General features: G+C 43.5%; 8 protein-coding genes across 13 annotated transcripts in view; 2 read left to right on the top strand and 6 right to left on the bottom strand.

Annotated features, from left to right (window-relative positions):
- The first annotated feature begins 1,178 nt into the window (after nucleotides 1-1,178).
- Nucleotides 1,179-198,248, top strand: COL8A2 (collagen type VIII alpha 2 chain). The gene is made up of 5 exons (XM_054999578.1): nucleotides 1,179-1,386; nucleotides 102,845-102,908; nucleotides 148,755-148,884; nucleotides 174,145-174,326; nucleotides 195,260-198,248. The coding sequence occupies exons 4-5, from the start codon at nucleotides 174,167-174,169 to the stop codon at nucleotides 197,182-197,184; spliced, it is 2,085 nt and encodes a 694-aa protein (XP_054855553.1). The 5' UTR covers nucleotides 1,179-1,386; nucleotides 102,845-102,908; nucleotides 148,755-148,884; nucleotides 174,145-174,166; the 3' UTR covers nucleotides 197,185-198,248.
- A 1,269-nt stretch (nucleotides 198,249-199,517) lies between these two features.
- On the bottom strand, nucleotides 199,518-215,133 carry ADPRS (ADP-ribosylserine hydrolase). Its single transcript, XM_054999579.1, has 6 exons — nucleotides 214,893-215,133; nucleotides 208,946-209,042; nucleotides 207,921-208,128; nucleotides 206,504-206,688; nucleotides 203,311-203,411; nucleotides 199,518-201,218 (listed from the first exon to the last, which is right to left on the bottom strand). Exons 1-6 carry the CDS (start codon nucleotides 215,131-215,133, stop codon nucleotides 200,908-200,910), a joined length of 1,143 nt encoding a protein of 380 aa, XP_054855554.1. The 3' UTR covers nucleotides 199,518-200,907.
- A 1,502-nt stretch (nucleotides 215,134-216,635) lies between these two features.
- On the bottom strand, nucleotides 216,636-237,511 carry TEKT2 (tektin 2). Its single transcript, XM_054999669.1, has 10 exons — nucleotides 237,443-237,511; nucleotides 232,976-233,143; nucleotides 230,141-230,266; nucleotides 227,446-227,651; nucleotides 226,987-227,130; nucleotides 224,188-224,302; nucleotides 223,565-223,672; nucleotides 220,581-220,724; nucleotides 218,941-219,020; nucleotides 216,636-217,054 (listed from the first exon to the last, which is right to left on the bottom strand). Exons 2-10 carry the CDS (start codon nucleotides 233,129-233,131, stop codon nucleotides 216,841-216,843), a joined length of 1,293 nt encoding a protein of 430 aa, XP_054855644.1. The 5' UTR covers nucleotides 233,132-233,143; nucleotides 237,443-237,511; the 3' UTR covers nucleotides 216,636-216,840.
- Nucleotides 237,512-257,497: 19,986 nt separating this feature from the next.
- LOC129343182 (protein argonaute-3) lies at nucleotides 257,498-308,516 on the bottom strand. The gene is made up of 19 exons (XM_054999258.1): nucleotides 308,394-308,516; nucleotides 298,331-298,502; nucleotides 287,862-287,982; nucleotides 286,645-286,853; nucleotides 284,655-284,791; nucleotides 272,718-272,852; nucleotides 271,331-271,418; nucleotides 271,024-271,171; nucleotides 269,489-269,608; nucleotides 268,074-268,196; nucleotides 267,738-267,871; nucleotides 264,570-264,754; nucleotides 263,413-263,572; nucleotides 262,181-262,271; nucleotides 261,336-261,530; nucleotides 260,987-261,121; nucleotides 260,034-260,135; nucleotides 259,020-259,219; nucleotides 257,498-257,639 (listed from the first exon to the last, which is right to left on the bottom strand). Exons 1-19 carry the CDS (start codon nucleotides 308,410-308,412, stop codon nucleotides 257,531-257,533), a joined length of 2,583 nt encoding a protein of 860 aa, XP_054855233.1. The 5' UTR covers nucleotides 308,413-308,516; the 3' UTR covers nucleotides 257,498-257,530.
- Nucleotides 308,517-316,270: 7,754 nt separating this feature from the next.
- Nucleotides 316,271-379,375, bottom strand: LOC129343111 (protein argonaute-1). Its single transcript, XM_054999128.1, has 19 exons — nucleotides 379,360-379,375; nucleotides 353,324-353,513; nucleotides 350,226-350,346; nucleotides 347,863-348,044; nucleotides 346,965-347,101; nucleotides 345,063-345,197; nucleotides 341,806-341,893; nucleotides 339,708-339,855; nucleotides 339,183-339,302; nucleotides 335,474-335,596; nucleotides 334,460-334,593; nucleotides 332,525-332,709; nucleotides 330,987-331,146; nucleotides 329,594-329,684; nucleotides 325,447-325,641; nucleotides 323,511-323,645; nucleotides 323,182-323,283; nucleotides 322,034-322,233; nucleotides 316,271-321,099 (listed from the first exon to the last, which is right to left on the bottom strand). Exons 3-19 carry the CDS (start codon nucleotides 350,328-350,330, stop codon nucleotides 320,991-320,993), a joined length of 2,349 nt encoding a protein of 782 aa, XP_054855103.1. The 5' UTR covers nucleotides 350,331-350,346; nucleotides 353,324-353,513; nucleotides 379,360-379,375; the 3' UTR covers nucleotides 316,271-320,990.
- A 6,678-nt stretch (nucleotides 379,376-386,053) lies between these two features.
- AGO4 (argonaute RISC component 4) lies at nucleotides 386,054-417,880 on the bottom strand. 3 transcript variants are annotated; one of them, XR_008598269.1, is made up of 19 exons: nucleotides 417,541-417,880; nucleotides 408,997-409,162; nucleotides 405,386-405,506; nucleotides 403,499-403,680; nucleotides 401,708-401,844; nucleotides 401,486-401,620; nucleotides 400,837-400,924; nucleotides 400,224-400,371; nucleotides 400,023-400,142; nucleotides 399,279-399,407; nucleotides 398,543-398,676; nucleotides 397,787-397,971; nucleotides 397,384-397,543; nucleotides 395,661-395,976; nucleotides 394,657-394,791; nucleotides 393,835-393,936; nucleotides 393,010-393,209; nucleotides 389,178-390,077; nucleotides 386,054-387,960 (listed from the first exon to the last, which is right to left on the bottom strand). XR_008598269.1 is itself a non-coding variant. In XM_054998988.1 (18 exons), exons 1-18 carry the CDS (start codon nucleotides 417,557-417,559, stop codon nucleotides 389,969-389,971), a joined length of 2,586 nt encoding a protein of 861 aa, XP_054854963.1. In that variant the 5' UTR covers nucleotides 417,560-417,880; the 3' UTR covers nucleotides 386,054-389,968. The 3 variants fall into 3 exon arrangements, 2 of the variants coding, with proteins under 2 accessions (XP_054854963.1, XP_054854965.1); XM_054998988.1 differs by having other exon boundaries at nucleotides 386,054-390,077; XM_054998990.1 differs by lacking the exons at nucleotides 386,054-387,960; nucleotides 393,010-393,209 and having other exon boundaries at nucleotides 389,991-390,077.
- Nucleotides 417,881-448,766: 30,886 nt separating this feature from the next.
- TEX52 (testis expressed 52) lies at nucleotides 448,767-453,325 on the bottom strand. The gene is made up of 2 exons (XM_054999013.1): nucleotides 452,808-453,325; nucleotides 448,767-449,004 (listed from the first exon to the last, which is right to left on the bottom strand). The coding sequence occupies exons 1-2, from the start codon at nucleotides 453,323-453,325 to the stop codon at nucleotides 448,767-448,769; spliced, it is 756 nt and encodes a 251-aa protein (XP_054854988.1).
- A 28,014-nt stretch (nucleotides 453,326-481,339) lies between these two features.
- Nucleotides 481,340-487,587, top strand: part of RPL11 (ribosomal protein L11) — a 6,346-nt gene continuing 98 nt past the window's right edge. The window contains exons 1-5 of one of the 4 annotated variants that reach the window (XM_054999683.1): nucleotides 481,340-481,411; nucleotides 484,607-484,760; nucleotides 485,485-485,591; nucleotides 485,686-485,817; nucleotides 486,670-486,780. In XM_054999683.1, the coding sequence (XP_054855658.1) occupies nucleotides 481,406-481,411; nucleotides 484,607-484,760; nucleotides 485,485-485,591; nucleotides 485,686-485,817; nucleotides 486,670-486,780 (510 nt within the window). In that variant the 5' untranslated portion in view covers nucleotides 481,340-481,405. Of the gene's footprint in view, nucleotides 481,412-481,885; nucleotides 481,926-482,562; nucleotides 482,602-484,606; nucleotides 484,761-485,484; nucleotides 485,592-485,685; nucleotides 485,818-486,669; nucleotides 486,781-487,587 lie in introns of those variants that run through there. The other 3 variants (XM_054999684.1, XM_054999685.1, XM_054999682.1) reach the window with 3 other exon arrangements.

The raw sequence follows: 487,587 nt of genomic DNA, 5'->3' as shown, positions 1-487,587 counted from the left end.
ATATATATATATATATATATATATATATAGCGTAGACCTTGTTCAACCTGAGGACAATTCTGGAATTCAGAGAATACGTACTGGATGCCATAACAAAATGGCTGCCCAAGAGAAGTGGGACCAGTCACAACATGGCTGCCATGGGAGGGCAATCAGAAAGTGTTGGGAATTTCCAAGGCAAATGGAAATTCCCAACACTTTTTGATTGCCTTCCCGTGGCAGCCATGTTGCGATTGATACCACTTCTCCTGGGCAGCCATTCTTCTTCTTTATAATTGAAGAAGCAGTTTCCAAATAGGCACAAAGGTGATGCCTCTTGGGGTCTTCTGACACACCTCCAACTCCAATGAGGTGGAGGAAAGCCAGGACTGGGAAAGAAACAGGTGGGTACCAGGAAACACATTGGCAGTTACCACAGCACCTATGGATGACACACTGGGGATTGCTGGTATAGCTGCCAAAGCCTTAGCCTCCTTTAGCTCATCCAAAGGTAAAATAATTATCTGGGTGCCACTGAGGTGAGTAACATTGCACCATGTATCATTGGCTATTGTGAACTGTAGCACTCATTGGCAAAGGGATTGACACACCCGCATAGGAAAATCCAGTTACCAACTATGGCTTTAGCACAGTATCCCATCATGTGTGGATACAGTTGCATCAGTTTGCTGATGTGAGACCAAGTGGTCCCTTGGGTGCATTTTCTTCTCTAGGGGAGCCTTTTGTGTGTGGGTGGGTGGCTTGGGTACCAATAAGGCCCTCCCTTTGAAATAGTGGGGTTGAAATAGTGTATTGCTTTGGGGGGGGGGAATTTAGAGGAAAGGAAAAACACTCCGAAGCCGCGTTGCTTTCCCTGAGTCCTAAGCAACCCCTTACACACACATGCCCTAAAGGGGGGAGGTATTATTATTGTAATTTTTAAAAACTTCAACAACACGCTCCCTCCTGCGCCTCTGTAAAGGAAAAACAATTCAGAAGCTGGAAGGCGCTCAAGAGAAAGAGAGAGAAAAAAGGTGGGGGGAGAAAGAGAAGGGGAAAAAAATTTCAAGCAGCCAACCCTGGCCTCCTGAGCTGAATTCGCCCGTCCAAAAAAATAAAAGCAGAAAAGAACCCGCTTGTGAAAATCTGCTGGCTCCTGCCTTGCGCGCTCATTCGCAGCCTCGCCTGGCTCTGCCCTGTCCTCGCCCCGAGTCCCCCCCGCTTCTCCCCCCTCCCTCTCTCCTCTCCTTCTCTCGGTTTTTGCGAAGGTGCCCCTGGCAGCAGCAGGGCGCTGCGGTTCCCGTGGACTAGAGGCTATGCTAAGGAGCAACAACAAGTGCCCGCCTGGCTCCCCTGCAAGCCCGGAGAGCGTGGGGCAAAGAAGCCCTCTCCAAGCCCTTCTCCAAGGTAAGGTGCTTCTCTTCTGCCCGCCTGCCAAATTCAAGGCTTGAAATGTGGGGGGCTTGGGGGGTGTTCTCCAGGTATCCCCACCTTGCCTACTTGTCCCCCCATCTCAGTCCCTCATTGATTGCCCAGAAAATTCCACACCTACCTGCTCCCTCCCTTGGAAATACGAGCTACTTATTTGGGTTAAAAAAATACCCCAAAAGTATTTTTGAAAGTCTTGCCCCCCCCCCGCCCCTCAGTTTGGCTCTGTTTGGCTCCGGCGCTGAGCTAATTTCCTATATTTAGGGCACATGTATCTGTTAGCTAAGGGAGAAAAAAGGGGGCAGCTTGTTTGTAAAGGGTGGGGGAGAATGGGAAAGTTGAAGGTCCAAGGGGAGTCTCAAGCTTCAGCAGATGGATATTGAGTTCTGAGGGAAAGGAGCTGCTGCCCTGTTTCCAGAGGAGAAATTTTTACCTGTATCCCCGCAACTGACTTTATTCCACACTTTTATTGCAAGGAAGAGAGAAAGAGGGAAGTTGGTCGTCCGACTCTGACAAGCTGAACTCTCCCATCCGCAGTCTGAATAAACAATTTAATGCTAATAATTAATAATAAGTGGCTTGGACAGCTTTTGCTTGGGACAAGTAGCTTTGCTAGGAGCAACTTTCAAAATAAAGCCAGCAAATTCCAGAAATCCCCCCCCCCAATAGCTTCAGTTTAAAAAGAAATCAGTGCTTTTTGTTTTAATCCACTAAGTGGTATGGGGAGGGGGATGGATCCAAGGGGAAAATGCCTTGCCCAAACCACATGCATGCGCCTGGATCTTTGGCAGGAGAACGTGACACCAAATTGTGCCCCAAAGTCTTCTCTGTGCCTGCCGCATCTTGCAAGCATTTGGATACTGAGGTGTAAATGATGCCGATTTCTGGGCGGGGGATAGAATTAGATACTCTGCTATTGTTTAGCCAGAAGGAGAACAAGTGTAGTTTTGTCTCTTTGGGACCGTGTGACAGCAGGCATGTGAGTTTTAAAAACTTGTGAAAGGGGTATTAGCTGTGTAGGTGGGGCACAGTTGAGTTTTCACATAGGATAGCTGTTCAGTGGACCTTCATGGAGCTGGGACAGACTTAATTGGATGGTATGGGAACATTCTCTGCGTTATGAGCAAGATCTGGGTCCTGCAGCACCTTAAAGTTGGTCCTGCAGCACCTTAAAGTTGGTCCTGCAGCACCTTAAAGTTGGTCCTGTAGCACCTTAAAGTTGGTCTTTAAGGTGCTACGGGACCCAGATCTTGCTCTTTGCTTGCAGACCAACACAGCTACCCTCCTGAAACTATCTCTGTTTCATGTGGCTCTGGAGTTCTTGGGTGGGTGTTCTGTGTGCATATGAAAGGGGCTTTAGATTTATGGACTTGTCAGATTGATACGGAGCTGTGGGTTCTGTGTATTAAAGGTTGTCCCGTCACATAACTTGGCAACTTGGAATCCTGCCATATCTGTGGGGTTACAGCACAACAGGGAAAGATTTTTTTTGTTTAAGAGGCAGACTGCACGGCTGCAATGCCACACCTTTTCATCTTGGTTTGGAACGAATCTGTCATCCCGTCTGTGCCATTTGCATAGGAAAAAAGGGCAGTTTAAAACTGGTGTTGAGTTTGGGAAACGAGAAGTTCCTCCTCTCTAAAAAGAGCTCAGTTTTTCTTGGAAGTCTCAGTGCGGAGTGGATTTTTATTGGTGAGGGGAAAGGCTTTCTGCCCATGGCCAGAGGCCGTTTTGAAAATGTCATGTATTCTGGGCTTGAATCCTGGCACTGAATAGAGCTGTGGTTTAACTGTGCTTAATATCATCTCAGTTTGAAGAGGGTATTGTATGCCTATTTTAACTCTCAGCTTTAACAAGATGCACCGTCAGAAAAACTGGTGTACTTCCTTCTGTTGTGGATAACATGCAGTCATGGAGCCAATCTTGTGTTACTAGATCTTTGAATGTCCATGTTCTCAGCTTATTCTTGTTGGTTCGTGTGGCCAAGTTGCAAAGTTCAAGTGTCACACAAGTCTGCCATAGAGCAGCTCTTAGAAGAAAGGCAAAGAATCTTTATGAATTTCTGTATTTTTCAGTTGTATTGTTAGCTTTTTTTGCTCTGATGATATTTGTGTAAGATTAACTTCTTAATGATAATTCTCCCGCAAGCCTCCCTTCATGTCCTAATCTTGAGTAGTGATGCCCTGCTCCAAATTCCATAGCTAATGTAGTTACGGAGCAAAGCATTTTCAGTCATAGTACCACAGTCTAGAATTCTGGAAGTTTGCCAGAACTCAGCTCTTCCTATTTTTACAAAGAGAGTGAACAGAAGGTAGCTTTTAAGAACTGAATACTGGCTGATAAATTAGATTGAAAGGGAGATTTATTTGTTTTAAAGGTTTTTTTTATTAAAAATGTTTATAAGCCCTCCTTTCTCCTGACAACCTAAGATCAGATCCAATACTTAGAGATCCTTTTCAAGTTAATTCACCTGTGGTTAATTTTGGTTATGTTGTGTATGTAGTTTTTAGTGTGTGATCCTCTTTGAGCTTCCTAGCCAAAGGCAAAAGCACAATGTATATGTGATAAAATAATACGTAGCATTTATATAATCCTTCCAGTATTCAAAGGGATTTGCAAAAGTTTATCTCACTAAAGCTTACAACAGCCCTGTAAGGTAGGCTGATATTTTCCCCATATTGCGGGGGGGGGGGTGGAGACAGAATGGCTTGGCTAAGGCCATGAGTTTGTGGTAAGAAGTTCCTAAATCACAGATCATTCCCTTAGACATTCTTTTTTTTTTGCTGTTTTAGTTATTTAGTACTTTTTAAAAATCTTGCTCTTCGTTCAAGGAGCACAGAATTGTATACTTCTAATGATTCTGCACACATTGGATAATGCACTTTCAATGCACTTTATCAATCCTTTGAGGTGGATTATTTGTTCCGCACACCAAAAAATCCGTTCCAAATGATCTATAAAGAGGATTGGAAGTGCATTATCCAACGTGTGCAGAATCACTCATCCTTCTTCCCTCCTCCATTGTACATCCTTACAATAACGCTATGAAGTAGGTTAGGTTGAGAGAATGTGATGGGCTCAAGTTCATCCCGCAAGATGACAGAGTGGGGGATTTGAACCTGGGTCTCTCAGAGCCAAGTTTGGCATCCCAACAAGTGACTGTCAGAATCCAACATGACACTGAGTGGATGCGCAAGATCTCACAGGGCAGGACAGTGACTGGCCGAACCAGGTCCCCGTTGCTTGCCCCGCTCCTTTTTTGTCTTTGAATGGGAGCCAATAGGTACATGAACAGAGCCCTTTTTCATTTGCCCCTTGAAAGTAACAGCAAAGAATATAAGCATGTATTGATGAATGAATATCCTCCTAACTTTATAAAAAAAATCTGAGTTAATATCTGGAAGCAACGTTCAATTTTTTACAAGGTCCCCAATTTGTCAATAAGCCTTTCATTGAAAGCATGCTTCAAAACAGTTCCCAAATCAAAGTTTTAGGTTTTTTAAAAAGTGGTCATTTTCTGGGAATGGATTTTATTTTGAATCCTAGTTAAGACATAAAGTGGTTTAAGCTGGAAATTCACATTGTCTTTGGCAGGAAGTCCTGCCCTCCTACCCAAGATGCATTGTGTTTCTGTGATAAGATTGAAGCCCTCTGCACATGCCCAGATGCACTCCCCTGCAGTTTATTTTGCTACTTGCAAAACTGAATGTCTTCTGCTATTGAACAAAGTGTTATAGAGAGGAGTATTAGAAGTGGAATTGGCAGGATTAGATGTCCATTAAGAGGTCTGTATAGGGCGTGGACTTGGTAACCCTTTAAAGAACAGTTCCCAAAATTATAATTCCAGAGTAATTTTTAAAAATATTATTAGGTTTCTAGTTTTCAACTTGCAGAGTCAACACCATCTAGTAAATACTTCTGGTACGACCTTTTGCTATAGTACATGGCAGATGGCCCCTTGTTTCTGGCACTGCTGCAGCATCAATAGCAAAACCATGTTGAGAACAGTGCCACATGGAATGTTACTGCAAGAAACTCCCGTTAGCTTGTGGAATAGGAATGGATATTAACAGCCTCCAGTTACTGGCGGACAGGAAAGAAAGAGTACATAATCTTTACTTGAAATTTTTTTTGTAAAAAATGAAAAACTCGGGAGCTTTGTTTCCAAATGACTTCTTAAACACATTTTGAGAGAAACATGAATTAGAAACAGTGATTACTATTTATAGAGTTGGGAGAATATGTTTGAGAACCAGAATGGTTTAGCAGTTAGAATGTTGGCCTAGGATCTGGGAGCCCCAGGTTCAAATCCCCCACTCTGACATAGAGGTTTGCTGCGTGACCTTGGGCCTGTCACTAACCTACCTCATGAGGGGATGGTTATAAAGAGGGGACAACAGTGTTGTAAGCTGCTTTGGGTCCCCAGTGGGGAGAAAATATATCTAATAATATATTTGCATGCTTAAATATAAAGCGATTTGTGGCATTTATACTCTCAATACATCTCTCCTTTGTTTACTATTTTGGGTTACCTCCTTCATGTGAAAGAGAACCTCACCTCAGCTCCCCGCTTCATTTAATTGTCAAAAAAAATCCGGGACATGATGAATTTCCTGGGCTGAGGTTGGCTCTGAAGGCCAAACTAGACACGATGGGGCCTCTATATGTACTTAATCATGCCAGCCTTGTTTAATTATAAAACAGAGGGTGTGTGGTCTATATTATGTATTAAAAGGAGCTTGCCGGTGAGGGGAAGCTCATGCCTCCCCTTCCCCAGCTTTACTGTGCTGTGCTTCATATGAAGCCCTTTAATTTCTGCCTAGGTCCAAGACTGGAAGTGAACTGGGCTGGGAAGAAAAGAGGAGGAGAGGATTTAGCCAGCTTCATCCATGTGCTCCTTGTTAAGGCTGTGTGTGTGATCGATCCAGCCACCCTTCATATTTGAATAAGACAGAGGCATGAAAAAATACACATGGCTGTCTGCTAGGGAGGCACCCTGCTGGTTCTCTACCTGCCACTGCTCAGCTGGGTGCCGGGGGAAGGGGGGATGATCAGTGTTGCACTGATGTCTTGAAGTCCCTTCCAGTGTGATCCAGAAGTGATGTCATTGCATCAGGCAATACTATAGCATTAGCCCCAAACTCTATACCATAGACTTTGCAGTGAATGATAGAGTGTTGCCCCTACACAATGATGTCACTTCTGGGGTGCTCTAAAAGTGATGTCACTATACTGCTGGTGACACACACACACACATCCAAGTTGAGTCTCCAACCAGTTGCCACCCTACCCTTGCTGCATCTAATTGGACCCTTAGTCTGGGGCGTTAGCCACAACTTGTACCCAGGGGAGAGCAGGGCACAAATGCAAATAAATAAATAAATAAATACTTGAAGTTTTGTGCTTTATGTGCAGACGAGAGTCAGGGTTTGCAACTTTGACCTTTGTGACTGGCTAGCAGTATTATCATGCCTCTCGATAGACAGATCCTGATATAAATGCCTCCTGTCAGAAAAGTGCTTTCTGTCTGCAACATCTCAAGCCCTCTGCCCTAACTTCTGGCTTTGGAGACCCTGGGAGAGGGTTGGGAGAACATTAGCTCTTAATCCCAGACATGCAATCCTAACACTTTATAAATGACAAGGTAGTTCTCTTTCTCCTCTTATTTTTGATTTATGTTTGGAACCTCTGTCTTGTGCTGTAAGACAAAATAATAATATACATGGCTTCATATATACTGACTAAACTGTTATTGTTGCCTAGCAGCAGCCACTGAGAGTATCTGGTTAAAGCTATAGACACCCCTTTTATCATTTTGGCATCTTTTAACCACCCAATGCATTTTTTGTTAAGATCAAAGAGCGGAACCACAAGTGACAAAAGGCACAGATTGGACACTTGTCAGCTTCCCTCAAGTTTTGATGGGAAATGTAGGCCGCTTGGCGGAATGTTGGACAAGTGACAGTTGAAAAGTCCATTGGACAGCAGTCAGAGAGCGAAGCTGCGAGACCAGGATGCCTACATTTCCCACCAAAACTTGAGGGAAGCTGACAAGTGTCCAATCTGTGCCTTTTGTCACTTGTAGTTCCACTCTAAGACTTTTTTGTAAACCTGGGGCATTTTAGAGGTCTGTAGAAAGATCTGTCCTGTCCATTCAAAACTCCAGTCTTCAGATATAAGTATCCTCAGATCAAGGCCACTTAGCTATTAGAATATAAGACACCTTCTGATGTTTTCTTCCCCACTCCAAAAAATCTTTGTTTGAGAATATTTTTTTATTTTATTAATAAGATTAAAGGCCCAATAAAAAGGGCAGAGAAAAGAGAAAGTAAAGAAAAGAGAAGAATGAAAATTGAAGAAAAAAACAAAGAAAAATAATACATATTTCATTTCCCATTTTTCTCTACAACACCTATCATATCTTTACAAACGTTATACTTGTAGTTTTAATACCTCTAAAATTTACCTTTTCAATACTGCCCCTTTCTATTTATTTTCCCCAAATTTATCTTCTTAGAAATCAAATCCACAAATCATCAATTCATTTTTCTCATCTCACACAAAGTCAGTAAGGGGTTTCCAATTAACCATAAAGGTAGACATTGTTTTATCTCTGATCAGAGCTGTACGTTTAGCCATCTCTGCTAACTCCATCATTTTCACAATCCAATCATCCGCTGAAGATAATACTGTACTTTTCCATTTTTGCGCATATAAAAGCCTAGCCACCATTGTCATATATAGAAATAGGATACCATGTTTATTTTTCAACTGTTTGCCCATTAGTCCCAACAAAATGGCTTCTGGTTTAAGTTGTGAATTGATCTTCACAGTTTTCTGGATTATCATATGAATTTGTGACCAAATATTTTTTGCTTTAGGACAAGTCCACCAAAAATGGTAAAATGTTACTTCATATTGCTCCCACTCCAGAAAATCATTAGTGATCCACTAATAATCTCTTGGTAGAGGAGTCCACCCCCCCCCCCCCCAGATCCTGGTAACTTTCCCCACACCTTACCTGAGTGGAGCTACCCCACTATTCATCTGTTAGGTTAGATAGAAAGAGGGAGCATCTAGACATGGCCTGTCTGGACAGCCAGTAAAAAGCGCACATCCCTGTTCCTGTGAAAACTGCCTCTCCACCTCCTCTCCAAGACATCTTTGCCATCAAAAAGAGAAGTATTTGAGAAAAGCCTTCATACGACCCTGCTCAAGGGACACATCTTCATGTACTCATGTGTTTGCAAACAGCACGTAAGTAAGGCGCTTGCTCGTCCAGAGTGATCTTTATGCAGGTATCTAACTCCCTTTGCCTTGGTTCATGTGAAGTAAGCAAAGAAACATTTTGCTTCCCTAAAGGAAGTCTAGGTCAAACAAAATCAGACTCCCCCCGCCCCCCCCCCCGGCAGGACTTGTTCTCCTTCCAGGCCGAGAGCAGGCAGATTTATTTATTTGTTTGTTTATTTGTTTGTTTGTTTATTATGTCATTTCTACTCCACCTTTCTCACTGAGACTCAAGGCGGATTACATAGTATGAGATTAGTACAATCAGTAGCAAGGACAAGGGCAGGCATTTCCATACAGTGTCAAGGACATTTCCATAAACAACGTCATAGGGTAAATAAATACAAAGCAAGGAGCCTTGAGAGAATACAGGGAAAGGCCTGTAGGAAATAAGGGGTTGCCACATTGTTCTGCTCCCCTAGTGCCACCCACATGTGTGTGGTTGGGGCACACAGCTGTTTAGATGGCACAAGGAAGATTGACTTTGAGTCCAGATAGTAGCCATAAAATCTGGATTGCGGGGGCATCAGGGGCCGGTCTGTGCTTCTCCATACCACCATGGTCAGCAACTAATTTTGATTACATAGCTGTTGAAGAGGGAGCATGGCCTAGGGGATTGGTATGGCAGAGCAGATAGCATCTCTCAAAGGGACAGATTTAATTTATGACCCACCAATTGATGACTCCTATGCTTAGAGCTGCCAACTATTGAGTGTGGCTTGGAGATCTCCCCAAATTACAACTGATCTCCAGAGCCAAAGATCTGTCAAAGCAGAAAAGGCTGTTTTGGAGAGTGGACTCTGTGGCATTAACCCCCCACCCCCACCCGAGGTCCCTCCTCAAACCCCACCCTCCCAGGATCCATCTCCAAATTTCCAGGAATTTCCCAACCCAGAGTTGGCAACTCCACCTATGCTAGTAGCTACCTAGGCTTCCAGAGAGAGGATAGTTTCCTATTTTGACAAAGACTGCCTGCTGGCTTTTGCCTTGGTATTCCTCTTTTATACTTTCTGTCCCCAGGAAAAAACAGGTTGGTGGAATAAACTACGTTTTTTTTAAAGTACCCTCCAGCTTGCATTCCGAGAGCTATGAGGAGTTTTGTCTAGTTTTTCGGAAAAGAAGCGTGATGCTTTGAGTATGGAATTTGTCACATTTTTTAAGTAGACTGAAGGAGAAGCCCCATTTCCGTGTCGCACAGGTTCCTGGCTGCGCTGAATGTCCTAGTCTGTTTTTTCTTTCAGCGAAATGTATCGTTTCTGTTATTCTCTCTCTCTCCCTCTCTCTCTCCCTCCTCTTTCCCTTCTTCTCCCTAATCCCTTTAAAACAAAGCAAAACCTAAAATATTCTGACTTGTTTCCTGTCCTGTCTTTGTTATGAGCTGGGTTACATGCCGCTAGATTTCAAGAAGAAGAATTCTGTTTTTTTTCTTTGTACGTGACTGCTCTACAGTTCTGTATAGTGATTCAGATCTTCCATCCACGTAAAATTCAGTGTGCTCAAAGGCAGATGGGATGGAGGGTTGGGGTGGTGGTGTGTGCGCGTTTTAAAGTATTAAAGTCCTAAATGGGCTGGAAATTTATTCACACCTTGGTAAACTTGAGGTGTTTTCTAACCTTGTTTTTTTGGCTTCCCTTCAGCCTGGCAAGTTTGATCGTGAAGTTTCCCTGCCTATCCCCCACCCTCCTAATACACACACATGCAGACACATAGACACACCCTTTTGGTAGATTTCCAAACGGTTGTGGGGAGAGTACCTCAGCAACCATTTGTCTCTGATCTCTTAGCACAGCCTTTTGGAAGGCCCCTTGGCCTCACTTCCTGAGGAACGTCATGCATGTCACTATGTTCGGAGACCCCCATGGGCGAGCAATGTATGCCCTTTGCGCAGTCCACTCTCAGGGTTGTAGAGCTAACTTTTAAAAGACAAAATGACTGAGGTATGTCTCCTTCCTTTTTTGTGATACATGTTCTCGGTGTGATATCGTTGGTTGTCCTGCCGCTATTGGCCGCAACATGCCAGTGCCTTTTTGAGCTTAAGGGTATATCCCGATTGAAGGAGATACGGCTTTTCCTCCCGCTGACCCAGAAACACTGACAGATTCCAATTTATGCTTGAGATGACCTGCAGTTCTGCTTTGGCCTAGATATAATGGATTCTTTACCCTAGGCTCTTCCCACATCTGTGCAGTCTGAAATGGATGGTTTTCTACTCTGCTGTAGTGAAAAGTCCCAGGGGATAAATACTCTGCCCTATTTTGTGAACATTTTTGGCAGCGACAGCTATGAACTCTGAAACTCTGCAGAAGTAACAGGTGTTGGGTTTGTTTTCAGGTGTGCAGCTGACCCACAGATTTCCACTTTTGTGCAGTCAGTCTTGATATGAAATAACTAGTGAACATGAACAAAGGATATATTCACACAATATTGTCCTGACTTGGCAGTGATATATCTCAGAATGGGGGTGGAGTGGAGGTCATGTCCTCTAGAGGTGTCTGAGACTTCGTACGTTGTTACTTTCAGACATGTGTACCGGTAAATGAAAGTTTGCATTCTACATGCATATCTACACATTCCTGGTTTCTTTTGTACTGACCCTGCTTAGCTTCCGACAAGATCAGGCTAGTCTGAGAAACTAAGGTACAAATGTCCCCCTTTTAAACTTTTGGGCTGTTTATTTACCAGCTTTCAGATTTTAGGTTGGGTGGTGTGGAAGTACCCTTCCCATTCTGTCCCCATGAGCGATTGAAAGATATCTTTCTTGTTTATGTTAATAGTTGGATGAATTGTCATTGTATCGGATACTAAGGAACCACTGGATGTTAATTCTGTGAAGGATGTTGACTTTTCCTGTAATAATAATTAATAAGGACTGAGCAGTTTGAGGGAGTGTCAAAGTGCTGTATAATATCAAACTGAAGCAGGAGTATGGGTTTGGGCATTTCTAAGGCCCTTATGAAAACAGAACTTTTTTGTTTTGTAAAGCCACTGCATTAAATAATAATATATCCTTGTATCTAAACATTATATTATAGGAAAAATATTTTGCTCCCATAGAAGTTGGCCAGATCCTGTTGTGGGAACAGCACTAACCCGTCTGCTTGCGTGCTTAACTAAGAACTGTTTGTTTTATATCCTACCACTGTGCTAGGCAGAACTTGAAACCCCTTCTTTCAGTCTAAGGGGCTTTCCTCCAACCTATGAGGAAGTCTGCTGGCAGAAGAGTCCATGAAGATGGATGAAGTCTCCTAAGGGGGGAGGAATGCATCAAACTTTGCTCTGCAGAGTGGTAGGAGAAAGGCCATTTATTGATCTCAAGAAATCCCTATCTGGATGATCTGGGGCAAAACTTTGATTGTACCAAGAAATTTTTAAAAAGTCATGGACTTGCTTCCAGTTTTGCCTTGAGGCCTACTAAGGTTGCCGACTCTGGATTGAGGAATTCCTGGAGGTTTGGGGATGGTGCCTGGGGAGGGAGCTCAGCAGGGATACGATGACATAGAGCAGAACCACAAGTGACAAAAGGCACAGATTGGACTTGTCAGCTTCCCTCAAGTTTTGATGGGAAATGTAGGCAGCTTGGCGGAATGTTGGACAAGTGACAGTTGAAAAGTCCATTGGACAGCAGTCAGAGAGCGAAGCTGCGAGACCAGGATGCCTACATTTCCCATCAAAACTTGAGGGAAGCAGACAAGTGTCCAATCTGTGCCTTTTGTCACTTGTGGTTCTGCTCATAGAGTCCACATTCCAAAGTGGTCATTTCCTCCAGGGGAACTGATCTTGTGGATGGAAGTTCAGTGTTAATTCCAGAAGAACTTCTGGCCCCATCTGTTGGCAACCCAAGGCCTAGCAAGTTCCTGTGTCCTTGATGACTGGAATGTCAGCTACAGACTGAAAGTTGTTGGTATGCTATTGAAACATGGTAATTCAAAAGTCTTGAAAAGCTGGTGGAACTCAATTAATCTAGTATCAAGATTTTGCTAAAAAGCACTGTTGCTGCTGAAAACCAAATCACAACATGCCCAGCTCACTGATCGCCACTGTGGAGTCCATGGGTATTGTGGTGCCCACCAAAGTGTTTCCTGGTGCCCGCTTCCTAATGATCCCAAAACAAAAATCCACTCTTGGTTTTCTTCTGCTTCATTGGAGTAGGAGGTAGTCGAGAAGAGCCCAGAAGAACCTTCGTTTGTGTGTGAAGCATCCATTTAGAAACAGCTACTTCCATCATACAAGGATGCTTGGCTTGGAACCATTTAATATCTTATGGAACCACATAATGTTTTCTGGTTGGGCATGCCCAGTCTCTAGGGCAGCCATTTTGTGTTTGTACCCAACATCATAGCGGCCATTTTGTTTCAGTGCCCACTACCTTTTATGAAATTTACGAAGTACTCCCTGGTTCAGCTAAGTTGGGGATCCTTGCCCTAGCTGGATATTTCCCCTTGTTCCTCCTGCCACCCAGTCCTTTTGTTATGGCTGCCCATTCTCTTTACAGAGCTCTCTTTCTTTTGAGCTGGTAGATGGTAGGTGAGGGCAAAAGGTGGTCTTTACAGGGCCAGATTAGTCCCATGGAGTCTCTTGTAGCTTATCCATATTGTAAATTCACTTAACGTCTTTTATTATGACTAGTGATTTTAATGTGTTCTGAATTAAAGTCAAGAGCTGGACTTGTTTGTGGGAGATTCACTTTTTTAAAATTTGTACATGGTAGATCACGTTTTATGTCATATACCACCAGATGGCACCGTTATCTTCCAAAATCTTGGTCCTGCTCAACATGATCATGATCAAGGTGCTAATCTTGCTTTCTTTGATTTAGGACAACAGTCTCTTGTGTACGGGAATTAAAGGTAACAGAGGCCAGCACGGCTGTGAGATGTGCCTAAGAGAACAGCTAAAAAGAGGGATCTGTTTTCAGACTCGGCCCAAGGCCTGCTTGTTATAATTTTAGAAGAATAATTTAATTTTTTTTTATAAATCTTGTTTTCTTTTCTCCTGTACACATTTGGAATATATTGCATTGAACTGAGGCACAGTCCATTTTGCAAACTAATGAATATCTGTAAATACCCAAAAGGAAGATAAACCTGACTGTAAGACAGTCCCCCTGAAAAAGAAGTTATACAAAAATGTTTAAAACATTATTGTACATAACTGACTTGTATATGAATTTAATAAGGTGGGTCCCTCTTCTTCTTGATGGCATGTGTGGAAAAAATCCTAGTTTTCCTTTCAATTCAATAAGGTACTTGTTGGCTAGTGAAAGCATTTGTTGGTTACAGAGTTGCCAACTCTGCATTAAGAAATTCCTGAGATTAGGGAGTGGAGCATGGGGAGGCGAGGTTTGGAGAGGGGAGGGACCTCATTGGATTATAATGCCATAGAATCCACCTTCCGAAGCGGCCATTTGCTCTAGGAGAATGGATTTCTGTCTTCTGGATATCAGCTGTAATTCTGGGTGGTCCCAGAATGATGATGATGATGATGATGATGATGATGATGATGATACCTGGAGGTTGGCTATCCTACTTTGATAGTTGGCAGGTGGAAGTCTGAGTTATTGCTGGGCCATAAATTTCCCCCTCTACATTCAGCACATTGCTTGATGTCTCTGGAGTTCACTGACTTCCTTGAAAATCACTAATGTCATGTGCTTTATGTGGGACTTTAAGATGATTTAGAAACTGCGACTAGTGCAAAATAGCGGCAGGCCACGTTGTCAGGGACTGGCCACAGGAATCACATTATGCCATTTTTATAATCCTTACGTTGGCTACCTGCTGGTTTCTGAGTCCAAGTCCAAGTCATTAATGAGTTGGGGGTCACATCCCTGAAAGGACTCTCTCCCCCGGTATCCTTGCAGCAGCTCTGCTTGGCATAGTGGTGCCTCCTAGAAGCTTTAACTCCTGTGAGTGTACAGACTACGACTGCCAATTCAGAAGCCATACACTATAGATTTTAGTTGCAATCCCACTCCATATTCCCCCCTCCACACATTCCACCCCCAAATCTCCAGGAATTTCCCAAGCCAGAGTTGGCAACACTACCTACATTCCTCCTGCAGTTTCAAAGGAGATACAAGACTGATTTTTTTAACTTTGGCTTGTATGGAGGAATGTTTTTAACACACTGACTTTGAAGGGCAAGTGCCTGGATAGTGGTTTTTTTTTAAAAAAAAAATTGCTGGATGTGTTTATGACTGTTATTTGATTTTTCTTATGATGTACTTATCCACCTTGGGTCTGAGGTTTCTGGGAGAAAGGTTGGTCTAGAAATGCTTGAAATGAATAAAAAGAATGGCTTGACCACTCCTTCCTGCCCAATGAGCTTCAAGATAGTGATGGTCCTGCTGGCATTCAGAGGTATGCCCCCTTTGAACATGGTTGAAGGATGTGTATTTAGGCAGTTCACTTTTAAACCCATCTGAGATGAGAGCTATTGCTGGATCCCAGTGGCAGAGAGTTCCATAAGAGGAAGGGCTGCTTTGGAGAATGTACCCCACTCTGGGTTCCCTCCATTCCCCAGCCCATGCCTTCTCCAGGCCGCAACCCCAAATATCCAGGAATTTCCCAACCTGGAGTTGACAACTCTACTCTAAAACAATGTGAGTAGGTGGGGAGATTTTTTAAAAGCAGTGCGTGGAGAGAAGGGGAGGCTCAACACTTTCTCTACCGGGACTTTTCCTGCCCTTGAAATTTGTTTTTATTTTAATATTCTGATGGTGGGGCTCCATGTCCAAAAGTAATCTCCACAGCGTTTTGAAGTGAAAGTGTGAGTGAAGGAATGGTTCAACTCTACCCTCTCCCTTCTTTGCAGGAATTTGGCCATGACCCAGTCCAGGCATAGTGTTCTGGGGCTATCATGCTCACTTTGATCCATAACCACAGAGCATCGGAAGGCAACTATCCAGAGTCCTCCCACTGTGGAGGACCAAGCTGGAAGTGAATCTTAACTGTTTTTTATCAAGTGTTTTTACAAGTGTTAAGATCACTAATAGCGCCATCTGCTGACAGTTTAAGAAACATTCTAGCACGATGCACTCCAAAGCGCACAAGTGCTGTTCTCAATAAAGAAATTTCAGGTGATACGCCGCAAAAGAAATAGATAACGGCTATAATGGACCTTAATGGCTATTGTGAAGCACTGAGGTGCAGAGACATTATAAATGTGTTTCTTTAGCTTGAATAGGGTTGCCAAGTCCAACTTGGGAAATTCCTGGAGATTGAGGTATGCAGCCTAGGTAGCGGACAGTTTGAGGAAGGGAACGATTTCAGTGAGATAATGCCATACAGTCCATCCTCTAAAGCAGCCATTTTCTCCAGGGGAACTGCTGTCTGTGGCCTGGAGGTCAGATGTAATTCTAGGAGATATATCCAAGCTCTACCTTGGAGGTTGGCAGCTTTAGGCTTGAAAGAGAATTACACTTAGCTGCAAAGACAAGGGGAAACAATGAGTGATTCCGCATACGTTGGATAATGCACTTCCAATCCTCTTTATAGATCATTTGGAACGGATTTTTTTGTGTGCGGAACAAAAAATCCACCTCAAACGATTGATAAAGTGCATTGAAAGTGCATTATCCAATGTGTGCGGAATCAGCCAATGTTTATAATGTGGGGCTTTTAATGTAGGGTGGCCATTCTGGTGGGATATTTAGCATTGTTCTGCCTTTGGGGAGCATTTTATAAAAAGGAGAAGATAGAGTTGCTAACCCCCAGGTGGTGCCTGGAGTGCTCCTGGAATCCCATACCTTATTGTATTATTTGTTGAATGTTCCAGCCATTGATTGTATTGACTTATACTGTGTAATCTGCCTGGGGTCTCAATGAGAAAGGCGGAATAAAAACAGTGTAAATAAAATAAAACAAATTAAACAAAACTGATCTGCAGACGTCAGAGATCAGTTCCTCTGGAGAAAATGACAGATTTGGAGGAAGGACCCTATGGCATTATACCCTGCTGAGGTCCCTCCTTTCCTCAAACGCTGCCCTCTCCAGGTTCCACCTCCAGGAATTTCCCAACCTGCAGTTTGCAACCGCATACACTGGAACTAGTAACAGAGAAAGAAAAGTAGTAAAGTAGTTGGGAGGGAGAGGGGCAAAGATAAAAGCAAATGGGCAAAAGTAAGAAGCAGAGAAAGAGGCAGGAGCAGGAGGAACATCTTTGCTGAGAGGACTATTTTTTCCTTTCCTTTTTCACTTAGGTACCTTATAAAGTTTGGGTATGGCCAGAGACGTCAGCCAAAGGACAGCAGCCAAAGTGCTCTCGGTCCTGCGGCTTTTACCCCACGTCTTGCAGCTTTTGTGTGTGAACCAGCCAGCCAATGAGTCCAGGCCTGGCTCAAGAGGCAGGGATTGGGGCGGCAGAGGGGTGGGGGGACATGTTTGTTTGTTTGCTTGCTGTTTGCTGGTTTGTTTATATCGGTTTTCCATTGTTTTAAGCTGCTTATGAGCCTTCTGGGGATAAAAGCAGGGCACAAATACTTAAATAAGTAGATTGCGGTCCATTGGGGGACTGCACACCAACTTCTGTCGGACTTCCTGCTGGGAGGCATGCAGAGGCTTCAGTCTGATCCATCAAGATGCTTCTTATGTTCCTAAGCAAAAGTACACAGTCTTCTTAACACAGATTAGTCACGCTTTAACGTTTAACAGGTTCTGGGTATGCATTCTTGCTCTGTAAATTCAAAACATATCGTACATCAGGGGATGCTAGGTTTTTTGTCTTGTTTTGTTTTTAAATAGACCACGCAAGACTGAAGTAAGCCTGCTCCTGCAGTAAAAAAAATTAAATGGCTCCCATATTGCAGACTGGTTAAATCTATGTCCCAGCTCGGAGCAATTTGAAGACTGTTGGGCCTCTTGCTGTTTTGGAGTTCTCAGTGACCTGAATCTGTCATGTTCCAGCATTTTAGACTAAGGGTCTGGAACATACAGCTTTGGGGCAAAGGTGGCTTAGTACAGAAGCAAATATAGCTCTAAAAACAAAATCTTTATGTTAAGGTTTATTGGAGGTGTGAATGAGATACAAGAATAACCAGGATGTTAAAGGAGCAAGCAAAGATTTTTATGGGACTAAAAGGTTTCCTAGAGATGCTTCTCAGAAAGTGAAATGAGAGGTGAACAGTTGCTAGGAAGCCAAGTGCAAACAATGCATGGATTTATGCCGGTACACTATTTTATTTATTTACATTATTTATAGTTATTTATAGCACACAATAGTACATCGTATTAGAGTCTCTGGTCTCTGTCCCTCTACTAATGAGACCACTTCTTTACAGCACAACCTCCTGTCTGAGTGAAAAAGCCCTCTTCAATAATTCAGTTTTGCATCATATACAAAAAGCCAGGAGCGGGAGCTTCCTGACCTTTTAGGTAGGTTGTTCCGTAAGGTGGGAGCCACCAGAGAGGATGCATGTGCACAGACAGCTATTGATTTTGCCCGTAGGCAAGACAGGACCTGCAGAAGGCCCTGCTCAGATGAGCGAAACTGCTGTGGTGGAACACAGGGAGAGAGGCGGTCCCACAGATATTCCAGACCAAGGTTATAAAGACTTTTGTATGTGATAGTCAGTACCTTGAATTTTGCCCAGTAACTGATAGTTAGCCAGTGACGTGACTGCAGGATAGGAATAATAATAGCTCCTGATAATAACCAAGTTGCAGCGTTCTGCACCAACTGGAGTCTGTGTGTTAACTTAGAGGAGAAACCTATGTGCAGTGTATTACAGTAGTCAAGTCTTGATGTTAGCATGGCATGGATCTAGGTGGCCAGATTGGCCATGTTGAAGTAGAGGGCCATCTTCCAGGCTAGAGTGAGGTTATAGAAAGCATTTTTGCAGCTGCCTTTATTTGCTTTTCTAGCAGTAGCACTGGATCCAGTATAACCCCCTAGGCTCTTAACTGAGTCTGCAAGAGTCAGATGAAGTCCATCGAAAGTGGGGAGTACAGTGTCATGGTAAACCTGTGAGTATGCGGGCAGGGGATGCAAAAATGTACACCTTCTCTTCAGGCAAAGATGCTTTGACTGCGATCTTTCCCAAAAAGATTTTACCTTGGAAAGATGGCAGCAAAGTGGGAGGAAAACATGGAAAGCAAATGGATAAGGAGATGATGTTGTTGCTCCAAAAGATTTGCTGCAGTTTAGACATGGAACCAGAACAAAGCCTCCATTTGGAAGCAACTCATGAGGAAATAGACATTATATATAGCAGTCTGTGAAAGAAAAGTTTAAGTGATTGTTTAAAACATTGATGTAATATATGAGATAGAAGAGATTAAATGGGTTATCTCCTGTTCTAGATGAGGTTACACTCATCCTAGAGGAGTAGGTTCATAGTTTTGGGGTGCTGCTGGACCTGCATAAACAGGTGTCAGCAGGTGCCGAGGATGTCTTTCACTAGCATTGGCTATGAGCCAGCTGTGAGCCTTCCTGGGATGGAAAGATCTCGCTACTGTAGTACAGGCCCTGGTAACATCTAGATTAGATTACTGCAGTGTGTTCTGCACGACACTGCCCTTGAAGACTGTCTGGAAGCTACAATTGGTACAGAATGCTGACCTGAGTAAGTCATAGGACCATATCACTCCATTCTTGTTCCATCTCTGCAGCTCTCAGTTTGCTTCTTGATGAAATTCAAGGTATTGGTATCAACATTTAAAGCCCAATGCAGCTTGGGGCCAGCATACCTTAAGGACCACCTTCTGTCATATGCATCTACCCATTCACTTCAGTCATCTTTGGGGGTCCTGCTTTGGGTGCTCCTGCCATCTGAGAGCTAAGAGACGAATTACACAAGACGAATTACATGAGGACATGCACATGAAGGGAGTCGCAATGTTAGCCGGGAAGCTGAGTTTTAAAAGAGATTGGAAGGCTTTGTCAATTTCTCCTCTCTACAGAGCCAGGGAAGATTGCTCCTTAGAGGGTTTGTTAATTTCCTCTTTGCCTCTTGAAGGCTCTGTCAGTTTCATCTCCCCTTCTAGGAGGCAAAAAGGAAATTACAAACCCTCTGAGGAACTATCTTCCCTGGCTCTGTAGAGAGGGGAAATTGACAAAGCCTTCCAATCTCTTTTAGAACTCAGCTTCCTGGCTAACATCGCGACTCCCTTCACATGTGTGTCCTCATGTAATTCGTCTCTTGTAGCTTAGCTCTGAGGCTAGATGGGTAGCAACTTGAGAAAGGGCTTTCTCAATTATGGCACCCAAGCTTTGGAGCTCCCTCCCCAGGGAGATTCATCTGTTCCCCTCTATTGCTGTCTTCCACCGGTGAATTTTGGTTTTGTTTGGCATACCCTGGTAACTGTTCTTGTTTCTCCTCCCTATTCTTTGTGTTGTGTGTGTGTTTACTGAATTGTTTTATACTATTTTAAATATTGTTTTACATTTAAATTGTTTAAAACGTTTTAATTTTTTTAACATTTTCATGTTCTCTGCTTTGTGGGACCCTATTTGAATAGAAAGATGGCATACAAATGTTTTTTTTAAAAAAAAAATTAATGGATTAATTTTGTTCCTTTTGGAGGGGTAAAGTGCCTTTCTCCTTCTGACCCTAAAAGGTCCTGGACACACATTTTCACTGTGTCTTAAGAGATGAAAATGCAATAACCAGCATATTTGTAGAGCAGTGATAATACCTCTTTCTGGATTTGTGTTACACTTTAGTTTTGTCTTGAATGGAAACGATGGTGAAAAGATCATGAAAGCAAATTCTGTTGGATGGATGGCAGCAGCAATAGAAGCACCAATAATTTTTGCCTGCTCCTGTAATCTCCCTTGTTCCTTTCCTCCCCAAATCTCAGATGCCTGCATTGCCTATCACTGCTGCTCAGTTGCAAGATGAAACTGCTAAATTGCCTGGCTGGATTATCATGAACTGAAGAATTACAGTAGTCTTCCTGGGAGGGAAATGTCAGGGCTTGCTGCCGCTGCCGCTGCCGCTGGGCATGGCACTGGGCGATCTGCTCCTGACGTCATAGGGGGGCCAGGGATTCTGCAGGACCCTGCTCTGTGGAAGGAGGGGCGGTATACCTCACCCAGACTCCCTCTCAGTCCACTCACTGGCCTGCTCAACCTGGCCTGCTTACCCTCTGCGTCCTCCTTCATCTCCTCCTTCCAGAACTCTCCTCCAAGCCTCCACCCCCTGCATCTTACTGCTCTCACTCCACATCATCACTCCTCACTCACACCCACCACCACAGGGCTCTTCCCAGCCAGCTTTTATAGGGCTTCCTTCTACTGCCCCACCCCTCTTCCAGCCTGGTCTTGGGCTGCACCAAGCAGTTGCAGCTGGGGTAGCTGATCTGGCCCCACTGACCAGCACCAGCTGTGCCTTGTTCCCTGGCTGCCCAGCCTCCCTGCCTTGGCTGATTGCTGAAGGCTTGTCCAGCTGCAGTCCCCTGGCTAGCAGCCCGGCTTCCCTGGCTGAGCTGATGGCTGAAGGTGGGTCCAGCTGCGGCTCCTTGGCTGGTTGCCCAGGGCTTCCTGCAGAGTGCCTCCAATAGCCCCACCTGGAGTGGCTTGGCTTTTGGCAACTCCTGGGCCAGGCTACTATTTTCTAGCTGGGGCGTGGCTTTGGGTTGTTGGGGCTGCTGCTGCTTCTCCTCAGGTAAGGTCTTTGGGTGGGTGACTGCTGGGCCCCCAATCCCTCTGCCCTTGCCCCCTTCTGCCTTGCTTAGTCCCCTTTCCTTCCCCAGGGGAGTGGGACTCGCTGGCCTCCTTCTGTCTCCCCCTGCCTCCTGAGGCCCTGGGCCTTTGCCCCTTGCCCCTGGCACAGGCAGGTTCTGGCTCCATTTGCCCGTGGGAGGGGTTGACCTGCTGTCCCCCGGCTGCCCCCTCTGCTTGCCAGTCAGACCGGTTGACCTGCTGTCAGCTGGCTGACCAGTTGACCTGCTGTCAGCTGGCTGACCAGTTGACCTGCTGTCTGCTGGCTGACCAGTTGACCTGCTGGCTGCCCCCTCTGTTTGCCCGTCAGCCCGGCTGACCTGCTGTTCCCTCCTACCAAGTCTGGGGGCTGGGACCCAGATCCCGGACAGGAAAAAAGTGAACAGCCTTCATATTACTTGGCCATAATTCTGATATTCTTTCTCTCATTATCACCATTCTCAGTAATCATGTAGAAGCATTTTTACACAGCATTTTTAAAAATAATTTTTTTAGCATTGCCATCACATTGCACTTGAAGTGAAATTTGGAGGCAAAATTAGAGGGTCCTGTTGGACAAACTGTCCGAGAAAATTTACCAGTGAAAGGTTTGGTCAGGCTGGTTGAGTTTTTCAGGATTGCTTTGTGCATCCCTCTCCAGTTATTCAGTACTTGGCGTCCTCTTCTGTCTGTCCTGTTGGAGTTAAGGTTGCCAACTCTGGCTTGGGGAATTCCTGGATGTTGGGGGGCAGTGCCTAAGGAGGGCTCTGTTTGGGGGCAGGAGAGAGCTGAGTGGGGATGTGATGCCATAGAGTCCATCCTCTGAAGTGGCAATTTCCTCCAGGAGAAATGATCTCTGGAGCCTGGAGATCAGTTGTAATTCTGGGAGAATCCCAGGCCCCACATCGAAGTTGATAACCCTGGGTGAGGTTCAAGGTTGGTGAAGAAACTGTGCATGCAGTGAGCATTGTTGCTTGGACCTGGGACTAGAGTCGACCTTGAATTTCACCCAGAATGAAATCTGATGGCAGATTTGGAATTCTTACTTGATCCAAACAGACAAAGAATTTCAAGGAAAGCAAAGATTTCTTAGACAAGAGTTCATACATCCTGAGAATGGGAACAAAGTCCTGAATGGGTATCATAATCTGGTTCTCGCCAGCTCTGAATCTCTTCTTTGGAGTCTGTGGTTAATGAAGTGATTCTCTGTACACTGAACAATGTTGCTATAATCTGGGACAAGAGATGCCACTGAATTTTGCTAAGAGTAAAGTTAAGAGTGAATGTGGAGGTCCTTGCTTAGCACAGCAGTTTCCCATCTTTTTGGTAGGGTGACTCCTCCCACAAGCCCAAATTTACTTTATATGGTGACCCACTCAGGGATGGCCCAAGAGATTGAGAAGGCACTGGGGGGAGTGCCAAGTTGAGGAGATGCAGGAAGATAGCAGATGTCAGCAAAGATGTGGGTGGCAAGTGGCTCAGTGCAGTACATCTCTCACGGCAGGTAAGGGCAGTGAGGCACTGCAGGGGGCTGGAGAAGAGGTTGGGCTACTGAAGGAGCAGCACCAAGCCACTTCCTGCACTTGCACACACCTCTTGCTCTCCTCGTCTCAGTTTTCCTTGCACTGAAGACCTCCTGCCTATTCTCCAGCCTTCCCCCAGCTACTATTGTAAAGTTGCAAGTTGCCAGACAGCTTTCCCCCCTCTCATTGTTGCAAAGGGAGAGGGCAAGATGAGAACGGGAGAAGCTGGCAAGGAAGAAGAGAAAGAGAAGGGTGCAAAGTGCAGGAACCACCATTAGGGATGGCTGGTCTGCAGGGCTGGCGCCACCATTGAGGCAGTGAGGCTGGGGCGCCGGAGGAGGTGCTGGTGGCTGGCCCACAGCTGCTGCAGCCGGCCAGACCTGTGCCGCCACCACCACATGCCCCCGGCCAGGTGCAGCCGCTGCGGGCCAGGCACGGCAGGCAGCTGGGGCGGCGTGCGGAGCGCGGGCAGCCTCTGCGTGCCACTCCAGCTACCCACCAGCCAGTGGGCCCGGCTTTGCTGTGTGATGACATCATCACGTGGTGATGTCATCATGCAGTCCGGGGGCATGCACGCGCACGTGTGTTGGGGTGGCTGCTGGCGCCAGAAACCCTGGCGCTGGCGGTGCTGATCTGGGACCCACTTTCAGAGGCTTCATGGCTCACTTTGGAGTCCTGACCCATAGGCTGAGAAACACTAGTTTAACAGAAACATCCCAAGGGATTTCAAAAGAGACAGAGAAAGTGTTGTTGATGCGAATGTTTAGCTACACAAATTGCCAACCACAGGCAGGTGACAAAAACCATGCAGTTCATCGCAATAATTTGGATAACAGAATTACTTGCTAGTTTGCGCAGCTGTGCTGTCCTGCACACATTCATTCTGTGCAAAAAAACAAAACAAAATGTGTGGGTTAAAAACAAGGAGCTCCCTAAAGTGTCTCGTCTCAGTGGCAGAATTTGTCATTCCTCAGAAGACCCCCTTCTTGTTTAGACTTGAAACCGTATGACCTGTCTGCCTGTCTCTCTGTACCAAGTTTTCCCCCCACCCCCCGCCCACCCTATTTTCTGTGGTAGAATAGAAAAATCTTCCCCTGGCTGATCTGGTGTTTAAATGAAAACTTGGGCTCCTAAGAATTTCATTTAAAACATTCTTTTCATTTTTTCATAAAGTGCAGCAAATCCGCAGTGCTTACAACTGGAATGTACCAAGAATGTGGCCGGGTAGACAGTGTATCAACTTCAATATATGGAATATCGGCTGGGGGTGGGGGGTAGGAAGTGGTTTTGTTCATCTGGTGGTAGGATATAGTTAGCTGATAGAAGGTCTAACCGCCTCATCAGATTGCCCAGATTGAACCAGAAAGTGTATATCTGGAGTGATCTTCTCAACTTTATTTACACTGTAAGCCCCGAAATGTTCCACAGAGAGGGGGGGCATGGCTCCTTCTCTGCTGTCCCCTGCAAAAAAAAACACAAAGGAAGTGACTGCATTGTGTGTTGAGTTTCCCATTAATGGGATTTGTACCCTGCTTTTCTCCCCAAAAGGACCCAAAGTGGTTTAAATGGTGCGGCGGGACCTACTATATAGATAAACCAGTAGACATCAAACAAACAAGCAACCTCCTCACCTCAAAAAACTCTGCGTCTTGGGCCACTCCTGAACTCATTGGCTGGTAGGGAACGGTAGTTTTCATTGCTGGATTGGGACTTCCAGAAAACATTGACTTGATCTTGTTGAAGGCCATTCAGACAGTTCCCAGAACACTGAAAGAACGAAAGTTATCAATTCAGTGCAGCTGCATCGAAGATGAAGCCTTCATGAACGAGCATCGCCCTCAGCTGCATAGCGGTGCACTCATCTTATGGCTCTCTGAACTAGATCCCTCAGGAAACTTGACCTTTTCATTCTTAGGGTCACTCTAAACATTACTTCCTTAGTGAGTTCTCCACGAAGCCAACCTGCGCTTGTGCAGACACACTGCAGCTTGGAGGAATGGCTTGTATAAAAAAAGTACAGCTTAAATGGACTCGGAGCTGCTGCGGGGGAAGGAGAACTCCTGCCTTTCTTCCAAGCTTCCCTGCCCCTCATGCAAAAACAGTGAGGCGGGGACAGTTTTCCCATTTCTGCTGCCTCACATGCACCAGATAATGTCATGTGGAGCAGATGAAATGGGAAACTCTTCCCTCCCCACACTCTTTTTGCATGGGGGAAAAAAGCTTGAAAAAAGGTAAGAACTCTCCCTCCCAGGTGGCATCTTTCTGAGCCCATTTGAGCTCTCCTTTTTTTGTGCAAGCCATTCCCCAAATCTGCTGTGTGTCTGTGCAAGCCCAGGCTGGCTTCATGGAGAACTCATGAAGGAAGTAATGTTTCGAGTGACCCCACTTTCCACACCTCATTCTGTAGAAATGAAAACTGTTCAGAGATTAAGACAAGCCTGATCCACTATATCCTTTCTGGAAACAACTTGGAGCCTACTCTGTTTGTAGATCCAGAGGACTGTTGCAACTGATAGACATTTACATGGCCCTCACTCCTTGAACACTCTCTCTCCTCCTCTCACCATCTATATATCTCTGGCTAGTTTCTTCATACCCTCCATGCATCTGACAAAGAGAGCTGTGGTTCTTGAAAGCTTATGCTATAATAAAGTTGGTTCATCTTAAAGGTGCTACTGGACTCTTTACTTTTTTGCTACTCTGTTTGTATGTGTTATGTGCCGTCAGGTTGACTCCGAGTCCAACCTATGGTGACCCTATGAAGGAAAGACCCAAAACGTTCTATCATTAACAGACTTGCTCAGATCCTGCAAATGGGCTTCTTTTATTGAGTCAAGCCATCTCATTTTAGGTCTTCCACTTTTCCTGCTGTTTTCCAGTTTTCCTAGCATTAGTGACTTTTCCAGAGAATCTTGTCTTCTCATAATGTGACCAAAATACGATAGCCTTAATTTTGTCACTTTAGCTTCTAGGAAGGATTGAGGCTTGATTTGATCTAGTACCCTCGTCTTTTTGGTTGTCCGCAAAGCTTTCCTCCAGCACCACATTTCAAATGAATCAGTTTTCTTCCTGTCAGCTTTCTTCACTGTCCAGCTTTCACATCCATATGTAATAATGGGGAAAACCATAGTTTGGATTATCTTGATCTTGGTTCCCAGAGAGACATCCTTATCTTTAAGGATCTTCTCTAGCTCCCTCACAGCTGCTCTTCCATGTCTCCACCTTCTTCTGGTTTCTTCATCACAGTCTCCATTTTGGTTGATGATTGAGCCAAGGAATAGAAAATCTTGAACAATTTCAATTTCCTCATTGTCAACTTTAAAATTGCGTAATTCCCCAGCAGTCATCATTACTTTTGTTTTCTTGATGTTCAGCTATAATCCTGCATGGGTGCTTTCTCTTTTAACCTTCATCAGTAGTCATTTCAAGTCTTCACTATTTTCTGCCAGTAACGTGGTGTTATCTGCATATCTTAAATTGTTAATGTTCCTTCCACCAATTTTCACTCCATCTTCTTCTAGATCGAATCCAGCTTTCCTTTTGATATAGTCTGCATAGAGGTTGAACAGGTAGGGAGATAATATGCATCCTTGTCTGACACCCTTGCCAATTGGAAACCATTCTGTTTCCCCCTATTTTGCCCTGACAGTAGCCTCTTGTCCAGAGTACAGGTTGCCGTTTAGGGCAGAGAAAGCCTGCAAGTGTCCCGTGGTGGAGAAGGTCCATAAAGCAATTTCATGTGTCCTCATCCCTTTCCCAGTTATTTTCTTACTCCACTCTTTCCTATCGATGGCAGAATCAGTATATTTTGGGATACCAGATACAGAGTAAAGACCCCCCCCCAAATTTATTTATTCAGAATTACACACACACCTCCTCTTCAGCAACCTGTTCGAAGCAGGCCATAAACTGAACGTAGTGCAATAAAATCATGAAAAAGAACAATATAAGAATTATCAATAATAAGACAAACCATAAAAACAAGCCCCAGGCGTCTAAAAAGGCATAAACCAACATTCAGCAGCTTTATATGCTCTGGTTTCTCTTCAGATCTCATAAAAGGATGTTCATTCAACAGTTCTCAGGCTACAAGCATACCATAAAGAGAGCTTTAAAAGACAATCTTTTGTTTTAAAGTCTGTGTAAAAAGAAATATTTTAACCTGACACCTAAAGGTAAGGGTCAGGCGATCCTCCAGCAGGAAAGCATTCTAAAGGTCCATCTCTTGTTGCTGCACTACCTGTCTATAGATGTGAGCAGAGCCGGGCTTGAGAAAAGGATCTTAACTAATAATGGGAAGAGGTGGTCCTTTAGGGCCTTAGAGTTAAGAACTACCATTTTGAATTGTGTTGTAGCTTTAACATCCTGTGTTTCTAGAGGAAATAGAATGCCTCACTTCATAGGATATTCTTGGTTTGATCCAGCTTGGCAGGTCTTAGTTCCTAATGTAAAATTTTTGGGGTAGCAAATGGGGCAGGGGTTAACTGCAGTACTCATAGTTTTGCTAATCCTTCCAGCACGTGAACCGCTCTGACCTGGGATTCTCCTAATCTGCAGTGTGTATGAACTTGCTGCAAGGTCTCTGCTAGGTCAGCATAGATACTGTGTGATTTGCAGATGCCCTGTTGCCATTTGAACTGTGCCTGGTGTTTCTAACCTCCAGGTGGTGGCTGGAGATCTCTCGGAATTACACTTGATCTCCAGGTAACATAGATCAGTGTTTCCCAACCTGTGGGTTGGAACCCAGAAGTGAGTCACGAAGCCTCTGAAAGTGGGTTGTAGACAGACCCTCCTTCATGGCTGCCCCTGCCCTTTGCGTTGCTCTCTTTCTCTCCTCTTCCTCCATGGCTGCTTTTCACATTCTTGCTTCCTCCACCCTTTGCAACAATAATGAGAGGCAGAAGCCATCCAGCAACTAGTAACTTTACAGGCATACACATTTTCCTATGTAGAATAATATTTCTGATGGAAAATCACCATGTGTGATTTTCTTTGTAGACCAACTTCGTAGCTTTATTTGAGGCAATCCTTTGACCTGTGTTTTGAAAACTAAGACCTGACCCTGGAAACAACATCTTCCATGTCATACATTGGTTAGTATTTCTTTCTTCTTCGCTGCACATGCATGTTGATTGATAAAGAATCAAGTGAAATGTGTCAGGATGGTTGCTAGAGTGAGTTTCTTAGAAATTAAAAAGGTATTAAAGAGAATAATGGAGAAGAAAAAGGTGGTCAAAGGTTGGAGTGTAGCCCTCATACGCAAAGGCTGTGTACTCTGGAATGCCACTTGCCCGGGGTTCATAATAGGATGTGATGTGTGTTGGTTTCTCAAAACCATATGGCTGGCCAATGTAGAAAATGGAATGCTGGACTAGATTAGCACAAAGGATATAATTCGCTTAGGGTGCCAGAGAACTTTGGGCTGACCCTGGATGGGTCACTGTAACAAGCAAATTTGGACTTGTGGGTCACCATATCTAAAAAGTAGGAACCACTGGCAAAGATCAGTTCCCCTGGAGAAAATAGCGGTTTTGCTCAGCCCCCTAAACTCCACCCTCTCCATGCTCCACCTCCCAAATCTCCAGGAATTTCCTAACCCAGATCCGGCAACCCTAGCATCAGACCCTCCTTTCCAGCCATGCTTAAAGTCTAAGAGAATGGAAAGTCTAAGTGAGAATGGAAGGCAATCTTAAGCTTCATGAATACGGTTGCTTAAATGCTTTGGAAAAATCTTCGACTGAAGTGTCATACGCACCACAATTCAACAAAGCTCTTTAAGCAGGAGATTTCTTGTTTCTGTCGAGTTCAGTTAGTTTATAAGCATGTGCTTAAAGTTAATCGCGTACTCAAAAGCTCTCCTGATCAGTGGTCTTAATGTCTTCACTTCTGGAGGCCTCTCTTGAAATCCTAGCTTAAACCCAGAGCCAAAATTAGTTTGGTGGTCTCGCCCCTTAGTGTTTCCAAATTCTTGTGGCTTTCTTGCAAATCGTGCAAATATCTGAGCTTCCCCCCTTCTTTCTTTAAACTCCCAGCTGCTGAAGTCAAGTGACTTTTTTTAATTTGAAAAAAAAAATCAAGAATTTTAGCATTTATTCTCAACAAAGGATTTTAGTTCTCTCTAACTCTTGATCCTTTGTACAGTTGGGTTAGTATTCCAGAACAACAGGTACCTTTAAAATCTTAACATCATCGAGAGTTATCAACTCTGAAGGGCTGAAATGATCTTGAAGTGAGTTGCAAAATGAGGGGAAAGTGTTTTTTCTGATGTAAAAGGCTGGGAAGGATTTGAGCTTTTAGTGCTGGGGCCTTTCTGGACGAATGTCCTTTCCTGAAGGGCTAATGCAGCTTCTTGCTAGTGCTTACCATCAACGTATCAACAGCCCCATTGCTAAAAAGTCATGGGGCTTTAGCATTGCTCAGAGTGGGAGGGAATGGCCATACTCTGATCCACTTACCATAAAGGGGCAAGAGGTAATGGCTGGCCGTTTCCGCATGTCTTACCTGCCTGCGGAACATCACGCGAAATCGTGCCAGGAAGATGCTGTTATCCGGGAATTTTGCGGATAACAAAATTTTGCGGATCCGGGAATTTTGCGAAATTGCGTAAAACTCCTGGATAACAGCATCTTCCTGGCATGATTTCATGCGAGAAGAAGCTGTCTTCCGGGTCTTTCGCGCGATGTTCCGCAGGCAGGTAAGACATGTGGAAATGGCCAAGGATGCCTAAGCATCACATATTCATAGGAAGCAACTAGCCAAGTTCTGTTTCTAAAGCCTACGTGCTACAGAATTTTACCGGTATATTAACCATGCACAGATGCTGGCCACCACAAAGCAGCACCTACCCAAGCCTCAAAGTGTAACGAACATGAGAACATCTGATTGTGCTGCTCTAGAGCACACATGTATAGACCACACACTCCAACCCTAAATCTGGTTTATAGTCTGATTTTTCATGCACGCCAGAAAGCAGGGCAAGGTAGGACAGGTTGGAAGGCTGGAGTTCCGTAGTTATCTGATTAACCTGGAGAAGTTCCTATTAACCAGTTAAGGAAGAGAGACACAGCAAATGTGAAGCCTGCTTCCTCCTTGGCCATTTAGTTTTGAACATTTCTCATTCATTTACTCCATTTTTATGGAAAGCTCAGATGATGTTGTTACATTCCAGTTTTTATATTAGAACAGATCTATGCCACTATTTGACTTAAAGTAGGGATGATTTCAATGCCCCCCCCCCTGTTTGAATAATAAAAAAAATCTGTTTTCAATTTTGTTTCTTCTTTAGGTGAATTGAATCTCTTGACATGAGTGTTGGTTGGTGTGCATATTCAGTTTTTTTGCATCGAATTTTTGTGTTCCTAACAAAATTTGAAAAATAATGACAATGGGTAAAATATGATCAAAGCTGAATGGAATGGAAAAAACCTACTTCTCAATTTGCAGAGAAATTGATTCATTTTCTATCATATATCTAGTTTAGCAATGTTCTTTATAAGAAGCATAGTAACTTTAGCTCCTTGTTTGCTTTCTGAATAGGGTTGCCAGGTCCAGGTTGGGAAATTCCTGGAGATTTTGGGGTGAAACCTGGAGAGGGCAAGTTTTGGGGAGAGGACGGGCCTCAGAATGGTATAATGTCATAGAGTCCATCCTCAAAAGCAGCCCTTTTCCCCAGGGGACCTAGTCTCTGTTGCCTGGAGATCAGTTGTAATTCCTGCAGACCTGGAGGCTGGTAACCCTAATTCTGAATGACAGAAACAATGCTTACTACTTTTTATATTTGCAATGTATTGCTTGGGGGAGGGCTGGGTTGAGGCTCAGTAGAGCGCTTGCTTTGTTGGCAGAAGATCCCAGGTTCAACCCCCAGCTTTGCCAGTTTTAAGAATCAGGTAGAAGATGGTGTGAAAGATCTCAACAGGAGACCAGAAGGCAGTTTCATATGTGAGCATGATTTTAAAAAGAAAATAAGAAATTGCATTTCCAGTTTCCAGTTGGTCTTTCCTTTTTTTTCCTTTCCTCACTATCTGATGGGCTTTTTTATAAGCTTTTTGGGCCCTTTGTTGTACATAGCTCATGTGAACTGCTTTCAATTAAAAAAACCCCAAGCCATTAAACAGTATGAATTTTAACTTTGTTTTTGTATTATGTTGGTTTTAAAATTGACGCAAAAGAAGCAAAGCAGAAACATCAGTAATGAAAAATGGTCACAGTGACGAAGTATGAAATGAAACTTAAAAGGGGCATCTTCATACATCCATACTTAAAACTCCTACTTAATTTAAATAATTCTTAAACACAACTACCATGCCAGCTATCCGTATATGGACTGACAGAACTGTTATTGAAAGGAAACTTCCTCTTCATTTCAAAGCAGCAACTTCTTAATTAATTACTTTCTTTCACTGGGATGCTGCGGCAATTTCTTAATCAGCTCTTTCTCTGGAGTGAGGTTTTAATTACTGCTTTGATGATGACTATTGAGCAGTCAGTTTAGCTGAAAGCCAAAAGCAGTAATTAAAGCCTCCCCCCCTCCCCCAGGGAAAAAAGAAGTGACTTGGAAAGTTTATACACTGTTCTGTGTCATTTGTGGGTTGGTCCTGATTAGAGATGGGCACGAACCAGGAAAATTCCAAACTGTGTGGTTTGTGGTTCGTCACGTTTCACGAACCACGAACTTTCATGAACTTGCCCCTGTTCACAAACCAGTTTGTTTGGTTTGTGAAAACATCACTTCCAGGTCAGCAGAAGGTCTGCAGAAAGCCCATCCGCTCAGTGGCGTAGGAAACTGATTGATCAGCACCAGGTTGTCTGCAGCGACAAACTGAAATACGAACCAAACAAACCGGGCTAAAAGTCATCATAGTTTGTGAGACATGAGCTCCCACGAACTGCCGGTTTGGGAATCACAAACCAACCTAGTTCGTGATGAACTTCGGTTTGTATTTCGGTTCATGTCTGCCTCTAGTCCCGATAAAAGGTATTAAATGGATTGGGTTCTTGATTTTGCTTTTGGACCAACAGGGCTGCAAATACCTTTTGTCATTTAGACTTCATGGGAGTGGAACAAGAAGTCATTAATTAAGCACAAAGTAACTGTGCTGGGGATAATGGCAGAGAGAAGTGAGGAGGACTTTGGAAAATGGGACTTGAAGTAAACCTAATACCAAAATCTTGCCTGTGGGACAAGCGCTGCCAGATTTTATGGGGAAATATAGAACTGGTGCTGTGTGGAACTACTGTTTCAGTTCTGCTGGTATCTGAATGAGGAAGAGGGATCCCACAGGAATACAAAAAGCCATCGTGTAAAACCAGCTAAAGAGCTCTGGAAGAAGTTTGGGATGTCAGTCTTCCCACAAAGCACTCAGGTTTTCTCTGCCACACTGTTGCCTTTGGTCAACAGGATGGCAGGTTTTTGAAACAACAACAACAACAATAATAAATTGAACATTGAAAACTTTGTTTGCCAGGGCAGAAATAACTCTTTCAAATCAACTCCTTGAAAAACTGATGATCTCCTTTCAGAATTAGTCTCTTCTGGAAGGGGGAAAGGGTGAACAAATTGCTCTTCCTTCCTTCCTTCCTCCTTCCTTCCTTCCTTCCTTCCTCCCTCCCTCCCTCCCTCCCTCCCTCCCTTCCTTCCTTCCTTCCTTGAGATTGGATGTTGCATTTACTCCTGGCCGACTTGTTTTGCCACTGGGATGTTCTGTAGAAAAGTTATATTTGAAGAAAGACTGTATTACTAGCCTGTCAGGGGGTGTGGCATATGCTAATGAGATATGCTAATGAGTTCCTGCAGTTCTTTTTCTATGAAATGACCCCTGAGTTACTACAAGACCTTGAAAGAGCATTTTGAAATTACGCTTTCTTAATAAAGACAAAATGCTATTGTATAAATTCTATTTTTACTGTCCTCCGGGCCAGGCCTTTTGCATTAAGCCATTTCTTATTGCAGCCCATTGGAATTCCATTCTCTTCTTATGGACAACTGGAAACGTTGCAGTTGTGTCCTCTTTCCAGACCTATTACATGCATGCAAATTTTAATAGCGAAAGAATTGGGTCAGGGTGGGGAGAAACTTCTGACTTTCCTGGCCAGTCCAGATGCTAATGATTAAGCTGTTCAGTGAATGATCTGTTAAAGAAATGTGTTGGTTCTGCTAAATGTTGTCAGGAATATGAGAGAAATGTGTTTTCTGAGTAAAAAGTTGGCTTTTGTTTATGAATACCTTTCCCTTGCTATGCCCTCTAGTGGATTCATTGTGTGATTTCTTGTTTTTGTATTGCTTGTGTTGAACTAACAACATAGCTACTTCCTGGGAGTCTGAAACGAGCTGGATTTCCCCTTTGTTAACAGAACTGGGGTCCGGGTCAGCAGCTAAGCTAAGGGCCAGGACATGAGTTTGTTGCAACTGTAGTCAGTGCTTACATTTAAGAGAACTGCTGAGCAGATTTATTTTATTGCATTTTATCTTGCCTTTTCTTCACAGAGCTCAGTGTGGCATATATAGACACTTATTCTTTTAATCCTAGCAAAACCCTTGTGTGGCTGGTTAGGCTAGGCATCAGAGATCCTTTGAATTTCCAGTTTGTACCCAGAAGTCATCTCTGAGGTTTTTTGCCATAGAAGTATGTGATTCCTAGAGTAGAGACATCATTTCTGGACAAACTTTAAGTGATGGTTGTGATGTCATGTGATGCCACTCTCTGCCCCTGGCTCCCACTGGAGAGAAAAGTCCTGGCAGCTCTTAGAGCCTGGAGGCAGAAACTTGCCTGCTGCCCCAGGGAAGATGGCAACCCTGCCTCCCAAGCACCTTATGGTTATGCATTGGTGAGCAAAAGTCACTCTGCACGTGCTTAAAGGCACAAGTTGTTACTTAACCAAAGCTCATAAGCACTGGTTTAAATTAAGCCCTGACTAGAAATAAAGATTAATAACTTCAGAGGGTTGGGAGAGTGGGAGGGGGTGCAAGAATCTTTTAGTAGTTCATTTGGCTTAGCTTTTGGGTTTGGTTCCCATTCTGGTACATTTTATGGCTCTTGTAAGCAGATTGGGCTAAGCTGACCTTGATTAGCTTCTTGTGTACACATTAGTAATGCTGTAGAGATGTTTCTCCTTTAATCTGGTTGACCAATGGAGATGTACTGGCTTGTTTTGTTAGGCTGCTGTTTAAGTCGGACTTCTGGAATTCATTGCCTAGCTGTTTTCTTGCATATTATATAACTAATGGGGGGGAAATAAAGGTGGTTTTACTGGACTGGATAGGCCAGTATAATACTAGAATAGGTTTTGGATCCTGAGGGCAAAATTTTCTAACAGTAATTTGTTCACTCTTACTTTTTAGGATATGTAATGTACACTACACACTTAAACTAGTTTAATAATCATTCTTACTTCTTGTGGGTCTCTGGAAAAGGGGTGAGAGATGTCTTATAGAAATTTGAACATCCATACCAGACTAGAATCCTTGGGATTTTTTTGGAGGCAGCTGTGATACTGATATGAATTTGAGACAAATTACTAGTGTAAAGATGCATTTTAATAGTTACACTATTGAGAATGATTGGCAATGAATGGATTGAAGGAAATGCTTCAGAATTTGACTGTATGCTTTGACAGAACATCTAAGTGGCTTTACTTGCAAGTCACACAATTATAGTATCTGGGAAAGTGAATGTGCATGACGCTAAAAAAAATGTAGATTTGTGGTGTTTTAAAGGATTGAAAAAATGTAGATTTGTGGTGTTTTAAAGAATTGAAGTCAGTGGGCGTTGGACAAGTCAATTTGTTGTCTGACCTGCTGCTCTGGGAGCTGTCCAATACGTTTTCTATGTGCAATGGGGGTGAACTGGGAAGTGAAAATGGCTTTGGAGCAAACCAAGTCGAACAAGTGCTATGGTGCTACATGTCAGTGCTTCAAGCCCTGCTTAATTCAGCAATAACAACAATGGGTATTATCTTCCTCATTGCTTCCCCCTGCAAACCAATAGCAGTGTGGGAGGAGATAGTTGGTGAGATTACACCAATTACTGTTGCCAATGGAGGGTCTGAGCCAACTGGCCCTTGAGGCACTGGCAGGATGGGGTTCACTGTGCTTGCTCCTGGCCATCAGAAGTAGACATGGGCACGAATCGAAATATGAATCGAATTTCATGATGAATCAGGCCGATTCATGTATCGCGAAACCGTGTTTCGTGGGGCCTCATTTTTCATGAAATCCACGACTTTTTGGGCCGATTTGTTCAATTCGTGAATACTTCGTGATGCCAGACAGGCTAGCAGCGATCCATTGATTCCCTAGGCAACATAGGCCCAGAATATCTGCAGACCTTTTGTTGCCATGGAAACCCCAATTTTAGCCCACATAACCTTGATAGGCAGCTCTCCCTGCCAACCTGAGAGCTGAGCAATGCGGGACTGTGCAAGTTTACCTGGGAACTGTAGTCAGAGAATCCTTCCCCACTCTGTTTCCCTTCTTCGTTTTTAAGAATGGGATGGTGGAGCAGCAGCGGCAACAGCAGCCTCAACAGCTCCTTCTGCTGCTGCTAACTGCTCACTGCTTCCCTGACTCTCCACCTCCCGTCCTCCTGCTGCTCTGACATGCCTTCCCACCCACCCCTCCCCCAAGCTCCCTGGAGCGGATCCTGAGTGGATCTGCTCTGCTCGGCTTTTCCTGCAATAACTTGGAGGTGGGGGGGGAGGGCATGTCAGAGCAGCAGGAGGATGGGAGGACGGGAAGGAAAAGTCAGAAAGGAGAACCTGAAGAGAGGAAAACCCAAGCAGATCCGCTCCACTTGACTTTTCTTCCAGCAGCGGCAGAAAACAGGAGACGAGGATGGGAGGGGAAAGTCAGCAAAGAGAGCCTGAAGAGAGCTACTTGGAGGGTGGCTGGAGGAGCGCCTACTGAAGTCTCCCTGCGAGTTTGGCATCTCTGGGTATGAAGGGGGCCATTGAAGTGCCCTGGGTTCTGATGAATCACGAAACTAATGAATCATATCATAAAATGGGACAGTTTCATGGAAGTTCGTGATTCATGGAACGTGACAAACCACGAAACTCTCATTTCTTTTTTTCCCATTTCGTGCCCGTTTTTAATCAGAAGCTCTCTAGGGAAATTGCCCACTGAGAAATGTCTCTGTAAGATAAATGGCCAGTCCATCCTGTAAGTTAAATGGCCAGTCCATCCCTGATGTGCAGGCTGCTTAGATGTGTTACCCACTTACCCATTCTTAACTATTCCGGTACTTCTCGGGCTGGTTTCCCTGTAGTTTGCTTCTTTTAACCTGAGCTTGGTGGTACCATATGGCCTGAACTCCCTTCCTTCCTGCTTAGTAACTCAAGTCTTATTGCCATCTCAAGTCCTCAACATGTTTACAGCCTCGTTGCCTCTTATTACAAATGCCACTTTTTGTTCCGCTTCCCACAGTTCAAGATTCAAAACATGTATGGGCCTGCTTCTGTACTTCTCTGTACCTACATTCATTTGTGCGTGACAACCTGAGGCTTTGTGGTTTTGGATTATCAAGCTTGTTTAAATCCAGCAGGGATTTCTGGTCCCATGAGAATATAACTATATCAAGCCTTGCTTCAGATATCCCATTACAATGTATTTATATCTTTCCTAAACCATTTGAAAATGGAAGTCAGGTGGGTCAAATTGATGTTCAAAATTGAAATGGTCAAATTGATGTTCAAAATTGAAATGGAAAAGTGTGGTCTCTAAAGTGACAAACAACAGATATTAATACATTTAAACATTAAAATAATATTTTTAATGTATATATAAATACAATTTAAAACATATAACTGTATAAACAAACACGCTCACACAACCAAGGAGGAGGCCAGTAAGAGTTTACTGGATTGCAATTGCTTTTAATCCAAAAAGTTATATCAATGTAATGGGTATCAGAAACTACTAAGACATCTTGGGTAAATTTTGAGAGACTGATTTTAGAAATAAGATACATGAGTAGGGCTGCCAGACCCCCGGTGGGGGTGGGGGATCCCCCGCCCCCACCCTCCCACACCCGCCCCCACTTACCTGGCCAGCGGGGGGGCGCACCTTCCATGTGCGCCCCCCTGCAGTGCTGCGCGCCCCATGCACAGCAGCCCCAGGATCAGGCCTGTTTTGGCCTGGATCGGGGCCCCTGTGGAGCGCAGGACCATTCCTGCGCTCCGCAGGGGCCCGCAACGGGCCCAATCCGCGCCAAAACGGGGCCAATCCACGCCTGTTTGGGCACGGATCAGGTCCATTTTGGCACAGATTGGGCCCGTTGTGGGCCCCTGTGGAGCGCAGGAACGCTCCCACGCTCCACAGGGGTCCAACATGGGCCCAATCCGTGTCAAAATGGACCCAGTCCGTGCCAAAACGGGCGCAGATTGGGCCCGTCTTGGCACGGATTGGGCCTGTTGTGGGCCCAAATGGAGCGTGGGAGCATTCCTGCGCTCTGCAGGGGCCCACAACGGGCCCGATCAGCGCCCAAATGGGGGCTGCATGATGACGTCACTCCCAGAAGTGACGTCATCACGCTTGCAGGAGCGCGCGCAAAGCGCGCGTGCACACGAGCTCCTCCAAGGTAAGAGCCAGGCCCCAGTCTCCCACTGGGAGATCGAGGGGGCCTATACATGAGCCATTTACAGCTAATCTGCATTTGATAGAGGGTAGTCATTATGTTCAAGGTTTCTTTTTCCCCACTTCTTGGCTCTCGTAATTCACCAAAATGTGCTTTTCAATTTCTTGCAAGAAAATTAAATAAAGAATAATTTCTAAATGAGTATATTCATTTTAGTTACTATAGGAAGATTATAGTCATTAAAACATTGGAGGAAGCTCAACAATTTCTTAACTCTCTCGTACCCAAATTGAAGCACAAGTCTTGAATGAATATGAACCTGACTTGGAAGGAAGTCATCTTAAGTTAACAGAGGAGATGACACTCAGATAGGTGCCCATCTATAGTTTTTACATATAGTTGCCTGCAACTTTCACACAATGTGAAGGAAAATGAGAGGGTTTCCCCCCACCCCTTTCCACAACAGTTTCACTTTGTGTTTTCTGAGATTTGGGATCTGTGAGAAACATGAGAGATCAGATATTTGTCAGTTAACATTCATGGCCCTGATAAGCACATTAAGATATAGTGTTTGTGGGGGTGTTTCAAGGGGGGGGGCGGATATTTATACAAGAGATTCATGTAAAGTTAAAACATGAAAGGCGTTTAGATAAAACATTTACAGGACAGATTGTACATGCCACATCATCATATCAAAATGAGGGTGGTTTATTACATTGAATAATAGTGCACCAAGATGTATAGATGTTAATTTGAAAGGACCTTATGGGTACTGCTTAACTCTTTTTTACCAACAGATGGAGAGTATTGTGGGGACAGACTGAAGATTACTGTTTGCTAGCAGAGGATCTTAATAGAGTATTTAATATACAACTAGACACTTCAAAAGTTGGATCCATGCGTAATGCAGTCCCTCAGAACTTTCAATATTGGTCAAAATGTCGTAATTTGGAGGGAATAGCAACATGTTGATTCCCAACATAAAGATTTTGCCTTTTTCTGTGTCCTGTGGGCTTTATTCCTATGTTGGTTATATTTTTCTTACGCCATTAGTGCTGAATAATCTGTTAAACATGGAGGACGCCTGCGAGGACTCATGGGAGGATATAGTCTCTGTTGATCCAGTGTACATTTCCTCCTCTTCCCTCCCACACTCAGACCCTGCAGCTTCTCCTCTTTCTTTGATTCCTTTCCTCCCATCTACCTGTCTCAGTTTCCTCCTCTCATCTGCCTTTTTCCTTCCACTCTTTCCTCCCTTTTAAAGATTTTTTTACAAATCTATCGATTTCCCCATGTTTGCAGAAACACCTCCCCTATTGTCTCCCTTGTCCCATTGTTTGGATTTTTTTTAATGTACACTGTGGAGCCACGTTCACTTCAAAGTCGGAGACACTAATGTGGAAATAGCCTCAGCAAGATATGTTGACTAATCCTGTTTTCTTTCCTTTTGGTAAACAAAGTTGGAAATTAAGTAACTACTTACTATCAGATGACATTTTTAAAAAATTTGCATGGCTCCTGTGATGTCTTTAGCTCACTTCGCATATTTGAGCATGTCTATGACAACAACCCTCCATGCCAACAAGGTTTGAATGCTAAAATATGCCTTGTTAGGTGAAACAGATTTTAGAAGCAATACATACGATGATAAGCAGGAGGAAAAAGACCTTCCAACTGATATTCCTCCTAGGACAATTGCTTAAAGATCCTGTTCAGATGGTATTATACCCCAAGCTGATCATCTAAGATGTTGGATGCTTCTACTTTTGGTTGAAGGTATGAGAAGCAAATTGGAACTTTCCTACATACTTGGTTGAGTGTCCACTTGTGAGGAAATATTGGTGGTATCTTCATAAAGAGATATGCTGACCTGGGGATCCTATTTGGGTGGAAAGGAGGCATCGAAATGTTTTAAATAAATAAACATGTAAGGTATGATTCAGCCAGTAGGAGACTTACTAGGTTCTGGTGCAAATAATGCATATATATTTTGTTTAAAAACTTGGTAGTTGGCTCAGTGGTGGACTTAATGTGCTTCCAGACATAGAAACCTGGCCTCACAAGGTGTGGTTTGTTATGTTAATGGATAAGATCTCTGCCATTAACCAAATACAGGAAGAAAGGCCAAATCTACAAGAAATATTTTGCAACAATGGATGCTATTTATTCCATTGTGGATTAAAATTAACCCTTTAGAATCTGTAAAGCAAGAGTTCTTGTATTTAGTTTTAGAGTATGGAATAACATTTGATGATATGTGGTGTTTATGGCTGTTAATGATGACGTTTTTCTCTTATAGCGCCTCTGTATTTTCTTAACCTTTCTAATAAAAATCTTTAAAAAGGAAATGGATGTCTGGTATCCAAACCTGAAAGGTAGAATTCTGCCCTGATCATGCAAGCCAGTTCTCATTTTCAAACATCTTTCTTGCTGTCATGATTAAAATTGCTGGAACTATAGGAACAGTCACTGATAGGGATCCCTGGCATAAGCAGGGGGAATATGGACTTGCAGGGGCAGGGAAGGGCAGTCTATGGGAGGAGAGGGAGAGGCAAGTTGAGTCCCAAATCTTGACCTTATGGCTTGGTTTAGCTTCTGCAGAGTTTGCTGGAGTGGCACCAGGCTTTTCTTCTTTCATTCTTTCTGGCTAGTACTCAAGGTACCTTTAGATGATACTCTTCTGCATGGGCACACACTCGTTTTAATGTGCTCCCAGAAGTCACACAACAGCTGGGGGAAACTGCTTCTAAAAAAAATAAAATAAAAGGAAAGCCCAAAGTAGGTTAGAACCGTGCTGCAACAAGGAGGAAAGGCTCCTGCACCCAATGCAGTTTTCTCGCATGAAAACTGCATGAAGAGAGGGAATTATTTTGCTGCTCCATATAGAGAATCTGTGCACAGTGGAGGGGTACAATTCAGAGTTCCGAGCACAAGACCTCTTTTAGGCCCTAACGTTGAGAGAGAACCAAAATCAAAACTGTTTTTCAGGCATTTAGTAAAAATTACCTGTTTCCAAGCGTTTCCCCTCAGACATAACAACAGCAACAATAACAATTTAATTTTAATTTAATGTATTCAATTTATTAATTTTAATTTAATTTAATTTATTCAACAATAACAACAACATTCGATTTATATACCACCCTTCAGGACAACTTAACACCTACTCAGAGCAGTTTACAAAGTACGTTATTATTATCCCCACAACAATCACCCTGTGAGATGGGTGGGGCTGAAAGAGCTCTGAGAGAGCTGTGGCTGACCCAAGGTCACCCAGCTGGCTTCAAGTGGAGGAGTGGGGAATCAAACCTGGCTCTCCAGATTAGAGTCCTGCTGCTCTTAACCATTACACCAAACTGACATGAGGGTTCTGGTATGCTCTTAAGATGGGTTGCCAGCTAGAGGTTGGGAAATTCCTGGAGGTTTGGAGTTGGAGCCTGGGGAAGGTAGGGTTTGGGGAGGGCAGGGACCTCAGCAGGGTAAAATGCCACAGAATCCATCTACGAAAACAGCTGTTTTTTCCCACAGAACAGATCTCTGTCACCAGGAGATCTCCAAGCTCCACATGGAAACTGACACAACCCTACTCTTAAGCTTGCCAACTTCAAGGTGATGCCTAGAGTTCTTCCAGTATTGCAAGTGATCTTCAGACTGTTAGAGCGAGTGTTAAACTACGCTGCGGAATTAAACGCCGAGCTGGTCAGAGAGGCAAAAGCTTTATTTGAGGAAGTTACATACTTGAGGGAAAGGGGGAGAGATAGATCCTAGCTATCTGACTACATCTTGCAGAGACAGAGAAGAAGTGTGGCAGGAGAGAGAAGAAGCAGGATATTGCCCTGTTTAGCCCAATAGGAGACAAGACAAGGAAATGACCCCCAGGAAACAAGAGAGGTGCTACTCTCACTGTCCTAACTAAGTGATCCTTGCTGCCCCCTGCATGGTAGGCCCTTCTTACTTCTTGCTGCTGCAGTACACCAGACATTGTTATTTCTAACACCCCTTCTCAATGTCTAGTGTACAAAGTCCACAAAGTTCAGTCTTTCTCGTAGACTTTGACATTTCTCTTTGGCAAGTGGATTGGTGAGGATGTCTGCTATCATTTCTTCTGTAGGGCAGTACTGTAGCTCAACAAGTCCTTCTTCTTGCATATTTCTCACAATGTGACTCTTTATGTCAATGTGCTTGGTTCTTGATCCAATTCTTTCTGTATTTGCAAGCTTTATGCAAGATTGATTATCTTCAAGGAGTTGTATAGGTTTGGGTTCATTTATCCCAAAGTCTTCTAACAGTCGTAGAATCCACTTGAGTTCTTGGCATGCTTCTGCTGCTGATATGTATTCAGCTTCTGTAGTTGATGCCGCTACTAGGTCTTGCTTTCTGCTTGTCCAACTGATTGCTCCTCCACCATAAAAGAATACTCGTCCACTGGTAGACTTTCTGTCTGTGATGTCTTCTGCCCAGTCAGCATCTGTGAATCCCACTAGTCTGGGATTGTCGCTTGCTGGTAGCTTGAGCTTCAGTTGTGCAGTACCTCTCAGGTATCTTGCCAGTCTTTTGACTGCTTGCCAGTCATTCACACTTGGTGATGCACTTTTCCTGCACAGTATTCCAACTGCTGCTGCTATGTCAGGTCTGGTTACTGTACTTATGTAGAGCAATTTTCCAATTGCTTCTCTGTACACTTTGATGTTTCTCAGAGGTTCATTGTTTCCATTTTGTTTCAGGAAATCTGTTTCCATTGGAGTACATGTTGGTTTTCCATCTTTCATGTCCATGTAGTCTAGGAAATCCATGATCTTTTGCTTTTGATTGAGAAGATAGCTTCCATCTTCCTCTCGCTCTATTTGAACCCCAAGGTAAAAGCTGACATTTCCAAGACGCTTTACTTCAACCTCTTGGTTCAGGTGCTGAACTATTTCATCACAATCTTGTTGATCTTCATAACAAAGAAGAATATCATCTACAAAAATCAGAATAAAAGTCCATTTGTTGTCTTTCTTTCTTGAGTACAGGCAGCGTTCTGCCCCGCCTTGCTTGAATCCTTCTTTGATGAGCATTTGGTTCAGTTTCTGATTCCAGGCTCTTGCAGCCTGTTTCAGTCCATAAATGCTCTTCTGCAGTTTGCATACAAGTCCTCTGTCTTTGGACTGTTCAAATCCAGGAGGCTGTGTCATATACACATCTTCTTCCAGCTCTCCATGAAGAAAAGCAGTTTTCACATCCAGATGCTCCACATGCATCTTCCTTGCGGCTGCTATGCTCAGTAGTGTTCTTACTGAAGTGTGTTTCACTACTGGTGCGAAGGTTTCATCATAGTCTTCTCCATACTTCTGGGAATATCCCTTTGCAACTAGTCTTGCTTTGTACTTTTGTACTTCTCCATCTGCATCAAGTTTGGTTTTGAAAATCCATTTGCATCCTACTGTCCTTTTTCCAGGTGGTAGTTCTGTGAGAATCCATGTCTTGTTCTGGATCAGAGAGTCAATTTCTTCTTTTGCAGCTTTTCTCCATTTTTCTGCTTCTCTTGCTGGCATTCCTTCTATGTCTTCCCAGCTAGAAGGTTCTGGTACAGCTTCTGTTTTTGCCAGGTAAGAGAATTTCAGTGGTGGAACTCCTTTGTTTGCTCTGTCTGAGCGTCTGACACTTGGCTGTGCTTCCCCTTCTCTTTCTGTGGGCTCTGCAGGTGTCTCTTGCGTCTCAGTCAGGTCCCAGAGTTGCACAATCTCTGGCTGCTGTGCTGCATCAGCTTCCTTTGGTATAGACTCTCTGGTGTCAGGCTTGCTTGCCTTCTCTTCTTCATCAATGTGCACCACATGGCGGATCTTCACCGTGTCTGTCTCTGGGTTGAGGATTCGATATCCCTTGCATCCCAGTGCATATCCAACAAATATGCCTGCTTCTGTTCTGAGATCCATCTTAGACCTCTTTTCCTTCGGAACATAAGTGTAGGCTTTTGATCCAAACACTCTCAGATGCCTTACATTGGGCTTGTGGTTGTACCACAGTTCAAATGGTGTGCTGCTTGCACCCTTTGTAGGTAGCATGTTCTGCAGATAGGCAGCAGTGTTGATAGCTTCTCCCCAATATTTTTGAGGTAGCTGTGCTTCTTGCAGCATGCTCCTGCACATCTCTGTGAGAGAACGATTTTTCCTCTCTGCTATCCCGTTGAGTTCGGGGGTGTATGGCACGGTCAGGTGATGCTCTATTCCTTCATCTGCTAGGAAGCTTGTCATCTCCTTCCCCACGTACTCGCCTCCATTGTCTGTGCGGATAGCCATTGGTTTTCTCTGGAATCTGTTCTGCACCATTGCTAGGTACATCTTGAATTTTTCCAGTACTTGGCTCTTTTCCTTGAGCAGGTAAATCACAGTAAATCTTGAAAAATCATCAGTAAAAGTCAGAAAGTACTTACTTCCACTGGGTGTTTCTGTTCCCATGGGTCCACAGACATCACTGTGAATCAGCTCCAGTGGTCTTGTCGTCTGCTTCTCACTCTGTTTGGTGAAAGAAGGTCTTGTGCCTTTGGCTTGAATACAGCAAACACATTTCTCTGCATCAGGACATTTTCTCATTTGCAAATCATTAGTCAGATTCTGCCTTTCAAGCTGATATATATAATCCATATTAGCATGTCCAAGCCTTCTATGGATAAGACTAGTACAATTCTTGTGAGTGCACTTTTCAATTAAATTCACTGCGCCTTCAGAGCAATCCAGCATATACAGGCCATCTTCTAATGTGCCTTGTGCAATTAATTCACCTTCATTGCTAATAAAACATTTCTCTCCTTTGAATACAGTCTCGATTCCTTTCTTGGCCATAGCAGAAACCGATATTAAATTAGATTTAAGTTCAGGTACGTATAGACAATCAGTGATCTGCACTTCTCTAGTTTGGCCACTGGGTAGTGCACAACATGCAGATACGGTCCCTTGTCCCTGAGCCGTTAAAGCCTCTCCATTTGCTGTATACAATTTGTCGTGGCTTTCTTTCATCTCATTAAAAAACTTCTCTTGATTGCATAGGTGGTTAGTACACGCACTGTCAATTGCCCATTTGCATGTGCTTTGATCATTTTTACCAACATTTAAACAATTCTTATCAGATCTGCTTTTCCTTTGACCATCGGCATTAGGTGACTTAATGGCTGCATTAGCATTCCTAAAGCCCTTTGTTCCCATCCATCGTGGCGGTTGCTTGCTAACTCTCTGTGAATCACGAAACCAACAGTCTTCCTTTAAATGTCCTTTCTTTCTGCAGACGCTGCAGGAGAAATCCCTTCTTGAACTGACTCTTAAAGCTAGCTCTCTTGGCTCACTTATATGATCCAGTTTGCTAAAACTTTCCTCTTGCAGTCTTGCAAGTACATAGTTTAAGCTTAAATTTTCTCTCATTTCCAAAACATGTACTATGTTTGTATAAGATTGAGGAAGACTAGACAGCAAAATTATAGCTAGATCCTCATCCTGGATCTCCTTTCCAAGGGATCTTAATTTCTGTGTTAATTCCATGAAATTTGCAATATGATCTTTCAATTTTTCCTGAGGCTTCATCTCAATCCGATACAATTGCCTCATTAGCAACATTTTAGTTTTAATTGATTCTTGACGGTTTATTTCTAGAAGAGACGTCCACATTTGTCTAGAAGTGGGCTCATGAATAACTCTTATCAATTGTTTATCACTTAAAGCATTAATGATAATAGATCTTGCCTTATTGTCTTGCTTGACCCATTTGGCTTCCCTCTGAGGATCTCCAGTCGGTTTTTCATCTGTTATTGCAGACCAGACGTCCAGTTGAATAAGATGGGCTTTTATTCTTTCTGCCCAAAGATCATAGTTCCTCCCGTCGCCTAGTCGGTCGATCTGGAACCCCTGCTGTGCTCCCCAGGAGTCCGCCATCTTTCCTCTATTGTCTGCCCTCTGTGCTTTAGCCTGCGGCTACGGCAGAACTTTTATTGCTCTCTCTTAACTTCAGCTTGCGTTAATTGCCTCTGTGGCCCATTACCCTGTTAGAGCGAGTGTTAAACTACGCTGCGGAATTAAACGCCGAGCTGGTCAGAGAGGCAAAAGCTTTATTTGAGGAAGTTACATACTTGAGGGAAAGGGGGAGAGATAGATCCTAGCTATCTGACTACATCTTGCAGAGACAGAGAAGAAGTGTGGCAGGAGAGAGAAGAAGCAGGATATTGCCCTGTTTAGCCCAATAGGAGACAAGACAAGGAAATGACCCCCAGGAAACAAGAGAGGTGCTACTCTCACTGTCCTAACTAAGTGATCCTTGCTGCCCCCTGCATGGTAGGCCCTTCTTACTTCTTGCTGCTGCAGTACACCAGACATTGTTATTTCTAACACAGACAACCAAGATCAGTTCTCCTGGAAGAAATGGCTGTTTCAGAATGTGGCATCAGAAGAACTGGCAGGTGTTCAAGCATCTCTAATCCTGTCCCTGCTGAAGTCCCTCCCATCCCCAGCCTCTGTTGTCTCCAGACACTGTCCCTATATCTCCAGGAATTTCCAGAGCTGGAGTTAGCAGCCCTGTGTGCTGTATTATCTCTGGACCCATAAGCAGTCCCCTAAGCAATCACGATTTGAAACAAACACTTTCCTGTCTTCATCTGCTCCTGTAGTAGCTCTCTACCCTTCAGGTACATTCCCAAAGCGCCAAGTATGCTTGTAGGTGCTGCATAAATGAATAGCTCCCTTGGGTTTTATAAAATACATCCTCAAGCGCACCAGCGCCTAGGTGACCATTCCAGTGATTGTACTAGGTCAGGCCTGCACTACCCATCAAGCCCATCATTAGTGAGTAGCAGTTCACCAGGGGCATTATGAACCAACTATGGATGCCAGTTTCCAGTGTATAGTGGGAAAGTTTTTGTCTGTGCTCCCTGTACCTTGCCTGTGCTCAGTAGTGCAGCACGGGACAAATTGGGGGGGGGGGGTTGTCAATGTGGCAACCTCACTTCCAGGTGACAGCTGCTTCAGAGGGTGCATCAGTGAAAACTTTGAAAGTGGCATTGCTGTGTCACATGACATCTTTCCCCCCCATGACCCATCCCTTCAAAGTCTCCCAGGGGGTTACAGCAACCCTAAAACTATCTGCTTTTGTTGGCTATCTGGGGCTGCCCAAACAGGGGGCTTGGAGAGCACCTGGCAGGACACAGTATATGGTTGATGGGCACTTTCAGCTAGGTTGCTCACTTGTTTTGTAGGCCTGTTCTTATCAAAGACTCCTGTGACCAGCTAGCTAGCAGCCCACCTACCCCACTTACAAATCATTCTTGCTGTTATTCTCTGTTCTTTGTGCTACATTCACTAACTAGAGCAGTAGGGCCTCAGAAGCCAATGCTCATAAAATGTACCCTTAGTGGTTCATGGGTTACATTGTGGGTGGTGGCTGTTGGCACCTGGGCGGCTAAAACGTGCCTCTGTGTGGGTGTGTGTTCCTGAAAAATAAAATATTTAAATTAAACCCATTGATCTAATGAGCAAACAAGAGTGGAGGAATGATGTCCTTTTGGTTGTATTCAGAGGATGGCTGTTCATTTGGAAAGAGGAAAAGTGGTTTGATTGACTCCAGACTCCAACCAAATTATAGATTATAAAGCTTTATTTATGTAGTGGGAGTTTAGAGTGTTTTCTTTTTCCCCTCCTCCTTCGTGTTACTGCTTGATACAGAGCCTGCTTTCGGCTCCTGAATGGGAGAGTTTGCGTCTCCTTAAGAAACAAAAAAAGGGACTTATTTAACGTGTTGATTTTTTAAAGAGTAACTAATGCTATTCTTGGCTGCTGTCCAGACAGATCCTTTATGAGTTTCATAAAAACGATTTCCCCCCCTTGGATTTTGCTTTGGCTGCCAAAAGTAGGAGGGCTGCTGAAGTGTTGATTGGCACCATGTCATGCCCTCAATGAAGGCCCCCATCTCAAGTCATCTGTAGTGAATTTGGCAGGTAGAGTCTCTACAGTAATACCAACCCAGAAAAAGTAGAATGGTGCTCTTGTTAAAGATAGTTCTTCTCTGTGTTTTCTTGGCCATATAAAGAGAGAAGAAAATTACATAGATGTTAATATGCAGTGTTCAAAATGGAATATTTTACTGAGTATTACCATTTTTTTCCAAAATGTGATTTCCAGAGCTCATTTGCACATCATTCTTGATAAAATTGTCAAAATTTCTTTATCTAGTGAACATTTTGCAAAGTTGGGAGAAGGTGAAAAATGTCCAGATAATCATGGTTCAGATTTTTTAAAATATGAAATATTTTGGGGGAACACAGTATCTTTACATATTTGGGCGGAATTCCAGGTTATAAAGTTGAGTATTTAAAATATTTATTGTTTTCCTTTCCATCATTACTATCCAAAATGCAATAGACACAAAGCAATAAATACTAAAATTAATAACATCATGGAGGCTATGAAAATCACAGTAAGATAAATCATAACGAAGGCAATATTCAAAAGGAAACAGTAAAGTTATTGGAAGATTCATTCTGTTGAGTAATGAGTGTGCCATTTGAACTCCACTAATAATGGATCTAGGCGGGTCTTCCTTGGGAGGGACTTCTGCACAGTAGGCACGACCAAGTAGATCAACACAGAAAATGCTCTGTCTTATCAAAATGGCAGCCCTAAGTCCGGTTCTGTCCGTGAAATGCACTAAATGCACGCAATGTGCATTTTCTTACCATACCCCTCCACATCAGAAGTGGAAAAATGCAAACGCAATGTTGAAATGATACTGAAAATCTTCAACATATGTTAACAGAAGGGGAGAATGCTACTTGGGGGCTCCCATTTTTGGCAGCAGCCATACATTTTATCTTGCGTCACAGAGATTGCAGGCTTTCTGATTGATTATTGGTGGAATAAAATTGATTGCTGTCTCAAAGAGAAGAAGAGTCATGACACAAGTGGAGTCTTACCACTGCTTCTAATTCCTTTTTTCTCATCCATCATCCCTGAATTGTGGAATTGATAAACTCTCCTCTCTATCTATGTCTGCGCTGTAGTAGGGTTGAATAGATTTATCCGTTTTGTTATTTTATCATTCCAGAATTTTACTCTGTCCTTCTCCATTCCGCTCCTACTTAATTGCACTTTATCTTGGAGACTTTCTAAAATTCCAGAATTGGAGTGTTTGTAGCTTACTGCAAGTTTCAGATCACTTATATCTTTTTTTTCCAATTCTGTATTACCAGTGCACAAGAAGACTGATCAAACAATGCAAGAAAGGCAATTTTAATGTGATGAAGATTCTGTGCAGTATTTTACTGATGCTCACAACAACTTCTATGATCAGTGAATGACCAGAGAAAAAGGATTTTTGTAGAGACATATCAAGATTGCTTTTTTTTTTTTTGGCTGTGTTTTAGCAATAGTTCTCATTCGTAAAGAAGGTGTAAATACAAATGATTGAAGGAACTGAATATTGTTGTGATTGCATGTGTGTAAAGTGCCCTCAAGTCACAAGCTCATGGCAAACCCAGCAAGGGGCTTTCAAGGCAAGAGAGAAGTGGAGGTGGTTTCCCATAGCCTTCCTCTGCAGAGTCTTCCTTGGTGGTCTCCCATCCAAGTACTGACCCTGCTTAGTTTCTGAGATCTGACGAGATTCGGCTATAGAGTAGGGCCCCCAACGGAACCTTTTTTCTATTGCACTCTTTGTTTTATTTATTTATTTAGAACATTTATATGCTGCTTCTACAAATACCTGCTTGAGGTAGCTTACAGGTAAAAGCTTTACCATAAAAGAAACAACATTAATTATCAATATTTTTTTAAAAGCCATGGCATTCAGAAAGCCATAAAACAAACAATGAACAGTCCCAAATGATCCCTGAAACAGTCCGCAAACTAGAAGCAGGCCGTAAAACAATTAAAAAGGCAAAAATCCTTGAATTAAATGCCTGGCTTGTTTTAGCCTGATGCTTCAAAGACAGCCAGGCATGCCTGGGGTGTGAACCCAGGGCCCACAACTGCAGATCGAGCTCTCTGAGCTGCCTAGACCCAGATGCCAGCTCTGCCCTTATATCTACCCAGGGAATACAATTACAGGACCCAATGGCATCAACTACACTGTCTCTGGCTCTTACAGCTGCTCATCCTCCAATGTGATATATGCCCTCATGTGCCAAAAATGTCCATCTGCTCCATACATTGGACAAACCAGCCAACCTCTACGCAAAAGAATAAATGGACACAAATCTGACATTAGAAATGGAAACATCCAGAAACCAGTGGGAGAACACTTCAATCTACCAGGACATTCCATCAAAGACTTAAAGGTCACTGTAGTTCAACAGAAACCTTTCAAAAACAAAATCCAACTGGAAGCTGCTAAATTGGAATTCATATGTAAATTTGACTCATTTAGGCTGGGACTGAATAGGGTCTATGAATGGTTATCTCATTATCAGTAGTAACTGATTTCCTTAACAGAAGCAAACTGATCTCCATATCAGAAGCAGCTGTTTGCATCTACTACTCCCTCCCCTCCCCTCCTCTATATCTGACCAGTTTCTTCTTGCCCTCCATGCATCTGACGAAGAGAACTGTGATTCTCGAAAGCTTATGCTACAATAAAGTTGGTTAGTCTTAAAGGTGCTACTGGACTCTTTTTGATTTAGCTCCAGTGTGTGTGTGGTAACTGAGCTTGGTTCCTAACCCCTGCCTTCTCCTTGGGTTTGTCTCAGTAATTCCATCTCTTTGCTTGACAATGCTTTTGACTTCTGGACTGATTTGGTACTGGGTTTGCTGTACCTCACAGGCCTTGTCTGCTTCTGACCCCTGGGTTCACCGACCTCCGGCTCTATTTGGACTTCTGTGCCCTATCTGAACCACCTTTCCCCTTGGAATCTGGCAGGCAGTGTAAGACATTGGTCTGTTAGTTGGAGTAAAATAAACATCTGGACTTTTGTGTGTGTGCATGTGTGCACCCACACCCTGTTGGAAGAGGAAGTGGAGTACAATGGACAAGGAGAGAAGCTGGACCCTTGCATAGATTGGTTTATCAGTTGCCCACCCATAGAGGGCAATATCCTGCTCCCATGCTCCATCCCCCATGGTCACTCAGTGGAGCAGCAGGAGAAAAATGGGAGGGGAACGAGGACAGTGCAGATGTGAGCACCTGGAACTGCTGTCTTGGAACTTCCCCAAATCTGTGTGGTCTTTACCATAAAGATTGGGGGAATTCCTAGAATGTTGTGGATAGTATGGTATCACTTCCTGGTGCTGACCCAGAAATAACATCACAGCATCAGTGACCCTCAACCCCCCCACTTCTGCACACATACGCACAACATGCATGAACTGGCAACCCTACACATATACAGAACCTTGAAATGATGGGGTTATATAGTTCATAACACCTTTTTAAGGCTTTCTTTTGTTATACTTTCTGTAATGTTTGCTGATTGTGTGAAAGCCAATCCACATGACTTTAAGGTCATTTGACTAAACAGGGTGCATGTTGTGGGGATAATAAAAACATAAACCGTTCTGAGTGCGTGTTAAGTTGTCCTGAAGGGCGATATATAAATCAAATATTATTATTATGTTATTACTGGCTTATATGTTTGTGGGTGTTGCAGCATGTTCCTGAGCATGTTGTCTGTATGCCAGTGCAAAGTATCACATTTAGCATATTTATTTATTAAAAAATCTCTGCCACCTTTCCAGAAAGCCTGCTCAAGGCACATTACAAAATAAAAACATAATTAAAGTATAAACCATAAAAGTTATGAACAATTAAAAGCATGTATTGTCGAAGGCTTTCACGGCCGGAGAACGATGGTTGTTGTGGGTTTTCTGGGCTGTATTGCCGTGGTCTTGGCATTGTAGTTCCTGACGTTTCGCCAGCAGCTGTGGCTGGCATCTTCAGAGGTGTAGCACCAAAAGACCGAGATTTCTCACTAAGAGATCTCTGTCTTTTGGTGCTACACCTCTGAAGATGCCAGCCACAGCTGCTGGCGAAACGTCAGGAACTACAATGCCAAGACCACGGCAATACAGCCCGGAAAACCCAGAACAACCAATTAAAAGCATGTGCTGTGCCAGAAGACATACCAAAATTACTACAGGAGTGCAAAATATTTAACCAAAGGCTTGCTCCAAGTTTTGAGACACGCTACCCATGATGCCCTACAATGTCCCCCATCCCTTTAAGGTGTTTGGGATGTTCAGTGGTGCATCGTCTTTTTTGCAGTCCTTTGAACCCTGCTGGGGCACATAGAGTTGAAGTGTGAGACTTTTCAGGGTCTTTGGGAATGATCTCCCATTCCAGGTGGGGGTGACTGAGCTTCCTGACTCCAGTTGACTTTGGGCTCTCTACCAGGCAGTGGGCCCTGGCAGATGCCCAATGTACTAGCCCTCAACACTGGTCCTGCTTCAGTCTGTCATCTTGTGGTCCAAGATAATCAGCTTAGTTGAGATAGTTATTTGAGGCCATGCTGGAGGCTTGCTCAACCATGTCTGCGTGGGCAGATTGACAGCCACCATGTTCTGAAGTGGCTGTGTTGTTGAATCAGCCCTTAATTATGGGTTGCACCGTATGTACACTATGGCTGAGTTCTTCCAGGTCAACTAGGGATGTGGGATTGTGGTTTGGTTTCTGTTGTTTTCCTAGGCCCTCCATCTCCCATTTATTGTTAACTACGGTGTTTTGGAAGGCTAACCATACAAACTAGCTCCAGACTCCTTTCTGTAGTTGCAGAGGATATTTTTCTATATGCCATCTTATTTATATTTCTCAGTCTTAAGCTCTGAAATGAAGCGTAGTGTCCTCTGGAATGTGAAAATGCACTAAAAAAACAGAGTGTATTGTGTGGCACATGTTCTCATTTAACCAGTGCTCAAGGGGGAAATAGGAGAGGGGAGTCATCTTGCCAGTGCTGTGACGTCGCTTCTGTTGCATGTCCCCACCCCCCTAAAGCTCCCACTGCATGTCAGTGCTGGAATGACAACCCTGCCCTAACTACACCACCACATTAGCACTCTATCATGATTTCTGTATGAAGGATCACTTTAGCCCTTTCTCACAGCAAAACCTGTGCAAGTGACTATGTGGTGGTGGTGCAGAAGGTAAGGTTGCCAGCACTGCCTCCGCAATTCTGGGAGATTTTGAAATCCATGCCTGGGGAACATGGATTTTGGGCATAATGTGAAGTCATTTCTGGGTGATTAGTCTAGGAGTTTCCCCTAATCTCTGTGGTAAAGATAATAGATACATGGGAAAATTCCTAGAGCATCACTATGGAGGACCTTTTTTGGCCATTTTTTTCTCCCATTCCTCAGTTTCTCAGTAGGGGTGTGTCTGCTGGAGGTGGGCCAATAGCAAGGCTACTTACTGGCCACTGGGTGGTGGCGGCTGCCAGTCTTTTGGGGGGGAGGACTCCTGTCACTGTTGCTGCTCAGGGGAAGAGGGACAAATAAAGAAAATATAGCTGCCTGTACAGGAAGGCATGCCCAAGACGGAAAGAATTTCAACCATGAACAATAGTGAAAATATGAATACAATATTTCATCAAGGTTATACGTTACTGTACAAAAGTTGAACGTTTCAATACAACATCTGGGCTTGGCACTGCCCCCTCTGCCGCACCTTGATCTGGGTGAGGGGAGGGCTGGGCGGTCGGGCCTGGCATTGCCTCCTCCCCAGTTCCCCGATCTGGGCTGGGGAAGGGCAGCAGTGCCAGCCAATCATGGCAGGGAAGGGCTGGGAGGCGGGATCGTTCCTCCTGCTGCCTCCTTACCCCAATTGGGCTGCAGAGGGCTTGGCAGGTGGGTGGACCCTTCCCTCTGCTGGCCAATCCTAGGCCTGATTCTGGCTGCTGCGGAGCCCAGGAGCGCTGCTAGGGGGGGACAAAAAGGGCCTGGAGTGCTCTTGCACCCAGCAGCTACCTGATTCAACCTCCATTTGGGCCAAACCGGGCGGTTGCAGAGCCCAGGAGTGCTACCTGGGGGTGGGCAGAAAGCACCCTGGAGCGCTCCTGTGCTTTGCAGTGGTTCGAATTTCGCCCACTTTGGGCTAGGGATCCCAGACCCTCGGTGGTGGCTGGGGATCCCCGCCCCCTCTCCCCCCACCCCGCCCCCACTTACCTAACCAGCAGGGGGGAGCACACCTTCCCTGCGGGCTCCCCTGTGGTGGTGCATCAGGATCGGGCCCATTTTGGCCTGGATCGGAGCCACTGCGGAGCACAGGAGTGCTCCTGCGCTCCGCAGCACCTGAAAACTGAGAGCCAGTTTGGTGTAGTGGTTAAGAGCACGAGACTCTAATTTAGAGAGCCGGGTTTGATTCCCCATTCCTCCGCTTGAAGCCAGCTGGGTGACCTTGGGCTAGTCACAGCTCTTTGTAGCTCTCTCAGCCCCACCCACCTCACAGGGTGTTTTGTTGTGGGGATAATAATGACATACTTTGTAAACCACTCTGAGTGGGCATTAAGTTGTCCTGAAGGGCGGTATATAAATTGAATATTTATTATTATTATTATTATTGTTGTTATTATTATTATTATTATTATTATTAAAACAGGCCCGATCTGCGGCAAAACAGGCTCGTTTTCGGGCGTTGCGAAGCATAGGAGAGCTCCTGTGCTCCATAGAGCCCCAAAACAGGCCCGTTTTGGCGCAAATCGAGCCTGTTTTGAGGTGCTGCGGAGTGCCGGAGCGCTCCTGCGCTCTACAGCTCCTCAAAAACAGGATCAATCCGTGCTGAAACGGGCCCGTTTTCAGGTGCTGCGGAGCACAGAAGCGCTCCTGTGCTCCGCAGTGCCTCAAAAACGGGCCCGTTTCAGCACGGATCGGGTCTCTTTTGAGCCCCTGCGGAGCCTGGACGTGCTCCCAGGGGCTGTGCGATGACGTCGCTTCTGAAGTGACATCATCGTGCACCCCCTCTCCCCCAAGGTAAGTGCCAGGCCCCTATCCCCTCGCCCGGAGGTTGAGGGGGCCTGTCAACCCTAATTTGGGCTGAAATCATCCTACTGTGGTGTGCAGGAGTGTGCTGCACCATCAGGGAGCGTGCCCCGAGAGGTGCGTTCCCTTGCCCCCACCCCATTACCCTGGCCTCTGAGAGGATGGAGGCCAGGTCAACCTGCCCTTCACGTCTATGGCAGATAGAACTGGGCTCTGTGGGTCTGGAGGCCTGGTCCACTCACCTTGCAAAATTATGGGTGGTAGATGTGGCCTCCAAGAGGCCAGAGGCCATGTCTACCTGCCTTGCAAAGTTGTGGGCAGTAGACCTGGCCTCCGAGGGGATGGATGCCAGGACTACCTGCTTGCCCAATACCACATATTGAGGCTGGGGGGGGGCAAGGTTTGGCAAGGAGAAGCGCAGGCAAGCTGTGCTCCCCACCCCCCGTCACAGATGGAGGCTTGGGGGAAGGCTTGGAGAGGGGAAGTGCAGCCGAACCATGCTCCCCCCCCATCACAGATCGAGGTGGGGGGGGCGGAGCCAACCTGCAGGCCCTTCTGAGGCCACAGAGGCTTGCTGGATAACAAGAGTGAGTCGTCTTGAACATGGTTACCTTTTTATGTAGAAAGATATCCCACCTTTCCTTTTGGATTGTGGTCTCCAGTCTGCTTCTAACATGAGAACTCCATTGCGAGACACATTTTAAACTGTTCAGGGTTATTTACTGTTATGCTGTGTTTTCATTTTTTAAGAGTGATAGATTTCTAAATATTGAGTATTTAATAGTTTATTCATTGTTAACAGCTTTTATGCCAGTTTTATATTTGTATTATGTTTTACTTTGTCAGCTGCCTCAAGGAAGTTTTCTGGAGAGGCGGCATAGAAATGTTCTAAGTAAGTCAATCTAGCCCTTGCTATTGTTATGATTTTACAGTATGTTATAGATCTCTCTTGTATCTTACTGACTTTTCCTGTTTATAACTAGGGTTCCCGGGTGCCCTCTGGTGGTGGGCAAACTCCTGGAGGTTTGCATCCTTGCCTGCCGATCTGTGAGTGATTGGCGAGAGGTGGCAAGCCCCCTGGAGGTTACCAACCACTGGCAGGCACCCCAGGAGCATGCACATGTGCTTCCAGGGGTGCGACGATGTCACCCTCAGAAGAAACGTTGTCACGCCAGCAGCAGGAGCACTCCTGCACTTAGTTTGGGGCCAATTTGGGCTGATGCCTTGCTGCAAGTTCCTGTGGCAATCACATGGTGGATGTAACATGTACATCATGCCTCTGTTTTTCTCAGACTCATCAGCTACTGCAAGGCTGTCCCTCCTGCTGTTCTTTGGGCTGCTGGTTGGGCAAGGGAGCTGCATGCCACTCCAGCTACGTATTTGATAGAGCAGCCTATGGTCTTCCTTACCTGGAAAGTCAGATGCTGCTGCAGGTCTAATGCTAAAGGACAGATAAATCCTTGCAGACCTGCTGACTTAGCTGGAGAAAAAACAAGGGTTTGTCTGGAAATATTACCTCACTAGTCCCTGTACTCTTCTCTTGCTACCTGCTTGGCCTTTGACACCAACATACTTGTCCACATAAATTCTGTCAGTTGTCCCCATATGAATTAATTTTACCAGTTCTGCTCTAGCAACATCATGATCTGTATGATATACTTTTATTATTGAGCATGAGTCTGTTCTTGAAGTGAAGGTTAACTTTTTTTTCTCTTTTAATAAAATAAAACGAAATATACTTTAAGCTTTATGTTTTTAGTGGTGGCAGTTATAGTAATATGTTGCACAGTGAGGAAATTATTAAGTGAGGTGGACGTTGGAGGGATTTAAACAGAGTATGAAAAAGAAAAGAACTTGTGTTCAGTCTGCAACATCAGGGTTTGTCATACTCCACCTTGCCATTGTGAGTTTACGGTGTGTCTTGTATTTCCTGTAAGAATGCCTTTATATCAGTACCACTCTGAATTGTACCTTGAAAAATATATTCCCTTCCTCTCATGTATGCCATAAATTAATATTCCATTTGAACAGAGTTGCCAGTTTGGACCTGGGAAGTTCCTGGAAGTTTGAGGCTGGTGCCCATCGAGAGGGGAATTTGGGAAGTGATTCCACCTAGAATCTATGGTAGACCTCCGAAGCTACCATTTTCTCCAGGGGATCTGATCTCTGTAGTCTGGAGATCTGTTGTAATTCTTGGACAACTGCAGGCCCCACCTTGTAACCGTACAGGAAACAAGCACATCTTCGTCTTCTCCTCTTCTAGATCTAGGTACAACTTCTTCTACTTGTAGCGAATTTGCAGGATTTCTTTGTTAAATTCTTTATATGAAGTTGTGCAGTATTATGTCTAGTCTGCTTAACTCCCCTGCCTCAGTGGACATGTCTCCCTCTCTGACACTAGCCAGGGTTTCACAGAGAGACATACTTCCTCATAAATCTTTCCACAGCACCCGGTTTTATGTGCCTTCTGGGGCTGCTTTAAATCACTGTGCTGATGATGGATAAGAAGCGGATTAGAGGGCTTAAGAGGTGTCAAGGGAACATCTTTCATTCTGACAAGGGTGAGGCCTACACGTGGCTTATGTCCAGCCACCTGCACTGTGATCATCTGGGGAACAGCTGCTTTTTACCGAGTGTCCAAGGAAGCCCAGCTCTTCTGTACTCGTTGAAAAAACTCTGGTAGATGTACAGGCAGAGTAGCAAGGGTCTGTGAGTGTAAGAATAAGGGTGACCGTATTTCCTAGTTTTTGGAACAAGGGGGATAATTTCATACATACACCCCACCATCTTTGAGGAGCATACTCTTACCCCACCATTTTTGAAGATCCAATAAAGAAAGAAGAAATTATGAAGACGGTGATTATGGTTGCCTCAAGACTTGTTGCTGCCTTAAACACATTCCCTCCTTAGTGTTTCGTACGATGAATAGCGAACGAGTAGTGCATTTGCTGAGCAAGAGCTGACCAGGACACTTGTATTCCTTTTCAGTGTCTGTTGCCTCCTGCCATCAACTATGGGTTGCAGTCTATGGATTTATTCTGCTAATGGTAGCATCTGCCTCTGTGCCTTCCCCTGAAGCAGTCACAACCGCCCTCTTGTACCGCAGCCGACCAACCCCAGGGTTTGCCAAGAACCTTTTCCCTTCCCACCCACTCCCTTTGCCAGGGGTTATTTTTGTTGTAGCTGCCACTATCAAGAGAATTCCCCGTCCCCAGCCTTTATGCTTTTATTCCAGATCTCTTACACACCAGAAATTTAGGGGTGCCCGTGTGCTTTCATGAGGGTGAGCTGGAGGTTTACGGCTTCCGTTCCCTCTCCCCTTCAGTCTCCCTCCCTCTTCGTCAGTTGTCCTATTCCGTACTGACAGAGTTGGTCAGTGTAAGTCAGCTGTTTTCACTGTCGTGGGAAGGATTTTCTAAGCAGTCAATTATACCGCAAAATAAGGGGTAAAAATCTTTAGTAACTGTACATAAATCCTAGAAAGCACAGATAATTGGGAACAATCAGTAGGCAAACAAACATTTTCATATTTTTTCAGTGTTCTGAGTGAAGATAATCCCATGCTTACAAAGAGCCTTTACATTTCTCTCCTGGGAATGGATCCAAGGCCAAGCATCTTGGCACAGCCTGACAGGGCCTGTTCACAATATCAGAGTCTTGACACAAATCTAAACTCTGATCTTGATGTACAACTCCAATCTAGACTAACAGTTTTATGGATTGTGTTGCTTTTTAAAACCCATTTAAAGCATAGGAGTACAGGCTCAACGTTCCCCCCGCCATGCCTGCTCTTAACCAGTCATTTGAAACCTTCAAGATTAAGGCATCAAGTGGGGAAACCTGCCTTGGGCTTCAGGAAAATGAGCAAGGCCCTTGCCCTGTGAGTCTTATGATTGGCTGGTGGTTCCCATTTTGAAACAGCTTCTGGCAGAGAAACAGGTAAACTGTGAGTCTCCCTGAGGAACAGGCCTCAGGCCAGGGGTGGAAGTAAATGTGGCTCTTTTGATTGAGGATAATTGCAGGACGGGCTCTCTACAACCCACAGGGCTTAACTCACAGATTACCCTATACATGTCTGTCCCCTTCCTGGGATCTGATTTTAAGGTTGACATATTCCCATCCAAGCAGATAAACCTGTGTTATTTTAAGGGTACATCTATCCTTTCTCACTCCTGCCCCAACTCTCATCCTCTGGGCTCAGCTAAGGTATGTGGGAGTAGCTATGACTCCTTTTTGTTGCTGCCCAGCAACTTGAAGCCTGGAGGAGATGCAGAGACAACTGCTGGCATCCTCTTGCTGTGGCTAGTCCATCATTAGCCTTCAGAACTTCTCCTTCCACTAACAGAGCAGGCAAACACAGCTAACTTTTCCATGTAACGAAGAAGAACATACAAGGAGTCCCTCCCCATCATTGGTTTCAACATCGCAGCACCACGTGGCAGAGCCTGGGCCTCCCCACCTGGATCTTGATGCTTCTAGCCAGGCCTCTTCCCTCTATCTCACCTCTGCAGCTTGTTCAGTCTTTCTGTTCCACAAATTGTACTACTTGTATATCCTGTTGGGAACCTAAACATAGTTTATCCTCTGTGCCCTTCTCAGGATCCTCTTCTCCCCTCACCCATTAGTCTGTTGCTGCTTACTCTTCCTTGACCCATTTCCAGGTACCCCTAATTTCTTCCTCCCACAGGGATCCCTGCCTGGCTATTATGTGCCTCATAGCAGCCATTCATCCCACCATCTTGCAGTGAGGACTTTAGAAGGCTTTGATTGATAGTTAGATGGGTAGCCTCGTTGGTCTGCAGCAATAACAGTAGGATTTTAGTTCAGTTGCACCTTAGAGACCAACAAGATTTTCAGAGTCTAAGCTTTCGAGAGTTGGAGCTCCCCTCTTCAGACACCACCCTTGGTTGTTCGATGAACTGGTCTCTTGCAACAGAGGACTGAATTAGATAACTCTGGTGTTTTCTAACACCCAGCTGCTTTTTGTACATACTACTCAAAATATTCTTCAGTGTCTGTCAGAAAAAAGTCAGCGTTAATAATAATAATTAAGCATCGTCAAGTCTCAGCTGTGTTATGGCAATCCCTCATGGGTTTTTCAAGTCAAGAGATGAGCAAAGGTGGTTTTCCATTGACTTCCCTGGTTTTCCTTGGTGGTCTTCCATCCAAGTACTAACCATGGCCAACCCGGCTTAGCTTCCAAGTTCTGATGCATTTAGGCTAGACAGGGACATAAAATGGAAGCAGGGACATAAAAAGGAATAATAAAAAAATGTCCATAAAAAGAGAAGAATTGGTGATATGAATGTTAGAATTTTACTCCTGACAGTACTAGATCTTTTGGAATATAGTCATTCATTTGCACCATGGTTGCAAGCCATGGGGTCATTTCGTAGAAAAAGAGCTGCAAGAACTCATTCGCATAACTCATTAGCATATGCCATGCCCCTTGACATCACCAGAAGTGTGTCATTAGCATAACTGATTTGCATATGCCACACCTATCCTGGCTGTTTTGGACCCAATCCTGTCCATTCAGGGCTGAACTTGGGCCCAAAATGGCAAAAGGGGGCTGAAAATGGTTGAAAAGGGGCCCAAAATGGTCAGAATTGGACCGCTGCTGAGAGGGAGAGTGATCCATCACTCGTCAGAGGCCCAATCCTGGCTGTTTTGGGATCAGTCCTGGCTGGTTTAGGCCCAATCCTGGCCATTTGGGGCCCAATCCAGGCCAAAACAGGCCCATAATGAGCAAAAATCAGGTGGGTGGGGCCACCTGACATGTGCCCTGTTTCAAGAACTACCCAAACTGCGTTCCTGTGCGTTCCCCCTCAAAATGAGCCCGGGTTGCAAGAATGGTAAATTTGGAAAGGCACATAATAGTAAGCTCGGAGTTGTAGCTGTCTTTTTAAACAGGGCTAGAGGGAAGCTTTGAGAGAGGTAGGAATTCTAATGACTTGGCTTATTCTAAGGCTTGAAATGTATAGGGCATATTGAGAGATGTTTCATCTGTCCACCTCCTGACTCTTGCAGACTTTCCAACCTGAGTGGTCTGTGGGAGAGAATAAAAAAATCACACTTCGTTGCCTTAAAAATGACAGATCTCTCTTTTCTGTTTATCTGGGCTCCTTTTGAAACTTGTAAGTGTTCCCTCATTTTTTAAAGGTCTGTGACTTGAAGAACTTTTTTTTAAAGCTCTCTCTGAACAAGACTAACTAGCTGATAAAATGGGGAGCAAACAAGAATCCAAATGTGGCTGATCTTTGACCTGTATCCCAAACTGAAGGCTTTATTTCTTCAGACTTTTCTCCCCAAATGGACCCAAAAGGGCAGAAGCTTCCAAAATTCAAAGTAATCAATTTAAACAACAAAATTTAAATAAACAAAACACATACCTCCTGGGTGGGTCTCGATTCACTGGGCTAGCGAATGCAGACCCCAGGCTGTGAGCTCTTCGGCTCAAGTCCAAGGACACATGCCTCTGGCCATGCCTAGCTAAGTACCTGTAAGCAGAAGAGTAAACAAATGGAGCCCAGATGTTATTCAGTTGCTGCTAGTGAGCTAACAGGATCTTCCCAACTTCCTCCCCCACCAGAAATGAGCCTAGTCACACCCAGGTTAAGTACCTGCAAGCAGAAAACAAACTTCTTGAGATTTTTTGTTCAATACATTGGCTGTATCAACCAAACATTTGGGTGGGGGATGGAGGAACCTCAAAAATTCTGCTGTACAAAGAAAGCTGTGTTGCTAAGTAACCCTCTGAATATCATGTATAACTCTAATACTAAATCTTCCAACATTCCCGGTAGAAGCTTTGTTTAACAGGATGGACATATTGTTTAACAGGATTTTCTTGCATATATACACACAGTAACACAGTGAAGATCCTTGTACTGTGGTGGCAGCTGTTGCTGAAGCAACTTTTTAAAAAAATCTGCACAATCAGCTTTCCAATGGCCAATCAGAAGCCCTACTGGGCAAAAGCCTCACCTGGCTCCACCCACTTTCTAAAAACACTTGGAGTTGGTGGGTATCATAGTGCTCATGGGCACCACATTGGGGATCCCTGATCTTGGTGAAACAGGATGGTGAATTAGATGGATCCGGCACAATTCCTCTTATGTTCTTACAGTCTGGTGATGGCCGCTAGTCTGGCTTTCTGAATGGACTGGACAGATTCTTGAATGATACCTCCATCTACAGCTAGTAGCAATGACAGCTAACTCCCATGTAAAAGAGGCAGTATACCTATCATTTAACAGATGTGGGGAAGACACTGGGGGAAGGCGGTTGCTTTCATGCAAGCTTCCCAGAGGCATCTGGTCGGCTGTTGTTGGAAACATCATGCCAGATTAAATTGACCTCTTGATCTGATCAAGTGGCTGCTTCATTAGAGCCATTACTATTTCCCCTCTGCTCACTTGCAGGGGGAAAACAGAGGAATTATCCTATTAAGAGTCTTAAAAGGTTACTTCTCCTATCTCTGTCTTGAGCCTCTCCTTTGTCTAACTAGGTATTTTGCACACCAGCAAGCACGGCCCTTCACCACCACTTGACTTTCTCACATTGAACTAAAGCCAGCAGTAGGTAGCTAAGAGACAACATAGCAAGGGGGTGGGAGAGAACCCTGAAACAGAAGTGTCGTTGTATATAGCCCCAAAAATAATAGTAGCCCTTTTTTAAAAAAAATAGCATATGAGAATCTGTGCAGGCGCTTGGTCGCTTGCTTTGCCTTAATGCCTTCCAACTTTCTGGACGTTTGGGGGTTATAAATTTTACTGGGTATGATTAAGCACTCAAAAATGAAAGATCAGCAGCTTTTTACCCTCAGAAAAACCTGGATGGGGCTCATTTGGATAGAAGGTTGCCAAAACGTCTCTTCAGAAGGAGATCTTTGCCAGAGTAGTTAACTAATCCTGCACCCATTTTCTAATTGTGGTCCAAGAGGAGAATGGGAAATTTTGGAAGTGTATTTTATGAGGAATTAGTATTGATTTGTCCAGTAGCAATGGCAGTTGCTTATGGCCCCTCGGCCACCTCTAAAATACAAAAAAAACACCCCAACCCTTTGATGCTGTGGGTGGGGAATGCTGCTTTACAATTGTCCATTGGACCAAGCATTCTACAGGCAAAGTAGATACCGCTTAGGCAAACAGCTCATGAGGTGGCCAAATAAGTATAGTCAGGCAGACATTCTGAGGGCCCAAACAGATGTGCAGCTGTAATTTGGATTGGGTCCATGCAGGAAGGGAAAAGGGGACTTCTCCCTTGAGTCCTTGCTCAGTTTTGTTTAGCAAAACTGGGCTGTCCACACTGCTATTGACAAGTTTAAAGGGGGGGGGGGATGTACCCCTTTGAAACCTGCCTCCCTCCCCCTTTTAAAATGTAACAGCAGAGGAATACTAGCTTCAGTTGGGTTGAAGGGTTACAGCCTCTCTTCGGCTGTCTGAATCATCAGCTGGGTATGTTTGCAATTTACATCTTATAGAGTGTGATGCCCAGTTGTGCCTGTTTTGGCCTTGAGGGCAGCTTAGACTCGATCTGAGTGACAAACTGATTTAACTGAGTAGTCAATATAGCCAGGCTTTATAGGACCTGCTGGAACTTCAGTGGCCCCTTGTGCCTAAGAGCCAAGCTACAAGTGATGCCTGACACAGGTTGGACACCTGTCAGCCTACCTCAAGTTTTTATGGGAAATGTAGGCATCCTGGTCTTGCAGCTGTAATGGAGAGCCAAGCTGTAAAACCAGGATGCCTACATTTCCTATCAAAACTTGAGGGAAGCTGACAAGTGTCCAACCTGTGTAAGACGTCACTTGTAGCTTGGCTCTGAGTCTTTCTGAGGTGGTTATTGCAGTACCACCTTCTGGCCATCCACAGCAGTGGTGCTGAAGTGCTGCAGAGAACAAGCCAAGGATTGTTCCCCCTTCCAAGGTGTACAGGGAAAGTGCCTGCTCAGACTGAAAAACACAGGTTCAGGACTGCAGTGCTTTAAACCACTGTTGTGCTTTAAACCATATTTGGCTGCCCAAAAAGTCTCTTGCTGTTTGAGATGACCCTATTTGGTATCTCTGTCCCCCACAGGCATGGGACTGCTTCCCCTGGACATATATGTAGTATTACCTCCCCTTCAAATCGCTGTTCAAACACCACTTTTTTGTTTTTTGTAAAGCATATGGCTTATGCCTTATTCCTGTTTCCTTCCATTTTACATGTTGATAAAATGGATGTCATTTTCTCTCCTCACCTTTGCCTCTCTCTCTTTCTGCACTTGTACCTCTGCTGTCACCTCAGGTTGTGCAGGGAGGCATTCCCTTTATTTGCTTACATGAACTCTGTAAAGTGGAAAGTACGTTGATAGTGTTGTATAAGTAATGCTACAAAATATGCAGAATTATGAGACTAGACCACACTGGTTTGCTCAGTGTGTAGCGTCATGTCTATTACCACTTTGAGCCAAGCTACAAGTGACTAATTACATGAGGAGGAGCATGTGAAGGGAGTTGCAATGTTAGCTGGGAAGCTGAGTTTTAAAAGAGATCAGAAGGCTTTGTTAATTTCCCATCTCTAAAGAACTGGGGAGATGGCTGCTCAGAGGGTTTGTTAATTTCCTCTTTGCTTCCCTAAGGCTCTGTCAGTTTCACCTTCCCTTCTAAGAGGCCAAGAGGAAATAAACAAACCCTCTGAGCAGTGATCTACCTGGCTCTGTAGAGAGGGGAAATTGACAAAGCCTTCTGATCTCTTTTCAAACTCAGCATCCTGGCTAACATTGTGACTCCCTTCACGTACTCCTCGTGTAATATGTCTCTTGTAGCTTAGCTCTTTGTCCCACAGTTTAATTTCCTGTTTTGGAAACAGAGTCTAAGAATGATCCTTCACTGAGACTGAGGCTCCATCTACACTTTGCAAAGTCCTTGTGTTTGTTGGGGTATATCTCAGATATGGTGGGAGTTTTGTGCCTCCCAGACACCCACTGCCTCTTTTCTGTTTGCAGCCATAGCACATAGGGAAGAGCAATTTTAGCCTGCCCCCATGGTGCTTTCACATCTGCAAACTGCCCCATGGAGCAGCTATGAAACTTTCATGTAGGCACATAAGTAACAGGATTTTTTTACAATAGAGTCAGGAGGTGTTCTGTGGGGGTGGAGGTTGCCGATGCGAAAACAATGTAGGAAGGGAGGCTAAAACTGCTTCTCCTTTTCTGAACAGAAAAGAGCCTGTAAGTGTCTGAGAGGCACAAGATGCCAGCTCTGCCCCTATATCTACCCAGGGAATACAATTACAGGACCCAATGGCATCAACTACAGTGTCTCTGGCTCTTACAGCTGCTCATCCTCCAATCTGATATATGCCCTCATGTGCCAGCAATGTCCTTCTGCTCTGTACATTGGACAAACCAGCCAACTTCTACGCAAAAGAATAAATGGACACAAATCTGACGTTAGAAATGGAAACATCCAGAAACCAGTGGGAGAACACTTCAATCTACCAGGACATTCCATCAAAGACTTAAAGGTTGCTGTAGTTCAACAGAAACCTTTCAAAAACAAAATCCAACGGGAGGCTGCTGAATTGGAATTCATATGCAAATTTGACTCTGTCAAGCTGGGACTGAATAGGGACTATGAATGGTAATCACATTATCACAGGTAACAGATTTCCTTTACAGAGGCGGGGTCTGGGGGAGCCCAGTGGCACCTGGCGTGGGCTTCCGAGGACCACAGTTCTCTTTGTCAGATGCATCTGACGGGGAGAGCTGTGGTTATCGAAGGCTTATACTACATTGGAATTGGATGGTCTGGTTTTTTTGCTGCTACAAACCAACACGGCAAACTCCTTTGAAGCCTCACACAAGCCAATTAATCTCCATTCCAAGAGGAGATGCTTACATTTACTAGCAAAGGAATGTTTTGGTTCCATCCCACTCTCTCCCCCCCTAACTGCATCTTCTCTCTCCTCCCCTCCTCCCCCCTCCTCTTCTATATTTGACCAGTTTCTGTCCCATGCATCTGACGAAGAGAACTTGATTCTCGAAAGCTTATGCTACAATAAAACTGGTTAGTCTTAAAGGTGCTACTGGACTGTTTTTGAGAGGTACAAAACTCCCATCACACATATGATGAAAAGTCCTTATGTTGTTCCCTAACATACACAAGAAGTTTGTAATGTGTTGATGGAGATGGAGCCCTCCTGCTACTGATTTTGAGAGGTACAGTCAGAATTTTGGCTGAATTCATGGGATCAACTTAAATAGTAGTAATAATAATAACATTCAATTTCTATACTACCCTTCAGGACAACTTAATGCCCACTCAGAGAAGTTTATAAAGTGTTATTATTATACTCTCGACAATCATCCTATGAGGTGGGTGGGGCTGAGAGAGCTCTGAGAGAGCTGTAACTTACCCAAGGCCACTGTGCTGGCTTCAAGTGGAGGAGTGGGAAATCAAACCCAGTTCTCCAGATTAGAGTCCTGCCGCTCTTAACCACTACTCCAGAGGAAATGATCTCTGTAGTCCAGAGACTTATTATAGTTCTGAGGGAACTCCAGGCCTTATCTGGAGGTTGGGAACCCAAAGTTCAAGATAGAGTATATTCTTCCTGTTTTCCTGTAAGTAGTTGAGAGTAGGGTTGACAGTCCTCCTTACCCTCCAGGAGCGGGACCTGGCACTTACTTCCAGGAACTCCTTGCGCATGTGCGAAGCATGCATGCACTCCCAGTATGGCATGATGATATCACTCCCAGGAATGATGTTATTGTGCAAGAAATGATGTCACTCCTAGTGACACCAGCCAGGTGACAGGAGACAGAGGCTGGGAGCAGAGGTCCCCTGCCTCAACTGGGGGACTGGCAACCCTAGTTGAGTTCAAGGGCATGTTCATTCTCTCCCTGTTGTAGGCCTCTGAACATTTACTTAACAGCCAAGTTTCTTTTATGTGGTTGATTCCCAGGTTATATTAGGGGAAACAGCCTCATTCTATGTATGTATGCAAATATACTTGAAGTAGGTGTAAAACTCTTGTGTAGGTGCTTGGAGGTGAGGGACGAGGGAGCCACTGCTGCTGCTTGGAGGGGGGAAATTTAAATTTTAAAAAGTGGCATTCCATGCATGACAGTGTCACTTCTCGGGAAAAACCAGAAGTAATGGCAGGAAGCTCTAGGAATAGCCAGAAACTCTTATGGTTTGACTACCATCATTCCTGGATTTTCCCTGGCAGTGATGTCATGCCCATGCCACCACCCGCCCCATGTCCATACCCCAAACCCTCCCACTGATTGCCAGGTTCAGCCTGGCCACTCTTCCAGTAAGTCCAAAGTCTAAAATCAGCTAAACAATGCTAGTGACTCCCAGAGTAGGGGCTGCTTATTCTGAATCCTCTACTCAGTCGGGAGGAAACCTAGTCTCATAGTGTAGCTTCTCCTACTATCCAACTACTAAAATTGCAGGTTTCTCCAAACAGATTATTTTAAATAGTTTCTCTTACTGTGCTTTATTTCTTTTTCATTTTAAAAAAATTGTAGCTATAGGAATGACCCTGTTGTTCCAGGAGAAAAGCCAAAATTCAGTGAATCGTTCACATTTTCAGAAACCCACTAAACATTTTTAAATGTTAAAATTCATTTTTTAAAAAGAAAGTTAATTTCATTGTTTCGCAGTAACAGTGAACTGACCTATTTTTGTAATTGGTCTCAAGTCTGTTTGTAACTTATTTTAATTTTTTTGTAAATAAAGTTAAAAGTTCAAAAGTGCTTGACCTGTATTTGACTGGTCAGAAGAAAGAACAAGTCTTTTTTCCCCCCACTGGTCAAATGCCCAGACCAGTCTCCAGTACTTACCTGCCTTACCTTTGAAAGGCCTCAAAAGATTTTCATTCATTGACAGGAAACACATTTCTGTGCTCTGCCTCCTTCCTTGGTAAGAACCTATGTGTGGTCCTTTTCATTTTTTCCCCTCTGCACCCAGGCACAGTATCTGCAAATTCTGCCTCCTCAACCATCTCAAGACCTAGCAAAACACCTCAATTTGGGCAGCTGGGATTCATTTAGGAAACACATTTATGCAAACCCTGTCAATTAGCATATTTTACTCTGATTGCAAAGGCTTGTATGTTCCAGACTGTCTTAGTCATCTCCTTCCTCTCCACCCTCTTGGTTTTGGATTTGTCAATCCCATCAACTTTCTCCAGAGTTCGGAGTTTGGCACCTCAGTGCACTGGGAAAGGTTGCTTAGTATGCATCTTTTATGCTCACCGGGAGTGTTTGTATATTCAGATTGCAGAGTAGAGCAGTTCTGTCCCTTGCTACTGCATATGCTATCTGGTGCATTTTGTGGATTCTTGGGAGCTTTTGGGAGGGAAGGTGGCATGAGGGTAGCCTGATCTCATCAGATCTCAGAAGCTAAGCAGGGTCGGTATTTGGATGGAGGACCACCAAGGAAGATGCTGCAGAGGAAAGCAATGGCAATCCACTTCTGCTTCTCACTTGCCTTGAAAGCCTCTTGTTGGTGTCACCATTAGTTGACTGCAGTGTGATAGCACATATGTATCTATGCAGGAGTTCTTCCCATCTGTTATCAGTATGTACTTGAGACTGTTGTTCTACTCCGGGGATGTCCGGATACATTCCACCGGTAGGCTCCAGTGCCCCGGTGGTGCTCTGCAGCAGGAGAGAGCTGCTTCCCATGATTGCACCTTGGAACCTATGAAGGGCTTTTGGAGTGTAAGCTAGGGTTGCCAACACCTAGTTGTGAAATTCCTGGAGATTTGGGGACAAAACCTGTTAACAGTGGAGTTTGGGGAGGAGAGGAAGCTCAGCAGGGATGCCATAGAGTCCACCCGCCAATGCTGCCATTTCCTCTGGGGAACTGATCTCTGTAGTCTGGAGATCTCTTGTAATTCCAGAAGAACTTCAAGCCCTTCCTGAAGGCTGGCAACTCTCGTGTGGGCCCCGCACATAGCCTTCTGCTATATTCACAAGATGGAATAGTTGTGGTGGCAGCTGAGGTACTGGAGGTGAAACTGTAGTTCAGCAGCAGCTTCAGGAAGGGAAAGGAGGGAGAAGGAGAGAGACCGAGGCTTCTAGACAAGAGGTTCTTTGTACGTGGGCCTTGTGAGGCGATGCTGTTCCGCGGTTTCCTTCTCTTGGATGATACAATTTGTTATTCCACGAAAACGGACTTTGTTAAAATGCTCCCCGAAGGTGGCCATGGCTGACGCTTATGGGGCCCTTTGTCTGAGCTTCGTATTAGTCAGCCACCTTGGAATTTTGCTACCCACTCCCATCTCCGGACAAACACATTAATTATGCTCTTGGGTGGTGGTGCGGAGGAAAATAGCTGGTTCTCTCCTTCCTTTTCTCTTGCAGTGGGGGGAGTGGGTCATGCCGGCACTAGAAAGGCATCTTAAGAGTAACATTTTCGGGAAAGGTAAGTTTTACAAGTGCAACAGTATAGTGTTTGCTTTACCATCCCATTTCTGAGTTCAGAGTACAGTGCGCTTGAGAACGTATTGCATTGAGAGGAGTATTTCTAATTTGAACCTATGTTTTCAAAACTATCCCCTACCCCTTTTCAATTGTTATGTTTTTGAATATGCATAAGGAAACAGTGTGGTACCTAGGATCCTCTCAGTATATGTGGTTGCCATTTTGTCTGAATAGAACAACACATATATTTAAGGGCTTTGGTGTGTGATTGGAAACCCAGATGGTTAAGGGTGTGTGTTTGTATGGACCAGAGCTAGAAAAGGCTCTTGTCCTCTGCCCACAGTATGGAGGCCTGCTTGAATTGGGAGGATCAACAGGTAGCATACTCTCTTGTTATGCAAGGCTGAAGTACCAAAAATGTAACGAGGAAGAGGGCATTTGATTCTCTGACTTTTCACTGTAAAGGTCTCCAATAATTTCTAGGGACAATTGTGGTGGGGTGCCCATCAAAGGAAGAAGTCATATCAGACTCTTGATAAAAAAAAATCATAATAATAATTATGATTATCCAAAATTTGTATATTATATACCAGATAATATTCTGTTTTATGAGCTTAAATCTGGTCTTGGACCGTAATAAAAATTTACTTACTATAGAAAGTTTTAGATTAGTTAGAGTGCTTTATGGGCATTATCTGAACAATCCCCATAATACCAAGTTGAGTAAGGTTGATGGAGAAATTCACTTCTTCGTATATGCATTCATGTTGTTGGCATCTTTGATATGCTTGAACAGCCACTGCTTCAACTTGTGTCATAACTGTGTAGTGCAATCACACAAGCTGAACCTTCACCGGATTCTTTGGCTCATATGTGAAAAGTCCCGAGGGGAATTGTAAATCTGCACATGAGCCCAAATGCAGTCACTCCCCACTAGCCATGTGCCACCACCCAGTTGTTCAAATAAAGTTGTAAAAATAACAAGAGGTTGTCTTGCACCTGCAAGCCACATGAGCAACTAAAGTAAGAGCAACATAACTGTTATGAGTGTAGATAACTCACATTGTGATCACACTTTCTGAGAGTTCCCTAGGGAAGCCCTGGCTCTTCACAGATAGCCTGCTACATTATGATTAAGAGAGCAAAACTAATGTTATATGCCTACAGATTCTGGATATTATAATAACATAATAATAACATTCGATTTATATACTGCCTTTCAGGACAACTTAATGCCCACTCAGAGCGGTTTACAAAGTATGTCATTATTATTATCATGACAAAGTATGTCATTATTATCCCCACAACAAAACACCCTGTGAGGTGGGTGGGGCTGAGAGAGCTCCGGAGAACTGTGACTAGCCCAAGGTCACCCAGCTGGCTTCAAGTGGAGGAGTGGAGAATCAAACCCGGCTCTCCAGATTAGAGTCCCACGCTCTTAACCACTACACCAAACTGGCTCTCTGTATTGCTACAGATGTTATATGCCAAAGTTGCCTGACTCAAGTGGAGGATGTGGTGATCTAATACAGTGGGGTGGATCCAGCCTTCCTTCAATGGAAGAACCACTTAAGTTGGAGGAAGGTTCCTTAGGGCTGAAGGAAAGGGGTTTAAACTCAGTGGAGTGGGAGGACAGGGACAGGATCTACTCCATTATGTTCACTTGGTGACATGGTTGCCAGCCCCAGGTTGGGACATTCCTGGAGATTTGAGGTTGAAGCCTGGAGAGGACAGAGTTTGGGAAGGGGAGGGAACTCAGTGAAGTATAATGCCATGAAGTCCACTCTCCAAAGCAGCCATTTTCTCCAGGGAAACTGATTTATGTAGTCTAGAGATCAGTTCTAATTCTGGAAGATCTCCAGGCCTCTCCTGGAGATTGGCAGCTTACTTGGTTATCATGTTCTGAGTTTGTTTAATGCATGCACCATTATTTGTAAGGGTGTCTGCTCATGTGTTCATTCTGATTTTGTACCCAAGCAACCAATAACCTGTGAAATCCAGGCGGTGCATACTGATGTTGATTGAATATGTATATGGTTGAGAAAACTACTGAACGCAGTGCACATACAGTCTGTACATTGTACATGGACTGAGCGCATGCTCACTGAATCTGTGGAAAGAGATAACGCACAACTTGTGATGCATCAAAATGGCTACTAAGTGTTCATTTATTGTGGCCTGTAAGTTGTTGAACAGTCCCCCCTCTTATGAATTCCCAGGAATCAGGTGCTGTATGGACTCAAATCCAGAACCACCTGAGCCTGGTTCTGTGTGGCAGTTGAGTTGTCTGCCTTCAAAGAGAACCACTAGCCTAACTGACCCTCCACCATAGGGTACCCCTCAAGCTGGCCAGCTAAGGATGCAGATCCCTCCCAGAGAGCACCAGTAGCATTGCCAAGCCAAACCTGGCAACCAGTGGGAGGGTTGGTGGCATGACAATGGGAGCACAATGATGTCACTTCGGGGGAAATCTGAGATGTGACAAGGGTAGCTCTAGGAATTGCCAGAAATTCTGTCATAAAACCATAGAGGTGTCAATGATTCCTAGAGCTAGTACTATCACTTCCAGGTTTTCCCTGGAAATGACATGAATAATCAGGCTTTGGATGCCAGTGAGTTTTTTTTTAAAAAAACCTCCAGACCAGGAGCTTGGCAGCCCTAAGCTGCAGGGATCAGCTGTCTGAAGGGTCCAATAAAACCTAGCCTGTACATTATAAAACTGCTGCCCCGTGCTTGCCACTGATGTCTGAACTATTAGTCTGTGGTGTAAAAGCTGTGTCAGTTGTATTAATCTTTGTTCTTGAGCTCTGACTGTTTGGCTTTGTATCGCCTGGACTTCCTTGTGGCTTCTGACTATTTGCATGACCTGTTCAGACATAATTTCTTTTTGGTCTTGAACGACCCTCATGGAATCTGGTGTTCTGGTCTTACCCTGACTTTGATTTTGCTCAGCCTTCAGACCTCCTGCCTTATGCCTACCTTTGATTTTCTGGCCACCCCAGTCTTGGCATCACTGTGAAAACTGTCTTGCCTGATGTGCCTCATCAGTAGGAGCCAAAGGGATGACAGGCTAGTAGCTGTAGGGAGCATATGAGGACAATGTCCCCTCAAAAATCTGTCACATACACATACATACGCCATTAGTGTTTTTTGTTTGTTCATTCGTTTTTTAAAGTAAGGTGTGACCTCTTTTTGTTATGGGGAAAATTTCCAAATAGTTTGGATTGGATGTCCTGGGAAAGAAGGGGGAGGTTCAAAACTCACTTTAGTTGTAAATGTATTCAATGACCTTTGGAAAGTGCCTGTTTTCTAGGCAAGAGCAAGTATAATTTCCATGATTTACAAAAGATGAAATTTGAAAAACTTGCAAAATGCACTCTATAAATGTGCCAGCCCAACTACTAGGCAGGCAAACCTGATTAACGCCTAGGGTATCAGATTTTCAGGTGAAGTAAATCTAATCTGCTGGATTGAAAGGAAGCTTGGCATTAGTTGGCTTCCAGAATCTCCAAATTTGTTGACTCTAGAGTACCAACCTCCAGATGGGACCTGGAGATCTCCTGGAATGACAACGAATCTCCAGATGATAGAGATCAGTTCCCCTGGAGCAAATGACTGCTTTGGTGGGTACCCTATTTGACATTATACCCCACTGAGGTCCCTTTCCTTCCCAAATTCTGCCTCCCCAGGCCCCACCCCCAAATCTCTAGGAATGTCCCAACCTGTAGAAGGCAGCCAGAGTTGCCTCCTCTGCCCCTTATCATAAAAATTTCTGGCTATGGACCTGTCCAAATTACTGTCTGAACTTGGGCAGAACAGAATCCTTCCATGAAGATTTATGGGGCCAAACTAAACATGACAGTGTCTTCATGGCTGCCACAACAATGCCATTTAAAGTAATTTAAAAATGCCATGAGAACCGCAGCACAGTGCTCTCGTTTCCTCCCCTCCACACCTTTTAAAGTGCCAAAATGATCGTATCATGGCATTTTAAAATGACTTGTAAATTGTAGTGTCCTCAAGGATGCCATCACGTCTAGCTTGGCCCATAGTCCCTGAGAATTTCATCCCAACTGTATAGGAAACAAAGGTGATAAGAGCCAGAAATGTTTTGCCCTATAAAAATGTTACCTTTTCTCTTCTCAAAATTGGACAGGGATATTTCCCTGGATAAGGGTAAAGGCCTAGAAAATAGCATCCCCATCCCAAATAGCATCCCAATCAGGTAGAAAATAACTGTGTGTGTTTTCCATTGAAACCAATAACAAATATGTGTAATAAAACGATTACTTTAAAAAAATTGAAAGCAAACAAATGTTTTTCTTGCATCTCCTGACATGTTTATTTTTGGAGCAAGCGGGCACAGAAATGTCTGTTTGATAACCTTCATCTAGGATTCACAGTGTTTTGTGACTCAAAAACTTGTATTGAAGGACCGATGTTTGTTTTTCAGAGAGTTGAAAGGGGTTTCAAAGAGTAGGCTTGCTTTCTGTGAGGTTTGCATACATACTGGGGGTGGGGGGCAGTTTTGTCCGCTTACTGCTTTTGCTCAAACAGATTTGGCAAGTTTTTTTCAATAATCCAACCCACCACAAAACCTGCATACCCAGAGTGTGGCACTTGTAAACAAATGGACTAGGCTTGTCAACCTCTAGATAGGTCCTGGAGGTCTCCCAGAATTACAACTGATTTCCAAACTACAGAAATCAGTTCACCTGGAGAAAATGGCTACTTTGGAGGATGGAGTCTACAGCATTATACGCTGCTTAGGTCTCCCCCTCCTCAAATCCTGCCCTCATGCTCCACCCTGAAAATTTCTAGAAATCTCCCGACTCGGAGTTGGTAACCCTAGCAAAGGGCCACAATCCCTCTTTTCAACCTGTGGATTCTACCTTTCAGCTGTTGTTCCTTAAAAGTTATTCCTTCACTCCCACCCTACTTCTTTATTCACAGTAACAGGCAGGCTGTGTTTGGAAAACACAGTTTTCCTGGTATAACTTGTCATTCCATCCTCATCTTGAATTTCAAACCTTGGGCTCCAGCTGCCATGACTGTATGTTACCTTCCCACCTTCAGGCAAGGTTTCCTGGCAGCTGCGTTTGCCTTGGCCCAAGGAGCAGTTCCCATATGAATAACAAGCAGCAGGTTAAAAATAAGAACTGTATCCCCGTGTTGGGTGGCAGAGGGGAGAAGTCAGGGACCTTTCATGGTGGTGCTGAGCATTTCATAAATAGCCTCACCTCCACTCTGGATGGAATTAGATAGATTGGGATGTTTGAACAAGAAAATTCACAATTGCTGTGGGTTGAGGTATGTGTGTGGGACTAGGAACTGAGGAGAACTGGGAGGGGGAGGAGGGAGGTCTATATGTTGTTTGGCATACCTGTTGGGGTTTCTTGGCTCTTGTGCCTCCCAATTGTTATTTAAAAGATACTGTTTTTCACCTCATAAAAAGTTTCCTGACTTGATTTCTTTTTTTTTATTTTTCTTTTGGCCTGGAATGGCTTCTCATTCTTTTTGAGGTTTCAGGGCCCTTTAAAACTGAAAACACACACACTAGACTGGCTCATAATGTTTTGATGCATGAGGAAAAGGGGTGGGGGGAATCCAAATATTACCTTCCCCAGAAAAAATAATAAAAACTTTAATTGAATCACTTAGGTTGATAGCATTTATTGGAGACTTTCTTGCTACTTAGAAAGTTCCATCTACACATTACGAAGTCCTCGTGTTTATTGGGAACCAACACAAGGACTTTGCATCATACTTGTGACAGGACTTTTGTGCCTCTTCAGCACAAACCAGCTCTTTTCTGTTTGCAACCACAGCAGGCAGGGAGAGAAGGCTTTAGCCTCTTCCTACCCCCTCAGCTGTTTTTTTTGGCTGCAAACTGCCCCATGGATAGGGCAGTTGTAACAACAGAGCTGCTGTTGTTGGCTGCACTGCTTGCAAAGAGAAAAAGAGCTAGAAGGCACAAAACTCCCATTGCACGTCTGAGATGACATCCTCTTGTTGTTCCCCAACAAACACAAAGACTTTGTAATGGCCAGATAGAGCCTCAGTTATGGAATGGCGAGCCATGTCAAAAGTGGATGTTGTCATAATTATTTTTAGTCACTGAAATGGCAGTTCTTCTACCAAGACTACTATTTTACATGATGGGGGTTTTGTGTATATGTGTGCCAATTATACAAGCACAGTCCTGCCCTGAGAGTGTATTGTGGGGGCCCTGGAATTAGTAGTACAGAACCAAATTCTCCCCTCCATCTCTGTACCCTTTGTCAACCCCAGAGGCAGAACTGAAGTGTCAGCAAGGAGGAGATCTGTGGGGAGATTTTAACCTTGGCTTAACAGGCTTCTTCTGGTGACGCTAGTGGAAGCTATACAATAATGGAATGACTAATGAATGGTAAACCTGGAAAAAAGGGCACTCCACTTAGGTAGTTAGCCTAGTTCACATTGAGGCAGTAATATCACCTCTCAGCTGTACCGCTTCAGATTGCGGAGACTGACATACCTCCAGTCCCCATGTGTGAGAAACATGAGGTATAATGAAGTAAATACATAAAAACTAGTTCTTCCTCCATACCCCTCCCCCAGATCCCTGCATATAGAAAATTACCATGTCAGAGAAAAGGCTAGGCTGCGGAGCTTCACTTTATGCTGGGGTTAATTCCATAAATGTGTTTTTAATATCAAACCAGGCCGTTTCCACACGGCTTACCTTTTGCCAGGATGCAGCGTGTTCTCGCGTAAAATCGCTTGATAACAGTGTGATGTCGTGCGAAATCGTGCAATAACAGCATCTTCCTGGCGCGATTTCACGCATGAAGATGCTGTATCCCGACAAAAGGTAAGCCGTGTGGAAACAGCCCAGAATTCTAGTACACATGGAGAAATAATAAATAAAGGGAAAAAATACCTCTAGTCATATGCAGAGCACCATCACCTAGCCGTTGGATAATTCCAGCGTATGGGTCAAAACTAAACAGGAGACATCTTGAATCCCCTAGCATCTTTAAAAGATAAAATTTCAAGCATGTGGATGTATTATTATTATTATCTCTATTTTTCACAGTCCACCAGAATGTTTGGGCTGGAATTTTTGGTACCTCACTGACTTTGATTTTATTCAAGAATCCGAGAGTCAGTGAGATTGCCTTAGTATGTACCATGTTCCCAGTAGTGTGGCTGTTTGCAACTGGCCAGTTGTTATCCTGTCTACGACAAAATTCCCTAGTTAGTCCTTTTGGAATCACACCTAGTGCTGATATATAACTGGAATAACCATTTATATATTTCTCCCAGAGATACTCAGCTTCAAACCTTAGATTTTGATATTTTGTTACCTTTTCGGTCTCTTTTTCCTGAATTTGACTGTCACCTGAAATTGCCACATCAATCAGTTTGACTTTCTTAATTTCAACCACAGTAATATCCTGAGTATTATTTTTTAACTTCTTATCCATTTGGATTTTGAAATCCCACAAGATCTTAACTTTCTCATTTTCAACAACTTTCTCGAGTTTGTGTTCCTACCAGTATTTAGTGGACAGTAAATTCCAATGCAGCATTGCAGCTACTTTATTATAGTGCTTTTTATAGTCAGTTTGTGTGCTCTTATTGCACCCACTGATGAGATGGTCAACTATTTCCTCCTCCTGATTATATAATCTATACTTGTTGACATTTGTGGTCATTTCAATTTTTGCTTTCATATAGATAGTTCTCAATGTCTGTTCTTGTAACACTAATATACATCCTTTTCTCTTTTTCTCTCTCACTCCTTGCACTACCATTTTTATTTATTTATATTTATTTATTTATGTCATTTATAGTCCGTCTTTCTCACTGAGACTCAAGGCAGATTACATAGCATGAGATTAGTACAATCAGTATTGGGAACATTTCCATACAGTATCAAGGACATTTCCATCCAGTGTTAAGGAAATTTCCACAACAATGTCATAGGATTTTACAAAGACGTAGCATTAGCAAGGATCCAATACAGAGTTGAAGAATTGATGAAACAGAACATAATCAATTCTAGGACTGACATTAAATAAACATGTACATATAAGAGTACATATTCGAGCAACAGATAATATGCAAGGCAGCATAGTGGTGAAGTCTGTGGTCCCTAACTCATTAGTGAAGCTTTTGAGACCCCTCCGTATAATATTTCCCTCTGATCTGAGTAAAAAGCCTTTTTGAATAATTCAGTTTTGGATCATTTGCAGAAAGCCAGGAGAGTGGGGGCTCTCCTGACCTCCTCAGGCAGGCCGTTCCATAGGGTGGGGGCCACCACAGAGAAAGCCCATGAATGGGCTGCTGTTGATTTCGCTCATGTGTAGGCCGGCACCTGCAAGAGACCCTGTTCTGATGAGCGAAGCAACCATGGAGGGACATAAGGAGTGAGACCATCTCGTAGGTATGTTGGGCCAACGCCATGAAGAGCTTTGTATGTAATAACTAATACCTTGAATTGAGAATGGTAACTGATAGGTAGCCAATGGAGTGACTGTAGGATGGGAGTGATGTTCATGCTCCTGCTCACTCCTGCTAACAATCGAGCCACAGGGACTTCCGGTTTGGATTAATGGAGATCTGACACAGCCTACAACCTGGGCTGTCTGAGCCACTGTTTTTACTGGAAAGCGGGGCGCTCCAACGCCCGTTTCCACCCCAACTTCAGGGAGAAGTGGGGCTCGAACGCTACACACCCCCGAGAGAGTGAGATCTCGGTGAAGGAGGGGGTTTTACAATTATTTACACTTTTATATTTTGGAAAGAACACTAAAAGAAGGTAAGCTTTAACAATTCAACATGGAGTTAAGAAAAAGGGCAGACACGTGGGGAGGCTCGAAACCAAGTCCCACGATGGCAGGAAAAAGAGGAGCAGACAAGGAATGGCAAACTTCAGTAGAGGCAGCGATCGAAGGACTGAAGAAAAAAGTGGCAGAGAATCATAAAGAATTGATACAGAAGATGCAAGATATGCTGGCAAAGGATTTTAAAGATGTAGCTGCCTTGGCAAAGAATCTAGATGGAGTAAAGGAGGATTTGCAAGTAACAACTAAAAAAGTGGAACAAGTAGAGCAAAAGACAAACGATATAAGAATAGAAATGGAACATGAAAATCAAGTGATTCAGACAAGAGTGGCAGTGATGGAGTGCAAGGCGACGGAAAGGCAGTTAAGATTTCACGGTATCCAGGAATCTGAGACACAAACCACACAAGAGCAGATGACAGAGATATTGGCAGAATTTTTAGGCAAAGAGAAGGATGAAATAACAGCAAATATGGACCTGGCATATAGAATTAATTCGGCTTTTGCACAGCAGAGGAAGTTACCAAGAGATATTATTGTGCAACTAGTGACAAAGAGAATGAAGGAAGAGATTCTTAAAAGACATTTTGAAAGACCGTTAATAAAGGAAGAGAGTAGAATCAAGATTATGAAAGAAGTACCAAAACGGATTCTCCAAGAGAGGAAAAAATATAGAGAAGTGACCCAGAAACTAAGAGATAAAGACATCAGATATAGATGGGAAATTCCAGAAGGATTAAGCTTCAACTACAAAGCTTTGAGAATTGTTATCAAAACCAAGGAGCAGATGGAAAGATTTTTACAGGAACATGTGGAGGACTTTCCTGGACTATCAAAAACGTAATAACATGGAGTACAAATTAATATCTTGGAATGTGAATGGTCTAAACTCACCTCAAAAAAGAAAAACAATTTTTCATTGGTTAAGAAAGCAAAACCCTAATGTAATATGCTTACAAGAGACACATATCAAAGATAAAGATGTAAAATATTTAAAAAACAAGCAACTGGGAAAAGAATATATATCATCGTCCAAGCAAAAGAAGAAAGGAGTAGTGATTTATATAAATGAAACTGTAGAATCAAAGTTAATTTTTTAGGATAATGATGGAAGATATGTGACTGTGGAAATAAACGTAAATGCAAGGAAAATTTTGATAATAGCCCTATATGCACCAAATGGAGCAAAAGACCAATTTTTCAAGGATTTATTGAACAAATTAGATCAGGATGCATTTGATCAGATGATATTGGCCGGAGATTTTAATGGTGTGGTGGACTTACAATTAGACAAAAAATAAAAATCAATTATCAAAAAATCAGGGAAATTACCAAAAACTTTTTTTGAATTAGTTCAACAAGAACATTTAGAAGATGTATGGAGAAAAGAAAACCCGGAAAATGCAGAATTTACTTACTACTCTGCAAGGCATTTATCATTTTCACGTATTGATATGATTTGGGCGACAAAGGAATTGACTTTAATGACTAAAAAAGTGGAAATTTTACCAAGGGTGAGTGCAGACCATAATCCAATGTTATGGAAATGGACAATGGGTCGAAAAAAATTTAGATGGAGAATAAATGAGGATTTATTACAAAATCCAGAAAATCTGAAGTATTTGAAAGGAGAAACCAAACAATTCTTTTTAACAAATAACAATAATGAAGTCTCAATACAGATGGTATGGGATACTTATAAGGCTGTAACAAGAGGAAATCTAACTCTATTAAACAGCAAGGACAAGAAAAGAAAACAGGAGAAATGGCAAGAAATACAACAAAAAATACATGAAAAAGAACAATTAAGGAAAAGACCAGGGAAAAAATCGATTATACAGGAAATCAAAATATTACAAGATCAAATAACAGCCATTAGTAATAAAGAGCTAGAATGGAAGTTAAAGACATTAAAGCAGAAGTCATTTGAAGGAGCAAATAAACCAGGAAAGTATCTAGCCTGGCAATCGAAAAAAAGGAAGGAAAAGAAAATTATCAATAGAATAATAGAAGATGGCAAAGAGTCGAAAGAATACCCACCTACCAAGGATACCAGAAAAGATGAAGCAGAGACTGAATGCTCCAATTACAGAAGAAGAAATTGTACAAGCAATTGATGCAGCTAAGATTGGGAAAGCACCAGGACCTGATGGGATCACAGTGAAATTCTATAAAGTAATGAAGGAGGACCTAGTACCGACTTTAAAAAACATAATGAATGATATGCTTCAAGGAAAAGGCCTCCCAGATACGTGGAATGAAGCAAGTATTGCTCTGATCCCAAAAGAAAGTCAAGATTTGACAGATGTAAAAAATTATAGACCTATATCGCTTATAAACAACGATTACAAGATAATGGCAAGAATACTAGCAGATAGACTCAAAATATGGTTAATGGACTTTATAGAAGAAGACCAGGCTGGATTTCTACCAAATAGACAACTAAAAGATAACCTGAGATTGGTGATAGATGCCATTGAATATTATGACAAACAACCTGATAAAGAAGTTGGCCTTTTCTTTGCGGATGCAGAGAAGGCCTTTGACAATTTGAACTGGGACTTTATGTTTGCGACTATGGAAAAGATGGATTTAGGTAATGAATTCATAGAAGCAGTCAAAACAATTTATAAACTACAAAGAGCGACAATTTGTGGCAACGATGACCTAACAGAAGTTTGAAATAAGGAAAGGAACTAGACAAGGATGTCCACTATCGCCGCTTTTGTTTGTGATGGTCTTGGAAGTTCTATTGAGGAGGATCAGAGAAGATGATAATATAAAAGGATTAAAAATAAAATGATCTTCCTACAAATTGAGAGCATTTGCAGATGATGTGATGTTTATAGTGGAAGATCCTTTACAAACCCTGCCAAGATTGTTGGATAAAATAAAAGAGTTTGGAGATTTGGCAGACTTTTATATAAATAAAAAGAAGTCAAAAATAATAACAAAAAACATGACCAAAAAGAAGCAGCAGGAACTGAGTGAATTAACAAATTGCAAAGTGGTACACAGAACTAAATATTTGGGGATAGAGTTGACAGCTAAGAATATAGACTTATTCAAGAATAATTACGAAAAGCTCTGGACTCAAATTGAAAGAGATATGATAAAATGGAATAAATTAAATTTGTTGTGGTTAGGTCGAATTGCTACAATTAAAATGAATGTGTTGCCTAGAATGATGTTTTTAATGCAAACAATACCAATAGTGAAAGATAAAAAGCAGTTTGAAAAATGGCAGAGGAAAATATCTGGGCAGGAAAGAAGCCAAGAGTAAAGATGAAAGTTCTTTGTGATGCTAAAGAAAGAGGAGGAATGCAGTTACCTGATCTAAGACCCTATCATGAAGCGATATGTTTGGTGTGGATTAGAGAATGGGTGACTTTATTCAATCATAAGTTACTAACACTAGAAGGTTATAACAAAATATTTGGATGGCATGCATACATGTGGTATGAAAAGTACAAAATGGATGCAATGTTTCAGCACCACTACCTAAGAAGAAATTTACTGTTAACCTGGCTCAAATATAAGAAATTTATAGAAGAAAAGAAACCACTTTGGATTATACCAGCTGAAGTAGTCAACCCAAACTTGGAATATCAGGGAAAAGAATGGCTTACCCTCAAAGAATTAACAATAGTAGAAAAAGACGAGTTGAAACTTAAGCAAAATGAGGATTTGCCATTCAAATATGGTTGGTTACAATATAGACAAATAAAAGACTTATTTGACTCAGATCAAAGGAAGGTAGGTTTTAGAACCAAAAACTCAGATTTGGAAGAGATATTATTGGGAGATAATACTAAGGTAATATCCAAAATGTATGAGTTGCTATTGAAGTGGTTCACAGAAGATGAAATAGTTAAAGTTCAAATGGTAAAGTGGGCTATAAATTGTAACAAGAAAATAGCCGTGGAAGCATGGGAACAATTATGGAAAAATACCTTAAAAATATCAACTTGTACCAGCATTAAAGAGAATGGATATAAAATGATGTATAGATGGTACTTAACACCGAAAAAATTAGCCATAGCTAACAAACAGTTATCAAACAAATGTTGGAAATGTAAGGAGTATGAAGGTTCTCTATTTCATATGTGGTGGACTTGCCAAAAGGCTAGAGACTTCTGGTCTAAAATATGTGCCGAAATGTCTTTGATATTACAATATAATGTTGCTAAAAATCCTGAAATGCTATTACTATCTTTACACTTAGAAGAGGTCAATAGAAATGATAAGACATTGTTATATTATATGTTAGTAGCAGCAAGAATTTTATATGCTCAATATTGGAAAAAAGAAGAAATACCGAATGTTGAAGAATGGACAAGGAAACTGTTGTACATGGACGAAATGGATAAAATAACAAGAAATTTGAATGAGCAAGATCCAGATACTTTTTGGGAAGATTGGAAGAAGCTTAAGGAATATTTAGAAAAGAAATGCAATGTTAAAGGACAATTGTGGTCTTTGGAGGGATTTTTAATTTTATATAAAAAGACTTTAACGAAAGAAAAATATATTAAGACCTTTATCAGGGTAAGAGTAATAGCAATACAATGTAATAATAATATCTATGAATAAAAAGGGGGTTCGAGTGTTGTTGGAAGTCAACAAAAAAAGGGGGGAGGGGGGTGGGGTATCTATCTAAGTTGAAGGGTTAATTAGGATAAGATTAATGTATTAATCAATTATTGCATATTGCCTCATCCAATAAAACTTTTAAATAAGAAATATTTGGAAAAGAAATGCAATGTTAAAGGACAATTGTGGTCTTTGGAGGGATTTTAAATTTTATTAAGTAAGATTGTAACGAAGGGAATATATATAAGATCTCTACCACGGGTAACATAATATAATTGTATTATAGTGAAATAATAATCTCTATGAATAAACGGGGGGTTCGAGTGTTGTTGGAAGTCAATAGAGAAAAGGGGGAGGGGAGGGGTGGGGTTATATATTTAGAAAGGTTTAATTTGGATAAGTTGTATGTATTAACCAACTATTTTATATCACCTCATCCAATAAGATCTATTTAATAAGAAAAAAACAATCGAGCCACAGCATTTTGCACCAATTGGAGCCTCCTAGTTAATTTAGACGGGAGACCAATGTATAGTGCATTACAATAGTCAAGTTTTGATGTTACCATAGCGTGGATCCAGGTGGTCAGGTCGCCTGTGTCAAGGTAAGAAGCCATCTTCCAGGCTAGAGTGACATTGTAATAAGCATTTTTTGAGGCTGCCTTCACTTGTTTTTCTAGTAGTAGTGCTGAATCTAGTATAACCCCTAGGCTCTTATCAGAGTCTGCAAGGGTCAGACGAACTCCATCGAAGGACCATATGGTTTTTAAGTTATTACTCTTCTCAGTTTTACCATGAATATTTTTTGTATATTGACTGTGCAGTGGTTTGCTTTGCCATGCCTCCATATGGTTTTTCAGTGTCTTTCCTATATTCTTTCCTACACTTAACTTTAATTATTCCTTCTTCGTAAATATTGACCAGCATCTTCTCTTTCTTTCTTTTGATGTAATTATTCAGTGCCCTTTTTTCTTCCTCTACTGTTAGTAACAATCCTTGGCCACCATTACCTTGCTGCAAATGAAGTTGATCTATGCCTCTTTAAGGATGTATGGTGTGATTGACTGTCGTGATTTTCCTCATTGTTTAATGACTTCTGGCAGGAAGGTAAAGTATCAGGCGCTTGGAATAAAGCGAGGGTAATATTTTTATACAAACCAAATAAAATACCATCTTAAAAGCCATTAAAACCAACACATAAATGCATCATTAAAATAATTTAAAACCAAAATTTAAAATAAGTACGAAAGATAAAAGCAACAATTAAAACATTGGGGAGAGAGGAGGCTTCACTGAAGGAATGTAAGGTGGATCAGGGCTTCATGCTCTTAGGGCATGTGGAGCCAGAGAAAAGGTGTGAAAACCCACCACCACCACTATTTCCCCTGGTAAAAGTGGGAAGGGAGGGAAACCAGAAGCTCCTTCTCTCCCCTCACAGAGCTCCCTTGCACCTCTGAGCAAACAAGAACTGTTTAAGGTTAATTTCCCCTGATGTAATTCTGACTGCGGGTCTAGTCACACACCTGTGACCCAACACATGTTGGGCATATCATGTATTTGAGCCTTTAATCTCTGAAATTTGGCAACCATTTTGCTCTAAGCGTTGAAATTGCAACTTACTGCAGTATGCAACTTACTACCTCTTACACTTACCTATCTGTAAAATGGAACCAGTTGTTCAGTAAAACATTATTTCACACAATATAGACACTCTGTAAAGATTAGTGCTGCTGCTTCAACTGACACTTCCAAACGACACAATGTGATCAAGAACACAAGATCCTAAAGGGAGGGAAAAAAATAACTTAAGATTTACTGGGTAACAGCAAAGTCATCAAGTTTTACGAATGGACCGGAATGGGGAAGAACTACTTTTTGAGGATGCATCTAGGTCTACAATTTCAGTTTCCGATGCCTGGTCAGACTATCCAAGACTCGGTGGGATAGGAGCAAAAGTCAGTTCCGACACTGCTGTAACTAGTTGAATATTACATTTCAACCCAGACTGGGGTGTGGGGAATCTAATCTTCAGCATGTTTTAGTGAAACCCAGTTATGCTCTTGGCCTCCTCTCACACATGGCACTTTCTGCAAAGGAAGGCATTGAGCCAATGACACTGGTAACCGAAGAGAAGCTGAGAAGGAAAAGAATCCCAGTTTATATCTTTTCTAAAACGTCTCCACATGCTTTCAAAAAGGGCTGTTTGGCAGGACATTTTATTTTTACCACAATCCTGGCCCAGCCGAGAGAGAGATCGTTAAAGGGGCAATGGGATATTAACGTTTCTCAACGTTTAGCTTCTTTTGGCCGAGCTTGTGCCAGAAGGCGATGTTATTTGTTTGCTGGTTGAGACTGTTAGCTTTCTTCATGGCCTTGTGATCTCCTATGCTTTGGGCCAAACTGCCGAAAAACAGCATTGGGTTTATTTTTTTTCAGAACTTTGTTGCTAAAAAGAGGAATTGTTAGGAAGGAAGGGAAATAGAAGAAGAATGCTGAGTGAACCCAGAAGGGAGCTGGAGCACAAAGTCAAAAGAAAGTATAGGAACTTCTTGGGAAAACTAGAGGCTCAAGTGAAGTTTCTTATTTTCTTGCCCAGGGCATCTGACTGAAAACTAAAATAGTCTGGTTCTCATTGTAAACAGGAGTCCTTTAACCTCTTCCCAAGCATTGTATTAAGAACCACTATACAAACAGACAGACAAGGTATCACATAATCTTCATGGGACACAGGTATATGTTTCTAAGAACCTGTTCACACAACTATTTGAAAATGTTGAGGTGCAAGATGGATTCATATGATGTGACTTCTGGTCATGACTCATGATGATACAAATCACCTGTGGACTTGTTCTAACATGTATGGAAAGAGTGGTAGAGTGGAATATATAAAAACTAGCAGTTCAGCGGTGTGGTAAAAATTTTCATGCAGTTAAAAAATTGGGATTAGGCTCAGAAAATGGTAGGGTTCACCGACAGGTGTATGTGGACAACCTTCTTCTCAACTCATTTATCTCTCCCTCCCTCCCCCCCCCTCTCTCTCTCACACACACAGTGTCATTGTTGAGCATCTCAGAAGATATAAGGGTGCTCTACCTGGCTCCTCTCAGAAGGGATTAATGAAACTGGTTTGGATGGGATGCTACCTCAGCATATTGCTTTGTCAGAGGAGATGAAAGCAAATTCATGTTGTTATTCTATGTAAACTGCCTCAGGGATCCCTCTAGATCAAAGCAGGAGTAGAAATAAATATGCCATCCAGATTGCTATGTATCTCAGGAAGGGAGCATTTGCCCTTTAATTTTTTTTTATTAAGGGTATTTGCCCTTAGACTTAAAATTTAATTTGGGGGAAAGATTTTCTGTGACAAAAAAAATGAATTTCTTTGCAAAAATTCAAATTGCTTTTGCATCGGCATTTGTGAATGATATTAGATTTTGGAATTTTAGGGGGGGGAAACACGGAGTCAAAGTATTAAATCTGGCAGTGCTCCAGTTTTTAATTTCATGGAATCTTGTGGATAATTTTTAAGTATCTCTCAGAACGTAGGCAATTCAGGAAGCATTCTTAACCATGCTTACTCTCAGTAAAGTGCAGCCCCACTGTTTGATTTGTTTACTTCATTTGTTTGTTTCGTTTTAAGTCTGCCTTTCTCACTGAGACTTCAGGCAGATTACAACCAAAAGTGCTGATCCAGATACTGCAGGTGTTCTGGAGTGCAAGTAACCAGTCAGGAATTACTTGGGGAACATTTTGTTCATTTGTTTGTTTTGCCACTTACATTGTTCTTTTTTCCTTCATTTTATTCTCACATCAACCATGTGAAGTAGGTTAGGCTGAGAGTGTGTGACTGGCCCAAGGTCACATGTTCCCTAGGATACATGGAAGTTTTCTGTGGACTTTTTTTAGCCTGGGAAAATGGGACAGTGGGGAGATTGAGCCCCCTTTTCCACATTTATGTTGGTTCTGACCCTAATGAGGTGCGGCATGCCTATTGATTGAGGAGAGACAACAAGTTACATGTGATTAGGGTTGCCAAGCTGAGTCTTGCAATCAGCAGAAGGGTGGGTCAGGGACATGGTGGGGTCATTGTCACCAGTGTGACATTGTCACTTCCCGAGAAAACACAAAAGTGTTGGCAGGAAGCTCTAAGAATTGTTGGAAGTTCTCTGGCAAAACCATAGAGTTTCAGGCGATTTCTAGAGCTACACACTGTCACTTCCAGATTTCCCCCAGAAATGATATCATCATGCTCACAATGGCACTGTCCCCTCCCCCACTGCCGCTTGGTATGGTGGCATGCAACGAGAGCTCAGGGTGGGGAATCCCCTGCCCTAGGGGCTTGGCAGCCCTATATATAATTGTGTTACATCTTACCAAGGGTTTTTTTTCTGGGAAAAGAGGTGGCGGAACTCTCAAGAGGGAAATGAGGAAGAAACACATGGGATTCTTTGAAATCATATTATTTTCAAGCACTATTGCTGAGTATTTTCAAGAGGTGCTGGAACTCCGTTCCCCCATGTTCCCCCTGAAAAAAAGCCCTGCATCTGACTCAATCTCTACTTTGTACATTGTAATGTATGAAGACTCTTCACAGCACCTTAAAGGCTGACAAAAACTATATTTCACTGCAATCTTACATGGGCTACAGCCCTTTTTGTCAAAAATCTCAGTAAGTTTTTTTTAAAAGTCTTTTAAGTTGCTGCAAAACTGTTCATTTATTCTAATTAAATGGAACTTAAGGAAAGAGAAGGAAACTTAAAATATTGTATCGAGATCTAGTTCCATACATGGATGGAATTATTTCTTTTTATTTCTTTTATTATTTTTATCTCACTTTTCTCCCCGATTCGAACTCCAAAGTTTCTTACAAGATATTTATTTATTTGTTTTTGTTACTTATAGTCTCCCTTTCTGAGAGCGGGACCACAAGTGACGCCTGACATAGGTTGGACACTTGTCAGCTTCCCTCAAGTTTTGATGGGAAATGTAGGCATCCTGGTCTTGCAGCTTGGCTCTCCGACTGCTGTCCAGTGGATTTTTCAACTGTCACTTGTCCAACATTCCGCCAAGCTGCCTACATTTCCCATCAAAACTTGAGGGAAGCTGACAAGTGTCCAACCTGTGTCAGGCATCACTTGTGGTCCCGCTCTGAGTGAGACTCAAGGCAGATTACGTAGTGTAAGTCAATAGGACCTACAGCTGGAACATTTCATAAACAATGCAACAGGTTACTGAAACAGTAGTATCAACTGCAGCCCCTATCCCTTTTGCAAAGTGTCACTATGAACCATTTTGATACAGTACAGCCCTCCTACATGCGTGAAGAAGCTCTCCTGAATAATTCAGTTTTGCACAGTTTAGTGGGAGCCTTCCTAACCACGTCAGGCTGGCTGTTCCACAAGGTGGGGGCCACAACAAAGAATGCGTGTGATGTTGATTTTGCCCATTTGGAGGGTGGTATCCACAGAAGGCCCTGTTCAAATGAGTGAAGCTGCCATGGTGGAGCAGAGAGAGAGAGGCAGTCATGCAGATATGAGGGATCGTGGCCATGAAGGGCTTTGTGTGTGATAGCCGAAACCTTGAATGGAGCCCGGTAACTGATGGGTAGCCAATGGAGTGATCACGGAATAAGTGTAATGTGCATGCTCTGACTAGCTCCTGCGCTGCAGGGACTGTACTAGCTGAAGTCTCTGAGCTGATTTCGAGGAGACCTATGTAAATGCCTGCAACAGAGCAGGAACCAAATCTCAGCCCAGATCCCATTCAGCTGCCATTTAATGGACTCTACGAGTCTCTCTACACAAGACATCTTACATGAGTAGAATCAAGTGAAAATTCTTACTCTTATTGTCGAAGGCCGGAGAATTATGGTCGTTGTGGATTTTCCGGGCTGTATAGCCGTGGTCTTGGCATTGTAGTTCCTGACGTTTCGCGAGCAGCTGTGGCTGGCATCTTCAGAGGTGAAGATGCCAGCCACCTCTGAAGATGCCAGCCACAGCTGCTGGCGAAACGTCAGGAACTACAATGCCAAGACCACAGCCTGGAAAATCCACAGCAACCAATCTTACACTTGTTCTCCCATTATGGATACACGTGCATCACTAGGGAGGCAGAGTATACTTGAATATAAGACCACACAGAATAAGTCACTTGTGCATCCCCATGTAGAGACGCTGTGTGTTGAGGAATAGTGGTTGTTTTGGGAGGGAAGTGTTAATCAGTGCAAATGAGCTGATGCAAAGCTTGGAGAGGAGCTAAGATTTCTCTGAGTTCTTTGCTTTGATTTCACAAACTTGGTACTTGGAAGGCATCTCTTGGTTTTTTGGATTTTAATTTGTTTTCTTGAATATTTTTTGTTTTGGTTGGTTGGTTTATGAACCACTCAGGCAGTAGATTCAAGGGAAAGTGATGTGAACATTGTATAAATGGCCCAAAAAATTATTCAAGAAAACTGTTTTGAAAGTGAAATGGACAAAGGAAAGGTAAATTCCAGGGCGGGGAGGGGGTTTAATTTCGGAAGAAGAGAAAAGATGACCATAGTATACAGCTGGGCATCTCCTTTCCAAGATTTGCAAATGCATGTCTGGATCCATGAGGCAGTTCCCAGGGCCGTTTCCACACAGCTTACCTTTCCTCGGAATTACCTGGAACATTGCACAAAAAATGCAGAAGATCGTGTTTTCTCGCATGAGATTTGCACGACATCGCACAAATCTCGCTTGAGAAAATGTGATGTTCTGCATTTTTTGCACAATGTTCTGGGTCGTTCCGAGGGAAGGTAAGCCGTGTGGGGCCCTGGTCAATACTGTTTGGAAATCAGCTAACTGGCAGTTATTTAATTAGTTCCATCATGTCTTCCAATTTTAAAATTTGAATTTTCCCCCACTGCAAAGCCCTGCATAGTTTTTCTGTTGCTTGGTCTGATTTTCGGCAAATGAGAAAAATGGGCAACTTTGAGCCCACCTCCAACCATCGAGTCCTCTACCCCTGTTTCCAATTTAGTTATCACGTTATAACTCTTTTTGAAAAACAGACAGCTATGTTGAACACACAGCTATATCTGTGCACAATTTCACCCAAGCCCCAGCAGCAGCAGCCAGCAGTTCAAAATATTTGCTGTTTCCTAGAACACAAAAAATGTGAGTACGTGTGTCTCTGGGCAAAATCCTGATTTCTGCTACTAGTGAGAATAAGCGGCTGGTGCTTGTAACTGATGCAAAAGCAGCAGGTGAGATTGCTAATCAGTTTTCTATCTCTCATCAATCTTACCAAGGTCCAAAGACATCTGGAAAACTGCTTTTTTTCCCCATCAACGCAAAGCAATTTTCATACTTTTCAATGAATGATCACTTCCTAACATCTTAGCGCTTTTCATTGTCTGTTGAACAATATCCCAGTTTTGGCTTCTTTAACTACCATCAGCTTGTAACATATTTGCTCCTGAAGTGGTGGCAAGATTGATGTAACGTTATGCAATCTCTGCTTTTGGTCTGCGTTCCTCAAGGTTGCATAATCTTGCGGAGGGCTGGCACGGATATTCCTCAGGAAGAGATGCAAAGACCTGGGCTCTCTTCTCCTGTAAGCGCCACTTTGCCCTGCAAAAATGCCAACCTCTTTTCTTCCCTGTGGAATTTTGTGATGCACAATTTTCTAGTCCACAGATTCCACAAACATAAAAAGATCAATCACTTGGTGTAGAAAAATAGATATTTTCACACATCTTTGAACATAAGAAGCTTTCTGAAGATCCAACTTTTTTGCAAGGAGAGTATTAGCATCTTTACAATGCTTTGTTTACAGGTGTTTGTTTACATAGTGATAGCAAGGGAAGCAAACAGCCAACCAAACAATGCTACTAGTTTATAATTCTCCCAAAGTAGTGGATGTCTTACTGTCCGCCAGTTCTAAAATTAAGTCTTTTCAAATTTCACCTTTACTGGCTGTTTTTATAGCTGCCAAATATGTTTCATTCAGTCCTTGTCGAAAGAACTGTGTGCATATGAAAAAAGCTGCCCATAATCAGGAAAATTTTTAGCTGTTAAACCACTTAGGCACATGAGGCCTTGGAGATTAATGTACTTTCTCTTATAGCTGCAATATAATTTTGTACGTTCCAAGCAGGCCTGTAATTTATAGCTGGATCTTATGCACATTTATTCATAAGATGATCCCACTGAATTCAGTAGAACTTGTAATGAAAGATTGCAGTCCTGGTTTCCTTTGAAGAAAAACGCCATTTATTTATTTATTTATTTATTTATTTATTGTTTATTTATAGTGCTTTCTCACTGAGAGCGGGACCACAAGTGACGCCTGACACAGGTTGGACACTTGCCAGCTTCCCTCAAGTTTTGATGGAAAATGTAGGCAGCTTGGCGGAATGTTGGACAAGTGACAGTTGAAAAGTCCATTGGACAGCAGTCAGAGAGTCAAGCTGCAAGATCAGGATGCCTACATTTCCCATCAAAACTTGAGGGAAGCTGACTAGTGTCCAACCTGTGTCAGGCGTCACTTGTGGTCCCGCTCTGAGATTCAAGGTGGATGATTGTCTGATTCAGTACAGTCAAAGACATTTCAATAAACGATGTCATAGGATACAGAAATGCAAATTTGCAAAGATTTAAAAACAGCAGAAATCCAATACAGAGTTGAAGAAATCTGAAACAGAGCATAATTCTAAGGCCCATTCCGCATGGCACACTTTAAGAAGGCGCTTCCAAGGATTCACACCAATTGGTGCTGAATCGGCTTGGGCTCCTGACATTCTGCACTGCACAACCTCAAGGCAATTTGGTGTCTGCTTTCTTATTTCAGACAAGTTGAGATGCGTCTGTTTGAAGCTGCCATTTGTGGGGGCTGGAGCCAATGTCTTTTTTCTTTTTTCTTTGTGTTAACTCAGCACCTGTCGTAACATTGCAATGTTAGAACCCAGTCTGTCCAACATCCCTCTCCTTCTCCCTGTCCCTGTATTTGCTGATTGGACAGTCCTGTGCCCGCCAGTTTTTTTTTCTGAATTCTAGAAAAGGAGTTGGTGGCAGAGTTCTTTTTGCACTTGTTCCACTAGCTTGTAGCAGATTGCTCTGGTGTGGTTTGAATTGTCTGCTTGGTGCAAAACGGTACCTCTCTGCCAGAGCAAAATGTTCAAATGCCTCTGCCCCCCAAAATGGCATTCTCAATGGCCTCCTCACATCACATGACTGTGTTCTGGGATGGGGAAGGGGGATTCTTAAGACGAGTCCCCCACCCCCATTTCCAAATCACTGAACATCAGCCTCGGTTGTAAAGAAAGGAAATAAAAAAATAAACCCCAAAAGTGATCGGTGGGGAATGTGGATTGCCATCAGGGAACGGGATGGACATTGTGCTTAAAGGGGTGGAATGCATGGATGTCACAGTGTTGCAACTCTGCATAAATTAAAAAAAGGGGGGTAATGGATGCTCAGTTGCTTGGGGTTTGTTTCAGGCTTCTCTTAATACCAAAGAGTCAAGTTTTTTTCATTTTGGGTCTTCCTCTCTTTTCTTACTGCCTTCTAATTTTCCTAGCATTATTGTCTGTTCTCATGAGTCTTGTCTTATCATGATGTGATCAAATTATGATAGCCTCCTTTTTGTCATTTTAGCTTCTAGGGACCATTCAAGCAATTCAATCCTATACAGTCGTGCTTACTAAGAAGTTATTCCCCCCGTGTTCATTGGGGCTTATTCCCGGGCAAGTGTCTGTAGATTGGCAGCATTGACAGTGCAGTCCTAGAATGAGTTACAGCGTTCTAATTTCATCTGCTTCGGTGGATTTAGTAGGATATAACTTTGCTTAGGATCGCTATGTAAATCTTTTAAGGTGCCACAAGGATCTTTGTTGTTGGTAATGTAGGAGGTAGTTCGTGAAATCCTAAGCAGAGTTACTCCAGTCAAAGGCCATTGCTTTCAATGGGCTTAGACTGGCGTAACTCAATTTAGGATTTCACTGACTGTACGTTTTGAACATTTTATAAATGATCATATTTTATACCATTTTGTGGTAATTAGCTGTTTTACAGTGATTAACAGAGTTATTCCCATCTAACAGAAGTAACTCTGCTTAGGATTTCACTGTTAATTTTACTGTCTGTTATTTTTAACAGAACTTAAGATGTAAGAATGTTCTCACTGTACTAGATATTAGAAAAACCAAGGGCTAGTTTGATTTGTTATTGATAAATAAACTCCAGGAGGATGGCAGATTTTGGCCAAAAATAAGGACCTCAGAACTTTTCCATTGAAGTTCTCGGGCAAAACCTCTTTATGTGGTTAAGAGTGTAATCACAATGCTGTTCTCTTGAAATCTGTGTATGACAATCTTGTCAGCAAAGAATTGTAAATATCCTCTGATTTAGTTTTCCATTTGATCCTGTCTCAGCAGCAGAAAGAAATAAAGACGGAGAAGATAACGCAGTTTTTATTTCAAAATATTAGGGGTTGTGATCTTGACATGAGAAAAACATAGCTTCTGGGAATCTGGAACCCTTTAAGAGAGATTAAGATGAGATGTTTGATTGTAGTACAGATTGGGAGCGTGGTAATGAGATATTCTAGCTTTGAATGGTGAATAGCTAGAGATTAGCATCACTGGGGCCTTCAAGCACTGTGTTTATTTCAAATGTGAGGAGAGAGGTTGATTTGCATGTACCGCAAGCTTTGCACAAGGCATCTGGGGTTGTAGAAAACCTGTAAATCAGACCGTGACACAGAAATGAAGCTCACTCTTGGACACAGTTCACTTTTCAGAATACCAAATGCAAAGGACAGGAGGTGTGTCTGCATACCTCCCCCAAGCTCAGCATTCTAGCACCAAAACCAGAAAGTTTTTGAAGGACCCCCCCCCCCATGAGGGTGCAGTGAAGCACACAAAACAGCCTTCAGCACCCCTCGTGCCTTGGGTTGAGTGGCAGGCAGCATAGTTTCACTGATGTCCCCGTTTGCCACTGAGATCTGGAAGGGGCTGGAGATTTGCAAGGCCGGCAAGACAATGGACAAAAAGCACATCTTGTAGTTTTGCTACTGACCCTAAGAGCTTTTATGAGTCTGCCCTAAATCCTGTTGAGCATATGGGTGCTGGGAGTTTCTTGTTGAATTTTAGACTCTTGGTTGCACGGATTAGGATCATAGGGAGAAGGAGCTGGAGTCTTCTCCCTCACAGCATTTTCCAGACTGGACACAGCCCTGAGAAACTACTGTTTGCCCATTATGTACGGCACTTTGAAAGCTTCTGAAGAACAGATCAGATGCAGTGTGTTTGTATTTCTGATCCTTCTGCCCTTTCTGATAATCCTTTTCCAACTGAGCAAAAGGCGTGCCTGGTTTCCTGAGACATGGGCGCTGATTTTGGAGAAGAAAAAGGCACTATAACAAATTGCTCAAGATTCTTGGAGGAAGTTTTAGTAGATTTGCCTTTTAAAAAAAAAAACATTTGTGCTAAGCATGTAAACCCTGCATTAGCTATAATGTTCTCATTTCTTCTTGCTGTCTTGTAATAGATGATAACTTTTCCTCCATGGTTAACCAGCACACCTCTAGCAATACTGGCCACCCATATGGTGACATAACATTAGAATGGGGCACTTAGCTCCACTTGCGCATGCTCAGTTTCACAGCTACGAACCAGCCTCTGTGCTCTGGATTTTAACATAATTGGAACATTGCCCCAGCTGCATACATGGCTGCTGGCACTGGAAGTGTGCTTGGGGAGTGGGGGCACGGAGTTAGATCCTGTTTTCTGCATCACCATGTGTAGGTGGGATTTGGTGTTGTCTTGTCTGTGCTCAGAATGTTCATATGAAGACACAAGTGATGCACAAGAGGCACAATTGCTCTTGGAAGTGTGTGTGTGTGTGTTATGTGCCATCAAGTCACCTGTGACCAATAGCAACCCTAAGAATCAGGGTGGATTTGATTTAAATCAAACTGATTTAAATCATGATTTAAATCACGATTTAAATCACTAGTCATTAAGGCTTGATTTAAATCATAGTTTTCTACATAAAGACTAATTCTTGCTGGTATAACTTTAATATGCAAGTAGATGCTTGCCTTACCGATAGGTAAAGGAACTTCATTAAAGTATTCCCAAACTGGGTCTCTTTTATGGCCTGCTGCCATTATAGGTTTTTTCCTCCAAGGAAAGAATGTGATAAACCTCAGGTCATACACACAAAAGATCCAAAGACTTGTGCAATATTGTGCTCAAAAAGTTTCACTTTCATTTTGTACTGCTTGCCCCTCCCTCCTCACACTTAAGTTTCTTCTTGTGCAGATCTATTCCACTCCAAACAATCAGAAAAATATTGTTTCTATTCACTGAACTTCTTGAAACTTAGCACTGGAGGGGTTGATTCTGTCTTCATAGGTTTGTAGAACAATAGGATTAAGGTCTTTTTCTCAACTCTGTTCATGTTATAACATTTTTGCTGTGAAGAAGAGGCATGTGATCTCTGCTGAGCTGACACAAATTCAGTTTTGAGAACTGCAAAACCAAGTATCTGTGATAATATCTTGTAGGCAGAGAAACTGCCCAATAATCTTACAAAAACCTCTGGAAGAGCATGACATTGTGAATGGATTAATGGAATTTATTTACCAAAAAAATTAAACATATACAGCCTTATTCTACATAATTAAAAACTAATCTTTATTTCATGATGGAATAACCTTTGTATGGTAATATATTTTCCTCAAAAAGCATTTTATTTAAAAAAATCCGATTTAAATAAAAAAATCCGATTTTTTTGATTTTTTTAAAAAAATAATTGATTTTTATCCACCCTGCTAAGAATGAAAGACCTCCAAAACGTTCTATCATTAAAAGATTTGCTCAGAACCTGCAAACTGGAGGACGTGGTTTCTTTTATTGAGTCAAGCCATCTCGTTTTAGGTTCTTGGAAGTGTAAAAGCATTTAAAAGCCACCAGCATCTCATTCCCACTTATACATGCCTTGTGTCTAACTTGTTACATGACTCCTCTCTTCCCTCCACAGGAGGGAATGCAACGATACCTAACCACTCAAGGGCAACTCCTGGTTTTTAACCTTTAAAAACTTAGTCACAATTAAGCTGCTGATAATCCTGCAGAGGCAGGCAATGGCAAACCACCTCTGTTAGTCTCTTGCCATGAAAACCCCACCAGGGGCCCCCATAAGTCAACTCTGACTTGAGGGCACTTTCCACCACCAATCTTGAAATACCCTGAGCTGGATAGATCAGGTGAGCCAGATCTCATCAGATCTCAGAAGCTAAGCAGGGTCGGCCTTGGTTAGTAATTGGATGGGAGACCTCCAACGAAGACCCACGGTTGCATAGACAGGCAAAGGCAAACCACCTCTAAGTGTCTTGCCATGAAAACCCCACCAGAGTTGTCATAAGTCACTATGACTTGAGGGCACTCTGTACCATCACAGTTTTGAAATCTAGAGCTGCCATAGTCCAGCTCTGAACCAGATTTAAAGCACTTAAGTTGAAAAGCAATTTCCACAAATTGGGAGTGGCTTTTCCAAGAAAAGCTGACTGTAAGGTAGCAGGTGCCAGTGGGAATCAGGGTGACATGAGTTTGAAGCCTTATTTGGTGTGGTCTTGAGAAAGTCACTTGGGAGAGAATCTCTTATCTACAAAATGGAACGAGTATAACTTGCTGTGAGGAAGGATGCAGTTCAAGAATAGTCTAATACTTATAGCCATCGTAAAGTGACTTTGGGACACAGTGACATTCACTGGCAGTAATGGTTTTTATACATGGTGAGGTTTTCTGTGAAGTAATTACCATGGAAAACTTTACAGCAAGATGAAAATCTGCATGATTTTTTCAGGAGCGATCTGTCAGCCAGGTATTTGCTTTCTGCTCAAGGAACTTTACCAGAAAACCCACAGGGACTTTCCAACCCAAGTGCCATTTCCTATCATCTTCTTCCATGTAATTCATCCCAAACTGTATGCCTATGGAGGGAAGTAGACATTGACTATGCATCTGTTCGGGAGACTGCTGATTTTCTTGACAATTCCTGGGGGTACCCATGTAAGTGAACTGTAGCAGGAATCCAGCAAGACTAACAACTTTTATTCTAGCATGAGCTTTTGCGAGTCTAGAATAAAAAGTTTCAGGTGGGTAACTGTGTTAGTCTGTAGTAGCAGAACAAAATTTGGGTCCAGTAGCACCTTAAAAGATTTACAAAATGTATTAGAGTATTTAATCTTTGACTCACAAAAGCTTACATGTGTATGCGAGTGCCATCATGTTGCAATTAACTTATGGTGACCCTATTATGGGGTTTTTAAGGCAAGTGAGGATCACAGATGGTTTGACATTGCCTTCCTCTGGAGAGCAACCCCATCCTTCCTTAGCAGTGTCCCATCCAAGTACTGACTAGGTCTGACCTGGGCCGATTCCAGACGGCCCTCCCCATCCCGAAATGTCGTGCGTTGTTGCGCGGAAAACGTGAAATATCGTTGTGCAAAACTCGCGTGAGAAAACGCGATATTTCGTGTTTTCCGCGCGATGACTGACGCACGACGTTTCGGGATGGGGAGGGCCGTCTGGAATCGGCCCTGCTTAGCTTACAAGATCTGACAAGATCAGACTATACCAGGGGTGGCCAAACTTGCTTAATGTAAGAGACACATAGAATAAATGTCAGATGGTTGAGAGCCGCAAGGCATGATGCATTGAAGTGACTTCAGAGGAAGAGGTGGGTTTGGGGGGGTCTGTCCTGAAAGTGACATCGCAGGAAGGGGTGGGGTTTTGATGCAGTATGCTGGAAGTGCCATCATTGAAAGGGGTGGGGCTTGGGAAGTGCCATCACCTGACCTTTGACCTGGAAGTGTCATCACAGGACATGGCATCACAAAAGTGATGTCACATCCTTACTATGAAGGAAAGGGAGGGAGGGAAAGAGAGGGGAAGAAGGAAGGAAGGAAGGACATGGAAAGAAAGAAGGGAGGGGAGGGAGGGAAAGACATGGAAAGCAAGAAGAAAGGAAAGGGGGGGAAGACATGGAAGGAAGGAAGGGGAGGGAGGGAGCCGCTCTCTCGGCTCCTTTCCTGCTCTCTCTTTTCTCCCGGCAACCTCTGGTGGAGGGGAGGAGCCTGCAAGCTTGCCTATTTCCCTCTCCTTCCCCACTAAAATAAACTGTATGGCCACGACGAAGCTCAGAGACCTCTGGGAGTTGCATGATAAGTCTAGAAGAGCCGCATGAGGCACCCGAGCCACAGTTTGGCCATACTATGCTGCCTTCCCACCTAAAAAGCTTATGCCCTGGAAAACTGTTGTCGGTCTCTCAGGTAATACTCTCGGGGCTTGAATAATAGTTGTTAGTCTTTAATAATTGTTTTATTTTGCTGATTTTCTGGCAATTACTGTTGCTTCTCTTTGTCTACCAAGGACAGTGAATCTGGGGATGGTGGGGGGAGGTTTGTAGAGACATCTGAAGTAATCTTAAAAACTGCGTCGTGGGTCATTTATATATTGCTCACTACTCATTTTAGACTCTAAAGACTGAGGAAGATGGATGGGATGACCTGAGGAATTTCAGCTGAACCTCGAAACCGCTGAGCTCAGGAGCTGGATGAGAAGCTTCATGCTCACCTAGCCTTGAACCTCAGAAATGTCATACTGTAGCGCAACTGCTCTTTGTCTCTCTCGCTTTCCATTCTCATGTGGAGAATACAATCATCATCATCATCAGTCTTCCTAGGTGCTCGTATTGCTTCACATACCTTATCTCAGAGCCAAACTACAAGTGACGCCTTACACAGGTTGGACACTTGTCAGCTTCCCTCAAGTTTTGATGGGAAATGTAGGCATCCTGGTTTTACAGCTTGGCTCTCCATTACAACTGCAAGACCAGGATGCCTACGTTTCCCATCAAAACTTGAGGGAAGCTGACAAGTGTCCAACCTGTGTAAGGCGTCACTTGTAGCTTGGCTCTCAGTAAGCCTTACTGAAACCAAACCAGTATGGTAAGCCAAATACAGAGGGCGAGGCCGTGAGCCAAGTGATCGTACTTCATTCTCTTACAAAAAATTTACACTTTTAACATGTCTTGCTACCCCAAAAAACATGTTAATTTGTTCTACAATAGAATGGGGCCCACAAAATTCCACACTGACTTTTTGATGATGATTTTTAGGCATGGGATTATTAGTGCAAAACAGATTTCAAATTTCTGGAAATTTTGAAGCCATGAAGGGGAAAGGTGTTTTTTTTTTCCCCTGGAAAAACTGGATTTTTTTTAGGAAACAATTGAATATATGCAATGCTTACTTTCCTATTAATCTTAACACTGTTTTGCTGCTTTAGTAACATGAAATGCATCATTTGCAACTTACCATATTATAATTATTATATTCATTGGTATCTTTATGGAATGTAAAAGTATAAATGCCTTAGTTTTCTATAAGCAGAACTGCAGAGCCAGTTTGGTGTAGTGGTTAAGAGTGCTGGAACTCTAATCTGGAGAACCGGGTTTGATTCCCCACTCCTCCACTTGAAGCCAGCTGGGTGACCTTGGGTCAGTCACAGCTTCCTGGAGCTCTCTCAGCCCTCACAGGGTGTTTGTTGTGGGGATAATAATAAAATACTTTGTAAACCGCTCTGAGTGGGTGCTTGCCCTGAAGGGCAGTATATAAATTGAATGTTGTTGCTGTTATTAAACATTCCCAGTACTAAACTGAGAGGGTACTGCAAACTGCTGCAATCTCTATCTTCGCGTATTTCACACATTTTGGAAGAAGCAAATGACTGAAAGTGATCAAATTGAAACTGAACGCAGACAAGACAGAGGTGATGCTGATGAGCAAGGTGGAGATCTTGATAGACATTATGCTCCACACTTTCAATGGGATTCGGTTGACCTTTGCAGGCTTGGTTAAAACCCTAGGGTTTATACTGGATCTAGTATTACTGCTAGAGAAGCAAGTTAATGTAGAAAAATGCTTTCTTCCAAATCAGTCTAGCCCAGAACATGGCCTTCTACCTTGACATGGCTAATCTGGCTGCCTGATTGAGACTAGATTACTGTAATGCACTCTACGTAGGTCTCTAGTTGAAGTCAACTTGAAGACTCCAGTTGGTGCAGAACTCTGCAATTGAATTATTATCAGGAGCTAGGTGGAGCATGCATGTTACTCCCATTCTGCATCACGCCATTGACTACACATCAGTTACAGGGCTGAATTCAAGGCATTGGCTGTCAGGTACAAAGTCCTGCATGGCCTTGGTCCCTCATATCTGCAGGACAGCCTCTCTCCCTATGCTACACCACAGCACCTTTGTTCATTTAAACAGGGCCTTCTCTAGGTGCCGCACTGCAAATGGGCAAAATCAACAACTGCCTGTACACATGCATTCTCTGTTGCAGCACCCACCTTGTAAATGGCCTTCTGGATAAGGTCAGGCTCCCCCTCTCCTGGCTTTCTGCAAACCGTGTAAAACTGAATTACTCAGTGGAGTATACTATTAAGTACTATACATTGCTCCTACCTCCTACTGGGTAGCTTCCACATCTTTTAATATGTCATGTCAAATTGTTTATGCCTTGTTTCAGCAATGGTTCAGCTCTCTATTGGATTTTTGCTTGTTTTCAAATTTTTTGCAATCCATTCCCTATTGCTTTGTTTATTGAAGGTTCCAGCTATTGATTTCATTGACTGACACTGTGCAATCTACCTTGAGGCTTAATGAGAAAGACAGTCTATAAATAATGTAATCAATCAATCAGTACTACTGGGCAAAGGAGTCTTTCTCATTGCCTTGACTTGAGCAGGGTGGGGAATAGGGACACTGCCCCACAGCTGAAGCAACTCGTCCAGCATTTGCTGTTCAGCCTTAGTGGCTTCAGATTGGTGGCGGTAGCCTTTGCTTCTCCAAGAAGTTTGCCTTGTGATCTTCTAGTGACCCAGCACAGCATCTTACTTAGTGTGAAGTACATACCCCTCCAGCAAGGAAACCTTTGCATCATTCAAGATTTATCTTTTGCTTATCTACCGCTTTTGTTCAGCTGGCTGATAGAGTGTTGAATGTTATGAAACACGTGTTTGGGATCTGTTTCAAGCCCACAGAAAGAATTGCACCTTGAGCTCAATGTGTTAGCATGGTATTCAATTTACAACCGATGAAGGTCTGTCAGAATTTCCATTGTAAACCCAGTGCTTTCAAGGGTTTTAAGCTAAGCTAATAATATTTTTTTTTTAAAATAAAAATTATGTTTGAATCTTGGCTAACTGAACATCTTTTGTCTAAGCCCTTTGGTGCTCAAAAATATTTTTTTATTGTAAAACTCGCAAAAACTCTCCATGCCAGCCATAAAGCAATGGTTACTGAAATGCAAAAAATTGAGAATTAAAGAGATCTTCATTTGAAAAAGTCATTTTTGATGTTCTTGCTTTTCCTTTAAGATTTGGTCTTATCTATGGTGGGCTGTTCTTTGAAGAAGTGTTGTGTAACGGCAGGAGTTTTCCAAGCTGCGTTATCCATCCAAGAAGTGGGTTATATGGTTTCCAATGAATCATCGTAGCCTGGCAAAGCTCCCATAGACTGTGCCGTAGGAGATGGTTATTATTCAGCTGCCTCTTAAAGTGGCACCAAACTGTTCAGCAAACCCTACAGAGCATCACAAAAGGGTTTCCAAAACTGCCTGGGGCTGGGTTCTGAACCAGTGCCGATCACCACAGAGCCTTTACGTTTTCCAAGAAACTTTACTGTGTACACATTCTACTTAGGACAATAAATTCCACACAGATGGCAACTACCATGTCCCTACAGGCAGAGGCCTCAAAACAGAACTATTCAAAAGGGCTTTCTTGCACAGGTAATAGGGCTGTGTTGTGGTTAGAGATGCTTCAATAAAAGAATAGAGACTGTAGCCTATGCTACTGTTTCTAGGATTGCCAGGTCACTATACCTTCTCAATAGGAGGGGGAGGGCCAGTCACTTACCTGTAGGCTAAATCCTGGTGCCAATTCAATGACATCACTTCCAGGAAGCGATGTCATCATGCTGGCAGCGGGATCGCTCAGGGCCAATTCTGCCCATTGGGGTCCAAAATTGGCACTTGCAAAGTGCAGGAGCATGTGCTTGAGGAAGTGACATCATTGCGCCCCTTGTCACCCAGGAGGTTCCTTGCCTCCCGGGCCTGTTCCCCGTGCCCTTTCTCCCTGCTAGCCAGGCAAGCAGTGGCAGGGGGGCAGAGCCTGGGAGCAGGGAATCCCCTGCCCCCACCAGGGGAATAGGATCCCTAGCTGTTACTGATGTTTATTATGTCACATCAAATTGCTTATGTTTTGTTTCAACATCATTTCAGCTCTTTATCAGATTTCAGCTTGTTTTCAATTTTTTCTGAAATCTATACCTTATTGTATTGTTTACTGAAAGTCACAGCAGTTGATCATATTAACATTGTGTAATCCTCCTTGAGTCTCAGAGAGAAAGGCAGACTATAAATAATGTAAGTGAATAAAAAATAACACAAGTCCCCAAACAATTTGAATCTTGACTTTACTGCATGTGATTTGGCCTCAGTGAATTTGGTATGGGGTTTGGTGTGTTGCATGGTTGTACTAGTCTTGTGACTACTCCAGCACAAATCTAGATGGTCACTAACCAGTATCCCATTTCAACTCTTTATGGGAAGATTGTCCAGGACTGAGTAAATCATGCCATGCCACAGAAGTGAAATATTCAGAATGCCAATTTGGTACGTTGGGATAACCAGGGGACTTATCGCCTGGAAATCTTGTTGCTCTCTGCTACTGGACTCGAATGTTGTTCAAACCTAGACATAGCAAAATCTACCCAACGTTATGATGATTCCTCACTGATAAGTTGACATGAAACCTATATTAGTCAATGTTCATGAAACTGAACTTCTGAATTTCTGTTGGTTTCCTTATTTCCTTAATAATGACCAGGATTACAAAATGGCCATTTTGAGTAGGAGATTGAGGATGGTGGGCCAGATTACCACCTCCAACTCTTGACTTTTTTGTCCCAGACTCAATTTTTTCCCACACTCTCTTCTTGTTCCTTAAAAAGGGAGATCACAGATGTTGATAAAGAGAGGAGGGCAATCTGAACTGAAGCTTTCAGTTGCTCCTAGTGTAATGAAGTGAGTGTGAAAACAATGAATTAAATCCATGAGTAAAGAAAAAAGTATCTGGTTTCCTTCATCAGTCCCCAGCAGGCGACCCTTCTCCAGCTGGAGCATCTAGCACTTGTGAAATAATAAGTGACTGGTAGTCTTAAGTGACTGGTAGTTTTAAGGTGATGGTCCTAGAAGACCAGTCCTACTGCCCAGTAAAGAAATGGTACTTGGAGACCCTGTTGTTCTCTGTCGTTGTTCGGATCCCACTGGAAAGAAGAATAGTCAGGGGAGGGGGAGGAAACCTGTAGAGGAAAACTTGAGATATATATTTGAAAAGAGGTTAATGGACAAAACAGGCGGAAAAAAATAGTCACATGCTTTAAACCCACAAAATCCCTTCGTTAAAGCAGGGCTTGTCAGTCATTCTTATAGGGCAAAGCAAGGGCAGGAAGAGGGGAGAGGCCGAGTTTATTGAAAAGAGAGTGGATTGGGAAGCCTCCCTTCGATTGGACTTCTTTTTCCTGTGTGTTGACTTTCCATGTTCTTGCTTGGTCTCCTACAGAGTTCGCTCCTCATCTGGATTGATAGACAGGCAGACGGACGACGGCCACTGTGCTCCTTTGAAGGTACGTGTCTTCAAATCACTGGCTTGGTTTGGGGCTTTCTCCTTTTGGAATCCCCTTCTGTTTGCAAAATAGTAAAGAGTTCAGTAGCACCTTTAAGACTAACCAACTTTTTTGTAGCGTAAGCTTTCGAGAGCCACAGCTCTCTTCGTCAGATGCATTCTGTTTGGTCAGCCCTGTCAATCAAACTTTTCAGGTTTTGCTGGCAGTGAATTGGAACGGTCCTCAGTTTGACCTCTGGTACCAGCACAGACAACAGTGAAGATGAGAAATTTTATAATGTGGGATTTGGCAGCCCCCTATAGTTTGAGGCTCTCGACCCCATAGTGGGCTGCCTGGCTTTGTTCTGGCAATTGGAAAGATGCGATGTATGAAAATAAAGGTAAAGAGAGACATGCATCAAGAACGGAGACTTGTGGTGCTGCAAATGCTCTTTGAGGTTTCTTTATAAATGTATATGTGACTTAGTATATCAGAGAATTGAAATCCTCACTGGCTGGCTGCTCTGTGGCTGCTGTTGTCGTTTCCTCCTGCTGTTGCTGGGGCATGAGGTGGCTCCAGCTGCTGCTTTGACTTGATCTTGGGAAGGTTATTTACCCCTACTTGGTGGGGGTGAGAGATCTCCTGTCCCCAGTTCCCATTGCCCACAGGTGCTCTGGCAGCTGACAGGAGTGGGGAGAATCACCATTTCATAATGCTGTTATATCATTTCCAGGAAAACCCCAGAAGTGATATCATGCCATTCTAGGAGACGCCAGAAACTCTACAGTAAACCATAGAGTTTCTGGTAATGACTAGAGCAGAGTAAAGCTACTTCTGGTTTTTTTCCTGTAAGTGACACAATGTGGTTGAGCAATGGCACACACACACACCATGTCCCCGCCTCCCCCAGACTCCTGTCAGTGGTCAGGCTATGCCTAGCTATGGTATACTTTGCAGCCCAGGAAGAGAAAGAGACAGGATGGTAGAAGGGATGGGATGGGCATTGGGGTCAGGGAAAGTAAGCTTTTGGCTGACGAATTACACTTGCCTGGCAAGTGAACAGACTTACGTGTATTCCTCCCTGTTCACTTGCCATTCACTTGCTCTCCACTTGATCAAGTGGCATGCAAGTGAATGGCAAGTGAACAGGGAGGAATACACATGAGTCTGTTCACTTGCCAGGCAAGTGTAATTCGTCACTTGTAGCTTGGCTCTCACGTGCTCACTAACAGCAACCTTCTCCCTCCTCAAGTGAGTGGTTGTGGCGTGCTTCATTTCCCCCTAGAAAGAGAGAGAGGGTTGGGAGGCAGACATTATATTCTGTGCCATTATAACATGCTAGGATACCTCCTTTCCCCAAACCATCCCCTTCCCAGGCTCCACCCTCAAATCTCCAGAAATTTCCCAACTCAGAGTTGCAATCTTATGTTGCGGGGATAGAACAGAAAGAAAGGTCCCTGCAGCCAAGTATTTGGCGGGGGGGGGCGGTTAGCAGACACATGGCATGTTTAGGATGTAGGCCACATTGGTAATACCCAAATCTTACTATGCTACTAGCATACATGGAAATTTGTAACCCTAAAATTTATACTGTTTTGAAGATACATTGTAGGCAAGCAGGAAAATATGTGCACTAGAAATTGGGTAAATAGCTTTTCCTATGATATGCTCAATGGACCATTTTAATCATCACACCAACTGAAGAATTTCAGTTTGATTAATCATCTGTCTTTTGACTGACGATCAATTAAAATCAAACAAATTTGCTTGTTACCAAATCCCCAACTTAGAAGATATTTAAGATGTCAAAGGCAGCATTGTCAAAGTTACAATTTTATAAACAAAAAGCATTTGCATATTTATTCAGTGGTGCAAATCCAGCTAAAGGTAAAGTTTTACATCCTGGGCTGAAACCACACGTCTCAAGTTTGCCGCTCCCCCCCCCCCCCACACACACACCATTTATGCGCTTCTCAGAGGGCCGTTCACATACTCTTACCTCAATCCCACCATTCTTTCGCATCTGTTGCGTTGTGCCTCAGATGAGTTTGGCGCGCTTTCTAATGCTTCTCTTGCGCAGTTCTCACCATGGATGTGAACAAATAGAAGCGGTTCACAAAGAGACCGCCCCCTTTTCACCACTCCCACTTCCTTGTTTATAGCTTTTCCGGAATACCATCCCTCTTTGCTGTGCAATTATTATGGTTTCTAACACTGTCTGCGACATGCCCGCCCCCCATTCCTTTTTTTAAAAAAATTTTTAAAGCGGGCATTCGTAGCGCTATTGCGCAATCCCGTCCATCAATATCACCCTGAAGTGGGGCGCTCAAAAATGCCCGTGGAGACATCAGGCGGGGGGGAGGGCATCATTTTCATTTGTGTCATTTTTTACTGCGAAGGACTGCTTAGGTAATATCTGTATATATTTTTTCAAAGTGCAAGGTGCAAAAGTGCTGAATGAGTTTAACATGCATCATAAATACATTTACAAAATACAAGGTCCATCCGATAGAACATCAAAATCGTCACAATTTCAAAATCTCAAAATCCATCCATTTATAAACTGAATCTTCACCGTCCGGAATACGTTTGAAACTTTAAAGTGCAAATGCTGGGTACGATGAAAAAAGCCGGTGGGTGGGGAGACTTGTGCAAGTTGTTTGTTCTTTCACGGTCCAGAGTAGGAATACTCATTTAATAAACGCCGACGGGAGTTTGCAGGCAAATTGTTATTAACCCGTTTCGTGAGTGGAAAAAACTCACTTCATCCTGGGCATAAAGATAATCAGACCGGAAGCATGTCCAATTAGAGATGCACAACACGCTCCCCCACCGCTTGCAACAAAGAGATTCACGGAGTCCGGTCTGATTATCTTTATGCCCAGGATGAAGTGAGTTTTTTCCACTCACGAAACGGGTTAATAACAATTTGCCTGCAAACTCCCGTCGGCGTTTATTAAATGAGTATTCCTACTCTGGACCGTGAAAGAACAAACAACTTGCACAAGTCTCCCCACCCACCGGCTTTTTTCATTGTACCCAGCATTTGCACTTTAAAGTTTCAAACGTATTCCGGACGGTGAAGATTCAGTTTATAAATGGATGGACTTTGAGATTTTGAAATTGTGACGATTTTGATGTTCTATCAGATGGACCTTGTATTTTGTAAATGTATTTATGATGCATGTTAAACTCATTCAGCACTTTTGCACCTTGCACTTTGAAAAAATATATACAATTAATTTCTAGAATTGTGGTTCCCCGGTTTATTGGTTTTCTCAGTTTGGACCTGGAGTTGCCCTTTGTTTTCTTTTCTAGGTAATATCTGTGGCTGCCAAAGTTGACTCTCCTTTTTTTTAAAAAAAGTAATGTTGAAATTACCGTTATAGCGAAAATCTGCTATTCTACAATAACATTTTAGCGTTAAATAAGTAGTCTGTGCTAAGTGGCCAGCACCAGCCTCCTGCAATCTTTCCCAGTGATCCATTGTTCTCTCCTGGGGCTCTATGACTATCAGAAAACACTGCTTCTCTTGGCCTGAGTGTGCGATATTTCATTGTGTGGTTTATCACTGAAAGGGGTATGTGACTTCACCATAGCAATTTAGCAAAAAATCGCTATAGCGGAAATCTAGTATAAAAGTTCTTAAAAACGTGATGTTGTCATCGGCTACGGCAGATCTAAACCCACCCCCTAATGTGCGATTCTCCAAGGGATGTGGACAATGTAGAGCGCAATGCTGCCGCAGTAAGAGAGGGGATGTGAACACAGACTAGGACAGTGCGGGATAGAATCCAGCACGATTATTGCATATGAAAAGCGGAAGGTAGGGACGTGTGGATTCGGCCCTGATTTGCAGCCATTCCTTAGCCATGGTTAGATATTTTAAACAGTTTATTTATTTATTGATGATATTTCTGTGCTATCTCTTCAGAGTCCTGCTTGCAGCGGCTTAGAGTGAAAACCACATCACATTATTAATACCATTGAACATAAACAGCATTAAAACTATCCATAAAACAGAAGCAGACTATTAAAAAGCTGGTAAGATTAAACCCGCTAATTAAAAGGCTGGATAAAAAGATGCATTTTAGCTTGGTGTCTAAAAGAAAGAAAAGTAGGCAAAGGTGAGGTACCACCACAGATAGGGAGCCAGATCAATTTATCAGTTTATCAAACTGGCCCTGCAATGTCATTCCTGGCACAACAAGAAAGTGCTCCCGAGTGTACAGGAGCGTGCTGCGGGGTTCTAGGCTCATTCCCTTGCCTTTTCCCCTGTTGAGAGGAAGGGGGGCAAAGGCTCTGAGTGGGGGATCCCCCACCACCACCAGGGAAATGGGATCCCTGACCACAGGAAATGCCCTGTCTCTAGTCACCACCTGTCTCATGTCTGAAGGTGGGGACACAGAACTTGAGAGGCTGATCTTAACTGCTGGGATGTATAGTATGTGAGGTAGCCTGGCTCCAAGCCATTTAAGACCTTAAAGGTAAGAACCAGCACTTTGAACTGGGCCCAGAAACAGATGATAACCAGTGCAGATCCTTCAGCATAGAAGTGATAAAAAAGGTAAAGGTAGTCCCCTGTGCAAGCACAGGTCATTACTGACCCATGGGGGGACGTCGCATCATGACGTTTTCTTGGCAGACTTTTTGTTACGGGGTGGTTTGCCATTGCCTTCCCCTGTCATCTACACTTTACCCCCAGGAAACAGGGTACTCATTTTACCGACCTCAGAAGGATTGAAGGCTGAGTCAACCTTGAGCTGGTTATCTGAACTTGGCTTCCGCCAGGATCGAACTCAGGTCGTGAGCAGAGCTTGGGCTGCAGTACTGCAGCTTACCACTCTGCGCCACGGGGCTATGATAACCCCTTTAACCACCCCCTGTTAATAGCCTGGTCCTTGCATTTTGGACCAACTGAAGTTTCCAGACCATTTTCAAAGACAGCCCCACACAGAGGTTAATACAGTAATGTAACCATGGTTTAGCATTACCTCTTAGGTGACCATGTCAACTAGAATCTGATAATTTATACCAACATACATATATCTTCTGATGCCCAGGTTCCTATTCAACTTTGTGATCTCTTCACCTAACTTGGCACATTTTATTTCACAACCCCAGCATATTTTTTAAAAGTTGTACCCTTCCCCCACAGTTAAAAAAGAAAGTCTACACTGGGCATGTAGATGACTTCAAATTTTGCAGCAGTATATGAAAGAATAACCCCGCAAAGCCAGCTCTAGGAATGTGCAGAGCTCCAGGAAAGCCAAAAAGCAGCCCGAGAGAGAGATCTGCCCGGTTTACAATGGGCTAATATCGGACTCATGAGACCTGTGAGGATGAACACACCTCCTGAACAAACCAGAGGTTCATAAGCTCCTTGAACAGTGAAACCTGTCACACCGCATCTGTGAAAGGAAAAGCCCCTGGCCATATACAGTAGGAAAGAAAAGGGTTTCTGTCTACAGTGTGGCAGGGATTAAGGGACGTGTGATCTCTGAAATGTTTGCATGGAGATAGAGGGAGGGGGAGAGGGAGAATAGGAGTAGGATTATTGAGTGAGGGGAGGAAATAAATCATGTGACCTGTCCCCATTCCACAGGAGGGGATGCACAAGTGTGTAAGGTAGGAATGTTTGGATTTTTCCTGTTCCATTGTAGTATTGTTGCGGAACTTCAGTCTGCACTTCGTTCCGCAAATTTCACGAACATGCTCTTTTTTTAAAAAAAAAATTGCAGTTTCTGACATGGGTTCTCCCAGCTTGGGGCAAAACTACAGATATCTCTCCCCTCATACGCCAGATGTCACGATTGAATGAACTTTGATAAATGTATTACTCTTAGGGTTGATGCTTTTAAAAAAAATCAATTGCATATAAATGGCATGTAATGTATAAAAGGCATTTTAAAAGGTGTAAAAGAATGAACTAGGACCAGCAGAAGCGGGCGAAATGCCAAGAGACAAAAACAGAATGAAATGAGAGCAGGCACGGTAAGACACTCCTTAAGTATCGCTGCAACCCCCCACCCCCAAAAGCAGAGTGCAGTCACAGTAGCTGAAATACTGAGGTAAATTCCAGGGTGGAGGGCATTTTTCCACACACCCCATTACCCTGTACTATCTTAAATCAGTTATGGGCTGGACTATTGTTTTGTACTTCTTTAAAAGGCCAGCCCGAATAAAACAGTTTTTCTTTATTGGCTTTGTTTTCGCTTTATGCTCACGTTTATATGTACCAGATTTTAACACCTTCCCCCTCCCCCCTTTTTGCCAAAAACTTTTTGGACACCTAACTGGCAGGTAATATTAGCCTTTTCCACCCTGCCCCAGGTTCCCTTTCTTCCTTGGCTGAGGGAAATTCTTCTGAGGTTCCCCTCCCTCTTGTTACAGAAATGTAGTTTAATGTAAACCTAGCTCTAAGGCAGCTTTTTCTCATTTTTAAACTATTTCATATCAATTGCTGGCCTGACATTTGTTTTCTTTGAATTTTGGTTGGGAAACCGGTCTACATTTCTCAGGATATCTCTTTAGGAATCTTGGCAAAGCCTGCGCTGTATCTTTTGAAAAGACTGTAAATGTAAAACAGAAGGGACATATTAAAAGAAGCATAAACAAGTTTCTTTTTTCTCCCTTGATGCCCCCTGCTACTACCACCCCAGCTCCAGAAATAGGAGAGATGCCTTTTTTCCTGTTCCTGAGAAGGATGAATTTAAGACAGTAAGAAGGAGAAGGAAAATTAATTCTGTTGGGGGCAACTGAGCCTTTCAGGCTAAGAAATCACTGAGAGATGATGTTGATTCTCAGAACGTGCAAGTCAATTTTACATCATCCATCCTTATTTTATTTATATTTATATTTATACCTTGCTTTTCTTTATATTACATCCTTCTCCATTTTATCCTCACAGCAACCCTATGAGGTAGTTTAGGCTCAGAGAGAGTGACTAGCCCAAGGTCACCCAGTGAGCATCATGACAGAGTAAAGGATTCAAACCTGGGTCTGAGTCCTAGATCCCAGTTCAGCACTTTAACCAATAAACCATGCTTGCTCAATTGCATAGTACATATGAAGGGGGGGGGGTGTAGCATGGAGTTTAAAGTAAGAGAACTGGGTTCAAATCTCACTCTAAAACAAAGCACACTGGGTGACAGAGGCCCAGTCACTATCTTTCAGCTTAACCTACCTCAGAGGGTTATTGTGAGGACAAAGGGAAGGAGGTAGAGCTATGTATAACATCAAGAGCTCTGGAGAATGAGCAGGTTAAAACACAAGAAATACTTCAAACTTCTTCTGAAGGAACAAGTGGAAAAGTTTCCTTTCCCGTTTTCTCTTTCTCTCTAAACTTCCTTTCTGTTTAATTTTTGACATCTAGGTTCAGGTGTATCCTTGAGGGTGAAGGGAAGGGGGAGGAGAAGAAAATGGTCAGGAGGTAGGGAAGAAATCCTGTATTATGGGTTCAGATGCCCAGCACCACACATACAGTCCCACAACAGATTTCATATAGAATTTATTTTGTGAACCATAATGTGTTTTGTAGATGGTGAGACAGAGCTCGCAAACATACCATATTTTTGTTCTTAGAGATGGCAGACATTGAAAAGAGTTGGTGAGGGGGTGTACTTAAAGAAGGGAACCTTGAAGTGTGTGTGTGGGGGGGGGTACTTCCTTGCATATTTGAAACTTTTCCTTTACTGACATTGATTACAGGACTATGCGTGAACAATGATCAAATGAGATTATAGTGACAGGAATGGCATGTTTCCACACCCACATTTCGCCTGCTTTTCATTTATATCCTGGTAACAGTAAGTCTGATGTGTAAACTTGCCGCCTCATTTGGATTAAAGTGAAATTTTGAGGCAAATTCAGAGGTTCCTGCTCAGGTCAAGCATCTGAAGAATTTCAAGGGAAGCAAAAAGAGTTTTAACAATACTTGTGGAATTTTCTTGGGGGGGATTCCATCTATCCCTATCTGAGATACCAAGGAAACGGTTTTATTTATTCCTTTATCCTTTCATTTATTTATGTTATTGATCATGGTACACTGCAAGTGTTATGTTCCATTATTTATTTGCTTGTTTGTCTATCTGTTTGTTTTATTGATCAAGATACACTCCAGGTGTTGAGTGCCTCTTACCAGAGTGCCCATGTGACATAGTAGTTAAAAAGATGGACTAAATCCTGGGAGACCAGGTTTCAAATTCTTGCTCAGTCTTGAGAATGGCTGGGTGACTAGTCATTCTGCCTCCCAACCTAATCTCCCTCACAGGGTTGTTGTGAGGATAAAGTGAAGGAAGATTACTTCTGGGCCAGACCCAACCTAAATATTATATTATACACAGAACAGTGCAGTCCCAAGCACAGTTATACACTTGTAAGTCCATTGAAGTCTCTGGGCTTAGAAAGGTGTGACTCTGTTTAGGACTGTCAGTGGCAGAACTTGTCCAGTGCCATTAGAGTGCCTGCTGGGCAGTTTTCTACTGGGCAGTTTTCCACTGGCATTGCTGTCTCTACCTCTTCTGGCTGCCAGTTGAGGCTCCCCCTCTCCCAAAATAAGAAGGCTGCAGTCCTTCCCAGGGCTTTTTTCAGCCGGAACGTGTTGGAACCACGTTCCAGCACCTCTAGAAAATGGTCACATGGCCAGTGACCATTAAACTTTAAAATCCCCGCTCTTGTTCCAGTTGACTGGTGCCAGTCAGCTGGAGCATGGGGTGGGGGTTAGATCACCCTCTGCACAGAGAGTGTTTTAAATTTTAAAATTCCCCCTTGCTCCAGCTGACTGCTGTCAGTCAGCTGGTGCAAGGGGGGAGTTTAAATTACCAGTGGTGCGAAGGGCAATTTAAACTCCCTCCCCATGTGGGAGCGCTCCCGGGGTTGGTTGGACCCTGCGCAATGATGTCACTTCCTGGAAGTGATGTCATCGCACGGCCCCAGGAGCACGCATGTGCTTCATGCGCATATGGTACCGGGGCACCACCTCCTTCCGGGAGTTGCCCCATGTGCTGATTCTGATACTCTAACCACTATACTACACTGGTTGTTATGAACATTTGCTTAATTGGATTAATGTACAGAGTTGCAGAGTCGAGTTTTCCTTGGGACATAATTCCAACATTCCCTTTTTTTTTAAGGAAAGAGGTCACATACATCCTGGCCCTGAGCTTCTTGAGGGTGCAACTTTTTATGTGAACCTTGTTGCTAGGGTTGCCAACTCTGGGCTGGGAAATTCCTGGAGATTTGGTAGGTGGGGCATGGGGAGGGGAGGGTTTGAGGAGGGACCTCAGCAGAGCATAGTGCTACAGAGAGCACACTCCAAAGCAGCGTTTTCTCCAAGTGCACTAGTAGTCATCTGGAGATCAGTTGTAATTCTGGGAGATTTCCAGGACCCACCTGGAAGTTGGCAACTGTAGCTGGCAGAATACCTAACCATTGACCGAACTAAGCAATGCTTTGTTTGTTTGTTTGAAAGCACAAGGAGAGGGGGATATTCAGACCTTAATACCTGGCAAAGTTCTGAGGAGCTATAACACTCCTGTCTGTGTGCACAGGGACACCAAAAGTGCTTTGCTGTTGTCTGAGGCAATTAGTGTAAAGAAACATTTTCTCCCCCCCCCTTTGGAGCAGCTTTACTAAGACAGATGGTTTGCAGATGCCTTTATTTATGGTTTTTTTGTGTTAAACAGAAATGCTGTGGAAAGTGTTGCAAACTGTGAAGTGTGGGGAGGGGTGCATTATGGCTTCTACCCAGATATTAAAACTATTTGATAGTGATGAACACATTTCTTTTGTTGTGGGGAGGGGGGGAAGATGCTGGAGCAACTTTTGCTTAGCAACTACTGCGTACATAAAAAACCAGTCAATAAAGAAATGGAAACCATGCTTGTCTCCTCTTCACCCACCCTTATCCAACCACTACAATGAAAACCATTTCCTCTTAATGTATGACCTGATATGCACTACAAACACATGGCGTTCAACAGTGCAAGTGTTCTGCTCGACTCCAGCATCAAAGTGGCTGTCTGGTTTGGGGAGGGAATCCTTTTGGTGCCATCACCTGATCCTTGCCGCCATATTTCTTGAAGGGGATTGGAAGAAGAAGGAGCATAAGAGAGAACTGGGTATGCTTTACGGGAAAGGCAGGGATCCAGAAAGAGTTGGATAAGGCAAGAGCACCTGCTGGGTAACCTTGAGCGAGTCACACACACTCACCTTACCTACCTCACAGGGTTGTTGAGAGGATAAAATGGAGGTGAGGAGAATGATGTAAGCAGCTTTGAGTTCCTATTGAGCAAGGTGGAGTATAAATGAAATAAAAAAATAAGTTACTAGAAGGAAGGATTGAGAGGAGGGGATGGTTAGGGGAAGGTAATACTGGTCCCTTGAGAAGGGGGCTGGGGTTATGAGTCTGGGAAGACTGGTAAATTGGGAGGGGGGTTAGGTTTCTCCCCTAGATAAGAAATAAAATGAATGTGAGGAAGTTGGAACCCCAGTTCCCAACCCTAGGAGTCAGCATGATCGATCCACAGTCAGGGATTCAGACATACCCCTGGGCAGCATTAGGCTACAGGAATTGCTGCCTGTCTTCCCTCCTTTTCTCTGGACAATGGCAAATGTCAGCAGGATCCAGCCGGATTGGGCCTGTGTTCCATTTCCTTCAGTTATGAGATGTGTGTACATGGGTTATACAATCAAGAGGTGGAGGGTAACTTGAGATCATTTGCCCTGCCCCCTCCCCAAACCTGGAACCAGATGTGATTGGGGGAGAAGGCAAGCTTTTGAAGGCCGAGGAAAGGCAAGGGAGCAAGTTACAAGGGTGCAACATTTACATCATGAACACCCAAAGCTTTTATTTTGTTAATTAAAGGTGGCATATTAAGCCCCTAAAATTTAACTTCTTTAAGAAATCTACTCACCATGATAAGATCCCCCCCTCCACCACCACCAGCACAGTTGTTTTTGCATGAGTCACCGTCTTGGGTGTGCCTCCTCCATTCTAATGCGTTCAGACCCAGTGCAGAATAGCAAGAGAATATCACACCATAGTTTGGAAGAGACTGGACAAAGCATGAACTGTGCTGTGTGAACTGCGCAGATTAACGCAATGCAGTCCTTAGCAGAGTTACTGCCATTTAACTCCACTGAAGTCAATGAGCTTAGAAGGTAAAACTCTGATTAGGATTGCCCTGTGAACAAACAAGGTACTCTGTGGCTGTATACTTGGAACTTACGGAAGCCTTAACAGAGATTAATTTCTCCTCATGCTCTGGCTCTTTTCTCACGTCACATCAGCGTGGCTGCCAGCTATTATACAGTGTGGGAATTAAGCTTTCTGGGAATAGATGGGAGCTTTCGTTTGGCTATATGGGTTTCTGTTTAAAGATTTTAGTACTTTTTTTTCTTTCTGTTCTTTGTTTAAAGATGTTAAATGCCACATGACGTTTCTGTTATGGTAGCCATTAAGTATGGAATGGGTGTCATTAGTACGCTCTTAAAAAAGAGAGAGAATTTTGACAGTATCGCTGCCAACCTGTTTTATTCCAGCATTTTCCCTGTTGCCTCCTGTCTTTGCTCAGAACTGATTTGTAGTGATTTGTTTTTACTTAAAATGCAACTGTAACTCCAGCCTGTCATTCTGGACTGTCAAAGTACAATTGACGTTTCTCAGGGCTGCTGCTCTTTTCTGCTCATTTATTTTTTCTTTTTTATAGTTCAGTTCTTTGACTCTGAGTGGAAAAAGGGGCTTTAATCATTGATTTTCTCTTTGCAGCCCAAACTATTGCTCATTAATTTTTAATGATTGTTCTTGAACAATTATGAAATGGCAGCTATGAAATTTTTTAAAAAATGTACAAGTGATTATTTTAGCTGTAAAAAGAATAGCAGTAATTAAACAAACGAGAACTTACAATTACTGTTTTAAGAATGTAGATCCAATGGTGTGTGAAGTAATAAATTCCAGAAGTAAAGCAGCTGGAAAACAAAAGATCGATTCAAAATTGAAAGGGAGACGTGGAACTTTTGCTGAACAGAGCTTACTTCCAAGTAAACCTATAAAAAGGGCTTGCCCTTTCAGACAAGCATTGCTGGCTTTGGGTGGTGATTAGAGATGGGTACTAACAGCAATACGAACTAAAAAAAGCCATGAACAGCCCAATCAGCTGTTCGCGAACAAGCTGTTCCTGAGGCCCCATTCTAAACGAACAGGTGGTTGTTGCAAGCCTCGTTCGTTGCTGTTCGTCAAGCCAGACAATCTGGCACCTGCAATCAATTCCCTTGGCAACGGGAGGCAGGGACTGCCTGAACTCTGTCTGAACTCCTGCTGTTGCCCTGGAAACCCCAATCTAAGCCCAATTTAGCTTGATAGGCAGGTCTTCCTTTCAAGTGTGGAGCTCCAAATTTGTTACAAGGAAGCAAAGAGCAGGGGGGAGGGGGGCTCCCAGCTCTGGTTTTGCAGACAGTGAGGGAGAGACAGTTGCTGTTGGCATTTTGAGAGAGAGACAGGGAGAGTGCATTGGAGCTTGAATTTTCTTTGTGTGTGGTGGCATAGGGATCTACCTCTTCAAGTTCCAGGGCTGCTTCCAGGCTCTGGGCCAAGCCGTTATTTATTATTGGTACCTTTCTTGCTGCCTGCTCAGGTAAGGTTTCTGGGAGTGGTGCGGTAGGGATCTACCCCTTCAGGTTCCAGGGCTGCTGCCAGGCTCTGGGGCCAAGCTATTATTTATTATTGGTACATTTCCTGCTGTCTGCTCAGGTAGGGTTTCTGGGAGTGGTGTGGTAGGGATCTTGATGGCTGGAGGAGAGCCTGCTGGCTCCCATGAACAATGAACAACGAACATGTTCATGAACAGGTCATGTTTGTCAATGTTCGTTGTTCATTATTCGTGGATGGCAACGAACAACATGTTCGGGGTTTTTTTCTGTTCGTGCCCATGTCTAGTGGTGATACAGCACTGTGGTAATGGGGGCGTAAACATAGGTATTTTTATTATTAACATTTTAGTAATAATGATGAGGACAGCATGTGGAACTATAGCTTTAATTCCACTTGCAGCTTTGCAGAGAAAGGAATGATGGAGGAGAGTAAAAGCATCCTAGGCTGTAATCAAAATCACAGTGGTTAAGTAAAAATTATTTATTTATTTATTTCAAATTTCTATTCCACCCTCCCTGCGAGCAGGCTCAGGGCGGATAACAACATATTAAAATACAATAAAAAATTCATCTACATTAAAACATTAAAACAATAATGTATTAATACACATTTAAAACAGGATGGTGGACAGCCTTCACAGGGAGGGTTAAGATTTTATACACCCCTTTTTCAGGCTGGCGGAGGCCCAGCCTCAGCCATATGCCTGGCGGAACAACTCTGTCTTGCAGGCCCGGCGAAAGGATAGTAGGTCCTGCTGGGCCCTGATTTCAGCAGACAGAGTGTTCCATCAGGTAGGAGCCAGGACCGAAAAAGCCCTGGCTCTAGTCAAGGCTAGGCGGGCCTCTTGGGGCCAGGGACCACCAACAGCTGTTTGTCCCCTGATCAGAGTGTCCTCCAGGAAATATATGGGGAGAGACAGTTCCGTAGATAAGCTGGTCCCAGTCCCAATAGCATGAACCCTGCTATTTTTGAGGCCTGCACATTTGTCTTTCTCCTCTGCCACCTGGGCTGTTTTCTATATAAGATCAAGTACAAGTTTATGTGGCTTTCTTGCACAGTGGCAACCAGGTTTCCACATGGCAGGTTTCTTCACATTTTCCCTCTTTGAGTCCTCCAGCAGTGGAAATCCCATCCCCACACTTTTTTTTAGTTTTTTTAAATTGGCAATTGACATATTATTATACCCTGATAACATTATAACAGCCCTCTGATGCAGTCTATTACTTCCCATCTTTCATTTTTAAATCTCTAGCCCCCTTTTGTGATGAAGATATAAGGGGAAAGGCGTATCACCACAATGAAAGGGGCTAGAAACTCAACCTTTAAAAAAGGATAACGAAAACATGATATAACAATATGTCCACTGCTGATTTAAAAACACACCAAGTTCTCTGGTGGTAGAAGGAGAAATGATGCCACAAGTGACTGAGGTAGGGGATAAAGCAGTGATGTGGGTGGAACTTGGACTTCCTTGCCCACATGGGTAGCATCCTGATTTTCTGCAGTCTTTCCAAAACATCACAGCAAAACAGGTTTGGGAAAGACTACGGGAAAGACAGGCAAAACCTAGGAGGTAGCAGACATCCCCCCTTCCCAATAACATCCAGCCAGTATTTTTAGAGACTGAAACACCACATTTCTCTTCAACATCAGATATTCTCAGGGATTACATAAGTGCAGGGCTTTTTTTCAGCAGGAACGTGTTGGAATGGAGTTCCGGAACCTCTCGAAAATGGTCACATGGCCGGTGGCCCCGCCCCCTGATCTCCAGACAGAGGGGAGTTCAGATTGCCCTCTGCGCCGCTGGCAGCACAGAGGGCCATCTAAACTCCCCTCTGTCTGGAGATCAGGGGGCGGGGCCACCGGCCATGTGACCATTTTCTCCGAGGGCAATCCACTGAGTTCCACCACCTCTTTTCCCAGAAAAAAAGCCCTGCATAAGTGCAATAATTTGAAACCATGTTTGCCCTCTCACCCCCCAAATAAAGATGCCACACACAAAATTGGGTTCAGCTGGGATTTCTTTATTGAACTGATCAGAGCTTTATTAATCCCCATCACTCAGTACAGGCTCCTATTTAATGGGCTGCCAGAGGCAGGGCAGGCTGCAAGCACAAGGCGGCCTTAATCCACCAATCGCGTTTCATGGCCTGCATACTAATGTATGTTGAGAGAAGCTGACAAACACTATGGTTTGAATCGGAGAAGCCCCAGCCCCAAGGGGGACCCCGTCCCAACCCCCCTGATTGGTGGTAATCTGTGAGAAGCTGCTTCAGGAAGCCTCCCTGCCCTCATAAGGTGCCTCAGGGTGTTTGCTATAGCCCTGTAGCTTAAGCAAAAGCCCATAATGTTACAGCCAATCCCAGCAGGACCTAACCAGTCTTAACCAGGCCTAATTAGAAACACCCCACCTTGGCAAAGTGAAAGATTTTTTTTTAATTAAAAAAACCCCTTTCTTGGCCAGTCTGAAAGAGTCCTAAAATTCCTGCTTAGCTCCAAAGTGACCAGCTACTCCCACCTTGCCAAAATACCAGGATGGGCGGATGGGCAGCTCCAAACAGCAAGCGCCATTACAGGTAGGTTTGCCAGCTCTGGGTTGGGCAATAATTTGGGAGATGGAGCCCAGGGAGGGTGAGGTTTGGGGAGTGAAGGTACCTCAGAGGGGTATAGTGCCATACAGTTCACCCTCCAAAGCAACCATTTTCTCCATGAGAACTGATCGTTGCCTGGAGATCAGTTTTAATTCCAGGAGATCTCCAGGCCCCACCGGGAGGCTGGCAACCCTAGTTACAGAGGAGGAGCAAGCTTATAAGGTATGCTTGCTCTTCAACCTTGACTGGTATGGAGCCCAGCCTCCTAGCATGCCCCCCACTCCAAGCAAGCTTAGTGTCTTCCTTGTTCGGAAAGAAGGTGAAGCAAATGGAGCTTCCAAGCCACTGGGGCTGGGAACTTATATTCTGATGAAGGTAGAAGAGACGGCTAATTGTTTTAAATTGTGGCCACATATTATACTCAATGATTTCAAATTTATGAAATTTGGGAAGGAAATACTCAAATTCCTAAATTTTTGCCTTCCCACATTTGTCTGAATATCATCCCCCATTACTTCTTTCAGTACTCTTTTCTAAGATTTTTGGCCCATCACTTCGTTGGAGTATATTCTCACCCATTCAACAGAAAAGTATTTTCTTCCTTATCGAAACAAGCAACTTTTGATAGAAGCTTTTGCATAATTATTAAATATTGGCTGTTGGCTGATAGAGTCTGATTTTCTAGAACTATAGCCATAAAAATAGTTTTGTTTATGGTTATTATGGCTTTCTTGGCAGTATACTCTGAATTAAACTCTTTATCCTATGCACTTTAAACCTTTTTTTCCAGGATGCCCCCCCTTATTAATTCCTTCCCAGTTTTTTCACTTATCTTCTCCCATGTCAACTGCCTATACAGCCACTCGCTTTGCTATTTGAGAACAGTGGAACAGATGCTAAAACATATGCCAAAACCCAATTATTTCTGAGTTTCAAAAAGTACCTTTAAGAGTGTTTTTCACACAAGAGGCTTTGAATCAGTTTTTCCTTAAATCAGCTCAAACATAGCATATTTTAGTGAGAATTGTCATTTTAATTCCCTGTTCTGTCTGGAGTCAGCATCGTTCATGTGAGGCACAAATAGTGCTAATGTGCTTTTTAGCACCTTGTGAGTTGCAAACCAGATTATGCAAGGAACCCAAATACCTATGGTTCTGATGCAATACATAAATACATAAAGCTCATTCCAGCAGAGATTGATCATGAGTTACTCATGCAGTTTGGAATTGTCGGTCAGCAATTATAGAGCAACCTGGAGATCTAAAGAAGATTATTAAATGCTCCATCTCAAGTAAATTATGAGCAGTAAGGACAAAGACTGAATCATTTCTTTGTTCAATGCCTAGTATAATGTTGGCATCATGGAAAATGAATAGCCCACTGTAGGGGTGGTGCAGTGGAGTGCTAAGGGCCGAACAAGTCTGTTTTTAAGTGTCGGGTCACTGCTGAATCCTTGCAATCCTGGCGGCTTGAAATGCCTTTCCAAATTTTGTTCTTGGTGGACAGGGAACCCCCAGGAACAGGACTGAGGAGGGGTTCAGGCTGCTGCAGTGAAAAGCTTTCCATCTATGGAAAAACTGGGAGGGAGACCCTAAGCTGTGGTCAGGAGTGGAAGATTTAAATATGCAAAATAGATGAAGTAGGGATGTAAAAAGTCCAGATAAAAAGGTTGGGGGGAGGGAATTTAATGCTTTCAATACTTCCTTGTTGAGTCTAAACTTATTTTACTGCTTTACAACATCCAATGTATTTTTATAACGGCTATCAACATATTTGGACATTGCATTAAACTTTATAATAGAAAAATGTCAACATTCACGCAGCATATTAATTGTGGGCAAAATTAGTCACATTGAAAGAATGAACATATCTTTGAAAATTCATTGTATGAGTCTATGGTATATGCAAGAATTATCATTCTTTAATGTGTTTATGTTCTTGCATAAAAATCTTCATACTGTATATTCAGAGCGAGTAAAAACTTTTGTTTAAAAAGCATCCCATTCTGTCCATTCTGCTTGCATTAAGATGCTTGTTGCATGTGCATGATGTGTACGTGCATGACCATGGATGGGTTGAGGCTTATGTCATGTCCATGATAAATACATGTAATGAAGTCCTATATTTCATAGGATTTTTTTCTATGTACCCCAAAATGACCAAGTTTTCCATTGTAAAAATTGGACAAAAGTCCTTGAAGAAAATTTAAAAATAACTTTTTCTGATTTGTTACCACCACCACCTCAGACCTTCACATCACTGGTTGGGCAGGTGAAAGAACTGATTCTTTTCCCTTCTTGTATTTTCTTTCTCCAAACTTCTTTTTAAAGCCATTTTTTCTTCTTGTAGAACAGGACTCTGTGGCTAGAAGTAATCCATGCCAGAAGATATTAGGGAATGAATAAATTTCCCCTGTTCCATTTCTTTATTGTTCTGGAAGTTTGCTATGTGCTGCATTCCACCGCTCCTTAATTAGGGTTTAACTAGGAAAACTTCTAAAATTAATTCCAGAATTGAAACATGTTTTTGGCTGTTGCAACTTTCATTTCCTTCAATTCATTTGCATCTTCATCACCCCCCACCCATCTATGATTTTATTGGGCACGTGAACACACATATGAAACTACCTTGTAACAAATCAGACCCTTGGTCCATCAAGGACAGTATTGCCTACTCTGATTGGCAGCAACATTCAAAGTTCTCAGATGGTGGTCTTTCACGTTATCTGATACTTGACACTTTTAACTGGAGGTGCCAGAGATTGAACCTGGAGCCCTCTCCATACAAAACAGGGACTGTACCACTGAGTCAGAGCTCCTCCCCACATGCACATTTATTTTAAAAAGCCATCTTGATGTTATCATGCCTCTGCTTGCATTAAGATGCTTGTTGCATGTGCACGATGTGTACATGCATGACCATGGATGGGTTGAGGCTTATGTCATGTCCATGATAAATACATGTAATGAAATAAACATCGTCTTTCAACCTAAATGACTCACAGTGCCATCCTGAGAACACTTTCTTGAAAGTAAGCCCCATTGAATGGACCTGAGCAGGATTTTGAGTAGACCTCCTTTAGGATTACACTCTAACAGTGCAATTCTAAGAGGTGCATCCTTCTTAGCCGATTGAAGGCAGTAGGCGCAGACGGATGCAACTCTGTCTCTGTGTAAGGTGCTGTCTAGACACAGACAACTTATGGCAACCCAGTAGAGTTTTCAAGGCAAGACACAAACAGAGGTGGTTTGCTACTGCTTTGCATAGCAACCATGGGCTTCTTTGGTGGTCTCCAATCCAAATACCTAACTTACCACCTTTGATGTCCTGACCTGGATGGCAAAGGCTCCCCGAGATCAGTTGAGATTGGGGAGCTTTGACTCATCCAGGTCAGGACATCAAAGGTGATAGGTTAGTTTTGTCCTCATCTCCAAAAGTTACATCAATCTAGGCTGTGCTTTTCTGTCCCCATGGGCGTGAATGTCTGGTTGCTTGTTTGTTCTTTCCCCTAGGATTCAGTGGGACAACAGTAATTCTTAAAATATATTTTATAGCAGGTTATACACGTGCTGATATGGGCACACAACCTCCATCTCACAGACGCTGATGGTTGCACATTAAATACACACCAGAAGCTGCCTTATAATGAAAGACCCCTCAAGGTCAGCATTGTCTACTGTGACTGGCAGTGGCTCTCTAGGGTCAAAGGCAGAGTCTTTCCGATCACTTGCTACCCGATCCTTTAACAGGAAATGCCAGGATTGAACCTGGGACCTTCTGCGTGCAAAGCAGAGGCTTTTCCACTGGGCCGTGGCCCTTTCATGAATGTCGTAGATAACACCAATTCAACAAACTCTGTGGGTATTTTTCCAAATGGCTTGCAGCCAAGTAAAACCTTGTCTGGAGTTGTTTTCAATTGTTGTTAATCCGAACTCCTGTGGCTGAGGTCCAGCCCGGGCTGGCATTTGTTCCCCTCCTTTCTTGCTATGGTAGCTCCTCCATTTTCAAGTTTTGGAAACGGCAAACATTCTAGCTGCACGTCCCAAGCATAATGTTTGAAGGAATGTCTTCTTAACACCCACTCCGAAAACATTGTCCCTGGCACAGAAGTGTAGCCGGCGCATCCTAATGAGACCTGGGGATAAACACAATTATATTTATTTATAAAATATACTGTATCAAAGGGCCCTGGAATATGCACCTGGAGGAGAAGGAAGGGGGCCAAACCACAAGTGTCCAGCCATTCCGTGACTGAAACCATCGTACTGCTCTTGTGGCTTCAAGCCATGAGTTTGGAACACACAGGAAAACACCCCTTGTGTATAAAGTTTTGCATTGTCACCTGCAGTGGGTAACAAAAACTGGTCTTTTGTGTATCACTCTCGCAGCTGAATTCTCGATCTTGCCTGCTGTTCAGCTCCATTGAATCAAAGAATGTTTTATAAATCCTTTTCTGCACCAGAATTCAGAAATTAAAAAACAAAACTGAAGTCTTAAAAGAAAAAAATCACCCTAGTATTATTTTTCTCCTGGAAAAAATATAAATTTTAAACAAATCTTAATTGCAACAGATAGTGGCTTCCCAGAGTCGATTTCAGATTGGAAAAGTAATGTGCAGGGCTTTTTTTCTGGGAAAAGAGGTGGTGGGACTCAGTGGTGGAACTCAGGACCGCACAAAGACGTCACTCTGGGTCAGCTGGAACAAGGGGGGAGTTTTTTAAAGTTTAAATTGCCCTAGGTGAAAATAGTCACATGGGCGGTGGCCCTGCCCCCTGATCGCCAGACAGAGGGGAGTTTAGATTGCCCTCCGTGCCGCAGGGCCACCACCCATGTGTCCATTTTCAAGAGGTGCCGGAACTCCGTTCCACTGCGTTCCAGCTGAAAAAAAGCCCTAGTGATGTGTATGGGGGAGATCAGAGCCTCAGTCAGCCCTGATCCAAATCAGGTCCTCGTACTTCTGATTTCTAGAGAAAAGAAGTGCTTTTCACAGAACTCTCGGTCATGTTTGGAGGTGTAGATAGAGTGCAGGTTTGTAGCGATTTTAACTGCTGGAATCAATGTGCACAATGACTGGGGAGAAAAAGCTGGGCTTTCACTTATCTGGAGTGGGGCTACGTTGCTAACAGCACTCCTTTGCCCCTCTGCTAAGAGTAGCTGCTGCAGGCTTTGGTGATTGCTGGCCTAGAATTTCAGTTGCTTTACTAGTGTTAGATTCCCCAGCATGAGGGTTGCCAACTCCAGGTTGGGAAATTCCTAGAGGTTTGGGGATGGAGCCTTGGAAGGGTAGGATTTGAGATGGGAAGGGACCTCAGTGGGATATAATTATTTTATTTTTATTTATTTTTTCAATTTATATACCGCCCATCCCCAGGGGCTCTGGGCGGTGAACAGTTAAAATCGATAAAAACAAAAACTAAAATCAATATACAAATAATAAAACAAATTAACAAGGTGCAGTGGTGGGGAGAACCTTCCCCACCCCAAAGGTGGGAGGCCGACATGGCACCGCCCCCTTCAATCACCAAACGCCTGGCGGAACAGCTCTGTCTTACAGGCCCGGCGGAACGATAATATGTCCCGCTGGGCCCGGGTTTCCATTGACAGAGCGTTCCACCAGGCTGGGGCCAGGACTGATCTGTATAGTTAAGAGATCAATTGTAATTCTGGAAGATCTTCAGGCCCCACCTAGAGGCCCTGTTTTTGATGGACATGTAAGCAGAAGGAAGAATCGCTTAGCTATCTTTGCTTCATAATTTTTGATGGATCTGTGGCATGCTCTCTGAATTCTGTTTCTCAAAACTTGACTATTCCTTGAGATGCTGTTCAGGTCTCATATAATTGGGACCAAATCTACCCCAAATATGGTGTGATAAGGATCACTTTGGTGACAAACTGATGGCTTGTATTCACCTCTTGCAACAGCTGGCATATGGTGCGTTTTTCCCTGTAGCACCTCATCCCTCCCTTTCAACCTTGCAACTATGAAATCCTACATATTTTCCTGCCTGCTTCCATAAGTATGTCCCCTGTTGTGTGTCCCCCCTCCCACATATCCTAAAGTGGAGCTGTCACCTGCCTTCTTTTCTTCCAAATTATGCTTTTAGTTAAAATAAGCTTTTACCCTATACAAAAATCGACTGGCCTGGACTCTCTTGTCAATTTAAAACAAACGTCCAAGTGACGGCGTCTATCCATGCTCTAGTAATGTGCCTTTCAGATGCAAACCCCACGTTCTGAGACACAGAGCCGGCCAAAGGAGACGTGCTGAATTGTTGTGGTTAGTAAATAGGCTGGCTGTCGGCAGACTGCACCGTGTATTGCCATAAATAGCTGAGTTTGCAATGCCATCTCCAGCTAGCTGAGCATAAGCCAGGGGCTTGGATCCCATTGGGGAAAGTTTAGGCATTCGAGTGCTGAAGAGATAGTTATAAACAGCTGCACTGCAGTATTCCAGAGTGCTACAGTTAGTTGGTGGGTTGGGTATATGTTGCTGTTAATTTTTGCGCATGACAGGCAGGCTGCATCCCCAAGCATGCCTGTTAGGAAGTAAGCTCTGCTGAACACAGCAGGACTTTGGTTGCTTCCACATGACATTCATTGCCATTGCAAATACAGGGGCATTAGCAATGGAAGTTCCAGATTGGGGTTCTCTGCACAGCCATCGTTTCCCTTTCATTTCCCCTCAACCCTATTGTGCTACCAAAGATCTTTTAAAAAACAACTATTATAGTGTAACTTATATCCTGACCTTGATAGCCCAGGTGAGCCTGATCTCATCAGATCTCAGCTGCTAAACAGGGTCGGCCTTGGTTAGTAATTGGATAGGAGACCTCCAATGAAGACTAGGGTTGCAGAGGCAGGCAATGACAAACCATCTCTGTTAGTCTCTTGCCATGAAAACTCCAACAGGGGTCACCATAAGTCAACTGACTTGAGGGCCAGATTTCATTTTCAACTTAAAGAGCTCTAATGATATGTTTGGACTATGCTCTTCTCAAAAATGATCAAAACAAAACAGATTTGGAAAAGGCTTGAGGGTAGTGGAGATGAGGAAAGGATGACTAGAAACACAGTGCCAGATGGATGGATGGATGGATGGATGGATGGATGGATGGATGGATGGATGGATGGATGGATGGATGGATGGATGGATGGATGGATGGATGGATGGATGACCAAACAAACAAAATAACCCCATACTCCAGTTTGGACACCAAAATGGAGACAGACTTTCTTGTGGAAGTAATCATACTTTCAGTTACTACACAATACACCCAACATGTGTCAGATCATGTGTGTGCAACCAGACTCACAACAGTCAGAGGAACTCACTTGGGGGAACTCACCTTTAAAACCACTTGTACACTTGGCACTGTGAGGAGGGAAAGGAGCTTTCTGTTTCCCTCTTGCCCAGTTTTCTCCTTACTGCTGTTAAAAACAGGACAAAGGGGAAACAGAAAGCTCTTTCTCCCCCCTCACAGTGCCAAGTGTACAACTGGTTTTAAAAGTGAGTTCCCCCAATGTATGTATGACTGTGAGCCCAGTCATGCCTCCAAGACCTGACCTATGTTGGGTCCATCATGTAGTTATGACCTGAGCAATTATATTTACGAGGATTTCAGCCGTGAATTTTTGGCTATTTGCTATACAGATCCATTCTATGGTTATGGCTTTTTAATACTCAGAGAGGCATAGGTGAGCAAATGAGAGAGTTATAATCCAAGAAATTAATAGCGCTGGGTTTTCAATCCCAACATTACTGTTTTACAGTCTTCAGAAGGCTGGAACATTCCTCAAAGAAAGGACCTGTGATATAGAATATGGATGCTGCACCATAAAGACATCGTTCACCTTTAACTTTGGATTTAAACTTCCAATAATTAAGAAGTGTGCAAACTATTTAAGAATCTTAAATGTACTAAAATATCAGAAAGTGTTTTCATTGTAATGGTCTGCCATCCTTGAGGGCTGTTACTAGCAAATCCCTTCAAATGATTGATAGGGACCTTACAGCGCAAGGGTAATGGAGACTATAGCGCAGGTGTTGTTATTTTGTAGTTAGTTACTATCAAGGAGATAGAGATGAAGTAATTGCTCCAATCTTGGTTATAGTACCCTGTCATTCAGCAGAAGAGCTAGTTACCTTTTTCCTTGCTAGGGGGAAATATACCTATCACTGAAGGAGTAGCTTTTTTTAATGAAACCATTGAGACTAGATCTAGGATGCTGCAAGAACACCATTTACCAAACATGTACAAACAGTTGTGTGTTCCCAGGTGTGTTGAAATAGAGCATCATTCTTCAAACGTCACACTGCAGCCCCCAAGTTTTGTTTTTTTTTTAAGTGAGTTAAAGATGGTGTGATACGGGTGACAAAGAATTTGCAGTGCAACTCCTTACACTATTGTGGCCATTTTCACACTGCCAAATAGAGCGCAAATTTTGTGCAATGAATTGCTTACCAGCCATCCGCATCATTGTGACTTGTTGCACATCATTGCACTTCTTTGCGCTCCTGCAGCAGTTGACACTTCTGCAGAAATAGCGCAGCAGTGGGCGGTAACTGCTCACATCACAGTTGATGTCAGGGCCTTACTGCCCGCTTTCTCCGCCCTTTTTTTATTTATTTTTTTGGTCACCAACTTTTGCACTATATTGCTGTTTCAATAGGTGAATAGATAGAAACATCGCAATTGTGCAAATCTCTTCTTTTTTAAAAAAAAAAAAAAGTCTGGACTGCCCGCCGGCACAGACTGGCGGGACCCCACCTTTTTGCGGCCGCCCAGGGAAACTCTCAAGAACAGAGAGGTTCTCTTTCTCCTAGTGGGGTCCTCTTTCTCCTAATAAATCACATCATTTATTGATCACATGCGGAACATGACCGGAGCCACAGTAGAAACATCACAATTGCGCAAATCTCTTCCTTTAAAAAAAAAAATTGGTCTGGACCGCCCACTGGCATAGACTGGAAAAGGAAAAGGGGGGGAGGGTGATGGGCTCAGTGGAGAGGCGTTTCCCAACTGGTGAAGCATTCCCAATAGTTTCTAATTGTCTCCAGTCGTTCCCATGAACCGCTTAAAAAGCGTCATTAAGCAGAATAAACAGAACTCCATTTCTGCGGGATTATACAGGTATGCATGGGGTTTAGCGTGGGACAAAAGGAAGGGGCATGCATATCACAGGCAGCAATGACTTGGCTCACTGTATCTTCAGCTCTCTGAAAAATTGCAGTATGTCTCCAAGCCAAGTGGCTAGATTTGCTGCTCTTCAGCCCTACTTGAATTGTATGTGTATGCGTGCGTGCGTGCTGGGAGATACTTCTTGCCTTCATAGGGTGGTGGTCTTGGAGTGGGAAACCTGGATGTGATTGTCGTAGCTGGGACCATGCAGAGCAGGGGAGGGGAAATAGGATGTCTGATAAAGTCCACATGGGTCCCCCATTTAATTATATTTCCATTCATAAATATCTGTATGAATGGAATTACATGTAAATGGATGCTTTTATGTTATCTGCGGGCTTGTCAGGCTAAAAACTGGACTAGAGATACCATAAATAAATAAAGCGACTGTATTTATACCAAGCGTGTAGTGCTCTTCAAAAATTGTGAGTGTTAGTATTTTAATAATGAGATGGGAACAGTTTTATGCCATTTATGTCTGAGAAGGGGAAGGAATGTTTTGAAACTTGGTGTTTTCTCCCTGAAGTTCTTTTCCAGGCTGCCATGTCACGATGAAAGGGACATTAAACACTTCATTTATGTCCCGCTTTTCTCCCCAGTGAAGACCCAAAATGGCTTCCATTCCTCCTCTCCTCTCCGCCATTCCATCCTCATGACAACCCTGTGAAGTAGGTTAGGCTGAGGGCGTTTGACTAGCCCAGGCTTCCATAGCAGACAGAGGGTTCCTAGATTCTAGTCCAACTCTCTAACCACTATACACGGGGCTTTTTTTCTGGGAAAAGAGGTGGTGGAACTCAGTGGGTTGCCCTCGGAGAAAATGGTCACATGAGGCAATCTGAACTCCCCTCTGTCTGCAGATCAGGGGGGCGGGGCCACCAGCCATGTGACCATTTTGAAGAGGTTCCAGAACACCGTTCCACTGCGTTCCAGCTGAAAAAAAGCCCTGACTATACCACACTGGCACTTTCTCTAGCTATGTCAGCACCTTCACAAATTATGGCAAGGTTAGAGTATTGCATACCTGGTTCCAAAGAGTGATATAGTGGATTATGTGTATATACATTTACTTCAGGGTTTTTAAAATGTATCTACGCCAACTGATTAAATTTTGCCACTGATTCCAATAGGCTAAAATTGGCTTTCAACACCACTGCCTCTTTCCATCTTCTCTTTATAAAAATCTTAAAACATAAAATCAGAAAATATTTACTTCCTTATTCCTTCATTTAAATTATTACTCGAGCCAGTATAAATGGCAACTGGTTAAGAAATGAAGCACACATATAAAGAAGCATTGACAAGAACTTCATGCACTTGTGTTTTTATGCCATACAACAAAACATATTCTGATGTGAAATGATAAATAAACTTTATACTTCTCATTGGGAGACACTACAATTAAATCATTGCTGAAAATACTAGGTGCCACAATGAAATTTCTAGCTACCATGGCGACCTGGCACCTGGGATTTACCACACCCTGACTTAGGCTGGAGGAAGGCTTCCAACTTTGCTGAGCTGATGCAGGCCAGTGTACTCTCAAGCCCATCAAGCACAATCTGTTTTAGGGTTTTGTAGGTCTAAACCAGCCCCTAAGAGGATTGTATTGCAGAGCCCTCCCTCCATTTAGCCTTCTCCCAACAAGAGCTCCTTCAGCTAGTTAGAATAGCTTTAGCCAAGCTTGGTTATCTTCTCTGACATGGAAAGTGAGTTTGACATTTGGAGAAGCTTAACGTCTCACCAGTCTTTGATTTTTTCCCCCTTCCTCTCATGGTCAATTAACCTTTTGGAGCCATACCAGTCACTTGTGCTGCTTTGCATTCCGACCTTTTGCTAGAGATCTGGCAGGCTATTAAACCAGCAGCATCCATGGAGAAGCATCAGGAAATCTCCCCACTGAATGCAAGCATCAGATTTTACATTATTCGTTGCAGAGAAGGAAATCCCCCCTCTTTCTCCCCCCGACCTTTCTTTTCCTTTTCCAGTGCGTATTCGCATGACCCAGCTAGATATCAAAGTCTGCCACCTAGCGGCAAGGTGTTTGAGGGAAAAACAACTGTATAAACCTATATGCCGATAAAGGCTAACTTGACTTGACTTGAACTGTATAAACCTTTTGAGTCATTTTAATATTGGCTGGCAAAATTGAGATTTGGGTACTTTGTTGAACTGCTTTTCAACGCAGTTTGCAAACTTTTTTTGAAATTCTTTATCAACTTTTTCTGCTATGGTATTAATTTTTCTAAATAATTTTGAGATGCCCTTCTGTTCAAGTTTTTAGTTGGGTACAACATATTTGTCAAACTCTTTAATTCTTCATGAAACAGTGGCCCTTTTCACAATACTCACCGGCTTCCGAAACGTCGTGAGATGTAGCGCAAAAAACGCAGAAGATAGCGTCTTCTCGCAAAACTCGCGCGAGAAGACGCTATCTTCCGCATTTTTTGTGCTACATCTCGCGACATTTCAGAAGCCGGTGAGTAGTGTGAAAAGGGCCATATTTTGTTTTTAAGGACATCTTATTTTCCAGGAAAACTGCTGATTAGCAAAACCATCCACATATGGATCCACATACAAGTAGAGAGCCTACTACGACTTGCAGGGGGAATCTCGTTCTCCCATCCCCCTTTACTCCTTTTCCATTACCCTTTTTCCTTCCCTGAAAGCCCCCATAGCCTCTCTCCCTTTTCTGCTTCCTTCTCTCCTTTCCACCTTCCAGTCAACTGGATTTAGCCCCTCTGTCTTCGGCTTTCTCTCCTTCCCTCTACCTGACATCCTCTGTCTGGAAAAGCTACGGCAAGTTGCATGGTGCCACCTGCTGGGCTGGGCTGAGCTATAAAGCCTGGCTAGTCGCATGGTGGGGAACCTACAAGCACTTGTAGGGCCACTTCATTTTCCACTGTATCCCCTCACCACACTATTTCCTCTCTCCTGCCTCTTGGCAGCCCCCATAACCTCATCTTTCCCTGCTTCCTTCTCGCTTCCTCACCCACCCATCAATCTAACTTTTATCTGCCGCCCCTCTTCATCAATATTTATTATCTATTTACTTCATTTACACCCTACCTTTATCCACAGTGGGGGCCCATTCTCCTTTCCTTTATTTTATTCTCACTACAACCCTGTGAGGTAGGTTAAGCTAAGAGTATTTCACTGGCCCAGAGTCACCCAATAAGCTTCCACGGCAGTGTGCGGATACAAACCTAGGTTTCCCAAATCTTAGTCTGAAACTCTAATCACTACACCACTCTGACTTTTGGGGGGGGGTCTGCTGTTGAACAGTAGCAAGCAGCCAGGCCAGGGGGGAGGTCTGGCCCCGATGAGCCAAAATAGCTCTGGAAAGAGCCCTGCTCCCTCCCCCTGCCTGTTAGTGACAGAAAGCAAGACTTCAGTGCTGGCAATACACTTGTGGATCCCTAGCAACTCAAGACATTCATTTCTTAAAGCACTGCTTCTATCACAGCACATTTCTTTTTCTTTTAAGATTCCAGATTTTTCGGCAAACTCAAGGATTTTCTCAGGTTGTAGAAAGATATATCTTGTCTGGCCGTGGCCATGTTGCAAATTAGATCTGTTGCTCACAGAGCGAGTGAATCAAGATTGCTCTTTCATTTAAGTTTCAGTAGTCCACACATGGGAAATATGTAGGGATCCTATTCTTCCAGTGGGGGGGGGGGTGGCGCTTTCACCCTATGCCCCTCCCACCACTTACCTGGCCTGCAGGAGGGAAGTGTGGGAACAGGCTGCCCCGAGAGTGCTCCCGCACTTTGCAGTATGGGCCAATTTGGCCCCAAACAGCCCCACTGCATGCCTATGCACTGACGTCACTTCCCAATGGAAGCAAGAAAAAGGTAGGCGCTGGGTCCCCCTCCCGCTGGGAGGGTAAGGGCACCTGGCCACCCTAGAAATGTGCTATGGAAAAGGTAGCGTTTTTCTTAGGGCTCTATCACATTTACTGCAGAAATGCAGTTGCACACGCTCTTACAACTGTGCCCCTCCTGCCCTTTCTCAGGTCTGCCCTGCATAGATTGAAAATGCTGAAATAGCACCCCTCAAGTTAGGGCTTAAAAGTCACAGATAAGATTTTTAAAATTTAATGTACTTGCAACTTTCCATAGATATTGTAGGATGGTTTCATGATATTTATTTTAGTAATTTTATATCCAGCTTTTCCATTGTTTTACATTCCTTACATTCCTGGTGGAGCTATTTTAGACTGTTTCAACAAAACTGGCTCAAACTGTTTTCCCTCTCCTCAACTCCCTTTATGTCTCCTTAATGAAAATGGCTAGAGGCTTACTTTAAAAAATTAAACTAAGAATCTAAAAATCCTGATAGATTGAGCTAACATTATAGCTCTATAAATATAGATCAATTACTGGGGGCGGGGGGGGGGGTGCTGTAAAAGCCTTGACGGCACATTTGTGTGTGTGTGTAGCTTGAAATAATGTGAAAATCCCCATAATAGCAAGCTTTTCATTCTTAAAGACAATAAAATTGTGACCCAAAGTATGTCTGAAGAGCCCTGCTCTGATACTGGAAAAGCTTTCAGGTAAATCTCAGGTGGAATTCTTTAGGGACAGCATTTCAGTTGTCACAGGAAAAGTCCCACAACTCTCCTAGCCCCTTGCTGTAGAGGTCTCCTTTAACTACTGTGCAGTCCTTTTGCTTCCTTGGCACAGTACCACTTTGCTTGCGTTGCAGACCTGTTTTCTTAGTTTATATGAGCCTGATGTGCGAAGCTGAAACATACTGAGTAGTATCCAAAGATTTCCTTCCACTTACCAAGGAACCTTCCACTTGTGGAAGAACTCCTTCTGTGATTGGACAATTCTTCAGTGAGCAGAAGGGCACCTTTCGATCCAGTCTATCATTTGGAAGTTAAGTCCCACTAAAGGAGATGGGAGATGACTAGATAATAGGCAAGTTCTTCTGGAAACACTTCAAGCTTCTAGCCTTGTGAGCTTGCAGTCTCTATGATAAGGTTGCTTTTCTCAAAATAGATATTATCTTCTGAAGTATTTCCAGGACTTCACAGACAGCAGTTCTACCACAGCAGGGAGGGTGTGTGTGTGTGCATGCACAATTACAAGCTAGCTTCTCTATGCACAAGGTCACTTTGTGGTCAGGTATGATCATGTTAATTGGCCAGAGACATGTCCATAAAGGATGTCTTTCAACCCAGGTGTCTTGGGTACTCTGAAGCTGGTCTATATTTCTCCTGCTTAGCTGATGTGACAGTGGAGGCGTGTAACCCAAATTGGTCCTTGTCACGTAAAAAGCATCCTCTACATGTATAGGATTAGATTCCAGGGTAGAGATTATTTGAGTCTATATACATTTCCCAGTCTGGCTTAATTCTGCTCCTAGGGCAGAAAAGATGGGAGACCTATACTTAACCCACAAGTGATTTTATTGCCCATTCTAAAGTACAGAGTAGAAAAAGAACAGAGCCATAGTGGTACAAGACAGCAGACTGAACTATTCAATAGCAACAATATAGAAGCCATTTACACAGAGCGATTCAATAAAAACCATTCCCTTTTTTACAGTCCTAGAGTTCCGTTATGTTACTTGAAGCTACTTGAAGTTACTTTTAATTGAAAATATAGTTCTCCCACAAGGCTAGTGAAGAGAAAAACTAACCCAGAGAGAAGGAATAGGTCCAGGGTTGCCCCCAAAGGGACCAGAAAATGTGAAGGGTAAACTGGGAAGGATTTTTCAGAATAGGAGTGAAGGAGCCCTTAACCAGGTAGAGATGCTACAGGGAGAAGATGGTTGGCTTTGAGACAGATTGATTCAGGCACAGGGAAAGGCGGAGCAAAAAGAAGCAGACGGAAAGATGTGGGGAATCAAATAAAGGAAAGGAAGCAGACTGGGAGAAAGAAAAGCTTACTCTGCCTACTTGAAGATATCCAGTGATTTTGTGTTTCTGTTATACTAGTTTTGGGACTAGTACAAGAATGAAGGGGTTGGCGTACCCTTTTTATGCACCTGGGTTTACCAGAGAGCAGTGGTATTTTGCAAAATTGGGATCAACAATGGCGTTGATCCAGAATTCAGGATCTGGTTGCCCATTGGTGAAATTTGAATTGCACTGTGGTTGGTGCAACTTTAACATTGAGACCCCATTGGCATTAGGGTCAGACTCTGGACTGTATTCAGAGAGTTCAGATTCTCTGTTGTAAAAAGGATGTGTGGGAAGAGCAGCTAAGCGAGGTAATGAGAAGAAGAGATGTGTCCAGTTGCAGGCAACTGGGCCAGAGAGGTGTGCAGTATGACCCAGACCTGTGGAGAATGTTCAGGGGACCCTTGACTGAGTTTCCAGCAAGGTCTACATTGTGATGGAGTGTTTAAGAGGAAAATTTACTGACTCGCACATTTAGGTCTATACTTAAGGCCAGGGTATTAGGAATTTTGGAGAGCTGCACAAAAAAGCCTCAATTAATGTGCCCGTGGAGCTCTCCGGCTCCATCCTCTTGAAAGCCCCTGGGGAAATACATGCCTTAATCAAGGGGCCCTGCCTTGCTATAAAAAGAGTAATGGATTCATCCATGCCACTGACGGCCAGAAGATCTTTGGGGCTCTCGGTGGGGGCATCATGGGGGATACCGGAGTCAAGAGAGGGAGTTATGCCCCTTCCCGTCTATACACAGAAACCCAAACAGTCTAGTTTTCAGATTAGAATGATTATCCACAGTACACATTCACTCCCACCCTGTGTATTCATCTCCACTCATGTCACACACACAGCAAGACTTCTAAAATTGAACTGCTTGGGAGGGTCTTTCAAACAGACCTTCTAATTTGAAATTGCTCTTCAAGAGCAACAATAGTCCACCTAACACAAAGTTGGATTAAAGAGCCAAGCCATGCAAGTTTTTAAAAAGTCCACAAGGGCTAGCATGAAACCTCAACCCGCTCAAGTGATGCTCTTAGCCTCTGCTGTGACCCAGCCTAGTGGCCTAGCTCCAAGTTCCATTCTCTGAGGAGGCATGTTTGCCAAGCGCAGGACCTTTTGCGTGGTAGCCCCAATGCTGTAGAATACACTCCCCTGAGAAGTCCATTCTTGCTTTCTGGATGCAGCTAAAGACTTTCTGTCTTGGTTCTAGAATAGATCCAGAAGAGTTAGCCATGTTAGTCTGTAATAATAAAATAGAAAGAGTCCAGTAGCACCTTTAAGACTAACTAACTTTATTGTAGCATAAGCTTTTGCTTATGCTACAATAAAGTTGGTTAGTCTTAAAGGTAGTACTGAACACTTTCTTTTTGGTTCTGCCAGACATTTGCAAATTTAGCTGGGGAATTTTGTTGCTGCTTTTATGTAGCTTTAAAAGATTGTTGTATACTGTCTTGATTGGATTGTTTTATAATTGTAGGTTTGGGGGGATTTTTTTGCACAGTGCCCTGTGCACATTTTTATTGGGAGGTGAGGTGACCTAAAAATACTGTAAATAAATAAAATAAATTGTTCAGAGAGATGCTTCGATAAAAGGATAGGAACTGTAGACTGTACTATTGTGCGCTGTTACTGTTGTTTATTATGTCAAATAGCTTATGTTTTGTTTCAACGTTCTTTCAGCTTTACATCAGAATGCTGTTTGTTTTATGTTTCTGCAGTCTATACCCTCTTGTGTTGTTTGTTGAATGCCCCAGCAGTTTATTATATTGCACTTCACTGTGTAATCTGCCCTAAGTATCCATGAGAAAGGCTGACTATGAATAATGTAAATAAAATAAAAATAAATAAATAGCAAGCTGTCACAGGCAGTGTGAACACGGGTCACAGAACCATCTTCAGTACAGATAGTACATCATGTCCAACAAATTTTCCAGGAGTCATATGGGCTGTTTCTACGCCACTCACCTTCATCCGGAACGCTGTGGAACATCGTGAAAAAAACGTGGAAGATAGCGCAAAACTCGGGCGAGAAGACGCTATCTTCCACGTTTATTTCACGACGTTCTGCAGCATTCCGGATGAAGGTGAGTAGTGTGGAAACGGCCATGGTGTACTTTCAATGAAAGGAACTCATTTCTGTGTTTTCATCTTCTAAGTTACAGTTGCCAACTCTGGGTTGGGACATGGCTGGAGATTTGGGGGTGGAGCCTGGGGACAGTTTGGTTTGGGGAGGGGAGGAACCTTGGTGGGTATCATGTCATGGAGTGCACTCTCCAAATGCCATTTTCTCTAGCAGATCTGATCTCTGTAGTCTGGAGATCAGTTGTAATTCCGAGAGATCTCTAGGTCCCACCTAGATGCTGGAATTGCAATTAAAGGTTCTCTTCTTCTTCTTTGCAGAAGGCCTCTGTTCAGTTGTGTTAAAGCAAATAATGTTTTGTAGAATGACACAGCTCAGTGAGACACAAGTTCCTGTGGGGAGCAGAGGAGAAGTGAAGGAGAAGAAGCTGGGGGAGTGGAAGGGGGAGGGTGGTAACAAAGAATCTGCACAAAAAAAAATATCTTCATAACAGGAAACGTCTCATAAAATACCTGCGGTTTGGCATGCATTGTTCGGCTGGCCAAAATATGCACCTGGCAGCCTGACCCGCCTATTAATGTTGCACTCTGTCTGGTATTTCAATGGATCTTGAAATTATGGGAAGGCAGTGCGGTGGGGGGCGGGGAGGTGGCAATGAACAGGAAGCAGGGCTTGTAGGTCTCAGACAGCATAAGAAGGAAGAGATCGACCCTAATGGCAACAATAGTAATAAACTTTTCAAAATGGACTTTCAGAGTGGAGGTGTTTTGATCTAGGAAATGGCCTTTTACAAGTTGTACCTAGGCAGAGATTGGCAACTTGGGTAGGGCCTGAAAAATAGCTCAGCAGTTCTTGTTTGCATGAACACCGCAAGCCTAGCCAAGATTCCCCATTCTAAACACGAGGCTACCAACTTAAAGCTGAGCTCTCTTTCCAGCTCCTTTGAAATCTGTCTTCTACTGACGTCCCTGTTGCTCTGCCCCTAATTCACCCCCAAAACATTTGTCTCTGCATTTTGGTTTTCCAAACAATGTTGCTTGCAAATTGTATAAAGAATACTTTGTAAAAACTGAGCCCACTTGCTCAAAGCAGTGCACAGTGACCTCAGCTCCTCTATTAGCGAAAACGTTTCAGAAGAATATTTATGAAATTCGTGAGTAACTTCATTGTTTTTAAAATAAACCCCTGAAGCAAGGTACAATTCCTATGACATAAAAATGAAAAAAAACCTCTTAATTAAAGTCAGATCTAGAACAACACTATAAACACGCAGACCAGCAGTAGCGAGAAGATTACGTTCAGAAAATGGCCTGTCCAGAACTTATTCTCTTTCCCCTACCTTAAAGCATTTTGACCTACTGATGAAAGAAATGAGGCAAAGAGGTTTGGTGAACTTCTCAGGGTAATGGCATTGACGGGAGGGGGGTACATCCCCAAAAGTCCTGCTCTTGCCTACTGGGGTCAAACTGGGGGAAGAACACTCTCCATAAGACAGGCAGGGTTCAAACAGTTCTAATGTTCCAGTTAACTTTCCCTGACATTCGTGTGAATTATCTCACACTGAAGTGGTTCTTATAAGAGTTTTAGAGGTGCCAGTGGAGCAGATTGTAATCTGTTGAGGTGTTCCAAAATCTCTTGCAGTGTCTCAGGGTTGTTATAGTCAGATCATACACAAAGTCCAAATATTTCTTGCCAGTGTCCTCTTCTTCTTCCATCTTTGCATGCAGTGGGGTTGTCAGGGTTGGACTTCGGGGTGGAGATCCAGGACTCCAGCTCATGAGCTCAGCGCACGGATAGCACTCTTTCTCATGTGTGGTACATCCACACAGAGGCTGTCTAAGTGAGTGCTGGAATTGACATCATCACAGCTGGTTGAAAAGGCCATGTACAAAGCTAAATGTATGGTGCCACTAGTTCATATAAGTACAGAAGCACTGCCTAATAATATACATACATCCTTCAGGTGATACTAGTCCAACACTATAACCACAACACCTGTGTGATGTAGTGGTTAGTGTGTCAAGCTAGGATCTGGGAGACCCAACTTCAAATCCCCCCTGTGTCATGGAAGCTTGCTGAGTGACCTTCGACCAGCCTAACCTACCTAACAGGGTTGTTGTGAGGAACAAATGAAGGAGAGGAGAATGATGTGAGGTGCTTTGGGTCCCCATTGGGGAGAAAGGCAGGGGGTATAAATGAAGTAAATATATACAGAAAATTATGAGAGACCAGCTGTTAGAATGAGAGAATGAGGCCTGTCAAAGGGACCCAGCAGGTGACTGAGCCGCCTTCAGTGGCAGAGCACAGTATCCTGTCCTTACAGCATCTCAGATTGATGTTTTCCTAATGTGGCTTTGAAAGCTTCCAAGGAGTGAGGTCACATAGCGCCCCCTGGGCCAGCCTTGCCGATCAGTCCACAGATGTTACTAGCCCTCAGAAATGTTTGTATAGCATTGATGTGGTGCTTCTTACTGTTTAGTGTATTAAAAATACATGGTCTTCTGATAACCCTTGTAACAAATACCTGTCGAGGTAGGCTGTTGTTGTTATTCCCGTACAACAGCTCTGCGTCCGTTCATAGCTCATTCTTTTTTTTTTAAAGAATTTTTATTGGATGGGTTTACAAACATAAACATAAAAATCATTATCATTATTCACTCCATTGCATTTTCCCCATCCTTCCCCCCCCCAACCTTTTCTGGTGACTCCCCGCAGTTTTCCATACCCAACTTAATCTAAAAAGTATATCATATAAATTCATAAAATCTATAATACTAATGTAATACATATCTATATTATACCTACTATCTACTCTAACTATATTACTTATCTTAGTTAAAAATATAAAGATTACATAAGTAATAATAAGTACATATGCTAACTAAGTAAAACAAAATTACATACATATCCCCTGTAAATATACTATACTATTCCCATAACATATAGTAAAATATACCCCTTTTTAATCTTAAGTAAGTTTCTATCTCCCCTACTTCTCCAAAGACCACAATTTCCCCTTCATGTCCCACTTTTTTTCCACATGTTCATAGCTCATTCTTTTAGCTATTACTCTACACCTTCTGTCAATCTTATTCTGATCTTGCTTGCCATAGGGCAGGCGTGGGCAAATTGCGGCCCGCGGGCCACATGCGGCCCGCTACAGAGTTTTTTGTGGCCCGCCAAGACAGTCAGAAAAATCCGCCTTGAACCGAGATTTCCTTCCCATGCGCGATATGAAATTAGCACAATAAATAAATTGAATAAAACTACCACTATTTTATTTAATTTATATTTATTGATTTTTATGATACAATTTATACCTTTTCTGAAATGCAAAGTTAACTAATGAATGCAATCATTTTAAAAGGTGCGGCCCTCCACTAACCTCTGCTCCCACAAAGTGGCCCCCGAGCCAAAACAATTGCCCACCCCTGCCATAGGGGATCAGCCAACTGACTATATACATGGCTGCCGTGGACTGCTTTCATTTAAAATTTTTATATATTTATATATGCTTGTTTCATTTCTGTGCCCATCTGGTAGATAAGAATCCTTTTCTAAAATGTGATTTCAATCCGAAATTCTTGTAATTTTAAACTTTAGTATTCCTCGTTCTTCAAATGCTTTTCTTCCTCTTTCCAGATTCCTTTTTCCACATCATGCTCTGTTTACTGCGCTACTTCCTCTTTCAACTTGCTGAATTGGACATGAAGTATGTTTACATGTGTTTTGATTCTAACCCGAGAGCTCAGTTTAGGCTTGTAAAACAACCAATCCCATAATACTGACACATTGAAATTCTTGTTAAAAAGTAAGCTTTTGTGGCTTAGAGCCAAAGATTCTCCATGAATAAAAGGCACTTCCACTTGTGGAAGGCAGAATCTGCATCCAGAAGGTTTTTTTCTGGCTTTTCAGTAGGGAGAAGCCTGCAGTGAGAAGGGAGAGGTGGGAATGTTCCATTGCATAAACAGAGCGCTCCTCAGGTAGTTTTGAATCCAGTCCCTTGGTGTGTGGAGTGTGTGTGCATTGGTTCACTTCTGTGAACATGTTGGCAATCCTTCAGAAAATGCCTAGAATCAGACTTGGGCACAGGAGACAACCTGGCCGATTCCACACAGCTTACCTTCTTCCAGAAAATGGCCATCTTCACGCGTGAAATTGTGCGAGAAGATGCTATCTTCCGCGATAACAGTGTCTTCTCACGCAATTTCGTACATGAAGACGCTGTTTTCCGGAAGAAGGTAAGCTGTGTGGAAATGGCCCCTGTGATGGAAGGAAGGGGGAAAGGCATCTTTTCTTGTTGGGGGAAACACCCTTAGATGAAGCGTTTCCTGGTAATAGCTGCCCAACCCTCAGAGACTTACCAAGAACATCTAAACCAGTCCAATACAGAGGTTTCCTTCTAGCACAGTGCTAGAGCAATAAATAATGGGCGTAATACTGTAGAATACCTTATAGAAAACTATATAGCAGCTGTGCAGTCTGACAAATAGGAAGAGATTAAGAGAAATATCCCAGATAAATAGACTGTACTAAACAAAACCCAGAAAGAGTCTTTATAAAAATAAAGTTTATTATAGAAAAAAGAGAGATGAGTTCAAAAAGGGGGGATAAAATATAGGGGAAAGCACACAATATCAACTGCACTCAGACTTTCAAATAAAAGCAATAACATTGGTCTAACTAAACTTCTTACATGTTTCCTAGGCTGTAGTAAATTCCCCAGAGCAGATTCACAGTTCCTTGCAGGAACAAGACAGTGGAGGATTTTTAATCTCTGCCCACCATCCTGGGGTCACCAGATTCACACAGTTATGATGGGGATAAACACAGAAACAAAACCCACAGGTATTTATAGATAATGCTACCTAAGGCAGCATCCTCTCCAAAAATGACTAGCTAATTTCACCTGTCTGATGTAAAGTCCCTTCTCTGATGTCAAAGGCTAACATTACTGAGCTGAAAATTACCAAACTAATAGCTGTACCTGCCAGGTCCCTGTTAATGACTCTGAACTACCATGACAAATAGTTTGTCCCATCCAGACTGGTTTTCTTTTGTCTAAAAGGGAATGAAGTGTCACAAGGTGGTCCAGTGTGGAATGGGAATGAATGGGTTATTCTAATGTAAACCCCAGGGGTCCATGATTACAGACACTCTAGGGGGCAATCTTGAGCCAGATTAAAGTTTGGAGGGAGGGTGTGTCACACAGCCACTCTACTAACTGTCATGGCTTTCCCCAAAGACCTCCAAGCAAGTAGTCAACAAGGCCACTGTTTTATATACTCCTGGTTCCATTCATAGAATTACAGTTCCCAGAATTTTCTGTGGAGTGGGAATGCTCATTAAACCAGTTTGTCTGTAATATAAATATGCTTCCTAGGTCTATTAAAAAAGAATAGGATGTGTTATGGGTCCTGAGTTTTACTATTTCCAGGAATACCGTGGAAGATAGATATTGATTATCCCACACTTGCCGGCAGATTTGCACCTCTGTTACGCTGATCTCCATGTTTTATTAACTGTGATCATTGGAGAGTTGGATGAGAAGTGCTATGCCTTTTATACATCACCCCTGGTGTGCTTTAGGGGTCTAAAAACAGGAGCTTGCATGTTTTAAGACTATGGTAGTTATTGCTTACGATTATCCATATAAGACGAACCTCCCAAATGTCCACAGAAAGTTGGAACATCTGATAGGAATATCAGCGGGAAAAGAATGAGTGAAATGAAGAGCTCTCCTGTCAGAAATGGAAAAGGCTGGCACCTACCTCTGTAGCTCCCTGCACAGAAATGCAACTGTTTCCTTCTTAATGGTCTGATTTGATCTGAGTGTTACACAAAGTGTCTTCTGTCAAAATAGGGAGTGTCTGTCGTGACACTGGGGAACCCTGAAGGCTGACCTGTTCCGGGACTGGATTTAGGTCAGGAGTACTGGGGCCAGGGACGTCCTGTGTTTCTGGGCAAGATAGAGCTTCGGCCTTTCCTATAACTGCAACCCTGCCCGAGACGTAGGGTTGCCAGATCCCTATTCCCTCTTGCCGGGAGTGGGAGGAGACCTGGCACTTATCTCGTGCCAGCAGTGAGGTCTTCTTTGCGCATGCTCCAGCACCTGTGTGATGACATCACTTCCAGAAGTGATGTCACTGTGACTGTTGGGCGTGCGCGCACAGTTCACATTCCTGAGGTGCCTGCTGGTGGCGGGCAACCTCTGGGAGCTTGCCACCTCCCACCAACCACTGGCGGGGCACTGGACAAGGTGGCTAATCCCTGGGAGTTTGCTCGCCACCAGCAAGCACCTGGGGAACTTACCGAGACAAAAGTTAGAAACGAAAAAGCTGTAATGCTAGGAATTTGGTACTGGCAGTCATGACCGATGGTCTAAGGAAAAGGCTGTAGCTCAGTGGTAAATAGGGTTGGCAGCCCCCTTACCTCAGCAGCAGGGGATGGGATGTTGCAAGGCAGCACATGTTCCCCAGAGTTCCTGATGATGTTGCTTCTTGTTGAAAACCGGAAGCTATGGGGTCTCAGTGGGGCCAAAATTGGCCCCAAACGTAACACTTTTATGCCATTTTGCCACATGCTCTGGTAGCTCCTGGCCGGACTCCTCTCCCTCACCCCCTGCTGGTCAGGTAAGTGGGGCCAGGGCGCCTCTGTGGGGGGAGGGCTGGCTGGCATCTGTAATGGCAAGAGACATGTGAAATGTGGAAAATATGAGGTTTAGTCCTTCATCCCATCCCAGGGAGCAGAATGGGCTTTTTTCTGTGTTTAGCTTAGTTCTGAAGAGTCACTGTCGGTCTGAGTAGACAGTCCTGGGCTAGAATGATTGATGACCCCACGGTGGATCTTACTCCTATCCTACCACTCCACTAAGCAATGTTTATTTATTTATGTACTTATTATTAACATATTTATACCCCACAGTTTCTTTTGGCTCAGGTGAAGCCTTCCTCCAAATTACGTGACTCTTCCATTGGAGGAAGAGGCACTGGATTTGGACGAAGGCTTCCCGGAAGATGGATGGATCCACCCCACTTCCAAATACTTTATGAAGCTGTGCATGATGATGTTTGGGTGTATGCCACGCCTGTGATTTGATAAGCAGCCCACATTTCCTTCCAGATATGTCCTTTGTCTTTTCCTTTTTCATGTGGATTAATTCAGAGGGTCTAACACAGTGTAATGGAGCAGTACGGTTATTCTTCAAAGAACACTAGTCTAATTCTGATGTAATATTTGGGATGCATGCTCTCTCTCTGTCTCTCTCTTACTACCATGTGTGCATACAAAAAGGTCATGTCAGAATTGGTTATCTACGTAACTTTCCCAGAACAGAATCTGTCTTTTGGAGCTAATTGGAATCTGCAGACTTGCTCAGGGGACATGGCATGGATAAACAGTTCCAGTGCTTTCCTATGAATCTGGCAATGGAATTGCTTTAAAAGTAATTCCATTAGTTTTTGGGCAAACCCACAGCAGTTTCTGCCTGCTGGGTAGCAGCTCTTAAGAATGTAAGAATTACCCTGCTGGGTCTAGCCTTCATTCCAGGCTTTTCTCATATGCTCTACCAAAGGTCTGCAATTAAGATCAGGATGCTGGCTCCATCAGTTAATCAGTCTGTTAGGATTGGATTCTACCAGCTGTTCCGCTGGCAGATGGGAGAGGAAGAGTCCCTTTTGACTATCAGAAAGCTATGCTGGGGTTCTTGGGCCCCACATGTGGAACAGGGATTGCAGGGTGGATGGGCCATGGGGTAAAATCAAGTGGAGTAGCTGGTAGGATCCAACCCATCTTTTTCCAGTTCCTGGTCATCAGAAGTATCTTCTTCAAACATAAAGCATCCCCCACCCCCCAGGTGCAGAAGCAGTACGCGATGCATTGTGGCTGTAGGTGCTAGTGCCAAGATGTCACTCTGAATATTTCTTTCAGGAAACCGATTAGCACATTCCCACCCCTCAGGATGTTCTGTGCTAGGTTTTCTATTTCTGTTGCGTCTTTGCTGTGTCTAAGGCCAGCCAAAGGCACCAAAAGCCTTAACATCCTGGTTCATTTCCAGGCACATTTTGATATAAACACGCTGCTCATTTTCTTTCTGAAAATACCACAAAGAAAGGACATGTGTCAGAAAAAGAGTTTCCAAAAGCATGCTGGTCTCCAAAGCATGCCATGGCTACAGGCTTTACACAGAAGGGAGAGGGGAAGAACAAGGCCTTCTGGTACAGTATCCAAAATAGGGACTCGGACATCTTCCATGCGTCAGGGGTGGATACAGCTCTACTCCACTCTCATCCAAGGCAGCTCATGTGGAAAAGAAGTCCTCTCTCCAGCATTCCAGTAAACTGCAACACTTGAGGGCACTGTTGTGGCTGAGAGCAAAACTTGCCCTGGCAAAAATCCTGAAGGGTTGGCACTTTGGCCCAAGTTAGAGGAGACAGTGAGAAATCCACTAGTTGATCTCTGGACCATTTTTATCAGTGAGTGTTGGAGCCCTGATTCGGATTGGGTCCACAGCATGTGGGAAGAGAAGGGTTCTCCTAGCATCAGTTTCCTCCTCCCATCAGTTGCATGACCTTAAACGGTCCCCACCTCCAGAGTTGCTTCCTTGTCAGTCTGTATCCTCCTACCCCCAATCACATTTTTATTTTTAAAAAAGGAAAGAAAGAAACCCTATCTGGCAAGAACTACTTAGTTGCATACTGGCAAGGAGAACTATCTGTGAGGGGGTTCTAACTTTCTCCCCACACTGCAAGAAAACAGCACATATGTGACTAGGAACTACCAGAATTAATTACTGCCAATGCAGTGAGTTTAAAGTCACAGTGGTTCAGTGATTCTTACGGGGTTGGCACAATGATGAGGCAAATGTGTGCATGTGTGCCATAGGGTTGCGGTCAGCTGATGGCAACTCCAGCAAGGAGCTTTCAAGGCAAGCGTGAAGTAGAGGTGCTTTGCCAATGCTTCCCTCTGCAGTCTTCCTTGATGGTCACCCATACAAGTACCGACCCAGCTTAGCTTCTGGGATCTCTGACGACATTAAGCTATACCATGCCGTCTTCCCTACCAATAAGGCAAATCGGGGGAAGGAGGAAGGAAATGCTGCTGACACCAAAAGTCTACCTCAATACCACCATTCAGAGGAACATAAAGATCTTTTCAGAGTGGCTCAGGTTCATCATGTTGGTGCATTCAGTGGTCTGTCTGTGTTTGCTCCAAGCTAGAGAGCAGGCTTCTCACATCAAAAGATGAGAATCGCACCTCAGTTGGGACACCTGGTGTCATGGGGCTCAGTGATAGTGAGGACTCCTCAGGAGGAGAGGAGCCTCATGGAGCCAGCCCTGACTCCTCAGGAGGAGAGGAGCCTCATGGAGCCAGCCCTGACTCCTCAGGAGGAGAGGAGCCTCATGTGGCCAGCCTTGACTCCTCAGGAGGAGAGGAGCCTCATGGAGCCAGCCCTGACTCCTCAGGAGGAGAGGAGCCTCATGGAGCCAGTCTTGACTCAGCAGAGGCCAGTAATCAGGAAGAACAGCTGCCGGCTGATCAGCGTCCACAGCCAGCAGCTGTGGCAGAGGCACCAATTCCCTCCAGCTCCAAAACCACAGGTGAAGCACAGCCAAGGACTTCCAAACTTCCAGCTTCACCCAGAGGGCACTGGAGACAAAGGCATGTACGGGGCTGCAAGAGAGATGGCAAAGCGCATGCCTCCTGGCTCGATGCCAGCTGCTTGTGGATAGTGATGAGGATTAACCACAGGATGGCTTTCAAGCAGCTGGCTGCAAGCCTCACTGTAAAACCCAGCCACAGAAGACCAGGAGGTGTGGAAGCAATATGTTAGATGTCTGCTCCTGCTGTGGCCACTCCTTTGAATCTTGCCTTGCTCCTGTAGCTTTTGGACTGGGCCCTGTCTCTGCCTGCATCTAGACCTGACCTTACTGGTAACTGACCTATGGACCTCCTGGCTTGTCTTTTGGACTTTGGACTCACCCCTGGCTTTGGACTCGTGCTCTGACTTTGGACCAGACTTTGACTACTCTGTTTGGGCTGGCCCAGCCCACAACACCCAGCCCACGACAATGGCCAAGCAGAGGACAGGGCAGCCACTTTGCCTCCTAATGCTAACTGACTGGGAGAATGATGTTTGTAACAATGCTAGATATGGTTTGGCAGAGAAGGGTGCAGTTCCTGTTGGAGCAATCTGACTCCATACATCACTCATTACTTTGTTTGGCAGGGTCAGCCAGGGAGTCTTTGATTGGGTGGGTAGGAAGATGGGGTGGTGGATGGACAGAACCAGGAAAAATGAATAAGCAAGACAGTGGCATAAAGGCAAAAGGAAATGTCAAAATTATGTGGCTTTGACAGCAGATAGGTTTTACACTGCCCCATTTTCAGATTTCCATCCATGTGTACTCCTATGAACATAACATATTTGGATACCCCTTGTTCAAGACAGTATCATAATTTGGGGGCACATCTTATCCTCACAGTCCATGTTTACAAGGTGCTTCTGCTAGTCTTATTTTCTTGATGGTGCATATGGTTCGTAGAGACGTGCAAAGTGTGCGATCTGTAGGGCTGCAGGCAGGGATGCCTCCTTTCCTGTTATGACGCAGTCCTGCTCCCTTTTTTGCATACGCTGAACAGAAAGTGTGGACAGCCGACTTCGGGACTCACTCTCCCCTCATTTTTCCACCAGGGCAAATGGTCATAAATATTGTCAGAACCCCTTCCAAAGGGTTGTGTTGCATTCCTCTCCTTGTACTTTCCTTCCTATGCCTTCTCTGCTTGTCTTAGAGCCGAAACAGACGAGATGAGTTCCCTCAATTCAACCTGGGTTGAATTGCCTCAAGGTTTGACGGGAAATGTAGGCATTTCTCCTTCCCGTTGCTCAGAGGAGGGGGGGGAGGGCTCCTCTCGCCCGGCCGCCACCGTTCCCAAGCGCGAGGGGCTCGAGGAGCCTGGAAAGTGGTGGGGGGATGCTCTTAGGCTGAGACGCGGCGGCGGTGGCGCTCTTGCTGCAGCCGCCCCCCGCCCCAGCCTCTTCCTCTCGTCCTCCTTCCTCTCGGCTTCCTTCTCCAGCGGTGGTGGCGGCAGCAGCAAAAGCGCCGCTACCGCCGCCACGCCCCAGCCTAAGAGCACCCCCCCCCCGCCACTTTCCAGGCTCCTCGAGTCCCTCACGCTTGGGAACGGCGGCAGCCGGGCAAGAGGAGCCCTCCTCCTCCCCCCTCCTCCTCTGAGCGACGGGAAGGAGAAATGCCTACATTTTCCGTCAAACCTTGAGGCAATTCAACCCAGGTTGAATTGAGGGAACTTGTCTTGTCTGTTTCGGCTCTTCTCTCAAAAATAAAGAAAAGTAAGGACCAAACAAAGGAAATACAGACATGTAGATTGCTATTTAAAGTCATAAAAATGGTCAAAACATATATACAAAACATATATACATAATACATTGAAGACACTGTTATTGTCTCTCAAAAATACAGCTGTAGATTATCATTCATTGGTCAATGTCTGTTATCCATTATTTAACCTCATTTGTTGAACTGCCAAATTGTACATTTGTTTCAAAACTTGTCTCAAAGCATTCATGAGGATCCCTTTACATGACTCCAAATGAATGCAGTGTGTCAATTTCTATGTAGGGTAAGTGAGTCCTAATCATGTTCAGAATCTATGAGATTTTTTTTTAAAAAAATTCATCATAGCACTACCTGTTCAGTCAACCCTCAGATGTGTAAAACAACCCATGTTTCACATCTGTATTTGCATGTAAACCTGTTGAGTGAAATAAATTCTAGCTGCAGTATCACAGAAGCTTAGCTGGATCATGTTCAGGGATGCGAACTCTGACGCCTATTCAGCAGGGCTCATTTCGAGGGGGAACGCGCAGGAACGCAGTTCCGGCAGTTCCCCAAAGAGGTCACATGTCAGGTGGCCCTGCTCACCTGACTCTCGGCCATTTTGGGCCCATTTCAGCCTGGATTGGGGCCGAAACGGCCCGGATCGGGCCTCTGACGGGTGGTAGATCACTCTCCCACTCAGCAGCGACCTGATCCTGATCATTTCCAACCCCTTTTCATCCATTTTAAGCCCCTTTTTGCCATTTGGGGCCCAATTTCGGCCCTGAATGGCCAGGATTGGGTCCAAAACAGCCAGGATAGGTGATGTCAGGGTGTGTGGCATATGCTAATGAGTTATGCTAATGAGTTCCACTAATGAGTTCCTCCAGCTCTTTTTCTACGAAATGACCCCTGCTAATCAGTATGAAAATCATGTTAACATTATCCAGTGTATTGTCGAAGGCTTTCACAGCCGGAGAACAATGGTTGTTGTGGGTTTTCCGGGCTGTATTGCCGTGGTCTTGGCATTGTAGTTCCTGACGTTTTGCCAGCAGCTGTGGCTGGCATCTTCAGAGGTGTAGCACCAAAAGACAGAGATCTCTCGGTGTCACACTGCCAACATCTTTTCCACGCTGTGACACTGAGAGATCTCTGTCTTTTGGTGCTACACCTCTGAAGATGCCAGCCACAGCTGCTGGCGAAACGTCAGGAACTACAATGCCAAGACCACGGCAATACAGCCCGGAAAACCCACAACAACCATTATTCCAGTGGTTTGGATTTCCATAGGTGGATGGATTTCTACCTGTAAAGTGTGAGTCTCTTGTTCCACCACCCCCCACACACACCTTTGGCTGAAGCTCCAAATGCCCCCTGGAATATTGTTTCTGCTTCTTTTTGCTTCTTCACACAGAGAAAATCTTATATATGTTGGCACTTCTTTATGTTGTAAAAATGTTCTGTGAGGGGAGCGTCCAGTACTCCAGCACAGATTTTGCTTTTGTGTTGAGATGTCTTAGTACTGAAAGGTCTAGTAGTTTGTCCCACAAATATTAAATAAGAAGTATTTTTAATGATGCAATTGGTGTGTACAAAATTGCATTTCATAAAATGCTTTAAGGTGTAAATTTTATAATCAATTGGGTTACTACAAATTTCTTTAATGTGCTGACATTGCTAGCAACGCATGCCCACATTATATAATGACCTGTGATAGCACTGACTTCCAATTCCTCCACCTCCTCTGCTTGTCCCACTACTCTCAAGACCATTGGCTGACCTGCTGTCATGTCACAGTGGGCCTGTGTTGACACCAAGATATCATTGGCTTAGGTGCACTGATGTTCAGAAGGATCTTTCTTGATCTGCTGTGTGCTTAGGGGAATTTGAATTCTGAAGCCCATGAACATGTGGAATTTAAGGGTTCCCGAATAGCTGTGCAGTCAGTTTTCAGCGGATGCCTTCTTGGGACAGAGAAGAATTGAGCAGTGTGGCATCTTTTCACCTGAAAGGAACATACCAAGCTTATTATTTTGATAAAGGGCAGGCAGGGCTTGCAGCAGTAGTCTTCTATGTTCATAAAGAGAGGTTATTCAATAGGATGTCTGTTTTGATCCTTTCTAGGACTATGACTTTATGGTCTCAGACTCCTGGCCTTTAGCGGATCATCAAAAGGAGCCCAGCTATGCGGTGAAACTGGACTTCGAGTCTCTGCAAAATATTTGTTCTTGGTCTTGTCTCGCTCAGATTCCAGGTAAGATCACTTACCTAACTTATTCTTTAACAGGGAGGGGAAACAGCTGTACATTCATAAGATCCAGCTTCATTCTCCAGTATCCCCAGTTACAGAATATCAGAGCCAGGCTACAAGAGACAAATTACAGGAGGATGAGCACATGAAGGGAGTCGCAATGTTAGCTGGAAGCTGAGAGCCAAGCTACAAGTGACAAATTACACTTGCCTGGCAAGTGAACAGACTCACGTGTATCCCTCCCTGTTCACTTGTTATTCAGTTGCACTCCACTTGATCAAGTGGAGAGCAAGTGAACGGCAAGTGAACTGGGAAGAATACACGTGAGTCTGTTCACTTGCCAGGCAAGTGTAATTTGTCACTTGTAGCTTGGCTCTCAGTTTTAAAAGACAGATCAGAAGGCTCTGTCAATCTCCCCTCTCTACAGAGCCACTGAGATCTCTGTTCAGAGGGTTTGTTAATTTCCTCTTTGCCTCCAGAAGGCTCTGTCAGTTTCACCTCCCCTTCTGAGAGGCAAAGAGGAAATTAACAAACCCTCTGAGCAGTGATCTCCCTGGCTCTGTAGAGAGGGGAAACTGACAAAGCCTTCCAATCTCTTTTAAAACTCAGCATCCCAGCTAACTTTGCGACTCCCTTCACGTGCTCCTCCTCCTCGTGTAATTCTTCTCTTGTAGCTTAGCTTTCAGTACTGGGCCGTCATCACACGGGCTTTTATTTAGCGCTAAAATGGCGCTATTTCCTGGCAAACACCCACCTTATTCCAACACTGTAGCGATTTTCTCTCTTCTGCTTTGTGCTTGATAGTTGCGCTATTTTGTGCCTCTGTGTGAATGCCTCACATCGATGTATTTCGCCTCACAACATCCTATGCCCTCCCTTCAATCCCAGAATCCATTTCTTCCTGCGACTCCCCTTTTTTTTATTTTATTATGTCCTTATAATGCCATAACGACATAACACAATGCAAACTTTCTGCTGAAGTAAAAATGACTCAATCGCCATGGCTGAGTCTTCAGCGATGGGGATCATGTCAGACAGGGAGTTTTCTGCGGGCAAAGGGCTATTTATATAATTTCAAAGTTGGAAAAACAAAAGGGTCGTAATGTTTTGCTCTAACGGAATGTTTATATGCTGTTATTCCGTTATAGCGGAATTAAACGCCAGAATAATAAAAAAAGGGGGGGGGAGGAGCTGCTTCTGCGCGGTTAGAGAGAACAGAACAGAGTGCTTCGGTGTGGACAGCTGGTGGCACGAAGAGCCGTTAGGTGACCCAAAGAAACGATACTGTGCCGATAACAGGTAGGACGCTATATGCTGTAAATTTAATGGAAGAGATGCCCGTGTGACGACGGCCCTGGTTGGAATAGTCCATACTGGGTCAATGGCATCACAGTTTATATTGTCATGCATATTTACTTTTCTTGTTCAGCAATCTATATATAGTCAGTTTCCAGTATTTTCTGTTTGTCATGCTTTCCATCCATCCTAATGAATTTACCAGTACTGAAATAACTCTAGGAAACCAAGGGCTGATGTGTGATGGAAATTTAAAATGTGATCACATTTTTTATTTCAGTGATTATATGAAGCTTTCCCTAATGATATTTGGCTTACTGGTTGTTTTGTAGTTGGCTTCTAGTCAAACCCTGCTTTCTTAGCTCATACCAGTCAAGCTTCTTTACCCAGTCCTGTTTCTTTAATGCTCAATCCTATTACAAATTAGAGATTACATAACTACCAGGTTCATTGTGGTTATGAGAAAAACGTTTACATTGAAGGAAGATGGGTTGATGGGTACACCCCCTTTAACGATCTGTAGCAGAAAAGGTGTTGCTAGGTGACCTTGGGCAGTCACAAACTGACCTACTTCACAGGTCTGTTGTAAGGATAAAGTGGAGCAGAGAATGTTCTAAACCACTTTGGATCCCCATCAGGGAGAAAGATTTGGTATAAATGAAGAAAATACATATTTTTAATATGTATATATGAGGTCACAGTCCCCCTGAATTGCACTTTTTTGTTTCTTCCCACAAAATGAATCCACCTGCCTCACATCCCCCAGGGGAGAGTAAATTAAATAAACTGGGCAGTTGAAGAAATCAGCATTACAAGAGGGTAAAATGTGTGAGGATACTGTGTGGGGTGACTTGTCCGTGGGGCAATGTGTCTCTGTTGAGACATTTTACAGCAGCCACCACTATTGCCACAGGTGTCCACAATACACCAACCTCTTTTTTTTTTTTTTTTTGCAAAACCTCTTTGGTCAGAGATGACAGGGACAGAAGAAATGTCCTAAGTCTCTTTCCAAGTAGAAAATCTCATTGGAAGTGCAGCCTCTTATAACCACTTTAAATTCTCTCCAGCTGGAAATGAAATTTGGATAAGGAAATGTCTTCTGTCCAGAATGAGAAAATTAGGGAGTCCACTTGGGAGCAAAAGGAGGCTACTTTTCATAGATTGTTGTCTCACAGGCCTTTTTGTCCAAACTACCCCCAAGTCGGTGCATGTCAGCTTCCCCCAGACGTGCTGGGCCCTTGCGGGCACCTAAATCCTTACATCATGTTTGGTGCCCCCAGAGGATTCTGCGTTCCAAGCCATTAACTTGCTAAACCTTGCAGAGAGCTATCAAAGACAAAATTGCCATGCAGAACGCTTGGTGAGATGAATTGTTGCTTGGTGACCAGAGGTGTCCAGGATGGAAGGGCCTCTACTCATACAGCATACAGTGGCTTATTGAAAGCAAGCATTTATTGCTTTATAGTTTTTATTATTACTATCTCGCCTGTAAGGAGCTATCTTGCCTTGTGAGGAGCTGTCTGATCTAGTGACACAGTCAGTAGCCTATTCAGGACAACAGAAACAGAGATTTTCTTGACAGTCTTAATTTGTAATGGTATCTGCTAGTTTTTGCAAGCAATAATTTCCCTAAGAAAAAACGGGAGTCTGAGATCCCCAGATTTATGCTACTTTGCAATGGTTTTCTTGCATTCTCAGTGGAGAGATGGACTACCAGCTGTCCCCCTCCCCTGCTTCCCTGTGCTAGGGACAGGGTCCTGTATTCCTCTCTCGATTGAGATTGCAAGAAAACAGTTTTAGAGTTCCTGCAATCCCACTTGACAAGTGAACAGCAAGTGAACAGCAAACCCAGCAGGGAACACGTGTAAGTTCAATCGCGTGGAGAACACGTGTAATTCGTAACGTCTGTTTCGGCTCTCTGTCTTTGAAAACTGTCTTTGAAAAGCTCTTCCCCTCCCCTGTCTCCCCATGCTGGGGACATAGGCTGTTTTCAACTACAGTTCCCAGGTAACATTGTGTCCCCAACATGTTAAAAAATACCTTTCTGGCATCACTTGTAGTTTAGCTCTATCAGTTTGGGGCCAGCAACTGAAGCGACAGAGATCAGAAATCTGCTTTTTTTTCTCTCAATCTCATCTAATTTCCCTCATATGAATAAGATGAGGGAAATTAGATGAGATTCAGAGGAAAAAAATAGCAGGAAAGCTCATTCCCTTCCTTACTACCCCCCCCAACATTGCTTTTGTCTGTTCAGATCCCCTGCATAGGGACCACCATTTTGGTGCTCAAAGGGCACTCCCTCCTCCCTTTTCACCAGTGGAAAAGCTAACGGGATCCAACCCTTTATTCTCTTTCTGGGAACTCCCTTTGAGGCACTAGGGAAGCTTCCCCCCCTCTCTCTCTCTAAAAAAAGGTCCTCTATTCAATTGCATTTTTGTTCTGGTCTGTTTGTTGAGGTTGGAAATGTGAGGAGACCATGTGCCATATTGCTGAACGGCAAAAGCAGTACAATCCTGGCATGAATTTTGACAGTTTGAGATAAACAGTCAGTTTCCAGAGTGGAAAACTTAAGTGCAAAGCTCGCTGTGGCTGCTGGTTGGCATCGGTCTTTGTCCTCCCCATCCAGTATTTGGAACATACCCCCCACACACACACACACTACCTCAGAATTACACTGATTCAGGCCAGTGTTGTTGTTCTCTGGATACAAGACTCCCTGGATTCAGACCCTGGCTCCTAACGACATGTTACGTTTCCTTGCATCCTCTTAAGGTCTAGGATATCACCAGGCATGCAGGGGGGCTGACTCATATTGGAATTGTGGCACACAGATTGAGGGAACTTAAGTCTCCCCCCTGCACCATTTTCCCAACCTAAATGGCCTAAAGATTTTTTCTTTAAAGAGAGGCAAGGCTCTTCTTCTCAGAGCCAAGCTACAAGTGATGTCTGACACAGGTTGGAGACTCGTCAGCTTCCCTCAAGTTTTGATGGGAAATGTAGGCATCCTGGTCTTGCAGCTGTAATGGAGAGCCAAGCTGTAAAACCAGGATGCCTACATTTCCCATCAAAACTTGAGGTAAGCTGACAAGTGTCCAACCTTGTAAGGCGTCACTTGTAGCTTGGCTGTCAGACTGATCTGAGTATCTCTGGAAGACAGAATTCAATTCACTGGGAAGGAAGACTTCTCTCATGTCCTTCCCTTCCTCCCCTCCTTAGCCCCTCATAGGTTGTTTCAAGCAGTATCAAGGGCCGAAATCCTACCAAATGTAGTCCTCAAGGTTCATCATGTATCCTGAGGGGAAAAAATACATGTTCCAGGCTCCCTTGCACCTTGAATGCCACCATATCAAATCACTTTCCCATGTCATAGCTGCTACCAGATTTAATGAAGTGCACATGAGAGAGGTTCTTTTCTGGCTTGGATTGATACCTACACCAAGAAGGCTCTCAGGGCTACCAAATATAAGCAACGAAGGTATATATTCTGAGCCCAGCAATGGCAAACTTGGGTGGCATCTAGAGCCAGTTGGTGCAGTGGTTAGAGTGTCAGACTAGGAACTGGGAGACCCCGGCTGGAATCCTCACTCTGCAATGGAAGTTCCCTGGGTGATATAGTCTCAGCCAGTCACACAATCTCAGCCTAACCTACCTCACAGGGTTGTTGTAAGGATAAATGTGAGGGGAAGAGAATGATGTATGCCATTTTGGATTGGAGAGAGGGGTGAGTTATAAAAATAAAATAAATGTAAAATCCCTAGAATGGTAATCTTATTTGGAGCACCTCCCCAAATGGAACAACCATGGAGGGTGGTGAAAAATTGCCCTATCTCTTGGCCAAACAACATCATGCAATTGATCTCAGATAAATACATATTTTACCTAATCCTTAAGAATTTAACTGTGTTCCCTTGACATTCTACTCCCCTATAATTCTACCCTTAATTCTCTCCAAATCTGATTATTTTTACTCTTATGAAGTTTTTCCTCTAAGAGTTTTTAAGAATCTTTTAATGGAATAAATATAAAAATAGCATTATATATGAATGTAGAGCAGTGCTTTGGGATATAAAGCTGGAAATGATTACTCAACAGTGAGAAGAAAGGTTGTGCACGTTCTCAGAGGTGCTTTTTTAAAAACTTTGTGGGTCCCGGGCTGAGCCGTGGAATGGAAAGCAGATTCCAGCACTAAGCCCTGGAGGATCCTGGCCCAAATGAAACTAAGCATGGCTGCCATAATGCAGAAAACTACAGCAGGATTGTGTGTGTTCTGGTTGCTTACTTGAAGGTACTTGTGCATTCACAGTCTCTTACCCCAAAGCTACCAGATTCTGAGAGTTCAACAGGCATCACCCACTATGTGCATATGCTCAAGCATAGCAATGGAGCCACAGGGACTAGAAACTTGTTCTCCCTTGTTTTAAAAAAATGTGAAAGCTGAAGGCTGAATTCTGCAGCTACTGTAAAATGTTCTGTGGCTTTTCTACACTTCCATAGAATTGCAGCATTCACACCGCCCTGTCTAATGTTGAGAGCCAGCTGTTTAAGTCCCATGTTGTGCAGACAGGGCCGGCGCGCCCATGGAGGCCAGGTAGGCAGTGGCCTCGGGCGCGCGGGCTTTGGAGGGGCGCCGGAGGGGGTGTCGGGGGCAGAGGCGCGCACAGCGAAGCTGGCATGACTGGGATGCAGCTACTGCTGCAGCAAGCCAGCCAGCTCCGTGCTGCTGCCGCCGCCGCCACACACCCCAGCCGAGCGCAGAAGCTGTGAGCCACTGCTGGGGTGGTGCACGGAGGCTGCTCCGTGCGCCACCCCAGCAGCAGCTCGCGGCTTGTGCGCCCAGCTGGCGTGCGTGGCGGTGGCAGCACGGAGCTGGCTGGCTGGCTGCTGCAGCAGCAGCAGCAGCTGCAGCCAGCCACGCCAGCTCCGCTGCGTGCTCCTCCACCCCAGCCGGTCGCAGAAGCCGTGAGCTGTTGCTGGGGTGGCGCACGGAGCAGCCTCCGTGCACTGCCCCAGCAGTGGCTCACAGCTTCTGCGCTCGGCTGGGGCATGTGGTGGTGGCGGCACGGGGCTGGCTGGCTGCAGCTGCTGCTGCAGCCAGCCACGCCAGCTCCGCTGCGCTCCTCTGCCCCAGCTGGGCGCAGAAGCCGTGAGCTGTTGCTGGAGTGGTGCACGGAGCAGCCTCCGCGCGCTGCCCCAGCAGCAGCTTGAAGCTTCTCTGCTTGGGGCTCCGTGAGCTTCCCAGCCCCCCTGCGGTGCGTGATGACATCAGTGATGATGTCATCACGCAGTCAGTGGCGCGCGTGCACACGCCGCCTCGGGCGCCAGAACCTCTGGCACCGACCCTGTGTGCAGAGGTAGACAAAAACTTCATATCTGTATCTAGAGACTGAAAATCCCATTCACAAGATCCCCAGGGGCAATTCCCCCATTTGCACTCTGATGCATGTCTCTCACTGGCCTTGCATGCAACCGCAACGTAAAGACTTCTTTCCAGAGCTAAATCATTGATCTGCCACAGTTTATAAGGCGAAGCTAAAGTTGAAGTGTGTAGTTTATGCCACACTCAGTTGCACACTGAGAGAGACCTCCCCCCTTCAATGTAATAAATTGACCACTTTGTCTTGGGATGGAGCTTGTTGATGTTTAGAGGGAATATGCAAGTGGGTGTGTACGTCACAGCTTGGCAAAAGACAATCAGAGTATTCAGGCTGCATGCAGGAGTTTTGGAAGGGAAAGTTGAAGACAGCCTTGGACTCAGAGAACGAGAATTTGGAGACAGACAGGTGAGTTAAAGAAATGCTGGGATGGGGAGGGAGAGATTGTTGATCCTTTGTATCCCAACACAGGGAGGGAGAGAGAGAGAGAGAGAGAGGCCACGTCCTCCATTTCATTGTGTTTTTCAAAGGGGGGGGATGAAGCATCAGATTTTTCATTGCTTTTCTTGTTTACCAAGCATTGCCTTCATCAGGAAGAGAGAACTGTCTGTATGCTCAGTGAACGAGAGTCCGTGTGTGTAGTATGTGTTTTAGCTTTTCTTTCAACTCTCAGAGTACAATCCTGAGCAGAGTTACTCCAATCTAAGCTCATTTAAATTAATGGATTTAAACTGGAGTGACTCTGCATGGGATTGCACTGCCCAGACTCTCTTACTAGTTGTCTTTCAGGAGCCACAGGAAGTCTTGAGCTTGTCCTTGGTTTAGTTAGTGGAGGGAAGAAACAGTTGGATAAATTTTGAGCAAGTCAAATGATGCTGGTTGGAGTAAAGGTTAAATAGGAGAGGACAGAAGGTCTTTTGGGCCAAGGTGTGCCGAGAACATACCGGGTTTTAAATTTCACAATTCCCCTCTTTGCGAACAGCCAAATTTGATGTGATGGAGCAACCTCTTTTATTTGATTGTGTGCCCTGCCCCATTTATGTATGAAGGAGGGCTCCTCTTAATATCCAGACCGTCAGTGGATGAGTGGAACTGAACCCGTGAAGCTGCCTTCTTTTGAGTCAGACACTTGGTCTGTTTAAGTCCCTGTTGTTTTGTCTGATGGGTGGCTGCTCTCCAGGCTCTCAGGCGGAGGAGGTCTTTCCCATCACCTACTGCCTGGTCCTGTTTTAAACTCAAGTTGCTAGGGACTGAACCCAGGATCGGTTGCAGCAAAGCAGATGCTTTACTACAAACTACAGTCCGTCAACTTGAACACATTGTTCTCTCATACCAAGTCAGACCACTAGTCCGTCCTGTTGGAGTCGATTGTCAACACTCTTTAGGGTCTCAGGTCTTTCACATCACCTCCTGTTGCATCCTTGTTTTGACCTGGAGATACCTGGGATTGAACCTGGGACCTTCTGCATGCAAAGCAGAGGCTCTACCGCTGCCCTTCCTCTGCTTCACAGCCTTGTAGTCTATCGCCCGTAGGATACTTTTTCTCTACTCCATTCCTGGTGCTGGAAATGGATTGGGGAAAATATGTCTGGAGTGGCAAACTGCTGGGGACTGAGGGAGCAGACTGCAGCTCCCTGTACCCACACGTCCTTTCCAGTTGTAATTAGACACACTGTTTGCCCTCAGAGCTTTAGACATAAATTATGCAGATATGCAATTATACAGATGTGTCTGTCCTGATCACATCCTATTGGGGCCTGAGAAAACAACCCGTGTTACTTCTTTCTTCCAAACACATCAAGTTTTCACAGGCAGGATGGAATGCAGCTAATCAGTCAGAAATGGGTTGTGGTCTGCCTTGATCCGGACTCTGATTTCTTTTTCCTGGTCACAGGTGTCTGGATATTGAAAAGGGATTAAATGTATCACTTTATTGTTAGTAATCCCTGAGCAACAGGAGAGGAGAAAAGGAGCTCCCTTGCTGCAGGGGGTGATGTAATCTGCTTGGCCGTATTCTATGGCGTGCTCTCATCACAGGCTTTGGGCACAAGCAAGAATGCTGGAGATGACCCTAGGAAAGGTGGTTTCTGTGCATTGCCACAACTAGGAAAGCCATAACCAGAAGCAAGGGCTCTTTGATATTTTCAAAGCTTTGCTATGTTGAATTGGTTATTTGGGGGTCTGTGGCTGTATTCTTGCTTTCCTAAAAGAATGCATGAATTCGGGAACTTAAAGCCATGTGATTTCATTGAATTCCTAAATAAAAGGTCCTTAGGTGCCACTTGGCCTGAAAGTGATGTTCATCTTTGCTCCTGCAAAAGCCATTATTCACAAGGGTGTCGCTGATGTTTCTCAGCCCATAGGTTTCTTTTTTGAATATTGTACAAGTCCAAAAATGGGTAAGAGAGGAAGCTACACAACGCTCAGGAGCAGTGTTTCCTACGAGGCAACCATGGGAAATTGCCCAGAGGTGCATGCTGGGTGGGGAATGGTCATGGAGAGTGATATACTGTATGATCTACTGAAGAAACCATCAATTACATCACCCAGTGTGTAGAATGCAAAAACTGGAAAGTGCTTTCATCTGTTTCAATTTGGTATGATAGTGCAAAAAAAACCCCAACACCTTGAAGTATTTCCAGATGTCTCCCTACGTTTCACTCATGCTCATAGGGGTTTTTTTTTAATGACACCCATAAGCAATCAATCTAGCTAGTGTTATTCATCAGTCGTTTTGTTAAAAAAAATGATGGGCACACCTCATCAGTCTTGCTAACTTCATGTTACAGCCTACCTTGGCAAGATGAATCAGAAGCAATGAAACGAAATTAACTAAATGGGGCAGGGGGGTGGGAAGCGAAGAAAAATTACATGAAAGATTACCAAAAATGACTAGCTTCTTCAAAAGTAAAAAATGAACGAAGCAGCAATGCTGGCAAGCTGTACAAAGTGGTGGTTGAGTGGGAATAAAGGGTGTGTGTGGGGTATCTTTGACTTTTGCCTTGGGCCTCAGAATCACTAAGTTTGCCAGTGAAAATGCTGCCCTACTAACTCTCAAAAGTCACCAGCTCCCTCTGTCTGTAAGTTAGGCCAGTATTGTTGTCCCTATATTCCGGTTTTCCATTGTTACTGCATTTTTTATATTCATCTTGGTTGCTTTACAGTTGGGAACAGGCTGTGGCTCCATGCTAAAGCATCTCTTTGAATGCAAGAGGTCCCAGGTTCAATCCCCAGCATCTGTAGCTGAAAGGACCAGGTAGTAGATGATAGGAAAGACCTCTGTCTGAGACTCTGGAGAGCTGTTGCCTGGCAGAGCAGACAAGACTGCCCTTGGTATACCACAGGTCTAATGCAGAGTATAAAGCAGAAGACCACAGAATCTTACGCTGAAGAAATTACACTTAAAATATTGACATGAGCCAGACAACAAAAGGTGGGAAATGAAGGCAGGGATAAACAGGGAAACAATATGCATTAATTCCAGTTCCACCCATCTAAACTCAGGACTGGCTCCAAGTTAGGGAAGGCCTGAGTAAACTAAGTGCAACGAAGTGCTTCATGTTCATAGATACATGCTTATCCCCCTGAAGGAGGAAACAGAATGCAACAAGGAGAGCCAGCCAAGTGTAGTAGCTGAAAGTGTTGGGGTAGGATCTGGGAGACCCAGGTTTGAATCCTCACTCTGCCGTGGAAGCTCGCTGGGTGACCTTAGGCCAGTCTCTCTCTCTCACACACACACAGGATAAAATGGATAAGGGAAAAACTTTGTTAGCCACTGTGGGTCCCTGTTGGAAAGAAAAGTCAAGGTATAAATGAAGTAAATGAATTAAAAAATTATTTCATTTATACCCCACTTTTGTCCCCAATGGGGACCCAAGTAGCTTACAACTTCCTTTCCTCTTTCATTTTATCCTTACAACAACCCTATGAGATAGGTGATGCTGAAAGCGTTTGACTAGCCCAAGGTCACCCAGCAAACCTCCATGGCAGAGTACGGATTCTACTCTGGTTCTCCCAGATCCTAGTACAGCACTCTAACCACTGCATTATGCTAGCACAGTTCTGTGCTCTTTTAAGACCCATAGGTACCAACAAGGCTAAAAAGAGCATGAGAGAATTGCATTATGTTCCCCTCCAGCTCTTCTCCCAGCAGAAGATAGGGAATTGCCCCAGAGACCTGCACAACATTGCATGGATCTCTGGGGTGGTCTCCTGCAACTTGTGGAAGGGCCATCGGTAAGTCTGGAAGGAGTACAAGAGAGTCATATGCCACAGTTCCTCCGGTTTCCCTGCGAGGAGAGGTGCTTGGAGGCGGCTGTGGAGGGCAGCTCTCTCCTACACCTTCAGCTCAGGCAGTGCCAGTGGAGTTTAAAAGATCATGAGAGAACCAACTCCCTACAACCTCTCCAGGTGCTCTTCATTCAGGAAATGAAAAACTGCGCTGGGAACCCTGCAGCACATGGGATAATTGTCTGTTGCCTGGTCCAGAGGACGCTGGGGGTTGCAAAGGGGGAGGGATGTGGAACATGGCTTTCTTATATGAGGGTTGTTGTCAAGTGCCTCTTCCAGCTGGAATGTGCTCTCAAGTACATGGGCAGAATGAATAGGCCACCCATCTCCAATCAGGTTTGAGTCCAGGGGAGGACCGGCCATTCCCCCCCTGCACTTTGTTAGGTGCCAAAATAGCCCTGCATTGCTGAAAAGGCATGTGGGCGGGGGGGGGGACTCCTGGGGCTGCAGATGTGCACAATCTGGATCAGGGCCTTGTGGCAATTTTAAAAGAACTACAACTGCTTTTTAAAAGATGACAGCAGCCATGGGAAGGATCTGGTGCTGCTGTCACATCTAGTTTGGCTCTGTGTGTAAAGGAAGGGGAAAACTGATGCACTTAAGAAGCCAAGCTGGAGAAAAATCCTTGTGGGGAAAATCCCAGAAGCTTCCCAGGGAGGGTAGATTTTTCAGGAGGGAGTTGATGGAAGTGCACAGATGCTGCACGAGATCCAAGCGATTGATTAACTGTTTACTTGATCAGCTTTAGTATCAAACCTTCTTTTGGTTCTGCCAATAAAATTAATGCTGTGCAGTATTTGGACAACTTTGGACTGACCAGATCGTTTTCTGACCAGTCAAATGGCCAATGCTAGAAGCCGACCATGTTGGATAGTTCACGTGAGTTTGGCAATTATTTCAACCATTTGGATGGAACAGCAAGGGCAGCCAACGCAGGCTGAGCATGGGGCACATTGCTGCTACATGGAACACGTCAGAGTATTTAGTCTCTTAGGTAAAAGCTATGAAAGCGTATCCAGTTTTTCCCACTCTATTTCCTTTGTGGTTTTTACTTTCCCACACAGAACCAGCAAGACGTGCTTTTTAAAAGATTTTTTAAAAAAAGGACTACCACTATTGAAAGCAAACTGAGAACTTCCCTTCTTTAGCAAAGTCTATGGCTTGCTGTTCCTTCAGAGTCTGTTTGGCAATGTGTGTGGCTGAAATGCGATTTATTATCATCACATCAGAAGCCACTTAGACAGTCCCATGGCCTCAAACTGGGCTACCTCCCTGGGACTCATTTTCTGTCTCCCTGTTACTTATTCCTTCCTTATGGGGGGGCTGCTTTGTGTTTCTCAAGAAGGCCCAATTTCGTGCTGTTTTTACAGCTCTTAAGGACAAGGGGGGGTCTGTATTACAAGCTAGTAAATTCACATTGGCTGGAAGTCTACTACCCTCCTAAATCTTCAGTTACGGGAATCATTGTCTTGGGGACTGTGACCTTCCCAGGGAGCCAAGAACTTTGACCCTTAGTTATTTCACTTCCTGAGTTTTCTGTAACTTCCATTGCTTTTGGTGCTTCATATTTCAGCAGATTGTTTTACCGTTATTATATGGCTAGGAGGCTATCATTTTTTTTGCTCAAATTTTATTTTATGTTGTCCCTTAGAATTGGGGCGGCGGGGGGGATGGCAGGGTACTTTCAAATGAGATTTAAATCAGCAAGGACAAGCTAGCTTTTAGAGCCAGCACAGAAATGGCAGCTTTCCTGATATTGCCAAGAATCCAAAGTCATTTAAATTCCTATTCCAGCTGGCAAAATTTGAATTAGTTTCTTTGCTTGCTTTGCATTTCTGTCTTATTGTATGAATTTGTCAGAGATTATGATTAGCTTTTCAAACTAGATACTGGAGCAGGTTAAGTGAGCCTTGTGGTTTTGGAATCATTAAGCAACAAAGTAATACACTGAGATGGTGGCTAAGTTCTAATCAAGAAGAAGTAGCGGGAGGGGCAGGTCTGTTTATCTGTTTCTTCTCATCAGGAAAGCATGCCCCTTAATTCAAATGTTTGGGTACTACTTATCATGACAGAGCATGCTTAAAGAATGTTGCAGATGCTCTCCAGTCCGAGCATTTATTTTGAAAAGTTAACAATGGATTTATCTAGTGGATATTCCCCTAAAAGGTGGCATTTCCCCCCTCTAATTCATTCCTGATCTTGTGACTGGTCCAGTATGCTTAAAAATCTACCAAACTCCTAGGCTCCAAATCTGAAAATCTCCTAAACCATGCATATGTGAAAATACTACCATGTGGTGTTGGCAGAATATCACCCTGCAGTATTTTGTGAAAAACGTTATGCAGATTTAAAGCCAAGTTTCTAACCATCACAGCTACAGGAAGCTGGTACAGAAGCTTCTTTTAGTCTTACATTTAAGCAAGGGCTGGATATTTGGGGGGTAAACTACAGATTTTGCAAATTTCCCACCAAACGGGATCAGCATTGAACTTGCCATGTTCAAAAGTGTCGATCAGATGTGACCTGATCACCCATCCTGTTTGGTTCATGCCAAATAGCTGCAAATATCTGCCAGATAGGTTTGCATCAGGTTTTTTTGCAAAACCGCACACGTGCAAAGATACTGCCATTTCAAACCAATCTGCAGCCATTAGTGTTACTAGGGATTACTTAGACAAACACTGAAGGGTAGGATTTTATTAAACTGATTATTATTAAACCAAGGATTTTATGACTGATTTATTTAAACAATTGCTTACCGCGTGGAGCAGTTATGCATCAAGGATGGGTAGGTAGTAGAACTCAATCAGGCTGCAATGATAACATGCCTGCTTAAAAAGCCAATTGTGCCATATTGCATGGTTGAGAAGGAATACAGTGAAGCACCATGTCAAAGAGCCACTAACAGGTTGATGGAATGTCAAAATGATCATCAGAAAATTATCTCCGTTTGTGACCTGTGAACAACACCAGCAAGTACTCGAGCATCACTAACGTACACTTCTATATGTGTATGAATGTGTGCATGTGAGTTGTTTACAAAGGGACAAATCATTACCTTTGTTTAGCACTTTGCATTCTAGGAATCTGTCATTGGTTGGTTATAGCCGAAAATGGAGTTATGTGCATTGCAGGCAGATACAGCCCCCCCCCTTTTTTTTTTTGCTTTGGCACAGCTATTTCAGATGGTATATGGTAAAGGTGGAGAATGTAATTGAGCCAGGCTTATATCACTGATTTTTCCTCTTCAGTTCCTGGTGAGAAGGACCCTGGCAACGGTTTTGGCCTCTGCGAGCGATGGCTTGGTTTTCACACCCAATTTGAGCTGATTTATTTTAGTCCAGGATGTGATGGGAGGTTGCCAGGGTCTGAGGCCAGCCCCGAAAGAGCTTGTCTTCTCCATCCCATCCTTTTCATTCTGTTTTATAAACTTCAGCAGGGCTGTGTGTGAGGATGTCCCGGAAACTGAGTGCTGTGCCAGATTCCCAGCTGAAGAGCAGCCAGGATACATTTGCTTTGAAGTACTTATTTTGCTGGCATGAGCTTGCATGATGACCTTCTCCTCCTCCATAGATGGAAGGACTCGGCCCAGAATGGAAACAGCCTGCCCAGTTAAGGCTTGGTAACCCCAGAGAATGGAAACTAGCTTGTAAGAAACTTGTCTGGAGCCAGAACCTGCTGCAGAGTACTTAGGACTTTATGTTGTGATGGATGCATCACACCCGGGAAAATGGTCAAGGGCCTCCTTGCCAAGGATTCAAATTCGGGACATTGCTGTGTTCTTTATATCCATAGTCATGTTGCACAAAGTTTGAATTTGGCACAGAAGTGGCTTCCTGAAAATACAAGGAAAGAGAGAGATGATCGTTTCTCTTGTCGAACTGTAGCTTTTTAGTCAGACCAGTATTGCAGTTTTTTTTTTGAAACAATTACCACCACAGACGAAAACTGGGATAGCATAAAACACCAGGAGATGAGATCTGTCTTTCAAACTACTTTCATGAACATTGTTTGCCTACAGTCTAATTGTTCATGTTGTGTTAGTGTTTTTAAAACTCTTTGCTAAGGGCTAAAACAAGAAACTTAAAAACATGGGAGGTGCCAAGGTGAAATCTCAAAGATGCCTTACTTTGCCTTTTACCAGCCAAGTGACAACTGGGTGAGAAAGACCACATGATCAGCTCATGTTCTGGGACACATATATTCCACAATGATCATACCCTGGAACAATGGCTCCTCACTCCTCTAGAAGGACGGGTAAACTGGGTACCGTCCCCACAGATGTAGGGCTGGGGTATAGTGTGGGGATGCCAATCTCCAGGTGAGACCTGGAAATCTCCCAGAATTACAGCTGCTCTCCAGATGACAGAGACAAGCTCCCCTGAAAAAAATGGCTGCTTTGGAGGGTGGGCTGTATGGCATTATACCCTGCTGAAATCCCTCTCCTCCCCATATCCTGCCCCCCTTAAACCCTACTCCCAAATCTCCAGGAATTCCCAACCAGGAGCTGGCAACCTTAATATGGTGAATTGCACTTCATGTAGATTAACATGTGATACAGTTTCCTTACAGATACCACTGCAAGCACAGATCATAAAAACATAAAAGGAGCCCTGCTGGATCAGACCAGTGATCCATCTAATCCCACGTCCAGTGGTCCATCTAAGCCAGCATACTGTTTCACCCACCCTGGAGGGCTAACACAAAGGGCATAGAAGCCCCGCTGTTGCCTCCTAGCACTGTCATCACAGCTACCAACTGATGGACCTCTCCTTCATGCATGTGCCTAATCCCCTTTTAAAGGCTGCTAGGCTAGAACATCCCTTATAATCAAGACAATCATGGCAGGACGGCATTCGTGGGTCCAAAGAATCGAGGCCCATGGGCAAAGATTCTGGGATAAGAAACTGGCAACTTCCAGATCAGTGTTCTTATCTTGAAGATGCAGCTCAAAAAGTTCAGAGGCTTATGGTATCTTTTCCAGGCAGACATTGCCCACATGAGGAATCCCTTGGTTTCTCCAATATAGTAGAGTTAAGACTTCCAGTTCAAGGCTGGCTTTTGGTCTGGGCAGCAGTCAGTTTTGACCTTGTCTGTCAAACTGCTAGAAATGCATTGGATTGTTCTATTCCCCACCAGCCTTCTGGATTCTGACTTGAGCTCCTGGTCTTAGGGACTCGTAAGAAGAACTCTGTTGGATCAGACCAGTAGCCCATCTAGTCCAGCATCCTGTGTCACACAGCAGCCAACCAACTGCCTTAGAGGGCCAAACAAACAGGGCATAGAGGCCAAGGTCTTCCACAATATTGCCATCTGGGACTAGTAGTTAGAGGTTCACTGCCTCTAATGTGGATGCTCCTTTTAGTCCCCATGGCTAGTAGCCATTGATAGGCCTTATTCTCCATGACTCTGGTTAATCCCTTATAAGAATATAAGAAGAAATTCAGGCTTACTGCCAGCTCTCAAGGCTGCCTACATGTAGCACAGAATCCTGACACCCAGACAAGAAAAAACAAGGCAGCCCATTGTTGCGTTAGGAGTGAGTGGTTTAGATGTTCCATTGATGACACTTGTATGCCACCCCTGTTCCGTCCTCTCCATCCTGCTTTTGTGAGTGTTGCAAGCAAACATCTGTTTTGCAGATGGCCAGACACAGAAGTCAGCACGGGTCGCGCCCACATCTGCACATCCATCCTGGCCTCCTAGGCCCAATGACTTGCTCTGCCGTATTTCATGGTATGTTGCATTTTGTGGAAGCGGATAGTAGCATAGGCGTGTGGGGTCCCATCCCCGTGCAGGTTCAAGCCAGCTTGCTTCTCTGAGAGGCCTTGACAAAGTTATTGTGTTTTTATGTCTTCTGGGGTTGAAGAGAGGAACGCTTGTTTTTATGAAATGTCGTTACAGATATCTGTCTAAGGGGAGGAAAAGGCCATATTAAGAAATCTCAGCTGTAAAAATATGCTTTCTGTTAAATAAAAAGTAATCTGGGGAGGAAGGTGGAGAAGAAAGGACTGACTCAACAGTTTAGTTCCCTCACCTAATATAACCTAAGCAATTCTGGGCTTACTTCCTGCACTCTCTTTTGTATTTTCTTCTAATTTAAGTTAGATTCACTCACCAAATATAGTGGGATTTTTTTGGGTTTTGAATGTGAGTTTGTCTGAAAGGCTGCTGTAGCTAGGAGTTCCTAACCTCCAGATGGTGGCTGAAAATTTCCTAGAATTGCAACTGATCTCCAGTGACAAAGATCAGTTCCCCTGGAGAAAATGGCTTCCATGGAAGGTGGAGTCCATAGCATTATACCCACCTGAGGTTCTTCCCCTCCCCTGACCCTGCCGCCTTGGGCTCCACCCCCTAAATCTCCAGGAATTTCCCAACCAGGAGCTGGCAAACCTAGCTGTAGCACTTGGGCCAAGAAGACAGACCTACCAGTCAATATTTCACAGCTGAAAATAGAGGTGCTGTGGTATAGGTTTATCCTTAAAACAAGGAGTAGCGTCTAATTTCAACTCTGGTGAGTTTTTCACTGCCTGCTGAATGCTGCATTTCCCCAGCAATTGCAACCTACAGATTTCAGAAGCAAATGTGCTAGTAAACTGACCATAACAAGCTGGGGAAGGACTTAATTGCTAGCTTTAATGTGTTCAAAGAGAGGTGTCTTTTTTTTTCTTTTTTGCTTCTCTGTCCTAGTAGCTTCTGGTGCATCTTGAAACTAATTCTGCATCTTCTCTTGATCATTTCAAGAATGCTATAAACTGTAGACTTTGGGCTTTCCCATAATACCCTGAAATGTTTTTTTCTTTCCCTCCCCATTTGTTTCTGCATCGAACATTTTCATCCTGAAAGGGCACACAAAAGCCAGATCATCACTGTTTGGTGCAAACAGAGGCCAGCTTTGATTGTATATGATTTGTGTTGAGTTCCAGGGACAAGTTAGGATTTCTACTGGTTCTAGCCAGTAGAAGTCATGGCTGAGTTGACAGAGGTAATCTTGGACTTCATACTGAAGACCCCCCAAGGATGATTGCCCTTGGGAACTTAGGCATTCATGACAATATCACGTTGCCAAGTTAAGCTCAGCACTTCGTAGTTGCCATGACAACCATGGGATAGTCCCAGGTTGTGATGGGCCAAACACACAAAAAAGGACACACACTGGATTTTTGCTGGTCTTGTATTGAGTAGGTAGATGGTGATCTGAGCAGAGGGTAGAGATCTGGGCCTTGCCGTGGCCGGATTATTATTTGCTGAAGGCACAGTTGAGCTTGTTGCCTTAGCCTTGGAGGGTTGATGGGCCAGTGCGGAAGGCTTGTTCTCAAAGACTAATGGATATGAATGGTTTCCAGAATGCTCTTGGTGCATTTGAGTTTCTGACAGTCCCTTGTGTCTGCCTGGAATGAATGTTCTAGGGCCTTAAATAGGTAACCTCTCCAGCCCAGAAATAGGTCCCCATAGTTTACTAGGGACCCAGGGGTCTAAGGAGGAATGGGAGATGTCTTGAGCATTGTTAAAGTCTTAGAATGTATCAAAACACAAAGCACATCTTCTTAATTGCTGTTTTCATGACCAAAGTCAATAACAGCAAGGACAAAGCACACCCTGAAGTCCATTTGTACAAGGTGGAGTTGCTTATGTGGAAGAAGGATTTTTTTCTCCACTTCCATTGTGTCATGGGAATCTCATCTAGCTAAACTGGCTGAGGTGGTCAATAACAACACCATCCAGGTCTGACCCCGTTCTTGTTGACAATTCAACCCTATCTTTGATGTTTTCGGCAAGTTTCTTTACTGGTGAAATCTCTCACAGCTGCTCTGATTTGGAAGCTTAGTTAAAGGCAGATCCACTGCCCGAGGTGTCATGCACATCTGCTGGTCTGTATTCCATGGCTAGAGTCAGATTGATCCTGCCTATAGATACTGACAAGATCCATTAGAATCTTGCCCTTCTTGGCTTGTAAAATTGTGCTGGGGGAAAGTGGTGGAACCCTTTATGAAACTGACGCTCTGTTCCAAGAGATTGTATTTGTGAAATCTCCCAAGGAAATATGGACAATCATAACTTTGTTAATTTACTTTTTCTGGAGAATGTACTAGAACACATGGTGGAACAACAACTTCAAGTATTTCTGGATCTGCCATCTGCCATTTACCTGTTTCAATCTAGCTGGTCCCAAACTGCAGGCACAGCATCTTGGGTGGAAGATCTCTGGTCTGAAGCCATCCATGTTACTGATGATGTATCAGTATTGGGTGATCTAATGAGTCGAAAGCTACAGAAAAATCCAACTAGATCAGCAAGGATGAATTATCCTTCTTGAATTGTAATTGAGATTTGTGTACTAGAGCAAGTAAAGTTGTCTCAGTTTTAAAACCAGACCTGAAGCCAAAAGAACCTTCTATCAATTACATCTAATTTGTCAACTACCCTCTGTTAGGCTCAGCTTACCTGCCCATGTTGATCCAACTTTGGCAGCCTTGAAAATGGACTACAGTAATGCACTTTACAGAAGACTGTCTACCCTTGTAGATGACTTGGAACTTCAACTTGTACAAAGTGTGGCAACCCATTTATTATCAGGGCTAGCCGATGTGATGACATCACGTCTGTTTTAAAATATGCAATGGCTACAAATTGGCTTCGTCTCAGTTTAAGGTGTTACCTTCTACTCTAGGATCTACATACTGTAAGGACCATTTTCTCCTACCTGGTCTATGCATCAACTATGCTTTTCAGACTGAGCCCTCTGTCCAGCATGGTTTATTAAACCTCTACCAGAGCCGTTACTTTTCTTGTTATTGCACATATCTTCTGAAATGAGCTATCAGAAGATAGCTTCTGCTTTGCAAGCATTTGTGGGGACATATACAGCTTATTTGTTTGTTAGGGCTTCAAGTGAAATTTGAGTTCTGATTGATGTCACTGGGTTTTTTTTGTTTTTAGTGAGCAGGGTTTTTATTATTGCTGTTTGTTGTCTTAATTAGATTCATTGTTAGTTGTCCTGAGCCCATGCTTAAGGAAAAGTGTGATTTTAAATAAATAGCTGGCCATAATATTACAGTGCTGTTATGTTTTGGAAATTTTCTACTGCATTTTCCAACATGCAAGCGTACAAACTTTGACCACAACCTTTCGTGTGTGTGAAAATTTAAGGTTGAGTCTCACAATGGATGTAAAGGTGCTTCTTATAGACAGGTTGCAACCAAAGAATATTCATTAACATTTATTGTTTCAGTGGGGAGTGCGGGGATGGTAGAACTACACATGTGCATTCATGAAAGCTGTTTTCAAAAAGTTTTCTTCAAAATCTCTCCACAAGACATAATAAGGAGGAGCAACAGGTACCAAAAATAGGTGCTCCCTGGTGGATGGGGAGAATTGTATGAACAGAACGGTTAAATAGGAGAGCCCATACTGAGAGTCTCATTTTGACTCAAGTGAGGTTAAGTAGGGTAGAAAAGAGCTCCTTCTCGATGGCAGTGCCCTGTTTCCTGAACTTTAGAGTGCCCTTCCCATAGAGATCTGCCTGTTTCTGCTGCCGAGTTAAGGCTCATGCATGTTTCTTCTTGTATCTTCTGCAATAAGCCCAATAGGCTTAGATTAAAGTCACTCTTTTTAGGATTGCACTGTAAGTCAGTGCCTGCAGTTCTCATAAGGTCATTTTAGGGCTCGAAGCAAACATGACCCTTGAAGAAGCAAGAAAACTTTGCCATAAGGTGTTACATGTATTTAATAGTAGCCTTCCAGTATATTGCCTACTCAAGCCTTGCTATTATTCCAAAGGCAGGTAAAATGGCTTGATTTAAACAAGACGGTAGCTATGTGCAGCACTATCCAGGAAAGTTCTTCTTGCTGACTTGGTATGACATTAAAATCAGGCCTAAACCTGATTAGTGAATGTTTTCATATGACAAATAAGTTCCATGTAGACTACAAGGAGATGAAGCAGCAAGTGTTACATGTCACTGAAAGGATTTCAAAACTAGAAAGGAAATACAGTTTGGGTTGCCTATGGGTTTGGGGTAAGCCTGAAAACCTTAGGTTTCCAATATATCTGGCTGGAAAGAGAGCCGTAAAGAGAACAAACAACACTTTAGCCTGTCCAGTAGATTGAAACGTCACTAGTTTGGGGCTGTTTGCTTGTGAGAAGACTCTCAAAAGCAAAAGATCATTAAAGAATTTAAGAAAATACCCCTGCGTGTTAAGCTGTGCCGTGTGCTTCTTTGGAGATGTTGCATTATGGGTCAGTCATTGGGGATGACTCTGGGTCAAATTGTGGCCTTTGTAAGAGATGGGAGATGAGGGAATAGGAGCTACAGAATATCTGTGCCATATACGAGTGCATGATTAGGACATGCACTGGTCAGTTCATTGGAACTAGCATTCTCTGCACGACTGGGGAGGGACTGTGACTCAGTGGCAGAGCATCTACCTGGTGTGCAGAAGGTTCCATGTTCAGTTTCTGGCATCTCCAGTTAAAAGGTTCAAGTTGGAAGTCCTGTGCAATACTTGCCAATGTGGCCAGTTTGTACAGTCTTTCAGGCAGATCTGTTCATTCCTGCTTTAACTTGACCTCAGTGAAAACTATAGACAAGGATAAATGTTCTACATTGGTGACCGTGCAAAATCTTAGTTCATTATTAAAATACAGCTGTAAATACACGGTGTGCTTTATAGAAAAATACTTCACCTTCCTGTGGGGAACTCAGAACTGCATACATTCTCTCTCCATACATTCTTTCCCCATTATGATCACAACAACCTTGTAAGGTAGGCTAGGCTGAGCGGTAGCAGCTGGCCCAAGATCACCCTTAAACTGAACATAGATTTGAATGTGTGTCTTAATGGTCAGAAGTTCAGTACTTGGCCAGCAGACCAACAAACGTACCTTTCAGCATCCTTTAGCATTTTTAGAGGGGAAATTAAAGTGATAACATAGAGTAGTAAATATCTGGAGGATAAAGAGGTAAGCACCTGTCATGTTCAGTGGCTTGATTTCCCACTGCCAGTAGAATCAGCAGTGGGAGCTCCAAAGAGTAGGTCGCTTCTGAATACAGATAGCAACAAGACAAATTTCAGGATCAGGTCCTTGGAAAAAAATTGGGGCTGCATTGGGGCTGCAATGTTTATACTGTAATCCAAAACAGAGTCACGTCCTTCTTAGAACTGTGCTATTAGTTGATTAATGAGTTAGTTATCTTGATAGATTTAAGAAGTGCCCAAATTAAATGGACTGCAGTATTTTCTTTTGTAAGGCTATTATTATTTTTAATGTAAACTTTTTCCAATAGTTGCACAAAGCTGAAAGGAAAATAACTATGACAATGTTTCTGCGGTTTTAACTTTTGCTCCACGCCACTCTGTCCAGAGGTAAAGCAAACAGCAAACAAAAATTATAATAATGAGTAGTCACAGCCCTGGGCCAAGGTGTTTGAGGCCTTACTCGGTTTGGAATTCTGCCTGCCCTGTGGTTGAAGCGGCTGGCATGGGCAAAACTGGAAAAAGAAAATAGTTGCAGAGACCAAACCCCAGACGTAGCAGCGGCGAGTTCCTTATTGCTGTGGTAGTTCTATGGAAGGACGAGACGTTTTCTTAGCTTCAGCAAGAACGTGGTAGCTTCCAAGTGAGTCATGTCTCATGGACGCTGAGGAAAAAAGTTTCATTGTGTATGAAGTGAAGGACTTGTACTTTGTACTTTGCCTCGGGTTACAGAGGGGGACATACTACAAAGACAGAGAGATAGAGAGGTCAGGACATGTGCGTCCCAACTTTCTACTTTACTGATGCTGCCCCTTTGACCTGTAGGTCACTTCTGTCAGGGATGTTCCTTCTTCCTCCTCCTCGCTTGCTCGCACAAACTCTCTCTCCATCTTGCTACCTTGGAGGACTCAAGACTTGCCTCCTGCATCCATCGGCATACTAGCTTAGAGAGATTTGACTAGATTTTCTCTCTCCTCTTTCCTATCCTGAGTGGAGTTTCTAGAATAAAAGGACTTCTATTTTCTTTACTAAAGTAAATAGGTTCCGTGTAAGTTTATTGCTTCATGCTAAGCTGCGCTGCTTACACATTTTTGTTAGAGATGTGGACAAGGAACTTCAGAATCTATCCTTGGACAGATTTGGGATCTGACATAGTAGCCCTGCTTCTGCTTCCCCTCCTGTCCTCCTTGCTGTTCAGGAAGCTAAGCATTCAGAGTCTACCCAAGCCTATTGTTTTAATCCACACATTTCCATTAAACACGTTACAGTTTTTGTAGTGTCTTGCATTTTCAACACTGGAATGCTCAACCAGAGGTTTCTGCAATACTGAGAGCCAAGGAAGTGGGGGGAAATGCTTCAAACTGCAGAATGCGTTGAGGTGAAGGGGCGGAGTTTAGCACACCCCACCCACATACTCCATTTACAGTAAAAAAAAGACCTCATTTTACATATGGACGTGAATAAATATACATGTGTCCCCTCCAATCTTTCTGTGCCAGCAGCCACACAGTACACTATTTCACTGAAAAATTAGCTTCACACTAAACAAGGCAGACATCAAAAGTGGGGAAACTAAGATTCCTTCTAGGGTCACATGTAACTTGAATTAACTCCTGTGCTCCCCAACTTCCTCTCTTTAGCAAGGAGCCATTTCCTCTGCCAGTGACAGGAGGGTAGTTTGTGCAGAAACCTTTGGAAGCCCAAAAGGAAGCAGCCAACACAAACCCTTTACCTCAGACGATCGGAACGTCGGCTCTGGCCTCAGCGGCCGATTGCACGGGTAACGGCAGGAGCCCAGTTCTCAACGAGAACTAATAAAAGGAGACTTAATATACATCATTTTGGGATAGAAGAAAAATGGTATTGTTGCTAAAGAGCTTTCCGAGTCCCGCCAAGCTCACATAGCATTCAAATCACTTCCATGTGGGGGCTGTTCACCACCATCACCCCCTCTTCTTTTAAGCTCGGTGTCGTCTTTGTTCATGGTATACTTTCTCTCCCCCTTTTTTCTGCTGTTTCAGTGAAACCAGCTCAGGAAATTCCAATCAAATCCAGCTGAGGAGTAGCTCCCTTCCATTCTTTCCTGAGCAGGAAAAGGCCGAGGTCTTTAATTTTTATTAATGGCGATTGCGGTTCAATTAGTCCACAGCGTTTTTGGTGTTCTGTATCATTAAACCTGTCAGAAAATAAACTGTTCTTTGCTTCATACAGGCCACGTTTGAATCTTGTGCCTTGGAAAATGTTGCAAGAGGGGGGAAAACTGTGTTTATAGAAGGCTCTTTAATTTTACACAAGTGAGCAGTTTAGCCAGAGTCTGGCGTTACCAAGCATCATAAGCAGTCAAGGTTCCTCATAAGTACTTGACCAAACAAACTCCCGTTGACGTTTTAAGAAGCACCACAGCAAAGAATTACTAGCGCTTGGCGGTGTTCCCGAGTGAGGGAATTGTGACTCTGACATATTAATTTTTCAAGCTGCCAAACACTACAGGGGTTTTTCACACCCCCTCTTCAAGCCAAAGGGTTTCAAAGGCCCTATGAGGCCCTGGCTTCGGAAGCAGAGACTCTTTCAAGAGCCAAATCCCAAGCACACACTTTTTTGTTGTGTTTTTTGGTTAGAGGAAATCCTGATCAGTTGAGAGAAGTGACAACGCTTGCTCAGGCATTTTCCCCTTCTTTATTCCCTCATTAAAGGGTAGGTGGTGAAGAAATCCCCTAGGAAAGGTTTGAGAGAATGTATAGTCTTTTATTTCAGGGGCCTATGTACTCGGACAACTTTACCACCTGATCTGTCCATCTCTGATGGACCATTTTCCCCACCAGGGCCAATTCCGCACGGCTTACCTGAAGCCGGAACGTTGCGGGATGTTGCGGAACATGCCGGCAAAACCGCGAAAGATCACGTTTTCTCACGCAAGTTTTGCGTGATGTCACGCAAAACTCGCGTGAGAAAACGCGATCTTTCGCGGTTTTGCCAGCATGTTCCGTAACGTCCCAGCTTCAGGTAAGCCGTGTGGAATCTGTCCAGGTGCCAGATAAGCATTTGAGTTGTAGCCACATTGCTCAGGCTTGTTCCTAGTACAGGAGGGCTATTAACTCTCTTTAATAGTTGGGTGGTTCGATTACCAGCACCTCCTATTAAGGATCACGCAGGAAGTGATGCAAATCACCTCTTCCCTAAGACCCCTAAGAGCTGATGCCGGCCTGTGTAGGCAATACTGACTATGATTGGCCAAGGGTCCAATTCAGTATAAAGCATCTACATGTGTCCATTTGCTAACAGACTTGTGATTCTCCCAGGTAATCATGCTGTCCTTCTTTGTCTGCAGAGAGACGAGCCACAGAGCCACGATGCTCCCTGAAATGACCCTTTTGCTGCTTGTGGGAGTTGGCATCTCCACAGTAGCTGGAGGGGGAACTGGAGGGGGTTACGCACAGATCAAATACATGCAGCCTGTGGTGAAAGGACCTCTGGGCCCTCCGTTCCGGGAAGGCAAAGGACAATACATAGGTAAGTAGCATTCAAATATACGAGTGGGTGGGCAGAGAGAAGCCCAGAGGTTGAGTAGTTTTGACTTGTAGGTAATGCAACCTCCTGTCCTTAAAAAAATCAGAAAATGGTCACCTTTGTCTGCTAGGATTCCCCAACACTGCCTTGGCAAATGCCAGATTTTTGAACTGGTGACTGGGGGTAGGGGCAGTGTTTGGGGAGGATGTTGATGTCATTTCAGTATGACGCAACATCACATCCTTTAGGCTTCCTAGAAATTTCTAGAGCATCACTAATTGGAGCCCTTCTCCCCCCGCCCCCCCCGCCCTTCTCAGTTCCTCAAGAATGGGAAATTGGGGTGGGGGGTAGGTAAATGGGAAAGCTCCTCCCCTCCCCATGCGATGCTGTAATGGTTTCTAACATTGTCTTTTAAACTCAATCATTCACATCTCAGAATAACTTTGGCAAACCTGTGCCAGGCTTGCCTTCTGTCATGGCAGCCATGTTTTCTGAGAGGATGTTTCAGCTCCAGTAGTAGGTGCTAGATGGGGATGCTGGCAAGGTCTGCCTCCCAGCACTGGTTGCCAGGCAGCAAAGCGCCTGTGCCATTCTGTCTCATAGCGGTGGTGAAGTGTATGTATGTAGAAGGAAGGGGATAAGAAGTGGTTGCCAGTGGGCCATGAGGGCTGAGTCATCCTTTGTGGGGTGGCTAAGCCACAAAAGGGCTATCCCTCCCATGAAAATTGCTAGGCAACAAGGTAAGTGGCATTCTCTATCACTATCCAGAAGTAGTCATTCTGTGCCATAATGGAAGGTATGTCTGTCTACAGTGTAGATTTTTAAGTGGAACCAGTTCCTTACCTTTCAGAGCCTAGGAATTGTGATCATGTTTGAAGACTGGGATCTCTTACATTGCTAGCCCCCTCACCAAACTGCCATTGTCTGGATTTTTTTTCAGAGAAACCATCATATATTACATAAAACCAATTAAGTCTATAGTATACATACACAACTATTATGTTTTCTTGTATCCCACTCTAAACGCACAATTGCATCATTGAACAGCTGTAGCCCAGTATACCCAAAGGCTAGGCACACAGTGTGCCAGAAATCAGCAAGTGCCAAGTCTTCTCTGTCCATGGCAAAAGCTGAAGGTCCCAAGGGCAGCAAGTGGCATGTCACACCTTCACCACAGACAGAGGGGACGCAGGGCTGCACAGTGGATGGGGTGTGTGATCAGGAATGCATCAGCTCAGATCCCAAATTTCCTTTAGGCAAGTCATGACTTCTCAGCCTAGCCTACATCACATCCTGTTGTGCGGATGAAATGAGATAACTGGGCATAACACCAGCACAGTTAGATATTAATATTTACTGTGGAAGGGAAATGTGATGAACTTTTTTTAAAAAAAGATTCCTGCTTGGAATCGAAAATTGGCAAGGTGTACCCCATTGGGCCAGTATGACTTGGTTTCAGTATTCCTGGTGTCGTTGGAAATTGTCTATAACTTGCTGGCCTGTTCTGAGGGATCTCTGTGAGATCTACAACAACTTAATGCTACATTCAGAGTGGTTTACAAAGTATGTTGTTATTATCCTTACAACAATCACGCTGTGAGGTGGGTGGGGTGAGAGAGCTCTGACTGACCCAACTGTGAGCTGGCTTCAAGCGGAGGAGTGGGGAATCAAACTTGGTTCTAGAGTCCTGCCACTCTTAACCGCTACACCAAACCGGCTCTCAAAAGGGACATCCACACCATTTGCTGTTATGTGTGGTATAATTACTACAGGGCAATAGGATGCCAATCTGAAGTGATAGCCCGGTCAGCAAAGAGGGCAGCAAAAATTTGTGTGCGCTCTCTCTCTGTGTGTATTTATAGAAACTAAGGAGAACAGTTCACCTATTGTTTTCCCAAGAGGTAGAACACAGCTCTTAGCAGCCTTTGCAATCCTGCTGGCTCGAAAGGGCTTGAATTAGTGGGGGGGGGGTGCCCACTGAGGAATACCTTTCTGTTTGAATGCGTGCTTTGATTGGCTGACTGTCATGTGCATGCAGGTGTCGGTTTGGAGAGCAAGAGCCATTGGACAGGAAGCAGGGTGTGCTTTTCAACCAAGGAAAGCTGTGCAGTCACGCAGGCCACCCAGAGAGGAGGGGAAACTGAGACTCAGGCTGGCAAGCTTTGTTTCCTGATGCTGCCTTCATTCTTGTGGTTTTCCTTTCCTCTGGGGTACCTGCTAGGGATGCCCACAGTTAACGGCATAGAAGACAAGTAACACTGCCTCCAAGAACAGTTACTTCAATGTATGGATCTACCATATTCAGTGATGGGAAGGAATTTTTTACCCAGTTCAGTTTGGCAAGTGCCCCCAATTTAGGAGTTGTCTCTCCCCCACCCCCTTTAGCTTGGCTCATCTTTCTGACTTATTTTTGCAGTGCCCCTGCCTCTGTATTGTGTAGTAACAAAGCTAATCTACAGACAAGTACATTATATGTAGATTGTACTGCCTTGTAGACTTGATGGCCTTTTAGTGCCTGTAATACAAAGGATCTAAAAGGGATCCTTTGTATTCTCCTGAAGGGAGAAGTGGAACCTTTGCTGAATTTCCACTTGCCCAGCTGGCGTTTTCCTTTTACTCAGCAGCCGGGAGGTGTGTGTAGTGCTTTTCCACACCGTACATATGTAACTCTTACTCGTCTGTCCAGTAAACAGATGCATGGGAGCGTATTAAAAAAGTTCAGTTAAAATGAATAAAATTCGCTATTCCCCACTCCAGATTAACAAAACAACTATTGCCACCAAATAAAAGGAAGGGAATGTACATCCCTTGTCTGAATGAAAAGATGACATTCAACCGGATCAGTGGAATCCCGATGCCCATGTGTTTCCACATCTTCTCAGCACAGCTTTATGAGCTTCCAGATCCTGAAGCATTCACAAATATCTCCCTTAAGCTCTGCTCATAAACCTTCCTTTACCGCCAGGATCTGAACTGTGCTGGCTGCATCGTCTGATGGAAATAAGGTTAAACTAGCTAACGCATCTAAAAATGCAGCAGGCATGCTAGCCCCAGGGGCCTTAGGTACAGGGGCCAGTTTCCATGCCCTGTACTGAAAAGATGAGCCCTGAGTACTCATTCTTTGCTGGCCCAATTCAGAATTCTGATTCATACCTTTATGGTGTTGTCTTTTGCTCTGTTCAGCAAGCAGCCTATAACTCTGTCCTTCTGTTCCGACCCTGAACTAGTTCACTGAAATAGCAAATAAGATGGTCATCAACCTGGGTGGAGGCTAACACTCTCTAAATTTAAGTGGGGTGTGTGTGGGAAAACTTGATGGAAACTTCTGCTTACGGGGGGAAGGGGGTGTGAGGATCTGTGCACCTAGAATATCAGGGAAAAGGCTATGTTAGAACTCTTTTTTTTTTAATAATTTTTTTATTTTTCAGTATACAAAACACTACACAAGACTATCACAGGGGACGGGAAAAGATGGAGAAAAGGGAAAGGGGCGGGGAGAATAGGAAAAAAAGGGAGGATAACCTACAATCAACACTACACTTCAATGTTTTCCCTTCATACTGCCATAATAAAAAAAGCTCAGTAAGATAATGATGGAGTGGTTAATCATACAGAACACACATTCCAAATTCTAATTAAACTTTCCTCCCCCTTCTGGGTCCCGGACGCAATTCTCTCTGAGCAGCCGCAACTGCGGTGCTCGTCTCCTCCCCCCCCCCTCAGACTTCTCCCTTTCTTCCTGCTTGGTGCACTGGAATTCTGGGTTTTTCTCCTCAAAATCCCTTAGTTGATCTTCTGATAATATCTTATAGGCTTGATCTTTATGTCCAAACCATATTCCTTCCGGAAGTAACCATTTGTACTTTATTCCCATTTGTACTTTATTCCCTCAGAAGAGCTACGAACTTTTTGTACTTAAAACGTCTTTTCCGGACTAGAAATGGAACGTCCTTCAAAATCTTGACCTTATTGCCCATAAAGTCCAAATCCGCATTATATGAGTTATATAGGATAGTGTCCCGAATCTTTTAAAATGAAAAGTCAATGATGATCTCGCGAGGCAGCTGTCGCTCTATTGCATATTTTGAAGAAGCCCGACGGACCTCCAAAATGGCGCTTTTGACCTCTTCTTTAGTTGTCCTCGCGGGTGTCGCCAGTAGTTCCGAGACCAAACCCCACAGATCCTCATTTTCCTCCTCTTTCACGTTTTGGAGGCGCAAAATTGTCTGCATTCGTTCCACCTGTAGCCCGATCAGCTGGTTCTCCACCAACTTCAGCTCTTTTTTCGTAGCCTTCACAAGTGACGCACTTTCCAGAGCAGACTTCTCTGCCCCCCCCCGCTGCTTCCTTAATGGTTTTCACTTCGCTTTCAATTAAGCCCACCCTTTGATCAGTTTCGTTCAGCTTGTCAACAAAGGGTTTTATGGCTTCCACCACCGCCCTGCGCACCAATTCTTCGAGCGACTCTCCCTTCTGCAAGGTAGCTGAGATTGACTTACCCAGAGCGGGACCTTGCTTCTTTGCAGCCATTTTAGGGGGGGGGGCGCCAGCCAAATTCTGGAACTCACCGAAGGGGAAGAGCGAGTCTTCTTCAGATCCACCACTCCTTCACAAACGCTTGTAGAACAGAAGGGATTCGCTTGTTTGCAGGCTTCCGCCTGTTTCTTTTATTTGCCGTTTCTCGTTGCCCGGCGGCACTCAAGGCGCCGCGCACCTCTGCCGGCCTCCATGGGGACAAACGGGCAATTCCCCCCCCCCGCATAGATTCCGGGGGATTCTTCCCGCAGCGTCCCGGACCCTGCCTCCCTAACTGGGAGTCCTGGGGGCTAATCCTTGCAGATCAGCCGCCCGGTCAGGGGGCTCGGGCGCTTCCTCCCGGACCCGCGGAGAGGAGCGTCCGACATGGCTGAGAAAACGAAACCGATGCTATGTTAGAACTCTAATGAGATCAAAGGTTTTGTATGGAAGAGCATTCAGGTCATAGGATCAAAAATCCCATGCCAGCGGAGAACAGGTACGGGTGGAGCTAGTAGAGGCCTTGAGCACAGCACCATCCTTGAAAGCCACCTGGTTCTGGAGTGGAATTGTGTGGTTGTGTGAAGCAGAATGGTGCATTCCACAGGGCAAAAAAGTAGCCAGCCAGTCAAACTAGTGCCACAGGAGCCTCAGTGGTGGGGTAGTGGGACAGTAGTTCAGTGAAAGCATCTGTTGCAGTTGAAGAACATCTTCTGCAGTACGTATGTTGCTACCTCAGGATTATCACCTTAAAAAAGCATGAGAAGTAAGATTATTTTCTTTTTCTCCAAGGTGTTCAGAGTCTACAGGGGAAGACAGTGGTCTCTTGCATGATTTACTGCTAAATCTAATGGCTTATCAGGTGTTTAAATCTGCACAGATGGTAGGGAAGGAGGATTTTTTAAAGCTCCATGTTGCATGAAAGGGAGTTAAAGTCTTTCTTCCTGCCTTTTCCAGCTGTTGCAAAGTTCTTATCTGAACTCAAGCCAAAGAGAACAAAACGAGGCACGAACTCCAGCACAGCTTTACTGAAAAGGGAACATTTTGGCTGCTGATGGGCTGAGATTCAAGTATCAATCTGTGCTAGTGTTTATTTCTTCCAATGTGTTCTTGTCGCCACCGCGCAGGCTGAATTTGCGAAAACAGTAGAACAGCAGCAGCTCCCCTCAGCTGAGGCAGGAGAGCTGATCAGGCCAAAGTGAAGCAGATTACCCCCCTCTCCCCCACCAATTTCAACAGGAGGCTTTGCCACTTCCTTCCTTTTGCCTTTTCATATGCCCCTACCCAGCCACCCTTCAGCACCCCACCCCCAGCAAGAGATGTGACTGACAGGAAATAACACAGCTTCCTGAAGCAATTCGAGGCAAAAGGGAAACTGTTACCTGGATTTCTCCTCAGCTAAAACATCTACTCCAGTTGGTCCCCAGCAGCCTCCAAGATAAAAATTCCTTTAGATTCTCTCTATTGGACTAGGTTCTGGGAAATCCAGGAAACTCACTCTGTCATGGAAGTTTGCTGGGTGACCTTGGGCTAGTTACACACATTCAGCCTTCTAAATAAAATGGAGAAGGGGAGAATGCTGTGGGCCACTTTGGGACCCCAGAGGAGGAGAAAAGTGGGGCAATAAATGAAGTAAATAAATAAAACAGCAGGAGCTGCAGTGGTTTGAGGCGCTCAGGTATTAGTGACGGCAACATTGCGCAACAAGCAGTGTGTTATGGCGTTCTACCAGCATGATGGACTTCACAAAGAGAGAGAATCCTAAGATATTTCTGTACCTCACTGGCTCTGTACTATGCTTCTATTCAAAACTTGGATCAGATTTGAGGGAGAGGGAGGAAGAGTTGCTAAATTCAAAGAGAATTGAAGGGTTTTATCTGTAACACCAACAACTTCCCCTGCTTCTGAAAATGAAGGAACTGCTAACTTCTGTGGTTTCCTATTACTTTTCAGAATATATATATTAGGTTTATGCAAGTTTGTCATTGCTTCTCTTAAAGAATTCAGGAAATGGTAGCTTATGGAGGGGCACTAATAATTCTCTGTAAAGGAGTCCTGGCCCCCTCATGTGACCACAGTTCTGGGATGTGATAATAAATAATAAGACAGGTCGAGTATGTGGTGCTCCCATACCCATCAGCTGTTTCTAGAGGTAGAAGGCAAAGGAGAGCCAGTGCGTTGAGTGTTGGGTTTACACTAAGACCACTGCGTTTCTAATCCCCGCCTCTCTAGACAACCATGGGCCAATCTTTCTCTTCACATGGCTGTTGTGAGAGTAAAGAATGCATTACCCTGAGCTCTTTACTCAAAGGGTGGATAAACATTAACTAAAACGTATTTATTTGAAACATTTCTATTCTGCCTCTCTCCCAAATAGGGTTGCCAACACTGGGTTGGGAAATTACTGGAGATTTTGTGGGTAGACCCTGCAGAGGGTAAGATTTGAAGAGGGAAAGGTCCTCAGCAGGGTATAATGTCAGAGGCCACCCTCCAAAGCAGCCAGTTTTCCCTGGGGGAACTGATCTGCGAAGTCTGGAGATCAGTTATAATTCTGGAAGAACTCGAGGCTTCATCTGGTGGTTGGCAGTCCTGCTCCCAAAGGATTTGAGGCAAGTTACAATAAAAATGTGTGTGTGTGTGAGAGAGAGAGAGAGAGAGAGAGACAGACAGACAGACAGACAGACAGAGAGCTTGTGCACGTGTTTAAAAAAAATTAACAAAAGATGGTATTTGATGAGAACTAGAAAAATTGCATTGGTACAACCAAAGGTGCTGATATGGATCCTATCCCTATGCCACCGCCCTGCTGAGCAAAGTTTGTTTATTCATTTATTTATTCAAGTATTTATATTCCACCTTTCCTTTTTGCTAAAGTTTGAAGTCCTCCTCCAATCTAAGGAGCCTTCCTCCAGCTTAAGTGGCTCTTCAGTTAGAGGAAGAACTGCTTCAGTTGGAGAGAGGCTACTTAAGAGTATGGTTGGATCTACCCCTGTGGCTATGACCCAAAGAGCTACTACACTAGGCAAATCCAAGGATTTCTGGCCTTATCCAGAAATTATTAGTGACATTCACAAACCTTCAATTCTCAACACAATTGAGAGTTTGAACACCATGCATTTTCTGAGAAACAAAATATTCTTGTGACAAAAGAACTACTTTTGGCCAAAACATGTCATGAATAGGAAAAATATGCAAGTTGACTTCTCACTTCTGGCACTTCCAGCTTTCCCATCACCACCAGCACCCCCCCCCCCCCAAATCACCAATATTAACCAGAGAGCCTTTATGGGAAAGTGTGCAGCAGGAGTGAAGACAGACATAAAGTTAAACAGGAAGATGAGAATCATCATCAAAAACTCAGTACAACACCCCCACCTAGTGTGCATTCTAAGAGCTGGCAGTCTTTCATTTTTTGAAGTCTCCCTCGCCAATAGTGCCAGCAGACATTATTTGTCCATTCTTCAAGGCACGTTTTTTTAAAAAAAAGCATAGGAGACAAATTTAGGCAGTTGTAATGAATGCACAGGTTTCCCACCTTCACACCTCCAGGGGGACTATTCAGTGAGCAGGCCCTGAAATTCCCCAAAACTGTCCAATGGCCAGATGGAGACCAAGTTAGGTACACTGATCCAAGACAGCCTTCTGACCTTTACTGTTTATGTAATCCCATAATTGCACATGCTGATTTACTGTTTAAGGTAAGCAAAAAAAATCCAGTCTTTGCCTCCAAAGGCATTTAAGGTCTAAATCCCAGGTCAGTTGGAGGAGCCAGCAGATGCACCAGGCACAGTACCAGCAGAGTGTAACACAACAAACTTCTGCTGAATATCAGAGTAAAACACAAGACAGGCAGCTTCTTGCTACACTTTCATAACCTTTTCAAGATCCATGAACAGGACTTTCAATGCCATTATGGTCTTATGCAGCCTCTGGTCCTTTCCTTCAGACAAAAAAAGAATTTAGCATAAAATCAAGAATTTTATGTTCATGAGATCCTTTCCTACATTTATAGGCCAATTCAGAGAATATATAACTTGGCACGCAGTAGGAAACAGAAGGGAGGAGAGCACATTTTACCTCCCTGCTTCTCTTCCAGGCTGGATTTTAATATATTTTTTTAAAAGCCTGACTTTTTAATGTTTTTAAGTCTCAGCTATGATGTTTCTCATTTTAATCTGGTTTTAAATGAAATCTGAACTTAATGCAAACATATCATCCCCTAAAACTAAGTTTATGATACTTAAGAAAAACTGCTTTTCTTTCTAACCAAAGAACTGCAGGGAAAATATCTTTGAAAGCCATTCTATAGCACACTGGCTCACATTTGTACGTCGTGGCTTGGGCCTGGGCAGGCAAGTCATCACTGAACCATCCGTGAGACCTTTACTCCTGTTTTATGCACAGAAATCACCTGATCTTTTTATTCGGCTGAGTGCCGTAAATATATTTTTTACTCTACCTCCCAAAATACATGGGCAGTAACTACACGGCTTACCTTTGCTCAGAACGACCTGGAACATTGCACAAAAAACACAGAAAATCACGTTTTCTCGCACGAGATTTGCAGTCACGCAAATCTCATGTGAGAAAAAGTGATCTTCCGCGGGTTTTGCGCCATGTTCCGGGTCGTTCCAAGCAAAGGTAAGCCGTGTGGAAACAGCCCTTGTCTCGTGTTCGTTAATCCAGAATAACCTGCCTTTTCTTCCATGCTCAGCTGCTAACATAAAGCACTGTTCCCCACTTAAATTATAATCATGTGTTGAATATCCCCTTCTCTTACACCTCAATCAGCATTTTGAGTATAAAAGGATAGTTAAAGTTGCCAAGATCACCTATTAAGAGGTCCATATTAAACAATCATCACTGGGGACTCTTGAATACTGCAACTTCTTGATTTAAGAAGGGTTAAGCCTGATGGTCACTTTATTTATTTATTCATTTATTGTACAGAGGATCTTTTTCCTGGCTGTTGCTCCTGACTTTTTAAAAAATGAGTGTACTTAAAAGCTACACTACCACTCAAAATGGTGTGAGGTTTTTTTTTTTAAAGCACATACACTCTCACTCAGAACTAGGATATTAATGCCCAATGACTAAATACTTGGAATACGCCTTAAGATTGAAACATGTACAAGAAAGCAGAGAAATGCTCCACAGCAGCCACACAGGCCAATTCACACATGTGCCAGGAGTTCTTTACCTCCTAGGCACTTGGAGGGCCATAGCGGAAGAGGGACTTCAGCATCACACACACACACACCCCAGTGTAAGCATCAGACACACAATGTAAGTACCAAACAGTCCCCAAGGAACTGCTGCTTGTTCCATTTGGAAATATATGTGGAATTGTTACATGCAAGTTTCTCAAAAAAGCAGTCTCCCAGGCTATTGCAATTTGGAAAAATGGCGCAGGGAGGGGGGGTTGCTGGGGATTTTCCACACATTTGGCGATTGGAATGCAGCTTCCACACATCTGGGAAACACAGAATTCCAAGTGCATGTGTGAAACAAAGTTCTCGTGACAGCCACAAGGACTCTGTATCATGTGAACCAGATCCTAGGTTCTCTGGGCATTGCCTTAGAGCAAGACTAGCACACATGAACTTCATTCTCACCCTGTAAAAATGAAAATAAAAGAACAGCATTGTGCAAGATGGAGACTGAAGAATATTACCATGAAGAAAAGGGGGGGCACTCAGGTGTGCCTGAACTGGAGGCCTTCTAAACATGCTGATGCTTTTAGAAACTCTCTTATTTTGGTGGTGGTGGTGGTGGCCACTGGCATTAAGTACTAGTGGAAGTGCTCCTTGTGCCTCAGCGGGAGGGTACAAAACCCCCACACCGTTTCTGTTCAACAGAGACTCCATTTCTGCGGTGAGACATGGTCTTTTGAAATAAGATCACATCAGGGCTACATTGTCCACTTTCCCTGCGCCAGCGTCCCCGGTTTGGTTTTCCTGTCTGCTTTCTTGGCCGGCTAGAAGTTGGCAAGTTGGATTTTCTCATTCTCCCCCCCCCTCCTCATTTCTTTTCATAAGACTTGGTTTTTTTCCCCCTCCTTCACTTGTGTTCCCTTGTCTTGTGGGCTTGACTGCTTCCTTGTTCCGATGACCTAGAAACAATTTCTTTTTAAACTATCAACTCCATCATAAGAACATATTGAAATAATTTTCCTTGGGAAGGCATTTTTCTGGATGCCGAAAGAAGAAATCTTGCTTAAGCATACAAGCTTAAAACGGTTCTCTCTCTGGCTACATTATTCAAGTGGCAAAGGCTAGTTGGCAAGAATTTCCTTCAACAAGATGCCCATGTGACCTTTATTAGGGCAGTGGATGCAGGCCAGCCTTTGATATGCAGATAAGCTCAGACTGTTTCTACTAACAGAAGAAAAATAAGGTCAGGAATGTCCCAGGCTAATTCTTCTGATTTAAAAACACAAGATAAAGTCACCATAATACTGCACTGTGGGCTGTATGCTCAGCACCATTTGTACCCTTTAATTTGCTGCAATAATTTCCCATTGGCTGAAAGAAATGATTTAAAGAATAACTGACCTTTTGTTGGAGTTTCTTCAAAGAGATGCTTGTTAACCCAGCAACTAGATCAGTATAGGGCATAAAATAATAAAGGGATATCAGTAGAGAAGATCCCAAAACAGAGCATTCTTTGTATAGGTTAAGTTCTCCATAAAGGTTTGAATAAAGGCACATAAAACTAGTGTCCAAAAAGTCTTAGGAGGATGATTGGGAAAGTCAAGTACTACAGGCCTACGCATTTTCTTCAGATCTAGGACCAGCCCAACCAATTAGGAGACAAGTTTATTTTTCAGCCTTCAGAAGACTATATTTTAATGATGACATTTTCTAATTTCTATCACAAAACCTAAACCTAACCTCCACTTAGGTGCCGTGTATAAATAAACCTAGGGGTAACCATGGTTCATCTGCGGTCTTCAGTGCAGCCCTGCATTGGGGTGCAGTTGCACAGGCCAGCCACTTGAAATAGGACCATATAGCTAAAAGCCTTGTGAGGGGCACCCCTCCCCATTCAGATCATGCACCTGAACAGTTTCTCACCAGAACAGTCACATGATCTGAGGGATATTGTCCCCTTTTTCTCATTTTCTTTTTTGCCACTACAGAGAACAGAGCTTGTGGCTTGCGTTAAGTGACCATCATCCGAAGTAAAATTTTAATCAGCTTTTGATTACTTATCCCCCTCTTTTTTGTTCTTTGATCCTATTCTCATTCTTCAGGCGAAAGAGGGGCTCCTAATTTTTTTCCAGAAGACTTCGGCTTCAAAAAAAAAGAGAAGAGGCAAGCCAAAGACCTTCAGTTTGTTGTAATGACCAACAAGTGTGAAGAATGCGGGACGAAGATGACCAAGACTGATGGTCACTCTTTGTGCTTGCTATGTTTGGGCAAAGGACATGGCACTGAGCATTGTAAACATCATCTGGTGTTTACCTGTCTCAAAAGGCAAGGCAATAACCAGCACCAGTAGCCTGGCAGCAAAGAAATCTGCCCCCCAGGCCAAATCAATCTTGGAAATATCTGTTTTGGCATCAGATCTGGTGCCTGTGACACTCATTAGGGATACAAATGCTTTGCCTTCCAGTCGGCTTCGACATTGTTCTCAGTTTTGAGGGCCATCGATTCTGGCCGGGTCCTCCTCCACACTGGTGTTTTTATACAGAATCTTGTCCGACCTGCAGTGCAGAAGCTCCAGGTCACTGTTTCCAGCTGTTCCCAGGGAAAGTTCTTGGGAGCCTCCTGCACGGAAACACAAGAAAAAGACTGGGTGTAAAGAGAAGCACACTGATTCACGGTCAGCAGAATGTTTAAGTTCTTTGGACCTGGGCCCCTTGTCAGATCCAGTAGTGATACTAGATGTTCCACCCTCACAGGGTCATGCAATATCATCTGAGTTGTTGGATTGGGGGGAAGAGATGGAGATAGCTCTCCTCCAGCATTGCATAAGCACTGCACCTGATGTTTAGATTCAGTCCATCATCCATATCACTGGGTGACTTGGTATCTGTATTATGCTCCCCCACCCTGTACACTGGGTTGGAGAGAGGTGTACTGGCCATTCCCTTCTTTGGCACCAGCAGCATCAGGACCAAAGAAGCAGCATCACCCTCGGTTCCCATCCTGGATGCCTCTTCCACTGGCATTTTCATCCCATTATGGATCTGTCTCTGATGTCAAGGTGGTCAGCTTGGCACACGAATACGCCTTTGGATTCATCGCTTGAGGAAGTGGTGGGGAACCTGGTACTTGTTTCCCTCAGTCAGGACTATAAATTATATTCAGGGCAAATACTTTGCATGGCATCCTCCCTGAATATTGATGTGTCTGCTTCACAGCAAAAATGTAGACAGCATTTTGCAACTTTACTGTGGCAGCCTTTGAACTATTGCCTTCTCCATGATTGAAGAGTTTGTAGAGATGATGGATTCTCTGCGCTGGAAGTCTGCTTCCATCCTGGCTACCATGAAGCGGGAGAAAGCTTTATTTAAAGTTAAGAAGGACAAGTGTCCATTCTTCTTTACCCACCCACCTTCTACATCCCTTATTGCAAAGGAAATGCAGGTCAAACAAAAACATGGTAGCCACTCCACACCTGCAGATGAGGAAGTCAGGAAGCTGGACATAGTGGGCTGTAAGATGTATTCTTCTGTAGCTCTCAGTTTAAAAACAACAAACAACTTAGCAATTACGAGCGCTTATCAGATCTTTCAGTGGCAAAAATGGCTTTTTTGTTGATTGCTGTGTCAACCAGGACAGTTAGTGAGTTACAGGCCTTAAGAACAGATCCTCCTTTCCTGAAGATTTATGCAGAAAGAGTGGCCTTCCATCCTAGTTTACCATTTCTCCCTAGAGCAGCGTCTAAGTTTTATGTATCTCAAAATATTCTTCTAGTATTTTTTCCTGCTCCTGCATCAACAGCAGAACATTTTTGCACGACATCATTGATGTGGATGCCAGGAAAGAAGCTGCCATGGGCTGAGCAGTCCTGCAGTCTCTCTTTAAATGAGCTTCACCTCACCTCCATTGGTGAGTAGCTTGCTATACTCTCAATGTGGGACTGCACTGAGGACCGCAGATAAAAACTGGGTTACACTTACCTGGAACTGTTGTTCATCTGGGTCTTCTGTGCAGGCACACATTTCCTCCCTCTGCCCCGCTGTGAGCCTCTCTGCTTTCAGTTGAGGTTGAGGTGCTTGCACCAGCACAGGAGAACTAGGAAAGAAGGAACAGCCCCTCCAGATCACACGACTGTTTCTGCAGGAAACTGCTCCAGAATGAGATCCAAAGGGGGAGGGGCACCCCCTCACAAGCCTTTTTGCTGTAGAGTCCTGTTCCGAGAGGCCAGCCTGCACCAGCACAGTCCCAATGTGTGCCTGGGCAGAGGTAAGTGCCAATCTAGTTTTGTCCTCACCTCAATCAAAAGCTAGAAGAAGAAGTATGAGCCATTGAGTTGCAACCGATTCGCGGTGATCCCAACCATGGGGTATATTAGGCAAGAGATGAGCAGAAGTGGTTTGCTGTTGCCTTCCTCTGTGTAGCAACCTCAGTCTTCCTTGGTGGGCTCTCATCCAAGTACTGACCATGACTGACCCTGTTTAGCTCCAAGGGCCTGATGAGTTCAAGCCAAATGGGGATAACCATGATTTTTCTCCCCACAATAAAAAATAAACCCTGATCTATAACATCCATTTTTAAACAATTGCAGAGCTCTAAAATATAGATACATCAAGTAGGGTGTGGGGGGGGGCTAACTTAAAAACATACCTAAAGGGCTGTTAAGATTTTAGTGAAGCTGTTCTCTTGTTCTTTCTACACACACATGCTCTCAATCCCTCACCTCTGCAGGGCTCTCACTGCCATTACTTAAGGTTCATTAATGCAATATGAAAGTTACATTATGCTTTTTCATACCAAAAATAGCCACTTTGTTCTTAACCATCAGGATGGGGCAGAGATTTCCAAAGCTAGTTGAGTCTCTTTTGATTACGGCCATGGAGGGAGGAGTGGCAAGAGCTGTCAGGAGTTAAATGAAGAAATAATGGTCATTGTTAAGGGACAGAGCCTTTCAAACCTGGCTGAAACCATCCAATCACAGCCAAGGAAAGAAGGGAGAGGATAAAGAAGGGAGAAGATATTTGAATAGAAACCAGAAACTAAGGCCTGACTGACCAGTCTGTGTCGTCTTGCAAGTTAAAGGTTTGGATGGAACTGTCATTTTTGTTAAAGGTTTTTTTGCAGCAACTGTAGATGTGCTCCATCTGTGCCCCTCACTCGTTAGCAAAGACTGAATACTGAAACAACATTCAAAACTGAAGGTCAAATTAGATGAAATGCAGAGATTCTGTAATTGGATTTTGGTGTTTTGTTAAAAGCGCCATGAAGGACCATAAAAAGAATTGTTACCATAATGAGGGGTCTCCTTGTGAGTTGGGAGAATTAGCATTCAAGGAGAGGCAGCGAGAGGGATGAACCAGGAATCGCCACCTATGTGTACCAGAATTGTTCCCTTAGAGAACTCTCAAATAAACAGGCAGATTTTCTACAGGAAAGGTTTCTTTATTAACAGAGCAGTAAAAGGCAAACACGCAGAAAATCACATACAGCATGCACACAGAGCTAACTAGGAAAACAGTGAGGAAATGGGAAAGCAGTTTTGGGAGAAGGGTGATTTTTCCAGTCTCAGAGGGGAGCAGAGGTCCATGGGAACAGCAGGAAAATGAGCAGCACTTCACAATGAGAAGGGGAGGGGACTCAGACATATCTGAGGGTGCATGTATGGATCCAGGACACACAGAGACACACTGAACACATAGCTGGACAGCCCAGGTATAGAGTGAAATGTGCCCTGGGGCAAGGCTAGCATCTTGCAACCAGAAACAGAGGCTTGATGGCTGTCTCCAGAGGTGGAACAATGAATTGGGAAAGGTGTGATATGACTATCTGGGCTGGACTATAGGTAAAAATATTGTTTGATGACCTGGTAAATATCGGATAGGAAAGCTATCAGATATGCTGAATAGCCTGATTAGGTAAGTGGTGGAGGAAGGTGTTGATAAGATTGGGCAAGGAGGTGTCTCTCAGGAAGCCTTGTTATCTCTGCTCTCTCCTGGGCATGGGGGCAGTTCAGTCAGTCATTCACTTATGAGTCATAGCTTTCCAGTCTCCAGGCTGGCTGGCATCCACTCTGCCTAGGGCCAGTGTCTCGGACCTCTGGCAATGGGTTTATGATATTTCATATCCACAAACTGCTCTTGCAGTTTGGGGAAGGGGTCTGACTGCTAACAATGTTTGTGAGTTGGGATGTGTGTGCAATTTTCCCCACTGTTCCATTTTCCCAAAGCATATCTCCAAAGCCAATGCAGCTTCTTGCCCCCACAAAAAGTACCAACCATACCTATTTATTTTTAAGGCTGGGTTGTGGGCTGTGCTGGCCAATCAAGTGTCATCATGTCAAAATTCAGTTCAGCATCAGACTTATTCCAGAAGGCCTCAAGTCTAAGGTCTGAAAATATAGGGCTGCTCTTGAACAGTACTTTGAACTAGACATGGGCACGAAACGGAAAAAAAGCAAAACAAGAGTTTCGTGTTCCATTGTGATCTGCAAATCACAAAATTCCACAAAATTGACATGTTTGCCGAAACGATTTGTTAGTTTTGTGATTCGTCAGAACCCGAGGCATTTCAACAGCCCCCTTCATACCCAGAGATGACAAACTTGCAGGGAGACTTCAGCAGGCTCTCCTCCACCCACCCTCCAATACGTTGATTGGGAAGGTCAATGGGAAGGGAAGTGCTGCCACAGTGCATGACTGAAACGAGGACCAGGAGTTGCTGGATCAGAGGACGACAAAGGACCAGCCATGGAACTGGGCTGGGAAGACAGAGTGAGGGGTGGATGGCACGCAGGGACAGTCATAAGAGTTTGGGATGTGGAGGATGAGCTGGATGTTTCTCCAAAAGGTTGTCCTTCGTGAACATCCAGGGGAGGTGTCCACATTCAGCTTGGCCCCAGAGCCAGGCAGTGGCATGGAGACCGGCGCCCAAATAGTGCACAGACATCTTGCCATTCGAGACAGGTGCTCAAAGAAAGAGAAAGGAGGAACCAAAAAAAAAGGTTGTCCTGTGTGAGCCTCCAGGGGAGGTGCCCACATTCAGCTTGGCCTCAGAGCCAGGTGGTGGGCCTGAGACCCACGCCCAAGAGCACACAGAGACAGGTGCTCAAAGTAAGAGTAAGGAGGAACACAAACAAAATGCTTGTCTTGTGATCCTCTCTGCGGAGGTGCCCACTCAGCTTTGACCCAGAGCCCCCCAACAAATCAGCAGTAGCACTCAAGACACCTTCCCATGCAGGAAAATGGCAGAAAACAAGAGTGAAAGAGTAAATAAAACAAAAAGAAGAGTGAGCAACTGAGAAACCTCGCAACAGGAGAGCAGGAGGAAGCTTTTCCCTGGAGCCTGGCGGCAGGCAGGTGGACACACATCGATCCAGGGTGGCTCAGGGCCCAGACAGGTCCAGGTCCAGGGAGAGGTACCCAAACAGGGAGGTTGACCTTAATAAAGGACAACATATCCACCAGGTCCAGGTGCAGACATGCACAGCGGAGACAGAGGTCTCCCAGGTGGGAGAAGACCCGCTCGCTGTGGACACTGGTGGAAGGGCAGGAGAGGATTTAGTGGCCACAATGGAGAGGTCTGGCCAGATGGCAGATTTTTGTGCCCAATACTCCAGGGAGTTGGTGTGGGGGGGCTCGGTGGGCTTGGCAAGGTACTCTCGCACCATGGCCCCCACTGAGTCCTCTGCCCTGACAGATGCACCAACCCTGCTGGCGTCAACCACGCAGCCCAACACATATGACCAGAGGTCCCTGTTGGGAGAGCTCTCATGGCTGGAGATGGCCAGCTTGTTTACAGCCTCCCGCTCCTCCTCCTCCTCCTCCTCGACCCCTCCCCCGCCACTGCACCCTCAACCCTTCGTCCTGCTTTATGTGCCTGATACCTGCACACCGCTCTGCGCAGGACCTTCTTCCAGTCCTGCAGCTGGCCATCCCACATGGCGATGCTGCCCTTTATCCGGGGGTCACATATGCAGGCCAGTCTGTATGGCTGCTCTTGGCAGAGAGGATGCAAGCAGGCAGCTATGCCCACCTGCAACCTCCTGACCAAGTCCCTGACCTGGGGGGCAATATCTTCCTTACTCGCCAGCTTGTCGTCCAGCACCTGGTCCAGCCCGTAGATCAAGGGGATGACCTGTCCCAGGCTGGACTGGTACGAGCATAGGAGCTCAGTGGCATGGCATCCCTAAAGGGCTTAAGGACACAGACCATCTGGGAGAGGGCCAACCAGTCCGCATAGCTGATGCTGACCTCATCTCCCGCATAATAGCCACGGACGACATGATGTCCTGGACTGGGTTTTTTTGCTCCACCAGATGATAAATCATGTCATAGGTGGAGTTCCAGCAGGTGGGCATGTCCTTGTAGAGGTAGTGCTCGGGATCACCCCCCTTTCCCTGCCTCTGGAGCAGCTCATGCGAAGACTTCACACTGCGGGATAAGTGCGAAGCCAGATGCTGGCAGTTGGCCAACAAGTCACTCATGGACAACGTTGCCTGGTCCCTGGTGGCCTACCTAGCCCAAGAGCATCCGCCATGACCAAGTGCAGCTTATGCACCAATGTTGCTTCCTGCATCAGTGACCATGATGCCATAGACAAAATAACCCCCCCGGCGCCCACTCCCTCAGCCCAGCCTTGATCATGGTGGCAATGTTCTTCCCCGTGTGATCATCATCCATCCCGTGCCTGGAGCATGACCACTCTGTACCCCGGCTGCAAGGGCAGCACCTCACCCCAGGGCCCAGGTGTTTCCCTGGGGCAGCAGAGGTCCTCCAGTTGTCACCAATGGGCAGTGAGGGCAAGGTAGCCGTGATGGCAACCGCTCCACATATCTGTCATGAAGTGCACGGTCTGACCTCCGGCATGCGATAGCTCTCGAGCAACCATGTCTCGCACACTGTAGTAGAGGGCAGGAATGACTCACCTGCCAATGGTCCGCCACAACAGCATCACGAACCAGGGGGCGAAGTGTCACAGCAGCCTCTGAAAGCCCACACCATCCACGATAGACAAAGGGAGTCCAGTCCTTCCAGAGCAATCGTCTCCGCTGGCACACAAGTGCCCACCTCCTGAGCCCTCCCCGACTCTTTTGATAGGCACGCACCATCCCCGACCCTGAGGGGACAACCTCCTACAAGGTAGCCTGCCTGGACGTTCCACTCCTACCCACATCACCCGTGGGGCAAGGCTTCTTGCTCGGGGTGGACTCCTGTGACCCTCCCCCTTCTTTCTGATCAGGAGCCCTCCTCCTCCACCCGCCAGATGACTCGCATTGCTCCAGAGGCAGCAGGCTTGAGTGGTGCCTCTGCAGATGCAAGCGGAGAGTGGTTGACAACAGGTGCTTGGGTTCACAGTCCCTACGCATCAGGGCATCACAGGAACAGCACCACACTGCATAGGGGTCGTTGGGATGGGGCTGGAAGTGATGCCACAGTGCCTGACCAAAACAGTGACCGAGAGTTGGCGAGTCGGGGAGGTCAAAGGATTACCGGCCGCAGTGTGGCGCAGGGCTTGGAAGACAGAGTGAGGGGTGGACTGCAGGCAGGGACAGTCCCAAGAGTTTGTGATTTGAAGGAGCTGGATGTCTCCAAAACCCTGCCATTCCTCCTTAGATTCCCCCTCATCATCTTCCTCAAAAATGTTGAGATCCAGTTCCACTCCTGCCAGTGGTGAGTCCTGTTCTGCGTCCTCCAGTGCTCCCGCAGGGAGATCTACAGCACTTGGAGTCTCTGGTGCCTCCCCCCCCCCCAGTATTGCTGGGCTCTGACGGGAAACCAGGACAAGCTGTGCACTTCCTCCCCCCATGACCACCCTTGCTCTTCATTCCATGCCTCATAGTGCGAAACACAAAAATAAGTTGGAAGCAAATGAAACAAGGTAACTTTGAGGAGTTTCCGCCCTCAGGCAATGAACCCACACAAAGCTGGGTCCCAGAATAAGGCAGTGGCCCTGGGACTGGGCTTGGGGGGAGAGCCCCTAAACAACAGAGAGAGACACCTACCCAGGTGGCAGAGGTGCTCCAAATAAAAATGAGATGCACACAGTGGGTGCCCAAAAACAAGAGTAAGGTGCAACACAGAGGTGTGCTCAGCAAGCAAGAGAGAGAAAGCAAGAGGGTTAGGACCTCAGGAGGAACCACACAAAGCTGGGCCCCAGAGCAAGGCAGTGGCCCTGGGACTGGGCTTGGGGGGAGAGGCCCAAAACCAAAACCAAAGGAAACAGCAAGAGTGAGCCCTCAAAAAAGCAAAGAAAGATTTAGAAAACACACAGACAAGCAAATAAAAAAGGGGAGGCCTAGGCCCCAGAGCCAGGCTAAGGCCTGAGACTACGGTGGGGTGGGGTGGAAGAAAAAAGGCACTCTCGCGCAAAGACCTTCCTGCAGCAAGGCCAAGAGCTGCAAATAAGAGGCTTCTTTTAGTCTCTTTTAAAGAAGCAGCAGCCAAAAAGCACAATCCAAAATCCACTCTCTCTCTCTCACTACTCCAATCCCAGCAACAGGTCCTCCTCCCTCTCCCTCTGTGTCATGAGACTGAAACATGGCAGAGAGGTGCCTTTTTATAAAAAACGCTGACATAGAGCAGAACAGGAAGTCTCTGGTTGGCTGACAGACCTGCCTAACAGGGTTTGGAGGGGTTATTTTGGTGTGCTCATGGCTATAGAAGGTCCACCTCCTTGGTTGCCTAGGGGATTGACCCCCAACTCCTGGCTGTATAGGGCAGAATGGAAGCTCTTCAGATGGCTAGGAGAGCTGCCAATCAAGGGTAAGTGGGCTATGATTGGGGTTTCCAATGGTAACAAAAGGTCGGCCCATTGTTGCCTAGGGAATCAACGGATCGGCAGGCTGGTGCTGTAATTACAAATCGTTCATGAAGCTAACGAAACAGGCCAAAAATTCGTGAATTTCATGTTAATTTGGTAATAACCGCAGCCCCACAAAATGCTGTTTCGTGATTCACAAAATGGCCCATTTTGTCACGAAATTTGCTTCTTACCTTGATTCGTGCCCATGTCTACTTTGAACAGTACCTTGAAACAGTACCTCTTTGGGCATCCGTACCATATCTGCTTAAAGTCTGAGCAGCAAAAGAACCTGGTTCACATTGTAAATGTGATGTGGGGGACCTGAGTTTTAGAGAGCCATCTACAATTTCAATCCCCTCCCCCCTCAAAGTCTGCATTTTTCTTGGACTTCAAGAAGATATTTGCTAAATGTTAGAAGCAAGGTTTTCATCTCCATCATTCATTTCCACTGATGTACCTCTTTTCTCTTCGCAGATATGCCGCCACCACTACTGCCAATGGACCTCAAAGGGGAGCCTGGACCTCCTGGGAAACCTGGCCCAAGAGGTCCTGCTGGACCACCTGGCTACCCTGGGAAACCAGGCACTGGCAAGCCAGGACTTCACGGCCAACCAGGCCCTGCTGGACCACCTGGCTTTTCTGGCATAGGCAAACCAGGTATCCCAGGGCTTCCTGGCAAAGCAGGAATGAAAGGGATACCTGGTATGAAAGGTGAACCTGGCATAAGAGGAGACCAAGGGCCAAGAGGCTTGCCTGGCCCACCAGGGTTGCCTGGACCAGCTGGCATTTCGGTTAATGGTAAGCCAGGCCCATCAGGTAGTCCTGGCCTACCTGGATTCCGAGGGGAGCCCGGAGCAAAAGGAGAGCCTGGTCTTCGTGGCGAGCGTGGCATGAAGGGCGAAAATGGAGTTGGAAAACCAGGGTTGCCTGGGCCACGAGGAAATGCAGGCGCCCCTGGCCCTGCAGGGCCCCCAGGACCTATGAGCATTGGGAAACCTGGACTTGATGGGTTGCCCGGTGCTCCTGGTGAGAAGGGTGACTCGGGGCCTCCAGGTGAGACAGGACTCAATGGGCAGCCTGGGCCTATGGGTCCACGTGGCCCACCTGGAGTTGATGGAATTGGCATACCAGGTGTAGCTGGTATACCAGGCATACAAGGCCCTCTGGGTCCTAAGGGGGAACCTGGCCTTCGTGGCCTTCCTGGTATGCCTGGACCTACAGGATATGGGAAGCCAGGACTGCCTGGCTTAAAGGGAGATCGTGGTCCACCAGGCATACTCGGAGCCATTGGGGACAAAGGAGAGCCTGGAGCAGATGGTGAGCCAGGCGAGATGGGCCCCCCTGGCATTATTGGGTCACCAGGCCCTCCAGGTTCTATGGGTATGCCAGGCAAGCATGGAATTCCAGGTTCTAAAGGGGAGCCTGGACCAAGTGGGCCCGCAGGACCACCAGGCATGCGTGGGGACCAAGGGCCCAGTGGCTTTGTAGGCAAACCAGGGATACCCGGAGAGAGGGGGTTACCTGGGGCCCAAGGGATGCCTGGACCAATGGGCCCCAAAGGGGAAAATGGTTTCATAGGGCTTCCTGGGGTGCCAGGACAACCAGGGGCCATGGGCTCTAAGGGGGATGCAGGTATCCCAGGGCAACCAGGCCTTCGAGGCCCATCAGGCATACCAGGTTTACAGGGCCCTTCTGGTCCAATGGGACCCCAAGGTTTACCAGGCTTAAAAGGGGAGCCTGGCTTCCCAGGGCCACCGGGAAATGGAAAAGTAGGCGAGCCAGGACTAGTTGGTCCCACTGGGCCACCAGGGGTTCCTGGAAATCCAGGATTAAATGGGCCACCAGGACCACCAGGGCCACCAGGACCACCTGGTGCACCAGGGGTGTTTGACGAGGCAGGCATCGCTGGCCTTCATTTGCCAGATGGAGGTGTAGAAGGAGCAGTGCTGGGAAATGGCAAGCATGGAAAGCCACAATATGGCAGAGGGGAATTGTCTGCCCAGATGGTACCTGCCTTCACTGCCATCTTGACCTCACCATTCCCAGCCTCAGGTATGCCAGTAAAATTCGACAGGACTTTGTACAACGGGCATAATGGCTATAACCCAGTGACAGGGATCTTCACATGTCCCATCTCTGGCATCTACTACTTCGCCTATCATGTCCATGTTAAAGGAACTAATATCTGGGTGGCACTTTACAAGAACAATGTACCTGCCACCTATACTTATGATGAATACAAAAAGGGCTACTTGGACCAGGCTTCTGGTAGTGCTGTGCTTGAACTCAAAGAGAACGACCAAGTCTGGATCCAGATGCCGTCGGATCAAGCCAATGGTTTGTACTCCACTGAATACATCCATTCTTCTTTTTCTGGATTCCTTCTCTGTCCCACATAACAGCTGTTGGACATACCTCCTTTTATCTACTTTAGCCATAAACTGTCTTTTAAAAGAATAAATAAATACAAAACGTCACTGGGAAGATAGTACAAACTGGTGGTAAACCAGGTGTTTTGGCCAAGAAGAGATCATTAGAAGAGAGATTTTATTGGTGGGTATTTTCAGTAACATTTCTTTATGCAGAATTTAGTTTTCCCTACTGACTGTACATCACACGGATGCTAACTTGGGGATTAGTTGCCAGTCAATTCTCTTAAGATGCACAGAAGGCATTAGATCAACGGCAGCACTTGGAGCTGCAGCCTTCAACATATAAAGGTGTAGAATTCCTTATTAGATTGAGGCATCTCCTTCCAAATTTAGCATTTGCTCATGTTTCAGTTTTCTGTCATAAAATGTGATCCTAGTCAGTCTCTTGGGGTAATAAAGACTCAACAGGGTGAATTGTCAAAGTGCGGAATGCTTTGTATAAACGCCTTCTACAGAATGCTGAACACATCTCTACAGCATCCTATCCAAGGTATATAGAGAACAAGATGGCAAGCAAAGCATATTCCAAAGCCATTTAGAGACTTCTGTGAGCCCCTGCCCCCCACAAAGACTCTCTAAGTCATGGTAATCTGTTGGCAAGTAAAGTTACTCAGCGTGCACCTTGTACAAGGCAGTAGCCCGTAAACATCAACAGCCCTGAGAACAGTGATGCTTCCAGTACAAAGGCACTACAAGGCATAGCTTCCAACGCTTGCTTACTCAGCTGGAAAAGAAGGTGTTACGCTATCTTCAAAGTGCCAGTTAACAGACAGTTGTTTTTTTTTCAAGATGTGTAAATTTTTTGTTATTGTTGGTGCGGGTGGCAAAAGTACCCAACCATGAAATTTTTGATTTACGAGAAGTAGAGTTCATTGTAACTTTCCATTCAGTTGTTTTTACAACGGTGCTATTAGCTACTTAATGTTATTCACAAGTATAGTGCAATATCTATCACAAAAAAGGTGCAAAATGTTATGTGCAAAGATTTCTGTGATTAAGAAAAAAGGAATAATTTCATTGTCTTTTTTTTACCACTGTCTCATTAATGCTTGAAATGTCACCCATCTGACTCTGGTTTACAAGGTTACAGCTTTTGGAGAAGAGGAGGTATGGATTGTTGGTCATGTGAATTTCTTTGCTGACTAGGAGCATTCAAATCCCTGTGTTCTACAGAGTGCCTTACAAAATAATAATGCCTTACGTTGCTACAAAACAGAGAGAGAAAGTGAGAGACCTCATCCTGGAGAAATGAGATGCTGTTTAAATGATACCACATAAAACTATGCTAAGAAGCCCTTTCTGTATAGACCTGTGTTGAAGAAACAAAAAGAACAATGAATCCAGTTTGTATTCAAAGACCATTCTTTTCATGCATCCAGGATGCCCACAATATGGCCAGTGATTTGGTATAACTCTCCAGGTTTAATGTAGATATATTTAAACCATATTAGAAAGAAAAGATACACACACAATCAGTGCTGAGTTTGTGATGTGTTCTAGGGCAAAAGGTGTGGGGCGGGACCCCAATCTGGATTACAGAAAGTAGTAACAACTAAAGGAGAGTACTGAGGAATTGGGGTGGGGGGCTGCTTTTGTCTGTGCTTCCTTCTTCCTCTAACAAACTGTGTGACTTAGACACCACAAAGTATAGGCCTAAGATTTCCTATTCCATCTGATGTTTTCAGAAATTCCTGAAGATGGGGAATGCCAAAGGCAAACTGCACCTGCAGTAAGATTTTTCATTTCACATTGAGTCACAACAGGCTAGGTTTGAAGAAGCTCAAGTGCACACATTTCCTCTGTGTCTAATATTAGAAGAAGAATGCTTGGAGTCTTGTGCCCTTGAGTTAAATGTATTTTCCCGTGGAGAAGAGCATTAAAGCTTCCATTTTTAACACTATCAGATCAAAGAAAATGTGTTACTATTTAACAGAGTCACACTGCCAGAAGTGGAAAGAGTGGTGGATAAGTATTCTAACAGCAGCTCAGGATCACATTAAATCCAAGATCCGCTCCCAAGTGCCTTGTACACAATTTTATTTATACTGTGTTCTAACAGAAACACAACCTTTTTTTTCTTTGTAGATTCCTTACTTGTGTTCTGTCTGGCAAAAAAACAAAAATGACTAATATGCACAAACTTAGTAATATTATTGGATTCAGTTCTATACGTACCATTTTGCAGCCTCGATATTCTCATACAAAGCATAAAAACTTCTGCATTCATATAACTTTTTTTTACTTTAAAACACATCATATCAAAAGGTATCATTATTACACAAATGAACAGGCTGGTTGGCAAGTCATGGATTAGTTTATTTTTACTGAAGTAAAAACATACCTGGTATTTGTCCGAGATAAATGTTGGGTTTTCATGTACAAAAAAAGGGGGAAATTTGGTTTCAGTCGGTAGAAAGATCAGGTTTGAAGACTTCAACTATGCATTACAATATGCATTTTTATATACCAATTCTTACTTTTTTAAAAAAAAAATTGCCTCTAGTATCTTCATTTCTAACCTAGTATATAGAGGGTTTTTTTAGTTTTGTAAATACTTATGTTACATGCACTGTTTCATAGTAAATTTGGTTTAAAATGCACTCTTATTTTGTGATCAAAAACTGGCCTTCACTTCTGAATTGAAACTACAGTACTTGATTGTATTGACCCAACATCAATAAATCTTATTTTACAAAAAAAATTGTATTTCAGTCATCCCCTGTAAGAAAATTAAGCCTATGTAAAAACATTTGCATTACTCATCTTTAGTTTGTTCTTAAGTCATCATTTGCAACATGAAATAAAATATGAAGGTTTGTAAACCAGGGAATACCAAAGGCCCAGTCTCCCTGCCATACCCATCCATTCAAGGACTGATCCAGTTAGGGGTCACGTGATGCGTACGGAGGCTCCCCCCAACTTCCAAGGGTCAGGGTATCGTTAATTAACAGGGAAGCCCTTCCTTGAGGGGAACTATCCTTTCTGCATTGGAGAACTGCAGAGCTTTCTGCTGGGACTTGATTCTTCAATTTGTGTCAGCTTAAATTTGGTTACTTTGTTCCCTGTAATCAAAATACAAGAAGCTCCCTTGATACCTTTGATTTATAGGTAGCAGCTTTTAAAAATTTACTAATTACTCTTGATATGAAAGATGTGCAGAGAATCAGACTCCAGAAGTCCTACTCAGTCACAAGAGGAAATATAATGTAACAGTCAGAGGGAAAAGGCAACTTACATTCAGAATCCAGAAGACTTGTTTGATGAACTTGCACCCGAGCGTGAGCTGTAGGGCCAGGCTTACAAGCTTTGCCCTTTATCTTAGTTGTTGTAAGTACAGCTTCCCATTCTACCTCTAGCACAGCCCAACTGCTACACAGGGCAAGCTTACTTTTCAAACCACTGCGAAGTTCACCTTGAGCCAAGGACCTTGAAATGCACAGATGCCTGGCACAGCGAACAAAGAGGTTCCTTGATCTGACACCAAGATTTAACAGTAAGATTAGAGAGGGTGTTAAAAAAAAAAAAAGCTCTCCAGCAGCAAGCAAATGAGCATTTGGTTATACAGAATCATCATCAAGACATTCAGTGCTTCCTAAGAGTATTTCCCTTGATGGAACAATCCCCTTTAATTTCAGATGTGCTTTACATCCTCTGAAGGATGAACAGAGATTGCAGGGCACAAACAGCCCATTACTGGGTACCAGATTCCCTCTGGCGTTGACAATAGAGTTCATACAAACTATCAGCTAGTTTCTCTGTCTCTTCAAAAGACTCACAGCTATGCTTCCAGTTTTGGGGTACTTGCTCTTCCCCATAATAAGCTCCAGCTATGGCTCCAGCCATGGTTGCAATGGTGTCCGTATCCCCACCCAGTGAGATGCAGTAGATGATGGTCCGCTGCAGGCAATTGTAGTCCTCGGGGATATCTGGATGGGATTCCATGCAGCGCAGGAAGGAATATATGGCAGTAGGGACTGAATGCAGAGCTGCAATGCCATTGCCTAAAAAAAAAAAAACCTTTTAACAAGGCACTTCAGATACACTTAACCTTCTACCACATTGCTCACATTAAGTCCCAGGTTAATGCAAGGATGCTGCTTTAAGGTAATAGGTGGATGCTTTTCTTGCCCTTATACTGTAGCATGCAAAACTGTCTTGATGTAGAGAGCCATAACCCCAGCCATATCAAAGCTTAGATGATGCTGGCACAGAGACAAATTGCAAGTAAGTCTTGACATCCAATCCATTGCAGATGGGAGGGTCAGGCTTTGAGTACCCAGTCAGCAGCCCCAAGCGACTCACTTATTTTCTCTGAACCTCAGTTCTCCATCTGCGTTACAACTTCAGAGGGGTAAACAGTTCAGCGAGCTAATGATCATAAAAACATTACCTATGCTATTTATTTATGTTATTTAAGATCCAGCTTTCTCAGAGACTCAAGGTGGATTACACAGTGTAAGTCAATACGCTCAACAGCTGGGACATTCAATAAATAATACAACAGGTTATGGATTGCAGAAATCCAGAGATGACACATTGCTGAAACAAAACGTAAGTAATCTGACATGACATATTAAATGGTGTGGAAACTTCCAATAGGGGCATAACAGACAATACCTTGTAGTAAAGTCTATAGACCATGTCCCAGAGCATCTCTCTAAGCCATTTCTTGCAGCACAGCCATATTACCTGAGTAAAAAGCCTGTAGATAATATTGCATATGGTCTTTTCTATCAGCGATACTTGGTGGTAGAGAGTTGACTAATGCCAGCACCTGGTGGGGTTTTCATGGCAAGAGACTAACAGAGGTGCTTTGCCATTGCCTCCCTCTGCAACCCTGGTCTTCCTTGGACGTCTCCCATCCAATTGCTAACCAAGGCCGATCCTGCTTAGCTTTTGAGATCTGACCAGATCAGGCTCACCTGGCAGCCTGGGCTATTCATCAGTGATACTGTACTCATCATCATCATCATCATCATCATCATCATATAAAAATAACATTCAATTTATATACCACCCTTCAGGACAACTTAATGCCCACTCAGAGCATTTGACCAGAGCTGTCAGGCTTTCTTCCAAGATGTGTGAAATATGTGAAGATAGAGATCACAGCAGTTTGCAGTGCCCTCTCAGTTTAGTATTGGGAATGTTTAATAACAACAACAACATTCGATTTATATACTGCCCTTATATACTGCAACTTAACACCCACTCAGAGTGGTTTACAAAGTATGTTATTATTATCCCCAACATCTTGTGAGGGATGAGAGAGCTCCAGGAAGCTATGACTGACCCAAGGTCACCCAGCTGGCTTCAAGTGAAGAAATGGGGAATCAAACCCAGCTCTCCAAATTAGAGTCCTGCACTCTTAACCACTACACCAAACACCACAGGAGTGGACAGAGGAAGCAGGTTCTGCAGGTCTGGCTAAGTGAGGGAGGCAAGGTAGGAAATTGGACCAGCACTAGGTTTCAGCATCCCCACTTGGCCCCCCTCCCTTCACTTAAAGCAACAGCAGCAGTTGCTGCTACTGTGCAGGGGGATAAGTGCATCTGTTGGGGAGGAGAGAGCAAAGGCCCTCGCAACAGTGGCAGTAGGAAAGAACACGTCCTAAAGCTGGACTGCACATCAAGCTCAGCATTTCCTCACCTACCTCCAACCAACGAAAAGCCTCAGAATGCTGTGAACCAAGAGAGAGTCTGGGAAGGGAGGGGAAAGAGCAATGTGATGCTAAAAGCAGAAAGACCTCCCTGATGTTACTGCAGTTGTTGCTATTACAGGACTCGGAGGAAACATGCTGCCAAGATAAACGTGCTCCCAACTTCAATCATGTTACAAAGGAGGAAGTCATTTAAGATGTTGTAAAGATGCTTTTTATGTGCATGTGAAACACCCGCCTATTAGTTTCACAGGATGACCACCTACAACCACCACCAAGACTTTGAGAGAGGATCCAACAGAATGCTGCTTACTCCCACTCCAGTGCCCTTGATAAAGTCATACACAATAATTGCATCATCATATGGCTTGCAGAGTATACAGCTTTCTGGAAACAAAACTGGGACCACTTCTTGCAGTGAGAAACATGCTTACCTAATTCGTCTAGCACATCTGAATTCGGCACGGTGCTCTGTTCCAGAAATCCTTTGATCTTCTTTAGCCGCTTTGAAAAGGGCAATTCTTCATAGCCAAGCCTGGAGACGAGAGTCAGGGTGAAACAAATGCTTCAGTATGCTGCCCTCTAGTGTTTCATCTAGGTATATGTATGGCCTGCCTCTGCTCCCGATATCCAGAGTAATAATTAATAATAACAACATTCGATTTATATACCGCCCTTCAGGGCAACTTAATGCCTACTCAGAGAGGTTTACAAAGTATGTCATTATTATCCCCAAAACAAAACACCCTGTGAGGTGGGTGGGGCTGAGAGAGCTCCAGAGAACTGTGACTAGCCCAAGGTCACCCAGCTGGCTTCAAGGGGAGGAGTGAGGATCCAGCTCTCCACATTAGAGTCCCATGCTCTTAACCACTACACCAAACTGGCTGTAGGCAAGTATATTAAGCAGTATGGAGACGAGTCAAGTGCCCCATTTACTGTACTGATTTTTGTACATTAGTCATATTTACACAATTACATTCTTAGCTGCTTTGGGTAAATACCAGACTAGGTCATAATCCTAGACACTTCGTAAGGGAGTGTTTTAAAGTATTTAGACAGGTGTTTTAAAGTATTTTTTCCATCAGCCAATCATTTAGATAAAAACACAAGCCAGTTTTAACTAGAAAATGCAAACAGCTATCTGGGATTTCAGCCCTAATCATCAAATCTTTATCACTTTAAAATTAATTAACTGAATATTGCTTATTCTAGAACAAGGAGTCTGATGTTTCCGATTAAATCCCTTAGAATATACAAGGATTTCTTCTTCTCACTATGATAGGGAATAGGGATACTAGAGCATTTTGTGCGGAGACAAGTACAAAAGAAATTACAAGTTATCTGATAAAACCCTGTAACAATAACTTTTCAAATACCACAATTACAACTTCAACACAGCTCTGCCTCCCTTTAGAAATAAATTCACCTGGGCATTACAGGCATTCTGCAACTAAAGGGAGGGTGATGGGGGGGGCTATAGCATTGATCCCAATCAAAATGTATTTAGGAATAACTCAGCAGAGTCCAGCTCCAGAGCTGTTTCCACACCAAGGATTTTGCACATTTCAGCCACCATACGGTTGCGCTTTCCCTCCATGTTTCCACAGACATTTAACAGGCAGTTCCTTCTGCCCAAAAGACCCCAAACCCTGTTGTATTTTAAACCTGTGTTAAAACACATACACAGACAGACAGACACACAAACAGTATTTCCTGGGCAAGAAGCTATCAACAGCAGCAGTTTCTTGTGCCTGAAGGGGAAACAGCATAATTGAAAGGTTTTGGTGAAATGCTAATCAGTTACTTGTTAATGACTGAAAGGAGCCAGTCCACCACAGAAATTAATGTAACAGAAGATAATGGCCTGCCTTTAAGACAGAAGGGAGGGAATAGTTGGGAAGGGGTTGTCTTGGGTTTTTTTTATTGTGTTATTCCTATCCAGCATTATGCTTGCTCATGGTTGTTGTTTTTTTTAAAGTCAGAGGAGAATCACCCACAGTTCAAGCCACCTTTTAAGAAGGGGATCATTGACGGTGTCTGCAAATACATAAGATTTTTTTAAAAAAAAATTTTAAGGTCTTGCATTATTTCTATGCAGCATTACCCATGTTCCTCATAATAAAAATAGATTACAACAGGGTAGACAACGAATCCTGACATTCACACGAGAATACAATCTGGGGAGTGCTTCAATGCACATAAGGTATGAAAGAAAAATCACTGCTAACGGGAAAGAAAATGAATTACCCTGGGAGGACTGGAATCTCCATTGCAGGGGTTATTTCATACAGAATCGCATCAGCAACGCTACTAAACCGTGAAAAATCTCCCTGGTCTAGAAGCAGCCCAGATCAGCATATTCCCTTTCCCTCTGGCCAAATTAAAGCTGGTTAAATAATCCCCAAGGCTCAATACAGAATTTTGACTTTCTTTGGATGTGTGTGTCTTGACTCTCTTTGCTCACAATGCCTGGTGTTATCTGCTCTGTAAATATATTGCTGCAGTGCACATAAGTGCTGGTTGTTGCATTGCTGAGATTTACATCATGGAGAGAGACTGGGGGAACTGAAGAGTGCATTGGTGGGTGATAGTTCCCTTGGCAAAGAAGGTCACACTTGTCCACCTCTAAATTGTTGAATATCTTTTCAAAAATACCATCCTGATAACCTGATATATGACATACCATATTTATCCTAAGAATCAAACTACTGCAATGACCTCAAAACTTAGAGACAGATGCCAAAACAGACAAAAAGCAGTCTCTTAAAAACAAAATTTGTAAGAATAACTATTTCAGATATAAGGACAGGGACTATGGCATAGGAAGACTGTATTCTAGGCAAAAATCCTTCAAATTGCATAAGCAGCTGAAGTACCAAAGAGCAATAAAGTAGAAAACTGAGCTGCAGGAATGTATATGGCTATACACAATTATGCACAATGAATGGTTATCTAAACTACCTCCAGATTCTGCCCTTTTCATCTGTTTAAAAAAAATGTCTGCACTCTTCAACCAACACACTTCATCAACCCGAGGTTGGCTAAAACACACAGCCAAAACAACTGGCCCCATATCTAGAAGTAGAAGTTCACCAACCCTCCTGGGTCATTTTCTCTCATGCAAACATTGGAGAACAGTCTGTTCCCCCACCTCAAGCATGGAACAATTTTTTTTCTTTAACCACAGATGGATGTCCTCTTATATATACTGTCCAATTCCTCTATAATAGACATATCCCTCACTTTAGCCTCCTCTATAAACAAGTAGTGAGAAAGTGAGCTAACGTCACAGCCATAATACAACAGTAGTTATGAGCGGACTCAAATACATGAAAAACAGCAAGCAGTTAGTTGGGGCCACAGAGCAGATGTTATTCCACCGAGTGCAGTCACAACAGAGAACTTTCCAAATAATGCTGGCAGCCAGCACAAAATCCTTAAAAGCCCAGTCTTTCCAGCCCTCCCACTTATCCCTCCTAACACCAGGGAAAAAGTGAAAATTCATCATGTGAGCAGCTCACATGAAATGGAAAGTTTTCCTTTGGTCACATCTAAAGATGACAGAACACCTCTTAGGAAGTTCAGTGAGAAGCAACAAGTCATTTCCTTCTGGCAGACACTACTTACATTCGTGCATCAGCGACAGACTTATCATCCATTTCCACATCTTCCATGTGGCCGATCAGCTGCTCCAGGAACCTGTCCCGATTCAGCTCCCCCTGGAGAGCATAGTGAACTGCTAAGGCCTGTAGTATGGCTCCATTATAACCCAGGGAGTTGGAGTGGGTCAGCTCGGCACTCAGTTTAGCAAACTGCAGAAGACAGTGTTTGAAAAGCTAAGCCTGAAGAAGTGAAAAACAAACAAGCAGGTTTGTGTGTCCATCTTATCAACTTTCAGACAATGGGTAGTACCATAGGAAGTAGAGACAAGATCCCAGAGCAGTCATGCAATGCTCATTGGCCTTCCCCAGAAGTTCCTCCATGTGAGCAATGTGCAATATCTTTGCTACTAAGTCTCAGCTGTAGCATGAATCAACAGCTTAGCAGTAATTCAGGCTTAATAAACTCCTACAAATTGATCTTGCTGTGGTCTTAACGTTTTCTAATTGCTTGTTATAGTTTATGGTAAAAGAGGGATAAAAATGAATCTATAAATAAATTCAGATAGATTTCTACTCCTAATGTTCACTGACTGTCATCTTAGACCACCAAGTTGCAGCTAGAAAAGTTGACAGACTACAAAAAAGAAAGCTAGACAGAAGGTACCAATTGAGGACACGCAGATTCACTTAGAGTACCACCTTATCTTATGAAAGCTTCAGCCAAAGCTTGAGTTAGAACAACATGGGCATTCAAGCACAAGCCAGTAGTAAGTAAACTTTCCTCTAGAAACATCCCTAGTAGAAAGGCTGTATCCTGATAGGCTTTGCTAATAATTTCAATTCTAGGATGAGACTCTCTTCAAGTAACTTGTCTAAAACTTTCTTGTTGGACTTCACAGCACACTTGAAAAGTGAACTTAATCAATCTGCTTAAGTTCACTGTTCTTGCATTCGGCTGTAAGGTAAAAACTTCGCACACTTCGTGTGAACAAGTGGCTTGCCATTTGTTCACACAATCTCTTTTCTCCTCTGCAACTAATTAGCACCTCCCTGGCTTGTAGCAAACCAAATTTTGCCATTTCATTTGAAATAGCATGTCCTTGCCCTTGCTTGGCAAACAAGGAATGAAAACTGGGAACAATCTTTGGTTTGCAATCTTAGCTTGCAGTGAAAGTGCAAACCAGAGTTTGCAAGTTAGAAGGTAGCTACAGTTTACCCTAAGCCAATCAATTACTAATTAATTTGCCATACATGAGAGGAAAAACTGGGAGGGGCCTGAAGGATTTCAACCTCAGAGTCCTTCCAGACTCATTCTTGAAAGGCCAAAACCATGACTTGCATTGTGAATTCATCACAATGTGTGTATAGGGCTTTGAGTACTTAGGGAAAAGTGCTAAATACTAAGTATTACTATTGCAGGAAATCCATAAGATAAATTATACCTTCTTCACATCTTGAACATTAGAGTAAGCCAATGGGATGCCTGCTACCCTCATGGCACCACCATTACCATAGGAACCTTTCCCATTAAACTGCTGTCTTGCTGGCTCAAAAACGTCTCTGCACTTGGGGCTGAGGAGCTTCTTGAACACCGTAATCACACCCCTTCCATAGGTCCGGTCAGGGTCTTTCTTGTATTCTTCAGCAAACCTGCCAAAGGGAGATTGCATTGAAACTCAATACACTTACACAGCAGCCCTGTTCACAAGTTATAGGGAATGTACACACAATCCAAGTATACTTAATTTTTCTTTACACGTGTGTTGAGCAATTCTCATGTTACATTCAACACCTGTACAGTGGAACATGTGATTTAAATGCTACATTCATCCAGGCACGGGTCTCCAATGTAATTCTTAATGTGAACGAGCATTCACTGTAACATGTGAACAGGGCTACCGAGGGCTTGGTATACATATACAGAGCTGCTAATGTCAGAAAAGAATGACCACATTTGGATCAAAAATCAATCACTGTGGGTGAAATTGGAGGACATGTACAAGAAACATACTCGTCAGCTTGCCTAACAATGACAAATACTTTATCCAGATGAGTGGACTGACCATGTTACTTAATCAAACTAGTGTTGACAAATTCTATTGTCACTTAAAAGACGGTAGCTCATGACGCAGATTCTCCTTAAGGGTACATAACTTTAGGGCTGCTGCTGCTATTATTCCTTAGCTGCATTTAGAAAATATACACAAAGATATGGCTAGACTCTGACCAGAGAGGCAAACCTCTGTAAGGGTAATAAAATCTGAGACACATGTCTAGAAAACCTGGGTAGTGGTGAGAGTCAGAAACTGCTGAAAATCTGAGGAGAAATGCTCTCTGAGCACATCTCTTTTTCTACCAAGTCAAGCAAGAAGCCTCATTCACTGGCAGTGCTCTCCAAGGTTTCAAGCAGAGGTTTTTTCCCAAACAAAACCCAAGATTTTGTTTATAGCTATGGTTTCCTTCTTACCGCTTTGCCATATCCACTTCATCAAAATCTTGCTTGGCCAACAGCGACCTCACTACAGAGTGTGTCATGGCTGTGTCATCACTGTAAAAGAGGGTTTCTGAAATGTCAGAGAAATAATAATATATAAACATATGGCAGGCAAATTCAGATGCTGCTACAAAGACTTTTCTGCTGAGATTTGAGGGGGAAAGTAAAGTTCTGAAGCACAGAAACAAAAACATGATTCAGAGAACATAAACTGAGCAGTTTGGTGTAGTGGTTAAGAGCAGCAGAACTCTAATTGGGAGAACCAGGTTTGATTCCCCTCGTCTCCACTTGAATCCAGCTGGGTGACCTTGGGTCAGTCACAAAGTACCCTCAAAGCTTCTCAGAGCTCACTCAGCCCCACCCAAAGTGACTGCCATGAGGATAATAGCACCACACTTTGTAAACTGCTCTGAGCGGGTGGTAAATAAATTAAATGTTATTGTTATTGTTGTTGTTATAAATGTATTCAAGTTGCCACCTATATGTCAGATGGAGATGGCCATTTAGAAATGGATATTGTAGAATAACAACACAAGCCAGACCAGAGTAATAGCCATTTCCACAATTCTGAAATGCAGCACCATGGCTAACTAAAGTATAATGGTGGTACATACGGCGACATATAGCATAAACATAAAAATTACAGATGAAGGCACGGATAAATGTATATACCACAAGAATTCAGAAGAAAGAACAGCCACCGTGAAGAGTAAAAAATGGGACAAAACAAGAAAGACATATCTTTCAAGAATTCAGAGAGTCAATCAGTTCCTTAGTAAAACAAACATGCATCTAAAACATCCCTACGGGGAGCAGGAAGAATGGCATATTACTAGCATAAGAAAGAAAGAAAAATCAACCAAAGCACCATGTTGCTCATACTGTAATAAAATAAACATTTCCACCCCAAAATAATGTCACCTATAAACCCTGGCAGAACAGAGCACATACTGGCAACAGACAACCCCACACTGAAATAGTAACCATATTTTTAATAGTTGAAACATTTTTTCACAGTTAAAAATGAAGGTAAGCTTCAGTTTTATAGTGAAAAAAGAGCTATGTTTAGAGTAAGAGAAAGAACTAATATGCTCTCAGAAGAGCCTGTATTTCTAACACTGAAAGCATATGCACTCGGAAATCAATGGTTGTAGACTGGATTAACTGGAGAAAAAGATGGTGACCGGAGCAGACGTGTAATCTGGAGCTCTGTGGTTTTTAACTCCATTTTATCTTTTTTAATTGAGCTTTTCTGGCATATAATTCAGGCTGCACACTGCTAGGAGTAACCTGGACACCCTTTTGGACAACTGTTTGCTGTTTTAAATATTTTATCTTTTCACTCTGGATGCTAGGAGTAATCTCAGAGGCCTGTGCTGAAAGGAATGACTGGCTACAGGTAGATTAATTGCAACAGAGAACGTCTGTGGTTTTTAACATAAGAAAATCCTGTTCAACACCATCTCTTCGCCCAACTAGGAGAGAGGTAAGACAGACAGACTTAACTGAATCTTTCAGACAAAAGGTAAGAAGATTGCTTGCAAGTTCCTTATTAAGCTTCAGATGGATTGATATAACTTTAAACTGTTATTCTGGGAGACCCAGCGAGCAAATTGAAGACAGTGGCATTTAGGAAGAAAAATTTACCAGACTGGATTAATTCATCATAGGATTGCATTGTAATTAAGTCCCTAGATGAAACAGTCAAGGTACAGATGGTAAAGTGGGCAATAAATTGTAATAATGAAATAACAATGGAAGAGTGGGAACAACTGTGGAAAAATACGTTAAAAATATCAACATGTACCAGTATAAGAGAGAATGGCTATAAAATGCTATATAGATGGTATTTAACACCGAAAAAATTAGCCATAGCCAATAAACATCTATCTAATAAGTGTTGGAAATGTAAGGAGCATGAAGGCTCTCTATTTCATATGTGGACTTACCGTAAGGCTAGAGACTTTTGATCTAAAATTTGTGTTGAGATGTCTTTGATACTTCAGTATAATGTTGTTAAAAATCCAGAAATGTTGTTATTATCTTTGCATTTAGAAGATGTTAATAGAAATGACAAGACATTGTTATATATTATATGATAACAGCAGCAAGAATGTTATATGCTCAATACTGGAAGAAAGAAGAAATACCTGAAATTGAAGAATGGACAAGGAAATTGTTGTACATGGCTGAAATGGACAAGTTAACAAGAAATTTGGAAGATCAAGATCCAAATATGTTTTTGGAAGATTGGAAAAAACTAAAAAAATATATGGAAAAGAGATGGGATGTTAAGGGATAATTATGGTCTTTTGAAGGGTTTTAAAGATATTAAGTAAGAAAAGATTTAGTTAAGATCTTTACCAATAACGAGATAAGAACAACTATAGTATAGAAATAATGTGATAATAATAACGGGGGGTTGGAGTGCTGTTGGAAGTCAATATGGAAAAGGGGGAGGGGAGGGGATGGGGAAATATATCTGTGGGAAATAAAATGAACTGTATGTGTTTTAATCCGATTGTATTGACCCATCCAATAAAAACTATTTTGCATTGTAATTAAGTCCCTGCTCCAAGCATACTTCCTCTGAGGACAGATATAGTTCTGTTAAATCAAGAGTACAAACTGATCCAATCACTAAATACAGACCAAGGACTGTCGTTTGGCTAGGAGGCAAGTTCAGAACCACAAATCATGCAGAGATGCAACAAACAGCTTCCTCTACAGTAGTGTCCTCTGGGCTTATAAGGCCCTTTAACTATTTTGTTAATCCTCAAAGCACCCTAAGAATTCTCTTCACAGCATTTTTTGGGAGTTGTTGTCAAATCATATCATTATCACTACCACCTCACTGATGAGCCTGTAAAATGAGACAGATAAATTTATAGTAATAAATAAAGTGATAGTTAGGGTCACCATACCCCACAGATTAGAATCCTACTTCACAAGAAAAAATCAGAGAACAGATGTTTTTCTTTCAAAGTAAGTTTCAAGCCATTAACAAAAAGAGAATGCCAGGCAACCTCAGAAGGAACGGGAGAAAAGATATTATTCAGAAAGTTAAGGGAAAAGTACTCTGCACCTGTTCAAACTCCTACTTGGTTAGGAGTTTATCCCTTCCTAGAGGGATGAGCAACCCTCTGGAATTCAAAACCGGTTCCAGCAGTTAAAACTAAACAAGGATGCAAGGGGTGGGAAGAGCTCCCCAGAGCTTCAAAGGGGTCACACCCAGCCACCACCCTCTCTGCAGGTACAATACAAGCACCACATATATTTAAATTATCAGTTGTGTTTCATTAAAAAACATGGTCTTATTACATACAGCACAATAACATTACAGTATTCTGCTTAGCAGGACAGTAAGAATCTTATTAAATGTAACAACATGATATTAATACAGTCTTACATATCTTAAAAATCTAACAGTTCTGCAGACTACAGCACAAAGCAAACTATTTACATCAAAACAAAAACAGATGGACTGATAAAGAGCACAACTGGAGACCAACAGGAGTATAAGACACACAAGTCCCTTTCCTCATAAAAGGCAGTCATTTTTATTATACTTGGAACAGTACTTTCATTTCAAACCCAATTCCCCAGAACTTAGACCAACACTCTAACCACTATACATGCTGCCTCTTTTTATTAATGTATTATTGAGTTATCTGATGTTTTTATGAACAGCTACAAAAATATTTTTTTAAAGAGTAAGATTTGGCAAAACTAGGGCTATCATACTTTGGTCACATCATGAGAAAACATGATTCTTTGGAAAAGTCAATAATGCTAGGAAAAGTGGAAGGCAGTAGGAAAAGAGGAAGACCTAAAACAAGATGTCTTGACTCAATAAAAGTAACCACGTCCTCCAGTTTGTAGGATCTGAGCAAGTCTATTAATGATAGGACATTTCAGAAGTCTTTCCTTCATAAGGTCACTATAGGTCAGAGGCGACTTGAAGGCACATAAGACACACAACGCACACAAGATTTGATGTAGTAAGTTACTCTGTTAAGAGACAGAGTATACATATGGGCGCACATGTAAGGAAGGATAGGAGGAAAATGTAAACAGTGGGGCCAAAAACACAAAACCATCAGTCAGGTATTTCCTTAGCTGTTGGTTTGTTTCCAACACAAAAAACAGAGGTGGGCCGTGACTCATGCTATAGCATCTGCTTTACACACAGAAGGTCTCGACCCTTGCCATTTCCAGTTAAAAGTATTAGGCAGTAGGTGGTGCAAAAGGCAAGAAGTCTGGAGAGCTGCTGCCAGTCAGAGTATACAATACAGACCTAGATAGAACAAAGATCTGCCTCAGTAGCCCTGGCCACATGTTACAGTGAACACATGTACATCCTGTATATATGTGTACACATCTTTTTGTAAGAGTCAATGTATGTTCACTTTACAAATGAAACTAGGGGCTAGGACCTAGATAAATATGGGGCTTAAACCACACATTCAACTGTACGTTCATTGAAGATAACATGAAAATGAATGCATACAGAAAAATCCAGTGTACACTGCACATGGATTGCACATGTGTTCACTGTTACTTGTGAACAGGATTAGTTATAAGGCAGCTTCATGGCTGCATGTGTGTTCTGTGCAAAGATCACAGACTGACCTTGACAGATCAAGCATCTGACTCAACAGAAGGCAACCAGGAAGGGCCGTGGCTCAGTGATACAGCAACTGCTTTGCTTGTAGAAGGTCCCAAACTCTACCATTACCAGGTAGCTGAGACTCTGGAGAACTGTTGCTGGTCAGAGTACATAAGACAGAGTATAAGGCAGCTTCACACGTTCACATGTGTTCTTTGCAAAGATTACCAGATCATATAACCCATAGGGTGGACCCTCCAGTCTGGGGAATGATATACAATGAAAAGTCTCCCAAACCAACGGAAGAAAACCCCATGTGCTTCACTCATCTAACAAAATGAGGTGAAATGGAAGCTGAGGCTGAAAGAAAACATAACTCGTCTTTAAGATGCTGTACGCCTCCTCTTTCTTTTAACCACCTACATTGTTATAGCATTTAATAAGGTAACTGTGTGTGTGGGGGGGCTGCATTCACAAGACAACCACAAGAAAACAACACGAATGACCAATCTCTTTTATTTAATTGCTTAATGACGCATTTTAAGAGATAATAATTGAGTTGTATTCATTGCCATTACTCACCTTGGATGCCAAAAAGTGAGGCACATAAATACTCACCAAGCAAATAAATAAATGACAAGTGTAGTGATTACAGTGTCAGAATAAATTCTGAGAGACCTGGGTTCAAATCCTTCCTTGCTGTGAAGCTTTCTGGAAGACCCTGGCCCAGTCACACTCTTGGCACCCAATCTACCTGCCCTGCCGTTGTGAGGACAATATCGGCCCTAACTTTTGGTCAGTCACACTCTCAGCACCCAGCCTACCTTGCTGAGTTGCTGTGAGGACAGTAATGGTTCTAACTTTGAAACTGTCTCAGCCGAACCTGCCTCACAGAACTGTTGTGAGAATTAGAGGAAAGAATCACCCTGGAGTTGGTTGGAAGGAAGACAGGGTTAAAACCTAGTAAATAAATAAATGAGCACTACTCTCTACTTTCTTCACCTCCTTCCATAAATTTGTCATTTGAGGGGCTTGTTCCTTTCTCTACCCCATAGAAAAATCTCGGGGTCTTCTACGCCCCCTCCTCTACTCACGAAGAGACTTTACTCGGACTGAGAAAATCATACAGGGTTAAAGGGGAGGGGGCTGCAAAACAAGGCTCACCCCCCTCCTCCCCATACTACAATTTACAATATAATTTGTGTAGAAGGTCCCCCTGGAAAGGCTTCAGAGACCACCTTCCTCTCTATGCCATGGAGGGAGTGGGGCGGAATGACCGTTTCTCCTCAGCTGAGGTAAGAAGAGACTCACTCCTAGCGCCGCAGATAGGGTCGTCGCCCGTCGCGGGTCCCTCCTCCTCTTTCTCCGGCGGCTGCAAGGAGCGCACGAAGTGCAGCAGCTCCGTCAGGCTGACCGACTCCAGGGCCTCGAAGCCGCCACCCAGGCAGTCGCCCAGCAGAGCCCCGAGAAGACAGCCCCGGAACCGGCTGCGGCTGAAGAGGGAGCCCGCCGCGGTCGCCAAGCCGCTTCCCGCCACCCCGGCCGCCGCCATCTTTACCTGCCCTCTGCTGAGTGAAGGAAAGAGAGCGACGCCCCGCGGCTGGCAGGAGGGAGAGCCAGAGTCGCTCCCTTTCCCCCACCTCGGTCTTCGTTTTCCGTGAAAATTGAGACTCGTTTCTAAAGGTTCCCCAGAGTCTTGTTTATGATTACTAGAGCAAAATAAAATAAAATGAAAATGTAGTGGTAGCTTAAAGGGAGTTTCAGGAAGGTAGCCGTGCTGGTCTGCAGTAGAACAGCAGGATTAAGTCCAGTGGCACCTTGAGAAACCAACAAGATTTTTTGGGGTGAAAGCTTTCTAGAATCAGAGCTCCTTTCTTAAGATACCAGCCGGTATATAGGTATTCAGATACCAGGTATCTGAAGAAGGTAGCTTTGGCTCTAAAAAGCTCATGCCACAAAATTCAGACACCTTAAAGACTAACGTTTACTTAAAATACGAGTTTTCCTGGGTCACTGGATGACAAAGTGGGCTGAAAGCTCATAGTGAAATGACTGTCTTTAAGGTGCCACTGGATTTGTTTTATTTTGCAGTAACTATGAACAAGAGCCTGGCCAGGGCACCTTTAGAGACTAGCCTAAGTTTCAGAGGCGCCACCCAAATCCTAAAACAGTCCCCAAATCCATGTAATATCTTTTATTAGAAACAGTCAAATTGACCAAACAAAACACTGTGCAAGCTTTCAAGCTTTGCATAACTCTTCATTAGGCTGGATGTTATTTAAAAAATTAAGATGGGGGAAGAAAAACACATTTTTTCAGGACATGGTTTTAAAGGCTGATCTGTGCATCTTTAAGGAAGACAGGCAAGCACTTAGCTTAACTTTATTGCTGGTGCGGTTGGTCTCTGGGTACAGTTTTAACACATTCACTAGTAGCAAGCTAAACTCAGTCCATGTTGTCCATTCTTTGTTCTTTTACTAAAGTACAGAAGCCAAAATTGTCCATCCAAAATTGTCTCAAATGCCAAACGAAGCACAGTTCCCCTGGAAGTGCTGTAATGCCTGTGATAAATTTAAAGTTTTGTGCTTTCATTCTTTGACGATTCTGGACTTCCTTGACTGAAATTAGGTACCTTTGAAACAGAAAAAATGTTGTACAGCCAGATTGGTCAATGCAAAATCCCAAAACAAGAACAAAATCTCTATAATGCTGTTTGGACCAACCAAATTGGCACAAAACATTGGGCAAGATTTCAAGCTCACCAGAACTGTTAATCAGGCTGGATATTACTAAATTCTGAGAAGCAGATTTTTCAGGCCATGATGTTATGACCTGATCTTACATGCATGCTTTGTGAGATGCAAGTGGGCAGTTAACTTGTCTTTATTGTTGGTGTAGTAGCCCATTCTCTGGGAAGTTGCTTGAACTTTCTGCATTGTACCTTACAAACTTTAAATAGATACATCCATTAAAATTTGAACAAATCTGAAATGCCAGAAACATTTATAGAGGGCTAATGAGATAAACACCACCAGTGACTGAGGTCAGGTTTGTTTATTGGTTATCACTTTAAACAGTCAAACAAAGGACAGGCATACAACACTGGGGTGGGGAAAAAGTGAGAAACAAAATCATTCCACTTTGAAACAGGTAGCAGGTTGCCTTGGCATGTAACCATTGGGGGAGCAACGGCATCCCCTTTCCAAACCAATTCTCTCTTCAGCGTTTTTTCCAGGGATAACACATTGAGCCCATTACACTACGCCAGTTCCAGCTGTCTGCTCTTAAGGGGTGAGAGGGTGCGATTGGTGGTCCGGTTGAACGTGTCCACCTCTGGCACAAATTTCTCAGCAGGGACTGTCAGCTTCCGTCTGGAGTCCATGCATTTGTTATCTAGCATCAGGGAGTTGGTTTTGTAGCCAATGTCTGTCTGAATGCGATACAAGTGTTTGTAGAGAGCATCCAAAGCATCCCTGTAGAAAGCCAAGATGAGATGATCAGGGCTTAAATTAGAATCTGACTCTTTGTTTTTAAAATGAACACACTGTTATTCAAAGAAGTTTTGCCACAGAGGAAAAAACAGGGTTAGATTGTATAGATCCATTCTGCTAGTGGGAGCACTTGCCTCCCACAGAAGTAGCCTACTCATGATGTAAGATACTCTTCTGAGTGCCTTGCCCCAGGGGAAGGAGCCTTTGCTGGCAGAGTGCCTCTACTGGTAGAGTGGATCCATGTGAGATTCGAACAGATGACAGTAATAAAAAAAACCCAAATCCTTACATGTCTCTCTCAAGGGAAATCCAAAAGGACTTTCTCAGCATTCATTTAAATATGTACCCATGTGTTTGAAATAGTTGCTGAATCATGAGAAAAGCATTTCATTTTCAACTGAAGGGCTTTCAATGATACTGTATTTTCCATTTCAGTAGGTGCAGGAACAATGGAGGAAACTGGATTTTTCTTTCCATAGTAGGCTACATTATCACTTTTTCTCTGTAAGAATTTAAACTGATGTAGGGGAGGAAACCCCATGCATTTGTAGGAACCTACTGCTGCTTGCAGCCCTTGAGAATCCTATGGTAGGACAGAAAGATGCAAGAATAATACATCAGTTCCCCTCGTCAAGTATTCCAGTTCTTGTGAATCCCACAACTAAGGAGGAAGTGCAGGGCTTGCAAAATAAAATCAAAATCCTGCCTCTCTGACTTCCCCTCCTGGAAGTAACTAACAGAGGCTCTATTTTGGTGGGAGGAAGTATTTCAGAAGGCAAAACAAAACCCACAGCAAGCTTCAAACGACCATTATCAACCACAATTAAGTGGCAAAAAAATCTACTGAAGAAGTATCTGAAGAAGTGAGCTGTGGCTCATGAAAGCTCATACCCTACCACAAATTTTGTTAGACTTATAACTCTTGGACTCTTTCTCTTTTCTACTAAAAACTCTACTGTTATGCCAACTGCATTTTTGCAGCTATTTTGTATCTCTGTATAGTAAAGCCATAGAATAGCCACTTTTTTAAAAACAAAATAAGCTACACAAGTTGTGTAGCCAGTTTGGTGTAGTGGTTGAGCGTGGGACTCTAACCTGGAGAACCAGGTTTGATTCCCCACTCCTCCACTTGAAGCCAACTGGGTGACCTAGGGTCAGTCACAGCTTCTAGGAGCTCTCTCAGCCCCACCCACCTCACAGGGTGATTGTTGTTGTGGGGATAATAATAACATACTTTGTAAACCGCTCTGAGTGGGAGTTAAGTCATCCTGAAGGGCAGTATATAAATCAAATATTATTATTATTATTATGTTATTATTGTGCCTTTTGCAAACATACCTGGAGCTCAATCCAATCATGTTCAGATGCACATCTTTTGCGCAGAGGAGCTCCACAAGGTCCAACTAAACCTTGGGGTTTTTTTTCTTTTTTAAAAACCCTGCTAATGCAAGCACATGGGTGCACAGGATGAACATGCATAGCAGGGAACAGGAAGTGTGCATGCACACTACCAATTCTCATTTGTACAATCTACTTGTGCTCTCGAATGCTAATTAATTTACAATAGTGGGGGAAGACAAACAGGTTAAAACAAGGCTCTGCTTGCCCTGCGGGACTCTTCTTTGCACACATGCTATGTTAGTACCTGCCTGGATGGAGCTCCTGGTACACAACCTCACTGATCTTCATGACACATAGCACCAGTCTGCTGGCCAGATATCTAGGTGCTCTTGAAAAAACAATCCCATGAATCTACCGCATCAATAGTATTGTTACTGAATCAAGGTGACCCCCTGAGCTACTAAAATCCAAGTGGTTTAAAGGCATCCCATTCTTTTTTGCCCTTAAAAGAAAGCAGAGACACATACTGTGATTGTGCCAGCTTCTGCTTCAAAGCTGCAATAGTTCCTTCCAATTGATGAACCTCATCCGTCAATCCATGCTGAGCCTGAAAAATAGTTAATCAGTATTAACACTAGGTAATGCAGTTGTTCCACCTGCTAGCTTAGATCAGCTTTGTTAACCATGGCTAGTATGGTACAATTGGGGGCGGGGGAGAGTGATTTCCAATATGGCACCTCCATTGAGCACCACAGTGCCCACCAATGTGTTTCCTAGTCCCTTCTTTCCACAAATTAGAATCAATTTTGGCTTTCTTCCATTATATGGAAGTAGAAGATGCACCCATTTGGAAATAGCTGTCTCCATCACAGGACAAAACTTGGCCTTTTGTGATTGGCCTCAGTCCCCATAGTAACCATTTTGTGCTTGCCCCATTTTGAAACCCATTTTTTAGTGGAATCCACAACCTGTTTGCAGAATCCAAAAGCACCCACATATTCATCAAGGCTGGACTGCTGATTTGAAGAGCTGCTTATACCCATGCCAATCTGCCAATGCATAGTATCTTCCAATGCATAGTGTCTTTCTGTGACCTTAGCTGAGGTTGGCTGGGCACCTGGGTCTCCCAGATCTTAGTTAGACACTCCAAATACTTCATCACACTGGTTATGATAACTGTGTTCACATTGACACTGGTTTGGGAGATTTCTTTCAAGATTGCTTAAGGATCAAAGATTATCCTGATTTTGAGAAATCTACCTTGAGCAAAGGAAGAAATTATTGCAGGTCAGGTGAGCGGGGCTTGGAGCACATATATACCATTTTTGGACAGTATCTGCCAGAGATTTCTTTTTAGTACTATAAACTTCTCTGTTCTGAAAACAAGCTCATCTATTAAAACGAAATTGTCATAACACAAATTTTAAAAAACAATCTTTTTTCCTTAACAAAAGCTGTAGGCGGGGCAAACAAGTACTCTGAGCATGGCAATGCATCCACTCTGGATACGGCCCCAAATTAAAGCAAAGATGCTTGAAAGAGACAAGATATTGTATCATCCTTCTTGGCCCTCACTCAAGGCCAACAGCTTCTCTGCCTTGTTTTGTTCAGATTAAGGTTTCAGAGCCAGTGACTGGCAGCCACTTCCAGTGATATGGGGGAGATCTAAGAAGCTAAACAGGATAGGCCCTGGTTAGTATTTCGATTTAAGACCATCAAGTGATTCCAAGTTGCTACACAGAAGCAGGCAATGGCAAATCACCTCTGTTTGTCTCCTGCCTCGAAAACCCTACAAGGTCACCATAAGGTGGCTGCAATTTGATGACAATTTCCACCACCATATTTTTCCATGGAAAGATTTCCATCCCAGATATCTAAATATAGTCTGTTTATAGTTGTCCAGGCTGTTATGGCTACAAATCAATGTTATATGGGCTAAATGTGGGATAAAAAGCATGGACAAACCCCAGTGTTTGTACACAGTGTATTTGTTAACATTATTTACATTTTGATACTATTACTTTAATTTATTTAAATTTGAATTGGGAAAATGTTCCAATTCAAATTTTCCAGGAAAACCCACATCACTGGCCACTTCACACATGATGCTTCTTCCTTTAAGGATAAGCTAGCCCAGTCTATTTCCTCCCTTCGATGCTTGCAGTACCTGGTCACGGCACAGCTCCATATTGGGTCGGTAAGTTCGGGTCTCCAAGCGGGTATGAGCTAGTTTCAGATTCCAGATTTTCTTCCGGAGATCGTCCTCCAGGCGCCTAATGTCCTCCTGCATCTCAGAAATTTCTTCAAGGGTCTAAGAAAATCAAGGTTGTGATAGGAAAAGAGGATGACTAGAGGTCATCAAGATACTCAGAAAGCTCCTGAAGCACCTCTTTATCTAAATATTTATACCCCTCTTTCTAACTACTTATGACATCATTCGACCCTCCTCTATTTTATCCTCACAACCACCCCGTGAGGTAGGTTAGGCAAAGAGTGTGTGCGACTGGCCCAAGGTCATCCAGTAAGCTTCCATGCATGGCCATTTCCAGGCTTGGGCGGACCCGGACAGAGAGTGCTCAGGGCCCCCTATGCTCACTACTAGGCTCTCATTCTTGCCCTCCCACCACCCTGCCTCCACCTATCATTCCTTTCATTCCTATCATTCCTTTGCCCGCTCGCAAGCTCTTCCTCCACTACCTGCACACCCTTCCCCTGATGGTGCTAGGTGCAGCTAGGAGTGCCACAGCCATAGCGACCAGGAATGCTGATGCTTTGTGCTCCACTCACACATTGTTCTCCAGCAGTGCTAGGCAGCATATGCAGTTGGGAGCAAAGATGGCAAAGCACTCGCAAACAGGCAGAGGAAGGATGGGAGTACAGGCATCAGAGGAGGGCTTACGCCAGCCCTGTCTGAGGGGGCTCTGCCCCGACAGGGTCTATTCATGACATTTCAGAAACAGATTTGTCTCTCATCATAAGACACTATGTTTGGGGTAAAATTGGAAAGTCACCATGTGCATTACAAGTTTGTACCAGACCCGGTCCACAACAGGACCATCCTTTGAAGAGCTGTTTGAGAAGAGATCTTTTTCTATTTTCAGTTTACAGATTGTTGATTGTGGCTAAAAAATGGAGTGCTGGGATTTTTGCAGTGGAGGGGGATTTATTGGCAATCTGGGTTCATGATGGGAGTAGGAGAAATCTTTGCAGTGGGCAGAAAAATAGTATACAGATGTGAACGAATTAAAACCGCCAAATTCATTGCACCATATATTTTCTCTGCTCCAGGGCCAAGTAATTTGGAAAAATGGTTCTGCATGCTTATAGCAGATGGTGAGAGATTTCCTGTTCTCCACAGTTCCCTACAGTTTTAAAATGCATTTTAAAAAAAAATGGAAAGATTTGCTTACAAGCAGATAACATGTACGGGTTGTGCTTTTAAAAAGAAAAAAGCAGGCAGCCTACTTGAGGAACAGGAGAAGTAGCAAAATGGCTGTATAAGCCAGAGTACAATTTAATATATGTACATCTCTACAGAAGGCCAACCTCTCAGTGCGATGAAGAGTCTGCTTAGACATTTAAAATGTTAGGTCTGGCTTAGGAGCAGGAGTATATTGAAGGGGTATCAATCAGTGTTTATTGCAGTCATTGACCAGCATAACTTAGAATCAAACAATTCAGTTACCATCAATTGTTAAAAACAACCACTATCAGGTTGGACTAGAGAAAATAAATTACCTATATGAATTTAAACAGATAGATCTATCAGCATATTCAGTAAAAGAATTTAAAATTGTGCCCAGTAATTTGTATCCCCCCTCAACGGAGGCTTGAAGTAAGTTAGCCACTAGTCCCTTTTATACCTTGGGTGTTCTGTCGGGCTTTGCAAATACCTGCACAAATTTTGCAGTTGCTGTTGTTAGCTGTTCTTTCTCACCCCCAAGCAGCATTTCCATCTAAGCTTTGCTTGAGTGGCCTAGCAAGAGGAAGGGAGCTATGTACTTCAGATGGATTTTTTGGTGGAGAGGGCAGTGGAGTAAAATGCGCTCTGTCATTTCCACTGCTCCTCTTCCCCAAGGGCACAGACTCTCCTCCCACGGAATCTTCTCACAACACCCTATTGGAGGGGTGAAAACTGAGGTTACCAGTCTTTTAGATAAACGACACAAGTCACTATTGTCAGATAGGGTAGAAGGGTGCACATGATGCTTCCCCTGCTCCACAAATGACCAGAACAGCATCACTTAATGCTATATAAAGTCTGTGAGAATGGTGTTCAACACTAGGGCTCAACTTAAGCAAAACATTATTAATTTCTTGGGCAGGGCTGCCGGCCCCAGGCCTCCGCTTCTCAAATCAGAAGTGCAAAGCAAAGTCTCTAGGACAGGTGCTGATTTCTCAAGGGGACAGAGGAAATGAAGCAGATTCCTAGAGGTCCAACCAGGTATCAGATGCCCAGTCCTCAGGAAAAGATTGGAAAGGAGCAGTCTGTGTTTGCCAAAACCATACTTATTTACGGCTTCCTCTTCCCCCAAGCATATTCCCCAAAAGGAGAGGAAGAGTTAGTAGGGTGGGTATGGCATGGGGGTGAAATGAGTGGTGATTATGAAGTATGTGGTGTTAGGGACCAACAAGCAATGGCATTCTCAGGATCCCAAAATCTCACGCCAGTGGGTCCCCTTCCTCATCAGCCTGCTGCCATATACCCCCTCATTCAGCTGTTCTTACTGCCAGCATACTGGGCCCTATACAGGAACTTGGATACAGTGATCAGTTGGCGATGTATTGATTGTATTTAAGACCCAGTTCAGAATTCAGCTGGAGTTCCCTCAGTTGCATCGGTGCAAGAATTAATGTTGAAAGGTTTTGGACTGTAGAAAGGATCTTAACAGAAACTTATGAGGTCGGTGCAAGTTCCTAGCTATTCATTTTTACCCTCTCCTTTCCTCTAAGGAGCAATAGGCAACTCACATGGTTCTCCCCCATCCCCCACTTTGCAAAAGCCCTGCAAAGTAGATTAGGTTGAGAGATAAGTTACAAGGTGAGCTTTGTGGCCAAGCAGGGATCTGAACCTGGGCCTCTCCTGCCAGTGTAACACACTGGCCCTCAGGTTTCAGATTTTATCTTGGTAAATACTAGCTAAAGACTCACATTTTTTTCCTGCCACCTCAGTTCATCAAGGGCTCTTTCCAGTTCATGGATTCTCTTTCGGAAGGCAAATTCCGTGGCTACACGCTGAGCTTCCAGTTCATTGTCTGTCTAGAGAGGAGAATACATATAACACATTAGGTTGGAGACGAGCCATTGCTCACACAGTGGCAAGTTTAATTATATTCCTTGTGGACTAGAAAGCTGCCTTTTAAACAAACACTTAAAATCCCAATATATCCAGCTGGGGTGAGGAAAAGGAACTAAAACCAACCCATTACCTCTGATGACCCCCCCCCCCTCCCAATATCTTAACAAGAAAAGGGGAATTTTAACCCTGCCCAATTATGGTCCCAAATGCAATGAAAGTATTTTGCTCCGTTGAACTTAATGGGAGCCACAGGCCAACAAACATGTCTGTATCTGCAAACTCACAACCTATTTTCTATGCATTCCATCCTGAGTTCCATTGATCTAGAATGCTTGACAATATTGTTAGGTTGTGGCTGGTTTGTAAGGCGCTAGCTTTTAGAAATAAACATGAAGTGCCCATCTGTGGGAGGGCGGGGTATAAATCAAATAAATAAATAAATACATTTTAAGTTATACCAACAGCTTATGCTTACCTGGGCAATAGTGAGTGCTATGGCTTCCCGCAGCTCCACGGCCGCTTTCATTTCTGCCTCAGCTCGGTCCTTGTTGTACTGGCTATATTGGTCCCACTGTTGAGGAGTGACAGATCTACAACAGCCAGACAGATTAGCTGGTTCAGTTGTTCAGAAAGAGGATGGCTTTCATGATCCCTCTCTACTGATGGACAGTGGATAAGTGGTTCGGCTGTGAATCAGCACTCTACTGGTTCGAATCCTACTACTGCCATGAGCGCAGTAGGTGGCCTTGGGTAAGCCCCTCCTCTCAGCCCCAGCTCCCCAGCTGTATTGTGGGGATAATAACACTAACTTGTTCACCGCTCTGGGTGAGGCACTAATCTGTTTGGAAGAGCAGTATATAAGAACAGCTATTACTATCATCATCATCAATCCAGAGGAGTTAGCTGTGTTATAGTAGAGTCCAGTAGCACCTTTAAGACTAACCAACTTTATTGTAGCATAAGCTTTCAAGAACCACAGCTCTCTTCATCAGATGCATCTGACGAAGAGAGCTGTGGTTCTCAAAAGCTTAATCATCATCACCATCACCATCTCTACAGGCATATTTGTTAGGGATTTTGGTTTTCCAAACTTTTTTGAGACACAGTCCACACTGGGGTTTTCATGGACTCAACCCACCAGGAAATTCCTCTGTGCAAGCCCCATTTGAAGTAAACAGGAGCAGCACAACAGCATGGGTCTCCCTGACTTTAACAGGGCTTGCCCAGAACCTCCCAGTGCTCATCATTAACTACCAAAACATTTAGATTTTTTTTTTAATTTCTGGTAAATTTTGGAACAGCTTTAATACGAAAGTACGAGGACATCTTCCCCTCCCCCTAAAAAAAAATTATTTCCCATTTTTGTACTGAACTTCAGAGAGAGGAATGGCAGGATGCTCCCATGAAAAGATGCCCTGCTCTTGAGCCCCTTTGTGAGTACCAGGACATTCCCTCAAGGACTTAAAGGTCACCATAGTTCAACAGAAACCTTTCAAAAACAAAATCCAATGGGAAGCTGCTGAACTGGAATTCATATGTAAATTTGACTCAGTCAGACTTGGATTGAATAGAGACTATGAATGGTTACCTCATTATCAGAAGCAGGGCTTTTTTTCAGTGGGAATGCAGTGGAACGGAGTTCCGGAACCTCTTGAAAATGGTCACATGGCTGGTGGCCCCGCCCCCTGATCTCCAGACAGATGGGAGTTTAGATTGCCCTCCGCACCACCAGCCATGTGACCATTTTTTCCGAGGGCAACCCACTGAGTTCCACCATCTCTTTTCCCAGAAAAAAGCCCTGATCAGAAGTAACTGATTTCATTATCAGAAGCAAACTGATCCCATTATCAGAAGCTACTGATTGCATCTACTCCCCTCTCCCCTCACCACCTAAATATATCAGTTTCTTCATACCCTCCATGCATCTGATGAAGAGAGCTGTGGTTCTCGAAAGCTTATGCTACAGTAAAGTTGGTTAGTCTTAAAGGTGCTACTGGACTCTTTTCTATTTTGTGAGTAATATACCATAACATAATGTAAGATATGATATTAACAATAATAATATTTGATTTGCATACCATCCTTCAGGACAACTTAACGCCCACTCAGAGCAGTTTACAAAGTGTGTTATTATCATCCGCATGTCAATCACCCTGTGAGATGGGTGGGGCTGAGACTGCGAGATCTCGGACAGAGCTGTGACTGACCCAAGGTCACCCAGCTGGCTTCAGGAGGAGTGAGGAATCAAATCCAGTTCTCCGGACTGGAGTCCTGCCGCTCTTAAACATTACACAAAACTGACCAGTGGTTCCGTAGTGCTGCAGATGGCCCCTTCTGCAATGCCTCCACTGCAATACCTGAGCCCACGAAAACCTATTGTGTCTGCCATCACCACAACCTGGGGTTCTTTTACTATGTCCTGTCCAACAGTCACCCATTGGGAGGGACTGTGGCTCCATGGAAGAGCCTCTGCTTGGCATACAGAAGTTGCCAGGTTCAATCCCTGGCATCTCCAGTTGAAAGGATCAGGTAAGAGGCAATGTAAAAGACTTCAGCCATAGACTCTGGAGAGCTGCTGCCAGTCTGAGTAGACAATACTGACCTCGATGGACAAAGGGTCTGATTCAGTATAAGGCAGCTTCATGGGTGTTCAGGTGTTGGCTCCCTCAGTTCCCAGTGTCCAAATTTGGAACCATAGTGAGTGTAGAGTAGGGGATTCTGCCTCTCCTCTGTGCTTTTTTCCTACTTGAAATGGTCCAACGGGAAGGGGGTGCTATACATCCTACTGGAGAAACCCACATGAAAACTTGTGAATATTACACAGGGCAAGGACCCTGGACCCAACTTGTGTACTGCATAATGTGGAAACTGGCCCCAACTGTTTAAAACACTGAAGCTGAAGACGAAGGATAGACTCCCTTCTCACAGCCAAATGTGATTTGATAACAGTACTGCACCCTCATCTGGCGGCCCCACCGCATTGCTGTTCATAGGTTTTGCAAACCTGGTTGACCAGACACAGCTACAGGATAACAATGCTTCTATACTAGACTACGTTGGGTGTGCCGGCCTCTCTCTTTCCTGTGTAGCTCATAGCGAGACCTGTGCTTAACGCAGGCCTCTTTGTAACGATAGCAGAAGTATCACTTCTGCCCAGCTAACACAAAAACAGGAACTTAGTACCTTCCGTGCAAGCTGTTTTGGCAGAAAGCCAATCTTGAGGGCCAATCTTGTGAATGGCTCTCCTGCGAGGCCGCAGCTGGCACATCCTTACCCAACTGGCACTCGAGTAGGGTTGACTTTGTAGGAGATGTTGGGGGAGTTGACACTGAGCGACACACAAGTCCGGTCAATCTCCAGGGCTTCCATTTTCCCCCGGTGGTCAAAGTTAAGCTGGTGGCAGGCTTCTTGCAAGAGGCTGTAAAAGGAAAACATGGAACAGATTCAGATTAGGGGCCATCACTAAAAAGAAAGGGCAGCAGGTGGGATATTAAGGGAAGGAAGCTGAATGTCAGTTTCCCTCCTCCTCTAATTTTGTCATTAAGCAACATTGATAATACTAAGAGCATGGTTGGCATGGTATAATTGTAAGCCTTCTGGACAAAACACAACATTTCCTCCCTTCTACCCCTCCCCCAATATTAAGCAATTTGAACCCAGGTCGGTAGATCCAGACAGCAACCAACCCTCCAATGAGTAATACAAGACCACCTGCGTGACCCACCAAGCTCACCAGAGTTGCTCAAAGGCCTCGCTCACTTTCTGCTGGAGGTCTTTCTTGGTAGCATCAATCACCTCCACCTCTTTGTGTAGCTCATCCTCTACGGGGTCTGTCACTACATCGATGGCTCGACGGCTCTCCCGGAGGGTGAGGCACTCAATGGCCACATCCATCGGCAAGTTCTTTGCTTGCAGGGCACGCTCTGCCGCCTCCTTCATCTGGAGAAGAGAAACTAAAATGGAGTAAAGGATTGACGTGACCTCTTTCTCTCCCCATCTCCACTTCTCTGGAGACAATACGGGACTTCTAGAACTGGAAATATGGCATTGAGTGAGCAAGTCTTACAGACCAACCAAACATCCTTTGGAAATATTTCACAGGCGGGCCAAGTGGATTCTAGCAGAGTTTGGCACCTGGAGAAGCAAATCAGGTGACGGTTTTATTGCCAAGCATCTCAAGTCAGGATTTATTACTTTGTTTCATCTACTTTTCACAGCTTCTCAGATGGAACAGAACCTGTCTGTTGATTACACAACTATTATGATGCCCAGTCAACCAACCCTCCTGCTCAATAAACTAATTGGACCACCTTGGTCCCAAGTTGCTTGTTTGGGAATGGCTGGAGAGGATGAAAAGAGTTTTAGAACATGAGGGTTTAGAAACATTTTCCAGCTGCTTTGTTAAGAAGCTCAAAACAGCTTCTAAACGAGGAGACCTTAAAATCAGAGAAGCACAAACCACAATAAAGAGAACTTCCACATACCCGCAATTGCCAGACAGTATTCCTGTCACCCAATCAAATGAATAAAAAGCCATCTGGGAAAAAGGATCTTACAGCCCTTTCTAAAATTCATCAAGGAGGTGTAGCTTTGCATGCAATTTCAGGCTTGGGGCCATCATTGTAAAGGCCCTGCTTCTGACAACTACAGTTGGAACTTCCAGCAGGGATACATTTTTTAAAAAGCAGTTTGGTGGGAAAGGCAATATAGACAAGGCTGTATATATCTTTTAAAAATAAAAAATACCCAATGAGATCAACATTCTGGAAGAAGATAAAATCAAAGTTTATATAATTTTTAAAACTTTTTTTCCATTAATTTTCTATTCCGCCCTCCCCGCAAGCGGGCTCAGGGCGGATTACATCATTTAAAACACAGTCACCACAATAAATACAATAATCCATAAATTCATAAAAACCATTAAAATTTTAAAATCTTAGTTAATTGCATAATAGAATATAATAAATATCAAGAGGGCAGCAACCACAATTAGCTATTTACTTAACTTCACTTGGCTAAAAACCCATAGGAAATACTGATATAATTTCCAGGTGTAATTAAACTGTTAGAAACGGGTGGTGATAAACATCTAATGGGGAGGGATTAAAACATTCAGCCATTCCCTCCCCCTACCTGGCTGGCGGAGACCTAGCCCAGCCTCAACCATATACTTGGCAGAACATCTCTGTCTTGCTAGCCCAGCGAAAGGACAACAAATCCGGCCAGGCTCTAGTTTCAATGGATAGAGAGTTCCACCAAGCCAGGGCCAGGAACAAAAAGGCCCTGGCTCTGGTCGAGGCCAGGCAGGCCTCCCTGGGGCCAGGGACCACCAATAGCTGTTTTTCTCATGATCAAAGTGTCCTCCGGGGCATATATAGGGAGAGGCGGTCCCACAGATATACTGGTCCCAGGCGGCTTAGAGCTTTATAAGTTAATACCAAAACCTTGAATCTGATCCACTACTCCACTGGCAACCAATGCAGCTGATGCAGTATAGGTGTTGTGTGTGCTCCAATTGGCACTCCTGTAATAACACATGCAGCTGCATTTTAGACTAGCTGTAATCTCTGGACCAGACTCAAGGGAAGCTCTGTGTAGAGCGAGTTGCAGTAATCTAATCTAGAGGCGACTGTTGCCTGGATCCCTGTAGTTTGTTAAGCTTCTAGAACATAAGAAGAGCCCTGTTGGATTCATCAATTCCAGCATCCTGTTCCACAGAGAGCCAGCCATGTGCCCTGGAGGGCTATCAAACAAAGCATAGAGGGTGAGGTCTTCCCATGACCTTGTCTCCTTGTACTGGTATTCAGAGGTTGACTACCTCGGGGTGGGGAAGTTCCCCTCGGTCACCATAGCTAGTAGCCATTGATGGACCTTTCCCCTCCTCTCTGAATCTCTTGAACCACCTTTTAAAGCTGCTCTTTGGTCTGTCCTGAACCTATTTCCCAACAATGTGATGGGGCTTCCCGGAATTCCAGTGTTACATAAGAGGGCAAAAAAGTTTCTTCTATCCATTTTCTGTAGCTCATGCATAATTTCATAAATTTCTATCACACATTCCCTCTGTCACTTTTTTTTCTAAATAGGAAAGTTCCTGACTCTTTTGCTTTTCTTAATAGCAAAGGTACTCCAACCAGTTAATCATTTTGGCCGTGCTGGTCATAGGGAAGGGAAAAGGAACTCCAGCCCAGTGAAAAAACTCCCAGATATTCCCCTTTGGCATCTGAGCATTTAACCGGCATTGCCTCTTTCTTCTCAGTCTTAAGGGCTAGAAACTTGAAATGGGGTGTGTGTGTGTGTTAAGATTCTCAGGATAGAGAATTTTGCACCTGAATTCTGTGACCTTTTTTTCAGAGCGCCCAGCATGACGCCAGAGGCCATTTAAACCCGTGCCGTGAGTCCTTCCACCCACTCAGAAATAGCCAACCTACTTGGGTCAAAGCATTGATTTCTGCATCGGTGTCTGTCAGGCATTTGTCCAGGGCCTCTTTCCATTGATTGACACTGTCAATCCGCTCATTCAGGCGTGTGCAGTTGTCATGTTTATCCCACTTTGTCTGCAGAGGAATGAGAGAAAGTAAACGGTTCAAATGACTCTTTCAAATAGTCTGCAGTTGCTCAGTTGTTACAGAGGGAAGGAGAGATGAGCTGTCTCAAGACCGATCTTGGCAGGGAAAAGCAAGGTGTAGCAGCAAAATACCCCCTCATCCCCCTCCCCAACCAAACAATGGGCACAAGCCCAAGGGGAGAGTCAAATGCTCATATGGGTATTCAAGAAGTAAAAATCTATTCTGACATATGATATGCCCAAGCACATTTCAAAAGTCTATGTTTTGATGGGAGAAATTATTCCAACAGCTAAAGCTTAAACAATAGAACGTTCTCCCAGTTAACTTCTCAGCTGTCATTGAAATAAGAAACGTGAAGACTTGTTCCTGGTGAAGGCATACTCTTCTTGTAATATACCATGTTTTTAACCAGACCAGGCACCTCCTTTTACTTCCACTTACAGAATGTGTGTAGTTTCCCAGCATTTTCACAGCTTTACTCCCAGAAGTTAAGAATGTTTATATCATCATTCCAGAACACCAACAGCTAGAAAGGGCTCAAAGCTGACAGCCAGTTTTATGCCTATGATGGACAATCACTAGTTGCTCCTACTGGGCTGCCTTCAGTTTAGGGTTGCCATGCTCTAGGTGAGGCCTGAAGATCTCCCAGAATTACAACTGATCTCCAGGCCACAGAGATCAGTTCCCCTGAAGAAAATGCCTACTTAGAGAGTGGATTTTATGGCATTATACCCCACCGAGGCCCCTCCCCTCACCAAACGCTACCCTCCCCAGGCTCCATCCCCAAATCTCCAGGAATTTCCCAACCCGAAGCTGGCACTCCTACTTCATTTGATTGTACAATACAGCCCATAACAAATCAAACTAAGACTGTGGAAGAACCTACTCTAGAATAAGTGAGATTTTTTTTAAAAAATTGTAATTTACATGGTTTCGTTTCGGACAATCGTCTTTTGGGAGAAGATGAAAATAAATGTTGACTGGAACATTTCCCCCTTATATCTCAGCAATGGAAGGGACTGACTATTTTTAAATGGAGGAAAACTAACAAACACGCCGTGATAAACTAACTAGCACCAAAGGAGTCAAATCGAATTTACTTGATATGTTCAAAATCAATTAGATGCCAATAAATTCAATATATGCATACAGACAGCTTACATGAATATAAAGCAAACCGTATTACAGTAGCAGCATTAGTATCGGCATACAAATAGTATATGCATAGAAGTAGGTTACATGTGCAAAAGGCAGGGCATATTTCAATAACAAGGTCAACAAAATTCCTATGTAGGTAAAGATGTGTATTTTTCACATGCCAAAAAGGGTGGACGGTTGCTGAAGTTAATTGAAAGAACTAGGAATGACACTGATATCTGTATATGTGAGTATAATTGTAAATGTGGTTTTTTTTATTTGCATTCTGGAATTTGTAAATGTGATTGATTGTTTGATGATTCTCAGGTTGGAAATTTGTATACAATAACTGCCTAGATGAAGATGCAAAATGAGTGAATTGCTGGCTTCTTGTCGCAGTTGTTGCCCAGAGATTTTTCCTGGAGATGTTTGAAGACCATGTCAGAATATGACTTTTGAACTTTTGGTTACTCTTTAGACAAGACTGTCAATTACAGGCACTGGCACTTTAAAAACATAGGAAATTTGTTGTATTATTGCTAGCATTGATGTATGCTTTGCCTTATGTACATGTGATTAATTTTTTCATTGATATTTAGTACTATTGTTAGGCACAAGCACTTTACATCTTTACCTACATAGGAATTTTGTTGACCTTGTTATTGAAATATGCCCTGCCTTTTGCACATGTAACCTACTTCTATGCATATACTATTTGTATGCCGATACTACTGCTGCTACTGTAATACGGTTCGCTTTATATTCATGTAAGCTGTCTGTATGCACATATTGAATTTATTGGCATCTAACTGATTTTAAACATATCAAGTAAATTCAATTTGACTCCTTTGGTGCTAGTTAGTTTATTACGGCGTGTTTGTTAGTTTTCCTGCATTTTACCATGGTACTCTCTTGTTTTCTGGTATTTTTAAATGGAAGCTGGGAATTCAGAGAACCTGGTACAAACATTGTTATAATGGTATATCAATGAAGCAATATTCAATTGATGATTGTTTTTAAAGAACAAAAATGCCCCTTGGGTTGTGAGGCGAAGCAATAGTCAGTGTAGGGAAAATGGAAAAACCCAAATGGCAGCCATCCAGGCTTTACTACAATTTCACCCAAAGCTTCACATCAAAGCAGGTTTGAGAAAAATTGGAGAAAAGCCGGGAAACCCTGAGAGGTGCACAAACACACCAGAATGCTGGGTTGGAAAAAGGACCCCCCCTTCTAATCAGCATTGAATCAGGGGCAGATAATGTGTGCAGAAATGGCCACAGAGAACTTTCTGAAGATTTGATATAGAGGGAACCCTTTGCAAAGCAGGTTCTCAGTTTAGAAGCCCTTTGATCGTGAAACCTCCTGTCTCTTTCCCTAGTGACAGACAAGCCATAGAGGATCATGGGTGTGTATCAACACAGATCGGCCCCAATTCTATAGAAGCAGTGGGGTGGGGGTGGGGGAATCAGATTTTTTAAAAGCAAAAAGAGACTTATAGACTGATGAGCTGGTGCAGTCCACTGAGCTAGTCACACCCAAAATGTTGAAATGCCCACCCACCTGGTTGTTGGTTTCATTGCGAAGGATCCGTGCCTCCTGCCTGATCTGGTGGGACACAGAACGCTGTCTCTCGGCATTGGTTGAGAGGAGGTCACAGTTGGTGTACCAGTCTGGGAGTGTGAACCTCTGGCCCGGCTTCCTGCTCAGAGTGGCCATGGCACCTCACAGCTGTGGAGGACAGGCGGGAAAAAGAGTCTTAGGTGCATCAATCATGCAGCAACGCCCCCATGCTTTGCATCACTGAAGCTTTGTTTGGTTTCCTCCTCCGAGATCATGGCTAAAATAACGATTGCGTCCCTATTTAAGGGATTTTATACACTACCTTTCCAGTCTGAAATGCTCAAGATAACTTACAACAAACAAACAAAAATCTATCTCATAAAGACCTTTAAAACAAGAGCACTCTTAACTAATTACAGTCAGGACAAATTTAAAAGGCCTTCGGGATAAAGACAAAATTCTTTAATTGCCACCAGAAGGCCCACAGCAAGGTGGTTGTCTCCCATTCCAGAAGAAAGATGTTTCTGACCACCTCATTTATGGTTACTAATTTCGATAGTGCAAACTAGTGCCTGTCAAAGTGAACACAGCTCAGCAATGATGGACTGGGTCAATCTTCTGTCTGTCTTCCCACGACTATGAACACAGAATTAGGATGAGGTCAATGTAAACTGGGATCTGGGTTTGAATCCTTACTTTGCTATGGAAGCTCACTGGGTGACCTTGGGCCCTTCATTCTCTCTCAGCCTAACCTACCTCATAGTGGTTTTGTAAGGATAAAGTGGAGAAGGGGAGAGTAATGTTGTAAGACACTTTGCATCATCATTGAGGAGAAAAGTAGGATATAAGTAGCAAAAAAGACAAACAAGCACGGGGTGGAAGGGCTGCATGTGGCTTGCTATGCCATAAATTGTACAGCAAGAAAACACTGCAAAATCTCTGACAATAGATCTAGTTTTGTCTTCTCTTGTACAGCGTAGCCTTCTTCCTGATTGTGCAAGCTAAATATAGTATTACTGCATGTACCATCATGGCTTTTTCCATGCTGACCCTCAATGCTCAAGGCATTTTGCAAGTCTAGAAATTAGTACTGGGTTTATGAAGATTGCAACTTTTACATCTCCTTAAGATCCCAACACAGGTAGGCATGGCCTAGTAAGTTCAGAAAAGGGGGAAATCACTTGTCTTTACTCCCTCGTCCATGGCTAAGGACATATACCTACTTGACCACCTTGAACAATTTGAAATTTTGTTAGTCTTCAGGACTTTTTTTCAGCCGGAATGCAGTGGAACGGAATTCCGGCACCTCTTGAAAATACTCACGTGTCCGGTGGCCCCACCCCACCTGATCTCCAGACAGAGATCAGTTCCCCTCATTTCCCTCTTGAGAGTTCCACCACCTCTTTTCCCAGAAAATATCCCTTGCTTATAGGTGCTACTGGACTCTTACTCTTTTCTACTCCCAAAGTAAAAGTGTACGTTTTTGGAAGGTACCTGTATAAGAACAGAACCTGAAGCTAGCACACACACATCCTATCATAAAAGGAATGTTGTATTTTAATCCAATTTATCTGAGCAGGCATTGATGGTCTTAGCACCTATAGTAAGCAAAAAAAATGTTGTGAGGCAACTACAGACTCCATTGGAGTTTGGTTCTTTGAACAATGTGCTTTCAGCCAGAAATTTAAATACAGAAGCATCAGCCAGCATCAGATGTTCAATTTGCCCTGAACTGCTGCTAACTGTCACAAAGTTTAAGTAACGGCTGGATATAAAATTTCCTTTGTTTGAGCTCTATATTCTTTTGTTTAAGGTCACTGTTTCTGAGAAAGGACTATCCAGCAAAGCTGCAGCCTTTCTCAATGAATAAGTAAACTTTTGAAACTCTTAAGTAAAAAGTCGTATGAATTAAACCTTGCAATGTTAAATACAGACCAATCCTGTAGTGAGCCAGTGTGATGTAGTGATTAGTTTGCTGGATTAGGATCTGGGAGACCCAGAGTTGAACCCCTATTTTGTCATGTGAGTTTGCTGGGTGTTCTTGGGTCAGTCACCCACCCTCAGCCTAACCTACCTCAAAGGATTGCGAGGATAAAAAGGTAGGGAGAAGAATGATGTAAGCTATTCTGGGTCCCAACTGGGGAGAAAGGCAGGCTACAAGTTAATAAATGAAACAATATAATGAGACAAACAGAGAGGAAGCAGCTTTAGGCAGATGATTGGGGACATTACTGACAGGCAACCAATTTTTAACAAATTTAGTAAGGTCAACCCTAAATCCTTCCCAATCCCCCACAGCTCTGAGCATAGGACTTGCCTACCCGCCGACCCTTTGTCTGGGCCGTTTCCAGATGGCTTACCTGAAGCCGCTCCATGCCGCAATGTTGTGGATTGTGCCGGGGAAAACACGAAATATCGCGTTTTGTCGCGCAAAACTCGCACAAGAAAACACGATATTTCACGTTTTCCCTGGCCCAATCCACAACGTTGCGGCATGGAGCGGCTTCAGGTAAGCCATCTGGAAACGGCCCTGTTTAAGTGTATCTACATTGGGAGAGTTACATTTAAAAAAACCATTTAGAACCAAAATGCAGACAGCCATTAAAATCCTTCCAAATAACATCATGAGCGCGAGGGAGCCACAATAAGCATGAGATAGAGCCATGTATCTCATGCTTAAGATGTTATTTGGGAGGATTTTAATAACTGCCTGCCTTTTGATTTAATTTTAAAAAAATAATTTTAAATAATACTTTTTAAAATTATTTTATTAGTTTTAACTTTATTTTATTAGATTCCCTGATGACACCATTTACAAAATGCTTTGGGATCTATAAGTATTAGTAAATACCTTTCCTATTGCACCTTGATCTTCTCTCTCTGGACCTTATCACTTCAGTCTCGGCCCATTTCCAGTGGCTCCCAATTTGTTTGCAGGCCCAATTCAAGGCACTGGCATTGATCTTTAAAGCCCAGCATTTAGCGCATACCTGAAGGACTGCCTACTTCCTACAGTAATCTACCCAACTGCTAAGGTGATTTTCTGAGGACCTGCACTGGGTGCCTCCACCTTCTGAAATTAGGCAGGTGACACCCTGAAACTAAAACCATTGAATCCTCTCCCCAGGGATATTCATCTATCTCCTTCTGTCACTGCCTTTTGCCTGCAAGTGAATACTATTTTTGTTTCATCTGGCATTCTCTTAATGATCTCTTCCTTCCCGGCTTATTTGTTAAATTTCTGTTTTTTCCTGTGCATTCATACATGAATTTTATTTTTGTTTTTATTGTTTTTATTATACTTTCATTTTAACCGTTAGCCAACTTTGGTGGTCCTGACAGGGCAGAAAGGCGTGGTATAAATTTTGAAAATCAATAAACAGATGAAACCATTTGGATTTTCTGACTCCAATATTAAGATTCCTCAGACCAGCCCTTATTATATGTTATGTCTATCAGTTACCAGATTCAATTTAAGGTACTGGTTATCACCTATGAAGTCCATCATGGCCTCGGACCCACAAATCTGCAGGACTAGGCCTTTTGTAAGGATGCCACCATGCAAATAGGTAAGACAGACAGGAGCCCATACACATGAATTTTCTGTTGTGGCTCCCATCCAGTGGAATTGCTGGCCTGAGGAGGTCAGCAAAGATTCCCACACTTCTCCTGTTCTGCAGAAATGTATAATGGAATGGTTCGGGAGGATGCTTCTTTATCAAAGGAACAAGTTTGTAGTTTACTCCAATGTTCACTGTATGTTTTATCCTGACCTTACTGCATTGTCTTTGGGTTTCTAAATGTTATTTTCTACATTGTTTATATCATATCTGATAACATTTTTTGCATTTGTTTCCTAACTTTATAATCCCAGTCTTGTTACATTATTGGATGTCTTATTGCTGTCTGATTACACCGTAGTGTGCGATCTTCCTTGAGTTTCAGCCAGAAAGACGGATTATAAATAAAGTAAAAAAAGAGAAACCCTCTTCATGGATGTAAGTGACAGAACCGACAAGGAAGTTTCCACATCAAGAAATCACTGTTTAGAAAAGGGATCCCCAGTGTGGTGCCAATCAACATGATTGCTGGGGCCTGCTTCCCCCAAAGCCAAGCCAAGCCTGGCTTTTCCCAACCTCATTGCAACAGGAGACGCTTCAGAAGATTGCAGCAGACATCACCTCCCAGTCTGCAGGGAGCACCCATTCAGAAACAGCCACTCCATCAAAGGAGCTCCCAGTGTTTTGTAACTGCTTCCCAGGGCTATCATTTTGTGATGTAGCTCACTACCCTTTCTCAAAATTACCAAAGGGACCACAGGCTTAATAACTTGGGAATTCCTGGTTGAAGCAAAAGAAGGAAAAAACACAGTTGTTTGCAGAGGGGACTCTAAGCAACATAGATCATGTGAGCAAGAGAGCCCCACCCCACCCCAATGCCCTGGACTCTACAGGGCCATCCACTCACCCCCTTTCTCTTCCCCTCTGGCCACTGTCCTCTTCTCAGCCTTTACTTCCAACAGCTGCTTTATGTGATCAGTCTGGTTGCTACGCACGCTCCAGGCTGTTGCCAGGCAGCCACAGTTCCCAGGCACCAATCAGAATCCATCTGCAACTGTTTACAAGGGAGGGAGGGAGCATCCATAGCAACCAAGAGACTAAGGGAGAGAAAAATCTTCACAGCTGGGAATCACTTGGTTTGGAGAACTATTTAAAAAAAGGAGATTGGGTACCTCTATCTGGGATTTGCAGGATGAGCCCTGGCTAAGAAATGCATTTAAAAGCAGCTTTGACTGCCTCATTGTCTTACTGGTTGCCTGTTGAAATGGTTTTAACTGATTGCACTCTGCAATCCTGTTAAATCTTGTTCATCTGCACCTTCAGTCTCCCACTGCTATTTCTTGTATGCCATATCCAAAGATGGTACAGCTCCTTGAGGCAGGAGTCCATCTTCTCATATTTTGTCCAGCACCGTGCGCATTAATGCTGCCTAGTGTTAAATGCTGAAAAGGATTCCTCCAAACTTGAAAGATCTGCGTTGGCTCCTGATTTGTTCAAGAAAAGTTTAAGTGGTCTGTTGATCCGCAGGATCACTTGCTTTCATACGAATCTCCCCCAACAAGTGAGATTATACTGATGCTATTGTCTGTGTGACTCTGCATTGATCTAAGTGGAAGAGTCAAGCAACTGCAAGTAATGAAATACGCAGCACATTAATAAACCTTCATATGCTTACCTGCTTACGAGTCTTTGTCTACTGGAGGGAGAGCTGAGGGGAAGCTAGCAGAAAATGGAAAGGGGCCGAAGAAAGTTACTACTACACCTGATCCTGGATAAGGGAATGCTTGATACAGAAGGGAAACTGTCGAGGGAGTCCAGTCCACAGTAGCAAAGATTCTAAAGTAGAAGGAACCTAATCCAATGTGGGGTAAAATCCAAGAGGTGAGGAAGAGCCAATTGCTTGGCAAGGAAAAGGAGCAGACCTACCATGAGGTTAGGGCAACAGGTAGGATCCAGAAGCCAGCTACAAGAGAGATGAGCTAGAGCAGGGGTCCCCAATATGGTGCCTATGGGAACAATTGTGCCCACCAACACCTTTTCTGGTACCCTCCAAGTGTTTTTAGAAAGTGGGTAGGCCAGGTGAGGCTTTTGCAAAGCATGGTTTCTAACTGGGCATTAGAGTATCAGCTGTGCAGATTTTTAAAAATTCCACAGCACAAGGATCTTCACTGGGAGAAGAAGATAAACGGTAGCAGCTGTTTTGTGGCTGGCTCCATCTCCTGCAGCAGCCTTATTGTTGCTGTGCCCACACTGTGCCAGAATTCCAAATATGCCTGCAGGCTCAAAAAGGTTGGGGACCCCTGAGCAAGTGTCCTTTCGATAGGAACCATGGGGGGGGGGGGCGGGTCGAGAGTGGAAGCGACTTGGTTCTCATTGGCAGATTGTGAATTTAGGGGAGTAAAAGTTTTTTAAAAGACATGAGAAAGTCAACCGCACTCAGTGTTGGAAAAGTCAATTTAGGGTGGGGTGATTAGGTTACCTGCTCAGAATACCAGCTTGGGCTTGTTTAACAGAGGAACGAGAGGAGGCGAGATGATTCTCTCAGGCTCTTGACTGAATCAAGTTGAGAAGCTTGTTTGTTGTCCTGCAGACCTGGGTATTTGCATGGTCGAAAGAGCTTGGGACAGCTCTGGAGTCCGAGTCCTTGATTTATGTTTCCGTGGAGCTTTCCAGGCAGGTGGACTACTCCTAGATGGAGCACCCTGGGGCAACCTCTGCCTAGATCCAGGGACCTCAGTTTAATACCAGACCTCTGGTAGGGGCAAATACAGTGTTGTCGTGGGGAGAACTGGTTTGTTGAGCTTAAGTTTTGTTGCACTCTAGCTATGGAATTCTCTTTTTTATAGGACCTATGCAGTTATCTTTTAGGGGGAAGAGTGATAAAAAAAATCAACCAAGAGTATTAGTATTTTGTTTTAAATGTGTGAATTTCTTTTTATGGCCTTCAGCATTTCTTGTTCACTGCCTTATGCATTTAAAGAAAATATAAATCCACTAACCAAAATATTTGGGATAGCAGGCAGCAAGTGATGAAGGGATTAAACAACTGCTTCCTCCCTGCATTTGTGTAATATATATCAGGGCTTGTCGCTGCTGCTGCTGGGCAGGGTGCCGGCTGGGCCAGCCCTGACATCAGATGGGTGCCAGGGATGCTGCAGGACCCTGCTCTGTGGAAGGAGGGGCAGTATACATCACCCAGACTCCCTCTCAGTCCACTCACTGGCCTGCTCAACCTGGCCTGCTCACCCCCTGCGTCCTCCATCATCTCCTCCTCCCAGAACTCTCCTCCAAGCCTCCACTCTCTCACTGCTCTGCTCCCTCTCCACACCATCACTCCTTACTCACACCCACCACCCCAGAGCTCTCCCCCAGCCAGCCTTTATAGGGCCTTCTCTCACCGCCTCGCCCTCCTTGCAGGTGCTGCCTGCCAGGCCACACCCCTCCCTGGCCTTCCAGCGTTGGCCTGGGCTGTCTCAAGCTGCTGCAGTTGGGTAGCTGGCTGTTCTACCTGGATCAGCAACAGCTGTGTCATGTAGGCTGGCTGCCAGGCCTCTCTGGCTGAGCTGATTACTGAAGGTAGGCCCAGCTGTGGCCCCTTGGCTGGCTGCCCAGCTCTTCCCACAGAATGCCTTCAGCAGCTTCACCTGGAGGGGCTTGGTTCTGAGCATCTCCTGAGCCAGGTTGCTGTCTTCAAGCTGAGGTGGAGGCTGGGGCATGGCTCTGAGCTGCTGTGGCTGCTTCTCCTCTCTGCCAGGTAAGAGCTCTGTTTGAGCAGCTGCTGCTGGGTTCCTATTCCCCCTGCTTTTGCCCTCTCCCTCTGCTCTGCTGAGCCCCCTATTGCCCCCCTGGAGGGTGGGTTTAGCTGGTGCTTCTCTGCCTCCTCTAGCCCTCTGAGGCCCTGGCCCTTTGCCCCTTTTCCCGGGTGTAGGTGGGTTCTGACCCTGGTTGCTGGCTGGGGTGGCAGGGCTGCTGTCTCCCAGTTGCCTCCCTCCCAGCAAGTCCGGGGGCTGGGGCCCAGACCCCCAGACGATATATAACTGCATTCCAAACATACTTTTCTCCTTAGACCCAAAATTCATCAACTGGAAACATTTTAGTAACTTTTGTCCTGGCCTGAGGCCTAAACATTGACTGTAGATTTACTTTACCACTAAGAATGCAACTTAATTAAGAATGACCCAATATGCAAATAACATTGGCCACTTCAATAATCGACTCACCTGTGGGGGGTAGGAGTGGGGAGACAGCTGCTCCAGCTTGCCCAGTCTGACTGTGGAGTGTGAGCCAAGAGACCTGGAAAGGGAATAGCTGGAATTGGGCTAGAAAAATAAAATGACCCAAAGGTGGGGGTTTTTTTTAGGTTGATGGGAAGAAGGTGCAGGGGCACCTTGCTTCTGCACCCCATACCACAGGCTCAGTTGCACAGCATGCACATTAGAGGTGGTTTGTAGTACTTTTTTCTCCAAATTAGTAGCGCTATATTAAGCTTCCCTCTGTTCAAGGAAGTGCAAAATATTTATTGCTAATAAGACAGAGAAACGTATTCTTTGCATTCACAACAGTAGCTATGTGAAACCAACTATTTCCATCCCAGGAGACAAATTTGGCAGTTGCTTTTCCAAAAATATTGGAGATGTAGCTTTCTCTTTCCTGAATTTGATAGGTTTGTAGCTTTCAATAAAGGTTTTTTTAATTTAAAGAAACCACTTTGACCAAGCTGTGTTTTATGCTGTTAAGCATTTCCAGAACACTTTAAAAAAATCATATAAGGCTGTTAAAACTATTCAAACTGGTTATCTTAGCAGCATAGTTCAGCTATTAGCCAGACGTCCATAAGAAGTCAAATCTCTGCAAAATCAACAACTGGTAGAATAGCAGACAGCAACTCTCACCTGAGGCTGAAGCTATCAGCTGTTTTAATGGCTTATTTGCACCAAAATAGTGGCATGTTTTTTTTGGGGGGGGGGGAAGATGACATCTCCTGGAATCCAGCTGTGCAGATAAGGGAAGAGTGCAACATTATTCACACCACCCCAATGTTCAGTTTAAATGGAGTGATATGTAGAATCTGAACAGAGCTCAACCCTCGAAAGCTCACACTCTGGAAATCTCATTGATCTGTAAGGTTCTGCTGGACTCAAATCATGCAATAACTAGCACATGGTGCAGCTTTCTTCCAGCTCTTCCTTCAAGGATCTCCAAGTGGTGTACATAGACTTCTTTGCCCCCATGTTACAACAATCATGTGAAGTAGGTAAGGCTAAAAGCTTGACTGAACCAAGGTTGCCCAGCAAAACTTCATGGCAGAGTAGGGATCTGAACCCAGGGTTTCCCATACCCTTGTCTGACAGTAGCCACACTGGCTCTGCAATTAATCTCTGCTCTGCCTGGACTTAGCCCTCATCAAGGACTCTCTCTCCCCTCAAGCCAACCACTGATATTACTAAGAGGAGGGAGAAGACAGCAACCATGGGCCCGTTCATTATGCCTCACTCACAGAGTATGTTGATTTCTACTACACATTGTTAGCTTTTATTATTTTACAATGTTTTAGCTTTACCTTTTTATGTAAACCACTTTGGGAACTTGCTGATATGCCACTGCCAAGAAGGAAGCGTAAGGACCAGGCCTTTTACCACCTAATACAGAATGCTAAGTTTAAAACTTTGGTTCAGGCCTCATGCCTTGCAGATTTACTAGGCCTGTTTGCTGGGAAAGTCCCAAGCTCTGTTAATTCTGCACCTGGGCTGCTTTCTGCCCGCGAGAGAGTGGTCTTGGAGAAGGCATGAGCCTGGCGCTGAGCTCAGCCATAGCCATACTCCCTAAACTTTCACAATGCTGTAACGTCCAATTAAGCAACCAAGCCCTGATTGGTCCTTGTGAGTGGGAAGTTGTCCCCTAGATTTCAAGAAGCCTCTTTGTCTCTAGGCAATTTATCAGTCTGCCACCCTGCAGCCATTGCCAACCACCTGCAATGTGGGAGCGAGCTTCTCAGCTCCATGCCACTTCCAGGATGCCTAGAATAAGCTGGCATGGATGAACTTTGGTAATATCAACCAGCTTTGGAACCAACTCAGAGAATGCTCAGTCAGATAGCTGGGAGTATTTTAGCTAGTTAGAACATATTTACATCAGCAAGCTGTTATTTGTTTTCATGCCTTGCCTAAATGCTTTTCAAGAGCGGTTTCTGCCTTGCATATACTTCTGTGTTCTTTCTATAATAAATTCCAATAATATATTTTACCTGCCTGTGTCCAGCATTGCTTGCCAAGGAGGTACACACACTCAAAAGAACCCAGGAAGCTGGGGTGCTTTAAAAAAAAAGGACCAGAGCACTTAGAGGCTCCTGGGGTCCTAAGTGGCTAGGAAAGACATCAGAGATGGGGGATGAGATATAGATATGGGTCGATATAGGGAGTTAGAAGGTTAAGCATCAATTGTATGTTTTTAGGAAGTCCAACTACATGGACAGAGGGGTTAGAGGCTTAAGTTAGGAAAGAGGGGCTTAAGTTTTCAAACATTTCCAAATCTGGAGCGCTGAAATCAGTTTTTTTTTTAAAAAGAATGATGCAGATACTCCTAGTGGGACTGAATAAGTGAGTCTAAAATTGTGATTTAGACTCTGAAACAATCAGAGATTTCTATTCCCACTTCAATGAGACCATATCAAGAGTGCCGACACAAGCTTGAATTCTGGAGCAAAGCTTATTTATTGCAGTTTAGTGAAAGTTACACTTCAAACTGAAGCAAAGCAACACTAGAACCAATAAAATTGTTTTACATTTAAAAAACACAACATAGAGTCCTTCCAGTATAGAGAAAATGGACCAAAAAAAAAAAAAGGAGTGGAATCTGTCGCAGAAGAAACAAAACTTTGGGGACAGATTTGGCTCAGGAGTTTCCATGACTGAATTCAGTAAGGTTACATACTTGTAAGTGACAAAAATGTTAGACATGAACAAAAGAAAAGAGTAACTTCAATCAACAGACATAACGCTTCAACACACAATGGATTGACCCCTCCCAAAAGAAAAAGATACCTGACAAATCCAAAATTGCCCGCTTGCCCAGATCTGCATTTTTAGGTAACCGAAGCTGATCTGTAACCTAAATGGGTATTTGTGACATGGCAACAGAATGTCAGAGGCACTGCATATGAGGTTATAACATGACACATCGTGTTATTCCATAAAACTAGTGGTGGACCAGCTATTTGGCAAGCATGCCAAAAATCAAAGCAGGAGTGTGCAACTCTTGTGAACATTACAGTGTGCACGTAGCCCTCTCCCTCCCCCAGCTTGGTGTGGCATTGCCTCTACTTAAGTTGAGAAAAGCGGACAGCAGGACAGCCAGAAAGGCAGGCCAGGCAGTAACTCAGCTGAGCCCAGTGTCTTCCTGCTGCTGCCTGGGAGCGTCATGCCATGGCTTCCTGTATGTATGCAAAAGCCATTTTCTTAATGGCAAATGTTTTAGAATTTGTATTGCAAGCCCATATAAATTTCAGTTCTAGTATCTTTCTAAATAAAAAGGCGTAACATTCCTCATTATACTAGCATTCCCTTCACCCTTTACAGGAAAAAATTAAAAACAAACAAAAGTTGTCTGATAAATGTTTGGCAGTCTGGATTTGGTAATTTCCTCAATATCTGGCCCTGTGGCATTATACACACATAGAACTAGTTAGAGATAAACCAATACATACATACTGACCAACCTCTGCTATGTTTTTTTTTGGGTGGGGGGGGAGAGAAAGATGACTATGCCACAAAAGATTCAACTGAAGAATACTTGTATCTTCAAAACTGTTAGTTTGACAAGACACACTCTGAATGAAGCGTGCTGCAAGATCTGAATGCCCGCAGATACGACCAAAGTTGAAACAGATGACAGGCGGACATTTAACCAAACTGGAAGAAAACTCAGATAGCTAAAAAGTTTTGGCAAGGGTAGTTAATTGGCAGGAGAAAAGGTTTAGGAAGGGGGAAGGAGACATTGCTTGTGGGAAAGGACTATATTTTAAAAACATATTGAAATACAATTTGTAATATATTTATATATTTATATATTCTATATATAAACCAACCCTCCCACCCTCTTCCCAAATAGTTGCAGCTCACATTTGCAATACAAAGAGGCACACACGGTCAAGGTGGTTGAGGGGGGGAAAGTAAAAATCTGTAAAGGCTTTTTAACCAATGCACTTGCCCTCCATCTGTCTACCCTGCTGGAAAAGCCCTCCAGGATAAAAAAAAGCTAGGTAGACTTGAGGATATTCTGTTGGGGGAGGGTGAGAACACCCAGAAATCTAAAACACATTCTATGCTTTTCAGAAAACAGATGGCAGCACCCCAAAGATATGGGAAGAAGCCATCAAGAGTCTTGTCATTAAGGATGTCAGCCTAACAGCAGCAATGAAGGCCTCTCAGGAGAATAGGAAACATACCTAAGTCTGTAGCTGGATTACAAAGAGAGGCATCCTAGCAGAAGTACACAGAATCACCCTAGGGTTACAAATGCAGAGAGAATGGGACACCTCTAAGATCCTATGCTGCATCTTATGGTGGCCCAACTGTTCGGGGCAGACATTAAGCACCTGAGGGGAACACAGTGCATGGAATGTCTCAGATGGTGCTTAGATTTATCCCACATGCATACTGAGGGGTGTTTATAATGCCACACGTAAAGAACTGCCTAACAAAGGAAACCTTTATGTGTTTATATAAGTAATACCCCGCCTTTGTCCCCAATTGGGGGTAGGGCATCCAAGATGGCTTTTTAAAGGCCATTGCACACTTTTAAAACACTCTTACAATAGGGATAGTGCCACCATGCAGGAAAATGTCTGTACAGCAACATGTGACAAAACAAGCATCGCTCTAGGACAGTATGTACATGGGCCCTGAAGGTGCTAGAGATTGGTTCTCATGATGTGTAGCTATAGCTCAGGTGGATACGCCCAGATCTTGCACAGTTGCAGTGCATGAAATTTTCCTGCAAAGGTGTCATAGCTCCATCCAGTGCATGGTCAACAGTGGAATGGCCCTATCCCTTTACCTGACTCTACAATATATTAAGTTACAGCCTGCTGTCCTTCTCAACCAATAATCTACACCCACATGCAGATAATGATAGCTGCCCCATTCCACTTTGGAAAACCTGGTTACTGGCAATATAGAGGGAACAGTGAAGAAAACTCAACACTCTTACGAACTGCTTGCGCAGCAGCTATATGCATGGTGACACAAGGTATCAGAATCCACCCCCCACCCCCCACCCCAGTAAAAGCAAAATAGGTAAGTTAAAATGGTTACCTATACATTTTGAGCCCAATGAAATACCCAATGTCCCCTAGGGGTAATTTCTATTAAAGATTTCCCTATCTGCATAAAGATGACCACCACAGAGCCAAAAAACTGTGCGCGGGGCACCCCTTGGAAGAAGCTTCTGGAGTGGCTGTTACCTTACCACCACAAATGGGTTTTGTAAACCTGGAAGGCTGCATTTCACACAGGGGACTTTGGGGAGAAAATCTAGTGGGTTTGTGGACGAACAAAAAGCCCAGGATTCTTAAAAGACTGAATAGTCCCTGCCTAACAACATGAGACTAGCCTAGTGGCGTTACTTAAAAAGTTTTTTGGGGAGGGGCTGTGGTCTGAAGCCTCCATGCATACTTCTGCACACCTGATGCTGTAGACATCTGAACTTGGCCTGATTTTAACATCCATCATTGCTTAGTGCTATGTAAATAAGTTGCCTTGAGTTTGTGCACTTCCTCAACCTTGCAACTCATCCAGTGACTTTTGATGCAGCCCAAATAACAGCTTACCACTGAACTAAACAAACTATGGTTTGAATTCTCCCTCCAAATTAGGAAAAACGCATGGCTTGCTATGCTGCTTCTGAGGGCATACACAAAGTGACTGTTCAAATACAATGGTAAACTAGAATTTGTGCTCAATCAGGACTCACTAATTGACTTGAAGTGCACGAAGGGCAAGTTGAAAAACAATGCAAGCATGGGCTTCATTAACATAGCGCCAAACTATAGTTTAGCAAAGTTCAAGTTTAGTAGTACCTTAAAGACCAACAAGATTTTCAGAGAATAAGCTTTCAAGTCAAACCTCCCTTCATCAAATAAGGGAGCTCTGATTCTCTAAAGCTTATATTCTGAAACTCTTCTTGGTCTAAGGTGCTACTGGACTTGAATCTTGCTATTCTACTGCAGGCCAAGATGGCTATCCACTTGAAACCACAGTTCATTTTGTCCAAACCCGCAGACAGAAAAGCCGCTTCCCAGAGCCATCTGGCTTGCCTCTGGTGTAAACTGAATGCTAGTTTGACGGCTTTTAGTCCCGCCAACAAGACAAGCCCACCACACAATCCAAAACGTATTGTAATTTCTGTACATTCTTCCCCACACACATTGCTAAACCTTTCTAACTCGCGGAGAGCTACTGGTGCAAGCAGTACACTCAAGCCATGCTCACTTCTCTATTTGACTCCCAACAAAAGCCTTCCTTTATTACAGCGCTCCACTACTTTCACTGAACATTCTTAAAATCTGCAGAATCCACACCAACCAAACCAGTCAGAAGCACCACTGCAGCAAAATAATCAGTAAAGCAGGTGACGTGAAAAAAAAACTGATTAGATAAGTAATGAAGGGGATCCCACCACTATATTAAGAGGTAACTACCCTTAAAAGTTTGGGAGTGGCCCTGGCTCTGTGGTAGAGCATCTGCTTGGTATGTGAAAGGTCCCAGGTTCAATCCTCAGCGCTTCCAGTTAAAAGATTCAAGGAAATAAGTGATTTGAAAGATCTCTACCTGAGACCCTTGAGAGCTGATGCTAGCCACAGTAGACCTTGTTAGACTCTGTATAAGGCAGCTTCATGTGTTCAGTAAAAAGGGTACTACAACTCTGCATGCATATGAAACATTACAGAGGGAAGTTTAACCATGATAAGAATGGTGCAATTTTAAAACTACATCAGTTGTTGCTTGCTTTTCACAAAACTGCAATTGTACCCCATCTGCACTGTAGCATATATTCCATAGGAGAACAGGCAGGAAAAAAATGACTGGGTGGAGGGGAATGAAATGCAGAGTAAGAGAATGACAAGATTATCACAGTAGTACTGAAGATTTCACAAAGGTTTTGTACAACTAAGTGACCAGAAGGAAGAATACCTTTCTTGATGCAAGTCCACCAATTTAATACTTTTTAAAAATGGATTTGGGTATGTAAGAGAAAATGATTAAATGTTTTAGGACAAATTTTGCAAGGATTTAGCCTCAGATAATTGCAGTCAGGTGTCCATGTTAGTTTACTGTACTGAAATAAAACTGAAATCAAGTGACAGCTTAAAGACTAACATTTATTCCTGCAGGAGCTTTTCTAAATGCTCACATCTTCAGAACTCCAACTCACAAAACCTCTAATTATCTGGGGCAAAGCCCTTGCAAAACTGAGAATAAATATTTAAGGTGCCACAGGATTTGTTTGTTTTATATAGCCCCAGACACTCTTTTGATACCAGCCATAGAAACGATCAGAGCCTTCTCCTCTGCACTGCTGTTAGCCTGCTGTTACACATCTGATCATAAGGGGAAGGATCTCTAGGCCAGTGGCTGAATCTTCTCCATCAGACCTGTGCACCAGTTACTCTCGAGAGAAGCTAACAGCTGCCACCCAATCAGCAACCAGCTCCACAACAGGTGAGATACCAGCAACATCCAGGCCTGGTGTGCTTCTGACCCCTCATCTGATCTCTTGCCCTTCCCTTGAGATCACATTCATGTCTTGTTTCCTCACCAGCCCCTGTGGACACAAGCAGCACTGGACAGGTACGACAGACAACAGGTCAGTGGATGGGAAGGACTGGACCATGCAGAACTACCAAAAAGGTTCCTTAATTTGTCTTGTTGTGCTGCAAAAAAGGAGAGTCTGAAGCATGTACTTATTTACTCTGCTTCCCAATGTAAACAGAGTAGGGAGACAGACAAATGGCTGCGGGCTATGAGCCAGCCAACAAGATTGGAAAATGAAAACAGCCCATTATTTAAAAAATAAAATAAAAACCCATACATTTATGTGCATTCTGGTTTCTCAGCCTTAAGGTCTTTCAATTTTTCCTCTCAGTCATGAGGATGCAATGCAGAAAGTTAGGAAGGTTCATTTTAATCTTAGATTAGCTGCCTATGTTTCCTGAAGGACACCTCCAAGCACAGAACAGCAATGTAGAAAGCAAAGCACTGATTGCAACACAGAGATTAAGTTTGTCTCTAGAGAAAGAGTTCTGCACTAAATCCATCCCTCTCCATTGGAGAATGTATTATGAGGTGGGTTATCGACCTCAGCTGTCACGCCCTGACTATTTGAGCTCTGGGGCAAGGATGGACTCCTTAAACAAGTGGCAAATGGCTTTTTCCTAAGGAAAGAGGTGGCAACACCAGCCTCGTCTTCTGATGCTTGCAACCAAGTACTTTCCTTTTGAATTTTGAATCTGTTTTTGTATTTTTGCAATTGCATTGTGAGATACAAGCCCTATAACTATTGGTATATGAGCTCACTAAATGTGGGTTAGTTCATAATCCATAGCAGCTCTATCAGATTCCACAATATGAACACAGACAGGTGGTCTCATTCAGTGAGCCACAATCACAGTTTACAGGCACGGAACACAGGAATTCAAATAGCCCTGGAGCAAGCCAGATGGAGTAGCCCATGCAGTGATATGCAGAGCTAACAGGGCTTGACTCTGTTAGCTTCTGCTTGTCAGCAGCCCACCACAGCAGAGACCCACTGGGTACCTTCCCTGTAAGTTAAATGGCCAGCCCACCCTTAGCTAAAAACCAAGTAGCTTTTCAGTGTTTTGGTAAACTGGGATCTATAGGAGTGTTTGAAAGGATGCATCCCCGGTGTGCACAATGTGGACTGAAAAAAGGCAGCAGGGATCAAAAAGATGTTCCTCACAGTGGGTAAAGCAGTTTAACCCCAAAGAATATCAGTGCATTACCAAGGCACAAGAATAAGGAAAACTATGACCTCAAGGATATCATTCAGGGTTAATAGTTTCTGAACAGGGGACTGAGAGAAAAGAACTTAAAAATAAAATTTACTTATTGGCATACTTCTGTACGAGAAGCTGATTTAGGCCTTCCTAAAATCATAATTATGGTGTCCATTAGAGTAGCATGCTGATTTCCATCAGTATATACAGGAAGAGTTTTATACAGAACATACTTTAGTTTGAAATGTTAACTAAGCCCTAGCAGACTGAAGAAACTGCAAAAAAATGTAAACCTTGATCTGCCAGAAAAACTAGGAAAAAGGTTGCAGACAGGAGACCACGTCGACCTCTAAAACTGCAAACACAAAGCTAGAAAGAATGATGACAACAGCCTAACTGAGTCTGCTCTCTGATGAGTTTGTCCCAAGTTCAGGCTTCCACCAGAGAGCAGTCCATTACATTTTGAGAACCAAATTGGAGTGCAAGCAGTGGCCTCCCCATTTTTATTACTTCAGTGGCAGGCCCAAGCTTTGCCAGAACCTAGGCCAACACTCTTAACTACTATACCCTACTGGCAGCCACCTGAGGAGAGCTAGCTTTTTCATAGATGAACTCAGACTCGCTTCTAAGATACCTTGCTGTATTTAAAACTCCAATCTTCCTTACGGAACACGAAAATAATGGGGGCTTTGTCACTAGGCTATAGTCTAGAATTTTGCAACTATGCTATATTCTAGATTTTTTTAGGCATGCAGTCCTAATCTTTAGTCATCTTTAAGAATTCATATATATTCTTTCTAAAAAATTATAAAGGAATTGTAAGATTCCACAAGCTTCAGAAACAGCCTGCTCCAACAACAAACCATTCTCACCATTTGCAAAATATTTCTATTCTAGCTTGAAACTGTAGCATGTTCAGTGTTTCGTGCCATTCCTCCTGGAATGACTATTATCCAAGAACTATTCTGTCCTGTTAATCTAGAGTTATATCCTATGAACTATTAACAATCCAGCTAGAATTATTCAGCAAAAACCAACAAACTCTTATCTGACACCTTTGAAACATTGTGGAAGAATTTGTTCATTTACAATTTTTTAAAAACCAATTGTCCATATACTGTGTAACATTATATCCTAAATTAGTAGAATTATTATGCACTGTGATGCGATGGTACGTACTAAACAATCACTAATACATTATATAAGGGTATTCAAGAGGAAGGGGGAAAACCAGCTATAAACAGAAATTAATAGGTAACTGAGTGGTGGATTAAGGCAGCTGGCTAAATTGGTCACTTACAGTCACAAAACTGCCAAGCCTCTGGAAAGAGCAGCTGAGAAGACACTTTGTTCCTAACTGTTAAGAAGGCAGCATGCATGGAGAAGTGTTCTGTATGCAACAGATAGGTTCCAAACACTTGCAAGCCACAGTTCTTGCCAACAGATGGTACCATGATAAACTATAGCAAATAAAAGAACCCAAGAGGTTTTTAAAAAGTTTTTTTGGTGTGGCACAGCATTTTTTTTTTACTATAGCTCAACAAGTCCAGCTTTCCATTTTTTATAATCCTGCACAGTAGTGATACGTTTCATCTGAATACAGGAATGAACACAAAGGTGTTTCAGTACCCTGAGGTCAGTGCAGTAGGATAGTCTGGAAATTGCTTGCTCAGGGAAATCCCTGGAACCCAACATTGTAGAGCTGCAGGTTTAGGAAGAACCATATAATACAAAGAAACCCCTAGAAACACATTCCTAAAAGAACAAGATGGGTAGCCATGTTAGTCTGTCTGTAACAGTGGAAAAGAGCAAGAGTCCAGTAGCATCTGTAAGACTAACAAAATTTGTGGTAGGGTATGAGCTTTTGTGAGCCATAGCTCACTTCAGATCTGAAGAAGTGAGCTGTGATTTTGTTAGTCTTATAGGTGCTACTGGACTCTCTCTCTTTTCCACTGCTAAAAGAACAAGACACACTTGGGAGGGAGAAAAAGACATTATAAACGCCATCAAGTAATCTAACTACAAAGAGACAAGATTTTCCTTGAAAAAAATATTCTCATGGTACTTTTTAAAGACCATGAAGTAATTTTTGTTTTTTGCAGGCATGTGCAAGTTTTACAGTGTTATTATCTTTACTGTTCCTACATTTGCAGCATCATGCTTCAACAAAAGCAGACAGCTTATTAATTGACTCTTGACCAACAGAAAGCTCAAACATCAACAGTGGCAGATAAGCATTAAAAAATTAAATTTTATGGGCCAACGTGTATGCAGTTACAAGGACTAGAAACAAGCACGTTTTAATTTCACTACTTTAAAGTGAAAGTTCACGAGGTACAGAGGTTACTTGCTGCATATCCCCAACTCCATGGTTTCTGACCGCTAAATAAAATACTCAGTGCTTAAAGAATACTGATTCCAAAGTATCTTAGACCCATAGAGTGGATTTTAGACACTGTGACTCAGTACTGTTCCTTCTCCAAAATATATAATATGAATATGGTCCTCTTACTTTGGTCCTGACTCAAAGGAAAAACTATACAGTATCCAATGCCACAAGCAACGATATAAAGTACTTTGCATGCCACTGCTAGAAGTCACTTTATTCAACTCTCACCCCCCCCCCCCCCCGGAAACAAAAAGTCTACAGCACCATCTTCTAAAAAGGCACTTTGAGGACTGTCTTGCTTAAAATAAATATACCTCCCCCAAGTTTTGTATACAGCAGACTTTTTGTTTTAACAAGTTGAAGTTATGTACTTATCAAATGCAATTCAAATACAATTTTAGAATGGATTTGGGGCTGAGGAAGAGACTGGACATGAATTCTCTCATGTTCTCCTCCTCCAGAAACAATTTTAACTTTTCAAAGTGAACTCCAGCTCACAAGTGAGGTCTTTCTGCTTCCAACAGGTATTCTAATTGTAACAAAACAAGACTGCAAAGAATCCCAAAGACAAGTCAGAAAGTATTTATCCGCACCTACAAATTAAAATGACTGCACATGATTCTGGAAATACAAGTTCCTCTTGAAAAAAGCTACACACGTACATGGCCAAGTGTACTTAACGCAAGTCTGAATGCGTGAGCCTCCTGTACACAGAGCAACTTCGCTCTGCCTGATGTTTGGTGAGCAATGGCTACTTTGCTCATACAAACTATCATGTGTGTATTGCATGAAAGACAACTCAGTCTTACTGCATTTTATCTGGCTGGGAAAACAAGCGAAGGGTTGTAACTTGTGTGTGTTGGAAGGGATTTATTGGTTTGTGGCTGCCACTATTCTTCAGCACCACTACACATTCAGGAGGATATCTGTCCTACATGGGGAACTAAGTCACTATTTGAACATAAGTTATGCCACATTAAGAACCATTCAAAGCTGCAATCCTATGCACATTTAACCTCAAAGTAAGCCACACTGAACTGACAAAGCTTCCAAACAAGCTTGCACTCCACTGAGTTTTTTAAAACGTTCCTCCAATCTCTATTTTGCAATCCTGAAAGTTTTTGGGAAAGTAGTTTTCTCCATCAATTAAAAAATGGAACAGAATTATTCATCTAACAAGTGGCAAAAATGTTTGACAAGTTGCAAATATTACTGTAGTTTTAACAGAGAACTAATGGCAAAGTAACACAACAGGGACAGGTTAACAAGTCCATTCAGTGTTTTATTCTGAAACACAAGAATGGCTACAGAAAACTGAGAAACCACATCAAAGGACCTCTCAAAACAACTTGACTTACAGCTCTTAGGAATGCAATCTTGCAGGAAACTGCCTTTAGAAGCATTCCAAGAGGAGATACACTTTGGCTCTTAAACTTCTTTCATCTAACACTCTTGAGTTGTTTTATGTTTCAGCACAATCACAGACGGACCAACAGAAACAGGCATACACATGATGGCTGAGAAATCCCACAGAAGAAATCTTTAGAGCTGATGTCTTTAACAGGGTGGCACTTGGCTGTCGTTGCTAACTCATGAACATCCTTGGTCAACATAATTCCCATGAGTTTCCCTCCTTACTACTGACCTGTCAATCATAAACAGATGGGTTGGATTGTTCCCCACACAAGCACAGCTGAAACAAATTGGGATTGTGCCCAACAAATTGCAAGCTCTATGTCATATAGGAAAGCTGTTGCTTGTGGCAAAGCACCTGCAGAAAACATATAGATGTTTTCCGTTTGTGGTCCCAGAGGACGGGTCTCTAAACTATTCCAAGTGAAGCAATGGGTTGGGGTGGAAGTGGGGAACACAGTGGCATTTGCAAGTACACATGAGGTCCAAGAAAAGTTGGGTAGAAAAGGGTGGGCACCACCAGTCTAGGCAGAAACACAAACATTAAAACCAAGGCCAACCTGGATGCAATTTAAAAAAAAACCCTGCTAACCTATGCCTCCATGCTTATTTAAGGTGAAGAGGCTGAGCATGTGCACATGGCTCCCAAGGTTTCCATGAAAGCACTTTAAAATTCAATAAACTTTCTTTAAAGAAGAGCATGTATAAAAATAAAAGCCGATATAATCCTTGAAAAATATACTGGAAACTGTTGCCACAAATGAGGTACCATTTATTTCCCTCCCACTCCCACCCCTCCACTGCATCATCAAAATATATCTTAATGTCTCTTAAAACAAAGGAAGAATATCTGACTATTTCATAACCTTGGTTATAACAGCACCCTTTGTTATATCGTATGGTTAAAATTTCTTTTGCAGAACAAAACGCGCACACATATAAAGCCCAGTTCCTAGAATTCATTTTAATGCAAAGCCTGCATTCCTGCCCCTTTGCTCTTGTCCCCTAGTGCAGTAATTGTCTACCTCCATTGCAATAAATATAGCAGCTACAGTATTGTTAAGTGTGGCCCTCAACGCCCGTAAGTTGATATTGTATTAGGAATATTTAGCGGCACTTTATGCAGACAGTTGCAAAATTAAAATATATCGAGATTCTTTTAAACAGGAAAGTTACTGACTCTACTCCACATGAAAACCAACACAATAACAGTGCGCACTCATGATTTAAAGGTGCTTCTTTGAGTTTTAAACCAGTTTTTACTTTGCAAGGACAATGAAGGTGACTGTAACAAGGAGAACAAGAAACTCTAACAGCCCGTTCTTGAGTCTTCGGGAAATACATAATATAGTGCATCCTGGTGTAAACAAGAAAAGGTTTGGTTTTTTTAAAGGGGGAGGAGAGGCTCCAAAACTAAGCACCAAACTTTTAAAAATGCTTTTATGAAAAAGTACTGAGTTAGGAAACCTATCTGGGTAAGATCCCCATTGGAGCCTTTCAAAATTACAATAATTCAGAAAGCAATAAAACGGACAGTTAATGTTTGTAAAGGGCTCTTGCAAGTTTACCATTCACTCATTTTAGCACCCTAAAAACTGACCTAAGCTCCAGCAAGACTCAGTAGGCTGTCTTGGCAACCACTGGGACACGGGCTTTTGAGGAATAAGAAGGAAACACAAAGGAGGCAGCCGACTTTTTATACTGAACTCCATAGGTACTTTTTTTTCTGGTTAGGAACTCAAAGGTAAGTGCAGTGCATGAAGCATACTTAGCCAGAACACTTCCAGAGACTGGAGTATTAAACAAACAAACCACTTGACTCAACTAATCTAAAAAGCTGTTTTGACTAGAGCCGTTTTATTTAATCTTAGCACCTTCTCCTTCCCCCAGCCCCAATAATTAATCCAAGTGCACTTTGATTCTTGTCCCCCCCCACACCTCCCCAGGAGGTTAAATGTGCATTGTACCATTTTGCTGAAACTGGGCGTAAACTTGGCTAGACCACAAATGTGGCAAAGCACTTTTGAGATCAGGTGAGCAGCAATATATGCCCGTACAAGAAAACATACAAAATACAGTACTTACAGTTTAGGGGGGAAGAGACCGAGAAAGAAAGTAAAACAGCTAAGGGTCATGTCTGGTGGAGCAAAACGGGCTCAGATTTTTCAGCTCAAAATACAGTAAATTGGCAAATATAGTGGGGATGCTTGAAGACAATGAGAGGATAAGCAAGATACTTTTCACCCAACTGGTTTTCATGTGGAGATCGGCTGATATATGTTTCAGTATGGGTTACAAACAATGCCCATAGGAACCACCTGCAGTATATATCTACACATATATACTATAAAACCAGTGCAAATAAAGCAGTCCAAAAATGCAGTTCATGTATCTACAAAGTGCAAAACGCCCCGAATCCCCGCTACTGAATTGAAACACTCGCCTCCAACATCTTGTAAAATACTCTGCTTTAGCTTTAAAGTGGAATGAAAAAAGGAGAGGCCTGTTCACTTGCTTCACATTTCAGTGATCTTGCTAGCTCAGCGTATTCCAGCCCTCTGTCGTTTTATTTAGTAAAATGAAAAAAATGACTGTTTCAAAAGGAAAGTCTCCTGTGAATTAAAAATTGCTTTTAAAAAATCTCATACCTTCAAAGAAGACATCTGCCCAGTTTCATTTGGGCTAATACACATGGAACTCCCATCAGCTGGAAAAAAAAGAACCTTGATGCCCCCCCTCCAGGTAGCTGAGTAAAACCTTGTCAAATCAATATGCCTTATTAGTAGACAGTATTAAAGCTTGCAGATTGCTAGCAGCATGAGGGTTTGCTCCTTCTAATTTTTTTTTTAAGAACTGCTTGTTAACAAGACTTTCCTTTCGAAATTAAGGCTAACATTGACCTTTTACATGTGCAGACATATCCATTCTCCCACCACTAGAGGTGCAAAACCCTGCTGCTTGTGCACAGCAGAAGTGGACAGGATTTCTCTCTCTGATGCCTTATTGCACTAAAGACTCCAAAAACAAGTTGTCAGTTCTCTCAAACAAAAAATAGTTATGCTTTGAAACATGAAAAACTGATGTTGCCCATACAGTGACTTAAATTAAAGCATTATTATTATTATTACTCTAATAAATATAACGAGAGGAAGCTAAACCTCAATGTGCATATGTGAGTGTGTGTATATATATATATATATGAAATCACACTGAAGTGCATGGGGCAGCAGATAAATTAATATTTTCTTCAAAGGACTTCAACTCCTGTGTCCGTAGTGGAGTGGATGACACACATCACCCTGCAGAAACAGGGAAGGGGTCAGTGTGACAAAAAGCTCAGAAGGCTGATGGATGGCACGCAAGATGGGACATTAGTGGGAGCTTCTGGACACGGCTTCGTTCAGCTAGCCAGCAGACACTTGATGTGGTTAATTTATATTCATTATTACAGGAACCTGATCCAAAGCTGAACAAGCTCCATGCTATGGAGACAGACATAAAGGCAGAAGTTGTCTAAACTATGATGGGATCAGTGGACCTGCATGTGCTAAGACACACATGCAAACACATGCCCCATTTTACATGACATCTTTGATGAGAATGTTTATTCAACCACACGCTTGATATGCTTGCATTCAAGTGCTGACAGCCACTTGATGGAAAGCCTTCTGACCCCTGCACTGGGTACAAAAAGATAAAAACTTTTTTGCGCAGTCTCCAGACTTCCCTTCCTCCCGCCCCCCAACAATCACTTTGATTGTTCCTATAGGTTTTAATACCATAATTAATTATTATTATTATTAATTTTTTTGCAGAAACAGTTGTGCTGCTGAGCAACTTGAGGTAAAGGCATAAAAAAGGGTTAGACTACAAGAAAAAAAACACGCAAAGGAAAATAAGATGACGGCAGCTCTTCCTTTAGGAAGTCGCTTCAAAAGCAGTTGGCTGGTTTCATATTGCATAATAGTGCCGTGTTCTCATTGAAGTAAACAATCTTTCCTCGCATCAAATACAAGGATAAGGCCCATGCCCCCACGCAGGATCAGGTTCAGCAGTGGCCGAGGTACACCCCGCCCCACCCTCCATGAACTGACCCCCCCTTCTGGAAACATACACTGTATGTGATTTAATTCTCCAGTTCGTCCTGTTCTGAATAGGCTTCATTCTTCTTTTTTTAATAGCTAAGCAAAGTACATGGTGCGTAAGGTGTCTTGGTGAATCTGTACAGCCTTTGCAAGTGCCTGGGGATCTCTCCCATTGCTCTGTCCTGAAACGTGGCTTCCTTCAGCACTGCAAGAGAGAGAACACATACTCAGAAAACTGCTTCAGGCCCAAGATGCAGCTTAAAGTTCAGAGCACACATTAATTAAGGCTGAAATTCTAAGTCCTCTATGCTGCAGGCATCAACATAAGCCCTTCTGCTAATTCTACACTAATGCCTGAGCCTGGATTAAACTAGAGAAGACCAGACATGGAAACTTGATTTCCTTTCACTGGGTAGGCAGAAGGAAGTAGGAGGAGCGTCCTAGCCTAGTTCCAGCTGCAGTTCTTCCTATATGACTTCTGTCATAGGGGACAATGTCTAGGCCGCTGCTTAGCAGTAAGTACGGAGGTAGGCACATAAATTGGGCTTGTCCATGCTGTGCATCTGCAAATACTTGAAAGCCATGTTCTGGTACATTGCAATAAAATCACATTTTAAATGCAATTCTAGATTTATACACTAAAATGAACAAGTTGCTCTCTCTTTTATGGAGATGAGCTCCAAATGACTGGCCTTGTTGCCAGATCTTTCGCATCTCAGGCACTAGATGAAGATATTTTTATTTTTGCAAGCACTCACTGTCAACGGTTTGGCTGTTCTTTGCCCCAAATACAGGCAACTCTGCTTTATTATTTTGCAACTACCAATGCTTATTTATTGGGCTCTTCCTTTTCTACTACAATATGATAATTTTGCAGTACAACTGTTAATTATTTTTTGGTATGGCTTTTATTGTATTATTGATACTTTGCAGCTATTATTGCTGGTTTTTCATGGAGGATTTTTTTTGTAAGCCACTTCAATCTTAATTAAGAGTGTGGAACAGAAATACCTTAAAAATAATTCCCACAGTACTCTGCAGTGTCAGTCATGGACATCTGAGAGCTTGCTGCTTGTGGGGTGGGGCGTGGAGACAGAAAATTTGCTATGGCTGGTCCCAATGGAGAGCGTATTCCTTTGTTACAACTTAACAAATTGCATAAATAGCCAACAGACCTTTCTTATAAACCAATCCTCCAACAACATAGTCTAAGTGTTTGAACATGCATACATTTGCTAAAGAGTAAGCATGCACATTAAGTGAAACACTGGGTTAGATCCAGTGCAAAGATTCTGACTTCTGCTAGAGCTCCTGCATAAGCAGAAATGCATGAATATGACGGCAGCAAGCACCTGTGCTAAGCTGAACTTAATTGTATCCCCACTTGTGCAACTGATTTATGGGCACTATAATATATAGGGAGGAATGCATTAAGTGTTGCACACAAGATCTTACAGAAGCTGTCTGTTTACGTTTCCATTTGGCCGCTGCTGGATCCAAGCTATTATGCTTTACTCAATGCAAAATATTGCAGCTAATTTGCAGGTCTAACACCCCCCCCCCAATTGATTGGCATCCCTTTTACCTGTCATGTTCTTTGTCCACAAGATGGTATCTTGCTCTGAATGCTACCAGGTGAGCATAATACGCTGGTGCAGGTATAGACACAGACCGTGTGCAGCGCACATAGGTGTGGCAGAGCTGGTAGGTTAGCAGCTGAAGTTCGTCTGCAGTAAAACAGTTATCATCCCACAATACATGATAATGTGAGGGACGGCTGGTACCCTACGGAAAAGCAAACATCAGTTTTAAGGGGTTCAATCAATTCTCTCTCTTAGAAGTTTTAATGCAAGAGCAATTGTTTCCACTTGTCAGGACACCCACTGCAGCCAACTCAGGAGAATCTGAGTGTACAGGTCCTGCTGACATTAGAAATGGATCCTGCATCCAGCCAGCCCCAGCCCTTGTTCTTGGGTCACCTCTACACAATAGATGTTAAAGAGTTTATTGTGCTTGATCTTAAATAGTTTATTGAGTCAAAGAAAATTCAGAGTGCCACTCAGTAAATATGGTAAACTAAAACAAACCTTTCCTTCACAAGAACTTGACACCAACCTGCTTCTGTTTAGAACTTACAAAGCATGTTGACCAAGTCTTTTCTGCAGCATCTGTAGAGAAGACAGGTGGATGCAAAGACACGGGCATGTTTCCTGTTTCTCTGCAAACACGTGCCTTGCCTTCAAAAGTTACCAAAAAGATTCAGCATGTGAGCAAAGATAAACCCTTCTGGGAAGTATGAAGGTTCTATTTGGCTGCAAAAATCAAAGGTTGAATGCTTACAATGTAACTAACAAGCATGCATTTATTTGAGATATACTGAGTCACAAAAAGGAAACTTAGAGATAATCTTCATCACTTTAAGCTACAATCAATCCTTTCTGATTACAAGACAAGGCACCCGTGGTGTTGATGGCGCGTGTCTGTCTATGAAAGGCATTGGATTTACAAATGTCTGCAGGTACTTTTGATGAGTTGCTCTGTTCATGTTTTCTGAAGGAGACCTTTCTTACATTACATGCATACTTCCTTTTTTTCTTACCTGTATTCCTGCATGGCTACAGAGGTAAAAATCAAATTCATATGGATGCGTGATGTCTGTGTCTACAGTTGTTCCAGCTGGGATGTTGCCACTTCTTCCAACCTAGAAAACCGTTTTTCCGCCCCAAGGCGGGGAAGAGATTAGCCTGTCAGTGGTTACAACAATGCAAGGATGATAGAAAAGTACTGATCCAGCTTCTCCCGTCTGCCCCCATTTTGTGAATGAAACCTATCTGCTTCTTTACTTGGGAGTAATTTTTATACAGCACAAAGTAAAATCCTCTTTAAAGATCACAACATCTGCTAACACAGAATCCAACCTCAGCTAGCCAGCAAATAATTTTGCTTTTACACATATGCAAATTCTGTGGAGTTTGATGAGGAACTGAAATTAAAAACCACTACAAGGACAAAAGTTCTTTAGAAAATCAAGTTGGGATATTGTTTAGCTGCCTGCCACTGAAACTGACCAGTATATTTGCAAGCACAGGAATATAAACATGGTCAAAACTCTGGTCTATGTAGCCCAGTGACATCTGATAGCAGCTTTAAGGTCCTCAGGCTGAGAAATGTCTTCCCAAACAGAGCTCCTTAAATTAGAGATATCAGCTACTGAACCTGGAATCTTCCACATACATGCAAACAGTGAGGCATGACCCTCACTGTAGCATTTTTATGGCAAATAATGCTCTGTAGTGCAGAGGCTACAGTGCTGAGCTACAAATCAAGAGGCCCCCTTCAGTATTAATCTTCCCTCTGCTGTGAACTTGTTAAGTAAGCCTTCATCTCCTGGCATCAGCCCCCTGGCAATCATGCTACACCTTACCAGGTTGTTATAAGGTTATCTCAGAACAAGACAAGGTATGTTTGAATACATTAAAGTACTATACAGCTAGGAAATAGGTCTCCATCCACATGTTTGGAAAAAAAGCAGTGAGGTAGGGCAAGTCTTACCCTTTCTGTCCTATCTGCACAAAACAGTCTTGTATGATGCCTCTTCTGCACAACAATGTATGTTATGCCTGGTTGATAATCCTTTTCCAAGCTGATGCAGGCCTCTCTAATTGCTAGCAGCTCATAATATAACACCTACAGCACAGAAACACAATACATTGTTTAAGTCTCAAACACAGCAAGAAGCTTAGAGGAAACCGGCATTTTGAAAAGCATCTATTTTCATCAATTGCTCATCCCCACAAATGCCTACAGCTGTCTGAGAAGAGTTAAATCTGAGAAACACATGAACTAGTCTCAAAGTTCAATATAAAAACTAACATCTTTGCCTAGAGTGTGTTGAACCAACCTGGCGAAACTGTCCTTCTGACACCCCATCACGGTAGAAAATAATTCGTGTGGGTTTGAACCGTGTTGACTTGTAAAACTGAATGAGAAGCTCTCTAACCATGGAGGCTAAGTCTTGGATGATCTCCTGGCGAGGCTTTTGAACTCTTACTGTGGCACAATACCTGCTTGGATGGGCATCCATGCTGCCTACAACCTAAACGAGAGAGACACATAAATAAAAGGCAGCAGCAGTTCCCTAACACAACAGTTATAGCAAAATGCACTCCATAATCAAGAGGAAGAATTTCCTGAAGGGCATCATTAGTGAGATAAAAAGAGAAAAGTTCCTAAAGGTCATAAAAAGCACTACTTCCAGTATTATGTTCACAGGAAGGCCACTTCAAACAAGACCAGAAAGAGGACTTGAAAGTTTACAGGGTTTCCAACATCCCCCCCCCTTCCCGCCATGAGTCAACTGTCTTTCCTGCAATTCACACATTAGCAGTGCAGGCAAGCAGGCAACAAGGGAAGTCACAGAAAAGGGACTTGCAGGAAGCAAATGTACTGAACAAGCCCTCTGACTTCTAAGAAACACCCCAGCAACACCTTGGGTATAAGCAGACCTCATGATTTGGTGTCGTGGGGAGGGTGGAAGAGAAATGCAAAGTAAATAAATAAATACACATTTGTTTTCTATCAGGGAAACATCAGAACGATACAAGGTTGGAAAACTAAGCACAAAAGGAGGCATGGAGAACTCACAAGAAATAGTGATGGTCTAATTCAAAATGACTAGTCCTCATGAACTTAGAGGTTCCCCGCCCCCAGCCTTCAACATGTGGAAAAAAAATTAACTGGACTTACAGCAGCTATGGATGGCTTCTTCCCATCCCCAGCAGGTGGATGAGTAACATCTGCACCCAAGAAAATCACTGGTTGCTGGAATACAGAAGGTCTTTAAAAAAAGGGGGATGGGGGAGAAGTGAGTCTCAGTACCTTATATACAACACTGCTCAGGAGGTTCATTGCTATTTGAGGAAACAGCACTCTTATCATGTTATCTTCATGGCCACAAATTAAATCGTAACTACAAACTTTAAAATAGAACATAGGGAGTTGAAGGCATGAGAACCCCTTTATTTACATCTACATATCCTCCTTTCTCACAAGCATTTCAGGACCCCTTCATACCTTCCTGGCTGGAGAGAAAAATCTACACATGTAGACTAGTTTGGCTACAGATTTGTTGGCCGCAGTATCAGTAATGATTAATGTCAGAAAAGCAGGGAAGATAACAGGGTGAAGCCATAACCTACTACAATCCCAGAAGCTGTAATTATTCTTTAGAAGATAACATACTCAGAAGGCATTCATCACTGGCAGGAAACAATAAATGAGAAAAGCAACCAAGGCCAGAGAGCTCTCCCCTATGCCAACCTCAGGGAAGTTTCAAAATCAGCCTGCAATGTTACACTTGTGTGTGTAATGGGGGGGGGTTAATTTCCCCCTTTAGTGTTCAAAAGACAAAATTCCAAATCAGTATAAACCCTTGGACTCATGTAAGTCTTTGGACCTCAGTCCACAAATCCAACATCCAGCACTGACATTTACAGCATACCCCAAAGACTGGCCCTAGCTCAGATGAAAACTTAGATTACTAAGTGGGGTTTTCCAATGAATAGGGACACAAGACTGTTATTGCCTGAACCTCCCCTCACAATTTCTGTTCTTCTCTTTTCTACTGAGCCTGATTGCAACAAATAAAAATCCAGATTTTAGGTAGTTAAATTTGGCTCTCAGCAGCATTACCTATCACCTAAAGTGGATCCTTGATTACTAGGGTTTTAAAATGTCTTGTTCTTAACCTATTGTATTTAAATACACTTACATATTGCATAACCTCAAGAAAGGTTCTTTTTTGAGGATCTAGAAATGTGCATGTACTTAAAACAAAAAAAACCCTACCAGACACTGGATCAATTTAATATAAGAATACAGAATCCCTTATTATAGTAACATCCAATCCATAGGCTTTTAAAAATCTTACACTCTCTAGTATCTCGACAAATATTTTACCATTAAACAGGGGTTCTTACCGCTGATGAGGTACAAGGATGTTATTGATTCCTCCAAGTTTTACATTAATCTTTAGGCACAAGTTTGAGAGGGTCTGAGGAGATGTTTTTATGACGTTCTTTACTTGAACACACTGTGTGGCCATACCCAAAAGTGTATCTCCCACACGCTTCACCTCCGCTGAGAAACAAGCATTGATATTAAGAAAGGTAAATAACATTAAAGCAAAAGAGTCAGTTGACTTAGTTCCTGCCCTGTTGCCACTGGTGGGTTATTTCATACAGAGCTGAACTGCTTTTCAGAACTGTTTTCTTTCTCTCTACTTGCGGGGCCTTGAACTATTCACCCACCCTCAAGCAATCTCCTGAAGTAGCTGCAGAAGGCGTGTGGAAGATGGTCCTCAATGACAGAGAAACTGCAGAAGGAAAAATTCATTCAAGACTTCATAGTTTTCTTAGCCTCAGGGGAGAGATCTTTCCAGAGTTCTAGACTGGCACAATGGGGCCTCCTTTCCAAATGGCAAATGCAACTTGCAGTTTGGTTCTCAGGCAGCACCACAGAAATATTTCTAGTTTTATGTTCAAAAGACTATGTCCTGTAGGGTCCATCCTTTGAGTTATGAAGAGCCATGTTGGACCAGACTCAAAGACCCATCCAGTCCCACATTCTGTTCATACAGTGGGCAACCAGCTGCCTCTAGGAAGCCCACAAGCAGGATGACTGCATCCTCCTGCCTGTGCTCCCCACCAACTGATATAAAGAGGCATGCCACATCTGGTATCAGAGGGAATAGAGGTCTATCATGATTAGCAGCCATTGATAGTGCTGCCCTCCCTGACTTTGTCCACTCCCATTTTAAAGTTTTCCAAGTTGGCGGGCATAACCACATCCTGTGACAGTGATTGGCACAAGGGACGGGAATGATCCACCATCTTCCTAATGGTCAACAACTATTCCCCATCAGGGGACTTCCCTTGGCTTTATTCCTCTTACCCCGATCAACTTCCTGCAACAAAATAAGGCTTTGGAAATCAATAATTTCCTCACAATTCTTCTGCACCGTGCCCCACTTTCTTACATCCTCCAACAACTAGCTATGTTATAATACCATCCAACTACCTATGGACAAAAGCAGCAATATAACCATGAGCTGAACATAATTTTGATATTGGCTTACCATACACTGGTGTCTTCCCTGGCAGGATGACTATGATGAGCTGGAGCCCAGAATACGTGTTCTTAAGGTGCCGGAACATGGGCTCCACGCTGTCTGCACCTTGTGCGTATTTGCAGAAGCAGGGCTGGCCCTGGATTGGCATCCCTGCATCCTTGGAGATCTTGCGCAGCTGGTCTGTGAAACCCCTGACAAGACATCAAATGGTGGATTATGAAGCAGCAATGCCAGTGTCTATGCAGACAAAGTGCCTGCAAGTCATAAACTGGGTTATTCCTCTGTTTAAGCAGGATTTTCTCTCTCCTGAAGATAAATTTTCTTACTATTAAGGGATGAAGATAAACAATGTAATTCCGTGTGTGGCTAAATTTTTGGTGGCTGAGTAAAATCACTTTGTAACTCTGGCAGTAAACTCTAGGTTTCCCTTTTAGTAGGTAATGGCTTGTTGTTTATGATTTTGGTCGTGGAAACAGTAATTAAGAAGAAGAAACTGTGGGTTTTACAGCTGGATCATGGGACTACATGCTCTCTGCTACCAAGTGCTTCTTTCTGGAATAAGAATCTGGATTATGCTACCGATTTAGGATTGTGATTTCATATCCTGCTTAAAGGTGAACACAGGTGGGCATTAAAAATGGCATCAAATAAAATAGCCAGTGTCATAACACTTTTATCTAGATCTATGGTGTGTCCTTAGTTCTGCATACAGTTCTAGTTACCCTGTCTCAAAAAGGATTTCATAAGTGCAGAAAAGGGCAAATCTATCAAAGCTCTGGAACACTTTTCCAATAAGGAAAGGATAAGGAGTTAAAGGGTTTTTTTAAAGTTAATGACAACTCAAGGACATCACATGACAGGTTTACAAAGTTATGTATGGTACTGAGAATGCAGATAGAGACTTTGCATTATTATTATTAATATTTTTTCATGCTAATATTTGTTTTTTCTCCCCATCCCATAATATCAGAACTCTGAGTCATGCAACCAATTGCCTAGAAGTAATTTAGGACATAATACATAGTTTATGGAATCTGTCACAAGGAACATGCCACGATGGACACTTGTTTAGAGGGCTTTAAAGAGAAACTAGACAAATCTAGGCCTCTATTAATGGTTTACTACGTATCCAATTGGTGGTACTACCAGCAGGGGGAGATCAGCATAAGAAGAAGAATATACCAGCTTGGAGGGGAAGGGGTTATATACACTTCAGTTTTTCATTGTTGGCCATTACCTTTAAAGCCCTAAACTATCCAGACTGGGATTCTTAAGAGGTCACTTGCTCCTATATGAAGCTGACCATCACTCCAAAATCTTCTCCCAAGTTCCTATGGTGTTCCCTTGACTTTTAGAGGCCAGATAAGCAATTACCTAAGGTAGAGCCTTCTGTGTAGTGGAACCTTAACTATGGCTGCGGGGAAGTATTTCGATAATCTGGCACAGAAACCAAATTTTAGGCACCAGGTCAAAATAGCCTTGTTCCACTCAGGATTCCAATAAACTTGATTCCTTTTTTGCTTTATGAGTTGATGCGCATCCCATCCAATTCCAGAAATCATTGTGTTACATATTCTGTCAGGATGTTTACAAATGGGTGATTTGTTATAAAGTCATATTTTATTGTTATACCCTGGTTTAACCAGCTCTCTCTCTATTTAATGCCTCAGAAGCCAATGGCTGTGACGAAGAATTTAAAAGTTGTTTAAAATAAGAAGTTTTTCAAACAAACAAGTCATGTCAGGGCTGATTGGAAGGAGAATGATGCTCAGGAGAAGAGGTTAGTTGTGAAACGAGTCATCTTACTGCACTGGAAGTCTAAATTGTATACCTGGGGGATGAGACATGATGTGTCTTGCAAGTGAGTGGGTTGCTTTTAAAAGAAATGAAGTATTTGAAAAATTCCAGCTTCTCTAGTCTGCTTTCCTAGAAACCTTTTGAAATGCAGTATGCTGTTATTACAGATCAGTTTGAAGCTATTACTATCCAATAATCATTCTCTTTGATTTAACTACCTTGTCCTTGCCTTTTCTGCTTTTCACTCCTCTCTTTACCCTTTCCTTCTTGGGGAATATTGTGGAAGAGGGACAGAGCTGCTGAGTGGAAGGAAAATAGTGCTTAAATGGATTGTTTGATAAATTCCTTTAGAAAATGTCACGGAAGAAAAAAGTGAAGAAGGATTTGGGTGACGGATCATATGAACTTATAGCTAGGTGTGCACACTTTGGGGTTCCGATTCGGGTTTTTAACCCCGATCAGCCCGATTTGGAAGGATTCGAGATTTCCAAATTGGCCCCAGCATTGCTGAGCTGATTTGGGAAGCCCAAAGCAAAGCTTCCTGAAGCGATTTGCAGAGCTTCGGAAAGCTTCGGGGAAAGAGCAACACTTTTCTTGCCGCTTGGCTTTCAAACGCCCACCACTTTTCAGCTGATGGGAGGGGGATCCCCCATCAGCTGAAAAAAGCTGCCAGCATTTGAAAGCAGAAACACTTTTCTTGCTGTGCAAGTGTTGCTGCTTTCAAAGGGCAACTTTTTTCAGCTGACAAAAGGGGGATCCCCCTACTATCAGCTGAAGGAAGGGAGATCCCCCCTCCCCATAGCTGTAAAGTGGCTGGGGTTTGAAAGCCAAAAAATTTTCTTGCTGATTGCAAACGGCAAGTAAAGTGCTGCTTTGAGCTTCAGTGTGCTCCGTAAAGATTCCATACAGTACAGTACAGTTTACGTACCGAAGCATTTAAACACCTGAATTGTTTTCCTGCTTTGGGTAAATCCAAAAGAGGAAACCCGAATATTTTTTGGGTGCACACCTCTGCTCATAGACCATTTCTACTTCCTCAACCAGGGGACTAAAGGATAGAAAACGTTACATAATAAGCGTTCCTGCAGTGTTTATACCAGGATGCTCAAGAACCCAGGATATTGTGTTGCTTTGGTGAAACTCCGTAACAGCCAGCTCCTGCATTGCCTAGGTGAACGGCAAGAATGGGCCTCAACAGTAACAAAAGTAATAGGTTATTGGAAGTCAAGCAGGTTTTAAGTAACTAAATAAATCATTTTGCTGCAAAGAAGAGTTCACTTTCACCAGCTTCAAGGAACCATGCAAGAAACCACCACCACATCACCTTCCAAACAACAAATCATGCCCTAAAAAGTTCCGAATGGAGTCAGGGCTTACTTCAGTATCTCTTCGCGGCACTGCCTCTGTGTTGCAAAGCAAGCTATGGCCCACATCTTGATCTCCACACCAGTGTGAAATTGTTTTCCTCGCATATCCCATACACCATGGCTCGGTGTTGCTACTGTTCGGTTCTAGGGATTTTTTTAAAAAAATTGATTTTAATATATTAGAACAGAAATTACACCATTTTTGCACCAAGACACAATTCCACAGATGCATACATTCAGATTCCTGTATTAAGTCAATGCCACTAAATTGAGAAGCCCCAAAACTACAACAAATCTTCTAATAATATATAACGGTCAGTACAGTAAAAAAAAAAAAATCTCTTACCCTCCCTCCATATTGCAACATGGGAGCTGGAAGCACACGCCCTGTTACATGAGCCATCTCATCGCGAACTTTAAACTGAAACTCCTGAACAAATGGGTCTGCATCATAGTTCGCACTTCTCACCTTGGGGTAGAAACCAAACAGAAGGATCATTATTTTGGGTACAGAGAGTGAGGAGAGTGCTCCAATGCCATTCTGCTACTCCAGCAAGCCAGAATCAAACATTGTACTGTATAGGTGAGACAGAGTCCTATAAATCTTCAATATGCTTTAGACTGTTGCCTTGAATGTGCAGTCATTTGCAAATTGTTCCATTATTTGCTACTCTCACCCATTTTTAATGCAACTACTCCTTAAACATCATAGGACTAGATCCTGCAGTTCTGTTCTGCTAGCACAGGCTTTTTTAATGTGGGAAGCAGCCTTTCCTTGAGCAGAAGCCTCTTTTTTGCAGGTAGTGGAACAGATCCACAATTTCTCCATTAGACTGAACATTGACAAGGTACAGTTAAGGCAGGACAGTTTTCTACATCAACACCACTTACCTTCCACTACTGCAACAGAATCTGATTTTTCCCTGACTTAAATGAGCCTTTCATACCTAACCACAGCCAAGTGAGAATAGTCTCCTGTTACAGAACTGAAATTTAAGTTTTCTGCTTCTAATACTATAAGTCGAGTTTCCTCTCAATGCTCAGGCTAAGCCATAATGAAAGAGTAACAACAATCCAGTTTATAAGAAGACACTCCTACACAAAACACTGTGCCGCTTTGGGCTGTTCAGGGAGCAAACCTCGGGTGAACAGCACATGTGATGCTGTGCATCCGTCCGTAATTTGTATGTATAATCCAACCACAGAGCGGAGAGGAAAGGAAAATGGTGAGTACAGGGTATACACACCACACTACATTCTACAGAATCTGGGGAGGGGGCTTAATCTGTGATCCCGCCCCCAAATTCTTGCTCCCCTTGCCTACAGTTGCTTCCCTTGCATAACAAAAAGATGATATGAAACAGTTCACATACCCAATCAGGGACACAATTTATAGCTCCAGCAATATGAACACACACGAATATGAACAAAGTATCTTTCTGAAGGCCAGAAGGAAGTAAACAAGCTAACCATATGTCCTAGCAGGCACTGTGTGCATTTTGGGAGGAACCAAGATAATGAAGTTACACAAAGTTCCTACTACACACACTACATTTGATGTTAGCCAAAAGGCCGAGATATGATACTATAAACACATGTTTTCTTGAATGCTTGTCCCAAGGAACATATTGCAGGGGAAGTTAGCAGATAGGCACAATATTCCACTGAGAAGGTGCCAAAAAAAGGGAAAGCACACAAGTTATATTAGTTGTTCCTTCCAGGGCACCTAAACTCTTGTTTCAGATTTAAGAGTGAACTGACCAGCCTGCTGATTTCTTCTTGCCTGTCTGGGGCAGATCTTGCTGTCGCTTTGATCATGGTTGATGTTTGATTGTCAGTCAGCTTCTTGATACATCGCTGGCCTGCCACGATGTTACACACCTATAAAAATTTTAAGCGTTAAATGTACTTTTTTCAACAACCTACAGTTTTAAGTAAACTAAACACACTTGGAATGAGTTACTGCACCCCCATGTTATAAAACATGGCTTGTGATACATAAGAGTGGTATTTACATCAAGTTCCAGAAAACTTGCGGGGGGGGGGTGCACCTTTTGGATGTTTACAGGCATTCCTTGATGAGAAATTCAGTAAAATTAGACAAGCATCCTCATAGGCCAGCTTGTCTGATTGTCTTGTGCAATACACAGCTGTAGGGGAATGCTGGGTAATTAACACAGGGCAATAAGCCAGGCTGTGTCAACAGAGCAAGCTCATGAATGCACAGCAAAATTCTATGCCACACAGAGAGGCTCTACAGCAGACATACAGTGCTTCCACAATGGACAAAATGATGCGGAAAGCTTCCTTGAAGAATGCTTAAAAACAACTGGCATAAAGTTAAGTAATGAGGGGAACATCTGGCCAGCTGTGCAAAATGCCAGCTGTGTTGGTTACCTTCAGTCTGCTGCCATGTGGCTAGAGGTAAAAGCTGGACAGCAATAACCAAACGGCTCCTGGCACATAGCATTCTGCACCAACTGAAGTTTCCAAACACATTTCAAGAGTAGCCTCACATAGAATGCAGTGTAGTAGATGTAACTAGGGCATGTGAAACAGTAAACAGATCTTTTCTGTCCAGGTAAGGCCAAAACTGGCTAACCAGTCAGAGCTGCTAAAAAGTACTCCTGGCCACAGCTGCCACCTGCTTATCCAGCAGTGACCCTGGGTCTGAGAGAACCCCAAACTACTGACCTGTTCCTTAATGGGAAATGCAACGCCATCAAGACCAGGTGACACCTTAAATCCCAGGTCAGATCTAGCACCTCCATCTTTTGGGATTAAGGTTCAGTTTATTAGCATGTATTCACTCCAAAAACTGCCTCCAGGCACAGTATTCAGGACTTGCCGGGATCAGCCAGAAGTGCAATACAGAGCTGACTATCACAAGCCTATTGGTGACCAAAGCAGGCCAAATCTCATGACAACCTCACCCAGTGGTTTCATGTAGATGCTAAATAGCACAGGGGCCACAACGGATCCTTGTGAGACCTCCACTAGTAAGTAGGCTCTAGCCGAAGAGACCCTTGGGTACCACTTGTGTCTGAGGAACAGCTTACCACCTTCCTACAGCAGGGTTCTCTGATCCTGTGGCCCCAGTGCGGTAGAAGGCATCCTCCAAGCTCTTAAAGTAGATTACATTAAAAAATTAAGAGTAGAAAAAGACAGCCCCCACCCCCTCCCTTTAAATAAGAGCTGCTCAAACATTTGGCTAGCTACTTGCACATGGCACACTACAAAAGATCTTGCAACACCCTGTTTGCCACACAAAGTAAGCAGTGATCAGAGTACATTACTTCAAGAGGCAGGTAGGTGTGTTTCTGCTCCTGTCCCACTTGTAGACAAGGAAGATGAGGATATTTCAGCTGGAGGTTGTACTTTTCTCTGAAGTACTGTGCTACTGTTCTTTCCACAGTCTGACCATTTTCTAACTGCAAAGGGAAGCTAGGGGGAAGAAAAGGCAAATTTTAGCCCAAGTGGGACTGGGAGAGTTCATCACTGCCTGGTTGCAAAAAGGTCCATGATCTATACACATTTAGCCTTTCCACACACCCAAAATCATATTCACTAGTAACATAACTCTAGTTTCAAACATTTTCTTACGTTTGATGACTGGCAGGTCTCCTTGTAACATTACAGACACGGTACTTCCGTCTCATTGTTCCACAATGAGTCACTTCAACCTTCAGACCTGAGTGAAAACAAAGGGAGAGAGGAAGAATTACTGACAATCACAGAACGGCTGTGCACAAAAGGCTTGCTAAACAAGCTATTTTATAATGGGATATATATGTATGTTAGTAGTACTGCAGAGTAAGAGTGTCAGCAGGTCCCTTATTATGGAACAATTCTACAAAGTGTGGCACAGTTTGAACACTAAACTTTCATTCACCACCTCCCAAAAACACCAGGGCTGGAAAGAGGTAGAGGGCTCAAATTATGGATGCGTAATGTTAAAAATTACAGCATCTGCTATTATATCTATTTAATAACTGGTACAAAAAGGTCAAAATGTATCATGTCTTGGGAGTTATTTGCTACTATGTTCTACTGGACTGCATATTCTATTCATTTTTGTAACATACTTTTTCATTTAAGCAGGAGTTAATTGAAAAAAAAACTGGCTTGGTGCATATTTCCAATATCAATTCACTCCAATTTGGGACCATATTTTGTTCCCATGAAAGCTGGTTATCCAAGCTTACTTTTCTGAGTTTTTGCGACCAGCATTTTCATTGTTTCCTCAAGAACGTAAACACTGATCAGCCTTTATTAGACACAACCCTTGGTTGGTAACTTCTGCTGATGGCAAGCAAGCCCCACCTGATCAACTGGAAAGAACAGTTTGCTGCTAACCGGTACAGCAAACTAATTAATGCCTATTAATTAGTGTGCTAATTAATAGGCATTAATTAATAGTGCACTAATGCCTATTAATTAGAGCAGGGTTAGCAACATCTGACGAAGAGAACTGTGGTTCTCAAAAGCTTATGCTACAATAAAGTTGGTTAGTCTTAAAGGTACTACTGGACTCTTTACTATTTTGTGACTACAGACTAACATGGCTAACTCCTCTGGATCTTTAGCAAGAAGTGCTCATTGGTCAGAAGGATGAGAAGCAATGCTGGAATTTGATGTCATAACATGGGTAAATATGCTATGAGACAAAGACACATAACAGAAGATGTCTCTTTCTCTAGACAGAACAGATTTTTTAATGTGCATTGTACAAGTCCCTAAAGTCATGAGCTCAGGTTTCCTTGCATAGATTATGAGTAGAAGTGCAGACAAATTGTCAAGAATCTAAATTCTACATCAACATACATATACAGAATGATGTGTGCGCAAGGCAAAAAGAAATTATGCCATGTATTTTCAAAGAACACATATACTTATAGATATGGGAGAGTTTAGCAAAATTAACAGTGGGAATCCTGAAAATGCCACCTGAATTGCTCCACAGAGATCAGGGCTCCATTTTCCCACTTACCCTTTATCTCTTTGGTGAATTTTACCCGGTGAGAATCAGTCAAAGGTCGTGGCTGTTCATCAATGTTGTGAATATCAAGAACTTCACACATGAACTGAATTACAGGTTGTGCTTTGTAGAAGGCAGTGGCAGAAACTAAAAAGAAAATACAGTTGTTAAGGATACAAATTAACTTCCTCAAAACAACCGAAATGACGTTTTAAAGGCCAAAGCCAGAAGGGTTCTGCATATGGGTTTTCAACACCCACACTGGGAATCCCCATGAAGTCAGATATGCATAACCAAACACAATCCAATTTTATGTCTCAGCCTAGAAAAATGCCCTTACACCATGCCCTGTACCTTCAATAAAGTTTGAAGCCTTCCTCCAACTTGTGTCTCTTCCACTGAGTGAACAGTCCCTTCTTCCAGTGAAGGCTACAAACTTTCCTGGGAGGTATCGTAGGGCACGTACCCGTATTTCAGATATAGAAGTCTAAGTAGAAAAAATTAGCATTCTGGAGGCTCCAAAAAGCAGTATTTCATAGATTATATCATGAATCAATACTACATTTTTAAAAGTATGCTTATTTACCTGCTGACTAGTCAACTGAGATATTACATATACAAATTTGTCCACAAATATCACACAACAGCTTTGAGATGCTAATAATATTTACTGGAAATTATGATCCAGTTTTTTATTAGTTATTGAAATGTTTGTATCCTGCTTTTCTGTTTAAAGAACCTCAAAGGATCTAACAATTATAATTCAAATACCGCCCTCCCCAAGGAATCTGAATCCACAAAATTTAAACTGCAAAGACACACAACTTGGAACAGAGACAAAAAAATTGAATCATTCCAGTCACAATGTGGAGGAAGTTGTACAGATCCCGTGGAACTCTTCTGCTAACAACAGCAATTTCCACCAGTGCAAGAAGACTTCTGCTGCTAGAAAGCCTCTTGGTGTTAGCAAAGGTTCATTTCAGCCCTGTCACTGATGGAAGAGATTCATGGAATCAAAATGAATATTACAGTCTACCACTTTGGCATGAACAGAGAGGACACACTATGTATCTTCTAGTGCAGAGGGTAACAAAACAAACTTTCCATCACTAAGGCCCTGTTTCATGTATCTACCTACCACACCTGGATCACGATTAAGCGTATCGACACACACATAGGAGGAACAACAGGCCTCTTTGGATGCATCATTAATTTAAAAGAAATGGGGAAGCTGAGCAGGTTATTTAAAAGTTGAATTATTTAAAAAATGGAAACTGGTTCCATTCTAGTGGGCTCAGCAAAAAAATCTGCTTGTAGACACTGCATCAAGCTAATGACTCTGCACATTCTCCCTGAAGACATCTGAAACACTGGGAACAGCTGTGGAATGATGCTGCCGTACGTGCAGCCAAATTTGACTGCGCTAGCACAAGGCTTCTATTTCTCACACACAGCACACTAGGCAGTTGTGCACATTTGTGCAAACCTCCATGAAAAGAAAACTGCCAAACGACACTGTGGCAGAGTTGCTGCTGAAGCCATCCCTGGCATGATTTTAAAAGTTGTCTTCAGCAATTTCACGTATCTAGTTATATATGGCATGGTATGGATAGTGTTTTGTTTTTTTAAAGTAGATTTTATGTTCATAAAACTTTTTAAAACTTCCTTTGGCCTCCTACCCACAAGCCATTTATATAATGCATCTTTTATCCTGCCCTTTGTCTATGAGCTCAGGGCAGCATACAATGTTCTCTCTTCTTCCATTTAACCATTAAACCACTGTGCAAGGTAGGTAAGATGGAGAGAGGGAACTCCCAGGATGCTCTGAGATCCTATTCCAATGCTCTAACCACTACAATACACATGCTCTAATCACTTACGCTGTGAGCCCCCAGAAACAGAACTACTAGCATCTTTTTTTTAAAAAAACCCTGAGGTTAGCCACTGCTCCTGAGCCTATTAGATAAAACAGGACATAACCTAATAAATTAACTGAAAACTAGCTCAGACTCCAGAAGCAAAAACAGAAGTGTCAACATTTCCGTTATCTCGGTGTTTAAAAAATGATTTACCAAGTACCAGTGCAATATACAAAATAGCTCCTTCAATTTTAAAAACTGTGATTTCATTATACAGAGTTAAATGTGCCCAAACAAGTGTTTATGGGCATCTGAAGCTTTGCTAAATGTAACTGTTTAAGTAAGGAGCCATTTGTTCCTGCCTTTCTTTGTTCCTACTGTGCATGAATGCAGGGCAAAAGGAGCAATGTGAGATCAAGAATGCCTTCCACACAACAGAACTACTAAACTAAACTGGGAAACCGTTAAGTAGGCATTTCTGAGGTTCCCAGGCCTCAAATGCACCCAACACAGAATGTCCCCACAAATACAACAAAAATTCTTCAGATATGCGTCACCACCAGCCGCCCGCCAACTTCACATGATGCATGCTAGCTGACACCTACAGATGTCGATTAGCTGAAAGAACACAAATAGCTTACACACACACCTTCCCAAGCATACAAGCAAAAACCCAACCTGACAATCAATTTTAACCTTATTTGTTGTGATGGAAGGGAATTATCACAAGACTCTTGCTGATCTATGACCATACTAATAAAATTTGGATTTGAATCCATCCTGTTTCAACTTTTCACTATAGTAACCCAAGGAGAACAGACTTTCTAAGATGCTGCATTTGAATGGTGACGATTAATAGGTTTCACTGAATTTCAGTTGGGAAAGTTTTGTTCCATGGCCAAAGATTAAACAGTAGTGTATGTTTACACAGGCATTGCCCCTAAATAAGATTCAGACTGTTTCCTGCAGCCTTCAGACCTTTAACAACAACAAGATTAAGCACAAGCATTTTTTTAGATCACAGATGAAAGGAGGAAGGGTCATTCTTTAAAATGCTAGAAATAATTTTCACATTAAAAACTCTCCCTTCTCTCTTCATGCCAAATTTGGTGACCCATATTAGTGATTCACACCAAAACTATTTTAATGAGATCCAGTTTATATACCTAAGCATCTGAAGACAGGGCTTCCAGTAGTAGCAGCTAGTAACTAGAGAAGTAGTGCAGCATATGCTTAGAACATCAGACTAAGACCTGGGAGACCCAGGTTTAAATACCCATTCAGCCATTAACTAGCCAAGCACAACTTTTTTGTTAAACTGGGCCTGCAAACTGATTTATTTAATTGGTAGGACCAACTCAGTTATCAACGATTAAAAATGAACCTCACAAATTGATCAGTGAGGCTTTAAAGACAGCACTTGCAGGTTTTTAGTCTATCTTGATTCTGTTACAGTACTCCAATAGGGAATATTAGAGCTAAACTCACACAGCCCTCTGATTCCCATTCTTGCTGAGCCACAGTATGGGTAGCTGGTAGCCACGCTGCAAAATGGAAGATTTAGATCATCACCGTGAAGCTTCCTTTCTCAGTGGTCCGGGACAGTCCTGAACTGTCTGGGAATAGCTCCTCCTCTCCGAAGCAGGGTCGGTTGTTTCAACTGATCCCAGAGGGGAGGGGCTCGTCTTTGGTTTGCCAGTTCGTTTCTAAGCCTTGCACCACTGTTTGAGCCTTTGAAGTTGAATTTCTGCCCCTCCACTTCTTACTGCACCTAACAGTCTTAACTGGAACACTAAGAAATATTAACTATATACATGTAAACATGTATTCCTTCTAATTCACCCAACTTGTCTTGCCTTGTTCTTAAAGTAAATGGTCTGACTACCTTCAGTATTTTTACTATTCTTGACTCTTTGAGTGGGTAGGACTGTCCCACTCCTAGACCACCAAGAAAGGAAGCTTCACAGTAAGTGATGGTTTAAATCTTCCATTCTCCAGTGGTCCAAGGGAGTGCGACAGTCCTGAACTGTCTGGGATTATAAAAGCAGTGTCCCTCAGGGTGGGTCTTGATTTCAACAAACTTACAGAGCGTGCTGTAGCACCCTCCTTCCAAAGGCAGCTTCTGCTGATGCTATCTTTTCTATCCTATAGTGCTTGGTAAAGAAATGTACTGACTTCCATGTTGCTGCTTTGCATATCAGTTCCAGAGATGGAAAGGATCTATATGCTGCTGAAGTGGCTGCCCCCCTGAGCGAATGTGCTGTGATGCCTATTGGTGGTTCGAATTGCCTGGCCTTATAAGCCACGATGATACATTCTCTAATCCATCTACTTATTGTAGATGTAGATACCTGCCATCCTAGAGAACACTTCCTAAATGATAAGAACATACTCTCTGATTTGCGTATTAGCTTCGTTCTATCCATATAGTAACTCAGTGCTCTTTTAACATCTAAGCAGTGCCATTCCTTTTCCCTCCTGTGTTTTGGGTTACGGCAAAAGGATGGCAAAAGTATGTCTTCTCCCCTGTGGTAAGTGGAATTTATCTTAGGTAGAAAAGAGGGATCTGGCCTTAGTGCTACCTTATCATTATGGAATATACAGAGTTCCTTGTCTACTGATAAGGCCCTTATTTCAGACACCCTTCTTGCCGAGATGATGCCCACTAAGAAGATGGTCTTGAACGCCAGCTCCTTTAATGGGCATGATGCCATGGGCTCAAATGGTTCCTTTTAAGTGCTGATAGTACCACATTAAGATTCCACATTGGGAACCTGTGTATCTGGGGAGGATTTATCAAAGCCGTTCCTCTCAGGAACCTTTTTATGTATGGATGTTGAGTAAGGGACACTCCCTTTCTTGCTCCTCTTATGGTAGAGACTGCTACTACCTGTCATTTTAATGTGCTAGTACTGAACCCCTTATCTAACCCATCCTGAAGAAACAGGAGTATCTCTTTCACTTATGTTGTTAGAGGGTCAGACCCTTTATCCCCACACCAGTCTTGGAATGTCTGCCATGTGTTGTCATAGCTCTTGTTGACTGAGTGTTTTCTGGATGCCAGCATAGTGTGGATCACTCCCTCTGTGTAACCTAACTCCTTCAACTGCTGGTGCTCAATCGCCAGGCTGTGAGACTTAGTGCTGCTAGGTTTGGATGCCTTATTTATTTATTTATTTTGCATCACTAGGTTCTTCCTCTGTGGTAGCTGCCATGGTTCTGGACCTGATAACCTCCTCAGTTCCTGAAACCACGCTCTCCTTGGCTAGAAAGGGGCTATCAGGATCACTTCTACCTGCTACTCCACCACTTTCTGTAGCACCTTGTTTAACAGTTGTATCGGTGGGAAGGCATATAGTAGTTCTTGGGGTCAGTTCATATTCAGGGCATCTGTCCCAATTGCCTGTTTGTCTTTTTTTCTTGAGAAGAATTTTCCAGTTGACAGTTCTGTGCATTTGTGAAGAGATCCACCTCCAGTGTGCCAAATCTTCTGCACACCTTTTTGAACACCTCTTTGTTGAGGGACCATTCTGCTTGATCTATGGTACTTCTGCATTGCCAGTCCACTACTATGTTCTCCTGTCCTGTGACATGCACTGCTTTTATTGATTTTAGGTTTTTCTCCACCCATCTCATGACCAAGGTTGCTTCTTGATTCAGGGACCTGAACCTGGTTCCTCCATGCCTGTTTACGCATGACTTTGCGGTCATGTTGTCCATCTGCACCATGACATGGTGTCCTGACAGTAAGTTTTGGAATTCCTGCAGGCCTTTCCTGATGGCCCTTAACTCCAGTAAGTTTATGCTCTGGGTTCGCTTTTTTTCTGTCCACTTCCCTTGGGCTATCCTTTCCTGGGTGTGTGCTCCCCAACCTGTCAGGCCTGCATCTGTGGTCATTATAATCCTCTTCAGTTCCCTGGGTGATGTGCCCCCCTGGAATTTTGTCGGGGCCATCCACCAGATCTTGTTTGAGAGATGGTGGCAATAAGACCTTCTTTCGACATTAGTGTGTTATGATTTTTTGGAAGGGCAATAGAAACCTCTGTAATGGCTATATATGGAATCTTGACCATTGTAGTACATCCTGGCACGACACCATCATCCCTTGAAGTTGCACTAGTCACATTACTTCCAACCTTCTTCTCTTTTGTGCCTCCTTTATCATGGATTTGATCTTCGCTCGTCTCTCCTGTGATATGAAGACTTTGTCACCGTATCTATCATGAATCCTAGGTGTGTAATTTTCTGCAGTGGTGTCATGTTGCTCTTCTCCCTGTTGATCACAAATCCATGTGCTTCCAGGCATTCTGTCATCAGTCTTACTGTCTCCAGACCCACTGTCAGGGATTTGGTCTTTAACAAAATATCATTGAGGTATGGAAACAGTGATATCCCCTGTAGCCTCAAGTGCGTGATTAGTGTCACAAGAATCTTCGTGAACACACTTGGAGATGACTTCAGTCCAAAGGGAAGGTCCTTGTTTTGGTAGTGATGTCCATCATACACGAAGCAGAGATACTTCCAGTGTGTTTCCTTTATGGGAATATGTAAGTAGGCCTCTGATAGATCGATGGAGGCTAAGTAGTCCCCTTTTTGAACAGACCCTACAATGGTCTTCATCGTTTCCCTCCTGAATTTGCGAGTCTGGATATAACGGTTCAGCCATTTTAGGTCCAGGATGGCGCTTACATCCCCATTCTTCTTTGGCATGATGAAAAAGACTAAACACATGCCTCTTTTTGTGTACTGTGAAGGAACTGGTTCTATAGCCTTTATATCTAATAGGTGCTGAATGGCTTTCTTTATCATCAGGTGTTTTTGTTTTACTGGGTTTCTTGGGAGCTGTAGGAAGCGTCTTGGCGGTACAAAGTCGAACTCCAAGGAGTATCCTGGTGTCCAGAACCCATTTGTCTGTGATTGTCTGCTGCCATGTTGTTGCACAATCTTGTAAGCAGCCTCCTATTTATACAAACCTTGTGTGATGGTTGTAGTCATGCTGAACTTCCTCTCTTCTGTCCCTTGGTTTGCAGGCCTTTCCAAAATGAGAAGGATCGATTCTCTGTTTAGTTTCTGGGTTGCCAACATCCTTTGAACTGCCTGGATATGCCTGAGTGTGGGGGCTGCTTGGTGTTCTGAAAGGACTGCATGCTGTGCCTGTTTTTTTATTCCTTCCTTTTTGATGGTAGGACCTTTTACTTCTCTTTATCCTCCACCAAGAATTTATTTAGGGCTTCTCTGAATAATTTGGCTCCTGTAGAGGTTATGGCCACCACCTTGGAACAAGCAGATGGGTCCACATCCCAGTTTCTCAGCCAAGTGTTCCGTCTGGCCATGACATTGAAATCCATGGCTCTGGATGACATCTGGAAGGCATCTAGGGTGGCATCAGCTGCAAAGGCTGTGGCCAAGGCTATCTTTTTAATCTTGTCATTAAACTCTTTTGGCACCTCACTGCCTGCTGCTGCCAGGTCAGAGGCCCATGTGTAGGTGGCCCCGGCAAAAAGGGAACCCGTAGCTGATGCCCTCAGAGAAGCTGCCGAGGCCTCAAAGCCTCTGTGCAGGACTTGTTCAGTCATCTTGTCGGATGGATCCTCGGGAAGCCCCTCTGTGTTCATAGGTAGAACCAAGTTGGTTGCCAGGCTAGTGACTGGGTCGTCCACTGTTGGCAACTTGATCTTTTTTCTGCTTCTGGCACTAGAGCATAAAGCTTGTTAAAAACAGATGATTTGCCTTCGGTTTGGCTGGGTACTCCCATTCTGCTGTTAACATGCTATGGAACATTGCTGGCAGAGGGATACCTTTTGAGGTGGCTTCTAGCTTAGGCAGAGCCCTCTCCAAACCCTGCGGAAAGTCTGGGTCTGCTTCCACTTTCCCTGCAGATGCTAAAGGGATTTGCAATACCTGTAAGTACTTTTGGGAGCAACCGGGAATAGACCTCCAGTGGAAAGAGCCTTGCTTGTATAGAGCCTGTGGTTTCCTCCTCCTTGTCTGATAATTCCTCTTCTTCACTAGTAGAAGAGATATCTGAGATCTCAAAGTCATGTTGGGGGTCCTCAGAGAGGCTAGAATCCTCCTGGTTCCGATTTCCTCCACCCTCCTTTTAGGTTTAGAGGGAAGAAAAGATTTCTCAGGCCTTTTATTCATACAGCCTGTTTGTCTGTCGCCCCCTTTGGTTACTGCACCCTGTTCCTCAATTTCCTTAACAAACTCCTTAAATTCCTTCCTCATTTCTGCTTTAAGCCAAAATAGAAGGTTTGATTTGGCATCCTGGTTATTAAGGTCCGGGTCGTTAGTCACCTGGATTTCCCTATCTGGGAACTACACTGACTGGTTGGAAGCAGGGGAACTTGGTAGATCTAGTTCGCGCAGGGCTCTCTCTGCCACTCTAGAGGCATCTAGGCCCGCCTTTGCTGCCATTCCCGCCAAAAGAGGCTTTCCCCCGGCTGCAAAAATATGGAAAGAGGGGGAGGGGGAATTAACATCCGTTGCTACTGATAATGGGCCCAGAGAGGGAGGAGGTTGTGAGTTTTGGCTTCTGAATTTTTCCCTACGCACAGGGAGTCCCTGCTACGGTTTTGGCGCCCTTTACAGGGCTGCTTACTGGAGATCAATGATTAGTGCGCTGCCGCGTTCCCTCGTACTGCTGTGCTTGCGTAGGCAGGTTGAGCTCTTGTACGTTGGCTGTGCCTCAGTGTTGCTTTGCCCGCTGGGTAGGACTCGACTGCAACCCCAGCGCTGCTCATCTGGTTGGAGTGAGGAGGTCTCCTGCCCAAGAGTCAGTGAGAAAAAAACTCCATGGGAGTTCTCACAGAGACCGGGGCCTAGGATAACCTAGGGCCATCGGCTCGGTCATTCGCACTGGCACTTTCCGCAGCCGTAGGAGAGGGGCAGGAGGAAAACTCCTTCCTCCCCCCCCCCGCAAGCCCCAAAGGTTTGTGCCTCGCAGCTGTTGATTTTCTTCTTCCTTGCTTGTCTGGGATCGATGGTCTCATGGAACAGAGCTGACAGACATCATGTTCGGCTGCAAAGCCAAAAAACTGGCGAGCCAAGGACAAGCCCCTCCCCTCTGGGATCAACTGAAACAACCAACCCTGCTTTGGAGAGGAGGAGCTATTCCCAGATAGTTCAGGATTGTCCCACTCCCTGGGACCACCGAAGAAAGAGCATGCCTGCATAATATAGTAATACCTCCTGTGACACTGTTTTGTTGTAGTGCTCGTCATGAGATTTATATATATATGTGTCTTAGTCTACCAATATCCTGGGTATCGAGCCTGGTAGGCACTCAGGGCAACTCCAGTCCCAGCCATTCAGCTTGAGGAGTAGGGCCACCACTATTTCTCCACAGTAGGGTCAAAAGTGAGCTCTTAGGAGTCATGTGGGAGCTTGAAAAGAGTGATGTCAAACAGCAATCCATCACTACCCTGACTTTTGGGAAAGATTATGTGGGGAAGGTTGCCAGGGCATGACACTTCCCTAAAATGGGAGAGGGAGTGCTATAAAAGGCTGGGATATATAAACTCTCACACTTCATGGCCAAGGAACATTCCTGAGCCAACTCCAGACATGCAGAGGCAAAGTAATGGCAATACTATAAGTATGTCTCAATTAGAACAATGTTATAGATACTTCTGTTTCTAGGAACATATCCAGAGCTATAGGAGGTACTGCTTTATATGAACATAAGAGCACGCTTGCTGGATCAGACCAAAGGTCCATCTAGTCCAGCATCCTGTTCACCACAGTGATCATCCAAATGCCTCTATGAAGTCCACAAAGGAGGTGAGAAGGTCTTTCCTTGTTGTTGCTGCTCAGCAGCTGGTATTCAGACACTCAGCTTTGAGCACTTAATTTCAAGTTTGCCATCACGGCTAATTGCTGTTGATAGTCCATATTCCATGATATGTTAAATATGTGTTAAGATGAATAAATCACATTTGAATATTACTGCAAGAGTGGCATGTTTTGGCAAAAGCAAGCAACAAGGACAGTGTATCAAATGATCCACCTTAGTATGAAAAATGAGTGGGGCGGGGGGAACAGAAGCCATGGCCTAATTATAGACCACTTTGTGCCTCCTGGATTTCTTTTCCAGATTAGGTGGATCTTAGGCCTGGTGCTACAAGCAATTTTCCAAGTATAGACAGGAACACGTAACAAAGAATAGTTATGCCTTCATTGTTAAAGCAACAATTGGCTTTCCAAATCTGCCATGAATGGACCAATGAGAAACTAGATCACACAAGTTAGTTTGCTCCTAATGTAGCTTAGCACAGGTTAACCAGGTAACAGTAGACTTCAATTTAGTTATGTGGATAACAGCAAGCAGAAGTGCAAGGTTTTGAATTCTCTCCTCCTTCCCCACACTTTATAGGGCTTGCAATTTAATTCAGACAGATTTAAGCAGATGTGCTATTTTGGTATACCTATTAATTTCTACCTTGAGGTGAGACAGGATAGGCTATAAATCAAACTAAACTAATTTAGTTTGTTTAAACAATTCAAGAAAATATGTGTTTGAGATACTTGCAGCAAACCACACAATTGAAATTATTTGGGATGGAGCTAAATTAGGATTAATGAACCAAAAGCCTTTTGTAAGAGGACACACACTGATGAAGTATTCATGCAACAAACAACATACAATAAAAACCTTGTTATCCAGAACTCACTGGGAACAGGGAATGCTAGTTAATCAAATGCCCTAGGTACTCAAGCTTATTGCTCTGTCCCATTCCCTACTCAGAGGAATCTGGCCACACTCTACTTTATCAGGAACGCCATGGAAACAGCCCCCCTTGCCTGGAAGGACCCTTCCCCCTCAGCCACGGAGTCATCCCGTGCATCAAACAGGCAAGTGGATCAGCTGCTCAGGAGTCCTTCAGCAGAGCTGGCTCCTGACAGAGTTTGAGGCAGGCTGATTTGAAAGAGGCTCCCAAGGAACAGGCCAGCTGGCAATACTGGCTGTCACAAGCCCAGCAACAGTCAGGGGTATAAAGCTGGCCAAGCTGAGGAGACACGTGCACACCTGAAGATGCAGGGGCATGGTGGCTGACGGGGAAGGGCTTTTCCTCTGGACAATGTCAGTTAACTGAACATTCTGGATAATCAAGTGCCAGATAAAATTTTTAGCATGCATATGCAATGCAATCATCAAGGTTCTATTCAGAAGTAGATTTCCACTAACAGAAATGAGGGGTTTGCGCTGAATCTCTACTTCTACTGCATATTTGCCTCATCTCACCCTCCCAGAACAGTATTTTGGGGAAGTAAGAAAGCTCGATGTTGCTGACAGAAATATCTTCCACTGGATCCAACCCATTATTTTCACTGGGAACATTCTGCCACATTCTCAACATTCAATAATCCAATAAATACATCAATAGTCAAACCATCCTTTGAAGCCAACATGGTGGTAGTGAAATACTATCAGATTGGAGATTTATATTGAAAGCAGAAGCCTATGAAGAAGTGATTTTACAAAACGAGATTGCATTAATTTATGCCGGCAAAAGCCATAGGCTGCGAATTACAGCAGCCTCACAGGCAATCTTGCAGCTTTACACTGAAGTTTCTCAGCCCCTTGAGGCGTGGATTACAGCTTCGGCATTCACAGTAGCTCTACTGGCATCTTTATAGCCACAAACTAAAGTCTTTCAGCCCACTGGGGCTTCTGGATATTTACAAGGAAATATACAAGAGACTCTTTAAGTGCTCATTGTTTCTGTGACTCTTGGATTTTGTATGAACGGTTGTAATTTTGAAGTGATTACATCCTTTCCACCAGTTGGACTGTTTTGCAACAACTGCATGTGTATTTATTGTGGTATTTATTGGAATATTTATTGAACTATTTATTGGATTATTGAATGTATGGTTAACTGTTGGTTGTATGTGAATTGTTATTTATTACTGTGGAACACTTTGTGCACTTTGTCACTTTAATATACTGTTAAATATATTGGAACTAATTAATTGACTATCTTTAACTATACACTCTGAAAAGTGTGGTTTGAAGTATTTAGTCCTTTGTTTCTGGAGTGGCCCTCATGGTTTTACAACATTCTCAATATGGCAGCCATCAACTTACCATCAATATTCAGCATCATTTTCCACATCGCAGGCCGAACAGACTGATGGAATCCAAACCATACTTCTCGGCCGCCTCCCAAAGGGTGGTCATATCCTTCTGGAGCAGAGAAAAATGAGCGGCCTACAGGTGTATACCTATATGAAGAATAGATCAAATTATGCTACAGCTGTCCATTGAGATAATTAAGTATTCAACCAAGAAAAAAGAGCAGAAACAATAAGTTAGTTGTTTTTTCTGTGCAAGCCTCATAATTGAATCTATGCTTTATCTAGTCAGATTGAATTCCAAGGACAAATGTGATGAACAAACAAAAGCAATACAAATACTTCTGTGCAAAATTTTTTAGCATATCTAGAAATTTGGAAGTTATTTAACAGCGGAGACTGAAATACATTTTGGGTTCAACTACTCTGAAAACTATTTTAATATTTTGGCTAGATACATATACACCCACTTGCAAACTGGGAGTCTCCAGTAAAATCAATTTGAAAATTATATCTGCATACAAGAGCATAAAGTTGAATTAATAAGTAGCTTCCTACCCACTTATCTGTCAACTCTAGAAATCTAGCATAACTGCAGGAAGTTGCTCATTAACCCCTAACCTGAGCAACACCATGTGGGGAACAGGTATTTGTACTTATACCTTCCCAAGTTGTATGGGAAAAAATGTGCAAGGGGGGGGGAGAGGATGGGGTTCCAAATCATCACCTATATAGAAATATTGTCCTCTCTGTAGCTTTAAAAGGGGGGGGTAATTTGGAGGGAAGGAAGCATTTTCATACACACACACACAGAGCGAGAGAGAGAGAGAGAGACAGGGAGAGAGTGGGAGGGAGGGAGAGAGAGCCCTTAAAAGCTTATTATATCCTAGAGAGAATTGGGAAGAGAATTAAAGTTAATTCTAAATTAACCCTCCCTTGAGGATTCTATAAGCTATCTTGGGCAAAAACCCCAACCCCATTCACCACCACCCCTCAACTGCCCTTAATATTCTGCACTCCCTGGAGGATAATTAGTATGTTCATTCTTCATGAGGCTAGTTTGGAGAGAGCCTTACCCAACTAGTATTTCCTCCATATCCAAGGAATCCCCCAAGTATGCAAAATGCCCACTTCGTCTGTGGGTGGCTTCATTCCACCACCCTCCTGAGATGCACAGCCTATAGAAGTTCTGCCAAGAAACAAATCCTATCAATCAAGCTAAGAAATCTACATGAGGGTAGAATTCTCCCCAAAACATCAACAGGAAGTGGAGGGATAGAGAATTACCTCCTCATGAATCATGGCAGAAGAGATACCGAGGAGAGAGGGGGAAACTTCCTGGTTAGAAGCTCAGTCAATATCTGCTACATTTCTCTTCATTTTCTCTCCCAGATGTACAAAAAGGTTATTTTCACAATTACTTTTTATTTCAGTATTTAATAGGGAAATAAATTGTGAGAACTATCCTAAAAAAAGTGGAACATGCACAACAGTAGGTTCCTGACAAATTTCTCAAACTCCCAAGGTGAAGGATGAACATCTTGCTTCTACCCTAGCAAGAGGGAAAAAGCTTTCTGAAAACATATGTACGTAGAAAGTGGTTATAAAATACCAGCTGTGTAACAAAATTCTTTATTTCTTTGGCAAAGCCTTAGCACACTAAGCAAGCAAAGCGCTGCCAGTATCTCTGGCATTCTTTTACTATTCTTTTGTGCCCAATATCCTGTGGGTTGCCCCTTGTCAAACTGGCACAAGCATCTCATTGCCCTTGATCTCTCCTGACTGACCTCACTGTGGCAAAGCTTTCCAATTAACCCATGGATTTCCAGACCCTTGTACATACCCAGGAACAAGCTGTCCCCCCTAGACACAAGCAAGTAGCTTTCCACCATATCTGCAATGCAAGTTGCACAACTTTTCTTCCTTACCTGAAATGCTTGCAAAAAGCCTAAAAAGACCTTTTAAGAATTAGAATAAGCTTCAGAGCTTAACAAGGAACATACTTCATGGAGGGCAGGTGTCGTAGCACCACATCAACAGCATGAACAGGGTTAGTGCTGATTGGCTTGTCCAGTTCCAGAGGTTCAGGCAAGGTTCGTCCTGTCAGTACCTCGTGCAGCAAGTGCCAGCTCACCCGGGAGACAAATTTTATTGACACCTTGAAGGGACGATCTTTGCCTCCTTCTCCTGGCAATGTAACATCCAAATCCACCTGTTGGGAGGAAAAGCCGGGGAGAAAAAAAGAGGAATCCCAAGTGAACCATATGACTCAAATATGGATGCTGTCCCTTTCTTCCTCAGATCAACTTTCAGCAATTGATTTAAAGCAGACTCAAATACACCACATGGTCCCACATTTTGAACCTTGAATAGTGTCTGGAACACTGCACTGAAAGATCCTGCTTCTTGAATTCAGGGTGCTACCAAGGAACTTGGTGAGGACCGGAAGAACATGCATGCTCAGTATCTGCTATAGGGGGCAGGGAATAATATCCACCTAGCTCCCCATAGTGTGTTGTGAGGTCAACCATACAAAGTTGAAGGCTCCTGCTGGGAGGCTAGCCAGAGAAGAAAATTGTGTTCTCTCCATAAAACCTTTCACAAACCAATGCTGGCTGAAAAAATTATTATCCCTCTGTCAATAACGTTTAGTATTTACCTACTGGTACATGAGACCTCTCAACTCAATTTTATATACTGATGTTCAGATCTTTTGCCATAACCCTCACATCAAGCCAAAACTGGCTTATTGTGAACATTCTTCCCATGTTAAGTTCAACTCTCCTCCCTTTGCTGCATCCTTGTTAAAATTTAGGTAAGCTCCCTCAGTAAGGGGCTTGTTTTTTTCTGCTTTTACTCTGAAGCATTGTTTCATGCTGATACAATGTAAGATATATGTAAGGTCAACAAAAAGAAAGTTAAGGTTGGATCCTGTGAGCTTTCTACTCAGGCATGAGGAAGATTTCACCCAATTCCCACTCCCTGTACTATGATGCATTTTATTTCTGAGGGTTCCCTGACCCTCACTCATCAAAGATTTAGGGAGTGAATCAGAGTAAAATCCAGTTCCATAAACAGAAAGCCCACAGAACCCAATCTCTAGAGTCTGGACAACAGGATTTCAGACTGCCTAGAAAAGAGTATTACAGAACTGGATTAAAAAATAGCACTTTATCTGTTCACAAACAATCAGAAAGCGAAGGAAAACAAGCCACCTTACCCCAGTAGTGGCCACAGGGAGTGGATTGGCTGTGTAAAGGCTTCTTTTACCATCATAAACTGGTCTACGGTCCCCAAATATTGTTACTTTAAAATGCTGCACCATTGAATCCACCACCTCCCTAGGGAAACAAAAAGGATAGTATTTGCAATTAAACAGTACGCCATTGAGGGAGTGAGTAATATATACACCAAGTTTTAGACCATTTCTTCCTTTCAATGATACATTTACAGCCCAATCCTAAGTGAGGCAGCGGAAAGTGCACAGGAAGAGGACTAAGGCTTACATGGGCGCAACTTGCACTTACATGGGTGTAACCCTCCATTCCGCCAGCAGGCAGGGAGACACGCTACCGCGGGCAGGCCACCACCCATGGGCATGCCGGGTGGCTGTACGAACACGTAAGGAAGGTGCAAGTCCCTGCACCAGGGCTGGAGGGGGTGGGCTGCACGTTAGTCAGCTTCCTAAGCTTCTCCAGGCCCCAAAGTGCAGAAGCAGAAAGTTAAATCATGAAAAAAGCAGGCAAAGCCCATAGATGCCCATAGATGAATGGGGAAACTCGGGCTCCTCTCCCTGCGCCCACCCCCACCCCCACGGCCCAAGGATGGCAACTACCCGGCGGACCAATCCGTGTGTGCTTCTGGGGTGGACGAGCCCCCCTCCCCATGCCCAATCTCCTGCCCATGCACCCTGCAAAACCTTCAGCTGCACCACTCATGAACTCAGGTAAGTGCGTGGCGGCCAGAGGCTCTAGCTGATAACCTCTTTCCGCAGGGACTTTGCACGCGAGACAGGAGAGTGGGTACTCACAGTGGTGGGCAATGAGTGCACTGGGGGAACATAGCGGGAAAGGTGAGAGAACTTTGCACGCGCTCAAGGGAAGAAGGGCAAAGTCCAGAAAGACTAACTAACAATAACCACCCAGGTCCCCTTGCAGGTTCCAGCTCAGTAAGGAGCAAGGGAGCACTGACAGGTAAGGAGGAGCTGGGGCGGCGGCTAACCCAGCTCATTGATTTGTGCTAGCTGCCTCACCTGAATTCGCCTGACCGCCAGCCTCTTCAGCTGTGGCTGTGGGGGAGGGGGTAGCAGCCCCTGCCTGCCACAGAGGCAGTTGCCCAGAAAACTACTCTTGATACAGTCAATTGGGGGGGCAACTACCCATGTGTATGCTCTGATCAGATTCCCTCAGCTGGGGCCCCTCTTGGCAGAGGAGGAAGTGTGGCCAGTGGTCAGGTTAACTGGGTGTTCGTAATTGTTGGACTTTCTCCTTCATGGGATAAAGGACTTTCTCCTTCATGGGATAAAGTCATCCCTAGCAGAGCACTGTCTTGCCAGAGGGTCATGCATCATATCGTTGCAAGCTGCACTTGTGGAGCTTTCGCCACAACTCTCAAACAATGGACACCTTCCCAGACATTGCAGATTGGGCTTGGCCTTGGCCACACACCAGCCTGGGTCACATGCAACATAAGTCTGTTTCCCTTGCAGGCAGATCACCACTTGTCCAGGAGACCAAGGAGCATGGCTGTCTGAGCCCCCCAGAAGCCTCCGCAAGTGTCATTCAGGACCTGCCCAGGGAGCAGTTTACCAGCTCGGCCACATTGGCAGGAAATACTTCCAGAGAACCTCTGCACCTTTTCCAGTTTAAAAAAATGTGTGTTGAAAAACAAGAAACTGCCAACTCTTCACTCGCTCCCTTGACATTGACAGTAGCTGCTGCCGCCCCCAACTCTCCGTCGGGACATTTTCTCACACATCTCCGCAATTTTTTCCTGGCTTGGGGCTGGGGTCAATGGGGTGGGCTCTGCTGCCAGGAGGAGCAGGTGTCAAGTGGCGCCCTGTCCAGCTTCCCAGCCCCCTCCCCTCCTCTCAATGTAACTTCAGGCAGTGGGGTGGGAATTGAAGTGTGGCCCATGAATGTCTGGCAGGGCGGGGGGAGGCTCCACTGAGGACATTCAATCTCTGACGGACTGAGCTGCTGGCATCTGGTAAGCCAGACAGAGGGGAAGGCGGAAGTTACTGCCGGGAAGTGGGGGATGTAGAGCAACATCTTAGGATCTCCAGGGCTCCTCCTCTGGGAGGATGGACCACTCTCCATTTTGCTGTTTGTGGAAGCAAGGATGGACTTGGGAAATCTGGCACTGGGAGAGGGTGAATGGTGGCCCCTGGAGCAGTTTCTCTGCTCCTGCAGGCTGTCAGTCCACTGGGGAGGGCGTCACCCCTGGACTGGGAGTGGGTCCCGAGGTCCAACCTGTGTTCTCGCATTGTTGTGATGCAGTGATGTGTTCAAATGGTGCCGTTGCAAGTCTGTGGGCACTTTGCACTCCCTTCTGGCCTCTTGCATGGTTTCCAACAGGCATTCCTGTCACTCATTGAAGAACCCGCCCCCCCCCATCTGCCTCTCCAGATCCTGGGGGCTGCGTCCAAATGCTGCAGGCTTTATGGTCCCACTTTTCAGGTAGAGGGAACCTGTTTCGCGTGGCAGCGGGGGATTTGCAGGCGCACTGAGCTGCGACCACCAGCCTGGCCCTCATCGGAAATGGAGGCTGGACGGGTGAGAGGACGAGTGTTCGATCCGGACCTTCACTGTCATCTTTGCCTCCCTCCCCAGCAGGGATGCCTGCTCCCTGATGGGGGGAGGGGTTGTTGGTGGGCAACAGGGATCATGGTGCCCCCATTGGCTGCGTCGCTGCTTGCCCCTCGCCTGCCTGTCAGGGGGGCGGTGTGGCCATTGGCTGGTGTGAGCGGGATTGTCAGGGGAACGGCAGGTGGGTGCTCCTGGCAGTGGCCACACCTTGCTTTGCTGAGTTCAGGCACCAGTGGGGCTCTCCTGCACAAGTCCATAGGGAGTGACAGAGGGGCACTGCATTTGGGTCAAAGCACAAATGGAGGCATTGACTTGGGGCTTAGGATTGAGCTGCCCAAGTCATCTAATTCAGCCAGGAACCAGCAGTTATCCAAAAGGTATTAACCTGAATGACAACAGCAGAACTTGAGCAACTGCACTTATGGGATGGATGAGAATAGTCATTGCTTTTTCCTCAGAGCCAAAGCCAGCTTTAAAAAGGGAAGCCAAAATGACTCATAACTTGCTGTGTGTTTAAACAGTATGAGATAGATAGTGTCCTGGAGCCTTCCAACATTCTCTCCATTCCCTTATTCAATGCAGTGAACTATTCAGTTACTTTATATAAACCAGTGAGTGCTTCTTGCTACTGCAAACTGTCAGATAATGCCAGCAACTTACGACACAAAATACCTTTGAGGGCTTCACAACTACAGATATGAGATGGAGAAAAAACGCACACAAAAATTAAGAGGTGCTTGGCCCCAGTATTTTGAAACTCCCCATGAAAAAAAATTAGAAACTTTGGAGAGTCCTCAAGAGTCCTCGTCCAAGTGAAATGCTTTTTAATATAAGATTTTACCTAATCAGCACATGCAGTGTGAAGATTTTTATGTAAGGCAATCTACAACAATAGATAATGCAAATGTATACTGTACATATGCACCACATACACTAGTGGCCAAAATTGTGGAAACCTTTTGGAAAAAGTGCATTTTTGAGGTTTGATGGCTCATAACACCACTTTTTTTTGGAGTAATACCATAAAATTATATCTCAGTGGAAAGATAATTTAATCAAGAATGTAATGCAATAACTTTTAAGAAGGATTTTTTTTAGAACAGTAGTTATAAAGAAGAAAATTGAAACACACAGAAAAAATGAGTTATACAATTCTCACCATGTCAGTTAATACTTAGTTGGGTAACCTTTTGCTTTAATTACGGCCTTACAATGCCTTCCCATGGAGTGAACCAAGTTTTTTAGTTCTGCAGCTTTTATAATGTGAAATCACGAATGAGTTATTGCTTCTATTAATTGTGTTTTATCGCTGGGTTGCTTCTCACTAACCAGTTTCTTTAGTCGGCTCCATAGATTTTCTTAAATGGTCAATAGCAGCTACAAGGAAGGGTGTTAGACTTGAGCCACATGATGTTAACCCCTTCTCTGCACTGTTTCCCATTCCTCCATAAATGCCTTGAAACTTATCTGTCCTACTTTTGCCTACTTTGCTCCATACAGTTCCCTTTTAAGGGAACTGTTCTTCTTCCTGGCTAAAGCAGCACTGTTTGGGGTAGTAAGTTTGGGGTGGGGAAAGGGTCTTTTCTGTCCCCCCATCCCCAGGAGGATCATTTCTAAGGCCTAGGAAGGTAGCTTACTTCAGGAAAATAAGATCCTCTTGCTGAAGCTGCAGACATTCAGGCAGAATGATCCTTACTTTGCACAAGCCCTGTCTGGCCACATCCACTTCCTGAAAAGCCTCAGTGGGCACACAGAAAAGTGTCTGCAGGTGCCCTTGCACCCACGGGCTACGTGTTGGGGATCTCTGCGTTAGAGTATCAGGCTAGGATCTGGAATCCACTCTACCATGGAAACTCATTGGGTGACCTTGGGCCAGTCACACTCCCTCAGCCTCACAGGGTTGCTGTGAGAATAAAATGGAGGGGAGAATGATATAAGCCACTTTGGGTTCCCATTGGGAAGAAAGGAAGGTTATTAATAAAGTAAATAAATTATGACACTAATAACTGAAGACACACATAGTACACATGATGAAGTGAGTTCTACAAAAGTTTATGCCACAATAAAACAAAGTGACTTTCTCTAGTGATTTTCAACCAAAGTGATTTTTGGTTAGTTCAAAGAGGTTTTAAGTGAATCAGTTTTGAACTAGCATTATTTGTCTTACTTGTTTTTATGTGGTATTTGATGCTTTGTCCTGTTTACATATTTTACTGTCAGTCACTCTTGCTTGCTATGTCAGTCACTCATAGCTTGCTATGAAGACTTACAGAAACTTAATAAATTCATACACATTTTGCAGGAGGAAAACATTTCATGGGTATTGGCAAGGTGCAACCTAAGCTTTCTTATTCAAGTCACCTGGAGCCACTAGACTTGTGAGATCAACTCTTTACTTGTGCCACTAAATTGTGAGAGTTGATGAGAGTCTGATGGACTGACAGCCCCTAACTTCAGTCAACATGCACTATGTGATACAGGGATAATCAACAACATTTTATGAACATTGAACTAAAGATGGACTCAAGAGAGCAAGATACCATCAATGCTGCAGGAGAGACCTGTCTGCCTTGTTATTATTTCCTTCTGAAGTCCAGCAATCACCAATTCTCTAACCTTACCATTCATAATACACGAGGTGTGGGATCAACAGTGTAGTGATTTCCTGACCCCAACCTACCGCAGCCCTACTGGGCAGTCCCTAGACTCTAATCTGTGGCCCTGTCTACCCTGTTCCCATAATAACTGGAATGCATATGTCTGCATCTCTTCAATATAAATGAACATTTCCACTTGCCTACTATTCTACCTTATTACCATTGAAAGCTGGGATATAAATATTTTAAATAAAAAATTGCCTCTTAAAATGCCATTGAAAAGAGATCCATTTGCTGTCTTGCATCTAATAGCACTCACTTGAAGTCTTCAGGTTAGGATGAACTATAAACTTTGTATCACTACATTGCCTACATTGCCTAAATCAGTTTCTTAAACCTTTAATCCACTACCCCACTCGGTAAATGCCCATTTACTGAAATATTTATACATTGCTTTTCCCACCAGCCATGGCAAATCAAAATAGTTTACAAGAATATATGCATGTAACACAGATTTCAGGCATACATTTAATGCCACCCTTGTGCCTGATGCCCATCTGCCCAACTCCTTACTGTTAGATGATTCCCATCTATTTAAGGGCCTGTGGGAGAAATTTTACAAAACAGCCCTCCTTCATTTACTGAGAGAAGTCATTTACAGATGGGGAAATTTGCAGGTGCATGAAATCCCAAATGCCAAACCAAGTTCTGAATGCCCCTTGAGATTTGTAGAACACCCTACGGGGAGCCACCTGCCCCCCCCCATTAAAAACCACTGGTCCAAATGTTATTACAAACTATGCTGTGTGATATCAAATACAGCTATTTCAAACCAATACCCGAGTCTACGAATGTTGGCTTTGTTCCCTAAACTATCTCCCTTACTTTCTTGTTCACCTTTACCTTCTTTGTCTCTCATGCTGTTATCTTCTACTGTTTCCTTTGCTTTCTTGCTCATTTCTCTTCTTTCCCTTCCCCCTTCCATTCTTGTCACCTCTGCTTTTTTCCTGTTGCCACAGTCATCCTTGCCTTCTCCAGCTTGGTAACAAATGCATGATCCATGCACTCCAAAACAGATATCAATGCTTATCAATATATTTATTTATACATTTATTCATATATTATCACCAGTGAACTTTTGTAGATCAATGCAAGTCAAAGAGAACATTCCACACAAACAGCTTACAATTTTAAATTGGTATGTTTGGGGGAACATAGAAAAGCCAAAATAGAGAAAGGAAAAGGTAAGGTAAGAGGAACAAGGAAGAAATGTAAGAGCCAGACTCAACATGCAGCTTCATCTTGTACTTGTTTACTCAGAACTAAGAGTCAAGCTAAATGAGACCCTAGGCACCGGTTTATCCCGGTGACCAGTAACACAATTTTACCTGGGAACTGTAGTTTGCAATGACAGAGCTGTGAAGGCAGGAAGGCTTCCATTGCAGCCACCTGTGACGGCTGCTCAGCCATTTCCTTCCATCACTTCACACTCTGGCTGCTTGCTTGCCTCCCTCCGTGGCTGCATACTTGCCCATCTGAAGGGAGCAAAAGCAGGAGGAAGGTGGCAATGCACAACAGTCTGCAGCCCCAGGCCTGGCATCTCAATCAGCTTGACACTAAGCTTCATGGAGGTTAATGGTGCTTTTACCTCAATGAGTGTGAACAGGAACACTGCCTTAGGAACCAGAACTTGGTAGGCTGCACGAAGGCTCTCCTTCTGCAAAAAACCCTTAACTTCTCTGGCATGGACGAGCTGTTGTGACCCCCTCTGACTAGCCCCCTCACCAGGCTAGTGATTCAGACTTGGAGGGTTCAAAGGAAAAGCCTGAGGACCAGTAGGGACAGGATGGGCCTGGTGCTGCAGAGGCACCAGCTAGCTATGCACCCTGCAAGCAGCACCTGAGCACCAGCAGCACCTGAGACCTCCCCACAAGAACCTGCAAGGGCATCCCTGCTGCCTGCCTCAGAGACGATCACAGGGGCCCTGCCAGGCAGGAAACAAACCAGGACCCACAGTCCCTCCACACTGCTTCCCATGCTGAGGGTGCGATGGCAGCAAAGGATCCAGGAAGAAGTAGCACAGAGAAGGCAAAGTGCAAGGCTAGCAGTACACTAGCTCCCTGCAGAACTCTGCAGATATCACCATCAGGTCAGAACTCTGATGGTGATACTTCCTTGCAGGACCATGGCCAGAGCAGAGCCTTCTGAGCCTCAGCACCTACTGGCAGACTCAACAGAGCCAGATCACCCCTCAGTCTATTTAGGCTGAGGCTTGACAGAGTTTCAGTACTGATCCACTGGTTCACTTTGCTCAAGCTTCAAGCTCCGTCACAGGCCAGTTGGTCAAGCAAACCAACTTCCAAGGAGACCATCAGACCTGGGGCAGGACAGCAGCCATTTCACACCCCTACCAGTCATTAAATGCTTCCCATCCATATTTGCATGGCTGACACATGCAACCCCCCCCCCCCCCGCAAAAGGTCAAATCTTACAGCAAAGAGTGTTGATGCCACAGGCAGACATGCAGAACACTAGCGCCCGATTGCAAGGTGGGTGTGGGGAGGCAAAAGAGAGCTTTCATGAGTGGGGTATTCTACCCTGGCAGCATGCATAGCACTGGCGGATTGTCTGGATGTAACGGTAGCTGGGCTGTGCCATATGGAGGAAGAGAGAAGGCATGGGAAATATTATGCAGGGAAGAGGGAGAACTCAGAAGCTTCCTGTGCTAAAGAAGCAATGCTGGGTGACCATGCCTCACAGTCCTGCTGCTCCTCACACCATGCATGCAAAGAGGCAGAAGGCATTGTGCCCCTGGCTTTCTGCCACACATGCACCCGCAGCAGGTCCTTCCACAAAGCAGCAAGATGGCAACTATATTGCACCGCATGGGCCAAACACTGTGGCACAGCAACCCACCCAAGAGTTAAAGACAAGTGATCTAAAGCTGTTGTTTCCTAACTTGAGTGTCAGGGCCCAAATGTGGGTCATGAAGCTACTGAAATTGGATACAGGCCAGCCCTGGATGGGTTACCATACAAAATAAAATTGGACTTGTGAGTTGCCATATCAAAAAGGTTGAGAAATACTGATCTAAAGAACCATCTTCTGCCGTAAGTGATTGTCTTCCCATTGATATCATCAGCTGAAGCTCTGCTCTGACACCTCCCTTCTTTTTGGTGAGGTGGGTGGTAACTAGGAACAGGGCATTTTCAGTTGTAGCACTTATTCTTCCAGGATTTTAGGTAAGGTGTTTTTGGCCCTGATGTATTACTTTGTCATTGTACAGGTTGGATTTTATTTCTGCTGTTTTAAGCTTTTCTGCTCTGCTAATTTTAATGGACCTAATTGTCATTTTAAGTTCTAGTGCTCAATCATGGTTTCATCATGCCCAGTTCTTCAAAGATTTTAAAGTTAAATCATAGACATTATTAATATAGAAAGACTAACTATTTTGTGAGCTGCCCCGGCAACCAATTTTTGTCTAAGGAGCAGTATATATATGTTTAGCTCTAAACAAAAGTATACTTTTTAAAGATGTTAAAATCTATACCATACCACAGATCTAAACATCAAAGCCATCTTTATTAGCATTCTTTATGATCAATAGACCTTGCAAAAAATTTGGTTCACATTAATACAATTTCCCTGTAACTTGCTGTTTCACTGACACATCTAAAATTCAAACCAGAATTTTTCAATATGCACGCTCAAAAGATATTTTAATATCCTGTAAAATTATGTATCGTATCTCAAAGTCTTAAAGTGAAAGTCTGGTTACCCAGCACCTAGAGCACATTTATCAACTAGTGCTTACAAGAGTAGCTGATGAAATTCTTCAGCAAGTGTGAAGTCAGTCACACACTACAAGAACATGAGTTCATATTAACTATTATGGTCAGGAGCAGTTAGATCTGAAGCCATCCATCTTTTTCAATCAGTTGTACAAGGTTACTCTGCTTCTCAACATAAGGAAATCAATGAATATTTAAAAAGAAAGCCCAACAGAAGCAACATTTCAATCTTCTCATATTTAACTATTCAGCCTTTAGAACTTTGGAAAATCATTCCACTTTGCTGGACATAAGTCACAACGAGTTATTTCTGGTGGTCTGTTTTGCATGTGACTTTCTAGACCACTCTACATCTGAGCAATTTACAGTATTTTATTTATTTATTTATTTATTTATTTATTTATTTATTTTTAACCCTCTCTCCCTGCAAGCGGGCTCAGGGCGGGGTACAACATTGATTAAAATACAACTTAAAATCAATCATAAAGTAAAGTATGTCCTAACATTATACAAAACAACTAAAACAGAAGAGGTCTCTAATGCATTTTTCTTTCCTCCACATTGTAGGCTAGGTAGATACAACAGCTTTCTAAGTCTCTTCTTGACTGAAATGCATGTCACCAACTTGGAACCCACCATGAGGGGAAAAGCTTCCAGTCTCACTAGACTGGATCTGGGAACAAGCCAAAGCTCTTCAAACTGTTTAATGCAGAAAACAGAAAGTGCAAAAACAAGGAAACTAAACAAGAACTATTGGAAAGCAAAAATCATCCAGTACCAGGAGTGGTACCAAGATTTTTACTTTACTTTAAAGTAAAAGACTTTTACTTTAAGTAGACCTGGCATCTGCTTCAACCTAAGCTTATAATTCACTTGAAACTCCTCATCTTGGAATGCCAAGGAAGAACCAAACCTAAAATGGGCCCAGGACCAACTTTCCTCTTTGGCCCACCAGAAAAAATTATAATAAAAAACTTTCCCACTCTATAACAGTGATTAGAAATTAAGCAGCCTAAAGGATTTAATACACTCAGTCATGCTAATGCACATTACGAAAGAAAAAAAGAAGGATCCAATAACAAAAGGGAACTTGCATAAAGGTGTGAGATACTCAAAGGCAATCTGCAGAGCTTCAGCCATATGAAGAACATCACCTATGCAGAGATACAAGATTGTTCACAATAAAACATTTTGAAGAGCTGCTTATAGTTCTAGATTGATCTGATCTTCCCTCATTTATTCTGGAATACTGAAGAAAACAATCCTAAAACAAAGAAGACACTTTCCTGGAAGCATATTAACATTCACAAGGCTCACATTACAGACTAACATCATCTGCAGCAAATGCCTAGAGCAGCAGTTTGAGTATCAACACAGAATGCTCAGAGAGGTAAGATTAGATCTAAATGTCACTTCTTAAGCAGCTACAGCTAGAAAATGCACATTATGCATCCCTTCAGCAATACAATGTAGTAAAATGAGCCACTAACTTACCTGTTCACCCTTCGAGGACACTTGTCTGGCTTAATATCCACCTCATAGAGGTAGACATCAATCTTTGGGATTTCAACTTGGAAGCAGTTGGCCAGCAATTTAATGGGCTTGCCCATAGTGCCATAGCCAGGACGTCTGGGCACCATGAGGAGGGGCTGTGCCCCAACGGGTCCTGCCAAAATAAGCACATAACATATAGTTTAGCAATGGACACTAAATGGATTATACTGATTCTTGTAAACCAGCATAAGAATCACACACCTTACTACCCACTTTCCACACACCCCAGCAGTCCTTCTCAACCTCAGGAATTTTCATTACTACCGTTTTCTCCCTGAGAAGCTGAAGTAAAGGTTTTTATAATATAATGTAAATAAAATACAAGCATTACAAAGGACAGTTTAACCCAAGTAATTTATGTGGAAACATTTAAAGACTGTCTGTCAATCCCCAATACAAATAGAAGGCTGTCACTCAAGGCAGTCAGTTTCAATAGATTGAAACCCACTGGCTCAGGAAAGAGTAACATAAGAAAAGTAAGATTTGGGTCTGGGACAGATATATCTAGCTCTCAGCATCCTTTGTTGCTGCCTGCTTTAGCATTTGATATATGATTTCTGCAAAGATCCCTTGTATAGGAAGTAGACAGCATATTGTCAATCCTCATTTCATTATTTTTGTCTCAAGTGAAAGGGCGTAAGCAATTTACAAGATAAATATTGAGAATTACATTGGAATTCATGAAATGATTCACAGTATGAATGTCATTTGTATGTGTTATGAAGTCATTCAAAAAAAACCCCTTTTTCACTCCTACTCAGTAACAGAGGTTGGATGTGTTCCCACCTACTGACTTCAGAGGTTGATATAATTCTTCTGAGCAGACAACAGCCGATAGGAGATGATCAAAGTTTTTCTTACCAATACCAAAGTGCATAATGGTCGCGGTTTCAAGGGCTGTATATGAACAACCCTACATTGTAATAAGTTTTCAAAGGCACAATGAATACAAGAAGCAACAGAAGAGCAGCATCACATCACATGACAAAACACTTTTTGAAAACAAGATTTTCCTAGTATCTGTTTCATGGTGATTTGTTTATGCACCACAGTCATTAACAAACCTAATGCCCGAAGCATCCAACAGTCAAGAATGTAACAGAATTAGGTAAGCAAAAAGGGATAAATAGGAAGAATAAACAGCTACTCAACCAAGCAAGTCATGCTTCTCTATTATATGGACTCTATAAGCCAGTAAAAGACTAACTTTAAGAAAAATCACAGTCCAAAATCTCATTCAAAATACCTCTACCACTCTCTTTTCTGAGTTCCCTGGGGATGGTTGAGTGCAATGGGGCTGTGTGCTAAGTCAAGCAAATTCTTTATTAGAAAGGCTTAGCAGAAAGATTTTGCTTCATGTTTGAGATTTAAATTGTCTGTGTCCAGAATAATTTTCTTACAGGACAAACTAACCATCATGGGATTTTTTCTCCCCTACCCTTGACATGAGGCATGGCTTACTTCCTTTCTTCTTTTTTTTCCATTTTAATTTTTTATTGAAAATTTGCCAGTTACAACTGTTGTCTTTGCTAGTAATTTACATAAACATATTTACAAAATAATAACAAAGACATCTTAATAATTAGTACATTATTGCATATAAATAACAACTTATAGTTATTAATGAGTAAAGTGACATAGAAGTAGGTTGTAAGCTATTGTTTTCTATGGGTACCATTTTCCCCAAAAGTCTGTTATTAGGATAATTTTCAGCTTGATATAGCTTTTCATTGATTCTCTCCATGATAAGGTGGTTCTACACTTTGGCTATCCAATTTTCTAGTGTTAGTGTTGTTTTGGATTTCCATTTGGTTGCAATCACACTTTTGGCTGCTACCAGAAGAGTGTTAATAAGATCTCTTCTAAATTTGGGAATTAGAATATTTTCCTACTGGTCAAGGAAAAGTATTTCTGGTGCCAAGGGAACATTATAGCTAGTTATGACCTTTATTAATTTTAGCACTTCACTCCAGAATTTTCCAGCTGACTTGCTTTCTAATTTGCTGCAGTATTCTGGAACCTAAAACCTAGTCCAAACAATCCAGATGGTGAAAGTTAATCTACAATGGAGGTTGACTCATTGCACAAAGGAGGATTATGGAATCAAGGAACTGGAGTAGATAACTTGTAGATCCTGATCTAGACCTTAGAATTGTAGTCAAATAGACACACCCAAAAAACCCAGCTCTACTCTCAGTTCCTGACCAAGCAGCACCAACTTGCAGAAGGAATGGGAACTGCTTCAATCCCACCAGTGCACAGGCCTATTTAGATGTCTAGCAATATTTTCTCAATCTGCCACAAGTTTTTATACCAAGCAGTGATGGAGCATATTAATATATTCAATACAAGGGGTGAACTAGCAAGGATTTCCACCCCCACCCCCCACTATCTCCCCTTTCCTTTCCCTGAAAGCCCCCATAGCCTCTCCTGCCTTCTTCTCTCCTTCCCATCCACCAGCCAACCTACCTTTACCTACCCCCTCATCTGCTTTACCTCTTCTTGGCAACTTCTACCTGGGAAAATTCTGGCTGAATTGCACAATGCAGGCTACTACGCTGGGTCTGGTTGTGCAGTGGGAAACACACAAGGAAGTGCAGGGGGCATCTCAATCTTCCCCTGTATCCTCTCCCCACATATCTTTTCCCTGTACCTGGCAGTCCCCATATCCTCACATTTCCCTACTTCCTTCTCTCCTTCTGACTCACCAACCTACATTTTAGCTATTCACCTTCATTTATACCCCACTTTCCTCCACAATGAGGATCCAAAGCAGCTCATATTATCTTCACAATAACCCTGAGAGGTAGATTAGGCCAAAAATGTGTGAATGGCCCCAGGTCATCTAATGAGTTTATGTGGCAGAGTGGGGATTCAAACCTGGTCTCCCAGATCCTAGCTGGCAACTCTAACTGCTACTTCACTCTGGAGTGGCCACTGCTGAATAGTAGCAAGCAGTCAGTCCTGAGTGAGTTATGCAAGTTGCATGGTATTAAGTTACCTGGTGGTTGCTGCCAGCCATAGTCCTGATGAATTTTCCTTCAAAGGCCAAAACAGCCTGGAAAAGGCCCTGGTTGCTGTCTCCTTGGCTTTAACACACAGAAATCAAGGTTTGAAGGTTAGCAACACTGTTGTTATCAATCCCAACAAGAGTCTCTGAGAGGGCATTCATTCCTTAACAATACAGGTTCTGCCTCTATTACTTTTTTTTCATCTGAAAGTTGATATTTTTATTACTTGTCACAAGAAAACATTAGTTATAAGTGAATGATCAACAGGTCAACTACTTCATACCAGTCCAGCCAATAGCCATTAGGTATTTAGAATTTGTATACCATGAATTTCCCTCTTTCTCAGTCATGTTTGCTGGCTGTGATGTTCAGGAAGCAAACAGCACCATTTGATTGATTTGACTGATGAACAAGCCCCAAGAAGAACCAGGAAGGTGGCAGAGGGTTGGACTCTTACAGGTGCTGCTTCTATTACTGGTGTGTATGTTAAAAGTGTGTGTCTGTATATATAAGTGTTACGACCCTTTCTTTCTCTTGGATAGATTTGGTCTTTAAACCTTTTATTCTTGCCCCCTCTTGGTAGATTGCTGCCACCGGGAATTAAATTCCAGAATAACTTAAATTTCTCCGTTTAGTAATGTGCTCAAGGGTCAGGTTTTTTCGTGGTACTATGTGGCCCTGAGGAAAGGAATGGGATATAGGAATGACATACTCTGGGATATAAAAAAAACAAAGTAAACTTTTATTTTTATAAGAAGCGTATCGTTTTCATATTATTTCTAAAACTTGATGGTTTCAAAAGAGTAGTTCTTAATTCTTAGTTACTTTACTTAAACCCAGTCACATAGATCTTCTCTCAGGCTGCACACACTGCCTGCTTTTGATATTAATTTCTCTCTCAATTTCAAGTAAGACCTTTTCTCAGACGTGCACACAGTTTGCCTGCTTTCTCCTGACTGGATGTTCTTTCACAAACATACAATTCAGGCTTCCACACAGGTTATATTTCTCTCAGACAACATAAACAAGCTCAGGCTACACACAGCTTGCCTCTCTTGCCCTGACTGAAACTTTTGCTCTCCACTCTCAGTCTAAAACTGCATTCACTCCGCCCACACTGTCAGTCATCACCCAATCATATCACTCACTCATCTCTCTCTTTCACCCCCCTTCATCAATACTACACCAAACATTTAAAGACACATATACACATTTACTTAAAATCATTATAATAAGCTTTAAGATTTTTCTGCAAACCTGGAGCTTCTTTCAGGTTTGTCAGTTCCCAGTTCCAGTCTCTCAGTTTAAGTATCCACAAATTAGGCCACACTGCAAATTAGATATACTGATATTTCAACCTGTAACAGGTCTATAATAAGAGATCTGAAAACATGCTACAGAAAATCAAGAGTTTGGAGAACAGTAAATGTTTTCTGATGCCACCTTGACTCACTTAACCTAGTGGGGGAAGGGCTATAGGGCTAAAGAAACACTGACTATGAATTTACAAGAGTTAATAGTGAAAGTGATGGAAACTGCAGAAATGGACAAATTCACTAATGAAAGGGCAAATGGAAGAAGACTTTTCCGCACCATGGGATTCCTTCTACAAATGGATGACAAATAAATATAATGATTAAATGAAATATAATATTACCGGTAATAATATATGATACAATAGAATTCACAGTTAATGATGTAGTAGCACGAAAGACAGGTGAAGAACCAGATAATGGATCTAGGCAAGCATAATTATAACTGTCTCATGTGTCTTCTATATATATATGTGAAAAACAATAAAAATATTTTTTTAAAAAAGAATTTACAAGATCTGCCTAACCACTGCTTATTTTTAATAAGAACTACAGGATGTTCAAAAAAACCAAACAGGCAGGATGCAATACTAAAGGACGCCAGCATTTCATCTCTTGTAGCATTAAATATTCTAAATACTGGATATTCCTCGAGCATGTCTGTCAACTCATTTTTGAATTTTAGACTTATTTATACATAAAATGTGCTTAGTCAACTGGTAGGTAGATGGATAACAAATTAAAATTGATGAATGCAAGCTTAAGAGTTGGAAATGTTGCAACACCACTCCACTTCAAAATTATTTGGCTTAGCAAGTTAACCCAACAAAAGCTAGATCACTAAATGATACCCAAATCTTCTGTAATTTCCAACATCTCTCTGTTTAGAGAAAAAAACCACACCTCTGATTGCCTGACGGGCTTTACTGTGATATCCCCACCCACATCTGTAAAGAAATTGCACATTCATGTACAGGGAAATTCTTTAGAGAATGAGATGTCTAACTGTATTTTTTCATATATTGCAGATCAGGGTCACAGAGAGACCTATGACAGGCATGGACACCCCACCCCACAATATTTCACTTCAATAGGCAAGCAGTTTCCAACTGCTTTTTCTCACACCAACACTGTAGCATAATAATTGGGGAGAAAACTGTGCTGGGGGATTGCCATAGCTAAATCTACAGCTGAAACTTCTCATCAATAAAAGAAAATAGGGTAGTGAGAAATAAGTTCAATTGGCCTTTGAACTGGTTCTAATGTACATGTTCTTCTATAAGAAGCTGTCTAATATATCATCTATCTTTTAGATTAAATTAGACCAGTGGGATTATCTAGCCCAGTATGGCCTACTCCAATATCTTGGAAACTGCATTCATATTCTACTTATCCTTGATGACAAGTGAAGACTCATTTCTTGGCATCGTGAAAGACAGAAACAGTATGAATGTCAGGCTAGCTAGGAATCAAGCTAGCATCAGCCTACCAATTCTATTCTTTCCTACTTCAGCATTGGCTTCAAAGAGAGAAACTGAGTGGGGAAAAATGTTTTCTGACCTATTAAGGTACAAGATAGTTTATGCCAACTTTGCTTAATGTTGAGGGTTTTAATCTGTTTTGAGATATAAAATGATAAGGGCTTGCCTCATTAGACATCTACAGGATTCTCTTTTTCTTCATCAATTTTAATAGCAGGCCAAATAGCAACCCAGTGCTCTGAAACATGGAGCCTGGATCCACAGGTTACTCCTGGACATAATGTTTGGTACAAAAGTGTGTATGCTGAAATTGCACTTGCGGCTTGCTCTCTTGCCCATAAAGAAACAAGCAAGCAGAAAGCTGAATTACTTAGAATGAAAGGAGAGGATCCCAAGCACCTTCCAATTAAAGTCTACCTTAGTTCTCATGACTGGTGCATTTCCACATCCATAGTATGAACCTGTTTCTCCAACAACATTTAGACCATTAGAATTAATCGTTTTAAGATGCATGTTCTATACAGATGAGCAATTACTTCAGTGACTCACGAAGTTCCATAGAAAGTTAAATATAGAACTTTGCTTTGAAAAATACCCTAATGTGTGGAAGCTCCACCCATAATGTGTTAAACATTCAGTAAACACGTTTAACCCAGGAACCATTTGCTGACTCAGTGGCTCCATCTAAAAAGACTTTCTCCTGGGCCAGTCAGTACTTCCCTGGCTTCAAAGCCTTTCCCAGTTTATTAGATGTTTGAAAATAAATCTTTATTTTAAGCGCTATGTCTAGCATAACACATTGGCCTTCTGACAAACAATATATCCTTATGAAAAGAAAATGATATTTACCCCCACCCCATATGTGAAGATGTCAAAAACCACTTGAAAGAAAGAAGGGTACAGCAAAGAAGGAAATGTCATCCCTGCTGCACTGATGACATTCAACCCTTCCAACTCCCTCTACAGTCTGCTAGTTCATACCATTAGATTTTTGGCTGGGAAGTAGGAGAAGATGTCTGGGGATATACTTTCAGGAATTCAAATGCTATATGTTAGTGTTAAGGGCAGTCATTCTGAAATAAATGAAGACAGCTGAACCTGAGAAGCACTTCGGAAAACCCACCCATGGCTCCTGTGAATTCATTTAGGCATTAGTTCAGTTCAGGCATTCAGGTTTAATTGTACCTAGTTCCCTAGATAGGAAGAAAAACTCACAGCGAAGACCCCATAGACTCAAAAATGGAGACCAAAATTTCGCTTTGCACAGTTAAGGGGTTAACTATCTTTAACACGTTACATTGGCTTCCAATACAAAGTAGAAACGGTTAAGTGAGGGACGAGCAGATCATTTGTTTCTGTGTTTTCTTGTTGAAGAAGAAAATGCTCCCTGCACTACTACTACACAGTTTGGTCATCAGAACATTAAAGCTATTCTCCGCACTCCCTTCTAGAGGAGTCCTCTGGAAGTGCTTCCAGCACATCTATAATCAGAGCACATGAAGCTGCCTAATACTGAGCCAGATCATTGGCTTATCTAGCTCAATACTGGCTATAATTGACTAGCCAAATCGTCAGACTGCTGCCCAAGAGGATTCAGAAAGGAATTGTGGGAAGACACCACGTAAAAAACTTTTGGAATAAACCCACAGGATTTTATTCACTTGTTCTTCTTTCTATGTACTCCCATATAGAAAATATGTGAGGAGCACAGGAATAGTGCCTAGATGTGTTAAATGTTTCCCCCCCACTAATATAATTAAAGTAGCATTGGAGGAGGGGCCTGCCAACAGATTCACGGAATTAACTATTGTAACTTCAAGAATGTTTATTTGGAATTAACTTTTTAGCAGGACTTTTTAAAAAACAGTTTTAAAAACGGAGTTAACCCGATAATTTACAGTCCCCTGTATGTTCACTGCCTTATTAGAAATACATAATCTTGTAATTAGATTAACTTATTCCTTACAGACTAATTAGGCTCTCCAAATTAAACATTTCTTGCTGAAAATATATGTACACCAAGAAGGGAGATGAATGGTCTGCACATCTCTCCAATTAAAAAGCCAGCCTAATGGCTACCATGCAAACACATACTGGTTATATCATAATTCTTCCTCTTCGTTCCTGACAAATTTCCTAAGTGTCATAAAAATAACCTGTATGCTGTACTGTGAAAGGGACACAATATACTAGTTACATATTTTAAAGCTTTCTCTTATCATAATGACTGTCATGGAGCAACTCATCGGTAACCTCTTTAATGCTCAAGCTCAGCATAACAGAACAACACACGCTGAACCAGCTTTCAAAATAGTTTGCCTGCATAAAAATGTTGATCAAAACACAACCACCATTTCAAATCCATCTTGCAGAATGAAATAAAAGCAGGAAGAATCTGATGCTCAGATATGTAAGATGAACGGCATCAAAAGGTATTATGAAAATAACTTATTACAAAATTGAGAATCCAACTATTTGTTTTCATTAGTCAACACTGCCACTAATTAGTTCAGGCTCCAGTTGTGGGTGGGGCTGTGGCTCAGTAGTAGATATGCAGAAGGTCCCAAGTTCAATCCTAGGCTTTTCCTGTTAAAAGGATCTGGTAGGGGGTGACATGAAAGACCTGGGGCCCTGAAGAGCTGCTGCCACTTAGAATAGACAATACTGATCTTGATGATCCAGTTGTCTGATTCAGTATAAGGCAATTTCAGGCATAGTCTTAAGCAGCCACAAAGACCATTAGTTATGGGGATATTTGTTCTGCTGTATACCTGACGTGTAGTATTTATATCGCAAATTGTTAATAATATAAACATACAAAACTATTACTTTTTTGTAACATCTTCATACTGCTCCATTTTAGCTGTCTTGATGGACTCGACTGGGCAGAAAGGTGGGTTATAAATCTTGTAAATGAAAATATTAAGTATACTCCTAAATACCAGGAAACATGTTCATCAATGTTGGCAAATTCCACACTTACCCTACACCTAGATAAGCAGATTCATTAATATGCAATGTTCACCCTAAAACCATTTGAAAAGGGCAATCCTGTGGTCTTCAAGACTCTGCCTTCACAGTACAGAGCTACATGGAGCTAGAATAGGTTCAACCTTACTATTTGAGGTTGAAATCTTAATAATGATTTCTACAGGGTAAGTGGCAATTAAGTCATTGGAACTTACTTCTAAGTAAAAAATGAGAGCTAGTGAGGTACAGTGGTTAGAGTGTAAGAGTAGGTTCTGGAAGACTTTGGTTTGAATCCCCACTCTGCCATGGAAGCTTGCTGGGTGACCTTGTCCAGCTGCACACTCAGCATAACCTATTTCACAAGATTGTTGTGAGGATAAATGAAAGGAGTAGAGAATGATGTAAACAACTTTGGGTCTCTATTGGGGAGAAAGGCAAAGTATAAATATATAAACTCCCTTTTTGCATACTGACCATAACTACTCCATAGCTGTTTCAATTCCCAGACAGCCAACATGGTGTAGTGATTAGAGTGTCAAACTAGGCTCTGGGAGACCCAGGTCTGAATCCCCCACTCTGCCATGGAAGCCTGCTGGGTGACCTGGGTCAGTTACATGCACTCAGCCCAACCAACCTCACAGAGCTGTTGTCAGGATAAGCCACTTTGGGTTCCCACTGGGAAAAAAGCAGGGTTTAGATAAGGCAAATAAAACAGAGAATCTGAGCGCTCAAGCACATCAGCTTCCAGCCTTCTCTCTTCCTGCCCGATCAGCAGTCACACAATACATGATTTGCCAAACTACCACACAGCAGCCACACCACTACCCCAACACCAAGACTGGGGTAAGCCCTTTGCACTCCAACAAAAGGCTACTAAAGCCAAACAACATCCATGGCTGAAGCCAATATTCATCTCTGCATGTAACCACTCTGCCTTTCCTCCCAAGACAACTATGCAACTTCTCTCTTAAGACAACTCTGACAACAGCCAGAGAGAAAATCCATAGCCAGAGGCAGAATGCCTCTGGGTAATATTTATTACAGGAGAGGGAGAGGAGAAAGACTTGTTGCCATCGCGCCTTGTGCTCCCGAACGCAAGATGCTGGACGAGCCAGTCCTCCCTCAATAGGGCTCCAGCTACCTCCCCACCCTGCAAACCTCCCTTCCAAACCTGATACGGTCAAGCCCGCCCAGGGGACGGCGGTTACACAACCTCCTCCTCCCTCACCTGCACTGCTGATTTCCATTCATGGAGCTCGGCGCGGCCGCTTTGGGACTACGGGTGCCGGTCGGTTTTCTTCGCCGCGGCGTTCTTGCTGAGCCCTCCCGGTCCGGCCGGGCCTGTGGCGATGCCGGCAGCTCCTGGCGCGGCCCTTCCTTACTCTGCTGATATCCACAGGCAGCCCCGGCCAGTCTGGAGCGCGGTGACGGTTGAGGAGGCGGAAGTTGCGTGGCCGCCCGCAGCCCCGGTTCCTCGCGCCCGCTTCTCCTCAGGCTCACTGACTGAGGCGCCCGAGTTTCCACTTCGGCTCACAGTCCCCGGCGCTCGTGAGAGACGCGCATGCGCCTTCGCGCCTCCTCCACCGGAAGTCCCCCTCTTGATCAAAAAGCTGCCGAACTCTGAGGAATTTCTCTTCAGCCTTCCGTGGGAGGCTTTACGACGTTCGGCTACACGCATGCGTACCAGGTCAAACACAAACCTGCTGCCGGAAGTTCTCTTCCCTCCCTTTCCTTTTACGCGCGTAGCTTCGCACTCCTCACTCGCCTGAACAACAACGAAAAAAATTAAAAGGCTAAAAAAGAGAGAAACATGCACGCGCGTCGTCTCAGCGGCCCTTCCTCCTTCAACCGTTTCTTGACTAACGTAAATTCTAAATGGGGCGAGGCCAAGAGGAAGCGAGGAGGGCGAGGCTAGAAGAAGGAACAAGAAACGTCCGCAGAGATGACAGTTCGAATCCCGCCATGAAGGCTGAGGTAAAGTGGAGGCAGGACTATTATTTTATCACCATTATTTAATTGTTATCATTGCTTCTCCTGGGCTGAAAAAGTGAAAGGTTATCTCTAAATTGTACATTGTATGAATTAGAACTGTAAACCGCTGAGAAAACAATGGTATAAATCTAAAAAAATGAACTATTTTAATGAAGAATTAAGGATGATTTTTTTTTGCATGATGTATTTTAATAATATTTCTTGGCCCCTGTGCAGCGCTTTCCAAAACATTAAACTTAATTTGGCTAAGTAATCCTTACAAAGGCCCTGTAAGGTAGTTCAGCAGGAGGAGGGATGGCTGATGGAGTTGCAGGTACAGACGAGATCTGAACCAGCCACCTCCTCTTGGGCTACGGCTCATTTTATCCTCTGTATACCCCACTTTTCTTCCCAACGGGGACACAAAGTAACTTACATTCTTCTCTCCATATGTTACTATTTGTAAATATAACTTTTGTAACTGTTTACATTACACTTTGAGTATTTGAAGTGCTTCCTTTTTAATTCTCTCAGCTTCCCTTACAAGCCTGTAAGGTAGAATCAGTTCTTCCACTGGTATGACGTTTGAGTCACTTGCCAGGTTATTATTTTTTAATATAATGGAGGGGGAAAGAGCAAAGCCAGTTTGTGATTGTTTAGGCCCTCTTAAAAACGTAAAGGTAGTCCCCTGTGCAAACAACAAGTCATTACTGACCCATGATGCGACCCAAACGTCACATCACAATGTTTTGTTGGCAGACTTTTTACCGGGTGGTTTGCCATTGCCTTCCCCAGTCATTTATGCCCTCTTAAGCAATTTGCTGTGCTGCATCTTTAAGACCTTTGCTGTGCTAATCTTGCTTGCAGTCAAATCTTTATTTTTATTAAATTTATTTTCATTTTCAGATGAGACTTTTCTATGCTTTACAGGCAGTGTCTTTAAACATTGCAGCAGTCTTCAGTTGTCTTTTCTGCTTTTCTTTCCCTTCTGATATCTCTTCAAGTCAGAGTCTGAAAGGGGAGAACCAGGTATCTTAGATGAATTCTGTTGGTTCTCACCCTTGACCTTTCCATTGAGCCTTTTGATCCTTCTCTGTTGCTAGGCACATGAGTTCCACCCCTTGACCCAACTTGTTCTACCTCTGAATGGGTAGACCCTGGACCAGGCTCCACCTCTTGTCTGATTTGTACATTTCCATACTTAGCAGCCCTACTTTTGAGGTAGGTTGGTATTTTTCTAGCCATTCTATTGGGAGGAGTGCTTTAAGAGTGGCTCGTATGTTATTCTAGTTTTGAGTGTCTTTGTTTTGCTTTTCTCCACTGTCAATAACCTCAAGTCATTGGAGAAGCACTTTTAACAATAGATACAAACGCCTAGTATCTGAGGGATTGGGCCACTATTGTTTTTATGATTTTATTGTATTATACTGTGAGCTGCCTCAAGCAGTTCTTTAAGAAAGCGGACATATACATTTCTAAATAAATAAGCCCTGGTTTGAATTTTGTCTCCACTTCAGTCCCATCCACCTGCAGAATAGGAATAACAACCGTAACAGTGAAATCCTTAGAAGAGTTCCAAACCCTAGCCCATTGAAGTCAATGGTCTTAAACTGGAGTAACTCTTCTAAGGATCTCACTGTTAACCTACTTTGGTAGGCTTTCTAACATCTTGGGTGCTTCCCCTTTCTTGAGGTTGCTCTTGAGGCTGCTTGAATATTAACATCCTCTAATATGGAATGGTAATTCCAAAAAGTATAATCTGGTTAGACAGGTAGAAGCATATTTTGGGTTATAACGAGGGACATATTTGCAGGAATGTAGTGACTTGAGACTGATCACATGAAGTTGTCTAGCACTGAGTCATACCATTGGTCTTCCAAGATCATTATTGCCTGCTCTAACTGGCAGTAGCTTTCCAGGATCTCAGGTACAGATTTTTCACATCACCTCCTATCTGATCCTGTTAACTGGAGATGCCTGGGATTGAAACCTGGGACTTTCTGCATGCAGATGCTGTACCACTCAACCATGGATTCTCCATAGGAAGAACCTTTGTGAGCCCTTCTGCCTGTTCAGTCCTATATGTCAAAGGGAGTACAGCAGTGAAAGCATAAGTGCATCTCCTAGGGAGGGGACCAGAAAAGACCCTTATTGAGTTCCAAACCTGATCATGAGGCAGCCTAAAATTGAAAAAAGCAACAGGATAATCCTGGTGCTATCAAGGTACAGTATAAAGGTCACCCTTAAAATAAAGGAAAGCTTCCAGTAAAGCACAAAAAATGTGATGTTGGTTGGAATTGATGATTTCACACAAATTTCTCTGAATTCATCTCTTTTACTGCTTTATAGCTTTATGTTTTTGCCTTTGTCTTCCTGTGAAGGCTAGCAAAACAAGGAGGGATGCTGTCATTCTTTTTTTGCCCAACTCTAAAACAAAGTCTGAAGAAGCCTTGACAAGGTTGGAAACATTTATGTCTGACCAAAGCAAAGCTTTTCTTAAATCACCCCACCCCCAAATACAGCTGTATGCTGTTATTTTCCCTTCTTGTACAACCCGTTACTACCTCTTCTGAACGTGGTTGCCTTGGAGATTGCCTGTTTTGACATGAAAAAGGGAAGCTGTTTCCTTCTAACGACAGCATGAATGAATTCAAGAAGGTGAGAGTTTGAGAATTGTCAGGGCTGTTTAAATCGGGGAGATTAATATACAGAAACCTAGAGAAAAGGTAACAATGCTCCCATAATACACATTGATGGCTGGAAGATCCTCCTTGCTTAAGTGAGCTTTGGTAGGTACTGTTGAAAATGCCCCACCTGTTCCACTGGAATTGGAAAGAAAATGGTAGCTGGAACATAGCCAGTAGAACTAACAGTGCAATCCTCTGCAGTTATACCTGTCATGGGAACACAGTGATAGAAAAAGCTGTACTTGTGATTCTTCAGTCTTGTCAGTACAGCTTGCAGAAGCACAGGGCCATGTTGAAACAAAACTTTGTTGATGTCATTGAATAAATACATGGATTGTGTATCAGCAGTACTTCTAAGTAAAAATGCTCAGGATTGTACTGTAAGTAGCCACAAGTCTCCATGGATCTGACCTTTCCTTCAAGAGGAAACTGGTTTCATTTTAAAAAATAGCAGTGTCTTCCTGGGTGCTAAGCCTCATGCTAAGTGTATGCACTTGTAAATAAATATGTATCACCAAAAAAACATTACCTCCATTTCTTTTCTCAGAGGAGTGAACCCTTGCAAAAAGCTGGGGAAGCATGAAGCCATATGTTCCTATATCATGTTTAACAGGTCTATATGAGAACTGTACGATAACTATTGAAAATTAGAATGCATCTCATTCTTATCTTGTCCTTCCACTGACAAACACAAGGTAATATTCACAGAGTGATCCAATTTTCTTACATCTGTACTGCAAGGTAAGCTAGATTTTGTGTGTATGTGTGAATTACACAGTTCTAGACCATTAAAGTCAGTGGGCTTGGAAGGGTGTAACTTTGCTTAGGAGTACACTGTGGTCCTGTCAGCTGAGTTCTCTGTAGCTCAAGTCAAGCACTTCAGTTATTATTCCCTACCAGCTGAGAGAAGGTATTCAGCTGAAGATTTTACTATGGAGTGAATGGCGTCAGAAAGACCTTCCTGCTGGAAAGACACCCTTAACATAAATTGAGGAGGTGGGGAAACATGTGGAAGGGAACTGTTTCTTGCAGTTGTCATGAACCATTCCCACCACAAGCAATAAAAATGTCTGTCTTATCCACGTAAAGTCTCTGCCTGAAAATGACAGCAATTGTTCCTCTCAGGTATATGCTGACAACACAGAACTACCCAAGAGAAGTTCATGAAACCTAACTAACAATAATAAAGAACAATTGTATACTTCAATCACGTGTAATTATTATTGTGTCAAATACTGTAATTTAGCAAACGTTGTATGCTATATCATTCAAACCGCACATCAACCACTCAGCAGCGTCGAAATTATTCAATACATTAATTGAGGGAGGTCACAGTTAAAGTGCTAGGTACTATGCCTTGCTCATACAAATTCCTAAAATCCATATAAATATTTTCTTAAAGTGCAAAGTGCTAAGGCAGAGTATAGTCCGTTCAAGCACCCTGTGCCTCACAAATTGTTGATCCAGTAGCACAGAACTGTCATATCCCTCCAGAGTAAGCTGCAACTGCTGTGACTTATAAGGAACAGACAACCTGGGTTGATGGATAAGAGGAAGTCATTCGTGCTGCTTGCTCCGTTTTGTTATCTAGGTTTTCTGTGCAAACTGGAAATAAGTGACTTTTTAAAAGTAATGTTAAGTTGTATATTTTCAGTTATGCAAATGGGCTTTTTTATACTGGCTATTTGTTGGATCAGTTGCTCTGAATTTTGACATAGTTTGGCTCTTTAGACACAAAAGGTTGCTGAACCCCCTGGCATAAAGGATAGGAAAAAAGGCACTGAAAATAATTGCTCAGCTAGTTCCACTAGGTGGCAGAAGCTGCGCAGTCTCAAAAAAAGGACTCTGTCATGCTGCCCCTTGTATGCCAATTGATGCTGAGATCTCTACACATCCAGTGGCCTAATTTGGTTGGGGACACCTCTTATTTCTGGAGGCTGTTTGACTCAGAAACAGTCTTTTCTGTATTGGCAAACTAACTTTACTATACATGGTACTGTGATATTTTGTGGTCCCAAGGACAAGTATTTACATCTGTGGTTCTCAAGCTGTGAAGAATTTAATGAATTGCTTTAGACTGTATTTAACTTTTTTTTTTAAAGGCATGCCCTGAATCTTCTCCAGAACCAAAGGCAAGGACAAAACCAGGGCAAAGTGAGTTTGGTAATGTCAGACTTGAGCTTGGGAGACCCAGGTTCAGCCCTGATGTTCACTGGATAACTCTGAACCTGTCACACCTGCCCTAATTTACCTGAGATTTGTCCAGGCAAAATAAGTGAGAAGAAACACATACACCATGTAAAGCTCCTTGCGTGAAAGAATAAAAATGTATAGAGATTGCTAGAAAATATTGACTGTTCCTGGAAAAGGGAGATGTTGCAGTGGACTCTACATGCACATAACTAAGAAGGGCTAATGGCTTATACCATTTTTATTTCACTGTTCTCAATTTGAGTAATCCGGTTTTATTGTACGTATTATACTGGTCTTTATGTGTTTTTAACCTTGTTTTGTTTTACTATTCATTTTTTGCTTTATGTTCCTTTTCTTGTGTGCTTTAATTATATTGGCCTTTGGCCTCATACAATAAACGCTACTTGACCATTATACTAGTATTCATTACATTGTTTTATAATTTTTTTAATCTTCTTTGAGGATCTGTAAGAAAGGTGTTTGATGTAAAATAGATTTTAAAGATTCTTGGGAATGTTTGCTTTTTAAAGTAATTTGAAACGCTAAGCAAAGCTGATTTCACCCAGAGTAACACATATAGATTATAATATTGTATAGATGAGTATATATAGAGGAGTATATTATTTAGATGAGTATATAGAGGAGTATATTATTATTGTCCTATCCATACACTAAGACTAGCCTCAAAATCTGTTAACCATTCTTTCCTCTGGCTTTGTCCAGAAATAGATAGAAAAGTATGTAGCTACCAATGTCATCCTTGGCAGTTCTCAAAGAATTCTCTCTAAAAAGCAGGGGCATTGTGAGCACTAAAGCTCCAGTTAGGGGTCATATATAGAAAGCCTTTTTAGCAGGTGTTTTATGGCAGTTCTTTGGTGTTATCTGCAACACACATACTGCTTTTAGCTGTAACCAGAAGCTGCTTTTCATCTTATGGTCTAAGGAGTGGATGTGACCCAAATGTTAAAAAGTCCTGTTATCTGATGACCCTGTTCCCATGGCTCTTCCAGATGTTTACAAAAACTAGTTCTTTGTTAAACACGGGTATCTCCCACAATACTTTTCAGTACAGATTCCACTTTCATTTCTTTGTGTTATGTCTCTGTAATCTGCAGCCACAAGTTGGGTCAAGCATACTAAATGCATCTCTAAAGGACACTTTTAGATTACTATTCTGATGCCTTCAATTATGTGTGCAGGAGACATCTCCATTCAGCCCATAAGCCAACACTCACCAGAACTAGATTAAAAATCAATGATGGGGTTTTCACCAAGGGTCAGATGATTTAACTTAACTTCCAGGGCAATATAAATACTGAAACTTTCCTTAACCACCCTTCAACAATCCATGTGGTTTGTTTTCTGCTAACACAAGTCACACCATTTATTACAGATCTGTAGTAGTCACATACACCCATGGGGGTAAAAGCCCAAAATGTCTATGCAGGCAACAAAGAAGCAAGTTGTATGTTTAACCTTGATCTTCCACGTTATATTGTTTTGTCCTTTGTACATAAAGCCTAGAAACAAATTTCTTGCATAAATTTTAAAAGGAATAAAATCTTTTTTGTTGTAGAGAAACTAATTTTCCTTTTTTCTGATCAGTTTCTTGTACAGTGGCAGTTTGCCTTGGCTCAAGAAAATGCAGGCTAGAGCTACATCAAAAGGTTGAAATGCCTTATTTGTATATAGTGAAGGTGCTTATGCATCTGTATTGTGTTTTTACATGCCTTTAACATACTAATTTTTTTGCTGTAGTTTGTCTATGTTGCCTTTTATGTGTTCTAATTGTAATGGCCTTTGTCCCTACATAATAAATCTTACTTCTTTCCTTAACAAATCACCCCTAAATCTAACAATGAAGGGATGTGCCCTTGTGCAGATAGGCAAATCAGCACAATCTTATCCCCACACCTGCAGAAAAATTAGTTTTTTAAAAGCCCAATGTTAGGGATAATGGGAGAACAGCTGCAACAAGAAGAAAACCCTCCAGGATAGGGATTTGGTTTGCCATAACAACTCAAAATGACACAAACATTGGGAATAACAAGCAGGATGCTTGGTGGCAGGGGCAACTGAAGTGAATGAGGGAAGATAGGATTTCCTTTCCCCTATGAGCTCATGGTTCCCTCTTTATATTTTGCAGCCTTACGTGAATATACACTTTTTCAAGGCTTTATTTTAAATGAGATGTTGCAATGCCTCCCTTCAACCCCCTCAAAAAGGACTGTACAGTGGTTGTTCAAATCCGTTTAATAAATGGACCATACAACAATCAGATTCAAAATTAAAAAACCCAACAAGACAAAACCCCATCCAATCGTGTGTCCTGTGAACATTCTCTATTTACACTTCAACACTTCCTTGTAACAGTTTTTAAAAAAAGAAAAACAGTTTTGAACACAAACCAGAGTTCCCATTAGTTTAAAATTTTCACAATTATTTTGAAGTGCAAAGTTACGTGCACATGTGAGATACAGATTTCACTTTTATTGCTGTTCAGCTGTGTTCCCGTTTCTCTCCAGACAGGATCGACACGTTTGCACTGTGCTGCCAAAATGCTTTTAAAGTTTTAAATGAGAGGAAAATAAAGGTTTGTTTAAAAAAAAACATGCAGGGTTTTAAGTTTTTAGGCTTTCCAAGAACATCAACTTGGCATGGATAGTAGTTGCTTTGTTGGTCCCAAAAGGATAAGATACAGAACAGGCATGGTGACTTTTACTTCAGTTGCAAAGAAAGTTCCACACATTCTAGAGTTATACAGAGCTCTTCAACAGGCAGACAGGAACCATACCTCTTTCTCAAAAATTCAAGAAGCTGGTTCCATAAAAATACCTTTATAAAGATACTCATATTTATATGTTATCTGCATGTATCCCCAATTTGTGTTCTGTACAGCCTAGTACTAATTCTGTTCTCCCTGTGTAACTCAAAAACCTTGCATTTACCCAAATGAAAAAGGTAATCACTTTTGCTGCTGTTTCGCATCGTATCAGTAGCAATTTGGCATGTCCTTAGACACTAAGGATCAGGACCCGAAAGAACCTTGGGCCATAAAGCCCAAGAGAGTTTTAGACTTGATTTTTCCTCAGGGAAGTAGCTGCCATCCTTGCATGATAAACAGCTTTTGAAACTGGGGGGGGTTTCAAAAATGGTTCGATACGAGCCACTGAGGACCCCGCTGTACAAAAACCAAACACTTCAGTTGGCTAGTGCAAGTCCCTTGCACAAGATTTGTGAAGATTTTTGGATCCTGGCCTAATATTTGTGCTGCTCCACAAGTGCTTTTGAGGAACGTGTTTCTTCCCTTCGCAAGTCTTCCTTCAACCACTCTTACTTGTTTCAACAGAAGCATAAACCGGAACTAGCAGCAGTGCAGGTTAAAAAGAAAACCTTTTTTAAAAAAAACAAGCCAACAACCATCTACATAATGATGCTACCCAACCCATAATACATGGGGTTTTGGTAACGTTTTCCAGCCGCAAAAGGAACAGAGGCACAGGAACAAGTTACAGTCTAAGGTGCAAGGTGAAAAACACTCCAAACAGGTTCCCGGAGAATCTCAAGATACGTACGTAGCTTGGCAACACCCTGAAGTGAACAATCAGTTGCAAAAGAAAAGAAATTTCTCCACTCTGTGCTTTCTCCAGCTGTTTAAGAAGACTGAACATAGTTTGCCAAAGCTAAGCAGGAACAAAACAAGAGAGCTTTCATTATACAAAACATGCAGGCAGAGCTAACCCACTTACTGTTAACATCTAAGAAATAGAGAAAGAACATAAAACCCCAAGCCCAGAAACTTATGTTTCATAGAGGGTGCAGCAAGTACATCATTTACGGCACTTAGTGAAAAACTCTGCATGCACCAGGTGGGGAGTGGGAGGAGAGAAGAGAGGCGGAGTTATGGGCAGAAAGCATTTTGCAATTTTTATCTCCCTCCCAACTGTTTGTCTCATGCCAACACTCCTCCCATTCAAAGCAGCTACCTAACACTGGAGTGCAAAAATCTGAAAAAAGTCCATTTATGATCATTCTCAAGTCCCAGAGGTGTGGTGTGGTTTTTGTTTTCTTTTTTTAAAGCAATTTTTACAAAGCCACAAGCTTTTTGTTAATTTTTTTCTTTATCCATTTTGCAAATGCACTAGTCATTTTTGTCCATAATGCTTCAGAAACCCAGACCAAACTTTTAAACTAAGAACGCCCATTTTCTTCTGCCCAAAAACAACAGCAAATAATTTCAGTTGCAAAGGGACTGAACTCAGAATTCCAGTCCGAGTAGATGGGCATGCAGTCCATGTGAAGAGATGTCAAGGAACTGAAAACATTACTTCTGTTATGGGGGGGGGGGGAATGTCTTGCTCACAAACCCAGGAGGGGCATTCCCAGACTCTCCTCATTCTTTCCAGAGAACAGGGTGACCATCCATTGGATCCTTATTAAGGAATGTTGGCTTTTCCATTCCAATGCACTGGCTGCCACCAGACTCATACCAAATAAAAAGAAATCCTAGCCATTCAGGATACAAAGCAGCAGAGTGAAAGAAAAAAAAACCCCGAAAATTAAATCCAAAGAACCACAGAAATAATTCTGTGCGCCCAGCAGGATGTTGCTCTTGTGCTTAAAAAATAAAAAACACAGGCAAAACTGCACCCAACTCAACCCCCTCCAATACTGCACAAATTAGACATTTTTTAAACTGAAGAGGAGTTTGCAACATGGAAATCTGCCAGTCAAAGCCAGAATTCCCACTCGTTGCATGCACAAGCCTTTGGGGCACATCTAAACAAGTTCTTTGGATCCTGGCTAGTGTGTGAGCCATAATGCCCAACTGATGGCTCTGTTCTGAGTAGCCCTGGCCAGATGCCCAGTTTTGTTTGCATAGCGTTTTGATGAGATTAACATTCTGCTTCAAAGGGGCAGGTACAGTGGGGCGGGAAGAAGAGGAGAAAAGAGTGGGAGATCCAAATTAATGTGGTCATTGCAAGTGGTCAAGGTCATCCCTGTGAACTGCAAACCCTGCACTTCCAAATTGATGTGCTTACAGGCGAATGGCACAGCTGCAGAAGGGCACCAAATTAAATTCAAACTTTTGTTTTCTCAAACAGTCATGTTTGCAGTTTCAGGAAAACAGTTCTAAAAGATCATTCCTCTACCCACCTAAGGACAAGCCTGTGTGTGTACTCAAACAGCAACTAACTATGTATTACCTAGCATAACCTCTTGCCTTGTACTTGCAAGACACTTGGTAGCTGCAGAAGTGAGGCTTAAGTTCACTGTTGTGGGGAGAAGAGATTTATCTTGTTGGACACAAATAGAGAACCATTTTGACAAAGTGCATTTAGATGTTCTGATGTAGAAGGAGCACATACGTTTCTTTCTTTTACTGCAAGAGCAGAAAGGAAATCCCAAACCCTCTAGTCCACAGAAAATAAAATGGCAGAAACTAAGCAGTGGAAGCCATCATGATAATTTGAAAAAATGCTGGACCTATTTAAAAAGATGAAGAAATTAGCTCTTCAGGGGTTCTGCAGTACAGAAAAAAAGACTGAACCCTGTTAAGAACTCTGGATTGAAGTTTGCAGTGCGATTCATGGAACAGAAAACATACTCCATTCACAGTGTGAATGCTCCAAAGTCTCAACCACTGAGAAAAATGAATTGGATTTGAGTACATTTTGGCAACAGACTCCTCATCGTATAAAAATAATACTCAGTAATAAAAAAAATTCATTGGTATAGAAAAAAATCAGGTCATCAATTGATAATGAGTTTTCATTTATGCCTCTGGGGTATGCAAGTGTTTCCTCCCTCTCTCTCTCATACACACAGACACACACACATACCCCATTTGTCAGAAATGCAGTTTTTTTTTTAATTAAAGAGATGAAAAACCCACCCAAGAACTATGCCAGAAATGACACGTAAACAGCAACAAGAAAAATAGATTTATCAGCAGCTCTCCAAATGTGTGTAATGTTAAAAAGTGCACAGAATTTTGACCCCATTGTGAGGCTGTGAGCTAATACGAAACTCTGAATGTTCCGAAGAAACGTATTCTGGACACCTTCAAGATAGAATTCTGGACTGCCACTGAGATAAGAGTACTGTTGGGTATGCTTCTCTTTTTTTCCCTTGAAAGGTGACCAAACATCAATGTTTTTGCAGCATTGCAGTAAGGCACTTGGCCCACAGTTAAGCATGTGACCGTTGTGTCAAAACGAGGCAGCAGCTGACCTACGTCAACAGACGGAAGACAGTTTCCTTTTTTTTTTTCCAGCTTAGCGGTAGTTAAGTGCTGGGGGCGCCTTATGTTATTTATATATAATGGGAGAAAATTCATTTTACTTCAGTGGGGAGGGGTAAGCATTAAAACTCTTCTATAAACTACTGGCTTTTTTTTCTTCTTAACCAATTAAAGCATCTTGTATCCTAAAATATTAGTTTTTATAAATCTAGTCATCTGTTTTAAGGCTCTAAAAATCCCTTCCCCTCCCACCCAAAACAACAACACGCACACACGCACACACACACCCGAAAAAAAAAACCCTTACCAGCGTTTGATTTGGCATTGGAGGACCAAAACAGCTATTTCACAGTCAAAGTCTAATATTGCTTTCCCCCCACCCCAACCCCTGCAATGAAAACCTGCTTTTCTTTTGATAGGAAGAAGGTTCCCCCTCCCCTCCCCGGCTTGGTTCAAATACTTTTTGTTTGTTTGGTCAGGTGATTGGAAAGCCCGAAAAACAAAAAGTCTCTTGCAATACTACAAAGGTGTGTCCATCCGGTTTAAGTGGCTTCACCCATGTTTGCCCCGGAGGTCGCTGGTCGTCTTGCCTCCAACACCACCACATGCCCTGCAGTGATTTCTCATTGGATGCTCACAAGGTGCTCCCAATGCTTCCTTTTTTTTCTTTTTTTGTATGGCTCCTACAAATCTGAAAGCTTTCGGGAGTGAGGTAAAAAAAGTTAGGCTTTCAAGCAAAGTACATGGTACGTAAAGTGTCCTGGTGAACTTGCACGGCTTTAGCAAGGGCCTGAGGATCTCGGCCATTGCTCTGGCCAGATATGTGGCTCCCTTCTCCGCTGAAAAGTGCAAAAAAAGAAAAAATAGCATTAATTCATAAGCAATAGATTAAAAATTATGCACTGCATCCTCAAGAGGAAAAAATGCATACAGGCAGAAAAACAACATATCGGGGAAAGAAACTAAGTTTGAATGTCTCTCATTTTCTGTGCTCTTTTGTAGAGAGTCTTATTTTGTTTTCTTCAAGTGGCAGAACATGTGTTCACACAATTCCTCAGCCCCATCATCACCTATACTTTCAAGTAGACAAATACAGGAATGGTTTTACCAACTGATGAATTTGCCCCATGAGCTATAAGAAAGCAGGCAGTTGCTGGCTCCTATGAGCCCAAAAGAATGCTGCTACCAATTGTATCTCTGCATGCTTCACTTCTCTGGGCATGCTGGTTTCTAGTCAGGAAGCATGCCCAGAACAGTGACTCACATACAGACATAGTCTCTATGATGTCTAGAGCACTCATACACTCAGCAAGGTTTTTTGAAGTGCATAAAACTTTTAAAGTGTATAAAAACAAAGTGTACCTCTGATTTTAATTCAGGAGGGAAGTGTCCATCACATATCAGATATCTAGAGAATATATCTTCCACACAACTTAGGGTAATCCAGATAAGAAGCATACAGTTTCCAATATGATCATTAATCATATATGCATAAAGCAAGACAAACAGTATACCCTAAAATAGCAGGTGCCCTATTTTGTAGGGGATTAAGGCACAGCTCCTGCCATAGCCCATAACCCACACTACCTCAGGTACAAGAGCTCCAGAGATATTATGTACCACACATGCAAATCTGTCTCCTTTCAAAACTGTGCAGATCAAAACACCTTCCACAGTGTTTCCATCACCCCAAGACTGAGAGAAAACACAGGGTGATGGAAAAAAGCAGTTGCACATGGGAACAGTTGAAGGAATGCAGACAATCAAACTCACCTATCATGCTCTTTGTCTACGAGGTGGTATCGCGCCCGAAATGCCACCAAGCGGGCGTAATATGCTGGTGCTGGGATGGAAACAGAGCGAGTGCAGCGGACGTAAGTGTGGCAGAGCTGGTAGGTAAGGATTTGAAGCTCATCTGCTGTAAACCGGTTGTCGTCCCAAAGGACATAGTAATGAGAAGGTCTGCTCGTACCCTGGGCAGAAAGTACTGGAATTAAATTTCCCTCTGCAATCAAAAAGGAGGAAGATGCCTTCTCGGGGCAATAGCTTACAAAAAGGCATCCCAGAAGCGTCCAGATTCAAACCTCACACCAGATTCAAACCAGTTCAAGAATCTCACGTAACATGTATTGGGAAGAACCCTTCTCTGCCTGAAACTACTGCAGATTGACTCCCATTCAAAAAGGCAATAATGAACTCGGTGGACAAGTGATCTGACTCAATGAAAGGCAGCTTCAGACACTGCCAGTGTTGCAAGCCAGGAAGGAAGATTAACAATATATTATGACAAGAGGCAGCCAAAATTCTTGTAATGGTGCCAAGACATTTTCTTCTTGTCTGCATTATGATGATTAAGGATTCAAGAAGAAATTCATTTCAAAGTTGATCACTGGCTTGAGTCATTTGGATGTCACATCTAAAGTAGTTTCCCTTCAGTCAAGTCATACACATTTAGAGTTGTGGCAGACATTACCAGAAGGACCTGTAAGACACTGTTGTTTCAAAGGCTTTTTTAATTATTAAGAGTAGTAAAGTTTTGTTCAACAAAGCTGATTTTTTTTTGAGAAGGATTTTTTGTATTTAAGTTTTTGTTAAGGTCTGTAGATTAAATTTTAGTTTTAAAAACTTTTTAAAGTAATTGTTTGAGTTTTTCTTACAATTTCCCTATGTTGTTAGCAATTGCAGCTTACTTTTAATATGCTCGACCTATTTAAAATGATCTTTAAACAGGCGTTGCTCCTTCCTTGATTCTACAGACCACTGATAATCCTGTGTTCTAGGGAAAGTCCACAGATTCAGCTAATGTTGATGAACACCAGCTTCCTCCACTGCCTGCTGCATCCCTCTCCAGAAAGGAAACAAGAGTGATTAAACCAAAATGCATGTTTCTGGGTCTATAGCTTCCTCACAAGCCATGGTACCTGAATGCCAGCATGACTGCAAAGGTAGAAATCAAACTCGAAGGGATGCGTGATGTTTGTATCCACCGTTGTTCCTGCTGGGATATTCCCACTTTTGCCAATCTGTGGAAATAAACAACAACAAGCAAAAAAAAAAATCAAGGACAAAATCGGCAGCCTTAGATACTGGACACTGCAGGGTGGGAATTCTGCCTTGTGCTTGCTATCTCCCAAGACTCTCTTTGTCTGAAAGGTGATAATTTTAGGGCAAAACTGGTGCCCAGAGCAAGTGATCCAGCAAGGCCCCTTCAGGAAAACCCAATTTACAAGCTCCCGTTGTTAAATCTCACCCTCTCATTTTTATCTGCACAGAAGAGGCGGGTGTGATGCCGTTTCTGAACAACGATGTAAGTGATGCCCGGCTGGTAATCCTTCTCCAGTTTGATGCAGGCGTCACGAATGGCTAGGAGTTCGTAATGAAGAATCTAGGGAGAAAGCAACCACAACACTTTGAGAGGAAGGGGGAAGAATGAGGAACAGGCCATACCAAGACCCCCTCTGTCCAAAAAGGAGGACCTAGTATATCACAGTTCAACTGACACACACACCCATTCCCCTCAGAGGATCCCCTTGATCACTGGAGAAGATCCCCCCTGATTGGCTAGTTGCAAGTCAGGTAGTACACTTCAAAGGTAATAATTTATTGGTTCTGTCACTGTAATAAAAAAGCCATTTTTTCCCACTGCATTTAGCTGGTTGGCAATGACATGCCTATCAGGTTTGCAAAAGATGAAGCTGCTGGAGCCCATCCCTGAAATGAAGATGGCATAACTGCTCACAGGGTTAACACCTTGCCTGTCATACTATTTGCAGGAGCCCCAAATAAGCTTCTCCTCTCTGGAACTGGCTTACTGACCCTGGACGCAGTGCAGACTTCTGACCAGAGGGCGTTGCTGGGGTATGCTCACAGAGCCACGGATAGGAAAGGAACATTATCCTGAACATTTTCCCCATCATGGGAGAGTCAAGAGACACACATGTCTCAGTGTGATACAGCAGGACTGGCCTGCCAAAGCAATAGGTGACTTAGCGGATGGTCAGCTGACCTAGAAGAGCCTCTCATGATGCAGTCAGATGCAACACATAAGCAGCACAAGGGCAGATTTTGGAACGAGTTGGGGACGAGGCTGTGGAAGGAGGGATTTCTATGCTGAAAACTATTAACCATCTTCAATTGGTACAGCTCTCTACCCTCTCATCACAAGGTCCTGAATTGCACAGGAAGGAGGCAAGGCATGCAAGCTAGGCCATCTCTGGAGTAACCTCCTCTCTGATGGGCTCTTGCATGATCAAGCTGGGCAAGGGCCCTCCCAATGGTGATTTTTTTCTTGCTGAGCACAACTGCAAGCTTGCAGAGAGAACAGAAATATTAAATGAGGCTACACCTTAAGGCGATTCTCATCTCAGGTGCAGAAAAGACAGTGCTTGAACTGAAACAGTTTAAGAAAAAATGGAATACATATGGCTCCATGGCACATGCATACTACGAGTATCTGGGAGAAAGCTTTAGAGACAGGAGTCATTACTCTCTTTCTTGTGTTTTTTGGTTTGTATTATGGTATGCAATAAAAAGCTGCCTTTTTAAAAACAAAGATCCTCTTGTGGAATTTTCTCTCCCTGCTCAGTCCTACTTAAGGGTGTTGTTTTGTTTCTTAGCATACTTTTGGCCAAGCTTAAGCCATTTTCTTATTAATGAAGCAGATTACAGCAAAATTAAACACACAACCACCTGGACAATACCACCCAAAACAAAAAACAGAAGAACAAACAGCTAAGCATGTCAGCAGCTGCTGCCATCAACAATAGAACTGACTCTTCAGTTAAAAGCTCTCTAAAGAACTAAAGAACTTATACAACCTGTGAAAAAGCAACAGAGCAGAAGGGCTTTCCATACCAGAGTGCCATCCCGGAAGTCTGCAAAAGTCAATTTAACCTGCTTGCACCAGGGGATGGATAGCAAACATGAATCACCGGACTATAACAGCCATACAGGTGAATTCTGGAAGAGGAGGTCTGTAAGTATTTTTTGTATTGATGGGACAGTTTGCTTCTCCAGTTTTTTACTAGGGTGATAAAAACAGCAATCATTCACTACTACTGGCCATCACACAATCCCTGTAGTTTCTACAACCCCCTTTCCCTATCAATATAGCGTAGTATGGAACCGTCTGTGTCAGGCCCCCTTTTTGTGTCATTGGTGCTATGGAGGAAGAGACAGTCGCTCACCTGTGGAAGCTGTCCCTCCGGCACGCCATCGCGATAGAAGATGATGCGGGTGGGCTTGAAGCGTGTGGATTTATAAAATTGGATGAGGAGCTCTCTCACCATGTATGACAAGTCCTCAATGATCTCCTGGCGGGGACGCTGCACCCGCACCGTCGCGCAGTATCGGCTCGGATGGGCATCCATGCTGCCCACCACCTGTAGGGAATGAACAGCAAACACATGAAACCTCCACCAGTGGCATGCTGGTTACAGCAAGGAGAAACAAGTGATTAAAAAAAATTAAAACACTACTGTTTCCAGCAAATGAAATGGATCAGAGGCTAAAACATCAGCTTGTTTTGAGAAGAGTATTCTGTGACACATTCATGGCAACTCTTGAGGGCTGTGTATAGAATTTTTTTTAATGGACTGATCATTATTAGAAAACAATGCAATATAATCCTATATAATACATACAGTAAACAATTCAGTTAGTTTCAGGTGGGTAGCCATGTTGCTCAGCAGTAGAAGAGCAAGATTTGACACCAGGAGAACCTTAAAGACCAACAAAATTTCCAGGGTTTAAGACTTCATAGGGATCTTGACTCTAGAAAGCTTGTTGGACTTTAAGGTACTGCTGGACTCTCTAAACTTGCTCCAGTAAACAATGCGATAACACTGGATGGCAAATTTGGAGAACACTAACCTTCCTGACCTCTCTTAAGCGGGCTTTTCCAACAGGCGGCGGCCAAAACAGAGAATGCTCAGAGGCTGTTAATCTTACACTCTTCTAGATTCATGACACGTTGCTCAGATGAGGTTAATGGTACAGACAGAGCTTTTTAAATCCTAATCTGAAGGACTGTATTGCTTAATCTTGCCCACACTGAGAGGCAGTGTGGCAAGGCGGGACAGTGTACTAGCATCGAAACTGGGTTCAAACTCATTCTCACCTATGAAGTTCCTTGGTGAGTTTGGGCCAGTCAATCCTGCCCACAGAGTTATGAAGATAAAATGGGATGGACATCCATGTAAGCTCTCTTGAGCTCCATGGGTACAAATGAGATCTACTATAATATGGACATGCTCTTCACTACACCAAACACTCCATACATTGGAGTGGCTGAAATGGGGATTCAGAACATACCTGACCACATATGTGCATACATGTTATTGCAACCCACCAAATATATGCAACAAGAAGCAGCACCACCACAGTGATTTAAACAGGTGCACTACTTAAATGTGACAGCCAGTTGGTGTAGTGGTTAGAGTAATTGAGTAGGATGTGGGAGATCCAGGTTCGATTCCCCGCTCTGCCATGGAAGCATGGATCGGCCAGTCACACAGCCAAACCCACTTCAAAGGGATGTTGTGAGGAAAAAATGGAAGGCAGGAGAATGTGTACGCCAGTTTGAGGTCCCCATTGCAGAGAACGGAGGGATATAAATAAAATAAAATAAAAATCTTGCAAAAATATCCAACACATCTCCAGAAAGCTTTGGTCTGCAACACTTCCTTCACTGAGAAATTTATTTTTACATATTTAATAAGCAACATGCTACGAAAAACCCTTCAGTGGTTTACCATACCGTTTCCCCACGCGCATGCACACAAATCTAAAATCAACAGCACAGGCAGAGGTCTGTACCTTTACTCCTGCATTACATCATTTCATTCATGCTTGGAGGAACAAACATGACAAAAAGCTAAAAGCTTTTGCCTGGCAGATGGAGACTGGGGAAGACAAGTTGTTTATAGCCATGCTAGTCCAAAAGTTAACATCCAAAAAGCCAAGAACACAATCCATGGAACACCTTTTATTACAGCCAACCAAATGATAAATAACATTGTGTAAGCTTTCAAGTTCCTCAGAACTCTTCATCAGGCCAAATGTAAAACAGATGTAAAACATTGTGTTCTTGGCTTTTTAGATGGGGAAGAACAGATAATGGGCAATTTTCTTTGGTCAATGCCATTTTTATGTTCTCTCTGTGCCAGGGATAGGGTGGGGGGAGCATTGGAGATGCTATGTGACTAGAGTGCCTGCAATGGAGTCCTGTTGGCCTTGCTGTTTTAACTTGGCATGGCGTGGTGGGCTGTGGACCAAGCCTCAGTGTGTGTGGCATAAGGAGTAATGGTATAGGGAAAAGGCTGGGGAGGCACCATAGCAGACCTAAGAACAGAGGAGAAGAAAAAGAGCAAGTATAAGAAAAGATCAAGAAATAAAGGTGAAAAAAATAAAAGAATTTGAGGTGTGGAGCAAATAGGGGGTAGGGCAAGTGCCCTTTACACATCTCCTCGTGCTCTGGAGTGTCATGGGATTATGTGTTTACACACGCACATATATAACCATAAATCAAACAAGCCACCTGCCAACATTCTGCATTCCACAGGACAGAGTAAGACGGTCTGTACTCTGTGATACACAGCTGGGGCAGCAAAACTTGCTTCTTTCCCACCACCGCCCCCTGGGATGGCCAGGGGCTGGTTTAGCACCCAGGACAAAAGACTGCCATTCTTTCTTGTGGGAGAAGCAGGGCACCACAGCTGGGATCTTAAACAGCATGAATGGTTGCAGCTAAAGGAAAGCAACTTCGCCACCTCGCCCCTCTCAGTGCAGGTCAGTGGACCCAAAGGAGCAGTGAGACAAGCAAATCAGGAGCCTGCCAATGAGTGCGGGGTAAGTGATGGAGAGAACTGGGAAACCTTGCCATTTCCTCCTGAGCAGACAAAAAAGCCATTCTGACAGAAGAACAGGGGCTGCACTGACAGAACAGCACCTTTGGATTTCAAGCTTGTATCTGGGACCAGTGTAGAAGCTGGAGAAGAAAACCTGACACCCCTTACTCTGGATTGCTTTGACTCCTAAACTTTCAGCACCTATAAAGCGTAAGGGTGTGCATGGCTACACGCCTGCATGCACACACATGTAGCATTCCATACCTTGTTATGTCCAAACCTCCCTCTCCACCTCGTACATCTCTCTGCTTGCAATGGGCTTCTCACTTCTACATCAGAAAGTCAGTCCTCGGGTTCCATCAGTCTCACTTTGCACATCTGATGCACAGATGGGGTACAGGGAGTTCTCCATGGCTCCCAGAAAGATCTACAGGCAAATGATGCTGTATACTGTGGGCAGCCTGCTAAAAAAGCTTATTTCCACCTCCCTCAAGCCACCAGGGCAAGTTCTGAGGTTCCTAAGAGCACAGCTGACATTTGTTCATAAACTGGAAGTGGGTGGCCTGGGACCAAGTCACCAGGGGGGAGGGGCACAAAACCTACTTACAGCCCTTGATAGAAAATGGTTTGGGGGAGAGTATGCACTGGTACATGCTCGCATCTACTCCCTCGTAAAATTTAATTGCATGTCAAAAATTACCATGTAGTGGTTTTATCTTTTGTATATACCACATAAAATTTGCAGACATGACAGGCACCGAAACCCACTCAACAACTGCTCCGTGCCAACTCGCAGCAGAGTTCTTTATAAGGCAATGCATTTTAAAACCACTAAGTTTATGTGCCAGAGACCCAAGCACTCTCATGCCTTCATGGCCCACTGGCACCACCTGCAAGTTATTAAACACCAACAACTGCAGCCTGTAACATTCCTAGGTGTGTGCTCCCTGCAGTGGTGCTGCAGTGGAATTGTATGGTCTTGGTGGTGCTGCTGGACTCTTTTTGATTTTGCTACTACAGACTAACAGACGAACTCCTTTGAACCTTTACACAAGCAAACTGATCCCCACATCAAAAGGAGCTGTTTGCATCTCCATATCAAAGGAGTTGTTTACATCCCTCCTCTCCTCCCCTCCCCTCCTCTATATTTGACCAGTTTCTTTCTGTCCTCCATGCATCTGATGAAGAGAGCTGTGGTTCTCGAAAGCTTATGCTACAATAAAATTGGTTAGTCTTAAAGGTGCTGCTGGACTCTTTTTGATTTTGCTACTACAGACTAACACGGCTAAGTCCTCTGGATCTATATACACGTTGGACATTTTTATTCTATGGAGAAGGTTTGTATAGAAAGTCTATAGACATACCAGCCCATAATTAAACTGTAATTCGTAACTAAAGTGCTGAAAAAGAAAGAAGTGAAGTTAAAGAACATTCAGTTCATAATCAAAGTGCAGAAAAAGAAGTGGGAAATAACAAAACAGCTTACAGCTGTTATGGAAGGCTTCTTCCCATCACCTGCTGGTGGGTGGGTTACGTCCGCTCCAAGGAATATAACCGGCTGTTGAAAGACAGCAGAACTGCAGGAGTGAGACAGACATACAGAGCAGGAAGTTAATACCAAACGTTAACAAAGACTGGGAGGGCAATGGGTAAGAGGGCTGTTACCTTGATAATTACCATACCCTCTTCAAAGTTAGGGAGGAGGGGCTGATACTTCCTTCAATAAAAGCAACAGCTGTTGATAAATTATGTAACTAGAGGCTGCATGTTCTTTGCTTTCCCCCTTTTCCACCTCCCTCCTAATTCAAGTTCAACCCCAAGGAGTCCTGGAATAGTGTAAAGGGGGAAAAGATGCATGGCAAAGAATGGGAGCAACCAATTGTGGGAGAAGCAGGAGTTGTGAGAAGAGAACAACACTCACAACTGTAGCAGGAAAGGAGGGAGAGGGGAAAAAAATGGGGGGTGGGAATTGTACAAACCCTCTCCCTTGCCTGTTCTGCCCACAAATACTTGCTTACGCCTTTATAATTATGACTGTTTGCCTTTATGTTTTTGCAAGTACAAGGTATATTATTAGATGCCAAATTTGGTTACTCAAAAAAATCTCAAAATTTGCATACTTTAAAGAGTAAAAAAAACAGGTAAGGCTGAAGGCCAGCAGTCTATGCTAAATGAAGTTTCGGTAGTCAAACATGAACTGCACATGGCAGCTGCTGCTATGGGCAGTATCACATTCCTTTGTCATGGCTATCAAAAGCATAAACTGCAGTTTGGGGTGTTCTGTGAATGGCAAAGAATGCAACATGTAAAGAAATTACACAAAAAGAACTGTTGGGCAACGGTACTTAATATGCACCATGCATTCAGGGGCACAGAATGCAGTTCTTGGGACAACAGCTGTCTTTTTCAAAAAGTACAATATGTACTTCCCCATCATATAATAATAATAATAACAACATTCGATTTATATACTGCCCTTCAGGACAACTTAACGCCCACTCAGAGCAGTTTACAAAGTATGTTATTATTATGTGGACACCAAACACCCTGTGAGGTGGGTGAGGCTGAGAGAGCTCTGACTGACCCAGCTGTGAGCTGGCTTCAAGCGGAGGAGTGGGGAATCAAACCTGGCTCTCCAGATTAGAGTCACACACTCATAACCACTACATCAAACCCTACAGCAACAAGTGATCCTACATAGATGAAGGTCTCAGATTTCATCTATTTTAAGCTAAAATCGAAATGTTTCAAGATCGTAAGTTCAAATTTAGCTGTGCAGAGTGGCAGCAGAGTTGTGCATATGCCTCAGTCATTGTCTTTCTTTTTTTTAAAGTACTACGGGAAAAGTGAAGGAGGCTTTATCTGCCTGGCACGCTTACCGCTGATGGGGCACCAGGATATTGTTGATTCCTCCAAGCTTGACGTTGATCTTGAGGCAGAGATTGGAGAGCGTCTGTGGTGAAGTCTTCACTACATTCTTGACCTGCACGCACTGAGTGGCCATTCCCAGGAGAGTATCACCCACACGCTTCACCTCCGCTGAGGACGGAAGAGCAGAACGTTACAGCAGGCAAGCTGCGACTCCTTCTGGAAATGCTGCTTCAAATTTGAAATTGCATTCATTCAGTGAGATGAGATAATGCTTCAAGAAGGGCTGAAAATTGTAAAGCCAATTTAAAACACGCAAAAGAAGCTCCTTTCTTCCTGAGATGCATCATCACTTCAGAGTGAAGTTGGGAGGAGAGGTTCGCATTTTTCCATTGCTTCCCCATACATGGGAAAAAAAACATCCCGGGTACAGCAAGTCAGCATGTCAAGGCAAAGCTTTCAGCCTTTATTATTATTAAGTGACATTATCACAGTCCGCCAGATGTTTGTGCTGAAACTATTATTATTATTAGCAGCAGCCGTCATCATATTTTGATCTCCCTTTCTCACTGGGACCAAAGACAATTTACAAGTATGATAAACTTTTCAGTCAATAACTGAGCAGTTTACAAGATATGATAAAGTTCGAATGTACCAGCAAAGATTCCTAGTAAGACAATGTAGTTGGGTTGGGACTGTAGAATTGGGGGGGGGGGGGCACCAGACTACCACATGGAAACGTATCTGTTTAAGGCAACAAGACAGCTAGTTTAGGAGAGACTTTATCTCTAATAAAAATCACCTCCCATTACACTGCAGCTTTGCCCCCTCTACAAGAAAGCCCTCCTGAACAATTCTGCTTTGCACATTTTGAGAAATGAGAGAAGCGTGGGGGCCTTCCGAATAGCCTCAAGTACACTGTTTCACAGTGTAGGACCACCGCACCATGTTCAGGGAATACAGCTGCTATTTTCAATATCTGGAAGCACAGATTTAACAGAGAAGAATTCAGAAAGAAAGGTGTGTGTTTAAATTTGATGTTGGTTCTATCCTTCAAAACCCTACATGGCTTTGGACCAGGATATCTGAATTATCATCTTCTCTCATACGTTGCTGCCCGAAAGTTAAGATCACAGGAAGAGGCCCTCCTAACTGTCCCATCAACCAAAGAAGCTCAGTCAGTGGGAACACGAGAGAGGGCCTTTTTGGTGGCAGCTCCATGATTATAGAACAATCTTCCCAGGGAAGTGTGCCTGACTCCCTTACTCTCTAACTTGAGGAGGCAGCTGAAGACTTTTTAAAACTGTGTTTTTAATGTAATTTTATGTTTGGTTTTGTTTTATATTGTAAGCTGCCTTGAGTTCCTCTAGATGGAAAGCCAGCTAATAAATGTCTCGAATAAATAAATACATTTGCACTCTTTTCTAAGTTTGTGCCCTCTGGGAAGAAAGGTGAAACATAAAAAATACATATAAATCTCTCTGGCTTCATAAAACCTTAATGCGCCCTTCTTCCCCACCCCATCTTAGCACCCTTCTTGCTAACATACCATACACTGGTGTCTTCCCTGGCAGGATGACTATGATGAGCTGGAGCCCAGAATACGTGTTCTTAAGGTGCCGGAACATGGGCTCCACGCTGTCTGCACCTTGTGCGTATTTGCAGAAGCAGGGCTGGCCCTGGATTGGCATCCCTGCATCCTTGGAGATCTTGCGCAGCTGGTCTGTGAAGTTCCTGTGCCAAGGGAAAGTAAAAAGCGGGCTCAAAAGGAGAGCATGGGAAAAGCTATTTTCCCCTTACCAAGCAGTGGTCAAGCACCCTTCTAGAGCTGCTTTGTAGAGGGAGATACTGGATCCAAGTTGAACCCAGGTGCTTAAAAAACAACTCACCCACCCCTGAGAAGCAAGGGCTACAATTAAGTCCATAGGCAGCAGGAGAGCTGTCATTTCCCCAGGAAATTTTCATAAGCTTAGATGAGAATCTCGATATTTATTGATTTTAAACCTAATTTCCCCAAAATGGGGATCCGAAGCAGCTTACAACGTTGTTCTTCCCTCCTCCATTTTATCTTCACTACACTAATCCTATCAAATAGGTTTGGCTGAAAGAGAATGACTAGCCCAAGATCACCCAGTGAGTTTCCATGGCACAGGGGGAATCTAAAATTGGGTTTGTCAGATCCTAGTTAGATACAATAGTCACTACACCATATTGGCTCCTCTCATACAACCACCAGTTCAGGAGTTGATGAGGAACAACTGTGGTCTCTAGTCTTCCAAGATCACACCTTAGCTGGTGTGAGATTCCACACAAACCACCTCTGTAAAAGGGTGGTCAGAAGCACATGACAGCATATGACAGTAGCTATTTAGCACCTGTGCTCTCTCCCTATTGCTGCTAATTCATGCACTGGGGATGACCTACAAAGACCTAAATGGGCCCAGCACACCCAAGACCACCTTTCATCCCTACTGTTTCACCATTACCTTAAGCACCAATGGGGAACATACTCTTAAGAACACCATTTCTGGGCCAAATCAGGACTGCAAGTGCACACAGAAAAGATGCTCTCAACTGGCATCCCCACTATTTAGCAGGATCCTGCCCTTGGAAGGCCAGAAGTGGTGTAAGGTATTTTCATTCAAGCTGGGTTTTGGTGGCCAGGGATATGGTAGCATTAGTGTACTGTTCACCCCAGAGCCATGGGAATGAGGCACAGTCCAAGGCCCCAAACCATCACTTCCAAGAGGTGTCTCAGAGAAAGCCAAGTGCCCCCAAAGAGAACAAACCTGCCAGAATTGAGAGGCCTGGTTCAACTGTCTTCAAGGCAAACTAAGAGGGGTAGAGCTTGAGGGTATTTAACTGCTAGTGCTAAGCATCTCCTCTGACTAGCTACTAGATATTAAACAAGGCTTTGGCACACCAAGTCTTTCATTTGTTCCTTAGGGCTTTTTACTACATACTTACCCATCTGTTCTTCTGAAGCTCTAAAGCTTCCTCACCCCCAGCTATTCCACAACAGAATGGCACAGTGGCCAGCATGCATTATGAGGCTCTGGCCACAGCCACAGAATGGGTAGGAGGCAGAATGTGCGGGGAAACCTCTGTTTCTCCCATGCTGCAAAATCAGGCTTGGGAAGAAAATGCCACCTCCAACAGCTGATCAGCATCTATCCATTTCATGTGTTTGGAACACTCACAATAATTTTGGCCATAATTGGATAGGCAAATGTAGCTTTTATTGTAATAGATCCTCAGAGAAAGGAAACATGGCTGTCAGTACAGGATCTAGTCTCAAAGCAGCACAATCTGCATTCCGCAACTGGCCATGAGACAATCCAGAATTATTTCCAATTTCTCTCAAAGAAAGCAAAAAAAGTCTGAAACAAACGGGTACGTTCAGGGGATACTTTTTATACAAAATGTGTATTTTTTACACCAAAAGCCCTTTCATACAACCCCCTCCCATTCCCAGCTCACTTACTTCAGGACCTCTTCCCTGCACTGCTTCTGAGGGGCAAAGCAGGCGATGGCCCAGACTTTGATCTCGATGCCATTGTAAAACTGCTTCCCCCTCATATCCCAGACCCCCTGGTTGGGTGTGGCGATTGCCCGGTTCTGTGGAAAAATAAATGTTTTACGCTATCACATCCACTTTCTTGGGAGGAAGCGCACTCACGCGCACACACACAGAGTATGGAATTTTACCCCACACAAAGGAGTCTGGTCTGTCAAGTCAGAGATAACGTGATTCATCTGGCATCGATCTCTATGATGAGCCCCTCCCCCCTCACCAGCCACTACTGAGTAGTCCCCCCCCTTTCCATAGGAGTTCACTGTAAGAGAAGTTTACTCTGCAGGAATTTTTTAGTTGCCATAGTCCAAACCAATGGGAGCAAGAAAGTTCAAGTGGATGAGAGCAAGTTCACCATTACAATGAGGCTAGAGTGGGCCTGACCCAAGGTATATATAAGGCTTCCCAGCCAATCCAAACGGAGGATTTGGTAACCAATCATGCCCCAGGAGATTCCTGAAGGAACAGGGAAACAAAGCAGGAAAAGGAGTCTTTCAGGCCTTGTGTGTTTCCTGTATGGCTTCAGGTACCTGGAGGGTTCTGGTTCAAAGAGGTTACCCCTCACCATGCTACCTACTGTGAAGCCAAAAGAAGGGCTTTAGTTTGCCACCTTCCCTGCCGCAATCTGTACGCTCAGTTCATCACTAGGGTTCACTACATTTTGATAAAAGAATCAGAGAGACTAGAAAGCCACCTGATGCGATCACTACACACCCTTCAATTACATTACATGACTAAATGGGTATGATGGCAAATATAAAAGGTAAAGAGAATCTTATTCAGGCATAACCTTTGAAGAATGGTTATTTCAAGCACTCAAGCCTCACCACAAGCATCACAACACAACTTTCTGTCATCACTCCCCCAACCCACTCCCACTAATCCAAAAAGACATAGCACCCAACTGGCTTTGTTTCTGCTTACCCGTCCTCCATACTGTAAAATCGGAGCAGGAAGAACCCTCCCGGTCACTTCAGTCATGTCATCCTTCACCTTTATGCCAAACTCCTGTATGTAGGGGTCCAGGTTATAACTGGCATTCTTCATCTGAAAAACAAAGAGGGTTAAGTTGCACTAGACAGAACAGGTGTGCTGGCAGGTACGTGGGCAGAGAACAAAGATGCCATTGGAGGGCAGAAAACACAGGCAATGTGTGATGTCATGTATAGTTTAAGCCAAGAGAGGGGAAATACCAGCAGGACGTCCACATCCAGTGGAGACTTAGCAGGGGGCCCCAGAAGGATTATGATGCTAGATTTTGCTAAAGTATGGCAGGAAGCTCCACTCAAGGATTCGAGGGATTCTATCATCTGATCCAAGTGATTTTGCAGGAATGTAAGATGAAATGAAGGAAGTACGCTTCAGCTGTAAATCTCCCCCAGCAAGTTCCTGAGAACATCGGACACATGTAAATCATGTATGGAACTGATGGTTCCTGAAAGTTGTAAAACGGGTCTGCAACCTAAAGTTCTAAAGCCGAATGTGGCTCAGAATGGCACCAAATACGGCTCTTCCAAAAAAAAAAAAATGAAGGTCTGCTGGTGGGGTAAGAGAGATGCTAGAAAAATCTGTATGTGAGAGAATAGATGGCACAGATATTTATGAGACTAAAGGGCTTCTTAGGGATGTTTTACGGAAAGTGAAATGAGATAGGTGCCAGGAATTCAAGTGCAAACCAGGTGCAAATTTATACCAGTATACACAAAAACAATTGAGCAAGGAGCTCCTGTGTATATTTATGACTTACATGATTTCATACGCACCCTTTCCTGATAAAGGACTCACAACAAGCTGTGTTGGGGATGTAGGAACTTTGGTTTATTAATGAACATGTCAATTATCAGTAATGTGAACTTGCCTGGCAGTCTGTCCCCTTTGGCTCAGTTGTATGGTGCCTGCTGAGCCACGCCCAGTTACACAGTGGGGAACCTGCAAGGACTTGCAAGGGGGTACTTCGCTTTTCCCTGTATCCCCTTCCCCACACTATTTCCTCTTTCTCTCCTCCTGGCAGCCTCCATATGGTCATCTTCTCTTATTCAAACTAACTGAACAACTTACTTTTATCTGCCTCCCATCTTTATCTGTATTTGTTAATATACTTCATTTATATACTGCCTTTCTCCCAAGTGGGGACCCAAAGCAGCTTATGTCATTTTCTTTGACCCCTATTGTCCCCACAACAACCCTGAGAGGAAGGTTAGGCTGAGTGTGTGTGACTGGATCAAAGTCACCCAGTGAGCTTCCACAGCAGTGTGGTGATTTGAACCTGGGTCTCCCAGATCCTACTCTTGAACTATAACTACTACACTACAATGGCTTGGTGGGGGGAAGGGGGCTGCTGTTGAACAGCAGCAAACAGGAGGGCCTGGATGAGTCATACAAGTTATGTGGTATCAAGTTATTCAGTGGTTGCTTCTGGGCTTGGCCCCAACGAGTCCTCCCTCAAAGGCGGAGCCGAAAAAATCCCCCAACAGAGCAACCAAGATGATCAAGGGGTTTGAGCACCTTTCCTACGAAGAAAGGCTGGAGAGTCCAGGACTTTTTAAGTTTGGAAAAAAGGTGGCTAAAGGGAGGGGCATGTCAGAAGTTTATAAAATTACTCATGGAGTGGAGAAAGTGGATAGACGGAACTTTTTTCTCCTGCTCCCATAATACTAGAACTTAGGGGCACCCTATGAAGTTGATGGGAAACAGGCATAGACAGAAAAAAGGGGAACACTTATTTACTCAACAAGTAATTAGATTGTGGGATTGACTGACAGTGGAGGTGGCGATGGCCATGGGCATGGATGGACTTTAGAAGGGGGCGAAGACAGACTCATGGAGGCTTGATCCATCAATGGCTACTAGCCAAGGTTACTAAAGGGAACTTCCATAGCCAGAGGCATGAGCCTCTGAATACAAGTGGCTAGGGGGCAACAAAGGGGAAAGGTTTGGTCTCTATGCCCTGTCTGCTGGCCCTTCAGGACAATTCGTTGTTGGCTGAGCGGAACAGGATGTTGGGACTAGATGGACCATTGTTCTAATCCAGCTGGGCTTTTTAATGGTCTTAGTTCTGCAACCATGAGGACTAGAGCCTTTTAAAAAATAAAATTTAAGTTTTTTCACAAACTTACTACCCAACAATCCAACGAAACAAGTTGCCCACCTTGCACCTGTAAAGTTCAACAAGTTGTCAATACAAGACCAGCAGCATTTATTCAACACCTTAGAGTGTTCAAAGAACTTCACACATATCATAAATGTTGTCTTCCTTTCAACAGCTCTGTAAGGTTATTACTAGCGGTTTGCAAAACAAAACTCCCAAACTGAAGATATACACAGAAACTACTGTTTCGATTCATTACCTTGATTATCCAGAATGGTAATACAAATCCAAGATGCTTGCAATAACGAAATCCCCTCCCTGAAGAAAAAACTTGTTTTTTCCCCAAGTTCTGATGCTTACCAGCCAGGCAGCATGAGTGCATGCTTTTCTTTGACTGTCTTGATTTCCTGGAAATGGCATCTATCCCTTCCAATCAGACCCTTGCAAGGGAGGAGCAAGAGTATTCCCAGCCAATCCCAAGCTGCAGAGAGCTGCTATTCTCCTTCCTCCTTCCTTTGAGGGTTGGAGAGAGAGTTTTCTTTCCCTCTGAAAGTAGAAAGCCTGGGCTTGTTCAGGGGCCCGTAGAATTCAAACCCTTTGACCAATTTGCTTGAAACTGGGGGGGGGGGGGGGGTTCTGAGGAACAGGCAGAAGATGCTCCCCTGCAATTTTAGTGATATTTTTCACAGTTCCATTAACTTGCTCCTGTAGCAGCGCTGCTGGATCCAGTATAACCCCTAGACTCTGAAATGAGTCTGCAAGGGTCAACTGAATCCCATCGAAAGTGGGGAGCACAATATCCTTCAATATCTCCACCTTCCCAACTAGCATCACCTCCATCTTGTTTGTGTTCAATTTTAATTTACTTGTTTTCAGCCAACTGACCACAGCTATCAGGCAGCAATTTAAAACCTCTACTGCAACACCAGGGGATTTGATAGAGAGACAAAGCTGGGTGTCATCTGCATATTGATGACATCCAATTCCATGGCTACAAAAGATTTTTCATGAAGGCTTTACATGAAGGTTGAATAGCCTGGGGAATAACATTGTGCCCTGTGGACCCTCACAAGATAGTTCTTACACTGAAGATAGCTGGTCTCCAACAGCTACCTTTACAGTCCGTTCCATGAGGAATGATTTAAACTAGTCCAAAGCACATGCCCTAATGCCTACTTCTGCCTCCAAATGCCTCAACAAGATAGCATGATCTACTGCGTCAAATGCTGCAGACAGATCCGGGAAGAGCAACAAAAAAGCATGGCCTTTATCTACATTCAGATGGAGGTAATCAACTAAAGCCACTAGGGCCATCTCCATCCCGTAATGTGACCTGAAACCAGACTGAAAAGGGTCCAGAGTTCCAGAGTTATCAGAGAAGACCTGGAGTTGGTCTGCTACTGGTCCATCATTTTGCCCAGAAAGGGCAGATTAGAGAAATTGCAGTAGCTCACTTCTTCAACCCACCAGCCAATAACCAGCCCTATGAAATGACTAATGCCCAGTTCCTGCTTCCCTCCCACAAGAGCAGACAGAGATACATACCAGGCGGCTAATTTCCTCTTGCCTATCTGGAGCTGACCTTGCGGTTGCTTTGATCATAGTGGAGGTCTGATTGTCTGTTAGTTTCTTGATGCAGCGTTGGCCAGCCACGATGTTACACACCTGGCAAAGTATGGAACAGAGGTCAATCAGATTTTCTGTCTTGTCCTTCTGCTCAATGCAGCCCCTTCCCTAAGGAGGCTCATAATAATGAAGCCATAACACACACACGCATGCATACAAGGAACAATAAACTGATTAGTAACTGTGATTAGTAATAGCAACGTAGAAAACAGGTAAGTTTGATCAAAGGCCCACCTATACTAACGAAGGACAGTGTAACTCAGGCACTTGATGACCAAGGCAAAGAAAACCTAACCCACCCATAGGATAAAAGTTTACAGAAAATACATTTACAGAAAACAAGTGTGCATGCATGCTCACATGCTCACGCATTCACACACATGCATTGCAAGAGGAAGGCCAAAATTCTTCCATGCATCCCCCTTTCCCAGAAGGGGCCTTCACCTCCAGAGGTAAGTATGTGTGCTTCTGCTCCTGGCCGACCTGAAGACACGGCAGGTGGGGGTACTTGAGCTGCAGGTTGTACTTCTGCTTGAAGTATTGTGCTACTGTGCACTCCACGGTCTGGCCGCTCTCCAGCTGCAAGGGGAACCTATGTGGAAGGAAACAGGGGCTGCTAAGGGACACCTGCCCACTCACCTGGGAGAACACAGGCTACAATAATTACAGAACTTCAAAGGGCAGGGGAAACAAGGTGCCCCAGTGTGCTGCAAGGAATTAAACAGATAAAAGACTTCTGGGATTCCCAAAGATACACTCCCAGAAGAGGCCACAACCCTGCACGATTTATTTTACGAAGTTTATACCTGCCTTTCTGCCCTCACATGGAGCACCACAGGTAGCTAAACAAATTTTAAATATATATATAATAAAATCACAACTTAAAAACCATTAAAACCAACAAAAACATCATTAAAACAAGAGCTAAAATATATACAAAAAGATAAAATCAACCCTGCTTGATTTATTCTATAAAATATATACCTGCCTTTCTGCCCTCATATGGTGCACTAAAGGCAGTTACACAAATTAAAAATATACATAATAAAATCACAACAAGAATCACCAAAATTCACAAAATACATATTTAAAACAAGAGCTAAAATACATATAAAAACTTTAAAACAACCATTAAAACATTTACTTCTCCAACTTCATTTCCTTCAGTCTACCTATCCTGGTAGCAGGCCGGAGTACCCAATCATTCCCAATGAACAATCATCTGTCAGAACTGTAGCTGCCTTCAGCAGAGGTTAACTGTTGAACCTCTGCATGAATCACTGCTCGGTGACCACCTCCTTCCAGTTCAAGGGGCAAGTCCAGAATTATAAGTAGAAAACCCAAAGGACAAAATCCTTCAAGGATGGGCAACATTTCCTCTTACACACTCATTTTGAAAGTAATTGGGGGTGGGGGGGATGACATGTGCTTCTATTTCAATTCAGAAGAAAATATATGACTCTCCCACTACTATATTAATTTTCTTTAGTGCAAACAGACTGTGCTGAGTGGTATACAACATACAGAACTGATGTGGTCCCTGATCAGAGGATCTATAATGTGAGTTAGATGGGTAAGAACCAGAGACAGGAGGGGAAGAAAGGAAGGGAGACAATATGGAGACCAGGTTGGAAGAGTTAGACTTGCTGTGAAAGAGTACAAAAGGTAGATTTTGCTAAGTAAAAAGTGAATCTTGAGAAAGCAACATAAAGCAAAAAATGACTGACAGCAGATTCACTCATGCAACTGCACTGCTTGGTGCACTGACTGTACACTCAATTAGCAGCTATATGTGTGAACCGAGTTCACAAAAAAACACTGTATTTGCAGTGACATCACTAATAGCCAGTTTTGTGTAGTGGTTAAGAGTGACGGGACTCTAATCTGGAGAGCTGGGTTTGATTCCCCACTCCTCTACTTGAAGCCAGCTGGGTGACCTTGGGTCAGTCACAGCTCTCTCAGAGCTCTCTCAGCCCCACCCACCTCACAGGGTGTTTTGTTGTGGGAATAATAATAGCATACTTTGTAAACTACTCTGAGTGGGTGTTAAGTTGCCCTGAAGGGCGGTATATAAATTGAATGTTGTTGTTGTTAATATGATGACCCACATCCAGTGAACTCTCAATTTGCACATCTGACATCAAGTGATGAACACACATGTGTAAACTAGCCCAAACAGCCCGGGACAGGGAGGGAGGTCAGTTCAGACATATGTGGGGAAAACACAGAGGGTAGAAGCTACAGGTGGGTTTGCCAGTGTTCTTCACTACTGCCTGCCCATTAGGAAACTTTCCCAATTACACTAGTTTCCTTACAGCATAGTGCCCTTCTCCCAGGACAATGCGCACAAGAAAACACACACAAATCACGTGAAATACTCTGTGTGCAATACTAGGCTCTAATGATCGTCCATGACTTCAAACAGAACTTTCTTTACCTTTCAATACTTTACAAAAGCTGCCAATCACCAGGCAACAAGGCTTCCTTCCCCCACCACATGCCCTTCTCTCCCCCTGTCCCCTCATCCCTTTGCGAATCTTACGTTTGATGACTAGCTGGCCGACGAGTAACATTACACACTCGGTACTTCCTCTTCATCTGTCCACAGTGAGTTACCTCCACTTTTAAACCTAGGAGCAGACACAAGTTTTAGTTGTCAGGAAAATGTGCTGTGTTTGTTTCTTCTGGAGCAAGTATTGCTTGTTTGTTTGTTTGTTTAGCCCACCCTCCTCATGAACGGGCTCAGGGCGGGGTACAATAAAATGCTCAATAAGCATTTAAAATATGTATAGATCACAGACTCTAATCTGGAGAGCCAGGTTTGATTCCCCACTCCTCCACCTGAAGCCAGCTGGGTGACCTTGGGACAGTCACAGCTTCTCGGAGCTCTCTCAGCCCCACCCACCTCACAGGGTGTTTTGTTGTGGGGATAACAATAACATACTTTGTAAACCGCTCTGAGTGGGCATTAAGTTGTCCTGAAGGGCGGTATATAAATCAAATGTTGTTGTTGTTGTTGTTATCCACCTTAGTGCAATTAGTGTGGCTCTCCCTTGTTATCATCACAACAATACTATGAAGCAGATTAGACTGACAAAAACTGATGATAGGTCTTCATTTTCTGTGCTGCTTTGCTCTCCAGTCACGTGTACACCACAAGAGCAGTCGCTTTGATCCTACTGGATGTAGCTGACCTCAGTACCATATCCTACATAAGTGAACTCAGACTGTTGGGACTTGGTTCTTCAGCATCTTTTTATATGTGCCTTGTATGCAATTTTGTTTTGGTCCACTTGTCTGCTAACATCTTATTTTCAGCCCAGTATGTAGCAGGTATTGATAACAGCATCGCAGACACCTTCCAGGCAGAGCATTTCTTTGCCTTGGCCAGACCCTAGACCCATACGCAGAGGACCTGTGGGGACTTGGGAAAACACCGCAATGCAAGGAGTACTTGCTTCAGTCGCCCCCTCCATGCTACAGACTTACTCAGCTGCTGCCTCAAGTTTCCTGGCTTTCTCTGCCAGTTTGGGGAGCAGGCCTTCTGGCCCATAGCGGGGAACATGGTCTTGTGATATCTGGCCTTCCTAAGAGAACAGCATTTTGTCCCCAAGACCATGAGTAGCCATGTGGCAGTGATTTCCTTTTTCAGCAAAGTCTAAGGCTTTCCAAATGCCTGCAATTCCTTAGCTACCTGATGGGCCATTGAGGGCTCAAAGAGGAACACACTGCTCCCCAAGGGCCCATCACTTGGCCAACCCTTGCCACCCCCACCAGGAGACTTCCAATCACCTGTGGTCAGCCTTCGGGGTCCTGCTATTTGAGGCTGCTATCACCTTGCCCTTCTTTGGGGCCTTCAGGGTTGGGAACTGGTAGCCAACTCCTGGCAATACAAGCCTCCCTGGGGGCGGGGACTACCAGCAAGTTCTTATTTGCTGATCTTAATGCTCTCCAGGGTACATATGGGGAGAGATAGTCCCTCAGGTATGCTGGTCCCAGTCCGTTTAGGGCTTTAAGGGTTAAGACCAAAACCTTGAACCTAATCCGGAACTCCATGGGGAGCCAGTGCAGCTGCTGCAAGATGGGAGTAATATGTGCACTGTATGGTGTGCCCATCGGACACATGCAGCAGCATTCTTGACCCGCTGTAATTTCCGAGTTAAGCCCAAGGGAAGCCCTGTGTAGGGCGAATTACAGTAGTCTATTCTGGAGGTGACCGTTGCATGGATCACTGTAGTTAGGTCGTGGGTCAACAGCTAGGGCGCAAGCTGCCTGGCCTGTTGAAGATGGAAAAATGCAGACTGGGCAACTGCTGTGACTTGGCCCTCCATAGATAAGGAGGAATCCAGTATCACTCCAAGACTCCAGACTGATGGGTATGCCAATCAAAAATGGTAAAACAGAACATGTACCAGACACAAGCTCTCTGTTTGCTGTCCAAACATTCAGAAACAGCCAGTTTACCAAGAAGTCTTCTATTAACCTCCTCTGCTCGGCCCCCCACCCCCTGCTGCAAGCATCTCTGCAGGAATGGCAGCAGTGATTTCCCCGATTGGTGCAATTTCCTATAAAGTTACAAGCAATTCTCCCATTCATTTTCTAAATAGATGAATCAGTCCCGATATGCCTTTCTTCCTGCTCCAGTTCTGCAGAAATCATTATGAGCTGGACTGTGTGTATACTAAGGAAACAGAATCTATGCAATATTTGAGTCTGGTGGCACCTTAAAGATCAACAAGATTTCCAAGGTTTAAACTTTCAAGAGTCAAAACTCCCTTTGTCAGATACAAGTGGGAATGGAGATCCCTGAGCCTTTATATCCCAGACAGAAGGTGGGAGTGTTGTTGCAAAGAAGGTGTCAGGATGGAATGGTCCAATGCAGAATGTTATCAGCTTGACTGCAGTAGGGGAGAAATGCTTGGAAGTAGGAAATGCAGAAGATCAGCATCTATAGCTGTTCTACTTTAGACCAATATGGCTACCCACCTGCAAGAATCCATGCTGTCAGCATCAGTCACTGTACCTCTCTACTTTTTAAACTGCTGATTGTGCATTTCAGGGAGAAGCTTCACACCTATAAACATTTCTGCTATGTGCCCCAACACAGTTCTACCTACAAAGCCAATTAGATAAAATTGTTCAGAAGGGGACTCTGAAAATTCTAACTTCTAACAAGGATGCATGAGCCGGTCTCAGCTGCTAAACTGGAGGAGAAGGGAGGTATAGGAGCTGAGGCCTGGGGAATTGCCAAGCCGAAGGGATAAAGCAGTCTCCTAGAGTGAAGCCAGGCACTAGCAGGCACTGGGGACAGAGTTGAGGGGATGAGCTTTTGCTCAGTGGTAGAACATCTGTTTGACATGCAGAAGGTCTGAGGTTCAAACTTTGGCATCTCCAGTTAAAATGACCAGACAGCAGATGATGTGAATGTCCTTTGACTGGAGAGCTGCTGCAAATCTAAGCAGACGATACTGACCTTGAGACACGTTTGGTCTGTTTCAGTATAAGGCAGCTTTACTGAGTATTCTATTGAGTGCATCCGGGCCCTACTGTAAGAATCACTACAGTTCAATATTTCTGCATCTAGGTTAGACTTAAAGAACCAAACAGCACCCCTTCCATCCTCAGTTTTAAACTGCTGAGCAAAAATGGTAGTCACAATTCTATAAAATCTACATTTTGACCTGAGCCCATGTGCATCGTTCCCTTCTGTCCAGCCACTCAGGTCCACAAGCTGTCAGGTCAACAATCCACTTTGCCAAACTGATCTAACCAAACTCCAGAGAATCTCTACTTGCTTACCTTTGATCTCCTTGGTGAAGCGCACTCTCTGGGAGTCAGTCAAGGGCTTCGGCTGCTCATCAATGTTCCGAATATCCAGCACCTCGCACATGAACTCGATTACAGGCTGGGCCTTGTAGAATGCTGTTGCTGATACTGTTGGAGCAAGCAGACAGATGGCTCATCAGCCATAGAAGCATAAGAGGCACCAGCGTTTCCTACGATCCTCTAAGCACCAATGTCAAGAAGAAAAAGGGGGCAGGAAGGAGGGCACCTACCTTGCCTCTAGAGGACATCTATGACTTTGGAACATGTCTAAAATCCTGCAAGCAGGCAAACTTAATGTTGCCATCAGCTACAGCCTTCAAAACCCTGTGATGTGAAAACTTGTGGAAATGCCCTCTTCTTTAGTAACTGGCTTGGTTCTGTGTCTTGCTGCTACATGGGCAACTCTTGAAGGATCTTCAGGTCTACTTGCATCATCCCTGCTTCACTGCTTATCTCAGACATAGTATTATTATCTCTTCACAACAAGTCACATCCAAACAGATCATCTACAGTTTGTGTTTGACTGAGTTCTCAATTGGCTATGAACCACAGTTTGCAATCCAGGCGCAGCTGAAAAGAACGATTTGTTGCAAACCTAAAAATAAGCAGCTCTCTGTCTGACAGAGCAGGTGCAGCAGGGATCACACAAGCGAGCCAGTGGCACTCTCCCCACCACCATGGTTTGCCATCATGATTGAACAAAGTCACTGCATACAAGAGTCCTGATGTCAAAGGCTGTGCATCCCTGGATCAAGCCCCAAAAGGTAATTTGGGAAACAACTTGGAACAGCAAGCTTCTGCTCTGTATTGCTAGATAGATAATACCAGTGTTCAAGATGAAATTTGACTCAATCTAAACTCCAGCAAATAAAATCCAGTAGTTCATCCTGACCTTTGGCAATGGACCCTCAGTCCTACAGGCCATGGAGGGTTGTTCTATCCAGCCACGGATCCCCTGTTCAAGCAGTCTGAATTCTCTGCCTTACTGGGTTGGATCCAGGCAGCTTTCTCCCTCAATCTTGCCCTCATCGCATGTGGCTGCTGTTCATGTAGATCCCATGAGAGCTAGCACAGCCTCTCTTAAAGTGTCTCTACATGAGACTTCTTACACATGTACTTCATGCATCAGGAGACGCACCGTTAGCTGGGAAGCGTAGTTTTAAAGACAGAGCCAACAGAGATCGCTCTGGAGGGGACAGATTCTCTTACAGCCCTCCACCGCTTCTCACGTGCCAGACTATCTCCCCTTCTGGAGCCTTTGCACTGCCACCCTCACTGCTTAAAACTTTGAATTAACCGAGCCTCAGCAGGGCAAGGCTCTGGAAGGGGAGACAGTTAGAGTGTTGGACCGCAAACTTGGAAAACTGGGATGGATCCTACCCCAAGCCTCCTACTCCGCAGAGCAAAGTCTGAAGTCTTCGTCCAGCTTAAAGAGCCTTCCCTCCAATAGAAGAGTCACTTAAGCTGGTGGAAGGCTCCTCGGAGGGTGTTTGGAACCACTCCACTATCAGTTCAAATCCCTGCTTGTCATGATGCTTGCTGGGTGACCATGGGCCAGTCACAGCCTCTCAACCTAACCTAGCTCACAGAGTAGTTGTATGGGTAACATGGAGAAGAGCAGAACCATGTACACTCCTTGGAAGAAGATCTGGATAAAAATACACTAAACAAATTTCAACAATACCAGTGCCTTTAGGATACTCACAAAGCAAGTCATAAAGGCAACAGCCTCCCCTCTGTCTCCAGCATCAGGGGATTCAGATATAACATGTTTGAACATGGAGGTTCTGTTTTATCATGGCAAACACAGGTGCTGGTAAACCTATCTACCGCCTGTGAATCTGTACTGGCAGGGATCGGCAAGCGTTCAGTTACCATCGATGTTCAGCATCATCTTCCACATGGCAGGTCTAACAGACTGGTGGAATCCAAACCAGACTTCCCTTCCGCCTCCCAGTGGGTGATAGTATCCTTCAGGGGGAGAGAAAAAAGAACGACCCACCGGGGTATACCTGGGGGAGCCAGAGGAAACGAGGAGCGTTAATCCACTACAAAGGCCAGTAAATTAATGCCTAAAAATTACAGCAAGGTAAAAAATGCTTGGGAAGTTGTCTGGGCCTTAAAACTTCTCATAACTGTATCCAGCCTGAGCAAAGGTTCAGTAAAATCAGCTGACATGACTGCAGAGACTTTATTCCTGCGCAGCCACAGGAGACCCAGAGCTCCCTGAAGCTGGAAGAAAGCTGCTCAAGCTAAACAGCTGTGCGGGGTGATTTAAAGAAAAAGAACCATCCGGAGAGAGGGCAGGAGGGGTCTTGAGAAGTTCTCCATCAATAGTTAGCATCAGGATAGTAGACATGTGAAAATGATTAAGAGTTGTATTTCTATTTAAATCATAGTACTAGGTATGAACTTGCATCTATGAATGTAAGCATATGCACATATTTGCACATTTCAAGGGTTCATGCCCTTTTAAGTTAACCTTATATAGCCAGTCTACTCTAAAGTACACATGTGGTTCATTTCTTTCCTCCATTTCCATTTCCCCTAAACCTTTCCTGATAATTCTTGGGAAAGGCATTCTCTGAAGAGATTCGAGATTGCTTATTCCCCTTTGTGCCCTCCCAAAACTACAATTCCCAGGATTCCTTGGTGCAGGCCCAAAATGTAGAAGATATAAAATCAACATGGGGGGGGGGGGGTAGTACATGAACCTTACTTTGTGAAATCACCTCCTTGAGTTCCCCTGCTCTTGCTCCAGAAACAGAATTACCTCATGGAGGCCAGGTGCCTCATGGCAACATCGAGGGCCTGCACGGACTCCAGAGGCACAGGGATCTGCCCGCTCACCAGGGCTTCATGCAGCATCCTCCAGCTGACGATGGCCATCCACTTGATGGAGACCTTGAATATCCTGTCCTTGCCTTCTCCCGGAATTGTCACCTCAAAATCAACCTATAAGGAAAAACCAGAGGGGAACAAAAAATGTCACTTCTGTTCACAAGGTGTCAGGATGTTTCCTGTCATATTCTGCAAGGCCTGTTTCATTCTGTATGACTCTGATGTTAGAAGCTGTTCTCTGTCTGGAATGAGACAGCCTACTTATCTCTTCCTCAGCTTGCAGTTTCTCTTTCGCCCGAGAGAAGGCCTCATGGCCTTGAAGTTTCTCACACATCATTTCTGCTATGTCCTGCTGTTCATTTATTAAACTTAGCTAACTGCTAAGTGGGGGGAAGTCTGGGGCTGGGCTTAGACTCCTATATATGTTACATGCTTGTAGAGAACCGCCATTCCTGACAAGAAGCGTAATAGGGAATGAACTAGTAACTTATCAAATAAAATGCTTTAACTCATGCAGTTCCTGGACTCATCCAGTGAAGTCTTTGAGAGTTACTTGGCAGAACCTCACACAAAGCCTCACTCAGAGGCCCTGAATGACCCAAAGGAAGGGGCAGAGGAATTAGAGTTGAATTGTTTTATTTAAAATGTTTATATTCTGGTTTTTCTTCTGGGGGTATGCCCTCATGTGGCATATACCATAAAACTCTTGCATTTCAGAGGGTAAAACAACCAACTTTTGATTACCATTCTGCACTCCAGAATGTTCAGAATCCTTAACAACAACAACAACAACAACAACAACAACAACAACAACAACAACATTCAATTTATATACCACCCTTCAGGACAACTGAATGCCCACTCAGAGGGGTTTACAAAGTATGTTATTATTATCCTCATGACAACCACCCTGTGAGGTGGGTGTGGCTGAGAGAGCTCTGAGAGAGTTGTGACTGACCCAAGGTCACCCAGCCGGCTTCAAGGGGAGGAGTGGGAAATCAAACCCAGTTCTCCAGATTAGAGTCCTGCCCCTCTTAACTACACCAAACTGGCTCTCCTTCCTGTATGTAATTATGCTGTAACTCTAAAGTCAATTGTGTTATTATAAGAGATCCGTGTTCAAATCCCCACTCTGCCATGGAAACTTTCTGGATAACCTGGAGGGAGTCACTCTCAGCCTAACCTACTTTGCAGGGTCATTGTGAGGATAGAACAAGGAACGAAAAACTATGTATGCTGCCTTGATCTCTTTAAAGAATTTTATCTGGCCCTCCCTCCAAACATATGAGCAGGACCACACAGTGCTCACAGCAGAGGCAGAATTCAAACCAGAGATGTCACAATTTATAGTTCAGTACCCTTCAGCCGCTACAACACACTTATTCTCTGCTCTTCAGAAAAAAGAAATACAGTTGAGTGTCACAAGCTTCTGATTACAAGAGCACCTTTTTTCCACCCCAAGTAAAGGCAGAAGCACACTTTAAACCCTAAAGAGGCTTGTTGACAGAGTGAGAGTGCGACTCACCTAGCCCTGTGCTTCTGCATGAGTCACTGCACTCATCCAAGGTCACGCAATTCTGCTGTATATTTGCAGTAGAAGTGACAACTGCTTCACATCTGAAGCTAAGCCTGGGCCAGATCAATCCAGATAAGACTCATCAGAGGGCAGCAAGGCCAGTGCAGAATGTCATGAAGAAATGCAGCAGGCAGACTATAGGACCATCAAGGGAGAGGGTTGCCATTTCTCCCTTCCTACCACACATTCAGCAGGAGGCAGAAGGTACAAAGTCCTTCTATTCAAAGTTGGTCAGATACAATCCCTAATTATCACACATCAGGACACAAGGTTTCCAAATAACTCCTACTTTTAAAGTGGTTTGTGTGTGTGTATAATTATTATTATTCCTTATTTACACACTACTGAAAGGAGCCACAGCACAATAGTCTGACTTTAAATCCGCAGAACAGGGTTGTTTACTTCAACAATGGGTGGAGAAAATAATCGACAAGCAGCAATGCAGTAATTAATTATAGACAGTTAAAACATTACAAAGAAAGCAAGCTCTCAAGTTCCACAGAACCCATTTTCAGGCAGTTACTCCTGCCCCTCCAACCTGAAGAAAAGTTCTGAGAAAACTGAAAATTTGTCCAAAACCTTTGTGATATTTTAATAGGTCACAAGTATTTGTGTAACTGCTTCCTTTGGATTTCTCCTTTAAAAAAAAAACACTCTCAGGTTTTCAAAATAAAAACGCCTCAGCAATTCACCCGCCCAACAGAATATTCCCCTCATACCCTTTCGTTTCCAATGGGCAGGGCAGTGACCGTATAAATGTTCTTTTTCCCATCATACACCGGCTTCCGATCACCAAAGATCTGTGGCTTGAAATGTTGTACCATGTATTCCACAACCTCCCTGTGAAAAGACAGATTGGTGGAGAAAAACAGAAAAGCTAAAAGGGATGGAAACCGCTGGTTGGAGAACAGTTCTGGTTGGGAACATCTGAGGCGGCTGTAGCCATGAGCAGCCCTACCAAAATCTAGACATGGCAGGTTAGGAGCTTCCACTTCACAGGCTACAGCCTTGGAGTTTTGCAGGCCCTGTGCAGTGGCCCAGGCCCCTAATATTTATACTAGGCCTGCAGAAGGCAGTTAAATCCCAGAGACTCGGGCAGGGCCTGATGAACCTTTCAAGGGAGCTAAGAGCAACATGTCTCAACTTAAGTCAAGTACAAAACAGCCTGCCCCTTTCATTCTGGCCCCTCACCCTAACTACACAGTACACTGTTTCTGGCTCTTCTGAAATGGGTGCGTGGGGGCCTAATTCAGATATGGCTTGATGCCCCCATGTTGTTTTCACAACCTTGAAATGACCCAGGGGCACTATCTGTGCTGTCAGAAATACCTCCACGTTTCCCGTCTGGATACATATTTTATCCTGACAGGATAAACAGAGGCTCCCCAGGGGCTGTTTCATATCAGGAAAACAGTGTAGAGGAGGGGGCTTAGGTGCCTTTTCCTCAAGGTCCCAATCCAGATCAACCTTTTTGTGCCTCAGAATTTTCAGCATGGAACACCCAGTGCATGTCTGGTTTGACAGAGGGCCCATAAACAGTGTAATGAGTTATCAAGCCCTCAGATTCTAGACTTTCCCATGAAGTCCTGGAGACGATAAGACCTCTTGGCCAATTAAGTTTTTTTTACATTGCCTGCAAATCACTGGTAAAGAAACTAAACCAAAAGCTATTTCAAAGCAAGAATTGCTTCCAAGAACACCACCATAGTGGTTTCTTGCTTTGATGCTGGCATATGCCGGTACTGTAATGCACAGGGGAAAGAAACAGAAAACTGAGGATTCCATTTTGACACATAACCAAACTCCACTGGTGGAAGTTCAAGAGCCTGGCGTATATTTCAGCTCTGCCCAGAGATTCCTATATTAGTGTCCGTCCTCAAAACCAGGGATGGGTGTACACAATAAGAACATGAACCACAGCTCTGCTAGATCAGACCAGTGGCCCATCTAGTCCAGCATCCTATTTCACACAGAGGCCAACTAGCTATGTTGGAGTGCCAACAAACGGACTAAAAGCGAAGACCTTTCTCTGATGCTGCCTCTAGGCCGAGTTATGTTTCCTTTGTATACGAAGTTTCCCTTTACTCACAATGGCTAGTAGCCACTGACGGGTCTCCCCTTCATGATTCTGCCTAACCCCCCCCCCTTGCCTACCTCCACTGACAATGAACTCCACCGTTTAATTAATCATCGAGTAACAAACTATTTTCCTTTAGTGTGTTCAGAATTTATTGCCCCTCAACTTTATTGGGTGCCCCAAGCACACTATAATGCCCATACTAGTATTATGGGAGAGGGAGGAAAAAGCTCCCTCTATCCAGTTTCTCTTTCCCATGCATAATTCTATAAGCTTCTATCATCCCCCATCATCTTTTTCCTAAACAGAAAAGCCACAAACAATATCAGAAAGGCGAACCTTTCACACAGTATGCCCCTACTACTCTACTCTGCTTTCATGCCCAGCCCCCCACCTTTCTCACACACACACACACTTTTGACTAAGCTCTTTGGGTGGGGGACCCTGTGCTCTACCATACAGCAGTGGCTCAGATTAAAAAATACTTTAGTCTCTAAACACCTTCAGCCCTGACCTGGATGGCCCAGGCTAGCCCCATCTCATCAGATCTTAGAACCTAAGCAGAGTTTGGCCCTGGTTAGTACTTGGATGGGAGACCACCAAGGAAATCCAGGGCTGCTTTGCAGAGGCAGACAATGGCAAACCACCTCTTGCCTTGAAAGCCCTACAAGGTAGTTGTAAGTCAGCAGTGACTTGATAGCACCTTCTGGCAAGCAGCTGCTGGAAAAGGACTCAAGCACAACAACACCATACCAAATCTAGAACCGAGGAACATCATGAAGACTAAATATGTTTTTGAAAAGGCTTATTTGCATTTTGTACTGCTGATCACACTGGGGTGTACCCAATCATCTGCAGACTTGGCAGGGCAGCTGTATACTACTCTCCCCCTTCTGCTGCAGCCTAACGAACCCTGCCCCATTTTGTTCTAGGTGTTAATGGATCACAGAAGAGGCATGTGCAGTAGGAGCGGGGAGGAACCGGCAGAAATTGCTTCCCGGCCTTCTTGTACAAAGCAACTCCATTCTGATGGAGGAACAGCATAGCTGGATACACCTTACTTGTATTGCAATGCAAGTTTCTAGCTCTCACAATGGCAATTTAAAAAAAAAGATAGTAGGAAAAGCATTTAAGCAATGCCTCCTGAAACACCAGAAGCCAGCGGGGTGGCTGAATTAAGATTTCTAACTATTGGGGACAGACCATCCATGTCAACCTCTATCACTAACAGCAACAGAATGATGCAAAGGTTTTTTTTTAAAAAAAACCTATGCCAATTTGCTGAGTTTGAACACATTCAGCTTGCAATTTGCATTCTTCCAGAATACAGCCCTGACCCTCTGAAGCTTAGGACTAAATGAAGAGCAGAGTTTAAAACAGCAGTACAGTTGCCCGAAGATGAAGGACAGCTATTTTAAAAGTCTGGGAGAGCAGCCAAGATCACACAGCTGCTGTAAGCTGAACACTGATGGAGCCCAAAAAGCCCAGTTATCTCCTGACCCCCTGTGCACGAGGGTGGACACAATACCCAGCGTGGGTGGGGAAGGAAGGAAGTGAGAGGGATGCATAGGAGGGCCCTTCTCTGCCAGGAGCTTTCAGGCAAGCTCTACCCACTGCAAGTCCAAGCAAGGAAGCAATGCAGGAACAGCTGTGCTCGGAAAGAAGGATCCTAAAAATCAGTTAAGGGGGTGGGAATGATGGACAGGAGAAGAAATGGCCAAAGGCTAATACTTGCCTTACCTGTTGACCCTGCGTGGGCACTTGTCCGGCTTGATGTCCACTTCATAGTGATAGACGTCAATCTTAGGGATGTCCACTTCAAAGTAGTTGGCCAAGAGTTTGATGGGCTTCCCAACGGTTCCTATCCCGGGCCGGCGAGGAGCTTGGAACACCTGCTGCAGAGGGGGCAGATAAGTGCCCGCAGCAGCTGCTGAATAATACAAGAGAAGAAAAAAAACGAGGGGGAGAGTTGAAAAACAATGCTCAGCGTTCCTGTACCACCTCTTATGCTAACCTTAAGAGAGGCCAGCAAAATATAAGACAAAATTTTGAGGACAGGAATGAAAATTGGAACATCAAAGGGTGGTTTCTCTTTTCCCTGTGCCATTTTATATATGCTGCATGTTTACGTGAAGGCGCATGAATACATGAAGCTGCCTTCTACCAGGTCAGCATTGTCTGGCTGCAGCTCTTCGAGATCTACATCATTTTCTACCCAACACTCTCAACTGGAGTTGCCAGGGCTTGAACCTGAGACCTCCTGCATGCAAAAGCAAAGGCTCTCCCATTGAACTACAGCCCCTTTGAAGTTGCCTTATACTCTAAGCCAGACCTTCGGTTTTTCATGGTCAATCTTGTCTACTCTGACAGCTGCTCTCCATGATCTCCATCAAATAAAGGTCTTTCCAACACCCTGGGCTTGACATACCAGGCCCTGAACTTCAGACCTTTCTGTCTGCAAAGCAGATGCTCTCCTGCTGAGCCACAACCTGGCCCCAGGAACACATTTACTTATTTAAAATATTTTTATCCTGCTTTTCCACAATACTTAAGGCAATGTGAAGACACCTTATACAAAATCAGACCCTTGGATTATCAAGATCAGCTTTTGCCTGCTTTGGCTGACAGCAACTCTCCAGGGTCTCAGGCAAGGATCTTTCGTATCACCATCTACCTGATCCCTTTAACTGGAGATGGGATGGGGGACTTTCCACATGCAAAGCAGGTGCTCAGAAGGCATACCGTGTGTGTGAAGTCCTGCTCAGTGCTATGTAAGTTCCTCTATCTAGCAAATAACTCTGGGAGGGGCCATGGCACAGCGGCAGTGCACCTGCTTTGCATGCAGAAGGTCCCAGGTTCAATCTCCAGCATCTCCTGTTAAAAGGACCAGGTAGGAGATGATGTGAAAAATCTCTGCTTAGTATCATGAAGAGTTGATGCTAGACAATACTGAACTTGATGGACCAATGGTGTGATTCGGTATCATTGTTTATTTAACAAAATTTATACCCCACCTTTCTGCCAACAAAGCGGCTAACAAATTAAAACACGCATACTAAAATTACTTACTAACACCATTAAAATCAACCCAAATATATCATTAAAGTTAAAAATAGAGCTTTAAAATGAAATAGAACAAAAATTAGAACATTTAACACAATTAAAACATTCTGCATGAAGGAGGGATCACAGAGGGTACGCCAAGTGAAACAAAAAAGTCTTTGCCCGTTGCAGGAAGATGGCAAAAAAAGGGGACAGATAAATCTCCCTAGGGAGAGAGTTACAGAGTTTTGGTCCTACAACATAAAAGGCCCTCTCTCTAAGGCAGCTTCATGTGTGTTCAGCTCTTTATAACTCACAGGAATAAACGAAGCTGCACATGCTGAAAAGAGAGGCAGAAGTCTGACCAAAGAAGAAACACCAGGTACCTGGGACTTGGTCCCAAATGCCATTATACCAGTGTCACTCTTTTTTACTCGGGAAAAAAATCTCACTGTAGCCGTGATGAAATGGTTGAAAAACAACAAATTGAAACTGAAGCCAGACAAGGCTAAAGTGATGCTTGCTGGAAAGGCAGAGATCTTGAAGAATACTGTATTCCCCACTTTTGACGGAGTTCATCTGACCCTTTCAGACTCAGTCAAGAACCTAGGAGTTATACTGGATACAGTGCTACTACTAGAAAAACAAGTTAAGGCAGTGGCAAAAAATGCTTTCTACAACTTCACTCAAGCCTGGAAGATGGCTTCTTATCTCGACATGGCTGACCTAGCCACCTGGATCCATGCTATGGTAACATCAAGGTTTGACTATTGTACTATACATACATCTCCCATCTAACTTAACTAGGAGGCTCCAATTAGTGCAAAATGCTGCAGCTCGACTGTTATCAGGAGTGAGCAGGAGCATGAACATCACTCCCATCCCACAGTCACTCCATTGGCTACCTATCAGTTACCGTGCTCTGTTCAAGATATTAGTTATCACATACAAAGCTCTGCACGGCTTTGGTCCAGCATACCTACTGGACCGCCTCCCTCCCTATGTCCCTCCACAGCAGCTTCGCTCATCTGAACAGGGTCTTCTGCAGGTGCCAGGCTGCACATGGGCAAAATCAACAACAGCCTGTACATGGGCTTTCTCTGTGGTGTCCCCTACCCTGTGGAATGACCTGCCTGAGGAGGTCAGGAGACTCCCCATTCTCCTGGCTGTCTGCAAAAAATGCAAAACTGAATTATTCAAAGAAGTTTTTTACTCAAATGGGACTGTATTGTAAGGATGGGGTCTCAGATGCTTCACTAATGAGTTAGGGACCATAGACTTCACCATTATGTTGCCTTACATATTATCTGTTGCTTTAAATATGTACTCCTATGTACTACCTGTGCTTCATGTTGTCTAATGTCCAATTGATTACGTTCCGTTTCAGTATTTCTTCTACTCTGTATTGGATTTTTGCTAATGCTATGTCTTTTAAAGCTTCTATCTATTTACCCTGTGGCATTGTTTATGGAAATGTCCTTGATACTGTATGGAAATGTACTTGATACTGATTGTACTAATCTCACACTGTGTAATCTGTCTTGTCTCAGTGAGAAAGGCGGACTATAAATTTATTTGCATAAATAAATAAATGCAACCTCCTATTAAGCACTCTTTCCTCAGATTTACAAATTGTTCTCTCTTGAAGTTTTATTTTCCCTGTATCATCTGTACCATAAAGTTGCTTTTTTTTACCATAAGCAATATGCAACCTGAATGTATTTTGTTATCTTTGTTGCAACTCATGTGCAACCCTGTTTCTACTGTTTATATATAAAAAAGAGAATTTAATGAACACTCATGAAGTAACCTCAGACTGAATCAGACCATTGGTCCACAAGTCTACTCTGACTTGCAGTGGCTCTCCAGGATCTTCCCTATCACCTGCTACATGATCCTTTTAACTGGAGATGCTGGGGATTGAACCTGAGACCTTCTGTGTATATAACACAGATGTTCTACTGCTCAGACACAGCCATTCCCCTTAACAGGAACACTTATAGCTGTCTTATACTGAGTCTGCCAATCTTGTCTTCTATTACTGGCAACGGCTTCTGCAGGGTCTCACCTCATCCTGTTGCATTTGGAGACAGTGCTAAAGTTGGTAAAAGGAAGATGAATGGCCAATCCAGTGAGAAACAGCGGCGTAAGCTACTTGAGCCAAAGGAGTCCTACAAGACTAACCAATTTTATTGTAGCATAAGCTTTCGAGAATCAAGTTCTCTTCGTCAGATGCATGATACAAACTGGTCAAATACAGAAGAGGAGGGTGGAGATGGGAGAGAAGGGGACATATATCAAAAAAGGTGCTACTGGACTCTTTCTGATTTTGCTACTACAGACTAACACGGCTAACTCCTCTGGAAGGAGTCCTACAGCTTTCTTGAGGCCCAGCAGAAGACATCTGGGTAAAATCTGCAGCCAACACCTGTGGCTGATGACCTCACTGGCCTTTTTAAGCTACCCACCTCCAACTTATCCTGGCAGAATGCTATCCCACTGGAATCTTTCCTTGAATGCCTTGTGCTGCCCACTGGACATCCGGCATCTACGGCCATTCCCCAGCCTAACTCTCAAGGGGCCTCCTAGCTGCACTCCAAAACAGCGGCCAAAATTTTCACACAATCTGCACTGGGGAACAGCAAGACAGAAAGGCTTGTTCCGCCGGAGGCCCTAAAAATAGCCTGAAAGAGGCCCGTCAAATGGGAAAGCTGCGCTTTGGGAGACAATGCCGTGCACCTTGACAGTTTGCAGAGCACGGCAGCAGCAGGAGGGAGCTCTTATTTAGCAAGATCTGAAGGCAAAAAGGCTCCACAGAAAACCCCACAATGGAATTTCTCCTAAATAAAGAGAACTGGCAGGATTCACAGCTGAATTTTGAGGTGCCTGACGCAGGCGTTTGCTTTTGAAACTAGGATTCAAAACCCAGTTCCATCAAAAGGTTCCTGGCACTGGAAACTCCCACTGGAGTTCTAAAGGGGTTGCACCCTGCCTGTAGCTCCAGCCAAAAGTTAAAAAACAAGGCTTACAACCACCACCCCTCCGTCTTCAAGTTTGCAAAAAGCCTTTTCACAGTGCACATATTCATGGCATCCCCAAACCAGAAACCAAGCCAAGGCTTGCACTCAAGCAGCAGAACCAACAGACCATTTATGCAATCTATAGAAGTCTGCACATCTTCAGAAAGCAACAGAGGCAGTCAGCACCAAGAATGGTGCCTGTCTCAGGGAGACAGGGAGGATGTTTCTAGGTGCTCCCGGCAGCCCTTTCTCATGTCCCCAGAGAAAGACACGGGCGTTCCTCTGCCCTCATTTGCAGAGGGCAGGGCAAAGCAGCCCAGGAGCTCCAAGTCCATGTGGCAGAAGCCGGCACCTGCATGGCTGAGGTTGCCTGGAGATTCACCAGAAACGCTGTGCCTCTGTGTGTTGCCTTCCAGAACAGCTGCAGAAACTCCCCAGTTCAGTGTTTTCTTCCCAGCAAGACAAAGTATTGGCCAGGTCTGGACAATCCTGTATAAAGTTGCTCTAAGGTTCTTTTGGGTCTCCTCCCCCCCCCCCATCCTAAATCCACTTTCCCCTCAAACTTCAGTCCAAACACATGACTTCTCCTTCATCCAGCTCCTCTCCCTCAAATCCTTCAAACCTCTCCAGCCCTGTCACCCTTTTGCTTAGGGTTGCCAACTCTGGCTTGGAAAATTTCTGGAGATCTTGGGGTGGAACCTGGGGTGGGCAGAATTTGGGAAAGGGAGGGACATCAGCAAGGTATAAATTCATAGTGTCAATTCTCCAAAGCAAGCCATGTTCTCCAGGGACTGATCTCCATTGTCTGGAGATCACTTGTAATTTCAAACTCTCTCCGAACTAAATCTTTAAGGACTGGATCCCTGCCTCTCTCCCTCCACAAAATGCTGTTCCTGGGGGATGGGGGGAAAGGGGTCTGCAGCAGGAAGGGGGAATCTGTGGGAACTGCCAGTTTTGTCTGGATCCTTCCCTATGGCTGTGGAAAACGGCACATCCTAAACTAGATGGACTTCCTCCCTTCTCTCATATTAAGGGGTGCAGAATGTATTTTTACCACTCCACTCATAATACAATCCTGTGCAAAATTACTTCAGTCTAAATCCACTCAAATTAACTGAGTTAGATTGGAGTAACTCAACATAGGACTGCACTGTAAATAATCCAATAAGGCCAGTTTCCTCGGGACAAAGAGATTGTGTCCATCTTCAGAGGCATCCTTTTCCGTATTCACATTTCCAGAAGGGACTCCTGGATTAATCCAACGGCACACATGAAAACTGATCTCGACAGATCAATGTTGGTCCACTCTGACTGACAGTAGATCTCCAGGGAGTCATTCACATCACTTGCGGAGATTCCAGAGACCAAATTTGCAGCCTTCTGGATGCTACGCAGATACTCTACCACTGAGAAACAGCCCTTCCAAAGGCTAAGTAAATCTGCAGATGGGTATGGGATGGCTAAGTATACCCTCAGATAAGGTTCACATGCCACAGCCTCCTTGCCTGGCATTGGCCATCCTTTCTTAGTTTTAGCTCTCAGACCATTTCAGAGAATTAACAGCAGGTCACAGACAAAATTGCGCTTAAGGATTTCCTGTCACAAACTTATGATCTGGCCTTGAATGAATTACTTTCCCTTCGTATTAAGGTGGGAGGGGGCAGGAATGCAGACTCGAGGGTCACTGTTTTGGGGGAGGGGGGCAGTGGCCACCACTGGTTTCTAGTTTCTAGTGGGTGGGGTTGATACCAAGCAGAATTCCCAGACCAAGACAGTTCATGCTGGTAGTCTACCCCCTAAGGCTTGATGTACACAGGAGAGCAGAAGGAAGCATTACAATCTTGAAAGGAAAGAGGATTGTACCATTCCAGACTATGGGGCCTCCTTTTTGAATGCTTCCTGCTCATAAAAAGAGTTCTTTGCGCAAAGCTATCCAACGCATCCTCTCCTAGTTATGCTGGTTTTCTAAACGCAAGGAGATTGCAGGCAGAGCATTTCCTTTCTAAAATTCTATTACCAACGTAACAATCTGAAAAGCCAGTCTCTGTATCATTGCCCCAAGCCTCTGCCACCTCATTCTACCATGTTAGAGCCAGATTTGAGAAAAGGGAGGGAACCCAAGCAGAAAAAAATTCTCTGATGCTTTTCCTTAGAAAGGAAAAAAAATATACTAGTTGTAGACTCGAGGAGTATCTCGCCTATCTCCTGCTTATAGGGAAGCCCAGGCGGTAATTGGTCCAACCCCCAATCAATCGCATCACCTCCCACCCTGACCTCTCCACCTTCGGCCTTCCCCGGTGACCGGAATCTGGAGCCTGTTTCCTTCTAAGGTCAGCCAGAGGTCAGGGCTCATCGACAAAAGACGGTTCCTCACCTCCCAGACTGCCATTGTCAACCCTCCCCCCCCCCATCCTATCCAACATTACTCAAATCAAGGCTGCAACCTAAGCTAAAAGCCTCAGTGAAGGCTCAAAGTCAACAGAAGGGAGGGGGGAAACAGATGATCAAACAAAGGTTCTTTTTTGTGGTGGTTGGAAGCTGTGTGCAGGCAAGGAGAGAGATTGCATTAAAATGACATTTTAAAGTTTCAAATGACACAATGGTCTTTACTGGCAAGGTGTTGGGTGGCGGTTAAAGGCAGGCAGGCTGTCCACCGGCGGAAACTAAACCCAGCTCTGTCCTTTAGTAACAGTTTGTAAGCACACAGAAACTCACTCTCTGACTGGGGAGGAAATGGATGTCCAAAGTAAGCCCACCTCAACCACCCAGATCTCCCACCACCATCATACATCAGGCAATTAAGGAGCCTTAACTAGGGTCTGGAACAATGCCTGAATTGGCAAACTACCACAGGCGATTAGTTAGCAAAACTAAAGCAGTATTGTGAAGTGCCTCTTGTTTCAGCTAGGATTTGGCAACGTCTAGTTGTCAACCTGTTGATGTGGTGTAGTGGTTGGAGTGTCTGACTAGAGGAGCCTGGGAAGACCGGGGTTGAATCCCTCACTCAACCATGGAAGCAGGGCCCACCACTCACCGTCAGCCGAGCTTACTCTCACAAGGTTGTTGTTGTGAGGATTAAGTGGAAGAGGGGGGTACAATTTGAAAAGTCACTTTGGGTGCCTGATTAGAAAGAAAAGTGGGATATATATTTTAAAAAGAAAATAAACACATTTGCATGAACACTGTTTGCAATTTTTTAACTCCCAAATTTCTTTTTAGAAAACAGACATGCCCCTGCAAACATGGTGGTTCCACTGAGAGCAGAACCACAAGTGACAAAAGGCACAGATTGGACACTTGTCTGCTTCCCTCAAGTTTTGATGGGAAATGTAGGCATCCTGGTCTCGCAGCTTCGCTCTCTGACTGCTGTCCAATGGACTTTTCAACTGTCACTTGTCCAACATTCCGCCAAGCTGCCTACATTTCCCATCAAAACTTGGGGGAAGCAGACAAGTGTCCAATCTGTGTCTTTTGTCACTTGTGGTTCTGCTCTGAGTTTGCAGAAACCTATATCCTAGCCCTGAATAGGGCTGATGTTTCTGATCTACACAGAGGCTGTCCTTGGCTGTTAGCTATAAGAATTCAGTTGCTTCTGGGGAAATTGCTACCCTTGTCCTAAAGACTTAGGGAGCCTTCTTATAACAGATTGAATCCTCCAACTCCGCAGAAGTTTCAGAGATCACTGAGAACCCATTCCATCCCCAGGGATGCAACTGCACTGAAAGGCAACTAGGCACCAGTCTCACCAAGTAATCCAACAGCAATAGTGCTTGCATGGCTTGGGATAAGAGGATTCTCCAACTTTCCCTATGAGCTGTGCTCTGCCCCCTTCCCACCCCCTGCAACAACAGAGGGCATTGAGGGCAAAATACTGGGCAGGAATCTCACCGACATTCCTGGTTCATTTTGGTACTGTCTGTTTGTATCCTTGCAAAGAACAGTAAACAAGCTGGCATTCTCTATAAAACATTTACAAAAGTGTGTAGAAGAGAATCAGTAGTGTAATTAGAGAGAGGTGATGGAGAAGCAAAAATGAGACTCAGAAACTATGGGATATAGCCAATGGTCAGGGAGTTTCGGAGGCTGTGGTCGCCATTAGGTGAGTCTGGGGGGGGAGTGGGAAAGGAGGCATTGTGGGAACTGTGTAGAGAGAGAACTGGTGAGATAAAAGGCAAGGAAGCAGAGCTAGAAGCACTGGAGAAATGAAAAAATAGAACCAAGGCAGCAAGAGACGGGAGTTAGAGCAAACAAGCAGGGTCAAGTAGAGCCAGTGTAAGGAGAGGGGCTGACAGGGGAGGAAAGAAAAGGGTTCCCCTTCTCTTGCCAGTCCTGAGTCCCTCCCCACACTTGTACCACCGTAGTAGTAAGCTGGTTGGTCCCTATGAAAGTAACAGAAGTAGTACAACTGGGCCAGTCACAGACAAGCATGAGGACTATCCCAGGTCTGCAGTAAACTCTTGTTTTAACATTAGTCAAAATGCCCTAAAAATTGGCCAAATGCTTCATATGGGACGCAATGTTGAAAGCAACGGAGGTTAAAGGAAACTGGGGGGGGGGGGGGGAATCAGCCTACTATACAGTCAAGCCCTTGAGAGCTTAGACAAATCCCAGAGTGTGAGATCTGGTAAGGTGGGGTGGGATTTCCCTTACCAGAACTGTTGCTGCCTGCTGTGATTCCTCCTCCAGTTTGCCTGTCATTTAATACATCCCACCCCGGCAGCTCGTCTATGTCCCCAGGTGCATTGCTTGGTTGATCAAAAGGAGCCAGGCTTGAATTCAGCCTGCGGGAAGTTCACACTGATAAGTGGCCATTTTCTTCACCTCAATATTCAAGTGTGGGTGGCTTTACTAGTGGGGAAGGGGGGGCAGGGGGAGGAACTGGACTGCACCAGCTCAAATATCTGCTTATCTTAATTCCAGGGGGAACAGCCAAGCCTGTGGCATCAGAACATGACAGGAGTTTCCAGGGTATCTTAAATTACTAGCACATTTTTAAAAAACCTGCATCTGAAAGAACAAAAAAAAATACCCTCTTGTGGACCAGTTTGTGGCTTTTTTAAGACTAGAAGCCATTTTTCCATAAGTGTGCAGAGTTATCCTATGCTAGATGTTACATCCACATGAACACAGAAGCACACACAAAAATTGTGAACAGTGCAGTGAAAAGGCTATAAAAACTAAGAGGCAGCACCTGGTGTGCAAAGCCTAAAGGTGTAAAAGAACAGCAACCAGTTGACATTGCTAGTACTTTCTTCCAGAAAGCAGAGACGGAAACAAGGGGGTCTGCTATTTTGCACTTGATTCTCACCAACATGGAAGAACTAGTTGATGAGGTGAAAGTAGCAGACACCCTGGGTAGTAGTGACCGTGTAATTTTGGAGTTTAAAATCTTGGGTAAGGGAAAAGCTGAACATAGTCAGACATTTTAGAAAAGCTAATTTTAACAAGCTCAAAGTCATGCTAGGGAGAATCCCTTGGTCAGGGAGAAAAGAGTTCAAGATGGGTGGGAATTTCTTAAAAGTGATATATTGAAGGCACAATCACAAACTATTCCAATGATAAAGAAAAAAGGGAAGTACCTAAAAAAGCCAGGGTGGTTCCATAAACAGCTTTCTAAAGAACTGAAAATTTAAAAAGACATAGTTAAGAAACAGAACGAGGCTGTATAACCAAGGATGAATATAAACAACTTGCCAGTGCTTGTAGAAAGAGTTAGAAAGACTAAAGCTCAACACAACAAAAAAAGGGTTCTTTGGTTATGTTCAGAGCAGAGAAAAGGATAAGGAAGTGTTAGGCCCACTGCAGGGAAAGGAAAGTGAAATTTTAACAGGTGATAAAGAGAGGGCAGAACTGCTCAATTCCTACTTTGTCTCAGTCTTCACTTGCAAGGGGAACTGTGCTCTCCCTGACAAAATGGGAACACACGAGAAAGAAATGGAATCGCAGCCTAGGATAGACGTTGGGGTGGTACATCAACACCTAACTACTTTAAATGAAATCAAGTCCTCAGGACCAGATGAATTGCGCTCTAAGGTACTAAAGGAACTTGCTGATGTAATTGCAGAGCCTCTGTCTATCATCTTTGAGAATTCTTGGCGCACAGGTGAGGTGCCAGAAGACTGGAGGTGGGCAAATGTTGTCTCCATCTTCAAGAAGGGGGATAAGGAGGAGCCAAGTAATTATTGACCATTCAACTTGACATCCATACCTGGAAAGGTCCTGGATCAAATAGTCAATCCTTGAGGATTTAGAAAGGACAACTGTGATTGCAAAGAGTCAGCATGGGTTCCTCAAGAACAAGTCATGTTAGACTAACCTTATCTCCTTTTTTGAGAGAGTGACTTATGTTGGTGGATCAGGGGAATGCTGTGGGCATAGTTTATTTTGATTCGCTAAGGCTTTTGATAGGTTCCACGTAATATTCTGGTTGACAAATTGATAACATGTGATTTGGATCCTATTGCTGTTAGATGGATTTGTAACTGGTACTCAAAGAGTGCTTATAAATGGTTCCTCATCTTCTTGGAGAGGAGTGACAAGTGGAGTGCCTTCAAGGATCTGTCCTGGGCCGTGTGTTGTTCAACATCGTTATAAATGACTTGGATGAAGGAGTAGAGGGGATACTCATTAAATTTGCAAATGATACTAAATTGGGAGGAAATTGCAAACACAGTAGGAGACAGAAGCAAGATTCAAGGTGATCTTGACAGGCTGGAAAACTGAGCCAAAACTAACAAAATGAATTTCAACAAAGACAAATGTAAAGTTCTGCATTTGGGTAGGAAAAATCAAAGGCACACTTACAGGATGGGGGAAGACCTGTCCTGGCAGCAGTACACGTGAAAAGGATCTAAGGGTCTTAGTAGGTCATATGCTGAACATGAATCAGCAATGTGATGCTGTAGCTAAAAAGGCAAATGCAGTTTTACGCTGTACCAACAGAAATACAGCATCCAGATCACGTGAGATGATGGTATCGCTTTACTCTACTTTGGTTAGACCTCATTTGGAGTACTGTGTACAGTTTTGGGCACCACAGTTTAAGAAGGATGTTGACAAGCTGGAACATGTCCAAAGGAGAGCAACGATGACGGTGAGGGGTCTGGAGACCAAGTTTTATGAGAAACGTTTGAAGGAGCTGGGTATGTTTAGCCTGGAGAGGAGGCGACTGAGAGGTGATAGGATAGTATTTGAAGGGCTGTCACAAAGAGGATGGAGCAGAGTTGTTTTCTCATGCCCCAGTGGGTTGGACTAAAAACTACGGGTTAAAATTAAAGCAAAAGAGTTTTTGGCTAAACATTAGGAAGCACTTCCTGACAGTTCGAGCGGTTCCTCAGTAGAACAGGCTTCCTCGGGAGGTGATGGGCTCACCTTCCTTGGAGGTATTTAAGAAGAGACTAGATGGTCATCTGACAGCTATGATGATTCTCTGACTTAATACAAATGTACGCAGGTCAAGAGAGGGAGTGCACGAAGAGATCAGCTGGTGCTTGGCTCTCGTGGCCTTTTCTTATATGCCCAGGGTAATGCTGATTGCCACTTGGGGGTCAGGAAGGAACTTTCCTCCAAACTAGATTGACCAGGGATCCTGGAGGTCTTTTGCCTTCCTCTGGGCATAGAGCAGGAATCAATGGGAGAGGTGCAGGGGGCGGGGGGGGATAGCTGTGAATTTCCTGCACTGTGCAAGAGGCTGGACTAGATGATCCTGGGATCCCTTCCAACTATATGTTTCTATAACTTAATAGTAATTCTTAATGCTATGTTAACATCTGTAATGCAGTAGAAACCTGTGGTCCCATTAGTCCCAACCTGAGTAGTATCAAATCTGCTGATCAACTGGAGTTCCAATAAGAGTACATTCCCAGCAAGAACTGAAGTCTTCTGTTTTCAAAGGGCATTTCCCCTCCCTGCTCTGCATGCAGACAGCTATACAGTATCCCCCAAAATTCCACCCCCCTCATAGCAAGATTTCCCTCGAGAGATTCCCAGAGAGCCTGATTTGTCTGTCGATGGCCCAGCTGGGCAAGGCTGAAAGGACTACATGTGCCCTCAGGACTACCAGAGCTTTTATCCATCTGAGACGGCTAACCCTTTCCCCCCCCCACCCCACCCCCGCCAACTGCTACCATCTGGCCACCCTCCCCCCAAAAGCCTGCTTGGGTGCAAGTCGTGATTCACAAATCTGCCACGCACGAAACCTCCATTAAAGGGGAAGGGCATTCTTTTTCTCCAGGCAGTTGACAACATTGCACCTGCAGCAGACATTGTGTAGTTTTCATGCCTGTGAAAGTTTTAGGCTGTTTCATTGCATTGTTTTTATTGTATGTATACAATAGAAATTATTTTCTAATTTTTTTATTTTAGTTTTATTGCATTGTTTATTGCAGGAAATATATAGGTTTTGTTGCATTTAAAATTATGTGATTCACCTGGAGTCTCAAGTGAACAAATAAAAGAACAATTCGATTCCATCTTGCTCACCTCTACTTGCCCTAAACTGTCTGTAACGTGACTGTAACCAAACTGAAAAGCATCAACTAGCAGATAATGGGAATCTCAGAAAATGCACATAAGCCACCATTGCCAAGGGCCAACTGGCAAACTAATAAAATCATGAAGTGGTCTTGGAAAATAAAAAAAACTACACACACAACACACTGCTTATTTGTATAAGCCATACTGGCTCAAAATTTATTTAATTATTAATTTACTTTATTTATGCCCCTTTTTTCTTCCCAGTGGGTACCCAGAGGGGCTTACATCATTCTCCTCTCCTCCATTTTAACTTCACAACAACCCTTGGAGGTAGGTTATGCTGAGTGTGTGTGACTGGCCAAAGGTTACCCAGTGAGTTTCCATGCAAGAGTGGGGATTCAAACTTGGGTCTCCCAGCTCTTAGCCCAACATCTATAACCCCTAAAAACGCTACACAAAATATGCAATGTCTACCCACTTTAGTACAGTTCTGGGAATTATGTAAAGACAAACTAAGAAGGCTTTTAAAATAGGGGATTATATGTCAAAGGAGGCTTGCCTAAGATATCTATGTCTGATATGGACTTGTCTGTTCTGTCTATTTCAATTTTTGTACGCCACCTTGGGTCCATTTGGAGAACAGTGGGTGATAAATCATGAAAATAAAGTCTGACTGCCTCCTTCTTCCCGACTATGTGGACCCACCAGAAGGAATTCCAGTGTCAGCAAGCTGACCACTAGACCAGAGTTACTATTATTTAAGTACATTTTCGCCATTAACAAACTAGTTCATAAAGCAGAGCCAGACGGCAACAGCTCTGCCCTTGAGGAAACCTTCTCTTCCCCAAACAGGCAGGCAGGCACTCAACTTTCGTCCCTCCTTCTAGAAGTCAGCTTCCTTTACAGTCCCAGGAGCAGAGCAGGTGGAAACAGCTATGCCCTTGAGGAAACTCTCACCACAAACAGGCAGACAGGAGCTCAACTTCCTTTGACTTCATGATGGGTTATTCTGACTTTGATGTGACTGCTACATTTACTAACTGGAGCCATAACAACACCTTCTCCTGATAACAAACAAGGGCTCTTCATTCAGTGACTGGTGTTACCAATCATTGCTCATAATTTGCTGGCTATAAAAGGAGAGTAAAGATAGAGGGGCTTCCTGCGCATGTGCAGAGGCAGGCAGGCCTCCCCCAAAGCAAAGTACCCAGCCAGGCCTCTCACTGCCTGCCTCATAAGGGAGCCAGAGGGCAAATGAAGTATTCAACAACACTCTTGTTCAAGAATTCATGAATCTCTTATTAAGACAGGTAGGTCTAATAACACATGCAATTAATACATATGCAGTTCATACATCACTATATGTGAACTGCTTGTTGATATCACAAGAATAATACATATGCTCATAACAGAGTCCCCGCCTGAGGACCCGGGAGTGTACAGGCAGATGAAAATCAACCAGGTAAGTTTTAAAGTTGTTATTGGAGAATTTCACAAGTAAATGTTCCTTTTTCTTCCGTTTTCTCTCTCTGTAGGCAAAGAAGAATCCGAGGTGTAGATGGCAAACACCAATACAGAACAAGCCCGGAATCACAGCCGGCAAAACTTCTCTTTACTTTTCAGTTCTTCGTTATAAGACTTCCTCAGGGGCATTTACCTTATGATGTTACTTCTCAGATTCGCCTGCTACATCACCCATTGCGACGTGGAAAATCCTACATAGGATTCATGAATTCTTGAACAAGAGTGTTGTTGAATACTTCATTTGCCCTCTGGCTATCTATTATTCTTGACTTCAGTCCTTACTGAGGGCAGCCAAGTTTTTTGTTGCCTCATAAGGGAGGCATGGTGCGCCTCAACAGGCCTGCCCATTCCGCATGAAGAGATCCTTAGTGGCCTCCTCTCCAGGCATTCAGCCCTCTTTCTGGAAGGCATACTGGAAGTGAGGGAAGTGATGTGCCTACTGGGAGTAAGGGAAGACTGAGCTTAGAGGCCGGTATCGGTTTCATTTTTATCCCACCTACAATCCTTGCGGCATTCAATCAGGCAAAAACAAACATAAATGGAAGATTTTGGGGTTTTGTTATTATTCCAGAAGCCATACGGCCATGTACCACAGCAAAACCATCGTAAGAGCAGCCCTGCTGGATCCGACTAGTGGTCCATGAAGTCCAGTATCCTGTTCCACAAACAGGGCCTAGAAGCCAAGGCCTTCCCCTGATGTTGCTTCCTGGCACAGGTATTCAGAGGTTCCCTTTACTCACTGTGCCTAATAGACCTTTTCCTCCTCCATAAACTTGCCTAAGTTCCTTTTAAAGCTATCTACACTTGTGGCCATTGCTACCTTCACAGGCAGCAAATTCCATGATTTAATTACGGATTGAAACAAGGGGTTCTGGGGGACTGTCAAAAGAATTTAATTTCACCTCAGTAGCAGGACAGGGAGAGAAGAGAAACCAAGCACTCTTTCTACAGGGAGGCTCTTTGTCCTGTTTAAAGGCAAAGGGTGGGGACTGGTGGGATCACGCCCAGTTTCACCTAAGGAACTTCTCTAGTCTTCCTCGGCAAACTTTAGCTGAACTACCTGTGAAGCCAGGGGGAAGGACGCCTTTTCAATTACCCTTCTTAGCTTTAGATTACTATCAAGAAATGAAACCAAAAAGCTTCCTTTAGGGGAAAGAAATTAAAACGTGCGCTCTCTCATCTCCAGCGCTGGTGTGAACAGCTAAGCTCTCTCTCTTTTATTTTAAACAGGATATTTAGGAGCAAGGTTATCTCCTCCCACGTGTCCCGACACAAAGCCTACCCCAAGGCACCTCCCAGACACCCTGATAATTGTGTGGGTCTCTCCTCCCAGGGTGCATAAGGAGCACACTGCACAGAAGAATCATAAGGGACAGGCCTGGAGACTCAAATGGTCCTCTCTTCTCAAACGCCCAGGCGGGGAGCAGCCTACGCCAGAGTTCCTGCCGCGTCACTGCACATGTTTGCAGGACGAAAATGAATGGACAAAGCGCAGCTGTGGGCTGGAGAGAGACAATGCAGGCCAAACTCTCACAGACTCCCTCGGGGCTCATGCTTTTCATTACATCTTCCTTTCTGTATTCCCCCCCCCCCCAAAATCCCTCTCACCCACCAGCAATCCAGATCAACTTGAGGATTAGCTACTGCAGAAAAGTAACCACAACAAAAACTTTTTCCAAGAAATCTCACCAGATTGAGAAACAGCAACGCTGCTTTTTTTAAAAAAAACTAAATAAAACCAGAGTGGGGGGAAAAACAACAGTGAAGTTTTATAAAACTCTGCCAAACTGCCACAGAGTTTTAAAGCACACAAATACACATTAAGTCAGGCTTTCGGACTGTCGCCAAGTTTTCTCTCTCTCCAAGGCTTCACAGATTAATTAATGAAGTCAAGGAATCAATGCCCAGATTAAAAGTGGTTACCCATAAGTGGCACAACAAGGGGCTGGCTAGCTGAACAGCAGCTGAACGGCGCACGAGAACATAAAAGAGTGACCACAGCCCCAGCATGGCAGCTGGCAAAATGGTACCCAAACATTAGCTACACCACTGCTCCGGAGTCTCTCTCTGTCTTCCCATACCCTGTTATTTTCCCATGCCTCTGCAACTTCTACACAAGAGACCCACCACCACCTCGGGGATTGTTCAGCCAAATTTCACCCTGCCATGGAACCGGTACCCACAGCAGTATCGGGAGGCGTGTGTCCAGTTCTCCTGCCACCCAGATTGCAACACATACTGAAAGCATCCAAATCTGGATCAGGTCACAGACATTCTGGATTTCCCCCTCCCAACAAAAAAGGGGGGGCTCTCCTGGTTCATTAACATTCAGAACTATGTACACTTGGCATTACAAAAAAATTAAATTCTGCAACTGGATAACCCAGCTTCCAAGTCAAAATGAGCTGCGTGACATGCCTGACTTATGTACATTGGCCTTCTCTTATTGTGCATAGCTTATTCTGATTTTGCTAGTGACGAACACAGAGAGGTGGGGAGGCAAATTTCCAGGATTGGGATGGAATATTAAAGGGTCGTCCCCCTCCCAACCCAGCGATTAGTAAATGAAATAAATGATGCTCAATAAGCGATTGTGTCAGTGGGCCCAATTTGCATAATTTATGCACATTACAGAATTCTGCTGATCTGACAAAGAATGGGGGGGGGGGTTTGCATCCTGGAAAAATCTTACTTGCACATTTCTAGCTGAGGAGACATCACCCACCACACTTTTTGAAACATATTTAATACGTTTTGATTACACACTTCCTCCAAGGACCTCAGCGGGGTGTGTGTCATTCTCCCTTCCTCCAAGTTTATCCTCACAACAACCCCGTGAGGTAGGTTAGGCTGAGAGAGAGACTGACCTAAGGTGACTCAGCAAGTTACCAGAGCAGAATAGGGGTTTGAACCCCACCCTGGACTTACACATGCATAAATCCTCATTCTGCCATGGAAACATGCTGGGTGACCTTGAGACAGTCATAAACTCCACCTAACCTACCTCACAGGGTTGTTGAGAGGATAAAAGAAGAGACTGTTGTAATCCCTACAAGTTGGGTCTGTAATAGGGAGAAAGGCAAGCTATAAATGAAATAAATAAAGATGAGCTTCCTTGAGGGCAGCTAGGTTGCAAATGAAGCTAACAGGATATAAGAACTCAGGTGTCCTACCACAGAATATGTATATTGCAGTGTGATCTGGGACAAGCCTCTTTCCCCTACCAAGGCCTCAGTGATCTATCTATAAATCGTGGAGTGGGGGGAGAGAATAGCCCAACAGAATGGAGGTTATAAGGAAATATCAGCAACCACAGGGTAGGTTATCAGGTAAAACTAAGAATTCCCTTTGCATCCTTCCTGCACATCAGGTGCCAGACACACAAGGAAACAGCAGGTTACAGGACATACCAAAGTGCCTGCATCTACAAAAACATGGGGCACCAAGATGAGACAGCCAGGGAAAAGGAGCCCCACCCCCACCCCACCCCTTTATCCAAGATCTGTCCCAATTCTGCCTGGTGACAAGGGGGTGCCGCCTTTCCCCACATACCTTCACTCACCATGGCAAAGTTGCATTAAATCTCCACTTTGTCATGCAAATGAACATGCCTCACAGAGGGGCACAAGGAGGGGAGACTGGGGAGGGGATGCGGGGGGGGGGAGGGCCCATTTTTCAGTTGGAGCACAAAGCAGTCAAGTGAGTGGTACACCCGGACTGCATTTGTAAAAGCAGCAGAACTCAAAGAGAAATGACAGAAGGCCCGAGCTGTAATGACAGACAGTGTATCCCAGAACAGACTTGTATGAATAACTCTGGCCTCCTCCCACCTGCTTTAACAAGCACCTTTTTATGGGGAGCAGGCATGGGGAGAAGTCGAGGCTGGCTCTTCTGTTTTTTGATACACCCACCCCAAACAAAGGGCTGGTCTCAACAGCTGTCAGCTAGCTCTAGATCAACAGGTGCCTGATCGAAGTTGCCCCACCACTTTAGAAAAGCATAAAATTAATGTGTCTCTTTAGGTCCTTGTGCCCCAAACAAAGTGCATGAAGAGTGAGGGCGGGGGGGGGGGGGGGATGTTCCAGGACAACAGATACCCAACAGTTTATTTTCACAGCAGGGGTTGGACGGATAAACTGCAACTCTCCCCCACCCAACCCTTTCCTTACACACATACTCCTGCTGCTTCCATAAATTTAAGGAGGGGGGTGCAAGGAGAAAAGTAATTTCAGTGGGATCTCAAAGTGAGGACGATGGGGGAAGATGGCCCACCCTACACACCATCCTTTTACAAAAGACAGCAAAGCGTGTCTATGGGGAACACATGCCATTAATCACCAGAGCCTGAGAACTGGCCCACACAAAAGGTGCAAAGACCAAGTTTCCCATCCATAGTTGGGTCCCCCGCCCCCCCAGCGCTAGTAGAAAACAAAATGCTAACCCCCTTCATCAAAGGCTTGCAAATGAGGGCTGGAAAATTTACATTCCCAACCAAGCACCAGCATCCAATGCTGAAATGACAAAATCCATTTTTTAAACATACACTTGCCGGTCCTTCTCAGAAATGGGAAGGACAAAATTCCTAGGCACCCATGTTGAAGTTACAGAAGTCCAGGCAGACACATCTAGGTTTTTCAGCCCTTCATAAAAATAGTTCATTAAACAGAGACAAAAAGTTTTACTATGGTCTCACAATGAAAAAAGGCAATTCCAAAAGCTTGCCCAATGGTCAGAAATGACTGGGGATGATCAGGTGTGGTGCAGTGGCGAACGCGTCGGACTAGGATCTGTGATCTCCACTCGGCCATGGGAGCTCACCGGGTGACCATGGGCCAGTCGTACACCATCAGACTAACCTACCTCATAGGGTTGTTGTGAGGAGAAAATGGAGAGGAGAACAAAGTAAGTCACTTTGGGTCCCCACTGGGGGAAAAAGCAAGATGTAAATAAGTAAGTGATTCTCACCAGAAGCACCTAGCAGAATCAATTACTTATCCATACAAGTGCCTCCTTCTCCATTACATTTTTTGCTTGGGAGAATCACCACCAGATAGCTTTCCAGCTTATTTTTTTTCCTTCCCCCATTTATGGCCTTCATAGATTAACATGAAATAACTTTAGAGGGCCAGAGAACAGTTTGGAATTGTTTTTATAAAGAATAATTTATGAAATGCCAACTGCTTAAAATTTAGCATTTTAACAGCAACTTTCCTTTGCTTAAAGGGCACAACAAAAGGCTAAACAGCACAGCTAACTTTGCTTTCAACATCTGCAAAATTCAACAGGTTTTTTTAAAGTACTAAATGTGGGCAACTGAATATTGAGTAATGAAGTTACTCTCCCAACGCTTAAAATATTGAGCAATATTTGTTTCTGCCAAAGAGCCAGTGTGGTATAGTGATTAGAGTGTTGGTCTAGGATCTGGGAGACACAAGTTCGAATCCCCCCTCTGCCATGGAAGCTTGCTGGGTGACCTTGGGCCAGTCATACACACTCAGCCTAACCCACCTCACAATGGTGTTGCTGTGACAAAGGGAGGGAGGGAGAACAGTGTTGAAGCTCTTTTGAGTTCCCCCTTGGAGAGAAAAGTGGGGCATAAATATGTTAATGAATTAACTAATCTGAATGCAGCCACATCATGGCCAGCAAAGAGCAGATGTCTGAAAACAATTCAAAGCATTTTAAGCATTAGCTACCCCAGACTTCTTGTGGTGGGGACCAGATATACACTTTTTTTTCTTTAAAGGGCTTAAAGAAAATAGCAGCAGCAAACACAGATCTCTGAGAAGAGATTTTCTCTCTTACACAGAAGGGAAGATCTCTTCTCAGATGGGAACCAGCACCTTCTGAAACTGCCTGGCAGCAAACAGGCCACAGCAGGCACCCTCTTAAAAGAGGCCTGCTCTGCTGCGTAAGGGGACTGCCTCTTCTGATCACATCTGCCTTCTGTCCATCCACTCTATGCTAGTCACTGGCATCCTTCTCAACGGGGACCACCGCCAAGGGCAGCTGCTCCAACACATCCAAAGCCCCAAATCAGAGGACACACACATACCCCAACTGGGCACCAACTCCTTCCCTGGCAAAACCCACCACCCTATTCCTCCCTGCGTCCTCCGCCACCCACAAGAAAGCTGCTGCAAATATTCATTCGTTAAAATTCATACTATGAACGGAGTAGTTTCTTTTAGCCAAATGTTTGCCCTCTTTTCAGTATCCACATGCTTGCATCGAGGGGGCACGGGCAGAGCTCTGCTGCTATGGAATGACTTCATGCAGGATATTTGTAATGTGCCCAGGAAAACTGTGGAGCAGACGTAGCAATACCTGGGAAACCTTTAGCATTACTGTGGGGAAGCTGTGCTGCTTGGTATGTGCAATGGCTGTGCCAGGATTTGGGGGTCCCCAGGCCAACCCACCACCTAACCTAGAAGAGGCAGGGTATGCAATCCAGGAATCCCATCCTTCGTATGTGCCCTGGGCAAAGCTAAAATGACACCACTGTTCAGGTGAATACACAAAGCTGCCTTATACTGAAACAGACGCTTGGTCCAGTGGCTCTCCGAAGACCCAGATGAAAGATCTTTCAGATCACCTACTGCCTGGTCCTTATTGGCTAGAAGTACCAGAGATTGAACCCAAGAACCTTCTGCATGCAAAACCAAGGTACTTCCACTAAGCCAAAGCCTAAGGTGGGTCTCGGAGCTCCCACAAATGCCTGTTCGAGCTGCTCTCTGGAGCCAGCCCTCGGCCCAGGAATGCACCCCAATCTACAGCTCCGGTGACTATCAGAATGTTGTCTTTTTCCTAACCTTCTCATACTTATGAAACTACCAAGTACAGCATGTAACACAGGAAACAGACAGCTTCATTTGAATAGCCTGGTGAGCAGCTCTTCCCTCTTTCTTGCAAAGAAAGCAACTCTTTCAGTAGTTACTGATCACCTTTGAGAAGGGGGAAGGAAGTGAGAGGGGGAGAGACAGAGAGAGAGAGACAGAGAGAGAGAGATCCTTGACTCCTCTCTTGAGGGACATGGTGCCTTCTACTGCACTAGACACTGGCAAGTTGAAAACATACATACACTGTTAACATTTGAATATGCAGAAGGCAGACCAGCTAGACACCATACAAAGGTACAAGCCCCCAAAGCCAGCATATGGTCCAGCACATGCAAGTTTGCAACTTGCTTAAATATCTGGGGGGGGGGGGGGTCAAAGCAATACAGCCATATAAAAAAATGAGCCGAAAAGCACAGAACAGAAGCTTTCAAACTATCCGCGTTCTCTAAGATCATGACAGTGTACAATTTCAGGGTCAAAGAGAGATGGGAAATATATTTTAAGAGCAGCACCAAAAAAGCAAGACAAAGAAACAGAAAGAAGGAAATTTCAACAGATGCTAGAAAACAGCTAATCGAAATGAACCCACCACACCCCAGGTTTGAAAAATCCTTCCTTAGGGGCCTTTTTTTGCTCTCCAAAAGCATCTGGTACAAACAACATACTAGACTACGATGAGGCCCCCACTCTTCTCCAAGATAAATGTTCTCTGGTTCTTTATTTTCCGTCACAACCTATGGCGCACCAGGAGGCTTCTCTCTTCTGTTTTCATGCAATCCTTTTAAAAAGCATCTTATGCTTATTCTTGTGGCAGTGAATTCCACAAGTTAATGATACCGATGAGAGGGACAGCATTCACAGTTCTAACACAATTGTGCAGCTGTAACAAACTCATGATATTCTTCCTATCTCAGGGAACGCTTGCTGCAGGCGCCCAGGAAAGTATGGGTCGCAGCATGGGGAGGGGAGGTCGGCAGTAGACCCACCAACAATGCACTGGCTGGAAGAGGAAGAACTGAATGGCATTTTTATAAAACAGAATCGCTCAGAAGGATGCTTGGATAAAGGGAATAGAATTGCAGGTTATTGAATGTATTTTCTTAATCTGACTGCTTTGTTCTCCAACTTCTGTAAGCCAGTCTCATTGCATCGTGTCTGAAAATACTTTTGTGGCATTGTTTTTATATTATGTAATCCGCCTTGAGTCTCAGGGAGAAAGGCAAGCTATAAAATAAATAAATGAGTAATTTCCAAAGCTGTTGTGACTACACCCTTCCCTTCAGAGGGGAGAAAGCTCAAAAGTCTAGCACTTCCCTAACTGTGTCTCCAAATAAGAGCTGAACAAGGATCTGTTGAATTGCAATACATTACCGCAATACACAGCATTCGTATCCTACTGCCCCTTTGCAAGAACAGAAGGCAAGTGAGATCTCCCATGCAGAAACTTGCCAGCCCAAGAGCCGCTCAGCTTTGATTAAATCAGGTGCCTTCAGAACATGCCCTGAGATTACTTCCCAGTGAAGAAGGGAGGGGAAGTGCTGCCCCATGCACCATTAAGCAAGGCTGGGAAGAAGGAAAGCTGCCACCCAGCTATCGAGAAAATGGTGAGCTCATGCGAACAGCTTTAATTCTGATCTTTAAAAGAATCTCACATTTATAAAAGAGACAGAACGTCAATGCTTTCCTGAATTTGACATCTGCACTTCTTTGGGGTCAAGTTCAGCAAAGAGAAAGCAGAAAGCAGTTGTGCGAACGTAAGTGCCAAGTCCCAGAGGAGGCTGCCCGTTGTAACTATGAATGATTCACAGCTATGGCTGTACTGCCTTTCAACAAACTTCTGCCAGCAGCAGACAATTCTGCCCGATTACAGCATCAGACCTAATTGGAGCATTCTGTCCTATAGAGATAAATCAGGATTATCTGGTCCCAGAGGAGGATGCCTGCTGCGCCCCTGCACTGAGTACCTGTTCCAGGCTCACCACCTAATAGAGGCACACCAAGAGCAGAGACTCCTGAAGAAACAGCGGATTTAGCCTCCAAAAGGAGCAGGCAATTCTTAACACATGTACAGCCAAAGCCTTTAAGAGTCGAAGTAGAAAGTATCGCTGCCTGTTTTTATTTAGGAAAAAAGACACACTATGAACATACTGCAAGTTTTTTCACCATTTGGTGCATGCACGTGCCTCTATATCTGCACACTGCATGAGGAAATGGCCGAGAAAATCCAACAGTCCAATCTTTTAATTCAACATTCCTGGAAATCCACCATTCCCATTTCAAGTAATAACCCACCCTCACTTTCTAAAATCAGGCAGGTAGGCTGCAGTTACTTCACATCTGGGAATTCTCCAAAACAGCCTCATTTATCAATGAAGATGTTCTAGGGCACAATTTTGTGCCAGAGCACGTGAACACAGCCATGTCCAACTTCTAAGCAGACATGGGTCCAGAACCAGAGAAACCCTTTCTGGATATATTTCCCTAAATAAAAACCAACTCCAGAATCAGGCCATAAAAGTTGGGCTGCAGTTTAGTTATGAAAAGGACAGCATCTGTACACATTTGAGTTCTGATCAGCTTCATGCAGGACAAGCATCTAACAAAGACATCGACCCACCTTTCTGTCGTAAATATAAATACATCAACCTAACAGACGCATGCTTCTTGCATTAGATGAAGTAAGCTCTGACTCACAAAAGGTTATGCCAGAACAAATTCCGCTATTCCCTAAGGTGCTACTAGACTCCTGTCCTCCTACCTCTCAGGGCAAAGACAAGCAAATTAAGATGACAAACCACTTTGCCAACACGTCAAATACACAAATACAGTAGATTTCTCTCTCCTGTTTTTCTACAACACACCAATGGATCTAGGAAAACTGATGCTTTCCTCCCTTCTTTCAGACAGGAAGATGGATAGGAGGGGGGAGCTCATTTAAAGAAAGGCAAACCAGGGTATGGGATGGAAACCACAAGATAAAGCAACTTTGATAAATCTAGACGGCATTCCTCCTAGGAAGCCCACATATGGCTTCACTTCTATAATAGAAGGTAGAAATAGGATAGAAAAACCACAAGCCAGGATATTTGGTTTTCAAAATAAAGGAGAGGGGAGAGAAACGAAGGATCTTTTTCACATTTTTTTTCATTTCTTCTATTCACAACTTGCTCTAGACTGTCCTCGTCCAGTTGCCCGAAACTGCAAAGGAGACCCAAGAACCCCTTGCTCTGCCTGGAGGGGGAAAACCCCCAGCTGAAGCTGACTTCTCTTGGCCTAAGGGGGGAGCCCTATCCTTCAGCTCCTCCCCCCTTCCAGACATGCTTCACAGCTCAGATCTCAACTCCCCCCACCCCAATTCTGTCTCATGTAAGAGTCAGCCAGAGGTTGGGAATGAACGCATTGCCTGTATTCCCCTCTCCCAAATAATTTCCCAAAACTCAATGAGTCATCCTTACAAACTACTATCTACTCTGCACCTCCCCCCAGCACAAAAATCAAAGATCACCCCCACAGGCTCGTTTCCTACCCATTTTAACACTCCTCTTCATAACCCAATGGAGAATATGGGTCACAAACTCGGAAAAGACCCCTCCCCCATAAGCCGTCCTGCTTTGACCCCAACGTTCTCCCTTCTCCAATCTACATTCAGATGATCAATGGATCCAGGTAGAGAGAAGCTTTGTGTTGGCTCAGAGCAGGACTGCCTGGAGTGAAAAGCAGCCTCTGCTCTGGATGTGTCTCCCCCCCCCCGCCCCCCCATCTTTGGAACCCTACAGGGTGCACCAGCCTCTCCTTCCGACATTTCTTCTCTCTGCAATTCCCTTTTACTAGAAGAGTCCGCTCCGGCTTCTCACCCCCTCCACTGTGAGACCGCCGTCCCACTCCTAATTCCTCTCTGGGCAGCCCAGGGCACCATCTCCCCTTCCCCGGCACCTGCTTTGTGTTCAGGCTCCCCAGATGCACCCAGAGCCCTAAATTTCCCCCATAGAAGGCCTTCCACCTCCACTCTCTCCCCAAGGCGGCTCAGGACTTCCCCCTCTCGAGCTTCCCCAGGCTTGGCCTTTTTGACAGAACTGCTCAGCCCGCAGGGAGCCCCCCCCCCACCTCATTCTTCCTACAGTGATTCACTCCCCTCTCCCCACCATCATCCCCAATGAGCCTTCAGCCCCAAAGGAAAGGAGGTGACCCCCTCAATTCTTGGTATGCGTGTGGGGGTACCAGCTCCCCTTCCCCACTGACTCCAGGGCCTCCTTTCTCTACAGGATCGATCCCCCCCCCGCAGAAACACGCAATTACTTCGCCCCAGTTTGTTACCACGTCTTATCTGCGGCCCCCAGGGCTGCTCTCAGCCCCACTTGCCCCCCTACACCTCCTTTTTTGCTCTCAGCTCCCTTCTCCCGACGGCACCCATAAGCCCCCAAACAGATTGCATCCCAACGGAGCACGGGGCGCTTTACAAGAGCCCCCTCCCCCGAAATTGCACCCATCTTTGCAAACCCTCCCCTGCTCTCTGCCGCCTTCTCTCCAGAGCCCCCAATCCTATTGCACACGCAATCCTCACCAAACAGAGAAACGAACACCGACCCCTTTCTAAGACCTTCCCGAATGCAATCCCCCCTCATTTGCAGTCCCTTCTGCGCTCTCCTCTTTCCACTGCACCAGCCCCCATAAGCCCCCGAGCCTACTGCAAATGCAATTCCCCACCCCACAAAGAGAGAAAAACACAGACCTCTTTCTAAGACTTTCCCAAACGCACCCCCATTCACAGACCCCTCTGCGCGCTCCTCGTTCCATTGCACCGGCCCCCATGAGCCCTCGAGGCTATTGCAACCCTCCCCCTTCCCCCGGGTCCTCAGCGCATCCCTTTTGCTCCCACCTGCTCCCGAGGGTCCCGCTTCCATCCCATCCACGCGGGCGTCGCCCCGAGCTTAGCGGGGGGGGGGGTGGAGGAAGGGGGAGCTGCAAGCGAGCAGGCGCGCGCCGGGACCGGGCGCCGCTCGCGCTGCTGCAGCCGCAGCCTCTAAGTCGGTGCAAAGCAGACAGGCGCCTCGTCGCCGGATCACGCATGCGCGGCTGCCCAGCCAACCGCTGTGTAGAGGAGCCGCTTCTCTTTCCTGCTCCGAAGAGGTGGGGAATTGATAGAACCCCCGCGTGGCCACAACTTCCTGTTCCCATTCGAATTCGCCCAAGTGAGAGGCAACTGGGCAGACTAGCGTGGTCTTGCGTCCTCGTCCAAGCAGCGGCCCGGGAGGGCAAACAAACAGGGCACAGAGGCCGAGGCCTTCCCCTGATGTTTGTCTCCTGGCACTGGGATTCAAGGGTTGACTGCCTCTGAACATGGAGGCTCCCTTTGGTAGGGCTAGAAGCCATGGATGGACGTCTCCTCCTCAATGAATCTGACTTTACTCATAGCTACCACTCTGTCCACTGGCAGTGAATCCCACAATTGACTCATTGAGTAAAGTAGTACTTCATTGTGTCTGTCTTGGATCTATCAACCATCTAGCTCCTTGGGTGCCCCTGTGGGAAGAAATTCTCCATCTACTTTCTATGTAGTGGTGGAACGTATCATTAAGTGGCAGCCAAGTTTATGGTGGCCCCTTGGGTTTTCAAGGCAAGAGACGTTCAGAGGTGGTTTGCCATTGCCTGTTCTGCATAGTGACCCTAGACTTCCTTGGTGGCCTCTCATCCAAGTACTAACTAGGGCTTGATCCTGCTTCACGTCTCTGACAAGATGTGGTTAGCTACCCCACGCTTAATAATTGCATACATCTCTATAATCCCCCCTCCACTGCTATTGTTCTAAGCCGCTGAGTGACTAAGTCCCAGACTCTTTAGCCTTTCTTCCTCATAGTAAAGGTGATTCAACCCTTCAACATTTTGGTTGCATGAGCTTTTTCCAATTGTACCGGGTTTTTTGCTCCAGGTGGAGGCATCCATCGCAAATGTTTAAATCAGAGGAAACAAAATTCATCTGTGAATTTAACTCTTCTAAGAATGTGATTACTAGTAGAGCAAGATTTGGGTCCAGTAGCACCTTAAAGACCAACTTGATTTCCATGATATAAGCTTTTGAGAGTCAAATCTCCTTTCGTCAGGCTAGTAATAATTTAACTTTCTCATCATCACATCATCCATTGGTGGGATTTCTCTTTGTCCAAGGAGTAAATATTGGGAAAGGAATGCAGAGAGTGATTTTTCCCCAAAGCAATGCAACGAAAGGTAGCTTTTAATGAAATCAGCTTTGTTTTAACATTAACGTATTGCCATTCCTCCTACCCCAAACATGGAGGCCCCACTAACTGCCATTGGAAAGCGGAAGCTTTGTGTGAGATCTATTAGCTTATAATCCTTTGCTCTTTCCCCTCTGCTCCCGTTGCCAACAAAGGGAAAGGGATATGATTCGTGTGGGCAGAGCCCTCTGGCGGCCGCTAGAGGAATTGCTGGTTGCCAAACCAGAGGACCATATAGGGCCTATGCAGCACGGGCGCCATTTTGATGCCTAAATGAGGCTGTGGTTGGCATCTGTGTTGGACCTATACAGTAATGGAATGAGATGGTAGGGTAGCCTGAGAAATCACACTTTGATTGCACTCTACATTTTAAAAAATCCTCCGCAACTAGAAAATTAACACAGCAAGTTAGCTTTTTACTTGCAGGGATTTTTTTTACCTTATTTTTTTAAACTCAAGCTGATGGAGATTGAACTTGGGACCTTTTGCATTCCACGCATATGTTCTATGACTGATTCCACCACCACCACCACCCCCCCACACACACACACACACACCCCTTCTCTCACATCTCTGCAGGGGAAACGCACATAAAGTTTTTAAAAAGCATGGCATGTTATATGTAAGACATTTAAGAACAAATGCACTGCACTTGTATTGGAATGGATTCTCAGCTTTCCTCCAGCAGGAAGATCACATTCACCTTCAACAATAAATCCCAGTCCTTGGCTTCAGGGGAGGGAGGGAAATTCAGCCTTTGTGAGAAAAGGGGCCACAGGTAAGCACAAAGATGCCTTTGGAGAACAGTAAAAAAAACAATAACGCTAGGAAAAGTTGAAGGCACTAAGAAAAGAGGAAAACCCAACAAGAGATGAATTGTCTCGGTAAAGGAAGCCATGACTTTCAGTTGGCAAGACCTGAGCCAAGTGATAGGATGTTTTGAGGTCATCAATTTATAGGGTTGCGGTAAGTCAGAATTGACTTGACGGCAGCACGAAAGACACATGCACACACAGTTTTCCAACTCTTTCCTGCCCTCAACTCCTCTGCAGGAAAACAAAAGTTGAAAGCACATTTAGAATTCATTCAAGGAGCAAGAGAACATGATTAACTGTCCAATTGCCATGCTTTGCTCTAGTCATTGAAGGATTGTTTCATGTATCACCCAGCAGCAACCCTGGATTTACCATCCGGGGCACACACATCATCTGGAAGCCACAGCTGCTTACATCTCTCTGACAAGTATGAGTTACAGGGTAATCCAATACCCATTCACCTTTTCAGGCATAGGTTTTGGACTATCTTAAGGTTACACCTAAAAGGTGTTATGTGTTAAAGCTGATCCAATATAGGCTAAAACATACCTGACAGAGCTGGGCACAGAGTTGCCAGAAACTGCTGGAAATGCTTTGATCATAGAGAAGATGACAGCAAAAATGCCTAGGGGGGAAAATAGCACGCAGCAAGGTTTTACAGAAGGCTAGTTTGGTGGATCAAGTCTGGTCTAGCAAAACTGCCATTTCACAAAGCTACTTCCATGTCAGAATAGCAAGGAGCCTCCCCTGCTCACCGAGTACCTCTTTCAACTCTAACACACAGGACAGGGAATGCCAACACACACACACCCCTCCATTCTGACTCTCCTTTGCCACTTGGTAACCAATTTCTTACAAGGTAGTCACTTTCATTTAAGAAACTGACAAGCTGGGCTCTTGAGCAGTGGGGGAGGGGCACAACTTGGAAACCCTGCCTCCATCAAATCTTTCCCTGAGCTCTTTACTGCTGGAACAAGCTGATCCCACTCATCTGAACTCAATTTTCTGCACTCTTGGAGCATATTCTGCCTTAATAAGGCCAGTTTTTGAGGACTTTCCCCTCTTTGGGTTATTTGACGAAATCAGTTTTTCCTACATTCTTGGGGCAAGTAGGTAAAGATCCCCTTAGTTTGTCTGCCAGTGGCCTAGTTTTGTTATTTTTTGTCATTCACACTGCCACCTTAGAAAGATTCATGGTTAGTGTCAATAAATGTGCCAGCTTGAACACTGCACCGTCCTCACCCCCCACCCACCCCCGCCGACTATAACATAGCCTGACACAATACCTACATAACCATTTCCCTGAAGCGAGTGAAATCAACATGGATTGCTTACTTGTGTTATTCTTTGAGCCATCAAAGGTGTAGTCACATGGATGGGCTTGGTACCTGTGCAGACTGAGCCAAGAGTTTGGAGACTTCTAGAGCCAGAATTAGGTGCCAGAGTCGTCTTCATCTTTCACAGACCTGAACTGGTTTCATCTCTTGATTCAGAGAAGGTTGTGGACAGTTAGATTTAAGACTGGGAGCCCCTTCCTTCAGGACACAGTTTGGGTCACACTCAAAAGTAGAAAGAGGTAAAGAGCTGCGTTTGTCCAAAACGAAATCAAGACATACAAGCCATGTAAATTTTATTTATACTCCACCCTTTTCACTAATGGGGACCCAAGGGAACTTACATGATTCCTCTCTCCATTTTATTTCCACAACAACCCTGTGAGGTAAGTTAGGCTGAGAGGGAGCCATTGGTCCAAGGTCATCTAGCAGTTTCCCATGGCGGAGTGGAGGTTCAGTTCTTCCAGATCCTAGGCCAGCACTCCCACCTCTACACCACACTGGCTCTCAAATACCCTTTATTGGGACCCAATTTCATCAGCATGCTGACACATTCTGCAGAACCCCTAACTTTCATTTTATGTTATTTTGCTTGGTGCCTAATGAAAGGAATACATGTCTGTTGGACGAAGCCATAGTAGATGAGTTCAGACCCAGCCGTGAAGAAAGCCCAACTATTTACCCCACCCAACTGGAGCAGCCTGCATATCCATGATGAGAATGTGGGGAAGGCAGAGGAGACCCATTTCTACAACATAAAACCAAGTCCTTAGAGAGTGTTTCTCCAATATACTGGTCCACGTCCCTGCTTTATTTTCAAATCTCACAAGCTAAGAAGGGTTGGCTCTGGTTAGTACTTAGCACACCGCCACTGAGTAAGTCCACAGTAACTACGCAGAGGTGAGCAACGTCAGACCATCTCTGTGTGTCTCTATGGGGTTGTCCTAAGTCAGCTGTGACATGAAGGTACTTACCACTACCAATAATAGTTGGCTAAGAAGGGCACCAATGTTTGTAACCAGAGATTTTATCTTCTGGGTACCCTTTTTTGTCAACATCTCTTATGAACAAGATCTTTTCTATGGTAAACATTATCTCATGGGATATTCTGAAGGCTCTTTCATCCCCTTTCCTTAAGGAGGCAAAACATTTTAGTTTCACCAGGAGTTCAGAACTGAGGATCCTTCTGTTCAAAAGGGTCTGTCTGCAAGCTGTATCTTGTCTGAAAACGGGTTTTATATTGTCACGTTAGCTGCTCTGCTACCAATTGTTCAAAAGCAGCCTACATACACTGGGCTGGAGCTAGACTAAATTGGCAATTTCTACTGATAACCCCTTCCCAGTGTTAACGCCCCCCCCTTCGTGCCATTTCTCAAGGTCCCTACACCATAGGAACAGCATTGCATGGAAATGGGGGGGGGGGGAGGGAGAGAAGCAAAGTCCCATACTGCCTCTGGAAACTGGTCAGTACGGAACTAGTTAGGATCCAACCCAAAGTAAGCAAAATAATTATCTTTCTACATCTGTGGATCACAGAAATCTTGCCAGAAACTGGTTAGAGGGTTACAGATGCCCCTGGAAAGGAGCATACAGAGCTAGACATGCTGCAACTTTAGTCTTACGGAACAGTGTTTTGAGGCCACTGGAAGATCCACATCCTGTTCTGAGGAAATGACAACCAATGTTCTCGAAAGGCTTTTGCGGATAGTGGGTTTCCAACATTCTGGTTTCAGCTTTTTAACATTTGCTATTGCTGCTGCTCTTTTATTCTTATTCTTTTTTATTCTTTATTCTTGTTTCACCTTGGATCTGTTTTCTGAAAGGCCGATTTATCAAAGCTTTAAATAAACCAGTACAGAAGAACAGAATGTAGAAGAGGGACAGGATTCAGCTTCTCTTCCTCTTCCCCCACATCAATGTCTAGCCTAGATAATCAGAAGAATCTTTCAAGAACATCTTCCATGTGCATTTAAAAATTTACCTCTTGTGATTTAAGAAGCCAGAGAGATTGCTAAATAAGACAGAGAAGCCAGGCTCTAAAAGTCTTGTACCATTCACAAGCAAAAACAGTCTTTTGCTGGGGGGGGGAGCAGTTTCTTCAATTTCAAACATTTATACAGGATGCATATTCTAAAACATCATCTCTCAATTATACATCTCTGCTCTCACCCGTCATAGTGCTCTGTGCCAAGAAATTCCATATTCCATGGGGTTCAGCTGACCCTTGCTGACTTAGTTAAGACTATAGGGATCATACTGGAAGCAGCATTACTGCTGGAGAAGCAAGTTGATTCAGCTGCAAAAAATGCTATTTTATCTTCACATATTTTGTTTATATTTGTTTATAACATTTACAACCTGCCTTTCTCTACAGTCTTTCTTGACCCAGCTCATCTGTTCACACAGACCTATACCACAGTAACTTCAATGCTAGACTACTGAAATACATTCTACATGGGTCTGCCCTTGAAGACACCCCAGTGTCTTCACCTGGTGCAGAATACCACAGCTTGATTACTGCCCGGTGGTAAGCAGAGTGTGCCTATTACGCCTGCTCTGCAGTTGCTCCATTGATACCAATTATTTCTCAGTTCATTGACTCTTACGTTGTCCAACTCTAAAAAGCCATTGCTCTTGGTGTGCCTCACTGCAACAGGTGTGTTCATCTGAGCAAATTCTCCTGAAGATGACACTCCGCAAATGAGTAAGTTCAGCAGCCGTCCATACCTGAGCAGCATTCTTTGTTGTGGCTCCCTCTTCATGGAATGGTCTGTCTGACGTGGTCAGAATGGTTCCCGCACCATTATTCTTTAGAATGTGTAAAATGCAGTGGTTCAAGAGGGCACTTTCAAAAACGGACAAGGGCGGTAGTTTATGGTGCTATTCAGTGTATGCATTATCTGGTTCTTCCTGCACTGTCTACTAATTTCCATAATCCAATCTTATTACACAGGTTATTGTATGTCATATTGTTCCCTAGTGATCAGTTTTTAAATTTTGTAATCTGCCTTGAGCCTCCACAAGAAAAGCAGAATAAAAAGTAAATAGATTTGTAAGTATCACATTTTTGAGTTTATATATTACTAAAAATTAGTTTCCTTTGTTGTATTATTAAGCCCTGTTTAGACTTTAAATTAGACATTTCTGTTACATGCAAAAAAAATCAGGCTCTTTTTATTATACACTAATAAAGAAAACATTTGGCACACAAATGCCTTTATTTATTTATTTTTTGGACACATGAACACAAAATCCCTGCAGGCTAAGAAAAAATACATTGCAGTTATACACAGCCAGCAAATTACCGCAGTGAGGGGCTGCTAACCCCTCTCCCTAAATAAGGATTTTTGTTTTTTTCCCCAAAGAAAAAAAGTACCTCGTATTGCTATAAACATACATCCAGTCCAATTTTAATAAAATACAATTTAAAACATTACAAGTCTAACAATATAGAATCAAAAAGGAAAAAAAATACATTAGAAGTCAAAAATGAACAAATGCAAACAAGTTTTACATACAAGTTTCAGGCTCTAGACATAGAAATATCACAAAAGTGTCAATAGCAAGGTATAAAGAAAACTCTTTACGTGATATTCACATATGTTCTTTCCTCAAATTGCACAAGGAAAAAAACCTTGCAGCTGAAAACAGTATTGATACAATGCCCTCCAAGCTCTTCTTTCCTAAAATGAAAGCAGAGCAACAGCCTTGCTATTGAGCAAGAAGAGAAGGGGAAAAAAATTCTACAGCACATCCACAAAAGTAGTTGGGGGTGGGTGGGTGGGTGAGGTGGAGCTGTATGAAGGAATCAGAACAAAAAGCGAGGCCTCGTGCCCATTAGGAGGCAAAGGCTTTTTTGATATAAGGGGAGAGGAGCAGATACGTTTTTGGATCACACGATGTAGACTGCCTGTGAATGGGCTGCCACCAGCAACCCCATGATGATGCCCTCTTTGGAGGTCACCTTCTTGTGCCAGGCAAAGTTACATCCTCTCACAATATAGGAGTTAAACTGAACCCCCAGGATCTGCTACAAACTAAGTGCTTTTGAGAACCTTGTCAGGATTGGACTGCTCACAAAAAAAGGATGATCATTTTTGGAGGGGAAGCAGGAGTTTGCTGCACTTTAAATACCAACTGCCCCCTTCCCGATGCCCTCCCCCCCTTGCACTCCCATATGCTACATTTGAAAAAATCTTCCACAACATATAGCTAAACAACAGCCAACAGGCTTTAAACCAAAGGAAAAAAAATTAAACACAATCCCAAACACCCTAAGAACTACAGCTACAGAATGCACGTCTTCCCATTGATTGACACATGCATAACAATTCAGTCCATTGGGGTGGGGATATCGGGTTTGCTCTGACAAGCAGAGCCTCAGACTCAGCCACACAACAGTATTGCTGCAATCGGATCTTGCAGTTATTAGTCCTGAAGACCTTACATTGTTTGTGCCGCCCCACACCAAATGACTCTAATAAAGCCTTAGCTTTGAAATGTCCCCACTCAAAAGACATCACTGCACTCTTCAGCAATAGCTGAACATTTTTGCACAAAAACTTTTCCAATAGAGGGGAGGAAAATTTTAATAAAGCATAGAGGAAAATAATTCATGAAAAACTCCAAGAAAGTGCAAAAGTTGGCAAAAAGTTTCTCCGTAGACTTTTTTTGGATGATAAATTCATTGTGACAATGCAAAAAAAAAAATACAGAAGTCTCAACAATAGCTTGTTGTCTTAACACACAGAAAAATATACCAGTCAGAGCTTCCCCCCCCCTATTACAGAAGATGAAAGACCATTTCAGCTAGCCCTGGCCTTGTTTTTCTTTCATGAGATTCAAAGAGCTGGCCCTCCTGGCAGGCAGACCGAGAAAGAACAACTCTCTTTGCCCAGGCTGCACAAGAGCTGCCTGGCGCTAGGACACCTGCCAATCTTTTCTTTATGCCCTCCCTTCTCTCTCTGCCATGCTCTTACACCTAGTGCAATACAAACAAAATCCTACACACTAAAAGAGGTGCTTATAACTCTTCAAGGTGCCTTAGTTCTCCACACATTAGGGCCAGCAGGAGTTCAATTCTTGCATCTTCTCCCTGAACAAGTATTTAAAAATTAGAAAAAGGAAAAAGAAAGAAAAGCAGCAGGCTAACTGAAGCAGCGGTTACTCTCCCTACCCACATGTCCTGATTTTTATTACCTAAGTGAGGTATTCTTTAAAATAAGAGAAAGAAAGAAGAAACCTAGTATCTCAACCTGTTTAACACTAGGTACCAGAGCTGAACTTGCTTCACTCCCATTTCCAAGCGGGAAGAGGAAACTTTAAAAGCCTGTTGTCCCCCCACAGTTCTGGAAGGAGCTCGCAAAACTGCTTTATGAAGACGGCCTTCAGCGTACTCCTTTGTGTACAGCTGAATAAGAGTATTTAGAAATGTAAACTTTCATTTATTTACAAGCTTTATGTCAAAGACTGAAGGAAATCAAAACTGCAACAGTGTACCTGCTGACCTCACCAGGTCAGAACTCTGCAACACCACCTGCCCATTTTAGAGACTTAAGAGTGCAATTATTGGCAATATTCCAAATTTTCACAGTGGTGTCACATTACATAGGTTAAAAACTAGGGATTTAAAGCATCTTGCGCTAACACTTACAAGCTAGTCTCAATGTAACACTACCACATCTGCAGCTCCCCCCTCCCTTCTGAATTAAATATTTTAGTGGGAAAGACTCAAGCAAGTAAGAGTCCTAATATATAGAAACAGGTCAAGATGAATATTAAATTTACACTTCACACATGCTATTGAATGGTACTGTACATGCGAGCAATCTAAATTCTTGGAGGAACAACGTTTTAAAATGCTGGTAAAAATCTTCAGATTGCAACTGTCACACTATACACAGCTGTACATATTGGCAAAGCCTTTCCTATGCGGACCGCCCACTTTCTAACCTTATAAAAAGGGAGGCGTACAGATCAATGGTGAATATAAAACAGTTAAAAATAATCATCTGTAAAAAGCATGAAGGGAGCCTCTTCTGATCCCCTTTTCAGAACGGTCTAATTTTCTCTTCAGGATAGTTAAGAGTCAACCTACATGAGAAAGGTTGGCTGTAACTCACGTAAAGCTCAGCTAGAAAAGTTACGGCCAGGGTATACTTTAAAAAAAATATTTATTGCCAAAGTTAAAACCTTCTATGAAAAAGAGTATTAAAAATGACTGATTCATCAAACACAGCAGCATAAAATGGGCACTTTTTGTAATGTCTGAAAAAATACCTAAAACTAATCTTTTAGAACTTTGTCACTTACTTTTTAAGGGGAGAAGCAGTTCAGCGTTGCGAAGCATACAGTGGCAGTTGCGTCTTTCGTTTAGATCTGCCGAAGGGTACCGCTGTCTGCTCACGCTACACATTCACAGAGTAAGAACCACCTAGATGAATTTGCAATAATAGTGCAATTGCTTTGCAGCAGCCCATGACTGCCAAAGAGATTTACAAAAAAACAGGACTAGGAAAACTGGACAAAGAAAAGAAGAACAGCAATACCTCTGAAAGTTGATGTTTGTTGAAAGGCGTTTTACAGTAAAAATTCCATTCATAAAGTCTATATATATGTATATGCCCCCACCCCCCCACATAGCAGAACAGTGGAATAAGATGGTTTGCCATATCTGGAGATTCGCTAAGAAGTGGGGAAAGCGGCTCAGGAGCAATTCAGCTTTCTTGGTAAGCTTAATGGGGGACAACAAGGAGGTAACTGAAAAACCGATTAGCAAAATATTTCAATAAAAACCTTTCGTGCCAAGTCCATTTAAAAACTTTTTTTTTTGAAGGATGATCAGCCTTTTGCGCTTTGAGGTAAAAATTCAGTCCAATGCAAAGACTGTCCTTATGAAATTTCAATTTACTGAAAACCACAAAATAAAAATGGCTCAATCGCATGTCTGCATCAGATGTTGCTGCAAATGCTGTTTCGGTGCAACCCACCGGAGAGCTGTTGGTGGTGGCAGCCCAAGGCCAAACGTGGCCCTGACCATCAGTAGCAGTCGGTGCGCCTGCCAGCCAAGGCAGCCGCTTTTGCCTCAGCTCCTCAGGTGGTCCTCAGGCAAAATACATGGTGTGCTGGGTGTCGTGATGGATCTGCACCGCCTTGGCAAGCGCTTGAGGGTCACGGCCGTTGCTCTGTCCCGACACGTGGCTACCTTCAGCACTGTAAGGGGCAAGAGATCGCCAAGTTAAAAGGCAACCTGTGGTGTAGTAGTTAAAAGTGTCTGGCAATCCCCAGTCTGTGACAGAAGCTAGATGGGTGACCTTGGGACAGCCACTTGCTCTCACCCTAGCCCAATTCACAAGATTGCTGAGAGGATAAAATGGAAGGGAGAACAATGCTGTAAGCCATGTTGGGTAACCACTGAGGGGGAAAGCAGGGTATAAAAATAGTAAGTAAATAAGACACTGTTCCTTGACTCGTCTCCACCAACCCTATCCTGCCCCCAAGTCCCTTGTTTCAGTGTTGACTTAAGATTTGGCTCTGGGGGCTCCAGTTGCTGCTTCTCCATTTTAAAACATGCCACTTGCTTCCCACACCCGTCCAAATGCCAACACGGAGGAAAATAAATGAGAAAGTGGTGTCAGTGGCAGCAGAACTCACATGCAGGAAATTTTACACAGTGAGAGTAGAGACCCAAGTGCCTCCACACACTCGTCACATTCATCCTTAAGATTAATTGCTGACCAGAATCATCTACCCCACCCCCACCCCTGCTCCCAAGCCATCTTCCACTGGGCTGAGACACAGATGTGGGATAGAAAACTTTCCAGCACTTTTTTCCCCCCTGTGGAAATCTTTCCATTTCTGAAGATGCACTGATTCATAAAATAAAGAAAGCACGCCACTGTTAATATAATATTAGGCAAGCTTGGCAGTTTCAAAGACAGAATTATCCTTAGGAATTGTGGGACAATTCCTAGGGATAATTTGTAAATGGCAGGGGAGGGACTACAACTGCAAATGTATATAATCTAATTTTTAAAAATCAAGTTACAAATTCAGCTGATGGGTTCTGTCAGTCAAATCAAAATCAAAACTAACAATTCTAATGTAAGTGCCTTTCTCTTGTATGATGGATGGGATGTTGCAGCCACCAATCTGGTGGCAAACTAGCAAGTGGTGCCATGGAGAGTGGCAATGAAAAAGACCTCCACGGAGAAGAGTTAAATTCTGTTGAGACAGAAAAGTGAACAACCGTGTCCACCGTGTATTACACACAGTTCTTTGGTTGACCTAAAATTATTAGCGTGTCAACAGTTCCTGCTGCACTCCCCACCAGCCTTAAATGATGCATAGGAAATACATTATATAATTTTCACATAAGGTCTGAATTGATTGGCATTTAACATTTAAACCACATTTTAATCTTCTGCTAATAAAATACTGCAAGTCACGTAGCTGTTGCTATTAGGATATACAATTGCTGTGGGGTACTTTTTAATCTTTTGGTTACTAAACGCAAGTCAAAACAAATTTTGCTAAATCAGATCGTGCTCAATTTTGGGCACTGGATAAATCTTACAATTCATATTTTCCCGGAGAGCCTACATAACTGCTGGGAAGACCTGGTCACCAATCATCTTGCGCTCATACCACAGCTCTTAGAATATTCTTTCATTCATTCAAGCAGGGCTTGAGAGGAACCCTGAACATAAGAGAAAGACACCTCCTCTTTTTCTTCTTTCCCAAGTGGAACTTACCTCAGTTTCACATCAGGCAGGGCACCCACCCACACTTGTACCCAACACTCACTGCCAAACAATTCAATGCGACAGGAAGAAGGAGCCCACTTCATGAATGATATTGGCCCTTCTGGAGAAAGAAATTTGACCCTCATGTCATTCAAACTTTACTTCTTACTGTTTTTACAACTTAAGTCATCAACAAAAAACCCTCATCCCATGGAAAGAAAACCTAAACAAATTATCATGTAACTGAACAACTGCCAAAGATTTTGCTACACACAGAGTAGTTTATCTTTGTCCCTGAGCAGCCAAGATTATTTTGCTTCTGGAGAAAGAGTTCCGATTAAATAATGGAGAGATCAATTCAGCTCTTAATTCTGAAAATTTAGGACAATTGAAGAAAATGTGGTCTATGGAGTCAATTTTATTGCTACAACAATTGCAGAGTCTATCTGAATAGTGAATTCTACTGACTCTTCCTAGCATCACAGCTGAAGGAAGGGCATTCAGGCGTGCTAACATAAAAGCTCTTCTATACTTTGGAACAGTTAATTCAAATAAGTAATTTGGCATTTTTGTTGGAGGAAGAATGCAGACTCAGAAGTTTTTTTTTTTTTTTTAAAGATATTAGAAGGAAAAACAGGTCTTTATGCAAGGAGACACATGCAGACAGGGAGCAGGAGGGAGAGAACTTTTAGGCACACATACGGATAAAAGCTTGAGACCATGTTCTATCGGATTCTGATGAAAAGGAAAAATAACTCTGTAACTGTCCTCTGCCACAGGAGGGAAAAAGCGTTCTTCACTGACTGGCAGCAATTTAGCAGGGGCTGAGGCAGAGTGAATTCCTACCCTTGACACAAGAAACTCCAACTAAACATGCCAGAAATGGAAAGCGAGATCTTTTATACATGATGCACCTTCTCTAACACTGCGCTATGGTTCCTCTGGAAGTATCCTGAAGTTTGAGCAAGCACTACTTTGAATTGCTGCTGCTCAAAAAGCCTCTAAAGAGGGGACAACTTTGTGTGGCCATGTCCTGCTAAATGCAGCCTCAGCAGCCCCACCATCCTCCTTAACCAGAGCAGGGCAAACTGAGATGCAATTCCATACTACAATGCAGGAAAGCAGGAGCACTCAAGACAGGGCATGCATGTGAACACTGCCTATACAGCAACAGCAAAAAACAAGCACGACTACTATTCACCCCTAATGTTTACAATGGAAAAATGAGCCCTTTTCCTCTGAAATAAAGTGGGATGGGTACAATGCTGAAGTCCATGATGAAAAGAAGAGGACAACTAGTTTTGATGTTACTGTTTGCACGGAATGCAACCTAACAGATTCTTGGCACCATGGAACAGAAGCACACATTTTTCTCCAAGACCTACTTGGTAACTCCTCACCTGTCATGGTCTTTGTCCACAAGATGGTATCTTGCCCTAAAGGCTACCAGCCTGGCATAATATGCTGGAGCAGGGATCGAGACAGAACGCGTGCACCGGACGTAAGTGTGACACAGTTGATATGTCAGCAGCTGTAATTCGTCAGCAGTGAAGCAGTTGTCATCCCACAGGACTTGATAGTGAGAAGGGCGGCTGGTTCCCTACAGAGAAGGAGAACTGTAAGTCCTTCACAAATTTAAAAGAGTGACAACGCTTGAGAGAGACGACTGGGTACCTGTTAGTGAAGGCTTTTTTGCCCCTCCTTTCTGAAGGGTGCTGTTTAGCCCCAGGAACGATAATCCTATTTTTCTTGGGGAAAGGTTTCTCAATTCACAGGTAAATGGTTTACCAGGAATAAAAAGCCAGCGTAGTATAGTGGTTAGTGTGTCAGACTATGATATGGGAGACCCAGGTTCAAAATCCTGCTCTGCCACAGAAGCTTGCTGGGTGACCATTGGCCAGCCACGCATACTCACCCTAACCTACCTCAGAGGATTGTTGTGAGGATAAATGGAAGAAAGAAGAAAAATGTAAGCTGCTTTGGGTTCCCACTAAGGAGAAAAGCAGGGTATCAATACATATATAAAAAAGGAATCATCACATTGAGTTCCAGAAGGCTTGATGTAGCAGTCCCACTGGGGTAAGAAAATCTTTCCTGCATTAGGGCCTCTCAATGCACATATCAGTGGCTTAAATGAAATCTGCGGCTGGTGTAGGACAGCCTCAACAAATGTAAAGTTGAGAGCAAACCATCAGCTATCAAGATGCTGTACAAACGCCACTTACCTGAATCCCTGCATGACTACAGAGGTAAAAGTCAAATTCAGAGGGGTGCGTGATGGTGCTGTCCACAGTAGTGCCTGCCGGAACATTGCCGCTCTTCCCAACCTATTAGATGCATTGTGTTAGAAGCAAATCCATCTTTGTTCACAGTACAATTTTAGACCAGGACCAAAGCAGGTTTTTTTAAAAAAAAACTTTCTTGGACCCTAACAGCAACATGCACTTAAAAGCTCTCCTTGCATCACCAGTCCAGCAAAGTGGGACAAGAACCAATACCTAAGTGGGACAAGAACCAATACCTAACCAACAATCAGCCAGTTCCTTGCACCAGAGCCCTTTTGGCTCATACATCAGGTATGGCCAGAACCACAATATTCAGCAATATTGAGTATGGTTGTGAAGTATCACCTGAAAGAGGTGACAACTATTCTGTTGCAGCAGTATCTCTGGCCTTTCTTCACCCATTTTTCAAAGCTCCAAGGCAAGCATGAGTTACGTTATATTATTTGAGTACCTCAAAGATATTACACTGCTGGGTCTGAATTTGCTACGTAACTTCAGCCTCTCAGTCACACACAGCCTATCAATTTCTCAGACAGACCTCTGGGCTGGTCATACTGGGTCAATGTGAATCAAGTAACTGAAAGTATATAAATGAACTCAATAAAGAAATTGTAACATCTTGCAAGATGTGTCTCATCACAACCTACTGCAGCATGAGAAAAAGTGACCTTATGAAATCCCACCTTTCCTAAAAGTTGTATGGTAATCGTGCAGTTTTTAGAAGGATCTGCCCATGCCTCTACCAAATCTTGTATCACCTACCCTTTCAGTTTTGTCAGCACAGAAAAGTCTTGTGTGATGCCTTTTCTGTACAACAATGTAAGTGATTCCTGGTCTATAGTCTTCCTCCAAACTGATGCAGGCCTTCCGGATTGCTATGAGTTCTGGCCAAGCTACCTAAAAAATTTAAAGGCTGGCGTTAAGACAGTTGAACAGATTGTGAAAATATTTTTGTTGGATTCCCAACATAAACAACATGGGAAAACATTCAAAGCACAATTAGCTGCTTTCTCTAATAGAAACAGGTTGATCACATATTGTGTTACCAGCACCTGGCTCATAAAGGTTTCAGAGTCATGTACACAGATCTCTCACATGCTACCATTAACACAGCCTGCTGTAATGGCAGATGTACACAGGGAAGCAGTTTAACTCACACCATCGACCAGCCCTTTCTGCTAGTGCTAGGATGCCACACCTGAGAATAAGGGAGCATCTATTGCAAAGATTAAACCCTCTCCCAAGCAGTTTAAGAGTTAACATGATTTTAGGATTGGAAGTAAGTCAGGAATCCATTCCACTAAACCATATCCTACATAACAGCAACTCCATGTTTAGATTTTACATGGATTCAGACAAATTGCTTCCGTGAGGAAAACTGTGGCATTACTTGCTCTTATAAATCCCAAGTTGTGGCTTTGGAAGAAAAATGCAGAACAGTGATCCAGAACCAGGACCCATCTGATGTTTTATTGGCTTTTTCCAACATGCCAAACCTTCCCAGGAGAAGCAGTGGGGTGGTGGTGGTCACCAGAGCATTAAGACTTGATACTGGCTCAAGTGGCACAGTCTATTAGCATGTGGTCCTCCCAACAGACTTGCACATCTGGATAACTCCCATTTCTGAACAGGTGCATTTCAGCAAGACCCTCTCTTTCAAGTGGACCAAGTTGAATTCCCGTCTCACAGCACAAGCACTTCTCTCCCAAGCTTCACAACTTTGAGGGAAAACACAAACACCCCAGCAAGCCTTGCCAGACCAATACCTGCTTCATCTGCCCTTCTGACACGCCTCCCCTGTAGTAGATGATCCGTGTGGGCTTGAAACGTGTGGATTTATAGAACTGGATCAGCAGTTCTCGCACCATGTTGGTAAGGTCCTGGATCACCTCTTGGCTGTACAGAAGTTCCTGGGAAGTCTCCTGGCGGGAGGTCTGAACCCGCACTGTAGCACAGTAGCGACTGGGGTGGCCATCCATGCTGCCTACTACCGCGGCGATGGAAGGCTTCTTCCCATCCCCAGCAGGTGGGTGAGTGACATCTGCTCCCAGGAAGATCACTGGCTGCTGGAATACAGACGGCCTGTACGAATGGACAAAAGAGGAGGTTTCATTTGGAAACTCAGAAAGGACAACCAGCTGGACATTATTATTCTATACTTCCGGCTTAATGTAGGCGCTGACTCACACAGATTTAGCCTGGGCAGAATCAGAAATAAAACATCAGAGCAACAGTGTTTTATAGTAGCTAAAAGTGTGGGGCTTGAATGTGGGAAGTCCAGGTTAAAGTGGTTCAGCAACTATTCAAGCAAAGCAAGAAGCCACATTTCTGTTGTTCTGGTTCAGGCCAACAGAAGTTCAGTATCTAGCTTGGCAGAACTGAGCCAACCAGCTTAATTACAATTCTGTTAACTAATTCCTCTGAACTCTCAGCTTTTATTTTTTAAAAGTCTGTAGAGCCCCCCACCCTTTCATTGAAGAGATAAAGGGGATAGCGTCTCTACACAATTTCTTAAAGGGATGAAGCCTGGAATTCAGAAGAACTTACAGACAGGTTGTTATAATGCTATTATATGTCAACTGCCAATTTGAAGACTAAAAAAGCCCTCCAGTGGCCGCAGGGAGAATGGGTGCCAGGATGGACTGGAGCAAGGAAAATGGGGCCAATGTGGGCAGGATCAGGAACATTTTGACTTCACCATCTTTGTCACGCGGGTGCCAACCCAACTTTGCTCCAATCTTTCACAAACATTGCAGTAAAGCAGGTTTGGGAAACATTGCAGAAAAGATGGTGGAAACCGAGAAGGCACACAGAACCACACAACTGTGGGGAGCTGGGGAAAAACTCTGCTTCAAAACAGCATCTAAGCTAAGGCAAGCAACTTGTCCTATTGTAGCATGAGAACAAAAATCAAATAGTGTGCCACAACACATTCAAATAAAGCAATCTGGGTTTCAAAAAACTTAATCTTGACTATCGACTCTGAACACCACAAGTTTATTTAGAATTGTAGATTTTGCACAGAACTGTACATTTGGAATCCTGTCGCTTGGAGTGCGAGTGGCTTTATTAAGAATCCTATGGTGCAATTCTCTAATCTATGTCCATTGATTTAAATGGGCTTGGAGTGAAATAACTCTACACAGAACTGCACTCCTAGTAAACTGGCTTTGTTTTTGCTCTACAGGAAGAAAAGGGATGGTCATGTGGAAAAGCGTATCATTCTAGCCACCACATAGTGGCATACAGGCAAAAACATGAAACCAAAAGGAGAGCCAACAAAGATGGGCTCAAGATGGATATGGTTCTCCACATCTGTATGCTAGAAATAAGAAATCTAGGAATTTGTTTAGTAAGGCAGGATGCTACGTAGCACAAGCATTCTCAGTCCTTGCGTTCAGAACTAATAGCATTAAAAGGTAGACTATAATCAATTGGTTATGTGCCTACTACATGAAGACCTTTCTACTGGTTTAAGTATAATCTGACCTTTGATGTGGTACAAGAACATTGTTTATTCCTCCAAGCTTTGCATTGATCTTCAGACAGAGGTTCGAGAGAGTCTGTGGAGAAGTTTTGACTACATTCTTCACCTGAACGCATTGGGTGGCCATGCCTAGGAGAGTATCCCCAACACGCTTGACCTCAGCTGAGAAGGAAAACAAGAAGTCACCGTACGTGATTATTCCACCCATTTTTCAGTTAGCTGGACTGGATACTCTGGTCTTGTACAAATTAGAAAGAACCAGTTCACGTAAGCATACTACAAAGGGAAAGGTTATGCTGATCAGCCAAAGAGGTATCTTTGCGCATGTATTATCAGTCACAATGATCGCACTAGTACTAGCTAGTTGAAAGGTCAAGTGTCATTCTCCCCCCCCACCCCCCTTACCATAAACTGGTGTCTTTCCAGGGAGGATCACTACTATTAGCTGCAAGCCAACATAAGTCAACTTCAAGTGTTTGAACATGGGCTCCACGCTGTCTGCACCCTGCGCATATTTACAAAAGCATGGCTGTCCTTGGATCGGCATCCCTGCATCTTTGGAGATCTTCCGCAGCTGGTCAGTAAAACTCCTATAAAACAAAGCCAGATTTTGAAGCCACAGGTGAGCAAGTCAAGAATTCAAAATCCCACAGGTTTTCCACCATTGCTACAGAATTATGATTAGACAAACATCTAGAGAAAAAGCCTTAACGGCCATTAGCCATGGTATCTATCAGGAACATCTAAATACATGGACTGAATACTAGATTCTGAAGTCACCCATCTCTCCTTCAGTGCCCACCAAGTCACCTAGCTAGCCACTGTTGGAAAGAGTGCCAGATGAGATGAGTCCTTAGTGTGACCCAGCAAGGGATTCTTAAACTCTTGACTTGTAGTTTCTTACATTTTGTAAATGGTATTGGCCATTTAAATTTTGGGTGTTTAGGAAAGAACTTGCATCATTATCAGCTTTCAGAAATCTCAAAATGGTTGTATGCTGTTTTGTGTATGATTTAAAAGGAAAGCAGATTTCTGTGCCATCAGTTCACTGATTTCCCCTTCACAGAATGACTGCTGCCAGCACAAGACTGCTTAACAGAGTCACCAGAATCAGCTGAAAAGGGAATAAAATCGCTCTATTCAAAGTACAGAGTTACTTACTTTAACAAGTCTTCCCGGCATTGCTTCTGAGGAGCAAAGCAGGCAACAGCCCAGACTTTAATCTCAATGCCAGCATAGAACTGCTTTCCTCTCATATCCCAAACACCTTGATTCGGTGTAGCAACAGTCTTGTTCTAAAGGAAGATTTAAAAATAAATAAAAACTTCTACCAGAAATAAGACAGGAAGAAAACAGATTCATTTGAAATGTGGTGGAGAGTTTGACAGATACAATGGACAGCAAAAACACAAGTAGGTGGGTTCTAAATCAAATCAAGCCTGAATTCTCCCTAGAGGCTAAAATGACTAAAATGAGGGCATCGTAATTTGGTCACATCATGAGAAGACTCGATGAAAAAGGCAATAATGCTAGGAAAAGTTGAAGGCAGTAGGAAAAAAGGAAGACCAAAAATTAGATAACATGACTCAATAAAGAAAGCCATGGTATTTAGTTTGCAAGATCTGAGCAAGGCATGACAGGACATTTTGGAGGTGATTATTTCATGGGGTTACTGTAAGTTGGAAGCAACCTGACTTGACAGCGCATAACACACACCTACGTGAATAGTGTGTTCAGATATTGAATAGCTACTTTAGTTCTCCTTTAAGCATAACTTCCTTATTTAAAAAAACAGTCATCAGTCCCAGATCTGAGCAATTAGAAATTCAAATAGTAATTAAATGCTGCCTAACTATTTGCATAATGTCCAATTTTGCAAAAATTGTTAAGAGCTTACCCGGCCTCCATACTGTAACATTGGTGCAGGCAACACCCTGCCTGTCAGCTCTGTCATTTCATTATGGACAACAATCCCAAACTCTTTCAGATATGGATCAGGCCCACCTACCATGCTATTACTCTTCACCTGCAGATAAGAGAGCAGCTCATGAGCACAAGGAGCCTGGCCTGAATATTTTATCCGTACAAGCTGGGCTTAATACACGCCCGTTAATTCTGTTATTTTCCTTGGTCATCCCCATTCTAAGCTTATTCAGTGGTTAGATTGTCAGACCAGCAGTTAGAGTATTGGGCGAGGATCTGGGAGACCCATGTTCAATTCCCTGCTCTGCCACAGAGGCTGGCTGAGTGACCTTGGACCAGTCACACACACTCAGCTGAACCTACCTCACGGGGTTGATGTGAGGATAAAACAGAGGAGAGGAGAACACTGTAAGCTGCTTTGAAGAGACGGGCAGGGTATAAATGAAGTAAATAAATAAAAGGTAGTTGCTCAAGTCATATTTCACATAAGCACATCTTGTATGCTCCAGACCAAACTGGTGCACTTGAACCACCACCACCTCCAAAATCTGTCAAATCCAGTAGTGGCTAGGAATGGCTTTCGACACTGGACCCAAGGAAGCTGTTTGAACCAGTGAAGAGGGAAAATAGTCCTTTTGAGAGATGCTCATTGTGACTCACGGTTGCAGATTTATTCTTTTGTTTTTTACTCCTGTAAGAGCAAGCCAAAATTACTCACTAGTCTACTGATTTCTTCCTGCCTGTCAGGTGCGGACCGTGCTGTTGCCTTGATCATAGTTGATGTCTGATTGTCTGTTAGTTTCTTGATACAACGCTGGCCTGCCACTATATTACATACCTAGGATCAGAAAAACACCATGAAGGGAAGCACATTGCAATGCAATGGAACTGACGAAGTAAAACCGCCAAATTATTTTACCTCGAGGGGTAAATATGTATGTTTCTGTTCCTGCCCTACTTGGAGGCATGGAAGATGAGGATATTTCAACTGCAGACTGTACTTCTGCTTAAAATATTGAGCTACTGTACATTCCATAGCCTGTCCATTTTCCAACTGCAAAGGGAACCTGGGAGAGAAGATGTATTTCCCTGATCAGTCTTCATAAGGAAATAGACCCCTATCAAACTGTAATTTGAACATTCTTTTCTGACATTTGTTCTGTATTATACAAGGTATATTGTGTAAGCTACAATATACAGTAAACAACAATGCGGAATTTTAGTCTTTGGTATTTGACAATGCAAACTTAAAGCAAAGAGAACCATTCACCATTTAACAGTATTTACTACTCTCCCAAGTACTTCAGAATTTGAATGAGGTTATAAACAGATCTTTCAAAATCCATCCAAGCTTGGTTATAAAGATGTCAACTTAACATTTGTTTAAGTATGCCATAGATTCATACCTCTTGCTGAAAGTTTGCTTGTTCAAAGAAGACAGTAAGTAATAGAAACTTGAATTTTAAAGCTACTGGACAGGCATCCTTTCCAACAGCTAAACTTAAAAGCAAAGCAAGAATGGGCTTACTTACGTTTGGTGGCTGGCTGGTCGCCTAGTAACATTGCAAACTCTGTATTTTCTCTTCATCTGGCCACAGTGAGTAACCTCGACTTTTAGACCTGCAAATTCAGAGGAGAAATGAGTTTGTTTGGAGAGTGATTTGGGCTCTGATGTGGACACTAGGTTCAAATCCCTGCTTATTTGAGCCACTATCTACATTATGGGGCTACCATGAAGTCTACTTTATATGGGTTTATCTATCTCAAAAACTCAGGATAGATTACAATCTCAATATCATAAAGTATACAAAATCAGACAGAAACCATAATATATAAGGAATCTCTTCATCTACTGCAAGATTAACTCAAGCTACTATATCAGACCAAATAAAAAGACGGAATTTCTAAAACCTACTGAGGTTAGTGCATTTTGTCATGGCTCAGGGGGATACAAATTCCACAAAATAAGCAACAAACTGTACATTAACAAATGGTACAGACATACACAAATAAATAAATTTGCCATAATTGTCAAAGTCATTATGGTGGGTCCAATATTCATTTTCAGCTACAAAGATGGGAAGATACTGATTCCTGCCCCCCCATCCCAGAAAACAAGCACCGGTTCATTTAACACTTTTGATATACATTAGAATGTTTTGTTTAGTCCAAGATACTCACCTCTAATTTCTTTGGTAAATTTAACACGCTGGGAATCTGTAAGGGGCTTTGTTTGTTCATTGATGTTCTGAATATCCAGGACCTCGCACATGAATTCAATAATAGGCTGGGCACGGTAGAAAGCAGTTGCTGATACTGTAACAGGAAGGGGGAAAGTATACTAGACACTACACCTTTGTGAGAAAGTTTTATGATCATTTAAACAAGGAAGCTCTCACGTACCATCTATGTTGAGCATCATGTTCCACATAGCAGGTCTAACAGACTGATGAAATCCAAACCAGACCTCCCGGCCACCTCCCAGAGGGTGGTAATAACCTTCTGGGGGAGAAAAGAAGGAACGGCCCACTGGGGTGTACCTAGTGAAAAGGAATTCCAAAGTAATGGCTACGTTTAGCTGGTGCAGGAAGCCTAAACAAGGAGTCTTGTGGCAGCTTAAATCTAACAGATTTCAGAACAAGTCTTCATGGACCAGACCCATTTTATGAATCTGAGTAGGTTCTAGTCCATGAAAATTGCAAAGGGACAAACATGTTAATTGTATCAAAATAAAATGAAGAGTCCAGTGGAGATGTGTATTTTTGTGAGTCACAGCTTATAAAACCGTTGGCCTTTCAAGGTGCTAGCGAGGGTAGGTGAGTCGTGATAGTGCTCAGTCAGTGTTTGAGATGTTCCAAATATGTTATAGTTGATAGAGTGAAGGATATGAAACAAATTTTCAAGCACTGGTTCGTTGTAAATATCAACAATTTCTGACTCACTGGCTATTTCAGCAACAAGAAGTTAGATGCACATCTCAAAAAGTCTCCACTGGCTTCCTATCAGTTACCAAGCCCAATTCAAGGCATTGGCTATCACCTACAAAGCTCTTCATGGCCTTGGTCCATCATACCTACTGGATTACCTCTCTCCCTATATTCTACCACTGCAACTTGACTCATCTTAACAAAGCCTTCACATGAGCAAAATCAACAGCTGCCTGTACACAGGCATTCTCTCTTGTGGCCCCCACTTTGTGGAATGGCCTACCTGAGAAGGTTAGGAAACCTCCCACTCTCCTGGCTTTCTGAAAACAATGCAAAACAGAACTGTTCAAGAGGGCTTTTTGCTCAGATGGGAGGGCTGTACAGTAAGGAAGTAGCCTCAAGAGAACCATCAGTAAAGGGACAGGGAACCCATCAATAAAAGGGATATGGAGGGACCAAAGACTTCACTACTATTTCTGTAAACAATGAAGGACCAGGGCTCATTTCGAGGGGGAACCACAGGAATGCAGTTCCAGCAGTTCCCCAAAGAGGTCACATGTCAGGTGGCCCTGCCCACCTGACTCTTGGCCACTTTGGGCCCGTTTCGGCCTGGATTGGGGCAGAAACAGCCTGGATCGGGCCTCTGACGGGTGGTGGATCACTCTCCTATTCAGCAGCAGCCCAATCCTGACCATTGTGAGCCCCTTCTCAGCCATTTTCAGCCCCTTTTTGCCATTTTGGGCCCAGTTTCGGCCCTGAATGGCCAGGATTGGGTCCAAAACAGCCAGCATAGGTGATGTCAGGGGGTGTGGCATATGCAAATCAGTTATGCTAATGACACATTTCTGGTGCTATCAAGGGGTGTGGCATATGCTAATGAGTTGTGCTAATGAGTTCCTCCAGCTCTTTTTCTATGAAATGACCCCTGTGAAGGACCATAGATTTCACTACTATTGCTATAAGTATGATCTTACTGGGTAGTTCCTATGATGTTTATTATATCAGTCTATGCTGTTTCAACACTTAAATCTTTAAACCTTTATTTTCATTCTCTCTTTAAATCTTGCGAATTGCATGTATATACCCATTACACGTATACTGAAATATTGTGATTTTGATTATACCGATTCACACCATGTAATCTACCTTGTCATGGTGAGAAAGGTGAACTATAAATGTTGTAAATATATGATTTTAAAAGATGCAGCTGAATTAACATCCTCTCCGGACAGAACGGGCCAATTAGCAAGATGCCAGGGGATCTTACCTCATAGAGGGAAGGTGCCGGGTAATGACATCAAGTGCCTGCACGGAGTCTTCTGGGACTTCATTCAGATGCCCTGCAAGAGCTTCCAGGAGCAGCTGAAGGCTGACCACAGACACCCACTGAATCGACACTTTAAAGGTTTGGTCTTTCCCTTCACCCGGGAGTGTGACTTCCATGTCCACCTGAAGGAAACAATCACAAAACATCATTTAGCCATTCAGCTGCTACGGAGGCAGATTTTTCTAACTCTATAAAGACTAAAATTCTTCATGAGGGCATGAAGCTTGACAAGTCAGTGAGTCACTTTGTAGAGGCTCAACCAGGACCAGCTAAGGAATTAGGGCTATAGTAATTGCAGCAGATTATATCTGCAACTGAAGTATTTTCAGTCTCACTCTGCTTACAAATCTGAAGGACTTGAAGCACAGAAGCACTGATGTTGCAATGTTCCTGGCCCCAGGATGAGACAAAAAAATCATGAAGGCTATTACCACCAGTTCTAAGAAGTACAGTAAATCCAGATTAAGAATGGATAAGAAGTCCTTTGGACAAAGTTCACATGGAAAATAATCCTTTCCAGACTGAAGCTCTGAGCATAGCATCTTCAGAAAAGTCATTAATAACAACAACAACAACAACAATTTGATTTATATACCGCTCTTCAAGAACTTAATGCCCACTCAGAGCGGTTTACAAAGTATGTTACTATTATCCCCACAACAAAACACCCTGTGAGGTGGGTGGGGCTGAGAGAGCTCCAGAGAGCCGTGACTAGCCCAAAGTCACCCAGCTGGCTTCAAGTGGAAGAGTGGGGAATCAAACCTGGCTCTCCAGATTAGAGTCCCACAGTTCATAACCACTACACCAAACTGGTTCTCCAGTTATTAAGTTATGTGAGCAGTCAACTCTGGCCTCCGCCATGTTTAATGCAGCCTGTGATATAAAAATCACAGAGCCCCTGAATTAATACAGCTTGATCTGTATCAGGGATATTCTAGCCGGATGGACAAAATAGTTACCAAGTCCTGCCTGGGAGAATAAAATATGAATGGAGCCGAGGACCGGGAGTGATTAGTTCCTACCTTCCCCAAACTATGAACGTGTAGTCATTGACAACAAAAAATCCTGCTGGGTCACCCCCACACATTCCAATCACCCCTCATTTCCATGATTTATATCTCATCCTTCAGCTGATGGACCATCAATCAGCATTGATAAGTTGTAAATCTCTTCCTGGCAACAATTCATATAGCCCGGCTATGGGAACATTAAGAATCAATTGCCTCTTTTTTCCAGCAATAGGAAAGCCCAATCTTACTTTTTTTTCGCACCCAGGTAGCAACAATCAAAGGTGCTAAAACCTTTGTCATTCTCAGGAACTGACTTTTATGATCTTTTGTCTCAACAGCTGAAGGGGCTCCCCAACCTCAGGACATGATTTGCCCTATAAGAACCAGGGCTTTGCCCTACTCAAATTGTACATGCTCACCCAAGCATAGCGCCCTCAGAGTCTCCCACTCTGAGCCCTCCTCCCTGGCCAAAGACGCAGGACATTTGAAGCTCTCCTCCTCTGTGGACTGCTCTGTTCTTCTGGATAGGTAAATATACATTCCCCCCCCCCCACTCTATTCCAATCTCTGGCTAATTTCCTAGGACTCTGTGTGTCTGTGCCAACATTTTATTACTTCTTGTGTATATGCACTTTCTCCTTTAAATAAAGTTACCCTTTGCTTTGAAGAACACCTATTGCAACAGTTCCTTTGGGAAGAGGACCCTGTAAACATTGATGGAGGTCTCACTTGTTATTCCTCTCGTATAGCCTTACTCCTTGCAGCTAATTCTCCCTTCTTACTTGCAAAGAGTCCCATTCCAGTAACAGTTACTTACTCTATCCCTGCCAATAGGCAGAGGATGTGCAGTGTACATGTTCCTTTTACCATCATAGCCAGGCTGCCGATCCCCAAATATTTGCATCTTGAAGTGTCTCACCATAGTATCCACAACCTCCCTAGAAAGAATTGCCGATTGAATAGAGGTTAGTATGAAGAACAAGCAAAATTAGAGGTACATGTTTATAATATTACAAGCCTCCAAGTCAAGATGGCGAGGGGGGCCTGTAGTACTGGGCGCTAAACAAGCAGGTTTTTACAGAGCACATCAGAAATGCAGTGAAACTGACAGAATCAATGGGATACAATGATCCCTAAACATAAGCACTACAGAGACCAAGTAAACTAGAAAACCTATACTCAACTATCGTCATGAAGGGTGAAAATACCAGGCCTCAAAAATAACTTAGAATTGGGAGGCTGACTTCAACTGCCCTCATGACGACTGGATAAACACACTTTCAGGGCATGACAAAGTAAAATGACTGTGCTTTGAAACCATCAGTCACAGAGAACTGACTAGAGGGGAGGAAACCCTGGACTTAATCTCAAATGGTTTCCAGGACCTGGTGTAAGATATGAACACCGGAGAAATTACTAGGAACAGTGTCCACAGTACTATCAAATTCAAGATATGAGGAAAAATTGCCCAAGAAATTTAGCACAGTCATATTTAATGTCAAAAGCAAGTTCTTCAGAGACTCTGAAAGTGTCTGAAGCTTTAAAAAAATGTATGCCACAAATTAGGAAATGTAATAGCAAGTCCAAAAAGATATCAGTGTCGGGAAAGTTATAAGGCACAAGAATGCATCCTGGAAAAAAACTGAAGTCTTGCCAAAATAGGAAAAAGGAGCATAAATTCCAACAAAACTAAGGAGCATATTAAGATTTTTAAAATAGGGAGACATTGAGCTATTAGACAAAGGGGTGAAATGGCTGATAAAGAATGTAAGAGAAACTGCAGAGGAAGCTTTTTTGTGCTTCTTGTCTTCCTTGCTGAGAATGTTGGGTAAGACTAGATACTCATGCCAGAACTGCTATTTCTGGAGAGAATGTTTAAAGTAGTCAGATGACAGATGAAATTCTGGGGTAAACAAATCAAAGAGTAACATTCCTAGGCCTGGATGGCACACACCTAAGAGTTCTTAAAGAACTTAAATCTGATACTGCTGATCTCCCTAAACAACAGGCTACCTGTTACTGAAAGCATCCATCATAATATAGGATTACAAAGTAGCAAACATGATGCCGATTGGTTGTTGTGGATTTTCCGGGCTGTATAGCCGTGGTCTTGGCATTGTAGTTCCTGACGTTTCACCAGCAGCTGTGACTGGCATCTTCAGAGGTGCAGCACCAAAAGACAGATCTCTCAATGTCACAGTGTGGAGAAGATGTTGGCAGGTAATTTATATCTACTCAGGAAGGTGGGTTTAGGCTGAGTCATCCTGTAAGAGTTTCCCAGGGTGTGGAATGCTAATAGAGGGAGGCTTCACTGTATCCTGAGGAGGTTCTTTTGCATATAGATTGGTGCTTGATATGCTAATCTTTTCTGCAGGGCTATTGTAGGATGTAGAGTATTTTGTTAGCCTGGTGTTTTTCAGGACTGGAAACCATGCTCTATTCATTCTTAAAGTCTCTTCTTTCCTGTTGAAATTGTGCTTATGCTTATGAATTTCAATGGCTTCCCTGTGCAATCTGACGAAGTAGTTGGAAGTGTTGTCCAGTATTTTAGCGTCCTGGAAGAGGATACTGTGTCCTGTTTGAGTTAGGCTATGTTCAGCCACTGCTGATCTTTCCGGATGGCCAAGTCTGCAGTGTCTTTCATGTTCTTTTATTCTTGTCTGGATGCTACGCTGCCAACATCTTCTCCACACTGTGACACTGAGAGATCTCTGTTTTTTGGTGCTACACCTCTGAAGATGCCAGTCACAGCTGCTGGCGAAACGTCAGGAACTACAACAACCATTGGGCTATACAGCCCGGAAAATCCACAACAACCACCATTCTCCAGCCGTGAAAGCCTTCGACAATAATGCCGATTTTTGAAGGTACCAGCTGGAAGCCAAGAAATCATAGTCCAGTTAACCTAATGATGTTCTGAGTCAAATGAAAGAAAGCATTAAAGACAGATTTATTAAGCATCCAGATTAAAGTCTTGTTGAGGAAAGATCACCATGGTTTCTGAAAAGCAAAGTCCTGCCTCACTGCCTTCTGCAGTTCCTTAAAAATTCCAATGAGCATGACACAGAAGTAATCTGGTAGATACATATTTGGGATGTCTTAAAACCTTTTCCCAAAACATCTTTCATCAAAGGCTCTGGAATAAATGTGGCAGTCATACAATAGTATGGTAACTGATTTAAGAACAAAGCAGAAGGCAGGAGTAAAGAGCTCCACAAAACAATCTCCTCAAACACAGCAATAAAATGGCAAATAAAGTTCAAAGCAAGCCAGTATAAAGCAATGCAATACTGGAGCAAAAGATCCTTTACTTCATATATACACTGATGGGAGTCTGAATTGCTGGGCTTGAGCCAGGAAAAAGATCTTGGGATCAGAGAACAGCTTTAGGCAAAGTTTACCCAGCAGTTATCTTTAGTGGAGACTGGGAAAAAGCAAATATCATACTGATAATGAATACCTGAAAATAAAAATGTCAGCATCATAATATCTACATATAATATAGCCACATTTTGAAGACTGTGCATGATTTTAATCACCTCATCTCAAAAATAATATTTTAGGGATGAGAAAGATACAGAAAACATTCATATTTACTGTAGCTTATAAAAGACTACTAACAAGATTATAATATAGATGTTTACTATAGAGTGGAGGAAGCAAAAGTTTTTTCACCTTCTCCTATTAATAATAAATGGAATTGATGACTAGAAGAAAATACTTCAGGCAACACATAATATCTGGAATTCCCAGTCTCACTGGCATTAACTTAGATGGCTTTAAAACAGATGCGTTCACAGAGGATAGGTTTATCACCAGCTATTAGCTATGGAAATTAAATGGAACTTCCATGTTCAATAATACCATACCACTGATTAATTATTGTGGGGAGGGGGTAGCAAGGAAGACTCTGCCTTTGTGCCCTATCTGTGGACTTCCTGGGGGAAATCTAATTGTCAGTTGTGGAATTCTGGATAAAATGGACCTTGCATATGATCCAGCAAGGTTCCTGCATTCTTTCATCACAAATATACAATCCATCTTCCTGCAGAGTTAGAATAAGAGGAACATAATATCCTACAGTTTGGAAGATCTGAGTAAGTATGTTAATGGTAGGACGTTTTGGAGGTCTTTCATTCATAGGGCCACCATAAGTCAGAAGCAATTTGATGGTACATAACACACACACCCCTACCATTAGTCAAAGAATAAAGTAGTTTCTACACAATACCAGATTCTCATCTGGTCTGTTAATGTGTTGGGTGCAGGAGTATTCCATGGCATCCTAGCTCTTAAACAACTAATTCTAGTATTCCAAAGTGTAATGCATATTTTAGGTTTTTTTTACTCAAACTACCTGTTAAAAAATACTCAACAACAGAAGGAGAATGGTTACAAATGTCCTGGATGCCATCAAGTTAGTCTTACCTGTTCACCCTCCGGGGACGTTTTTCTGGTTTAATATCCACATCATAATGATAAACATCAATTTTAGGGATCTGCACCTGGAAATGATTGGCTAAGAGACGGATTGGTTTCCCAACTGTTCCCAGGCCAGGGCGACGGGGCGGCTGGAAAAGGCTGGCTGGTGGTCCTATGAAAAATTGAAAAAAAATTGAGAGGAGAGCCTACTGTCAATTCCATCACAAACATTCCAGTGAATCCAATTCAAGATCGTGCCTCATTTGTCCTCTTGCACACAACAAGTTCCATAGTTCTGATAGTTCTAACCAATATTCATTGACACAGCCTCCATCCAAGCCAAAGATTGCCAATGTGACCTTAGTCTTGGTTTACATATTTGCAGTCTATAAAATCAAAGCCCTGTGAGCAGGTTTTTAAACGTTTTTATCTATCATTTCCTACCATCAGTTCCTCACACTATCCTTAACAGATACTTCTGAGACCTGTGTAGACTTTTGCGTCTTGTTATAACTTTAGTCATTTTCTAAAGCCATCACATGGCTTCCTCTAATTTTTGATTAGAATATGATCAAATTTCAAGTGAGTGTGGTTATTACACAATCAATTTACAGCAGAAAATATTTTCCCCAACCATCCCAGGTGTTCAAGCAACAGGGATTATTTTGCCCACACAGGTGACAATATTTCTAGCCAAATATATTCCCTAACATTTTGAAAACATAAATAAGGTTTCTCCAAAGAGGGACCATGGTTTATAACATAAGCAGTCAGCTGGGTTAGTCTCCTGGATGGGAGACCACCAAGGAAGTCCAGGGTTGCTACACAGAAGCAATAAATGGCAAATCATCACTGTTCATCTCTTGCCTTGAAAATCCAACAGGGTCACCCATAAGTCGGCTGTCACTCAGCGACACTTTGCACCACCACCAGTATAGCTTTGGAGGCCCAATGACCTTCTCAGAGAGATTATATGGAAAACACATCTAAGCCCTGCAGCATTAACAATTTTTGTAAAGTTTGAGGAAGTAACTTACTTTAAGCCTCAATTTCTGGCTCAACTCTCTGTATCTATATAGTGCCTTTTCTTAAGTGGTTTACACCCTGCCTTTTTCCACAATGGAGACACAAAGCAGTTTACAACATCACTCTCTTCTCCATTTGATCCTTATAATAACCCTGTGAGGCCTGTTAGGGTGAGAGTACACGACGGGCCCAAGGTCGCTCAAATGCTTCCATGTCCAAGTGGGGATTCAAACCAGATTCTAGTCCAACACAATAATATCACGCCTCATTGGCTCTCAATAATACTTTTCCTCAGTAACTCTTACAACACCCTTGGAAAGTCAGACCAGTATCAGGAAAAAAAGGCTAAAATGCTGGCTTGCCAAAGAGTTCATGGCTCTGATGAGGAGTAAAACAAGGACACTTTAGCTGTGCTGTATCAGCTCTGTAGAATATATAGAAAAATAAATCAAAGTACATTTTCCAGCTGAATGCAGGTTATTCCCATTTTGGATACTTTTTGTATCAGAAAAATATACAGACTGGCCAAAAGCAGCAGCTCCAGGCCAGAGCGGCACAATGGAAACCACCAGGCTTGATGTAACATGGAGATTTCCATATTCAAGTGTCAGCCCCTTGATAAGTAGCTTTGGATAAGTTGCAACGGCTCCGATTGGCTGACACTGCAAAGGAAAAACAAACAAACAAACAAACATCAACAACATATACACTACTCTTCTAGACAGATTAGTGCCCATTCAGAGTAGTGAATAAAAGTGTTATTATCCCTGCAGTACAGCTGGGGAGCTGGGGCTGAGAGGAGTGGCTTATCCAAGGCTACCTACAGAGCTAGTGGTAGTTGTGGGACTCAAACCAGCAGAGAGATGATTCACAACCCAACCACTTAACCATTATGCTACAGCAGTTCTCATGTAGAGAGAAAGTCTCAAAAACTATAAACTGCTCCTTTGGATTCTCAGATAATATGTTGTCAACAAAAGCAGTACACCAAATTAAACAATTCATTGATACAAGGAGCTCCGGCCTTTTTCTAGTTTGCTCCGGCCTTTTTCTAGTTTGCTCCCGTAACCTTCTTGGCAGTAGTGAACAAGCTTAAAACTAGCTTAGTATCCTAGCCTTTCTTATCTTAGGTTGAAGGGCTATGTTGATAACTAGTATTTCACTAAAACGTAGCTTTATTTATACTCCACCTTCTCACAAAGACTCAAAGCAGATTTCAAAAAATAAAAATACATTGAAATCAATACAATAAATATGAGAATTAACACATACAAAAATTACCTGGGGAAAAATAGATCATTTCCACAAACATTAAAACTATGCAAATAAAAAGCAAAAAAAAGAAAAACACAAGCATTTGCCACAATGTTTTAATTATCAATCTTTGGATAGATTATTCAAGTGAAAAGACTGTGGTCCTAACAGGATTAATGGGGGGATATCCAGTCAAGTATTTTTTTAAAATTCTTGGTTCGTGTACTATTAATTCTTTACATTTAAATCATTAAGCATATTGCCATATCATGACATGGGACATTTGGGGGGGTGGGATCCTGCAAAGGAAAAGTTTTTTTTAAGTATAAGCCCTTTTAAGTGGATGATCCAGTCCTTGTGAAATGGGAAGATTTCTGTTCACATTTCAGAATATGAAATTTGCCATTGAAGCTGTATGCCAGAACAAAGCTTTAAAAGCTGAGTATGTCCATGACTCAAGTACTTTGGAAGATCCAGGTATTAACACCAATTGTGAAGCAATGACGTGCAATCACTTGTGACTCTTAGTGTTAAAAACAAAGCCAGAGTTTTATCCTTTTAGAAAAAAATTAGCCACAGGAAGAAAATCATCATACCCACGCAGGTTGCACAATGGTGAGTCCTTTACCAGTCCCAGGACTCCGTCAGCATCTTAGCATATTGTCAAAGTAATGGGACTGACTAATCTGTTAGTAAGACATCAGTTTATCAACTTCATCAATTAGCTTGTAGGTTCTTGACCATGAAGAGCCTTACACTTTATTATTTCATGAGATTTCATACACACAAACATGCTCATCGCAAAGCTTTAGTTTAAATGCAGACATTTAGGAATAAGTGTCTTCCAGACTTGTTAATGACATCAATGTAGTATGCAACCCACAAAGCCATATGCTCAAGGATTAAATTTCTTCATGACCATTTTAGCTCCTACCCATATCTCTTTCTTGATTGAGATGATTTTTCACATTCAAATATCTACCAACAACCCCCACCACATATACCTCAGTATACATGCCAACACGGAAACCTAAAAGTCTAAGATCGGATAATGATTCACAAATACAAGGCAGCTCATGCAACTGCTTTGCACATGGCAACCTACTTTCTTTCTGAGTCCTAACTGCATTATGCATTAGATAAAAGTTCATCTAAATGATCTGGAACAAGCAAAAACCAGAGTTCTGCATGCCACTTTATAGGGCATGACAATCTGTGCTCTACAATGTAACAGAATATACTTAAGTCTTGGATTGCTGGACCTCCTGAACTCATTTTATAATAACCATCTCCTACCTCCTTCTTCTGTTTAAACCTATGTATATACATTTCTGCCTCAAGTATTGAGCACAGTATTTCATGCTTCCGACAAAACTCATGAATGCTTATGGCACAATACATTTGTTTAGACAGAGGAACCAATTTCTTTTCACATAAGGAAAGCTTATGTCAATGTGCTAAATGGATTTGTGCCAACAACAAATGATGCAAAGGCCCTGTTTGCCAAGTGCGCAAGGCAATCTGGACTAAAAAAAGAGCACCCGTTCAAGCAAATTTTGTGAATCAGACTTACTGTATCTTCAGTCAGTGTGTTAGTGTTATTGTGGGTAGAGAACGATGTTTACAGGGGGCATTCTGAGAGTATACCACTTTGAGTTCTTTGAGGAACCAGCTTATGAAGTTCAGAAACCTGCTGGCAGTCCTCATTCTTGAGAACAGGAAAAAGTCAAGTAACCACATGAAAACTGTGGTGGTAGAGCCTACACTTGTGAACTTTACTGGTTGAATTATTCTTAAAAAAAACCCAAACCTTGAAAGTTACATCTCACATTTTAAAACTTCCGTCATTCTCTCTACCACTAGCATCATCACCAAACATACTCTTTTCCAAATCATGCAATATAAAGAAAAATGCAGAAATCTATTTATTTTGAACAGAGAATTAAAACATCAGAAATACTAATTGGTCTATGTCATTCAGTATTGTCTAGAGTGACCAGCAGCAGCTCTACAAGGTCTCAGGCAGACAAAGTTCTTCTCCAGTGCCTTTTACCTGAGATTGTTTTAAACTGAGATGCCCCAAATCTTCTGCATGCAAAACCTGTGCTTTCCTCTGAGCACTCCTTAAACAAGAATTCCAAAGAACCCTGCAAGGCAACTCCCACAGGGCAGCAGCAGCACTGGAAACTTCCTTGCATGGCAGGAATGGAATCATTGCAATCCAGTGTGTACCCCCCACCTTGACCCAGCAGCCCAGAAGACACAATAATTGATGGTACTGAGAACTGCTGAGAGAGTCAGATCAAGATCACATACACATCTCAGTACACACCAAAGAGTTTTCCATTCTGAACAATGCCTTTGGGAACCCAGGCTGGAAAGGATAGTATCCTGTATCATCCTGAAGAATCCGCAGCTGGTAAGTAACTGTTCTGTCAACCAAACTGGCTGAGAAAGGAAGCCTGGAGATTGATAATTTTCTAACACAAGAGGATCCATGCAAAGGGGTTTTCTCCTGCAAGTCAAGACTAATAACTACAAAACAATCCTTATTGCTCCTTCCTGCAAAGGCCTCTCAAAATTTTCCTATAAACAGTTCCGTAATCAACCAACTATAGCTTTTTGCTAGCTAAACAGAGATCAGGTACACAAATTATAAGGGCTTAAAGTATTACGGACATCCTCAGGTACCAGCAACTAAAGTTCATGACAGGAGGCGGCAGAGGATCTCTTTACTATTGATTTTGCCCCCAAAGAGGTGTTCACTGAAACTGATGAGCAATTTTATCCACAAAAATATCCCTTCAGGTTTCTAGCGTGCTCCAGCAATGCTGAAGGCATGAAGGTTGACCTATTTATACCCACACCATTCATAAGTGGTCCACCAGACAAGACAGAGCAGACACAGAGCAGGTATTGAAGGAAGTTCTCCATCACCATGGATTTAAATTGGCTCTAAAGTACATGTGGTTGAAACTAACACGAGTTATAATCATATGGAAACCATCTAGATCCAACAATCTTCAGAGTGCTAACTCCACTCCTATAGAAATCCAAAGAAAACCAATATTCAGTAGGTAGTGAGTTGCCCTCCTGACCTGGATAGCCCAGGCAAGCCAAATCTTGTCAGATCTCGGAAGTAAGCAGGGTCAGCTTTGGTTTAGTAATTGGATGGAAATCTGAGGAAGATCATGGTTGCAGAGGCAGGCAATGACAAACCACCTCTGTTAGTCACTTGCCATGAAAACCCCACCAGGGGTTGCCATAAGTCAGCTATAATTTGACGGCACTCACCACACCACCAGTGAATTACTCACAACAAAACAGTAGTCACAGGCTAGTTCACTACTGATCACTTCCCTCTCATCTAGAACAGGAAGTCAAACTGAGCATGTTGAGCCTGATATATACTGGGGCATGCCCATGGTTTCTACAGACCCTTATGATCCACATCTGTTAAGGAGGCCTTAGCGGGGGGGGGGGGTTTGAAGCCTGCCTCCCCTAGCACTACATGCTAGGATATCCTCGACAGCACACTCAAGATCACCTCTGTCAGTTCAGTTAGGTAAACTGTTGGCAGTAGGGTGGGTAATACAACAGAAGTCCTACTTAACAAGTCAGACACACACACAAGGAACTTTGTTACTTGGAATGGGAGATCCTTACAGACTAAAATAGCCTACCCTTCCCCATCCACTACCCGTACAGAAATGCTGAATAGAATAGACCATTGCTTCTTCCTCCTAAGCATTGTCAGGTCCAGGTTCACTAGTTTCTGCCCAACCACCAAATGCAATCTAGCAGACTAAGAAAAGAAGGCGCTTTGTTTAAAGGAAGAGGCAAACACAGAACTGCCACAAGATTCTACCAAAGATGGCCAATCTGTCAAGTGTATCACCAAGTCTACACCCAACTCTTAGTCTCACTAGGTGCAAAAACAAGAACAGCGGCACATCCTCTCTGCTCTACTTTCCACAACTGAATACAGCACCCCATCTCAGTGAGTGCATTAAGACCTGAAATTTAAAGAAAGTCCTGGTAAACTGTTAAGTGACTGAATGGGTTGATCCTCAAATTATAAAACTGATTGTGTGTATATATTTTTTTCCTATCAGCCATGCCTCAAATAGTAACCCGAAAGGACAATCACTTTGGTATTGCGCCTTCAGAAGCGACCTGCTTTTTAGGGCCTTGAAAGAGGTCACCCTCCCAGCAAACCAAGTTTAGTAACTAACATCACTCAAAGGTAAGGAACACACTGACTTCACTATGTGCCCAAATGCAGGCATTTACTAAAACTACTGATGGGCAGATGGAGACAAATGAAGGGAGGGGGGAGAAAGAAGAAGAGAAGACTCAAGGTGGCAACAGTCTCACCCACTCACTGGATGGAGCTAAAAATGACACTGGAATTTATTTTTAAGTACTTGATCATGAAGTTGTTAGCCATTTTAGAGGCTCCTCGTGAATTGAATGGCAGGGCAGAAGTGGAAAACAAAATATATAAGTGACTCATCTAGCAACATTAGGTGCCTGATTTAACATTACATGGTAACGGTTTTCAGCCCTCACATATTTCAAATCCGTACTGCAGAACAGTAAGTTCAGCAACTGAAAGGTTTCACATCTACTAATAATATAAGCACAGGCAAGTTACGTGTGCGTCTTGCTCTAGCTTTTGAGCAAGGGTCTAACAACTGCCTTCATCAAAAGTCACACTGTCTAGACCAGTGCAAGACCGTTCCAAAATATCTGTCTATGAAGCACCTAGAAAAAGTCAGGTGATGTACAAGATTCACAGGAAGGCAGGCCCTGCCAAATGGGCCTACCTAATTGAAATGCCCCAACCAAGCTAAGCACACACTGGGGAAGGCCAGCAGTGCCAAAGGCTAGGTAAAAATAGTTTCATAGTTTTTCTAACCAGGACAAGAATCATTTCTTGAATGATGCTCTCAGACAACTCTTATCCAGTGCTAAACATCCAAGGTAAAAGCCCCAGAAGACTACGATTACACCTAAAACTGTGAGCCGGTGTGGAGTGGTAAGGAATGGATATTAAACTATCAGCCTTATCTACCTCATAAGGTTGTGACAATACAATGGAGAAGGGGAGAACACTGTAAGTCACTTTGGGTTCCCACTAGGGGAGAAAAGTGAGGGTATAAATGAAATAAAAAAATAAATTATTAATAACAAAGTTCAATGCTGCTTGCAGAAACACAAATCATCCATGCAGACAGGTTACTTGCATGCTTCCAACTAAATGAGTTCAAATCTTACGCTGCCAAATCTCAGATCTTAAAGAGCACAGATGACTCCCCCATACCCTTGTCATGCTTAAGCTGAACCAGCCAACTTTCAACCATACTAAGAATTCCAACCAGAACGGAGCTAATCTCCATGCCCTAAGTATAGGCATCCATCCTGCACATTAAGACTAAATGAAGTGTTACTGCTTGCACTGTTGTGCACATCAAGCACTGCCACACTGCCAGGGATCAAACCCCAAGAACACTCCAGTACCACCACAATGCCAGTCAAGCCATTTCTCCTTACCTTATATATAAGTTTAGGATACCTGTTTCCCCCCCAAAAAAACCTGGAACCCACCCAAGCTCTAAGAAACCTTGACCTACCTGTCACCGAGCTGTACTATGCTACAAATTGGCCAGACTCTTTGACAATCCTGGACAGAATAAAGCTCCCTGCAGGCTCAAGCTCATACAAGCACAGGTTGCACCCACCATCCTGCTTTACTTTTTAAAAAGGACATATGCTGTTCTACAGCACGTACCTAAAGACAAAAAGCGTGACAGCAATAATAGTATTTGCCAACACCTGTATCACACAAGCATGCTTCTCCGAGAGCTACAACCAGACAGCTCCACCATGAGTTTTGCCTCCACTTGACATAGGGAAATGCCCTGGAGGCACATAGGAGGGGCAGGGCCATCCACTTGCAGGCTCTTTTACCCTAAAACGACTACACCTTGGGGTAACAAGGCTGCTGTCAGGAACCTCCATGGGTCCTGCATTCCCCTCCTCTCTCTCTCCAAAACAGTCCCATCTATACGGCCTCCCCTTTAGCCTCAACTACCCCTCTTTTAAAAAATCCCCACCAGTTTCAATGTCACCGCAAGTATGGCACGCCCAAGGGCGCCCCATCACCCTGCCACCAACTCACCCCCCATGGCCTCGACGAGGCCCCTCCCCCAAGCCACACACCTGCGGGCCTGCCCAGCGCCCCTCCCTCCCGGCGAGACCTCTCACCTGGTCCCAGCGCCTCCATGGCGGCGGCGGCGGCCTCGCTGCGGTCCCCCCCGGCCCCAGCCGCCCCGGGCCCCGCAGCTCCAGCCGCCGCCGCCGCCGCCGCAGCGTATCTCTTAATTTCGGGAATATTGGCTCCGAGGTGAGGGACGGTGTGAGAAACTGGGGGGTGGGGGGAGGGGGAGCGTGTGGGGGGAGGGGCGTCGGTCCCCGCCTCACAAACAAACCCGCACGGACCAGCGAGCAAACGAGCCAGCCCAGCCCGCGCCCTCGACTACCGAGCGCGCGCCTGGCGGGGGCGCGCCATCTCCCCTCCCCGCTCCCCCGCGGGCGTAGGAAAGCGGCAGCGGCAGAGGCTAGGTATGGTAACGAATCAGCGCCGGCGTACGTGCTGACGTAAGTTCCCCCTCCTGCTCGTCCCCCCTCCCGTTTCCAGAGACGGTGAGCAGCAGAAGCTTCACTTCAGACAGCTGTTCAAACGACGTGCGCGCGTCACCTGAGCACCGCCCACTCCAAACTCTGAATCCACACCAAGGGAAAGAAGGAGGCGGGGATAAGGCCGGAGAGGCGCGCGCCGAGGTCTTTCGTCGTCGCTTCAACCGAGCGTCTTTTTTTTTTTGCAGCCTTTGACTCAAGTTGCGCTTCGCTCGCGGGCGCGCGCGGCTGTTAGCTTGGCTCTGCCTCCTCGCTCATTTTCTCTCCCCCCGCCCCGCTCTTTCCTGACGCGAGAAACGTTCGCGCTTTCTGTGGTAGCCTGAGAGAAAAAGAGCGCGCGCTCTCTCTTTCTGACGACCTCTGTCGCGCGCTCCCGCTTCCTCCTCAGTCGCCTCAACCGACCCCCCCGCGAAAGGCATTTAAAAGCGCTCCGCCGTGGTGGCCGTCTCCACCTTAGAGAGAACGGAGAAGCGGTGGCGTGTGGCAACGAACGGGCACCTATGAGGAGTCCTAATTCAGTATATCTGGTCCAGCGCTTCAGGCTCAGAAGTCTTGGCGAAGAGAGCGGAACTCCTCTGACCATGAGCAGAGTGCATTCACTTCAGTAGTACTTTCCTCGCTCTGTGACTTAAAAAAAATGCTACGTGGCCTTTCAGCCCTGAACTTACGACATCCATTTAAACTCACCACCAACAACAAAAAAGGAACACCAGTCCCAGAGGACTACCATAGTCCGTAGCAGTAGATTAAATAAAGGAGTCCAGTGACACCGACTAAAGATGTTAACGTTTATTCCAGCACAAACGCTCTCTAGTCAAAGCTTGGTTCATCAGACACAGGTGAGCTCTGACTCGATAAAGGTTTATGCTGGAATAAATGCCATCTTTGAAATCCACTCCCTATTGTATCTGCTCACTGAATTGTTTTGCTCAGTGAACGTTGTAGCTGTTTATATTGTATTTCACTTGCCCTGTGTAATCTGCCTTGGGTCTCAGTGAGAAAGGCGGACATGATGATGATGGCAGCACTCTGCTTTAATAAAAATCAGTCTTAGTTGTTTGTTACAAAATACTTGGAGGCTGTTTAAAAATACCAATTTAAAATGTCACCTGCAAAAATCACTTTTAAAACCCAGTCTTTATTGTCTTCCTCTGAGAGACGTTGGGCCATTGGTTGAATATAAACTCTGGTAAAACTGCAATCCAAAAAAAAAAAAAATTAACCAGTTTCGAAAATACTGGTCCATTGACCATTACAAAATATTTGAGACAACTTGAAAGGTAAAATGTCACCAAGAAAGCATTCATTAAAAATACCAGTCTTCACTGACCATTGCAATATACTAACCCAGTAAGAGCTATCAGCAGAAAAGCAACAGTTCAAAAATAACAATGTCTCACTTCAACCAGTCAAGCACTTGACATCCAATATAAAACAGCAAAAGAACACACAGAGTAATGGGTAGGATGGGGCAGGTTGTACAGTTGCCCTTGCCTTCAAGAATTTGTGCCCCTAGTTTTGTGCAAAAAGACCGCATCCTGAACTCTTAAAAATTACTTCTCTCAAGCCTAAGGGCTAACCTTGCGTTGAGTAATCTTGAGCATTATGCATTAAAACTTAGGGGGAAAGCCCACCACATTCAGTAGTAACTTATTCCCAGATGGGCAAAGGAACCGACCCTAACCTTTTATCCTACATACACTTATTAGCAAGAAAACCTAATTTGGTCAAAGTAAAAGAGCACAAAATTGTGCTGCTTGTCTATTTCCTCAAAGGTATACAGTACCACAACAACTGGGCCTGTTGAAACAAGTCTACTCGGGCCTGAAAATTACAAATTTTATGGGCTTCATATCCGTTTAACCATTCTGACTCCTCCCCTCCCCCACCCCCATAACAATCTTTGTAACATAGTTAGGTGAAGGAGATGAACGTAATTTTACTAATTGCTAGCATTTCCTCAAATGGCTACCATTCCTAGGTGGCAGTTGCAGAAAAGGTAACCACGTTCTATTGCAACAAAAAGCCAGGAGCATTAGGGCTCTTTAGAGACAAACAAGCATAAACCTTTGTGAACTAAAGCCTTGTCTGATAAAGTCCAGGAAGTTTATGTTGAAATAAAATCATGTTACTGTTGTTTTTAAGGTGATACAAGACTCCCATCTATAATTCCCAGTGTTTCCTTGGAAAGACTTATGAATAAATAGCCACTTAGATCCTATGTGAAAGCAAGCACTACACCCAAATAATTTGATTATATTTAAGGCGTATCTACCACAAGCATAAAATAGGCACCAGTTCTTATTTCATCCTCCCTCACAATCTGATCGCCAATTAGGAACCTACTAAAAATGAATTTTATCTTCTATTACTAATGTGCCACATTCCTTACTTCCTGGATAGTAAACAGCTTGTACTGTATTGTTCATTACATTCTTTTCATATTTCCCAATAACCTAACCTTTTGGAATCACTACCTTATTACAAGAGCTTAAGCAACATCACTTTTTAAAAAATGTGACAATATACTTAACAAAAATGATACACTGCTATAATGCTGCAGGCATCCACTATTGCCCCTGCTGGAAAAAAACTCACCAAAAACTTCTACCTAAAGGCTTTGGCAACCTCTCTCCCCTCCTGTACCTTTTTCTTTTCAATCAGCAGATCATCCCACTCCTCTGCTGTTTTTGTTTTTTGTAAGCAGGAAGTAGCAGACCCATGGCCAAAGAATGTCACTTGGGCTCCTCCTCTTATATGAAAACAAATCACATTGCTTGCCTGGCTCCATGGACCCTATAGAACAACACTGGTTCCTGTAATTTTGTCCACCTCTCTTGCAGTCCTGGTTAACAGCCAGGTATGTATGATGGAGCAACGAAAGCTGCTTTATAGCAAGTGACCTATTGCTTCTCTAATTGTACAGAGGGCTTTCCCAGGCAACTACTATCTTTTAAGTAGAGACTGAGCCAAGAACTTTCTACTTGACCCTTCCTGTTTTAAATCCCATGTTCTGTAACATCCTAGCAAGCCATTTGAATGAACAGCTTCTATAGCTAAATCTAATGGTGTCATAATTAAACTCACTAAGAGCCAGCTAAATGTTATATGAACCTCTCACTTGTAAAAGAAGTTGTAAGGGACTCCAATTTTGAACAGGTCTGGGAAAAGACTACAATTTCTATAACAGAAATCTTTCCACTGTAGAGTAAAAAACAGCAGGCAGTGTAAAAAAATCCCCAGGGACAATATAGGTACCTATATTTTGGTTCTCAGGAAACAGTGGGCAGAGATACCTCCATGCTATGGCTCTGACCAGGGCCAGCAAAAGCATACCCTCGAGTATGCTGGGATCCAGGGCTTCTGGGCAGGGCTCATTGCTGCCAACTGCCAACGTGCCCTTTCCCTGTGAGTGCTCTGCCCCCATGCTTTCACTGTACACACTGCCTAGGGACATCAGGGAATGGGCTGTGGGCAGTACAGAGGACTGTCTGCATGGGCAGTAGAAGGGCTTGCAAGCAGGGCAGGGGCTGGATGCACAGGCAGGTAATGAGGTACATGGATGAGAAGGTGACCCCCAGGAAATCTTTAGGGGCCCCAAAATCGGGAACTGACCCTGACCCAAATTTCTTACTTTCCCTCCCCCACTTCTTTTTAGTGCCCTTCTCACACTCAGTTAGGTGCTAGGTAAGCTAGCACCTAGAGACAGATTTGAAAGAAGCAAGAAACCCATGCAGCCAAATTTCCCTTCCTCAGCCAAGAAGCTGCACAGCCAAGGTTGAGGCTCAAAGAACTCTCACCTTCCCAAGGAAAACAGGGAAAGTTGGGTCTTCAGACCTCAATAGCCAACTCTGTCTGGAGAAACTCACCAACATTCTGCATAAATACAGCTAAGCAACTTGCCAAGGGTAGGTACTTGCCTCACTTTCAGCTAAAAAGAATAGGGTATCACTAAATTTTAACCCCATGGCTTCATATATGGGTATCAGCTCCAGGTTTTGGAAGACCACCTGAATAAGATGTCCTTCCATTGGTCTCCCTCTGTCCAGTACAGAAATCACTTGTCGTCTCATGTACTCTTACACTCTGCAGAAAAGGAAACAGGACAACACTCTCAGAACTAAGCTACAAGTGATGCCTTACACAGGTTGGACACTTGTCAGCTTCCCTCAAGTTTTGATGGGAAATGTAGGCATCCTGGTTTTTACAGCTTGGCTCTCCATTACAGCTGCAAGACCAGGACGCCTACATTTCCCATCAAAACTGGAGGGAAGCTGACAAGTGTCCAACCTGTGTAAGGCGTCACTTGTAGTTTAGCTCTCAGTTTCTTTTAAGCCCCACCCATCCAGAAAAGCTTAAAGGAACATCAGAGAATCATACTTCACTCCTTCTAGTTCCTTCTGGGAGACTGCCCTAGAGCTCCTACAACATCAGGGTCAAGTATCTCTGATAAGCAGGTAAGCTGCAAGCCTCATTAGATATCTCATTAGACTGAACTCTAATAGGTACAAGCCTTGTAAGTTACCCAGGAGAAGTTTGGCAATATACATACAAAGGCTGGATGTAAACTGGCCCTTAAGTACAGACTTGCCAACTGGAGGGAAAACAGGCATGTATGTGTATAACTACAGATTACAGTTCAATGCACTCTTTACCTGCAAGTGGTGATGGAAAGTGCCATCAAGTCATAGGTTTTAAGGCAAGAAACTAACAAAGATGGTTTGCCATTGCCTGCTTTTGTAGCCCTATGGTCAGGTCTCCCATCCAATTACTAAACAAGGCTGAATGTGCTTAGCTTCCAATCTGATAAAATCTGGCTTGCCTATGCTATCCAGGTCAGGGCACCTTTGAGGAAGGCCTACTGAATACAGTGGGATATATTTCACAGTAAAGATACACAGGCTACTTTAAACATTCTTACCAAGTTGTCAGTTTGAAATCAATAGGACTCATTTTCAATCATCACACTTAAATGGTTAAGCTGTAAGACAACTGCACACTTGAAGTGCAAACATAAGCTCACCTGGGATGCAGTAACTTTCAAAGGGATCACATGCCTTGGGACCATAGCCAGAGGCTCTTCCTTCTAATTATTCAACATTTTAACATTTGTAATTAATTGCATTTTCTATGTGTAAAAGTTGCATCCCACTGATAAATGTAACAGCTCTCCTTGATGGCATTAATGATTGATTAGTACCTAGCAGCTAATAGTTAACACAGAGAGTAGAGATCAATAGCAATCATGGGATGTCACTCAGAATTTGGCAGAAAGGAGAGCGGGGAAGAGTATTGGCTGGTGGTGTTAGCCCTTGAGCAGTTAAAACATGTTTGTTTCAGAGGCTCCTAAGTTGAAAACCCTACTCTAGAGTAAGTGCTTTCAGGATTGCAGCTTTCTGTGTGCATGAAACTTGGAAATGAAGGGAGCCATTCCTGATAACAATTCTGAACACACATTGCTAGTGGATTCTCAATTTGTGCCTAAAACTGAAATGTACCTGACAGGTCACCATTGTGGTTACTTCCACTAAAAAAAAAAAGGTTATATTCTAGCCTAAGACATTTTGGCCTCTTGTTAAAATCCAGGGTTGCTTTGCTGTGCTCTGAAACAAAAGCCAACATTTTGTCAGCATCTTCAAGGCATTATTGTGCATCATACACCTTCTGGCTTTCTCCCATTTTGCTGCAATCTTTCCTCAATTTGCTTCAAGAAGATCTTCTGCAAAAGATTGCAACCCAAGTGTGTTTGCACCAGTGTAAATGGGAAGATGTGGATTTTTTCAGGTCCTGCTCTCTCCCTATGTTCCTCCACGGCAGCTTTGCTCATCTGAACAGGGTCTTCTGCAGGTGCCACCCTGCACATGGGCAAAATCAACAGCTGCCCATATATGTGCATTCTCTGTAGTAGCCCCCACCCTATGGAATGGCCTACCAGAAGAAATCAGGAAAGCCCCCACTCTCCTGGCTTTCCAAAACAAAGCAAAATTGAATTACTCATGAGAGCATTTTTACTCAGATAGGAGGGCTGTATTGTAAAGAAGTGGTCTTAAAGAGATGCTTTGCTAAAGAGATAGGGACCATAGACTTCACTACTCCACATTACTATCTGTTGGTTTAAGTATTATTCTACTGGGTATTTCTATGCTTGTCTAATTTCATTCTTAGAATTGCTTGTGCTCGGTTTCAGCATTTCTTCAGATCTGTATTGGAGTTCTGCTGATTTTATGTCTTTGCAAATTTGCATTTATATACCCTTTGGCATTGTTTATTGAAATGTCTTTTATATTGACTGTACTAATCTCACACTATGTAATCCTCCTTGAGTCGCAGTGAGAAATGCAGACTATAAATGACAAATAAAATAAAGCCTTGATTCCTTCCCCACCCCCAACCTACCCCATAAAAATTCCCCAATAGGGTTTTCTATCACGTACCTGACAAAGTAGGCTGTGACCCACAAAACTCATATTGAAGTAAATGTTGTTAGTCTTTACAATGGCACTAGATTTTAAAATTTATTTTATTACTTAAAGCAAACAAGAAACGGTTTGTTTGGGGTGGGTGCGGGGAGGGGTTTAAGGATTGACAGATCTATTGTGACAGACGTTTTCATGGACTAGAATCAACCTACTTCATCAAATGCACATATCTTGTGAAATGGGCTTCAGTCCATAAAAGCTTCTGCCACAATAAAACTGTCCGTCCTCAAGGTGCCACCAGACTCTTTATTGTCCAAGGGCATTGTTTGTCTTGTACCAGCTTCTGTAAGAACCAATCCATCTTGCTCCTCTTCTAGCGTCTGCAAACTATGCCCAAATGGGAACAGGAAGAGAATCGTGACTTCCGTGCCTGTGTGTTTGTGTGGTTTTTTTTTTTACAGTCCTCACAAAACATTTCCTATTTTATTATTTCCTTCTGTTTTCAATTCACCCATCAGTCATAAAATGCAAGTTGCAGTTTGAGATTTAAATGGTAGCAACATTTATTGTTCTATGGGAAAGATTTACAACCTATGGACTCTGCAGTAAAATTTATTTCCTTTTTATATCAGCAAATAACAACCAGTGTCCAAACCAGCAATCTTACAGGGGTTTAGGTATTTAGGTATTGCAATAACTTGCACTCTTAACTTCAGGCATTTGGAGTGATTATACATCAAGGTTCTCAATCCTTCACGTACTTACACATACTAGACTGTTTCCAGGATCACCAGTAGACTCTTTCTGAATACAGCATTTCTTCTTGCAGAATTCACAGATTAATGGGACCATTTATACAGCAACCAGTTGATTATATTTGTATCCCATTCTTTCTCCAAGTAAGATTGCCAACAGGCCTGGAGGGGGAAAAAAGTATTACACAGATTTTGTTCTTGTTCTAAGATCATCCAGTGATCCTCTTGGCAGATCTGAGATTTGAACTTTTTGTTTGATTTTTTTAAAACATATATACATCCCTGCAGGTTAGACATTATTTGAAAGCAAACTCTGCAAACTCTGCAGGCCACTGGTTGCTCATGGTTATCTATTTTGTAGAATCTTCACAGAATGCTTCCACAAAATTCTTGTTTCTGTATGTTAAGAAACAGGACATAGCTCAATAACAAAGCGTATGCTCTGTGACCACACAGAAGGTCCCATTTTCAGTTTCTGGCACATCCAGCAAAAAGGATCTCAGGCAGCAGGAAAGATAGAATGAGACACTGGAAGGTTGCTGCAAGTCAGGGTAGACAATATTAGCAAGAAGAACCAGCAGCTGCATAATATGGTAGCTTCACTTGTACTTTTTAAAATCATTTTGGCAACCTGGAATCTACATGGCAATTTAAAAAATGCTGTTCTGCTTGCTTATTTACTGTGTGCTTCGCAAACAGCACAGGAGGACTTTACTGTAAGGAAATGGTGCAGAGAGCTGCTTGGTAAAGGGATAGATACTGTGGACAATACTACTGTGTACCTACTGAGTAGTTTCTGCATCTTATGCTATTGTTTCCACAGTGTTTTTCAGCACTGTATTGGACTCTGCTTGTATTCAAATGTCTGCTATTCATATCCCATTGCATTTTTTTAAATGTTTGATCATATTGACCTACACTGTATAATCTGCCTTGAGTCTCAGCGAGAAAGGTGGACTATAAACAACATAAAATAAGTAAACAAACATATAACTTCTTTTTAGCGGATGCTGCTGCTTGGTCTTAGACAAGCAGAAGCAAGCATTTGGATCTGAAGACAACAGCATATTTGAGCAATCTCTTTGTAATCAAGCCAAATAATACATTAAAAAAACCCTCTCTATATCATCTAATAAAGGAGCATTTACTCAAGCTAAATTTCTTGGGGAATGCCTCCACTCATATGTGCCATATGCTTGCTTCAGTCAGTGGCTGAGGCCTTGCTCCACGTTCCCTGCTAAAGTGGAGGCTGATTTTCTAGTGTTGGCACTCACACTGTGGAACATCCACCCAAAGAAGTTCTATTTGTCTACAGCTTTGCCTGTGTTTTGTTGCCAAGTGAAGTTTTTTTTAGTTAGGAAAGCATCACTGGTTGTGAGTTTGTGCTGCTTCTTGCTAACATTCTGTTCTTTAAACCGATTTCATACCAATGTCTTATGGTTTGTTTTTATGGCCCATAAGACATTGGTATAACACTGTATATATATTATACAGTGGGGTTTACTCCCAAGTGAGTGTTCATAAGAAGGTAACCTTCATACAGCTAAGGGCCTGTTTTAATTTATTTTACTTTGCAAAGATTTTTATACTTCTACGTCAAAAGAAGAAGATAGTGGGTCATGAGTGACAGATGAAGCTGTCAGATTCTATTTGCTTGGTGGTGGTGGAGGGTTTGGCTTGCTTTTCAGTAGCCACCTCTGGATACCTAATAGACCTTGATAGACCTAAAAGAAAAGGAACAACCACAACGAAAGCCAAAGCCTAAAAGCAAAAAGTAGCAGAAAAGTGTGTGTGTGTGTGTGTGTGTGTGTGTGTGTGTGTGAGAGAGAGAGAAAGAGAGCGAGAGCGAGAGCGAGAGAGAAACAAAGAAATTAAATATATAAGGATGTAGGTATGTAAATCTCCCTGAACAATTACCTTACAAACAGTGCTCAGTTTACAAAGGCAGAGAGCAGAGAACACCAGCATCCTTACCGTATACAATGAGCCCCTTTCCTACTCTTTAGAAGGATGGGGGAACTTTTGTGCTCCCTGGCTTTCTTAAAGCATGGAGAGGCAGGGGTAGGTACTGTGGATTTCTTTATGTGCTGTCATGTTGCAACCTACTTATTATGGCTACCCCAGCAAGGGGTTTTCAAGGCAAGTGAGAAGCAGAGGTGGTTTGCCATTACCTTCCTCTGCAGGGTCTTCCATCCAAGTACTGACCCTGCTTTGCTTCCAAGATCTGATGAGATCAGGCTATAAAATGCCACCTTCCTGCCTGTGGATCTCATTAAAGACTCAAAAATTTGAGCATTGCTTCCAGAATATTTGCTGAATAGGCCACAAAAGGTAGGCTGGTTAGTAGCCTAAGTTAATGAATTGCTTTTCATTCTTAGTTAAAGAGAACTTGAATACTGATTAAACCAAAAAACACAAATGCTGACCACCAGCATCCAGAGCCCATATGGGCTCCAGAATGATAGGGATGCTCTATGACAGGTCCCTTTGAAAGCAGAAACCCCTTTGACGATCTTCAGGGGACCAGTGTTCGTCAGCCAACCGAGCCCAGGTAAGCAAAGAGGTACATCCCCACAGTCTGGAAATGCATTCCATTAGTTCAGACACCAGTTTAGCAATTTCACAACCACGTCCTGATTTGACACAAGTGGCTCTGGCATGAGAACAGGGTGTGCCCACAGAGAGGAATGAGTGATACAGCAGCAGACACGCTTGAGCTTGTCAGGAGGAGTTCAAATAGCTGAGTGACAGTCTGCATTTTTGGAAAGATTCTGCCTCTGCTCTTCCATTGCAGGATTCAGGCAACACTAGAGATGAGGCTTCATTGCATACGGAATCCTAGTAACTTTAAATTGAGCAAATATATGAAAATAATCAGGGCTTTTTTTCAGCTGGAACGTGGTGGAACGGAGTTCCGGCACCTTTTAAAAATGGTCACATGGCTGGTGGGCCCACCCCCTGATCTCCAGACAGAGGGGAGTTTAGATTGCCCTCCGCGAACAGTGCAGGAGGGCAATCTCAACTCCCCTCTGGCTGGAGATCAGGAGGTGGGGTCACCGGTCATGTGACCATTTTCGCTGCAGGCAATTTAAACTTTTAAAAACTCCCCCCTTGTTCCAGCTGACCCAAAGCGACGCCATTGGCCCTGGGAGTGTGCACGCACTTTGCACGCGCACATGTGGTACCAGGGTCACCACCTCCTGCCAGGAGTTGCCCCCTGTGCTGACAACCTACTGAGTTCCACCACCTCTTTTCCCAGAAAAAAAACCCTGAGAATAATACAATCCCAGTTAGGGCTAACTGTGGGCTAAGTATTTAACTGTATCAAAGTAGGGAAGCTGATGGCATCCATTGCCATTTCAGTAGGGAAGGGACCTCAGCAGGGTTTAATGCTATAGAGTCTATCGTCCAAAGCAGCTGTTCTTTCCAATGGAACTTATCTCTGTGGCCTGGAGATCAGTTGTAATTCTAGGAGATCTCCAGTCCCCACCTGGTGTTTGGCAACCTTACTTATATCCCAGTCAGAAGGTAGGAGGGGTATTGCTAACGAGGAAGTCAGGATGCAAAGGTACAATACAAAATATATGATATGAGTAAGGCCCTGACTTGATAGGCCATCATTCATCTCAAGACTCCAGACATTTGGTTTGAGAAGAGAGAGGAGTTTGGGGGCGGGGGGAGAACCCTTTCCAGTGTTGCAAATTCTGTTTTCCTCTTTTACAATAAACCCAGGAAGTTTTTTGCTTTAACCAAAGGGAATGAGTAGAAAGAGAGGGCTTTATGAAAGGACACCCTAGTCCTTAAGCTTATCTTTTGTTCTAATATGCAGGTTACATGCCCATCTAGCTTGTCCGCCCCCCAAACATGCTGCGATACGGAGGACTTGCCCCCATTTCCCAGAGGAGGCTTCCTAGAGGAGCTCACAAAGGCACAGGGACTGCATTCGACAGAGGAAATGTGTTACCCTGTCATCAGATCTCATCACTATTTCCCTGCTGCTTAATAATGTCTGGAATGATTCACAACTGTCCCACCAGTCTTTGTTGTTGGATGGATGAGGCTTGCTCCCTGCACTTCCCCATGCCCACCCCCTCACTCCATGCCACCCTCCGCCCCCTATTGCTCCGTCCTCATCCCATCTGAAATTTCTCCATGGCACTTTCCAGAATGATTTCCCCTTCATTCATCCAAAGGGGTGAGCTCTGACTGAGGGAAGCTCGTGCTGGGATCAATGTTGTTGGTATTCATAATTTTGTGCATCTAAATAGTTTGGATTTTATTTTTGCTTGCTAAAGTGAGATATTAAAAATTGTTGCTGTGGGTTTAAACACAGGCCTCTGAGGAAAGGAGAGGGTCTGGAGGGATGAATATGGTCTGCTCTGACTGGATGGTAGCTGTTCCCTAGGGAGCAGAGTGAACTGCAGTTTTTAGACAATGTGCTGACAGGAAAGTGTTCACTTTGGTTTAGTCAGGCAATCTATGTGAAGCCTGAGTCTGTCTTGGGGTGTCTCGGAGCAGAACCACAAGTGACAAAAGGCACAGATTGGACACTTGTCTGCTTCCCTCAAGTTTTGATGGGAAATGTAGGCAGCTTGGCGGAATGTTGGACAAGTGACAGTTGAAAAGTCCATTGGACAGCAGTCAGAGAGCGAAGCTGCGAGACCAGGACGCCTACATTTCCCATCAAAACTTGAGGGAAGCAGACAAGTGTCCAATCTGTGCCTTTTGTCACTTGTGGTTCTGCTCTCGGAGAAAGGATTCTGGCTAAAGCAGGCAAACTGTGTGGAAACCTGATGGCCTAAGTCTTTCTAAGGCAAACTGTATATATCTGAGAGAGATTATTCTATCTAGGGTCTTTTCTGCATGGGGGATTTTTCATCAGTTCTGGCCCCAGACTGCATAGATTTCGCTCCAGAGTTCTGCACGCATGATCAAAACACCCCGATTCAGTCTCCAAACTGCTTCCCAGATTTTTTGTGTTGCATATGGAGATTTTCTGCAGCTTTTCTCCCTAGGTACATACCCATTTTTTTCCCAGCAAAGTCAAACCGAGGATTTTTTGAAGTGCAGAATGCTTTCTTTGGTGTGAGGCTTGCCTTTGCCTTTTGCCCTCCCCTTTATTCTCAACTCTTCGGATAGCTGCAACAGACTGACATGACCAGTCCTCACCCCCTCTCTATTCACAGCCTCTGCGGGCTGCTGTGTGCTGGAGCTGGGGGTGTCTGAGGGAGAGGGTTAAGGGTAGTCTGAAATGTATTCTGTGGCAAGGAGGGGGGCAGGTCTGTGGGTCTCCCCATAGCACTGCTGGCATTTGATAAGCAACAGGGAGCACATGTGGGGGTCTCAGTGGAGCTGATTTCTCCAATCATTCTTTGTATTGCCATTCTGTCAGGTTACTAAGTAGTTCTCAGCCTTTTGTTTCCAATGTCTTAGCACTCCAAGAACCTGGATCCCACCCTGATAGAAACAGCAGGGGGATAGTAACCCTACATATGGTTGAGGTCCGGCTTGGTCTCTGCCAGCCAAAAAAGTGGAGAAGAATGTAAGATCTGAACCCTCCCTACTAAGGTTGTCCACTACTTTGTGTTTTGTTTTGCTGAGTTGCACCTGCTGTTTTACTGCTTGCTGTCATCTGGTTACTATATCATTGTATATTAGTGTATATTTGTATTTTATGATTGAATGTTTTTATTTATTTATTTATTTATTTATTTAATCACATTTCTAGACCACCTTCCCCGTCAGACGGGTTTTAAAACCTTTTATGGTTTTATATTGTGTAAATTAATTTTAATGTGTTTTTAACTTCTTGTAATCCGCCCGAGCCCTTTGTGGGGATGGCAGAATAAAAATCCAAAGTAAATAAATAAAATAATCTTCTGGGCATGGAGCAGGGGTCAGTGGGTATGTGTGTGTGTGTGTGCGCGGGCGGGCGGGCGGGCGGGCGGGGGTAATTGTGAATTTCCTGCATTGTGCAGGAGGTTGGACTAGATGACACTGGAGGTCCCTTCCAACCGTATGATTCTATGAACACCTGTCAATAATTGAAATAACAGAGGTACAATAATAAGAGCTGCAGTAATAAACGCACTAAGAACTCCAATGTTAATAATTATAATAAGAACCAATAACCAATAAATAATCAATTATACAAACACAACATAAGCATAATAAAAAATTGCAATAGTTCTTATAAACACAAGAACTGCAATATTAATAAGAATCACAATTATAACTGCAATAAACTTAATGACTACACTGATATCTGCAATTATATTAATAAATACAATAAGAATTGCAGTTATAACAAGATCTGAAACAACAAAAATTGTAGTTCAAAAAGCTGTAATAGTGATGTGAAAAGCCAGTGTCAGCCCCACTCTCCCTCTCTGTTCCTCCTGTGGTCAAATGGGCCTCAGTGGCCTTGATGGTGAGAGGGACTTGGGCTGGCATCCACATCTTCTTCCTCCTCCTCTCTGTCCGTGTGTCTTCTCTGTTGCTAGGAGAGATGAGCTGAGCTTTCCTCAAGGGCCAAGTCCTCCCTGCTAGGCATGATCTGTCCCCCGTTCCCCCTATGGGGCATGTGTATGGTATCTCTGCCCAATTCAGCCCACTGTGGAGTGTAGGAGATCTGCTGGGAGGGCCCTGGAGAGCTCCTGCACTTCACAGCGGGCCAATTTAGGCCCCAAATGGAGCCAATTTGGCCCCAAACAGGCCCAAATTGGCCCGGTGCACAGCACAGGAGTGCTCTCAGGGGCGGCAAGAGGCCATCATCAGGCAGCCTGGGAGCGTTTTGTGTACGCTTTGTATGTGAAGACATCAACAAAGGTGAGTGCCAGGTCTCCCACCCACCCAGAGGGTGAGAGAACCTGGCAACTCTGCTGGTTGGTAAACTCGACCTGGCAACTTTAAGTGAAGTAGAAGAAAGTCAGAATTGGCTTTTTGCTTCCACAAAGAGAGGCTTTTTCAAAAAAGCAAACAAGTGCCACTGTGGGGATCAATAAAATCTACCAAGATTTTGTGTTATGTCTGAATTGAATTTCTGGTTCTTTCAGTTAGGTTACTGGATAGCATTGCCAGGACACCCTGGCAACAGGAGGGAGGGCAGGGGAACAAGGGAGGTACAAGGGAAGTGGGCAGTTACTGGTGCTTCTCTTTCCCCCGTGGTGGGACTTGATGTCACTTCCCATGCCATCTGGTTAAGCTGGAAGTGACATCATTGCATGCATGGCTGGAGCATGCGCATGGGGCAGTTGCCCGGGATGCCTCTTGATGGCAGGCAATCTCCAGGTGACCTGCCTCCTCTTACCAATTGCCAATGATCAGTGGGCAGGGAGGCAAATCAACCTGGAGTTTGTTCACCATTGGCAGGCATCTGGAAGCCTATTAACTGGAGCATTTGGAGGAGCAATGGAATTCCACTGCCAGGAGGTGGTGCTGCAGGCCGCAAGAAATCCATCTGCTAGCAAAGATAGTGCCCCTAACTTGTAATGTATTTCAATTTGAATCCATAGTGCAATTCTCTTGCTGTTAGTTCTTCCACATATGACAAACATTCTTTTCAATGTTCAAAGCATTTCCCAAGCATTATCTCAGCAACAAAGCATTAATGTTTCCCATACTGTTTCTGTCGTGGGGCACACTGAGGCTGATGGAAAGCCTTGCTCAAGGTCTCCTAGTTCTCCGCCCCATTAACAGTGCATTTACATTCTCATAAGCTTCATCCTCACAACAACCCTGCAATGTTAGCCACTATAATTCTCTTCATATGGAGAGAGATGTGGAGGGAATGTGAGAACACATGAAGCTGCTTTCTACTGAGTCAGGCCCTTGATCTATACAAGTCTGTATTGCATACGCTGACTGGCAGCATATCTCCATATGGTTGCCAACCTCCAGGTGGGGCTTGGAGATCTCCTGGAATTCCAACTGATCTCTAGACTACAGGGTACGCCGGTGAGCGAGCCATAACTATGTTAGATGTGGAGTATGAATTGCTTTGATCTGCTGGATTTGTAACTGCTCGGAAGAAGGGGAAACCGGAAACGGGACCTCTTCCTAGCTGACCTGTTGCGGTTACAATTTGAATGTGTTCTTTACAGTCCACAAATTGAATTCTTATTGACCAGTGATTCTGGCGACATACATGTGTAATTCTGTAAGAAGTATACTGGTTCTTGGATGAATTTTTGTAGAGGCTTTCCAGCCTTATTACAATTGTATTGGCTCTGTGGACATTGAGGATTGGTTTGAATGTCCCCCCCCCTTTGCCTAGGTGAGGGTGTGATATACATTCTACCACGCTTGTTTAAGCAGAATTTGCTTTATTGTCCACTTAGAGTTCACTTCATGTACTAGTAAATTTTGTCTTTTTGCCTAGAACTGTGTCAAGTATCTTTAGTGTTGTATTAGTTAGTAGGTGACGGTTATATTGTTCGTTTCGGTGGATTTATCCGTTACTCTCTCTACTTGGATGTTCCCTTGCTCAAGGCGGCTGGTTCTATGGGGAGAACCATGTGGCCACTGAGGTGCCGCCCCCAGTCAAGCAGCTCCCACGTGGCTGAGGTTTACATCTCAGTCGCATCCTCATCTATTGTGTAAGAAGGCCTTGAGGAGAGAAGGATGTCCTTGCAGTGGTGGGCCATCTGGCAACATCTTGCCTTCCTCAATGGCAAGTCTATCTGCACTCGTCATGAAACCAATTGGATCTGAAGGTGAGAGATTGAGCCCTTAGCGTTAACTCTGTTGGCGAGAGGGGAATGTGCGTGTCATACATGACTGCGTTTTTTCTTCAGGGCTTCCTAGGCAGTTGCATTGGCATTGAGTGGCTTGTAGGGATCAAATTGCAAAAAGGTTGCTTTGCCCTGAGGAGGGGAGCACAGAGGGCATGGTGCCATCAGCGACAGCATCGCTGTCCCCATCTCTTTCTGTGTGTTTTTAAGCACAATGCAAGGAAAGGCCGGCAACAGTCACGCAGGTGTGCACACATAGGTTTGAAGAGGGAGGGTTCTCCTTCAGCCTCCAAGCTTCCTGCTGCCGCAAAGGCTCATGTTATGCAGATTAGGATGAAAGTTGGAAATAAAAGGCAATGACTAAAGGAGAGCGGCACTGAGGAGCAGGTCTCAGGCACATGGAGTTTATTCATGCCTGTTCAATGGCCTTCTGGTGCTGCTGTCTTTTGCTTAGGTGCCATGGTGCCAGGGCCACCACTGTGACTAAAGAAGTTCTCTAAAGATAGCGGGTCAAGAATATCTTATGAGGCTTATAAAAAAAAATAATTCCCAAAGTTCTTATTTCACATCTTCATGGCTGTTCTATCCTCTTCCCCTTCCAGTCCAGAATAAGCTTCTTTCTTTCTGTTCTTGCAAATCTTCACAACCTATATTGTGGCTTCTCTTGTTAATTTATTTTTTCTTTTATTATTGTACATTTCATCACCACATTTAGGCTGCCAATCCAACACAAACTTTATATATTCCAACTTCACATCTGGGCTATCTATCTGATGTAGACTGAGCACAGTCCAATCCAGTCTATTTCTACTCTTTGAGTATATCCTATGAGGCAAACAAAAACTTCAACCATTTTTATTATTTTCTCTTTCCTTTTTCTTCTCTTTAACTAGCCCCTTGAGTTAAATTCTTTCTCTGTTCAGTTCCAATAAAATCCAATAATTTTAATATAATTAATATCCAATTTCATAGAATTTTCAGAGTATTATTTCTCATAAATCCTGAAAATAGCGTTAATGAGCCAGAGTTCTATAGTAAAAAAAACAAAACCTAAAGTAATTTCAAAACAACAGAGGCCTTTCAGGGAGATGCTATTCTGCCAGCTTATCTTCAAGGCTATTGTGGAAATGGACTAGATTGGACTGTTCTGAGTCTACATCAGATCGTTGATCCTAAGGTGAAGCTGGAATACATAAAGTTTGTGCTGGACTGGCAACCTAAATGTGGCAATGTACAATAATAAAAGAAAAATAAATGAATAAGAGAAGCCACAAATTAGGTTGTGAAGAGTTGAAAGAATGGGAAGAAAGAAGCTTATTCTGGACTGGAAGGGGAAGAGGATAAAACAGTCATGAAGATGTCAATAAAGAACTTTGGGAATAAATAAATAAGGGATGAAGGGTAAATAAAGGGGCCACAAATTTGTTTTGTAAAATTTATTTTAAAGGGAATTCCGAATAAAAATTTGATGATACAGGCTTTTATAAAACAGTGAACAAGATTAAAGGTTTGTAAATTAAAAATTAGAAAGGGAATAGAAGTATTATTCTATTATTTTGGGTGGTTAATGTACAATTGAAAGATCAATTTGTAGTTTAATGATAACAACAACAACAACAATCGATTTATATACCGCCCTTCAGGATGACTTAACACCCACTCAGAGCAGTTTACAAAGTATGTCATTATTATCCCCACAATAAAACACCCTGTGAGGTGGGTGGGGCTGAGAGAGCTCCAAGAAGCTGTGACTGACCCAAGGTCACCCAGCGGGCTTCAAGTAGAGGAGTGGGGAATCAAACCCGGCTCTCCAGATTAGAGTCCTGCACTCTTAACCACTACACCAAACTGGCTCTCCACTCTAGACTAGAGTTGTATTTGCTGGGGAAGATGACAGGGGAGAAGGGGAAGAGAGCATATGGAGAAATGTTAAAGTGGCTTGTCTGTTGTTAATAGAGGGATTGGATTTGAATGATGTGGGCTCTAACTGGGATCTTCAAATTTATAATTATATAAGAGATATTGTTTATATACATAGCAAATTGGAAACCCTTGATGATTCTCTGTGATTGAAGAAGAAAATGGATTAATGACCAGGCTTTCTTAGAGCCAAAACACACGAGAAGAAATGCCTAGATTCAGCACGTGTTCTCTTACCTCAAGGTTTGCCTGGATCTGTAGGCATCCTGGAAGCTTAAAGTTTAGCATTTACAGAGCAGCAGGAAGGGAAATACAGGCACCTGAATTTCCCTTCCCCTTCCTGCTGCTCTGTAAATGCTAAACTTTAAGCTGCCAAGACACCTACACTTCCCAACAAACCTTGAGGTAAGAGAACAAGTTTAGCATTTACAGAGCAGCAGGAAGGGGAAGGGAAATTCAGGCGCCTGTATTTCCCTTCCTGCTGCTCTGTAAATGCTAAACTTTAAGCTTCCAGGACGCCTACAGATCCCGGCAATCCTTGAGGTAAGAGAACACGTGCTGAATCTGGGTATTTCTTCTCGTGTGTTTTGGCTCTTAAAAGGTGGAGTTGAGATGTTAAAGAGACAAGATAAGATATACATATTGTATTAAAGGAAAAAGGAAATTAATTAGACCACAAGCTGATGGATGTGACAAGTCTTTTTAGTTCACTTTGTATAGGCCACTCTAGGCCTTTATTAGTTAGGGGTTTTTTTTATCTTCTTCTGTGTATTTTTCTTTTTCTCTTTTCTGTTACCATTTTTCCACAATTAAATAAAAAGTTGTACTAAAAAAAAAGATAGCAGGTCAAGGAGCACCAGGAGGAATTTCATCTTGCCCAGAAAACCATCTGTCTTTTTGGGCTTTTCTGATTAAAAGTGTTAATCTGGTGTTAAATAATAGGGAGGAAGCAGGCATGTGCATTGCAAGCTCACCCACCCCACCCCTAAGTCTTTCCAGATCAAATCAGAAATTAGAATAAAACAAATTAGAATAAAAGAAGAGAATTTTATATTGCTAGTTGTTGAGGCAGAAAAGGAAATTTAAATCTCCTTTTGCTTGGCATTTCTTTTAACTTCTCCCTCATGCAGCTGATCTCTGGCTGAGCTTCCTTTGCCAGTTTGACCCAGCTATTGAAGTAGCTGAGCTCTTGTTCCAGCAGTTAGGAGATCTCAGAGAAGAAAGCAAGCTTCATAAAAAAGGAAATGAAAAGTGATCCAGAGGAAATGGAAGTGCCAGGAAGTTGATAAGATGAAAAAGGCAAAGGGAGAGGGTCCTTATATTTGATAGAAAAGGGCTGCCCCTGATCAAAAGACTTTATGGAGCAGGTTCAGCCATGTCCACAGAACACTTGGGAGGGCTGGATTCAGTTTCAAAATAGGTAATAATAGAAGTAAGAGCAGCCAATGGGGCAGGTGGATTGGCCCCAGTCAAGAGATTCTGATCTCTGTCCCCTTTGCCACTTCCTCCGACACTCACCATGATTGTCCAGGTCCTTGGCCCCACAAGGTCACTCACCATGACTGTCCAGGTCCTTGGCCCCGCTTTGCCCTGACAGACAGTCTTTCTGTTGTTATATCCCAGCAAACAAGGAGTCACCAGTGGATGGACAGAATGAGGCTGAGGAGAACAAGCTGAAGGTGGAAGCCAGTCACCATGCAGGTAATGGGAGGGCATGTTCCAGCTATGGTTTGTCATTGCTGCAAACTTAGGGGAATGCCTAGATATTGGGGGGGGGGGGAATCTGAATTGACTAAAAAAATTTGTACTCCCCCCAAGAAAAACTTTTTAAGTGATGTCTGCGGATGAATAAACCTTGATAAATAAACGTAAGGACCGAAAATGGTGCAAGGAATGGGAAGAGGTGATGGACCAGGAGCTGGAGCCAGATAGGAAAGAGCCAGCAGGAGGGAAAGAAAGATGGGAGCTAGAGCTGGGGGTGGGAGGGAACAGAAAGGGCAAACATAGAGCCATGAGTGGGGGAAGCAAGAGATGGAGAAGAGGGCCAGGGTTGATTGGGGGGATGGGTTTTCCCATCTTTCCCATCCTCACAGATTCCCCTATTGAATCTCCTAAAAAGTCAGAGGTAACCCTGGAACCTCCAAAACTCTTGGGGCTCCAGACCTAGCACAACCCAGCCCTGTGCCTCCATCCACAGAATGAACATATGGGACGAGTAGATTAAGTTTCAAAATAGGAAATAATATAAGCAAGAGCCCCAGTGAGCAGCCAGTGTGTGGAGAGTAGCCCCCAGTCAAGAGTTTCTAATGTCTGTTCTCTTTGCAGCTTCCTTCCACGCTCGCCATGACTGTCCATGCTCTTAGCCCCCCAAGGCATGCACCTTGCCCTTACAGACATTGTACTGATATTTGTTATCCACAGCCAACCAGGAGTTAACTGTGGCAACAGAAACGGAGGAGGACGAGCAGGAGAACAAGGAGAAGGTGGAGGCCAGTCATAATGGAGTTAATGGGAAAGTCCTTCAGGCAGGTGCATCATTCTGCCAGAGCTGGAAGGCATTTGTGATATTATCAACTCATGCTGAAGCATCTTTGCCTCCCCAAAGGTTGCCAGTGCTAGGTTGGGAACTTCCTGGAGATTGGGGGTTGGGAGAAGAGAGGAACCTCAGCAGGATATAATGTCATACAGCCTACCCTCCAAGGCAGCCATTTTTTCCAGGGGAACTGATCTCTCTCATCTAAGATCACCCGTAATTCCAAGAGATCTCCAGGCCCCTATCTTCCACCCAGTGCTTTGATTGACTTCTTTGCTGGGGGGAGGTGGCTTTTAGGAACCATTAAAAAAGAGAGAGAAAGAAAAAATCCTTCTATCTCCAGCTGGAGATTCGGGAAGAGCAGAGGACAACAATATGGACTTTAAGAACATTTGTGTGGTAGCCAAGGATTCCATTTCCCAAGGCCAAGTCAGATTTTTTGCTATGGAATCTCAGGAGACAAGCAGAACCTCTTCCACACAAGCTGCAAAGACATTTCTGGAGAAAGGAGAAATGGAACAAAACCCTAACTTGCAAAAGGCCTGGAAAATGATAGAAGATTATTTTCAGGAGGAGGAATAGTCTCAGGTTATCAAAGTAGTGCAGAATCTCATCCATACAACTTTGGGATGCATTTCTGCCATCCACTTTGAACAGTCTTTCACAGGGTGTGGTCAATGAGACAGCCAGACTGATGACTCTGATTGGGATGTCAGTAATTTGACAGGTGAGCTAGTGAAAGACGTTTTCCAGAACATTGCATGTGTTGCTCAATCTGATGCGGAGAGCCCCGGGAGCAGGCAGCAGATGGTGCATGCCTTAGAACCAGAGATCAACCCGGCACGAGGAACCTCCAGTGGGGGTCATCATCTAATTCTAAGTACTCTGCGTGAAAAACTTAGCCTCCAGCCCAACTTGCCTCACCATCTAGTACAAACATTCTTAAGAAAGCTGGGAGATTTTGTTATATCCAGAACAGAAGATCAGTTCCATTCAAAAGTGGAGAACCAATAACCTTCAATGAGTTCAGACTATTCCTCTCCCATTCCCCAAGATGGCAGGAAGTGTTTGCCAACTTCATCCAGTTGTTCAAACAACTTTCTGGTGAGTTTTCAGTCAAACAGCCTTGCATTGTCTGTAGAAAATCTACAGTTATATACAGAAGACATGGCCTGTCTGTTCTGAATGACATCCAACAGGTCTAACGAAAATGAAGAAAGGGGGGAAAGTGCCCTTCCCCCCATTCTTTTTTTTTTGGAAACTGTGGTTGTCAATGGGCTTTTCACTTCCTTTAGTTCCTTCAAGGAACAGCCTGGAATGCAACATCGCCACACATGAGAAGAGTGCCTTTTAGAAAAGCATTGCCAGACAAAAATGATCTTCAAAGCCATACTCATAGCACCATCCAAAACAACATCACAGAAATTGACTGAGAAATCCACGCAGACTCTGAGGAAAAGGATGCATGGCTGCTTTCCCAACTTTTGTGGTCCACAATGCTGGAGGGTTTCATTTCTGCTCTCGCTGGTTCCCAAAGCAGTCATGGATCATTCTTCCACCACCTCAGATCCATCTTGCAACATGTTGTTGGCAAGACAGTTCAGCCTCTGGGACATGTGCAAAGCATGGCTTAGGGGCCATCGGCAAGTCCTAGGAATAGGCCAAGAGAAGATCGGTAAGGAGGACAAAAAGGAAAAGGCTGCTAACACCCCTGACAGTATTGGGGAAGACCTAGTTGAGAAGAGATTTGCAGACTGGTGTCTTTTGTGAAAATCTGTGTTCCATCTTGGCTCTAACAGCATGCTCTCTTTCCTTTGGTGACATTTGAGGCTCCCTAAAGGAGAGCAGGTGGTGTGCCCAAAAGTGTACCACTTTCCAGCTCATCCAGAATGACCTGGAAGAGGAGATGATCTCTTCCACCCAAATCCTCCCTTATGAAATGTATGTGGCTGTAAATGCCATCCTGAAGGATCAGCTGAGAGAAGCAGGCTAGCAGAAATAAGTCCCAGGAGCTCATGCTCTTGCCACATGAGCTCTGCAGCCAAATTTCAGTAAGAGATCACTTAGATTTCAGCAAAAGTCAAATGTGCCCTGAAGTGTAGGGTGTCAGGTGCAAACACTATTACACATCAGCTTTCCCAGATCCGTATTGATGCAAAGACCAATGGAGGTCAAATCGTATCAAATATTAGGTGAATATTCAATCCAAATTTAAAGAAGATTAAGAGCAGTTGAGGGGGTGGGGGACATATTTTTGGCTCTGTTCTTGGTTTGATCACTCTTTCTGATAGCAAACCTCATGGGGATTGTTTCAGGTAGTGTTCTGCTTCAGGGAGATGCCAGCCTCTGCAGAGTTAACTCTGGCAGACAACGGGAGCCGGCTATCAGGGCAGGGTGCCAGAAGCTAATAAATGGAATCCTTAAATTACACAAGAGTTGTAGAAGCAGGACAAGGTGAGTCATCGGAGATAGCAAGTTTGACAACAGCAGCAGCGAGTCTGTGCCTCAGGGAACACGTTGAAGTCACGCCAAAGTGCCCGTCCCTCATACTTTTATACACTGTGAGCCCTATGTCACACCTGTGACAGCTGCCTTATGTCTCCTCTGAAGATGTTCCTCCTTCCTCTGCAGCTGATTGCCAGTACTGAGGTCTGAGGCGTGCTGACCTGCATCAGGCCTGTAAGACCCCGCCCCCTACACCTGCGCTGATGCTGTTCTTGTGGACCTGTGGACCTTGGAGGAGATAGAGCAGCTGGCTGACCCTGAACTGTCGACTCTGGGTGGGGGATGGAACATGCACCTCATCACCTCCTGACTGACTCCTTGGCTGATTGTTCATGAGCTTGTTGTGACTGATAGGCGTAGAATCCAGATGTTCTTCATCAGAGGAGTCAGCTGTCTCCAGAGCCTGGCTGTTCCATGATAGATAGGTAGCTGTATTAGTCTGCAGTAGAACAACAGGATTGGATTCAAACCTCATGAGGTCTACTGCCCATCAGTAGAGCAGCAAAATGTGGCCAATACAGGAATTTCTGCTTCCTTGGTAGTACACAGAGTGGTTGGTGGGGGATTCCTCAGGTATGCAAAAAAACTGCTGATTGAAAAATGAGGCCTTCGGGCAAAGCCTTCAGAGGACTGAGCATGCTCCCAGGAACAATTTCGTTTCAGAAGAACCACAGGAGGGAAATTGCCCCAAAGCTGCTCTTAGGGGCCTGCTCCAAATGCCATTTGTCTTGTCATTAGTTCCCGAGATACATAATTTCAAAAATGTAATGCAAGCTCATTCTTTGTCATGACCTGTGAGGACTGGTGAACAGGTAAAATTGGCTTAGCCCCACCTTTGTGGGAAGCCAGTCCTGCCTACTACCCCTTTTATTGTCTGCTGCTTTTATTGATCTATTCTGATTTTTCTAGCAGGTTTGTTTTCCATTTCCGACTCTGATTTCCATAATTTAATATGATTTTATGGATTTGTGAGCTACCTTGATGGCTATTTGAGCAGAAAGGTGGGACAAAAACCAAACAAGCCTAAAGCTGAGTAGATATGAGTAATTGCAGTTTGGGAAACAGATGGGGAAAAGTTTAGGCTAAATGATAACAGGAAGGACTACAGAGATGCTACAAGTGTGCAAGATCTCAGATTGGGAAATCCACTTCCTGAGAATCTCAGCTTGTAGTTTATTTTTAAAATGCTGAGAATGCTATCCTGGTTTGAAAAGTATAGGCCTGTTTAGGGCCGGCTGATACATTTGGTCACCCCAAGCTCCCTCCCCTTGCTGTCTCCACCTGGAACTAAAGTAGTGCGCTGCAGAAGTTCTGTTCTAGGCATGATTGGGCCCCACCCCTCTTCTTATCCAAAAGAAGTACTTTCTGGAACATCAGTCATTGCAGCTAATGGCCTTCTTTCCCAGGAGCTGAAAGAAATTGTTGGACACCTCCTCTGTTCTTAACATCAGTCAAAGTGAGAGAACCTCACACACTGATCAATCACCTCCATGGAACACAGAAGATGGTAATCTTTTTTTCTATCTATCCATCTATCTTTATCCTGCCCTCCCTCCTAGGAACTCAGGGCAGAATGTATGGCTCTTCCTCATATGTTTTATATTCCTTACAACTACCCTGTGAGATAGGGTAGGCTGAGAGAGAATGGCTGGAGCTCAGTTGCCCAGAGAGCTTCATGGCTGAGTGGGGATTTGAAGGGGTGGGGGGTCTCCAAAGTTCTAGACTGATGAAGAGTTAACAAGAAGCCAGAGAAGGATCTTCTTACTCTTAATTAAAAGCAATTAAGTGGTTTATGGGACATAATGATCAAAGGAGGTATATAATGCTACATGGAAGGATAAAAAGGAATTAGCAACTTGGTGGAGAGATGAACTGGATACATTGCAAACCAAACAGCTGAAAAGCAAATGTTCTGGGATATGGAAAAAACCACTCTACAAACTGCCTGCTCAGCAGGGTTTTCTATCTGGTATTTACTTTATTTATAGTCCACTTTTTCATTGAAACTCCAGGTGATGCAGTATAAATCAATACAATCAAAATCTGAAACAAAGAATAGGTATTTACATGACATGTTAAAAAATGCAAAAAATGGTAATACATCAATAGAAACACAATGCAGTGAAAGCAAGAAAATGCACACAGCAACAGATAAGGCATGCCACATGCAGTAGCATAGTCCACAGTCCCATGCCCTTAATGAAAGCATCTTCCTGAACCATTATTTTATGATATAACCTTATTTGCTTGTAGGAATGCCCTCCTGAAACATGCTGATCTCAGCAGCTTTAGCTACTGTTCTCAAGTCTGATCTTCTCTAATTCTTAATCTTGTTGCCTTTTGCATTCCTCGATTTCTAATCTGGCTAATTTAAATTCTCTTTCTTACAATTCTCACTTTCTTACAATTACCTTTAACTTTTACCTCAGAAGGGCTTTTTGGTCACACTGGATTTCTACACACACACACACACAGCCCAAGGTGTTCTCTACCTTACCCAGATGTTTACCTCAAGAACACCTTGGGGTTTGAATCCCACTGCTGATCCAACACTTCATAACAACAGATCCCTCACAAGCCTTTCTCTCTCCTTGCCACCCAGGCAGGTAAAAGCTGGGAGTCCAGCACACACTATGTGTCTAGCCTTCACTTTAGCAGGCAGAGAGCCCGTCCCTGACCCAAATCCTTACAGGGTTCCTTCTCTTCCAGAGGCTGAACCAGACAAGCAGCCAGGTCCCTATATGTACCTCCTCTCACCCAGCTACAGCCCAGGGCTATTGAGGAAAAGGGAATACAGAGGTTACTCTCTCTTTCTGTCTCTCTCTCTCTGTCTCTCTGTGTGTGTGTGTGTGTGTGTGTGTGTTTAAACTAATAAACAGAAAATGTTTCAAAGTATCAAAATAGATTTGTATTCAGCTATCTCTCTCAGCTGCCTATCTTCAACAGAGTCAAAACCCTTCTCTCTCAGCAGCTCCAAAGAGCCCCCTTTCCCTCCAACAGACACTCAATCTCATTGGCCCAGCATTCTGCCTGTTCCCATTGGCTGTGTCAGGAGAGGCAGAGCTAAAGCCAGTCCTGACCATCACAACAACCAACAAACAGTCCTAAGCAGTAAATTCTGTAGAAACTTCTGCACGCAGATAGTGAAAGTTCATGTGCACTATCAGTGCAATCCTTAAAAGAACTGCACACCCTTCTAAGTCCACTGAAGTCAATGGGCTTAGAAAGATGTAACTCTGCTTAAGACTGCACTGTTAGTAATGTAGACAAACCAGATGCCTGAAGTCTCCATTTGTCTCTCAAATATTGGAAGAATTTTTGGATTAATTATTAAGCATTCAAGAATTGTTTATAGCATTCAAGAATAATCCATTTAATCATTCTAAACAGTAGCAAGAATAATTACAGTTCCAAGTAAATCCATTTCAGTTTTTGTATAGAATTTAGAAACACTGGCCAGTCAGGGAAATTGTCGTTGACATCTGGAAGATTACAAATATAAAATGAAAGTTGTTATTTACCAAGTTGACCAGTCTACTGGGACACAACTACATGCACTTCTCTGAAGTATTTCCTCTGGAAGAACGTGTGTACAACCAGGGCCGGTGCCAGAGGTTCTGGCGCCCGAGGCGGCGTGCGCGGGCTGTGCACGCGCGCGCATGCCATGGACAGAGTGATGACATCATCGCAGATGTCATCACGCGCCACAGGGGGACTGGGCAGCTCGCGGAGCCCCGAGCACAGAAGCTTCAAGCTGCTGCTGGGGCGGCGCGCGGATGCTGCTCCGTGCGCCGCCCCAGCAACAGCTCACGGCTTCTGCGCCCGGCTGGGGCAGAGGAGCGTGCAGTGGAGCTGGCATGACTGGGCTGCAGCTACTGCTGCAGCCAGCCAGCCAGCCCCGTACCGCCGCCACCACATGCCCCAGCCGAGCGCAGAAGCTGCGAGCCACTGCTGGGGCGGCGCGCGGAGGCTGCTCCATGCGCCACCCCAGCAACAGCTCACGGCTTCTGCGACCGGCTCGGGTGGAGGAGCACGCAGCGGAGCTGGCGTGGCCGGCTGCAGCTGCTGCTGCAGTCAGCCAGCCAGCTCCATGCCGCCACTGCCACGCACCCCAGCTGGGCGCACAAGCCGCGAGCCGCTGCTGGGGTGGCGCCCGGAGGCTGCGCCCAGCTGGGGTGTGTGGCGGCGGCGGCAGCACGGAACTAGCTGGCTGGCTGCAGCAGTAGCTGCAGCCCAGTCATGCCAGCTTCGCTGCACGCGCCTCCGCCCCCGACACCCCCTCTGGCGCCCCTCCAATGCCTGCGCGCCCGAGGCCACCGCCTACCTGGCCTCCATGGGCGCGCCGGCCCTGTGTACAACCACTCTTCCACAATGGTTGTTGTGGATTTTCCGGGCTGTATAGCCGTGGTCTTGGCATTGTAGTTCCTGACATTTCGCCAGCAGCTGTGGCTGGCATCTTCAGAGGTGTAGCAAAAGACAGAGATCTCTGAGACACTGAGAGATCTCTGTCTTTTGGTGCTACACCTCTGAAGATGCCAGCCACAGCTGCAGGCGAAACGTCAGGAACTACAATGCCAAGACCACGGCTATACAGCCTGGAAAATCCACAACAACCATCGTTTTCTGGCCGTGAAAGCCTTCGACAATACACCCTTCCACAGTTCCAAGTGAAAGAACTGCAGATTATAAAATAAATAATTCTAAAGCATGGCTACATGAAATACTTCATTAGCTACTGCTTCAGCACTGCTCTACCAGGCATAAAAGGAAGTTTGACCTCCATGACCAAATTACATACCTGAATAAAAAATGAATCTATTGAGATTTCCTTCGATGTCTAATAGACCAAAAAATACAATATTCTGTATGACAGGAATGATAATGCCAGTACTTTCCCTCTGAGAGTCAATGGAAATTTGAAAATTGGCATAATATTTATATACAGTACTTCTGATATTGAGAGAGAAGAGGAGCAGCTATATTTTTGACCATCTGGGAATAAAGCAGAGAAGTGGGGGAGTCACCTTGAATTAAAACTGGTATATTACACTTTGAGTTCTTGCAGCTGGGTAGAATGATATAGCAGCTGTACGTTTTGTATGCAGTTCCAGGGTTATCTTAATGAAGGGCACACTTTGTTTAAAAAGTGCTTTTGTTTTCACTGTTATCAAATATGCAGTAATATAACAATCATCTCAATATCAAAATGCCTTCCACAGACTCAGTCTAGCCCAGATGTCCCCTTACTTTGACACGGCCTGCTTTGATGACCTGGATCAGTAGCATGGTAACATCAAGACTTGACGACTGTAATACACACTACATAAATCTCCCCCCGCCCCCCCCCCAGGTTAGAATTAGAAACAGGATTTGAATATAACATCAAAATGAGGATGGTGTTTTAGCAGTTGGATATGGCAGTCTCTCCTTGAATGTCTTTGATTTGGTGGCATTTCCCTTCATGCTTCCCTTGCTGCCGAGAGGGAAACAACTGGTGATTTCCAAAAGGCCTTGGTTTAGTTTGTTTGGCCAGCTTCGACTTCTCAGTCTCAGGCGGGGCTAAGATCAAGTCAGGAGCCTGGCGTGATCTTGGACCCGACCTGTTCAAAAGATAAACAGGTAGGCGCTGTTGCTAGAAGCACATTCTTTCAAATGCACTTAGTTCACAGACTAGCCCCTTCCTTGGACTCTGCTGACCTAACCATGCTGATCCACACTTCAGTTATAACCTCCAGACTGGACTACTGTAACACAGAGTATGTGGGGCTGCCTTTGAAGATGCCTTGGAAGCAGGAAAGGAGGGAAGAAGTAAGAGGACAAATGTCTTTGCCAGTTGTGTGTCATCTTTGCTGAGATTGCTTGTCTCAGGTACCTGATAAAGCTGGGGCGGGGCCAGATGTGCAAGCCTTGGCCATGTGGCTCATAGCTTGAGACTTCCATCAAGCTAGCCAATGAATCCAGGACCACTTCGATAATACTCTTTTTAGCTTGTTTTATGCACACCGGTATATTTCTGTATTTTTCTTGTAAGCTGGATTGTCTCCTTCCACATGCTGGCTCATCCTCAGACTGTTGTCTCCTTGTGGCACCTTCTCTTAGGCCTGCCTATCTGGCAGCGCTCAGGCCAGGGGCTTTTTCTGTGGTAGGCCCCGTCCTTGGGAATGGCTTACGCAAGCAGGTGCAGAGGGAAGCATCCCTTTCTGCATTCAGGAAGTGTGTGAAACAGTTTTATATCGGTGGGTATTGCCTGGAGGCTATGCTGCCTGTGTTAACTAATACAGGGCTCCTGGCCATGCGTGCAGTGTGGGACAGGCTGACCAACCCGTGCTGCCTCTTCTGGATTGCCATAGCCTGCTGTCATGTCTGCATCCCATTCACATGCATACCCAAACTATTACCTACGGAGACATGAGTGCCTATATAGGGCAGCTGCTAGTGTAGGGAAGGCCAGAGGAGGAGGAAGTGGAGGGGGGGGCACAAGAAGGTAGCAGCAGTGGAGTGGTTGTGCTGCAACCCAAAAGCCCACATCCTTGTGAACTACTGTGTCTATCGCAGTCCGTGGAAAAAGAAGGGCCCAGAGAAGGAATAAAATCCCTTCCTGGCCCACAACTGGCTGCCAGGGACAGAGTCTGCAGCACCTGAGCAGCCTTACTCTCTACCCCAGGAAGAGCTCTAGCCCCTCCTGTGATCCTGTTGCTGTGCCAAGGAGGTTAGAAGGGGGGGGGGACGGGGTCTTGCCCTGTGAATGAAGATGGGGTGTGTGAAGGATCTCTTGGATCGCCACCATTATGGGACAGACATCTCTGGAGGGCAGGACAGTGTCTATCCTTTCTACCTTTAGAAAGTTGCATAAAGAAGTGCCTTCTAAGGAGCCTTTCATTAAACTGCTTAGTTGATAGCTAAAGTTAATGTTTTTGACAAGAGTACATTTTCCTTGTGATGTATGATATTTTAGGGTATTTTACTGAGCGTTGACTTAGGCGGCCTTGGGCCCTCTTGTGGGAGAGGGCAGGGAAGAGAGGCCAAAATGTTTTAATTAATAAATAAAATTATATTACTGAACGGGAAAAAACATCAAGCACTTGCCCAATCTTGCAATATTCCACCAACTCCTCTGAGAGATGCCTTTTGGCAAACAGAATCTGTCTTCGTGCGCAGAGGACAGGGAGACCCCAAGCACCCTCCAGAGTGCTTTCCTTCACAGGCATCCTGCATGTCGTATGGCAGGGCTTTCCAACAGCACCCTTTCCATAGCCATTATGCTAAAATTTGAACTCTTGTGCTGAGCATTCCTCGAAGACTGAACACTGAAGAGAATGCAATTATCTCCTCTTCAGAAGGGAGATGCAAGATAACTTAGCATTTAAAACTGCTGAGTGGTGGCAACACTCAAGGAAATGTGTATTATCTCATTTTTGGTAATATAATGGAAATGGAGACCAGCCCTGGAGACAAACTGCTCATTATGCAAATGTACTGTAAGGATTAGCTGACATCAGTCAGATCCACAAAGAACAAACAGGTCTCACCCACAACCCTCTCCACTCCTAGCTAGAGTCAACAAAATCGCATCCAGTTGCTTCAAGCGGTTCTCATGGACCAAAGCCCTTGAGTGACAGTAGATGTTTCCAGACCATTTCTTTTCATCTCTTTAAATATGACGGTCTGCAAGCTCTACTGAGCTCCCTTCATTTGGGCTAGATTCTGGATTTAAAAAAGCATTCCATGTCATTGTGTTGAAAGATGAAGAGGCATTTCTCTCCAACGGCCACAGATTTGGGGATACTTATAAGTGGGCAAAGTGTGTACACAGTTTCTGCAATAGTCCAGGGGTTACTGACTATTCCACAGCGACCATGTACTCTTCCTTCATTTAAAATGAACCTCTCCAGTGATGCCCTGAATTTCAGTTTTGTCCTTTTGCCTGTATTTAGTTGACGGGTGTACAGGGCCGGATTTTGCTCCCAGAAAGGGCCAGTCGCTGGTATTTCTCCACCACCTTCTGGTAAATCGGACTGCTGTTCTTCAGGGCAAACTTGACAGCTGCCTCCTCGTAATGAGGTTCCAGACTTGGACATGGATAGTCCCAGCAGTCCCTAGGAGAAGGCATGACAGGTTCTGGTTCGCAACGTGAGGCTGGGCTTTTCTCTGAAAGAGGATGCTTGTGGCTGTTGAAAAGAAAGGCCATCACAGCAACAATAATGAAGAACAGTAACAATGCTTGGCATCTATGTAGTGCATCCAAACATTTAATAATAATAACATTCGATTTATATACTGCCCTTCAGGACAACTGAATGCCCACTCAGAGAGGTTTACAAAGCATTTCAAAGCACTCCACATGTATTACCTCAGTAATCGTTTCATTTCATTTTTACTTTATTTTATTTTACTTCATTTTGAGAGCTGCTTTGGGATAGTGGTTAAGTGGTTGGGCTGCTGGTTTGAATCCCACTACTGCCATGAGTTCAGTAGGTAGCCTTGGGTAAGCCAGTCCTCTCAGCCTCAGCTCCCCAGTTGTATTGTGGGGATTATAATAATATTGACTTTGTTTACCACTCTGAGCAGGGTACTAATCTGTTTTGAAGATTGGTATATAAGGGCAATTATTATTATGTGCCTTTCTCCCCAGTGGGGACCCAAAGGGGCTTACATCATTCTCCTCTCCTCCATTTCATCCTCTCAACAACCCTGTGAGGTAGGCTGAGAGGGTGTGACTGGCCCAAGATCACCCAGCAGGCTTCCACTGCAGAGTGGGGATTCAGACCTGGGCTTCACAGATCCTAGTCCAACACTTTACCCACTACACTAAGCCAGCAATGTAAGGTCAACTTCTAATGTCATCACACTACAGATAGGACAGAGTCTGAAAGAATTATACATTATGCTTAAAGTCATCCACTCTATTATGACTAAAGGGATATTTGAGCCAGGGGCTTGTGGAGTACAGACCAACCTGGCTACCTACCTGAAACCTTCTCCATGAATGTCCTTCAACCATGAATGGAAACTCTGCCATGCAAGTCCATGACAGCTTCATAAACTAGTCCAATAGCACCTTAAAGACCAACAAGATTTCCTGTGTATAAGCTTTCAAGAGTTAAAGCTCCCTTCATCAGATACAAGTAGGAATGGATATCCCTGCACCGTTACATCTAAGAAGATGGGAGAAGTCAGGATGCAACTGTATAATGTAATCAGCTTGATTTGAGCATGGGAGAAATGCTTGAGAGTACAATATACAGAAAAGTAACATGCAGTGAAATAAGAATCCTCGGCCAGCCCGGGGTGGGGAGTCCATTGTTTTGAACCTGACCTTGAGTTCCTTCACAACGCTCATGTTCTGGAAACCTTTTGGCCTTTAAGGTGCGGCTGGACTGAATATTGCTTTCCTAATAGTAAAAACACCTCCACAATGGTTCAATGGAAACCAATACCTTGGAACGGGGTGTCAGTTCTTCCTTGCCAGATGTTTTCAAATAAATGCTTCCTGACTTTCTTTTTTTATTTCAGTGTTGCAGCCTACAAAAATCTTTTCCTCCAAAGGTCCAGCCTAGGATCTATGGAGGTGGGTGAATAACAGGAATGTCGTAGTACCAGAGGACTCAAAATTATTTTGCCATCTCCTTTGGTTCTGGAAGTGCATCAGATTGCAACCACATGACATTAAGCAGGATACTGAGTTGGGCTCTTGCAGTGGTAGCAGGAGAAACAAATGTCACAAGAGACTGAAGGCAGAGAGATAAGGGGGCTTCTTTATGGTTTTCCCCATCAGTTCTGGCCTCATACTGCTGTTTATCCCATGATTTCCACACACATTTTTTGCCTTGAGTTTTTGTTTCTGTTTGTTTGTTTTATTCTTGTTTTATTTGCAGTCCTTTTGAAACCACTTTTACCCCAATCTTTTTCTGGAAGCTGATTTTAGTTGGTTTTTCCCTCCTATTTAGTGTTTCTTTCTGGGATTTTTTGGCCCACTCTCTTCCCCCTCCAAACCATTTCTTGACATTCATTGATGTTTTTGATGTTCATCATTCTCAAACCTCTCCTTTCCCCACTTTCCCTTCCCCACTCCTGTTTTTGTTTCTAGTCTTTTTTAAAATCATCAATTTCATATTGAGATATTGACCTACCGTTGAAATAATAGGAACAGTACGTTTTCTAAATTCCCGGCTTTCATTTTTTTTTAAAAAAGTAAGTATTTAGCCCATTCCATTGTAGAGATATGCCTTTTTGCTAATATCTCCTCAAGAAAAGGGGCCAAAGGCCAGAAAGAAAGAAAGAAAGAAAGAAAGAAAGAAAGAAAGAAAGAAAGAAAGAAAGAAAGAAAGAAAGAAAGAAAGAAAGAAAGAAAGAAAGAAAGAAAAAGAAAACTGGGAATTCAGTCAATCTGCTGCACCTATTATTACAATGGCAGGTTGATATATCAAGATTAAATTGATGATTTTTTTAAAAAATTGCAAAAGCTCTAGTATACCAGGGGAGGAGGGGTAGTGGCCATTTCTGGTTCCAGAAAATGCAGCATAGTTTGAAAAGCACGTTGCTGCTGCACTTGCTGCTCCCAACAGAAGTCAGGTTGTCCCCCAGTGCTGGCCTCTGCCTTCTGCTTCTGTGTCAGCCCTGCAGGCTTCTCTGATTTGAACCATGGGGGAGGGAATGCCTTAGGTATGGGTGGTGCTGCTGCTCCCCTTTTAGGTTTCTCTGTGCAAAGACTGGCAGTGTACTTATTTGCTATCATTAAAAAGGTGAGCCTGATATCAATATACCGATATAAGGTAAAGGTAGTCCCCTGTGCAAGCACTGAGTCATTACTGACCCATGGGGCGGATGTAGCAACAAGATGTTTTCTTGGCAGACTTTTGTTATGGGGTGGTTTGCCATTGCCTTCCCCACTCATTTACATTTTACCCCCAGGAAACTGGGTACTTGTTTTACCGACCTTGGATGGATGGAAGGCTGAGTCAACCTTGATCTGGCTACCTGAACCTGGCTTCCGCCGGGATAAAACTCAGGTCGTGAGCAGAGCTTGGGCTGCAGTACTGCAGTTTAGCACTCTGTGCCACAGGGCTCCTATATAAGCATGTGCAAGCATGTAAGCATGTGCAAAAAGTAAAAGGTGGGTGGTGGTGTTGCTGTGATGCCATCAATGATGGTACCACCCTCGCTTGAAAATCCTGATTATTTAAGGCATGTGAGGAAGAAAATAAACATCTCTTTAACTGTAAAAATGCAAAGGGTAGGGAGACATGTAGAAGAACCATACCAAAACCGTTTTCAGAGCTTCTAGATCAATGGCTATGAAAATCAGGAAAAAGTCAAGTGTGGAGAAAAGCCGAAGGAGGAGTGCAGCTGCAGAGAATTTTAAGATAATGGCAAGGACTTTGTGCTCTATGTGGGAGAGGAGACGAAACGACGGTAGGGGTTTTAAGGTTAGGGATATTACATAGCTTGAATTCGAAGAGATAGGAATGATTTTTCTCACAGAGGTGAGCAGGTTTTTGCCTAACAAAGTAGAAGTTTACCATCATTTAGGAAGGAAATGATCAGAGCAGGAAGGAGAGTACTAGCCATGAGGATACAAAAAAGGTTGCCATGTCCTAAGTCCTCAAAACTCAAGAAAGCCCAATCTATTTTGGCGTTTGAGGTAAAATATTCAAATGGTGCCTCCCCTAGTGGTAGAAATAAACTTAATAAGTGACCCTCTGATACCTTTGAATGAAAAACCCAAACCTCCTTTGTGGGGCAGGATGTCTCACCCTGCCTAATGGCAGAAGCAGAGCTACCACCCACATCTTGGTCATATGACCTGAAATTTTGTCTCCTTGCTTAAGGTGGCTAGTTTACGAGGGAAACCATGTGGCCACTGAGGTGTCACCCCCAGTCAAACAGCAATCACATGGTCGATCGAGGCTACATCTCAGTCACATCCTCGTCTATTGTGTGAGAAGGCCTTGAGAAGAGAAAGACCTCTTACCGCTTGAATCCTTTGGGAGGCATAATTTTTCCTGCAGAGTCTAGGGGAGGAGCTCGGCATTCACTCCTCAATTTGAGTTGCTCGCACTGCGTCATTTCTTTCTTTGTTTGGGCCAGAACTCTTTCTTTCTGCCTCCGATTCACAAACAAGGCTTCCCCTTGGATGAACTTAATGTAGGTATTTCCATCCAAGTATGACGGAGGTGGGACTGGTGGCTCTGCCATGGCTTTGTCCCTGGGAGTTGTGATCCATCGCCATGTATTGCTGTCAAAAGGCTTATCGGGTCTTGGCCGATAGATTGGCGGCAATCTCCCGACATCTAGCCATGTATGGTAACCCCACACATGCCAGCAGTCACTCTCTTCTACAGGACAGCGTATTTTCTGGTTAACCTTGACTTTTGCATCTGTGTGAGGTGGTCTTTCAATGGCTAGTTTATGGTAGGGTCTTGGAGAAAATCCAGGCCATGCAATAGATTTATCCTCATGCAGGAAGTGCCTCTCTTTCCATGTGGTCATTTTGGAAAGAAATCCAGAGAATCCTAGATGGAGAGGAAAGGAGATTGCAAGTATGAGTCTCCCCAGTAGCGGGAAGTCCTTCCTGCTATACTGTCAACATGTTGAGGAACAGCAAGTATGACAAATGCTGGCCTTAATGTGTCCCAATGTGTCTCCCCACTCATCTTTAAATGTCCCTTAATGCTGCTCTACTTAATAGCTTTCCAGTTTAAACAAATTGAAACCTCAAAGTAAGTGCAAAGTGTGTTTTCAGCAGCAGCAATGGAAAGGCTCATTTTGTGCTGAACTGACCAATCAGAGTTGAAAACCACGTTTTCACTACCTATCCCAATCAGCATCCCATTTGCAATAGAAGCATTTCCTAAGGGCCTGTGCTTAGCAGCCTTTCCAAAGTCACACGATTTCCTTTCTCCTCCAAGCAAAGCGAGTGACTCCTTTTCTACACAAAGGGTCACTACATTTTTTTTTAAATCCCCTCAGGGGTAGGAGCATGGATCCCTCTGGAAAAGCTCTGTTCTTGTTTTACATATGCGCTACATACTCATGCTTGGTGCTTTTTTTCTGAGAAAAGAGGTGGCGGAACTCAGTGGGTTGCCCTTGGAGAAAATGGCCACCAGCCATGTGACCATTTTCAAGAGGTCCGGAACTCCGTTCCACTGCATTCCAGCTGAAAAAAAGCCCTGCTCATGCTCTGGGTGTGTGTGTGGGGAGGGGGGGTGTTCAGTGGTGCTTGGTGTGCAGAAAGTCCCAAACTCACAACAGTCTCTGAGCACTTGCAGTGGTTCAACTGGAAGAGTTTGAAAATGGGTTACATTCATTTTCTTCCTATGGGAGAGCCTCATAAAAGCACGTTCCATTTTTACAACTCCCTACCTGGTTTTTGCGCTACATCAGTGTTACCCAAATGAGGTCTCGTTGTGAGGTGGGGGGAATTACCAACAAGGAGAAGCTTGCAAGAGGAGGGGTACTTTAGGGATCTTTTATTCTGTGTATACGGGGATTGTCCCAGCTGGAGAACTCTTTTCAATAAACAGATGGATACTCAACCAAAATAGGTTTATTTAAAATAACAAAGATCAATTGCACACAAAACACACAGCACACACAACATACACACAATGCTAAAGTTGGATAGAGTTTGAAGATTTGGGTGATATTTACCTATCCAGATGTCTGAGAGAGAAAAGCAGCGTTAAGTAGCCTGTGCTTCAAGGCAGAAGAGACTCAGACAGAGGTTCAAGAATGGAATGCTGGATTCAAGCATGTACACCCTTTGGGGTGAGGGGCAGTCCATTTTATACTGTGGATCCTACCTTGTTCCCACTGTGGGACAATAAGCCAGTAAACCGTCTCCAGGATGTAATGAAGAATTAGGAAGGTTTGATTAAGTCTTCCCAGGCAGCACTGAAGTTATCAAGCTATATGACTGATGATCTGCAAAGTGGATGGGTGTGGCTATCAGCTCCTTAAATCGCCTAATAATAGGAAAGTGGTTAAGGTGAGCTCACTGGGGTGGGATGCGTTGATTAATTCAGGAACATCAGGAAGACTCTATTGTATCAGCACACCTCCAAGGTGAGGAAGGGGATCGAGTTGGCCTCACCTGTTTCTCCCCATGTTTGCACATTTCATCTCCCATGTGGGATCTGGCTTGCCTGCTTGGACAGCAGCTTCCATTTTGTCTTTCTGTTTGGGCAGTGGCTTCCATGTTTTCTGCCTGCTTGGGCAGTAGTTTTAATGCGGGAAGCATATTTAGAGAAGGAGGTTTATGGCACATCCATAGCCACATGCCTTCTAATATTATGGGGGTGGTTATGGCCACTTACAACAGTTTAGATAAAACTAGTCCTGGGCTGCACCCACAAATAACTGCACATTGCAATATCTTTGGGATAGTAAACATTTGCAACTGAATTGGCTTGTCCACACAGGAAGATCTAGTTGTGAATCATTGCTAGAACACAACAATAGCACAATACCCAATGATGTGTGAATGCACACACCACTGACTTACCTCTTATTGTCACAGTTTACCAGCAGACATTCTCCAGGTATCTCTTTAGCCTATATTAAGTCCTGCAATAGGGAAAATTTTCAGCCTTTTCTCCTGGAATTTGGCAAGTTTACAGTACTCACAGCATGGCAGGCGGTGTGTCCATAAAGCTACTCTGCTCCTGCAGTTCTCTACTGCCACCTTCATTCTCCCAGCATGCTCAGAGCAGCCATCCTCATCAGCACCATCTCAGTTCCACCTGAAACACAGACAGGGCATGTGAAATAACGTGCCTTTAGGTTACAACAGGAACTTCCCACCACATAACTCTCCTAATACTGGGCCAATTTGCACAAGACCAGGAAAAGCATGAACTATGAAATAAGCCTGAATTTTTGCCTCAAGTCAAACCAACAACAAAAAAGCAAAAGTACAAAAATCAAAAGCTTGTTTTTAATGGCTTGTTTTATGTTTAAACTGATAATTGATTATGGCTTACAGTGTTTTTATTTGTAAGCTGCCCTGAGCAGGACTGGAGTGTTGGCATAAAAGTTTTTGAAACAAATAGGTTGCCAGCTCTGAAAGAGTTTTTTTAAAAAAAACCTGTTGTAACTAGCTGCTTTAAACAGATTTTTCTGAAAGCAATGAGGTTTTTTCTTCCTCAGTGCCACATTCCAAGGAAAATTGCCTAGATTTAATGAAGAATAGATTTTATAGGCATTATTATGAAGAATAGATTGTATAGGCATTATAATGTTATAATGTGGCATCATGCCTGTGGTTTAACTTATTAAGGCAGTCTGTCTTTTTGTATGTAAAGAAGTTGTGGATGAAGAAAGTCACTCTGGTACTCTACTGGCCATTCCATTCCACGGAAGTGTTTTTTTCTGAGCAAACAGTTTCCATTACAAACTCATGTTGATTTTATCATGAACAGCCATAATTTCCTCCAAAGAATTCTGAAAATTATAGTTAGATGATGCTGCTGGCTAGTCTCATAATGCTACAGTGCTCTGAGAAGGGATGACTATGAAATCAGTTTAATTCTGTGGTATAATTTTGATCGAATAGTTCAGTTCTCCTCAGAAAGAAGGTCTGTACAAAGAACAAATATGCCTATAAAACATGACAGTGGTCTTCTCAAAATATTCACATAGGAGTAAAGAAAAGGAACAACTTATGTTGTTCTATTGAAAAACCAGAAGGGACTACTTGCCTGTATCTGTGGGCTTTTTTCTCCCCGGTCTTGACTCTATTCCTCATGTACTTTGTTGTTTCAAAGCTGGTTTCACTGTTTGAACAAAATAACTCTTCCACAGCAACAAGTTATGATGTCATGTGTCATGAACTGTGACTTCAGCCAAGGTTTGAAAAGTGACATCCCAGGAATCTTCATAAGGATCCAAATATATGCACAGGAATTGAGAGGGGGGCAGGGAGGATGAAGAAGAGACTTCTGTTAGATGTTTTCCATTTTTGAACAATCTGGACAACTAAACAAGAGTTCAGTGGCTCCTTAAAGATTAATGAAGTTTATTTCAGCATGTGTGAGACAGACTTCACTTCATCAGGTGTACAGAGCATGGAAAATCTTTTTGGAAGTGATTTTTATCAGCAAAATCACAAAAGGGTTGGGGAAGAAAGAGGAGGAACTTACTTGTTGTAAATCCAGTTGTAAATCATTCAGGTTTGAATTCCTATGCAAAGGGAGCTGGTAGATATAGGGCCCGGCAGTATTTGGCAAGGATGCTGGCTGTCTATCTAAGCTCCATAGTATCCCAAAAAATGATACAATCAATGGTTTTTTTTAAAAAAAAGACAATAAAATAATATACAATTAAAAAGAAGAGAAAATAAAGGGGGGAAAGCAGAAAGAAAAAAGAAAGGAAACAAAGAAAGGAAAAAGAAAGAAGAAATGTATTTTTAAAAAGGCTTCTGATTTTCTCTGAGGCAAATATAAGTGTAATTAAAAGTTCTCTCTTACTCCACGGTTACAACTAGGAAAAGCTCTCTTTTTAATTAATTTTTTTCCTTAATAATCAAAACCACAAATCATCAATTCATTTCTATCTGTTTCATGCAAAAAGTCTATAAGAGGTTTCCACTCATCAATAAATGTGGTTATTGTCTTTTCTCTAATAAAAGAAGTAAAATGTATTGTCAAAGGCTTTCACGGCTGGAGAACGATGGTTGTTGTGGGTTTTCTGGGCTGTATTGCCGTGGCCTTGGCATTGTAGTTCCTGACGTTTCGCCAGCAGCTGTGGCTGGCATCTTCAGAGGTGTAGCACCAAAAGACAGAGATCTCTCAGTGTCACAGTGTGGAAAAGGTGTTGGCAGGTCATTTATATCTACTCAGGAGGGGTGAGGTTGAGCTGAGTCATCCTGTAAGAGTTTCCCAGGGTGTGGAATGCTAATGGAGGGAGGCTTCACTGTATCCTGAGGAGGTTCTTTTGTATATGGATTGGTGCTTGATGTGCTAATCTTCTCTGCAGGGCTATTGTCGGGTGTAGAGTGTTTTGTTAGCCTGGTGTTTTTCAGAACTGGAAACCATGCTCTGTTCATTCTTAAGGTTTCTTCTTTCCTGTTGAAGTTTTGCTTATGCTTGTGAATTTCAATGGCTTCCCTGTGCAGTCTGACAAAGTAGTTGGAAGTGTTGTCCAGTATTTTGGTGTCCTGGAATAAGATACTGTGCCCTGTTTGAGTTAGGCTATGTTCAGCCACTGCTGATTTTTCAGGTTGTCCAAGTCTGCAGTGTCTTTCATGTTCTTTTATTCTTGTCTGGATGCTACGCTTTGTGGTCCTGATGTACACTTGTCCACAGCTGCAGGGTATACGGTATACTCCTACAGAGTATTCTAACCAATTTATCCAGAGACATATACCAGCAATACATTATCTTATAAAAATTCTCTTTAAGGCTAGAATTTAATGTAAATTTCAGACCTTTCACCCACATATTTTCCAATTGTTCCATTCATATTTTATGTCCAAAACATTTAGCCCATTTTATCATAAATTATTTTACTTGTTCTCCCTCTTTCTCAAATTTCAACAATTTATCCATTTTAGCAATAACATATTCATGATTTGTACACAATTCTATTTCAAATTCAGTCATGGCTTGTTCAAAACTGCAAAGTCTTTTAGCAGCTTTAAACCTTTCTAATAATTAATATATAGGAAAACCTTTGGCAAGTATATCCTTCTCTTATCAAATCTTCTCTTGATTTTATTTTACATTCCCCTTAAGAAAATTCTAGCATATCATGATATGTTAGTCATGTATGTTCACTTATCATTTCTTGTCTATAATATGCTTCTTGTGCTGAGCAACACAGGTATTTTCAGACACAGCCTAGGTTTGTATTTATTCCATATTCTCAAAATGGCATGTCTAACATAGTAGTTTTTGAACTCTACATTAACTTTGGCTTTGTTGTATCACAAATAACCATGCCACCCAAATTTCAGATCATGTCCTTCTGACTGCAATAACCTTTTTCTCAGCAACATCCACTCTTTCATCTAAACTAAACAACAAGCAGCAAAGTATAATTTCAAGTCAAGTAAACCCAATCCTATTCTTTCCTTTGCATCTTGTAATACCTTATATTTAACTTGTGGATTTCCCCCCGCCATACAAATTTAGACATGTCTTTCTGCCATTGTTTAAATGGTGCCTCAGATGTATTGTCTGGAAAAACATTCTGGGTAAAATATTCATCTTAATCACAGATATTCTCCCCAACAATTGACAATTGGTGTTTATTCCACCTTAGCATATCTTTTTAATTTCGTTCCAAGTCCTAACATAATTATTTTGAAATAACATACAATTCATATTTGTCAAAGTGATACCCAAATATTTTACCTTCTTTTCTGTCTTAAAACCTGCCTTGTTCATCAGTTCTATTTGTTAGTGCACATTCATATTTTTGTTAACATCTTTGTCATCTGTTTATTGACCTTAAAGCTTGCTAATGCACCAAATTCTTTCAATTTGTCCATTAATAGTTCAATTCCTTTTAAAGGATTTTCCAGAACCAATACCAAATCATCTGCAAAAGCTTTAACTCATAAGATTCTTTTTTCATCTTTACACCCCAATCCTCTTGTCTTATGTCTCTATTCAATATTTCAAGAATAGGAATAAACAAGAAAGGGGAGAATGGGCAACCTTGTCTTGTACCCCTCTGTATCTCACATGGTTTCGTCAAATCTCCATTAACAATGATTTATGCTGTTTGTGAAGTATAAATTGATTTTACTCATTTTATAAAATTGTCTCTGAAATCCATGTTCTCCAAAATTTTGAACAAAAAAGTCCAATTCAGGGTGTCAAAAGCCTTCTCTGCATCTAAGATCAATGTGGCTTTTTTATCTATATGTTTCTTCAAATATTCCAAAATGTGTTATACAGTTCTAAGATGGTCCTTCAACTGGCTTCTAGGTAAGAATCCATATTAATCTTCCTGAATGAATCCTTGCAGAATTATTTTTAGTATTTCAGCTAATATCGTTGTAAATAACTTATTCAATAGTGTAATTGGTCAATTTCTTGTCAAAGCGAGGTCTTGTCCATCTTTGTGTATTAATACTGCGTTAGCCTCTTTCCATGTCTCAGGCATCTTTCCCCCCATAGAATATAAGTAATCATATTTTGTAAAAATAGTAAAAGTTTGTCCTCAAAGAGTTTATAATACACACCAGGAAGGCCATCTGGTCCAGGAACCTTTCCTAGTTTAATCTTTTTTTATAGCTTCCACAACTTCTTTTATTTTTATAGGTCCATTCAAAATGTGTCTTTGCTCTTCTGTAAACCTGGGTAAATTTTGTTTTCTAACATATTCATCCATTTTCTATTATCATCAGTTAGAATAATACTGATAGAATATTTTTTGTGTAGCCATATTGTCCATTATTACTGTGTCTCCCTCTTGTAATTTCGCTATAATCTACTTTTCTCTTTCTTTTCGCAATTTATATGCCAGCCATTTTACTGGTTTATTTGCAAATTCAAAATGTCTTTAATTCAATTTTGTTTCTATTTCTCTTATTGTTAACATAGATAACTGTTGCTGTAAAATCTTAATTTGTTTAGAAGTACTTATATTCCCTATATTCCTTGACGAGTTCTTTAATTCTTCTTTTCTTTTTATCTCATCCAAAATATTTTCTTTCTTGCTCTACTCATCTGACTTATAAGTCTTAAGTACTAACTGAGAATATGTGGAAGAAAGTAAGAATTCAGGCCAGAGAAAGTCCACAAACTACAAAAGGGGTGATTTCTTATAAGTTGCCTGAATTCCCATGGCCTGAACTAAAAATTTAGCTAAAATGAGTAAATTTTCCACTCTTGAGTCTGTTAGTAATTTAGGGACTAAAATGTCTGGTGTAAAATCCACCCAGTGTAATGTCAGTGGTTTGATCCATTTCTGTCTTGCCTTGTACCGTGGGCATTCAAAAAAAACATGGGTTACAGTTTGGATAACCTCCAGACCACAGCCACAATATCTGTTTGAAAAGGGTATACCCAGAATGTGGCCTTCAGAGACTGCAGATGGTAGCACATGTAATCTTACAAGCATAATTGCTCATCTATATTTAGGGACTGTTAAGCCAAACAAATATGTTGGAGTCGTAAAACTTGGAGGGATACCCATATAAAGGGAAGAACAAACTCTCCTAGTTCTATAGATGGTGCTGTTCATATCTGTCTTCAAAATTAATTCCTTGATGGTTTTACGAGCTGAAGACCATCCTAGAGCAGTGATTACATGCACATTGTAAAATATTCTGCACATTGTAAAATACTCAGTTTTCCTTCAACTGCTTAGCTCCATGTGCTAGAATAGTTATCATGCTTTAAGTAAAACAATAAGCTATTGTTCTCTGAGAACATTATTTTAAGTTTCACGTTCAGAGCCAGAATCCAAGCTCTGGCTTCAATAGAATGCTGGCCCAATTCTAGTCTAAGGGCGGGACCCAGTACAAACTTCAGTATTCCACAGATCTAGTGTAAAAACTGTATTAGTGGTCGATCGATCTATAGTTTCATCTATCTTATGAATCCACACTGCTGCACCATATAGTATTTGAGGCATTACTTTAGTATTAAAAATTGTAATGGCAGCTGGAAGGTATTCTCCACCTTTTCTATAGAAGAATCACTTTATTGCTGCTCCGGAAGAAGCTGCTGATGCCATCACCGCCTTACACTGGGGCTTCCCGAATAAGTGATCATCAAAAGTTACTCCAAGATACTTGAAAGATCTGACCTGCTCCAGTTCATTATCTTCTAATCTCTATTTATATTTGCAGCCTCTTCTCTGTCTTATAAAAACAAGGGTCTTTGACTTAGTAAAATTAATTGACAGGCCATGTTCCCGACAATCGTTGGAGAAAATATTTTGTTTTCTCTTGTCTCTTCCTCTTAAATTCAGAATTATGTTGTATCAGGTGACCTCTAATGAAGGCTTTACTTGCATCCCAAACCATTCTTAATTCAGCATCTTTACATAAGTTAATTTCAAAAAAATTCTTTTAATTTCTTTTTGCAATCCTCAACAATTGCTTCTTTTTATAACAACATTTCATTTAATCTTCTTCTAAAAGTATTGTATTGGGATTTCTTTTATAAACCAAGCACACAGGATTATGAACTGAAAAAGTCTTTGGTAAAATCTCTATTTTAGAGACCTTAGTAACTAAATCTTTTGAAGTCAGAATCATACTATTCTTGAAAAAGATCTATATCTTTCTGAACTTTCTTGAACTACCATTTTTCTGTCTCCAAACCCTAGGTTATCCATAAGATCAAAAAAAAAGTTTGGTATTTTACCCTGAGTAATTTTCATATTTTTCTCAGAAATCCTATCCATTTGCAGGGAAATCACTCCATTCCAATTCCCCATCAAACACCAGTTTTCATAAGGTAGATCTATTAGTCTCTTCATGAATCTGTTTTAGAACATCACTTTATCCTCATTTGGGGCATACATTCCCAGTATCATAGTCTCTTGACCCAGATAAGTTAACTTCTACACCCACAAATCTGCCATGTCCAGTCAATACAAGTTCTGGTTTTAATTCGAATATACAAAATAACTCCATTTCTCTTTTTAATATCTGCTAAAATAAATTCTTCACCCAAAATTTTATAAGCCAAATATTCTGTGTCCTTTTCCTAATATGACTCTCTTGTAATCAGACTGTGTAGAAATGGCCCATGTCTTGTTTTAATTTTTTCAAATAATGGGTTTTTTTAATCTTTTGAGAGATGTTTGTTCCATTTATATGCCATGTTGAAAGTTTGTAATCCATAATCAAACCAAAGATATTTTAAAAAATTAGTATTTAGAAATGCACCTACTACCATCATTTCCAAGTTGCCGGCATTTCTGGTGGAGACACTGTAACTCACGAGTTGCTGGGTCCTCTGCAGATTCCTTGGAAGAACTCAGACCAAGTACATCCTTCACCAGGAGGTGAAGTTTGTGGGCTGCACAGTAAATGCGCTTAGGGCCCACTTGCATTGCCATTGCCTTCATGTTTGCACCATCATCAGTCACCATGTATCCAGTGGTGACGCTGCCCTCACCTACCCAGTCCAGTAATTCCCTCTTGATGGTGGCAGCAATATTCTCCACCACATGTGCCTCACTGAGAACCTTGGCGTGGAGCAAAGCCTTGCAGTAGCTGGCCTGGCGGTCTCCCATCTGGCCGTGATGCTGGTCATCTCAACCCCACCCTGAAGGTCATCGGTATAAGGAGCCCTAATTCTTGAACCAAGGCCGTGTGACTTCACCCTTCTAACAGCTGATATACCTGCACACAGGTGATCATCTTAAACCACTCAGGGAAAATAGCCACTGGCTACTCTCCTTTCTTGGACTGCCTCACTGCCCATATTGCTTGCAAATGTGTTGAGGAAAAGATTGACAGCTAATCTGGCAAGAAACTGGAGGACAACCCCTGGGAACTGACACTTGGAGATGCAGCCAATGTCCATATGATCCCTGGCAAGTTCATGTGTGTGGAGAGCTTCTCTGACTGACCCGCCACTTGGTAAGGAATTGGATCCTCTCACTGTCTGGACAAAGGTTGCTTGTGGCAACTTTATGAAGCTGCCATCTGTTTATGTTCCAAACACCAGTGGCTCAATCCCTTATTTCATTTTTGGCAGGAGCACTCATTCCTACCTCCTCTTGGGCTCAAGACATTGCTATTCTCTTGACTGGGTGTATGAAAGTTTTCTGGGAAAATGTATGAAAGTTTTCTGGGAAGAGTAACTATCCCCATATTTTGGTATGCCTTAGATATTCTGTACTGGGGACAAACCTTACTGTCTATCTTCCTGACCTCATTAGGACTACCCTGCCCTGCAGATGACTATGCAGTGGATACTGGTAAATTTTTGTGATTGGGATAGGGCATAATTCTCCCACTTGCACCCACTCCCTTATCTGGAAAGACTGGAGACCATTGCTTTAGGGTAAATACCCCCAGAATTGCTTGGCTGGAGCAAACCCAAGGGCCCAGTGCTCCGTCTTCCTACAACCTGCTGAAAGCTTTCAGGAAGCTTACAAGTAGGGCAGCAGAGCAACAGTGGTTGTCTATTGCTTCTCATCAAATATTTGACATGTTAAAATTCCCATGCTGGTTTATTTCTATGTAACTTGGGTTCTCAGTCTGTGCTAGTTTTTTTTCTTTTCTTCTTCTCTCCAACCCCCTTGCCCCTGCCTAAGCTCATAGAGCAAGCTGGTTTAATTTTTTTTCCAAATCCAGTTCACTAGCAGATGAGAGCCATTTCCCCTATCTTGACCATCTTAAGCAGTGATTCACATGTTGCCACAGTCCAAGGGGCCACTACTTGGATTTGGAAATTACAGGAATTACTGGCCATGCTGGGAACTTAATTCCCAAGTGTGCATAGGTCCAGTTTGGATCAGGACCACAGCACCCAGGAGAAGGGGCTTTGGCCTTCCTCCTCTGGCTTGAAATGGCCCCATGGAGCTGTGATTTGCCTTAGCTACTTCCTTTATACCCCATCTTACTGGCACATAACCCCTCTATACATGCCAGTGTCCCCATGCACACAGTGTAATGTGTGAAAGTACCTTTAGATTGTAATCTTTTTTTTTTAAAGTGTCAGTTTCCAGGCTGCATATCAAAACGATATGTATGAGCTCACAGAGAAATCCTCTGTAGACAAAATTATAGGAATAGCCTGATTTTCATTCTATATACAAATCTACTTTTAATCTACAGATGTATGACTTTGGGGAGCTACTTGACTGTCAGTTAAACAGCTTTCATGGGAAGAAACTCTAGATTAAACTGAAACATTCATTATACCTAGAAGAGGACCATGTTTGGTTCAGGCTTAAACAGCTTTAAGGTTTTTTGGACATGTTTGTTCTGGCTTTTTTTTTCTTTTTTTAAAAAGCCAGACTGGTCTCTAAAGGCCGAGGAGCATTCAAATCTAAAATATGATGGTAAAGTCCAGATTCATATTTCCACATCTGGTTTTTTAGTGGTATAGTGCCACTGAGCATGGAGGATCTACTTTGACTGGGACATTTTAAGTTTATGCAGAACTGTCAAAATACACTTGGAACAGAAACCACCACAAGCTTCTCTTTCTGGCAGGCCATTTTGCTTTCTGTGACATGAGGCAAACGCTGGCTGCTGGTATCATCAAGGCTGTGGACAAGAAAACTAGCATGATTGGCTAGTCATCAGCAAGTCGGCTGTGAAAGCTGGCAAGAAGCAAATCCAAACCAGGCTGATCAGGGGGCCCAGTGTCAAGGAGCAAATTCAGCTACAAGGTCTTCTATCTCTGAAGGAGGAGAAGGGTTCCTATAGCTGTCCATAAATTCCCCCATCCTGTCTGAAAAAATGTTAACTTGGACTAAGTAAATAAAAATTACAAAAGGAAGTCAGTATTCACTTTTTCTTTACTTTTTTCTTTATTCCTTTCTCCCAGAACAGCTTGCAAGAAGAAGGGGTTAAGTAAGTACTTGGTGTTTACAAGGAAGTACCCACCAGCAGCTTTTTAGAATAGCTGCAAGCAAGCTAGAGGTTTACCCTTGCAATCTAAGTACACTTTCAAAAAAACGAACTTTCTAGCTCTTATTGTTTCTGAAGGTAACCTTCAAAACACATGGACAGTTTCTCAGCTTCAGAGATCTAATGCCTTGCCACAGGTGGCGGTAGTTTGGTGTTGAAAGACAGTTTGGTGTAGTGGTTAAGAGTGTGGGACTCTAATCTGGAGAACTGAGTTTGATTCCCCACTCCTCCACTTGTAGCCAGCTGGGTGACCTTGGGTCAGTCACAGCTCTTCCAGAGCTCTCTCAGCTCCATCAACCTCACAGGGTGTTTTGTTGTGGGAATAATAATAACATACTTTGTAAACTACTCTGAGTGGATGTTAAGTTGACCTGAAGGGCGGCATATAAATCAAATATTAGTAGCAATAGTAATGCCTAGCAGCTATTGCTTCAGTTCTTCCCACTTCCCATTTATCCTTTTGCCCAGAAGAACTTTTTAAGAAGGCGCACAATATCCAGAATAAATTCAAGTCTGATTTTTTTCTGAGGTCTGAAGTGGGTTACCCCTGGCTTGCAGCCCAGAGGCGATCTCCCAAGAATATTTATTCCCTAACATTCTGAGGAGTTTGAATCTAACTGTTAGAAGTGGGCAGTTGCTGAGACATAGTGTAGAGAGGCTCCTGAGGAAATATGTCCCATGGTGGGTGGGTGGACAGTGCTGATTGTAGGTTTCCACTAAGGGTTTGAATCCCCTTGTTTACATCCAAGACCAAGAGAAGACCGAGAAGAGAATCTAGAGGAGCACTAAGTGTAAAGACAGGAAGGCTGACTAAATCTTCTGTTCAGAGTCACCTACTACTGTAGCGACTTAGCTGCTCTGTGGTAAGCATTGATGAACAACATATGCAAGCTGTTATATGGGAGCCAGTTTTGGCTAAAAAGTAGAATAAAACACTGCAGCGAAATAACTTGCTATGAAATAGTGCCTCCTCCTGACCTCTAGTGTGTAGTGGTTTGCCACAGTTTGTCATAGTAGTTGACAGTGTTGCCAAAGGAGGTAACAAGTGAGCTAGCACTGTTAGTGGGACTATAGTGCCAATTGGCACTGCAACTGGCCAGTTTTGAGATGCCTAGCCTTGCTTTCTCATGAGTTACGTCTGCCATAAACACTTCTATTGCAAAATAGTTTGGAGATGGGGTTTTTCAACATAACAAGGGCCAGGATGTTCTGATTTCCCTCATGTTGGATAATGCAGTTCCACTGTCATCCTGACCCTGGCACCCAATTTTGAAACTCCTGGCTTTATTTTCTGATGAATTGTGTGTGCTAGAAACAAACAACCTGAAGTGGGCAGAGCCCCTGCCCCCCCCCCCAGGGCTGGTAGAGTTACTGGGGTTTGGCTCTGCTTCTTCTTGGTGACCAGCAGCCCTCCTCAAGAACATCCTCTGTAAAAGAAATGTCCAGTCCCCTCTTGAGTTTTATACATAACAAATCACCTCTTCTCCTTAACTGAAAGGAGAGTAGGAGACTTCCTAAAAAGGAAACTTCCAACTGTTTGACAGAAACCCAATTTTTAAAAAAAGAATGTTCTGCTTTATGTAATCTGTGGAAAGACAGGAGTGAAGGAGCTTAACTTTCACTGGTAATTTGTTCCATGCAGGAGCCACAACCAAAAAGACCCTGAGCGCAGGCCATTGATGGCTCATATTTGCCTGCAAGAATGACAATTCCAAAGTTATTGTTTGGAAGAATGGGGCAGGGCAGTCCTCAAGATCAGTGGGTCCCAGGCCATGAAGGCCTTTTAAATAGGCAACGATTATCACCTTGAATGGAATTCAGGGCCAGGAAATGCAACAATTTGGGAAGTGTTTTAGAAGTCAGCAAGGCTCTCTAAGAGCCATGTTGGAGGAAAGGGGAGACCTGAGTCCTTCAAGAAGAAGGGGGCACTGTTGTCATACATGATAGTCCATTCCTCTGCTTACCACCTTGGAGGTGCTCCTTTGAGAGAGGACACTGCTGAAGTCTACCACAAATTAAGACACTTGCTATGTTCAGCCATTCACATGTTGTGCTATTTCTGGTGAGTCCTTCATTTGAGAGTTTTATCCTTTAAATAGGGTTCTAGAGCATAGCCAACAAGGCCGTCTGGCTGAGGTATAGTTCTAGATATAACGCAGATGAAAGAGGGAAATCATTATATGCAAGCACACTACAGAAGCCAGCAATGAGATGCCATTAGCAACTGAGGTGGGGGTGAGGGGGTCTAATAATAACAACAACAACAACAACAACAACATTCTGTATATACCACCCTTCAGGACAACTTAATGCCCGCTAAGAACGGTTTACAAAGTGTGTTGTTATCCTCACAATAATCACCCTGTGAGGTGGGTGGGGCTGAGAGAGCTCTGACAGAGCTCTGACTGACCCAAGGTCACCCAGCTGGCTTCAAGTGAAGGAGTAGGGAATCAAACCCGGCTCTCCAGATCAGAGTCCTGCTGTTCTTAACCATTATACCAACCTGGCTTCCTAACATCTGGGGTACATCTCAGAACTCTGCCAGGCTCAAGAGGTACTAGAATTGTTGCTGAAGCTGCTTTCCTTTCCAAATGAATGCACTATTATATTGGCAAATATCTGTTATTGTGAAGTGTGATGGATTTGGGAGCTGATATGGCAGAAAAGCAAGGTAGAGATATGTTGAAGAAGTAAAGAAGAGAGATCTGTATGCTTCCTCCAAAAGGTACCCGTGGGTTGTGAAATGATGCTGGGAGAAAAGGGTAAAGCCACGCTATCCCTGAATTCCCACCCAGTCCCTGCAGTTGATTTTAAGCTGAGAGAGAACCATTCATGAATCTCTCACTGTCATATCTAGTTGAGGCCTTTAATATGGATTTAATATTTCGCCGCTCAGCTTTTTTGAACGGCACAGGATACAATCCTGCCCCAGTTCTGTTCCCTTCAGCCAGCACCATGCCAAACAGGAGAGGTGGAGAAATGGTGAAGACGCTGCAGGGTAAATCCCAAGGAAGAAAATACAGAGAAACAAGGGAGAAGGGAAAGAGTAGCTGCCAAACCCCGTTGCCAACAGCAATAGAGAAAGAAGAAGAACTGACAGACAGGAAGCTGCAAGCTAACATGACTCCCAGATCTCAGATTCCAAAGACCTTGGAGCACCCTCGGACACCTGCTCCCTGGTCCAGGTGGAGAGCAAACAGCAGAGAGCCCACAAGTAGGTGCCACGTCTCTAGCATTCTTTTTGCAAAAACATTTGCTTAAAAAAATACCAGTTTGGTTTTTCTCCCCAATGGCTAGGCTTGGGCTGAATATGCTTCTTTAAAAAATGAGTTAGATCCAGCTTTCTCAGTCAATTCTGTCTAATTCCCCTCTTTACCACAGCTCCAATTCCACATGACTTTTGTCCATGCAGGTGCCTTAATTCCTAGGGTAATATTTTTGGTGGTCAAAGCTGGTTGGATCCAATCCATCATGCGCCAGAGCAACCCAGTTCTTTGTCCCAAAAATGTCCCGAACCTTGCAAATTGGAGAAATACCAATACTGCCGACTTCTCTTACTTTGTGACTTTTTTTTTTACTGCTTGGTAATAGCATTTGTTTGGTGATGTTTAAGAAGCAATTTTCCATTGCATTTTGACAGAGGGATATTGCTGTGTGTCTAGCAAAGAGACATTTGTCTAAGCTGCTGGAGCATAGTGGTTAAGTAGCTGGGCTCCGAGCCAGCACTCTGCTGGTTCAACTCCCACTACTGCCATGAACTCTGCAGGTGGCCTTGAGTAAGCCACTCTACTCAGCCCCAGCTCCCCTGCTGTATTATGCGGATAATAATAACACTGACTTTCAGTGTTCTCCGGCCGTGAAAGCCTTCGACAATATATCGAACACTGACTTTGTTCACTGCTCTGAGTGTGGCACTAATCTGCCCAGAAGAGTGGTATAGAAGCACATGGTTATTATTATATCAAGCACTGGTCGCCTTTGATGGCTGGTGGTTACTAGCTAATAAATACAACCCATCTGCGAGAGAGGAAAGTGAAAAAAGCAGTTTGACATTTGGAACATAACCAGTAAAGAAACAAGACTGAGTTTTGTTGCTGACTCGGAAGCAGCAGCATATGGGAGAAGTCCCCTAGAGCATGCTGTTTGATTTCAGGGAACTGATGCTGTTTGACAGAACAATGGTATCTGTCTGGGACTGTCTGCCCTTTCTTTCTCAGGACTCTGTGTCTATTTTTGTAAATATAGATGTTGCAAAAACACTCCATGTTTCTTCCTGAATTCCTACCATGATTCTTTGACTCAAATGCTTATATTCCATCATATGTAGGAAGGATGTCTTCCATCTCCAGCTGCACAAATCTATACAAAGAAACAGAGGTCTCAATGGCTGCAGGAGGAGACCACGAAATCTGGCTGAGAGACAGCACCTTGCAAGATAATGAGAAGGCAAAGTCTCTGTGCCTGACTCCACCAGAGAAAGCCCAGGCAGCTGACGTTCTTGAGAACTTCCTGAGTCACTTCCTCAGTTATCTGCAGCAATGTCCAAACAGGCCCTACTTCTGCGATGTCAAAGAACTTGCCTCAGGCAGCAGGCCTGAGTATGAAAAGGTAACAGTGCAAGTACTGGGAAAGGTTTGGTGTAAATCTAGCATCGAGTTCAAACTCTCCTCAGCCCCACATCTACTAAGAAACCTTAGTCAAGCAGCCCATTTTTTCTCCATCTCAGCTTACTCACACATCTGCTCAGTTAGGATTAGAGATGGGCACGATCCAAAAAAAATAAATAAATGATCCAGCTGATCGTGGATCGGTGCCGGCGACGATCCCTAATTAATGATCCGCACCAATCATCTCCCGTTCCTGATCCATGGATCATGGATCGTGGAGGCAAAAGTGGAGGGGCGCCCCGCTGTTCCCAGCGATACAGGAACGGTGGGTGATGCCGGTGGCATCTGTGTTTGTGTTTGGCCATCTGTGTTTGGCCGTCAGAGCTGCCTATCAGGGTTTGCAGGGATGAGATTGGAGTGCCCATGGCTACAGAACACCCCCTTCCCCCTCCCTCCCCTGGGTGTCTTCTCCCAACTTGTGTATGCTTTGCTGCTCTGTGGTTGGAAAGAAGCCCTGCTGATCAAGGAAAGCTGGGCTTCCATTCGGGTTTCCAGGGCGACAGAAGGAGGGCAAACAGAGCTCAAGCATTCCCCTGGCTCCATTGCCAGGGGAATAGATTGCTGGTGTCTGAGTGTCTGGATCCCCGATCCAAGCCCAATCACCCTGATCCAGGCCTCTCCCGACCGCTGGATCGTTGGCCATGGACGATCACGATCTGCCAGTTCACGATTGCGCAATCACCATTATCGTGGTTTTTTTTCAATCGTAATGCGGATCGTGCCCATCTCTAGTTAGGATAATAATGCTGGCCTACCAGACAAGATGGCTGTGAACAGGTATCAAAGACCACCCCCCCCACTCATTATCCAGATCAAACCTCAGCCTTAGTATAGAAAAGCCACGGATCCCACCCAGTTGGATTTGAAGATTAGCTCACTCTTGACTCCACAGAGGATCGGAGCAAGTAGGTTGAGAGCACAGAGTGTCTATGCTGACTGAATGGCTCAGTTCAAACATAACATACTGGCTGCTTACACCAGCTTGGAAGCTATTGCAGAGGAGGCTTTTCTCCCACCCCAACATTAAGGTTTTCCCTGTCTTTCCTGTAGTCTTTTCCAAATCTTTGTTTTGGAGTTGCAGAAAAGCTGGGATGATATGCACATGGACAGGAAAGTCTGGATATTTCTGGTCCTGCCCACATCCATGCTATTTTCCTGCCCCCCGCAATTGATTAACAACTTATTTTAAATCGACCATTCATGTATTGTTGTAGCATAACTATTATCAGGTTCTCTGAATTGGCAGTAAGTCTTTGGCCACTTTCACAGTAGAAATATGCCTTTTCTGTTATATCCCAGCAACAAAAGACTTTTAAAAATAAAAATGAAAGCTGGGAATTTAGAAAAATGGAGAGGCAGAGTATTATAAAATTATGCTATAATACCATGTCAATTGCTGATTTAATTTTTTTTTAAACCCCACCCCAGTGACACAGGGACATCCCCACAGCTGTTTTGGCACTTGAAAAGGTGTAAGAGGGGAAGAGTTCTATATGACAGGTCAGATTCGGCCCTTGTGGCATTTTTAAAATACTTGAAAATGGCAAGGGACCTCAGGCTAAGGGCTCCAACCTCTTTGGTTCCTGCCCTTTGGTTCATGCCTCTGCCCACACCCGGGCTTAAATACCTGCAACAGAGAAGAAACAAAAGTTAGCCTAGATCCCATTCAGCTGGAATAGACATATTCCAAACCTTCATCCTCTCATTGTGAAAGGTGGAGAGAGTAAAGCCAGGCCTGGACAGGGGAGAGAGTTTAAAGCAGGGGGAAGCTGGGAGTGGTGGCTAAGGACCAAGCTGGCAGAAGTGAAGTGGCGGGCAGTTAATGGGATGTGCCCCAAGAGGACCCTTCCCCAGCTTCTTCAAATGTGTGGCTGGTTTTCCTGCAGTTCTTGCACCCGGGTGAGTTTGAGGTGATGTTCAGCATACCTGTTCCTGATTATATCCAGTACACGGAGGTGGAGAGCTACAGTGGTCTCTTTTACAGTCTGACTCTCATGAGAAAGTCACACAGCTTCCCAGCAGCCTTCCTCCTGGAGGATGGGAAGACCATATCCCCGAGAAACATCATGGAAGAATTCTGGAAGCATGTCGACCATTTTATTCAAGCTTTTTATTCAGGTGAGGGTGGTATAGAATCTATCTGTAATGCCTTTTAGTTGTAAACTGGAAAACATGTCTCCTTTACTACCAGTTGCAACAAAACCATATATCCTATTGCTCTTCTGTAATAGATCTAATTTAAGAGAGAAGCTTTACAGTTGATAGTATCCTGACATTGAAATAACTTACTTCTGATTCTTTGAGGCCAAATCCCAGAAAGCAAATATTACGATATTGTTGCTTTCCCTGGAATTTACAATTGGGCCCCAATAAGTGCCCTGGCCACATGCAAGGCCATGAGAAGGGTTGTGTTGGTGGCATTGATTGGACATGGGCAGCAGCTCAACCATTGGTGGCTGGTGAGCTGAAATGGGGGCCCTCCTGAATGAACCCCTGAGTATGGCTACCAACTCCAGATTGGGAAATTCCTTGAGATTTTGGAGGGTAGAACTTAGAGGATGGAGTTTGTGGAGGGGAGGGAACTCAGTGGGGTAGAATTTCCAAAGCAGCCATTTTCTCTAAGTAAATGGATCTCTGTAGTCTGGAGATCAGTCGTAATTCCACAAAATCTCCAGACCCCACGCAGAGGTTGGGGAAACAACCCTCTGCACTGGGTGCCGTACCGAGTGTGGATGGAAGGCCATGGCTTCCTGCTCCAGGGAAGGAAGGGAGGGAGAGTAACTTGCCAGGTGCTGAATGGTTCTCTTGCCAAACAAGTAGCCACTGCCATAGGAGTCCCCAGCTGGGAGAGAAGCAGCAGCATCAGGCCGCAGAAGGAGAGGAAGATACTTTCGTGTGAAAATGTTACAATTCCCTGTTCTGCTCATTGCTGTTGTGAACAGTAGTAATGGAGCTGCTCTATGGGGGATATTCTCACAGTGTGAGAATGTCCATGCCCACCCCTCACCACAGGAGAGATTTTTGCTCTTTAAAAGGAAAAAACATTATAATTGCTATAGTGTAGCAATGTATAGTGATATACATACTACAATTGTTTTAAAAAATAGATGGAAAAATCCTACCGGTGGTGGGTGTGGAGACCAACTAGCAGATTGGAGGGTCTTGGGGAAATCTACACCCTCCCATCCATATTTTTCCCAGATCTGCTTTGGGTACAAGCTTTCAGGAAAAAAGCAGAATTGGGGACATCCTGGAAGGGGTACGACTGCACAGTGATGCAGTGCAGAAGCCCTCCCCCTCATGCACACTCCATGCTACAGTTCTTGTGCTGGGAGGGGGACAGTGGAGCTAGAGCTCTGTGCAGAAGCAACCAAGGAGGCGATCTGGTGGTGGGATTTCAGCTTACAGGCCCGGAGGCCAATTTCTAAGGCGTCCCCAAATGACCCTTCACAGCTGCTGTCAGGGCCAGCCTGAATATATAAATAACACAGATTTCCACAGTGGCCTTCAAAGCCAAGGGATGGAGATGGTCTTGTGTGAGCCCTGCATGTAACCAGGGGTAGCCCTCGTTTGACAGGTGGTCGTCAGCTTCAATCTCCCATCTAAGCATCTGCTTGGTATCTCAGTGCCTTTTCCAGGATGGCAGATAAAGCTAGAGAAGAAGAAGACCAACTGCCCAGCAGTCAACCTAGTAATGCGGGACAACCAAGATGCCAGGTTCATGTCCGTTGATCTCATCCCTGCTCTGGAAATGGCTGGCCAATGGCCATGTATGAAGAAGGCCAAGGATTTGCTCCAGGAGAAGGAGCAGCTGCAGCTGATGAGGGTGTTTTACTTTGTGGCCAAGCAGTGCCCTGGGAGATTCAACAAAGGTAATCTTTTGAGGCTCTTCAAGACAGTATCCTACCAAGACAGCATTATGGGCCAAGGATGGACCACTTTTGTAGACAGGGTCAGTTTGAGGTGATTAAATTGTTACCTTAAAACAAAGTACACTGAACCCTGAGTCAATGCTGGATCCGATCCAAGTCAAGTCCCAGGATGTTGGTTTGGGCCTAATTGCTGGTAGGCTTGCCCATCCCACATCATTCAATTTATCTAGCAGGGTTGGGAATCTGTGTTCATTGATGCCTAAGGAGTTACATAATAGAAGTATCCAATGAGATAAATGATGTTGAAAAGAATGAATGAAATAGTCACTTTCCCTCAAAATACAAATATCCACTGGGTTGGAAAGACAAGAAACAGGACGTACTGCTTTAGGGAACATAGGATTAACCTACAGGACTCATCATGAATACAAGATGCTTTAAAGCTCCCCCTCCACCAATTGGAGGGTTAAATTACCCAAATAACACCCTCTTCAGTCCTTACAAGAAGAATACTGAACCAAACAGGCTGGAATGTCTGGACATGTGGTCTGTTTTATGTGCTACAGCATAAATGAATTGGGAGCAGGGTGAGGAATTCTCCAGCAAAAACTCCATCTTTTAAATTTCCTAGTAAAAAAATGAATTTACATTTTTCCTAATTCAGTTTTTTTCTCAAAGTTATAGATGATGATGGAGCGTTACTTTTAAAGGTGGGGGTATTGAATGTGTTATGGCCTGTAGTTAATATTACCTTAATGTTAATCAGCAAGGGTTTGCTTTAAAAGGTCACATTTTCAAAAACAAAATCTGAAAATTCTTCCAATTCACAAAGTTAAATTTGATTCTGAAATGTCAAATTATGTGGCATTTCACTTCAGCTGTGGCTTGGGTCACTTCATGGCCCCCTAGAATAAATAACACAGCCTTTGCTAGTACGTAGGATTCAATTATACAGATTACTGATTGGGGTGGGTGGGAATTGTCCTTTTTAGAGACTTGGAAGATTTCTTTCTGTCACGTGGAAAAAGAGATTTTGAACTGCCATCAGAGCCCTGAAGTATGCTGCAGGTATGTATGCTTGATGGCATCTGCCATCTTAGAAATTCAATGCTGGATCTGGTTGGTGGTGGGGGAGGTCAGGCAAAATGAGGTCTGGCAGAATCTGAGGGCGGCTGAATCTAAATCTAGAATCTTGAGGATGTCTTCTCAAGTCCTGTCTCTCTGAAATCAGTAGCCAGAACTGGGGCGGGGAAGTGGAAATTGGAAAGGGCTGGGGATACTAGAGGTGGAAATGCTGCAGAGAGGTTTGAGCTCTGTTGATTGTGCAGGACTAAGGGCCAGGATCCTGATATTTATACCAATCCAGTGGCTTCATACTGCCCGCCATTTGCAGAGATGGGTGGCTGTACACTTATTCTGTGCTTGAAAGAGGGCCCTGAGGCTTGAGAATAAATTCTTCAAGGAATCAGGCCATGTGGTTCCTATTTCAAACTATAGAGTCAAGCTGTGGATCATGTGATGGCCACAAGCATAGATAGCTTTTAAAGAGGGTTAGACAGAATTATGAAGGAGAGGTTCATCAATACGGCTTGCCAGATTCCCCCATCATAGTGGGAGATGCCCCACTGCCAGCCTCTGACCCCTGCTGCTGCTCACCTGGTCACAGGGGGGAACAGGCACCTGGAAAAGCTGGAGGCAGATCTGTGGCAAATCCACACCCATCTGTTGCGTTGGAAAATGACATTATTTTCGGTGTGATACAGAAGCGATAGGTCATGCCGGTGGCCACTTATCTAAAAATTGGCCCAAGCAGTAAGTTTGGGGCCTATTTTTAGAGAACTGGCTCCTTCCATGACCCATCGCTTCTGTGTCACACCAGAAATGTTGTCCTTTTCTAGCGTGACAGTTAAGCATGGGGTAAGTACCTGCCACCCCGCACACACCACCCTACTAGCCATGATAAACCTCCATGTCCAGAGACAGTTAACCTCCGAATACCAGCACTAGGAGGAAGCATCAGGGCAGAGGGAGGCCTTGGGCTTCTACATCCTGCTTGCTGGCAACAGGTTGGCTGTTGTGTGAAACAGGATGCTGGACTAGTTGAACCACTGGTCAGTGGCCCAGCAGGACCCTTCTTAAGTTCCTTTGGTCTGAGAAGCAGTGTCTTTTAATCTCAGAGATGTGGGAGCTGGTTATGTTTGACAAAAAACAGGCACCATGCAAATGTTTAAAGGCATTATTTTATTTATTATTTCTTTTCATTTCCCTCCCCGGACTAAAACTCAGCTCTGGAATAGATTCAGATTGAGAATAGATGGAGTGGGGGTGCATCACTGATGATGTCATACAGATGCTATCTGAAATCCATGCTTTAGTGATGTAGTGCCATTTCTGGACATAGTCAGAAGGCTCATGTTGCAACCACCTTGTTGAAGCTGAGCAGGTCTGGCGCCTGGATGAGAGACCACCTGGACTTCCTTAAGTGAAGAGAGGCAGATTAGAAATGAATACTGAAAAGAAGAGCCCCTAATCCTAACCCTGATACATGTATGAACACCCAGCACTTACAGTAGCCATAGTGGTGGTGGAAACTGCTATCAAGTCACAGTGGACTGAGGGTAACCCTAAAGGGTTTTCAAAATAAAAGAAAAACAGAGGTGGTTTGCCATTGCCTGCTTCTGCATAGTGACCCTGAACTTCCTTGGTGGTCTCCCATTCAAGTGCTAAGAGTCTCTCTACACAAGACATCTTACATGAGGATGCTCAATGTTAGCCGGGAAGCGAAGTTTATAAAGACAAACCAGGTGGAGATCACTCCTCAGAGGGTTTGTTAATTTCACCTTCCCTCCTCAGAGGGTTTGTTAATTTCACCTTCCCAAAAGCAAAGATGGAATTAACAAACCCAGGGGGAGTGATCTCCACCAGCTCTGTCTTTTTTAACCACCTTCCTGCAGAGAGATGAAATTGATAGAGCCTTTGGGAAGGCAAAGATGAAATTAACAAACCCTCTGAGGAATGATCTCCACCAACTCTATCTTTTTAAACTACACTTCTTAGCTAATATTGCATCTCCCTACACTTGAGCGTCCCTGTGTAAGATGTCTTGTGTAGAGAGATTCTTAGGCCAACTCTGTTTAGCTTTCAAGATTTGACAAGATAGGGCTAGAACAGTTCATTCAGGAGCGATGGGTATATACATATGTGTATGGGGGAGGAAGTCACATTTTCCCAGGACAAAAGATTTGATTCCAAGAAAGAGCAGTATCTGTGTCTACACTACAAATTCAAACCAGTTTCAACCTCATTTATGACAGCTTCCAACCTGGAAAGCCTTGGAAAATTTGAAAAAGTGGTAGAGGATCTCTGACAATTCAATCTAGTGCAGTTTGTCCCATCCTCTAAGGAGCTCGGGATGCCATATGTGGTCCTCCTCCCTCCCCAATTTATCCCCATATCTTATCCTATGAGGCTGAGAATGACCAGCCCAGAGTTGACCATCTTCCTTCATGGCTGAGTGGGGATTCAAATTCTGTCTTCCTGAACCAAATCTCACACTCTAACCACTACAGAGGAATTCTCAGCACTTTCATAATATACCGTTTTCAGAATTCCTTGAGCCAAACCACAACCATTAATCCAGTTTCAAAGATGGATCAAAATCCATGTTGTCTTCCAGAACTTCTTTCTCAAGGAAAGACAATTCAGGATCCCATTCAACAGATGAATAACCAACAGTGCCATTCTAAGCAGAGTTACACCTTCCTAAATCCATGAGTTTAGAAAGGTGCAATTCTGTTTAGGATTACACTGCATGTACAGTTGATCCTTCCCCCCCAACGCCAGATTGCGTAGAGGTCCTCAGAAGACTTATATAAATTGGCTGACTGAAGGCTTTCTTTGATCTAGGAAAGAGTGCCTGATGATGCTGGATGACCTTGTGGATGCTCTCAAGATGGAATACCCTCAGATGCTAGCTCACTTGAGTTCCTATCACACCAGGACGTCCTTCCTGCACACCCTCTGGGAGTGGAAGAAGGATGAAGAATGGAAGCCCTCTGAGGTCTCTCAGTGTTTCTCAAGGGTCTTGGCCAATTTCATTCATGAGGTGGCCACAGCTCATCTGACCCATTTCTTCCTTCCCAAATGCAACCTGTTTGGTGCCAAGTTCTTCCCTCCGACTAAGCTGAAGTTCTTGTGGGCCCGCCTGAGAGAGAAGGAAGGAACGGCAAAGACCTTCACTGTGTCACGCAAGAAAGTTTGTTCTGCTCTGGTGGTGAATCCTGACATGAGCTGGCCAGTCATGATCACCCTTGGTTTGATGGTTCTGGTGTCAGTTGTTCTCCCACACATGGCTCTTTAAAAATAGAGAGGTATCTGTGTTGCCTTCACAGTGAGAGAAAGCCGTTTAGAATCGTTTGTGACAGAGCAAACTAGTCCTGAGCAATCTTCCAACTAACTACTTTTTCTGCGGTAATGTTTGGCCTCCACAAGAGTGACTTGCATGGAACAAGTGTGGGAATATGTGACTCATATCTGGGGGTGGGTGGTGGGTGGTGGAATCTACACATAAGATCTGTGAGCAGAAGTGTATTTTTTTGTCCATTCCTGCTTGTTGTTTCTTCCTGTAAAATCCAATGGAATTATCCCTTCCACACATTTCCACAGAAGGCAAAATGCTACATCCCTACCAACTCTCTTATTCACCTGACACAGTGCTTATTATATAATCTAACACATGCTACATTCAATGTTTTTGTACATATTTGCCTCCCTGTCATTTGACATTAGAGCAAGGGTAGGACCAAAATGTGTTCCAGTTACATGGTAAAATCCCACACCAACAAATACACAAAGAAATGACCATTCCCCCTGTAGCTCTATTTCATCTTAGCTCGCTTTTTCAGCATGTCTTTGCCAAGAAGCCTGTTTAGGTAGAAACTGCTCTCCAAGAACATTACTCTGCAAGGTGAGTCCATGCCCCTCTAAAGGGATGCAACTTTTACCTTCTACATGTGATACAAAGTTCACTCACTCTGTTTCACGTGAGCACCTCTAAGCTGATCGGTCCCCTTCAGTCTCAGTTTAAAATCTGCATATCTGGCATGGCCTACTGCAGTGCCATCCTAAACAGAGCTGCGCCTTTCTAAGGGCCAAACCAAGTTCTGTCCATGTTCCGTGCAGCCACACAGCAGCTGAGAGGAATGACTTTGAAAAAATAAAGGAGAGCTCATTTGGACTCATACATCTGCTGGGAGGGAGGAGGGCTCCTGTTCCCCCTGTGCTGTGGGGGAGTTATCCACCCACCTTTTGCCGCTCCACATACATAAAAAATTCCATGTGGAGCAGCAAAAATGGGGAAATTACCGCCCTTCCAAGCTCTGTTTTGGTACTGGGGTGACAGCTTGAAGGGGTGAGGAGGATGGCAGTCTAGCGCAGACTCTCCTTTATTTTTTAAAGGCCATTTCCAGAAGCTGCTGTGTGGCTGCAGGAAACCTGTGCTGGGTTTGGGGAACCCAGAAAAAACTTTAAAAACAAGCATGTCTAATTTGCCCCAAATCCATGGGTCTTAGAAGGGTGCAACTCTTCTAACTCTATGAGCATTTTGTTCAGAGTTGCTTTAATTCTGACTATTCCTCCCCAGCCCCCATATATCTGTTTAAAAGAATTTCAGTGTTTATCTATAACACAAATAACACTCTTTGTCTTTCTGATTGCTTGCATTTGTTAATAAGTTGTGACTCTGTCACTTGGTTGGCCTCGTTTCTTTGTTCTAAAAAGTGGTGTTCCTTCCTGAAAGTGAACATAAATAATTTTTCAAAAGTTGAATTTAAGGGATTTTTTGAGGGGGTGTTTAGTGTTTGGTGGTATTAATTATATTTACAATAAAATCCTAAACCAAGTTGTTTTTCTAAGCTTGTTGACTTCCATGGACTTAAAAGGGTATAACTGTTCAGGATTGCACTGTAAATCACCTCCACAAACACATTTGATGTGTTTTCTAATCCTTGATCTTTCATCATCAAAATAAGAACATAGGAAATATATGTAAAATGTAGTTTATTCACCAATGTCCCAGAAAATGAGAGAGGGAAGAAAATTAGCTTGAAGACAGGGCCATTTTAAAACAGGGCAATAATCCTGGGAAGTTCTAGTAAGCGCTTTGATCACACACATGGTGTGTGATGCAACTGGGCTGCAACTGGGCTTTTTGTTTTAAAAAGTTGCTACAAATCACAATTGAAATAATACAGAAAAACAACACAAGGACTGCTGGAATGCAATAGGTTAACTACATCTGGATTACCTGTAAAAAAAATTGATTAAATGACTAGTATGGAACCAACATCAACTATACTACCCTGCATATGAAGGTTCTATTTAGTCATAGCTTATAGTGTTTGTTAGAGCAGCCATACAAGAATTTGTCTAATCTTGCTTAAAGCTATCTATCTGGTGGAAATAAATCCCAGAAGTTAATTAGTTACTGTGTGAAGTTCATTCTTTTTGGTCTAATCTGGGAAAGGCTGCCAAAGGTTGAAAAATTCCTGGAGATTTGGGGGCGGGGTGTGGAGCCTAAGGATGTTTGGGCTTGTAAAGGGAAGGCACCTCAGCAGGATATGATGCTATAGAATCCATCCTCCAAAGCAGCCATTTTCTCCAAGGAAACTGATCTCTGTTGTCTGAAAATTAATTGTAATTCTAGATCTTCAGGCCCATCCTGGAGGCTGGCAACCCTAAATCTGGGACCAGTGCAGTACAGTTGTTCGAGTGTTGGATCTGAGCTGAGAGGCCACTGTTCCATGAAAACTTGCTGGGTGAACATGGACCAGTCACACTAGCCTGTGAAATTCCTGGAAATTTGGGGTTGCACCGGTGAAAAGAGGGATTTCACTTAGAAGCGATGGTCTGCCCTCTGAACCTGCCTCGCCCCCCGCCCCCCACAAGGGAATGGATCTCTGTAGTCTGGAAATCAGCAGGAATTCTGGGAGAACTCCAGGCCCCACCTGGACACTGGCAAACCTAGAATTCACAGCCTACTTTAGAGGATGGTTGTGAGGGTGAAATGAAGGAGCAAATGTTGCAAGTCCCTTTGAATCCTCACTGTGGAGAAAAGTGGGGTATAATTAATAACCTACAGGTAACCATGTTCCTACCCACGGAAGAAAAACCAAACCCGATCTACTTTCTTAACACCACGCATGACTCTGGAGACACTGAAATGCTGTGCTATCCTATAGATGTTTACTCGAGAGTCAGGCATGGCACTTGTTCCTAGGTGAGAGTGTGCCTGAGATTCAGTGTCCACGTAGGACAGCCGTACGCAACGCCTCCTTCTGGCCTCCGGAGAGCAGCCGAGTTCCCCTCTAGCCTCGCTTGTCTGTCCTCCTTCTCCTCCTCCTCTCTATGGCGAGCCGAGCGCGACCTCTCTCACAAGATCCTCTTCCGGGGCTTTCTCGCTCTCTTCCACGCCTCCAAAATGGCGGTGAGTAGCCGGGGTTTGGGGAGATGCGACGGGGGTTGGAGTGAATCCGCCTCCATCCTCCCGGACCCGAGTTATTTGGGCGAAGCTGTGGCTGCGACGGCTCGGAGACGGCCTAGGGTGGTCTCCCGGGGGCTGTCACGGCCGGCGGCACGCGTTCTACCAAGGGTGGGAGCCGTCCGTACTCCAGGCTGGGGCGCCGTCAAATTTCCCTTTCCTAAAGGAAGGCCTCAACCTCGCCTCCACTAACGTCCTTCTGGATTTCCCCCGCTAGAAATTTAGAGCCCCATCCCAGTTTCTTTCTCTTATCATTCTAGTCTGTATCTTCTTACATGGAAACGTGCTGGATCAGACCGGTTCTCCATCTAGTCCGGCATCCTGTTTCACTCAGTGGGCAAGCAGTTGTCTTGGAGGGCCAGCGAACGAGGCGCAGAGACTAAGGCCTCCCCCCTGTTGATGCCGCCTTGCTCTGTTGGCTGACTGCCTCTGGATATGGAGGTTCTCTTCAGTTGCCATGGCTAGTAGCCATTGATTGACCTAGGAACCTGTTTAACCATCTTTTAGAGGATTGCTACCTCCATTGAGAGTGAATGCTTAAATTTAATTACTTGTTGAGTTAGAAAAGCACTGCCGTTTATCCACCCTGAACCTATTTCCCATCAACTCTATGGAGCATCCCTAGATTTCTAGTATTATGGAGCTTACATATGTGCTTCTCACGTGTAATGTTATAGGCCATTATCATGTCGGACCCCCCCCCCCCACACACACACACAGTTGTCTTTTCCCATAAAATCAAGAGTTCTCAACTGTTTTTCCCTTGGCAGTCTTTATGGGTAGTCCCTTCTTGTCCCTTAACAGCAGCCTGATAGATCTAACCAGTGGAACTGTCTCCATTTTCAGCCTTAGAAAAACTTATGTAATAGTCCAGGTCTAGCTCTCATTGAGACGATCAGCTTTTGCCTGGGCTGTATTTTTTGCCCCTGGTGGGGGAAGGATTGGTCTCAGGATTGAATATTGCCATTTTTTTAAAAAAAAAATCCTTGCATGTAGAAGACCTGCAAGTTGGGAGAAGACTAGGCTAGAAGTCTTCTCTCTGACATCTCATTTTATGTGTGAGGAGAACAGAAAGGGATGGCACATCCAAAGCACACCTTTGATGGAAGAGTATGTGCTTTTTTTTGTACCTACAGGTCAGTTAATCTGAGGGTTCACAACCACTTTGTCGCTCTTTAGCTGCCTTGTAAAGTATGGGTGGGCATTCGTATTAGGACTAGTGTAGCATTTATCTTCCGGGAACTGTTATCTACTTCCTTTATGATGATTTAGTCATAAACTGTAGTTACCACCTTGGGAGTCCTTAGTGTTTGTTGCTTGGAATTAGTAGCTGCTTAAACCTCAATGTTTCTACCAGTAGGTTAAACAACTCTGATCTTTTCAGTCTTGGGCTTGCTGGAGAATGAGATGTTAGAAAGCACCACTTTAGACTGCAGATGAAAACAGTAAAAAAGCACCGCAGGGAGAAAACTTCTTCCCTTGTTTGCTTGTTGTGCTGGCTTTCTGTTCACAGAACAAAGGAGAGCTTTCTAAAATGTGGTGTTCCACCTGTACTCTGAAGTAGTGCAGAGTGTTCTTCTACCTTATTCCTACCTTATTCTCCTGTGTGTGTAAATTTGTCTTCACTCAGCCTTAAGAAGCATCTTGTTATACCGCCTGCTTCATGTGAGTTATGCCTGAAATGTGATATTGAAGGGACAAAGTAATTTATGTAGCTTGCCTTTGCATATGCTCAGCGTGTTGTTCAAACTGGGCTGCTGCATGTGCAGTCACACTGTCTGTACACTGTTGTCACACTAGAGATCTGTAGCTCAGGCAGTGAATGTGCTGGTGTGCTAACGCCGCATGCTCACAGAACTGTTTTCATGAATCTGGTCTAACCAAGAGGATGACAGCCACTTGTAAAGTAACCAAGTTAAGTACTTTTGGCCTACCTGTATCATGTTTATCTCACATGCTAGATGTGTAGTTAGGCACACAATCTTGAGGTGTTAGTGCTGATAAACTAGGCCTTACATTTTCTTTGACTCGAGAAGCCAGCTGAAAAATTTAGGAGCCAGACACATTTCAGCCTTCAGAATTGTGTCGTCATATTTTCTAATTATTGCTACTATAAAGAATAGTAGATGCCACAATGAAATTTCTAGGCATCGTGTCAACCCGGCACATGGGATTTGTCATACAGATGTTGATGGTGAGGTTACTGGCAGACTTTAGGAAGGGTGGCATGTACAAAATGTATTTATTTTACTTGATTCATATGCTGCCTTTATCTCCAGTGGGGCCACAGAGTGCTTTACATTGTTCCCTGCTTCTCCATTTTTCCCTCTTAACAATTCTTTGGGGTAGATTCGGCTGAGAGTATGTGACAGGCCCAAGGTCACACAGTTAGATTCCATAACAGAGTGGGGATTCAAACCTGGGTCTCCGAGATCCTAAACCTATCACTCTTACCACACCACACTGGCTTTCAAAAGATAGAAGAAAATACTTAGGGATGGAATTTTGGAACAGTCTGTGCTAAGGATTAGCACCTACAACTGTGACAAATTGGGTCTCCCCCCCCCCCTTGTAGGTTGTCTTCAGGGCAGGTTTGGGAGTGGCCTAATCTGAGAAAATGGGGAGTATAGCATCTGTAGTGAAAACTGGCAGCATGGTGTAGTGGTTAGAATGTTGGACTAAGATCTGGGAGGTCCAGATTCAAATCCCCTCCTTGCCATGAAAGCTTGCTGGCTGTCAGCCTAACCTATCTCATAGAGTTGTTGTAAGAATAAAACACAAGAGAACAATGTAAGATGCTTTGGGACCCCAATGGGGAGAAAGAAGGGGTGTAAATGAAGATACAGTAGCAAAAAAGCAAAGTAGGTTTAGGGTAGAAGCAAGTTAAAAGGAGGCCCCTCTTCAGTGCCGAGTAATGGGCATGCTGAGTATTGCAGAGAGTGGCTGAGTAGACCCCTGAAGCCCTTTAAGATTTAAAGAGGTTTGTACTAAATTAATAACAAGAAATTGAAAATTGAGTGCTTGTGGATGACACAGCAGTTTGGCCGAATTCTGTGTCTCCCAGTAACATGGGTGTACTTTGGGCACAGAGTTGGGCCTCCTTGGTTTTTAACAATGCCTTTTCTCTTCACCATCCCCCAGCAACAAGATCAGGGTGAAAAGGAGAACCCCATGCGGGAGCTGCGCATCCGCAAACTCTGTTTGAATATCTGTGTCGGAGAAAGCGGGGACAGGCTCACCCGAGCAGCCAAAGTGCTGGAGCAGCTCACAGGCCAGACTCCGGTCTTCTCAAAAGGTAAAACTTGTTAAGGAGGCTGCCGTTGAAGCCTTTCAAGCCAGGGCCCTGCAATCTGTTTGCAATTCATTTTTAGAAGAGAAAAATGAGGGCCTGCCCCTGTGCAGCCTCTCAAGCAGTGGTTCTAAAATCCATTTTAAGGTTCTCTTAAAATATGGCATAGAGTGCAAGCAGTAGGAAAGATGATGACTCCTAGAGCTGCAGATCAAACTGGACCAATGTTAAGTGTGTGTAAACAGGGTGTTCTTTATCCGGAACTCATATTTCAGACCTGCTTTCTTGTCCTGTAGATTCCTGTCTTTTTGCAGTGTTGCCAAACTATACATGTTGATTTATAATCATCTCATTTTCAGAATTTACAAGGGCTAGAAACTGGATTCTAAGTCAGCATCCTAATAACTGAGGGACCCAGAGCTGTGCTTTGGCTTGGAACTGGCCCCTTAAACCCATCCCCTGAATAATAACTCTGTTTTCATCTGAAGTGTTGTAGAATGATCCACCCATAAATATTCCATGGCTGGCTTTTTTTTTTAAAGCAAGGGCAGATTATTGTGTGTGGCAGCTGATGTTTGGGTGAACTTTTTGACAGATTTTTAATTCACTTGAATTTTTTTTTGTTAGCTGCCTAGTGAATTTAGATAAATCACCAGGCAGGAGAAAAAAATAAATATGCTGCACCTTTGCCACTTCATATAAAGTAGCTGATCTTGGCTTTCTTCTGCAGCTCGATACACTGTTAGATCTTTTGGGATCAGGAGAAATGAGAAGATTGCTGTACACTGCACTGTACGTGGAGCCAAAGCTGAGGAGATCCTGGAGAAAGGGTTGAAGGTGAGCTGTTTTCCTTGCATTTTGGTGCTTTCTTAACCCAGTATTTGGAAGGGGGGTGGGAAATGAGCCTAAATGTTTGATGTAACTATTTCAGGTGCGAGAATACGAGCTGAGGAAGAACAACTTCTCAGACACCGGCAACTTTGGTTTTGGAATCCAGGAGCACATCGATCTGGGCATTAAATACGATCCCAGCATTGGAATCTATGGCTTGGACTTCTATGTGGTACGTATGCCTACCTGGTTGTGTTGTTAGGTTGCAGTCTAAAAAGCCCTATCCTGTAGGATATGGTTTCTTCTTCCATCCCTTCATCTGTAGGGCCTTAGCTACCCCATGTCTTGCAATCATCGCAGTGGGTGGTAGTCATCTTTTGAGGTCTGACATAGCCTGCTGTAGATAGGAGATGGGTGTTCTCACTGCCCAAGGAAGGCTGACTAAATTCCCTGATGGGTTCCCCTGGTGCATGTATGCAGATTTGTCCTGAGGTTTGCTCGTTCTAATGTATCTGTCGTTTTGCATGTCCACCCGTGAATAACAGAGCCAAGAAAGAGGGTATGTTGGCTGTAACTCATGACTTACAGGTCTTTGGAATGTTTTGCAGGCAGTTTTCCTGCCATCTGCTCAACAGTTATGCTAACCTAGTTAACACCTGTGATGTAAGATTAGTAGCGTAACTATCAAATGGTCTGTCTATTTTTCATGATTAGTTTTGAATTTTACATAATTACTTTTCATCCTGTACTACATGCATTTCATGGCCTTTTGACCCTTCAGTAGGGTTTTATTAAAATTAATAGATAAACACTTGGATAGGGAGGATTGACTCATTGCATTTGAGAAAGTAAGCTCTAGTTCATGAAAGCTTATGCTAGAATAAATTTTTTTTAGTTGTTTAAAGTAGCACAAAACTCCTGTTCCTATTTTTTGCAAAATCCAGTGAGCTTTATTGCCTGGCAGCTATCTTGAGCAGAAAATGTTCCCTCATCCTCTATCTCTGGTGCTGTCTTGAATAGCATCTAGCACAATGATAGCCCACCATTTGAAGTGTGGATTTGAAGACTTATGTTATCGCCCTAGGTTCTGGGTCGGCCAGGCTTCAGCATTGCTGACAAGAAGCGCCGAACTGGTAGCATTGGGGCCAAGCACAGAATCAGCAAGGAGGAAGCCATGCGCTGGTTCCAGCAGAAGGTATGGTGTGGTGCTGTTTGAACTGTTAGCAAACTCACAAATGACACTTGCTTAGCATTGTTACCCAACAGCACCTGAGAGGGCTCTCTCAAATTATTCAGCCTACCATAGAGGCAGCATGATGGGGCATTGTTAGGGAGGGGAACATCAGTCTTTCTGAGCCTCACGGCTGAGATGAGCAATAAGCCTGTGCTGGGACTGCAAAACTGAGCAGAACTGTCTCAAACTGGTCATTCCTTTCTGCCTCTAGCAAACCTTGAATTTGCTCTTTTAAAGATTATATTGGGTTCAGACAGGTTGGGAGCGCCAATGTTGGATTGTTAATAGTCAAACTGAACCGTTAATGCTGTTTGCAAGATGTAAAAGATGTGCATATTGTTTACCTTGCATCCTGCAGCAAAGTAGTTTGAGATGTGTGAAAACTGGGCATTTAACTTTTTTTTGCTCCAGCTATGTACTGTAAGATAAATATTAATTCCAAATATATTTTCCTATTATATGGTATGGAAGAGGATTTGGCTAATAGCAATCTTGCAGCATAAGCAAGCTATAAAATAGGTATTTTCTTGGTTACTTTTGAGTAAGAAGTACCTTGTGGATAACAAGGTGCAGAAATGTTACAGGAATAGATTCTCAGTTGCTGGAAGAAAAGCAATCAGTTTGCAGGGCTAGCACAGTTTTTGCTGACGGATAGCTTTTGTGGACTTATTTGCAAGATTGTTGATTACAATTTGATACACCCTACACGTGAAAGGGTATCTACTAGCTATTTGCTTTGAAGAGATTTTTTCTGTTGCTGATTCCTGA

The sequence above is a fragment of the Eublepharis macularius genome, chromosome 15 (assembly GCF_028583425.1).
Source record: "Eublepharis macularius isolate TG4126 chromosome 15, MPM_Emac_v1.0, whole genome shotgun sequence".
NCBI lineage: Eukaryota > Metazoa > Chordata > Lepidosauria > Squamata > Eublepharidae > Eublepharis > Eublepharis macularius.
This window is presented reverse-complemented; position numbering and strand designations above follow the sequence as displayed.

Coding starts and splice junctions, on each gene's coding strand:
- LOC129343111 (XM_054999128.1), bottom strand. CDS start 350,330: ATGGTACAACATTTCAAGCCACAGATCTTTGGTGATCGGAAGCCGGTG. Junction 339,856..341,805: donor CGGCCAGCTAGTCATCAAAC/GTAAGATTCGCA, acceptor CCTTCCACATAG/GTTCCCCTTGCAGCTGGAGA. Junction 325,642..329,593: donor AGAAGCCTTCCATAACAGCT/GTAAGCTGTTTT, acceptor CATTCCCTACAG/GTGGTGGGCAGCATGGATGC.
- AGO4 (XM_054998988.1), bottom strand. Junction 405,507..408,996: donor CGTCCCCGGAGGGTGAACAG/GTAAGACTAACT, acceptor AATTCTTTCTAG/GGAGGTTGTGGATACTATGG. Junction 394,792..395,660: donor CAGAAGGGCAGATGAAGCAG/GTATTGGTCTGG, acceptor TAAATTTTTTAG/GTAGCTTGGCCAGAACTCAT.
- COL8A2 (XM_054999578.1), top strand. CDS start 174,167: ATGCTCCCTGAAATGACCCTTTTGCTGCTTGTGGGAGTTGGCATCTCC. Junction 174,327..195,259: donor AGGCAAAGGACAATACATAG/GTAAGTAGCATT, acceptor TTCTCTTCGCAG/ATATGCCGCCACCACTACTG.
- ADPRS (XM_054999579.1), bottom strand. CDS start 215,133: ATGGCGGCGGCCGGGGTGGCGGGAAGCGGCTTGGCGACCGCGGCGGGC. Junction 203,412..206,503: donor TCTGTCGCTGATGCACGAAT/GTAAGTAGTGTC, acceptor TCTCGTCTCCAG/GCTTGGCTATGAAGAATTGC. Junction 201,219..203,310: donor AGATGTGCTAGACGAATTAG/GTAAGCATGTTT, acceptor TTTTTTTTTTAG/GCAATGGCATTGCAGCTCTG.
- TEX52 (XM_054999013.1), bottom strand. CDS start 453,325: ATGACCACATGGAAAGAGAGGCACTTCCTGCATGAGGATAAATCTATT. Junction 449,005..452,807: donor CCTCCCAAAGGATTCAAGCG/GTAAGAGGTCTT, acceptor TCTTTTCAACAG/CCACAAGCATCCTCTTTCAG.
- LOC129343182 (XM_054999258.1), bottom strand. Junction 267,872..268,073: donor TGTTGCAATATGGAGGGAGG/GTAAGAGATTTT, acceptor AAAAATCCCTAG/AACCGAACAGTAGCAACACC. Junction 260,136..260,986: donor GTGCAGATAGGACAGAAAGG/GTAAGACTTGCC, acceptor ACGGTTTTCTAG/GTTGGAAGAAGTGGCAACAT.
- TEKT2 (XM_054999669.1), bottom strand. CDS start 233,131: ATGGCCACTCTGAGCAGGAAGCCGGGCCAGAGGTTCACACTCCCAGAC. Junction 227,131..227,445: donor GAGGCCTTTGAGCAACTCTG/GTGAGCTTGGTG, acceptor TTCCTTTTACAG/CCTCTTGCAAGAAGCCTGCC. Junction 219,021..220,580: donor TGGAGCTGTGCCGTGACCAG/GTACTGCAAGCA, acceptor ACTATTTTTCAG/GCTCAGCATGGATTGACGGA.